Source organism: Mixophyes fleayi, chromosome 6 (assembly GCF_038048845.1).
Source record: "Mixophyes fleayi isolate aMixFle1 chromosome 6, aMixFle1.hap1, whole genome shotgun sequence".
In the NCBI taxonomy this organism is placed as follows: domain Eukaryota; kingdom Metazoa; phylum Chordata; class Amphibia; order Anura; family Limnodynastidae; genus Mixophyes; species Mixophyes fleayi.
The window spans coordinates 18,680,467-19,221,779 of NC_134407.1; the positions used below are offsets into that span (position 1 = coordinate 18,680,467).

Below are 541,313 nucleotides of genomic sequence, written 5' to 3' on the forward strand. Positions count from 1 at the left end.
CTCCCTGATAAGTTCAGTGGTTGGCCTTAGGAAGAGCTGAATTCTGTTTGCAGCAGTAAAGCCACCTTCTTCCAGTGTACAAACAGATGCAGTGTAGACACAATCATGTCACAAATACAGTAACATTGTTTTTCATCTTTGTCAGGCATTTGTTGCCCATTGTATATGACCAGAAATGGGAGTTTAGCTACTGATAAAGTGGGAATTAACAGAAGCCTAAAACAACCAATGATCATTTGATGGATATAGTGTATGAGTTAAACAATGAAAGCAAGTGTCTGATTGTTCACTACATGTTTATACTTTATTAGTAAATACCCAAATGTTACATTTATTACTTAAAACAAACTCAAGAAATCACAGCGCTAAAGGACCAATTAATTCATAAATTGTATAATAAGAACCAAGGCAGAAAACCAATACAATAAGTAAAAAATACTTGGTTCTTATTATACAATTTATGAATTAATTGGTCCTTTAGCGCTGTGATTTCTTGAGTTTGTTGTCTGTTTTTGGGGATTAGCAATTGGCCCCTTTTTTCCACAGCTGCTTTATATTCCTTTTATATCATTTGTTTATTTATACAGCCTAGCACAGGATGTTGTCTCTTTTTCTTTGATATAACATTTATTACTTAAACTATATTATAAATCAGACAAGTGAACCCTAGTTTTGGCCCCACACACACTAATATCTGAAGTGGTCCAATATTGCATCATATGTGTTCCCAAGACACCACGATGCCTGATAATATACTGATTGAAATCAATTGGATTAATATTGGACATGCTGGAAAGTGCGGTTGGAGAATGATCACCATCGGCCTGTTTGTGTGGTCATCTTCCGCCCTCAGTGATGCCAGAAGAGATTTGGCTGCTCAGGCCAAGTGTCAAATGGCCGGATGTCATCCAACTTAGTCACTTATTGTATTGGCACATTGGACTATGCTCTTGGGCCCAGTGACGTGACCATACCACGTGTGACCGGTGCTGGCCTTATGAGTACTGGTCCAGTTTTAAAACATTGAGAATGCTCTTGCAGCTATAATTATGCAAGATAAATTAGTACCTCAAGATCTGTGATGGGCTCATCGCACTTATGGTAAAAATCAGAATGGATGTTTAAAACCTCCACATTTAAAGAAGAACTCCATCCAAAACTAAAAATCTAGTTTTGGTTGGAGATGAAGGTCAACATAGAATATGAAAGCACACATACCTTGTAAGGTCCCAACACTGGGGCCCTGCATAGCATTAAGATCTATGCTTACTGTGTAAATCCATCTCCACACAAAACTTCTTTCTTGGTTTGGATGGAGTTATACTTTCAATAATAGAGTCAGGAATAGCTACACAATTATTAAAAGTAGTTTATCTTTAATGTTTACTTTTGCAGAGGCTACAATATATCACAACTGTATACATTTTACATTAAACACCTATTTTACAAATGAAAGTTCAGCAATAATGATATAAGAATAAAAAATAACAAAACTGGATTTGTCAAAAAGGATGAATATTATTTACTTTTAAATATTACATCACAGTTTACAATGAATTATTGTTTCATATTTACCTATGTTTAGAATAATCACACACTCCATAATAAAATATGATTTTTTGTGCAAAGAAAATATTAACAACTTAAAACAGAACACTTCCCTGTAAAATATCCCATCTAAACAAAATCTGATTTATAATTTCCCTTTTCTTTCTGAAAATATAATTTATTACAGAACATTTACAACACAGATACAGCATTTAATTCCCGTCCAATATTCATCATAGAATTAATACAATATTGACTCAGAGGGAATGATTGCATTAACAAAAGACATTGTCATATAAAGGGAGGTACTTACTGTAATATAAGAACTAATAAATGTATAATAAACAAATTCCCTTGTAAAAGAAGCATTTCATCCAAACAAAACAGAAGTCTTGAAGTTTAATCTACTGTATTTAAAATGCACCTTTGTGTCTAACTCAATATCACCAATAATAACAGACAGCAAATATATAAAGCTCTCAGAAACATATTGTAAATTAACACCCAAAAATTCTACAGTAACACTCATTATCAGATTGTATACACTTCCCATGGAAACAAGATTTCAGAAGTGGGTCTGTCTGACAGATTTGTTTCTATTTTCTTAAGAGGCATTAATGGGGACTCTTCTATTTTCAAAAATTGTGCACAAAGACCCCCACTAATAGGTCAAGGTGAGCCTCCAAGACGCTGCATAAGAGGCTGAATGAGGCTTCTCAACCAAAAAATGAAGGGTTCAGTATGAGATGAACATCCGAATATTGAGCTTCTGGGCCCGATTCATTAAGGAACGTAAATGCCGATTATGGTTGTATTTTGTGTTAACTTGTACTGTGCATGCCCAGAAATGGACTACATGGAGTGAACGCAAGTGCATCTAGTTCATCTTCAAACGCGAACCTTCCAACAGCCTATGATTTCACGGGAAGAATGGGGAGGGGAAGGGGCATATGCATGTAGTCAATGTACAGTGAGGGTGTGTCACGCCTCAAGCACATACAAGCTTTTCTATTCAAGCTTTGGGCGTCTCTCAGATACGTGTTTTTCTGTCGTATTACTTGCACCAGTTGTAAGTGCCAAGTAATACAGACGTGTATGCATGTTAGATCATGTTTCAAGAGCAACTGTAAAAATGCATTTAATTTACAGTAGACATGAAAAACATCCTGATAAATGTATTTCATGAAAAAACATTTAATGTTTTTCATTAATAACAATATTATTAACAGGTGACAATAATTGAATGTTTTTTCTTTTTGTGTGTTCTGCTCGGATTTTATATCCCTTATATTCCACATATGTATTGTATGTATCCTGCAGTGTATTGTCTGTCTCAATACGGCAAGTTCCGTCTATGCAGAGCGTACCTACACCTGTTCAACAAGAGACATTTCTTCAGATCCGGTTGAATACGGACATGTATATCCCCGAATTACGTGCATTTTAAAAAGTGCACAATACATTTGCTTTGTGTGACTTAAAGAATCAGGTGCAATAAATTATTAGTGTTAGCTATCACCAGTAGTTTACTTGCATTGTCCTTGAGGAGCTTGAAGTTGCACTTTTCTCAATTTAGTCCTCATTGTGCCTTTCTAATTCATCTTTTGATATCTCTCTTCCAATGGACCATAGGAAAAATTAACTGGGCTTAATGTATGTACATTGGGTTGGAGTTATGCAACATTGTTCAAAAAAGGAGAGAAAAAATTAAATGAAATAGTTGGAAGTGGATAGTCAAAGAGGTGTTCCTGTAGAATGGGGAGAGGAACCGACTATACCAGATAAGCTACCAATCATTTCACATGGAGGGAACTGGGGATTGCCAAGAATGGGGGTCATGGGAGAATTCCTAAATTTAAGAATATCATGGGAGCATGACTCTGCTCCCAAGCCAAACTAAAATAAGGTTTGTTTATTGCCCGGTCTGTTATTCTGTGCTGCTGTCTTTGGCATACCAATATATAATTGTTATACCAATATAATTGGGAACTACCAGTAAAGCTATTCGAGCACGGCCAGCTTCTTAGCCATCTGTGCTGCTACCTGATACAATATTCTGGTATCCAGTGTTGCCTTTATTTTTACTCTGTGAATCTCACCTTATAATCAATGGGACAGTTCATAATTCTAATTTATAACAAGGTAGTTATTTTTACTACCCACTACACACTGGGACTATTTTATATACATATACATACACGTATATATATATATATATATATATATATATATATATATATATATATATATATATATATATATAATTGGTGCTAGTATGCTACCTGTTCATACCCTGGAATTTGGGATCCCTCCTAAAGGTGACATGGCAGTTGGCATTTTCGTCTCGAAGCGTTGGGGCCATTGGTTCTGTTCCACCCAGAGCACTGTCTGTGTGGGATTTGTATGGTCTCCCTGTGTTTGTATGGGTTTCCGCACACCATCCAATCGCATAGTGATACTGACAGGTTAAATGACTTCTATCAAAATAGACATGTGTGTGTGTCTGTATGGTAGGGAATTTACACTGTAAGCTCCAATGTGGTAGGGATTGCTATGAATGATTGCATATTCTCTGGAAAGCACTGCATGATGTGGTTTAACATTATACACATAAATGTTAATAATAATTGAAGTGGTATATGACTGCACTCATCTGCAACTCAGTAGGGAGCCAAGGAGACAGCTCAGAGATGAGCTGTGGTGTGTCCTACAGGAGGCAGGTGAGAGAAGTTGAAGACCCAGACCTAAAACAAGTAGGATTATGAAAGACAGGAGCACAGAATAGTTCAGGATTACAGAGAGGCCAGACTGCTATGGTAACTGGAGACGGGAGGGAGTCCTGTCACGGAACGATCACAGTGTCTGGCTGAGGAGATTATTCAGCAGTACCAGGATTGTGGACCTTGTATTAGAGCAAAAAGTGGAAAGCAGCTTAGCTGCCAATTTTATAGAAAGGGATCAAGAAGTGAGTACCCTGAATGGGACTAGGGGGTAGAATTATCAAACCTTCAAAAAAGGAAAAGTGGGGTGTTACCCATAGCAACCAGTGGGATTCTATCTGTCATGTTCTAGACTGTACTAGATAAATGACAAAATCTGATTGGTTGCTATGGGCAACTCCTTGACCCCCACCTTCTTCTTAGAAGTGGAAGTTTAGAAGTGGCTGTATAAAAATATAATGGGAATTTAAGTGAATGGAATGTGATAGTTTCACCATGACGGTAGTAGAAGAAGTGGTGTATTGACATACCAACATATACACCCCTACTTCCACCACTGCTATATGTATACAGTACATATATATGCCATATGGTATATAGGCAGTGGCGGATCCAGCGGGGTACAATTGCGGCAATCAGAGTGGCCGGGCAGCATCCTCTGTCTACCTGTGTCTGCCAACATCTGTATGTATAGATTGTGCTGGACACTAAATCACCCCCCCCCCCCCAAAAAAAAAAAAATATCTCGGTCCGCCATGTATAAAATCAGCACTAATATCCACTTCCAGAAGATATATGGAATATAATTGAGGATCTAATGAGCAGTACCTATTAATAAAGGTTGGGTCAAAGTGTTTTGCAGTGATGTTTTGACGGGTTGACAGACAATGAATTTGTTGAATAAGGTTGTACGCATGTGTATATATGTCATACTCTGCATAAATTACAGATGGGCTACATCAGGATTAGTAACAGTGAAAAGACTGAATACAGTAGAGTGGGGAGAGATTGCAGCACCTAGAATCTCCTCTATTGACCAGAAATACTGTTCAAAATATACAGAAAAGCTGTTGCCATTTCCAGCACTGATTCCTCTATGCATAGCGGTGCGATTGGTAGACTTTTGCAGAACAGGAAACATATATACTGTTTGTGACATGTATGTATACATGGAAAATTAATATTTTAATGTATAAGTGGCATCCTACATATATATTTTGCACTTACCACTGAGTTGTGTCACACATTTTTGCATATTAATGGTTCCATTGAAACACAATTTTGGTGACATTTGGTATAATACACAGTTCTCTATTTTTGATTGTTTATGTGGCTGAAACATTGGAGCAGAGTCAAATTTCATATCTAATGAAACAATGATTATCCAGATATACACGACTATTTGCTATTAACAGGTGCAAAGATACCTGTACAAGGTGGGCTGAGGAACCTAAACAGAAAACAAAAGTAACAATAAAGATCCAGGGAAATGTTAATACATGAAGAAATAGAAGAAAAGAAAGAAATATTACATTCATGTGTATGTTTTATATTGACTGCAGAGAATGCGTTTTACTTTTCCCATCTTATATTAAACAGTTTTGTAAAAAGCTAGAACACATCAGTTTAGGGAAAACAGGAACAATCTTGACCCCTATTTGGTTCTCAGTCCAGTCCCATAATTCAGTCAGACTCTCCAACCGTGCTGCATTACAAGCTGCCACCTCCCTGCTGTGTGTGGCGTTTAATGGAAGTAGCATTGAGAAAGATGACCCACAAATCCTTCCTGTCCGGGGAGAGCAGAGCGGTCGGGTGCCATGTAGGATTTTCACAGATGTTTATGAACATGTTTCTGTCTGATCTCAATTAACATTTTACAATTTCTGCAAATTCACGGTACATAAAGTATCTCTCTGGCATTGACCTGCAACTGAATATTACCATCATCTACAGCCTATGCAGAAACAGGCAGGGCTTGTAGTCTACTACTTATTACATAGAATCAATATTTTACATGTTTCAAAATCATTATGTCGCACTGGAGGTTTTTCCTGTATGGTTAAAGCAATATTACATAAACACTAATAGAAATAATTAGAAAAAGGAACCTGAAAACCTTACATTTAAAGTAATTGACTCAAATATGGACATTTTGCTGTGTTAAGCCATGTATATAAACACGTTATGTTAATATATTGTTGCCTGTATAAATTTTCTGCATGGATCACAGAGGAGAGATTGTAAAATAAAACAAAAACAGCTAGGACTTGATGGGTGCTTGCCTTTTTTTAACCTAAGGATGTATGTACTGTGATTTTGTCTGACTATTACAAAAGTACTGTGTAGTATTAAACTAGAACGTAGAGCTTTGTTTTGTGCCTGTTTCTCCAGGATTTCAGGGATTGTAAGTATATACTTATTTGTAGCTCTAGTACTCACAAGTAAATTAACTGTTTGAAACACTATATTGGAACTAAGTGAAAATCAGATTGTCTCCATGGCACAATGTAAAATCTGCGATCTCCTCCACAGGACTGCAATATCCATAGGAAATACCGTTTCTTGTTATTGGATGTTTTATTCATAATCTAAATGTAATATCCCAGTTTCTACTCATGCAGTATCGCTCCCACATACTGCAATGGAGAGCATAGGACGTACATTCTTCCACAGTGGGTGTCTGAGAGTGACTGTGAGCCAGGTCATAGCATGGGACTGTAGCTGATGAAGAAATGTAAAGATTATGCTGGGAAATTAAAATGGAGATTTTTTTTGCTTTGTTTTTTTTTTCATTTAATCAGTTATGACCTTAAAAATCTTAACTTACTAATGGGTGAAAATCCTGTAATCATTGTATGTCCCCATAAGCAGGAAAGACACGTATCTCTGGCTACTCTCTAGCTGCTGGTTTACCAGATTCAGATGGCAGGTTGCACCTAATCTGCCTTGGAGACATTTGCAGGCCCGGAGCATTGTAGAATGAGATCTTGCAAGTTCAGGCTTTTTGCCCTATAAGTGAATCATGCCTTTGGTTGTAGCTCTGTAGCAGTTGTATTTTTGAAAGTTATGGCATGAGAATAACTACCGATATCTGCAAGCCACAGCATTTACATTCTTTACCACATAAAAACCTATGCTCAGCGGAGGAATGACGAGTGTACGGCCAGGTCTTAGTGGTCTGGGTTTAAGGTCTGGAAGTGTTCCATCATCAACCAAAGCAAGATGCTGTCCATTAAGCTGCACTGACCTGTGGAAACATAAACCCATGAATGTATTACTATTATTATAATTATATAGGACTATAAAACCCTTGGTGTACATGATTAGGATAAGTGAGGTCACAGAGGAGGACATTAACAATGTAAAGGAATGGAACATCCAACCAAATACTTTTATAAAAGTCATCTCTCAGGAAGTGTAAAGTGGCCTTATAATTTATAGTGTGAAGTGTGATATTTCTTATAAAACAAAGTGCTCATATTGAAAATAGCTACTGTGTGTACTGTTAATATTTAGAGTGATTTATACAGATATTAATATGACAAGTGTACTCTATTATAACCTAGGAATAAAGTTTAGTAGTGCTAATGTACGTTTAAATGATATTAAAACACCCAACTGCAGATAATAAATTAAAAACCGGAATGTGTAGGATTAAATCTGCAACTAAGAATTGTGCATAAAGATATGCAAATAATATGCTATTGCTATTGAACAGAAAAGGTTCGTTCAAAGGGCTATTGTGTAAATGTAAGAGCTTGTTGAACTTGCTTAGTTGTTGAGATACACTCTGCTTTAGAGTGTATCTAACAATACCTGTATCTGAAGATTACCTTCAGTGTGTTGGGAAGTTTATGCTATTCTCTGCTCATGTCCAGCCCCCACCTTCACCTCATTTGTCTGGCTTCAGATATTTTAAAATCACCAGAAAAATATCTGGACATTTAAATCAACATAAACTTTGTATAGTAAGTTACACTGTTCTATAGTACTGGATTTTAATATTGTACCATTCTTAGAAGTAAGAGGGAAAGGTCAAGTGCTTCATTCAAATATTTGTGTATGAAATGACATAACATTCAGACAGGCAATCTCAGCAATGTGCACCATGAATCATTTTAGAATAAATTCTGTCACATACATTATACAGTTCTCTCTCCTAACAAATGTGCATTCTATGACACTCTCTTTGTATCTCAACCCTCTGTATGACAACAGCATTGACTTGTGTTTGAAACATACATGGCGTTATATGCCGACTGCTGGTTCTCACAGTGATTACTTAGAAGAACCATGTAGAGGGCAGTGCTGTGACTATAATGGGGCAACCGGAGTAAGCTGTTTTGGGGTCTGTCAATTTAATGAGGCTACATGCGTAAGTTGTTCTGTGGGATGTCATTATAATGAGACTACATGAGTAAGCTGTTTGTGGGCTGTGACTATAATGAGGCTACAAGAGTCAGCTGTGTTTGGGGCTGTGACTATAAAGGGGCTACATGAGTCAGCTGTTCTGGGGGCTGTCACTATAATGAGGTTACATGAGTCAGCTGTTTCGGGGACTGTCACTATAATGAGGCTACATGAGTCAGCTGTTTTGCGGGCTGTGATTATAATGAGGTTACATGAGTCAGCTGTTTTTGGGGCTGTGACTATAATGAGGTTACATGAGTCAGCTGTTTGGGGGCTGTCACTATAATAAGGTTACATGAGTCAGCTGCTTTGCGGGCTGTGACTATAATGAGGTTACATGAGTCAGCTGTTTCGGGGGCTGTGATTATAATGAGGTTACATGAGTCAGCTGTTTTTGGGGCTGTGACTATAATGAGGTTACATGAGTCAGCTGTTTCAGGGGCTGTCCCTATAATGAGGTTACATGAGTCAGCTGTTTTTGGGGCTGTGACTATAATGAGGCTACATGAGTCAGCTGTTTCAGGGGCTGTCCCTATAATGAGGCTACATGAGTCAGCTGCTTTGCGGGCTGTGACTATAATGAGGTTATATGAGTCAGCTGTTTCGGGGGCTGTGACTATAATGAGGCTACATGAGTCAGCTGTTTCAGGGGCTGTCCCTATAATGAGGTTACATGAGTCAGCTGTTTCGGGGGCTGTCACTATAATGAGGTTACATGAGTCAGCTGCTTTGCGGGCTGTGACTATAATGAGGTTATATGAGTCAGCTGTTTCGGGGGCTGTGACTATAATGAGGCTACATGAGTCAGCTGTTTCGGGGGCTGTGACTATAATGAGGCTACATGAGTCAGCTGTTTCGGGGGCTGTGACTATAATGAGGCTACATGAGTCAGCTGTTTCGGGGGCTGTTACTATAATGAGGCTACATGAGTCAGCTGTTTCGGGGACTGTCCCTATAATGAGGTTACATGAGTCAGCTGCTTTGCGGGCTGTGACTATAATGAGGTTACATGAGTCAGCTGTTTCGGGGGCTGTGACTATAATGAGGCTACATGAGTCAGCTGTTTCGGGGGCTGTGACTATAATGAGGCTACATGAGTCAGCTGTTTCGGGGGCTGTGACTATAATGAGGCTACATGAGTCAGCTGTTTCGGGGGCTGTCACTATAATGAGGTTACATGAGTCAGCTGCTTTGCGGGCTTTCACTATAATGAGGTTACATGAGTCAGCTGTTTCGGGGGCTGTCACTATAATGAGGTTACATGAGTCAGCTGTTTCGGGGGCTGTCACTATAATGAGGTTACATGAGTCAGCTGTTTCGGGGGCTGTCACTATAATGAGGTTACATGAGTCAGCTGTTTCGGGGGCTGTCACTATAATGAGGTTACATGAGTCAGCTGTTTCAGGGGCTGTCCCTATAATGAGGTTACATGAGTCAGCTGCTTTGCGGGCTTTCACTATAATGAGGTTACATGAGTCAGCTGTTTCGGGAGCTGTCACTATAATGAGGTTACATGAGTCAGCTGTTTCGGGTGAGAGAGGGGAACATGAATTACGTTGGAGGGTGAGAGAGACGAACATGAATTACGTTAGATAGTGAGAGAGGGGAACATGAATTACGTTGGATGGTGAGAGAGGGGAACATGAATTACGTTGGAGGGTGAGAGAGGGGAACATGAACTACGTTGGAGGGTGAGAGAGACGAACATGAATTACGTTGGAGGGTGAGAGAGACGAACATGAATTACGTTGGAGGGTGAGAGAGACGAACATGAGTTACGTTGGAGGGTGAGAGAGACGAACATGAATTACGTTGGAGGGTGAGAGAGGGGAACATGAACTACGTTGGCTGGTGAGAGAGGGGAACATGAACTGCGTTTTTAGGGTGAGAGAGGGGAACATGAATTACGTTGGAGGGTGAGAGAGGGGAACATGAATTACGTTGGAGGGTGAGAGAGACGAACATGAATTACGTTGGATGGTTAGAGAGACGAACATGAATTACGTTGGAGGGTGAGAGAGACGAACATGAATTACGTTGGAGGGTGAGAGAGACGAACATGAATTACGTTGGAGGGTGAGAGAGGGGAACATGAATTACGTTGGAGGGTGAGAGAGGGGAACATGAATTACGTTGGAGGGTGAGAGAGACGAACATGAATTACGTTGGATGGTTAGAGAGACGAACATGAATTACGTTGGAGGGTGAGAGAGACGAACATGAATTACGTTGGATGGTGAGAGAGACGAACATGAATTACGTTGGAGGGTGAGAGAGGGGAACATGAACTACGTTGGAGGGTGAGAGAGACGAACATGAATTACATTGGAGGGTGAGAGAGGGGAACATGAATTACGTTGGAGGGTGAGAGAGACGAACATGAATTACGTTGGATGGTGAGAGAGACAAACATGAATTACGTTGGAGGGTAAGAGAGGGGAACATGAACTACGTTGGCTGGTGAGAGAGGGGAACATGAACTGCGTTGGAGGGTGAGAGAGGGGAACATGAACTACGTTGGAGGGTGAGAGAGGGGAACATGAATTACGTTGGAGGGTGAGAGAGGGGAACATGAACTACGTTGGAGGGTGAGAGAGACGAACATGAATTACGTTGGAGGGTGAGAGAGACGAACATGAATTACGTTGGATGGTGAGAGAGACGAACATGAATTACGTTGGAGGGTGAGAGAGGGGAACATGAACTACGTTGGAGGGTGAGAGAGACGAACATGAATTACGTTGGAGGGTGAGAGAGGGGAACATGAACTACGTTGGAGGGTGAGAGAGACGAACATGAATTACGTTGGAGGGTGAGAGAGACGAACATGAATTACGTTGGATGGTGAGAGAGGGGAACATGAATTACGTTGGAGGGTGAGAGAGGGGAACATGAACTACGTTGGAGGGTGAGAGAGACGAACATGAATTACGTTGGAGGGTGAGAGAGACGAACATGAATTACGTTGGAGGGTGAGAGAGACGAACATGAATTACGTTGGAGGGTGAGAGAGACGAACATGAATTACGTTGGATGGTGAGAGAGACGAACATGAATTACGTTGGAGGGTGAGAGAGGGGAACATGAACTACGTTGGCTGGTGAGAGAGGGGAACATGAACTGCGTTTTTAGGGTGAGAGAGGGGAACATGAATTACGTTGGAGGGTGAGAGAGACGAACATGAATTACGTTGGAGGGTGAGAGAGGGGAACATGAATTACGTTGGAGGGTGAGAGAGACGAACATGAATTACGTTGGAGGGTGAGAGAGACGAACATGAATTACGTTGGATGGTTAGAGAGACGAACATGAATTACGTTGGAGGGTGAGAGAGACGAACATGAATTACGTTGGATGGTGAGAGAGACGAACATGAATTACGTTGGAGGGTGAGAGAGGGGAACATGAACTACGTTGGAGGGTGAGAGAGACGAACATGAATTACATTGGAGGGTGAGAGAGGGGAACATGAATTACGTTGGAGGGTGAGAGAGGGGAACATGAATTACGTTGGAGGGTGAGAGAGACGAACATGAATTACGTTAGATAGTGAGAGAGGGGAACATGAATTACGTTGGATGGTGAGAGAGGGGAACATGAATTACGTTGGATGGTGAGAGAGGGGAACATCAATTAAATTGGATGGTGAGAGAGATGAAAATGAATTACATTGTGTGAAGATACATGGTTCCCAATTCACTCAGACACGGTATTAGAGGAAAAATAGAAAGATGATTTATTCTGCAGAACAGGATTAAATACAGCACGGCCCCTTAATGATAATAGGTCCGACAAGTGAGGAAATCAGTTCAAATAAATACAGTGGGATAGGTACAGCACAGTCCCCTTAACAATAGCAGGTCCAACAAGTGAGAAAATCAGTTCAAATAAATCCAGTGAGATAGCTTCCACAGCACATCTCTGGCAGAGCAGCACCTCTTGGCCCAAGTCAGTCAGAACATCCCAGCTCCCAGGGTAGCCTCTTTTATCAACTCATAATCCAACCTTGGGAACTGCCTGGCCATAGGAGTTGCAAAAGGTCTCGATTGGTGGGCTGCTTACACTATCCAGCCCCCTCCCCTACCTTCCCTCAGATGACCCCTGCTGGGTCTGGCTCCTGGTTGCCTGTAGAGCTCACTAGGGGACAATAGGTAGCAAACAGAAGTAACAATGGTAGCTTAATTCACTCCACTCCTGAGTGTTCTCTGTGGAGGTGGAATTTAAACCCTGAAGTACTTTTCCAAGGAGATGTTATAGTTCCATCTCTGATACTTCCTGATAACAACATGGCTAAAAAGTGCAGTTCAGGTATGGATTAGATTAAGGGGTTGTAACACCATACACCATGCCCGTTGCTTTACACATTGGAGGGTGAGAGAGGGGAACATGAATTACGTTGGAGGGTGAGAGAGGGGAACATGAACTACGTTGGAGGGTGAGAGAGACGAACATGAATTACGTTGGAGGGTGAGAGAGACGAACATGAATTACGTTGGATGGTGAGAGAGACGAACATGAATTACGTTGGAGGGTGAGAGAGGGGAACATGAACTACGTTGGAGGGTGAGAGAGACGAACATGAATTACGTTGGAGGGTGAGAGAGGGGAACATGAACTACGTTGGAGGGTGAGAGAGACGAACATGAATTACGTTGGAGGGTGAGAGAGACGAACATGAATTACGTTGGATGGTGAGAGAGGGGAACATGAATTACGTTGGAGGGTGAGAGAGGGGAACATGAACTACGTTGGAGGGTGAGAGAGATGAACATGAATTACGTTGGAGGGTGAGAGAGACGAACATGAATTACGTTGGAGGGTGAGAGAGACGAACATGAATTACGTTGGAGGGTGAGAGAGACGAACATGAATTACGTTGGATGGTGAGAGAGACGAACATGAATTACGTTGGAGGGTGAGAGAGGGGAACATGAACTACGTTGGCTGGTGAGAGAGGGGAACATGATCTGCGTTTTTAGGGTGAGAGAGGGGAACATGAATTACGTTGAAGGGTGAGAGAGACGAACATGAATTACGTTGGAGGGTGAGAGAGGGGAACATGAATTACGGTGGAGGGTGAGAGAGACGAACATGAATTACGTTGGAGGGTGAGAGAGACGAACATGAATTACGTTGGATGGTTAGAGAGACGAACATGAATTACGTTGGAGGGTGAGAGAGACGAACATGAATTACGTTGGATGGTGAGAGAGACGAACATGAATTACGTTGGAGGGTGAGAGAGGGGAACATGAACTACGTTGGAGGGTGAGAGAGACGAACATGAATTACATTGGAGGGTGAGAGAGGGGAACATGAATTACGTTGGAGGGTGAGAGAGGGGAACATGAATTACGTTGGAGGGTGAGAGAGACGAACATGAATTACGTTAGATAGTGAGAGAGGGGAACATGAATTACGTTGGATGGTGAGAGAGGGGAACATGAATTACGTTGGATGGTGAGAGAGGGGAACATCAATTAAATTGGATGGTGAGAGAGATGAAAATGAATTACATTGTGTGAAGATACATGGTTCCCAATTCACTCAGACATGGTATTAGAGGAAAAATAGAAAGATGATTTATTCTGCAGAACAGGATTAAATACAGCACGGCCCCTTAATGATAATAGGTCCGACAAGTGAGGAAATCAGTTCAAATAAATACAGTGGGATAGGTACAGCACAGTCCCCTTAACAATAGCAGGTCCAACAAGTGAGAAAATCAGTTCAAATAAATCCAGTGAGATAGCTTCCACAGCACATCTCTGGCAGAGCAGCACCTCTTGGCCCAAGTCAGTCAGAACATCCCAGCTCCCAGGGTAGCCTCTTTTATCAACTCATAATCCAACCTTGGGAACTGCCTGGCCATAGGAGTTGCAAAAGGTCTCGATTGGTGGGCTGCTTACACTATCCAGCCCCCTCCCCTACCTTCCCTCAGATGACCCCTGCTGGGTCTGGCTCCTGGTTGCCTGTAGAGCTCACTAGGGGACAATAGGTAGCAAACAGAAGTAACAATGGTAGCTTAATTCACTCCACTCCTGAGTGTTCTCTGTGGAGGTGGAATTTAAACCCTGAAGTACTTTTCCAAGGAGATGTTATAGTTCCATCTCTGATACTTCCTGATAACAACATGGCTAAAAAGTGCAGTTCAGGTATGGATTAGATTAAGGGGTTGTAACACCATACACCATGCCCGTTGCTTTACACATTGGATGGTGAGAGCGGGGAACATGAATTACATTGGATGGTGAGAGAGAAGAACATGAATTAAGTTGGAGGGTAAGCGAGGGGAACATGAATTACATTAGCTGGTGAGAGAGGAGAACATGAATTAAGTTGGAGGGTTAGAGAGGGGAACATGAAGTACATTGGATGGTGAGAGAGGGGAACCATTCCATGTCATGGCCATGCCTCTCAAAAATGGCTTGGTAAGGGGCCGTGGGCTAAAGCTTCACCTAGGGTACCTAACACTGGCACTGGGCCCACACTCTATGTAAAAGGAGAATTTTCAGTGATTTGGAATGTGGAATTTGAAAAGATGTGAGCAGCTCACAACCAACAAAATGCTGCCCATGTTACACTCTCAGTTCTCCCTGCAGATCAAAGCTGTTAAATTCAATAGTCGGCATTGAACACCAGCTATGGGTACTTCTCCTTTAAGCTAGTAATATATAGCAGGAACACTAACTGAACTAATAAATAACTTAGGAAAATCCTAAGAATATAAGAAGAAGAAGAATTTCAGAAAAACTAAAGAAATTAAAACCATAGTATATCAAAGCTAAAATCGAAATTAACAATATAGCAGGCAGCTTCACACTAAAATGTAATGCACTTGAATGGTAATGAAACACATATCCAGGTTTATATGTATTCAGATTTAGGGTATGTTTCGTTTCATGTGAGCCTATTAAAATAAGTGATTGAAGGGCAACTCCACTCAAAAATGATTTGACAAATAAAAAATTATGCTGGGCACTACAAGTTACAAGAAGAATTTCTTATACTTGAAATACGACTCCTGCCTGAAATTGCATGTTGATAACTAAAAAGAAAAAAATCACTTTTGCTGTGACAGGTTCTGAATAACTGACCTCCCTTAGCAACAACTGTAACCGTGAAGACAAACTGTACAGAAAGCTGTATAACACCATACTGTGAAGACACCTGCATCTGCCTATGTGAATGATAGGGATTACAGTAATCTATTTTGTATGTGTTCCACATGTGTCTCAAAAGCACATTGAACATATAAAATTGAGGCTCTCAAGCACATTGAAACAGAATGAAATAATAAATATAATAATAATTACAATGAATAAAGGACACTTAATAAAAAAGAAGCACACCAGATATGTTGCAGACAGAATTAGTTTGGAATAGTGGTCCTTCTCCTATGCAATATTCTATGCTTGTGTTGCATTTTGCTCTATAGAAAACTCCAGCACTTGTCTTTTCTTGGGCCTTATAGATACTGCACATTTTCTTTTCTTTTAAACTTGACCTAATCTTGGACCCCGATAAGCTCACCCCTTTTGGCTCTAAAAAATGAGAAACAGTGGTTAAGCAGTAGACGTGAAACATGGACACCTCCAGGGGAGCATGGTGGATTAGTGGTTAGTACTTCTGCCTCACAGCACTGGGATCATGAGTTTGATTCCCGACCATGTCCTTATCTGTGTGGAGTGTTTCCATGGGTTTCCTCTGGGTTTTGGTGGGTTTCCCTCGGGTGCTCTGGTTTCCTCCCACACTCCAAAAACATACTAGTAGGTTAATTGGCTGCTATTAAATTGACCTTAGTCTGTCTGTGTGTGTGCGTTTGGGAACTTAGACAGTAAGCACTATTGGGGGGGAGGGGGGCTGATGTGATTGAGTTCTCTGTACAGCGCTGCAGAATTAGTGGAGCTATATAAATAGCTGCTGCTGATGATGATATATCTGTCACACTTTGCATGCAGCGTTGTTTGCTCTAGTTTATCAACACAGGAGCTTTCATAATAATCCCCTAAAGTATTTTGTATGTTTAGGTTTCCGTAATTATTATTACTATTGTTGTCTGGCACTTAATTACATTTAATAACACACACCAAAGTGATGACATAGCTTTATAAGTATTTTGTATTGGCACTAGAGGGAGCCATTGCAATTTGAAGGAACCAAAGTAAATCTTTGAATACTATTAGTCATATTGTAAAATACAAAACTCTGCATGCTTCTTGTCCAATCATTTCAACCTATGTTTAAATTGTCTGACTTTATCATTCACCTATATGGCATTTATAACTATATTATTCTGTACCTAATAAATAACTGCAGTAAAATATATAATAAACAAGTTATATTAATACTTATGATAAACTAATATCTGTATAAACAGTGAGTTCTGATGTCATCACTTCAGTATTCATTAAGAAAACTTGTGTATTGTAAGGGACACTATCAATAATGTTCATCCTTTAATGGCCATGCTCTGTATTGAAGGTTAGAAATGTAAAATGTAATCATACTTGGTGATACCTTGGCTTATATACCATATAGCAGGCTGCAGGGTAGCATCTAAGCAGTAATAATACAGAAACTGTAACTATGGTTGGAGCACAGTGAAGCATCAGACTGAGATAGAATAGCAGTAATAACCACTTTAGCTCCGCAATTGAGGAATAATTATTCCAACAATAACATTGTAAAAAATATACACTTCTGGGCAAAATGTTATCCACACAAAACAACAATTATGCCATCCACAAATGCCTCCATCATCAGTAGGTACAAGTAGATCGGCAGCAAGAATACTTCATCCCCTTACAGAGTGCTGTTTCTGTACTCTGATTGGATTATTATGTAAATATAGAAACCGCCCACAACATCACAGCTCCTTCTCCAGTGCTTAAGTTTTTACACCCACTTCTCAACTGTCCCCAATTTAGGGCTCTGTCCTGCCCGGAGACATGTTTGCCCCGCCAGTGGGAATGTTAGGGGAAGGGAGATCTCCGGGGCTGTAAACCCATAGAGGGACCCCATGAAATTAACAATTATAGCTATGGCTATCTTTGTGAATGCAAACCTTTTGGGATTTTAAATTGTTTATTAAATTTTGATTGTTTACGTATTACACTATCGTCACATCTTTTTACCATTTCTAGATCAAGCACTACAGAGAACAGTGAGGACACCTATGAAAGGAGACCACAGGCAATATCAGAGATCTTCTAAATGTGAGTGAATTACCTATTGTACATATCCCCATGTTTAAAGAGTCATCACAAGGAGACTCCAAGGAAGGCTTACCATGAAAAGACATTACCCAGCCTTCACAAAATACATATACTCAGTAGGTTTGGGAATCCCCAACACCTGTGACTTACAGACTCATTATTTTTAGTCCACACTAGAGGGATGTAGCGCTGGCTGAATATCTTGTATACTTGCAACTCACCATAACCTGAAATTAAGAGTGTGGATATCTCTTTTACACCTAGCAGCTCTCACTCTAGTCAATCACCTCGATCAGAACTTTTTTCTAAGCGCAGATACAAAACCCACTCATTAGGTACATATGCAGTTATCTTTAAATATAAATTATCTTTAAATATAAACTGAATTTTATGACAGGGCCCCTTTCTAGTCCAGTATAATTCTGACACACTCATTTTACTGTTTTGTATGCTCTTAAAAAATAAAATTAAATCACTGTCATCATCATCTTAGTTTACATAGTGCCACAGAATCCGCAGCGCTACACAATCAACGAAAAATAAACATAACAAAATACAATATATTTACTTCACTAATGAAGGGGGTCTGTCCCTTTATTAGTGAAGGAAATATATTGCAGATAAGTACCACTGATAATATCATCCCCAAATTGGGAAGCATAAAAACTGTTAACTGGATGCCATCTGATTATTCTACAGACTGATCACCCCATGTTGAGGTAAGTCTGTGACTGAGAGCCAATGTAAATATTAATGTCTGTTTACATATGAGGAATATGTATTTACTGGCAGGCTATTGTGAGATATGTCAGTTACGCCGAGCGGTATGGTTTATTGATTTTATTGTATTAATATTTTTATTAAAATTATAATCATTGTGAAGTATTGCCAGCTCTTTCATTAGTTTAGCTTTTATCAGATTAAAAGTGGACAAAAGAACCAATAGCGTCAGTAAAAATCAGTACAAGAAGAGACAATAGAGAATGTAACTATATAAGAAGATACAACAAAGGAAACCTTACTAAGACGATGATGAGGTAGGAGGTAGAGAGGGCCAAACTATCTGGTATGTATAAAATTAAATATTTTTAAATGTATCTGGTATGTATACACTCATACAGAGACTACAGCATAATTTAATAATGGTTGCAAGTTGTTAATAAAAACATTCCTATTTATTTTAGGAATAGAAATTGTACCATAGGTCATTCCTAATCAATGGACACAATTTACTTGCAATTTCATACTAAGGGGTAAATGTATCAAGCTGAGAGTTTTCCGGCGGGTTTGAAAAACCAATCAGATTCCAACTATCATTTATTTAGTACATTCTACAAAATGACAGCTAGAATCTGATTGGTTGCTATAGGCAACATCTCGACTTTTCAAACCCACCAGAAAACTCTCAGCTTGATACATTTACCCCTAAATATTCTTAATTTAAACCTTTGGATTGGTCAGGAAAATAAAACCTGATGTAGACAGTTTTAGCAATGAGAAAAATACATGTTAGAATTATATTTGGTATAATGAATTCATTAAATGTTGGCAAATTATTTTGGCCACAATTTGGCAGTCTGCTCTGTTTACTTATTAAAGTCCAGTCCGTATCTTTGCGGTCTCTTATGTCTTTTCCTTTAGATATTTTGGGAGCAATGTATAACTGTTTTGTACAATAAAAAGATCACATTACCATAGCTGGCAAAAGTGTTTAACACAAAATCCAAACATGTCCAAACCTCTTTAAGATTAAGAACATTTGTTTGGAAATGTTGGAATCTCAATTTTCTACCAATCTTTACAGAAGAGTTAAATGTTTGGGTTTGTATCCAGAGGTCTGGATGAAGTACTAAATCTCAGGACATTAATCTAAGCCAGGACTGACACACTAAACACTACACAATATTTCTGGAGTGATGTCTGCTTTCTTCTCTCTTTCTCTCTTTTAAGAGGGTCATGGGTAGAATTTAAAAATTGTAAAAGCTGTGGCTTTGAAAACTGCTCCACAATTTTACAACTGCCTGTATTTAAAACACTCTTGTAACTTATTAAAGAATACAGCTACTAGCAAACTACCATAATAAGTTCAGATATGTACAGAGTGTAAGGGGGAGCAAAACAAATCAGCAACCTGATCAAATTTTAATTGGGATTTTATTGGGCATGAATGAAAATCTGGTTGTGTGCATTGCCAAATTGGACACAGATCTAGTTGGTTGGTTGGTTGGTGTTATAGACAATTACCTAGTGGAGTTAGGATGGTGAGTTGTCTGTCTGTGGTAAATCATGATGTAAGGCCCACTATGATGGGTGAAAAGAGAAGCGGATATTCAATTATATATATATATATATATATATATATATATATATATATATATATATATATCTATAAATATATAGGTCTTATAGGGGACGTTTACCTTATTAAAATATAGCAACAGTTAGCAAAAAAATATTTTCAGATACTGTAAAACACTTTAAATGTCCGTGTTATGAGTGATCCCAAGCCCTGTCTCCCTACTCTTTTATACTTTGAGAAACAAGGCATTGCATGCAACACCCCAATGTGTTTAACACTGAGATGTACAGAGGGAAAGAGAGCAGTTTCGTCATGAACAGGTTGAAGTATGGCAGAGATGGGCAACAGACCATCTTTATAGAGGAGACGCAAGCACCTAGCTTTGGATATTGGAGGCAGTGATTCTATATTAATGTGCATTACACTGCTAAATGTGTATACAACATCCAATGTCATTCTCTCATTTGAAGAAGTTTCTCTAAGTCTTCTCTCTTTATAATAACTTAGAGAAAAACACCACCCAACCTCAAATTTCAAGTGTGACCCACCAACCAGCAGAAAGGTGTTATATTCTCACTGTTTAACAGATGCTGACCTCAGCAATGATGTCAGCCCCCTGTTTCAGAATAGTGTAATGTATGGTTGGTTGGGGTTCTATAACTCACCATCTGTAACTGGCTACTAGTGCACTTACAGCTTACAGCAGGTGCAGTAACCTGAATCTGGGAGTCTGGCAATATTCCTGCACTTTATATTAATCTTAAGTGTTTCTCTTTCACAATCAGAAATAATAGAAGGATTACATTCTATACATAGGAAACAGACAAATACATGGAACAGCTGCTTAATATATATGTATAAGTTAAGGACAAATGGAGATTGATAGTGGAAGGCACCATAATTATAATATACCTGCAAAGGCACTGCATGATATCTGGATGAAAATAAACATTTCATACAGAAAATACAACATTTAGAAGACACATTAATATTTGGAAGGTAGTGATCAGGTAAGACTTTTGCCATGGATATAGCAACATACTAAAATTCAAATGAACCATTATATTCCGATTTAAAAATCACAGCTTAAATACAGGGATAGAGACCAAATTAATTATGGCTCTGATGTTATTTACAATTCACTAACAAATGGCGGGTGGCAGGCTGTGATTCCAAATATATGTCATACTAGGACGAGGAACAGTATATTGTTCTAACATAGATGTATGGATTATATAGATCTTCAGAAGGTGCAATACTGGTAAAAAATGACGAAAATGCTTTGTAGCTACTTGTAGTATGTATAGTAAACAACAGTTCTAGAACTGCCTAGGTAGGCAGGTTATAACAGCGGCAATTGTGGTAGACAAGTGTCCCAGGACTGAAAAAGGGCCCACACCTTCCCTGATTCAAACTCAGTGATGTAACTATAAAAGGGAATAAAGTGAGCATGGGGTGAGGGTTCTGCTTTATATACAAAAGACCCTGAACAGGATGATTCTTTCTGTATATATTAAAGCTGCTCAATGCCCGGTGAGCACAGCAGGAGAGCTGTGTGATACAGAGGAAGTCAGCCTAACAGCGAGCATGGTGCAGTCTAGTAAAATGACTTGGAATTGGCTGTCAGATTAGAGTGCTTGCTCCTGGGCCAACTTCCTCTATACCTCACATTCTGCTGTGCAGTAGAAGCCGGCCCAGGAGAAAGCATCGTGCATAATGAGATTTAATTGCCCACCGCAAGGCATACAAGGTCCCAGAAGTCCATTTTTGTTGTTGCTAACTACATAGTGCACAAGGCACTACATAATAAAGTAATATATGGATATTATAGTAGCTTATAAAAGGTCTTTTTATTACACTCGCAGTGAAGTGTACACTGTGGGGTATATTTGTTAAACTGTGGGTTTGAAAAAGGGGAGATATTACCTATAGCAACCAATCAGATTCTAGTTATCATTTATTTAGTACATTCTACAAAATGACAGCTAGAGTCTGATTGGTCGCTTTAGGCTACATCTCCACTTTTTCAAACCTGCAGTTTAGTAACTAAATCCCTGGGTGTTCTAATAACATATTAAATTCAAGGTGCCTGGAGTGGATATTATCATCATAAACATTATCAACATTTATTAATATAGCACCAGCAGATTCCGTAGCTTTACAATTGGGAACAAACAGTAATAAAACAATACTGGGTAATACATACAGACAGAGAGGTAAGAGCTCCCAGCTCGCAAGCTTACAATCTATGGATATTAGAGACTTATGGGCTAGATTTACTAAGCTGCGGGTTTGAAAAAGTGGGGATGTTGCCTATAGAAACCAATCAGATTCTAGCTGTCATTTTGTAGAAGGTACTAAATAAATGAAAGCTAGAATCTGATTGGTTGCTATAGGCAACATCCCCACTTTTTCAAACCCGCAGCTTAGTAAATCTAGCCCTTATGTGTGTTTCAGTGGGGGCCTGGGGCATGTACACCAATCAGTGTTACTGCACAAACCCCATAGTAGCTAGTTCCACCACACAAGCAAAACACTTTTCTGCTGCTTTATTTACTAACAGGAGAAACCAGCATTCTGCCTTTGACATTTGAGTCCAGTTTTCTTTCCCCCCATTGGACTACGTGCAAAGAGTGGTGTTGCTGTATCGGACTTCAACCACTGTCAAATAGTACACAGAGTCCAGCTTAGATGTAGTAATGGCAACAAAATACAAAGCACATAACATACAGTATCTGTGTGGACTGTCTAGGATTATTTTAGAATGTTGGGAAGAGCGTGGATCCACATGAAAGTGACTTTATTACATGAGACTAACCTGGGACAGAGTTGTGTTACTGGTCTCCTGCTATGAGTTGCTGGAAAACAGACCTACAGACTGCGGTGCACTTGTTTACATTCTACTAAGCAGCCAGTTTACTGGCATCATAAATCCAAGGAAGCTCTTAAGTACACAGTCCTGTATCTGGGAGGTCCGCATTTTTCATCGGCACCAGGTTTATCCATAGGTAACGTATGAGTGTGGGAATTGTTATGAGAGTTATCTTGTGTACTTGAGGCCTGTCATAAAGACACATACAGTGCCTTGCAATAAGTATCCAGTCCCCAGCCCTTTTTTTCACACTTAAGAATCTCCCAATCTGGAATTTTTAATTTACAGAATGGGAATTTATTTGTAAGTCACACATTCTTCTTCACGGAGTCTTTTCAAAAAGGAAATATAATATTAAACTAAGAAATAATACTAGAATAAAGCCCTAAAATAGTATCCCCCCTCTTTGGTCATTTCTCAGTTGAGCCACTTCCATCAATTGTTATAGCCAATAGTCTTTTTTGGTCTCCATACGCTCGGAACACTGAAATGGAGAAATATTTGCCCTAACTATGAACACAAAGTTATTTGACCATTCTTCTGTGCACAATATCACCAGTGCAAGTAAATTCTCCAGCAGGTTACCTCCCCAGCACAGAGTCCTAGCAGTCACACAGACCCGGCAATAACAGGTCACAGAAGATAGTCCAAGTGGGCCAGGGGTTCTGGTCTGAAGGTAGGTCTGTGTACCTTGAGGATCCCGCCCACTCAGCCAATTCTCCGCCAGCTTGGTGAGACCCTAGGTATTAGTCTCCTTGCCAATGCAGACAGGCTCACTAATTCCCCAGAATCTGCAAGTGTCTCCCGATGGAGTGGTGACAGAATCAGTCTTAGAGGTGCACTGTCCGATCTGACTGAAGAAGCTTCTGCTACAGCAACACTTTCTGGCCCTGAGAGAATACGGTTACTCTCAATAAGTTCAAGTCCTTGCTCTCCCAAGACTCTCCAACAACCCCCTCCCAGGCATTCCTTTTTGTCCCTTCGCAAAGGATACTGGATCCTGGCATCCTCTGGTCGACCCCCTGCTCATTGTCTTCTTGTGATTGGTGATGTGAAGAGTTTGGGTGGTAACAGGGGTAGAGGTGGAGCATGACATCAGTGGTCTCCCACCTGCAGTGATGGTGCCATTCAGATTGAGTTTAAGAGTTGCTGAAACAATGGTGAGCAAACAGGCAGATTCCACCTCCTGATTTTAGATAAAGTCCTGACCCTCCTGTTTTTAACCCCTTCCACTCTTTTTTTTTATGTCAAAGCGTTCACAACTGTTTCACACTTCCTGTGAGCTGACTCCCCCCTCCCTCTCCGGACACCACAGCAATAACAGATCTGGCCACCGGGCAGCATTTAGTAGCAGAGTGGGCCACGGTTATTCAATTGACCCACTGATGACAGACCCGGTTGGCACAATATTCCCAATATAAGGCCCGAGTCTGTCACAAAATCATCATCATCATCATTTATTTATATAGCGCCACTGATTCTGCAGCGCTGTACAGAGAACTCAGTCACATCGGTCCCTGGCCCATTGGAGCTTACAGTCTAAATTCCCTAACATACACACAGACAGAGAGAGACTAGGGTCAATTTTGATAGCAGCCAATTACCCTACCAGTATGTTTTTAGAGTGTGGGAGGAAACCGGAGTACCCGGAGGAAACACATGCAAACACGGGGAGAACATACAAACTCCTCACAGATAAGGCCATGGCCGGGAATTGAACTCATGACCTCAGTGCTATGAGGCAGAAGTGCTAACCACTTAGCTACCGTGCTGCCCAAATGCCTTGAAGATTGTACATTATCTTCCATCACCGCAACTGACTTCTGTGCTGCAACTCTGTTTAAGAGCACCCTCATCTAGACAGTGTGGCTGTAGTATCAAACTTCTTATATGTCTGTACATTGGGCTACACTGAGCTCCGGAGATGCACATATCATTTCCAATGGTCCCCAGATTTATGCCTCTCTATAATGATAGCTCTGACATGTTTGTAATTCTCTTACAATTGTATTTTTTTTCTCTCTCTCTCCTTTTTAAGTCTCTACCATGCTATAGGACCTCACAGACAGGGGTATATATATTTACAAAATAATTGACAACAGATTCATTAATTGCTTATACAGGTGGAATCAATGAACAAATTGCGTGACTTTTGAGGTAATGAATTGCCCCTGTGCAATTATGAGCTTTCACTACAAAGGCGAGGACTATGTTTTACATGTATTCATTTGTTTTTCATCTTTAGTAATTTGTGGAAAGGTTTTAAAATATTTATTTTGATTTTCCATGGTACTCAGTGCTTTGTGAATCAATGCCAAAAAACGCTACTTCGATCTATTTCAAATTAAGAATCTACAGCAACAAAATATGAAAAATGTGTTGCAGGATGAATAAGGCAACGTAGATCCAGCAGGTGCGAACAATTTGATTTACCCAATCTAAACACTTTTCAACCTAATTTAAATGCTTTCCTCTTAGTGTTATTCTCCCTGTCACCCAGTGGAAAGGACATCTATTTGCACTGTTACACATGAGCCTTCCACACTAGAGCGAGCAGTGGTGTAGAAACACACACCATTTCTATTCTTACTCATCGAAAATCATGAAATCATAAAAAAATACTTATTCCCATAATGAGGTACAGTTTACCCCCAAAAAAGTAATTGCTATGAACTAAAAAAAATGTGAATCCCAGTGAAAAGTGATTTAAAGACAAACTGAGCCTGAAGGAGGTTAAATCTACTGTCCATGCTCGCTGGACCACCTGCTAGATACAGTTTACATTGCATTTATAAGTGTTGACAACAGGGTAGACAAATTGGGGTGTCATGTGACTTGTGAAGATCCCCCGAGTGAATAAAGAAAGTCAATAAAAATATAAGTAAAACAATAATAAAAAAAATCCAATTCTGTTTCTCCCTGTTTTAAAATACACTGTAAACATACACATATTCAGTATACCTCTACTCAGGAAGAAATAATTAAAGTTTCAGGTAAATAACTTGGTGCGGCCTATTTTCTTGAACGTAACCTTTGAGGAATATCTTTTGCCTATGGTTCCCTGTATTTTACAAATTGTATATATATATTTATTCCTATATGAGCCCCAAAGAAAGCTATATTTGTCCCAAAGAATAATATAACCTTTGCTTAGATAGAGAATAAAAATGTAACACTTATTTCATGTATCTCATGTTGATGAGTCTGGACTACCTCCATGTAAGGGGTTACACTATGTTTCATGGTAAATAAAATTATACTAAAGTGCTTATTTGAATTGCTGAAGCATTGAAATATTTGAGAAAATAGGTACCATATAATTTGCTTTGTGAAGCTGATTGTTCCTCGTTGTACATGTGATTAAGCTGTGTTTGCTACAGGGCAGGTAGATAAGTACACCCACAACATTACAGTTGATATTATATAATTTTTTGTTGAATATGTAAAGGAGATGATCACACTGGAGGGATCTATCTGGTAATTATGGCATTATGTGCACTTACTGTGACTGGATTCCCTCTGGTCCGTGTGGCTGGAGGAGATACTGGTGGACAATCTTATCCCTCAATGTTCCAGCCAACTTGATTTTTTTTCTTAATCGATGTAGATTGATGATATAAAGTGTAATGGATCCTCGCACATAGTTATGGCTTATATGTAAAAAACAGAAAGACATTAGCATCACACACAAAATGAAGAACCTACCACAATTCAGATAATAATAATAATAATAATAATAATAATAATTCATATAAAATGGTGAACCATTAAAAACCAAACAAACAAATAAACTTTTGAATGTTGTGGCTGCTTTAGCTAAACACAAGTTTATTTATTCTTGAGGGATGCTTTGAGTTAGTACATTCTTGCAGTCTGTCTGTGACTTTACATTTACAAGGTAATCTCTCAGCAAGTGTCCCAGCTTCACACCATTTACTTGTTTTTAAGGAAACAGTTTACTTTTGTTTGAAATATACATACTATGATGTTAGTAAAATTATTCCTTTAGTAACATGAATTATTATATATATTTCTAAAAAGTATAAAGTTGTGAATGTGGTAGGCACTTTGCGCATTGCTTGGCTAAAGAGACATTATGTACATCTGTCATTCAATAACTGTATTTCATTAATACTAGTAATATTATGTACTTGCCATATATAGCGTGCCACTGAGTTGGTATGGTCACTGCTGAGCTCTGAAAACATATGTGCTCTCATATAAAACACTTGTCAGGTGTTTTCAATAGAGCTTCCTCTACGGTGGGACATTTATTTTCTATACACAACAGTACCACAATGCATGTTATTGCCAGGTAAGGCAGGAGACCACCTAATGAAGGTCTGCAGGAGATGACCTTTATGAAATATTATTTAGTTTCAGTATATGAATATATAAATTGCTGATGGATTCGGTCCAGTGGTAGTTATACCCTGTGTTGGTTTAATTGACAGTTAGTGTTGGCAGATGCAAGAACTTGGGCTACCAGTGGCAGTTAGCACTCGGAGCTTCAGGAGTGTACCCTGCAAACCAATGGGAGGTCACTACTAAATTAGTTTACTCAGAGTGCAAACAATTTCAGTAGTGTTGACAGCAGAGGTACCTGACTGACTGTAAACTTTACAGAAAGGAAAAGAAAATGGTTATACAATTAAAGGGGCACACCTTAGGGATCACACAAATTATATCCATGGGTAATATAGATAGGGTAGAAATAGAGACACTTGATTGAAGGAAATCCAAAGAAAAACATTAAAACATAAACAGAACATAATAGCCTGATGATATTATATTCTAATATATTTGTTTGCATTGATAAACTGATAAACAGGGATTTATTTGACAACTGTTGAATAACTGCAAGTATACATCTTTTCATACTCCAGTTTAAATATCTGTCTCATGTTACCTTATTATTGTGTGTAAGGAAAACAATTATATTCAGAGGTTTAATTCTCCCCTCTCCACATTCACATTTATCATAGTATTCTTAGTACTATGGATGGCTTTCCTGACAGTGTCCAATGCCTATTTGTTTATTCCTTGCACTATAGCAGGCTGGTTGTCACATAAATTATATTGTTACTCTTTATTTGCACCAACAAGAATAATCTCTAATAGTGTTACAAAGACGTTGTATATGTATATTTATATTGTATCCTTATTAATATCTCTTGTGCTACAATTTAGATAACTATAACGGTGTAGAAGAAACCACTATGCTATATTTTATTGTTCTTTTACTATATTTTGAGGCAATGTATTTACCATGAATAGCAGTGTATTTTCCCTCTTTCCTAATACATAGGTAAGGGTTTATCCTAATGTAGATCTCTGCACCTTTATCAGTATGTGATTGTAGCTTCTGCTCCTCATTGTATTGTAACTCTATGCTCTCTCCCAATATTCTGCCTGTGTGTGAGTTGACAAATGTTCTATTTCCTGTGCATGAGTTAACAGGAGTCAGGATTCTCCATCTCTGCACATTACAGTGTTCCCTTATACCAGTGTTGGCTAACCTGTGACACTCCAGATGTTGTGAAACTACAAGTCCCAGCATGCTTTGCCAACATATAGCAGCTTATTGCTGGAAGGGTATGCTGGGACTTGTAGTTTCACAACACCTGGAGTGTCAAAGATCAGCCAACACTGCCTTATACTAACTGCGGAAATTCCGTTTGTAGCTGGACCTCTATAGCTCTTGGGATTTCTCTTAGATCTGTCCTGGAGTATTGATTGTAGGTTTACCAAGTTCCTGCTTCATTAGCTAAGCCCACTATTTACCAAAGTAACTATACTATTTTGAAAGGAATTATTCTAAAGTTCCTCTCCCTGCATACAGAATGATCACATCAGCAGAGTATACTTTAACATTTAACTGATTATAAGCTGCATCACCTGCAGCTAGCTATCTGTAACACCCTACTTGTGATGTCACTCGTCACCACCTAACGCTTGATCAAGGGTGAAAGTGACAATAAACTTCCTGCAGAAAGAGCTGTGTCCTGTATGAAACTGGAGTGTTGCTTTCAGGGCAGTAACTAGGGCTGTGCGACAGGGGCGACTGCCCAGGACGCAACGCTGAAGGGGGGCGCAATTTAGGAATATTTTAGGTTAATTTGGTTAAAATTGAGGGCTAGGGGGGCGGCATTTGTCTTTCTCGCCCCGGGCGCTAGATTTCTCAGTTACGGCTCTGGTTGCTTTGTACCTTTGCCACAATAATAGGGCTTTAATTCGTACATTTGGTAACAGGGATCTGATGACAGCCGTTAGGATGGGATTTGATGTGTGCACTTGCCAAAAGAAAGGGTTATACGTTGTGTACATCACTGAAGAATGGTCGCTGCTTTGTAGACCACCTGCTAGAAAAGAGTTCAACAATTCATATGTACAGTATCTATTCATGCATACAATAACTATTCCATGTGGCAGACAGGAGTAACGTACTTTTAGCATATATGGTCCTCTCGTAAAGTGGGGGAACAATTCCTGTACATATTATCCCAGCTTACGGTACACTAGTAAGTCACTGGTCCCCATAACACAAACTTTTGGGATTTGGGTCTGGTGATGAATATCTACACACCACTTTGCTCTTTTGAGCAGTGGAACTGAAAACCCAAACAGAGCTGTACTGCGCATTTGCCGGACCCCAAGAATGTGCCAAAGAAATGAGTGGGGGCCTCAGAGAACCTGGAAAGGCATCCTCTTATTGCTGGGCCCCATTGCAGTCACTTGGGCTGCCACGGAGCCCTGCTAGTAGATTTATCCTAAATAAGTGGTATGCTGTGAACTGAAGCATGTTAAGTTATGACTAGTCAAATAACTTACTTGTGGTGGCTGGTACAATGGGCATAGATGCGCAGTTTGTCACGTATGACCTTTCCTGGGCGAGGCTTCCTCTGTATACCAGCTACATGAACTGCCAATACTTTAGGACCCACAAGCCTCTTATAAATGATCGACAACCAGTAATCCTAAAACACAGCATAATGGAAACAATTCAGACACAGAAACAGTAATGGGTAATTAACATATTTACTTCACCAGGAATTTTAATGGAAATCAATCATATTACCATACATTTCAGTTAACTGTTGATACCACACACACACATTAAGCTGAGATATGTGAATAACAGCCATCCCTCTTTCACTAAGGAGACGTTTACTGTAACTAAATTATTCCATATGTCATACTAATTTGCATAATTATTTTTAAACAGTGTGATGTTCATCCCCTGGAAACACAGTATCAATAAGAGCTGGCAGTTTCTTACTGAAAAAGCAAAAAAGCAGAGGGTAAATGCTGAGCAACTATCAACCAATCAAGCATTTATTCAAGGGACTGAAGAGGTTGTAGCATAAATAAATGAAAATCAACTTTTCAAAAATTTTGGACAAAATAATTGTATTTGAATATCACAGTGATGGACAATTTTAATCTGGCAACAGTTACCTCAATTCCATGTGATGCTTTACAATGTGCCAGAAGCATTTACGGGGAAGGAAGCATTGCAAGCAGCAAGTGACAGGAGAGAATGGCCTATAATATGCATAATTAATCAAATACCCAACAAACCCAATGCTAAAGGGCCTGGAATGTACCAGAGTGGGACTCTTCCTTTCTTCGTCAGGTGTCTGTTACCAGATCTAAGTGTCTCTGTGTCTCTACATGTGCTCATACACACCCACACTGCAGAGTGGTCGGATGTACTATTGGAACACACTATGTGCCTGATGTAGAGATGAATGTAAGTATGCTCTGTTTGCATAGCAGCAAAGACGTGTCTGCACATTGTTTCCATATCCATACTTTTTAAAACTATAGATGAGTCCGGAGCATTGATGCAACAATCCTCATCATCAAAGTCTCATCTTACACCCGGTTTAATGCTTCTCTTAGCTATAGTATAATATATATATATGTATATATATATATATATATATATATATATATATATATATAGATATAGATATATAGATATATAAAATCAAATATTATACATCTAATAGGTGCTTGCTTTACTTGCACCTGTATTTTCTTACTGTGCTGCACTTTAATGCCCCTGATCCATCTCTCCATGCACAAGCGACTGCAAGTGCAAGATAAGTGTAATTGTAAATGCACAATAGGCCCTATGTCTCTATCTCACTATGCTGTTTTTCTTGCTCACAATGTTGGTTTGGGGAAGTAAACCAAGGCTTGGTCTCACAATCAATGGAGGAACTACCACATGTGCAGGGGGTTTTCCCTCTACAGGGCACAAAAGTGAGGGGGGGTGAGTAATGGCAGATTTCCCCCTCCAAAGTCCCTGTACCACCCCCCCACCCAGCACTCCCTGAGACCCACTCGCTGAAAAGAGCAGAATCCTCTTGAGGGCATGTGCAGATGCCCCCAAAACACAGTGGGGGAAAGGAAACTTCAGCGCCGTTGTCAGGCCCCTACCCAAGTTTTGCTATGGGGCCCAGGGGTGCACTGTTCTGCCCCTAATCACTACCCAACCCACACCTCCTTCCCACTGCCTTCTTTACTACAAGCCGTAGTGTTTCCAGGATAATCTACTGATCTCTGTACACACATAATGCTATAAAGAGGGTTTAATTCTGCATGTGACCTCTGCACCAGCTCTGAATAGACCTAATGGGACATATATATATCAGACCACGTATCTCTATCAGCAGCTGAAAGACACACTAAACTAGGGGCTGCTTTGATGCTGCTCATCACTGGAACTGGCTGCAGGCACAATGTTGTCGTAAAGATATTAATAGCAATTTAAGCTTTGGAACCTGGATCAAATTAGAGCCTAATGAGTAGCTGTGTCTGATTGTTCTTTTTATTACGGCAAGTGCAGGCGAAACAGCTGGATAAAATGAGTACTATGTGAGTCATTAGCAGATTTCCTTCTGCTTCTTAGGTTAAACTCCCTGGTGTTAATACGCTCATGATTATTTCTTCTTATGAACATGCTCATTAGGTTACACATTTTCTACAGTCTCTATAGAGATCTAGAGCATGTTGTAATTGCCGTCCATGCACATATACAGTAAAACAATTGGAACGCATGAAAGTTTCTTTAGTAAAATCTGTAAAATAATTTTATTTCATCTCAGTCCCTTTATTAGCTCAGAATTGGACGTCAGCTTTCTTGTCCAATATCAGACCAATGTTACCCTTTATTCCAGGTACAAAGTGCTCCTGCGATTCGCTATTTCATCAAACCATTCATCTGGAGTTCGCTCTCACTGGCTTTTATAATGCATATTTAACACAAATTAAAAGTGCAAATAAATCCGCTACTTGATGGTGATGACTGACATTCCAACAACAGAATAATCAAATAAATAGAAATGGCTCCCTCTACCTAAAATAATTATGCAACACCAGTATTATAGCCTGGATTTGTGATTTTTAAAGCAGGGGGACAATGATTGTGGGGTCCTCCTGCAAAAGCAGCATCAGACACCGCTGGTCTGGTCACATTGTAACAGGGAAACCGCAGCATGGGATCCCCTTGTCTTAATGTGATTTTATCACTGTAAGCCATAACCCTAGCACACATCCAACAAACAGTGGGCTGGTTTACCCCTAGGAGGGTGAGGGGACCAGGCTGGGGCTGTATTATATTATGACAAGAGGACCCCATGCTGCAGGTCTCCTTGTTATAAAGTGAGCAGCCCAGCCTGGCACAGTCTGATGCTAGCTGCTGGCTTTACAGGAGGACCCCATGCTCATTACCCTCATGATATCAGAGAGAAGTTACACACAGGAATAGTTAATGTACAGTACTTTGTTTTTAATGTTATATGTTTGTAAATATTTCCTATAGCAAAGCACATTAATTGAAATGAGATACTTGGAAAAGCCTAGACTAGACTATACAATGAATGATGTGTGTGTTCCAATGGGGCAGGGACTGATTTTATAACGAATATTATCTGTACAGCGCTGCTGAAGTGGTGGCGCTATATAAATAAATGGTGATGATGAATGCATCACTGCTCACGTCTACACACAGGATTCATAGATCACATCATGCTATGTAATATTAGACACACAAACACATACACAGAAACCGTATATTTACTATATACACACACACACACACACACACATATATATATATATATATATATATATATATATATATATATATATGGCATAACTTATCGCCCAGCAGAAAGTGTACCCAGCCTTACTGTGCAAGATTAATGAAGCACTTTGCTGGTCAGGGACAGTGTGGATTCTATAAAATGTTTGTTGGACATAGAAGGGCAGATTTCTGTCTTCGTAAATGAATGTAACAGCAATACATGAAAGGTGAATGTCACGTTCTACGTTGTACATTTTTATTAGTTTATTACAGTAACAGGAGTAGTTATGTTAAAAAATTATTTTGGTTCTTATTAGAAAGTCTTACGAAATTTGAGCAGACAAATAAGATGCATCTTGGATAGATTGAATAACATAGTAATGATGGATCACTTATGTATGTATTCATTTTGCACTTTGAATGGACCTGCCATGCTTTTCCATAATGGATCTATGGTGGCTGTATGCAAATACGCTGTTCACAAAATACAAATGGATGTTATGTAATATTGTATTGTTCTGAATTGGCTACTATTGTATGTCTGCTAACTGATCATTGTTACAACATGAGTGAGAAACAATGTATCATGTAAAAACAAACCCGAGTCCCTTCCATTCTATACTAATACCACATGTCGTCAACATAGTATTTGTCTGTATCTAGCAGAATTGTTTTGTGTCAGCAGTACTGTAGATGTCATACGTTCTTTAACATTGGCAACTTGACAAAAAATGTTTTACGTTATAAAAACAGTAGTTCATGTCAACACATAAATCAGACAAAACGTCTACATTCTATTACACAATACAGTTTATTGTCTTCAATTTCTTACAACCACATGTTCTCCAAAGCTGGCTAATGGTAAAAGAATGAAAGAAGAATGTGTACGTTATGGTTCTCCTATTTGAGCAGCAGACTGAATTAATAAAAGGGAGTAGTCAAAATGAAGCCACAGGGTAGATGCCATAATCAATATTATACAACATGAACTGGAAGTCATTTACAGAGAGCAAAATGTCCTCTTTTTGGTGCAAGGTGGCAGAGTTTGCAGAGGAGCAATAAGTTTTCACTGATCGGTGGGCGGAGGTGTGTGGAGGGAGGGTGATCCTTGATAAGGCCTACCAGTGCACCTAGTTTTGTGGAGGGATGCAAATGGGAAATTTTGTGGTGCAAGATTATTAAATGAGATAATGGGGAGCAGAAGGTGCATCTTAGGGGCGTCATTGATTTGTGGAAGTATTTTTGCACCATTACTGATAATGGGACACATTGCACATTGCACTCAAGAAATGTGAAACTAAGCTTAATTGAGTGCCACTTGCATTGAAGGCAGCCCCTATACCCCCTCACTCTTATGATTAATGTAAGCAATAAATAAGGCTAAATAGAGCCATATAATAGCAACATGGGAAAAGGGGTCGGGGTCCAACCAGAGGAGGGCTGGCAAATTTTAGCCCGGGAGGAAAGATTAGACTCAGCAGCCTATTAAGAACACTTTAAATAGAAAAATTCAGGTGACCCAGCCCAATATAGCCACTATGGGCCCGGCCTGGGGGGCAGATACTCCCCTGCCCAGCCTGCACCTGGACCCAACAGACGTTGATGTTGTGTTTGCACTTTTGCACAATGCGATTTCCCCCACCCACAGTAAGCCTAGATGTAGTTCATAGGCGTCTCCACAGATTGGAGAGAAGGCATACGCTTGAGTGTGATGGACAGACCATATGGGCGCAGCGGTGCCATACCAAAGTGATTTGTGGTGTGTGTTCAGGGAATTAGATTAAAGCTGGTTCTTTGGTGGATATTTCAGATTTTTTACTGGTAATGAATAGGGATGAGCGCGCTCGGATTTCTGAAATCCGAGCCCACCCGAACGTTGCGGATCCGAGTCGGATCCGAGACAGATCCGGGTATTGGCGCCAAATTCAAAAGTGAAACTGAGGCTCTGACTCATAATCCCGTTGTCGGATCTCGCGATACTCGGATCCTATAAATTCCCCGCTAGTCGCCGCCATCTTCACTCGGGCATTGATCAGGGTAGAGGGAGGGTGTGTTAGGTGGTCCTCTGTGCTGTTTAGTTCTGTGCTGTTTAGTTCTGTGCTGTTTAGTGCTGTGCTGTTTAGTGCTGTGCTGTGCTGTGCTGTGCTGTGTTCTGCAGTATCAGTCCAGTGGTGCTGTGTGCTGTGCTCTGTCCTTCTGAGGTCAGTGGTGCTGCTGGGTCCTGTGCTGTGTCCTGTTCAGTCCAGTGGTGCTGTGTCCTGTGCTCTGTGCTTCTAAGGGCATAGTTATTTCCCCAATATTCCCCTGTGTTTAAAAAAATAAAAAAAAGTTTTTTTTATAAAATACCAAAAACTACTTTAATATTTTTTAATTACCACAAAATTTTCACAACCAATCCTGCAGTATAAGCCCATTGGTACTGCAATATTACCAAGTTCACACATTCAGCAGTAAAAGTCCAGTGGTACTGCAATATTACAAAGTTTACACATTCTGCAGTATCAGTCCAGTGGTGCTGTGTCCTGTGCTCTGTCCTGCTGAGTTCCGTAGTGCTGCTGGGTCCTGTGCCGTGTCCTGTTCAGTCCAGTGGTGCTGTGTCCTGTGCTCTGTGCTTCTAAGGGCATAGTTATTTCCCCATTATTCCCAAGTTTGTAAAAAATAAAAAAAAAGTAAAAAAAAATAAAAAAATTAAAAAAAAAAAAAATATATAATAATTATAACCAAATTTGCAAAACCAATCCAGCATTATAAGTCCATTGGTACTGCAATATTACCAAGTTCACACATTCAGCAGTAAAAGTCCAGTGGTACTGCAATATTACAAAGTTTACACATTCTGCAGTATCAGTCCAGTGGTGCTGTGTCCTGTGCTCTGTCCTGCTGAGTTCCGTAGTGCTGCTGGGTCCTGTGCCGTGTCCTGTTCAGTCCAGTGGTGCTGTGTCCTGTGCTCTGTGCTTCTAAGGGCATAGTTATTTCCCCATTATTCCCAAGTTTGTAAAAAATAAAAAAAAAGTAAAAAAAAAAAAAAAATTAAAAAAAAAAAAAATATATATAATAATTATAACCAAATTTGCAAAACCAATCCAGCATTATAAGTCCATTGGTACTGCAATATTACCAAGTTCACACATTCAGCAGTAAAAGTCCAGTGGTACTGCAATATTACAAAGTTTACACATTCTGCAGTATCAGTCCAGTGGTGCTGTGTCCTGTGCTCTGTCCTGCTGAGTTCCGTAGTGCTGCTGGGTCCTGTGCCGTGTCCTGTTCAGTCCAGTGGTGCTGTGTCCTGTGCTCTGTGCTTCTAAGGGCATAGTTATTTCCCCATTATTCCCAAGTTTGTAAAAAATAAAAAAAAAGTAAAAAAAAATAAAAAATTAAAAAAAAAAAAAATATATATAATAATTATAACCAAATTTGCAAAACCAATCCAGCATTATAAGTCCATTGGTACTGCAATATTACCAAGTTCACACATTCTGCAGTATCTTGTGCTACATATAATGGAGACCAAAAATTTGGAGGATAAAGTAGGGAAAGATCAAGACCCACTTCCTCCTAATGCTGAAGCTGCTGCCACTAGTCATGACATAGACGATGAAATGCCATCAACGTCGTCTTCCAAGCCCGATGCCCAATCTCGTAGTACCGGGCATGTAAAATCCAAAAAGCCCAAGTTAAGAAAAAGTAGCAAAAAGAGAAACTTAAAATCATCTGAGGAGAAACGTAAAGTTGCCAATATGCCATTTACGACACGGAGTGGCAAGGAACGGCTTAGGCCCTGGCCCGTGTTCATGACTAGTGGTTCAGCTTCACCCACGGATCTTAGCCCTCCTCCTCCTCCCCCCCCCTACAAAAAATTGAAGAGAGTTATGCTGTCAGCAACAAAACAGCAAACAACTCTGCCTTCTAAAGAGAAATTATCACAAATCCCCAAGGCGAGTCCAAGCGTGTTGGTGGTTGTCAAGCCTGACCTTCCCATCACTGTACGGGAAGAGGTGGCTCGGGAGGAGGCTATTGATGATGTAGCTGGCGCTGTGGAGGAACTTGATGATGAGGATGGTGATGTGGTTATTGTAAATGAGGCACCAGGGGGGGAAACAGCTGATGTCCATGGGATGAAAAAGCCCATCGTCATGCCTGGTCAGAAGACCAAAAAATGCACCTCTTCGGTCTGGAGTTATTTTTATCCAAATCCAGACAACCAATGTATGGCAATATGTAGCTTATGTAAAGCTCAAATAAGCAGGGGTAAGGATCTTGCCCACCTAGGAACATCCTCCCTTATACGTCACCTGAATAACCTTCATAGTTCAGTGGTTAGTTCAGGAACTGGGGCTAGGACCCTCATCGGTACAGGGACACCTAAATCCCGTGGTCCAGTTGGATACACACCAGCAACACCCTCCTCGTCAACTTCCTCCACAATCTCCATCAGATTCAGTCCTGCAGCCCAAGTCACCAGCCAGACTGAGTCCTCCTCAATACGGGATTCATCCGAGGAATCCTGCAGCGGTACGCCTACTACTGCCACTGCTGCTGTTGCTGCTGTTAGTCGGTCATCTTCCCAGAGGGGAAGTCGTAAGACCGCTAAGTCTTTCACCAAACAATTGACCGTCCAACAGTCGTTTGCCATGACCACCAAATACGATAGTAGTCACCCTATTGCAAAGCGTATAACTGCGGCTGTAACTGCAATGTTGGTGTTAGACGTGCGCCCGGTGTCCGCCATCAGTGGAGTGGGATTTAGAGGGTTGATGGAGGTATTGTGTCCCCGGTACCAAATCCCCTCGAGATTCCACTTCACTAGGCAGGCGATACCAAAAATGTACAGAGAAGTACGATCAAGTGTCCTCAGTGCTCTTAAAAATGCGGTTGTACCCACTGTCCACTTAACCACGGACATGTGGACAAGTGGTTCTGGGCAAACGAAGGACTATATGACTGTGACAGCCCACTGGGTAGATGCATCCCCTTCCGCAGCAACAGCAACAGCTGCATCAGTAGCAGCATCTACAAAATGGCTGCTCATGCAAAGGCAGGCAACATTGTGCATTACAGGCTTTAATAAGAGGCACAACGCTGCCAACATATTAGAGAAAATGAGGGAAATTATCTCCCAGTGGCTTACCCCACTTAGACTCTCATGGGGATTTGTGGTGTCAGACAATGCCAGTAACATTGTGCGGGCATTAAATATGGGCAATTTCCAGCACGTCCCATGTTTTGCCCACACCATTAATTTGGTGGTGCAGCATTACCTCAAGAGTGACAGGGGTGTGCAGGAGATGCTTGCGGTGGCCCGCAAAATTGCTGGACACTTTCGGCATTCAGCCAGTGCCTACCGCAGACTAGAGGCACATCAGAAAAGCTTGAACCTGCCCTGCCATCACCTCAAACAAGAGGTTGTGACGCGCTGGAACTCCACCCTCTATATGCTGCAGAGGATGGAGGAGCAGCAAAAGGCCATTCAGGCCTACACAGCCACCTACGACATAGGCAAAGGAGTGGGGATGCGCCTGAGTCAAGCGCAGTGGAGACTGATTTCCGTGTTGTGCAAGGTTCTGCAGCCATTTGAACTTGCCACACGAGAAGTCAGTTCCGACACTGCCAGCTTGAGTCAGGTCATTCCCCTGATCAGGCTGTTGCAGAAGCAGCTGGAGAAAGTGAGGGAGGAGCTGGTAAGCCATTGCGATTACAGCAAGCATGTAGCTCTTGTGGATGTAGCCCTTCGTACGCTTTGCCAGGATCCGAGGGTGGTCACTCTTTTAAAGTCAGAGGAATACATTCTGGCCACCGTGCTCGATCCTCGGTTTAAAGCGTATGTTGTGTCTCTGTTTCCGGCGGACACAAATCTACAGCGGTGCAAAGACCTGCTGGTCAGGAGATTGTCCTCTGAAGAGGACCGTGACATGCCAACAGCTCCACCCTCATTTTCTTCCACATCTATGGCTGCGAGGAAAAAGCTCAGTTTTCCCAAAAGAGGCACTGGCGGGGATGCTGATAACATCTGGTCCGGACTGAAGGACCTGCCAACCATTGCAGACATGTCTACTCTCGCTGCATTGGATGCTGTCACAATAGAAAAAATTGTGGATGATTACTTTGCTGACACCATCCAAGTAGACATGTCAGACAGTCCATATTGTTACTGGCAGGAAAAAAAGGCAGTTTGGAAGCCCCTGTACAAACTGGCTCTATTTTACCTGAGTTGTCCCCCCTCCAGTGTGTACTCGGAAAGAGTTTTTAGTGCAGCGGGGAACCTGGTCAGTGAGCGGCGAAGGAGGTTGCTTCCTCACAACGTTGAAAAAATGATGTTTATAAAAATGAATAATCAATTCCTCAATGAAGTACAGCACTGCCCTCCAGATACTACAGAGGGACCTGTGGTTGTGGAGTCCAGCGGGGACGAATTGATAATGTGTGATGAGGAGGAAGTAGACACTGTAGGGGGAGAGGAATCAGAGGTTGAGGATGAGGACGACATCTTGCCTCAGTAGAGCCTGTTTAGTCTGTACAGGGAGAGATGAATAGCTTTTTTGGTGTGGGGGCCCAAACAAACCAATCATTTCAGTCAAAGTTGTTTGGTAGGCCCTGTCGCTGAAATGATTGGTTTGTTAAAGTGTGCATGTCCTATTTCAACAGCAGACCTCTCAACTGCAGCTCATCCCTCCTCTGCGGGGATAATGTCTCCTGTGCTCTGACACGTCACTCTGTGTACTCTCAGCCTCAGGATCTGACACTACAGCTACCATGCCTCTTGTAGCAGCCCTCACTCCAGGGCCTCTTCCATGTGCAGTGTCCCCCTCTCTCTTGGGTTCACTATAGTGGCATGGAGTTCTCCCCCTCATCCAGGGCACACATTCCTTGCCCTGGCTCAGTCACCACGCTCAGACTTCCAGGCAATGCTGGGGGAGCCTGGGAGCTTCCACCCCAGGTCCCCAGCTACAACTCTCCTCTCCTGTGTCTTCTCTCTCTTTCTGACACTTGAAAGATCGTGCCTTTAAATGAAAAAGTCAGTCTTGATTGCACGACTATGTGCAAGTGCAACAGGGACATTTTTTTGGGTTTACAAAGTCAAACAATAACACTACGACCCTGTCTGTCTGGGGTCTGTCAATGACGAATTGTCTGGAGCATGTTTTGAGGAGGTATTGTGGCCCCGGTATCAAATTGGGTACTGGGGCCACCCCACTATGCAGTCCAGATACTTGTTTGGTGGAATTCCGACACGTGGAGGGTTTTTTAATTATATTGTGGCCTCGGTACCAAATTGTGTACCGGGGCCACCACACTACGCAGTCAAGATACTTGTTTGGTGGAATTCAGACCAGTTGAGGGTTTTATTATTATATTGTGTGGACCACTCTATCTATACCACACTACAACTCTATACCACTCTATTTCCTACTTTAATTCTATTTAATTCTATTTCCTACTTTAATTCTATTACTAATTAATTAACATAAAGAGGAACAAAAAAAACCAATTTTACCAAAAGTATAATATGACTTAGACTTACAAACACTACACTTGAAAGATCGTGCCTTTAAATGAAAAAGTCAGTCTTCATTGCACGACTATGTGCAAGTGCAACAGGGACATTTTTTTGGGTTTACAAAGTCAAACAATAACACTACGACCCTGTCTGTCTGGGGTCTGTCAATGACGAATTGTCTGGAGCATGTTTTGAGGAGGTATTGTGGCCCCGGTATCAAATTGGGTACCGGGGCCACCCCACTATGCAGTCCAGATACTTGTTTGGTGGAATTCCGACACGTGGAGGGTTTTTTAATTATATTGTGGCCTCGGTACCAAATTGTGTACCGGGGCCACCACACTACGCAGTCAAGATACTTGTTTGGTGGAATTCAGACCAGTTGAGGGTTTTATTATTATATTGTGTGGACCACTCTATCTATACCACACTACAACTCTATACCACTCTATTTCCTACTTTAATTCTATTTAATTCTATTTCCTACTTTAATTCTATTACTAATTAATTAACATAAAGAGGAACCAAAAAAACCAATTTTACCAAAAGTATAATATGACTTAGACTTACAAACACTACACTTGAAAGATCGTGCCTTTAAATGAAAAAGTAAGTCTTCATTGCACGACTATGTGCAACAGGGACAGTTTTTTTCTTTACAAAGTCAACTAATAACACTTGGACCCTGTCTGTCTTTAACATACTTAATGGGATCTCAATGACGAATTGTCTGTAGCATGTTTGGAGGAGGTATTGTGGCCCCGGTATCAAGTTGGGTACCGGGGCCACCCCACTACGCAGTCCAGATACTTGTTTGGTGGAATTCTGACACGTGGAGGGTGTATTTATTTTATTGTGGCCCCGGTATCAAGTTGGGTACCGGGGCCACCCCACTACGCAGTCCAGATACTTGTTTGGTGGAATTCTGACACGTGGAGGGTGTATTTATTTTATTGTGGCCCCGGTATCAAGTTGGGTACCGGGGCCACCCCACTACGCAGTCCAGATACTTGTTTGGTGGAATTCTGACACGTGGAGGGTGTATTTATTTTATTGTGGCCCCGGTATCAAGTTGGGTACCGGGGCCACCCCACTACGCAGTCCAGATACTTGTTTGGTGGAATTCTGACACGTGGAGGGTGTATTTATTTTATTGTGGCCCCGGTATCAAGTTGGGTACCGGGGCCACCCCACTACGCAGTCCAGATACTTGTTTGGTGGAATTCTGACACGTGGAGGGTGTATTTATTTTATTGTGGCCCCGGTATCAAGTTGGGTACCGGGGCCACCCCACTACGCAGTCCAGATACTTGTTTGGTGGAATTCTGACACGTGGAGGGTGTATTTATTTTATTGTGGCCCCGGTACCAAATTGTGTACCGGGGCCACCACACTACGCAGTCAAGATAGATAGATGCGTATCATAGATAAAGTACATTCAGTGGTGTGGGGCAAATTGAAAAATATTCAAAATGCACTGACATTATCAAAAACAAGAGGTTGTCACATGCTAAAACTCCAACATGTATATGATGGAGAGGATGGAGGAGCAGCCGTATGTGTAGTGTAATGCAGACCTGTTGAAGGTTTTTTATATATTTTATTGTGGTGCCCAGTGCCCACTCCTCTACGCAGTCCAGGTACATTTATTGGTGCGAATCAAACAAGTTGATGGTTTTCTTATTATATATATTGTGGTGACCCACTCCTCTACGCAGTCCAGGTACATTTATTGGTGCGATTCATAAAAGTTCAGGGTTTTTAATATATTGTGGTGACCCACTCCTCTACGCAGTCCAGGTACATTTATTGGTGCGAATCAAACCAGTTGATGGTTTTCTTATTATATATATTGTGGTGACCCACTCCTCTACGCAGTCCAGGTACATTTATTGGTGCGATTCATAAAAGTTCAGGGTTTTTAATATATTGTGGTGACCCACTCCTCTACGCAGTCCAGGTACATTTATTGGTGCGAATCAAACAAGTTGATGGTTTTCTTATTATATATATTGTGGTGACCCACTCCTCTACGCAGTCCAGGTACATTTATTGGTGCGATTCATAAAAGTTCAGGGTTTTTAAGATATTGTGGTGACCCACTCCTCTACGCAGTCCAGGTACATTTATTGGTGCGAATCAAACAAGTTGATGGTTTTCTTATTATATATATTGTGGTGACCCACTCCTCTACGCAGTCCAGGTACATTTATTGGTGCGATTCATAAAAGTTCAGGGTTTTTAATATATTGTGGTGACCCACTCCTCTACGCAGTCCAGGTACATTTATTGGTGCGAATCAAACCAGTTGATGGTTTTCTTATTATATATATTGTGGTGACCCACTCCTCTACGCAGTCCAGGTACATTTATTGGTGCGATTCATAAAAGTTCAGGGTTTTTAATATATTGTGGTGACCCACTCCTCTACGCAGTCCAGGTACAATTATTGGTGCGAATCATAAAAGTTCAGGGTTTTTAATATATATTGTGGTGACCCACTCCTCTACGCAGTCCAGAAAGATACCTTGTTGCAACGTTTTGGACTAATAACTATATTGTGAGGTGTTCAGAATACACTGTAAATTAGTGGAAATGCTTGTTATTGAATGTTATTGAGGTTAATAATAGCCTAGGAGTGAAAATAAGCCCAAAAACTTGATTTTTAAACTTTTTATGTTTTTTTCAAAAAAAATCCGAATCCAATACCTTAAATCCGAACCGAGACCTTTCGTCAAGTGTTTTGCGAGACAAATCCGAACCTCAAAAATAACGAAAATCCGGATCCAAAACACAAAACACGAGACCTCAAAAGTCGCCGGTGCACATCCCTAGTAATGAATGGGAAATGCAGTGTTTACTTGTCCATTTTTTCAACAATGTAACCAACTGCTAAGCGAACACATACTAAATACACATTAACACCTGGAACACAGCCACAAAACGCCTTTTCTCTGTCAATTTTTACGGGGGAATTCAATTCAGTGCCAATTGCCTCATTTGTCAGTTATATGCCCTGAATCCAGGAGGTGTGAGCGTAATCGAGACCTTTTCTCAGGCATGATGAGCATTGTTGTTCCCATAATTGAACAGCTTCACTGGCATCTGGCGCATATAAATCTAGTGTGAGCCGACACGCGCTGAATTGCGAGAAAGCTGTCTATATGATCCAGCCCTTAGAAAGCTTAATAGTTACTGCAAAACTGTAAAAAGCAGCAGCTATTATAGTGAGAGAGATGTGGGTAGGTTAGCAAAGTAAGGTTTAAAATGACAAATCAGGTAAACTGTTTTAAAAAGAAAAATTAAAAGGACAAATAGTGATCAAATTACAGAAATAGTTATCTAAAAGAAATATATCAAAACAGTAGCCAAACAAACGTTCCTGACATTTTCAAATTGGTGCTTATCTATGCAAGGCCTCCAATGAGGTGAGAACCTTGTCTCATACCACACCATCCTAAGGGTGGCAGATGTGACCTTCTCATCCCCAACATGATTCTCCCTACCTTCGCTATTGTTCTGGTCACTCATTGCAGGTGTGAGTGCCGTGATTGAGTGTGAGAGGAGTAGGGACTCTGGCCGTGTCAGTCATTGTGGTCCTGCTTGCTGTGAGCAGCCGGTGACAGGAGCGACGGAAGGGAAAGAGCGTCCCTGGTTGTATCCTCTCTCTATGTTCATGTGGGTTTCCTTCTGGTTCCCCAAGTTCCTCCCACAGTCCAAAGATAGATTTGTATATCAATTATTCTCTTACTAAATGTGCCCACGTGTCTGTGTGCATGTGGTAGGAAAATTAGTTCCAGGGACTGAAGTGCTGAATAAAGTTCTGCAGAATATAATGGTGCTATAAAAAGAATACTATGGAAATAACAACATATTCTGCAGAGAACCAGCATGACTAATGAATATTCTCTGCAATAGTTATTAGAATGTATTTCACCTGCACCAGAAAATAAACCATCTTTATCTCAGAAAAAGAAGCAGCCGCTCGGAGGGGATGAGTCTTGTATGTCACCAACTGGACAACCAACCTGTTTGATACAGCGGTGACTGATCTTGTAGTTCAGGTTCCACATCTGTCAACAGTCAGCTGACCTCGCACAAAGGCGACATGTGGAAAAGTCTTCATCAGGGGCAGGAATGAGAGGTTCAGATTTCTCGTCGCTGTTACCCAGCACAGGTATGTTCAGCTGCTTTCATCTTCCTGATAGCTCCCACGGGAAAATAGCAGCCGCTGCACCTAGTCAGGTCAAAGCCTGGTCTTGCTGTTTCTTTCAGTCCCTGTAGCTTTTAAACTGTTTAACAATTTTCACCTGTCCATAACTGTTTTACACTGTGGGACACCATTTGCCAGAATGGAAGTAACTGTTTTCAGAGCTCTACTTAAAAGTACATTAAGTAAAGTGGGTTTGAACATGGAAAATAAATCACTGCAGAGCTGTTTTCTTTGGAGTGGTGGAGTCCTTAGGGCTTAACAAGCTCAATTTCATAATATTGGAAAAAGAAAGTAGGGTGTTATTGTAAAGCATTTAACCTGCATTTTTACACGCTGATAGTCCAAATATCATGTAAGTGAATGGACCTGTACATGCAATTTTTGACAAGTGTTTGCTTCATTTTGGGTCAATTTTGAGTGTTCAGAACGTGTAACTTTCTATGGGGACACTGGTTTAAGTACATAGTACACTATGCTGCACTGAAGCTTTGTGAGGCATTTATGAACGCGCTTCTGACACTCTATAAAGTAGAAAGTACAAGGTTAGTTTGACCGCCTGTATATACAGGCCTTTATAGTGAAATAAGAGACAACCACTGATCTGTGAGGATATTCAGAGGATGTGCAACTGCCAGAATAAAATGTAGCTGTTTCAATGACTGAATATAGGAAAAATTAAATGGTGAAAATAATTCCGCAATCTGTAAGTAAAGTGGATGTGTAAACTTTTTGTTTTGAGTTTTACTAAATGTGTCATGACTGTACCTTGTCTGTTCTGTTGCGTAATCTACAATAACTTGAAGTGCTGTGTTACATTGCAAGACTAACATAAATTAAGTGTTGTGTTTACATCACAACATAAAAATGAGGATTAGAAAAAAAGTGTAAACCCCAACCAGCGTCTTTTATAAATGCTGAGTAGGATAAAACTGCAGATTATTTAACTTTTCAAGGTCTTTTGCTGGCTAGCACAGCAGCATTAGATTGCAAGTTCTTCAGTCTACGAAGGTCCTTTTGTTAGAGATTTTATAGTTTAGGAAATTAATTCATCATTTTTAATATACATGAAGCTACTGTAAAGAATGGATACAGATCAAGTTATTGTGAATGCAAATAATTGCTACACTAATGAGGTAATGAATGATGTGATCATTCATGCAGTTTTGATAGACATATTGGGCCTGATGTTGAGAACCCAATTAATTTGCACCACATGAAAAAGTGACTTGCATAAAATTTTCCGCACTGCACATGTGCACAAACTGCATCCATATTTTGAGTTGAGTATATGTTATACTAGTACCCACTTGCAGGTGAAGAAACAGGTCAGTACAGAAGGGGTGTGAAGGCGCAATGTAAATACGCCCTTGAGGAGTGCATCCATTTCTTACTTACATACATCTACAAGATAGGAGACCTATCATTGCTTGTCCCATAGACCTCAGAATAAAAAATACAGCAGCAAAAATTTAAATGTACAGGGGCATTTTTTTATGGTGGGAATCTACATAATATTATGAGCCACCAATTGGCGGTGTGCTACTGAATGGCATGTGGTCAAACTGAGTAGGGGACATGACCAGCCCATACAGCGTGATACTAGCACTTAACAACTGCTCTTAAGGAGTGGTGTTAAACAGTAATTACAAGCAGCTACAGTTAATATATATTAAACAATATGATTTTACTTTTTTCACTAATTTCTAAACACTGGGGGGTAAATGTATCAAGCTGAGAGTTTTCCAGCGGGTTTGAAAAACCAATCAGATTCTAGCTATCATTTATTTAGCACATTCTACAAAATGATAGCTAGAATCTGATTGGTTGCTATAGGCAACATCTCCACTTTTCAAACCCGCCGGAAAACTCTCAGCTTAATACATTTACCCCTAGATGTATAATGACAGTGCGCTGTAGTTTCATGTTTCCACCACAGCCATTCTATATCCAGTATAAATATATCACTAAACAATATCTAGATACAATGTTCTTGCCATGATAGACTTTGACTCACATATCCCATCATGCCATAACAGTCACTGACGTGTCATGCTGGGACATGTAGCTCCACTGCAGCTACTATATATATATATACAGCATTCAAAAATGGTGGATTCATGGTGGAGACAGGACTCCAGCCACCAGGAAACAGGATTCCTGTTGCCACCAGGCATCAACAGTCCAGGGTGTTTCTATATTCATGACGATACCGTTCCAAGGGCCTTTTATAAATGTATTAGGTCTGTGTGCAAAAGTAGTGTTTGGGACTTCCCCAAATGTGTAAATGGAGGAATGTTGGGGGGCATATGTGACAAAGGGAGAGTAATGGGTATATGTGACTTGTGCCTTCTCCTCCCTCTCTTGGTCACATATGCTCCTCCACCTTTCTCCTTTCTCACAAATTCCAGCCTGCTGCAGTGTCCTGTGGAGGAGGGTTCTATGTGGGAAGGAAGTCTGTGCAGAGCGCCGGGGACTCCCACATCACGAAGCAGCAGCATATGCTGTGTAGTGCATCACTCGGACTTCTCCTCCACCAGATAGTGTACAAGGGTAAGCTGCTGCCAGGGGCATACCGGAAGCAGAGCATAGTTCCCAATTGTCTCTTCATTCAGGACAAAGCCCTGACTGTACGGACTGGGCACCTATAGCTCGGGATGGTTAGACCAGTGCCCAGGGGCTATCTCTGGTCCTGGTGGACCAGACCAAGCTTGTTAGCAAAATTCACAATTTTACATTTAACTCTGAATCAGGTCCATTGTGAGATACAGGACAATAATGACATACTGTAACTTTGTACCTGTCCAGTAACTCAAAAACAGATCAATAGATTATTATTATATATAGATCAACAATCTTATTTAGATTACAGTTAATGGTATCACTTGCAAGCTATAGCACAACCTACAGAGAGGAGATAATTATATTTACACACTAGCACAAACGATTGAGAGAAAAGCGATGTAACAGGTGAGAGGAAATCAAGTTTTATGTGGTATAAAATACAGTACAGGTGAAGAGGACTATACCTCAGTACATATCTCAGACACAGGAGAATGTAGGAGCTGGGCAAAGTGGGATCAGAATTTCCATAAATAAGTTCCTGCACAGGAAAATCCTGAAGGCTTAGGTGCAAATTAAAAGAAGGGGGATCATTGTTTGTAGTGCTAAGTTCATGCAAAGGTGTACTATAATCATGTAAACTGAGACAGCTGCCGCAGGACCCAGTTTTTGCAAGGCATAATATTAAAAAAAAGGCAGATTATCTTATTGCAAAATTCTAAACAAGTGGCGTCTATCTTCTTTGTGGATTCAATAAAATGATAACATTCCTCCTTTATAGTAGACACAAATGTTTATGGGCATTGTGAAATGTATAAGAGCCATGTCAGCTGTTTCCTTCTGGCAGCTGATTGACCAATCCCTGAGGCGGGTATTCTTCATAAGCAGGGACAGAATGATGAAGGGCTTTATAGGTAGGAGAAGACTGCTAGTCTGGTCCTGAAGTATATAGGGAACCAATACAGTCCAGGAGGGGAGGCAGATGTACAGATATGTGCACCTATCAAATGTAAATGCTGACCAGAAATAGCAAGTCAGAAGGAAGGAATGCCTGTGGCTATTACATGGGAGCACTAAACGTGTTTTATGTATTACATTCATAGGATTTATAAATCATATGCTTCTTGTGGAAAATTGGTTTGTTTCCTATGTATCCAAAATGTAAGTGGAAAGTATATTAGATGGTGGATTCGCCAGACAGTGACACAGAAATGTCTACTTGCAATGCTGAAGCATTTATTGAACACAAGGAAATATAAAAACAGGGGGCTTTTAAAACAATGTTGTGTTTGGTGTCTTTATAGGGACCATTTCTGTGAGAACAGCTATTTAATATGTTCTTGCCTACACAACATTAAAATAAATGAGGATTTCACAAGCACAATATAAAAATGTGAAATAATTCTGTATCACTTCAATAAGAGTTATTTATCAAATTGCAACTACAGCCCTGCAGCAGAAATGCTCCTATTTTTGCGCTAATTGTTTAGTAAGTATATAGATTGATGCGTGGCAGCCACTGTGAGACTCCTGCTGATAGGAAGAGCAGGGCAGATTGGCGCATTCCTTGCTAGGTGCAGGGAATCTCCTCATTCTGCACCCATGTGCAAAATTATGTTTCATGACGCAAGAAATTTAAGAGTACAAATGCCACTGGAGTTGAAAAAACTCTGCAAATGTGAAACATGAAATCTCAGATCCCCTTTCTCTTGTTTAAGACACATATGATTGAACAATCTGCAAAACTGTAAAAAAAATGTAAACATTGAAATTAATTAAGTGATTGTTTAAAATGTGATAGTAGGCAGGACTTGGAGTGATGCTTTTATCTTTGTTTCTATGTTTGAGCAAAATGCACAGATGAAAAAAAATATTAACGACATTAACACCTGTTAATAAGTTAGTCATTAATAAAAAATTCTTTACAAAAAAATGTTTTTCCCCCATGAAATACATTTATCAGGATGATATTGTCTACTGTACATAAAATGCTTTTTTACAGTTGCTCCTGATGACAAACACATGCTGTAGCATGCATAAACATTGGTCATCACTATCAATCAGCACTTACACCTGCCCTGTAGCTGGGGCAAGTGATACGGCTAAAAATCACATATCTCAGAGATGCCCAGAGCTTGAATCGGACGGATGTACGTGAATTCAACCTTGGAGCATCCTTACTGTACATTGATTACATGCATACCCCCCTTCCCTCCCCTGTTCCGCCCTTGACCGTAGGCTGTCAGAAGTGTCATTTGCGCTTGAAGATGAATTGCATGCGCTTGCGTTCACTGGTGTATAGTGCATTTCTGGGCATGTGCAGAGCAATTTTATGCAAACTACGGCATGTATTTGCAACTGCATTCAGGCACACAATGACTCTCTAAATTGCACCATGTTTTCAGGAATTACCTGTATACTAGTGTCTTTTCAGTAGTATATATACACACAACTTATGCTCTAGCCTTATGTACATCCTTTTCAATACAGATCATAGATGCTAAATCTTTATCACTTGTTCTATGTTATGATTTCTCTGTACCTTCTGTATTTACTTGTTCTGTACCACTTTGGGGTTTATTGAACAACATGGTGCTATGTATACAAATATGCTGTAAGAAATAGCAATTATATTCTAACTTTTTCTAGTGCAAAATTAAAGTAATCTGATAGTAGCTGAATCTGGATGCTATGGGCTACAGGACATTAGTGTACATTACACCATAATATTCAAATTCTGGAGCATGTACAGATCTCAAACACAGGAAGAATATATTATATGAAAATGTATCTCTTGCCCAAAATGTTGTTTGCTTTCAGAACTGTTTACATCAATAGACCCAGACACAACCAGCTGTATTTGGGGGGTGAAACCTGTCAGATAATGAATAAATCTGTGTATACCCATAGGTGAAGGGGGGGACCAGCGCGAAAGTAATATCTAAAATAATACCAAGAAGCTGAGATCTTATAACTAACAGCCTGGCACAACCCAATGTGGGTGTTTTTTTAAATACTTAACTGCCAAGGAGTGGTAATCAATTCTTTCTATGGATAGTGCCCTTTGCTTGGTTCATTAACCATAGTCCCCTCATTAAACACCATTCATGTTCTGCTGCTGTAAATAAATGCATCTCCCCTCACCTTCACTGTGTCTGCCTTACTGCTAATGTGATATTTCCCCCTGAGTTAAGTGTTTGAATATTGGACTGCAGTGGAGTTGACCCAAATATTGCTTGTTTCTGCATTTGTCTTATATATTAGCATGTACTTTTACTGTTTAGTGGGAATGTTGTGTTAGTGACCCCCCCCCCCCCCCCAGAGGTTAAAATAAATATGTTTATGTAAGAAATGCAAAACAAACATGTGCCTTTCTTTAAAAATGCACGTCCGATATATTTGGGGCCATATCTTAGTAGCCACTAGGGCAGCAATTGCGTACCTTTAGAAACAGCCATCTCCCCCTACCCTCCATAAACACATTGCGAAGATCCATTTAGTTTTCAAATGGAGACTTAGATGCTCCCTATTCTATGACACCGTCCTCCCCAATCGTTAAGTGGATGTCGTGGCACGAATTTACAACTGATGGTGAAGGTTCCAGATTAATCCACCCCCTAGAAACACATAATCCCCTAACTCCTGTTCCGCCAGATCTACCCCCAGCCCAAGTTGAACTTTTAATACAGTGTCTATTTCCCCACCTCGTTAGGATATTGTTGATATCTACATTCACATATGTTGTGTGATTTGATATACAATGTTATGTCTGCTCCTGACTATGTACCTCCATCCTTCCCCCTTTTTTTTCTGTATCCCTCTACCCTTTACTCTTAAAACCCTAATAAAAATGATTAATGATTAAAAAAAGCAAAAAAACCGCATGTATATCAGTATATGCACTTCCGCATTAAACAAGCAGATCTGGAGATACACCTGTTGATGAATACGAGGGTTGATCCGCTCTGCTCTAACAGGCAGGACACTGCAGGATACGTCCAATACATATGAAGAATATCAAGTCACAAACAAGGGACAGGAAAAATAAAATATTCAATTAATATCACCCATTAATAATATAGTCATTACTGACAAAACATAAAAAAATAGAAAAGTGGTGTTTTTTGCCTCTTTTCTCCATAAAATACATTTATCATGATGTTATTAATGTCTACTGTACTGATTGCAAACACATGTTCTAGCATGTATACACAGCCATTATCACTAATAATCAGCACTTACACCAGACCTGTAGCTGGAGCAAGTGATACGACAGAAAATCATGTACTTAAGAGATGCCCAATGCTTGATTCGGACACTGCTGGGTGCGCTCGAGATTGGCACGCCCTTACTGTAAATTGACTACGTACATACGCCCAGCCCCCTCTCCATTCTGCTACTGAAATTGTAGGATGTATTAAGGGTCCCTTGCACTTGAAGATGAATTGGACGTTGCTGCGTTCTCTGCCGTATGATTCATTTCTGCAATTTTTCCGCAAAATACGGCAAGTATTGGTATTTACCTTCCTTAATGATTCAGGCCCGTCTTCTTTTTTAGTAATCTCTGTGAGATCTAAGATTTCCACCATGCAATGGTACCCAGTTGTTGTATTCCTAAGTCCCTAATAAGGTATTTAGATATGCCAAGTTACCACTGAGCTGGGCTGCCATCAGGGGGAGAGAGAGAGGACTCATTATTAAATATGGGTGCTATTGATTTAATGTCAGGACTGGCTGTGTGTGTGTGTGTGGGGGGGGGGGGGACTACAGTGTTCACTCATTAGATTTTCCACATTTCATGTACCAAACAGGTCCTCAACATTCCAGGATCCAGACAAGCAGCAACTGAGCTTCAGACATGGACAGCTGCAGGTAGTGGAAGCTACAAGAACAGGTAGGAAAGAGCAGGGTAGTCTGCCAACTGTCTTGATTCTGGTGACAAAGTATCAATTTTGGGTGACTATCCTGCTCAGCCAGGAAAAGGTCCATGTCATTCATGTGGTGGAATTTGGGAACAAGTGAGGGGCATGTTAAAGGATCTTTGGATCAGCAATGTTGGTGTACCAAAGTCATTTTCGGAGAGGGGGGGCCCTGTCTGTTTCATTTGTACTGGGCCCCATAATTTCTGATGGCAGCCCTGCCACTCAGACTCAACAGAGGAAAAAAAATATGAAATTGGGCCTCGCTATAGTCCTTTCCCCTAAATATGGTCCTACCATTTTACTAACAGATAAGGTTAAATGGACAGAGGGGTTCAGTTACCCTCTCTCTTTCAAACTCTCTCCTCTTTTTCCTTTCTGTGACTTTTCTCCCTTCTCTATCCCCTTCTCCTTTTCACACACTTTCACCTTTCCTGTTTGATTGTTTGGCATTGCCAGACTTTAGCTATCTGGAAATGCCACTCATGTTACCATTGTCATTATGAAGGGGTATGTGTGATCAGGTAATATTAGCTGAAAGTTTAGTTTCTGCCACTTTGCTTGTTTCCAATTTTGGTATCTGTAACATTTTGATGTTTCAGAGAATTGGATTTCCACTAAATATATTGAGCATCTCCCTAAACCTATATTAAAAACAAATAAAAAAATATATATTTTTGTGCAGAAAAAAAGAAGCTCCTTTACATTTATTTAATTGTCCTTTGAAATGCTGACAATATGTGAATACATCTGTATATATTGGCCACAGGGGTGACACAATTATGAATCAGGGATTACGAAAGCAGTAACATGGCACTAGGCCAAACAATAAGTATAGCCAAGCACTGTTAATGTTAATGCTAGATACTAGCATTGTTGGATAAGTGCTGATAGTGTGAATGCCATAAATCTCTTTCATTGTGTTAGGCACAGCGGGAAGCGAGTCCGCACAATTTCGAGTTCTCACTTTCTGACCTCAGGTCTCACCACTAACTATCTGTTGACATTTTTGGTAACACGGTTTCTCTTTATGTGCCTAAACTGTTGATTTGTTTAGTCGAGATAAAACATTACATTTTGTCTCATGTTTTCCTAAGATTTCAATTTCAAAGGTAACACTCTCCATCTGCTTTCAACATGTTTCTTCTGACATTAACTAATGTCTCCTATTAGTAGTTAAAGAGGCCAATCTGCTGAGAGTCGTTTCCAAGCAGAGTTCAAACGGGCCACAAGGAGAAGCACATTCTACACCACCTCCTTAAAACGGTTTGTCTATTGTTAAGCCAAAGTCCTGGAGAGCACACTAGGGAAACACAGGGCTTGTTTATCACTTAAAGTCTGGCATAACTGTGTAAATATAAAATATTGATGCTTAACAAATCAGTGGATCAAAGTGATACTCTAAAACTGATCAATGATGGCTTTAACTGGGTTGCTATTAATAGAACACAGAGCAAGATTAGTATCTTTGTATTTGTGTAAGAAGAAAATATAATCTCATTTATTTTCCCTGTGTATGGAAATTGATGCTTAAAACAATATGTCATCTTTTACACTACACCTGTCATTTATTGTTTTATTTGACATACTCGTCAGGTTTTTTTCTGAAGCTTATTATTGTCTAAAGGTGCAGCATGCATATCTGTTTTGCATGATTAAAGCAGCAATCTCGTTAAAATCAGGTTAGTTTTTTTCAACATAAATCACTGTGGCATGTTATAAAAAGAATGTTGGTATTTACCATTTTCCAGTTAGGCTGCTATTAATGATTTATGATTTTTAGACTACCATGACAACCACAGTCACATGATGTAGTTTGTAAAGAGGTTCTATAATGCCCCTCTGAGCTCTGTCTGCACTTTGACATTCTCTTTCTCCCCCCTCTGCCATTACATAACATGCTGACAGCTGTGAGTCTGTGTCTGCGTAGAAAACTGAATGTGTTTGTGCCTGGCAGCCATTTTTATTTGCCAACCAGTGAGCTTTTGAAAAGGAAATTATTTGTAATGAAGATAGCTAAGCAAAATGACTGAATGAATCCCATACATACAGAAAAAGTACATGGCTTGCTTTTTAAAGAAAAAAATCTTCTATGTGGGATTGTTGCTTCAGAAGTTAATAAATCACAACTACCGATCACAAAATATTAAGTCACACTTACTGATCTCATGACCCATGCCAGGTTAAAGCACAAGGGTGACAGACAAGCATTTCTGAATGCTGTGTTTTTTACATATTCTATTTTTTACTGAATACACTGTGCAGTCTATGTGAAAGGTATTTTTTCCATGTTGGAGAATTGTAGGCCATTCTAAAATGTCACAATGTGCAAAAATGTAGTTTTTCAGATATAGCAAAAATAAAAACACGTTGAAAATAACTATATGATTCACATTATGGGAACTCAAAAACAAGTACTGAAAATGTCATAGTAAAAACGTCAAGTAAAAGTAGGTGTTATACACAAACACAGTATAACTAACCAGGATCTTTAGTAAACTTATGTAGCTCCTAAAACAGTTCTTACTAAATTGTAATAGCTGGTAAGAGCAAAGATACACATGTTTGCACTTTATTAAATAAGCTCAAAAGTGCTCTCATGTGACAGCGGAACTGCCCAATGGCTGCAGTGTGCTACTTTTTAGGCTGCAGAACTAAGTGGAAAAATGTAGTGTTTAGAAACAATCATTTGTCATCACCCCAAGGCTGCAGGGTGGCACCTGACAACACGGGCACTTGTAAATATCAAGTCACTCTGTTGTGAATATAGACAGCTAAGGCTGGTATCACATGAAAACGCCAGTGTATAGCTCTAAGAAATACTTTCCATGTCCATTTTGGAGTTTCCTCTGACACACATTGCATGTATTTGACTACAAAACTCTGACATTGGGCTATTTTATTGTTTTTGCAATAAAATACCTTGTATATTCTTCAATGAGTGGACATAAAAATGATCTAAAGACATTGCCCTCTATACCTGAAGTTCCAACTTATATTTGCTAGGTAAAGATCTCTAACCGTATTGGCAGAAATATGATAGGGCCACAGTATTGACATTGGTCTGACAATAATTTTCATTATCCCTGTAGCATCAAGAGCTACAAGTTTCCCTAGGCAAAAGATAATTCTATGACCTTATTATATACACAGATACATATGAAGAAATCATTACTATTATTATAACCTTACCGGCAGTGGGTTAAAGTTTTGATCCACCAGATGGTTGTATCCATGATCAAAGAATGAATGTCTGATCACAACATCAATTCCTTGATTGGCTGACATTCCTAACGTGTTTAGCCACCTAAATAAAAGAAAACACAATCTGCTTCAGTCACTGCAGAGAGAACAGAGGAAGATCAGGCATACTGTTTCATGTCCCAACACAGGCTCCGTTATTAGAAGAAAATAACAGAGGAGACCAAGGCTGCTGACTGCTGCTTTCTATCTGTCATCCAGCCATACATGATACAACAAGACAGACAGTGTGTACCATTACTACATCTTTACCTTCATCTTAATATACTATCGCAGTGTATATCAATGTATGTGTGGGTCTAACATGCGGGAAGAATACTTTGCCTGGATGATAACAATGTATAACTTAACCAGACTTACAAAGCTCAGAAGCGTATAGAATAATAATTAACAATTACTCAATGTTTATAATATGCAAGATTATATACCTTAAACCAGTTTATTTAAATTAAATACAAATATGAAGAAAAGTACAATGTGAAAGGCCAGGTCTACATTATTACTGTTACTCAGTGAAATAGGGAATAAATTTGAATTAGCTAATTAGTAAATATATACAATTACCCAATTCCTTGTCCTCCATAGAAGGAGGCGGTACAGCACGCCTGGGTAGATTGAGAGTACAGCCCCTATAGACGGTGTGACACTTTTATATGTTCTTGCACACAGTGCGCTCATGGCTGTGAGTCTCTACATTTTTGGTCATGAGGTTTATTTTAGATATGAAGTTAAACTATTAAGTATAAATATGGGCTGGCCTTTGCCTTGTCTTTAAAATTATTTTAGGTCCTAATTGATTTTATAACTTAGTTTCATTATATACAAAAAATAACTAATAAGTCCAGGGCAGACCATAATACAGAATAAACAATACATTTCTCCTCCATGAAAAGACTAAGGAGAGAAGTAATATGTATCTTATCCAATTGTTTAGTGCTGTAGAGAATGCTGGCGCTATACAAATAAATGCTATTAATTAATTAATAGGAGCTCTTACAGAAATTACAATGGAATTACATTTAATTTGTCTGTTACAGTTGTATTACTGAGCCTTTTCTGGTAAGGGAAGACAGGAATGAGGCAGATGACAAGATGTTTGTGGAACAATGTAGTAGTTGGTTCTCAACATCACTGATAGGCACCACTGCCTTGAGAAAATAGTCCTTTGTACCACTCAGAGTATGCCTGAGTATCTCATTAATCACTATAGTGTTTATTCTCTGATAACACATATGACAAAAAAAGTCACTTCAAAGCTCTGCCTACTATAACTTACATAATAATTACAAGGTTTCCATTTTCTCCTAAAATACTGCTTGTTCAAGATTAATTAATGACAAGAAAGTCATGTAAGTCTGGGGACAATAGAGTGTCTTCCTTTTTCATGTGTCACATTTGTACATTTTATTGCTTATATTACACTGGTTTTTGTGAGTCTATAACAGAGCTGCTCAATATAAAGTGATCCTGTGGGGTACAAAGCCCATCCTCATGAAAGTACAGGGTGGCACACGGAAGGCAGTTTGAGAGGTCTGAGCTATAGATCAGCTCTGTGTCCTATCTCCCACATAATCATCTGTTCACAAATATAAAATAATTAAAAATTTGGGGAGGCAGTCGGAAATTACATGGTAGTGCTGAAGAGTGCCATCAAACCAAGGACAGGATTGTTTCAAAGATCTACTGCACTCCATCTCAGTTCAGTTGCTGGACACATAGGACCTCATTTAGAGTCGGACGCAAAGTCCGTTTAAGAAGTGTAGGAGTGGGAGTGTGCCACAGCTTGGTAGGGTATTATGAGTGGCAAGCAACCCCAGCCCTATCGAGCTGCGAGCAGTTCCTGCAGCTAGCTAACGCTTGCGCCACCTAATTCCTGCCGCACAGCTTTAGCCCTGTTTTGACGTGTGTTGCGTCTGCGCCTCACTGAGACTAGGATGTATTTACATGGTCACGCCTTCACAAATCGGTGTTCCTCCCATTCTCTCGTAGTGAGTCGCAAGCTGTCGCAAGTGTTAATTGCGTCCAAGATGCCGGTGGATTTGGTGCTTTCTGCACATGCGTGGTAGTGTTTCTTTGCTGGATGCGCCTAAAACGGACTTTGCGTCCGACTCTAAATGAGGTCCATAGAGTTCAGTGGTCATTGCTGTTGCCATCTCTGTTCCGCTCTGGTGATCTCTGCAGCCTCCATGATGGCAACCACCAGAACTTCTGCATACATGAGAACAAGTGTAATTGCTCTGTATCAAGCAGTTAGCATGTTGCCAAATAAAAATCCTGGGCACACATCTACACTGAGCTGACAGCTAACCACAAGAGTGCCCATGCAGCACAAAAGCGAAAGCCTTTCCCAGAGCCAGAGCAGGAAGGAGGTACAGTTGGTGACTGACAGTAATGATTGGCAGCAGATGACGATTTCTACAAAGACTAGTTCATGTTACATGTCTCCACCTTACACGGTCTCTTCTCTTTCCAACCATGGCACACCACCAGTAGCTGCAAAAAAATGCCAGTGGTTGCTTTAATATTGGTGGCTGATAATGCTTCTGCCTTATAGCAGCCACATACACATTCCCCACCAGCAGCTACAATTCTTATTCCAGTACCTTATGTATCAATTGTTCCCCAAACCTTTTAGATTGTAAGCTCATATGGGCAGGGCCACCTGCACCTACTGTTTAATGTCCTTGTATGCTATGTATTTGTAGCATGAACCTCAATGTACAGAACTGTGTAATATGTTGGCAATTTTATTTATAAAGATAATAATATTAAAGTATCGGCTTGGAGACAGAAGCATTAGTGTGTACAGTCAGCATTCAGCCAGGAACACCAGACCTGCCTAGCTACTCCTAGAAAAAGCTACATTTAGTTTTGCCACATTCACAACCATCTAACATCTGTTTCCAGTATAAACAGGAGCAGTAGCGCATATAGACGCCTGACGTCACAAAACAGCACTTGTGCTGATGGACTCGTAAATGGCCCTTTACAGCTTTATTGGAGGGGTATTTATCACAGTGACTCAAATCTTATTAGAAAACAAATGGAAGGAGAAGAGCAGAGACCCTAACGCAGGCAGGTTATGCTAATAATATTTACATAATATTATACTTTGTGCTTTACTGGAGCCAGTCTGGGCCTGCTGATTCACCTTATATTAAATTATGTAGTTCCAGGTTTAAAAAAAAAGTGTTCACTTAAATCACAATTAAAAGGGGAGGAAATGGAGCAGTCTTTAACTCATGTGTTTCAGAGGGGAGGTTAAGTGACGCGATGGCCAAGGCCCCGTTCCCTGCTATGAAATACCTACATTCACAGCATTGCATAGCGGGAGCAGGGCTTAAACATGCAATCGCATCTTAAAGCCATGCCTCCATCAAGGAGGATGCCTACTCTTCCGGGAGTCTGAGAGTACTCCCCGAAAATTGAGAATCTCCTTAAAATTGCGAGAGAGTAGGCAAGTATGGTATGGATACGTATGTACTTCACCAACTGGTTCATTCAAACCTAGATTTTTATGTACAGGTTATGTTTGTCAGCCTACTGGTCAAAGTCTGATTTATAGATATCCAATAGTTAATAAGTTTAAATTAGAAATGTTAAAAAAATGTGACACATAAGGTTTTTACAAACAGCTGCAAAAGTGCCACAATTTATACCAGGCCTGGCCAAGCTGCGGCTCTCCAGGTGTAGTAAAACTGCAAGTCCCTGTATGCCCTGCAAGCTGTTAGCTGGCTATCTACTGGCAAAGCATGCTGGGGCTTGTAGTTTTAGAATATCTAGCGAACCACAGGTTGGCCAGGCCTGGTCCATACCAAGCAGACATTTGCTTTCAGATTTCAATTTATAACAGAAAAATTAAGGCACAGAGCTGATTAAGGATCAATTCACATTTGCACTTTGTTTTTAAACAACCCACATAGTCATAGGGCTTTCCTAGACTAAGCAGAAGCTGACCTGATCTGTGCTGCTCCAAAAATTGCAAAATGTAGGCTGCCTAATCTTACCATGACAACTGCATGATACAGGGTTAACTGCAGTCAGTGCCCGGACTGTAAACTGATACACTAGACACTGGAATGAAGGTTCCTTAACAGTTTCAGACTGATGCAGACTTGTTCAAATTACCTCCCGTGGAATCAATTTAGAGGTAAAAACAAGCTTGCCGAGGTGTTATGTATAATTTTCTACTAATAAATGCTTATAGGGCTTCTGATCAATGGAGAAATCTAAACACAAATAATTGTTGCTGCCCTAGGGGCTCTCACCAAGTAGTCACTAGGAAGTGTGGTTTAACTGGAGTTCTCTAATCCTTTTCTCAGTTTCTTCATTTACAATGTCACCAATGCCAAATCTCAGGCTTTACTGCTTAGTTACAGGCAAATTATACAAATCTGGCAACCAATTGCCCTTTCCCACTCCAAGCTTGTGAAGACCATAAAGGAAAGGGCTCTCCTGATACCTTTGATATCTGTCTTTTTGTTTTATGTATGCATGCTCATTAATAAATACCAAGTCTAATGATATAAATGCAGGACTAGAAAAGCCATAAACAGCTGCGTTGCTATAAAATACTCCAGATGCTGAAAATTATTTATAGTGTATATTTATAGTAAGGTATGCATATGCCGTCAGCATTTATATATTTTGGTAAGGTTAATGGTTTTATGCTTGTTGAAGAGTTAACAAACTGAAAGGATGTGATTAGCGAGAGCTGACACAGAGTAACTTGTGTTAACAGAGGTGTAGTAATTGCAATCTGTGTCCTAATTGCTTTTGCATGTGTGTTACAATAGTGCTCACACAAAAGGGAGATATTTCCTGCGTGTAACATGGCTTCTATCCCAGTGCAAGTATGGTGCAAGCTGTGATATCGCACAGATGTTACACAGGACCTGGTGCCAAAATATTGCATTGTATGTGCGGATTAGCTCAATGAGGTTAAGAGGTAAAAATCAAATATGTGGTGGTGGGTTTCTTTGCACACAGAAAATGTTATTTACCAACAGAAAGATATTCAAGGTACAATATATATCTATTTACGCAAATGAGTATAATTTTCTGCCTCCTGTATAATAAGGAGCATGCTAATATTCTGGGCTGCCCCATAAGAGAACTCTGAGTGACCTATTGCTGGTTTGTGAGTCCGGTGGCAAATGTGGATAGATTAAAATGTCAGCGTTCATCAAATTACCGCTAGCACCAACCCCTTCTTTCATTTTACCTTCTCCAGTTAAATGTAAAGTAAATAGAACCTAGGTATCTTGCTGATTATAGCCCCTATCTGTAAAACTCTTTGCTATATAACCTCTCCTGTAGCTCTTGCCATCCTTGGTGGGTGGTTGTACTGAGTCCTCAGAGGGCCAGATGTAGACAGAGGATTTTCCAATTTATTTATTTTTATTTTATTTTATTTTTTTATTTTTTTAACATTGATCGAAATTTACCTAGAAATGCACTTTCCCGTACAAAACACAGACTACTGAATTTCCCCCTTTTTCAAATAAGAATAAAATGTAAAGGTGAATAATTCTTTGGCAAAATCTCACTTTTGTATATGTGTGTGCATAACTAGCTGCATTCACGTGTGTGACCCAAAATAAACCGGGAACTTCCACTCAGCCCTTCCCCATCAGAAGATGCAGATGTTGCCATCTTAATCTGCAAAGTGACGCACTCGTCAGTAACAGTGAGTGCATGATGCCATAAACCAGGTGTGTGCTCGGGACACGTATTACTGCATTAGTCTAAAAGTGTTGTTTTATTTATATGCAGCAAAGAGATGGATAGTTTATTCATAATTATCTCCATATCTTTATGTTACCAAAGACACAACATGTTCAAAAAAGTATCTAACTAAAAACTTTATTTCGATACAATTATACATTTTTGGATACAAAAAAAGATAACGTAGATGTGCAGCTCTAATGCTGTTTCTTTCTCCTTTGAGATATTTGTAAGACTGATCTGTCACTCTTGCCGCTCTAGACACTTCACACCACTCTGAAAACACCTCCACTGGCTCCCCATATCCTCCACAATACATTTCTAACTATTCCCCATCACCCTTTCATACATCTCAAACCCCATGTGGAAATACCCTCATGCCCACTTAGATCTACCCCTGACCTGTGTCACGCCTCTTCTCTGGTAACGACCTATAAGACTTCTCCTGTGCTGCTCCCCACTTGTGGAATTTCCTCCCAGCCCAATCAGATTCAACCACAACCTTCAAATCTGGTCTCTGAATATCCTTCTCTTACCCAGAGCCTACCCTACTCCCATCTATACTACTCACACTGGTAAACCCTCACATCTGACCCAATCTCACACTGCATCCTTGTCTCAGCTCTGCACTTTCCCCACTATAATGTTCCCTCTCTCTCTAAAGAAGGACTTATCCTATACTTTATTTTCACATTTGCATTTATTTTATCTACCTTGTATGTCCTTGTTTAATATATGCTCTGTTTCCCACACAGAAACACTATGACGCCCACAAATCAACAACTATAATATCAATTAAGAGATTTTATTCTGCAGGACAAGGTATTGAAATGAGTTTAAAGGGGTGGATTTGCATTTTCTGACCCCCCTCACCAAACCCTTCCTCTGTGCTTCCCCAAACATTCCTAGCAACAGAGTGCTCTATTGTATGGTACATTATAATGAATGTAATTCAAAATATAAAGTAAAAAAAAAAACTGGGTGCTCACCATTGCTTTTAATGAGATGTATTTTGTACCATACAGAAGCATGTTATACAATAAGATCACATTTATATGTTCACGGATAGCAATGGAATAAGGCATTAAAACATACAAATGTGAATTTAAAGTGAAATTTTGTAGTCATTGCGTGCACTCTTATCATTACCGTTGCTGCAATAGGTCATGCTCTCCAAAGTTGAATGACGGACAACACCAGTGTATACGTATGTTCGTCAATTAGTCACATTTACATAAAAATTAAACTTTGCATGTCCACATTTTTTATTGTTCATAAATAACCTTTATAGCCCCCAAACCCTCTTTTTGATCTGCTGTGTAGTTTTGGGTGAGTAAACTTCTCCTTTGTTTCTCCAACATTTTGTTTGGCTGCAGTATTTATAATCACATCCACCCTGTGTATTATTTTTAGGCTTCTTAGTAATTGTGCTTTTTGTAGTTGTATCTAGTAATCTCAGTTTTATGATGATTTGTATCCAGAGCTCTGCCAAGATATGTGTTTGTGACTAGGAATATGCATGAAAAAATGTGCATCTTTTTAGAACAAATGTTAAGTGTCCTCCTCTGTTCACATGATATTTTTGGAGATGTATATGTGATTCATATCACAAAAGTTTGAGAAAATGTTTCTTACGGTACAGAACATTGCAATTTTAGTCAATAGTTGAAAGCGTAGATAAAACCTCTACAGATCGCTAGCAGCATGTTTATCAACTTGTCTCACAGCTTCCCTGTAGCACAATATTCTTTGTACCTAATGAACCCTATCCATCAGAACTAAATAGAGAGCAAAAGTTTCTGAGAAAATGTATGTGTGCAGGTCCATTTGTTTACTAGATTTTTTTCATTGGCTATCAGCGTCAATATGTCTATAAATATGCAAATTAAAATAATTCCTGCCCATGTACTTGGCCAAATAACACTTTGGCGCTGGGACTGGTTGAGAATTTGGAGAGTGCGGCATACTGCCTTATATTATTATTGTAATATGCACTGTGAATTAGGCCTGTTTTTGTTTCATTAAAGATATATAAGGCCAGAGGTCTGCCAGCTCTGAGAATTTAAGTATATATGTGGAGTTGAAATGACTGTGCCAACCAAGGAACGCTTCTAAAAATGTATCCCTTATCTCATTACAATAATCTTGCTTTGCAAAATTAAATCTTGAACCATGAACTTCTCCCCATTTAAATGTGCAAACGCAGTCATAATGCTCAAAAAACATGTCCGTGTGGCCGGATCTATCGGTGCATCTAAGTAAATCGAGGTGCACAACTGGTTCAAAGCTTCATTAACGCTGTGGAGCAGCTGTTTTGCAGTTCCAGTGACTACAACGTGCTATTCAAATTTAGTTACAAATATAATACTTAATGAATAATATACAAGTACTGCACGTCACAAAGTGGGGAAAGATATTAAAATGTCTTTACTGCCAACAGTATATCTCAGAACCTATATCCCGAAGTTCTCCCATACTGCCTGGCATTTTCCTTCTACACTTACAGACCTCTGCTACATGTGCTGCAGTAAAATCGTTCTGCCCCAAGCATATGTATTGACGTTGCATTACTTTAGTCTCTGACTACAGATCTCCAAAGATAATAAAAACATACAATGGAAAGGATCTTGCTATACAATGTAATAAACCAAGTAACACTGAGAGTAAAACCATGTGGAGAAAGGAGAAACTGATACAGATGCCAGATTGATAATTTTAGTAGCCAGGGAACAGTGTTTTAATATCTAGAACACATCAGTGCAGTGTGGAATCCAAGGCTTCTTGTCCTTACAGTTCTAGTCTTGCTGCTGGGAGGAGAAAAGAGGTGTTTTACAGGGGGAAAGATGGTTAATTCCATTACTACTCACAGGAATCCTGCTGCATATGTTTCTGATAAGTTGTTTGTGCCTCGCGACCACGGTGCACCCACTCCTCCCAGCCACACCTTCTTCCCTGGGGTGTGCATATTTACCACCTGTATTCAAAACACACAGCTTCTGTTTTATAACATAAAATAAAACAAGATGAACATTCATGGAAACTATTTTACAGGTAGGTGCTGCCAATCCTATTTATATTGAACAGTGATGGGCAACGTGTTATACTTCCAGGGTCACATGTGCGACCCTCTAACCTTCCAACGGGCCGTTATCCTGAATCATGGTAATGTGTTAGAATATATCCCACATTTACTCCACAACACCCTTCAGATTTCCACTCAAGCCAATCTAACCCCATTTACACCAACATGCCTCTCATTCCTAACACTTGCCTTAAAACAACCTTGGTTTCTATAGGCAAAACCATCTTTTATCTTCAGTAACCTGTAGAACACTTTACATAAATGTCCCTTAATATAGTCATATAGACTGTGCCAAGTCAATGTTTAAGATAAAACTGTTTCCTAATTACAATATATCACTGAATTTAATATTTAGCACATTGAAAGCCTGGAATTGCAACACATATTAAAATGAGACAATAAGGCTTATATATTATCACAATCGGACATTAGTTGATCAAAGCCAATATCTAATTGGTTGCTTTAGTTTACTGCACAATTGTACAATTTGAAAACTGAAAAAAATATGAAGTAAAACTATGAGTGTTCTCAGAAAAACATTATCACTCTTTTCTCTGCCTGTCTACATGGATTAGTGAAGTCCTCTCATCTCCCTGCTTATACAATACATAGCTACATGATTGTATGCATTGGATCTATTGCAGTGCAGGCAACTAATGAGGGTTGCTGCTCAATTTTTAGCCAATCGGCAACTATGTACCAACCCTGACTGTAATATGCACTTAATGATATTGACATTGTTTAAAGTCTTGGAAGGCAAATAATTCTGCTTATGCATGAACAAATGAAAGTGTAGCTCTGATACGCCCATGGCTTGTAGATGTAGTCTGCAACGCCCAGCTAGGGTCACCAGCTGTGATACTGTGGGGTCATACACAATGCCCCAAAGGGTAGATGGAAAGACAAAAGCAGAAGGAGAGAGTTGTCCATGGAGAACTTAATCTATAACAGATGTCCACCGCAGATCACTGTACCGATTCATAAAGATAGTCTCCAAGCACACAGCAAGGAGTGCACTTACCCTCCACTCTCTGGAGTCTACAAATTCTGAAGACGCACACTGTGTAATGGCCCGATTTCCTACCACCCCTTTCATTAAATTGACTTCTCCATTATTCTTCTAAACCACTCCTTGTTTAAGCCTATTTTATTGATTCAATTACTCATGAGTGTGAGAAGACATTGGGACTGTCTTCATCACATGTGACATTTGTTACATTGGGCCAAGTGCACATAGGAATGTGCTTCTCTGCTGCGGTGCAACCGACAGGTGAAAAATGTTTCCCATTATAATTATAGGGTGAGGCCCAACCTCTACCAACTGAGCTGGGGCAAATTTCAAGACTTTTTGTGGAGTAGAAATGGCTGTGATCATGTCCACAAAGTAAAGAATGGCCCTAAAAAATGTGCCCCCTCTATTGTATCTTATATAATTTTTGCACTCCCTCACAAAGCCAGTATGACTGTGTATTTTGCCACATAGACAAGGGAAGGGTACGGTGCACATGTGCTGTAGCATCCCTCAGACTGCACAAAGCTATATAGAGGAGAGAGCGGTACATTTCCATTCTTTCCTCCACATTTTGCCTTACATAGTCCCCATATTATTACAGGGATACTTTCATCTACATCTAATTAGTGTTTGTTGGGATTTTGATAAACAGATTTACATTTCTAAACTAAAAACTTACTTTCTGAATTTTCCGGATCTGGTCAGACAGTGCGTCCAGCAGTCGTGTTTTCATAAAGTCCATGGCTTTGCCCACTCGTCCATCAATGTTATAACTAAAAAAAACAAAAAAAAACAAACCTATGTTATGTGAATTGTCTGATTGTATTTTTAGTAAAATGTTTTTAGTTTTGCATTTTATATGTAAATGTAAGAGCAACGCTTGTTCTACACCTACGTGTGATAAGTCCATTTGCTTTCCTGAGAAATAATGAGTAGAGGGGAGCCAGCAGCCACGGGATGCGATGCTGGTGGCCCACCACAGATAAATATATAGAGGAAGAAATAAAATGTGCGCAGTTATACCGGTAATAACAATACCAGTTGCAGCTTGCTACTAGCTCAGCTGTGTGTGGATTTTATAACTGTAATAATATTTTCACTGGACCTAAACTGAAATCTGCCATGTTGAAGTATCGCTACCCAGTTTGTGTTTCCCAGAAGTGTAAAAGTAAGACTTTACTACTGCGATTGTTCATCAGGCTTTGGGAAAAAAACCAAAGGACCAAATAAAATTGTAGCTTGAGAAACCAGAAAATGGTTCTAGATATTCCGAGAAAGACAGTAATTTACTGCAGTGCTGATCATTGTTTTTAAATGACACGTGTCCTTTTTAGTAACATTCTATTAAAATAGCTATGTCAGTCAATGTAGAATATGGAATGGCCTTGTGAAATCCCTAACCGGCCCATGGGCTGAACAGGTATAACAGTCTTTTGTGGTATAATTTCTAAATAATAATAGGTATAATTAAATTTGTTGTTCTGATCTAAAGTTCCATTCAATTGTACATCAGAAAAGTAATTCTATATGGTTTGCTACAGCTTGCTTGGTTACAGTAGCTTAAAAATAAACATGGCCTTTTCTGCTGATGAAGATTGAAAAATGCAACTTAAGTATCTTGAGTGGATCATCTAAAAATATGTCTGGAATCCTCGGAATAATTGAAGCTGTTCTGACAAAGACAATTAAGACAGCTCAGTTTAAGTAAATGCTTCATAGCCCTAGACATGCAGAACACAACCTGTTTAGTAGCTATTGGAGATGTTCTAGTTCTGGATTCTCACGTGAGCCCTATGCAGTGATCACACAGCAAGCCTGATTTAGAAAGACTCATATAATCTCTAAACAAGTCATATAGATGCATCGGAGGTCCCCAAAAAGGGAAAACCAACCAACCCTGAGCTCAAGTAACATATTTAGGTCACTGTCACAGGCACTAGGAGTTTTACCCAGAATTCACCAGGTGCAGCTACACTTACCAGAAGTGCGGACCTCTGGGTAGTGTGGTGAATCAGTGGAACCATACAGTAGAATAGAGGAAAGGAATGTCAATAGTATAAATGCTGAGTCTTGGCACAGTGGAACTGTGATGGTACAGCAGTTTAGTAAACCGGATAAAATGAGGAAAGAGTCCAAGTGCCTTAGCACGCAGGTAGCATATAGCAGGCCAGTACTTGATAACTGGATAACGTTAGGCAAAGACCAATCAACAATATAGTAGAAGAGTCAGCGACTTGCAGCTACAATACAGAGGCACTTGTAGACTTTAGTCCAGCTAATAGGTACCATACAGAGTAGTAGCTATATCACAAGGAAACATGAATGGTCTACAGCTGGTAAGTTTCACCACGGATATGTAGAGAAGACTTGTCCAGGCGCAGGTGTGTAACAGAATAACGTAAGTGGTCTGCAATTGGCAAGTTGTAAAACCGATGTGAAGGGAAGACTTGTCCAGGTGCAGGCGTGGAACGGAGTAACGTGAGTGGTCTGCAATAGGCAAGTTGTACCACTGATGTGAAGGGAAGACTTGTCCAGGTGCAGGCATGGAACGGAGTAACGTGAGTGGTCTGCAATAGGCAAGTTGTACCACTGATGTGAAGGGAAGACTTGTCCAGGTGCAGGCGTGAAACGGAGTAACGTGAGTGGTCTGCAATAGGCAAGTTGTACCACTGATGTGAAGGGAAGACTTGTCCAGGTGCAGGCATGTAACGGAGCAACGTGAGTGGTCTGCAATAGGCAAGTTGTACCACTGATGTATAGAGGAGACTTGTCCAGGAGCAGGCAGGTAACGGAGGTAGCGAGAGTAGTCTGCAGCGGGTAAGTTCTACTACCGATGTGGAGAGAAGACTTGTCCAGAGCAAACGGATAACACGAGCAGAAACAGGAAACACCTCAGAGTCTCAAGGAATGAGAACCAAGAACAGGCAAAGGTAATAGGGCTACAGGTGCCTTAAGTACTGAGAGGTGATTAATTAACCAATGGGACTAGAGGCGAGGTATTAACAGTTCAGGGTTTCTTTCACATGCGCAATCTTAGTCAAGATGGCGGACGGCCGCGGCTCAGGAGAGGCGCCGGCAGGAGCGAGAGGGACCCATGTCCCAACCTAGAGGCACTAACAGTCCGGTGAGTGACAATCACAGTGGGACTGAAACTGTCCCTAGATCAGCGCAGTTGTTAACGTTGCTTCCCCTATTTGTATGCCACCGACCATTAAATAGTAAGATTGTTTGTAAACTGCAGTTCTAGTTTAAGTAACAGAGAGGAAAAATAATGTAACATAAACACTAATTCTATATAACATATATATGACTTTATATGAAGGAATTATGCATGCACCAATTTACTAATCTTTTATCAATTAAATGTATTTCCAACACAAATTTTACCATAAAAAGATTAAAATATCGTTAATACTTTGGTATTTTCAGTTTGAAAATGCATTATATTAAAATGAGCATACTTTAATGAGAAGAGTATCCTAGTGTATCCTAGAGAAGACTATCCAATACATATGTAAGGCAATATCTATAAAGTCGATCATATTGAGCTTGAGGCAAAGATCACACTGTGGAATTAATCTGTTGATTGGAGACTAGCACACATTAAATTCATACATAAACTGCAATGCAGGCTGCTGTTCCCTGTTTCTGTAGTGCAGGGAATCCGATAATATCAGCTCTAGAAACTTATTCAATGTAGAGCTCTGTTCTTTTATGTATGACATATGACAGTTCATAGGCGCCAACACATTCAAGACATATATTTGAGTAACACTGGCCAGTAACCTTTCATCACACAGTGTTCTGCACCATATTTCCACCAACAGTAACCTATGACTTCATTGTATGTGCACGGTGTCTATGTAGAACAATACAAGGACGGCCCCCACAAAGGCAGAACGGAAAAGAAAAATCCCAAAGGTAAAATTGCAGTTTTTTCTTGCCAGTTTTTTTTTTCTCCAAACTTTCTAAACCCCCTGAATGCACTCATTATTTCCCAGCTAATAAAACAATCTGATAGATTTTTTTCAGAAGTATCATGTATGATTAGAGCAAATTAATTGACTTAAATAGAAATTCAAGACATAATTGTGAGCTCCTGTGAGGTTTTCAGGAATGAAACAGAGATCTGTTTATAATTGTTCCTTGTGGGGTGTCTGGATTATGTAGCCCCGGCAACCTGCCCTGAAGAATAAATCTGTGATCGTGGGGTCTCTATACGTTTTACAGATTGTATTGCTGATTGCTATAATGAGTCTTTGAAAGTAAAGAAGCAGAGTGTTCTTGTAATTCTTGGGGCTGTTTCACACATTCATTTGTCTGTATATTGGAAAATTAAATTAGCCATTTATATAGAAGTATAATCATTTACTATACTAAGACTACCCTAAAGTTACAAGATGTGATAAAACCCCACTTGTTTTGCTTTATCTTATGAAGCCTGATCTCACCATTAACATAATTTCCTAGTTCGCTTGTCCCATCGTTACTCTAGTTATTTTTGTTCTATTGTTTAGATCTGACTTTAAAAAGTATGAGGACGACACGATTCAAAATAATGAACAAGTCCACACTTCTAAGTGCTACATGTGTAGTGAATTATTACATTGTTAAGCTTAAACCATACAATGTGACTTAGCTATTCTGCATGTGAATGAAATGCCACACACTTAGCGAGACTGGTTCCTGTGTGATAAGCCAGCAACCAGCCAGTCATGATAACACAACTTGGGGAAACATTTGGTGGGACATTTGTTAGTGAAATTTACAGTTTAAACATCAAACTCCATAAGCCTGAAAATTGTGCCCATATGCCAGTGGAAATGAGTGGGGATTAGAACATCCTTGGGGAATGGGGTTACTAAACAATAGGGAAAAAACTGAGATGGAGCACATAGAAATGACTGTATATAGTGGGCCTTAATGATTCTGAGACATGTCTATGATTTATTAAAGAATGCTCACAACAGTGGTGATATTGAACAATTTAGCTTTGTGTCAAGTACCTCAAGAAAATATTGTTTTTTTATGTTTATTGTATTTAGATGCAGCCACCAAATTTGTTGAGGCCATCACCACTGATATATAATATCATAGAGGCACATGGTTATGGCAGCACTGTTTAATCCATTTGCACGGCCTACTATATTTATGTGGCAGGGTACAGATGGGATTTCCTCCCTGAGGCTGCACGTAGGCAGCAGCAACGGTCTTGGTACTGCAGCGAGTGGTCAGTCTCTGATAATCTCAGGTCATGGAGCAATGAGCGGGAATCAGTTAGAATAGTTCCTGGTCACAATTTTTAAACATGCTAGATTTTAAAATTCATAATGAAAACATAAAGGACAGGAGTAAGTATCATATCCTGGGATAGGCAATGGCACATAGTAACAAAAGCAACCAATAACAGAGACAAATGTATGATATTGAAAAAACTGATAAAATTGAAAATGAGAGGGGGCACTTCAAAGGTGTAAGAATTTTTACTTTTATTAAATAAAACTTTAAGATAAACACCTACCAGAAATAGGTTAAAATCATGTATATCACAGAAGGCTGTACAATAAAACTACTTCCTTGTTAGCTCAAATGGATCTGGAATAGCAGACCTCTTGCTCCAAGCCATGCTCTCAACGTGTTTTGCCATAAGACTTCATCCGGTGGATACCTCCTGACGAAGTCCTATGACCCATGTTTTAGTTCAATATACGCCGTTAATATTTGTAGCATGTATGTCTCTATTGCCTTGGAACAGATACCAAAATGTGAAGTGCTGTTTTGCTCATAGTACGCTGCACACAGTACATGGATTTCAGTGGCTCACATTAAGCAGAGAGCAATTATTAATGCTCCTATTTGAATAGGTTCTGATTGTGGGAGACGTCAGATTACTTGTTACTGTTAATGACATCCTACAACCAAAATTCAGAAATAATTTAATATTGCAGGTTTTACATAACCCTGCAGTTCTGGAGCTTAGTAAAGGTAGGTTTCTATAACTTAGACATTACTTGGTGTAGATTGGTTTGAAGAAATAGAAGAGAGGTCTAGGAAACTGAGGCCAGTGAGACTGCAGCTGACCCAAACACAAGTTCCAGGTGCAGGCCTTTCTGGGACCCAGGGGGAGGCAGAATTGCAGCTGAGTGAGGAACAGCTGCTGATTGCATAGAAGATGCAGCCAGTAACAGCCCAGCATTGTTCACCTTGCTTAGTGATTCCCAACATGTGTGTCAGGACACGTTTATGTGTCATGGTTACCAGGCTCCATGTGTCACAAGAATTTAGGAGGAACAACTGTTAAATTATGTTGAAATAATGCAATGGGGATTATATTTTAACTATATTTTTAATAAGCTGTAGTTCATGTGGATTATTAAATATACAGTTACTCATAATTATGGTGTTACATATTACAGTATTTTAACATTGGTGTGTAATGTAAAAATAAAGTATGTATCAGCATTATTGGTCATGACAGTGAAGAGGGTTGGGGATTACTGATGAAGTGCAATTTTGTTTTGTATCTAGCCATTACATTCATTGATAAAATGAACAGTCTGCATTGAATTATCTCTTTTTTGCAAGAAGTTGTATTTTCCCTAGGTACACCTGTGTATTTAATTGTATCTGATTTTCTGGTAAACTTTTAACACCCCCTTACTACCCAACCACCCCTTATTTAATTTGATTGTGTGCACAGACTTGCAGATAGAAATCAACTGTTTCCAGTTTATCCCTAGAATGGCTGTCTTATCTAGATGCCAAATTTAAGGATGTGGAAGTAACACTTTTGTGCTCTCCTTAGAATTGCTGTTAGAAGGAAATACAATCTCACAGGAATCTCATATTCCAAGATATGTTCTCACAAAACTTTCCTGTTAGAAGATGGACATATGCCTCATCTGTAGATTATCCATAAAATGATACTTACAATACTATTATAAAATAAAAAGTATCAACAATCATTATTCATTGTGTGAAATTATGCCCAGTAACACCATACATTTTGCCTCATTTACATAACATATTCCATAAACAATGGTTTTGGTAACTGTCTTTTGGGATCAGTACTTTTTACATATAAAGGTGCCACAGTATCAGGTCCTTGTGATTTCGCCTGCTGCTCATTTTGGTGAATAGCAGAAGGAAATTTGAGAGCTGGGCTACCAAATGGCAGCAAAGCAGAGGATTCGCACAGGCTGGAGGGGATCCAGAACAAGAAGAAGACGGACAGTGAAGAAACCCCAACCATAACATTGAACTCCACTGGCTGGCAATAAACTGGTGAATGGAAGGTATGAGTGGGATGAGTAAACTGAAGAAGGGAATCCTTTCTGACACCAGGTGGCATGTGAAAGTCTACGTTGCACATGAGGAACACCAGTCAGACAACAGGGGCACCGGGCATGTGTTGTCCACCTTTGTAGAGAGACTTAAAGGCAAGTCTCTGCTGAACCAAGCTGAAAAGAGCTGACCAATGTATACAACAAAAGCTGGTACATTGTGAATTATACCAAAGTCTGCAGGCCTGCTGGGAATTCCATAGGTAGTAGTCTTATAGGAAACCTTAAGAGGTGGTCATCAGAAAGGAGGCAAAATACAGGTCTGTTGCGGATCTAAGAGGGAGTGGAGGAAAATATTTTAAAAAGATGTTTGAGATGTACAGTATAAAGGGTTAATGTTTTTGAGGTCTTTGTGAGAGTGAGTAATTTCAATTGTAATTCGTGAGCAAATGGGTAGGGATTTGCATAGTGGTGCAGTGGATATGGAGCGGAAAAAGAAGAATATGAATGTTCCTGCAGCATTTAGGATGGATTGACTGATTGGTGTGGTGGATTACCAGAGATGAGGAGGCTGCAATTAAGGCAGTAGATGAGAAAATTAATAAAAGTTTTTGTTGCATCTTGGTTGCAGGAAAACAGTGTATACCAGGCCATCCGACTTGAAATCTCCTCCTCCGCTCTCTCGTCCACCCCCCCCACTCTTCCTGTCCCCTGGATCCCATCCCCTCCCAACTTCTTCGCTCCCTTTCCCCCACCACCTGCTCCCACCTCGCTCACCTCTTTAATCCTTCCTTCTCTATCGGCATCTTCCCCTCCTTGCTCTCGTATCCCCCATTCTTAAGAAACCTAATCTTGACCCCACTTCTCCCTCTAACTATTGCCCCATATCTCTTCTCCCCTTTGCCTCCAAAATTCTCGAGAGGCTCGTCTGCAGCCATCTCTCCTCCTACCTTTCTAAACACTCCCTCCTTGATCCTCTTCAGTCTGGTTTCCGTCCCCTTCACTCCACTGAAACTGCCCTGGCTAAAGTCACCAATGATCTCCTCTTCGCTAAAGTCAGGGGCCACTTCTCCCTTCTCATCCTCCTTGATCTCTCAGCAGCCTTCGACACCGTCGACCACCCCCTCCTCCTCCACACCCTCCAGTCCTTTGGCCTCTCCGGCCCAGTCCTGTCCTGGTTCACGTCTTACCTCGCTGACCGATCCTTCTCTGTCACCACCACTCGGTCTCTCTCCCTCCCGTCCACCCTTCCAGTCGGGGTCCCTCAGGGCTCTGTTTTGGGACCCTTACTCTTCTCTCTATACACCTCTTCCCTGGGTGAACTCATCAGCTCCTATGGCCTCAACTACCACCCCTACGCTGACGACACTCAACTTTACCTCTCCTCTCCTGATCTCTCTCCCTCCCTCCTCTCTAGGGTGTCCGCCTGCCTCTCTGCAATCTCCTTCTGGATGTCCTCTCGATTCCTCAAACTTAACCTTGCCAAAACTGAACTCATAGTCTTTCCTTCCCCTCACGCCTCGCCCCCTTCTGACCTCTCTAACACTGTTGACAACACCTCTATCTCCCCTGTCCCCCAACTTCGCTGCCTCTGTGTCATCCTCGACTCCTCTCACTTCTTTGGCCCCCACATTCTCTCTCTTGCTAAAGCCTGCCATTTCCAGCTGCATAACATCGCTCGCATCCGGCCCTTCCTCTCCCAAGATACCACCAAATGTCTTATTCACTCTCTGATCATCTCCCGCTTGGACTACTGTAACATCCTCCTTACTGGCCACCCCCACTCTCATCTCGCTCCCCTTCAATCTGTACTTAACGCAGCCGCTAGGCTTATCTTCCTTTCTTGCCGCTCCTCTTCTGTCTCCCCCCTCTACCCATCCCTTCACTGACTCCCCTTCCCCTACAGAATCCTGATCAAGCTCCTCACTCTCACATACAAGGCCCTCGCCAATGCCACTGCACCCTACATCTCCACCCTCCTCTCTATTCTTGCTCCATCCCGCCCTCTCCGTTCTGCCAATGACCGTCGCCTCTCTTTCCCCCTGATCACCTCCTCCCACGCGCGTATCCAAGACTTTGCACGCACTGCCCCCTCCACTGGAACAAGCTCCCTCCCTCCATCAGAACTTCCCCTAATCTGTCCTGTTTCAAACGGGCTTTAAAAACCCACCTTCTTTTTAAAGCCCACTTAACTTCCTACCTTTTCTTATGCCTCTTCCCCTCTTTCCTCTTCCCTTATACTTATCCTCCGTTCCTCCTTCTCTCCCTCTCTCCTCCGTGTCTCTCTGTCTGTCTACCCCACCCCTTAGATTGTACGCTCCTTTGAGCAGGGTCTTCTCTCCTCCTGTCTTCATCACTTTTAACTCTGCTCTCCAGCTACTTAACCCTCCTCCTCAAGGACCCTCTTCTCCTTGTCCCCTCTCGCTCCCTCCACCCCGCTCTGGGGGTCTCCCTGTCATCCGTGCCCTCCCTCTTGGACTCCGTCGTTGGCGGACCTTCCTCTCTCTCATCCTCCGCCCCCCCCCCTAGCTGTGTTTTGAGCTCACTGAGTTACTGTGCTTATTGTTTACTGTACTGTGCTGTCTCACCTCATATTGTAATTTCGTTTGTCTCTGTACGGCACTACGGACACCTAGTGGCGCCCTATAAATAAAAATTAATAATAATAATAATACCAGCAATAATTCAAAGGTTGAGGCAACAAGACTGACAAAGAGAATGGATTTCAGGAATAAAGAAGAGGGTAGAGTCAAGGGTGATACCAATGCAGCGGGCTTGGTAGACTGAGGAAATTGTGATATTGATGACAATGAGGAAGATCTGAGGGGAGGTGGTGACACTGGGAGGAGGAAAGATGATGAGTTCTGTATTTGAAGCTTTAGGTAGTGTTGGAATATCCATGTGGAAATAGCAGAGATGCAGTTGATCACATTAGATAATAGAGATGAGGAAAGGTATGTAGTTGAGGTAGATTTTTGGCGTCCCTTCCGCAGTCGCTGCCATCTTGACATGCTACGCCGTGCCATTTTTATATAAATAGGATCATGACATTACAGTATGTTTTTAGTAGCTGAACTTCCTATAAGTCTACTACTTTAGATTCAGAGGTTTAATGGAAACTGCTTATATTCTTAAATCACTAAACATATGATGTACAAATCAGTATCATTATTATACATTTTTATGAACCAAGTTCAAGGGAACAAAGTCAAAAGTGGTATATAATAGTGCTTGATTCATTATTAAAAAGGAAGGTGGCAGAGAATCCTAACATTTATAGATTTTGTTCCTTCTGTGTATTTGTTTTGTGTCCTGCTGCATATGAGCTCGGGCTCTTTCACATAAGTCCATGAGTATATGACTTAGCCACGGTGCATTGACTATTTTAACCCTTAAGAACAGGCAGGTTCAGTAATCATAAATCTTGCCGATCTTGAAGTCACCAAGGACTGTGCGAGTCATGTGTAGAACACCATAATCCCAAATGATACCTTCACAATGCTTAGCAAAGCAATTTGGAATACATTCAATTTCTGTCAGGGAATAGGGTGTGAAGGCTACAAGAGAACTATTCATGATAAGAAGGGGTGGGGGGTAATGTAAAACTCATTCAATGTGATATGAAATAAAAAGTTGCCAAATTCAGATTCTTGTGTATTTTTCTTTCAGATTATATGTTTGCAGGTCGTGAAATTCCCCAAAGAGCTGTAAATTACTTTTCCAAGGCTGAAGAGAAAGAAAGACACATATAGACAAACATTTATTCCAGCCAAATTTACCCTGAAGAATGCTAACATGTCATTTACAAGATATAGCCTAAATTGATCTTCTACATTTTCTTCTCCAACTCACTTGGTGGTATTGTATAGAAATGAGTTCTGTGTCTCTCCACACAAAAAGGTTAGTGGAACAAAAAGTATATCCTTATTGGAAACAAAGTGTGTAAAACTAGACAGCAGTTTAATCTGGCTAGTCATAGGTGACAATTATACCTAAAAAAAAATATGGAGTTTTGAGATCCTAGTGTAAGGCAAACCCCAGATGTGCTCTCCTTTAAGATTTTGTCCATGATGACTACCAGGCAATCTTTGCTTTTAAAAAACCTGTATAATGGGTGGTTTAATGTTTGTCTATTTTAAATGAACATCCTAGTGGACAGACACAATTAATTATTTGCAAGTAAAACAATGGTATTAAAATCCATAGGGAGACCTTTACAACCTAACAATCTGAAAGGCTTCAGGTTGGCATGGGCAGCCTTCTAACCTTCAAATGGGCTGCACATTACCCTTAGTTTCAGTAATAAATAAAAAACAATACATTTATGTATTGATGGAGATGTCGGTTTACATTTAATGAAATAAATAGACACCAATCTGTAATAACATATCGGCAGGCAATTTAATATTTCATGTTATAACTAACCAATCTGACAATAAAGCAGGCAGGCGCTGGGGCCCGCAGGGCCACCTGATTTGCCTGTCACTGATGTAACATGTTAATAAATAAATAAATATAAAAAAAATCAGAATACCTACTGTTGCCAGGTAACTGCATCCACCGCTCTCCCAGCAACCTTCATGAAACTGTAACGAAAAAGTACAACGCTGCTTACATGAACTGGACACTGTGAATTGATTTGGCCTCCACAATTATGTCAAATCATGTTATAACATTTCTTTTTAGTATTACACAGCCTTCATGTAAATATTTCATGTGGATTTTTAATTTGATAGGATAGCAAACGATATACAGATTTTTTTATGACATTAGTCACTGATAAAACAGATAATGGAGTTAATGTGATACCTGGCATTGGCTAGCTGAGCAAATTAACATTACAGGTGTTTAAGCGATTACTTATATAAAGGTTTTATTGTGTTTTTAATGTTTGAACAAGTTTTTGTCACTTAGTGTGTCTTAATCGTTAACCCAACAAGTGAATATATTAGCACTATCCTCCAAACATTCCAGCTTACATGTCAATAGATAAGAACCAATATTAGTTTATGCTTCGGTTTCCCAGAAACAATTAAGCAAAACTATTTCTGCAGTGGTCACTTTTAAGAATACAATACTGCACTATTCTATTACAAAACTGAAGGCCAATGATTAGCTTCTACTCTCATAATCTATTCCATGTGAAAAATAATGTATGGAAATGTGTGGTAAGATAGTGTATGTAAGGAGTCACGAGACTGTAAAGCCCCTCAGGGTTTAAAATGTCCTATACTCAATATTAACAAATTTTACCTGCAACCTCAGCACTCACTTAGAGTCCCAGGAGACTGATATAGATAACATCTCACATGCGCCATGTGAGTGCAAACCGTCAGTTGAGGTCACCAGGGAACAAAGTTTGATAATTCAACCAACATGTGGAAAGGCCTCAGAGTCTCCTTTGGTAGACTGACAATACAGATAGCAGTTCAAACAATAAAAGTGTACATGTCACTTGATCACCTAGCATTGTCCTTGCTACTTTTGATGAGTGTGACTGTGTACTTTTTGATTTGTACAGGACTGAAGTTGCATCTGATAACAATAATGCATACTCTGCAAAACTCAACATGGAAACTCTAAGTTCTCAGTCATCCTCAGTTCATAACTGTAATACTTCCATGGGAAAATTCCAAACGAGCACAGCTACTACTGATGGAAGTATCAGGTATAGGGAATACGTACAGCAGGATGCATCCTAGAGAACTCACCCTAAAAGTGTTTGTTCTTAGGTTCATGCCACAACAGATAAGCGGTGGAGTAACTGTGGTCAGGGTCAATATATGTTTTTTACTGCTCATTGGTGGTCAACTACAGGTTCTTCACCAAAACCATCATCAAAGCAAACAAAATCCTGGCTTACATAAATCAAGAAACTGGGCACAGGTTGTCCACCGTACATCTAAACTTTCGAAAGGTGACATTTTAATAATTCCTACAATCTTGGGGTTTGGGCTTACTCTAATGGCACTGAGATTATTGCACTTGATCCAATGAAATGATTCTAGTAATGTCAATGAAGACCCATGCCCGTTCCAATGTAGTATTATTATTATTATTATTATTATTATTATATTATTAATTGTAATGGTAAATTTGCTATTTATATAGCACTTTCCTTCCAATAGTGTGCAAAGCACTTTATATATTTTGCAGAGACAAGGCAGCCATCGTGGGTGTACTCAGTTGCTGTCCTATGTAATCATTCAGTCTCTGCCCTATTGGAGCTTACAGTCTAATTTTATCCCCCCCCCCCCCACACACACACACACACTCACACTGGCGTACACAATGTACACTGCATCTTGTTCAAGTGCTCCTCGATGTAAACATCACATTATAGTCAAACCTCCTACCACTTTAGTATCATCCTTTTCAATCATATGAAAAGGATGATACTAATATATCATATCAATAAATATTGCACGCTTTTGACACGTATATGGATTATCATTATCCTTATTATAAAGCACCAACATATTACGTAGTGCTGTACATCAAGGGGAGTCACAATACAAATAAATAACATGCAATGACATGAGACAGAAGGTAAAGGTGGCCTTTCCACACGCACATACAGTAAGAGATGCGGGCAACAATTGTAGCTGTTGGTGGGGAAAGTGTATGTGGATATTGCAAAGCAGAAGCATTATCTGCCACAATAATAAAGCAGCTACTGGAGACTGGCATTTCTATGGAGTGTATGGTGGTGTAGTACACTCATAGGCAAGGGCTGGCTGGGCTGGGGGGCATATGACTCCCTTGATGGCCCCATAGTGGGCTATCTTGGGCTGGGTCACTGGGTTACATGCATTGATTTTTCTTTAAAATGTTCCTAATAGGATGCTGAGATTAGTCTCACCCCTCCCTCCCCCCGGGCTACAGTTTGGCAGTCCTCCCCTTGTGAGGGGTGCCGCGTGCACCTACCAATACTTCAGAAATGCTAGGCAACAGAGGTGGGTGTGCTCCGCAACAATACAACTGATGTTCTACTGATACTGGATTTGTTGTGAAGCCCTGAGGAGTCTCCTCTCCTTTAACTCTTCCCACCTTTTCTCTCCGCTTCACTTTTCTTTCCCCTCTTTCCTCCTCTTTACTCACTACCTTGAAATTTGTTAGTATGCTTGAAACCTATTGTTCGTTTTTTATTGTTTGCACTGCTTAAAATTGGAGGATGGATTGGATTATTTGTTTCAGACTTTTTCGTTGTGCTCTGCTCCATCTGCTGCACTTTCTCCTCAATAAAAAACAGAAATGTTAGGCACTCACCCGAGGAAGTGACCATACCCCCAACATGGTGTGACCATGCCCATTTTTGCATTTGCTCACATTGTCCCCGATTACTTTGAGAATAATGTTGATCAGTATATGATAGTTTATATTTCCAGCAAAACTCTAATGAAGAATGATGACATGGGCACTTTTTTTTGACGGGGAGGTGTCTCCCAAGTGCAAACTGTACACACAGTAATTTGTTAAAGTAAGAATAAAGCCATTATACATGTACAATACATCCCGCAGCTATATCTGAACAACCCAGGCTCTTTCCCTGTCCACAGTGGGCGTGAACAGGGGTGGATCAGCCATAAAACCTACCGGGACTTTTCTATTGAACCATCCCTCCCTCCTTCCTTCCCCCTACCTCTGTGTCTGGCTGCAGTCTCCGCACAGAGGTCACATGTGATGTACACCACATGAACGGTGCTGTCCAATATGTGCAGTGCGAGTAGTCTCCAGCAGCAGGAACAAGGTAGGTGTGAGACTGCTAAAGTGTGCAAAGGGAAGGGCTGCTAAGGTGTGTGAAGGATGGGAGGGGGCTGCTAAAGTGTGTGAAGGAAATGAGGGGATGGGGGTTGCTATAATGTGTGAAAGAGGGGAGGGGGCCTGCTATAATGTGTGAAGGAAATGAGGGGAGGGGCCTGCTATAATGTGTGAGGAAGGGGGGGTGTATGCTGCTAGAATGTGTGAGAAAGGGAGGATATGTTGCTATAATGTGTGAGGGAATGGGGGTTCTTAATATATTGTGTAATATGAGGGAAGGGAGGGGGCTGTCTTAATGGTACATGGGTGTGAGGTAGGCTATTAATTTAATGGTGGAGTTTAAGTGGGAGCTAATTATTTAATGGGTGCCATTTTATTTGTGGGGTGATGATGGGGCAATTTAATTTATTGGTCGGGCTATTTAATACTGGGGCCTATTTAAATTAAGATGGGCTAAAGGAACCTTTAATTTAATACTGGAGTGTTTTGGGGCTATTAACTGCATGTACGGCTATTAAAGGTGAATATTAATTATTTAATGCCTCGGGATAGTTGTAGGAAATGGTTATATTAAACGTAATTAAATTAATTTATTGCTGGGACTGTGTGGAATGAGGGAAATGGGTCTATTTATTAAATGTGTATACTATTAATTTAATGTCAGGGCTGGTTGGAGGGAAATAGATCTATTTATCAAATGTGAGTGCTATTATTTTAATTTTGGGGCTGGATGGAGGTCTAATTATTTAAATGGGGTTGTTACTGACTTAATGTCGGGGGTGGTTAAAGTTTTCTAAATTTTCATGTACCCATTTTTTTTCCAAATAGGGCCTCCAACATTCCAGGATCCAGACAAGCAGCAACTGATCTAAAGAGCAGTCACTGGTGGTGAAAGTGACAAGAACATGTAGGAGAGAGCAGGACAATCTGCCAATTGTCCTGAATCTGGTGGAAAGTCCCGAATTTGGGTGACTGTCTCGCTTAGTCAGGATTTGGTCCACCTGAAAGGACAGTTGGGGGGGGGGGGAGGATGTCCTGTTTTACACTGTCCAGCTCTGGTGAAACTTTAATGGTTCTTGCATTGATTCCATTCTACCTTACACTCGCCTTCTACCTTACACTGGTCCCATTTTCAGATCACTTTGTTGAACATATGGCTAGTCCCCATTGCACAGACAATATAATTAATCTTTCCTCCAGTTCACTTACTATATCACCAGCAAACCCTTGGAATAGCTCTTCCCTTCACTTATGCCATTGTCTGCCAACCCTCCCTGAGCCGTTATTAATTCAAAACACCCATAATTACTGAGCACATGTAGGGTTCATACACAATTGTTACAAAGGAAGTGTTTACTTGCAGATGCTTGAAGCATTTCACCTTGGTGATGATCGCACTGGATAGCTGTTTATTATAAGGATTATTTTTAATGCGTTTTTTGAAACACACAGTACACATATTTATATGTTAAAAAGAGAGATTTGGCTGGTAGTTTGCATCTCATGACGTCAGGAGAAGATAAAACAGTGTGGTGTGGTGCTCATATGCTGCTCTGGCAGTCTGATTTTGTCAACATGTTTTGTAATAGTTAAACCTTCTAAACAAAGACAGATATGTTTCTATGAAGGGAATATTGGAAGTCTGAGCACAGAGGCATAAAGGATTCCTGTATTTTTATAACACAGGACTGGCAGCTTTTCCCCTGCATTGCTTTAGTAATGACCCACTGAGTATTAAGTCATCACATCTAGGTTTTCCTAAATGGCACTACAACCAACTTCCAGTAGTTGTAAACCCTGTCTACTTTTGTGTTGGCCCAACCTACAGTTGAATTGGTCCCGTCCACATGAGGCCACTTCAAAAATATTTTCCAGGGCCACTTTAAGTTCCCAGTCTGCACCTAGGTGCGAGCCAGTGGCTGTAGCCTATTGTAACTGGAAATAGCCTTGTGGTACTTGACTGAGCAGCTTGTTATGGGTTTACTGTTTCTTTCATTGTGAGATGCTAACTAAAAATAGTAATTTTAAAATAATTTTAAAAAATGCAGGAGCAAAATCTATTCAAATGAGCAGGAGCACACTGGAAACAGCAAACTACACATAGGCTAAAACAAGGAACTCTGTAAATTCTGCAATATTGCTAAACTAGGTAATTTTGGGGAAAAAAATTGTTAAGAATTTGGTGACAGTATTGAAGCCCATATGCAAACATCTATAATACAGTATATACTACCATATACCACTTCACAGTTTATATGGGTTCCTACATCAACATTCGAGAAATAAATGTATCAGCTATTGCACGTTGTTAACAAATAATCTAATTTTTTCAAAGCCTTAAGTGGCTTAGTAATATTCGGATTTTCATGTTTAGCCTATATGTAAGCTCCTGGCTATTTAAGGTGTGTTGCTGCCCATCTCAATGTAATGTATATTCACTCACTGCTGTGTAGCACCTTGGACTCTATGTTAAGTAATAAAGTTTGTGCGGACACGGCGTAGTTTATATAAAATAATGTTTTACATGAATTTCAAAGATATTTACTTGGTGAAAGCATACAAGCACATATCAACTACTTACTGGAACAGAAACCTTACTTTTATTTAGAGATGGGCGGGCTCAGTTCCCCGAGAACCGAACCCGCCCGAACTTCACCTATCCGAGTACCGAGCCGAACAGGCTCTGTACTCTCCCGCCCATTCGGATTCAAAATCGAGGGAAAACGTCATTGTGACGTCGTCAGATCTCAGAGCTCGGTTCTCGCGATATTTGAAATGCATAAATACTCGCCTCCACAGCAATCCATCGCCATTTGACAGAAGGAGAGAGCAGGGTTAGGTCGCAGGCAGCATTGGAGCAGGAACAGAGCAATTGTTGTATACCTTATTCTTTCAATTATTATTGAAATTCTTATAGCAATTGTTAGAGCAGGAAGAGAGGAGGATAGAGGAGGCATTTTTTGGAATATTTTGCTTTGTGGTGTCTCATATTCCCCAGTGTGAAACAACAATTTTTCTGGCTGCATAAAGTATTATCTAGCAGTACTATATATTTAATAGTTTGCACTACAAGTGCTTTGGGGTGTCCCATATTCCCCAGTGTGAAACAACATTTTTTCTGTCTGCATAAAGTATTATCTAGCAGCACTATATATTTAATATTTTTGCACTACAAGTGCTTTGGGGTGTCCCATATTCCCCAGTGTGAAACAATAATTTTTCTGTCTGCATAAAGTCTTATGTAGCAGCACTATATATTTAATATTTTGTACTACAAGTGCTTTGGGCTCATTAAAATGGATTCAAAGCCGTCCACATATGAGCAGGATCAGCAAGCAGGTGCTGGCACCAGTCCTGATGGTAGTCTTCCCTGTACGTCATCTGGTAAAGCCTATGTAAAAGTACATAGTCTTTTTAAATCAGGGAAAAAACACACCCAAAAAAAATTAAGTATACTTATAAGTATAAGTATAAGTGCAATCTACCCCCCAAATAGGAAAGGGACTTGGGGCATTTCTATATCAAGTACAGTCTTGAAAGGCTGCTGTTTTGTCAATTTCACGATAAGGGTAGGGTGTGATACACAGACAGACACCAAACTGCCTTTGTCCATTTCTTTTTATATTCTACAGTCTAGACCGGCTGCATTGTTTTCTATTTTACTACTAGTGGAGAGGGGGTCTAATACAGACTGACACCAAACTGCCTTTGTCCATTTATTTTTATATTGTTCAGTCTATGCAGGCTGCTTCTTTTCAATTTAACTACTAGTGGGTGGGGGGGGGGCAGGCTGATAAACAGCCACCAAACTACCTTTGTCTGTTTCCTTTTATATTGTACAGTCTATGCAGGCTGCTCCTTTTCTATTTAACTACAAGTGGAGGGGGTGGGGGGGATGCTCATAGACAGCCACCAAACTACCTTTGTCCATTTCCTTTTATATTGTACAGTCTAAGCAGGGTGCTTCTTTTCTATTTAACTGCAAGTGGAGGTGGGGAGGCTTATAGACAGCCACCAAACTACCTTTGTCCATTTTGTTTTATATTGGACCGTCTATGCAGGCTGTTTTTTTTCTATTTTACTACAAGTGGAGGGGAGGGGGGCTGATGCAGACGGAAACCAAACTGCCTTTGTCCATTTCTTTATATATTTAACTATAAGTGTAGGGTGTAATATACACCCAAAGACGATGGCTGCATTGCCAATAGGCTAAGATGGAGAGGAAGACAATCAGGTTTGTGTGCAGAATTAAGGACGGCCTACCAGGGATTAAACTGTTTTTTTCCTAATTTATTAGCTTTAGAATTACCTTACTTATCCAAGAAACAGGTGGAGCACTAAATTAGGTTAATTTAGGCCCAAAAAAATTGATTTTTAAACAAAATTGCAAAACAAAACCAAAACCAAAACCAAATAACGCAAGGGCGGTTTTGCCAAAACCAAAACCCGAAGGTAATCCAGATCCAAAACCAAAACCAAAACACGGGGGTCAGTGACCATCTCTACTTTTATTAAAGAATATTTTTGGTTCAACTGTATTTTTTCTGTGATGATACAATTTTGAATGTTGACAACTGTGGAACATACTCATTTATTTTTTTAACCCTTGAGAGAGTGCCACATTGTTTTATAATTTTATCTCAATAGTTATAAAAGCTATGGTAAGGGATAATTTATCAGGCAATATTTTTTATTGTGCAAGGTATTTTCTTGCAGCAAAGTGCCATTATACTGTGCTATTTCTGTTTAAGACATTAGAACTAGTAACACCTAATCTATTCTTTTAAACACTCTCCCAAACCAAACTATAAAATACGTAAACTACATAAAACACACATGCAAAACGAAAGATGAGAGGAGGTTATATTTGTGCTGCCCTCAGACAATGTCCATCTGCTGCCTCCTCCAGACCCTGTAATGAGGGTTGCCAAAGCCAGCAGTGTAACAATCCTCACTACAGTGAAGTGACTCAGGTGATTGTAGAGACACTTTGGGGGGTATTCAATTGTCAGCGAGATTTTAATTTTCGCCAGTTGTGTTAAAAAAAAAAAATCTCCCGTGGGTTTTTGCCGGCAATAGCGACCGTTTTGAGTTAGCGCAGCGGGAAAACTCGTGCAATTCAATTTAAAAAGAGAGAACGCTGCCCCTGAGCGTTAAAAATTGTGTTTGCAAGATTTTAGGGGAGTGAAGGGGAGTTTTAACGCTGTCATGTAAAACACAATAAAAGGGTTTTGCATACATTTCCATACATTAGATTGCATTTCACATTGATACACATTGATAATATCTACATTACAGTACTTTCTTTTAGCATATTTTTTTATTGAACTATTTTTTACCATACAATCATCTATACCATGTCAAAACACATTACTACATTCTATTTTGTACCAAAAATATACATAAATCTAAATAAATAGTGATTTTATTTTTTTAGTTTTTTTTTTTTTATTTCAATATTTTTCACAAGAAAATCAACTTACACAAGTTAGGCATTAGTGATAAACATAAGTTTAACTTTTTTTCCACATTTTTACATGATTTCCAATACTTTTCAGAGGTTTTTTATTTTTAACACACCTCAAGGAGGTGCGAGATAGAACAGCATATTTGCCTGTTTTACCACGTTAAATAACAATTGAATAGCTTTTAACGCGGCTGCCTCTCACACACCCTGTACTTTCAATAGACCTTCTACTGGAGTGCGAGAAGACCCTTTGATGAAAAAAAACGTAGCATTAAAAATCGAATTGAATTTCGAGTAAAGTTAAACCGCTCGAAATTGATAAAAAAAACAGCGTTAAAATGACTTAACACGCTCAAAAAAAACAACTCGCTGACAATTGAATATCCCCCTTCAATCAAGCTGACAGTCCAACACCGACAGGTAAGGACAAAGTGTGGGGGAAAGTATATAGACCAAAGCAGCGCCAGTATGTGAACAAGGAGGATGGCTAACATCCATAATTGAAACTTCAAGATTCATGTGGCTGATTGGATTCATTCAGAAGACATTGCTATTTTGCCTCATGGTCTACAGCCTGAAATTGTCCAGCCCGTGAGTTGCACAGCAATGTGATTGAATCCTGCTTACTAAAAGCCACCCTATATAACGATTATAGCAAACAGTCAGGTATTGGTCTGCCATCTTACTAGAAAAAGATGGAACATATTCTGGCAGTAATTTGCCATTCCTCCACACTTGCATGTGTTGTGGGTGGGGCTGCGCGGGTTGAGCACTAGCCACTGATCCCACTGTGCAGAGTCAATTTTAACTGCCTGCATGAACCTGTATTTGGTCCTTGCAGCTTTCTAATAGTGGGTCCACTACTTTTGGTGTCACCATTATACGGAGCAATAGCTGTCCCATTGCAGACAGAAATTTTTGCAGTTGCCAATCTTGCATTTTGTAGAGTTGTTGGTGGATGGTGATGGTGTCCATGCCATGTGTAGAGGTGTAACTCCTTACAATGGTACTACACACATTGCATGTAAACTTCATCAAATCCTTTGTGGTGCCTTCTCTTGGCAGTCTCAATTACTGCCAAGCCAGAGACAGTCATGAGCAGGAGTCTGGGTTACCAACATCTCTAAAAGATGCTCCAAGTATTAGACTTGGAACATCCATGCACGTCTGGGACACTCCAACATCAAATGAATCCTGCGAGGGGAAAAGGTATCTTTGGCATATGTCTGTTTCTATGTAACTTATGCTGTTGCAATAGAATAAACAGAAGGGACAATGAAGTAGCTAAAACTGCAGGTGCACTCCCAGTCAGACTAGCACTACCAAAGCTGTCTCTGACAGATGCTACAGCATAAGCAAGGTCTGCAACCACAAACGTGTCCACTTCTGTCACAGACAATGTTTGCAGAATGACGTGAATTAGTTTATTGTTACTAACAAGAGTGGTGCGGATGTTTTCAAACTGTCCCAGACACGAAAGCAGGCCACACATAAAAGCACTTTACTGTGATGGCAGGGTTCTCCTCAACTTTTGGACATGACTACCATGCAAAAACAAACAGTGAGCAAACAATACACTGTGACTTGACCACTGCACAAGTGAGTAAATCAACACATATAGCTCACTTCTTGTGAGGATAGGTCAGCACTTCATGTGCCTAATGAGCGCTCGCCTGGCAGAGAAAAAGTATGTCGCCCAGGAGGAAGGATAGAACAGTAGGCATAAAATACCAAATAAGCACTAGACACTACGCGAAGAAAGCAAATGTTTCCAGAACGGAAAGGTATTAATACCAAAGCATGGATATAGTTGAGAACATCTCTCCAAGCAATGAGTTGTGACCCGCAGAGGACAGCGCAGAGGTGCATGTTATGACATTTGTCACTGTGGACATCATTCAGACAATCTCCCATTACTTTGAGGACCACCTCGCCTGGATGTGATGTCCTTGTGCGATCAGGACAGTGACCTGAGTGTCTGCTCTCCTTGACATCTGATTACCCACTAACACCAGAACCCAGGACAGTTGTCACTTTGCCTTGCCTGGACTACCTTTCTGGGTGTCTGAGTTGCAGCCGATGGTTATGACAGATGAAGAGCACAGATCTGAAGGTAATCATGTACAATGGGTATAGTGTGTACACATGAATCGTCATGCTGATTGGGATTTTTTTATTTTTCCTGTCCTTAGTGAAATCGCTATAATTATCACATTGTTAGAATTTTCCTGTAGTGTGTACCCAGCCTTAAATGTTCATTGAGAAGAATTGTACATGATAAATTTCAGATTGCATATAGATTTGTAGAGAAGTGCTATTCTCAACTTACTTTTTTGATATGTGTGACACACCCACCCTAAAATGTACTTATAATGATAAACTTTGTTACATTCGACAATTTCTGAATGCCAGTTGAATATCTTTAGAAGTCCAAACATACACTATGCTACACATAAAGGCTTTCATAACAAACTGTATAATAAGCAACTTTATAGCCACAACTGCAACCCTGAGCTCACTGACTCATAGGTGAAACCATCATCTTGAACACTTGGATTACCCACCAGATCTTAGAAGTCAACACTGCTCACAGCCGCTGCAGGTAGCTTTAAAGCAGATGCTGCATTAACGTTGCTGATGGTGGCTTCAACAGAGGGTGCTGGTTCCCTAAACGTCCAACCTGCTTATCTGCGGTCACTGCTAACAAGGGCTAGAGGAGCATCTGGCCTAAGGCCAAGGCAGTTCCTATTCAGTGTTCTCCTAATTCTTACACATGTATAAAAAACGACCATACTATTCAAATATCCACAGTTAAAGCATGCAGCAAATGCTCCATTTCACACCCTCTCATTTGACCCTTGAATCTGTATTACTTGGTGGAAAGTTGACCAAGTCAATTTCCTCTTTGCACTGAGTTGTGTATGACCAGAGAAGAAACCTTCTAAGTCTCCTAGTTTTGATTAACAAATGACAGTACGCAGCAAATATTACATTTAACTGGTGTGATAGGGTCATAATGTCAGGTGTGCTTTTAGTTTTTTATTCTAAAAAATGACATCCATAAGAATACAAACTTCATTCATGGACATTCTTATAAGTTCCAAGGAGAAACTTGTGCAATTTGGGTTTATACATAGGACATTCTTATAAGTTCCAAGGAGAAACTTGTGCAATTTGGGTTTGTACATAGAACGTTATGTTTGCATATTATATGCATTTTCATACTGCTTATGACTACCTACAATGTGTACAAAATACGGCTGTATCTAGATTTTTGCATATTGTTGACTCCGCTTACAATAGGAGAAGTGAATTGGGGGCAGACATCCTTATCCCTACATCTAAAACGTCTTCCACAAATGCTACTATCTTTGACCTGGAGGCTTTTTTGCGCGAGTTTTTCATATGTACGTTCCGTGTACATATGCGTTCACATGAGCTCTAATATCAATAAATCCTTGAGTATCAATAAATCCTTGAGCAACCTACTATTCCAGGTTTTACTATGGTTGAAATGAATTATTAATTAAAATGAGATACAGAATACAGTTTCTGTGTGTCCAACCTATGATTTTCTTTTGCCATCTACCACAGTTGTACCACAGATGAAAACATGATTATCCACTGTAATCTGAAATCCTACTTCTATTGGTGTGTTTGAAGGCAATCCACCTGGGAAAAGGGATCATTGGCCCAGTAAAGAAAATGGAGCAACAATTAAACTATAAGCCAAATGCGTGTGTGTGCGTGCGTGTGTGTCATATATTTATTAAACAGATAAGCGAATACAAATCACACGCAGACAATTAACAATACAAACAGTATGACATTAAAGTTGGCTATAAAATAGATAAAAGAAATAGTTCACAGTCAAATCCAACTTGAGACATATGAATTGAAATGTAGTGAAAAAACAGTTACATCTTCCACTAAATCATTTTAAAACGGTAGAGAATAACAAAACCAGGGACGGGTAGGATTGGGTCCATGGTGCGTGGAGGCTGCTCTGTAACAGAAATGAATATGGCAAAACTAATGGAGGAAGTTAGTCCACCAACAGGGAGATGTTCTGACCTATGACTCAACCTGTGAGGGAGTGACTGATTATTTAAAGTTTTCAGAGTCTTTAAAGTTTAGCCATCCAAATCTTAGGCTGCAAAATTCTTTGTAGCGGTCTCTAGATGACATTGTTATATTGTCCATTTCCATGTACCAATCTAATCTATCCATCCATTATTTCAAAGAGAACGGAGGATCTTCTCCAATGTGGAGATAGCAATATCAGCTTTTCTCAAGTGTCTCAGTAAGAATTTTTTATATTTAGAGATCGAAAAAGTAGATATATTTAAGAGCCAGAACTCAGGACCGCCAGGTAACCCACTTCCCATAATACTCTCTACAGTTTTTATGACTTTCTGTTAGAAGGGCACTACCAAAGAACAGGACCACCAAAGGTGAAGTGGGATACTTATGGCCACTTCACATATAAAACAGTTGTCATCGACCTCATTAAACTTTTTGCAAAGTTGACTTTGGCAATGGTACCAGTGAGATAACACTTTCAATTGGGTTTCCAGATTGGAGACTCTGTAGGAACTAGATGTTTGTCCACTGTTTTTCATTTAGTAAACACTTTAGGCCTCTGGTGAGTTTAGGTTAGCCTGGGGACAGAGATGATTGGACTTCTATAAGTACATTTTTTATTAGTTTTGTGAGGGGAGGTCTCAGTGGAATGCTGGTGACAAAAGCCCAATTTCAGAGATTCAAGCATGTTTGCTAATTCTTTTACTTATCATCCTCAAGTACAACTACAGATAATGTCTTTATTTAGTGCTATTCTGCAATAATTCTTGAAAGTGTAACTTCACATGCATAAGAGACACATTACACACAGCATACAGTATAGGCCTACTTCTAGAGGAAACATCTTCACTTCACACAAACATTCTCTCCCTCTAATAATCTGATATTCATCAAATCCCACTGAAACAACTTCATCAAAAACTCTTTGTGTTTTTAGAAGCAGCTTTTTAGTTGCATAATGAAAGATCAAATATGCCATTTGTGTCTAAATAAAACAAATTGTGCACTATGGATTCATCAACACGAGCAGACACTAACGAGAAGACATTGTCTCATTGACTTTTCTGTGCTGCATATTTCATTGCAGCCCATGTGATCAGCATATGCAGCACGTTATAGGGATCAATAAATACATTGGCAGAAGTATTTACCCCATGGCATACTCATGTTGCATTCCATTTGAAACTAAAGCAATCAATCTACTCTTGTGTATGTATCCTTACTGTCATATTGTCCTCAACCCAGTTTATTTAAGTAACCAGAGTGTTGGGCTGGGAGAAATAGCATATCATTTGGATTTATCAAGAAAGACAAAAAGAACAGTAAATGCAATTTAGTCTATGGCAGGGTGAAATATAAAAATAATAAATAAACTAAAAATCATATAGTATTGTTAGCATCCAAGTGCCCTAATGCTCTCTCTACTTTGTGTGCTTTGGACCAAGAATACCTGCTTTGGACCAAGAATACCTGCTATGAATTGAAGCCAAATATCTGGTAAGTGGGTTTATAAACCAAAAACTAAGGAAAAGCTGGCACTACAATTGCCTTCACACTTTGAAAGTGAGCAACCGCCCACAGCTGTAAGAGGGTGGTGCTAACACCCCCAGAGAATGAATATAAAACAAAAGAATATTCAGAGCTGGGAGGAACTTCACCAAAGTGTATATCAATTGGTATAATATCAATCAATAAATGAAACAAATACATCCAAGTCTAAAAGTAAGATATACAATTTAATAACAGAAAAATCAAAACAATCAAATAAGTTTATACCCAAGACCCCCATTCTTGGAATGCATACAGTGGCTACAAGCATGCAGTGTGATACTAGCTAAAGGCAGCAAACGTAGCATTTTTATAAATAGAAAATGTGAACTCATGACATCTCTCTAGTTTTTGCAATAAAATAAGATTACTTACTTGTTACTGATGTTCTCCACAGATCTACTCTTTTGAACAATGCCGCACTTCCATGGACCTGGCAACCACTGATGCTGTACAATGTCAACAGTCTAAGAGTGCATTTGGAAGCATGTGTCTGCCAACATCAGCCCCTTTTTCCCCAAACGCGTTGATCCCATGCTACCGCCTTCAGTTTCACCTTTGAACGGCTGTTGGACCAAGGGGATCTGAAGATAAAGTGTAGTATGTTGGGTAAGTGCAGGTTTGTAGAGATGATCAATGCAGAGAACATCAGTCACAAGTAAATATAAAATGGAGGAACTGAGCAATTAAAATAGCGCTTCTTTCTAGATGAAACATTACACATTTATATTTTGAAACTGTGGAGAAATACTTTCATGGATGATCATCTGATTTTCAAACCATTATTATTAAGTTCTCTGAAGGCTTAAGGAGAGAATTTTAAAAAAATATGTTTCAGATGTAGCAAATAGTTCATGGAAGGGGATCTGAAACTCCAGATTAGAACGATTTCAAAATTCACTTTATTCAAGTTGGCTGGATTTTCTTGCAGACAAGTAGATGTTTTGAAAACCACTTAAATATTTGTTTAATTTCCACCAAATATAATGATAAAAATTGATAACAATGATTTAATAACCAAATGGGGGATACAAATCTTAAAACAAATGAGTAAAGTTGCCTTTTAATTAAAAGTATAAGTTTGATGAGAAATATATAAAGTCATTAAACGCATTCTTCTTTTGTTTTCTTGTTATATCCTAGCACAGTATAATTTAGGAATCATCAGGTTTTAAAGTAAATTAATTGGTCTGTGAGACTCCCCATTGAAATAATGTGCAACAGCCAAACAGACAAAAGAAGTATCATGGGACCAAACAAATTATGTTTAAAGCTCATCAATATTACCACCTACACTATACTGTGACATGCCAGTGAGACAAACTGAGGTGTAGATTTTAATATATTGGAAAAGCAGAAACTGTACATGAAGCATAGAAGTGTATCACTAATTAGATAAACCCAACAGTTACACTGGTCACATGTGATATTCCGGTTTATTGTGGCTGAATATCCAGTGGGTGGACACTAATATGTCATCAACAAAATCTCACAATTTGCATAATGGTATATTGTCATTGAAAATTAGTCACTGACTACTGTGTTATGACCAGTGGTCAAAGTGGAGGTGTATACGCTGGTATGTCATACTGCCTCTTCTCCTACTGCCGTCATTGTAACACTATCACATTCCATTCACTTACATTATACATATATATACAGTGGTAGAAGTGGGGTGTATACAGTGGTATGTCATACTGCCACTTCTCCTACTGTCTTCATTGTAACACTATCACATTCCATTCACTTACATATACAGTGGTATAGGTGGGGTGTATACAGTGGTATGTCATACTGCCACTTCTACTACTGCCTTCATTGTAACACTATCACATTCCATTCACTTACATTATACATATATACAGTGGTAGAAGTGGAGGTGTATACAGTGGTATGTCATACTGTCACTTCTCCTACTGCCTTCATTGTAACACTATCACATTCTAGTCACTTACATTATACATATATATACAGTGGTAGAAGTGGGGTGTATACAGTGGTATGTCATACTGCCACTTCTCCTACTGCCTTCATTGTAACACTATCACATTCTAGTCACTTACATTATACATATATATATATATAGAGTGGTAGAAGAGTGGGGTGTATACAATGGTATGTCATACTGCCACTTCTCCTACTGCCTTCATTGTAACACTATCACATTCCAGTCACTTACATTATACATATATACACAGTGGTAGAAGTGGAGATGTATACAGTGGTATGTCATACTGCCACTTCTCCTACTGCCTTCATTGTAACACTATCACATTCCAGTCACTTACATTATACATATATATACAGTGGTAGAAGTGAGGTGTATACAGTGGTATGTCATACTGCCACTTCTACTACTGCCCTCATTGTAACACTATCACATTCTAGTCACTTACATTATACATATATATAGAGTGGTAGAAGTGGGGTGTATACAGTGGTATGTCATACTGCCACTTCTACTACTGCCTTCATTGTAACACTATCACATTCCAGTCACTTACATTATACATATATATATACAGTGGTAGAAGTGGAGATGTATACAGTGGTATGTCATACTGCCACTTCTACTACTGCCTTCATTGTAACACTATCACATTCTAGTCACTTACATTATACATATATATACAGTGGTAGAAGTGAGGTGTATACAGTGGTATGTCATACTGTCACTTCTCCTACTGCCTTCATTGTAACACTATCACATTCCAGTCACTTACATTATACATATATATACAATGGTAGAAGTGGAGGTGTATATAGTGGTATGTCATACCGCCACTTCTCCTACTGCCTTCATTGTAACACTATCACATTCTAGTCACTTACATTATACATATATATACAGTGGTAGAAGTGGAGGTGTATACAGTGGTATGTCATACTGTCACTTCTACTACTGCCTTCATTGTAAAATCAAATTCCATTCACTTACATTTTCCATATCGCCACTCCTAAATTTCCACTTTGACCACTGGTTATGACCCAAATATTAAACAAAATGGTAATGTTTGAGAAATTTTCAGAGATACAATATTTCCATTACAATCAAAGGGGAGTATACTTTTTCAAGTGAGCTGTGGTCTGACCAGGATGATCAAAAATAAATAACCATTATTCTTAAAGGTAATATCCTAACTAGAAATCAAGCTGCAACTGCATAATTATCTAAGCCATAACAAAGCTGTCCTCTTGTTTCACTAAAGTCCTATAAATATAAAAATTATAATTAAATTTAAATTATGTACATCATAATCTATATATTTTATTACTGATTCAGCGCTCACTTGTATAAACTGATGATTGTGTTTGTACTTTCTCCCATTGGAGCTGATAACTGATAATGTAATATATGATTAGAGTGTCAACAGAATGGAGACGAGCAATCTACCAGTAATATAAGTTAAATAGGAACATATGTGCAATACAAAAGCAAACTCTTTTTCTCTCTACCTTTCTATCATAGCCAGCATTAATTTTTTCAGCAATTTGTGTTACAGTAGCTCTTCTGTAGGATAACGGATGAGTTTGTACGTACAAGCTTACGCAAATAAAACAAATTTTATCCCAGCTTCTCCAAAGGTCATATGGTAGAAACTTTCCAAAATCTGGTAGAGCAAGATATAGAAAATATCCCAGAAAGACAAACGCAAGACAGAATATATCTGAAAAAGAATACAAAGCCTTGAGGGATTTGAAGGAAAATATCATAATAAAACCTGCTTCCAAGGGATGGGTTATTGTAATCATGGATAAATTAAAATACATGGAAGAGTCCAAAAGGTTCAACTTATATAACTTAAAAAGGATCCAACTATATGGTATCAAAGTGAACTTCACGATCTCTTGGAGGAAGGTTTACACCTGGGGATTTTAATGAAAAAAAGAACTCGATCATCTCTACATTGAAAACCCAAGAAGATGGTATTTTACCATCTACAGAAAATACATAAAGATGTTAACAACCCCCCAGGGTGTCCTATTGCTCTATAATGAACTCCTTAACCTCAAATCTTTTGGGGTATATAGATTTTTGTCTACAGGAATTGGTGCATAAACAAAAGAGCCATCTGAAAGGTACAGCAGCCATTTTACAAATTGTAGAAAATATAGAATGAAGAGAAATATTAATTTTAGGAACATGTGATGCAAAATCACTTTACACCTGTATCCGACATGCAAACGGCCGTGCACACACGTACCACTATCTGTGTGGAGACATTATGAAGAATGAACAAGTACTTTTTTTTTATGAGTGGTATTGAGTTTATCCTCCAGCATAATTATTTTTGTATTATTCAATTTTTACTTAAAACTTAATTAGTTCATTAAAATCAGTGAAATAATAGTGATTTGTGTTTGAGTGAATAAATAAAATGTGATGATAAAGTTGCTTAATGCAGTGATATTTGCATTATATCGTTCAGTTCATATTATTTACTGAGGTGCTGTTTGCTTTGTGGATCATCAAATTGTAGATTTTCTTATAAAGATTATTGACCTTAATGTTTTGCTACATTAAAACATCAAATTGTTCAGACTGATAGGTGGGATTAAAATGAACTTCCAGTCCTTTCAATATATGGATAGTGGATCCAGTGTTAATACTACAACACTCCACTTCAAATCTCATTGATCTCCTAATGTTAAATGTTCTAATATCAAATATGGGTTAGATTACAAGATACTAACACTTTGAACACAGTCTATATTCTTCTCTTTCAATTACCTAGGTGGATACATTTGTTAGTAAATTACATTGTTATTATTATTATTATTATTATTATTATTATTATTATTATTATTTCTACGGCACCAGAGATTCCATATCACTGGATGCAGAAGCAAGTAATAAATAGATGAAGTAATAATAGAGAGGTGGTGTAGAGAATGAAGAGCAGAGGGCCAAGGACAGAGCCTTGCAGGACTCCAATAGAAGGAGTAAGAGGGGGGAGGAAGAGTTGGAAGAAGAAACGTTTAAAAAGCGGCCAGAGAGGTAGAAGGAAAACCAGGAGATAGCGGTTTTTGCGAACAACTAGGGAGTGAAGGGTGGTGAGGAGAAGAGAATGATCAATTGTGTCAAAAGCAGCAGAGAGGTTGAGGAGTACGAGAAGGGAGAAGTGACCTTTGGACTTAACTGAAAGTAAGTTGTTTGCTACTTTAGTGAGGATAGATGCAGTTGAATGAAGGGGATGAAAGCCACATTGGAGATGGTAGGTAGGAATCTCTTCCCACTCTCTTCTTGACCCTCTCTGATCTGGCTTTCAGACCCTCTCCGGTCTGGCTTTCCCACTTTCTCTCTAAGGTGGGTCAAACGATTGAAGACAATATATATGATAGCCTATTTCGTCCCCAAGTGTTTAAAATGTAACATCAGTGTTTGGCCATTAAAAAGAAATAAAAGTATTCACTTTACCCGTGTTCTGTTTCATTCTTTCACGGTGTATTGCTAACTGCCTTGTTAGTGCTCCACTCTATCTTTTGTCTTTGTGGAGCTAATGTGTCCTCTCTTAGTGATCTCAAACCCACAGTTGTTAGCCTAACAAAACATCCTATCCATTCACCTCTTTTGAGAACTTATACTCCTCATATATAATAGACGTACCCTGCAGTGTCCTGTGTAGTAGAGCAGAGCAGACTTAAATCCGTATTCTTCATTGCATATATCTTCAGATTCGCTCTTTGTTGAATTAGTGCATACGGATACTCGAATTACATGTGTTTTAAAACAAAAGCATGTTGCGCTAAGTATGCATACCTTGATGAATCAGGGCCAAGGAGCATAATGACCACACTTTGTAACACAATGACAGCAGGACATTTTCAAAATAAATCTAAAGATGAAGTGACACATTGGTTTCGTCTGCTGTAAATTGACGAGCTGACAAACATTTTAGTTGCATTGCTATCCAAAGTCAGAAAAACATATTGATGCCTAATACATCTTGAAAATTACACTGTTTAGGCTGTAAGAACTGAAGCATGTGTTCTAAAGCAAATATTAGTAACATTTTAAAATTGCTGGATACATCTGCCAAAACAGTGATTTGTGATTTCATTAGTTAAGCAATAACGGTTGGCTTTGGGATGTCTGTAGCGCAATAAACTAGATATGAGAACTATTCTAGTTTAGACTAGATGACAGATAAAGTTCAACAGAGCTTAGCTGCGGGCTACCATGTTTAAAAACGAATAAGTGTATCTGGCTCAAAAAACTTAAGTGAAGTACATAAATTATATCATTTGAAAATGAAGAAAGTACACGTGGATTTGAAACACATGAGGTTTCAGATATATACCATGTAGCACAGAAAACACACAAAATGCTTCTATAGACTGAAATGTATTTCTTAAATAAACTTTATCCCATATATATAAAAGAGCTTGATCAGAAGTGATTATTTGAGTTTTAACAAAACATGTTTTAAAGCTACATTCCTAGATAAGAAAATCACCCTTCCCTCTGCTCGCCTCACCAGAGACTTGGGGACTGATCCATGCAGCCATTTTTCCTGAGCTCCGTCATTCCTCTAACAGTGCCACGGACCAATTTGTTTATGCAACTGTTTATTTGTTTGTTTCCTTTGCATTATACATTTACTGATGGTATTCTATACACGGTTAGTTAAGAACAACTTCGATTTCTACCAAAGAGTAAGTGGTCCGTGTCTGATTTGTTGAGGATGTGTAAGCCTCATTTTGGGGAATTCAATTTTTACAGAAATCTCCACTGATTTTTTCTTTGTGCTCCATAGAGGTGTGAGGAAAAACGAGTGGAGACTTTACCGTAGTAACAGTAACAATGTGCAGCCGCGAGGAACATTTCGGCTAATTGAATTCCCTCCATTGTGTCTTTTCCTTCTCAATTGTGTCAACACACTTTTTTGATATGTTACAATCTGGAAATGTATGTAGGTTTTATATAGGATAAAGCATACATAATAAACAGGAATCTAACAAAGACCTAAGAACATTTTGATTGGCCCCACTGAATTTATGTCCAATATCATCTGTCCTATTTAAATGACAAGTAAAATTGATTATGTATAATTGAAACTTGAACAAATGTGTGTGTTAGTGAGTTTGTCTTATGTGTAAATTCACATACTATGAGATATTTGCAATTCTCTTATATTTTCTCATGTACAAAAGATAACCTATTATCCACTCTTCTCAGAAAATTTAACATCTGAAAGGTTCCCTGCAGTACCCTTCCATAGGGTTGTTATGTTTTTTCAGATATAAGAATGAACAAGATGCAAGATGTCTGTTGTCATCCTCATTTACACTTACCCTGCACCATTAATATCCAGTTATTCTGAATTAGCTTTCAGCCATGGGCTCCATATTGTAAGAAACTCTCAAAATATAGGATCATTTGTGAAAGGTTTAGACATCATTAACTAGTTGAACCCAGTGATTCCTTTATGTGGTCATAGGTTCCCTCCAATTTAGGCATAAAACATCAATATCTTAAGCAGTTGTTGATTCATTGACAGGCTGGACCCTCTCTTGGGACCTGCAACTTTACTGCAGCGGCTCTACAGATCCGTTCCGCCCCCACCTTCTATAGCGTACGTCCCGTCCCCCTCTTCCGTGAGGTATGACATCATACGGTCTTATTAGAGGGGAAGAGAAGAAGAGTCTGCCTCTGAAACACAGAGCCAGGTGGTAGAACATGAGTGTGTGGGGAGGGCCCTTACTGTAATTGTGGTGGATGTTGTGTATTCATCTAATGGTGAGGGTGTGTAATAATCATTTAATAGTAGGTGGGAAATATTAATTTATTGGTGAGGGGCAATTGACTTTATGGGGGGAACTATTTAACTTAATAGCGGAGTCATAGTAATGACTATTAGTTTAAGGTGGTTTGATGTCATTATTTAATTAATGCCATGATAGTTAGGGGATTATTAATTTAATGTGGTGCTGAGATTAGGGAGGGCTAATCAATGATGATAAATACCAATTATTTAATATTGGGGTAATTTTGGAGTTAATAGGTTTAATTATTAAATAGGAATACTAATATTTAATATTGGAGCTGATTGGGGGAATATAGGTATATTTATTAAATGTGAGTACCATTAGTTTAATGACAGGGCATGTTGGGAGGGCATAGGTCTATTTATCAAATGTGAATGCTATTAATTTAATGTTGGGCTGGTTTTGGGTACGGAGGCCTAATTATTAAATGTAGGTGCTGTTGATTTAACATCAGGGCTGGTTGGAGAGAGGGAAGCCTAAATGATTCACTCACTGCTAGACTTTCCATATTTTATGTATCCCCCTTTTTTCCAAACAGGACCTCAACATTCCAGGATCCAGACAAGCAGAAACTGAGCTTAAGAGACAAGTAGCCGCAGGTAGTGAGAGCAGCAAAAACAGGTAGGAGAGAGCACGACAGTCTTCCAACTGTTCTGACTCTGGTGGGGCAGTCCCAATTTTGTGTGACTGTCCCTCTCAATCTGGACTTGACTCTCCTGACTGCAATGATAGTTGAGATCTTTGTCCTGCTTCACATTGTCCTGCTTGTTAAGGACCAACTGTGTGTACTACTGTTAAATGCAGGTGGTTTGTTCTTAATGAACAGTATAGTGTGAGAAGGACATACATCCCAACTATCCTTGCTCCTACACTCCCTTCTATATATATATATATATATATATATATATATATATATATATATATATATATACCCACTCAAGTCTTTCAGATATTGGAACCTGTGCGACATACCTGCTAACTGTCTCGATTTAGGCGGGACAGTCCTGATTTAAGGGGAATGTCCCGCTATCCCTTGGATCAGGACTCTATTCTAGGGCAGTTGGGAGATAAGTTCCACAGATAGGTGCTCCTAGCAGCAACTGCTGCACGTGGCACTGAAGACCTTTTTTATGGATGTAGGGAGAGAGGAGGATGGGGACAGCCAATCAGATTGTGATGTGATCAGGTCTATGTGTAACATAACTACATCCCCTTTATTGGGCACATGCTTTCCCGATTATAGAAATGTAAAAGTTGTGATGTATGTATTGAAGAATAGCTAGAACTAAACTGAACATTCTACTGATCTGTTTATCAAATCAGACATGAATCAAATGTAACTGATGAGTAAAATCTTATTTTTACAGTACAAAAGAAGAAAATCACACAAGTAAAAACTCTCCATTAGCTAAGTGTCTGAAGAAGGCCAAACACATTAAATATTGACATGAACATGCTGTGCTGAGAATTGAGCTGCCTGAGAACACAGGTGATTCTTTTCATTCATCTTCTAAAGAGCTTTCACTTTGGTGTGAAGATACAAGTACAAGTTGTTTAAATTTCACAGAGAATGTTTTTAACGGAAAATATCTCTATCTTTATCAAGATAGTCCTGCTGAAGCGACACTGTTACAACCAGGACTCTGGCTCATAGGGGCTGATCTGTTGTGATAAAGCTCATTATTCTGGGGCTACTGCACTGCTGCATCTGATATATAAGTATATCAACAGGAAGCAGCTGGATGCTCCAAAAAGTAACATATCTTCCATTCTCATGACGTGGGCATTTAGCCAATCAAATTCTTCATGTCAGACGTGAGAATCGGTGTATAAAGTAAAGAGTATCCTTTTCCATCTGTCAGCACTTCTGAATTACCAATTTGAATCTGCTGGCTGATTAAATCCTTAAAAAAACAAAACTGAAGACTAAATTTACCAACAACTCGGATGAATACCTGACCTTTTTATCTGATCATTTTTTTGTAAATTGAGGATTTCCAATTAAGAGATGTAAGAGATGAACAACAGAATTGTTATCTGCAGAAGCTCATTTAGAAATGAATGAGGCTGTGTGATTACTTTTATATTATTATCCTATGTACTATGTAATTAAGAAGGTGTGCATTCAGAAAACAGCTGTAGGGACTGTGTAGAAAACAGACAACGCTGAATGCTGTGATACACCCAACATTTCCCAGATCTGAGCTTTCTCGCTAATAATATTTCTCCTTGCTGAAAGATAAATCTTGTGTGCTTAATATGTGCTCATACCATATAAACATTATTCTTAATTAAATTGAATTACTATGTAACCCAATGTTTGCAATATTTCTCAGTTTATGTGTTTATATACACAGCCACAAAGGTTAGTAACTTACCCATCAAGCAGCATTATAACATTCTTCTTTGGTCGACCAATATTGGGTCCATACAGATTTGCTTTGGAGTAAGTCCGGATAGACTGCAGTACATTCTTCAGCTGAACGTAATCCTTCCCTAGCTGACTGCCATTAACAGCCCGACTATTTAACGCCCTGTAATTGTTGGGTTCTGTGGGAAGGATATGACATTGTTATTTTAGAGAAAACATCAATAATATGTGGGTAAATCTTAAAATGCAAATATTAATCCACAACAAGGATGTATTCAGGTCTAGCATTACCATCGGCTGCTTATGGCTAAAATAAAGAAAGGTCGGTATATTTGAGGGAACCTAAGGCTACTGTCTAATTTTGCAAGTTTTGAGAGTCCGTAGGATGTAGGGTAGTTAATTTAAGAAATACTGATATTCTTAATTTTTACTGTTTTCTATCATAGTTCATCTTATAATGATTACAGTACTGGCAATGGTTATCGTTCAGAGTGTGCAATACTCATATTAAAAAGCTTTGAGTAATTGTGTAAAGCACAGAAATGGTGCCATTTCTATTAAATCCTAAAGAAAAACAGACATTCCCAGGAGGCTAGGTCACTGCATATAAAACCTAACGAGAAAATGTAATATAAAATAATACAGTATATTTGTACTGGCTTGTGTTTCCCTCCCCTATCTCTAGGAGATGCCGGGTGTGTTTTATTCTTGGTCCTGTTTTCTAATGAAATATCTTGCTTTTTTCACCTACACCTATGTATGATATTATATATATTTATATTGTATATGTATATATGTATGCTTTGCATTTCAGTTGTTGTGTTTGTTGCCCTCTGTGAATCCGTCTATCTTATGTTGGGTGGTGTCTTTGATAGTAGGCAGCCATATGACAGGAGCTGTAATGTGTGCAAGGTGGATCTCATGCTTTATTGTAATCCTGCTCTTTGCAAATAAACTGTAGAAGTGATAATAAATGAGGTCTTCAGAAAGGAGAACAGATTCGCAGGAACAGGTGTCTCTAGTCGACCACTAAACGTAATGGTTATTATTCTTGGTCTGATGCCTCCATCCTTCTTCCACTTAAAAGCAGACTAGGAGAATGAAAAGTGTTCTCACGTTGTAACCTCTCCTGCCCTGTGGGTGTGAAGTAAAACAACCTGACAAATGCTAAGGTGATGTTTCAACGAGCTCACAAATTATTCAGCTTTGGAAAGAACTTCACTTGGATATCATTAGCTCAATCTGCCCAAAATGCTGGTGTTTGTTTTATGATATTTAAAAATCAGCTGCATGTGTATGTGTTACATCAATCTAGAAATCATTTGTTCCTATCATTAAGTCTCATGAGAAAAACAGTGAGACAAGTTTTGTTTAATATTTCTTTGCTTACTACTGGAAAATCTTAGCACTGTAGAGCAATCTGTAACATGATGGGACAATTAAAGGATAACAGCACACATTGTCTGTCTAGTACCATATTCCTCTGTTCTCCAGAGGGTCTCCCAGAACAGGAACTATGGACATCACAGGTAGCACCATTTCATGTGTTTACATTATAATGCATTTCAGGGAAGGTGTACAGAAGTAAAAATGGGTGAAATAGTGGGTGCAAGAGGAAAGCAAACTTTTCCTGAGTCGCATATTTACAAACTACCTGCATTTATTGGCGACTATATGACCCTGATGAATATTTTTTTTTTCTCATAACATTCACATATAAAATGCAAACATGTAGAATAATGCAAACCCATATGTTTTACTGAACATCTAGCTAAGCAAATTAGTAAAATATATTTTTCCTTTAAAGAGTCAAGTAGTGAGAGGCAGTGCAGAGAGTTGTCGGAGGCTTATTTAGTATATTGTCCTCTCACTTAGTGGTGTAAATGTGAATATACAACTTAAATAGCAAAATCAGCAGTGGGACTACTGTCACTGCAATGGGTGTGCCCGCCACTAAGCCTGAAGGTGAGGACAAAACGTGATCTCCCATTCTCTCCGAGACCCCTGTTCCCTCCCAAGGCTTACACTCCGCTCTCTCAAAAGTGCAAAGCAGAGGCCTCTTCTGAACATGCGGGAGGTGGCGGAGGCCGCCTGAAACTTGAGCGGCGTCACCAGGTCCTTACCCATATTTAGCTTGGGGCCCGGTAATGCAGTGTTCTGCCCCAGAGCAAAGTTCTTTGATGTACAGTGAGTCACAAAGTCTCAGGTTAGTCTAGTGAGTCACTACATGCACAGATAAATATACACTTATTTTAGGAGAGGGGACTTTGGATTCACAAACTAAAGGTTTCTATTATTATTCTTGCTGCATTTCAGCAAATGCAACAGAGCAGCAGACTGATTTCAACAATGCAAAACAGCTATGTGCTTACACCCTTTTATCATCAGCACCAGTTACCTGGTAACAAAAAATCACTGTATTGTCATCCAGTTTCCTGTATTTGATACACAATAATGCAGGGGTTGACATGTATCTATGTACTGTATATATACAGTGTTATGGCCACCAGTGTGGCATAAACTTGTAGAACTAGCAGAAGAGGTCTTCACCTATAGCAGCTGCCTTTCTCGTAGACACTGGTTACGCTCACAGGTACTCGAATGCCACCAGGTCTTAAACTCAGTGTAGTACAAGTTTATGGTCACACAGGAACAGGAGGTAATACACGGAGTAAGGACAGGCCAGGGGTCTGCCATCAGGGCAACGATGGTAAAGCCTGGCTGGCCCGACAGAGCGCAGGCGCAGAGGTCTGGTACAAGCGGGACCAGGACCACAGGCAAAGGCTCAGAGTTCGGGTACAGGCAGAAGATCCGGGTCACAGCAAAGGTTCAGTGTCCGGGTACAGGCAGTGGTCATAAACTCAGTGTAGTACAAGTTAATGGTCACACAACGACACACAGGAACAGGAGATAATACACAGAGTAGGGACAGGTTAGGAGTCTGTGGTCAGGGTAACGATGGTAAAGCCTGTCTGGCCTGATGAAGCACCGGCGGAGAGGTCTGGTACAAACAGGATCAGGACCACAGGCAAAGGTTCAGAGTCCGGGTACAGGCAGTAGGTCAGGGTCACAGGCAAAGGTTCAGAGTCCGGGTACAGGCAGAAGATCCGTGTCACAGGCAAACGTTCAGTGTCTGGGTACAGGCAGTGGTCATACACAGGAAAAGCAATCAAAGGTTAAACACCAACACAGCACAGGAGCAGGTAGCAAACTGGAACAGAAAGCTATAACCAGCAGTGAGGCTCAGTCCTCACTGCCTTAAATAGTACTAAGAGCCAATCAGGGAAAAACCCTGCAAATATCCCCAGGAGTTGCCTAAATAATTAGCAGCGCTGGTGGCCAATGAGGATGCAGTGCCCAGCTGCACAATTAGTCAGGGCTGCAACATAGGACATAATCAGCCGAGGCTGTTTGACAGCTGGCCCGGCGGCAGGTAACCTCAAGCGTCCCGGTCCCTCGTCCTCGTTGCCTAGGCAACAACCGGGACGCCCCGGTCGTCATGGAGATGGCCGGGATGCGACCAACAGGAGGAAGAGTCAAGGCGGTATGCCCCCCTTGAGGAGGGGTCAAGGAACCCTGACATCCAGGCTTCGTGGGAAATTTCCTAAAAAATTTCTTAATGAGCTTCTCAGTGTGGAGACGCCTCTGCAGCACCCAACATCGCTATTCCAGGCCATAGCCCTTCCAATGTACTAGGAACTGGACCTGCCCTTGAACTTTTCTTGATTCAAGAATTCTTTCCACAATGAGCTCATGATCTCCATTCACAAGCAGAGGCTGAGGCCTATTTGAAGAAGGCTGATTGAGCTTGCTAGGAGAAACAGCTTTTTTCAGGAGAAAGCAATGGAAGGTGCTAGGAATATTTAAGGATGGTGGTAGTTGAAGCCTGAATGCCACAGGGTTAATATCTTTCTCAATCTTAAAGGGTCCAAAAAACCGGGGTCCCAGTTTCCATCAGGGTTGTCTCAATTTGATGTTTCGTGTAGACAACCAGACCTGATCTCCCACTTTCAGTAGACAAGGACCACGATGACAATCAGCAAGGGATTTGGACTTGCAAGAAGCATGACGTAGTGCAGAGTGTACCTTTTTCCAGATGGACCTTAGTCAAGATGTAAAGGCAGGAGTCCCGGAACCATTAGCAGAAATGATAGAGGAAATAGAATTCGCTTTCGGGTGGAACGAGAGGTTACAGAAGAAAGGAGATGTAAGAGTTGCAGAATGGCAAGAGTTATTATATGCAAACTCTGCCCAAGGTAAGAGAGAGGACCAGTTGTCATGGAACTTGGATACATATATGCACAAGAATTGTTGAAAGGATTGATTGGTTCTTTCTGTCTGACCATTCGATTGTGGGTGGTAAGCAGAAGACAAGCTGATTTTGAGCCTGAGAGAGTTGCAAAAGGACCTCCAGAATTGCGCCATAAACTGGGTCCCTCGGTCCGAGACAATGTCTTCCGGAAGACCGTGGAGACGGAAAATATGTGCAATGAATAATGCAGGCAAGCTTCTGGCATCCAGTAGCTTGGATAATGGTACAAAGTGTGCCATTTTGCTGAAATGGTCAACGACGATCCAAATGGTGTTATGACCAGAGGACCATGGGATATTGACAATAAAGTCCATTGAAAGATGTGTCCAAGGCTTGCTCAGGGTAGGCAAGGGTATCAATAGACCAAGAGGACGGTTCCTAGAGGATTTGCTTCTAGCACATTCTGGGCAGGCACGGACGTATTTCTCCACATCCGAAGACAAGGTGGGCCACCAAATCCAGTGGGATAGTATTTCGATAGTCCTATGAATTCCTGGATGACCTGCCGAGCGATTGTCATGGCATTCAATGAGAACTGACTTCCTCAGATGCACCGGAACAAACAATTTATTTGTAGGAGTCTGAGCTGGAGCAATCTTTTGGAACTGGCGGAGTGTGGCTCCAAGATCTTGAGTTAGAGCGATATGAATGGAGGACGAGGGAATAATAGGTTGTGGGTCAGGAGACTGAGGATGGCATGCAATGAAACTCCGAGACAAAGAACCAGCTTTGGTGTTCTTTGAACCTGGACGAAAGGTGATGATGAAGTTAATCCGGGTAAAAAACAAAGCCCAGCGGGCCTGCCGGGGAATTAGGGGTTTTGCAGTCTGGATGTACTGGTGGTTTTTGTGGTCAGTGAAGATTGCAGTGACATGGATTGCTCCTTCTAACCAATGCCGCCACTCTTCAAGGGCCCACTTGATGGCCAACAATTCACAATTTCCGACGTCATAGTTGATCTCAGCGGGCGAGAATTTCCTGGACAGTTAGGCACAGGGATGCAATTTTTTTACTTTGAGGATCTTTTTGAGAAAGAATGGCACCTCCTCCAGCATCCGAGGCATCCACTTCCACTATAAACGGGAGTTCTGGGTCTGGGTGCCTAAGAACAGGTGCAGACGTGAAGGCGGTTTTAAGGGCTGAAAAATTTGCCAATGCCTCCGGAGACCAATTAGCCGTGTTAGCACCCTATCAGGTGAGGGCAGTGATAGGAGCCACCAGGGAAGAAAATGAGCGTATAAACCTTCAATAGCAATTGGCGAAGCCAAGGATTCTTTGAATTGCTTTCAAGTTAGTAGGAAGGACCCAGTCCTGAATTTTCTGAACTTTACTGGGGTCCATGGAGAAACCAGATGATGTATCCTAGGAAGGCCACCCTGGCGTAATTTTTCCAGAACCTCACAAACTTGTTGGCGGTGCTGAGACAGGGATTGAGAGTAAATTAAAATGTCATCCAGATACACCCCTACTGTTTTTCCCAGGAATTCACGTAAGATTCGTTGATGAGGTCTTGGAAGACTGCCGGGGCGTTGCACAACCCGAACGGCATCACCAGATACTCATAATGTCCGGAGTGAGTATCGAAGGCTGTCTTCCACTCGTCTCCCTCTCTTATACGTATTAGGTTACAGGCACCTCGGAGGTCGATGTTTGAGAATATGGTGGCCGATTTGAGCTGGTCAAATAAAATGGAAATTAATGGCAAGGGATATGTGTTTTTGACCATGATTTTATTCAGGCCACGATAATCTATGCAGGGTCTCAGGCTGCCATCTTTTTTGGCCACGAAGAAACATTCAGCTCCTACTGGAAATATGGAAGGGCGGATAAATTCTTTCTTTAGGTTCTCCTCCACGTACTGGTCCATAGCTTGGGTCTCTGGGAAAGATAAAGAATACAGACACCCTTCACGCAATTTAGAACCAGGTACAAGATCAATAGCACAGTCATAGTCCCGATGAGGCGGGAGAGAGTCAGCCTTCTTTTTACAGAACACATCACCAAAGTCCTGGTAGGGTGCAGGTAACAATTCCGGATTAGGCTGTAGAACTCTAAGAGGTAGGGTCAAGCATGTATAAGAGCACTCTGGACTCCAATGGATGATCTACCCCTTCTTCCAATCAATGAGGGGATTATGACTCTGATGCCAAGGATACCCCAGAATCAATGAAGCAGAGGGACAGGTGATCATAAAGAATGAGAGCTCCTCTGTATGGAGGGCTCCTGCAGATAAGCGAACCAATGGAGTCTTAGCAAGTATTCTATCCCCAACCAAGGGGTTACCATCCAAGCCACAGGTGGTAATGCTCAAACACAATTTGACATCAGGAATACCAAGTGTCTGAGCCAAAAGTTACCTGCTGCACCACTATCGAGGAAGGCTGACATAACTGTAGAATGAAGATTAGGCGTGCAGAGACTAATAAGGAATTTTCTGAAGAGATTACTTGGAAACCTAAGTGCACATCTTCACCAACGCTTAGGTTTAGGCGTTTCCCGACTTGATAGGGCAGGAACAGACTAGGTGGCCCAATTGACCACAATACATGCAGAGACCCAGGGAGTGGCATCTGGAACGTTCTTCAGGAGGCAGGCGGTAAGCGCCCAACTGCAAGGACTCGGGAGTGTCTGGAAAGGCAGAACAAGACTTCGGAGGACTCTCTCTCAGTTTTCCTCTCTTTGATTCTGCGATCAATTTTGATAAGAAGTTGCATCAACCTTTCAAGTGAGGTTGGTGTAGGATATTGTACTAAGGAGTCTATGATTTGTTCCGTAAGGCCTAAGTGGAACTGACTCCGAAGTGCCGGATCGTTCCCTATCGGTTGACCACCATCTGAATTCTGCACAACATTCTTCAGCAGTGCGATGTCCTTGCCTCAATGCCAGAAGATGAGACTCAGCTGAGGCCACTTTGTCTGGGTCGTCATATAGCAGGCCTAGGGCCTGGAAAAAAGCATCCACGAATTGTAAGAAAGGACTCGCTGGTGGAAGAGTGAAGGCCCAGGACTGGGGGTCGCCCTGGAGTAAGGAAATAATGATACCGACTCTCTGCTGTTCAGAGCCAGAGGAGCGTGGTATCAGACGAAAATATAACTTGCAACTCTCCTTGAAGTTGCAGAAGGAGGATCTGCATCCAGAAAATCGATTGGGCAAGTTCAATTTTGGTTCTGTAATGACGCCAGAGGAGGCCTGTTGAACCTGCGGGTTTCTGGAGGACTCTTCTTGTGCTATGAGATAAACTCTGTACAACTTGTGACAATGCCTGGATCTGATTCGCTAAGACCTGGGCTGGAGAAAGGTTCTTCTCGCGGTCGTCCATGACAGAATTACCTCCAATCCTCCCCGGTTATAATATTATGGCCACCAGTGCGGCATAAACTTGTAGAACTAGCAGAAGAGGTCTTCACCTATAGCAGCCTCCTTTCTTGTAGAGACTGGTTACGCTCACAGGTACTCGGATGCCCTCAGGTCTTAAACTCTGTGTAGTACAAGTTTATGGCCACACAGCGGCACACAGGAACAGGAGGTAATACACGGAGTAGGGACAGGCCAGGGGTCTGCCATCAGGGCAACGATGGTAAAGCCTGGCTGGCCTGACAGAGCGCAGGCGCAGAGGTCTGGTACAAGCGGGGTCAGGACCACAGGCAAAGGCTCAGAGTTCAGGTACAGGCAGAAGATCCGGGTCACAGCAAAGGTTCAGTGTCCGGGTACAGGCAGTGGTCATACACAGGAAATGCAATCAAAGATTAAACACCAACACAGCACGGGAGCAGGTAGCAAACTGGCTCAGTCCTCACTGCCTTAAATAGTACTAAGAGCCAATCAGGGAAAAGCCCTGCAAGTATCCCCAGGAGTTGCCTAAATAATTAGCAGCGCTGGTGGCCAATGAAGATGCAGTGCCCAGCTGCATAGTTAGTCAGGGCTGCAACATAGGACCTAATCAGCCAAGGATGGCTGATCCTAAACAGTCCTGCGCGCTTGAGGTTGCGTGCCGACGTTCCTGGCCAGCTGTCAAACAGCCGGGCGTGGCAGCAGGGAACCTCAAGTGTCCCGGTTGTTGCCTAGGCAACCGGGACGAGAGAGCCAAAAGTGACGCCCCTATCATCATGGAGACGGCCAGGACGCCACCAACAGGAGGAAGGAGAGACTTTGCCTTATTCCATTCTGCTGTAAGTAATTGGCAGCACATAATATTGGTTGATTGGAGCAGTGACAGCCAGTAAGCCAAGACTTCTACTCTCACTGACAGATAAGCTCCTGGCCCCAGAACCATTAAAGTGAGAACCATGTTTTAAAGGACAAATTGCTATGTACTTCCACATTTGCAATCTGAAATCTCTGTTACATCACATGGAACGTCACAGGGCTTTTCATGCAATGTAAAACGCCCCTATTAAATGTTATTCCGGGCGAGGCCATTGCAGCACAGACATTGTTACAGACATTAAAGTGCACACTACCTCTGATCATGAAGGGTCAGTACTCTAAAGCCATTTAAGATGATCCTCTGTGTGCAAACCAATTGTATGCTACCAACTAATACTAACTAATATACTCATTACTACTCCTGTTTAAATATTACTGTTATTTAGAAGTCCCTGTATTCATTGTATATACTTAATTAGTAGCCAACAGTATGATCAGTTTCCCTGTAGCTGCATTCTGTAGATGGTATCTCTTGCAGAGTTAAGCAAGAAATCTCACAATGTTTCTTTGGTTTACACGACTGATGAGGATTTCTCTTACTCACCATTTCCCAATTCCCATGAAATGTTGTACTTCTTGCTGGCGCTGTATTTTAGTAAGCTGAGCACGCTGGAGCTGTTCCAAGAATTATCTGAGTTTCGCCGAAGAGCATTCAGTCCAAAAATCAGATGAAGTCCAGAGCAGTCAACAAAGTTATAGAGTTTGTCAAGAGACCTGGCTGGGAGGAAACAAAAAGCTTGTAATGCATACTAGCGTTTCAATAGAAAACCCAACAGCAATTTAGCAGACATGATAAAGAGATTAAATGCATTAGCCCTGGGTTTGCTCCTGTTAATGTCTTAGGCTGTAGCACTTATGTATTTATTGGACCTTGCACAGTAATGGCATTCCAGCAATGTGATGTGTTGAGTGTCCTCTGTATATGAAATAAGGGGCCAACTTCCCTCTTCAGTAAATACATATTTGCCTCAACTTGCTAATAGGTTTAATGCCGCAGTTCAGGCTCAGAATTCTTTTAGAATTATGTGGGATACTACACTATAGTGTGTAAGTGTAAGGATAATAATCAAACAACTGAGTAACTGCCAAGGACTTCATTTAGACTTAGGAGCAAATCCAAATAAAGGATGAAAATTTGAACCACACAATTCTATTGGTACAAAGACAAACCATGTAGTGAGGCAAGGGGCAGAGAAAATACTGGCTGCTTTTGCATGTATCACTTAATGTACATAAATATTTAGGAGCTTCATTATTGCACTGCAATTTAGACTTGAACTAGGATGTATCTCCTCCCAAATCTAAATCTGTCTGCACATTTTAAACTGTCCCCCCTGCAGCAAAATATTTACACCTAACTCTAAATTAGCCCCAAAGGGTTTCAGTGGGACAAAGCTTTAACATGAGTAGAAAATTGACTAATAAAGCTGATGGGAAATGGACATGCAAATGATAAAAATATACTGTATTTTTTTTTTAACCCACAGAAAACAGTTGGGTATTACATTCATAGGTCCAGTTTGCATTAGAATCATCAAAGTCTAAATCAGATCTGTCTACTGTGGGTTGCAGCAAATTTGTCTTATTACAGTGTAAATGTTATGCATTTTTTTAAAGCTTTAATTATTATCTTCCTATTGGTCAGCTCAGTCACGCCCATGCTGTGATCTGCCAATCACAAGTCATCTATCTACATTTGTACATTTCCTACTATTTGTTTATATCATAGAAAGGTTCTGAGAAGCACAGACAGTATGCTCCTACCTGTACATTGGTGCTCAGATTCACTCAGGATTTCATACCCTCTCAGAAAAATGTCTAACTCAATGCAGACATTTACCAAGATAAATAAATATACATAGAATAAACTACAATATACAGCTGTAACAAATGCTTCGTGTAACACGTTGATTAATTTGTTGTTTGCTCTGATACTTGTTTACTGTGTAGCTACGCTGCAGTGACTGAATGTATATTACATTCAAATGGGCAGAAGCACACCTCAAATAGCCAATTACATACATATAGGCTAAAAGAAAGTTATCTGAATGCTACTAAATCAAGTAATGCTTTGAAAATCTTAAGATTATTTGTTATCAATGTGCAATAGCTGATAAATTAATTTATCTAAATGCTAATGTAGACACCCATATTTTCAAATAATGACTTAGTTAAGCAATATTGCAGCACTAACAGAGCTCCTTGGTCCGCCATAAATAAAGTACAAGGCACCAGCATCAGAGCCATAACTTAGAATTCTAGCGTCCGGGGCAAGAAAGACAAATGCCGCCACCCCATAGCCCTCAATTTTAACTAAATTCATCTAAAATATTCCTAAATTGTGCCCCCCTTCAGTGTTGCGCCCCGTGCAGTCGCCCCTGTCGCACAGCTCTAGTTACGGCCCTGCCAGCAGTAGCAAGGCAGCCTCAGCTTGCTGTGTCAGGCAGCAATACTTCTCTATACATACACTATTTTTATAATCTACCAAATATTTTCCCCCCAGTTATCAGTAAATAGTTGCTAGCAACTGCATGGACATTTTTATATTTTTTTGTGAAAAATGAGATTATTTAATGGTGTCTCATCTCCGTTATCTTTTCTTAACAGAACTAGACTGTCATCTGGATTCTATCTCCTCCAGACCGCTGACACCTGATACATTAAAGGACTATGTGAACATCAAAATCATAGATGATGTAGTCCAGCTCTCTCTTTATCACCACTTACACCATCTCCAAAAGATTATGAGTGGACATAAATAATGTCTAGATAATACTGTAAAAATTTACACTTACTACGCATATAACCACTTTAGATCTGGAGAGTCACTGGGCTATAGATTAAAGTTCTTCATGTTTGGCAGCCAGGAAAAGGGCCAGACATTGACTGGATCACATCACACTAAAAATATAGCTCCCATGTGCAGTATACAATCTATACAATTCAAAGAGTCAAACTGTATGTTGTTCTATGCCATGTTACACACACATTGTAATGGATTTTTCCAAATTATATGTCTAGATAATATTAATAAACATTTTTACATTAGTATGAAAGTTTACCTACACTGTAACAGTCAGATGAAAGAACAACGCAATGGGATAAACAAACTAAATAAAACTCAGTATTGTGACAGGGTTTGGCAGGGGGGGAAGAAACACTGTATTAGGTTATTTTGCTACACGTGGGGCATAAGATTTCTGTGTATTTATAAAATTGGCTAATACGAAACAAAGTAGGCGGCATGGTGGCATAGTGGTTAGCATTGCTTTTTCACAGCGCTGGGGTCATGAGTTCGATTCTGAAAAGGGCCCTGTGTGAAGACTTTATGTTTTCCCAATGTTAGTGTGGGTTTTCTCCGATTTCCTCCCATAGTGCAAAGATATACTGGTAGGTTAATTAGCTTCTGAGAAATTGGACTCTAGAGCGTGTGTGTCTGTGCTATAGGGAATTTAGAATCTAAGTCCCAATGGGGACTGATGTGTATGACTACATATTCTCTGTACAGCGCTGTGTAATATGATTGGCACTATATAAATATAACCCTGGGTGTGTTTGTGCACAGGGCCGTCTTTCCCCCCTGGGCACGCTGTGCAATTGCCCGGGGGCCCCATAGGCAGGGCCAAATAGGAAAAAAATCTATTCACCCATGTATCAAGGAACAGCTGTACAGCATGTTTTTTAATGTTTTAAACACTGATTTTTGTTACAGGTAGCAATAAATATAAACTTAGTTTTATTTATCATTTACATTTTTATTCCTGTGAGTGGTTGTGTAGGTAGGGTCCCAAGTGCGCTGCTTTGCCTGGGGGCCCATAATGTTGTTATTATGGCCCTGTTTGTGCAGTAGGAAGATAAATGCACACTATGGCCTATAACAGTCATTTATCAACATGCCCAAAATATCATTATTGGGCTCACACTACAATATTGTGACACAAATAAAAGTTCTATGCTGTTATAGGTGTTTTCATTTTATTTCTATTTTTTAAACTACTTCAACATTACACTACAACATTAATATTTTCCCTGAAATATATTTTAACATGTGCTTTCAAACATATGGTACTTGGGCTATTCCTGAACCTCTTGCCTCAATGATGTATATATGCAAAAAAAGTAGGGATGTGCACCGGCGACTTTTGAGGTCTCGTGTTTTGTGTTTTGGATCCGGATTTTCGTGATGTTTTGGGTTCGGATTTGTTTCGCAAAACACCTGCCGAAAGGTTTTGGTTCGGATTTAAGGTTTCGGATTCGGATTTTTTTTGAAAAAAAACTAAAAAAAGTGTAAAAATCTAGTTTTTGGGCTTATTTTCACTCCTACGCTATTATTATCCTCAATAACATTCAATAACAATCATTTCTACTAATTTAAAGGCTAACACCTCACAATATTTTTTTTTTTTTTAGTACAAAACGTTGCAACGAGGTATCTTTCTGGACTGCGTAGAGGAGTGTTCCCCACAATATAATTAAAAACCCATCAACTGGTCTGAATTACACCCAAAAAAAGTATCTGGACTGCGTAGAGTAGTGGGCACCACAATAAAAAATATATAGAAAACCTTCAACAGGTCTGAATTACACCCAAAAATAGTATCTGAACTGCGTAGAGTAGTGGGCACTGGGCACCACAATAAAAAATATATAGAAAACCTTCAACAGGTCTGAATTACACCCAAAAATAGTATCTGGACTGCGTAGAGTAGTGGGCACTGGGCACCACAATAAAAAATATATAGAAAACCTTCAACAGGTCTGAATTACACCCAAAAATAGTATCTGGACTGCGTAGAGTAGTGGGCACTGGGCACCACAATAAAAAATATATAGAAAACCTTCAACAGGTCTGAATTACACCCAAAAATAGTATCTGGACTGCGTAGAGTAGTGGGCACTGGGCACCACAATAAAAAATATATAGAAAACCTTCAACAGGTCTGAATTACACCCAAAAATAGTATCTGGACTGCGTAGAGTAGTGGGCACTGGGCACCACAATATAATATATAGAAAACCTTCAACAGGTCTGCATTACACTGCACATACGGCTGCTCCTCCATCCTCTCCATCATATACATGTTGGAGTTTCAGCGTGTCAAAACCTCTTGTTTTTGATAATGACAGTGCATTTTGAATATTTTTCGATTTGCCCCACAACACTTAATGTACTTTATCCATGATACGCATCTATCTTTCTTGACTGCGTAGTGTGGTGGCCCCTGTACACAATTTGGTACCGAGGCCACAATATAATTAAAAAACCCTCCACGGGTCAGAATTCCACCAAAAAAGGGTATGGACTGCTTAGTGTGGTGTGCCCGGAACACAATTTTTTACAGCGCCAACAATATAATTTAAAAATTGGGCATCAACTGTCACTGTTGTTTAATATCTGATACACCTAAATATGGACTGCACAGTGGAGTGGCCCCGGTAGTAAATTTGGTGCCAGGGCCACAATACCTCCTCCAACTTCCAAGTGTAGTGTTTATAAAGACAGAGCGTCGAAGTGTTATTTGTTGACTTTCTTAACCCTAAAATTGTCCCTGTTGCAAATATTCGTGCAATGGAGAGTTACTTTTTCATTGAAAGACTCAAGCTTTCAAGTGTAGTGTTTATAAAATATAAACAACAATACAGTAGTTCTAGAGCACGTCAATCCCTCTTGTTTTAAATTATGACAGGGCATTTTACTTTTGGTTTAATTTCTTGAATTTGTTTAAATTTGGTTTTACTTTTTGAACATGGCAAACGACTGTTGATTGGTCATATAATGCAAAAAAAAAAGTTCCAAGAAGGAATTGTCCTTGGGCCCTCCCACCCACCCTTATGTTGTTGAAATAGGACATGCACACTTTAACAAACCAATCATTTCAGCGACAGGGCCTACCAAACAACTTTGGCTGAAATGATTGGTTTGTTTGGGCCCCCACACCAAAAAAACAATTCATCTCTCCCTGTACAAACTAAACAGGCTCTACTGAGGAAAGATGTCGTCCTCATCCTCAACCTCTGATTCCTCTCCCCCTACAGTGTGTACTTCCTCCTCCTCACACACTATCAATTCATCCCCGCTGGACTCCACAACCACAGGTCCCTCTGTACTGTCTGGAGGGCAGTGCTGTACTTCATTGAGGAATTGATTATTCATTTTTATAAACATCATTTTTTAAACGTTGTGAGGAAGCAACCTCCTTCGCCACTCACTGACCAGGTTCCCCGCTGCACTAAAAACTCTTTCCGAGTACACACTGGAGGGGGGACAACTCAGTTAAAAAATAAAGCCAGTTTGTACAGGGGCTTCCAAACTGCCTTTTCGAGTTCTACCACGCCACTACCTCTAGTTAATTTAGATTGCAAGGCTTGTAAATATAAATACTTTGAAGATAAAAAAAGCAGGCTGCACAGACTGTGGAGCTAGAAAGTGTAATTAAATGGACCACGTTACTTTGGTGGCTATCTAGGCCCCCCCCCTCCCCCGCCCTACACTTGTAGTTGAATATAAATAAAGCAGCCTGCATAGACTGTAGAACTAGAAATTCAAATATACAAAGAAATGGACAAAGGCAGTTTGGTATCTGTCTGCATTAGATCCCCTCTCCACTAGGAGTAAAACAGAAAACTATTCAGCCGTTATATAATCTAGAATATAAATAGAAATTGAGAAAGGCAATTTGGTATCTGTCTGCATCATAATCATCAACATCCTCCTCAGCGCCAGCTACATCAATATCCTCCTCCCGGTGTACAACATTCACACCTTCATTAGCCAAATCTGTAACAGGACCGTGGGTGATCCTTCCAGCATATGCAGAGGGCGTGCTGCAAATGCTGGATGGAGTCACCTCTTTCCGTACAGTGATGGGAAGGTCAGGGTTCACAACCAACAACACCCTTGGACTCGCCTTGGGGATTTGTGATGTCATCTGTTTAGAAGGCAGAGTTCTTTGCTGTTTTGTTGTTGTTGCTGACAGCATAACTCTCTTAAATTTTTTGTAGGGGGGGGAGGAGGAGGGCTTAGATCCTTGGGTGAAGCTGGACCACTAGTCATGAACACGGGCCAGGGCCTAAGCCGTTCCTTGCCACTACGTGTCGTAAATGGCATATTGCCAACTTTACGTTTCTCCTCAGCTGATTTTAAGTTTCTCTTTTTGCTATTTTTTGAGAACGTGGGCTTTTTGGATTTTACATGCCCTGTACTAGGAGATTGGGCATCGGGCTTGCCAGACGACGTTGATGGCATTTCATCGTCTATGTCATGACTAGTGGCAGCAGCTTCAGCATTAGGAGGAAGTGGGTCTTGATCTTTCCCTACTTTATCCTCCAAATTTTGGTTTTCCATTATATGTAGCACAAGAGAGCGTACCCCTAAGCCACACACACTCGGCAAAGCCTTTAAAAATTATATGCGGCACAGGAGAGTAGCACTGGACTTATACTGCTGAATCAGTGAACTTTGTAATAGCAGTACCACTGGACTTATACTGCTGAATCAGTGAACTTTGTAATAGCAGTACCACTGGACTTATACTGCTGAATCAGTGAACTTGGTAATATTGCAGTACCAATGGGCTTATACTGCAGGATTGGTTTTGCAAATTTTGTTGTAATTAATTTTTTTTTAAATTATTTTTTTGTATTTTTTTTTTATTACTTTTTTTAAATTTTTTAAACACTTGGGAATAATGGGGAAATAACTATGCCCTTAGAAGCACAGAGCACAGGACACAGCACCACTGGACTGAACAGGACACAGCACAGGACCCAGCAGCACTACTGAACTCAGCAGGACAGAGCACAGGACACAGCACCACTGGACTGAACAGGACACAGCACAGGACCCAGCAGCACTACTGAACTCAGCAGGACAGAGCACAGGACACAGCACCACTGGACTGATACTGCAGAATGTGTGAACTTTGTAATATTGCAGTACCACTGGACTTTTACTGCTGAATGTGTGAACTTGGTAATATTGTAGTACCAATGGGCTTATACTGCAGGATTGGTTGTGCAAATTTTGTTGTAATTAAAAAAAAATTAAATTAGTTTTTTGTATTTTTTTAAATAACTTTTTTTTATTTTTTTAAACACTTGGGAATATTGGGGAAATAACTATGCCCTTAGAGAAGCACAGAGCACAGGACACAGCACCACTGGACTGAACAGGACACAGCACAGGACCCAGCAGCACCACTGAACTCAGAAGGACAGAGCACAGGACACAGCACCACTGAACTGAGCACAGTACAGCACAGCACAGCACAGAACTGAACAGCACGAGATATAGCAGGACAGAGGACCACCTAACACACCCTCCCTCTACCCTGATCAATGCCCGAGTGAAGATGGCGGCGACTAGCGGGGAATTTATAGGATCCGAGTATCGCGAGATCCGACAACGGGATTATGAGTCATAGCCTCGGTTTCAGATTTGAATTTGGCGCCAATACCCGGATCTGTCTCGGATCCGACTCGGATCGTCAACGTTCGGGTGGGCTCGGATTTCAGAAATCCGAGTGCGCTCATCTCTAAAAAAAAGTCACTCAGAGTAGCCCATGCAGAAATGGTTTATCTGGTTGGTAGAAGAAGATCATTCAATTTCAGGTGAACGATACTCACTGGTTGTATTAGATTTACCTGCTGTGCACAGAGAAATTTGAGTTGTATCTGGTGGTTCTTTAATCTGGTGGTTCAAATATCAATAGCAGCATATATAGCCAACTTACAAAATTCGCTTTCTTGTGTTTTTTAGTCTGCCACCACCCTACCCATGCCACTCAATGTTTATTAGCAAATATAACTCAAAGCCAGTTTTATGTCACTCCAACTTCATTACAAACAGGTAGAACCTTTACCACATCTACATGACAGTGTCCTAATGGGATCTCTTACCTACCAAAAAGCTGAACCTGCAGTCAGTTGATCTGCTGTAAAATCACTGATATAAAAAATATTTGCTGCATATTATTCAGCTCAGTAATGCAAACCTTATTAAACTGAAATTGTGGCTTTACGTGCTCTTTAAGCACATTAGCATAAAGTGAAAGTTTAGCACTGAAATGTGAAAACTAACCAGATGATACTCTCAGCTTTTGTTTACATTTCACAATTTGATTATTTTAATTTACAGCTACCAAGAGATAAAGGAAGCCCAAACAATGTAAGAAATCGGCAGACCATTTGCGGATTCAAACCAAACAGGGTAGAGCAATAAGTAATGTGTTTATTTGACTGAAGGGATCAGAGAGACTTGTGTCTGGCAGAGACTCTTCATCGCACACAGCATTTATAAGTCAAAGTACAGCCCTGTATTCAAGACATTTTCTTCAGTAGTATATCTATATGATTGTGCTTATACATTCGTTACTGGCAATAATAAAGTTTTCCTCTGTTCTTTATTTCCATACAGTTCTCCAATAAATGTCCCATTGTACATCGTCTGAACCACCAAAGCACCTCTCTACTAAGGAATCTCAGCCCGAATGCTGACAGATATGTAATCACGTGGAAACTTGCATAAATGTCAGACAATCATTAATTTTGCAGCATTTCAGTGAAGCCCACAGGTCAGCTGACACATTTAATTTATTTGGGGAATTTTGCGTGACTTGTGCCTCAGGATAAATATCATTTTAGTTGTGTGATTATTGTATAGGTTCAATCAGTTGTTCTGTCTCTATCGCTAAATTTATAAATAAAGATTAGTTATTTTATTGTTATGTTTCTGAACTTCTGTAACATTGTAACAAAATATTTAGCATTTCCTCATCTTCCATTTGATTTCTCTGACACATGCCACCACACCTTACCATCAAAAGCTAACAATACATACATAGCAAAAGTCATTGTAGCAAAATGATTTTGTTACAGTATATTAATTAATTGTGTTACATGCATACCATGACTGCACAAATTCATATATTTATTCCCTTATTAGTGTATTCTAATTGTATTATATCAATAGATGATGGTGTAAAAGTGGAGAGTATTAGAGGACTATTACGATTATTTCTACAATAGGAAATCCTGCCTATTTCCACAGCTTTTATGTTCTACTCTTATTACTGTATAACAATGTAGCTTATTTTAATTATACACCAATATAATATCTGGAATGCAAAAGAAACTAAAAAACATTTATCTTCAGTATCCTGTGTTTTTGCATCGTGTCATATAAACAAAGTGCACACAAAATACTGTTGTATGGAGTGTATAATCATTTTTGTCAGCAGCACAGACTTTAGAGGAGAACATGAATTGAAAACTTCAAAGGGGTTTGATGGAACCTCCTAAGGGAACTGCAATTCCTCTTTTCCAAGCTTCTTACCGTAGTGTTTAGGAAATCAGGCTTGTTAGCATCAAAATACCATCATGAAATCAGTTTGGAGTTTGACGGAAGTTCTGGGTAATTTTTTTTTCAAGCTAATTACATCCTTGTTCTCTCCAACACTCTCCGCTTTCAAGAAAGAGGTGTTGGTATGGGGTTGAGAGACGCTTCAGTTTTAAGTGGAATCAGGTGTCCCTTTCCCTTTAGGGATGTCTGGAAAATGTCAGGGTCCTCTGAGTAACAGGTACTGGCAGATTAGCAGCATGCATTGTAGGAGAACTTTGCTCCTGCTAGGCTATAAGGCTGGTCATATTGTTAAAAAAAATAATTCAATGAAGTGCAAAACTAGATATTATTTATATATTTAGTTGTTAGATTGTTTCTGCCAATATCCTTCTTCTGTCTACTAAATACAAAGGAGACCAATTCCTCTGGTGGCGGTTCAAAAGTTACTTAAAATTGTATGCTACATTACATACATTATTTGTGTATTTTAGGGATGTCTGTACTTGTAGCATAAAAAGATAAAACAAATACATCATGGGAAGGTATCTTTAAATATCGAATTTTAACATTGCAATAAGAGATACAAAAAAACATCCAGTTTTAATGAAGGTGGTCATTGTATTAAAATTATTATTTCACCTAAAATAGATAAAGCTATTGATCATTATGTAAATATATTCTCAATTCATTTATTTTATTAATATGTGTTAAATTGTTCTAATATGTAAAAAGAATTTAAGCATAAAAAAATATCTAGTGATCAGGTGTAAAGGACACCACAGCCACCATAGCCAGGGTAATTGTAGTCTTCACTTTAGCACCTCCCCCCTCCTCCAATATAATTTGATGAGTTCACTGGCTCTCTCTGTTGCCCCCTGGTCTTGTTCATATAACTATACTTGCTGGTCAATATGGTTAAATATAATGATGAACAAAAAGGAGAGACAGGTCAGATAAGGTTGAAAAATCATACTCCAAACAGATACTAAGGGCAGCAACAAATAACAATGGTCAGGAACTGTTACGAGCCGCGGCTCCCCGACGGGCCGCCGCGGCTCACTTCTGGTTTCCTCAGGCGTCCCGGCCTTCTTCATGACGACCGGGACGTCACTTCCGCCCTCCGCGTCCCGGGACGCTCTGCCTTATCTGCCGCAGTGCCCGGCCAGCGGTCCCACAGCCGGGCGCATGCGTGCAGAGGTATTTAGACTAGTTTTTTGTACTTTTATTTATTATCTGCTTCTGCATTTTTTATTCTCTCACTGGCTACTACTGACTTAGCACTGGCTATTTCTACAGGCTATAGGTGTTATTTGGATTTAGGGAGGAGTCTTGCTGGCACTCTGCACCTATTGGTGTTCCTCACTATTTAAGGCAGTGAGGACAGAGCCTCATTGCCAGTTATAGCTCCCAGTGTAGCTAGGCTCCTGTTCCTTGTCTTCCTGTTCCTGTGCTGTATTCTAGTTTGGATTTCCCGTGTATGACCCCTGGCTTGTTTCTGGACCTTGTTGTATTGCCTGTGACCCCTGACCTCGGCTCGTTATCTGGTATCGTTGTCTGCTGCCGGCTCTTGACCTTCGCTTGGATCTCACGCTGCTGTGTACTACTTCACGCTACTCCTGGGTTCTCCTCAGTCAGTGCACATTTCACGACCCTCCGTTTGTCTACAGCCAAGTCTGTCCCCACCACTAGGGGCTCCAGCGAACACCAGACTTTGGAGCAGACTCCGGGTTTTGTCATGCTGACTGGAGGGTTCCTAACATTATAACTGGCCCAAAAATAAAGATGATCCTATTTTCCACCGATGAAACCCAGTCCGGCTCAAGTCCTAGCAGGGCAGGTCCAGGCCGTTTCGCAAGTGGTTCAGGACCTGTCGCTTAGACTTACTGCTCAGGAAGAAGCCACCAAGGCTTCACAAGCAACTCTGGCACCTGCCCCTGAGCTGAATTTAAATCTTCCGGACCGTTTCTCCGGGGACAGAACTCTGTTCCGGAATTTTAAAGAGAGCTGCAAGCTATATTTCCGCCTCAGGCCCCGTTCCTCGGGCTCGGAGCAACAGAGGGTCGGTATTATCATCTTCTTACTTCAGGGCAATCCCCAATCCTGGGCGTTCAGTCTGACTCCTGTTAATCCGGCTCTGCAGTCCGTAGATGCCTTCTTCAACGCCCTTGGTCTCTTATATGATGATTCAGACAGGGTGGCCTCTGCCGAGTCACACCTAAGAGCGCCAAGACAAGGGCGGCGGACAGCAGAGGAGTACTGTGCCGAGTTCCGATGTTGGTCAGTGGACAGTCAGTGGAATGACCCCGCACTACGGAGTCAGTTCCGGCTTGGGCTCTCGGAGCAGATAAAGGACTCCTTAGTCCAGTATCCTTCATCACCTTCCCTGGAGGCCTTAATGCAATTAGTCATTAAAACTGACTGCAGGATCAAGGAAAGGAGGTCCGAGAGGGAGGCCGCCTCGCCATCCTGGTCCTCTTCAGCCGTATACCCGGCTCCTCAGGATTTGCCAGAACCCATGCAGTTAGGGGCTTATCGCCTGTCCCCTGAGGAAAGATCCAGACGGCGGTCACAGGGGCTATGTCTTTACTGTGGCAATAAGGGCCATCTCTTGCGTAACTGCCCTAACAAGGCGGGAAAAGACCAGGCCTAGAGGTAAAGGAAGAGGTACGCCTAGGTCTCCAAATGGTCTCTTCCAAGAACTCCATCTTAATCCCTGCTCGGATCATGTATGGTAATAAATCCGTTTCCATCCCTGCTTTTCTAGACAGTGGTGCAGCTGGAAATTTTTTGGATGTGAACTTTACCAAAACACTTGGTATTCCTTCCGTAAACTTGGACTCGGAAATCACGGTCTGCGGACTGGACGGTAGACCGTTGACTGACGAAAGGATCTCATATCAAACTCCTCCTCTGCATCTTACCGTGGGAGCTGTCCATTCTGAAGTCCTCTCGTTCTTCTTGATTCCCTGTTCCTCCGTACTATTGATCCTGGGGCATCCTTGGCTCCAACTTCACAATCCTCACATCGATTGGAGCATGGGGGAAATCATACGATGGAGTAAGGCTTGTTCCTCAACCTGTCTTGTTCTTCCTCTTCGGGTTGTTTAGCCTTGTACTGAATCTCTTACTTTGCCTTACCATGAGTTCCACGACGTGTTCTCTAAGAAGGAAGCAGACTCTCTGCCCCCACATCGTAGCTATGATTGCTCCATTGATCTGGTTCTGGATGCCAAGCTTCCTAAGGGAAGGTTATATGCCCTGTCCATTCCTGAGACTAAAACTAAGGCTATGGATGACTATGTGGAGGAAAACCTACGTAAGGGATTCATTCGACCATCTGAATCACCCGTAGGAGCGGGTTTCTTCTTTGTGGCAAACTAAGATGGGAGTCTCCGCCCGTGCATAGACTATCGGGGTCTGAATGGGATTACCGTGAAGAATACCTACCCGTTGCCGCTTATCTCCGTGCTCTTTGATCAGCTCAAAATAGCCACGATCTTCTCCAAGATTGATCTGAGGGGGGCATATAATTTGGTCCTTATCAAGAAGGGGGATGAGTGGAAGACGGCTTTCAACACTCATTCAGGCCATTATGAATAATGGGTCATGCCTTTCGGCCTATGTAATGACCCCGCTGTGTTCCAAGATTTTATTAACGATGTTCTACGAGAATTTCTGGGAAAGTTCGTTGTGGTATATCTCGATGACATATTGATCTATTCCCAGTCACTGGAGCAGCACCGTATTCATGTCAGGAAGGTCCTCCTTAAACTCCGCCAGCACTGCCTCTTTGCTAAACTCGAGAAATGCGAGTTTGAAGTCACTCAGGTCACGTTCCTCGGATATGTCGTCTCTCCTTGTGGCTTCTCCATGGATCCCAGTAAAGCACAGGCAGTTCTCGATTGGATCCGGCCAAGCAATCTAAAAGCCATTCAGAGGTTTTTAGGATTCGCTAATTACTACAGGCGATTCATCCGGTCATTTTCAGTGTTAGTGGCTCCTATTACCGCCCTTACCCGAAAAGGGGCCGATACCGTTAAATGGTCCTCCGCTGCTTTGACGTCTTTTCAAGCTCTAAAAGAGGCCTTAATCTCCGCACCTGTCCTCCGACACCCCAATCCGGATTTACCTTTTATTATCGAAGTAGACGCCTCTGACGTCGGGGCCGGTGCCATCCTTTCTCAGAAGGATCTCAATGATCACTGTCTTTCACCCCTGTGCATTCTTCTCCAAGAAATTTTCCTCCGCAGAGACCCACTATGATGTTGGTAATAGGGAGTTGCTGGCAATCAAGTGGGCATTTGAAGAGAGGCGCCACTGGCTAGAGGGAGCTAACCATGTAATTACAGTATATACTGACCACAAAAATTTACAATCTGCCAAAATTGTGAACTCCAGACAAGCCCGGTGGGTCCTTTTCTTCTCCCGTTTCAACTTCACTATTACCTATCGGCCCGGATCCAAGAACACGAAGGCGGACGCCTTGTCTCACAGTTTTATCGCCTCTCATCCTTCCCTCGCAGAACCTACTTTTATTATTCCGGCATCCAAAGTAGTCCTTGGCCTGACTCAGGATCTTGGCACGATTCTCCGTGGTCTCCAACATTTGGCACCATCGGCTACTCCCAGGGGTAAACTATTCGTACCTGATTATCTGAGGAGGACGGTCCTCGCCGAATGCAATGATAATAAAACTTTGGGTCACCCTGGAGTATTCAAGATGTTGGAACTTCTGTCTCGTTCCGTCTGGTGGCCCTCCTTGTCAGCAGATACCAAAGAGTTTGTGTTATCCTGTGAATCCTGTGCCAGGAATAAGTCTTCTCGCAAACTTCCTGCAGGTCCTCTTATGTCGCTGTCCGTTCCAGTGAGACCCTGGACACACATATCTATGGATTTCATCATGGAACTACCCCGCTCATCCAGCTTTAACATCATCTGGGTGATAGTAGACAGATTTAGCAAGATGGCCCACTTCATCCCTCTTGTAGGATTGCCATGTGCTAAAACATTGGCATCTCTATTCATTCAGCACGTTTTCAAGCTCCATGGACTTCCTGTTAACATTGTCTCTGACCGCGGCTCCCAATTTGTAGCCACCTTCTGGAGAACGTTCTGTGCCCAATTGGGAATCAAAATTTGTCTGTCATCAGGGTATCATCCACAGTCTAACGGACAAACAGAAAGGGTTAACCAATCCCTTGCGCAATTTCTCCGTTTATATGTAACCAAATGCCATAGTGACTGGGCTGCTCTGCTTCCATGGGCAGAATTTGCCTACAACAACTCGTGTCATTCCTGTACGCTGGTGTCCCCATTTTTCTGCAACCTTGGATTTCATCCTCGGTCCAACTCGCTAGAAGTCCCGAATCAATCTAAGTCTCGTTCTTCGATTTCTCATTTGTTCCGGATATGGAGAAAAGTTCACATTGCCCTCAAGCAGGCTTCATTCAAGTCTAAACATTATGCTGATCGGCACCGTGGACCATGTCCTTTCAAAGTTGGGGACAAGGTGTGGTTGTCTACCCGCAACATTAAACTCAAGCAACCCTGTAGGAAGTTAGGTCCCAGGTTCATTGGACCCTTCTCCATTATTAAACAAATTAACCCTGTGGCGTTTAAGTTGAAACTTCCTCCTTCACTCAAGATCCCTAATACTTTCCATTGTTCCTTGCTGAAATTACACAATTTTACACAAACCTCGTCCTGTCTCAGTCAAAGGGCACCATTATATGACTAAATGTTCATAATGCCATCTCTGGTGTTAAGCCATTTTCAATCCATCCCTTGTCTGATCTGTATCAAACAATATGCTCCTTTCAAATCATCATCATCATCATCATCATTTATTTAGCGCCACTAATTCCGCAGCGCTGTACAGAGAACTCATTCACATCAGGCCCTGCCCCATTGGAGCTTACAGTCTAAATTCCCTAATATAGACACACACTCACACACATAGACATATACATACAAACAGAGAGGTAGAGACTATGGTCAATTTTTGATAGCAGCCAATTAACCTACCAGTATGTTTTTGGAGTGTGGGAGGAAACCGGAGCACCCGGAGGAAACCCACGCAAACACAGGGAGAACATACAAACTCCACACAGATAAGGCCATGGTCGGGAATCAAACTCATGACCCCAGTGCTGTGAAGCACAAGTGCTAACCACTAGCCCACTGTGCTGCCCAAACCTATCTTACTGAAGTTTGTAGTTCCCTGTATTTGATTACATAGGTTAGTTGCAAGGGGTAAGCGATAGTTCTTCTGAACTGTAATATTATTATTAACAGTAATCAATAGAAGAATGAAGAGAATTTTTTTTTTAACAAAAGAGAAAAAATGAAAAAACCATGCTTAAACTCCTCCAGATATTACTGTGTAGTCTCGCTCAGCAAAGCATAAACTTTACCATTACAGAGTATAGGATTGGACAAAGGGACAATCATAAAGTCCATGAGGCGGCAATATTTCAGAAACTTTTTCACAGAACACATCAACATATTCAGAATAACATGATGGTATTCTCTGAGGAACAGCGGAAGTAAAACTAACACAGTAGGATGAGTTAAGCAATTTAGAAGATATTCATTTTATTTAGTTATCTTACTCATCTGCCAATCAATTAGAGGATTATGCTTAGACAATCAAGGAAGACCAAGGAGTAACAGACAAGACGAAGTATGAATCAAGAAACATTTATTTTTTCTATGTGGAAACTACTCAAGGTCACACAAATCTCAGGAGCTACAAAAGAAATCCCACCATCTTTCAAAGCTCTGTACTACAAAGCTAAAACGGATTTTCACAATGCACACACAGAACACACAAAGCTTTAGGAAAGTCAGGTTCTAGGAAATTTCCTGCAGAGCCATAGCTTAGGAATGCTACAACATTTAAAGATCAGACTCCCAACATAGGTCAACTGGCAAATACAGTATATTCTGTAAAAATGTGGAGAAGGTAACTAATAGCCTAGATGGGTTTTCCAGGCCAATCTAGATGTTGACAATTTCTAGTTTCTTAGGCTCAAACCAGTTGATATTGTTCACAACGATAAAGGCATAGGATTAAATGTAAACTGTGTTCTACTTCTCCTTTGTGGATAATCTAGTACAGCCTATTTGTATGGGTTCTTCTGGTGAAACTGTGGATTGTACTGGAGGAGGGAATGAGGAGAAGTAGGGAATCCTTGTACCAGCTTTCTCACTCTAAGTCTACTGTTAATTTTAATCGGGACATGGCTCTTTCCAACGTAATTGGAAGAGGGAAATATACCATAGTGTCCATTATAACTTCAGAAATCTATACACAAAATTGACGTTGAAGGCCATGGTCATTGCACTGAGAGTCTATCTTGCTGAGTGTAAGGCAAATTTGACGCAAATGTTCATAGTATTGTAACATATTAAAAATCTGTTACTAGTCAGAGAATAGAGGAAGTTTGAAAAAAAAACCAATTCCACTCATATTCATATCTGATTCTGTGCAGATCCACATGTATCACTCGGGGAAAGCCACTAGTCTGTTACTTGACTCTTAAGGAATTGAAGGACATGAAGACAATATTGTGATTCTTTATTTACTCACAATATTTTCGAGTCTGCACTAATATTATTTAACTGCATAGTAAAAAATACATATGATTAATGATAGGGAGCTTTGCACACACACACTGGGTCAGACGGCTATTAGGGCCGGTGGGTTGGCCGGCCGCCCCCTGGATGCAAAAAACATAGGTTACCCCCCGCGGCCGCATCTGATGACATCAGATGCGGCCGTGTCAGCGCACAGGCGGCCGCATCACGTGACAGGGGATGCGGCCGCGCCATCAATGACGTGTGTGCCCCCCGGCCATTCCTCTCCCAGCCCGCGCCTGATTCTCATGTCTCTATTGTTTTAAATCTCAGTGGAACTTTTTAAGAAATATATTTTCTTTTATTCAAATATGTATGAGTAATACATTTAGTATTGAATAAATTTAGAGACCTTCTAAATATAAATAAAGTTTTCTTTTCATTACAGTTACCCATGCTGTCAAAAACTCATATTTTTGTATGTGCAGCACAATTTAAATATTGTAAAGAAATATACTAGCCCGCTCTAGGCTACCTGCCAAATATAGAAACTGTTAATCTAATAGGCCCTCTGGTCTCCACTAATCCTTTGAGTTCAGCTTTTAATGGCACTACTAACCTACAGGTGTAACACAAATGTCAAACTATAAACTTACACACACTGTAGAAGTAACTGCGTGTCTCGAGGTGAAATGTCTGGAAATGGGAACATTTTGGCACTACTCTGTTCATCAGCCAGCAGTTAACGACTCTGCTCTTGTTTGTATATGTGTTATTCCTGGCTGTAAGTCCACCTCTACCTAACAATTGCTTAATTCACAGGAACACTATCTCATTACATATCACGTTACAGTAGTTAATAGGACACAAACACATTTGAATTTACCAGCACTAGAATTCCTAGTGCACTGACCCCTGCCTATTTGTTCTACAGTAAAGTGGAGATTAAAATAAATCAAAGTCCATCAAATATAATAATATTAATCATTAAAAGTCATCTGTCGCCTCAATAAAAATGAATATCTTACCCAGACTTCTTTATCTATTTCAAACCTTACCATGTCCCTTCGCTTGTTCTCAAAGATATACAATCTAGTATCTCCCAATTTGTATGGTCCGGCAGACACCCAAGAGTCCATCTACAAGTCCTTTACCAGCACGCTAAAAAGGGTGGCTTGGGTCTTCCCTGCCTCCATAAATACTACTTATCATCACATCTCACTCAAGCAGTTTTGGCTCATGCACGTCTACATAAGATTGTGGGTTGACACAGAAGCAGATCTTCTCCAGATGTTATCTCCCAGTATCTTATTCTGGCTTGATATAAAAGACCTTCCCCCTCTACACACCCTCCCTCCTACAGTTCACTTTTCACTTGAAATATGGAAATACTGTACACACACGTTCAAGCTTATAGATAATTTCAAACGAATGTTCCGTCACTGGAACAACCTAGCATTTCCACCAGGTATGAATCCTAAATCTTTTTCCCACTGGACAAAACATAACATTATGTTTTTACCCGATATAGTTCCTATGGGATTTCTCCTGACTTACCCTGAGCTCCGCGATCTACTCCACCTTCCATCCTCATCCTTTTATCAATATTTGCAAATACGCCATCTATTCAAACAGCCATCGAGGTTCCCTGTCCCACATCTGGTGGAATTGCCCAAAAATTAACCTCTTCTGGAGAGAAGTAGCTGATCTTATCCATAAAATAACCAATCTAAAGTTTCCATTCCATCTTTGCTACTTTCTTCTTCCCCGCCTTTCCCATGACACTAATAAACTTATCTGGAAACTCCCGGGCAACATTCTCACCACTACTAGATGTTTGATAGCTAGAAAATGGAAACAATCTGAAAGTCCCACAATCCCAGAGCTTAGACAAAGCATGTTGCAAATATATAATTTAGAACACATGACTAGCATCTTAAATGATCGCCCTAACCAATGCCTCTCAACATGGCATTGTTGGCAAGTCCATTTTCCTCATCACAACACGTTTCTTAATGAATTATACCACTTGAAAGTTTGAAGAACATGTCTTTTGGATTGAGTCTTTCTTCATTTTCCTTTATTACTCCCTTTCTTCTCAACCCTAAACTAACAAACCTCCCCCCTTTCCTTCTTTTTTTTTCTCTTCCCACCCTTCCTGGTCCTTCTTTCCCCCCATATTGGTACAGAATATGACTCTCAACAATAATAACTCAATCTGGACTAACCCCTTAATACTGCTTCAGACTGTTATATACGAGATATTAGTATTGTTATTTTGAACTTATCTGAAATGTCTTTAATGGGGTTTTCTCTAGTATTCTGGAATGTAGTTTTGATTCATTTTCTGTACCTCTTACTTTTGAAAAAAACCTCAATAAAATGTATTTAAAAAAACCTCATCACAAGTTTTCCCTTTTTACCGTTTTACAATTGCATAGGGTCACCAGCTTTTTATAAAGAATAGGATTTTCTGTTTTTATGTTAGATTCCATATTGTGTGTTCTTTATAACTTGCCATTTTCTTTTCATTTTTCATATACAAATTATTTGATATGGATTATTTTTCTGCTGTTTTAAATAAAAAGTACTTAAAAAAAAAAAAAAAGTCCTCTTTGAAACAATGCAGCTTATTTTAAGTATTAAGCCATTGTAACATAACCTAACCTACTTTTCTATAATAGAATACCCCCAACTCCTTTACTTATGAAGTTACAGGAAGCAATAGGAGATGACGTGCCTGGCGGAGAGGGAAGCACTGCTGGAAAGTGCTATTACTAGTTGTGCAAGCAGCAAGCAGTTTGGATATAGTTAAGTCAGTTACATATTAGTACCCATAATGTCAGGAGGAATGAAGGTAGGTTGGAAATGAACTACAAATTACTCAAGAAAGCATGAAAAATAGTTTCATTATGATCATGTCACTTGGTCATGTTATATTTTATAAGTGCTGTGCTCTATGTCTAGATATGACATAATTGTACTATGATCATGTCAGGTAGGTGTAATCGCTCATTTTTGTATAGAGTGTAATAAAATTGTATCATTATCACTACCAGTGGTCAGGTCATGCTGGAGGTGTAGTGTCCTATGTCTGTATAGAGTGTAATAGAATTGTATTATGATCATGTCCAGTGGTCAGGTCATGTTGGAGGTGTAGTGTCCTATGTCTGTATAAAATGTGATAGAATTGTATTATGATCATGTCAAGTGGTCAGGACATGTTGGGGGTGTAGTGTCCTATGTCTGTATAGAATGTGATAGAATGTGATAGAATTGTATTATGGTCATTTTCACAGTCAGGTCATGTTGGTTTGGTTAGTGTCTTACGTCTGTAAACCACATAGTGAATACCCATTTCCCCTCCAATGCAAAGGTTTTCCAATGGAAAACTTTGTAAAGAAAAGGAATATGAGCCGTTAAATACTTAAACTACAAACTGTATCTAACAAATGCTTAATAGCAACTATAAAGTCATTTAATGTAGATCTGATTGTGGATAATGTTACTGCTATCCCCTGTCTATGTCTCTTTTTGACTCAAAAATAAAGAGTTTTAAAAAAAAAGTAATTTAATATAAATTGCTTTTAGGCTTTAAGGTTTTTTTTAAAAGTATTTTTGTAAGTGGAATTCATGGTTATCTAAATAAAGTAGCATTCTAGCTGTCAAATCCCAAAGCTGTGATTAGACATTATTAAATTAGCTATTTAGTAAGACATAGTTTATCTGCCTTCCATTATTCCAGGGCAGTACAAAAGCCAGAGACTGAGAGAGTTTTAGTCTCATTGGTAACAGAAATGCTCTGTACCAACTGCAAAATGGCAGATTGACCAGAGATGTTGCAGCAATCATAACCAACATGCTACTCTTTGTAATTGAAGCTGTATGTCCTATATCAGCAACACTTTAAACACAGACTAATACCACTTTCATACTGCCGCCCCGGAACAACCCGGGATATTGCCGGGGCACAGGGCAGTATAGATAAGAAGAATCCCGGGTCGGGCGGGTTTATACTGCACCTGCCCGACCCGGGTTTTAGAAAAAAAAAAGTGAAAAAAAAGATTTTAATTACTAAAAAATACAAAACAAATGTTTACTTAACTTATTTTCAGCCAGCGGTGTCTCCGGTGCGTTGCCGGCTGTCAGGGGGACCTCTGGGTACTAAAATGACGTAATTTCTAGTCCATTAGAAATGACGTCATTTTAGTACCCAGAGGTCCCCCTTAGACCCGGCAAAATCCCGGGTCTAAGTCCCGGGATTTTAGACCCGGGATTTTGTGGTTGGACTATTCATACTGCACCAAGACCCGGGTTTTTCAGCGTGCCTCTGCAAAAGCCCGGGTTTTTGGTGCAGTATGAATGGGGTATAAAAGTTGTGGGATGGAGCTTCAGTTGACTTTGATGAAGGCAGGGGACATCCTTAATTACACTTTACTGTTTATCAAAAGCGCAGTGTGTGGTCCGGGTAAGTTCGGACAATGCATTTTACCTTTTTTATCATGAAATATTAAATTTAAGGACTGTTCTTTGTCTTTTGCCAAATCTTGCCTACTTCTGACATTTACCCACACATTGCAAATTAATTAAACTCATATACTGCCACACTACCTCTTAAAATTTCACTTAAAAAAACACTATTTCTACCATATTTTCAACTAGTTAAATCACAACCCATAAAATGTGTAAGCAGATGCATTTACATTTTTGTCCGAGAATTATGGCTAGATATACTCATGCACGTCAGGTTTACCAACACAGATTAACATAAAACCTATTATATGATTATATAGGTCCAAAGAAACAACTCCTCACAGTGCTTTCCAGGGTATATACTATTATGCTGCATCAGACAAGTGGTTCTCAACATGACTAGTATTACCCATAAGGATTGATATAACAGACTGATACAGTCACCTGGATTTGGTAACTGTCCGAAAAGCATATAAAACCAATCTATCCTTAGTTGTGTTTCTTTTCTTATATTTCTCTGTGGTATAATAAAAGCTAAAAGAGTAAAATAGAGAATAAAAGGTGGCTACAAACTTTGTGAAAGTAATACTCTTAAAATTCAATCCAGGCAAGCAACACATATAGCGCAGACATCTCTCTTTAAAAGGACAGGATTTTCCCCTTTGGTGCCTGAACCTGTTTTTGTCATGCACAGTATTTTTCTAAGCACAATGCACATCCTATACATAATGTCAGAAATCACATTGCATACATTTCACATTAGGATATTTATAACACTTGAGTTTAACATCTATATAAAAAACACTTTCACAGTTGCTATATTATAAAAAGCAGTATGTTAGGTAAACAAAATGCTACAATTAGACAGGTGAGAAAATACTGGATAGTAAGGATAGTATATCTTATCCTTTATCTGGAACAAAAACAAACCTAAATAATGACTGATGTTTGGTGAATATGTCCTAAATACAGTCATAATCATTAAGTGCTTCCAACTACAATCACTGTAGGGCAGTGTGGGGAAAAACAGGGATAATTTGCTTATATTAGTGCTATTAACAGCGGAAAAACGTATGTCCGGAAAGCTCCACGACCCAAGTGGATAATAGATTATATCAGTACATTACCTACCATGCGTATACCTACAGAAACAGAAAATGAAGCACTGCAAGATTATATAGTTATATGTATTAATGCAAACTTTAGCTCTACATAGCAATATCAATTAAACACAAATAAATAATTATATTAATAGGGACTCAAACCACTCAAAAATCATAATTTAACCAACAAGAAAAATAACATTAATAAGGTGCACACAAACAGACTTCTCACCTATGGTATCAATGTGACTAAGATGACATTTATATTAAGATAGAGGAATTTCCCAATACATATTAGTAATATAAGAAATGTATATAACCATTGAAAAACTAATGAAAAATAAAATGTGACCATTCATGACTGATCATACAATATTTGCAAGTTGCTGTTGCAAGGGAATATTTCATAATTTGCTGATTCAAAACATTGATTTGCTCTTACACCACATCTATCACATTGATGTCATAATAGATGTATATAAAATGGAGTTTTAATGAAAGTTTGTTTCACTTTCAACGAAATGAAGCATGACGGTAGAAAGCATTGCTAACCTGACAATGACTTTTACCCGCAGCCTCTGTTTAAGGTAGTGTCACAAAGGCAGATTTTCAGAGATAAGTCTCTTATTAATATGAGAGATTTATGAATGATTTTTCAGCAGCTGAAATCACTATTCTAAATATTGAGCATTTCTCTGGTGAAGTTGAGGTTTTGCATGTATGGAAAAGAACAGCTGCAAATCAATGTGTGTCAGGTAATTTTCACCATTTATTTCAGTAAAGCTGCATTTACCTGTAGCATTTTATCAACCGGGCTAAAACACTGTCAGCAGCTAACAGATCGCTAAAGGAAAATCACTTATGTGACATCCGCCAACAATATTTAAAGAATAATTGCATTTTCAAAGAAGTGGCTTCCATTAAGAGTATTAAGCCCAAATATACATATTTGCTAATACAACATCATAATCATCATATTAATTTATTTAAATGGTGCCACAGAATTTGCAGCACCGCACAATCAACAGAAAAACAATACAGGTAAGGCAAAAGAAACAATAAAATCAGTAAAAATCAATACAAGAGACTATAGAAAAAGCAAAGACATAAGACACTACTAGAACAAAGGAAACATTACAAAGAGGATTGGGAGATATTAGGTAGAGAGGGCCAATCTTATGAGGGATAACATTAAGTGGATTAGTGTAGTAAACGTAGACGATAAAGGTGGAGTGAAAGGAGCAGGTGGAGCACTAGGAGGGAATAGACTTAGGACGGGGATGGGGAGGCAAGTGTAAAAAGGTGAGTTTTGAGGGAGTGTCTGAAAGATATGAGGTTGGGGTGTGAGTGATTGGGCAGGGCAGGGAGTTCCAAATGTGGGGAGCAATACGGGCAAAGTCCTGAAGGTGAAAGTGTGGGATGATGATGTAGAGAGGTGAAGGTCATTGACAGAACGCAGTGAGCGAGTAGGGGAGTATTTCTTGACATGGTCAGAGTGCAGGTAAGCAACTTCAATTGTATTCTGGATGGGAATGGGGAGTCAATGGAGGGTTTTGCAGAAAGGCATAGCGGAAGAGGAATATTTGGAGAGGAAGATTAGTGGTGATGCCGCATTTGGCACAGATTTCATGTTGGACAGACCACGAACACGTTTCCTGTAAGCTGTAATTTAGAAGATTCTGAGATATATTTCCCTCTGTGGAGTCATATTATTAAGTTTGGTGGCTATGAGTAACAGAAACTGCTATGTAGCCTTTGGACTGTCTAGTCCATCCCCTCCCACTCCAAATGCCATGTTGTGTTACCTACTCTGCAGGTGTTAGCTCTCATGATTCAACCATACTGCAGGCAGACTGGTGATGATGATACAGGGAAATGATATATATGGTTTAGTGCTGCTGTAGTGCTTGTAACGTGGCAAAGGATGATGAGCGGTGTAGCATATTGTCACAATGTTTGCACACAGAGTAGTGTAACTGCAGGCTGTACTAGGACTGGACTGCATATTGAAAACAGTAATACAAAGCACAGAACCATTTCTAGCAAATATATTAAGATGGAATAATTCTTTATTGGACATCTATCAGAACATATTTGCTGCAATTTTCAGTTGTGCTTTGCACTGACATAATTGCTGGGGGAAAATTGGTGATTCTGACCATAATGAAGACTGAGCTTCTGCGACATCACTGGCCCTGCCCCTATGTATGAATCAACCAATCATCAGTGTGCATTTTTAAAAAGCAAGTCTGCAAAGTCACTGTCTGCTTGTTTAGATAGAGAAGCTCCTCCCACCTGTAGAGGAGTGGAATAGAACATGGTGGATATATTTAAATACATTTCATGTATAATATTCAGCTCAGTAATACACAGATTTATATGTCAAATAATGGCTTCAATTGCTCTTTAAGCTTTCATAGCAATTTCCCTTTAACAACAGGTGATAAAGCCAGTTGCCAGGAGAGGTGGATTCGGCTGCTGAAAATCTAAAATCTAAATATACTAATGATATTATATTCAGAGTGGATATTTTGCCAATAATACAACATGTTAGTGTTAATTTACACCAAAGGAGCGTTTGTTTAATTAGCTAACCATGTCTGTTATTAGATCTTGTATGTAAACTTTATTAATAAACAAGTGGCATAAAAACACAATGACAAACATTGCAGGTTAAATCCCGAAGCTAGGCACTAATCTCTCTACATTAATTATTCCCAGAAACATCACATTGGTAACAATATGCAATACATTTCAAACAACTTTTCTGGAAGGGGAGAGTGAAAGGAATGTGTTTTATACACGTGTACAAGGAAGTGGATAATGTGGGTGTATTTTTGCTAACCAGATAATATTTTTGCTGTCACCTGTGAGGTCTGTTTGTCCCCAGCTGCTAATGAGCTTGGTTGAGGTCCAGAAGTCTGGGATTCATCCTCAGGTAGTAAATGTTTGGATGGCAGCCACGGTATCTGGTTTCAATATTCAGATGGTAAAGCATTTGTAATACATGCATGGGATCTGGATTCAGTGCCCACTTTAAATCTTCCCTTCACTAAAATCAAGAATGTGTCATTTGCGGCCAGCTTGTACACTAACACCACCAGGGCTATTTCTTGACTACTCCTACACTGCGCGCTCACAGATTATTTCTGAATGTCAAAAGATAGATGCATCGGCCTGAGAAATGCTATTCCCGAACAAAACAGGGTTCTGTTGCCAGCTTTTTTTGCTGAAAGAATGAGTATTTTTCTTGCATTTAACAGCAGATGTCTGAAAGGGCCTGAAATCTATGATGTGTGTTCCTAAATGAGCTGACAGCTGGCACAATTGTACTAGATCTCAGTCCTAGTTTTACACAATTTAGCTAAAACACTTTGCTGTGATCTTTATGATTTATCAACAAAATGTAGTGTCTGGAATGATTCTCAGCATTCCCGAAAAGGCCAGAAATCCAAAAATGAGTGCTTGAAATAGTTATCTATAGTTATCTATACACAAAGAAGATAAAATGGACATATATACATACATACATGCATACGATAGAGAGGGCATTTACCAGACTGATAAGTGTTTTCAATCAATTGCCCTTCATTTTGATCCACTAGGGGACCATTGTCAAGATATACTACATAACAAAACATATATATACTATATATATATACATACACACTTACAATATGAATCATGATGGAGGTGCCCAGCTCATATGGTATAAAATAAAAGTCCATCCAAAAGCCTATCTGGAAGCCAGCGCAATCAAATCCAATGTATGTGACTATTTCGGACATAAAACAGCATCAGCGGCATAGAACAAAGACTGTGTAACATGTTGCTCAATGGCTTTTTGCTGCTGCATAGACCACCTCTTAACCAGGCTCCTTGCTTATAATTAAAACTTGGTGTTTTTTCTCTGCTCTCTGGTTTCCACATTGTATGTTTTTCTATAGATGGGGACTAGATAAATAGGGCCTGATTCATCAAGGAACATAAGTATATTTTTGTGCCGTATCTTGCGTGAAATTGTTATGCACCAGAATGAGACTTACACCAGAGAACACAACTGCCTGTAATTCATGGCCAGATGCAGAAGACATTTCTGACAGCCGACGATTTGAAAGGTGGAACAGGAGAACAAATGTAGGCAATGAACGATAAAGGCGCGCTGAAGTCGAGCGCACACACATGATGCCGATTCAAGCTCTGGGCATCAATCAGGCATGTGTAAATGCCGATTGATGGACATGGATATGTCCCAGAACATGCGTTTTCAATTAAGACACACTTTAAAAATGCATTTTATGTACAGTATGCATTAAGAACATTATATATATATATATATATATATATATATATATATTCCATGTAAAAAATGATAAGGAGAAATACAATTTTTTATTAATGATTGAAAAAAAAATTCCATGCATTCTGATGAGACTTTAATGGCACATCTGCAAAAACACAGGATGGGAGGCCACTCTACAGTTTCGTTAACAAGTTCATCATGGTTGTGGGTACTTGACAGATCACATATATAACATGGTGGCCATAGATTAATAATGTCCTGCAAGCAGATGGAATTAATTTGCAATATAAGATAATGTACCTAAACTTAGATTGTCATCTATGTTGAAATTATATTATATGTACCGTGTGTGCTATTGAAATAACATTATTACATTATTGTACAAGTAAATATTTTATTTCATACATATATATCTGCATTGTGATTATGAATGTATAATGTTTTGATACAGAAGATATTATATATAGAACTCTGTGAGGTACAGTAAATTTGGTTTAAAGGACTGAAGCAGGCGTGTCATAAGAGGGAAAGTGTAAAAGCGCGTGGCTATGTAACGATTGTATCCAGTAACAGAGTACGAAGATAACGTGCACAATTAAGGCGTAAACACGGGATCTTTAACAAAAACCATTAGGTGGGGCTAAGAATAGTCTCCTTAGTCTGATTGGGAAACTCCCCCAACAGGAGAGGAAAAAAGTGCGTTAGAACAATTGAGCAGGCAACAAGACAAGTGTACAAAGCATAATAATCATATTTTAAATAATGCCACTTTACTGAGGGGAGTGAATAGATAATATTGGGGGTGAGAATAAAACATGGTTCCTTAATCTAATTGGGCAGTTCCCCAAAGCGAGAGGAAGAAACAGTAGAGGGACAAACAAAGGTAACAAATTATATTAGGAATGGGACTGAAGCATGAACCCTTAATCTAACTAACTGGGCATTCCCCAGGAAGGGGTGAAACAAACATGGAAAATTAGAATGAGTGACACCTCAAAGGGGCACCCTCTCAAGTGCCATAAGAAAAAATACCAAAAGTGTCTCATCACTACAAACAGTTGTATGAAAAAATTGAAATGTCAAGAGTCATAGATTGAGGATTCCAAATAAAGTGCAGACAGAGAAGACCTGTTTTAATACTGAAGTTAATATTGTGTAATGAAGATATAATAATAAAAAGTGACAAGATAATCAGCAGTGGCATGAATCAGAGAAGTGAGGAATAAGAGTAGCATATTGTTTTTGAATGAAAAAAGTAGAGGAAAAAGGGAGCAAAAGAAACAGAAAAGAAGGAATGGCAGTAGTCATAAACACTTATAATAAAGTGCAAGTATAGACAGAAGAGAGAAAAAAAGAAGAAAAACACAACTTTTTAAAAAGTATTAATATTAAATGGTATGAAAGGTAGAAAAAGAAAGAGAACCATATAGGAATTTAATGAGACTTTCTCATTCAAAGTCACTCGTATAAAGTGGACTAAAATGTACGAGCAGTGGTTGAAGTGGGTAAGTATACGGGATATGAATTACCGCAACTTCTCCTATTGCTTTGATTGTAAAACTATCAAATTCCATTCACTTAAGTTTCCCATACCGCCACTTCTAAACTTCCACTTCAACCACTTTATAAAAGTACAAAACACAGTTGAATAAAATACATCATACAGTTTGAGGCATAAAAACAAAGAAAAACAACTTAAATTCAAGGATTTTCTAGGAAAGAAACAATATGGTTACCCTCATAAATCCAGCAAGTTTCTCTTGTTGATAGAGCCAATTCATTATTTTGCTTACATCTTAATTCTAGACCTGTTCTACAACTCTAACTAATGTCTATCACAAGATTATGTGTGGTCTATTAGTTTTATATGTTTCTTGTATCGTAATTTTTATCTGTCTTTTAGGTTAACCAATATCGGTAAGTCCGCACCCACAACTACAATGGTGAAATTGTCCGTAATATGGATCTGCTAGCATATTCATTTTTCATATACAGTATATATATATATATATATATATATATATATATATATATATATATATATATATATACACATACATATATATATATATATATATATATATATATATATATATACTCATATCCCGATATCTACTTAAATTTAAGAAGTACATTAATCTAGTTCTAAATCCATCAACATATTCTACTTAAAGGCCAAATTTAAATTGTAAGTTGCGTTATAAAGTGGACCTACTAATAATATTCACAAAAATATATGTAAGAAGTCACATTAGAGCTCAAAATAATTGCGAGAGGACTGTGCTTGTAGAAGAACATTGATTGCTGTGCACACTAAACTGACCAAAGTTTTACGAACACTGATCAGATTGTGACTGGGCAGAATGATTGTTGCCACAAGATAAAATGCAATGTTGAGCCCATGTACTCAAAAAAAATACATTGGCTGACCAGGACTGCCCATTTATGGATAGATTAAGTTTATTGGCTATTCCAAATATCCTTTCACAGGAAGCGTTGTTGATGCTCATAAAGTTGGAAAATGTTACAAAACCATTGTTAATGACTTTGTTCACAGCCAGCTTACACAAGGAGAACATGCAATGCCTTTATTTAGTCTTCCTAGGAATGGTCATCCTACAAAACCACATTATGGGGCCTATTTGTCAATCTAAAATGCCCCTAAAAACTACAGTTTTCCGGGAATTAAAGCATAGAAAAAGTAATGAGGCTATTTATTAATAGGGAACCACAGCAGATATTTCTGATGTCTATGGGGACTGCGATTTTGCCCTTTTTATCAAGCTCCAAAATTAGGAGCTTGATCACGGTGGCTTGAGCCATTATAACCTACGGGGAGAGCATCGCAGAAGAGGGACCTTCGGGTCCCTTCCCTAAAGGCTTTGTGCTCTCCCATCACATATTCAGTCATGCCATAGAAACCTGCAATCACTTTACTGTATATTATTTGCTGGGACAGGCTCTTGTCAGAGCTGCTATCTCAAAAAAAATAAAAATGATCTAAATAAGAATGGCAAATGCCACATAGAATCCAAACCTTTAGGTCTCATTTAGTTCCCTATTGATGGATGGTCATTTCTTAAACAAATTATAATTCAGCCACCTATAGATTTTATTAGGGAGGACATTAAGTTTAGTGAAATAATAACACTGTGGAAAATTGAGAGTATGTTTTCTACTTTCCAGCTGTATACAAACAGAAATGTAAAAAGCTGGTTTCATCAATAAACTTTTAGATCTGGTGCTCAGGATTTCCTTACAGGAGTTGCCAGCTCCCTACAATGAGTTGAGAGACTTTATCTATATTTTTTATTCTGGAAGCTAAACATGGATGTCACCGACCATAACAGAAATATATCCTGTGTTTACACTGTTCTACTAGTGCAAAAAGATCAGAAGAAATATGTCAGATGTAATAATAATTAACATCATTTTGTATAATTCCTCAGACACCTGTTTCTTGACTATGACATGTGTAATGTGTTAGCAGAAGAATATGGTTGGCAATAAGTATCTTGAAAAGCTCTGTAACCAATCCCCTCTGTATACATCCTTGTTCTTTTATGTATGTTATACTACACAGTGTGCCCATAGATTAGTACAGCTGTCACGTTATCAACTACATATACATGTGACATGCATCCATGCTGTTTCAAGATTTGCAACAAGGCAGATGAAACAGAGTTAATATACTGTAAACAAAGCAGGTTAAAAGTTCAATGATCCAATGGTTTATTTTACTTTAATCCACAGTGTATACATTTACTGTGTGTATTGACCATGGTATAGTAATTTGCATATGTATTTAAGAAAACTGTCACCTGACACAGACATTTTTTGTATAGTAGCTGCTGTTAGAGTCCTGAACAGTAAGTTACATTAGAATATCATCACACATTCTTCTTTGAAGCCATCACATAAACCATCACCCTCTATTTCTTTCATTAGTATAGTCTTGTTCCTTCTAAAAAGCTTTCCTGGGTACAATGATACATTTCTTTGATACAATGAAATCAAGAGAAAGTCAAGATTTTGTTTGTTACACAACTGCCATATATAGAATAGACCTGGATTGCTAGAGCCAAGTAGAAGCCAACACACCAGGGATTGCTTCTGAGAAGGGGTTTATAACCCATTTAATTATAATGTAGTAATAGTGCAGGAAGGAAATAACATATCTGGCATGTCATTTCTCCTCATTAGATGATGACAACATACTTTGAGCACCAGATTCAAGTTTTGATACTAGCCTAGCAGGTCTTTAAATGTCCTCCATATCTTTTCAAGCACAAAACTCTACACATAACAATACCAAATGTTCTTCAAAGTGAAGAAAAAATAATTCACAGAAAATCTAGCACTCACATAGGGTGTATTTCATTTAGAATATAGGGTCTGTGAAATATCAAACATATGCATATTTGACATCTAAATATAATTAAAAGCAATTTTCCTTCAGTGGTGTACACAAAGACAAATATGATATGTGTGCATCACATAGTGAGGAATTTTGACAGAAACATTTTGCAGGAAATTGTGGTTCTGTCTGGAATGCATAGTAAACATGTTATATACACAATATCATTATGCTAATAAACTATGTGAAATAGTTCTCTTGGACCCACACAAGCAAAAATTTGAACCATGTTTTGAAATTTTAATGTGTATTCATTTGCCAGACCGATTCTGGAAGGCCTGTCTACCTGGTCTAGAACTGACTTGGCAAGCATAAACCTGTAGCAGTCATCCCTTCATGTAATTAGTTATGTTCTGCTTGAAATGTGCCGTTTTAGTTTATATAAAGCAAAGGTACAAAAGTGTTTTATCAACACCAATTTTTTCTATAAAACTACATACTATAAACTCTTACACACTGTTTATCAGGTTGCACAGTCCTTGTTGTGCAGCCGGTGATATCAGGTGATCCTATTAGTTACCTCCAATAGGTATTGACAAAGCTTTAGATAATTAGTTTAAGCTTTAGAAATACACTGTTAACTGCTTGTGGCAAAAACCTGTTGTACTATCAGCAATTGTATATTACTATATTGTACTTACTGTCTATGTGTGTTTAGGCATTTTTTTACTTTTATATATATAATATATCATTTTAAACAGTGTTGTAAGCAGAATTACCCAGACATAGTTTACACAAGGTTTACACAGAAGGCTCCCACTGTTAATCTTTCATCAATGCCCTTAACCTCTGAGTTGATGCATACATAAATCCATGATGAACATCTATGTTCTTTATCAAGTTTTAATTGAGGGTAATTCTATGAATGTGTGTTTTCTCCACAAAGCCTGATTATCCAAAAAGTTGACTAGGCTGCAGCATAGGGCACAAAACTATTTTGGGGTGCAAAATTGTGACTAGGAGAGGTATAAACTGAAATTGAAGAGAATAGTTATTCTCCATAGTAAAAAAGAAAACATGAAGTGTAGTAAGGTTTTAATCTTGATGCATTCCCATGGTAAAGGCTGAAGGCAATGAGTCATCCTTGGGTGGGCACTTGAGCATAAGCGAGTAGGAGAAAAATGTATGGGAGGACAGCCCCCTTCACCATCACATCTTCACCCTCAGTAGCACTCCATTCACGACTCCTTCTACTATACAGTTCTGATTTTAATGAAAACAAAATGAGTGACAAATATTACCATGACCCTTTCAAAGAGGCAAAAAGGCAAGAGGAGCTGAATTTCAAAAACACAGGAGCATAACTGTTGGTAAGGGGGGCGGGGGGTGAAGGAAGACAGATTTTAATTTAAGGATGAGTTTCTTTTTACCTACCGGATATTCTCTTGGCATGAAATGTGAGGGGGGCTACGAGCATGTTAGCCTAAGGAGACCTGAATCCTTAACCCATCTCCATAAATATCTACTGAGTAAATAAGTACACATATAATAACAGCTGAATAATATTAATAGTCAAAATGCAAACACAAACCTATGCAATGGGTGTTATCATAGAGAGGGGTGTAGTGACACTGATGATATTGTTTGCACTTTCTGCTCCGGGCATCTGGTATGTTTCAAAAACATAAAAACATCTAAACTGAAAACTGTCTTAAATAAAAACGGAAATGTTCCAATCCAAAATCTCTAATTCAAACCATGTCCATAATTCAGAGTAAGTATTTTAAAAGAAAGTTAAATAAAATAAAATGTACTGTTGCACGTCACAGAGATCACTATAATAAACAGAAAGCCTTGCCAGAAGAGATGCCTTTTTTATCCGCTACAGAGAAACCAGAGTCCAGCAGCAGCGCACAGTTCCAGGCAGAGGGTGGAGGGAATACACAAGGCAGAAAAGCAAACAGTTGTAATGCAAAACGCATGCTCTTAGCTGGATTACTGTTATGGAAATATTCATGCTGTAAAAAAATATGTATCAGAAATCAAGAAGGGTTTTCTTTTTTCCCCTCTGGATAATACTTAGCAGAAGTCTTTAGCAGTAAAAGCTTCACTTGAAAATTGCCGGCACAGTTCTGTACATAAAAAACTCTGCGTGAAGTGTTCCATGTTTGTCTGCAACACATAGCTTTTTATTGTAGATATATTAAAACAGAGCATTTCATGTTGTCATTTTCAATAAAAAGAAACGTAATGTTACCTGCAATACAAACCAATGTTGTTAATACCTATATCAGTATTGTTTTTATATGTGGCCAGTGATCAGGATTTAGTAGATTAAAAGCTAATGTCAAAGGAAACTTCTGAAATCCTATTTGCGACTTGTGGTTTTTCATCATTTAGTACACTGTATCATCAGGGTTACCATCATTCCCTGTTAAAGTGAAGCTCTCGTCGGGTGTAGTCCTGGATACAAAGCCAAATGAGCAGCATTCAGTGCTTCCCCACTCTCTGCATTATTCTGTGCCTCACAGTCTCTCTTCTGGTACAGACATTGCTACAATTATCCCATATAGTGAGACATAGTAAGATGTAAATACGACTTTCAGGAACTATTCTGGTTATAATTTTTGAAGGAGAAATAAAGTTATCTAAAATAATGTGACTGATGAAAGAGGTTTATGTGGAATGCAATCAGAAACTGGAAGCAACCGATCAGGGAACTGCTGTTAAGACACACTGAATACACTCTGTTACAAATAGAACAGGGGAATCATTCATGTCTGCCAGAAATACAATATATTCTGTTACACAGCAGAAGTGAGGGCACAGGGCATCAGGATAATAGATGCAATGTCCCCTATACTTATATTTATGTGAACATGCCCATGCAACATAGAGGGTGTGGCTTTATTTGGGATCTGCACTTATTTGTTTTTTTTATATCCTTTAAAAGGACACTTTCAGTGGTGGAAATGGGGTGTATACGATAGTATGCCCTACCACTCCCACTGCCTTTGTTGTAAAACTATCACATTCCATTCACTTACATTCCCATTACATTTTTCATACAGTCGACCACTTCTAAATTTCCACTTTGACCAATGGACACCGTCATGTATGGGACAGCACAACATAGCAAATAATAACTAACAATGACTGCATTCTTCTGCACAACAAATGACTACTACTCTCCTAACCAAGCAAATGGCTTTTATCAACATACATATATTGTAAGACACCCCCAGCTGCTGGACATATATTACACAGGGATAACCAACCATATCTAGCCATATACTGCAGAGAACTGCTCCCACTGTAACCCACATATTGCAGAGAAATATCCCCATTGCAACCACTAATTAAGCTGTTGGCCGTCTGTTACACAGAAAACCCCCATTTGCCAATCATATAATGTTCTCTCCACCCCCACTCCCTTACAAGTTAATATGTCTTATTTTAATTCTCCCAGTGCTACCGCAGTATTCTCTAAACATTCATTTAGGTCTACAAGCTAGTGCTTTTGGATCTGAATGATCGAGCAAGCGACATTAAGGCATGGGAAGGAGGTGCCACTTATGTCAGAGTCATATAGGACGACAAGTATGGATGACCACTGCGCAGTGCAGTGACAGCAGAGGTAATGGTAAGTGTAGCTGTGCATGCATCCTTCCAATTTAATGTGTGCAAGGACAGAAAAATAGTGCACACTCAGGAAAATGGTTCTGGTGATTGAATAATTATTCTGCATAGGAGTATATAATATAAAAATTCTGCCCCTGTAAAATTTGTATGCGCATGGTGGAAGACGGAGAATGTGACTCAAAGTCCTGTCTGCTAACACTTTAGGACACCTCTTTAATAAATTCCAGGCCCAATTATGTCTTAACCTAAACATTAGAGTGAAGGAATATCAACGCTGTCTTTATGATATGCCTTACTTGTGTTTGGTTGAATATATTTATTACATGTGGATATTTGTACTCATTTAAACACGTGTGTTATACATATCAGGCAGTTACACATATCAGTCAGTTACATACATCAGTCAGTTATACACATCAGTCAGTTATACATATCTGTGGGCACTGTGGTCATAAGTTTGATTCCTGACCATGGCACTATCTGTGTGGAGTTTGTATGTTCTCCCCGTGTTTGTGTGGGTTTCCTCCGGGTGCTCCGGTTTCCTCCCACACTCCAAAAACATACTGGTAGGTTAATTGGCTGCTACTAAATTGCCCTTAGTCTCTCTCTGTCTGTGTGTGTGTTAGGGAATTTGGACTGTAAGCTTCTATGCGGCAGGGACTGATGTGAATGAGCTCTCTGTACAGCGCTGCGGAATCAGTGCTGCTGTATAAATAAATAGATGATGATGATGATGTGTGTCCGTATCAAATGCATGTGCATAATAAAACCACATACGACTAAAAGTAAAGGACGACTTCTAAATTACTCGCACCTTGTGAGGCCCCATGAGAAAGGAAACCATGGAAGACCATCATAAATTTGTCCTCTCCACCTTTAGAATCTTTTGTCACTCTGCAGGAGAGCTGGATTTCCCAGGAATATTATACCATTAGCTGCCTATCATTCTGACTTTCATATAGATTGATCAACCTGAGCCTAAGTGCGGAGATCAACAATGACTACCATTGGAAGTTTGGGTCTCCTAAATACAGCACAAACTGTTTTCCCTTCAGAAGAAGTTTTCAAGGTCACAGAGGGTTTAACACATTTATCATTTTGTAAATACAAAACCTGTTTTCCCTTCTGCTGGGACTTCAACACAAGCTGTGGTTAGTATAAGCAGCTATGTAGTGTTGTCCCACTAAATCATACTTGCCGACTTTCTTCAGCTCCCTTCCGGGAGCCAGGCAGTGGAGGGGGGCGGGACGGGGCCAAATGCCGCGATTCACCGGGAATTGCGGCGTTTGGGATCTAATTCTTCCCACTTCACTAGGAAGTGGGGCACTTCCTAGTGAAGTGGGCAGAATTCGGGAGATTGCCACACTCGCCCGGGAGTCTGGAGACTCTCGCAAAATGCGGGAGTCTCCCGGACATTCCGGGAGAGTTGACAAGTATGCACTAAATGATATCAAAACTACTGCATGCTTCCTACAATCATTACCAATGTAAATTATAATAAGTGATTGCTTTTCAGGGGATAAATTAACAGTTACAGTAATTACTTTTGTAGGCAGTATGATTTTTTTCTTCAGAAGAAAATGATAATTACAGTAAATGCATCATGACTGTGTAGCAGTCAGGACCAACCTTCATGTTCTATAAGAAGTGACTGTATATTTTTACATAAACATAATGATAATATTTGAACATGCATCAATCTTGCTTTCTATTAATGACACATTCTGTACCTTTGGTAAAAACTGGGCTATGTATTAAAGCAATTAGTAAAATATATGTATATTTTCAATTTATTGCGCACATAATTTAGCTATTGTGAATTGTTACATTTCAGGATGCAATTAACATTACAGAAGTCTTTACAGTACCTAAGATAGATTTAGCAAACCTTCTATAAATTAAAGTGAAGGTTGCCCATAACAACCAACCATATTCTAGCTTCCATTTATATAGTACATTCTAAGTGACATTCTACTTGTATCTACCAAGCACATTTACAGCTGCATTCACAATCTCACATATAAATATAGGAGCAGAATGATGCTCTGGGGTGTTTCCAATAAACAGAATATGAGCGTGAACTGATCTGTGTGTAAGGCGGATAAATTAGAGCATTTGCAAACATTCACTGCAGTGGCGTATTGTCACGGGCACTAGGAGTCTTTACCCAGGGATCACCAGGTGATAGGCTTACCAGAGCAGTATAGGTGGTAATATGGTACTCTGGTAGCAGGGTGATCACGGAACAGGAAATAGCAGATGATGAGATGCTCAGGAAAGTCTATGACTAGCAGCACTGGCAATATGGAGGTAGTAATACACGAGGAACTGTATGGACAAAGGACACGTGAAGGTAGTCAGTGGTCTGCGGTAGCAAGTTGTACCACTGCTATAGTGAGGAGGAATGTCCAACAGAAACGAGGAGGTGATGAGAGTCAGCGGTCTGCGGATAGCAAGTTGTACCGCTGTCTGAGTGAAGGAATGGAATCCAAGTGGAGGTATCCGGGGAGTCAGTGGTCTGCGTTAGCAAGTTGTACCACTGCTATGTGAGAGGATACTGGAACAGGTGAAACTGTAAACAGGAGTCAGTGGTCTGCCACTAGCAAGTTGTACTACTGAATATATATGTGAGGAGGTGCACGGGGAGAGACTGCAACACAATATATACACGGGCACCTTGACTTTGATCCACAGTAATATGCACAATATAAATGTATAAATGACTGAACAACACTGCCAATATAGAAAGTCTCTTGAAGTAATCCGGCATAAGATAACACAGTCAGTGATGGCAATAGACTCAGCGGATAGTACACTCCAGAGGAGAACCAACACAGTCCAGCAAGGTATGCAATACACAGCACAGTCAATGGGAAGTATGCATACCGTGGTTCAGGAGAAGGCAGTCAGACAGGAGTGCAGAGATACCTGAAGGGCAGGAGGCCAGCAGGATACAAGTCCCTGGATGGGTGAAGCAAGGGTCTAGCAGGTGCAGCGCACAGGTAGGTAGACCAGCAGGGAACACAGGAAGGCGTGGAGAGCGGATCAGCAGTAGATGGATGAGTAGCGCTGAGAAGTAACAGCAGCGGGTCTCTGCGGGAACACGGAGGTAACCAATAGCAACCAGCAGGTGCAGTAACGATGGGACACCGGAGCAGAGTTGAACTGGAACAGATGATCACGGAGAGTAGCGGGTAGCAATAGTGGCAGCAGACTCAAGGAAACACGGTAGAGTAGACAAGGACTGAAGACTGAAGCGCACAGAGGCAGCGGATAGGAATCAGCTAAACTGTCACGATGAAACACAGACGGGTTGCAGGTTGAAGACTGTAGTGCACGGAGGCAGCGGATAGGAATCAGCTAGCAGTCACGATGATGAAACACAGACGAGTTGCAGGTTGAAGACTGTAGTGCACGGAGGCAGCGGATAGGAATCAGCCAAACAGTCACGATGATGAAACACAGACGAGTTGCAGGTTGAAGCCTGTAGTGCACGGAGGCAGCGGATAGGAATCAGCTGGCAGTCACAATCATGAACAGGTGAGTGGATGTGGTTGAAGCCTGTAATGCACGGAGGCAGCGGATAGGCATCAGCTAACAGTCCCAATGATACATGGTAGAGTTGAAGTGATTAGAAGACTGTAGTGCACGGAGGCAGCGGATAGGAATCAGCTCACAGTCACGATGATACAGTAGATGGTAGAAGTGGTATGGGAACCACAGTAGCAGAAGTGGTTTGAAGACTGTAGTGCACGGAGGCAGCGGATAGGAATCAGCTCACAGTCACGATGATACAGTAGATGGTAGAAGTGGTATGGGAACCACAGTAGTAGAAGTGGTTTGGAAACCACAGAGGTAGAAGTGGTTTGGAAACCACAGGAATCAGCTGGGCTGAATAAACGAGGAAACACAGGAACACCTTCAGAGACTCATGGGGAATGAGACTCCAAGATCAGGCAATGTGGTGTTGACCACAGGTGCTTAATATAGGGAGGTTGCCTGATCTGCCAATTAAGTTAAAGGAACATACACTGAAGGTTTGGAAAGGGCTGCGCATGCGCAGTCCCTCAGGATAGAGGACGTCCACGGTTCCTAATAGTCCGGGAAGAAGCACTCACAGTCCGGTGAGTGACAGTACCCCCCCTTTTAAAGGTGGGCACAGAACGCCTGGAACCGGGCTTGTCCGGATTTTTGGAATAAAACTTCTTCAGAAGGGCAGGAGCATTAAGATCTTCAGCTTTGATCCATGAACGCTCTTCAGGACCAAAGCCCTTCCAATGAACGAGGAAACGGAGGACTCCTCGCGAAATTTTTGCATCCAATACCTCAGTAATCTCGAAATCCTCCTCCTGATGAACTTGAACTGGCTGCGGTGCTGAGGAAGGAGTCGAGAAACGGTTGATGATGAGAGGTTTGAGCAAGGACACATGGAAGGCATTGGAGATCCGAAGATTCTTAGGAAGAAGAAGTTTAACACATACTGGATTGATAACTTGAATGATCCTATATGGACCAATAAAACGAGGGGCGAATTTCATAGATGGAACCTTCAAACGAATATTTTTGGTAGATAACCAGACACGATCTCCAATTTTTAGTGGTGGAATAGCCCGCCTCTTCTTATCTGCGAAAGACTTATATTTGTTAGATGTCTTCTTTAAACAGGTTTTGACCTGAGACCAGATATTTTTGAAGGTCTGACAAGCAGTCTCCACAGCAGGAACTTGGGTGGGCGGGAGGGCAGGAAATTCCGGAAAGGACGGATGGTGACCGTAGACCACAAAGAATGGAGTTTTAGATGATGACTCATGGTACATGTTGTTATGGGCGAATTCAGCCCAAGGGAGCAATTCTACCCAGTTGTCTTGGTTGGCTGAAGAGAACATCCTAATAAAAGTCTCAAGATCTTGATTGACTCGTTCCGTTTGTCCGTTAGATTGCGGATGGTAAGACGATGAGAGTGCTAATCGTATGCCCAAGGTTTTACAAAGGGCCCGCCAGAATCTGGAAACGAATTGTACTCCTCTATCTGACACAATCTCAGACGGACATCCATGGATGCGGAAGATTTCTTTAATGAAATGTTCAGCCAGAGTAGACGAGGAAGGTAAACCGGACAGAGGGACGAAATGAGCCATCTTCGAAAATCTGTCTACCACTACCCAAATAGTATTGTGATTCTTACTTGGTGGCAAATCAGTAACGAAATCCATACTAATATGGGTCCAAGGCTTGGACGGAATGGGTAGTGGTCGCAGCAACCCTGCTGGAGTTCTGCGGGAGGATTTGAACTGAGAACATAAATCACAGGAAGCAATAAAGTCTTTGACGTCTCTCCTCATTGAAGGCCACCAGTAACTACGAGAGAGAATCTCAAAGGTCTTATGTTCACCGGCGTGTCCAGAAAAACGAGAGGCATGGAACCACGAAAGGATTTTCCTCCTCAGAGTAGGAGGCACGAGGGTCTTCCCAAATGGTAGCATTTTGGTGGATGAAGCAGCCAGAGAAATACATTTGGGGTCTAGAATAGCATGGTTGGGAACCTCTTCTACATCAGAGGACGTCACAAAAGCTCGAGATAGAGCGTCAGCTTTCTTGTTCTTAGCAGCTGGTTTGAAGGTTATAATTAATTCAAAACGGGAAAAGAAAAGAGACCATCTTGCTTGACGAGGGTTCAAGCATTGAGCAGATTGCAAATATGACAAGTTCTTATGATCCGTGAAGATCGTCACCGGATGGCGAGCTCCTTCCAACAAGTATCTCCATTCCTCTAATGCAGCTTTGATGGCCAGCAACTCCTTGTCCCCGATAGTATAGTTTTTCTCTGCGGGCAGAAGACCCCGAGAGTAGAAGGCACAAGGATGTAATTTTTGTTGCTCCGAGCGTTGGGAGAGAATAGCTCCTAAGCCCACATTAGAGGCATCTACTTCTAGGAAGAAGGGGAGTGTCACATCAGGTTGTCGCAGAATGGGAGCAGACGAGAAGGACTCTTTGAGGATTTGAAAGGCTTGGAGAGCCTCAGATGACCATTGCTTAGTATTAGCCCCTTTCCGAGTTAAGGCCACAATGGGAGATGCAATGGATGAGAAGTCTTGAATGAAGCGTCTATAGTAATTGGCAAAACCTAAAAAACGCTGGATGGCACGAAGAGTAGTTGGCTGAGGCCAATGTAGTACAGCATTTACTTTGTCTGGATCCATCTTCAGGCCAACTCCGGAAACTATATACCCCAAGAATGGAATCTGGGGTAACTCGAATGAACATTTTTCCAATTTACAGAACAATGAGTTTTTCCGTAGTCTGGAGAGGACCTCTGCCACATGTTGGTGATGAGAAGGCAGGTCCTGTGAGAAGATCAATATGTCGTCCAGGTAGACAACGACACATACATATAATAAGTCCCGAAAGATCTCATTGATGAAACCCTGGAAAACCGCGGGGGCATTACACAGCCCGAAGGGCATTACTAAATATTCGTAATGCCCATCTCTGGTGTTAAACGCGGTCTTCCATTCGTCACCGGAACGGATTCTAATTAAATTGTAGGCACCACGAAGATCCAACTTAGTAAATATCCGAGCTCCCTTGATGCGATCAAATAGCTCAGTGATCAGCGGAATGGGATACCGATTCTTGATAGTAATGGCGTTGAGTCCACGAAAATCTATACAAGGGCGTAATGATCCATCCTTCTTTTTGACGAAGAAGAACCCAGCTCCAGCGGGAGAGGTGGAAGGTCGAATGAACCCACGCTGGAGATTCTCCTGTATGTACTCAGATGTGGCTTGAGTTTCAGGTAACGAGAGAGGATAGACCCGACCCCTGGGAGGAGTCTTGCCAGGTAGAAGGTCGATCGGACAATCCCAAGAACGATGAGGAGGAAGACGTTCAGACTGAGCTTTATCAAACACATCGGCAAATGAAGCATACTGAGGAGGGAGTCCCGGGGAGGAAGATGAGATGGAAGATTGCTGTACTTTAAGAGGAATAACTTGAGAGAGACAACGATGGTGACATTCAGGCCCCCAAGACGTAACTTGAGGGGTGCGCCAGTCAATCTGGGGAGAATGACATTGAAGCCATGGAAGGCCTAAGACAATCGGACTTGTCGTAACAGGAAGAATTAAAAACGAAATTTCTTCATGGTGTAGTACACCAATCTGAAGGGTTACTGGAGACGTACTCTGGGTGATGAGACCATTGATGAGACGTGATCCATCTATAGCCGTCACAGTAATGGGTGTTTTTAAAGTGATCACTGGTAGGGACCATTGATTCACTAGTGATTTAGAAATGAAATTTCCTGCTGCTCCGGAATCAATCAATGCCTGTGACTCAAAGGATTTGGTAGCAAAGGAAATCGTAACATCGAAAGCGCAGACTTTAGATTTCATAGACAATGGAGAGGACTCCAGGGACCCTAACTTCACCTCTCCAGAACTAGTTAGGGCCTGGCATTTCCCGATTTCTTAGGGCAAGAACTGAGCATATGTGTGGAATCAGCACAATAGATACAGAGTCTATTCTTTACTCTTCGTTTCCTCTCTTCTAAAGATAATTTGGAACGTCCTATCTCCATGGGAATCACAGAAGGTGAAACTGGACGAAATTGAGGGTTTAAACGAAGAGGTGCTTTAGCAGAAGTTGTTTTCTCAGATTCTCTTTCACGAAATCTCATGTCTACACGATGGCAAAGAGAGATCAAATCTTCTAGTGACGAAGGAAGCTCTTGGGTAGTCAGTGTATCTTTAATTTTATCGGAGAGCCCCTGCCAGAAGGCGGCAACTAATGCTTCAGTGTTCCACTGAAGTTCAGAGGCTAAGATCCTAAATTGAATGACATACTGTCCTACTGTATGGGAGCCTTGTCGCAAACGAAGAATGCTGGAAGCAGCGGAGGTCACACGACCTGGTTCATCGAACACACTTCGGAACGTGGAAATGAATTTGGCACTATCTTGTAGAATTGGATCGTTTCTTTCCCACAGAGGGGAGGCCCAAGCCAGGGCTTGTCCAGAAAACAATGAGATAAGATAGGCCACTCTGGAACGATGGGTAGAAAAATTTTGAGGTTGGAGTTCAAAATGGACTGAACATTGGTTAAGGAAACCTCTACAAGTTTTGGGGTCCCCGTCATATTTTGACGGAGTAGGCAGGTGAAGCGTAGGAGCTGTAGACACCTGGGATGGCACTGGGGAAACGGAGGAAAGCACAGGAGCTTCAATACTAGCTGTAACAGTCTGTCCAGATGTTCCTTGGGAGGTTAACGATTGGTAACATTGAAGTAACAGCTGTTGGCGAGCATCCTGTTGCTCCACACGGCTGACCAGATGCTGCAGCATCTCTTTAGCAGTAGGTTCCGTATCTGGGTCTGTCATGGCCTGATCTTACTGTCACGGGCACTAGGAGTCTTTACCCAGGGATCACCAGGTGATAGGCTTACCAGAGCAGTATAGGTGGTAATATGGTACTCTGGTAGCAGGGTGATCACGGAACAGGAAATAGCAGATGATGAGATGCTCAGGAAAGTCTATGACTAGCAGCACTGGCAATATGGAGGTAGTAATACACGAGGAACTGTATGGACAAAGGACACGTGAAGGTAGTCAGTGGTCTGCGGTAGCAAGTTGTACCACTGCTATAGTGAGGAGGAATGTCCAACAGAAACGAGGAGGTGATGAGAGTCAGCGGTCTGCGGATAGCAAGTTGTACCGCTGTCTGAGTGAAGGAATGGAATCCAAGTGGAGGTATCCGGGGAGTCAGTGGTCTGCGTTAGCAAGTTGTACCACTGCTATGTGAGAGGATACTGGAACAGGTGAAACTGTAAACAGGAGTCAGTGGTCTGCCACTAGCAAGTTGTACTACTGAATATATATGTGAGGAGGTGCACGGGGAGAGACTGCAACACAATATATACACGGGCACCTTGACTTTGATCCACAGTAATATGCACAATATAAATGTATAAATGACTGAACAACACTGCCAATATAGAAAGTCTCTTGAAGTAATCCGGCATAAGATAACACAGTCAGTGATGGCAATAGACTCAGCGGATAGTACACTCCAGAGGAGAACCAACACAGTCCAGCAAGGTATGCAATACACAGCACAGTCAATGGGAAGTATGCATACCGTGGTTCAGGAGAAGGCAGTCAGACAGGAGTGCAGAGATACCTGAAGGGCAGGAGGCCAGCAGGATACAAGTCCCTGGATGGGTGAAGCAAGGGTCTAGCAGGTGCAGCGCACAGGTAGGTAGACCAGCAGGGAACACAGGAAGGCGTGGAGAGCGGATCAGCAGTAGATGGATGAGTAGCGCTGAGAAGTAACAGCAGCGGGTCTCTGCGGGAACACGGAGGTAACCAATAGCAACCAGCAGGTGCAGTAACGATGGGACACCGGAGCAGAGTTGAACTGGAACAGATGATCACGGAGAGTAGCGGGTAGCAATAGTGGCAGCAGACTCAAGGAAACACGGTAGAGTAGACAAGGACTGAAGACTGAAGCGCACAGAGGCAGCGGATAGGAATCAGCTAAACTGTCACGATGAAACACAGACGGGTTGCAGGTTGAAGACTGTAGTGCACGGAGGCAGCGGATAGGAATCAGCTAGCAGTCACGATGATGAAACACAGACGAGTTGCAGGTTGAAGACTGTAGTGCACGGAGGCAGCGGATAGGAATCAGCCAAACAGTCACGATGATGAAACACAGACGAGTTGCAGGTTGAAGCCTGTAGTGCACGGAGGCAGCGGATAGGAATCAGCTGGCAGTCACAATCATGAACAGGTGAGTGGATGTGGTTGAAGCCTGTAATGCACGGAGGCAGCGGATAGGCATCAGCTAACAGTCCCAATGATACATGGTAGAGTTGAAGTGATTAGAAGACTGTAGTGCACGGAGGCAGCGGATAGGAATCAGCTCACAGTCACGATGATACAGTAGATGGTAGAAGTGGTATGGGAACCACAGTAGCAGAAGTGGTTTGAAGACTGTAGTGCACGGAGGCAGCGGATAGGAATCAGCTCACAGTCACGATGATACAGTAGATGGTAGAAGTGGTATGGGAACCACAGTAGTAGAAGTGGTTTGGAAACCACAGAGGTAGAAGTGGTTTGGAAACCACAGGAATCAGCTGGGCTGAATAAACGAGGAAACACAGGAACACCTTCAGAGACTCATGGGGAATGAGACTCCAAGATCAGGCAATGTGGTGTTGACCACAGGTGCTTAATATAGGGAGGTTGCCTGATCTGCCAATTAAGTTAAAGGAACATACACTGAAGGTTTGGAAAGGGCTGCGCATGCGCAGTCCCTCAGGATAGAGGACGTCCACGGTTCCTAATAGTCCGGGAAGAAGCACTCACAGTCCGGTGAGTGACACGTATTTTGTCCAACAGGAGCGTCTTAGAAGTAGTACTGGCACAGGTATTTCTCATATTAGTAAAGGTCATTTGTGCAGTTTGTAAATGATGTGAAGTTATCCTGTTTTCATAATTATAATCACTGAAAAGGTGACATGAATTATTACTTTGTCCGGAAGGCATTAATATGTAGTGAAAAATGTTATCTAAAGATTACCTGTCATATGCTAACAGGTGTGAGCAGGTATTCTGTATCTTTTCATCGCCCTCCCACCATGAAATGTCCAGAGGGAACATGTCTGTTTCTTATGATACATCTCCTTAGATTATCATTTCCGACGACCACTCAGTACATAATGACACAAAAATGTTAAGCCTGACACCAAATGAAAGATATAAAACAAGCTTCTCATCGATGACCCAAACATATCATAGTACAATAAACCGTCTATATATACACACATATATATATATATATATATATATATATATATATATATATATATACACACACAAAATAAGGACAAGCATTTTTTAAAAATAAACAATAGATAACAATAGAATCAGTAAAATCAATACAAGAGGTGACAATAAAGCAACTACATAAGAAAATACAACAAACGTAACTAACACAAAAAGAATGAGGAGATATGAGGTAGAAGAATTGGGCCAAACTTGATTTAACATTCAAGACGGTTAGGGAAGTAGACGGGGATAATAAAGGTGAAGTGAAGTGAGAAGAAGAGATAAGTGGAGCAAGAAGAGGGAGCTGTTTAGGATGGGGCAAAGTAGCAAATAGAGATAATAAGAGTGGAGGGAAAGGATTGGAAGGGGCAGGTGGAGTGTGAGAAGGGAATTGTTTTAGGGTGGGGAAGGATAGGCGACTGTGGAAAAGTGAGTTTTGCAAAGCATTTGAAAGATTTAAGGTTGGGGAAGCGATGCGAGCAAAGTCCTGAAGGCGGGAGTGTGAGGTAGGGATAGGTGATGAGTATAGGCGAGGGCCATTGACAGAACATAGTGGGTGAGAAGGGGCGTATTTCTTAAAAAAGTTGGAGACGTAGGAGATGTTGCTATGCATTTTATATCATTTTATTCTGCACTGTTTGTCCACAGAATGCATTTCAATGTGCACGCCCACTTCCAAGTCCTTGGAAATGCCTTTTAAAAATGGGATGCATCTAAATTTGTAGGCTTCTGGAAAATGTGCTTGGCAGAAATAGTTAGAGAGTAGAGATAAGCAGTCCAGATTCTTTTCAATCAACAGTTCCGAGCTTTTTCAATATGAGCCAGAACAAGACTGACTTTCTAGCTCGCCTCGGGAAAACATCACCTTTTTTTGACATAGAAATCTCTTGAGCTTTGGACTCTACAATGTGTATATACACAATTCTCCTTCATGATGCAATCATTCCCTATTCAGGGAGTGTGTAGAAGAGAGTCGAAAGCTTAGAGCACTCTGCAGTGCATGCAAACAGCAGTAAAAAAAAATAAAGAAATACAATATTATTAATCTTAAATGTAAGTAATTAGCAAATATTTAATTACATTGATAGGAATCAGTCCCCTATAAACTGGAAGGTTGTAGAGATCTGTCCCTTTCCTGCCAGGCAGGATAAAAATAGTTGAATAAGGAAAGGGATACCATAAAAAATGCAGTGCAATAAAAATATTGCACTTCAGAGTGACAGTGGCTACTCTGGTGTCGCTAATCTTTCTCAAACTGTGATGTTAAATTTAATCATTATTATAGCACAGTTAATTCACACTACTAGTTGAACTAATATTGAATATTATGATGTGTTTTTTTAGAATTTTTGAGTGAAACCCAAAACACCAACTTGGTTTTGCTAAAACCAAAATCAACACCAAAATGCAGTGATGGTTGCGGAAACTAAACCAAAACACAGGGTGGTTTGCACGTCTAACAATAAGTATAACTTTGTAACTTTGCCACTAGCCCCTTTAATGATTTCATGTTTACATTTGACTCCACTACTAGTTTTAGCTTCATTTATGTCTAAAATAAATAATGAGAGTGAGGAGATATCAGGATCTTTATTACATGTTTATCTTTTGTGTGTTTTATTACATTGGTTGGAATGCATCTAGAAATTCCCTTAAAAGTACAACTGGAAACTGTTTCCTTTTGAAGGATAGGACAAGTAAGACCTAATCTATGTTACCTCAGAGAACATGGCAACATCCTTTTACTGGAAGAAAAGTGGTGTACACCCTCCAAAAACCATGTTTCTCATTCCTTACCTCATGTCCTGCATAACAAAATCACATTTATACTATGGATGCATAAGTAATTCAAGGTCTAGTCTACACTGGCATGGAATGTCCTTGATTCACCAAGCTCCTCTCTTCAGGTGCCAACTTTCACATACCCACAGACATCATAACATGCAGAGCCCTACAGTTACCCATAGCTGGCACATTTGGGTACAAATAGGCACATGATGTCACAAAACAAATAAAGGCACCATAGTATTGGAAAACTGCACAACATGAGAATAGCTGATTGTAAATATTGCGGAATGTTTAATATCAAAAATACCTTATTCATTACAAATTGATACAGTGGACAGTATACATAAAAACATACAGTTTAAAAATACCAATAAATGATCTCAAACAAACCAATGAACACGCCTCTCAAATAATGTCCATATATAACTCCATGGTATAAAGCATCAAATCCAAAGTCAAAATCAAAGAATGATGTGAATTTTCAACAATGAGGGTTCATATAGTGATCTGTATAGTGCAAAGAAACCCACATATCCATATGCGACTCTAGGTAAATGTTCAAAGTCTTATATGCAGTGCTGACTCAAGTATTAAAGCTGTGGAGATGTCCTGGGTGAGTGGCCAGACCACTCCTGCAGCAACAGCTAAGTACACACTGGGGCGTTTTTGTCCAATAATCCGGCAAATCAGCCGACTGACGACCGTGCGGTTGGAAGTCGGGTTAGTGTGTACTAAAAAATGGGAGTCTAAAAACAATTCATAGCATACAAATATCCTAGATAAATAAAGTGCTGGATACATTTGATTGTCACACCACTAATGACTATTCAATACCTAAATATAGAATGGAAGAAAACAATACAGGTGTCTAATATAAGTAAACCAGCTGCTCAAGAAATTATACACAAATCTGATGCCCAATGATAAACAAATGTTATTAGAACTGAAGTTAATTGATTTACTTCTTTTTCTACCTGGGTAGTATATTACTGTCCTGCAATTTCAATCTGAGCCAGCAATGTGTATTGCTACTTAACTCCTGATGGTTAATGTACAGGATCCTTCCAATAAGGAATAAGGCTAAAAAAATGTGGCAATCCTACTAGTTCTGAGCCTATAAAACAGGACAATCAGCCAACCTTATGCTGTGTCAGAGAGAAAACATTCTAAGCAGTACTGAGAATTTACGTTCACAAAAATGCATCAATCATACCAGTTGTAATACTGTAATACTGTAAAGCATTGTCCCAAGACGATCAGCCAACCTTATTAATGTGTCAGGGAGCAAACATCCACAATAGTAGCAATCCACAAGGTTTCACAGACTGCCGGATGATCTTACCATAACGCTGGAATTGGTAGTGGGCTGAAACCGTACCCCCCATGGAGCCAGGGATCTGATGACATGCTGCAAGTCATTTGTAATCTCACGGCATCTCCCTCTCTTGATTACTTTCACACAGAATAGTTCATAGAGTTTCTCTCACCACCGTAAAGCACAGATTTCAAATTACAGGCACATGTAATGGCAGCACCATGGGCTGAATAAATGGCTGGAACAATAGTAAACACAGTTTATCTTATAACTCCAGACTTTAGATCAATAAATGGAGCCAGTCTAACGCATTTCATTGCCTCCAGGCGATTTTATCAGAGATGTGCATGTATACAGTGATAGCCAAAAGTTTTGAGAAAGACACAAGTATTAGTTTTCACAAACTTTGCTGCTTCAGTGCTTTTAGACCTTTTTGTCAGATGTTGCTATGGTATACTGAAGTAAAATTACAAGCATTTCATAAGTGCCAAAGGCTTTTATTTACAATCACATTAAGTTTATTCAAAGAGTCAATATTTGCAGTGTTGACCCTTCTTTTTGAAGACCTCTGCAATTCACCCTGGCATGCTGTCAATCAACTTCTGGACCACATACTGACTGATGGCCGCACATTCTTGCCTAATCAATGCTTGGAGTTTGTCAGAATTTGTGGGTTTGTGTTTGTCCACCCGCCTCTTGAGGATTGACCACAAGATCTCAATGGGATAAGGGTCTGGGGATTTTTCTGCTATGGACCCAAAATTTTAATGTTTTGATCCCTGAGCCACTTAGTTATCACTTTTGCCTTATGGCATGGTGCTCCATCATGCTGGAAAAGGCATTGTTCATCACCAAACTGTTTGTGGATGGTTGGGAGAAGTTGCTCTTGGATTATGTTTTGGTACCATTCTTTATTCATGGCTGTGTTCTTAGGCACAATTGTGAGTGAGCCCACTCCCATGGCTGAGAAGCAACCCCACACATGAATCGTCTCAGGATGCTTTACTGTTGGCATGACACAGGACTGATGGTAGCACTCATCTTTCCTTCTCCAGACAAGCGTTTTTCCAGATGCCCCAAACAATCTGACCCTCTCTCCCCACAACCTCTCCAGCACAGGTCACAGGTGGTACTGTATATCCGTAAGAAGCAGATACAACTGGAAGTATATTTTATAATCATTTTCTTTCACAAGGGATGAAACAGAGGTCTTGGAGACTCATTCTTTAATTCTTGTCCAAGTGTGCTCATCTGGTTGACTGCCCAAATAAGCCTGCCATTTAAGTTCATGCATAGGGGTGGTGGTCTGATTGGAGGTGGTGAGGAGATAAAATAAACTGGAGATATTTTGCATAGGTAAATCCCTCCCTACTGGTTTAATCTCTACTTTTTACACCATTATGGTTGCATTTCGTCAACCTGCCAGAGATCGCTTTAAGCTGAAGTGGGAAGAAGATCTTGGTGTTGAACTAGAGGTAGAGGAGTGGGCTAAGATCAGGTCACGAGTCGCTAAGAGCTCTATCTGTGTACATACCAAAGAGAACTCGTATAAGCTATTATATAGATGGTATTTAGTTCCAACCCGCTTGAAAGCCATATATCCTGATTCCTCTAGCTTATGCTGGAGATTATGTGGACAGGAAGGCTCATTCCAACATATTTGGTGGTCCTGCCCGGGACTTGTGGAATTCTGGCGGAAAATTCACAATCTAATCAATAGAGTCACCTCAGTAAAACTTCCCCCTTGCCCCTCATACTCACTACTACATAGGCCTATACCAGACGTTAGCAAATATACAATAGCGCTTGTGGGCCATATACTCAATGCAGTCAAATGCGCAATAGCAACAAACTGGAAGCATCCGGAATCCCCTTCACTGCCTGAAATTATCAATAGAGTATGGCAGACCTATAGCTGTGAACACACTACAAGCATTCTCAATGAACGTCCCAATAAATTTCGAGCGATTTGGGACCCTTGGCTCGCCTTCTATGGTGCAGAACAGCCAAGGCCCGATTAGATTGGAAACCGATGAATATAGTATCAGAAGACGTTCAATATACGGTTTGTACCTGTTATACATTTAGAAGCCAAGCCAGGTGCCCCTTCTCCTTCCCCCTCTCACCACACTAACATTTTTTCCTTTTCCTTTTCCCTTCCTCTCCTTGTCCCCTGCCCTCTCTCTTTTTTTCTTTTTCTTTCTCTGTTCTTACTTTTATTGGTGAAGTTCATATTGTTTTTCTCATTCGCAATGTATCTGTTGTTTGATCAATGTAACTTAACCTTTACACTGTTTAAAAATTGAAAAATCTCTCTAATAAAATATGTTTAAAAAATAAAAAAAAATAAACTGGAGATAATACCCTTCTGAAGGGGATAATGAAAACAAAAAAACTGCAGTGAGGTTAGGGATCTCATTATATCATGATTACGAAAGGAATCAACATAGTGTCTCACTTGTAGATAAGCAAACGGGCTGACAGATTGGAAATCAAATTTCTCACGTAGCATCAGCAGTGGAATGCAATGGCATGAAGCGAGTACATCTTGCTGGGCGTGTACTTTTTGCTTGTGGTCACATGTATTAGGGGTTTATTTATGATGTCAATTCTGACCTAATGCTTTTCATCTGATTGGTTTGCTATCTCGTGTTCTGACATCAGTGTTCAACCTACCTCCAGTCACCTGCAGCCTTACCTGACTCAGCTTGTGATATAAACATGTAAAACTCCATACTAAAGCCCTGGTGGTAACAGAGTACTGTCGAGCATATAGTAACAGAGTACTGTCGAGCATATGGTAACAGAGTACTGTTGAGCATACCAACTTGAAGGAAAACGGGGCTTCTATAGGTAAAGCTCTTGAATAGCCTGGTTTTAGGCGTTTACTTAAGGTTTGAGTAGCTAGGCATTACAGTGTTATAGTGAGCCTACTTGCTCTCTAAGGTAATGTAAGTGGGCACCACAGTACTTGATGAAGGACAATAGTAATAATAATTTAAGCTTGGACTCATCTAGAATTGAAAAGCCTTACACATGAATACTGAACTGTACTGCTTATTTATTCTGTGGTACATATTTGAGGTAAAACACAACCCTGAGGGAAGGTTTATACATCTTTCTGTTTCATGGTTTTTATTTTACTAAGTATCTGGTTTGGCAATGTAAGAAATGTGGACAGTAGTAGAAAAAATGATTCAAGATTTGTTCATTAAATGTTCCAGCTGGGTTTGTTTCTTGCAACAGTGAGGTTGTAAGCACTTTACCATATAATTTGGTGGCTTCCATGGTTACTAACCGTCCCTAATTTGCAGGTAAAGTTCCAAATTATAAAATGTGTCCCTGGAAATTGTGCCTATTCTTCAATACTGACCAAGTGCACAGTTCAAATCTCAGCCTCTTAGAGTGGAATTCAATTCCCTGCAATATGCTGTGGATTGCCTCCAGAACAGTTGTGAAGTTGTTATTCCAGCCATAAAGGTGCTGCAGTATAATATATAGGGATATATGACTGTCTGTTCCTTGTCACAGGAGAAGTGCCTCACAGTGATTCCGCTGTTCAAATGCTGAAATGCTTCCGTGTGACAGAAAAAAAGCATTTCCCATTCACTAATATTGTGCAAGTTCACCAAAAAAGGACATTTTGAACCCTCAATGTTCACAATCATCAAAATTACACCAGCCCGTCATACCCCCAACATTGCAGTCAACTTATATATGTTTCTATGCTCACGTCTTTGCCATTGATTTCCTGTTGAATTAACCTGGACTAAATTAGGTAACTGATGTTAAAAAATACCTAAACGTCAATGTGTTGGAAGGCATGATATAAAAAAAAATCTAATTTCTTAGCTCAACAAGCTGTTTCTCAGTGGTGAGAAGTCCACTTTTGATTCAGCATTCTGTGGAATGCTATTATGCCCTGTATTTGTAATTTTGCATTTCACTGAGTTTATAGTCTATAAATAGAGATGGGACGACGATGGTCATTGAGTTCTGCTCTAGGGATTTGGCAGGGGTAGGACTGGAAATTTGGGGTGGAACAAAAATTCTAGGGCAGTTCTGCGTAGAACACTTAAGGCAAAATTCTATTGGCGAAATGTGTGAAATTCCATATCTAAATGTAGTATAAGGTGAATATTAAGCGAAAGAGTTTTGAAAAATTCCGTTAGGGCTAGAATTGACTAATAGAGCTACCCATCACACACATAAAATGCATTCACACTACTTCAAAAAGTCTTCAAATGCCCTCACTATTAGCTGCGAACACGCATCACTTCTCAGTATTTATGGTGTATTTTGTTTGAGTTACTTGCTGCACACTGCTCAGTGTGCAAGTCAGATAGAACTAATTATATAATTGGAACACAGTAACTGGTGTTTATTGCAAGAAAATATTATTTCCATAGTTTATTGTGTACAAAGCCAGTTACAGCATTGATAGAAAATTAATTGCTCTTAGTTCATATCATTTCTAATTTCTATAAGTACAGATATATTTTCGAACTGCATGACACACAAAAAACGCGAAAAGTGAAAACAAGTTCTAAAATTTTCCTATAGGAAGCCAGGGACTTACCTAAGTCTGTGTATGCTCTTACAAACAATAAGATATGTGCTGCTTGCTGGACTATGACAACTAAGGTGGAGATGGGTGCAGGATCATTAAACTGATCATTAACAATGGCCATTAATTTACTATGTACATTGCATTGCTTGAAATTTTAAACGCAAAGACTACAAAGAACAGTATCTGGAAAATACATGCAACATAAAACATTGCAAGTTTTGCAGGTGCCTTTTCCTTTATGGGGGGCTTTCACCAGTTTGTTTCTATTAAAGCTGCAGTTAATGGCTAACATATAATTTATGTGTAAAGAATTTGTCTTTCTATAAATCGTGTCTAATGCCAGCCATCCCCCAAGCCCCAGTAATAACCCCTTGCTTTCTCCTAATTACAGACCTTAGTTGCCTGAGGGTTCTGCGTCCTCCAGGTGTGAGTGTCCCTGATCAATGTGCAAGTCCCCAGTATATCGCACCAGACCTGCTGCTGGAATGAAATGTCCTACAGTCCAATTATACTTATTACATTCTAACTTACACCTACTTCCATACAAATACTCATTTTAAATACGTTAGCTGTATGTCTTATTGATAGCTTACCGCATATATCATTTTTTAATGATATATATATATATATATATATATCACCATTTATTTATATAGTGCCACTGATTCCGCAGCGCTGTACAGAGAACTCATTCACATCAGTCCCTGCCAGCTTACAGTCTAAATTCCCTAACATACACACTGACAGAGACTAGGGTCAATTTTGATAGCAGCTAATTATCCTGCTTTTGGCGTGTATGAGGAAACCGGAGCACCTAAAGGAAACCCAGGCAAAGACAGGGGAGAACATACAAACTCCTCACAGATAAGGCCATGGTCGGGAATTGAACTCATGACCCCAGTGCTGTGAGGCAGAAGTGCTAACCACTGAGCCACCGTGCTGCCATTACATATATATATATATATATATATATGTAATATAAATATATATACTCATATAAAAGTGCATAAACAGATATTCATGTGCACATAGTACTGTATATCAAATAAAATGTAGTACAGTGCTTGAAACAGTTTACAATCTTTTCCTATTAAATGTATGATGCCTTCTCTGAAACTAAGGACAATTAAAGAAACAGCATAAGCATTAAAAGTCATTGTTAAATTATGGGCAAATGTACTGACCTACTGTTAGCATGATGCATGTGTAAACCAATCTTATTGGGTGGTGATGGCAAATCCAAGAATATAAAATAATAAACATACAAAACCATACAATATAACATAATATAGATTTGAAAATAAAACTCAAGCACTACATTAAATAATAACTTAATGAGTAATAGATATAGATCACGACTGCAGTAACTTCAGAGACGGGAACTCTTAACAGACAACACGCATAACCGACAAGTAAGTTTGATATTTTTCCTAAACCGAATATATTTCTATATATACGAGTATTGGATATTCAATTTGGGGTATATTATGCTGGTCATGTGTTAGGTATGATGGAATTGTTTCTTTGTTTGCTGGTAATGACATGGAAGTCATTTAATTTGTTAAGTATGATATGTTGGTCATTTCAGAGGATGGGTAGGATTTGCTGTTCACTGTCCATGGTAGGCAATATATGACAGTCATTTGCTAGGCATGATGTGCTAGTTGTTTCATATTATTGTATGATAATGCTGATCAAGTGTGAAGGGTATGATATGCTGTACATTTGCTGGGTATGTTATGACAAATATTTTCTGGGTATGCTATACTGGCCATTTGCCATTATCAAGCTGTGCAGTCAATTGATATCACCTTAGGAGATACAGACAAAGGCAAAATAATTCAAATTAATTTCAGCAAAAACCTCATTTGATTCAAGTTGAAGTCACGCTTAGGGATCTATAGGGTTCTGCCCTCTTTGTGTTATTAGAAAGGGATAATTGCTGCTACAGCGAGGAAATTAAAAAGACTATTAAGGCAATGTGAGGCTGGAGAGTGACAAAGTGATGAAAAGGATCATTACTCTTTTTAATATTTCCTTACTAATTTTATGTTCCTCACATTAGTTACCAGTCACTCTTTTAGGGCAGTAGCCAACTCTCAGATATTAGCATTGTGACAGGATGGACAGAGTGTACCAACCTATCTGCTGTTGCTGGGAACCAGCTGGGCATACATTGCCACTGTTCCCTTTCTTTATCCCAAATGCGCCCTCTAACCGCAGTAGGAGGGGCTTACAATGCTGCCACCACTGAACTAACGGCACCCAGAACTGCGTTCCTTCTGGGTAACTGTCGCTGCTAGTGTACCTCTTGCTGGTGCACCTGGGCTAGTACCCCTGACCTATTCCTATAGATCAGGGTTGCTGTAAATGGATTCCCCCTGGACTATCACACTGGCCAGAGGTGCTGGGCAGTGCAGTGGTACTGGAGAGCTGGGTCCACCTCAGAACAACCAGAGAATGGATTAGATTTGGGTCTAATCTGTAGGTCACAGGAATTTACAGCAGGTAAGAGGTTATCAAAGCAGGTTCTTCAAGCAAAATTATGTTTTATTGGCTCAAGTAGTCTTAACAAGCACAGTTCAGTGTCACTAGTTGAAGGTACTAGTGACTTCCAGAGAGGTACAAATGGTATGAACATTACAAGGCTCAAACAACCCAGATCTGACATCTCCTGGCAGGGGGTAACGCCGCCCCCTGATCCTCCCCGGACCGACACGTCTGAGTTATTTTTAGTATCAGGATACAATATGTTTTCCCAAACATGGATTTACATGCAATGCAAAGTTATTAATATTTACACTACTCTGTTATATGCTAAAACTTGCTGCTTGCATTATTTGAGATGCCAGCACACCAGACAGGAAGGCAGCGGCCCCTGTGATGCGTATACAGGCTAAACAAACGTGTTGGCCACTGAGATGAACAGGGTTAATTAGCATGAGTATACCTGTCTCTAGACAGTTTCAAAAAACACATCCCCTCCATTCTATTGCTAACTTGTAAATTCCCAAAGAAAAGTTACAACCCCAAACAAGAAATTTCCATACAAAACACATCTCAATGTAACATGATAAGTGCATTTGCAATTATATACATTGGTGCCTGCACCATTAATTGAAATACATTTCTACAATAAATTATTTCAATATGATCCAGCCACAAATAAGTTATTTATAAGTGATCCAGCCACAGGCATCCTCACAGATTTGTTTATATAGTTACCAATCTGTGGATTCAATACCTTTATAATATGGTTCTGTGTTTCACTACTTGATGTTTTTATATACAATCCCCATTTAGAGTAGAATTTATCTACACTATTTTTGATATCTGGGAGTCTTGCCTTGTTAGCAAAGAACAGGATTTCCGGTATTTATGGTTTTATTTCATTTAAGAAACTGCTTTCTTTAAAATTGATAAAATAACTGTCATCTTCGTTTTTAAGTCTCTGGATGGTAAGCTTCTTGCCAAACATTATAGTTTCATAGGAGCATCGGGATTGGAATGTTTCTCAAAGTAAGTTTAAATGTTATATTTATGAACAAAGCTATCTTTTAACTGTACATGACACGCTACATACATCCCTTTATTATTCTATAACTATCGATCTATTGAGAAATTTTAGCTCACAGGTTAAAATGATGCTAAATTATTACAGAAATTAGAAGAAATGTTGTCTACAGTGGCTGCCTTACTGACTGCTTGTGTTCTGGCTACTTCAGTTGATGAGAGATACTCAGTCATGGTCTATAAATAAAGCCTGGAGATAGGATGTAGATACATATGGGTGGCTGCTACAGCCGGAATGAACTATGTAACATTTTAAGAGAATGACTTTGTGGTTATTTTTGTGGAGTGCACTTTCCTTGTATCATATTACTTTTGCTCATTATGTATTCTAGTACACTTATTCTCTGTCTCTTGTGAGTGGTTTCTTTGGGTAGACTATCAAACCTCACAGGGCAACTGAGATGTAGAATTCTTTGATTTATACCCTCTCCCTATACCTTTATAGAGCTTGAGACATTTGCATCTTAATGCCATACGTGTACAGATGCCTTACCTGCATGTATCCACAGGAAAACCACTGCATTGGTGTTTTGGAGGAGGAGTCTAATGGTATAGTTAGGAGGAAAATTTTGTTGTGGCAGTGTGGGACTTCCCTTCATTACTCATCATGTAAGCAAGTCTTGCTTTCAGGAGGGTAGAGAACAACTACTTATACCTTCTCTGCAGATAGGTATAGCATGCCATGAATCTGCACAGCAGTCTGATGACAGCAGTTAGTTATTAAGGCTCAAAATAGCTAGTTTTAGAGTTGGAACAAGTGACTTTGTTGACAGGTAAGAGCAGATGTAATCAGGACATTGCAGTACACTATGTGTGTTCAGAACTTAGACCTCTCCATTCTTATTTTTATTTCTAAAACAGATCTTATAATTTACATTTTTGTCATAGTAACATTAAACAGTAAATCCCCAACTCCCATCACAAAACATTAGCCCAATGTACATTATTACAATGTACAATACAATATTGTATAATACAGAACAGGTAGATATTGAATAGCAAGAGCTAAGCAGTAGTATTACTATGTACATATCATTCAAACAAACTGAACTTGACAGGTGATATCAAATAAAGAGACGATGCATCCCACCAAGACTAAAATGCAATAACAATGCAGAACGGGGAAATTACATAAAAATAATAATAATAATAATAATAATAATAATAATAATAATAATAATAATAATGATAATAATAATAATATTAATAATAATAATAATAGAATGCATAACAGAGTAGAATAGAAGAGAGCAGATACGGACCGGATGCCTAGAGTGTGTTATCATCTTAGTCTTCAGATAGGGATGGAATAGCAAATCTATACTTGGTCCACTGAGACCAGATTTTAAAATACTTCTGCATAGAATTCCTGCTTCAATGGATATATTGTTCATGTACAACTAAATCATTCACTAAGGCAATCGAACTGGCATTTGAAGGTTTCTCTTTAGCCATCCACGTTCTAGCTATAACAGCCTTAGCCAGAGCCAGATGATGATTACATGCATCTATATTATATTGATGACATTCCAAAAATGCAGGAACAAGATGGCATGTAAGACACTAGTCAAAAGAGGTAAACAGGGATAGACATATAGAAACACAAGAGCATATCCAAATAACAGTCCTCTAGCTTTGGAGTAAAAGAGGACACCTTTCATTATATAAATGCTACATTTCTACATTAAAAAATAATGCAACAAATTATCATTTTTTTCTCTGCATTTTAATTAACCTGCAGATCTTTGTTTATTGGTGCCTTGTTCAGTCATGGGCAAAAGTTTTGAGAATGACAGCTGCCTCAGTTTTTATGATGGCAATTTGCATATACTCCAGAATGTCCCTCTTTGCCATGACAATGAATTTTATCCCCAAAACAACATTTCCACTGCATTTCAGCCCTGCCACAAAAGGACCAGCTAACATCAGGTCAGTGATTCTCTCATTAACACAGGTGAGAGTGTTGACAAGGACAAGGCTAGACATCACTCTGTCATGCTGATTGAGTTAGAATAATAGACTGGAAGCTTTAAAAGGAGGGTGGTGCTTGAAATCATTGTTCTTCCTCTGTTTACCATGGTTATCTGCAAGAAAGCAATCATCATTGGTTTGCACAAAAAGGGCTTCACAGGCAAGGAAATTGCTGCTAGTAAGATTGCACCTAAATCAACCATTTATCGGATCATCGAGAGGTTCAATAGTTGTGAAGAAGGCTTCAGGGGACCCAAGAACATTCAACAAGCGCCAGGACTGTCTCCTAAAGTTGATTCAGCTGCAGGATCGGGGCACCACCAGTGCAGAGCTTGCTCAGGAATGGCAGCAGGCAGGTGTGAGGATGGAGGATGGCCTGGTGTCAAGAAGGCCAGCAAAGAAGCCACTTCTGTCCAGGAAAAACATCAGGGAGAGATTGATATTCTGCAAAATGTACAGGAATTGGACTGCTGAGGACTAGGGTAATGTAATTTTCTCTGATGAATACACTTTCAGACTGTTTGGGCACCTGGAAAAACGCTTGTCCAAAGAAGGAACCATCAGTCCTGTGTCATGCCAATAGTAAAGCATCCTGAGACCATTCATGTGTGGGGTTGCTTCTCAGCCAAGGGAGTGGGCTCACTCACATTTTTGCCTAAGAACACAGCCATGAATAAATAATGATGCCAAAACATCCTCCAAGAGCAACTTCTCCCAACCATCCAAGAACAGTTTGGTGACGAACAATGCCTTTTCCAGCATGATGGAGCACCATGCCATAAGACAAAAGTGATAATTAAGTGGCTCGGGTATCAAAACATCAAAATTTGGGTCCTTGGCCAGGAAACTCCCCAGACCTTAATCCCATTGAGAACTTGTGGTCAATCCTCAAGAGGCGGGTGGACAAACAAAACCCACAAATTCTGACAAACTCCAAGCATTGATTAGGCAAGAATGGGTAGCCATAAGTCAGTATGCAGCCCAGAAGTTGATTGACAGCATGCCAGGGCGAATTGCAGAGGTCTTCAAAAGGAAGGGTCAACACTTTAAATATTGACTCTTTGCATAAACTTAATGCAATTATCAATAAAAGCGTTTGACAATTTTAAAATGCTTGTAATTTTACTTCAGTATAACATAGCAACATCTGACAAAAAGGTCTAAAAACACTGAAGCAGCAAACTTTGCGAAAATCAATACTTGTATTGTAATTCTCAGATCTTTTTACCATGACTGTATGGCCTGTTCTGTCATTCCTTATGCATGTGCACAGCCCCCATCACTGAGAGTAAGAACAGGCAAGAGATATGAGGCTGGGCACCAAGTTATTCTGCAATGAAAAATCATTATCTTAGCTATAAGATCACAAAGATGGTGCCTCTTAGAAAATAAAATATAGGAATACAATCACAGGATCTCCTAACAAAACATTAGGTAAGATAAGATAGTGCTTTGACAAGCTGACAAATATCATTTTAAGTACAGTGGATAATAAAATAAGCTTTGTACATCAAGCCAATATTAATTTAGAAAATTAAAGGGAAAATTCATGAGCAGACATAAATCTCCCAGCAGAGCCGTCTTAACGCATGGACACGCTGGGCAGTTCCCTGGTACCCTATGAGCATATGGACCCCATAGACTTGCCAACTTTTCAGTGTATTATTCCGGAAGATTTATTCAGAACCTTCAAACCCAACTGTACATGAGATCGTTCATTTTCAAGACAGAAACTGATAAAAAAAAATCAGCTTTGCAGTGCAATGGGGCAACAGCATTTGAACTGGCTTTCACTCATGTATGGAAAATGACATCCTTAAGACCATTGACTTCAAGCCTATTATAAAGCAATTCTCTGCAAATCAATTTCGGAAATGTTTGTGTTGAACACTTGATTAATAACAAATTATTCATAGTAATTTCATACTGTGCTAGTTCCATCTGTATGATTTACCAACTGTGTACCATGTTGAATTTCTTGTTTTTCAACTTCAAGGCTCATGTTATATTGTCCAAACGTTTGTGTGGTTTAAGAATAAATATAAGCTTCATTTTATTGATAATTTACATTTTTATTCATGTGAGCGGTTGTGTAGATAGGGTCCCAGTGCACTGCTTTGCCCGGGGGCCTATAATGCTGTTAAAATGGCTCCCAGATTAATTGGGTTGAGCTGAGCTTGCAAGGACGGGTTGATTGTGTATAGTGTACTAGTTTATTCTGCATTCCCACCTATAACCAGGTGACAGCCATCAGGGATCAAATAAAAACATTGTGGTTTCACACAGAAACTAGATGTCTGTAAGATTCCACATAGAGACCTGACACAAGCAAGACTTTAGTTTGATCTATTTGAAAAGAATGAGGTAAAGAGTTAAGTAGGACTCTGAGAAAAGGAACAGCACCTGGGACCCATTAGAAGAGGCAAAGCAGCTGGCAGCCCTTTAAAACCTTTTGTGGCCATGCTGAGGGAGGAAGGAAAGTAGGGGAAGTGTTTAAACTTAGAAGACCCCCCTCTGCCTTCACAATGCAGCGGATACCTAAGTAAGTGCCTAACGAGCAGGTTGTATTAGGAGACAAAAACAGAGCACCACCTGAGAACAAGACACTGCTAATCATGGAGGTGATAACTTTGCCAGATATTAATGTATCTTATATGTATCCATGCATATTATTGCAGAATAGTACACAAAGTGTGCAACATACTTGGAAATTCACCTGTACATGTAAAGTCATATTTATAAGTTTATCTGCTAGCCATAATAATACTGAAGAAAAGCATGCAGCATAGAGGAATATTCTAAACTAATTACAAGAATCTCTCTATGACAAGAACTTTCAATATATACAATCAAGTCTATCTAAATAGATTCCTGACTACCTAGAAGTATTAAATGACCATGGGCCGATTGGCCGATTTCAAGATGGCGCCCATGTTTGGTACATACCGTAAAAGATAGACCACGTCACCCATACCTTACTGGAGTATTCAGGTTTCCCAATTTCCTGTAGAGTTTTTGAAATAAAAGGGTGTACTGCGACTTTTGAATCACCCTGTATATATATACAAGTTAACCCGTGCATGATACTCATGCATTCTAGTCAAATCAAGCTACTTAAGGTCTTAAAAATGTTCTTGTCATGCATTTGGGCCTAGCCCAGGCCTCCTCAGGGGAAGAGCGTTACTTCCCGACGCAAGCGCCCTTTTTAATGTGTGTTCATGAGGTAAAATTACCTCACGAAAATGAGTTTGACCTCTCAACTCGTAAATTTAGCCTTTACTACCCCTCCCACGGGGGGAAGGGGGGATGATGGAAGTTAACTGACTTCACTATTCTAATTTTTTTGTCAAATAATGTCAGTATACCAAATTTCAGGTCAATTGGATGAGCCCTTTCTGAGAAAATAGTTTTTTCCACACACACACACACACACTAACACACGCCGCTACACATGTGTGTTCATGAGGTAAAATTACCTCACGAAAATGAGCCCTCAACTCGTAAATTTAGCCTTTACTACCCACGGGGGGAAGGGGGGATGATGAAGTTAACTTCTAATTTTTTTGTCGAATAATGTCAGTATACCAAATTTCAGGTCAATTGGATGAGTCCTAACACACGCCGCTACACATGTGTGTTCAACTCGTAAATTTAGCCTGTACTACCCCTCCCAAATTTCAGGTCAATTGGATGAGCCCTTTCTGAGAAAATAGTTTTTTCCACATACACACACACTAACACACGCCACTAGGCTTTTACTTTTACTTTTATATATTAGATAATGCTAAGAATTTAGTAGGTCAGTGTAGTATATAACTCCGCCCAGCAGGTGGCGCTGCAGCTTGAGGGTTTTTTTCCACACACAGACTAACACACGCTACTAGGCTTTTATATTATAGATATATATATATATATATATATATATATATATATATATATATATATTTATATATATATATACACATATACATATACACATATAGTATATATAAACAAGCATGTGAGTATCCAGTAAGGAAGCACAGAACTTTCCTTTATGTTTACATTTACTTTTCTTTTTTTACTTTTTTTTTTAAAGTTTTATTTTGACAAGATCAAACAACAAAGTACAGCCAACATTGAGAGCACAAAAATATCGACTTGATAATCATACAGTAATTACGACCAGCGGAGTCATAAGATTACTCATTGCAGAGGTGACACCAATATTTAAGAGATAAGGTCGACCAAGGATTTTATATTAAGGAACAGAAAGATAGTGAAGAAAGGAGAAAAAAAAAGTATAGACAGGGAGAGAAAAGAAAAGTGAGAGAGATGGAGAGTGGCTAATGTCCGTGGTAGTGATCAGGGTAAATGGGAGGACAAGGCAGGAATAGGGAGAGTGCAGAATCGGTGAAGTCACAGGAAAGGAGATCGAGCTCGGAAAAAAGAAATCCATGGGTCTCAGACCTTGGTGAAGGCTCTCGAATAACGCTGGTCATATATGCCATGCGTTGGGTCTGCCATACTCTATTAATAATGGCTTGGAGGGGTGGGGGGGCCTGTTGTTGTCAGTCAGCAGCGATTTGGCAGGTAGCTGTTGAGGTGATATGCCGAGCTAACTTGTTCTAATGACGGGTCGCCGAGAATGCTCCCAAGGTAAGAAGAAAAAAATTGGGATCCAAAGGAATATTAATTTGAAGGATCGATTGAATCAATTGCTTAACCTCAGTCCAAAAGCGAGTAAGCTTTGGGCATCCCTACAAGATATGGAGGAAGGTGCCCTCCTGGGAGCAACCCCACCAACACCAGTCAGAAGAGTCCAGGAGGATCCTATGGAGACGTGTGGGCATATAGTACCACCAGTACATCACCATGTAAACATTTTATTTTATTTTGACACAGATTAAACTGGTGGCTGAGTGTTCATAAATTTCAGACTATTCTTCGCCTAGTAAAGTTTCACCAAGGACTCTTTCCCAAGCAAGTTCGTGAGATTCCCTAGGGCCTGAAGTGGACAGGGCAAGTTTGTGATATATTGTAGAAATTAGACCTTTTGTAGAGGTATGCCGTAAGTAAAGCCTCTCAAAGGTGGTGAGAGAGTGGGAGGAAAGGCGTGCTTTGACATTATTATGGTAGTGGCATATCTGCACATATTAATAGAAATATTTTGAGGGGATATGGAGGCGAGCGTGAATATCAGAAAATTGAGGAAATGTCATAGCAGTGGTGAGGTCATTGAGATATCTGACACTGAGAGAGCTATGCTTGAAACATTTTAGGAGTGAGTCCAGGAGAAAAGTCAGGGGAGTTAAATAATGGCAGCAATAGTGTGGGGTGAGGAGAGAGACCAAACTTTTGAGATGAGGAGTCCCAAACTGACAGGGAATGCAAGATGAGTGAGTGAGGAAGGGAGCGTTTTAGTCGCCGAGCCCTTGGGAGCCAGAGGAGAGGAGGGTGAAAGCTTTCCCAGACTCTCACGAGTTCCCAGACTCAATACGAGTCCAAGCTCTGGTATCATCAGAACTACACCATAGGACACATTGAGCGAGCTGGGAGAAGAGGTCTTGCTGTCTTCTTCTTCTCCGGCTCGTCGTTGCAGGCTCCAGCGGCACCTCTTTCTTCTTGCTGTCAGTGCGGTTATGGCTCGCCCTGCACTGCTTAGGTCACGTGAGATCATAGTTTACCGTGACCTCTTCACTAAGCAGTGCAGGGCGCACTATGCCTCCACTGACAGCGATTGCCAGCAGTATGAAAAATTTATATATATATAATGCTGCCAGCAGATCTTTATAGGGGCAGTTCAGCGTCGAACACCATTAGTAGGGAGGGAAGCTTATCGCAATGTACAGTATGTATCAAGTCAATGACCCTTCTAGTATTATCATGGGCTTGACGGAGAGGGATAAAGCTCACCTGGTCCAGATAAACAAGGAAAGGGAGGAGGGGGTTCAGTCTGGAGGGGCTACATTTACTTTTCAATATGTGATTCAAAGTCAACAAACTCAAATATAGAAGAGGTAGTCACCTCCAGTTTAACACGTTTACAATCCTGTCTGGGATAGATATCCAAACAGACAGTTAGAATTTGGGTTGAAAATATCAGTTTTCCAGTTCAGCTTTGGTATCAAGATTTCAATGCAAGGGCATTCAGACAAACTGCGTGTAGTCAAATTCCTAAATCAAGTAAAAGCAGCATGTGGCAAAGGAATGTCCCAATTAGTTTCATGGGTTCTATTAAATTCTTAAGAGAATAAAATAACGTCTGACATCACATTGCAGTAAGCTAATATGTTAACAACATTCTTGGTTGATTGGAAATTCAAAACATAATTGATCAATTAATTTAATAATTCAACTTATTTGAATGTGCTTGATAAAACCGTGCAGAATTTGGATGTATTTATAGCCAATTATCTATTTATTTGGTCTTTATGTATTAAGTCTGACTCTTATTAATCAGGTTGTAGATAATGAATAATTAATATACAGTTGAATGTTATATGTGAGTTCATTACTTTGCTGTTAATATTAAAGAACCATAAATATTACACTATGTACGCATAATATAGGTGCTTACTTTTGCTGCCACTGATGCTGCAAAAATGCTAATTTTTTCAATATATATAATATATAATTATCCTAATATTAATATTGTACTTTATATTGTTTTACAGACATATATATTTCACATTTCATTTATATCACACAAATTACATATGTTAAAATGTTAGTGGAGCAGCACAGATGTTCTTATCGGTTTTATTTCTCTAACAAAATAAATCAACTAATTCTCTCAAGTATAACAAAACTGAACGATTGACTGACATTTTCTATGATCTAATTTAATTTAAGCAACAAACCTTCACTATCACATTTAAGACATCCACACAGTCCATTTTGGGGCTACACGTTATGATATCAGGTCAATTGCCAAATAATGTTGTCAATAGCGCAGTGACTGAGGACAGCAAAAAAAAAAAATACAGAAGAACTCACCAGAACATTGTTTAAGACTCCCTGAAAAAGATCTCCAAAACTCCAACATGATTACATGACAGAGTAAGAGAACATCTGTTGAAACCAAAACGTATGTCTTTCTGTTTGAAGCAGCATCCTTTAGGTCTTGGAGTAGGCTTATTCTTACTTCATACATCTTACTCACAAGCCTGTAATAGGCTGGTGTTATATGAAGAGCTGCAGGACCATGGTGAAATGAGAGGTAAAGAAGATGCATTCATCTACATTTATTCTGCAATGACTGGATTTAAATATTGATATGTAACTGCTTAACCCTCTAAAAAATATTGCAATGATGTTAAATATCACTTTTCAGCACATTTCTGTATCTCAGACAGATTATAAAATCTGTTTTTGGCATGCAGCAAAAAAGTGTAGTACGAAGATCATTGCTTTTGATCAATAACAATCAGCTGTGTAACTCTGCTTTACAGTTCCATTGCTGTAGAGGTAATTGTACTTTCAGATTCACCAACTCCAAAGTGCAAATATGCAAGTGAAGCAGTATAGGAATGTGATAATGAAAACAACTATAAATACTGCATAATATAAAAGAGGTGATGTATATAGTAAGCATTGTATTTGTTTTTATGATTTAACAAGATTTCTAGGTGTTAAATATTGCAAATGAACAAAGGCTACAGTTTTACGATTTCAACCCTTAGGTACAAAAAAACTTATTACAACAAGCAGTTAGGTAGTACATGAGTATAAAGGAGTTGTAAAATAATTTTGTATAACATTTATGGTGTGAATTATAATTGTAATACTCTCCTTTCAATATAAATGAGTTTCACATACAGCATTCATCTGAGTCTGTGTGACGTGTCCATCTAAAAAAGGACTAAAATTGGCCAAAATTCTATCTCACACTCACTATTTAACTACCTTCGGTCACCACCTTTCAATACCTGACACTCTAACAGGAAGTCTTTGACTACCTGTTGGTTTATCTAAAAATATATCACATCTTAAATTTAAACAGAGTTACTGTTAAATAAACAATTATCTGCCTTAACTGTAGCATTTATAAAATAATCAAGGTTATCTAACATGTAAATCCTTTAAGAACACAAAGACAGAATGTTATTAAATGGATTTTAATATAACAAAAAAATCACAATGCTTAAGTTATAAAAATTCCAAAACAGTTTCTTAAAAAAAGAATTAACAAAAAAATCACAAAAAACACTCACCTATATTTCTGTAATTTGATGGTCTGGGGAATAGCAATAATATGGATATCAACTCAATTAGAAAGACATTTATTAACAGCTTTTCATGGTTTTTAAGTACGCTGTTTTCCTCCCTCTGTCTCCTTTCCTCATTAGGTCACTACAAAGGACTCTGCATACAATAATGACCCTTTTATAACCTGTATTTACAAACCACTTCTTAGTCTAGGATACTTATAAATTAAACTATATTTTCTCAGCCACATCCTAGAAATATAATATTACATTTACCAGACAGGTCAAAACTTTCCACACATTTGCATATGAAACATGAAAATATGAGGTTCATTATTTAGGATGATACTGTTTTACCCTATCTTTTCTATGAGCTAGCATTTAAGATTCATCATCATCATCAATAGATTGATTCAATAGATTGAATTTTTTAATGTGCCTCCTTGCACTGATTATAAATAGTGACACGTTCTGACAGCTATCTTATCCAAATGCAAAAATGTTCCAGATATTTGATGCTGATTTAGCCTAGCTGGGGGAACTGGTCCACAAGGAGTTCACGGGTTAAAACATTTCATATTATTGGAAGGTCTTATTTATACTTTTATTTTATTAACACTGAGGTTAGAAGGATATCACATTACCTTGTAGTCCCTTGCTCTGTTTAAGACAACATTCACAAGGAAAGGCATGAAAACTGGAGGGATAAAGGTTCAGAGGAAATTTGAGGAAAAAGTACTTCACAGAAATGGTAGTGGATAAGTGGAATAGCCTCCCATCAGAGGTGGTAGAGGCTAATACAGTAGAGCAGTTTAAACATACTTGGGATAGACATAAGAAAATCCTTATGAATAATAAAGGATAAAATAGGGTTAGAGGTTATCATAGATTAATATGATAACCTCCGCTCTGTACTCAATGCGGCTGCTAGACTCATCTTTCTCTCACGCTGCTCCTCCTCTGCCTCCCCTCTCTGCCATGCCTTACACTGGCTCCCCACCATCTACAGAATCCTCTTCAAACTCCTTATCACCACTTACAAGGCTCTCTCCCTGTCTACTGCTCCCTATATCTCCAACCTCCTCACCATTCACACTCCTGCCCGGTCCCTGAACTCTGCTAATGACGGTCGCCTCTCCTCCACTTTAATTACCACTTCCCACTCCAGAATCCAAGACTTCACCCGAGCTGCCCCCCTGCTCTGGAATGACCTCCCTCGTTCCATCCGTCTCGCTCCCAATCTGTGCTCCTTCAAAAGAGCACTTAAAACTCACCTGTTCCTCAAAGCTTATCAACCATCCACTTAACCCCTCATCTACTCTGCTCGATATTCCCTCTCTCCCCTGGTCCCTTCTTCTCTCACCTGGCATCACCAGCTTCCTCTCGTGTCTGATTTGTCCACCCTCCCTTAGGATGTAAGCTCTTATGAGCAGGGCCCCTCTTCTTTCGTGTCTCCATACCTATTCTTCTGCTCTGTCCTTACTCCATATGGCTGTCCTGGAGTTACTGAAGCATTGGTACTTTGTGTTTTTCGTTCTGTACTGTTTAACCCTGTATGGTCTACTGTTTGTACTATGTACGGCACTGCGGAAACCTTGTGGCGCCCAACAAATAAATGATAATAATAATAATTAATAAATCAGTTGGCAGACTAGATGGGCCAAGTGGTTCTTATCTGCCATCAAATTCTATGTTTCTATGGACTGTTGATGTTTTTTTTCATGCAAGTTCAGTTAGTTTCTGAAGCACTTGGTTATGTACTGTATTTTATAATGAAACTGCTTCCCAATTTCTTAAGCTCTTATAACAAAATAGAATAATAACACCCATAGCAACTAACCAGAATCAGATTGCGCAAAGGTGGTATTACAAAGGGTGTTTTGATTTAAAGAAATACCCCCTTTTTTTATTTGCATTACTTTTCCAGAATGCTTTACTCTCTTGTCAAATTTTCATGGTGTGTTTAAAATTTCACAATACAATGATGTTAGAATGCATTAATTATATTATTAGCTTTTAATTTGTAAGTAAAACAAATTTTTTTAATTAAATTGAACAGATATGACTGGGTGCTAAAAGCCCTTTGCTAAAAAATGTTTGTACATTTTGGACATTTCTAAAGAAGGAAAACCAAGCACAGGACTAGGAGTGGGAATTTTTTTTATTACGTGCACAAATATTTATAGATGCAGACCAACATTTTTTATAAATTTAACGCGCTATAAAACATTTTCATTGCCTTAGATTCTGAAAAATGACCAATAAAGGTGCATGCAATGAATGTGTTCCATTCAACAAACCGAAACATCTCATATAAAACTTTAAAAGGTACACTGAACCCTAAGATGATTTCAAAAGCCATTCACATGACTTATCAGGGCAACATATGGATAATTTAGGGCAGAACATAGATGATTCTTGTATTGTTTTTAATTACCTATCTTTCATCCTGCATTCTGTATATGCTGCTTAGAGCAGCCAGGTGAATTACTGTTACAATCATCATAGTAATGGGTTAACCAAAATCTACTTGTGGGTCAGCGGGTATGAATGTCCCAGCCCTGGATAAATACCACTGAATGTAAGAGCAATTTATATGAGGGGTGATACTTTGGTTAACGGGCGTTTGTAGCGTGCACTGGATTTGCAGTGCAAATCACTGGTGTAGATGATTCAATAAACGGATAACAAAGTATTTGCTTAGTATATAGTAATGCACATAGGAAGGAGCACCACCAAAGTCTTAGCAAAGTCCACATCGATAGCCGGTATAAACCATCGGTATATGATTTATTCTCTATCAAAATGTGATGAGTACTAGATACAAGTATGGAATATTTTAAACGAAGTTAGCAATTATTTCCAAGGTGCCTTTTTATACATCTCATAGATATTGTCTGCTTTAAATTATCATTGATATGCATTGGTAAAGGATACTGATGAGTAAAGTTGGTTTTACAGAAGACAATATGACCAGATTTTGTCCATGGTGCTTATACACAGTATGGACACAGCTAATGAAATGAGAGGCGGAAAGACGAGTGACTATCTCTGTTGGGCTCAATGTTGTGAGATGATGCACTGTAGAGGTGCCCAGCTTCTAATCCATCTAATCATTAGTATCGCACTTACTCAGTGGTGTGGCCTTGATTGCAAAAGTAATGTCTATATACACAATATATAATGACCTGCATGATTATCATAAGAGGACAGCATTGTGACCCCATACAATATATTTTGCCTCAACATAACCACAGAATTGGGGGCAGCACAGTGGCCTAGTGGTTAGCACGTCTGCCTCACAGCACTGGGGTCATGAGTTCAATTCCCAACCATGGCCTTATCTGTGTGGAGTTTGTATGTTCTCCCTGTGTTTGCGTGGGTTTCCTCCGGGTGCTCCGGTTTCCTCCCACACTCCAAAAAAACATACTGGTAGGTTAATTGGCTGCAATCAAAAATTGACCCTAGTCTCTGTCTGTCTCCCTCTCTGTCTGTCTTTGTGTGAGTGTGTGTATATATTAGGGAATTTAGACTGTAAGCTCCAATGGGGCAGGGACTGATGTGAATGAGTTCTCTGTACAGCGCTGCGGAATTAGTGGCGCTATATAAATAAATGATGATGATGATGATGATGATATATGTAAATTACAATACATCTGTGTAAGACATTATAGACATTACTTGTGCAATGAAGACCAGGTGTAGCACCGAGTGTGATACTACAGCTGATACAATGTTTGATCTTAGTTGCTGAGTATTGAGAACTTTTCTGTGTGTTCTATCCTGGAAATCTTTTCTAATCCTAGCCCTAAGAGATAAGCCTATCAAATAGTTTCCCCAATGATGATAATTTTTAATACTTGTAATACAGATTTCTCAGCCTATCAAGTTTCCATCAACACTCCATACTTCCTATATCAGTGTGGGCAAGTGGTTTATGGTTCGTTGCAATGTAATGACAGAAGGGTAAACAAACTGATAAAATCAAGTGATTTCAAAAGGAAAAGTTATCTCATTTGTATACTCTTTTAGCTAGTCAGACAGTCTTAAACATGCCTTGGTTCTGTTTCCCAGCTGTACAAATCTATCCAAAACTATTTAAACAGTTTGTTTCTTGAGGTTTTTCAACATAAATACAGCACCATTTAACAAGCTTGTTTACACATTGAGAAGACATTTTACATCTTTGATTATTTCTCTTATTTTTATCTCTTCACATGAATTACATAAATGTTGCATTGCTAATTAAAAAAAAGTTCATATCTAATTCAAGTATAGTAGAACACTTGATATATTAAATTCCCTAGCTATACAGGCATGTTATAATTGTGTGGCTCGATTGCACTCCCGAGTGTTGACTTAATTATGTAGTTGATCAAAAATATTTTGTCCTGTTTAAATATATAACCACATCTGGCTATTTATACCAAGTTTTCCAGGTCTGTAACTTTGTGTTCCGTGAAAGAGGCTACAGGATACACCATTAAGTACTGATTTCACAGGGCCAGAGCATTTCAAAGCAAAAATAAATAAATAATTAAAAAACAGGAAGTATGACTCCCTCCCCAAATCTTCAACAAGCCCCAGTGATAGATAGTCTGGACCGATTTCCAATGTAAGGATACCACATGCCAGGTTGGCCCACAACACAAGACCCTTTTGTTCATGGGAGTTTGAGACTGTCACATGAAAAATGGTGTAGGGTATGTTTCAGTACATTTGGATTATTTAGTGAAGGAGCAGAGGTGTGCCTAAAATGTGTCAAACTGAGATGTTTCGGGCAGCACATTTTGGAAGGCAGCAAAATAGACAGCTCAATACAATGTCATTTGAAATAGATCACTGAAGCTTCCAGGCAGCCAATGCTAAGGTTATATAACATGTAAGTCAGGCCTGTCCAACCTGCGGCCCTCCAGATGTTGTGAAACTACAAGTCCCAGCATGCCGTTCCAGCTATTAACAGGTTGTCTAACGGCAAAGCATGCTGGGGCTTGTAATTTCACAACACCTGGAGGGCCGCAGGTTGGACAGGCCTGATGTAAGTCAATATAAATGACTGAAGTCCACACATGGTTGTCTTTAGTTTTGTCTCTTTGTTGCTCCCAGTTTTTGAGAAAAGTGGAGAGATTATTGATCTCTATGAAGTAACACACAGGTGCTCTTCAGAAGCATTCCCTTGTCTTGCTCAGTTATCAGTCTCTCCAATATACCCAGGTTCTGTCAATCAGATGAGACAAATACTCATACAGATCAGTGATCTCTATAGAGTTACATACTGACTATTTCCGTGGGTACTTTAGTCAAAGGTATAACAGAACACGGTGGAAGATATTAGACAAAGTTCTTCCATTTCTGTATAATGCCATGGTCACGTTCAGTCTGGGCTCATATATTTAAATCAGACATGCTCTGCTTTAACTGTACATATGATTTAGGGTGTTTAAGATGGTTAAGTTAACATAACTTTGAAGGACAAAAATAGGAATAAATTACATATAAGAGTTACTGTAGTAAAATCAGGAATTAGTATGCATTTGGTGAAACCAATCTAAGTTTATGAACTATAGTGATTAGTAACTGGTTTCACTAGTTTTGACCAGCTAACAATACTGGTCATCTCACATTCAGGGGTTTATATATATATACATATTTGGTGTTTTCTCACGTTACTTAGCAATTCCTATCTCTATCTCCTAACTCTTCACTCCTTGTTTTCTGAGCTATTTACAGTTGCAGGATGCAGGACAGAGCTTCCAAATAATGGCTGTCCCGGTGAAGAAGTCCATTTGTTAAGGGATACATTTAATCAATGGTATAATAGCATAATCCTATTCCTTGATGTTTTGAAGGACTGTTCTCACCTGAATGGAGCAGCTGTCCAAACTCTCCTCATTGAACCCAGGTGCATACTCCTCGGCACCCCCCACTATGTCACACTCCAGTGTCTGACTTTCAGCCTTCATCCTTTCCACCCACTTACCATCAGCTACCATTATCCTATTCTCAGAGCCAGGAGCCTGGACACCTGCATGGAACACACAGAGGTGCCAATAGGAGAAGGCAGGGTCTCTCTCTTAGGCTCAAAGGGGGCTCATTCCCAAAAGTGTGCACAGCTAAACAGAGGATACACTGTAACTATAAAACCCATTGTCTTGTCTCTGGTTACCACCACTCACTCCCACCTACAAGACTTCTCCCGTTCTGCTCCCCACTTATAGAATTCCCTGCCACGCTCAGACTTTCACACAGCCTTCAAATCTTTAAACGCTCTTTGAAAACCGATGCTCTTTTTAGAGTTGACCTTATCCCCGATAACACTATTTACACTAATGACCCTCACAGCTGTCCCAATCTCCACTCTAAGCCACACTAGGTCCTCTTGATTCAGCTGTGCCCTCTTTATTTTGTCTGCCTTGTTATGTCCCTGTTTTATGTTTGTACTGTTTTCCCTACTGTACGGTGCTGCGGAGCACTGTGGCACCTTATAAATCTACGATAATAGATTTTGCAATGCTTACATTCTGGAAATGTTCTAAACTGAATTACCCAGAGCAATGATTTCCATTTCCATTCACTTAAATATCATGGTCAATATTTGTATACCAAGTCTTGTGTCCCTGAAAGTCTCAGTTACAGGCATACTTAGTTTCTTACTGTTTTACCTCATAAAAAGTAGCATTGTTTACAATGAGTATCAGATCAGTATATTTCTATTATTATTTGTAAATCAGGAAACAGAAACATTGATTCTAATGTTATAATAGGTTTTGCACACTCAAGCGTATTAAAAAAAATTACAAGTTTTTGCAGAATTTTACTCATAAAATGTCATATAAAATCAGAAAAACAGTATACCTTATGCTTTAGCTACATTCATCATAAATCACAGAGCACAATCTGTGCTTGTTAAAAACAGCAATATTTCTGTCATTCATCGGAAGGTAATCTACCAAGAATAATGTGCACTTCTAAAAAAGGCATTCATAAGCACATAACTCTAAAACATAGTGCCTGATTTATGGCAAGTCTTAATAGGGTAACATAACAACAAATGATAATCCACTTTCCTGTAAACTTCATAAATCTCACTACTCTTAGTTTACGTAAAATGATACACTTGTGTACATTTATTGATAGAAATATTGTGTTTTTATGGCATATTTTTTTAATTTGGTCTTCTATATTTTCAGGCTCACCAAGCAAGAATAATAAAATATTTAGCAAGGCTAATGTGCTTGGTATGATTTAATGTCAGTTCCTGAAGGAGCTTATAAAAGGTACTAGACATGTTTAATATACATTTTAATATGCATTAAATAAAATGTGTACCTTTTTTATTGGCAGTTCAGATTTAAATAAAATATAAATACAACTTCTAGGTTGTTTTTCAAGAAAACCCCAGGAACCAGAGATCCATGTCTACATACTCATCCTCTCTGCAGTTTGAACTATAGGAGGGAATTCAATTCACCCCAGATGAGCCGCTGGGCATCACAGTGTGTTTCAGCTTCTACAGTACCTGAACATCACTGATTTTCCTGCGCACTTTTATGGGAGGCAAATAAAAATCAGTGAAGTTACATCGCCTCGGAGTGCCTTCACGACTGTTCCAGAGGTGCCCCGCGCAACATTGTGGAGAATTCAATAACCCCCATAGTATTTTATAAGTCCTTTCCTGTCCCAATACTGAGGCACCTACAGACTATCTACTTGCATAGAACAGCAAAGAGTTTACCAGTAATGACTCCCCCTCATCCCGCAGCACTTATCGAACTATCTTCCATCCTCTATCCATCCCAAGAGGAAAGTATTTTCACACCCAGGCAATAAGATGATGAATGTAAGTGGAGACTATTAAGCACCTCTTCACCAGCAGAGCTACAGCATATAAGATATGCCAGTCATCATTATCTACTTAATGACTGGCCCTTGAAAGTTGGATGTACATTCAACTCTACATGTGACCCATTTATCTAAGCGACGTTGTTAAGCTCTAGACGAGCACTGTGCAGGTGGTTATGCCCCTTAAAATGGCAGACCATGCCTCCTTCGGTGACATCCCACAACTTTGTGACACCACATCTTATTACGTGGGCCCCGACCATCTGTAATGTGCCTACATAGTTATGTCTAAAGCTTCCAATACTCTCCAGCTGTATTGTGTGCATGCTCATAAAGCTATCAATTCATGTGCATAAACATGTGCATAAACACATTCATCCCTCTTTGTTTCAGGGTCCATTACTGGCATTGGTGTTATTTATATTATACATACGAACGTTAGAATTATTCCCACAAAGTAATACATACAGTAGCTGTCTCTTTATCTCTTTATTACCAGATGACACTGATATATATATATATATATATATATATATATATATATATATATGTCTGTGCCTGGCATTTTATTTGTTTCTATTGCTCTTTAGAATGTATGTTGTAATGCATAGGAATGCTTCATATGGCCTTGCATATGTATCAGTTCACGAACAAAACAGATATAAATAGCTCTAGCATGTACACACATTCTCTTCAGCATCTGTCAATCAATCTAAGACAGCATCAGAGGCACGAGAGTCCACTTACACGCTAAACATATATAAAAACATCTGTCATTATTTTTATTTTTTTTAACGTGTAAAGAAATCTGTTACCTGGAGAGCCAGTATACAATTAGCGAGCTGTAACTGTTGGGTGACTTGTGTACAATGGTATCTCACACCTGTAAAATAGCCAGTATTTAATCTTTAATGTTATTCTTAAACTGTCAGCAGCTACAAGGGGTGCAATAGTAGCTCCATGTAGCAATAAAGAATGCAAAGCAGATGGCAATTGATACAGGACGGGGATCCACAGTACAGCCGCAGGGTTTTTCACTTGCTGTGGAACTATAAGTTTCAGCATGGGTCTTGTGATTCCACAACACCTGGCGAGCCACAGGTTGAATTAGCCTGTCTTAGAGTGTGGCACAAACAAAATAATATGGAAAAAAGAAAACATTAACATTAAGTTAGCATTGCATACTTATTCATAGCTGCAAGGTTAGTTGAAGCAAAAAATGATTGCAGATCTTACAGATTCACTATTTGTGTAACCTTTTTCCATGCTATGCTGTTTAACAGACATTTTAAATTAAACAAATTGTTCCATGTCCCTGGGCTAATTGTATGTTATTTTTGTTATCCCCTCAGTGCACTAATGGAATATAAATCTCTATGTTTAATCAGCACAGCTCTAATCTCTCACATCTCTCATCTCTCTGTATTTGAGATTGGCAGGAATCACACATCAGGGATATCTTTATGCAATCAACTCAAAACACAGGTACTGTTACTTCAAAAATAGAACCACAGCATGAAAACTATATACACAACAGGGGGAAAAAGAATAAAAATGTGTTAAAAATTAAATATGCATGACTGGTACTTTCTATTTATTTTTCAACATTTGTTTAAAACATGACATAGTGCAAAGTTAGTGGGTTCCTAAAATAAAACAACTGATTCTTACGCTAAAATCCCTGCCACAATACCATTCATTGTTGTTTTTTTACACTCAGTGGGAAAAGCCGTATGGTTTTAATAACTTACATTACTGAGTTCAATGGTACAACATAATTTAATTTAAATTCAAGCTTTTATTAATGCCAGCTTCTAGTGGAATTTTATCTTTGTTTTAATTTGGGTCATCACTACTGAAGAAGAAATAGTGGACAATTACAGCAATGTTTGGTAGAAATGTTTGGGATGAGACTATAGGCAGAAATTGAATATTAAAGTCTAGAGAAAGAACTGTCCTTGCTTTTAGTGATTTGACTTCTGCGCACATCATTGTTTTCTTTAGTAGAATAATTATACTAAACAAATAAAGTGATCTGTAGAGCCACTTTAACTTGAATTACGAAAAAGAACACTTATCCAGTGCTAATTACTATCAGATTTCTTGCTTGGAACATTAATGTGTTAACTTAGCAGATATAGGCTACTGTAGAACTGGACCATGAAATGTCACACTTACTGAAGCAGTAGAAACATCATGAAGCCATTAAATCTTATACTGCCAATGTTACAGTCCTACTAAATTAAAACATCCACTGAAATGGAAAAATCATTGAAGCAGGTAAAATATTACATCATGGCGGTCCAGGAACTATTCCACAAGCCGTATGTGACTTTCCAGGGCTTTTGAAGAACCTCCAGACTGTATTGTAATTTTATGGTAACTGACCTGCAAACCCACATGTACTCTATATATAATGACACATGCTGTGGTTTTTCTAATACAGAAACAAAACCATAAAAGCAGCTTAGAACACAATACTTAAGCTTCTATGAGAAATAGGAAACGATTTTCAGGTATCAGCAAAGGTGAAGTAAATTTTGTAGCACTTCCTACTTCTTTTGGGAGTTTTGAGCATATGCAAATCAAGCAGTGGAAACCAGAACAACTTACATCAAAGTTTAAACTTTTCAAGATAATAATATACAATTTATATGATTTCTAATAGATTTCCAGTAGAGTACACAACAAAGACTATGCGTATATCTGAATGGTGATCTAGGTTCCAGGTGTTAAGATCACAAATACCAGCAATATAGTCTCAAGTGTAGTGGACAGATTTACTCAAACTCTATTTCAGTACTATCATCTTACCAACAGGTGACTTTCAGAATATCACATCAAATCAGTATAGGATAATACAGATAGGTATAAAATATACCTATAATATAATATAGGTAGGTTGTGGGCAGATTTCCTATGCACTTAATTGTAATATTATTACAGCATCTTAGTTTCCACTTCAACACTTAATCTCCTGTGGTCCTTTTGGTCAAATTATTTGACTTTGGGGAAAGTCTTGTTGCATAAGGGAAGGGTACAGCCCGAGGAAAATTCTGTAAGCTGGTTTGGGAGCAGGTAATCGGTGTGGATAAGAGGCACAGATCTTGGTTACAGTTAAAAGATAAGTTAGGAGATATTTTAGGAGATATTTTGAAACAAATGATGTTATGTAGGTCAGTGCAGTTTAGATAATGGCTTTGTATATTAGTAGACGTATTTTATGATTAAACCTACACTTCACTTATTCTATCACTTAGAGCACCACAATGCTTGGTCCTAGTCTTACAATCTATACATAATAAGATGAGTTCAAAAATGGACCAGGACAAATGAGTGGAGAAGCCGACCATTCAAGTTAGAATGTCCTCAATTAGAAAGATCTTAAATTGAATTAGTAAATAAAATAAATAAATAAAAAAGTAAAGTGAAACATAGACTCCAAGTTGTTGATTATTACAACTCAGTTAATAAGGGTATGGCACTGAAAAAACATAACATGAACAATGCATGTTACAGAAAGTATTTGTAATTACCCTTGTCATTAAGCCTAAGTAGTTTATCTAAAACAATGCACTGTAATGTAAAATTCGCTTAGTGACAGACACTTCTGATATAAAGACAGTCGCAAGCACTTGCCACCTGTGTTCAGTAACCCTATGCCTGTGTTCATAAAAATGCTTGCCCAAGGGAGATTCCTTAAACTTTTCCAACTTAATTTAACTCTTTTTCTTCAGTAAAAGATTTCAATAGTGTTTCCCTTGCATGTTGTTTTTCAGGGTCATAAGTCGCCATTGAACTCCTATGCTTATTGAGTCTCAACTTAATTGGTCTCGTAGTCTGCTCTACATAAAGGAGCCTGCATGAATACTCGGTCAAATAAAGAACATGATGAAGTTACAAGTGTGACTACCATTTAGTTTAATTTATGTCCCATATGGGGTCTTACAATGCCACCCCCAACTCTTTAAAAACAGAATTCTAATTCAGTCAAGTATCAATATTATTTTATCTTCCAAAAAACTGTGAAACTCTGTCTTGATACTCTTAGCTATTGCAGTATTATCAAATCGCATGATAACAGGTGCACTTGCATCAATGGAGAAAGTTTTGTGAATAATTGTGTAGTAGATGCAGGTACACTTACTGCTAACACTCAGCAGAAGAATGTATGGACATGAAGCAAGGGTTTAATCAGGCCTGATTTGAAACATGGGGGGGAAATGTAACAAACTGCGAGTGTCCAGCTGATTTGAAATGTGGAGGTGTTACCTATAGCAACCAATCAGATTCTAGATCTCTTTTATTTAGTACATTCTACAAAATGACAGCTATAATCTGATTGGTTGCTACAGGCAGCATCTCCACTTTTCAGACCCCAGGAAACTCGCAGCTTGCTACATTTACCCCATGGAGTCCGGAATCAGGAACTAAAAGGGAGGTCAATCCTGCAGCTTATTTAAGTCTGTGCCATTGAGCGCGATGCAGAAAACAATGAGGGGCTTGTGTAATCAGGATGGCATAACAGTGAGTGAAATGATTTGAGCCACATGCTCATATATTGAAGCATACACACCTGTAGGTAAGGTGTCCACCTGGGGATTATTTTTATTGCCAGCATTTTGAGTGATTTATATTGTCATTTACTAGGTAGAAACATCTTGCATTGTCGAATAAGTTATAAACTGGTTGAATGAAGAGCAAAAGTATGAAGCTTAGAACAAAAACACACATCAGTAATTCAACAGTGTAGTCTCAATACATTGGTAATATCATAATGTGAATCCATAGTCCACATACATGAGAAAAAACACATTTTCAAAACAGATTCCTCAACAAAACTGTTGCTGTTGTATTATTGTGGGATTCCATGCTTAGCCCGTAAGAAATGTGCTGCTGAAGACATCTTGAAGTAATACATTGCTCCCTTGATGACACCTCTTCAACACCTAGTAAATCTGACCTCTTCTTTCATCTGTCATTACCCTGCATCACATGACTCGGCTTACTAAGCAGCTAACAGATTGCATCCAAATTTCCCTATTTACTGCAAGGAACATATGCTTCTTCAAATTGATTGCTGATATTACAAGTGTTTAAATCTATTTCCTGTCACCTTCAAATTTGGAGGTCAGTTGACAGGAAGTCATTGTGCTGTCATGGAAAACTTGTAATGTAATTCATTATTTGCCCTATAACTATTTCAAGATATTGCTGCTATGTGATCATTCTTCCTGCACCACATTTATCAGTTATTACTGGCACAGATAAAGCTAAATATTATTGCACATAAAATAACTGTACTGATGCATATTAATGTACTACAAGAGAAACTACTGTGATACATTCAACGTATAGTTGATGAATTGCCTTATAGGAATATTTCCCAGAGACAGACATACAGAATATGCAGGAGTGCATATGGACAGCATTTTCTTTCTAGTGCTAATACTTTCTGAACATGATAGAAGTGTTTTCCATTTTGTAATACTGTCAACATTTAGACTCAATATTAAATATTTCTAACTTTACTCAATATCACTTATGAAGTATGGATGGTTACTTTACTGTAACATTTTTTGTCTTTCCTCCAAAAGTATAATGGGGCAAAAAGATTAAACTTTAAATACCGATATATAAGAGATACAATATTATTATTATCGTAGATTTGTAAGACGCCACAGTGCTCCCCAGCACCGTGCAGTAGGGAAAACAGGATATACATAAAACAAGGACATAGATACAACAAGGACATAAACACATAAGGCAGACAAAATAAATACAGACATAAAAACAAAGGGTAGAGGACCCTGCTCATTAGAGAGCTTACAAGTGGAAGAGGGCACAGCTGAAACAAGAGAAGCGAGTGTGGTTCAGAGTGGAGATTGGGAGAGTTGTGAGGGTGTATTCGTGTGAGTAGTATCAGGCGCGGGCTGACGTCCGTCAGCCCGGGGGCACACGCCGCACAGGCGGCCGCATCACATGACACGTGATGCGGCCGCATCACATTGAAATTACTTCCGGGGAGCGGGCGGCCCTAACAGCCGTGATTCTGAGCGGCCCGGGGGGGCCGATGCCCCCCTGCCCCCCGACCCAGCCCGCCCCTGAGTAGTATCATCAGGTATATGGTAAGATTTAAAAAAGAGTTGGGTTTTTAGAGAACATCTAAAGATTTGAAGGCTGTGGGAAAGCCTGAATGGGCATGGTAGGGAATTCCTCCAAGTGGGGAGTAGCACAGGAGAAGTCTTGTAGGCGCAAGTGAGAGGTTTTTACCAGAGACGAGACAGGATGTAGGTAAGGGTGAGTAATTTCAATTGGATTCTGGAGGACAAAGGGAGTCAGTGTAGGAATTTGCAAAGTGTTGCAGCAGAACTGGAGCAGTGAGAAAGGAAGATCAGAGAGAAAGGATGATGAGAGAGTAGATAAGAGTTCTGGTAGCATGTTGAGTAAGACATGGGCGTATTCTGGCAATAATTTTAAGGTGGAATCGACAGGGCTGGGAGAGAGTCTGAATGTGAGGAATAATGCAGAGGGCGGAATCACATGTGACACCAAGGCAGCAGGCTTCGGAGGCTGAGGGAATTGTGGTGTTATTATCAGTGAGACAGATATGCCTTTATTTTATTTATTATAACAATTATATATTTAATTTGTAGCAGACCTGTCAACTGACACAATTTGGGGCAGGGTCACATGGTCCCCCAATAATGGAGCTTCATTACATAGCATGCTCTCTAACTAAAACATTTACTCAGGTATTGGATCCATTACTTCAAAGGGTAACCGTAACCTGTACTGATATTGGTGACAGTGCTAAAGTCATGCTTTCTATAGTGAATTCCACCACTACGGAATTTGCTGGTGCTATATAAATGTTGATTCCAGTCCATTAGCTGTGGGGGCTTCCCTGTCTTTTAATGAAACAATAGAATCTGTTTACTCAAAAATGTAATTGAAGAAGCACAATGTCATGCTTCTGCAGAAGTTTGTTGCACTTATAACATGCTACTCTTCCAATAGCACACTGGCTTTTCATCATCATCATCATCATCACTATTTATTTATATAGCGCCATTGATTCCGCAGCGCTGTCCAGAGAACTCATTCACATCGGTCCCTGCCCCATTGGAACTTACACACACAGACATACACACACAGACAGAGAGAGACTAGGGTCAATTTTGATAGCAGCCAATTAACCTACTAGTATGTTTTTGGAGTGTGGGAGGAAACCAGAGCACCCAGAGGAAACCCAAGCAAACACAGGGAGAACATACAAACTCCACACAGATAAGGCCATGGTTGGGAATTGAACTCATGACCCCAGCACTGTGAGGCAGAAGTGCTAATCACTTAGCCACCGTAAATAATATCTTTCAGTAGGGCATGTCACCTCCAATTATATGGGCAGAGCACAACGCAACAAGATGATGTTGATGGCGGGATGAAAAAGTTTGATGGGAGAAGATGAGCACATCATGACATTCCGTGCTAAGTGGGGCAAGGTGCATCAATGACCCTTGTATTGCACCCACATGAAGTACTAAGATAATGAGCAAACTGTGCCAAAAGTTTTAGCTAAATATATTCATAAAAGCCTTTTATTATGTATTGACATGAGCAGCTTCGTCAAAGCTGTTTAATCTCAAACTCCATGCACTGTGTAACTGAATAGAGGGATATCTCCTGTTTACAATATTAGTGGATAATAATAACTTGTGTTGTCAAATACATTTCTAGGAATTTTAGTAAATCCAGCAAAAGAAGAACAAACTACAAATAAAGTGCACATATTTGATATGCCTGTAAATTTTAGAAGTCACAAAATAAAATTATGGGTATATTTCATTGCGTTGAGTTAATTTCTTAAAGTAGCTAGCACTTAAATACTTACCAAAGTATGATAATAAAAGAAAGATATATATATATATATATATATATATATATATATATATATATATATATGCTAATCAAAAACAATATAAAACTTGCATCGTTAGAGTAAACAAAATATATATTCACAGTGACATTAATGTGGAAATATGAAAAATGGTGTGGCAGCAAGCAGATTATACCCAACCGAGGGCAAAAATCCTTAAATACTAACTATTCAAGTACAGAACTGAGTTTTCTTTTACAAATTTTAAAATTTAACATGAACTTCAGTTTATTCTTCCAAATCAGTGTAACCAACTGCACAGAAAAAGACAGTTGAAGCCATATAGTTTCTCAAAATGTAGATCACAATAAATCAATTAGCCTCAATAGTTAAGAAAGGTCTGTTTGACTTTCACATAGTGGTTATTACCTGCAACCTTTTACATCTTCATTAATGACTTCCTATTGATCAAAAGAAGGACTTCATATGGAAATAAATGAGCAAGACCACGAGCCAGGAGCCCAAGCATTCATCTTGATTTGTACAAAGCTGTTAAATCAGTTAAAAAAAAACACCTCAGATAATTCTGAGCAGGGCCAGCAAAAATGAGAATGCAATACCTGCAAATGTCCAGCAGTCTCATTGTGTGAGCAGTGTGTAGATAGATGTGAAAGAAGTCACCACACATGGCAGCTAATAATTCACAAAATATTGTACTCCTGTATAGGAGAGTCAAATACAACTTATCACAACACACTTTGTACCTAACCCCCCAATAATTATTTTCTAATAAAAAAAATTGTATATCAAATATCGACTGATATTTATCAAAATAAAAGTGAAATTGGCACAATTTTCAATATCTGTTGCAATTCTTCCTGGCCAATAAATCTAGTCAGTATTTCTATATATGTTAATTACTATATTACATGTATCTCAATAAATTGCAGCATTCTTCCTCTATGCCATCCATTACCCAGAAATGACCTAGAAGCCTTGATGGACGCATGCAATTCATATGGGTTATCAGTGAGATACTAAAAATATTAACAAAAACTATTAATTAGGCGCTAAATATTAAATATTATTTACTAAACCACTAACAATTAATAACAATGGTGACACTGGCAAGGTCACCATTAAATATAAATAAATTCCATCAATAAATAAAGTTAAATAAAACCCATAAAAAACTTGCTCCTTCAAAATATGAGGTCACTGCTAATCTCAGAGATAATAGCGATAATCGTCTTGTATACTTTACATAATATAATACAGGTGAGTTTTTGCACTGAAGGTTTAGATTTTCTTTAAGGGCTCACATACATTTGCTGGGAAATTAGTTAAATGCATGAAAACTAATGTGCGCTTTAGACACATTTTCATGTGTAGCGCTTTCACCAATACAGTCTGATAGCATGTGTTACTGCATCTAAAATATGTCTTAATGCATTCTAAAACTTAAATCGGCACTATTGACTCTTATTTACCTATATTTAATGTGCTCTTCATGCATTTATTAAACTTGAAAACCACACAAAATGCACTTAGATGTAGACAAGCCCTAAAAAATAGATTATTCCTTAGTAGCTATAACGAATAAAAAGAAAAAAATAAAGGACATATTTTATGCCAGGTTTCTGTAAGCGGCTCTACCCTATTGCCAAATAGTGAGAATATGCAGATCAAAGAATTATCATTGTTTGTGTGACTTGGTTGTTTATAGTAAAGTTCACAAAGAATAAATGTTTTATGCAATCCATGAAGTTAGATGTATCTTGATTCATTTTTATGAATCACCTCAATTAGAAAGTTCTATTGTCTTGAATAATACTTGTAAATAACCACAGACAAGGACGACACAGAAAATGAAGGGATAAACCTCCTTTCTCACAGGTGCATTCTATTAGATTAGGTGACTCAGTACTCACAGAAAGTTTACTATTTTTAAGTGCTCTAAAATCTTCCAGATAGTGGGAATTGAGGATGTGTGTTCTTGAAATTTATACCTAATAAAACAGCTGCATCCCTGCCACATTTGGGAGTTGTGGTTTTCCTTTCTGTGAGAATAGCATGCAAACATACGATGTATAAAAGGGAGGGGGCTCTGACTTGGTCTGTCCTGAAATACAACTTTTCCATTCTCTCTAAATTGGTCAAATCCTTTTAGAATTACAGAGCTAAGTCCTAGGATTTGCAAACACTCTTAAAAGTTGAACTCTGGAAGAGAGTCAAAACGGCAATCAGCCTGCTGGATCTGTGGTAATATGTAGCTGTCAAAATGAAGGCATTAAGAACAGGCATGTTGTGAGATTTATGAAACCTATGTATACGTGTGAAGTACAGGTTGCTTATTAGCCATGTTAGTGCAAGTAATTTATTGAAAAAAGATGTGATGAGGGTTCTTCCAATCCTGTGCAGTTAACTTCTTTATTAGATCAGTGGAGATAAATGGCACTCATGAAACCTTTGTACTTAACGCTGACATCAGTCAAAGGCATATTAAAGTACCCTGCATTTTAATAATGGCCAACTTCTCTGACATACCTGGAGGGGATGGAGAGGTGGTCTATTTCTCAGTATCCTAATAGAGCTTGTTTTTTTTTGCAGCAGCATTTGTCCCTTGTATGGTAACACTGTTCCCTACTTACAATTAGCAGAGGTTGTCATATAAGATTCTGCTAAAGAATTCCATTTGTTCTACCTTATATGGGAGGGTGGCAGAGTCAAATAAATTGTTTGAAAACTGGAAGGATATCTGGAATAATGTTGTTAAAACATCCAGTGGTCAAAGTGGGGATTTAAAAGTGGCGGAATGGAAAATGTAATGGGAATGTAAGTGAATTTAATTTGATAGTATTACAATGAAGGCAGCAGGAGAAGTGGTGGTATGGTATACCACTGTATACACCCCCACTTCCACCACTGAAAATATCTATAAGAACAATGTGCAAATGGTCCTTCATCCATGTTAACACTTCTTGTGGTGGTCTCATGCTGAATGGCCACCCTTGATATTATGTAGGGGCTGCTCCTAATTAGGAATACCATTTAACAAGTGGTGACAATGCTTTGTTCTGCAGCCTTCTCTATATTGGCATTATCTCTGGAGACATTTGATACATAACACTTGAGACATACCCTGCTATTTGTCAGACCAGATCTTTTCATACTTTAGTAGCCCATATCTACTTGCCAAACTCTGTTTTCATAATACCTTTATTTCTAGTAAAAGCCAAGTTAAGGTATATTACGAAAAAAAAATAGTTTTTTCACAGATACCCATAATGCATTCATAAAGACCAAAGGCAATATTTCCATGCCACCTACTATTCTTACTTTATTTATTTTATTTCTGATATAAATTAAATTATTTGGAAGTACAAAGCAAAAACAGTTGTTATTTTCAGTGTATATTGTTAATGATACGTATACTATTTATATTTGTAGTTTTCCTGCAATCCTAAAGCCACATGTATTGCTGCTGGTTTTCCAGTAGCTGCATGTACAAAACCAAATGAAATAGGAATGGCTCTATACCTTTTACTTCTGTATTTATTGGATAGTTACTGCTAGAAAGATCTGCTCCTTTGGACAAACATAATAAAGAATACTGCAAGTGTGAGCTGTGTGTGTCGGAAGGTCTAGCAACATAAACATCTTTATACTGCATTCCTAGCCAACACCTTTGTTTTAACATGGACTGGTCTGCCCGTTGGGGTTCCAATAAAAATAATCTCCTAAACAGCAAGCCAAGGAAACATATGCGATCAGTTGGAATTTTAATGTGCGGCATTTCATCCGACAGCTACCAACAGCAGGCATTCTGACTACATTGTGAGGATCACCTATTTAGACTGAGGCAGAAACTTGATGTGAATGCCAGACTAGAATCTTAAATTCTTTTCTGGCAAGTGCAAGGGCCAAAACACCTGTGCTCTAGGTGAATAAAGCCTGTTATAAACAGTATATACCAAATAAATCATGAAGAGGCAAAACATACTATTACTCTGCTAAATTACAAAATATATGGAAATATAATAGAAAATACTATTACTAAACCTTGACCTACAGGTAGTGGGCAAAAAAATGAAAACACATGGGTAGATGAGGGACAAGCATATAGAAAGTATCTAGAAAAGGGAGAAAGGGGGCGGCAGCGCTGAATGCAACCTTAAAAAGCTACTGTATATTAAGTCATCTTTTGAAAAAAACAATATAGGTAAAGAATCAACACATTTATTACATTTATTACAAGCACATTGAACACAAGGTAAAAATATAATGGAGAGATCCGCGCTCCCTTGTGTAATAGTATGCAGCCTAGGGGAGAAGTGATAAGGAGAGGTTGGTCCCTAAACCTTGGAAGTAAATAAATGCTATAGTAATCCCTGGCGCAATGAAACGATGAAGGGGTATGGAATGTTCCTGTGCACCAAGCGGTGGAAATGTGCATGAACAATGGCAATCGTATGTTGGATAAAAATAAAAATAAAACAGGTTATTACAAACTCAAATAAATGGTCTGGACCAATAAATGGTGTCTTGAACAGGCAGTACAAAAACAATAACAATATAAGGAGATAAAATCAAAATGAATCACTCAGGACATAACAGATTTATAACAGATGCGTCCTGTATGCAGTATAAGTAAAATGTCCAGCAGGATGAAAGTCCTATTCACAGAACAAAACCCATGTTCATAGTCCAGATATGTGAATAAAGAAACAATACATGTCCATGATCAAAATGGAATCCCAACCCGCTATCAGGCTGGTGAAATATAGTCTGGATATGCAAATAACAGCTGTGTGGCAAAAGGAGGTAAGTTCAGACTTACAGTTCTATTGGCGTGCTATTCGTAGCCTTCCAGGGTCTTTGCATGGACGATGGCAGTGTTCCCTCAGGAGATTAGGCCCATCTTTACCTCCTCTTAGCGGGGGCAGCTTAAACCAGTGGTGCTCCAGTGGAAATGAGATTCTGCGTCCTGGGTCCAGTTTTTGCATTCGCGATAAGTTCTCGCAGGCTTCCAGCTGTTTTAGACGTGCTCCAACAGGCGGGCAGTTCAAAGCAGTAAAATAAACAGTAGTGTTCGAACAGAAATTAGGTATCGGTATGTAACAAGAATATAGCAGTATAAACCTACGCGTTTCACCCAGCCTGGGCTTCTTCAGGGATATATGTATAAATCAGTAAAGGCATAAAGTAAAAGTCTTGGTATTTATAGGGTCCCATTCATTTCCTGTTCGAGGCACCATTTATTGGTCCAACCATTTATTTGAGTTTGTAAGAAGCCTGTTTTATTTTTATTTGTAGCCAACATAATATTGTCATTACTCATGCACATTTCCACCGCTTTGTGCACAGGTACATTTCATACCCCATCATCTTTTCATTGCGCCAGGGATTACTATAGCATTTATTTACATTTAAAACAAGGTCTTCAACACAGGTGTGGCTCAGATGGGAGATCAGAACGGAAGGATCAAGGAGGGATTGCCAGGCCCTACCTAAATAATGCTATGGCGTCAGATAGCAGTGCTTTACGCCTGGCAATTCAGGTGTGTGATGTCAGCGGTGCAAAAAGCACAGGCAATATAGTACTGCACATGGAAGGTGATATGATCAGATGAATCATTCTTCACCATGTTCTTGACAAACGGACATGTGCGCGTTTGACACATTCTAATAACTATATAGCTCTAAGTGTTTGCTTACAATGATGAAGAGTTCTCAGGTTCATTAATGTTGCGGGGCACATTTTCTGGCATGGTTTTTGTGCAGTCATTCTCTTTGAAGGCAAAATCAATGCTAATTGCTACTTAATGGAGTGATCATCTATGCCCCATGTTGCAGCACTTCTGATGGAAGGTGTTTTCCAGCATGACAATGCCCCCATACACAGAGCATGTGTTGTCGTCTAATGGCTTGATAAGCATGACACTGACATTATCTATATATCATGGCCTTCTCAGTCACAGATCTAGACCCAATCAAGCACTTATAGGATATTTTGGAACAACGTCTGTAACTACATTTTTTCAGCACCATCAACTAGGTGTCATTTGAGTGACTTTCTTGAAGAAAAGTGCTGCATTTCTCCTGCACAATGCCAGACATTGGCATGGACCACCATGCACACAGACAATACTGGCCACAGGTTACCCTCTTAAGTGACTTTATATTGGTGTTTCCATTTTTTTGACCAGTACCAATATGTCTAACAGAATCACACAAAGACTGCCTTTGGACCAATTGGTTATATTTTTATACAGATATAAAATAATATGGGGGACATTCATTTTGGCGTGGAGGCGCCTCGCACCGATGTTATGGCAGAAATCTCTGCTCATTTTTTCTCTCACCCCATAGAGGTGCACAGAACAATGAGTGCGCAGATGGACATTGCGGTGATGTTTGTACGTCACATCGCCGACAATTGAAACTCCCCCTGTGCACAATTTACTACAGGATCTTACTAAAGACAGAGAGTGAGAGTCTTGTTGAGGGAGACAAGGATATAGCAGATCATCTTAATAATTATTTTTGCTAAGTGTTTACTATAGAAAGAGAGGGGTAGGGGGCACAGTTCAGTTGTAAGTATACTCATAACAATGAGGTAGATACAGGTACATTTGCAGAGGAGAGGGTCCTAACAGAACTCTCTAAACTGAAAGTGGATAAACCAATGGGTCCATATGGCATACATCCAAGGATACTAAAAGAGCTTAAAGGGGTGCTGGTAACAGCATTAACAGAATTATTCAGTCAATCATTAGTTACAGGAGTAATTCCAGAGGAATGGAAAATGTAATTGTAATTCCACTGCACAAAAATGGAAGCAAGGAACTACCGACTGGTGAGCCTTACAAGAGTAGTAGGGAAATTGATGGAAACACTCTTGAAAGAATTGTAGAATATCTCAAATCCAGTAACTTACAGGATCCCAGACTGCATGGATTTACTGGGGGAAGATTGTGTCAAACAAATCTTATTTACTTTTTTGACTGGGTGACCAAAGTAATAGATCAATGGGATATAGATGTAGCTTATCTAGACTTTAGTAACGCTTTTTACACTGTCCCACATCGCAGACTGTTAAATAAACTGGAAAGCTTAGGACTGGATTAAAGACGGTTGAATGGATAACATCCTTGTTACATGATATAAAACAGAGAGTTGAAGTAAATGGAGTGCATTATTATTATTATTATTATTATTTATTTATAAGGCGCCACAAGGTTTCCGCAGCGCCGAACACAGTACAAACAATGGACAGTACAGGGAATAACAGTACAGAACAATAAACGAGTAATACCGAGACTTCAGATGCTCCAGGAAGATCAAGAATTTTGAGGTTGGAGCAGAAGAGAAGGTAGAGAGACAGGAGGGAGAAGGGCCCTGCTCATTAGAGCTTACATCCTAAAGATGTAAGCATTGACAGGTGGCAAAGATTACCAATGGAGTACCCCAGGGATCTAAACTCGGACCAATGCCTTTTAACTTTATTGGTGACACTGCAAATAGTATTGAAGAGAAAGTATGCCTTTTTGCGGATGACACAAAGATATGCAACAGATTACACATCAGGAGGGGTGAAACAAATGCTTGATGATCTAGGTAGACTACAGGAGTGGTCAAGAGAGTGGCAATGCCAAAAAATGTGAAATCATGCACTTGGGTCTCAAAAACCCAAAGTCTAAATATAGTATTAACGGCACTGTAATAGAAACTACTGAGGAGGAAAGGGTCTAGGAGTCACTACTTCAGGTAACTTAAAGGTAGGTAAACAATGAGAAGGGCAAGTTAGATGCTTGGTTGCATAGGGAGAGGAATGAGTAGCAGAAAGAAAGAAGTAATAATGCCACGGTATCAGGGCCATCTTTTCCATTGGGCACGATAGGCAGGTGCCCGGGGGCCCCACGGGCAAGGGGGACCCCATAGACAGGGCTCTTAATTAGAATAAATAATCTTGCAAAAGAAAAAACCTGCAAAAAAACATTCAAGGGTCAAGTACATCTATCTCTATCTCTCTCTCTCTCTCTCTCTCTCTCTATATATATATATAGGGGCCCCGTTGCACTGCTTTGCCCAGTGGCCCATAATGTTGTTAAGATGGCCCTGCACGGTATAGGTCATTGTACGGCCTCATCTAGAATACTGTGTTATGGAGGCCATGTTTCTATCCCTCTTTTGGGCCCAAATCTCGATATCCCTTTATATGTATATCTATATTACAGATACGGAACACATTACTGTACATATATTGCTCAAAGTATAGACAGATGGTCACATCTTTTATCCATTGCACATTTTTCATTCATTTGGATTTTTTAAGGATACATGCAGAGTTTGGGGGTATATTTACTTTTTGAAAAAGTGGAGATGTTGCCTATAGCAACCAATCAGATTCTAGTTATCATTTATTTAGTACAGTCTACAAAGTGACAGCTAGAATCTGATTGGTTGCTATAGGCAACATCTCCACTTTTTCAAACCCCACAGTTTTGTAAATATACCCCTTGGTGCCTTGTACTATACAATGACAAAACATGTTTTCTTCTGACATCATCTTTGATGTGCTGGAATGTTTATGTGTTTATCCCTCTTTTATAAAGGTATAAAGTAATATATAGTTAACTACGTTATCACATTGAAATAAATGACAAAGTAAATTTTTTCTTGTTCCTTGTGTTTATGTTACATGTTATATTTCAAAGTTGTATTATTCCAAGCAAAGCGTAATTTTGCAAATTACAATAATGCATTTGCCATAGATTATATGTCCTTTAATATATAATCATATATTATATATACAGTGGTGGAATAGAAATGTAGAAGTGGCGGTATGGACAATGTAACTGAACAGAATGTCATAATTTTACAATGAAAGCAGCAGAAGTGGCAGTATGACATAGCACTGTATAACAGCCCACTTCCACCACTGTATATATATGTATAATGTAAGTGACTAGAATGTGATAGTGTTACAATGAAGGAAGTAGGAGAAGTGGCAGTATGACATACCACTGTATACACCTCACTTCTACCACTGTATATATATGTATAATGTAAGTGACTGGAATGTGATAGTGTTACAATGAAGGCAGTAGTAGAAGTGGCGGTATGACATACCACTGTATACACCCCACTTCTACCACTGTATATATATGTATAATGTAAGTGACTAGAATGTGATAGTGTTACAATGAAGGCAGTAGGAGAAGTGGCAGTATGACATACCACTGTATACACCCCACTTCTACCACTGTATATATATGTATAATGTAAGTGGATAGAATGTGATAGTGTTACAATGAAGGCAGTAGTAGAAGTGGCAGTATGACATACCACTGTATACACCCCCACTTCTACCATTGTATATATATATATATATATATGTATAATGTAAGTGACTGGAATGTGATAGTGTTACAATGAATGCAGTAGGAGAAGTGGCGTATGCCATACCACTGTATACACCTCACTTCTACCACTGTATATATATGTATAATGTAAGTGACTGGAATGTGATAGTGTTACAATGAAGGCAGTAGGAGAAGTGGCGGTATGACATACCACTGTATAGACCTCCGCTTCTACCACTGTATATATATGTATAATGTAAGTGACTGGAATGTGATAGTGTTACAATGAAGGCAGTAGTAGAAGTGACAGTATGACATACCACTGTATACACCTCACTTCTACCACTGTATATATATATGTATAATGTAAGTGACTGGAATGTGATAGTGTTACAATGAAGGCAGCAGGAGAAGTGGCAGTATGACATACCACTGTATACACCTCACTTCTACCACTGTATATATATGTATAATGTAAGTGACTGGAATGTGATAGTGTTACAATGAAGGCAGTAGTAGAAGTGGCAGTATGACATACCACCGTATACACCCCACTTTTACCACTGTATATATATGTATAATGTAAGTGACTAGAATGTGATAGTGTTACAATGAAGGCAGTAGGAGAAGTGGCGTATGACATACCACTGTATAACAGCCCACTTCCACCACTGTATATATATAAATCTAAACAAGGTAAAAAAAAACTTGAGGGATGCTACAAAATCCTCAAAGAGAAATCTAAAAAAAAATGAGGGGCCCGAATGGCACAGTAGAAAGAAGAGAAATCTATAATACATTCTCACTGATCACAGTGATAGAAGGCATAACTTCTGCTCTCTGTCTTTCATGCCAGTACGAGTTTTATTTGCATATAGCTACATAAGCCAATACTACATTTTATGGAAAACACATGCTTTCATCTTTCAAGAAGAGAAAAAAAATTGGATGTGTCTCTTTCACAAATTTATAGAAGAAAAGAGACGTTAATGGGGTTCAGCTTGTTAGGAGGCAAATGATAAAAGTTCAAGAGGAGCTGTGGAAAAAAATGAAAACCTTTTCATATACACTTTTGCAACTGGAGAAGCATGACGAATGGAAAGCATGTCTTTCTTTCAGAGAGATCAACACAAAGGGGATTGCCTAACGTGGACTGATTGTCCACAGCTGGGAGACCACGAGGGTGCCATCTGGATTTTGGTATTGATGTTTCTTTTCCAGGTGAACTGTCTATTGAAGTGCCATTAGAGAAAGCAAACAAAAACTCTCATGTTCTGGTTGTTACATCACTGATTGTCTGGGTGACAGGTTACATCCAAAGTAAGTAATCAGCACTGACAGAGCAGTCCACTCACTGCATACTGCAGAGCGCCAGTCGCTTGATGGAAACGCTATGTTAGTGGAAATGATGCTATAAACTTTTAGTATTAGATAAAATGTTCAAATGACAGACAAAATTAGGTAGACTCGGTCATTTGTTTCCTTTCCCACATGATACTGTGAGGTCCAGTTTAGTTTTTTTGCTCTCACTAGACATATGTATTTCATTACAAAGCACAGACCTGAACTTGATCATATTTGCTGGGTTAACAGAACATAACTCTGTGCATCTTACTGTGATTGAGGCTACTCCACAAATATTTCTGTGGTGTAGATAAGTACAGCCAAGATGATGATGCTCTTCTGTCACTCCTCTGGTTGTGGTAGAACTTATGGAATTGGTATACAAGTGTATAAACACCTACAATATTATACTAAGTGGTACACACAAACAATGCACTGTCAATGATGATCTGTTGCACTGAAGTTAATCAAAACTAGAAAACACATAAAGTAAAAAAAAAAACAGTGCATTCTTTTTGTTAATACCATTATTATACACTATATGGAACTTAACTACTATGTATTTCATATTTACTGTGATCTATACCTAAACAGTGCAAACAAGGCATATCAAATTAAAAGCCTAGCTTGGGCTTTAAAACTAAGACCATTTTGAGAGACATACAGCTCCCTTTTAACCCTGTCACGTCTGGATGGGCGGTTTCCACCACTTCATGACCAGACATTTTTTTTTAACTTTTACAATATGTCTTCTTTCTTAGTCCATTTAAATGGATTATATATTTTGCCTTTTAGGACCGATAGGGCCTTCTTTGGGTAAAAAAAAATATTGTATTTCATGTATTTTTTATATGGGCATTATATTGGGAAAAATAGTTTATATAGAAAAAATACACATTTCTTTAATTCTTCCTATGACTACATCATTTAATAAGGGCTCAGATACTAACTGCAAAATGTAATCAACTAGATACCAAATATTTACATATTTGTACATATTTAGTTCTGACACAGCTACAGGACCCTACCTGCCTACTCCTGGTCTCTCAAGAGAGAAGGCCACCCTCCCGCATCTTGTCCACTTCCCTAGTGGCATGGGCAAAGCAGGGGGCTTTGATGGCATGATTTGCTGTAATCCTGATGGGGGCCATGATGATGCCATTTGTTTCTATACTTCCCATTCCCCTTGCACATGCCACTTGGAGGGGCGGTCAAAAAAAGTCAGCAAGTCTGTGTTGGACTGTATAGGACCCAGTAAAAAATTCATACATTTTAGTTTTAAGCATTTTTCTTTTTCTGTTATACAGCAATTGCCAATGTACCAGTGTAAATGTAGAAAAATTCAGAGTTTAGGAGAAAGAGGGTGGGGCTGGCATTAGGAACACTAGTGTAATTTTGGGGGAGGGACTGGGATAACTTACATTTTGTATGACATTCACATATGGTACAGTCTATTTATGCTGGGGAGACGGTTAAGGAAGAAAGTGAAGTGTTTTTGTACTTATGTTTATCTTTTTTTTATTTGTTTCAATTACTTCCATAACATTTTCTTTTTACATTTATTAAAAAAATATTTTGGAGAGATCCTATAATAGGGAGGACAGTCTGATACATCACCACTGCACTCTAACACATTAAAACCTGTGTTAGTGGGTTAGGTATTATAGTAGCAAAGGACATTTTATCAGGGTCTTCCCTACACTCCTATTTGTAACTCATTACTATTTTTGTTGATATCATCACTTTTGCATTCAGCATATACTGTACACTTTCAATGCTCTGCTGGCAATCAGCAGGATATGTGCTCACTAAAGAGCTGGACACACTTAGAATAGTACATTCAGCATTAGTAAGTATATAGGTCATCTTTACTATGGAGATCAATGATCTGTATACTGACAGCCGTTCCAGATTGTCCATCATGGGGTGGATGTGACTTGCTGCTCATGAAATAGAACCCAGTATGTATGACACCTATCACAAACCCTTTGCAGTAATCGCTGGTTGTTTGACATCGATCAATCAGTAGAGGGCAGTATATAGTTGACTTTGTGTGTACAAGTTAAGAAGCAGCCCCACCTCTCCATCCTCTTTATCTTCCCTGATATATCTTCCCCAGTGTCAGAAAACAACTTACTGTTTGGGTCCATGCTTTCAGATTGTAAGCTTGATTGGGAAGGACAAACATTACCTTCTTGTAACTGTGTAAATTATATTTCAAAATAAACTTCTATAAAGAAATTAAAATATATTAGACTATAATCAATAGTAGCTCTCATTACATTAACAAGTTGTCCATTACTGTCAATGGGCCTTAAATGATATAGGGGTACTGCAGCCTGTACCATCTCTGAGCAACAACTTACCGGATGCAGGGTACCTGTAATAGGAACTGTTCTTTTCCTGCCCCTGTGTCTCTGTGTAATACATTGTAATATGGAGAAAGACATTTAAAGATTTCTTGCAAGAATAGTTTTACATTAACACAGTATACCCTGACAGTCACCCCAGGCTAGAACGGCAATGTGTGCAAATGTACTATTCAGAGTCATGTGTGAACTTCTGTCTAGAAAGATTGCTGGTCCAGCTGCTGATCTTGAGCAAAAAATATTGGGTTAGAAGGGTACGTGCACCCAATATATAGTTCCTATGTAGCAGCCGATTTGTTCTGGGGGCATTTTGATCACTTCAAAAGATATAAGGATCTCTGCTGGTTTTAAAATAAGGCAATCCCATTGCAGGAAATAACAAAACTGAATGATATTGGTGAGTTTGTTAGGTCAATGAAAGGTTCGACAATAGTTTTTTCTTCTTACTATTGTTTCACCAATGACATTTAATTACATTGCTTGCAGTTTTGTAAATACTTTCAGTGGTACTGAAATGTAAAGATTTATATTATGTATGTGCCTAGACTAACATCATTTTAGCGTTTTATCCTAAGAAGAACTTGTGGGCTGTAACACACTATCTAATACCAGTGGCGCACGCAGGGGGGGTTTCTGGGTCTCCAGAACCCCCCCCTTCCTCCGCTAAAAAGTGCCCTACATATTGGCGCTGTAGTATACAGCAGCCGCGGCGCTGTCTAAGAAGCGTCCGTGGCGGTGCTGTATTGTATACAGCACCGCCACGGACGCTTCTTTGACAGCGCCGCGGCTGCTGTATACTACAGTGCAGCCGAAACGGAGCGCGGAAGGTCTCTAGGAATTTTTTTTTTGGGGGGCGGAGGAAACCCCCCCAAAAAAACCCTCTGTTGCCCCCCTGAATACAGTATCACTGGTTGGATATAATACTAATCAGATTATCCCCAGGTGGGCCCCGATAAAATGTTTGCTACATACAAAACATGGCAAATGTGATTTCATTATCATCTGACATCACACTATAGGTCTATATATTATATTAGATTGTAAGCTTTCATGGCCTGGTTCCTTGTTACCTTTCATGACACTTTGTAAGTATATGTTAGCATGTATATCACGGTTTGTAATCTCTCCACTTGTATGGCACTTACAAATATGTTTGCAACTTTATAAATAAATGGTTGTAATAATTATTGTGTATCTGAGGTGTTATGTTATGTGTGGTATGAAAAAGTCTATTATTTTTTGTTAATTGTATAGTAGACCCTTGTAACTGGATTACATGGTGGGTTTTGCATACCCCACACTGCTAGCTGGTGTGTTACCTTCCAACTCAGTCACTACACCAAACATGGCCAGGGCCCGATTGGCCATAGATCTGGGTGGTAGGTTGAATTCATTTCATCCATAACTTTACGTTGCAAATTGAGGGCCGGATGCAGGCTGTTCGGTCCCAGACTCAATGGCTTGGGCTAGTATCTTTGTAGGCTGGGCAGCATGCTGCCTGTTGCCTTAGAGAGGCAGCGCACGGTCATGTAAACATGCGGCACAACCTCTAGCTGTGCACCTGTGCGGCCCGACCCAGCCTCCACTTTCCCTCCAATCTATTACTCCCTGTGGCTTTCGCCATTGGCTTGGACTTGGCAGAAGGCAAAATTCAATGTAAGTAGTTTCTCCTTTTGTTTGTCTCACCCTCTATTTGTGCTTATATCTCTCTGTTCCCCCCTCTGTCTGTCCCTGTCACCCCCATTCTTTATGTTAGTCTATCTCCAATTTAGTATGTGTAACTTTCTCTCTATCCCCTCATTGTGTGTGCCTCTATCCCCCTCTTTCTGTGCCTCTGTTGCCCCCCCTCTTTCTGTGTGCTTTTGTACCCCCTTTCTGGGTGTGCACCTCTGCCCCCCCCCCCCCTCCAATACAAAACTAAACAATACATTTAATTTATAACACAGAATTTGGTTCCAAGAAGACTAATAATTTTATTTCAACTGGTATCAATAGCAATAAAAAATATATTTTGTATAGTGCAGGTACTGTATATTCACAATGTAAAGTTATATCTAATATAGTACTTGATACTGTAGCAGAAACTAAAAAATACCGATGTAGTCATGTGGCAGAAATCGTCAAGACAAGATAAAATCATAATATACACAGTATTTACAATCTGACATTTTTATGCCGAGTCACATAAAATATTATAATCACACCAGACATACATAGAACATTGCTAAACAATAAATTTTATGAGCACAAATATTATTGGAAATGTTGATGTTAAGGCAAATAAAGACCCCCAGTTGACAGATTTATTCTTATCACCCACCATTAGTCAGACATAAAAACATAATATTTAGAAATGCTGGTTGGATATAATAAAACATTTTTGTTATGCTTGTCTGGTAATTTGTGTTGTCTAGTGACATTATTAAAATGTAAACTTGTTGTCACGGTTTCAAAACTGTCTGGCAACAGGATCAAAGATTTGTTCTTCTGAAAACAGTTTCAACCCTGTCCTTAAAAAAGATTAGTATATCAAGAACGAAAGAAAATAAAACAACTGGAAAGCAATACTCATGGCCTATCATGAGGGGCGCCAAGAAGGTGCTGGGGGACGGGTATTCATTGGGGCCCCATCTAAGTTACATTGTGGGAGGAGGAAAGCGTTTGCATGATACAACAGCTCTCTATTGGTCCGCATGGTCATGGCACTCCTAGACTGCACATTACTCCGTCTTTTGGCGAAGCAATCAAACAGGTGGGGGGAGGGAGGGTCCCATCATATAATGAAATGAAGCTTTGAATATAGAGAAGGGTTTGTTATATGCTGTGGGGGTGAAAATGCATATAAGCACATAAGTGACGTAATGTAGAGCATTTTTCACAAATGTACCTATTTATAGGATGACAACAGAAGTTTTCATCTTGTGAAGGGAGGAGTTGGGCAGATTGGCACATTTCTTTCTGAATGCTGGCTGAGTGCACTGAGCCCTGTATTAGGCTACCAAAGCAAAAAATTGATTTTGTTTTGCGGAATGAGATATTTAAATTAAATACAAACAGTATAGAGGGTGCATTTAACCCCTTTACTGCTGAGGCTTTTGACCCTTTTTTATCATTTTTTGGACTGGTCACATTCCAACATCAATATCAGTCATTTGCCTATGCCTTGGGTTTTTTCAGATGAATTTGAATTTTCAGACAATACCATTACTTTGCTTATAGATATGACAAAGGAAATCTACCCAAAATGTTTTTTTTTAATTCGATCTGCAGGAAAGTAAACTAAAAGCATGGTGTATATTGTTTTCTAAACCCCACCAAAATAGAAAAATCAGGATTCTACACATAGGTTCTTATTATAAAATATGCACTTGAGAATGATATTGCTTTTATTTTGTTGTTAGTTTGTACTGTCTTGAATTAAATGCATTATATGTGTAAGAATAATATGGGTAGTCCATATTGAAAACTAGAACCCCTACTGCACCAAATGAGAATACCCCTGAGTTTATCAATGACAGTATGGGTAGATCTGGACATTATAACCTCCCCAATCCCATTCATGGACTCCTTAGTGTTTTCTGTAGTGTAGGGTGGTATTGTTTGGTGATCACATGATATTAACAACCAATTACTACTAAGGAGTGATATCACTTGATAGAGGGGGCTCTTGTCTTTCAATGTTGGGTACCCCTATGTTTATTGAAACCAGGAGATCCTCCTCCATCCCTGGGCTATTTAATTACTGCTGTATTGAAGGGTATATTATCCACACTTTATCACAAGAAAATAGCTTTTCAGGACCACATTATTAAAAGAGGGGACTCCCCAAAGTCTCTAGCAGCTAGGGTGGAGGAGATTGGGCACTTTATGTGCCCTCCTCCAATCTCATGGCTCTTCAAATATTTCAGTAGTACAGTGGACTGAACACTGACGTAAACCTGCACAATGACGAGTGATACTGGTTCTTAAGCAATTTGAGGTATATTTGCAGAACGACTGGCTGCAGAGCCTCCTTCCTTATGCCAAAGGACTGTTATTCAAACAGGTGCACGGGAGGTTTGGGAGGTGTCCTATACTTTCAATTAGTTCTTTTTTGTATCCTATAGGTATTTGATGTGGTTGAGAGCATTTATATCCACACAAATACATATATAATATAAAATATTAATACACACAAAAGTGACACCTGTAATAAAGACAATCCTTATGTCCCTCCCACTTATGAGTAAGACATAAACATTGCTCAAAGCATTTTTTGGATCAAAAAAATGAAAACGTTCAAATTAATGAAAGGAGCGCTTCTAAAGTGGAAGCAGACTCTACTTCAAAGTGACTTTTTTACACTTTCTGCCAAGTAGGCACATCCGATTTTTACGAGGACAATTCCTATAAATGCAATGTGAGTGTGCATCTTGGTATGTAAAAACTAAACGCTCTGCTCATCCACATCGCTTGCAGTTAGCAAATGACCCTTACTCCTTTCATCACTATTATCCAAAAACATTACTATTATTAAATGCATATTTGAATTGGCTGTTTCAAAACAAAAATATAAAGCATTCATAGAAATGATATAATATATTGTTCAATCATTTTAGCCATTTATTTGTCTAACTATAATAAATAAAGCTTATTTCCCCCCTCCCTTCATTTTTCTTGCTTCCTCCTAGGTGGGCTAATAAGATCTGGGGCCCAGGGCTGTAGGTACGCCATGGGCTCTCACCTCACACACAAGACCTGACAACATGCCAAAAGTTCATTAGGTGGCATGCCAGGCAGCTGCCATGCGTAGAGTGCAGCATAATGTATTCTGCACTTGTCATTTGTGTCCCAAACACGCTGTCCTGTTGCGGTGTACTGTGAAGGGGGCTCTTGTTTCCTCCTACTGCTGTTGCTCCAAGTGGGAAGGAGCTTGGTAACTCTGATGATGTCATCGTGCTCTGCACACATTGCCCACATCATGAAGCAGCAGCATGGACAAAAGTATAATATAGCTCTGAAACATATATATGTTGTTCTATTTTGCACTATTTTCAATACCCATTGTAGGTATTTTATTTGGCTTTTACCTATGCAAATAATGATAACAATATTAATAGGGTACTCCTCACTTATACACAGTGGTGACAGACATTTCAGTGGCTAAATCAATATCCAGCAGATCGATTCACCAGGAACTGGAGACGTCACAGAGTCATCAAGCACAAAGTGACTCATACTTCCATGATGTCAATGAGTCCTAGTGAATTGAGAGCACAATCTTATGAACATGGGTTCAGTCCACAAAAAAGGCTGATTTCACTCTCTGTATATTACAGTATCTTGCTAAAGTATATACTGTATGGCTGACAAGGACATTATATACCTCTTCTCTTGGAAAACTATATAAATAAATGGTGATGATGATGACGATTGTCTTGGAAAACTAATAAGCTACTTTGGATTTCAGTATCATCTCTACAAGGATGGAATTCCTTCCCTCGCACAACAAGACTTTCCTCTGGTCTACAAACCTTCAAGCATTCTCTGAAAACCCACCTCTTCAGACAAGTTTATAATATTCCTCAACCACCCTCTTAACCCCTCTAGGTTACCTTATTTGCACCCTTTACACAATTCACACAAGACAACAACCCTCTGATCCCCTGACCAACATTGCTGTGTGACTGGATCATATAGCATAATTGTCACTTTTTATCTTTGCAATCTGGCTTGACTGAAATGCAATATGTAGATCTAACCTCATGGATCCGATCCTATTGATCCATATATTGTAAGCTTGGGAGCAGGGCCTTCTCACCTCTTTAATACAAAAAACATAATTTTGACCCACGGCGCTATGAATGTATAATCCACATTTTAGAATAAAATAAAACAAAAATGAAAAATAAAAAATAAAAAATAAAAATAGATACAAAAATGCACAAAAGTGATGACAATGATATAATAACAACAGTAGGCACTCTGGTTATACCCACAAGGGTTTAATGAATAAATCCCTAAATGATGAAGGATGAAAAGATAGCTAAAAATAGTCCATTAAATGTATAACATAACAGAAAAATATATTCCAATAGCAAAAAAGTTTAAAATAAAAAATATATAAAATATATAATATATAATATGTAGTATATAATATATAAAATATATAAATATATAAAAAAGGGGCCAGTGATGATATAAGCCAGAAAAAAATCACAAATCCAGTAAATTAAATGGAAAAATAAAAATGACCTCTGGATAAGTCTAAAAGGCAGGTATCTAGGTTCGTGAGTCTGTAAAGCCCTCCGGGGCTAGAGATGGGGACTCTTTCTCTCCGGAAAGTGATGCACCGCCAACGGTGGCTAGATTCGGTGAGCTCACCCTCTCTTCCTGTGTCCTGGAACGCAAGCCTGCGTTCCAAGTGCCGCACTTCCGGTTTCGGGCAGCGGGGATGTGTAGCAACGCTGTAAAGCGTAAAAAACTAATAAAAGTGTATTGAATCCTCTTCTTGCAAGGAATATTAAGATAAAAAGTGTGCGTTTCACCCCTCCATCGGGGGCTTCCTCAGGGAAAGAAAAAGTGTATAGATCCATTCCAAAAAGGGGGCAGTACTTATATAGGAGGCAACCCTTAAAGACGTCCCCCTATTGAAATCCTGATTGGTAAAGGTAAACATGCCTGAAAACAAGGCTGATTCAGATAAACAAAAACTAAAGTCTCCATAGGTATAAACCACATATGTCAAAAAATAATACAAATAAAGTAAATGGAAAGATAAACACCCATACTGGGTAAAGTATTGATGTTATAATAGTAAAATAATTTTAAAAAATCTTAAAATTGATTGGAACATCTTTGTCTGTTTTACCCAGTTTTATTACTGTGTTTGTCTCCAATTGTAAGGCGCTACGGAATTTGCTGGTGCTATATAAATTAATGTTGATGATGATGATGATGATGATCATGATTCCTTAGCAAAAAACTTAATACACCAATGTGATAGGTAATAGCTGTATATCTAATGGAATATTAATATAGACATGAGCATGACAAGTGCAAAAAGTATCACTTGCTAAAACACATCAAACAAGGAGAGATAATTAAATAATGCAGTGGTAAAAAAAATTATATTATCAATTTTTCTGTGCACTCAAAGACCTTCATGAGCTTAGAGATCTGTGTTTATGAGACATAAGGATTATTTATCTGCAGATATATTTTATCTCATTTCCATCCATTAGTGTCTAATATATGTTACAAAAAAATGTGCTATTTCAGTGACGTTTCACCTCATAACTGTACATTCACCTGTTAATTCAAACAACACTGCCATGAACAGTACGTAGCCCTGACTGTGTCTGTCTGCTATTATCTCCTTAATATTTACTGGGTTCATGCAGAGTGCACGCTTAGCGAAAGAAAAACAAGGAAAAGTCAAATTTGGAAATGCCTTCACATCTCCTCTTATAGGCATTTAACAAGACGCAGAGCACAAAGTGAGACTGTCCTATCCCATCTCTTTACCAGTCTATCTTGCTTTTATTTTCAGAAGGTAGACAGTTGAAGTTTATTTTCAATATTATAGTTAGAGCCAAGGGAGAAATTAAGTACATTTACTATAATATAAAAATGCCTGCCAGATTTCATATTTATTTAATGTAACGCTGCTGCTATGAGATCATTTGGTATTTCAATCCATTTGGTAATACTGCAGAATTAAAATAAAAAATAAATATGGGGTTAAAGGTGTACTGTAGAAGTTCAGCTGTTGGGCTTCAGGAATATAACGTAATCCGAGCAATATGAACAATACTTTTTTTTAAAAAAATGGTAGGGAAGACTTGGATGGATGCCCATTACCCAGCGACCCGGTCAGTCTAAGGCTGGGTACACACTTCAAAAAATTTCTCCTGATGAGATATCATTAACGATTTTACCCATGACTGAAAGTCCCGATCAACATGCAAATTCATGTGTAGACACTGTACACGTTTTACACGATTTACCTTTAGATCTGTGCTCGTCATCTGTCATAACCATCTGCTGAAAACATTGTGACTCTGTAAACTCTATGGAGATCTGGTCGTGAGTGAATACACACTGCAGAAATGGAACGACATTGCACCATCATTGAACGAGATTTTTAGTCCGTTTATAAAGTCAAATCAAATCATACGATCTGCTTTGGGCCGATAATCGTTCATCGTTGCTGCGTACACACTAATGCGATATCAGGCCGAGCGGTCATTTATTGTGTGATTGACCTGATAGTTGGCTGAAAAACCTGTAGTGTGTATCCAGTCTTAGTCAAGGGCTTGTAAAAAAGAGATCAAGGACAGGTAATATAACTTGCATTAAGCTCAGGCATAACGGGTCAGAGTAAAGAAGATATATAGCCAAATACTGGATAACCATTGAAGAGAGCTCCTTTGCCTCATGTATACATGTATATCACAACCCACAATTGGTCCTTCTCTACTAATTCTACTCCAATTCCAAAGGCATTACCCCTACAACAGTGTGGAGTATTTACAATGCAGAGAATAGTGGTGTTGCTACTCAACAGGCATCCAGATTAATAAGATCTGCAAATCTAAAAAAAAACTCACAAATACCCTTGACACCCTTAGAGATTAATTTAACCGACTAACAATGTGGCATATTGAGCATGTAATTTTCCAAATAAAGCGAAAGCATTATACTAAAAGCAATTCACGTAAACTGTACCTCAAAATTCCAAGTGCAGCAAGCCAAATTTCAAATCCATGCTATAAAATGGCCTAAAAAAATGTATCATTCACAGATTATTATCCTGCATTATATAACCTGAAAGATCATCTCTTCACCCAAACCTGGAACATATTTCTAACTTTTTAAGCTAAGCTGCCCTCAATCCCTTTTGATACACTCTTGTCCTTAAAAGTACCAAAACTTTATCGGCAGTCTTTTTTCCCTTCCATTGAACCTGATGGATTCAATGACTCATTCTATAAATCCCTGTCACTGGTACTTGCCCCTTAAATTCATTCTTCAACTCTTCTATTCATGGTCCTCATTATCTGCTTTTCCATCTGAAATGCTGCAAGCTAATATTGTCACAATATCTATACTTGTAAAAGACCCAGTACTATGCCAAAATAATAGACCCACATCCCTATTAAATGCTGACTTGAAAATGAATACCAACCAAGTTGTGCCCACAAAATCAATGAATGAGTTAACTTGGTTAGGGAGCCACTACTCCCCTCCCTAATCCATACCGACCAAGTCATGCCCACAAAATCAATGAATGCATTATCTGGAATGATTAAGGTCCCTTGTGAAGCAAGGGCAAAAATCATTGTTTTAACCACTTACCTCCAGCCTTCAAAGAGTCTGTACCGGACAGACAAGAGTCAGTTACAAACCAATGAAAACACCCCCAAAATACAAGGGCCACCAATCAGACATTCCAGAAAGAACCCCCCCTCCCCCCTCTCCCTGAAACCCAGCAAAGCTCTCTGTGGGAAACAGAAGTGTAACGCTCCGGTCCCACAGATAGTACATGTCTCGTTACCTGCAGTCCATTCATCTGGAAACTGCCATGTCCCAGCATCAGACATTCTCCAGTTCATTCATTCAGCTATATTCAGATCTGTGCAGGTGCAAGCCTATTGCACTTCAGGACCTCCTCCCTCTTTTTCATTGGCTAAGCACTTCTGGAGCACTATTTAAACCTCCTGGATTCACCTGTCTGATGCCTGTTCTTGAAGCTCACTTCCTGCAGCCTGTGGTTCTGATTCCTGTTCTCCTTGTGGTTTGCCTGTGTTCCAGTCTGCTCTCAGTTCGTGGTCTGTGCTAAACCATCGCTGTTCCAGTACCTCTCTTACCATCTCCAGTGTACTTCATCGTGACAGCTCCGGTTCTCTCATCGCTACCACTCAGAGCCACTATTACACCTGTGACTCCTCAGCTGCTATCACGAGTTACCTCCGCTACTCCAGCCTGCTCTCAGTCTCTGGCCGTGTGGAACTATCTGTCACGGGCACTAGGAGTCTTTACCCAGGGATCACCAGGTGATAGGCTTACCAGAGCAGTATAGGTGGTAATATGGTACTCTGGTAGCAGGGTGATCACGGAACAGGAAATAGCAGATGATGAGATGCTCAGGAAAGTCTATGACTAGCAGCACTGGCAATATGGAGGTAGTAATACACGAGGAACTGTATGGACAAAGGACACGTGAAGGTAGTCAGTGGTCTGCGGTAGCAAGTTGTACCACTGCTATAGTGAGGAGGAATGTCCAACAGAAACGAGGAGGTGATGAGAGTCAGCGGTCTGCGGATAGCAAGTTGTACCGCTGTCAGAGTGAAGGAATGGAATCCAAGTGGAGGTATCCGGGGAGTCAGTGGTCTGCGTTAGCAAGATGTACCACTGCTATGTGAGAGGATACTGGAACAGGTGAAACTGTAAACAGGAGTCAGTGGTCTGCCACTAGCAAGTTGTACTACTGAATATATATGTGAGGAGGTGCACGGGGAGAGACTGTAACACAATATATACACGGGCACCTTGACTTTGATCCACAGTAATATGCACAATATAAATGTATAAATGACTGAACAACACTGCCAATATAGAAAGTCTCTTGAAGTAATCCGGCATAAGATAACACAGTCAATGATGGCAGTAGAGTCAGCAGATAGTACACTCCAGAGGAGAACCAACACAGTCCAGCAAGGTATGCAATACACAGCACAGTCAATGGGAAGTATGCATACCGTGGTTCAGGAGAAGGCAGTCAGACAGGAGTGCAGAGATACCTGAAGGGCAGGAGGCCAGCAGGATACAAGTCCCTGGATGGGTGAAGCAGGGGTCTAGCAGGTGCAGCGCACAGGTAGGTAGACCAGCAGGGAACACAAGAAGGCGTGGAGAGCGGATCAGCAGTAGATGGATGAGTAGCGCTGAGAAGTAACAGCAGCGGGTCTCTGCGGGAACACGGAGGTAACCAATAGCAACCAGCAGGTGCAGTAACGATGGGACACCGGAGCAGAGTTGAACTGGAACAGATGATCACGGAGAGTAGCGGGTAGCAATAGTGGCAGCAGACTCAAGGAAACACGGTAGAGTAGACAAGGACTGAAGACTGACGCGCACAGAGGCGGCGGATAGGAATCAGCTAAACAGTCACGATGAAACACAGACGGGTTGCAGGTTGAAGACTGTAGTGCACGGAGGCAGCGGATAGGAATCAGCTAGCAGTCACGATGATGAAACACAGACGAGTTGCAGGTTGAAGACTGTAGTGCACGGAGGCAGCGGCTAGGAATCAGCTAGCAGTCACGATGATGAAACACAGACGAGTTGCAGGTTGAAGACTGTAGTGCACGGAGGCAGCGGATAGGAATCAGCTGGCAGTCACAATCATGAACAGGTGAGTGGATGTGAATGAAAGACTGTAGTGCACGGAGGCAGCGGATAGGCATCAGCTAACAGTCCCAATGATACAAGGTAGAGTTGAAGTGGTTAGAAGACTGTAGTGCACGGAGGCAGCGGATAGGAATCAGCTCACAGTCACGATGATACAGTAGATGGTAGAAGTGGTATGGGAACCACAGTAGTAGAAGTGGTTTGGAAACCACAGAGGTAGAAGTGGTTTGGAAACCACAGGAATCAGCTGGGCTGAATAAACGAGGAAACACAGGAACACCTTCAGAGACTCATGGGGAATGAGACTCCAAGATCAGGCAACGTGGTGTTGACCACAGGTGCTTAATATAGGGAGGTTGCCTGATCTGCCAATTAAGTTAAAGGAACATACACTGGAGGTATAGAAAGGGCTGCGCATGCGCAGTCCCTCAGGATGGAGGACGACCACGGTTCCTAAATGTCCGGGAAGAAGCACTCACAGTCCGGTGAGTGACAGTACCCCCCCTTTTAAAGGTGGGCACAGAACGCCTGGAACCGGGCTTGTCCGGATTTTTGGAATAAAACTTCTTCAGAAGGGCAGGAGCATTAAGATCTTCAGCTTTGATCCATGAACGCTCTTCAGGACCAAAGCCCTTCCAATGAACGAGGAAACGGAGGACTCCTCGCGAAATTTTTGCATCCAATACCTCAGTAATCTCGAAATCCTCCTCCTGATGAACTTGAACTGGCTGCGGTGCTGAGGAAGGAGTCGAGAAACGGTTGATGATGAGAGGTTTGAGCAAGGACACATGGAAGGCATTGGAGATCCGAAGATTCTTAGGAAGAAGAAGTTTAACACATACTGGATTGATAACTTGAATGATCCTATATGGACCAATAAAACGAGGGGCGAATTTCATAGATGGAACCTTCAAACGAATATTTTTGGTAGATAACCAGACACGATCTCCAATTTTTAGTGGTGGAATAGCCCGCCTCTTCTTATCTGCGAAAGACTTATATTTGTTAGATGTCTTCTTTAAACAGGTTTTGACCTGAGACCAGATATTTTTGAAGGTCTGACCAGCAGTCTCCACAGCAGGAACTTGGGTGGGCGGGAGGGCAGGAAATTCCGGAAAAGACGGATGGTGACCGTAGACCACAAAGAATGGAGTTTTGGATGATGACTCATGGTACATGTTGTTATGGGCGAATTCAGCCCAAGGGAGCAATTCTACCCAGTTGTCTTGGTTGGCTGAAGAGAACATCCTAATAAAAGTCTCAAGATCTTGATTGACTCGTTCCGTTTGTCCGTTAGATTGCGGATGGTAAGACGATGAGAGTGCTAATCGTATGCCCAAGGTTTTACAAAGGGCCCGCCAGAATCTGGAAACGAATTGTACTCCTCTATCTGACACAATCTCAGACGGACATCCATGGATGCGGAAGATTTCTTTAATGAAATGTTCAGCCAGAGTAGACGAGGAAGGTAAACCGGACAGAGGGACGAAATGAGCCATCTTCGAAAATCTGTCTACCACTACCCAAATAGTATTGTGATTCTTACTTGGTGGCAAATCAGTAACGAAATCCATACTAATATGGGTCCAAGGCTTGGACGGAATGGGTAGTGGTCGCAGCAACCCTGCTGGAGTTCTGCGGGAGGATTTGAACTGAGAACATAAATCACAGGAAGCAATAAACTCTTTGACGTCTCTCCTCATTGAAGGCCACCAGTAACTACGAGAGAGCATCTCAAAGGTCTTGTGTTCACCGGCGTGTCCGGAAAAACGAGAGGCATGGAACCACGAAAGGATTTTCCTCCTCAGAGTAGGAGGCACGAGGGTCTTCCCAAATGGTAGCATTTTGGTGGATGAAGCAGCCAGAGAAATACATTTGGGGTCTAGAATAGCATGGTTGGGAACCTCTTCTACATCAGAGGACGTCACAAAAGCTCGAGATAGAGCGTCAGCTTTCTTGTTCTTAGCAGCTGGTTTGAAGGTTATAATTAATTCAAAACGGGAAAAGAAAAGAGACCATCTTGCTTGACGAGGGTTCAAGCATTGAGCAGATTGCAAATATGACAAGTTCTTATGATCCGTGAAGATCGTCACCGGATGGCGAGCTCCTTCCAACAAGTATCTCCATTCCTCTAATGCAGCTTTGATGGCCAGCAACTCCTTGTCCCCGATAGTATAGTTTTTCTCTGCGGGCAGAAGACCCCGAGAGTAGAAGGCACAAGGATGTAATTTTTGTTGCTCCGAGCGTTGGGAGAGAATAGCTCCTAAGCCCACATTAGAGGCATCTACTTCTAGGAAGAAGGGGAGTGTCACATCAGGTTGTCGCAGAATGGGAGCAGACGAGAAGGACTCTTTGAGGATTTGAAAGGCTTGGAGAGCCTCAGATGACCATTGCTTAGTATTAGCCCCTTTCCGAGTTAAGGCCACAATGGGAGATGCAATGGATGAGAAGTCTTGAATGAAGCGTCTATAGTAATTGGCAAAACCTAAAAAACGCTGGATGGCACGAAGAGTAGTTGGCTGAGGCCAATGTAGTACAGCATTTACTTTGTCTGGATCCATCTTCAGGCCAACTCCGGAAACTATATACCCCAAGAATGGAATCTGGGGTAACTCGAATGAACATTTTTCCAATTTGCAGAACAACGAGTTTTTCCGTAGTCTGGAGAGGACCTCTGCCACATGTTGGTGATGAGAAGGCAGGTCCTGTGAGAAGATCAATATGTCGTCCAGGTAGACAACGACACATACATATAATAAGTCCCGAAAGATCTCATTGATGAAACCCTGGAAAACCGCGGGGGCATTACACAGCCCGAAGGGCATTACTAAATATTCGTAATGCCCATCTCTGGTGTTAAACGCGGTCTTCCATTCGTCACCGGAACGGATTCTAATTAAATTGTAGGCACCACGAAGATCCAACTTAGTAAATATCCGAGCTCCCTTGATGCGATCAAATAGCTCAGTGATCAGCGGAATGGGATACCGATTCTTGATAGTAATGGCGTTGAGTCCACGAAAATCTATACAAGGGCGTAATGATCCATCCTTCTTTTTGACGAAGAAGAACCCAGCTCCAGCGGGAGAGGTGGAAGGTCGAATGAACCCACGCTGGAGATTCTCCTGTATGTACTCAGATGTGGCTTGAGTTTCAGGTAACGAGAGAGGATAGACCCGACCCCTGGGAGGAGTCTTGCCAGGTAGAAGGTCGATCGGACAATCCCAAGAACGATGAGGAGGAAGACGTTCAGACTGAGCTTTATCAAACACATCGGCAAATGACGCATACTGAGTAGGGAGTCCCGGGGAGGAAGATGAGATGGAAGATTGCTGTACTTTAAGAGGAATAACTTGAGAGAGACAACGATGGTGACATTCAGGCCCCCAAGACGTAACTTGAGGGGTGCGCCAGTCAATCTGGGGAGAGTGACATTGAAGCCATGGAAGGCCTAAGACAATCGGACTTGTCGTAACAGGAAGAATTAAAAACGAAATTTCTTCATGGTGTAGTACACCAATCTGAAGGGTTACTGGAGACGTACTCTGGGTGATGAGACCATTGATGAGACGTGATCCATCTATAGCCGTCACAGTAATGGGTGTTTTTAAAGTGATCACTGGTAGGGACCATTGATTCACTAGTGATTTAGAAATGAAATTTCCTGCTGCTCCGGAATCAATCAATGCCTGTGACTCAAAGGATTTGGTAGCAAAGGAAATCGTAACATCGAAAGCGCAGACTTTAGATTTCATAGACAATGGAGAGGACTCCAGGGACCCTAACTTCACCTCTCCAGAACTAGTTAGGGCCTGGCATTTCCCGATTTCTTAGGGCAAGAACTGAGCATATGTGTGGAATCAGCACAATAGATACAGAGTCTATTCTTTACTCTTCGTTTCCTCTCTTCTAAAGATAATTTGGAACGTCCTATCTCCATGGGAATCACAGAAGGTGAAACTGGACGAAATTGAGGGTTTAAACGAAGAGGTGCTTTAGCAGAAGTTGTTTTCTCAGATTCTCTTTCACGAAATCTCATGTCTACACGATGGCAAAGAGAGATCAAATCTTCTAGTGACGAAGGAAGCTCTTGGGTAGTCAGTGCATCTTTAATTTTATCGGAGAGCCCCTGCCAGAAGGCGGCAACTAATGCTTCAGTGTTCCACTGAAGTTCAGAGGCTAAGATCCTAAATTGAATGACATACTGTCCTACTGTATGGGAGCCTTGTCGCAAACGAAGAATGCTGGAAGCAGCGGAGGTCACACGACCTGGTTCATCGAACACACTTCGGAACGTGGAAATGAATTTGGCACTATCTTGTAGAATTGGATCGTTTCTTTCCCACAGAGGGGAGGCCCAAGCCAGGGCTTGTCCAGAAAACAATGAGATAAGATAGGCCACTCTGGAACGATGGGTAGAAAAATTTTGAGGTTGGAGTTCAAAATGGACTGAACATTGGTTAAGGAAACCTCTACAAGTTTTGGGGTCCCCGTCATATTTTGACGGAGTAGGCAGGTGAAGCGTAGGAGCTGTAGACACCTGGGATGGCACTGGGGAAACGGAGGAAAGCACAGGAGCTTCAATACTAGCTGTAACAGTCTGTCCAGATGTTCCTTGGGAGGTTAACGATTGGTAACATTGAAGTAACAGCTGTTGGCGAGCATCCTGTTGCTCCACACGGCTGACCAGATGCTGCAGCATCTCTTTAGCAGTAGGTTCCGTATCTGGGTCTGTCATGGCCTGATCTTACTGTCACGGGCACTAGGAGTCTTTACCCAGGGATCACCAGGTGATAGGCTTACCAGAGCAGTATAGGTGGTAATATGGTACTCTGGTAGCAGGGTGATCACGGAACAGGAAATAGCAGATGATGAGATGCTCAGGAAAGTCTATGACTAGCAGCACTGGCAATATGGAGGTAGTAATACACGAGGAACTGTATGGACAAAGGACACGTGAAGGTAGTCAGTGGTCTGCGGTAGCAAGTTGTACCACTGCTATAGTGAGGAGGAATGTCCAACAGAAACGAGGAGGTGATGAGAGTCAGCGGTCTGCGGATAGCAAGTTGTACCGCTGTCAGAGTGAAGGAATGGAATCCAAGTGGAGGTATCCGGGGAGTCAGTGGTCTGCGTTAGCAAGATGTACCACTGCTATGTGAGAGGATACTGGAACAGGTGAAACTGTAAACAGGAGTCAGTGGTCTGCCACTAGCAAGTTGTACTACTGAATATATATGTGAGGAGGTGCACGGGGAGAGACTGTAACACAATATATACACGGGCACCTTGACTTTGATCCACAGTAATATGCACAATATAAATGTATAAATGACTGAACAACACTGCCAATATAGAAAGTCTCTTGAAGTAATCCGGCATAAGATAACACAGTCAATGATGGCAGTAGAGTCAGCAGATAGTACACTCCAGAGGAGAACCAACACAGTCCAGCAAGGTATGCAATACACAGCACAGTCAATGGGAAGTATGCATACCGTGGTTCAGGAGAAGGCAGTCAGACAGGAGTGCAGAGATACCTGAAGGGCAGGAGGCCAGCAGGATACAAGTCCCTGGATGGGTGAAGCAGGGGTCTAGCAGGTGCAGCGCACAGGTAGGTAGACCAGCAGGGAACACAAGAAGGCGTGGAGAGCGGATCAGCAGTAGATGGATGAGTAGCGCTGAGAAGTAACAGCAGCGGGTCTCTGCGGGAACACGGAGGTAACCAATAGCAACCAGCAGGTGCAGTAACGATGGGACACCGGAGCAGAGTTGAACTGGAACAGATGATCACGGAGAGTAGCGGGTAGCAATAGTGGCAGCAGACTCAAGGAAACACGGTAGAGTAGACAAGGACTGAAGACTGACGCGCACAGAGGCGGCGGATAGGAATCAGCTAAACAGTCACGATGAAACACAGACGGGTTGCAGGTTGAAGACTGTAGTGCACGGAGGCAGCGGATAGGAATCAGCTAGCAGTCACGATGATGAAACACAGACGAGTTGCAGGTTGAAGACTGTAGTGCACGGAGGCAGCGGCTAGGAATCAGCTAGCAGTCACGATGATGAAACACAGACGAGTTGCAGGTTGAAGACTGTAGTGCACGGAGGCAGCGGATAGGAATCAGCTGGCAGTCACAATCATGAACAGGTGAGTGGATGTGAATGAAAGACTGTAGTGCACGGAGGCAGCGGATAGGCATCAGCTAACAGTCCCAATGATACAAGGTAGAGTTGAAGTGGTTAGAAGACTGTAGTGCACGGAGGCAGCGGATAGGAATCAGCTCACAGTCACGATGATACAGTAGATGGTAGAAGTGGTATGGGAACCACAGTAGTAGAAGTGGTTTGGAAACCACAGAGGTAGAAGTGGTTTGGAAACCACAGGAATCAGCTGGGCTGAATAAACGAGGAAACACAGGAACACCTTCAGAGACTCATGGGGAATGAGACTCCAAGATCAGGCAACGTGGTGTTGACCACAGGTGCTTAATATAGGGAGGTTGCCTGATCTGCCAATTAAGTTAAAGGAACATACACTGGAGGTATAGAAAGGGCTGCGCATGCGCAGTCCCTCAGGATGGAGGACGACCACGGTTCCTAAATGTCCGGGAAGAAGCACTCACAGTCCGGTGAGTGACACTATCACTGCTCTAGTACCTCTATTACCATCTCCAGTGTACTTCACCGTGACAGCTTCAGTTCTCTCATCACTACCACTCAGAGCCGCTACTACATCTGTGACTCATAAGCTGTTACCACGGGTTACCTCCACTACTCCAGCCTGCTCTCAGTCTCTGGCCGTGTTGAACTATCGCTGCTCCAGTACCTCTATTACCATCTCCAGTGTACATCATCGTGACAGCTTCAGTTCTTTCATCACTACCACTCAGAGCCGCTACTACATCTGCGACTCATCAGCTCTTACCACGGGTTACCTCCGCTACTCCAGTCTGCTCTCAGTCTCTGGCCGTGTTGAACTATCGCTGCTCCAGTACCTCTATTACCATCTCCAGTGTACTTCATCGTGACAGCTTCAGTTCTTTCATCGCTACCGCTCAGAGCCACTACTCTCTCTGTGACTCATCAGCTGTTACTACGAGTTACCTCCACAACTCCAGTTTGCTCTCAGCCTGCCGCCGTGTTGAACTATCGCTATTCCAGTACCTCTATTACCATCTCCAGTGTACTCTATTGTGACAGCTCCAGTTCTCTCATCACTATAGTGCAGAGCTGCTATTTCATCTGGGACTCATCAGCTGTTACTACGAGTTACCTCCATCACTCCAGTCAGCCTTCAGCCTCTGGCTTTGTTGAACTATTGCTGCTCCAGTAGTTCCATTACCATCTCCAGAGTACTTCATAGTGACAGCCTCTGTCCTCTCGTTGTATACCACAGAGCACCTATTCTCCTAGTGACTCATTGGCTGCTGACCATCAACCTATATATTGTTGTGCCTGTATTTATACCCCTCATCTGTGGACTCCATCGTCTCCATCGACTTCAACTGGCTCCCCCACATCATTCTGCTGTACACTCACTCACGGGACCGTGACCTGCAGACTTGGTGCAGCTAAGACCATGTCTCCTTGCGGGGGTTCCTGGTGAAAACAACCTGTCTGTTAGACTCCGCGCCCGTGGGTGGGCTTAGCCATGTTCAACAGAGCCTAGGGATCAATTTCCTGTAAGCCAACCGTGACAAGAAGAGGCTTTAAAGGCTTAAAAGATTGTGCCAGAGGGCTGACAAGAAACTTGGTTGACAGGACTGACTGGGAATTACAGTTCCCACTGGACTGTCTGGAGGAAAAACTGCCAGTTCAGAGAAGATGATCTTGAGGAGCCTTTCTAAACTTGCTTAATCCCTACTCTTGCTCTTGTGTGTCCTGACAAAAGCGTATTGGACTTGATCATTGCCTTACTGGAAGCAGGAACTGTTAGTACTGTGAACAGACAACTATTAACGGCTATTGGAGCTTCATTGTGACTTGCCAAGTATTGGTCATTACTGTATGTATTTCCCTGATGAGCATTATTTTGTGCAGAGCACTGTTAATGCTTCTTATGCATGCTATAGCTACATAGGTCAGTTGTTTAAAAAAATATATATATCTTGTGCAGTTTATACCCATGTTAACAGTACCAGGTATAAGGGTTATGGTTGTGAAATAAGATGTGATGTTGGAGTCACTCCAGGTTAAGTCTGTGTGCACTCTTCATTATTTCACAAGGGTAGCAGACAGTAGTAGACCCAGTATTTATTTATACCTTCCATGACTTCATAAAAGTCTGTGGCTTAGCCTCATACTACAATTAAATACATCCATGAATGAAGTCCATAGCTTCAATATCCCCCAAACAACCTTAGCTTAATTACTCTTAGGCAACCCTTTTAACAAAATTGGCATCCAAATTACTCTACACACCTCTGAGGTTTTTTATTTCAAATACAACACCATAATTAATGTGATAAAAAACCTAATTAAGCAAATAGCATCCAACTGCATATTTGTCTAAATTCACCAGTGGGCCTTCTCCTCAATCTAATGGGTCCTAATGGAGAAAACTACTCTGGGGGAAGCCATAAACTACACCATGTCACGGGCACTAGGAGTCTTTGCCCAGGATATCACCAGATGATGTACTTACCAGAGTAATATAGCTGGTACTATGGTTCTCTGGTAGCAGGGTGACAACGGAAAAGGAGAATCAGCAGATGGTGAGAGAATGCTCAAAGAAAGTCTATGACTAGCAGCAACTGGTAATGAGTAGATGAATGTACACGAGGAACCAGATGGACAAGTAAACGTGAGGAGAGTCAGTGGTCTGCGTACAGCAAGTTGTACCACTGCTATAGTGAGGAGGAATGTCCAGGAGTAGCGAGGAGGTAGTGAGAGTCAGTGGTCTGCGTATAACAAGTTGTACCACTGTCTATAGTGAAGGAATGGATTCCAGGTGCAAGTAGGTAACGGGGAAGTCAGTGGTCTGCGTATAGCAAGTTGTACCACTGCTTAAGTGAGAGGATACTAGAAACTGGTGTCACAGGGAAACAGGAGTCAGTGGTCTGCGTCAGCAAGTTGTACCACTGCTATATATATGTGAGGAGGGACACGAGGAGATGAATGTAATGCAGAGGATATACGGAGCACACGGAACTTGATCCCACAATGATATCCACAATACAATAATAACTGACAAGCGCTGTTTGAAGTATACAAAGTCACTAGAGCGATCCAGGTAATAGGACACAAAGTCAACAGTCACAATAGCCTCAGTAGATAGAAGACTCCGGAGATGAACACAACACAGTCCAGACGGATATGCAATACAAAAGTAAAGTCAATGGAAGGTATGCATACCGCGGTTCAGGAGAGCAGGCTGTCAGTGAGACGTGCAGGGATACCTGAACGGCTGAACGCCGGCAGGAGGAGAGACCACTGGAAGATGGAAGCGGTAATCAGGTTGGTGCAGCGCACGGCAGGTAACCAGTATCAACGGAGCAATACTCAGGAAGCAGTAGTAAGTAAAACTGGAAACATGATGAACACGGGAGAGTTGAGGCTGTCTGGTATCCGGCAGTAGTAGCGGAGGCAGCGGAGGGAAGACACGCTGAACACGGGAGAGTAAAGGCGATCTGGAATCCGGTAGTAGAAGCAGATAGGAATCAGTGGAGAGCTGACACGATGAACACAGGAGAGTTGAGGCGGACTGGAATCCGGCAGCAGTAGCAGATAGGAATCAGCTGAGTGCAGGCACGATGAACACAGGAGAGTTGAGGCGGACTGGAATCCGGCAGCAGTAGCAGATAGGAATCAGCTGAGTGCAGGCACGATGAACACAGGAGAGTTGAGGCGGACTGGAATCCGGCAGCAGTAGCAGATAGGAATCAGCTCAGTGCAGGCACGATGAACACAGGAGAGTTGAAGTGGTCTGGAAACCACAAACGTAGAAGACAGGAATCAGCTGGAGCTGAATACACGAGGAAACACAGGAACACCTTTAGAGGCTCATGGGGAATGAGACTCCAAGATCAGGCAACCAGGTAATGATCACAGGTGGTTTAAATAGGGAGGGTTGCCTGATCATCCAATCAATTAAAAGCAACAGGTACTGAAGGTTTAATAAGGGCTGCACATGCGCAGACCCTCAGGATGGCGGACGGCCACTGTTCCTGAACACAGGAGAAATGGCACTCACAGTCCGGTGAGTGACACACCACCTCTTATGTTCTATAAAAAAACTTGCTCCTAAACTTGTTCAAGTTATACACTGCCAGGATCTGCCTGCAGCCCTGTGCATTGCATGCTGTTTTGCATTGACAGCTCCTGCCTCCAGGACTATAGGACTATATTTGTGTTCAATGTATTTATTCTGGCAGTATCTCTGTTTACCAGAGGTGTTGCTATTGTGCCTTTTGCATTTGTTACTTTTAGGGGTTAACCTGTGTCACTAATTATCTCCTGCACCTGGGTGTTTCCTATTTATACCTACCTCTCTGCCTCTCCTGTGCTGGTCATTGTTGTTTTGTTGCCTTCCCATTTGAGTTGTCTCCTGGTTCTCCTGTGCTCTTGGACTTCACATCTCTACTCCGGATCCCTCTTCATGTGACCATTCGTCCTGCATCTGCAGTATTCCTTGCAACCAGTATCCAGTCATCTCTGATATTCCTGTGCAGTTTCAGCACTATTTGGTTCGTATTATTTATCTGCATTTTGATCAATAAACACCTATATTCTTTATTACATCCTGGGCTTCAGAGCGGTTACTTACTTGAACCGTGAAATACCCAAGTGTCCAATATACCATTAAAATGTAGGACAGATGCAACTCAATGTTCACTTATATAAATCCCACCTGGCCTCGTTGTTCTTCATATCAGATTCCAAATTTGGATTTGGATGGTCAGGATCAGGTTGCCATATATAAATAAGCAATTTCATTGACGCCACCATTCTCAGATTAGTTACAGATCTATGCGCTTCATTTACATGTCAGACAGTATATTAATTGCAACCTGTGCTCTGAGACCACTCCGTGGCAACTAACTCTGATTTCCAAATTTTATATTTAATCTCCCTCTAAAACAAAGAAAAAAACTCCTATTGGTATAAATTCCTGCCCAACCCACTAGATTTTCTAAATATGACTCCTATTATTAAATAGGACATCAACCTATCCTCTCACCTCTGAAATTGGTCCAACTCTTCTCCCATGTACGGACAGCTTCTCACCGGACAAACCAAACTGAGACATCACTAAAGAAACTTCTCCATTGGTACTTAGTACATCTCAATCAGTGCAGTGAGAGAGCTGACCTCCTCGTGTACTTTGGTTGTCAAACAGTGAACCTATGGAATATTGCAGGCCATATCTTAATGTCTAACAAAACCCTATTTACCCAAGCCTGGAAATCTACCACTATTCACTCTCCCTCATTAGTAGAGATAAATTATGTAAATCGGTGAAACTCCTCTTCCATCAGTCCAATTTTCCTCCATCCCTAAAAATTTCCTGATGGAGAAAATGAGGAAATTTTGATCTTGCTCCCCCATAACTCAGCCACTTGCACCCAATATTGATAGATTGGTAGTCTTTGACTTCACAGAAAGACCCATTGGGTACATTAATCACCTGTACATCTATAAGTATCCTTCCTTTACATCATCAATCAGTATAAAGCAGGTTGATCTATGTATGTATGTATTTTACTTTTATATTCCTTTTACATCATCAATCAGTATAAAGCAGGTTGATCTATGTATGTATGTATTTTACTTTTATATTCCTTTTACATTTATACTTACAGGTAAAATTGAATTGTCAAGGGCGTTCAACTTATCATGTACCACATACTTCCCTTTTTAACCTTTTATTTTCTGAACCACCTCCCTTGAAACTAAATAGAAATCATTGATCTGGAATATTAGGAAGGTTGCTTCACAGCAGTGGTGGGCCACATGTACTTTTTCCACAGTCTCGTGATTGGCCAACACTCCCACAAACGAGCTGCATATTACCTTTAACATACAGGCTTGAGATCACAGTTTGAAATCAGTGCAGCAGTAGGTAGGAAGTGTTCACACAGCCCAAACAGTAGGGTAACTTATGGCTCACTAGTGAATCTCAACTTGCTACATAATTGCTTCATAGGATGTATGAGTGCATGGAGTATAATCTGTAATACCATAACTACAAAAAAGAGGATGAGAGAGGAAATTCCTCTGGTGAGGAGGATAGCATGTGATGCCTTTCAGGGATGTCTGTTTCCCACTATTGGTCTACAGGGAGTATGAAGGCTCTTCAAAGGAGAGTCATAACATCTTTGCCTTCATCTGGAATAACAAAACCAAGCTACTGCTCTCAATTTATTTCTGTCTAAAACATGACATCTCTGGGGGTACCGCCATTCAAAGGGGCTACTGACCTGGGTTAAAGGACTATATTTCAGGTAATCTGAACTCCTGTGAGCCAAAAATGTATATTTATTTTAAGTACAGTGAGGCAATGAAAAGACAAAACAACTATCACCTAATTATTTCTAGTGTAGCCCACAGCATGCCCCTAAACAGGGCTTCATTGTGCATGCTCAGGCTCCCACACATGTTCAGAACAGAGCAGGGGCCGTGGTAGGATGTAGTATTCTTACCCTGACCACAAGCAATTCCCTCCTAAGCATAATAGCTGCCAACCAAGAATACATTTACATATGGTCAGTAAATAATAGTAATAATAGTAAATAAATAATAATAATAGTTAATAATAATACTAGGAATAATAGACATAATAATAAATAATAATAATAATAACAAATGATAATAAGGGTACATTTTTGCTCTCAGAAAATCTAGAAATCAGTAAAGTTATGACAACCTCTGGCAATGTTAAAAATCACATAGCATTAACCACACCACTGATTTTGGATCCAAATAGGGCCATAGGCCCCCTGTTCTCAGTCCCTGGTACCATTTTTCCCTCTAGATTGTTGAAAAATTTTAGAATTACATAATTGAAGTGTCACAGAAATAACTGTGTAACAGTAAATCCTTATAAATTGTCAGTGAGAATATTTACAAGGGTTGGCATGCATTCTCCTCCCTTTATATCCATATGAAGGATAAACACATGCAAGTACAGATTACAGCTCTAAAGGCCTTGGAGCTATAGTCAACATGTGCATAAAAGATTTACAGTTAGGAAGGAAGCACTCAAATAAAAAAAACATAGAAACATTCTAAAGAAACAGAAATAATCATGCAAATGGCTATATTAGGAGAAGAATGCAGCAAAGTTACAGGATAAGTATTGACAACTATACTGAATTCCTATTACTGTTACACATATTGCTGGCCTCTATTACTGCTTGCCAACTGGTCACTGGGCTCTACTTCTATTACTGTGGCATCACATTAATGGATAATTGTACTACTGTAGTTTCACATTACTAACATAGTGTCATGTTACTAGATATTACTACTACTGTGGTTGCACATTCCTGGGCACTTCTACTACTACTATGATGTCACAGTACTGATTTGTTGCTTTTTAGTTACTGCATATCTGTGTTATTTAATATTATAAAATAAACATTTTAATTTCAATTGGTTACACTGTGCATTTATGTTTATATGTGTCTTTCTAAATTATATACACGTAAAACAATAACAATAATTGTAAAAGAAAAAATCCTTTTGTATCTTGTCTGCAATCTTACTATGCCATTGAATGACTACCAAGGAGCTATGTGACTGACTGGCTCAGACACAGACGTGAGCTTACATATGCAAGACCTTTTTTGTAGTGGCAGCCATATTAGACATATATAAATCTCCTCAACAGCTGTATATTAAGCAGATGATTGCACCTTTAAGATGAATGTAAAAAAACAAGTGGTTTTAGCTGAAAAGCAAATGGAAAATCATTTGGGATCATATATGTTGTCAGGGCAGAGAGAAAAGCCTAAGATTATGCTTGTAATGAAATTAAAACTGCTTTTCCATCAAGTTATGTTCTTCATCTGTGAAGCAAAGAAGGCAAATGCACACAAAAACTAGGATGCATAATGGGGAGAACACCCATAACAGTAATTAGCTGAGTTCAATTTCAAGACTGGCTCAGTGCAAAACAAAAATGGACAATATTGCACTAAAAGGAGAGATGATCCGGCAAACTTGGAATGATTCACGTATAAGAGAGTGCAGTGCGTTTAAATGAGCAAATCTAACAGTTTTTTACCTGGTCCCAGGTCTGATTTTCTTTTGAAGTCTGTTTTAACATTTAAGTCATGAATTATGCCTCACTCACACATTATAAAGCAACATGATTAAAATCACAGCAATAGCTGACATAAAAATGAAAGCAGGTAGGTCGGCACAGGTAGACATGATTTTGTATAAAGTGCATACGTTCAAGAGGCACACAATACAATTTTATGTGGCAATGGTCACGGAAAAAAATCAGGTATATCATAGGCAGTAATACAAATGTGCTCTAAGTGCAAATGCTTTTCTCTCACATGATTTGCTGTAATTGCTGCACTATATTGAGGCAAATTAAAATACTGTGCCTAGATATAACTAGTCAATGACTGATGGATGTACTTGTACTCGTATTGGGTTGTTTCACAGTAATACAAATGTGATTGACTATATATTTAGCAGCCTCCTTGTTGTTATGCAATACCCATCTTGTTGCAAGGGGGCTTTAGTTGCTTCCTGCTTTTCCATAAAAATAATGCACGGAAGGAAAAAATTTGTGTGATATTGTACTTCACAAAAAGCCTTCTACTGTTAACTTGAATTCTTACCTGTTAGCGTCAGGTTACTATAGGTGTTTGAGAATTGTTCTTTCAGTAAAACTAGATGCATCTGAGCTGCCTTCTCTCTCTGCAGTTCAAGCATGGTGTCTGGATGCTGAGCTATTTTGCATCCCTTCTGTTTGTCAAGAGAGATATCACTGCGTACAATATCTGTAACAAAACAAAAAAAGATATATATATATTATAAACCATCCGGCCTCATGCAATCAGTTCATACAATCAATTAAGAAACGTCTGTGCTTTTATTACCATTTTATTTGTTTCATTTTTTATTCTAGAATATTAACTGCATTTATAGTAGAAAGAATATAATGGTTTTGAACTTTTGATGTTTAGCACAATTTTCAAGCAGTAAACCAGATCAAAGATAATAAAGTTTTACTGAAAACTAGGAACTTATTTTAAATGAAAATATTGTACACAACACAACTTTAACTTGAAATAAATGAAGACACAAAGGTCTTAATTTAGAATTGGACATACGTCAATATTTGTGGCACGGATATATGCATTTCTGTACTGCGCATGCATGCCATAAAATATTGGTATCTAGAATTTTGCGTATCTTAAACTTGTGATTACTGAAAGCCTTGTGTAAAATATGTGTTGCTGATGATGATGAGCTAATAGCAGTTAATTTATTAGCGTTGCAAAAATATTATATTAGTTGTGGGCTTTTAATCAGAGTACTTATTGTCATTTGCATTTGTACTACTGCAGGAAAGATTTTCATTGGATTTTTAGATCAGTAAATGACGAATGTGGGGTGTTTGTATTTCATTATATTTAAGATGTAAAAAGGGATTTTTGCATTTATAATAACATTTTATTTCACTCCTCTTAGTATATTAATATCTAACTAGAGGTTTAAGCCTCATACCCACTGGTATTAAATTATATGTATATATTAGGGTTATAAATGCTTGTACAATGCATGTAAATGGCTCTGCCAATGAAACCCATTGTTTCCAATGTTAGGATTCCCACTTGCATCTCACTTGCTTTCAGATATGTTACATTAACATTACAGGACGATTTTCCAAAGGCTTCTTGCACCACTTACATTAAATGCATTGAGGTCAATGGAACCTCCAATGATATCTCAAATACTAATAAAACCACTTTTTCAAGCATTTCTGTTTGACATGTGGTTTCATTGGCATTTCAACTTGTGAATTTAATTGCAAATCAAACGCCAGTGGGAACCTGACCCTAATCAGTGATTTGGTGGACAATAATAGATATAGTGACACCAATAATAGATACAGTGACATCTGCAGGTTATAAAAACTTAACCAAAAATAAAATGCATCATAACAAATGATAGGATCTAGGTACCAAAGTAAATATGGAGGAAAGTGTGCCATATTTTTCGCTCTTTCCTGTTGCTTTGTGTGGCTGTGCTAGGGGGCACATGTATGGTAAGTGAGTTCTCTCCCCTCCTTAGTTCTCCAAAATCCTCCATCACCTTTGAGTGTGCGGAGATCACCTCAGCTTTGTATTTAGCAGAACTGCATGGCATATAATAACTAAATACTACATATGGTGCCATTTTGCTCAAAACTAGATAAAGCCCTATATATGTGACAACCAAGGATGCCAAATCTATATTTAAGAATCCAAACAAACAACAAAGCTTTTTACAAAGGATTGAGACAAATAAAAATCCAAACAGTAATGTACACATTAATAGGGGACTTCTGTGCCTTGTGCATCAAAAACTTAGGAAAATTGGGTTTGGTTCGTTGAAATTTTGACTACATCCAAAGGTTGCTAAAAACCAACAGAATTCTGAATTTGGTGCATGTCTAACACAAACGAAATATTTCTCTAAGGAAAAGCACATTTACATTCAATTTAATATAACCGTACACATCAAATCAATAAACTGTATGGAAGATAGTAACTCTCAAAGCTTGGATCTTGAAGGTGGATAGTAATAAACATCATGCCAAACATGAACCACAAAAAGGTAACACCCTAGCATGAATACTCTTGTGACGTCACAAGCCTTCTTTGTGCTATTGCACCCAGATTTATGAGGAAGCACGTGGATTTGTGGACAAAGATGCAAGGGTGCAAAAGTCAGTGGATTTACAAGTGTTTTCCCTGCTTTAAGCCTTCTGATCCCCACAAAAGGACTTGATTTTTCTAGGACCTCAGAGGAGACAGAGAGCATGCCTTGTCCTATACTGGGATGCATTTTGCAAATTCTAGTTGCACTTTTGCGGAAACGTGCATTTTTGGGCACACTTCAACTTTGTAAATGACCATTGTTGTCATGTACAGTGCTACCTCTTTATATCTTCATCTAAAAACACAGCCAAAAACTGACATCATAGTGAGGGCAGTTTCATAAGGCAGGTGATATATAGTGAGATTGTGGTAAGTGAGGGTGGTGTTATAAAGGGGTGGGAAGGAAGGAGTAAAAGAGGGAGCACTATAATATCTTACATGTTAATACATACGTTGTTGTGTTTTCTGTATGAATCAAGTACATTTAGATGAATAGGCGTTTTGATATTTCAATCTTATTTTCAGTTAAAACTCAGTTATGTTTTTAAACTTTTATTTTACCTGTGACATGCTTTTAGACAATGAAAAGCTATATTTTTCTGCTTTTAAGTAACGTTGAAAAGATAACAAGTGTACAATATCAATGTCCTATGCATTGGCTATTTTGTAATCTATGTTTATTGACCCTAACAGGATATCTACAAATATCATCTCATTATTACAAATGGAAATTGTTAAAATTGTTTTATTTTCTGAATAAAATGAAAAATTGCAACATTTTTGGCGCATTATAACTACTATTTCAGAATTAAGACATATTTCTGGACTGAGCGTTCACACCTATCTGCTTTTAAAGTGCTTTACATGACATAATAAACACATAGGGGTAAATGTATCAAGCTGAGAGTTTCCAGCGTGTTTGAAAAACAAATCAGATTCTAGCTATCATTTATTTAGTACATTCTACAAAATAATAGCTAGAATATGGTTGCTATAGGCAACATCTCCACTTTTCAAACCCGCCAGAAAACTCTCAGCTTGATACATTTACCCCATAAAAACAACATTAAAAATAATACAAATGCTGAGTATCAATATGTTATAACACAGCAAACTATATTTCTCAGGCAATATTACACAGTACCAGCATAATATACTGTAATGTTAAAGCAGCAATTCCACATAGGGTTTTTTTCCCTTTGAATTGCAAGATAAGTACATTTTAGGCATGCATCTGTAATTTTCTTAGCTGTCCTTCTACAAATCATTATTTCCTTTTTAAAATCTCTTTAGAGGTTATAAAACATGGCTGCCAGTTACACAGACACATCGGTATATTTACTAAACTGCAGGTTTGAAAAAGTGGAGATGTTGCCTATAGCAACCAGATTCTAGTTATCATTTTATTAGTATATTCTACAAAATGACGGCTTGAGTCTGAGTGGTTGCTGTAGGCAACATCTCCTCTTTTTCAAATCTGCAGTTTAGTAAATATACCCCACAAATTCACAGCTCTCAGCATGTTATATGAAGGCAAAAGGGGGAAGAAGAAGAAGGGGAGCATTTTACAGTACACAGAGCAGAGGGTTGTTCCAAAGCCCATTACATCATGTGCCATGTGACTGTGGCTGCCATGGTATTCCAGAATCATAAACCAGTAACTGCCTCAAGAAAGAAATCATGGAAAAATGGTAAATACCAACATTCCTCTTGCAGCTATCCAGAGTGATTTAACTTTAAAAAAAAACCAAAAAAACACATTTTTATTCATGGGATTGCTGCATTAAAGTGCAGCCCATGAAATAAATGTTCAAAATGCACAACAAAAAGGGCCTAATACACATTAGTTTTCGTGTGTTTTTACCCATTTTCCCAATGCATGTCTGAATGAGACCTACATCTGCTTGCTCATTTATTTGAATTGTTATTTTTCCCATGTCAATGAACTTTAGCTCTTTGGACTGATATTACAAGTAATCTACTGCAGATTCCAGTAACACTAATTTTGTTCACTGCAAGTGGTATCCCTGACATGAGAAGCAAAATCTGAGACATCAAAGGCAAAAGAGGTCCATCTCCCTCAAACATGAACAAAACAAAGATACAAAGCTCGCCTTTAATGCAAAGAATGTGTAGAGATATAATGTAGCCATTTTAATTACCTTGTTTCTGCTCTAGGGCTGTAGTGAATTTCAGGCTTATGTAGTAGTGAATGGAGTTCATAGATCTTGTGAAACAATGTGTCGAATATGATGTATATTAGGCTTCAATGCATTACTTTTAAAGTAAACAACTTTTAAGGAATATCATATGTGATGCATATCGTGTGCCTTACATAATAATTGAATTAAGAGTTTAATAACTGACAACCCCATAAAACACACAAACAATCATGTTATACATATTCTAAGCTTGCAAGATATAGATACTGGGTATATAGCGTTAAGCTACAAAATTGAAAAAATGTGGGAGAAATGTAAATAAACCGTAATGTATTTTTTAGTTAATATGGATGCCTGTGCTAGACAGCAATTCAAAAGTTGTTTACTTTATCTGTTTGGAAATCTGAATGATAAAGAGTTTTTTTTAAATTTCAGAGGTAAAAATCAATTTTTAAATTGTCTTCATTTGGTAATAAAGCTAAAACAGCTGTTTCTGATAGACAGTAAAAGATACCATAAGGAACAGTGATGAAAGGACCATGTCTACAATGTGTTTGTTCCTCAGGGCGTATCTAGTAAGAAGACTCGGATTTGTGCACTTTTGAATATTGGTATGACACGGTCAAATCCATTTAATGAGAATCATAAGTGCTCAGGACCTTCCCAACAAAAACATTCTCCAAACCAAGACTACAAACAATCAGGGCCAGGGCCGCTAGGCTGCAACATCACAGGCGCGCACCACACTCTTAGCCAATCACTGATAGGGAGGAGCAGTAGACAGCAGCATTACTACAAAAGCAGGGCAGAGGATGTACTTAAATTAATATAAATTATTAAACACACTTCCTCTTCAGAAGGGGTGTGCCGTTGCAGAAGGGGCTTGTGTTTAAATTAAATCCCTGGGGCTTGAATTTAGCAGCCCTCATCCCCGTAGGACATAATGGGGCTTATTTAGAGTTATATAGAAACATATTTGTAATGCAGGCCTTTTTTTTTTTTTTGCTTAAGATACCATACTTCACATGGAATCAAAAATGTGTATATATATATATATATATATATATATTTATATATATGTCTGTATCTGGATTTTTGTGTATCAATGACTTACATCCCCTTAAGAGGCTGAAGAGGCTGAATGGAGGCGGGCTACATTAAACTGAGTATAGTAGGTGTAATTGCAACACAATTAGACATGGAGTCATCACCTGATGCGCCTTTTGATAGACATACCTCATACTGGAGGGCTTGTACAACAACATGCAATGATCATGACGACAATCAGCAGCACTATCCAGCTGCTTCTGATTGGCTGATTGTGTATTAACCCAGCTGGTAGTAAGTAAATCATTAACATAATATCAAGCTGTGGCCATCTATCGCATTACTTACTTGACATTTCTATTTGGACTACTGCAGGAAAGAATATTTACATTTGATTTAACTCCTTCAGTGCTAAGGACAAGTGGGACTTATCCTCTACATACAGTCCCACTCCTCTTTAGCACTAAGGGTGTCAAAAGTGACAAAATAACACTCTCTGGTCTCCCCACTGATATTTCTCATCTCCACCAGTATTCTTGTCGGTGGAAGCCGGATGAAGAGTCTACAGAAAAAAATCTAAAGAGCCAGGTGATGAGGAGGGCACTAAAAGTGCACAGGTCTCCCCATCCTGGCCTCTTAAGACTCAGGGACATCCTAGTTTGAAAGAGGGGAGTCCCCTCTGTATACAAAAATAGCATAGTACAGACCCAAAGATGACAGCGCAACTTAATATGGTCATAATTTAATTCTAATACAATCTATAAAGCACACTGGATGCTATGATACTAGATCCCCCAGCACAACATGGACAATTAGAATGTATATGCACCTCACACGACATGATTAAAATACAAGTTGTATACAAATATAGGAAATTACGCCTACATGGTATAATATATTGACATGATCATAATACAATTCTACTACACTGTATGCAGATATAGGACCCTATATATATATATATAGATATCTATCTATCTATCTATCTATCTATATATATATATATATATATATATCATCACGACTTGATCAATGGACATGCCAATAATAATATGATATTATAGTCTACACTCAGTGGCCTCTTTATTAGGTACATCTTTCTTGTACTGGGTAGGACATGGTGCTGTAAATATTCCTTAAGAGATTCTAGTCCACGTTGCCAAGATAATGACACGCTTTTGCTGCAGATCTGACGGCTGCACATTTACGCTGCAAATTTCCCACCACATCCTGTCACGAGCCGCGGCGGTACTCACAGCTGCCGCGGCTCGCTTACTGTGCTCCCCAGAGTCCCGGCCGTCACCATGACGACCGGGATGTCACTTCCACCCAACTCCTGCTTCTGCAGCACGGCTTCCCGGCAGTATAGGAAGCCGGGCGCGCATTATGTAATCATTAGATTCAGCCTGTGGGCTGAATTAGCAGGCATTAGCCTGGAAGTATGCATGTTAGGGCCAAGCCCTGATTGGTTTTCTTTATGGCAGGCAATTAGCCTGCAAGTGTGCACAATCCAGGGCAAGCCCTGATTGGTCCATCTGTGTACTTAAGGCAGTGAGGTCTGCTACCTCATTGCCGGTTATAGCTTCTGTTACCAGTATGCTGACCTGCTCTGCTCCTTGCTCCTGTCCATGGATATTCTGTTGGATTGCCCGTGTATGACCCCTTGCCTGGATTTGGACCCTGCCTGTGTTTCTTGTGACCCCGACCTCTGGCGTGTTTACCAACCTTCCTGTTTGCTCGTGACCCTTGATCTCGGCTTGTTAATTGGATTTGCTGTCTGCTGCCGGCCCTTGACCTCTGCTTGGTCCTCACTCTGTTTGCCTGGGTTCTCCCCAGCCGGTACACACTTCACGACCCTCTGTCAGTCTGCAGCCAAGTCTGTCCCCACCACCAGGGGCTCCAGTGAACACCTGACTGGCGAAGTAGACTCCGGGTTGTGCTGTATCGGCTAGAGGGGTTCCTAACACATCCTAAAGGTGTTCTATTAGATTGAGATCTGGTGACTGTGGAGGCCATTGGAGTTCTCTGAACTTACTCATGTTTGTGGAACCAGCTTGAGATGACATATGCTTTGTGATATGGCGTGTTATCCTGCTGGAAGTAGCCAATAGAAGATGGGAAGACTGTGGCCCTAAAGGGATGCTCAAGAGGAGTAACAATACCCTTGTAGGCTGTGGCATTTAAACAATGCTCAATTGTTATTAAGGGGCCTAAAGTGTGCCAAGAAAACTCTCCCCACACTACTATACAGCCACCACCACCGGCCTGCACCACTGACACAAGGCAGGATGGACCCAAGGGTTTATGTTCTTCATGCCAAATTCTGACACTACCATCTACATGATGCAGTTGAGATTTGCCGAGACAGTTCCAATCTTCACCTGTCCAGTTTCGTTGAACCTACCTGTGCCCCCTGTAGCCTTAGTTTCCTGTTTTTAGCTGACAGGAATGTTGCTGTAGCCTATCCACTTCAAGATTCAACTTGTTGCGTGTTCCAAGATGCTCTTCTGTATACCACTGTTGTTATTGTACATGGTTATTTCAGTTACTGTTGCCTTCTTCTCATCTTGAACCAGTCTGTCCATTCTACGCTGACATTTCTCATTGCCAATGTGTGTTCATCAACACAGAACTGCCATTCACTGGATCTTTTTTGTTTTGCACACCATTCTCTGTAAAAGTTTGTGCAGGAAAATCCCAGGAGATCACAGTTTCTGAGATACTCAAAGCGCCCAGTCTGGCAACAACAATCATTTCCCATTCAAAATCATTTAGATCATATTTCTTCCCCATTCTGGTGTTTGGTCTAAACAACAACTGAACCTCTTGACCATGTCTACATGCTTATATGCATTGAGTTGCTGCACATTATTGTCCGATTAGATATTTGCATTAACTAGCAAGTGTACAGGTATACCTAAGTGACTACTGAGTGTATAAGACATAGGACACCGCACCCTCTAAAATGACCTGACAACTGGACGTGATTTTAATTGAACATTGTACTTTAAATGATATAAGAGTTTTTGAGGACTCATTTTAATCAGACTATGACTCACATTAATTATACCTTAGCACTGATCAACGAAAGGCTAAAAATTGTTGACATTGCAATGGATAACACAAGTAAATTCTCCATGGAAAGAATACTATTTTTGCAAACTATTTTTTAAAGTGGTGCAGGGGTAGGAACCCATGGTGAACTAGACACCTTATACTCATGCAGGATAATAGTGCAAGGTGGGTGCACTCTGATTACACATGGCACAAAGGTTTACACTACTCCCTCTGTATTACTCAATATTTCCTAATGCCCTAAAGAGGAGTGTGTTCTAGCATCTCCAATATATTCCAAACCTCTACCTTATACATCTTTCACAGTCAGTATCACTATGGTCTATTTCGGCGGTTCCCAAACTGTGCGCCGCGGCTCCCAGGGGTGCCGTGGCGCTGTCACTGGGGTGCCGCGGGCCAGACATAAAAAACAGAAAGAACACAGAAACTTACCAATCCGCGCAGCGCCGGGACCCAGCAGCCTCCTCTCTCCCGCAGCTGTCACTGAATATCGTCGTCAGTAACAAGCTGCTGCGGGAGAGAGGAGGCTGCTGGGTCCTGGCGCCTGGCGGATTGGTAAGTTTTTGTGTTTTTTCTGTGTTTTATGGCTGGCGCGGGGCAGAGAAGGGGGGACAGAGAGCAGAGAATGGCGACAGCGGGCAGAGAAGGGGGGACAGAGAGCAGAGAATGGTGACAGCGGGCAGAGAAGGGGGAACAGCGGGCAGAGAAGGGGGGGCAGAGAGCAGAGGATGGGGACCGCGGGGCAGAGAAGGGGGGACAGAGAGCAGAGGATGGTGACAGCGGGACAGAGAAGGGGGGACAGAGAGCAGAGGATGGTGACAGCGGGACAGAGAAGGGGGGACAGAGAGCAGAGGATGGTGACAGCGGGCAGAGAAGGGGGGACAGAGAGCAGAGGATGGGGACGGCGGGGCAGAGAAGGGGGGACAGAGAGCAGAGGATGGTGACAGCGGGACAGAGAAGGGGGGACAGAGAGCAGAGGATGGTGACAGCGGGCAGAGAAGGGGGGACAGAGAGCAGAGGATGGTGACAGCGGGGCAGAGAAGGGGGGACAGAGAGCAGAGGATGGTGACAGCGGGCAGAGAAGGGGGGACAGAGAGCAGAGGATGGTGACAGCGGGCAGAGAAGGGGGGACAGAGAGCAGAGGATGGTGACAGCGGGCAGAGAAGGGGGGACAGAGAGCAGAGGATGGGGACAGCGGGGCAGAGAAGGGGGGACAGAGGAGGGGCACAGCGTGTGAGGGGCAGTGGAGGGGGACACAGCGTGAGAGGGGCAGTGGAGGGGGACACAGCGTGAGAGGGGCAGTGGAGGGGGACACAGCGTGAGAGGGGCAGTGGAGGGGGACACAGCGTGAGAGGGGCAGTAGAGGGGGACACAGCGTGTGAGGGGCAGTGGAGGGGGACACAGCGTGAGAGGGGCAGTGGAGGGGGACACAGCGTGAGAGGGGCAGTGGAGGGGGACACAGCGTGAGAGGGGCAGTGGAGGGGGACACAGCGTGAGAGGGGCAGTGGAGGGGGACACAGAGTGAGAGAGGGCAGTGGAGGGGGACACAGCGTGAGAGGGGCAGTGGAGGGGGACACAGCGTGAGAGGGGCAGTGGAGGGGGACACAGCGTGAGAGGGGCAGTGGAGGGGGACAGCGTGACAGAGGACAGAGGAGGGGGGGCAGCGTGAGAGAGGGCAGAGGAGGGGGGACAGCGTGACAGAGAGCAAAGGAGGGGGCAGTGTGTCTGGATGCAGAGGGGGCAGAGTGCCTGAGGGCAGAGTGTCTGGATGCAGAGCGGGCATTTTTGCATACAACTAAATAAGTATTTCTGTCCTGACCTAAATACTTATTACAATTTTTTGACCCAACTACTTCTAAAACAGGACTGCTCAATAATTATTTTGGAAAGACTCTAAGGGTGCCGCGAACTGCAAAAGTTTGGGAACCACTGGTCTATTTAGAAGTGAAGAGTGCCAGCATCACACAGATTATAATTATCTCCATATCAATATCATGATTTATGTCTCTGGTATAACCCCCTTCTGTGTCAGGCGCCGTCCCACTGTCTATTTCCCGGGATGGCCGACCGTTTCTCTGCCCAGTGCGTCTGGTTGCCAGGCAACCAGAGGTAGAAGTTCCGGCCGACCAGCGCCGTCATCTGCACATGTGCGTCCCATTGCTAGGCAACGGACACTACTCAATAGTCTCGGCGGCAGCTGAGAACAGCGCTGCCGCCCACTACCTTCCTATTGGCTCCTCAAACTTTATAAGGCACTTCCTGTGCACACACCTGTGCCAGAGTATCAGGTCTAACCTGCCTCCAGCGTTTCCTGTGTTCCAGTTCCTATGCCTTGTTCCTGATTTCTCTTGTTTGCCAGTGACCCTTCTGACCCGGACCGTTTGACCACCCCTTTTGGATCTCCCTTTTGTACCTTGCCTCCAGAACGTTACCGATTCGGCTTGTCTCACCATCCCTCCGGATATTCCTTGTGTACCTCTACTTACCAGAACGTTACCGACCTGGCCAGTCTTACTTACCTTCTCTTGTATCTCGCTATTCGACTCGTGGAAGGACCACGACCTGCGTGTTCCTGCAGCGGAGTCCTTACCTTCTTGCGGGGGTCCCTGGTGAATACGTTAGATTCCGCGCCTTCCTCTGAGTAGTGCCAATAATAGCAGGTACACTATATAGTCGTGACATTCTGCAGGTTTGGACACATGTATACAATGTTTCAAACACTTTCTAAAAACTCACCTGACTATTAAAACCTAGAAGTCCACTGCCAACCCACCCCCCAGACCAATCTCCCTCACCACTCGTCACTGTCAGTGTAACCCCCTCGAGTCTCAACTCCAACCCCTCCCCAATAGAATGTAAGCCCCCATGAGGAGGGGCCTCCTTCTCCCTCCACCTTTCCCTAGTTTCCTATCCCAATTTATCCTCCAGGCATTTTTGCTTTCTACCCTGTGTTTACTATTCCTTACTTGTACTGTTATTCCCTGTACTGTCCATTGTTTGTACTGTGTTCGGCGCTGCGGAAACCTTGTGGCGCCTTATAAATAAATAATAATAATAATAATAATAATAATAATAATACTATTTTATGCCTCCGTACACTGCTACCTTGTAAATTGCCTATTGTAATGCTAATGGTGTTATATTACCCTCAGTATATTTTTATCACTTATGTAATGCTACCCGTGTTGTTATGTTTACTCTTGTTGACTACCACTCTGTTCAGTGCTGCTGTATTTTGTGTATCCCTATAAATAAACATTAATCATAATAATAAAAGAGAAAAAGGGAGTTCTCCAAACTCTGCTGATGTGTACAGTAGTATTGGCCAGGTAGACCCTACACCTAGCCACAGAACCCTATAGGAACACTGTAGTATACATGCATGCATGACTTAAACACTGAATGCTTGTTGTTGTGTTTGCACTGTGATCGGGTGTCAAAAGTTTAAAAAGCGAACAAAAATCAATGACATAGAGGGTAGTATGTTCAAAATTAATCAGATGCATTGTAGACTCCCTCTCTTAAAACCTATTTTTGATGATCATAGTGAATAATCAGCATTTGGGGCCTGGTTCATGTTTGAATCCAACCTGTGAGCATGGAACTTGAGGGCAGTTTCACATTCAAATCCAAGCAGATCCCTAGATACATTTCAATGTGAATCTGAGTGTAAGTACGCTCTGCCTAAACATTACTTGCCATGTGTGGACAGAAAGAACAGACTGCACTATACACACATGTGTCTGTGCAATATAAAGTCCCATCTGAGCGCATGCAAAAAAAAAATCTATAAAATAACTTAACTCATAATACTATAATTTTTAATATTAATTATTTGTTTTAAAATATTTTTTTATCATGTCAAATACAGAAATCAAGATTTTCTTAATGCATATTGTACATACAATGCGCTTTTACATTCTCTATTGCTTGCATACACATGTTCTGTGCACATACATGTATTTTTTAGCACAAAGATGATGACGTGCAATTCATCACTATCAGTCAGCACTTACACCTGCCCTGTAGCTGGTGCAAATGATATGACAAAAAACATGTACTTTAGGCAAACCCAGGACTGAATCATCCGCATCTGCATAGTTACCTCCTAGGCACGTCCTTACAGGTCGTAGGCAGTCATTTGTGTTCATACATGGATTGCATTCATTGGTGCAAGGTCCGTTTCTGAACATGTACAGAATTATACAGCACGCAAATGGAATTAAGTCCGAAGATGAACCAGGACATTTGGTGTTTATTTCAGGGGTGTAAAACCCTTTAATCTAGGAACACAGTCAATTGTTGTCGTTATTATTATTGTTATTATCATCATTATTTTTATTATCATCGTCATATCCAAAATTATTCCTCAACTGGGTTAGCCAGCCAAACATCATTTTATGTAGTTCTGTGCATATTAATTAAACCATTTATGTTTACCTACTTCAAGGGATGAGCTAACCTTTAATCTACTATCTGCAAGTGGTCTGACTGTAAAGGAGAATGTAGTTACTATAGAGCCGTGCCCGCATAGTTACCTGATATATAATTAGAGTTAACTCGCGGGATGTCCCAGGACGCTGAAAAACATTTGAAGACTGGCACCAGGAAGGTATAAACTTTATTTTGTGGTTTGAGAACCCTTTTAAACAGAAATTGTACATGTACTATATTTTTTTTTTAGAAATGTTCTGAATTGAAGGCTGGCAGCACATTCATCTCATGTACTATAATATTGCACAAAAGGTTTGAAAGCTCAGGAGGAATGTTATTAAAAAAGGGATCATTGCCAGTATTCCTATTTCCAGGCACACTTTGCTGATGTGTAAGTGGATATCATATGCAGCACACACTACTTAGCAAAAGGCAACACACAATATAAAAGTGGGAATAGAAACTCCTAGCTGGACAGTTATCAGCTACAAAATGCTGGTATAAACTTCTGTATGAAGCTCACGATACAGCATTAAAATGTAAAAATGCTTGAGATAAACATAGATTATCCTAAAATTGAATTAAAGGTTAAAAATAACAAGAAAAAAATTAGAAGAAATATTTATATTTCTATCATCCACAGATCATCTGCAGCTGTAAATTATTATTTCTCCTAAAAAAAAATCTAAAATCAGGTCTGGTCAAATAGTGGTCAAAAGGTTGTGCTCTGGCAAGTGAAGCAGACTCTAATTTTCTGTGCCACTTACAGGCTTGCATGCTGCACCAGGTCCAAAATCAGACTGTCAGTGATGGACCTCTCTGAAGCACAAGGGCGGATCTAGAAAATAGTTCTACCCAGGGCAATTTAGGGGGGAGGACAATTTAGGCCCGCCCCCTTTTTGACATCTAAGGCAGCACACTGTCCCTGCCTGTCACTGCCGAATGGACCTGCACATAGTGTGCAGCCGTCGGCAGCAAGCCCCTTCTCCTGGATCCACCACTGCTTGAGCGCAAAAGCCAGGAACTATGAGAATCGGATCATTGAACCATTAAAATTGTTTCCTGGCCTTTAGAGTTCCAAAGCGTCAGAGAAAACTGTTTAATTACTGTGCCAAAAAGGAGCACACCCACAACTAATTCTCTGTGTGTCTGATGCCACCCAGGAACAGGTTCTTCCCTGAAAAAAAAACAACAGTATGCTTGAAAGGAAATATTGTTTAAAGGTTGAAAGTCGTTCCAAAGTGTCGATTGTCGGCTCATTTGGTCGGTCGTACTGTGTAATATTTTCTGATCAATCACTGACTGGTCATGTAGTGTGTATGCACTCATGCTCACGATCTCCATAGAGTTTACAGAGTCGGGCTCTTTTCAGTCAATGCTGGCGATGAATGTCCCGGTGAATAAATATAGAGAGTGCTGTAGAAGGAAAAATTAATTTGTTCATTCTGAGATAGAATGTTTTGTTTCAGAGTCACAGAAGCTAACGAAATTCGTTAGGATATGTGGATAACTATAACAAGGTGTTTTAAATAATCAGTGTGACAATATGACAAGGATGAATGAATGAATATTGTGCTGTCATTCTCTGAAGACTAGAGGACCAGATGAAGGATCAGATGAAGAGCACAGATCTGAAGGTAAATCGTGTCAGTGTGTATACATGAATCGCCAGACTGATCGGACCTTCAATCGTAGGTACAATCGTTTGAGATAGCAAGTTGGTCGGAAAATTCTTCAGTGTGTACCTAGCCTTAGGTACCATGAGGGTATGTTTACTGATGCAAGCACAGAAAGGAAAACAGAGCCTTCATGTGGAGGTGATCTTGGAGCAAGAGGACTGCCCTAGAGCATTGTATTCTTTTATGTGCTTGCCTCAATAAACATACCTCACAGTGATGAATCACCAACTAGTAACTCTCTGCAGTATTTGAACAATGTCTGCATGCAATACTGTCTAAAACCACAGTTCCCCATTAATAAGAAACCCTGATAATATTATGATTGGGGTTTGCCGTTAACTTTTATTTAACATTTCTGGCTTCAGCATTATAGACTTGTGGCTGAGAGCTCTACAGCATTGTTTCTTAATGCTGCCACCATGGCTGCATATGGCCACAAGGAGGTTTTACTCTGCACTCACTGGAACTTTCAGGATAATTGTGAGGTCACAACAAAACCTCTGGGGACTGTATTGAAGAACCACTATAAATTATATAGTATCCAGCACTGTGACTGATAGGAATACTGTCTGCCTCTTTATATTCTCAAATTACCAGTACGCTGTTGGGGATTAAGATGGCAGAAGTAGACAGCATTCCTAACAACACTCAGCTTTTTTGACATTGGGTTCAACATTACACTGCTAACTGGCCTGGTAATCTCCAGATTTCATGAAGCCATGCACATACTTTCAAGGCACCCAGTGCAAGATGCAACCCCTCCTTGGTTGACTGTTGGGAAGGTGTTCTATTCTTTTAAAGCTTAGTTTCGGTTTCTGTAAACATAGGGATGATGTGATTTACAAAAAGCTTTAATCTTCCCAGGTTAGTCCGACCTTGTGCTGGTGGCAAATTCCAGTTGGGCTATCTTATGTCTCTCTTTCTCCACAGTGGGGCTCTCCTGGGCCTCTTACCATATAACTCCCTTTCATTGAGTTGACAATGGATGGTGCAAGTTGAAACTGTCGTACCTTGTGTCCGAAGGTTTGGTTGAATCTATTTGGCAGTCGATTGAGTTGCTTTCTTCACCACTTGAACAATCCTGGTTTGCAATCTTCGATCAAGTTTGCTCTTGCACCCATATTCATCCTACCAACATTATGTATGGTGGAAATGTAAGCATCAAGGTCTCTGGAGATTGATTTGTTGCCTTAGGATTGTCCTTGGTTGGCAACAATCCTCTGTTTGACCTCAGACAATTCTTTGGCTATCTTTCTTTTCTCCATCCTTTTGCAGTACAAAAAAGCGACACATAACCGGAGAATAAGTAATTTTATCTATTCAAGCTCACTTAGGGCCTCATTGACAGTTGGATGCAAAGTCCATTTCAGGCGCATTGTGCACATTTCCACTGATGTGCATGCGCAGTAAGCATCAGTTCTGTCTGCTTTTCAGACGCAGTGTACACTTGCGCCTCAGTACGAGGGAAAGGGTGGAACACGGAGTTATGTAGGCGTGACCATGAATAATTTAGATACTATGGACTTCTACCCGCAAAAACAACCCTAGACGGATCAAGATGCAGACGGAACACACGTGAAATAAGACTGAAAAAGTGCGGCAGGAAATAGGTGGAGCAAGTAGTTAGCTAGCTGCTGGAACTGGTCGCAACTCAGTAGGGTATTATGAGTGGCATGCAATTGCGGTTGCATGCCACTCGCAATACCCTACAAAGCTGCGGCACACTCCCACTCGTGCTCTTGCATGTACGTCTTAGACGCACATTGCGTCCGACTCTAAATGAGGCCCTTAAGGTGCAATTTTTATATTGCATTCATGTGCTGCTCACCAAAGGTGAGTTTGATTCACCTGTTTGAATATAAATATTTCTAACTACTGCTAAAAGGTGGCAATCATTTTGTCCAGTCCAGCTACAACTTTTTTTCTGCTTTTCAAGTTTTATTCCACTGCAAACAAAGAAATACATATGTGGATACCAAAATATTTTTTGATTTCAACAAATTTCTAGAAGAAAGGTGCATTATTGGTCATATGTTCCTTAGAACTGCAAGCAGTCAAATAGGCTTTTAAACAGTTTTGCCATTGGTGAGAGAATGCTCTACAGCCTGTCATGTTATATACTGATCATACAAACTTAGTGTATATTGAATCAGCTAAAAAATTGAATTCCAGGCCACATAGGTGGCCTTTGTTTTCTTGAAAATTAAGTTTAAAATCACTATAGACAAGGAACTAAAAATATCAAACCTGGTGCTCTGGTTCATATGTTTTTTGCATGAAAAAGAAGATTAATCTGATATCCTTCCTGCTGATAAAATAATTGCAGCTCTGAGTCCAGATCTATCAAATTAAATTCTACAAGCTCAAACAGAGACTCCATGTGACAAACCGTCTAAATGAATGTATGTTACAGCTATTCTCCATTCATCAATCTTAAAAGAAATACATGAGTCAAATCTGGCTGGCCACCCAAGTTTTCATAGACTGTATAGTAACCTTCTACAATAGTTACAAGAAGCAATATAAAGGGTCACATGAGGCTTGGGATCTAAGCGCTTGACATAATTTTGCTGCGCTCCATTTGGTTTGCCTCAACACTTGCCCATCCCTAAAGTAACATGAGAGTTATTGTCAATTTATCCGTATGCAAAGTATTCACCATTTGGGCCATTGTAGAACACTTCAGTAAAATGTTTCACTTTGCTGCTTTATCTCACTTACCTTCTGCCAAACATTTACCCATGATATTTGTAGACCAGGGGCCTGATTTATAGAAGAATGCAATTTTGTGGAATAATTCTTCAAAATTGCGTTCTGAGGATTCTGAGGTGAACGTATCTTATGAAAGATGCAATACAAAAAAAAAACATCAGCTCCTGGACTGGTTACCACTAATGCAGGAGACAAATACCAATGCCAGACCAAAAGGACTAATCAATCCCAGGAACAATTTTTACCATGTTCTATATCTATATACAGCTATAGAAATTTTATTGGGGCTAACACCTATAGCATCTGCAGAATTCACTCATGATAATTCCTCCAATGTCTCATTATTATTTTTATTTTTTTTATTATTATTATCATAGATATGAAGGCACCACAGTGCTCCGTAGCACCGTACAGTAGGGAAAACAGTACATACATATAACAGGGACATACAATGCAGACAAAATAAATGCAGAGATGAAAACAAAGGGTATGAAGGACCCTGCTCATGAGAAAGCTTACATTCTAAGTGGAAGAGATCACAGCTGAAACAAGAGGAGCGAGTTTGGCTTAGAGTTGAGATTGGGGCAGTTGTAAGAGTGTATTAGTGTGAACAGTATCATCAGGGAAAGGGTAAGTTTTAAAAAGAGATTTAGATTTGTAGGCTGTGGGAAAGCCTGATTGGGCGTAGCAGGGAATTCCATAAGTGGGAAGCAGCATGTGAGTGAGAGGTGGTTATCAGAGATGAGACAAGTTGCAGGTCAGAGAGGAGGGAGGAAGGGAGGGAGTTTATATTGTAGATATGGGTGAGTAATTTGAAATGGATTTTGGAGGATACAGGGAGTCAGTGTAGGCATTTGCAAAGTGGTGCAGCAGATGTGGAGCGGTGAGAGAGGAATATCAGTCTTACAGCAGCATTTAGGATGGACTGAAGTGTGGATATATGGATGTCGGGAATGCTAGATAGCAGGTTGCAGTAGTCAATATGGGAGATGATGAGAGAATGAATAAGAGTTTTGGTAGCATGCCAAGTAAGAAAAAGGTATATGCTGGCAATGTTTTTAAGATGGAATTGACAGGACTGGAAGAGAGTCTGGATGTGAGGAATAAAGCATAGAGCTTAATAAAGTGTGACACCAAGGCAGCAGGCTTGGGAGACTGAGGAAACAGTGATTTTATTAATAGTGAGGGAGATTTAATGGGAGGTGGTCAGGTAGGAGGGAAGATAACAAGCTCTGTTTTGGATATGTTGAGCTTTAGGTAGCATTGGGACATCCATGGGGAGATAGTTGAAAGACAGTGGGTTACAAGAGATACGTAGGGGAGAGGTCAGGGGAAAAGATAAAGATTTCGGTTTCATCAGCATAGAGTTGGTAATGGAGACCGAATGAGCAAATTAATGCCCCAAGAGAAGAGGTGTAGAATGAAAAAAGTTATCTTCTGAAACTTCACTGTATTTTTGTGTGCATGGTACACATCCTAAATATTGTTAATTTTCCTCTTTTTCTTTCTCTCTCTCTCTCTGTCCCATAGTTGGGCACCTCTCAAGAGGTTAAAAATAATTTAATATACACCTCTTCAAAGCAAAAGTTTGCAGATTGTCATGGGAGACAAGAACCTAAGATTCAAGTAGATGGCAGGATTTCCTATAAAAACATTCAAATTCACTTCTTCTATGATAAGTTAGGTCCTAAATTCATAGATCCCTAAATTCTTGAAGCAGTTAATCCTGTTACATATGATCTTGAATTACCCTACACATTCATAATCCCTTCATACTTTTCATACTGTGTCTCTCTCTTAAAGCCTGTAAGGACACTAGTACTCCCTCTACATTTTTGCCACCCGTTACTCTGGTGAATTGTCAACTTGAGTATCATATGGAAAATAATTTACATTTTAGGAAAGTTCATAATAATCTAGAGTATCGAGGCGAGTTCATGGGTGTCTATGAAACATGAACATGTTGTATGCTTAAAATGACATATCTATTAACAAATTTCTAAAAAGCTTAAAGACAAGGATCTTGGGGCCCTCCATAGGGGTTAATGTAAAATACTTACTTGTCTGGCAACTTTTTAGTAGTGTTGATGACTGAGTCTGCTCTCTTTCTAATCTATGCCAAGACTTTATTATTATAATTAAGATTTTATTATGCTGTGAATACCCATATATAATTAAGAAGAATGCAAGCACAAAAATAATTTTGCATAGCCACACCCACAAATATGCAGGGTCACATTTGTTGAGAGATTTTACTTTTTTTCCTTGCACAACTGGTGCCTCATTATTTTTTACCATGCCTCCTGATTTTTTTCAGATCTATCCTAATTACAAAGGAATCCACTCTTTCCTCCATATTTGCCTTCACACCGCTGCTTTGCGGAGCTTTCCATTGGAGGTGTGCTTGGATGAGGAGTTAGGGCAGAGCTTGTTAAAGATATTAGTCATTACCATGTAACAAGTTGTGCTGCTCCTTCCCTTCCTTCCTGCGCTGATATCCTCTACCACCCCTGACGTATAGGAGCAGAACTGTGTTATATGTAATACCTCAGTATTACACATGGAGCTGCTATGCACCATGTGCTCTATGTACATTAGTGCATAAAGCCCTTAATTTCATCCAGTACCATCCATGAAATCAGGGCTGCCAAGAGTAATCTCGGAGTTGCCTTTTCTTAAGTCTCCCCCCTCTCCCCAACGTTGCACTCACAGCCTCATGTGACTGCATGGTCCTCCCTAGGCTATGCTCGCAGCTTTGGCAAATGCCAATCCTGTGCACACAGCTATGGAGGGATAGGGATCTGGCCGCCCAGACCATTGGGGAGATATTGGTCTCCACAGTCACTTTGCCCAGTTTTTTATGTATCGTCACAAGTTAGTGGATAGTCTGCCATTACCAGACCCTCAAGAAATCCAACCCATCTCATGAAATAATAAACAAAAGTTAAGTATTTGTATAAAAGAAAAAAAACTCTAAACAAAAATGAAAAACAAATGAAAATAATAAAAATAAAATAATTTGAACAATCACCAGGGTTCAGGGACAGGCTTTTTTAACTATAAATCCTGCTCTGATTTATTGGTATCATCAGCCTTTAATATGTAAGGGTAAAGGTAGAATCTTTTAAAACTATGGGAATAAGCAAAACATTTTACATTTAGATGTACTTTGCTGGGGCAGCTAGCTATCTAGATGCCTACTCTCCATCCTGGCCCCCATACTGACCTCTGTAGTCTGGGTTTATAACTGACACTCTGAAAATATATAATACCTGGGAATGCACATCACTGGATTAGAGTATTTACATTCATTTAGCAGGTGTGGTCCATGCCCATATAAGGATAACACTAGCAGGGTCACCCGGCGTTGTGCAAGTCCGATTTGTAATATGTAGCAGTTTTTATATAGTAGCAAATTATTTGGTAAATACACCAAAAATGTTATTTAGAAAATAAGATTTGTTGCTTTGCTGCATTGTGTTTTTGCGAGGATTCCTTCCGGCAATTAAACAATTGTTTACAGCCAAAAAATTATGTTTTCGATATTTGTCATTCTGTCACTTTGTCATATTGTCGGTATGTGGTCTAATAGGCTACTTTTTCGATACTAAATAACTATGTAAGATTTGTCAGCTTTACCTTGAGAGCTGTGGAAGATATTCGCCAACAAACAAACAAATGTCTTCTTATATATATATATATATATATATATATATATATATATATATATATATATATAGGGATGTAGTATGTAAATTAGAGATGTTCACTGAACCGTGTTCTGGTTTTGGATCTGGATTAACTTGTGTTTTGGCTTTGGCAAAACTGCCCTTGTGTGTTTTGGTTTTGGATCTGTATTTTTTAGATAATTGCTAAAATATGCTAAAATCACATAAATTTGCTCTTTTTTTTGTTCCTACATTATTATTAACCTCAATAACACTAAATTCAAGTCATTTGCAGTCAATTTGTTACAATATTATTTTCATACACTTTCGGACAAATACTGCAGCAACCTGTCTGGATACTAAGCAATAGAGCAATGACTCAAAACACACGGCAGTTCCTAGCACATCTAAGAAACATCGGCACACAGCAGTGGCAGAAAAGAAAAGTGGCGCAAAATGGAATTGTACTTGGATCATGAAACCAGTTATGGTTCATTTGATCGCTCCACCCGTTTCTTAACTGTGGTAATTCTAGCCCCCCCACCCACCCGGGATGCATGCTTTTCATCAGACCCAAAACAATCCAGGGTGCCAGACAATGTACTAAAAAGAGCCACTGTAATTCCCAGCAAAAATCAAGTTCATCACTGAGGTTCGAATCAGCCCCAATTTCCACAAAATTATAATATAGTTAGGTACCTTTGATGTAAAGTGCAGATTACAAGCACTTGATGAAACAGCAGCACGTCTATTTAGATATCCATGCTTACATTACTTCTGCAAGCAACATTGTTCTTTGTTAATAAAACTGTTGTCTTTATACTGTTCAAAAAAATTAAAAATAATCCTCCACCATTCTTTAAATGTTGATAGTTGATAGTAGGATCAGGTGGATTTTTGCTAAGCACACAATAGTATGTAGCACATGTAGGTAACATTGGCACACAGTGGAAGCTGAAATTTAAAGTGGTGCAAGACGGAATTGTCCTTGGGTTTTAGACCAGACCAGATGTCAAAATTTTGTGCTGAGTCATCTGCATCATCCCTGGGTCTCTTGGGAAAGCTAAGTTTTTCCTAGCAGCAGTTGAGTGAGATACTGAAGGAAGAGACACCGTCATGTCACGTAACACTTGAGCTGTGATCTTGCTCACCAGGAGCTCCTTGCATCTCTTCAGATCTAGGTCAGTTGGAATCAAAGAGAAGACATAGCTCTTAAACCGAGGATCAAGCACAGTCGCCAAAATGTAGTGATCCAATATCAAGATTTTGATAATGTTACTACTGTACTCACAGCTGCACAGACATGCTGGGTGTGCTCTCCACTGGGGCCTATCCCTGGGCCCCAAATTCTAATGGTGTTGCCCCCGGCTCTGATCCGTTGCCCTGCTGCCTCCACTTGCCTTGTATCCAGCTGATCTGACCGCCGGTGATTCTGCCTCCGGCGATTCATCCACTCGAGTCCCCAGCTCCGGCCTAGCTGCGTGGGGTCCATCTCCTGCCTGGCTCTCCTCCAGCAATCCTGTGTCTTCCTCCAGCATTCTTTGGCCCTGAACCACCAATTCCCGAGGACTCCTGTCCATCTGCCCGGCGATTTCTTCTCCCTTCCTGCCTGCCCACAACTGCGTCCTACTTCCAGCTCCATCCCCGGTCTCGGGTGCTAATTGTCTCCACACTGTGGCCTACTTCCAGTCGGGAGGATTCAGCTGCCGCTCAACGACTCACTGCACTTCGCCTCTCACTCCCAGGACTCGGCTGCCCCTCATCGCCTGCTCTCTTCAGACGAGCCTCTGCTGCTCTCCCCTTGGTCTGCAACTCTTCAATTCCCTTTGCAGCTGTGATGGCTGCACCATGCCTGCCTGCCTGCCCTCCTGCCCTGGGAGCCCTGATGTTCTCCCCCTACTGTGACGCCCGCACCTGCTGTCCACCCTCCTCTGATGTGCCTGGTACTTCGACTTTTGTGCCTTCTATTGTGCCTCCTCTGATGACCCTGGCCTCCTGACTCCTACTCACTTTCACCCACCTGGCCCTCCTGTTCCCTGGCCCTACCTTATCTTCAGACTCTACCTTTGGACCCTACCTCATCTCTGGCCCACCTGAACTCTGGACCCCTCGACCACCATCGAAGTACCTGCTCCTGCGACTACCGATGATCTGTCTCAACTCACCTGTTCCTGGGTTCTCCTTCCTCCATGCCTGGTACCGGCTGTCTGTAGCCCTCCATTGCTGCTATTACCCATGTTTCATTTCAATTTACCACAGTTTCTCTTAACCTTTATCTTAATTTTTACTTCACTTTATTTTGTTTTTACCACTGCCTCTCTGTTTTACTCTGTGTTTTACTCCGCTGTTCTACTCTGTTCCATTGCTCTTATCTTCTTATTTACTGTTTTACTTACTTTATACTTATTTACTTAGTTATTTACTATTTTACTATTTACTCTTTTACATATTTACTGTTACATATTTACAATGCCGCCCCGCTCATTTCCTATACCCATCCTCTCCCCTCACCAACCTCATGGGCCCATCTCTCACCCTCCCCCTCGCTCCATCAACCCTGACAACCTCATCCACATCTCACCACTTCCCTCCCTCCTCTTCTCGTGTGCCCTCTGGAACTCCAGGTCCGTCCGTAACAAACTCTCCACCAACCATGACCTCTTTATCTCCAACTTTCTTAACTTTCTCACCGTCACTGAAACCTGGCTCACTTCTTCTGACACCGTCTCACCTGCAGCTCTCTCCTATGGGGGCCTCTCCTTCGCCCACTCCACCAGACCGGATGGGTGTCCGGGTGGCAGAGTGGGCCTCCTCCTATCCCCTAACTGCACTTTTCGGGTCATTACCACTGTAACTTCCCTCTCTTTCTCCTCCTTTGAAGTACACTCCATCTGTCTCTTCTCCCCCATCCACCTCCGAAACTCTGTCATCTACCGTTCCCCCAGCCCCACCTCCCTTTTCCTTGACAAATTCACTACCTGGCTCCCCCACTACCATTCCTCCGACCTTCCCTCTATCATACTTGGCGACTTCAACATCCCTATTAACAACTGCTCTGACCCTGCCACCATCAAACTTCTCAACCTTTCCACCTCCCTAGGCATCACTCAATGGATCTCTTCCCCTGCCCAGTGTCTTGGTCACTCCCTGGACCTACTCTTCTCTCATCTCTGCGATCTCACTGACTTATCCAACTCTCCCTTCATACTCTCTGACCACCATCTCCTCTCCTTCACTGTGTCCTCCTCCCCTGCTCCCACCTCGCCTAAAGCTACCTTCACTAGGCGCAACCTTGATGCTATTAACCCTACCTCTTTCTCCTCCTCTCTCAAAACTCTCCTTTAACCTCTTCCCTCCCTGGTCTGCCCTGTCCAAGCGTCCTCTCTCTACAACCTCTCCCTCTCTAGTGCCCTGGATGTTTTTGCCCCGGCCTCTTCTATCCGCCAGCACCGCCTCATAGCCCAACCCTGGAACTCCAAACTCACCAGCTTCCTCCAAAAGTGCTCTCGCACTGCTGAACGCCTCTGGAGGAAATCTCGCTCCCTGGCCGACTTCCTTCACTTTAAATTCATGCTCACCTCATTTTGTTCTGCCCTCTCCCTGGCCAAACAATCCTTCTTCAAGACCCTGATTTCTTCTCAGTCCTCCAAACCCCGCCACCTCTTAGCCACCTTCAACTCCTTCCTCTCCCCCCCCCCCCTCCTGTCCAGTCTTCCCTCTCCGCTTCTGACTTCTCCACCTTTTTATCTTCCAAAATTAAGGCCATCAGACTGAACATCTCCCCCTCCCATCCATCTCTCTCCTCCCTCATCCCTTTCTTCTCCCTCTAACAACCAACCCTGGTGCTCCTTCTGCCCCACGTCAGGTGAAGACGTTCGCTCCCTCATACTTTCCTCTCCACCCTCTACCTGTCCTCTTGATCCCATCCCCTCTCACCTCCTTCACTCTCTCTCTCCCACTGCCTGCTCTTACCTTGCACATCTTTTCAACCTATCACTTGCCTCTGGTGTTTTCCCCTCCTCATTTTGACACGCTCTTATCTCCCCCATCCTCAAAAAACCTAATCTTGACCCCACCTCTCTTGCTAATTATCCCTCTATGTCATTTCTCCCCTTTGCCTCCAAATTACTTCAGAGGATTGTCTGTAGCCGCCTCACCAGACACCTCTCGGACAACTCCCTCCTAGACCATCTCCAATCAGGTTACCGCCCCCTCCACTCCACTGAAACTGCCCTGGCCAAAGTTACTAAAAATCTACTTTTAGCCAAATCCAGGGGTCACTTCAACCTGCTCATCCTCCTCGACCTCTCTGCGGACCGTGGATCACCCCCTCCTGCTACAAACATTTCTCTCTCTTGGTCTTTCTCGATCAGTGCTCATCTGGTTCACCTCATACTTCGCTAACCGCTCCTTCTCTGGTTCTTCCTCCACCACCTCCCCTCTCCCTCAGGGCTCTGTTCTCATCTCTCTACTCTTTTCGCTCTATACCTCCTCCCTTGGTGCTCTCATCTCCTCCTTTGGTCTTCAGTATCACCTTTATGCTGATGACATTCAACTCTACATCTCCTCGCCCGATCTTTCCTCCACCCTCCTCTCTCATGTATCTGACTGCCTCTCTGCCATCTCCTCCTTGATGTCCTCGTGCTTACTCAAAATTAACATCTCTAAAACAGAACTCATTGTCTAGACTCACCTCCCACCATGACCTCTCTATCACTGTTAAAAACATCACCATCTCCTCTGTTACCCAACTCTGCTGCCTCAGCGCTACCCTCGACTCCTCTCTCTCCTTCACCCCCCACATTCAATCCCTTGCTCAAGCCTGTGGCTTCCAGCTACGCAACATTGCCCGCATTCGGTCCTTCCTCTCTCAAGATGCCACCAAAACTATCATCCACGCACTCATCATCTCCAGCCTCCTTACCGGCCTCCCCCTCTCCCATCTCGCCCCCCTTCACTCTATACTCAATATGGCTGCAAGACTCATCTTCCTTTATCGCCGCTCCTCCTCTGCCTCCCCTCTCTGCCTTGCCCTACACTGGCTCCCCATCCGCTACAGAATCCTTTTCAAACTCCTGACCATCACTTACAAGGCTCTCTCCCAGTCTACTGCCCCCTATATCTCTAACCTCCTCTCCATTCACACTCCTGTCCGCTCCCTGCGCTTGGCCAATGACCGTCGCCTCTCCTTCACTCTGATCACCTCTTCCCACTCCAGAATCCAAGACTTCTCCCGTGCAGCCCCCCTTCACTGGAACGACCTCCCTCACTCCATCCGTCTTTCTCCTAATCTGTACTCCTTCAAGCGGGCACTTAAAAATCCCCTGTTCCTCAAAGCCGATCAACCTTCCACCTAACCCCCTCATCTCCTCCGCCTACTCTCCCCTCTCTCCTCCCTGCCCCCTGTTCTCTCCCCACTTACTTCAACTGGCCCCCTTTGTGCCTGAGTTCTGTTTACTCTCCCTTAGGATGTAAGATCGTTTGATCAGGGCACTCTTCCCTCTTGCCTCCATACCTGTTCTTCTGCTCCGTCTTTACTGAATTAGCCTGCCTGGAGTTTCTGAGGTTTTGGTATTTTTTGTTTATTGTTCATAATCTTTCACCCTGTTTAGTCGTCTGTTTGTGCTGTGTACGGCGCTGCAGAACTCTTGTGGCGCCTAACAAATAAAGGATAATAATAATAACTCTTGGATCCTAGCGAAGCGAATAAAGTACTTGATCTACCACTTCGACATACTTAGTGTAATTGCTTTGTTTCATCTCCTCCTTCAGTTTCTCAAGCTTCTTTTCCAAAAGTCTAATTAAGGGAATCACTTGACTCAAGCTAGCAGTGTCTGAACTCACTTCACAGGTGACTACTTTGAATGGTTTCAGCAACTTGCACAACACGGAAAGAATTCTCCACTGCACTTGAGTAAAATACATCCCCCCTCCTTTTCCAATGTCATGGCTTGTGGAGGAAGCGTGAATGGCTTTTCGCTGTTCCTCCATGCCAGAAGCATAAACAGGGTGGAATTCAACCCTGTCACCACCTCTTGCTTCAGTTAGTGGCAGGGCAAATTAAATTGCTCTTGTAGCTGCTGCCATCTCCTACATGCTGTTGCCGAATGTCGGAAATGTCCAGATATTTTACGGGCCACAGACAGCATCTCCTGAACATCCCTGTCATTTTTTAAAAAGCTCTACACCACCAAGTTTATTGTGTGAGCAAAACAGGGAATGTGATGGAATTCGCCCAGCTGTAATGCTCTCACAATATTGGTGGCGTTATCAGAAATGACATATCCTGAGGAGAGTCCAAGCGGGATAAGCCATATTGCAATGACATCCCTTACTTTTTGTAATAGATTGTCAGCTGTATGCCTCTTAGTGAAGCCGGTGAAACACAGAGTAGCCTGCTTCTGACAAATGTGATGTACTTGGGTACATGCTGCTGCTGTTCCTGCTGGTGAAGGCGAATCACAAACCCAGTGGGCTGTCACATTCATATAATCTTTAGTTTGCCCAGTTCCGCTTGTCCACATATCTGTGGTTAAGTGTACAGTGGGAAGAATGCCATTTTGTAGCCCAATAATTATATTTTTACGAACCTTCTGGTAGAGGTGAGGAATAGCTTTTCTAGAGAAATGGTGACGTGATGGAAATTGGTAACAGGGACACAAGACCTCAAGTAACTGTCTAAAACCAGCTTCATTAATAGTGGATACCCAGATCTAATACTAGCATAGTCGTCATGGCGTCTGTGATCCGCTTTGTGACTTGGTGACAGCTTTCATACTTGCCTCCTCTTGCAAAGGATTGTTTAACAGTCAATTGTTGCAAACTACTAGTAGTCTTCTTCTTGGTCTGCTTCTGGGATGAAGATTAACCCCCAGCAGCAGCAGCGGAACTAACGCTCAAGAATTCTTCTGAGGAATCCAGGATAGTGGAGGATTCATATAGCCTTATCAACTTGGATGCAGGACTAACTCCGATCACTACTGAGGATATTGATGAGGACGGTGTTGTGGGTGTATATTGCAGGCGTCGGGGTGTAACTGAGAGAAGGGACCCAGCTGATGATGGACTGCTTGCTGTTATTTTTTTTAGCATAAGTTTCTGATTTTCCCAACAGCTTGCCGTGAACTCACTTCAAATGGCATAACATGGATGAGCTTCCTAGATGGTTAAGGTCCCTACCTCTAATGACTGTGGCTTTATGAACGCTACAAATGGCTAGATAACTGTTGTCAGGATTTGGGTAAAAATAATTCCACACATAAGAGGTGGATTTTTTGGTCTTATGTCCAGGCATGACAATGGCCTTCTTCTTATCACGTGCAAGAACTGCTTCCACAGGTGCAGGACTTACACAAACAACCTCATCCTCATCAACATCCTCATTAGCGCCCTCGTCAGCTACACAAATATTCCCCTCATCCTGTTGCAATTCCAAAGTGGCATCCTCAATTTGTGTATCACCGGCTACACTTGGGCTGTTCAGACACATCTGCAGAAAGGGGCCTTCTTTATGGGTACAATATCAGAACGGTCAGGATTACACATAGCACTTGTGGATAGACTCTCCTCAGGGATTTGTGTCATTTCTGAATCTAAACATATATTTTAATCTAATGATTTATTGTTTTCTTCCAGCTCGGCTTTTACACGTAAAAGTATTTGGACACCACTTTTGGTGTCCGAATGACAAGGTCTTGCTTGGTCACGACTGACCTTACAAGAAGATGCTTCAGTGACAGTTACAGAACTAGCACTAATAGAGAAAGGCGTGTGTAGAATTGCATGTTGGCATTTTTATTTTCTGCAGATAACTTTGCCTGGATCACAGGTCGTTGTTTCTTGACCAAGGTGAAGGGTGTTTTTTAAAATTTTGGTTTCCCTAACTTACAAAAACTATGTACTTTAACTTAGGCTTTACCAGATGACGTAGAGGGATTACTATCATCATGACTGGTGCCAGCAGCTGCTTGGTGCTCCTGCTCTTCTGTGTACCGCTGTGAATCCATTTTGATAACACAGTACACTCTGACTGCAAATTCAGAAGACAAAACCTGCCTGCCCTAGTATTTGTATTTCAGCAATGACAATTAGCAATGGAGCAATGGAGCTCTCCTCTTTGTGTGCAACCTATATAACACCGTACAATTTGACTGCAAATTCAGAAGACCAAGCCTACCAGCTATAGTATTTGTATTTCAGCAATGACAATTAGCAATGGAGCAATGGAGCGCTCCTCTTTGTGTGTAACCTATATAACACTGTACAATTTGACTGCAAATTCAGAAGACCAAGCCTGTCAGCTCAAGTATTTGTATTTCAGCAATGACAATTAGCAATGGAGATCTCCTGTTTGTGTGTTACCTATATAACAGCGTACAATTTGACTGCAAATTCAGAAGAACAAGCCTGCCAGCCCTAGTATTTGAATTTCAGCAATGACAATTAGCAATGGAGCAATGGAGCTCTCCTCTTTATGTGTATATAACACAGTACAATGTGACTGCAGATTTACATCAAGCCTGCCAGCCCTAGTATTTGTATTTCAGCAATGACAATTAGCAATGGAGCAATGGAGCTCTCCTCTTTGTGTGTTACCTATATAACACTGTACATTATGGGACTGCAGACTTAGAAGACCAAGCCTGCCAGACCTATTAATTTTATTTCAGCAATGACAATTAGAAATGGAGGCTTTGAAGAACACTGCTACCCCTCCTCTTTCTATTCTACCTATGACGCTGCCCAACTGCTACAGACTGCCAAAAACTGTGCTACCTCTTCTGTGTCCCTCTGCAAAATGGCGCTGTATCACTGTGGAGGGTGGTACAATAGAATCCAAAACTCGCAAGATACGACGACTTAACAATGATGATTTGCCTCGTTTTCAATTCTGAGGGCACACGAAAGTACCGAGTCGGCTTGGCTCGCTACTCAGATCTGCTAGGTTCGGATGTGTTCGGTTTTCTGGGAACCGAGTCTCAGCATCTCTAATGTAAATACCTTTACAGGCTAGCTTGCATATTTTTGTTCAAAATATATACCCTAAAAATATATTCTATTATATTTTACTCTACAGGCATACATTTACTATTTAAATTCTAGTGCATTGTTATAAGAGTGATTTTAACTAGAGATGTTCACTAGAGATGTTCACTGACCCCCATGTTTTGGTTTTGGATTTGGATCTGGATTAACTTCATGTTTTGGTTTTGGCAAAACCGCCCTCGAGTGTTTTGGTTTTGGATCCTTATATTTTTTCTAAAATCCCTATTTCTTTGCTAAGATCACAAAATTTGGGTCTTTTTTTGTTCCTACGTTATTATTAACATCAATAACATTAATTTCCAGTCATTTCCAGTCAATTTTTGTCAAGTGACAAGAACACTGCTACCCCTCCTGTTTCTGTATGAGCAATGGCACTGAAGACTGGAGAGTGACAAGAACAATGCTACCCCTGTTTCTGTGTGAGCAATGTCACTGGAGGATGGAAAGTTACAAGAACACTGCTACCCCTGTTTCTGTGTGAGCAATGGCTCTGGATCTCCGGGGGAATGAGGTACTTATGGAATTCAAGACCCGCGAGATCCGACAAGGCAACAATGCGAGCCTACTCGGATCCCCTAAGTTTGGGTAGGCTCGGTTTTCAGAAAACCGAGCCTGACCATCTCTAGATCATACACACAAGTGGTTGAGTACTGCAGGGTTTTGCTTTTTGTATAATGTATATACAATAATATAATGTTTTTGGCAAGTTAATTAGTTAATAAACTCTGGATCTCATTTAAAAAGCGCACATAATACATACCCAAAATCACATTGGTTTTGCATGGGTGCACTACGATCATCCACCCAGTGCACTTCAACGTACTCACCTCTTCTCTTCACTTGGGAGCAACCTCCACAAATAAAAGTGAACCTTAATATGTGGAAACGTGGAAAATTCTTCAGGAGCTGCACAGTAGCACATCCCCATCTCATTCAATAGATAAAATGTTTTCCGTTTTTAACTTAAACTATTGCTCAGTTCATTCTTACTTTTCTTGGCTTAAGTAACTCCCAACAGTAACATATGAGGAAATATGGATGCCAACCACAAGATGGAGAATGACTCTGATGTGATAACCACAACATGGAGGATGTCTCTGAGGTGATAGTTGGTTACAATTAAAATGGAGGCTCTGTGTGACTGTGAGATAAGGGTCTCTGTCCCTGGACACACATCACACTTCTCTAGGGATTAAACATAACTTTCAGCAAAATGTTCAGCATATTTCCTCATATAAACTGTGAGGAATAAATAATAAAACTGAGATGGTTTTTACCTACAACTTTTGTTAGGCAATTGACTGTAATGACACTGTAAATAATTCATATGCAGCTTCTTGCACAATTTCTGTTGTATATAAATACTTGAATCATATCTTCGGTGATTGTTTACTGATAATTAAAAGCAATTTGCAAATATTCTGATAACTATATGAATATCTTTGATGCATTTTCTTCTCTGCTCTCTTCCTGTCTCTACTTGCAAACAGGTAAATATATATCACTGACGATTTATTCACTGTCTCATCTTCTTCTGTTATTTCTACGTCAATTTTGTGTGTGGAGCTTTTTATTAGAGTCCTCGGAGTGCACTAAGCAGGGCCGGATTAAGGGAATGGAGGCCCCTGGGCTAAGGGGCCCTCCATTCCCCGCGAGGCCCCCAATGTGAGCCGTCCGCCGCCCCCCACCCCCCGCGAGGACCCCCCCAAGCACTTACCTGTCAGTGCAGTCCTCCGTCCCGGCGCGCTGTAAGCTCCTTACTGAGGAGATCTCGCGAGAGTTCATGAACTCTCGCGAGATATCCTCAGTAAGCAGACTACAGCGCGCCGGGACGGAGGACTGCACTGACAGTACTCAGCAGCATCCCCCGCCCCCGACCGATCAATAATGCTGCTGAGGAGTTTGAAGGGCCCCCTGGATGCCCGAGGCCCCTGGACTATAGCCCAGTTAGACCTCGGGTTAATCCGGCCCTGGCACTAAGTAATGCACCTCTTCGTCTAACGCATATACTGTAACAGCCCAATGCTACAAACCTGTAAACAACATAAACGCCCTGAAAATTTCCTATAAAAAAGACCACCAGCTCACTATAAGTAACCAAGGTAAAATGATTATAACTGGGATTTCCCTTCGGCACCAGCCAATCACTAGCAGCCAGAGTGGGTAAATGCTTGGGATTGGGTGGCAGTGACGGGGAGTCCCAGCTTTGATCATTTAATGGCAGGTGTTAGTAATATGTGTTTGGGGATATTTCTGAGTTCTTTATTTCCAACATAGATAATAGCGGATGAAAATATTTTATTAAATAAAATCCTTTGATTTAAGGATAGGATTAATTTATTCAACTATGGTTTATTTGAAATTATATACGTGTATTTTTGTAACTTTTTTGGTCTAAAGGGCTGTGTGGCTAGAAAATTACTATTTGTTAAAAACCAAAGCCCAAATGGTCCAGCAGGCGGTTAGTAAGGGGACTCGATTTTTGTTTTTTAATCTTCCTCCCATGGGCGGCACCACCCTGTGCTGACCAACCTGCGGCTGGTTATCAGTACGTCAGGGGACCCTCACTTGTGGTCTCCCTGATAAAGTGAAAACTAGCTTAAGCTATTGAATGCTTGTGCTGGATACGATATTGCGGGAAGGGGGAGCACATTGCTCAATAATTTTATTTACACAGCACACTCGGTAGATGTGTTTTGTCTCCTAAAAATATAGCTCTCAGTTGGTGCAAAAATCAAGTCATTTTGTGGAGTGCAAATGGCAGTGAAAATGTGCCCTCTACACCCTTTCATTTCATTACAAAAATTCTGCTTTACAAACTGAAATCTACACTGGTAACCCAAACAATGCTCACCAGTGTGATTCATCCATACTCCACCCATCCCCCCCTTTCTCTATGAAAACTTCTATTCCTCTGCAAATGCTGCCATGTTGCTCCACAAACGTAAAGGTCTGGCCAAAAAACTAGGTGCGTTTGCGTGAATGAATTTGTACAGTGGGTTGCATTGCCGAGTGGTCTTTATGACGTTCATAAATTACCTCCTCTGTGCCGAACATGAGCAGGTGAATCCTAGATTTAAATACTGTAGATGAGCTGCACAAACCTGGGAGCAGTTAATCTAAGCTTTAAAGCTCTGCGTCTAGCCGGATTTAGCTGTCAAAATGAAAAAGAAAATATGTATTTGCTTCAGCACTTAAACCTATGAGATTGATTTCAGTATGACCCTTAGCAGATTGGAAGTGTGGACAGATAATTTGTGGTTGTTATACCTTGAGGAAACCTGCAATAAATTTGAAGGGATTTTTGTAGTAAACAATAATTCTATATTTGTGGGGCAGGAAATAGTCCCTAACACACCTTTTTTGATTTACTGATCCCTAAATACACACCACATGTGCACTTCCCCTGCTCTCCCAGACACTATTGCTGAAGCTCTGTTCCACATTTAGGTGATGAAAACTTCAGAGCCCTACTAACAAGTTCTGTGGAAAGGTTCATAATGAGAGCTTGCTACTTTCCTTAACCAGTGCAGCAACACTACAAATAAGCCATCTCTCACAGAGAAAAAGAATACGTAAAGTTAAAGCAAAACTAGAAAGCTGAGATCTCTTAGAAAGAGGCAAAAAAAATAACATACAAGGAAAGCCAAAACATAAGATGTTTGAAACATCGAAGCTGTAATTTAATATGGTTCAAAATAAGGGTGTAACTCAGTCAATTATCTTTATGCAATAATTGAAATAAATACTTTCAGTACAGTAACAGATAATAGTCTTACAAAAAAATATCTGTATAAATAAGGACTGTGTGGACTTTGGTAGCAGAATCACTTTGGCAAAACAGAAATAGCGTTCACCATTAACTTTAACGTTACGGTGACTTGAGTGCAGCCTCACTTTAGTATGCTACAATTTCTTGGTTAGAAAATGGCAACATTCTAAAATGTCCATCTGGAACGCTGTTAGTTTATGGATGGTATTATATCTACAGTAGTGTCCTAACCTATAGGGCCGAGGAGTTCTGTAACCATATAACAGCATAAGTCTCTAGGCCGATTGGTGGGTCTTTATAATACTCAAATTTTCCAAATGAGCGCTGAAGAAATGACGGAACTCACTAATTACAAGCGAATAAATCAGAACTCACTGTTTATATAGATATTATTTACAGGAATGTATACATATATCAACATGTATTATAATGGAATAAATATATTCTTATTTACATTTGTGCCAACAACGAGCCTGGGGGTAACTGAGGGCACATAAAGAAGGGGTGCTGAAGCTTTCTGTTCTTACAAACCCGATAATGTTAGTAAATTTCATAATAACACTTTTTTTTTATTTGATTATTAGTTGTTTTTATTTTTTAGCAACTGGCAACCTACAGATTGCTGACAAGGATAGGTTGATTTACTATATTATTTATTAATTGTATGCATACCTGATGATGCTCAGGTAAATGAGTATGGTACAGCAAAGTGTCTCAGCCTGTGGGATGTGTTGTATTCAAGGCACAAACTATTTTACATAGAAATACAGTATGAGCATATGTTTTTCATGTTACTTGTGATGTTATCTGCTAGATAGGCTAGTTCTATTTCTGGTCTGTACTGACAGGAGTTTGGTCTGTACGGGATGCTGGTTCTTACCATCCTCATAGTTTTTCAGATAGTTGTCAGGCCCGGGTCCTCTCTTTGCTGGGTTCTTGATGTTCTGGAACTGTAGAAAATCTGTTCTTCTGCCACCAAACCTCAGGTAAGCTGGGGCCAGACCTCGGGCGAGAGTCACAAGCCTTTTGGAACTGGGGAGCCAAAAAATTACATTCTATGAAATAATAGAACTTAGAGCTCTAAGTACGCTATATCACACAACACCTATTAACCAACTACATACAGTTAGATAACAATCTAGTTATTCTTTATTTATTTTACTCTACTTAGTAATAGGAAAAGATGTTCTACGTGGCCTTCAAAAGTTACGCAATCAGGACTGTTATGATTGATCTTATGTTGCCCAGGGCAGCTGCAGTTTCCTGTGCATGGTCTTTTAGAAATAACACAAGGCAAATCCTGTATATGTATTATTTAGAGCACAATAAAATTGTTATTTGATTGCCAGTAATCGTTTGTAATATCTGATATTCCCATGATTCTTTTCACCCTTATACATGCAGCCTCTCACTTAGAACATCGCCTCAGTTACTAGGTAGCTCCTAGTTCCCTCACTGAGAAGCAGAAATTAGGGGCAAGATACAAGTACTGGGTACAAACTAATTCTTTCTAAGTAATCATTTGTGAGGATTTGTGAGAATTGAGTCTGCTTAAGGAATCAAATGTTCTATAAGTATGGGGATGTAATACATTTTTGTGGGTTAATAAATATATTTAGAGATTATATAAATTACTTTGCATGTAACAAGAGAGATCTACATGGAGCCAACAATTTCATGTAAGATAACACACCCAGTTATGCATACAAAATCACATATTAGAATATAAATAGTAATGGTGTTTAGGATTTATTAATCATGAAGGTAATTGTGCATGTGGCATATACAGTAGTACAATAATATATATATACATAAATGAAGAGGAAACAGCACTGCATATGATTAAAATAGTGAAGGTCTTAGTTTACGTATACAAGGAGACATTTGAGTCTTTAACTAGGACCTTTGCCACACTAACATACACAAATATACTAAATATAATAGCTACTATATACACTTTTGTGTAAATAACAACTGAGTTCAAATGAAGCTTCTATGGGGAACTAAAGCAGTTTCCAAAATCATGCAGTCACATGCAGCACCTGTAAAATTACAGACAGCTGTCTAATCAAGAAGGAACTAACTTCATATAAGAAGTATTTTGAAGGAACAAATGTCCAAAGCTGTTTCAGGTTTTCAGTAAGTAAAGTGGTCCTAACATATTGCTACTTTCTGAGTAAGAGAAGGCAGGGAAGGTATATTATTTATAAATGTAAGCAATAGTTATGTTACAGCGACACAATGCTCTGCAGATTTTCAGAAATATTAGTAAATGAAAGTTTTGCAAATTATTAATGTAAGAAGGAAGCACTGGATAAGATAGGAACTGAGGTTCTAACTTGTGCAATGTGTGCTCCCAGCAAGGAAAATAAATCAATCCCTGATTAGGCGTATAATTTCCAATTATTGATATTCATACATAAATATGACTTACTTATAAACATGATTATTTTTCATTAAACATACTGTACAATGTAGCTCCATGATACTAATGTTCTATGCATTCTACAACAGAACCAATGTAGAGACAAAACATTATGGAAATATCAAAGCATCAATTTGTGAAAATGCACCACGGAATAAGAGCAACCCAGAACGTTAAAACCATGTACAGATGATAGTGTTGTCAACTGTCAGTTCATTTACCGTCAGTAAATCAAACCTTCACCCATCAGTAAGAAACAAAGTAGAGGTCATTAAGTTTAAGACCCAATCCTGTCATGACAGTAATTCACAAAAGAGTGTTGCACTAAGATTTTTATTGCATTAACATTGAGCACCGTTGAAAATCCCTTACTTATAATTCCAAACCCCCTCTGTTGCTACTTCTATTTCAGATCTGGACCAACTTTTATAGACCATAAAAATGTGTCAAATGATAGGCTTTGGGAATTTTTCATAAAATTGTCAGTACTTAATAAATGAATAAAACTTGTCAGTAGAGAAATAAATGAATACAATAATATTTTATTTGTAATAAATTGTTACATTAAAATATCTAAGGAGACACAATGTTAAAAATGGCCCCAAGTACCAATCATGCAAGAACTGCCCTTTAATGTAGCAAATAACAGATTCAATGCAGCACCTAACAACTAGCAATCTGTGCTTCTAGCTGGTACCTTCTGGCATAAATCTCATCCCCAGGAATACATCACTTATATCACTTTTCAGTGCCATTAGGTCTATCACATTTTGTACTGCTATAAAATCTGGACAATTGCAGTTAACTGCACCAGAAGTGTCGCTACTTTTCGATTACAAATTTTAATGTTGACTTACAATATTACACTCATTTATTGTTATTATATATGTATAAAGTCTCAATATTGTGTGTGTATACTTCTCATCTACCATTAGAACTTCCATTTATTAAGCGATGAAGGAAATCTTAGCTGTAACTACTTCTGAGTCTATATAAAAAAGATAGATATGACAGAAATGTTTTTGCACTGTCCTCTGTATGAGTTCGCTTACTGGACCAAAACTTTTTACCACTTTGTGTTGATGGCATCCAAACAAATGGAGTAATTTAATTTAGGCATTGTAATACTTATATATATATATATTACATGTATATATATATATATATATATATACACACACACACACATATATATGTGTGTGTGTGTATGTATATATATATATATATATATATATATATATATACACATATATGTGTGTATATATATATATATATATATATATATATATATATATATATATATATATGTGTGTGTGTATACATTTCTATTTTAATATCTAGACCAATAAATTCTGATTTAGAGGTATACAGAGATATTTAGAGGTAAGGATAACCCTTGCCACTTACTGTACATGTGTTAGAATGATTGCATCACTAAACCATAACCTCCCTGTGAGTTTCTAAACAGATATATGTTTTGTTAACATTTAGGACAAACAGTTAGGGTTATTCTATGACAGGTAGGAGTTTTGTGAAGTTACAACACCTACTGTGTCACCACAGATAGAACCTGGCATCACAAATGCCACAATGGGTTCTACAAAGTTTCTTCTGATCTGTTATCTATCGGGGTGAGTAAAACACAACTGGGGACTGGTATAAGGTCGCCATTTGTCACTCAGATCAAATGTTTTGTATTTTTTTTTTAGTTATTGGATACTATTGTATATGTTACAAATAACTTATCTTAAAGGGAATTTTTACATTTAAATCACTTTTTAACACGTAAAAAAACCCAAAAAAAAAACATTATTTTTGTAAACTTTTTCATAAATAAAATTAAAAATCATTATGTAGAATTATTGTTAGTATACATGAAATGATTGCTGTACATGAATATTTAGGCAAAATATATAATATATAAATATTTAATTATGATCACACAAATAAATAACATAAAACAAAATGCAGTGTCTTAAAAAGAGATTAATTAACTGTAATGTTCAAATCATTTCTTTAATGTGCAGCAAAGCATCTAAATACAATTCTAGAGTTAACATAACATACCATCTGCAAACAAAGTCTGGTAATTGGAAAGTAATCCAGCAATTTATGGATCAGGGTAAATGAAAGGATTCTGCTAATACATTTTGAACTGCAGTGCTCAAGGTCTAGTAATAGCTGAGACCACATTGTGTTGTTTGATGTATGATATTTTATATACCAGAGTTTGTTTAATTATCAACGTAGTTTTAAACAGGTTTTACAGTTCACATGGTTTGCAGTACACTGTGAATATATTTTGGCTTCTTATATTTATTTGTAGAGCCAGAGAGAAGACAGGATTTGGAGTTATGAGTAGTCTGTGCGGTATGTGGAAGTCAAAAGATTCTAATTCCTGTAGAAAAATATGCTTATAAAAGTCATAGTGTCAAATGTATTGAGCAGCTATGTGACCCAGAATCTTCCAAAGTCACCATGTCGTGCAAAGTTACATTAAAAAGCCAAGACGCCCAATTGTTGGGTATGTGCAGGCAGAAGAGTTTTCTTCAGTCATAACTGATAAATTTCTGAAATGCTTTTTACATTGCAAACATGTGCATCTTAATGGAAACCAGTTCTCTTCTCCATTAGAACATGCTTAAAAAGGAGAATAGAAAAAAAACCTTGTGAAATGGTTTGGAAATGGAGTATCAGTTTCATAGCATGACATGAGCAGTTCTTTTCTATGGATAAATATTACACTCAAACTTTGGGGCTTACCTTAGAAAGTCCAGCCAGCCGTCACGGATGATAGAGGGGTCCAGCTGAACAGAGAGGAAGTTCTCACTAACAGTCCTGATAGGGTTCTTGGTATTAACATCAAGGAGAATCAAAGTCCTTCCTCTCACACCTGGAGACCTGGGCACAGGGAAAACTCTCCGTTCCCCAATTTGGGGGGAAGACGAGACATTGGTCATGATGATCATCATTATGTTAACCACCAGGTACACATCAAGAAGATGAGAGCAGGGGAGTGATGGGAGCATCGTACAGTGGGGGAACATTTTGATTGCAGTTGTCTTGTGCACGGACCGTTATCAAAGCGAAGAGACTCACTGGGAAACTAATTGTCCTTATCTCAAGTGCATGTCAGAGAGCCCTTTTTGCTATGTTTTGGTGCTGCTGGAGGGAAAACCCACGCCCCTGACCAGCCTTTAAGCAGCTTGGGCCAAGAGTCCCAGTAACCCAGCACCGCCCATTTAAGAGATTCATGCTGCAGACTCATCCACTTCTACTGCTGAAAGGTAAGGTGAATCTTTAACCCCATGCACCCCGGCGCTAAAACCGTTACAAAGCGGCTGATGCGAGAAACAAAGTAACAAGTCTCACAATCTGTACAGAATACGCAGAGCTCTCCTACACTGTGATTCGTTCATACTGTCTGCCCGTACCCTGCCCTTTACACTTGTGTGCAAGATATACAAAGCGCTAACACTATGACAGTGTGGATGTTTAATGGTTTTCATAATATATACGCACCTGAGTGAACTTAGATATGATGATGATAGTGTGTTTTTCTGCAGTTATGTATACATTATATTTTGTGCTCTTCTTCACTTGTATGTGTCTTGTCTATATTTATCGTTCATCTTACTGTATATTGTGTTCATACTCTGTTGATATATTGTAGTATATATATATATATATATATATATATATATATATATAAAATATATATATATATATATATATATATATATATATATATGTGTGTGTGTGTGTGTGTGTGTGTGTGTGTGCTGCTTTTACCATATGCATTATATAATATGTATATGTGTTTGCTATATTGTTATATATTGTATGATGTCTGACACCTTATAAGTTACACTCTACAAAGATGCGAATGAGTTAAATCAACTTGCAGTTCTGTATAAGGCTAAATTATATATTTTGCTGCGAGATTTCATGTAGTTTAACTATAGTGTATATTCCATGTATAATGTGGATATTTTCTGAAGCCCTGTTGCATGTGTGCTGTGAACTTTACATTGTATGTATACATTGTGTAGTCTGCTATTCACTTCAGAATACGATTTTCGTCTGCCGTCATGAGTAGTGAATTATTTATATATTGGTATAACCGATTGTCCTTAGGTATGGGGGTAAAACGTTTGGCCATTTTGCATTTAGTGTTATCATTCATTTTTTGTTTATACTGATTAAGACTCGCCAAACTATGTAACTTTTGAGTTTGGTTTACAAATATATAAAAATATATTTTTTTACTAATTATAATGGTGACATAGAACTTGGTGACATAGACATAAATAACCTGATCTCATTATAAAGTGTTACTTAATTCTATTTAAATAAAGCTGGAATATTGTAATTCATGATTTGCTAAAACAGGAATTTCCTAGAAGTCTGCACTGCTAACTGCAGAGGACTGCAGTTTAGACCCATTGAACTATAGCTGTATTGCATGGTCTTGTATATAGATACTCTAACAATCCTGCGAAGATTATATAACTTGATCCTATACTGCAAGTACTATTTCCATATACAATCTATGACGTATTTAACGGAGCATAATGTAAATATTTTGATCGGCGCTCACCAGTAATTAGCTGTAAAACACTGCCACCCAAGCAGTCTGTCTTTATACTGTATGCCGCTTATTTTCAGCTTTGGAAAGTGAACTTAATATCTGACGCCTCTTGATCTCCAAACTGTACATTTAGGATTTGTTACTCATATATGTCAGCCATTAGCAATTCTTTAATGTAGAGCTATAATAAAATCCGTACATCCCACTGAAACTTTTAATTCTACACTTGTTGCGGTGTATTTCTAACTTTATCGCACAAACGTGTACATTCATGTTCCTAAATTATCAATATATGGAGAGATACAGGAATATGTCCATATAGATTATCCATATACTATGAGGTACATGGATATACGTATATATATATATTTCATATACTATGAGTTACAGGGATATACGTATTTATATTTTGCATATACTATGAGACCTAGTAATATGCTGATATAGATTTTCCATCTACTATGAGATACAGCAATATGCCCATATAGATTATCTATATACTATGTGATACTTCATTGCATTTTGTGTTATACTAGATGGGTTTTTTTCCGGTGAATAAATGCACATTGTTGTGTCATTATTTTGTTTATAAAATAATAAATAGATACGATTTTTAAATTCCTCTTATCATCGTTTCAGCTGTAGCGGTTTAAACTTTGATAAATGTGGTGAGTGGAATTTGTAAAACACAAGTTAATTTAATACGTACATAATCAGTAAAATAAAATAAGTATAAACGCAAAACACTGCCTAGTAGGATTCATACACAGGACTACACGTAAATCAATGTAATAACAGTGTTAATAGTTTGATGCCAGACTTCAAGAATTTACATGCTTAAGTGGCACTTATACCGTCATAATAAGATGCTCGATATTACAGGTATTGTCTACTTGTTTCTCACAAGAAAAACAAAATGTTAACAAATAGTTAAAATCTGCTGTCTGCTTACAGTATACGTTACACTTCATAACTTTGTATACAATGTAATAGTCTTGAATAATTTATAGATTTGTAAACATATAAAAATGTAACTACTAGATTAATTGAGGGATATTTACTTTTACTGTGAAGAAATAAGACAAAAGCAAAAGTTTTTTTATGATGAGAATGACACATAAAAAATAACCAGATATCTGCAACAATGTAATAACACGATAAAACTGTCTGCAAAACATGCCTTAATAAATAATTAGGTAAATATAACTAAACAGTGGTTGTGTATTGATTAGAAAAAAATTAAGAATTGTTGAAAAGCGTGAATCCTGAACACTTGATGTATTCAACCTAATATCAATCAGATGATATTGTTAAAAAAAAAAAAAAAAGAGCGTACACTACTATATGTTGTGTTGCAAACCACTATATGTATCGATTTTAAAAGGGTTCACATGGTGGTATAATAAACGTTATATTGGCCTTCGTTACAGGTCAGTACAGAGCAGGTCATGCTAAAACGAACAAAACAAATGGTGCAGGATTTCTCAGAGACTTTCAGCAATTAATACATATATATGTCATCTACGTTATTTTCACGGATACAAAACGTTGAGTGTTGTTCAGTGTGGTGATTAAAAGATATCTAACGATGTCTGAATGTGTAACAGTTATTTAGTACTAACTAATCTTCCAGACAAGACCAAAGAATATTTGGGATTTCGGTATTGTGGGAAATTGTAAAGAAAAAATCAATAGTGCCACCTGCTGTATAATGATGGAACGAGCATGACATGATTCCACATATACTATCCAGCCCCTCCCTGCCGAAACATGGTATGTATGTATGTATGTATGTATGTATGTATGTACGTACGTACGTACGTGTGTAGATAGATATAAATTAATCACATTTACAAATAACGAGCTGCGAGTTAAAATATGAGGCAAATCAAAATAGCAAATGTTGTGAAATGGATAGTGAATAACACATCTGATTAGTACATGATTCATTTATCTGTACTTTGGGTTCTTTTCCCCAAAGCTATAGTTAGTTCTGGCAAGGAAAAGCCATTAGTAGAGCCTCTCCCCAGAAACCCGGTGAGAGCATAGAATATGTTTCCTTTCTCCTGTATTTTTCGGCTTCAAAAGGAGACCCCTTACTGGGAATAGTGTCTGGGATACCCACAGCTTGTAGACCTCTAAAACCATAGATGGCCACTTAACCGTCTCACTGCCATCAATTCTTGTAACACGTTTGCTAATCAATCATAGGGAACATATATTGCTGTGTCATCAAAGTAATGACATCTCTTCTGTACGCCAAAGCCACACTGATTAATACAGTGTAAATGTGTATGGATTACACAGCAGTTGTCATAATACGCGATTTTTCAGACAATCATTTCTAACCTTTAAGTACCTACAACACAATCATTTCTATGATCGTACCAAATCGTTTCTGACTTAATAAAATACCAGAACAGAATGTACTTTATAAACCAAGCTTTAATTGTGTATAAATATATAACGGCAATTGTTTACTTTATACAATGTATAAAACCGTATTTAATGTTTGATTTTTTTCAAAACATCAATAAAGTATACACTGCCCCTATCATTGTATATCAAATCAAAGAATTAACATGGTGCTGTGAAAAAATATAAATATGTATTTGTATTTCAATGGGTTAAAGCAAAGTGTTTTATTTACAGTACAGTCTAGTAATCTGCTTTGTGTGAAGTGGAAGTTAGCCCCTCAGGTTACTTTTATACAATGCAGATACAAATAAAAATATTATTAATTATATCTATTAACTTTTTGCACATTTAAAAACATGCTTTTATAATTTGCAATTGGTTCAATAAATACATAAATTAAATATTATAATAATAATAATACTTCTAAAACAATAATTGAATAAAATAATAATGCACTGTAATACCATCAATTGTACATCCTCTTGGGGTGGTTTATTAAAGGTGTAAGTTTGACCACAGCCTGGCAGATCTATGTTTGCTTCCAACAATCAATCATGTTATGAGAACATTTTAAAAATCATTTTTTCATTATCTCTTACCCTGCTGGAGTGATGTAAGTTAACACAGATCCACAAAGCTGGGCTAAAATGTATGCCTTTATTATATACTACCCTCTATAATTTTATGTTTTAAATTAAGTAAATTAATTTTGTAGATAAAGAGATACTAGGAAGATAGGTCGATATTACAATTTCCCAAATAGACAGCAATAGATCAAAAAAATATTTATTGCTTAAGACATATTGTAAGTGTGAATAGTTTGCAGGGCATATGTACAGCAATACAAGCAGCAATGACTTTTTCCATGGTACATTATAATATGTAACAATATTCTGAACATATGCACAATTTAAAATCAATGCCTCCAATCAGTCAAAGACTTCCATCAAAAACTCAATGGTTGTCTATTTTGGCTGGGACTTAGATGTAATCTAGGATACAGTTTTGGGACCTACAGTTCAGTTTTCATTTCATAATATATTTCCTTTATTTCTATCCGGTTGGCTACAAGTATGTTTTAATAAAATATAACCATGATGGAATTAAGTACAACATAGTAATGAAATATGAATTAATTACTTTGTTAGCAATAGAAAATAGTTTTCAGAAACTAATAACTAAATAAAGTAAAAGTGGCTTCACAATTCTGTTAATCTGCTTTCTTAAATTTCATGAAACTATTATGCCTCTTTTACAATGTGCTGACACTTAGCTTCAGTGCAATGCTGTTTACAACTACAAATACATGTCTATAAATTGGATAGTGGAAGTAAATCCGCTATAAATGAATATTTTAGCCATAAGAAGAGTATGCTGTGCAGATACTGTATACTCTACAATATGTTCACACCAACATGCTACCATGCAGCATCTACTTTTTATCAATAAACTGACCTATATAATAAATTAAATTAACTAATTTTATACACATTTAGTAGTATTTTCTTGTTTTTCACAGTATTTTATAATTATTGTCTAAAATGTAAAGAGCATGTAATCTGTATATACACACAGACATTAAATAATGAATACTTTTAAATGTACCTTTTCCAAAGATGTAGTTTATATATCCTCTGGCTCACCATAGATTGATTCAGACTCTTCATTTCTTGAACATTGATTCCTTAATCTAAATGTAAAGGTAAGTGATGTCTATAGGAGCGTTTCAGTAGTTATTAAACAAGAAGAATCTTTTCTGTTTCTGAGACCTCTACTAGAAAGATCCGGGATATTCACTCTTGCAATCAGTAATGTCAGTCACAGGATTTGTTTTACTTGCTGCATGAAGGAATATTATTGGCAGGAAATGGGAAGCAAAAGGCAGGGAATAAAATCCCCAGTAAAAGCACAAAATACCAATTTCCTCCTCTTTCCAAAAATGGCTCTATAGGTATTAAAGTGTTTCATATGTCTAGCCTTATAGCTGGCATAGTAAACACTAATATATTGAGTTATGATACTTTGTAACTCACTACTTCCTTTATAAGTGTAACTGCTGTACTCTTCAGAGACCAGTTCCTCTAGAATGGAAGCTTTGTTATTACAAGGCTTTGTCATTAAGATACTACAATATGGTCATATTGAGGACATTAAGAAATGTAGAAAATGGAAATTGTCACAAATGGATGTTTTACTGTATGAAACAGGTATACATGTTACCAAGTAAAACACAACATCAAATTCAAAGCATGACTTGTGGGTGTAAATTTGAAATAAAGGACAACATATGTAAATATGGAGACTTTCCTCCATTGTTATACCATAGCATAAGCTTATTTAAAAACAAAATTGGAATTATGTGCAGCCTTATTTTTCACAAACTAATTAAACATACAGAGTATATTATTCATTTCTCTATTTTTCCGCCATTGTATGACTTTATTTCTTTGAATTTTGCTGTGTTATGGTTTGCTTAAATCTCTCAATATAAGCAAATCTATAATATAATAAAGGGTCCTATCTTTAAAAATAGATGAAGAATATTGGTATGAATTTAGTACGTCAGTATACAAGGTTGTGGAACTAATTTGAGAATAAAATATACTTAGTAAACAAAGCATTGCTTGTTAGATATTTAAAATAAATATTGCAGCACCACCATTTCTTGATACTGCTGCTGGGAGTCCCCTTCTAATCTGAATAGAAAGCAGAGAATCCTATCATCTAAGGACAAGTGATCCCTTAATTATCATACTGATGTGATTAGCACAGATAAAGATGTAAAGATTCCTGTTTCCTTTGTACAATGGTAACTGAGGCTATCACTAATTTACAAACATAAAGTAATTCATCGCTAATTGTATTTTAAATGGAGACGTACTCTATATTTTTTTCGTTTCCTTTTGTCTTTGTGTAATGTAAATATTAAAGGATGTATAAAAGTGTAACATTCAGAAGTGACACAATACATTGCCAGGCTATTCATGGTCCTCCATTTAGTAGCAGCCTTTCTCTTTGATCTAGATACATTAACTGCCAATCAGTTGCTCCTATGTCTTGAGCCCGCAGGTATAGTTGCTAACCAGTATGGTTTCAGCTAATGGGTGACACAAGGACAAAAGTAGTCTAACTGGTTTAAATCTGTTAAAATGGCAGAAGTTAGGATTAACAAACATGAAAAAGTTGAAGATGGGATGAAAGGTTCAAAGCAAAACTAACAATAATACCAGGTCAGAATGCAGAATACATAACGGTCTCAAGAAATGCTAGGTCTAGACGTCTACAGACAGCATGCACCAAATAAGTAGACAATGAAGAGAGAAAGTGCAGAATGGACTTAACGCAAACTATTGCAGTATATTGCAGGACTGTGGGGGGCCCAATATCCACCAATGCAAATATAACAAGACTTCAGTACTAGCGTTAGTTAAGGCTAACAGCCTGCAGAACTATTTGCCTATCACAGAATAGTCTTGTTGTCTGTGGTAAACCCAAGGCTGCGTGTGTGATCACTCTCAATGGAAGGAGATTAAGCAGTTATGTATGCAGTATTAATGTCAGGGTTTTTTTTAACCATAAAACTGTGCACTTTTTTCCTCTCATAATGACACTGTTTTCTTTTATAGTTAAAGCTATATAACAGTGGTAAATACAATTTTGTGCATTGGAAGTCCCGTAATGATATGGAAATTTGTATAATTACATTTTTATAAAAATACTTGACAATGTTAAAACATTGTATATTGTATAATGTTGTAATTCTTATAACTAGCTTTTCTCAATAAATCTCTCTTAGGATTCTAACATTTAGGAATGCCATAACCATATTACTATTGAAAAGTGTATTTTGTAATTTTTGTCAATTTTTCTCAAGCTGTTAGATGTAAAATTCTAAGTTATTTATTTTAATGTCGGTGCAGGTTTGCTTATTGTATTATATAACCATTAAAAGGTTAAAATAAGCATATAATTAAAAAATTGAAAGCACAAATACATAATTAGAAATTTGCAATTAGAAAATAAAATAACAGCAGCATAAAAGTTACTCAATTTTGCATAAGATTTCCATATAAATATACACATTAATAGGTTCTTTCTGCTACCACCTATATAGAAACCTGCATTCAAGTAAAGGGCTATCTAATTCCATAATGCTGCCTTGGTCATTCATTTTTTAGACCCAAAATGCCAGTATGCTATTATTTTAAAGCCCCAAAAGAGGTAATGTAACAATATTTAATATGATGGAGGACTCTGAAGGCTGAATACTGTGTAAAAATAGCAGTATCATAACAAGCAGAGATCATCATAATTATCATTATCATCTATTCAGGATTTCAGATGTTAGCATAGCCAGCAAACAAACCGTGGTCAGAAACAAGAGTTCAGGCAAGTCTGAGACAGGATGAAAGTATTAAGCACAATAATCAAATCTGGCACTGACAGAATATTAGGTGCTGCTTTATATAGCTCAAGGTGTTACTTTTTGGGACAGAGAATGATCTAAGCATGCTCAAGGTGTTTGATGAAATCCTTGAAGACCCTGAAGAAGATCCTGATACTACTTATCTCTCAGCACCAGCGCACGAGGCTAAAATGAATTCACTGCATAGAAAGCGGTGTCAAGCAGGTTCCCAGGAACATTCCTCAAGTCTGTACACTTTCCATTTAATAAAATAGTTAAGAACACCTGTTATAGTTATAACATAATCGGTGGTTAAAAATTTCTAAAATATTTACCATGTGTAATTTATGAACTCACAATGGTAAGTAATGACGGGGTAAACTAGCTTTGCTGACATATCGATTGACCATTTGCCATAACTAGACAACCTATTGTTACTTATGTCCTGTATCATAGCAGGGGTGGCTACAGCTCAGTTTCTCCTCAGCATGGTGAGTAAATCAGCATGTCAAAACAAAGAATATAGGAAAACACCAAATGGGGTCTTCAAAAGGGACAGTGCTGTGGTCATTATGAGACCAGTGCTCAGGATTTCATATGCTAAAAGCAATACTGTTCATAATTCATATTCAAGATGTACATTTAGGTTGCATTTAGATCAGTTTTAGAGCAAATTAAGTATTGGCCAAAACCGTCAATATTTTATAGGGGTGTTTCTTGTCTACGCGTAGGTAAGAGGATATTTATGGCCTATATAAGAACATTTCTGGCTATTACTGAATAGACTGTGATTTACACCGGGGTGTGAATTTCCTCCTCATTTATGGGCATATACTCTGCCTCTTTGAGTGACCGCACAGGGGAGGCTGAAGGAAAATGTTAAAAAAGCTGTATATTATCAAAAATTGTAATGTGTTCGAGAGTCAATTTCATTTTGAAGACTTGTCCACTTTCCCAACTTCTCCCAGGTGCAGCAATACGAAAATAAGCAAGTTATCTGCTTTTAGTCCTTTTACTTTTAAGAAATGTGTTGCATTTCAATACTGTATGTCATATTATTATTATTCTTTTTGTTAGCTTATGCATTGTAGTTATTTTACCATACTGAATTCCACAGAATAAATGTCTGCCATCATGTTCTTAATGAAATCATGCGATAGATAGCTCAGTTATTAATAGAAGTGCTACACAACAAGAATACAATGTATTCTTTGGCAAATGATAACTCTGGTTGATTTAAAGTTTAATTGTAGTGGGATATTAATTGTGAAGGTATTTAGAGTACAGAGAATAACCTAAGACTTCCCCACAATATGGTCACTGAAACCAAATCTTGGTGGTAGAAGTTTGGGAATGAATAGTAAGTGTGTGATATAAAAAGAGGATTTTACTCATTGCTAGACAGACCAGATGGATTTGCTGTGATTAAACCTTTGTTACACAGGCTCAGGTGAGTGCTGGTTGTGCCAATACTGTTGGTACTTTGAGAGTCCCAAATGTTTTCCACATTATAATTTACAGTATATGCTCCTGGACACAAATGGGGATAGTAGCAGCACTCCTCAATATGGGATTGAGGATAAATTTCAGCAAGGGAACTTGAAAGTTGGGATGAACTCAACTCATAGAATGAGGGAGGAATCAATAAATTAGGGGAGTTTTAACAGACAAAATGGTAAATGTTCCAGTGAACCAATGAGAAGGTTTGTTGAAATGCAGGGTTTTACAGTAGACTCACAACTAGTCCTCTCATCGCACTACCATCCTGTATTAAGAAATATAAAACAAAGGACTTTTATGTCCTTACAGTCTATATAGCAAAGTACATAAATCCGCAGCTCCCTTTCTTTTACTCCTCCTCCAGTGGAGATGGGGTGGGGGCAGAAGCGGTGCAGGATAGTGCAGTATTTTTCATTAGTTGATATCAAATATAAGATTAAAAATACGTATATTTAAAATCATTTGTTACAAGTGAAAAAACTGTATCTTTATCCCATGGTGTCACGGGCACTAGGAGTCTTTACCCAGGGATCACCAGGTGGTAGGCTTACCAGAGCAATGTAGGTGGTAATAGGGTACTCTGGTAGCAGGGTGATCACGGAACAGTAAATAGCAGATGATGAGATGCTCAGGAAAGTCTATGACTAGCAACACTGGTAATATGGAGGTAATAGTACACGAGGAACTGTATGGACAAGGACACGTGAAGGTAGTCAGTGGTCTGCGATAGCAAGTTGTACCACTGCTATAGTGAGGAGGAATGTCCAACAGAAACGAGGAGGTGATGAGAGTCAGCGGTCTGCGGATAGCAAGTTGTACCGCTGTCTGAGTGAAGGAATGGAATCCAAGTGGAGGTATCCGGGGAGTCAGTGGTCTGCGATAGCAAGTTGTACCACTGCTATGTGAGAGGATACTGGAACAGGTGATACTGGAAACAGGGATCAGTGGTCTGCTACTAGCAAGTTGTACCACTGAATATATATGTGAGGAGGTGCACGGGGAGAGACTGCAACACAGGGTAAACACGGCACCTTAACACGATCCACAGTAATATGCACAATATAGGTATATATATGAATGACTGAACAGCACTGCAAATATGGAAAGTCTCTTGAAGTAATCCGGAACAAGATAGTACAGTCAATGATGGCAACAGACTCAGCGGATAGCAGACTCCAGAGGAGAACCAACACAGTCCAGCAAGATATGCAATACACCAGCACAGTCAATGAGAAGTATGCATACCGTGGTTCAGAAGCAGGCAGTCAGACAGGAGTGCAGCGATACCTGAGCGGCAGGAGGCCGGCAGGATGAGAAGTCCCTGGATGGATGAAGCAGAGGTCTAGTAGGTGCAGCGCACAGGTAAGTAAACCAACAGGGACACGAATCCACAGGAATCGGTAGAACGTGGAACTGGACTCTTGGAGGACCCAGGAGAATGGTGATGATCTAGCAGCAGGATAGCGGATGAGACACGAATCCAATGCTGACAGGCGGGTAGAGACCAGCGGAACACAGGAAGGCGTGGAGAGCGGATCAGCAGTAGATGGACGATTAGCGCTGGCAGCAGCAGCAGGACTCTGCGGACACACGGAGGTAACCAGTAGCAACCAGCAGGTGCAAATAGCAATGGAACACGGGTGAGCAGAGTAGACCAGAAGCTGTTGATCACGGAGAGTAGCGGATGGCAATAATAGCAGCAGTCTCGAGGAAACACGGGAGAGATGAGATGAAGACTGCAGTGCACAGAGGCAGCGGATAGGAATCAGCTAACAGTCACGATGATGAAACACAGACGAGTTGCAAGCTGGAGTCTGTAGTGCACGGAGGCAGCGGATAGGAATCAGCTAACAGTCACGATGTTGAAACACAGACGAGTTGTACGCTGGAGACTGTAGTGCACAGAGGCAGCGGATAGGAATCAGCTTAACAGTCACGATGAGGAAACACAGACGAGTTGCAAGCTGGAGACTGTAGTGCACGGAGGCAGCGGATAGGAATCAGCTCACAGTCTTGATGATGAACAGGTGAGTAGATGTGGAGAGTGGCTGAAGTGCACGGAGGCAGCGGATAGGAATCAGCTCACAGTCTTGATGATGAACAGGTGAGTAGATGTGGAGAGTGGCTGAAGTGCACGGAGGCAGCGGATAGGAATCAGCAAACAGTCACAATGATATGAGCTAGAGTTGAAGTGGCTTAGAAGACTGTAGTGCACGGAGGCAGCGGATAGGAATCAGCTAACAGTCACGATGATACACTTGATGGTAGAAGTGGTATGGGAACCACAGTAGCAGAAGTGGTTTGGAAACCACAGAGGTAGAAGTGGTTTGGAAACCACAGGAATCAGCAGCGCTGAATACACGAGGAAACACAGGAACACCTTCAGAGACTCATGGGGAATGAGACTCCAAGATCAGGCCACGTGGTATTGACCACAGGTGCTTAATATAGGGAGTGTTGCCTGATCTGCCAATTAAGTTAAAGGGACATACACTGAAGGGTAGGAAAGGGCTGCCCATGCGCAGACCCTCAGGATGGTGGACGGCCACGGTTCCTAAACATACGGGAAGAAGCACTCACAGTCCGGTGAGTGACACATGGTCGGCTTCACATGGATCAATTACCGGTTTACGTCAGAGTTTTCAGTTTGATCTAAGTCTTTTTCTGGAATAAGGAAGTTAGTTAAATGTAGAATGTGTAATCCATGTCTCACCCACCCGGTTCCGTCATTTATTTGTCACAGAATACAAATAAATATATGTAACTTCAACATAGGAAAGTTCAACTATATTGTTCATATCCTTCATCAGAATCGCATCATAGTGCCTCGCTAAACATTCAAAAATGCATCAAACATTATTAGTATTAGTTGGTAAGACCTATCATTGGTTCAATTGAATGATCAAGCTCAGAATGGAATGGATTATTAGGTGGCTCTGGGACAATAATATTTTATTAATCCTACATGTAACATATTCTTAAATCTACACCTAAAACAAGTATCATAGTATACCTGAACAAAATGTGCTATGCAGGTAAGCATCAAGAACCATCTGAACAAGACTTTACAAATTCGAAAAGAGAGCAGAAATAAATTGTAGTTTTAACAAATAAACTCATGCAGAAATAAAATTGTAGAGAACACATCTGTCACAGGCCGGCCCCGCGGACGGGCACCGGCGTTGTTACCTTCCTCCTAACATCCACCATTTGGTCTCTCGCTCTGCGCATGTGCAAAGCCAACTCCCCTCTCTTATGACCTTCAACTTGTTCCTCATTAGTCCTGGCGTTTTGGAGCACTATTTAAACTTCCTACTTCCTCCTGTCATGCCTGTTCTTCGAGTTCATTCACTCTCTGTAAGGACCTGGCTCCCTTCAGTCTGGCTCACCTGCTGTTGCTCCAGTGTGGACGCTATCGCTCATGATTCCTCCTGCTGCAGCTCTGAGTTACCATCATCGGATCAGCTATAGTTCTACACCTCTATAGCCTCTGTTAAACTGCCGCTGTCCCAGTGATTCACCTGCTGTTGCTCTGAGTTACCATCTTCGGATCAGCAATAGTTCTACACCTCTATCGCCTCTATTGAACTGCCGCTGTACCAGTGACTCTCCTGCTGTTGCTCTGAGTTACCATCTTCGGATCAGCTATAGTTCTACACCTCTATCGCCTCTATTGAACTGCCGCTGTACCAGTGACTCTCCTGCTGTTGCTCTCAGTTACCATAATCGGATCAGCTATAGTTCTACAACTCTATTGCCATTATTGAACTGCCACTGTACCAGTGACTCACCTGCTGCTGCTCTGAGTTACCATCATCGGATCAGCTATAGTTCTACTCCTCCATTACTCCTCTGAGCTGCCGTCATCTCTCCTCCACGTTTGGCTCCGCCTATCACTCTGCCCAGCACTCACCCAGGGGACTGCGACCTGCAGGATAGGAGCAGCTAAGTCCATACCCCCTTGCGGGGGTCCCTGGCGAACACCACCTGCCCGTTAGACTCTGCGCCCCTGAATGAGCAATATCACCTGGCAGTTACAAGGTATCCACTAAATATCCGCGGGTTTCGTGACAACATCCTTCTCCAACTAATAGAACTGTGTTAGGACCTCTGACATTTGTGAGAAATTTATCCTCCAGCTGCTGATTAATGATTAATGGACAATTATCCTTGTGCTGATTGGATAGATTTTGTGTTATCCACTTAGCTCTCTTAACTCAAGTAAACCATAAGGTGTCAGAGCACTTGAATTTCAAATGACTCCTTTCTCCTCCAGATCATTGATCAGGCACCAGGGAAGAGTGTATCTCAGAATTGGTAAGGGTCCTGAACACTGGACCCCAGAGGTTTGTTACACTTTAAATTTATTTCTGGTTGGATTTTTAAGCAAAGTTGCCCTGCAACAGCACCTGATATATTAATGGAATACATTTCAAATGATCCAATATAATGGTGGCCTGTATATTGCTATTAGATTTATTTAAGCTTTTGTTTAAAACAATATAATTATATGATGTCATTTTTAGATAGATCTGCCTGTATCTGTTCAGATTTACAACATACAGTAGTTTATTGAATCTGAGGTAGCAGAAAAAAAGTTAACAAATGTGAAATAATATACCCTTCTGTGGTTTATAACATAGACAATGGATTAAACAACTGACACACAAAATCTGACCTAATAGTGACCATTTCTTCTTACCCAATGTGGTAATGTGGTGTTTTCATTAAATATTGATATCATACTGCCTTCTATCACATTTATTCCAGCTCCTCCAATTTTTTTATTTTTCTGATTATGTTATAAGATACTGCTTGTTTCACACAATTTTGATTTAGCTTATAAATAGTCAGGGAATATCAGGGATGACTTTAAAAGTACATTTACTGCATGTATATATATATATATATATTTAATTATTAGATCTCCAGTAAGGTATTTCCACATTGTATACATTGAACTGCATTTCTCTACTTGTGGCTTTGTGTATGGATGAAACATTTCTTTCAACTTGGAAGATATAACCTCTTATGGCCACAAACATTTCAGGCCCACTTGTAAGTCCAAAAACCCAGCTGCATCCCATTAGGCACGCCATCAAATATACTGAATCTCCTTCCCTTAAATCTCATAAAAATATGTTGTTCTATAAAACAAAATCATGTTTTTGCAGATGTCCTGCACCTTAAGGCGTATCCTTAGCTCATAAAAGTAAAGATCTCTGCTCTGTTAATCTGCTAAACAGAAGCAAGATATGCTTATATTCTAAGAAGAGCCATCTTGTTGCCCACATTTATAAGTGGTGCCTTATATGTATGTCAAAGCAGAAACAATGTATTGTCTAAGCGTGCCTAAAATATATATGTATGGTGACAACTGATAATAAGGTATTTTCATATATGTATATTTAATATCAAATTCAAGACAACAATATTAATAAAACCATTGTATATAAATATATGCATAATTAAAATGATAAGATCAAATTGGTGTGACCACACCCTTATGTAGCAAAAATAATTGCTTTCATAAAACAAATTTCCAGGAAATACTCAGTTCCATAAGTAACTCTAATGAGGGTCAAATCCAGGAAAATTAATTTCCTCCCAATAAAGTTAGTTCACTTGTATAAACCTCAATAGGATATATGGAAATAAACTCTTGTAAAATCTCTATAAAATCCTTAGTCTTTATATGTGTTGGATATATCCACAATATCCATGGGCCTGATTCATTAAGGATCTTAACTTGAGAAACTTCTTATTTCAGTCTCCTGGACAAAACCATGTTACAATGCAAGTGGTGCAAATTAGTATTCTGTTTTGCACATAAGTTAAATACTGACTGTTTTTTCATGTAGCACACAAATACTTGATAGCTTATTTGTACATTGAAATTTAAAGTTGATATTTGTGTGCTACACGAAAAAACAGTCAGTATTTAACTTATGTGCAAAACAGAATACTAATTTGCACCACTTGCATTGTAACATGGTTTTGTCCAGGAGACTGAAATAAGAAGTTTCTCAAGTTAAGATCCTTAATGAATCAGGTCCCATATCTTTAAATATTAAGACCTAAAGTTTGTTGTATTAACTGTCCATCTGTGTGGTTGAATTCCCTCCAGGACATCTGGTGTTCAACTCCCCTAATTCATGGGGGGGTAAAAGGTGAATCAGGAAAACTCAGAAGTCTTTGGTTCTGTCCTGCACATGCACAGTTCTCTTGCACCTTTGTAGAAACAGCCTTCAGCTGTCTGGCTTTTCAAATTTGTCCTTTCGACGGAGATCTTTCCGTGCAGCGCGGACACCCGTAAGAGGCTCTATTAGTGTTCATGATATGGATATGATAGGTGGTAATTTGTAGATGCTACACATTTTTCTCAGGGATAGTGTGTGATAATGACACCATGTTGTAGGAGGGTTTATTTTATACCCATCCAGTTCCTTGTCATTTACACGTTTTTACGTTCTATTGGCTCTTTTCTGTTGCCAAAGCTTTGTATGCATAACGGATTTCTCAGTCTGTAACAAATGGCTTCAGTCACACTGACTTTTGTATTTACAGCCATTAACAAAGGGCCGTATGATTTTGAAATTATAAAATGTATTATTAATAGTATAAGTAAACTAACAATATTAAAAACATTATAAACATTAATGGATTAAAAGTAAAAAAATACAAATAAAAAATTAAAACAATATTATTCAGTGTCACTATATTTGTCAACTGATCTGATGGAAATTAATATATAAAAAATGTAAAAGATAATATTATACATATAAATATATGATAAAAAGCAGTTAGAGATATTTTAAAAAATTTTATTAGTGCTTTAAACTTTTCAATAGTGTATTAAAAGTGTCTGAGCAATTTCAAAACTGAATAAAAATTATATTTTTTTTATATTTCAATATCTCTATTATCATATTATCAATACGGAACATTATTCTTCTTAAATTGTCACTAAAGGAATGCTGGTAATTCTAAATCTATATTCAGACCTCTTGGAGCCAATGTAATTAACAAAAATATCCATTTAACTTCTTCCTTGGCTATATTAGCTGTGTAGTCTCCTCCTCTCCACGGTCTAATGACTTTTTTAATTGCAGTAAATTTTATACCAGATGGATAACTATGTTTTTGAGTAAAAAGCAGCCATGGCTGCTTTAAATTTCCCCTGCAAAGTCACTGATTTCCGACAACTTGCAGAAATCTGAGCTTCATAAATTTACCCCCTTGAATCTTTCGGGAAAGACTACGTAAAATGGAGCAAAGCAAGAGATAAACCTTTTGGTTGAGAGTCTAAATCTAACAATGCCTCAACCTTAGTTATAAAAACATTTAAAAGTTATAAATGGTGACATATGCGCCACTATTCACTGTAGCATGAAAAACTTATCGAATGTTAAGTTTCTTCAAAGTTTTAAATATCAAAATCTCCTCCCAGAAGTTGCTTATATAGGTACAGACCCACCATACACGCCTCATTGCTATTTTGTTTACAGATAGAACATCAGTTACTGTAAGGCAATAAAATATCATGTTTTCTGTTAAAAGGAATAAAGGCTTCATGGAAAATTTTAAGCTGTGTTTCCCTCTAAGTATACCCTTAACTGAAATCTATGCCCTCACCAAACTCTCCAAAAGAGACAAGACAAAGTCACTGGACTCATCTTATCATGTCACCCAACAACCTGTCCCCTTCACCCAATTCCCTCCAAACTTATCAGCTTCCTCTCCCCCATTTCATGCCCATCTCTAGCTCACCTCTTCAACCTATCAATCTCCACTGACACATTTCCATCCTCCTTTAAAAATGCTCCCATCACACAAATTGCAAAGAAACCATCTCTTGATCCAGCCTGTCTCTCCTACTGCCCTATTTCTCTCCTCCCCTTTGTCTCCAACCTACTTGAGCAACAACCGCCTTTCTCACTTTCTTTCCTTTCACTCCATTCTCAACTCTCTGCCCTCAACATTTAACTGAATTTGCTCTCACAAATATAACATAGTAACATAGTTGATGAGGTTGAAAAAAGACCCCAATCCATCAAGTTCAACCTATTTTTGGATCTCCTGCGATCCCTCACTTACATTTGAAATTGATCCAGAGTAAGCAACCGCCAATCTGTTTCAATTGTGAAAATCTCCCCAGACCCAATATTGCAGTCCTATTTTTATCCTATATCCATTACTATCCTTTATTTTAATTAGTGGTCGTATCTAACCCTTTCTTAAACATATCTATTGAATCTGCCATCACAACCTTCCCTGACAGTGAATACCATCTTGACTGCCCTTACTGTAAAGAACCCCTTCCTTTGCTGGTTGGGAAATTTCCTCTCCTCTTTCCTTAGGGGGTGACCACGTGTCCTGTGTATAGTCCTTGGGGTAAAAAGTTCCCATGAAAGTTCTCTGTATTGACCCTTAATGTATTTATACATAGTAATCATATCTCCTCTTAGATGCCTCTTTTCTAAAGTAAACATGCCTAAACTGGCTAACCTTGACTCCATACCCTTTATCAATTTTGTCACCCTTCTCTGAACCCTTTCTAGTTCCAAATGATCTTTTTTATAGAGTGGTGCCCAAAACTGTACTGCATATTCAAGATGAGGTCTTACCAACGTTTTATACAGTGGCAAAATTACACTGTCTTCCCTTGCATCTCTGCCCCTTTTTATGCATGCCAATACTATATTTACCCTTGCAGCTGCTGCTTGACATTGAGCACTATTGCTAAGTCTACGAGCACTCCCAAATCCTTTTCCATTATAGATTCTCCTAAATTATTTCCATTTAATTTATAGAACGTGTTTTTGATCCCTTAATGCATAACCTTACATTTATCTATGTTAAACCTCATATTCCATTTGGACACCCAATCCTCCAGTTTAATTAAGTCCCTCTGAAGAGAAGCTACATCTTGCTCTGATTTTATTACCTTACAGAGTTTAGTGTCATCTGCAAAAATAGAAACTTTACTCTCTAAGCCATCACCAAGGTCATTAATAAATATATTAATAAGGAGTGGTCCCAGCACGGAACCTTGAGGTACTCCACTTAAAACTTTTGACCAATTAGAAAATGTTCCATCTATCACAACTCTCTGTTCCCTATTCTATAACCAGTTTTTGATCCAAGTACAAATGTTGTTTCCTAGACCCAGTTACTTATTTTGGAAACCAACCTCTTGTGTGGCACTGTATCAAAGGCCTTTGCAAAATCTAAGTAGACCACATCTACTGTGACGGTGAGGAGGTGGTAGGATAGGCAAGCTAGAATTGGTGAATTTTGAGTGAGCGTTTGAAGGACTGAAGATTGAGGCAGAAGTCTTGGAGGCGAGCATGGGAGGAGGTAATGAGAGGTGAATTGAAGCGAAAGTCAGAGGCAGAGTGGAATGCCCAGGTAGGTATTTACCTTGAGATAAGGTCAGAGATTTAAGGGAGAGAAGTGTTGGTAAGGGCTTTGTAAGTGAGGGTAAGGAGCTTGAAATGAATTATGAAATGGGTAGAGAGTCAATGAAGAGATTTACGCATAGGAATAGCTGAGAAGGAGTGACAGGTAGAGCCAGCGCCACCATTAGGCAGCTTTAGGCAGCTACCGGCCTCTGGGGGGTGACACTGTGGCCGAGATGTCTCAGAATGAGACATTATTATGTAAATTATACAGGGGCCCGCACACCCGGAATATAGTTTTCGAGCAGACCTATGGTCTGCATTGCGGTACAGCATTCTCTAATCTGCCCGCCCAGGCTCTGGCAGCGTTGCTGAAAGTAGCACGAAAGAAGAAGCGCACAGGAAGAGAAAAGAAGAAAAGAGAAGAGAAGGTGAGAACATTTATATAAAGAAATGGGGCTACAAAACACAAGGGGGTGGGGAGAGGAGGCTACAAAAATGGGTCTGGAGAATCTGGGGGAGATGTGGCTGGAGAAAATGGGAGGGGGAGGCAAGGGGAATTACACTCAGAAATCTCCATGAGTTACAGACTATGGGGTCTGTATATTAAAATAGTGCAGTGACAAACCTTATGCATCATTGCAAATTGCAATTATGCATAATGAAGCACAGCTGTTATTCACCATGCCGCGGCTACTCTAGATGCCCTGACGAAGTCCCCCCTCCAGCGCAAACTCTAATTATTATTTAACGGCAGCGATAAAGCGCAATGCACATGCGCATAGCACTTCAATGGGTGAAGGATCCAGCGAAGCCGGAGAGACCTCAGATGGATCCCATAGAAAATGACAGGTAACGCCATCCTGGTGTTAAACGTTAAATAGATTATGGCAGGAGATTCATAAATTGTAAGATGGCCATTTTATGGAGAAAACTGTGGTTTTCTCTGTCTTAATGGCTGATCGCACTTTAATTTAAAGTAGAGCCTATTAATTTAAAAGAACTACAGAGTTGAGGAACCATTTATGTTTTTTAGCATTAGCCCACTATTTGGCTCTTTTCTGTTGGTTTCTATTAGTTTAATTAATTTTACATCTACAGATACATTAACAAATGCAAATAAATATAGACCGTGTATGTCATTTAGATTACCTTATTCTATTTATTTGCATATGTTAATGTATTCTGTAGATGTAATATTAAATATATTAATAGACAGCAACTGAGGAGTGCCAAGTAGCGGGCGGATCATCTGATTTTAAAGCCCCTGGAAACTAGGGACCAAGGCAGGGTACACGTACGTGATCTTAGCACCAAGTGTCTAAGCCCCTGAATGTTTTTTTTCTCCCACCATTACTGCATGAAAATATGCCCACATACCCTTGTGGGTAGCCCTAACCATATCCTCTATCTCAGGGTCATCACCATAGTGCAGCTTTTCTAGGGGGATGTGTAGGTTACTAGCGCATGGGTTCCTGTGGATATTTCTTCTGCTTTCATTATTTCTTAATTGTTGTTATGGTTTTGACCTTTATGCCTAACCCTGACTTAGGTTTTGCTCTTCACAATTTTGGCCTATTTTCATATTCCTGGTATGACCTCGACTTTTCCTGACGACCACTTTGGATTCTCCTTCGACACTTGCTCTGTCCGCTGTCACTGATTTCAACCCGACTTGTCCTTCCTCTCTACGTATACTCACCACTTACCCCGCTAAGAACTATATACAAGGATCATGACCTGCATGTTCCACGAAGTCTAGCCCACAAACACTGATGACGTGTTAGATTCCGCACTTCATAGTTCAGTTGTGTCAATCTTAGCAGGTACATTCTATCTTGGTGATTATTGTGACAGCAATGTCTGGTAACTATATAAATGCAAATTCTTATATCTCAAACTCACCTATAATAAGTGTTTTTATAGCATGTGATGATTGGTGGTATTATTCCCAGTCAATTCATTAGGTTCATAATATAGTATAAAAATGAAATGAAAAACTCTGTACTCTGTGTGGGTAAACAGTGTAATTTGTGGTAATTGAGATTGTGCTCACCTTATTTAGATGCGATACCAGCTAATAATGATTTGTAATGAAAATGTTTTCAATAGTGAAAATAATCCTCCATGGAGAAGTGCTCAAAAGAACAGGTCTGCACCAGTAGCATATCATTTACACCAGGTATGCGTCACATACATTTATGCCCATGTTTATAACCATTGTCCCTGTATCACGTATGTAAAAACAAAACTGCTTAAACACTCACACAAAAGCATAGTATATGCATGTGCAATGAAGAAAGCATCTATCAGCATCAGCAGAGCATTCACAAACAGCCAATTACAAGCAGTTTGCTATTGCTGGCGACCACCCTCATCCGCTATCTGCACCTGCAAAAAATACAGTTTGAACACGCACACATGCATCTGTGTTGAGGTCTGCATCTGTTCGCAGTTACCCGAACGTGATCCTATTGTTCTTACCACTAATCATCACATGCTATGAAAACATCTATTATATGTGAATTTTAGAAATAGGAATCTTTCACTTTTATGTAGGTATCATAAATTACACATATGATTTAAGGTATTGTTACTTCTGATATGTTAATAGTTTCCCTGAAAGTGCTCGACAGTTGGCATCAAAAACAGGTTATCTGGCAAGTCATTTGTCTGAAACCGCATACTAGGAACTGGGGCTAAAGCAAGGCCCAATCATCTGTGAGTCCTGGAGACACCAGAAGGTGAAGGTATGCCTGCTGTCTGGTCATACAATCTATGGTACCAACAGCTAAGATGACTCTCCTCTCCCTAAGTGGACATTAGATGAGGTGACTGGTCACATACACATTAGCTAATTGGACCGCTCGTTCAAGAGTTGATGTGCCACCTTTTATAGGATGGCACATATTGCAGCAATTGCTCTAATATGACAAGGCCTTTAATGCTTTTGATGCTAAGAGCCTCCCCCAACTCACCGAAAACATGACAACCAAAGATAATTGCAAATTCAATGTGCATATGAAAAGCACTCTAAGAAGTAATGCTAGTATTTCTAAATTTCACATTTGTAGGTTTCTCGGGTCAATGCAAACTTTGCCAGCAGAGCTAACTTGATCTCCGGGTACATCCCGCAGACTTCAACCAGACTTACTTAGATAATATAGCCATCTTTAGCAACTCTTGGGAAGAACACCTGGAACATGTTTCCATGTACTGTCCTGCATCTAAAAAGCAGGACTGACTATCCAACAAGTGCCAGATGGACAAGTCAGAAGTGTTATACCTGAGATATCATGTTGGTGGAAAAAAGATTAGGGGCTAGATTTACTAAGCTGCGGGTTTGAAAAAGTGGGGATGTTGCCTATAGCAACCAATCAGATTCTAGCTTTCATTTATTTAGTACCTTCTACAAAATGACAGCTAGAATCCGATTGGTTGCTATAGGCAACATCCCCACTTTTTCAAACCCGCAGCTTAGTAAATCTAGCCCTAGGCCTGAGTTGGCTAAAGTTGATTTCATCCTGAATTGGCCTTGGCCCTCCGTCTAGATATGAGTTTCGACTGTCGTGGGCACCCACAGCCACTATAGAAAGTTTGTAACCCAATATAGCACCATTTAAGCCTTTGACTGACCTGAGTGCTAAAACAAATCATGTGAAAAACATGTTGTGGTCCCCTAGAGCAAGGAGGGTTTCATGCAGTTGAAAGCAGTACTGGCAAGGCTATGGCAGCTCATAGCATAGTTCTCCTGGAAACTACTGGATCGGGAGATGGTAAATGCCACCAAATTAAAACAATACTTGGAAATTTTATGGGCTCTTAAGAAGCTTTATCCCTACCTTTATTGTAATAAGTTTATGGTGACCATGGACCATAATTCACTTACTTGGCTTCACCATAATGCTGGGGAAACTGGGTAACTGCTTAAGTGTAATATGGGCTTGCACCAGGTATGATAGGGCCCCAACTAATAGACCAACAGCTAGGCAGATGGGGGTGTGCAGCAATCCCAATTTACTAGCAGGCCAGGGCAAACCGATCTAGTCACCCAACATGTTGATAGCAGCTAAATCCATTGACATCCTACAGGTTAGTTACAAAGGTGTTCAAAATTATTAAAATGGAGGTCAAAGAGAGGTTAGAAGTGGTTAAAAAATTGTACTGACACTGCAGTGCTAGTATTAAAAAAAGGACCATGCTACATGGTGCACCATGTCTGTCTTAAACAAGCTACTTAACCAGCTATTTTTCTATCCTGGAATTGAATGAGAATTATTGGCAGATACTCTTAACATGGGGGGCACAGGAGTGGTCAACATTCATCACACTGCTTGGGCTACTTAAGTTTACAGTTATGCCCTTTAATTAAAAATACTCCAACCCCTCCCAGAGGATGATGGATCACATTTTAACTTTGTTATTTCCCACAAGAATGGCGACGATCACAGGAACATGGATGGCCTCTCTTGGCAGTAAGACCTTTCCCCAAGATCAAAATCATCATATGCCCCGCACCTCACCATTTGTCTAGAGGGAGGACAAGACGGACTCTGATCGGATTTAAGGGGGAGGAATTGTGACTAGACAGGGAGTAGCAGGCAATGTTAGTAAAGATTATGCCCATCTGGGACCCCCTCTCATTGGGAACAAAATGATATTGATTGCTATCATTAAAGGTATCAGGACTGTGCTGTAGCTGTCAGTCACCACAAACCGGAATCCCTGAAAAACCTAAAATCTACTAAAGTGTTAATTCATGGAGAGGACCACCACTCATCTCTGTCTGATGTGATTAAGCCGCTTTGTGGACTTTTTTTTAAATAAACTTTTTTATTGTTTTTTGTCGAGGTACAAAAATGAGAACCAACAGTAAATCAACAGGTGCTGTGGTACAGTGGTTATTAACAAGACAATATCAATGTACAAAAAATAGTGCTTAACTAGATGTGAGTGTACACCAAGGTTTTTTAGAGAGAAGATGAACAATGGAGAGGGTAAAATAAAGGGGGGGGGGGAGTATTTGGCAATTGCGGGAGTGGAGGAGAGATGGCAAGCAGCAATGACTCTGAAAGGAAAATAACATTAATGTGGTCATGATCCCTCCCAAAGATATTAGTTGATGCCAGTAAACAAGGGGTTAATGTATTGATGCATATGAGGGGGTTAAAGGGAAAATACATTAATATAATACTTTTAATAATCCATATTTGGGGAGATTTCGGCACCAATTTGTAATCAGTGAAACAAGCCACATGATATGTGTCATCGATAGATACATGCCCAGAAGCTATGGAGATAATGTATCTCGCTAAGGAATCCCATTGATGATGCCAATTGTGTGTACATATTATCTAGAGACTTCAGAGAGCCATCCTCAACACTGAATCCACATGGACGAAAGGTGGGGACCTAGGAGTAAATTTATCAAGCTGCGGGTTTGAAAAAGTGGAGATGTTGCCTATAGCAACCAATCAGATTCTAGTTATCATTTATTTAGTGCATTCTACAAAATGACTGCTAGCCCTAGGTAAATGTATCAAGCTAGGGGTAAATTTGATCCTTTTCCATATAGATCCAATAGCTTTTGCATATAAATCCAACAACTTTTGCCCACAGCCTCATCTTCATGCCGCTGCACGTCAGGTCAACATCTAATTAAATCCTTCCCTTCACTGATCTATGCTGCTATGCCGTTTTGCTTTTAACCCATAATTTCTCAGTTGCCTTCATTGTCTATGTGCGGTTTATCCGCATTGCTGTTAACCCATACTATTCCTTTCAAATTCAATTCCATTAATAATCTCCATTAACTCAATACTATGGATTCTCATGGTATTGGAAACATGTTGTGCATTGATAAAACCCTACCTAAACTGTAATTAACAGATGCAAAGATAGGAAAGATATCAAACACTCAAATAAAAACAACAGATAATAAAAAACGAATAATAAAAAAATGAATTCCTCCTTATATATTGTAAACACATATAAAAATAATAAGATATCATGGAGGAACTTCTAAAATATGCATATATTAGGTCCCTTATTCAATGGTAATGGAATAATAGGTGACCTAATTAAATTAAATAACATCCTGAATCTGATCCACATATATATATATGCCAGAAAGATCTGTGACCATGAATAGGTGACGCCATGAAGATGAGGCTGTGGGCAAAAGTTGTTGAAATTATATGCAAAAGCTATTGGATCTATATGGAAAAGGACCAGACTTGGTAGTTGTCAGAGGTACAACTACAGAAATTATTACATTTGGGCAGAGAGATTAATTTCTGGTGCACATAATTTTACCACGCAGCGGATAAGGTCTTAATTTATAGGACGGACCATTCGTTAACATAATGGGGAGTATTAGAAATTAATTAATTGGAGTCATTCTTTTTTCATTCCAGTATTGAATACAAAGTATATATTGTATGAGTTTTGTAATATGTATTTGGGAACTCAAGCTAAGGGAATCATTAGCGCATAAGGTTATAGGTGCTAATTAAACATTGAATCAGGGATTGGTTAATTTATATTTAAAAAGGAGGAAGTAAACACAACCCAGTATGCCTTGACAAAGATTGTGGAATCGAAACGTGTTGGATGGGGTGAACATCTCAGAAGGACAGTTCTTCCCAGGGGTTTTGTATCTGGCATAGCCGGCTATCCATGTACATAATTTATGTGAATGACAACAGCTTCTCTGGGGTAAGAGTCCATATGGAATGAGATGTTGAGAGGAACATTTTTATTCATGTTTTTACTATATGTTTTTTAAAATGACATAATAAAGCCTTTTTGATGAAAGAGGTAATGCACTATTAGTGCGTATTTTCCCATTTCTTTAACGTGCACCGGCTTGTGGAGGGAGCTTGATAAGGTACAGGTTGAAAGAACAAAAAAAGAAATATATGAGATTTCATGCTAATGATTAACAGCTTTCTTAGAATATAAGTAAAATTACTTGGAATTACAGAATGATTTTCAGATTTGCTTCGCATAGAAAGACATAAACAGTATGAGAGTTTCTCATGGAGAAGGTTGTTTAAATATTTTTTGTTTCCTGCACACCACTGGAGAGACTACACACAGTATTGACATTTTTCTGATATTACTCTAGGACTTTCATTTATTGGTCACTAGCGCCAATCCTGTTTGATTTGTGTGTTTTCATCATGCTATTGTTGACTTATTTGTGGATCAGAGTCTTAGCATAGGGGGCTGCTTAAGACCAAGTTCTGTGCTTATTTACCATCTAATTCTTTTTATCTCTTTTAATTTGTTTGCAAGCTCATCTTCTACTATACTCACCAGAATTTACACCTCTGTAAGGTGATTGGGAGGTTCCTTAGTGAATCCTAGTGCTCGATGGATCTTCTCAAGGATATCATAATTATGGACATACGGTCTCTAGCCAGGTCTTTTGCTAACTTCTTTTATATCTCGATTTTCAGGAAAAATTTAGTGAGGGGTTCCAGAGGGGTACATTCCTCACACGGATAAGCCTCCACTATTTTCGTCTTGGCAGCCTTTCTTTTTTCTACTTTTGATTACTGGGCATCTGCTCATTATTGAGGGGAAATGTATACATATACACGTTATTTCCTGATTATGAAGTTCTCTATTTAAAACTGCCCAAGGGCCAGTTCATGGTCTAGAAGTGTTCCCCTGCCCACGATAACAGGGCTTCTGTTTATGCAAATTCTTTCACCAACACCATAAGCAGAATTCCTCTTAGGTTTTTTAACAACGTTTTTATTGTTTCAAAATTTTGAATTAACAATTGAAACACACAATACAATATGCACATTCAGAAATGCATGTACATGTGTAAAACATGGTAAATAAATTGTAAATCTGCTTATATTCATTCAAAAAGAGTTGCATCATGATGTATCTAACATGTAGTACTAAGCACAACAGAAGAAGTAGCAATAAAGATTCGACAGATGTATCATCATATTACAAAATGAACATAATTCTCTATCCATCTTTATAGCGCTAGTCTGAGTGACAGGCCTCCAACCCACCAGGCCCTACATCTATGCTGCTGTTAAGAGATATCCTTTTGCTGTTTGCCAACAAGTCAAAATAATTTTAAAGTTAGGGGGAATTCCCTTTTTTATAAGGGAAAGTAAATAATCTATCCTACATCTACAGTCAAGTCCATAAATATTGGGACATGAACACAATTCTCATATTTTGGGCTCTATACACCACCACAATGGATTTGAAATGAAACTAACAAGATGTGCTTTAACTGCAGACTTTCAGCTTTAATTTGAGGGTATTTAGAGCCAAATCAGATGAACGGTGTAGGAAGTACAATGGTTTCTATATGTGCCTCCCACTTTTTAAGGGAAATTTAGAATGAAAGCTCCAATGGAGCAGGGACTGATGTGAATGAGTTCTCTGTACAGCGCTGCAGAATTAGTGCCGCTATATAAATAAAGGGTGATGATGATGATGATAGTTGTACAATAATTATAGCAGAACACTCTTTTTCTGTAAAAAAAAAAAGAAAAGAAAAGAAACAACAAATAATGAAGAGACATAGAAAAAAGGGGAAAAGAGACAAAGGGAAAAAAGGAGGAAGAAAGAAGGGGGGGCTCTCCAATGGACACAAGGTATTTTGAGGGGGTGCAGGTATCCCAAATGACAGATGGGAATGCAAACACCAGGGCGAACCAACTCCGGAGCCCAGTGCTAAAATAGCAGATTATGTGTCACTTTTGACAATTTGGAAGAGGTTGGAGGAGAGTAGCTTAAATTCTTTCTTTCAACTCCATCCAGCTAAACCAAGTGACCGTAAAATCTGAGTATGTGTCATTAGCAGAGAAAAAAATATCATCCATAGACATATAAAATTCAACTCTAGTGAGCCAATCTTTAATCATGGGAGGGGATCGGGACCTCTAACGTGTTGGTACAACAGCTCTGGCCATATTGTTTAAGTGTTTTAATAGCGACTTCTTATATTTTGAAGTAGGAATATCAGAAAGAGAAAGCAACCAGAAGCCGGGTTCTCTGGGGACCTCGTGCCTGACTATAATCTCCGAAAGTCTAAAAACTTTGTTCCAAAAAGACGAGATTCGTGGACATTCCCACCATATGTGCACCAATGAACCAAGGTCTCTATTACATCTCCAACAAACTGAAGTAATTTGTAAGTTTAATTTATGTAATGTGGAGAGGCACCTATACTATCTGGTCAACAGTTTGCAATGTGTTTCAACAACTGAAACGGTCAAAGAGCAGCTGTGGGTGTTTTGACAGATCTTGGACCAGGAGGGATGGGGACATAAGGTGTTAAATCCTGCTCCCAGGGACCCGTGTAGGAGGGTACTGATTGAAATAGGTCTTCCATTAAGATCTTGTACATTCCTGATATGGTATGAGTGGGAGTGGTGTTAGATAGACACATGGCCTCAAAATGGAATGGGTCTCTACCCAATGATCCAATGTCCCCGACTCAACTGATGTAATGCATCACCCAGATGTACTTCCAGTACTCCCCAGAGGGCAGAGAATATGAGGATTGGAGTTCCTGGAAGGAGCAAAGTTTCCCGTAGACTACCAGCTGGCCGAGGCTAACAATCCCTGCCTGAAACCATCTGTTGTACAAAGTTTTGGAGAGATGAGGGGGAAAGTTTAGGTTAGGCAAAATGGGGGACAGAGGAGATGGAAAGGCCGACATGCTCCTCCACAAGCAGAGTTTATTCCACACTACCAAGGTAGTTCTAATGGTGGAGTGGGCCATTTTAGGAAGTTTGGAGAGCCAGGGTAGAGCACAAAGTGGCATCTCAATAGAATAATTTTCCACATCTACCCACTGTTTGGTCCCATCTCCTCTAGTCCACTCCAAAACCCTATTCAAAGATATGGCCTGGAACATTGGCAATTGTACACCCCCTTGGTGTTTGTGTCTATACAGAATGGAATCCTTAAAGCGGGGTTTCCTACCCCCCAGACCTAAACACTGACTAATCTTTGCAGTACTTCTATGAATTGCTTAGGTATCTGGATCAGCAGAATTTGCATAATATACAGAACCTTGGGTAAGATTTTCATTTATATAATATTAGTTTTGCCGAACCAGTAGAATTTGGAAGAAGACCAAGACCCCAACTCCCTCTTAATTTTGGACAACAAAGGAGAATAATTCAGGCGGTCATTTGCTCTGGCGATGGAGACCCCAAGTGTGTGAAGATTGTCAATTAAATGGGAAGGCCGTCTCAAGGCCAGCGATCATTTGCTCTGAAGCTGAGATGTTAAGTGCAGTCGATTTAGAATAATTCATTTCAAAGTTATAGAGATGACCAAACCTTGAGAACTCAACCATCAAATTAGGAAGAGTGGTGACTGGTTTGGTAACAATAGCTAACAGATCATCTGCAAACAGAGCAAGACGATACTCCCTCTTTCCTACCTGGAGGCCTAATAGCCCTCGCCAGAGCCACCATACATAAAACAAAAATTAACGGAGACAGTGGACAACCCTCGCGAGTACCGTTAGAAATAGAGATAGATTCAGATAAAACACAGTTAAATCTGACCCTGGCTGAGGGGCATCTGTACAGAGCCAAGATCTTATGTAAACAAAAGGCGCCAATCCCCACGTGTCCCTGAACCTTTCTCATAAAACACCAGTCCACCTTGTCAAACGCTTTTCAGTGTCCGTAGACAGGAGGACTGTGGGAGTCAATGAGATGAGTGTATGAGTGTCACGGTCTGCCTCCGTCTGCTTTGCAACATCTCCCTTTTGAATGCTGCTTGCATCCTACAGCCCCCGTTTGTTTTGCACTGTGCTGTATTTGTGTTTATTTTTATGTGCTGCAGCAGTACCTTCATTCACCAGAGGTGCTGCTATTGTGCCCTACTTGTTTGTATCAGGGGTTAACCTGCCCTGTAATTATTCCTTGCACCTGGGTGTGTCCCTTCTTAAACCTGTCTCTCCCAGAAGTCATTGCTGGTTATTGTTGTCATCCTGATGTTATACTCTGAGGTCACTTCCTCCTGTGGTGCTCCTGGATCTATGCTGGGTGAGATCTATTTCAAGATACATACTGCTGACCTGTTTCATATGTGAACCTGGGAATTACCTGTGCATTTCCATGTATATGCTGCCTGGAATCTTTCCTCACCTCCCATTTACCTGCAACTGCTGAATATCTGGTATTTCTGCAAGCTTATGATTTCATCACCTGTTCATACTCTCTAGCAATAAACATTGTTTGTTTTTTCACCTTATCCATGCCTCCTTAGCTGTATTTCTACATTGATCCGTGACAATGAGATCTATAATTTTGGTTGTATTATCTCTCGCCTCTCTTCCAGGAACAAACCCAACCTTATCATTAGAAATCAGATTGGGGAGAAGGACCTTAAGCCTTTTCGAAATCAATTTGCAAATAATTTAATTTCTATATTTAAGAGGGAGATTGGGAGGTAGCTGGGACACAGTGTATACTTTATTTTTTAAAAGTGAATATATAGTAGGATAATATAGTACTATTATTGAGATCCCAACAATTCGCTGAGAGTGGGAGTCTACTATTTTTATAGTTCCTACTACTGCCCCAACCCCCCCTATGCCTGGTGGGAAAAACACATCAATACATATTTTGAACTATAGCAAGTTCTTCCTGCTTTAGAGTTTTACATGTTTATGTATAGCTCCATATTCACTCATGATGCAATGAAGACTCTGCTTTTTGTCTCTGAACTGTTAAAGTTTTTTTTTTTTAACAGTTCTCAACTTAAAAAAAACACATCTGTGTAGAATATTCACTGTACTTTCTTTCCCTGAAATCAAATATTTTTGACCAACATGAAAAGCAGATGATGTAAGTAAATATTGCGTGATGTAAAGTAACCAACGCAGAGACAAACAAAATTATTTAATTAAAGAGGCCACAGGCCTGACATAGTTTTCTTTTTAAGAGCTTTAGCAAAAAGCAGAGGAGAGATGTAATAGAAATATGTGACTCAACTCTCATCCAAAACCTTTTTTTTCAGCCCAATACATTTCGACACACTTGGAAGGAAAACCAAATAGAACGTAAGTGTGTAACTAGTTACTTATTCAACAGCTTTTAAAAGACATAACAATGAGACCACAATAAATGTTTGGTTAAAATTTGCTTTCAATCGGCATAGCTTATTCACGCATACATTAAATTGCATCCACAGTCTGCCACTGTTTGTAGGGTTTGTCATGATTAAAACAAGAATTGTTAGCTACCGTGTTTATTTTTAACAATAATTTTGAGTCCAAATTAAAAGGAGAAAAATATTCAAACTAAAACACAAAATGGGATGAGTAAGGTAACTTGGTCTCTAGCGTTTATTTTATGTTAACAATAAATGAAATGCTCCCAAGGATCCTCATGGAATAAAGATCTACTGTAAGTAAACAAACAGACTTCAATAATAGACTACACAATCAGTAGAAGTAAGACTATATTACATACAGGAGAAAAACAGTGAAACCTGATTCAGGGAAACTGGGACAGCCAAAATAATTGACACATATGAAAACTACTACCACTAGACTTTGAGGTCTAGAATGTAAATAATTAAATAACACTGCAATGCTGCCTAGCTGTGTAATCTGTATTCATCTACCACAGAATAAATGCAGATTTCACTGAAATGTATTGTTTTATATATATTTTGATAGCTACACACTGTGGAATGACCCAAGTATTTATATTTCTGTATTTGAGACTGTGGGCAATATTTCTAAAGCTAAAATGCATTTTAATTTGTATCCCTTTATTAATTTGGAATAATACACTTTGCCTTTCATGTATAACTACAGGATTTTATGTTAGTATTATTAATATTAGTATAGTTATTATTATATAACCCATTCAATGTTTATTCTATTGCATTTGAAACCTGTTTGTCCATCCATTTATCTTTGGGTTATCCTATTGGAGTAAACTAACTAGCTCTGTTACCTACTTTTTTTCTCATTTTAGATTATTTATTTTTTGTACTGAATACAAATTGTATACATCCCTAAACAATAATGTTAAATTTGCTTCTCTCCCACTTACTAGATCCAGATCGTAGTCTCTATTGGATTTCTGGCTACTAACCTTCTAAACTACTAAAATTTCTAAAACATCAACCTGACAATTTTAGGAAGCAAAGCAGGTTAAATATGCTTTAACCCCCAAAATATGATTGTAGTTCTACCCAGTCATTGAAATGTATGAACAATTGCTTTTCAAATAGCTATAATCAAACACAATGCAGGTTTATTTGACACATATACAATGGAGGACCCATTCTAGTATCTAACATGCTATTTAGAAATAATTCTAGTGACTATTAAACAATACACTATTATGACATATGTACAATACAGCGCCCATATTGTGACCTCTTTCCAATGCAAACCCTATTCTGGTGAGCAATTTATAACTATATAATGTAGCGCCATCCTGGTGAACACTGTACAATGCAAACCATACTCTGGTGAGCACTATATCACTATATAATATAGAGCCATCCTGGTGAATACTGTACAATGCAAACCATATTCTGGTGAGCACTATATCACTGTCACTCACCGAACCGTGAGTGCCTCTGCGCTGGTGCGTGGTTCTCTAGCCTTCCTGCCGGCGTCTGTCCTGAGCCGCGGCCATCCGCCATCTTGATGGACTGCGCATGCGCAGCACCCAAGAACTCTTATGACCTTTGCTTTTAATCTAATTGGTGGATCAGGCACCTCTCCCTATTTAAGGCACCTGTGCTCATTACCTCGTTGCCTGATCTTGAGTCTCATTCCCTGTGAGTCTCTGAAGGTGTCTCCTGTGTCCTGCTCGTGTCTTCAGTTTCCTGCTGATTACCTGCTCTACTCATCGGTGGTTCCCATACCCGCGACTGACTCCTGTGTCCTGCTCGTGTCTTCAGCTTCCTGCTGATTACCTGCTCTACTCATCGGTGGATCTCATACCCGCTACTGACTTCTGTATCCTGCTCGTGTCCTCAGCTGTCTGCTGGATTACCTGCTCTGCTCACCTGTGGTTCCCATACCCGCTTCAGCCGTTCAGCGCTCCTGCTGTGCCTGCATTTCCTCGTGGACAAGCTTCTCTACTCATCAGCGGTATGCTTACTTGCTATTGACTTTCAACTGTTACCTTGCATATCCGCTTAGGACAAGCTTCCCTACTCAGCAGCGGTATCCATACCTGCTATAGACTATTAGCTATAACGCTGCATATCTGTTTGGAGCAAGTTCCTCTGTGCTCTCATTGTATTCATACAATTATTGACTCTATTCATTCCTCCACTTATCCTTACCTGGACAAGTCCTCACCTCCTCACAGTGGTACAACTTGCTGTCCGCAGACCACTGACGCCTCCTCTACCTACCTGCACCTGGACAAGTCTTCTCATCACAGCAGTGGTACAACTTGCTGAACGCAGACCACTGACTTCCCGCTACCCTACCTGCACCTGGACAAGTCTTCTCATCACAGCAGTGGTACAACTTGCTGAACGCAGACCACTGACTTCCCGCTACCTACCTGCACCTGGACAAGTCTTCCCTTTACAGCAGTGGTACAACTTGCTGAACGCAGACCACTGACTCTCCCATTACCTTCCTTCACCTGCTCACGTCCAACCGGCTCTCCGTGGTTGAAACCTGCCTTCCACTATAGCTGCAAGTCGTTGACTTATCTAACAGTATAGCTGCAAGTCACTGACTATCATCAATTCCATTGGCATCCTCTCTCCATCTGCTGTTATATACGTTCCACTATTCACCCTGCTGCCAGAGGAGCGCTGTGCAAACTCCGCCCCTCTGGTAAGCATAGTCACCTGGTGAATCCTGGGCAGAACTCCTAGTGCCCCCCGTGACAATCACTATATAATGTAGAGCCATCCTGGTGAATACTGTACACTGCAAACCATATTCTGGTGAGCACTATATCACTAAATAATGTAGAGCCATCCTGGTGAATACTGTACAATGCAAAACATATTCCAGTGGCTGATACATGCTGTACCATAGCCCATTAATGACTGATATGCTGTACATATACCTTGCAATCTCTAGTGTACCTGCCCTACTGAAAAAAGTCTGGGTGGGAGAAATGTAAAATCCTGACACCATGGGAAAATGTTTTAAAGCTCTAAAATAGGATAGTTGACAGGTCTGCTAACGCTCATTGGTTATTGCAAGTGGACTAGCTCTGGAACAAAGTAAGAATAGCAATGCACTGCTCTCCGTTTGAAAAGATCCCACCTTCATCTCATTCCTGTGCCAGTGGCTGGGGAGTAAAGATCAGAGAGGTGGACACCCCAGGGGTTAGAAACTCATCCCACACACAACCACCTCTATTGACATTCTCCATGAAAGGGGTATTTTATTTTCCCTTTAAGGCAGTTTTCATATTCTACTTATTTCCACTGAACAGAGCTGAACTAATTAATAGGCATGTTAGGCCATCAAATGTTGAACCAATTTATCAGGGATTCCTACACTAGGGGGTATATTTACCCTGACTTCTCTACCCTGTACAAAGGGGAGTAGGGCATAAAAATAAAGAATACAAAGTACATAACATACACAGAGCATCATCATCATCAACATTTATTTATATAGCACCAGCAAATTTTGTAGCGCTTTACAATTGGGAACATTAATAAAACAATACTGAGTAATACATACAGACATAGAGGTAAGAGGGCCCTGCTCGCAAGCTTACAATCTATGAGACAATGGGAGTTTGAAACACACGGGCACGTGCTACATCATATTGCACATTGGACCAGCTAGAATGCAAAGGCAAAAGTACTGAGTGGGCTGTGTGATCAATCACACAGCAATGATGGTCAGAGTGTTGTTGTCTTGTGTCAGCTGTGTAGAGGTTGGTAATAGGGTAACCTAGGGAGATTAAGATGCTGGTTGAGGAATATCATAAGCTTGTCTGAAGAGGTGGGTTTTCAGAGAACGCTTGAAGGTTTGAAGACTAGAGGAAAGTTTTACTGTGCGAGGGAGGGAATTCCACAAAGTGGGTGCAGCCCGAAAAAAGTCCTGTAGCCAGGAATGGGAGGATGTGATGAGAGTGGAAGAGAGACGCAGATCTTGTGCAGAACGGAGGTGTCGAGTTGGGAGATATTTTGAGACAAGTGAGGAGATGTATGTCGGTGCAATTTTGTTGACGGCCTTGTATGTTAGTAGTCTACCCTGACTTCTCTACCCTGTACAAAGGGGAGTAGGGCATAAAAACAAATATTATAAAGAACATAACATACACAGAGCACAGCAGCATAACACAAATTAAAGACTAGATAGAGTACAGACACAAAGTATAGTGAACAAAAGGTAAGGTACAACACCAAAAGTATGAAGGAATAAAAGAGGAAGGCAGGCCCTGCTCGTGAGAGGCTACAATCTAAAGGGAAGTTTTCTCAGCACGGTGGGTTAGTTGTTAGCACTTTTGCCTCACAGCGCTGGGGTCAAGTTCAATTCCCGATCATCGCCTTATCTGTGTGGAGTTTGTATGTTCTCCCCTTGTTTGTGCGGGTTTCCGCCCACTCTCCAAAACATACTAATAGGTTAATTAGCTGTTATTAAATTGACCCTAGTCTGTGTGTGTTTGTGTTAGGGAATTTAGACTGTAAGCTCTATTGGGGCAGGGATTGTTGTCAGTTGTCTGTACATCGCTGCAGAATTATTGACGCTATATAAATAAATAAATCATCATCATCATCATCATCATGATGACCTCTGTACTGGGCTGCCTATTGAGCTTCTCTCCAGTCTCCTGCAAGTTACAGATCTCTTGCCACATGCAGCAGGGGCACGATTTTGTCTGTGAAAAAGACACTTTATATACCAAGTTTGAAGAACTGACATCCAAGATAAAACATGCATGAGAAACAGTTGTTAAGTGAGGGTGCTAGAATAAAGTGTACACAGTTACGTAGCAACTACTCTCTGCTATGTGTTAAATACTTAAATCAATGATGTGCAACTTGATACACTTTAAGGGTTCCATATGTGGCCCTCTAACATTCAGTACTTTAAAACAATACATTTAAAGAGACACCTATCTGTAATAACATATCACCATGTATTTTAATGTAAAATAAACAGTGCTATTAGCTATAACAAACAAAACTGACAATTCAATGTGACTCCACATAAAGCGCACCTCAAAATCCCCCACTCACCCCTCAATGGCTAATAACATTCTGCCTAAAAGATCCTTACATTTCTTTAATGAAGAGTGTTCCTTCTACCTTCAGCTGTTAGCCTCTGGTAGGAGGAACGCTGTTTTTTACACACCCTAACCCCATAGAGGCATTGGCTCTCTGTTGATCAGCCTGGGGTTGGTTTTCACGACAGCAGGGGGACCCAATGCTTGTGGTCAACTAGCTCTGGGGCTGGTTGAGGACATGAGGAGGGAAATTTGGCTGTTCAAGGCAAGGAATACCCCTGAAAATGTGCCCTTTCCATTCCATTTATCTTATTACAATAATCTAGCTAAGCAAAATTAAATATTATTTCTGCACTGCTCTGAAAAATTACTCTGTACTTTGCTAGGAATGTGTTCCCTAAATTCTCACTTCGCCAAATTTCAACCTTCTGCCTGTGCAAACGTCTACTTGTCCGCAATATGTGCCTCTTGCTCCACAAACCAATGCGCTCCGGCTGAAATCTAGGTGCGCTTGAGTTCCAAAACTGCATTTGTGCTGTGGAGGTATCATTTTGCAATTCATGAATTACCTCCTGTAGTTTTGGAAAATAAAATAATCTTTGTTATATGCAGGAAATGAATAGTCACTCAGATATACTTCTGCTGCACAACTAAAGAGGTTAACTTTGCATGATCTTTCTCCAAACATGATAGAAGATAAGGGCTGTATCACATACTTCATCATGCCATACATTTCTACTCACACAAACAGCATTTTCTTTTGGCAGAAAGGAACAAAATTTAGTAGGTGTTGCATTCAGTACCTGCCAGATTCTGTCCTAAATCTATCTTTAAACTGATAAGACAGGACGGGAAAGCATTAGTAGAATTTATTCTGTTTAATATTTTGATCTTTGTAGCAAATTATGAGGTACTGAATACCCTTGCACAAGTAATGCAAGTATATATATATATATATATATATATATATATATATACACACAGGATAGATTTTAACAAATAGCATTTTCTAGTTATTAAAAGTACATCACTTTTATATCACTTTTGTTATTTTTATCTGACAAGGATATCCACTACCATATATTCGTACTTGCTAGCACAGAATATGATTGTTTTGCTTCTGAAGATAAAATACTAAACAGAATAACCAGTTCTCAATTACTATTGTTATGTTAACTTAGAATGTTCTGTTCAAATTCACACACCTCTCACCAGGGACTGGTAGGGCATCTGCTCCCCAGGTCGGTCCCATAGTTGACTAACTTGGGCTGGGCCACTGGGCCATCTGAATTGTTTTCCTTAAAAATAGGCTGCTGAGTCGAGTCTTGCCTCCCCCGGCTATAATTTGGAAGAAATGGAGATGGGGAATTTGGGTACAAAAGCAAGGATGTCCCTTTAAAAGAAGTAGAAAGGTAGTGGATACCCTGTGAAATCAGAAAAAGTGACATCATCATCATCATCATCATTTATTTATTTATATAGCGCCAACATATTCCGTATCGCTTTACAATTGGGGACAAACATAGTAAACTAATAAACAAACTGGGTAAAACAGACAAAGAGATGAGAAGGCCCTGCTCGCAAGCATAACATGAATAAATAAAAATGGACAGCATATCCTCGCTTCCCCCCCCATTCAACTATCCCCACTACTAACAGTCTTGGTAGTTTCCACTAAAACAGGGAGGTGAGTATGGGGCTTCCATGTTAGAGGAGAGACCAGCCACAGACTAGACAGCCTGGGACTCAGTAGTGCCAGTATGCTTGTGATATGTCCCTAAAACCCTGTTCAATTTAACTAAAATAGTTAAAGAGAAAAACAATTTAAAAAAATCACACACACAATTATAAACTAAAGTTTACTGAAATAAATTTTCCAATCAAATATGAATGCAAATGGATGTAGACGTATATAATACAAAGGGTTTTATTTTTGCATGCAGTTTCATGATTTGTGTTTATAAATCACATGCAGTTTATAAATGCCAGTGGACAAGGATCCTCAAGTTGGTGCTGAAGGCTTTAATCCAGCAAACTCCAAACATTGTGCAAGGTACATTCTAAATATGACATACCCAGACACAAACTTCAGTCACAGTATGAAAGCAAATAATTAAAATCTGAAATAATTACATTTTATGGTCTGTAATCAGGAAACAAATTCTTACAGTGCAAATAGCCAAATATCATGAATCTAAATTGCAATGTTTATTTGGAATACTGCTTTAAAAGGTGTTTTTTTTAGTATTCATTTTAAGTGACTTCTCCTAAATATTATAAAATATTTGTACTGGCATAGGCATAGAGCTGAAATGCTCAATGCCTGGCAGTAGAAATACATTGGTGCAGAGATTTAGTATGGTCATTAAAAGTAAGTCTGTACTGTTATACTGCATACTAGTTTGGTTCTGAAAAATTACCAATACTATAGCAGCTAAGTGAGATTAAATAAACAGATGTTGAATTGTATTTTGTAAAATTGTACTAAAGATTTTACCACTGACTATCAATACAGTGAATCGCGCTTTGGCATTACACTAAATTAATAATATTAAGAATTTTAAAATGCATTGTTTAGAATTTAAGAAATGAAAAATTGGTACTGTCAGAATCAGGAATTCAGTGTTCGTCACTTTCCCAGTGATGTCACTACCTGGCTTCCCCTGTCTTAGATTGTGATAAGGTGAAGGAAGAACAGTACAAGGAATAGGAGAGAAGTGTGTTGGCCCACATTTAGTGTTCGTGAATTGGCAATAGTCTTTCCCATGCACTTAACTGAAATGCTGCTGTGAATATATATACACCAGAACAGACGGCACTGAATAATGACTTTATGCAAAATTGATGAAAAGGCATTTGCAGAAGCAGGAAACAAGATTATCAAGAAATGTTCTATTTGTGAGCTATTCTAACAATTCCAAACCAATCAAAAAAATAGTTGCGTGATTGTTGACCATTGTTAAAATATAGTACTAAAAAAAATCTAAACATTTTTAAAGTCCAAATATTTATTCCTTTAAATTTAAGTTAAAATACTAATTGCGTATCATGCATATTTGAACTTAATGAAAGACATGTACCCTATTATATCTAACTGTGACACAAAACTGTGTCCTGAAAAACTGAAGGTCACAATTCCCTGAGATCTGTCATAGCCTACACATAAAACTATGTCTAGAATACACAGTCCCATGTGCTAGGCACATTTAAACAAAGACTTATTTTGTGGAGACAGTCTCTTCCCTATCACACATTTACAATGATACACTATTTTCTCTGCAATCATCACAGACCTATACGGGTTTACATTGATAAAGTGGATTCAAATTCTAAGTTTTAATTAATTTCTAGGTCAGAAACTACTATACTTCCTGTTTAGAAAAAAATCACTTTTCGAAATATTGCTCAACCAGGCCGTATTTTAAGTTGGAAGATCCTATTAGCTATATTTTAGCCTTTAATGCAACCCTGAAGCTGAATAAATCTGTACAGACCTCAGGATTTTATAAAGTCCTGGTAAAAAGTCTCATGTTAATCTTAGTAATCAAACAGTTATTTTTTATCTGGCTTATGTTAAAATGGATAACACTGAAGTGTACAGATCCGAAAATTTGTTAACCAACAAAGAAAACACAGAACATATGCTATATGTGCTATTGAAAAGTGAGTCAACTCCAGTATATGACCCATGTGTAAATACATAATGCATCTGTGAAATATTAACAGAACTTAAAAACATTTAAAAATCTGTTCATTAGTGAGAAGTATGCTGGAATCTAATGAAGATCAGAAATACAGAGGTGGATTTTGCAAGACATAAGGAAAAGTGCAAAACTTCAGTAGAAAGCTGATCAATGGTAACATCCTGCATAGCAGAATTCCAGCCAAGGAGACAAATACTTCTGAGTGCTGGCAAATAAGGAGAAACTCTATTTCAAGGGTATAGCCATGGAAATTAAAGAGGTACACGTGGCAGGCTGAAAGCAAATGACTAAGGCTGTAGAAATGTGATGGATATGAATGGCCTTTCACACTATTTATTCAATATGCAAAAAATAAAATGCGATAGGCAACATTGCTGAACTACAACTCCCACAAACTCATTTCACTGCAGTCCAATTGGGGACCTAGCAATAGTTGTTGAGAGTTGTAGATAAATAGCTTTTATGTACACAGTGAAAATTTGCTGATATAGACTCATTATACAGTTAGTTACGATAGTATCGTTAAGGGAACACTGCACAAATAGCAAACTACATGTGCAGCAAGGCTTGAATTCCACACACTGTAAGCGATACAGATCCCTATGGCCTGGAACGAAAAACTTATATTTTTTTCTGCATCTGGTCCTAATTTACCTGATAAATTTAGTAAATCATTTCGTCAAATCATCTTTCAAACTAGAACACTGAGATCTATTTATTAAGATTGAAAGAATTATGTAAAATCAACATACTTGCATATAGCATATTTAGACAGTGATATAGACAATGGGCCTCAGCTGGAGTTAGGAATAAATACCACTAGAAGGTACAAAGCTGTGTTGCGCTAAAGACAGGGTTATTAAGTGTAACACCCCCCCTAGTGGTGTTCTAGTAAAACAGTGAATACAGGAGGGGTCACCTAGAGGATAAGCTAGAAGTTTATAAAAAGTTACATAAACTGGTTACCATGGTAATAACCCAGCCCAGCCTGTGAGACTGAGTGAAAGGAAGGAAGGGCTGTCAGAAAGGGGGGAAAAAGGAGATAGAGAGAAGATAGAGACAGGAGAGGAGAGATGGTAGCTGGGGACCTGGGAGAGAGTGGGGTGAAAGCTCCCAGGCTCCCCCAGCATTGCCTGGCTGTCTGAGCGTGGTGACTGAGCCAGGGCAAGGAATGTGTGCCCTGGATGAGGGGGAGAACTCTATGTCACTATAGAGAACCCAAGGAAGAGGGGGACACTTCGCATGGAAGAGGCCCTGGAGTGAGGGCTGCTACAAGAGGCAAGGTAGCTGTAGTGTCAGATCCTAAGGCTGAGAGTACACAGAGTGATGTGTCAGAGCACAGGAGACATCATCCCCGCAGAGGAGGGATGAGCTGCAGTTGAGAGGTACACAGCGTGTGTCAGAGCTGCATGGAGAAGAAGCTGTCTGCCTGTAAGCATCCATGTGAGTGCCCCTGCAGAGGAGGGTGATCTGCAGTGAGTATGGAGTGCAAGAGACATGTAAATTATGTTATTTAACATCTGGATAACATTAAGAACTGTGCTGGAGAGAGTAAGGAGATGTATATATTTTTCTTTATTGCTGCAACCATTATGATTATCGTGCAGGAGGAAGAGGAGTGTAAATAAAAGTTCAGTTTGTTATAGAGATGGTCTGGCGCCCAAATTATTGTGACTTCTATTACACTGCACCAAAGTGACATCCCCTGTGTCCCACTAACTACAGAGAAACACGCAGGGACCCCCTGATCATTTACACCCATGCCCCTCAGCTAGCCAGGGCTTGAGAAGGAGGTGCACTGTGTACCCTTTGCACATCACACTACACACAGTGACAGGGGGTTACATAAGAATGCACAGAAAGATTTAGTTGGGAGGGGGGCGCATCCTTACCGAAATCTTGTTAAAGTAAAGCTGCCCAGAATTTGTGTAGATTAATATGCATAAGTAGGCAGTATTTTCCCTGTATGCAAATACAGAACAAAATGGTTTCACAACATGGTTTTTCCAGGTGCAAATTTCCATCCTTTACCCGTTAGCTGAATTTGCTCCCAACTCTAAATGAGAACCATAGCGAGGATGAAAAAAAAAATCCTTCCTAACCCCATAAGGCAAAAATGAAAAAACAAGAGTTGCGCAAGATCTCCTTTTTTTAATTCAATACATTAAAATAAACATGTATATCATGTAGAATATATGCACAATATAGAATGCATTAATAAAATGAATAGACCTTCAAGCAAGAATTAAAACACAGGTAATATTACAAATGACATAGTTATTTATCATAAATTGCAGTTGAGCCTAAGATAATAATCGGCATAAAGTAATATCCAACTGGTATGTTATGTTTACAATGACCAGATTAATTGATAAAAATGATAAAAATAACAGGGATATCCCACATTGGTGTTTAGACAGTCATACATGTATTTTTTGAGTATGGAATCCACAAAGTAACATGGACAGTGATCTAATCGTGAGGGATCACATGTATATTGCAGTCCAGAGTAAGATTAAATTTCCTCGGATATATACCCTTCAGGGTTAAACAACAATTCACTCAATGTAGAAAGATGTAGCTCCTATATTGCAGTTGCAATTATATAATATGAAATCCACGGAAAAGTTGGTAATTCAGGCGACTGATGCTAATCACGGGAATGGCACTTAGAAAACAACTTCTTACCGTCTGAGCGGCTAAATGGTGATAAAAACACGTACCCCTGATAATTCTGCCTCCAGAATAAATGATAATATGCTCTTATCCGGTAACTGAGGCTAATAATGGAATCGGCACATAGTGAACAGTTTCTTACCGACTATGCGGTTGGAATGTAATTGAAACACGTACCTCCGATAATACAGCCTCCAGGGAGAATGAAAATAACCTCTTGTCCGGAATAGAGGTAGAACAATATTAACTTCTTACCGTAGGAGCTGTTGTTGAAAGTGTGTTACATATCTTCGGTGTGCACCAATTCAGATGTCCGGATAGAAAACACTTTGCATAAAGGAAAGTTCCATGTGAATAGTAGAGTGATAGCTTGTATCAATAATCTCTGGATGATAGGCAGCAAACAAAGCGACGCGTTTCGTCTGTATACCAGACTTTCTCCATCCTTTACCCGTTAGCTAGATTTGCTCCCAATTCTAAATGAGAACCATAGTGAGGATGAAAAAAAAAACTCCTTCCTAACCCCATAAGGGCCACAGGATTAATTCTCTGGATACATTACTCAAACTAATGTACTAGTTGTTACTAGTTATTAATACTGATACCATTCCTTGTAAGGTAAAGTCAATATATTTAATCTGATATTACCAACCTCCAGACTAAAGTATTGGTGCTGCAGGTTGTCAGGGACATGGCAGAAATGCGTGGAGGACGGAGTTATGAAGTTAACAGTGTTATTATGTGGGTTTTTTTACACACTTTCATTGATTTACATCACGCATGTGATACATAGGGAAATATTGTAACAAGTGCTACACTAGCTCTCCACCTTGTCTTTGAGCTTTGGAGTAATACTGTTACAGAAATTTGGATGTTTCTACATCTCAAGTGTGACGTTTGTAGGGATTTTACATTTCTTCTGTTGTGTGGGTAAAGAAAGAAGGTATTTATTTCTGTGCTCTATCTAACGTACCTTTTTGAATCCTACTATGGTAAAACTAATACAAAATATACAGTTAATATTAAGTGCTCAAAACTTAACATAAATAGAGAACAGGAGTATACAGGAACAAAGTTGAGATGTACATGATTAGCTGTCTGAAATTATCTTGAAGAGACGGACTGAAACAAAAATGACTCTCCCAATGTAGTTAACAAATGAATTGTAGGCTATAGACAGGGAACTTATTTATATACTTACATTTAATGTGTGTTATACTAGAAATATTTTTGTTAATAGTAAAGCTTACTCTCTTCTTAAGACATGACTTAACCACTGCCTGGTCGAGTTTCTGTTTGATGTGCCCAGCCATGAGCTAAGTAGCTATAGAGTGCCACATTTCTGCAATGCTGCAGCAAACAAACACAAAGAAAACTACAGAGAGAGGTAAGTGCCTGTGACTGGCAAAAATAGTGATAGTGCATAATCCAGGTAGCCCGTAACCTGCTTGTACAGCCTGAGCTGCCCAGTAGCCTCAGATATATTCTGGGCAATAGAAGCTGCATTGTACTGAGACCCTATTACATGGAGACCCGCCACTGTACAGACATCAACACCATGCACAGAGAACTTGGGGGTTCTCTGCCAAGCTCTACATAACTGTTCCTTTCAGGAGGTACAGTGTCCTCTACTCCGGCTTGAAATTTCCATTTGACGGTTGTGGGTCATTTCAGAGCTATGAGCTATGAGACACACACAGTAGAGATGCTTATAGCCCTAAAAAAGTTTTTAAACCTCTGTAAACTTAAGTGGTGGTTCTGGGCAGAAGTGGATTATACTACTATTAGTGTAATGTGTGAGAGCAGATGTGCTGGCAAGTGCACCCATTATCTCTGTTGCCACATGCTGGCACATAGCTGCATATGGAGGGATGTAAATATAAATGGAGTAATCAGTGCTGCTCTATGCCCATATGCTCATGTAATTCAATGCTGCCACTAGGGAAATGTTTGGGAGTGAAATCCAAAAACTTCAAAATAAATCAAAGATATGTAAAAATTGTATCCCAAAGCGCAATAATATGTAGTGCAAAAATAAACTCTAAGGAGAATGGTACACTAACTATAAATGGTAAGCCTAAAGATGGAAAAATAAAGGCCCTGATGGTAAGTATTCTCAAGTGCCATTTTGCTTACCTTTGCCTGCTAAGGTAGGCAAAATGCACACGTCTGTTAGTCTGAGAACTAGAGATGGGCGGGTGCGGTTCTCCGAGAACCGAACCCACCCGAACTTTGGGTATCAGAGTACCGAGCTGAGCAGCTCGGTACTCTCCCGCCCGTTCCGAATCCAAATCGAGGCCGAACGTCATCGTGACGTCGTCGGATCTCGGGGCTCGGTTCTCGCGATACTTCAACTTTATAAATACACGCCTCCACAGCAATCCATCGCCATTTGACAGAGGGAGAGAGCAGGGTGTAGTCATAGGCTAATTAGAGCAGGGACAGAGAATACAATATTGTTCTTGCAATTGCTCTAACCAAAATCGCTAGTGCAGAGAGGATCTTAATATTTAGTATATAGTGCAGATCTTAATATTTGGCACTCCCCAGCGCTTTTGGGGTGTCCCCGATAATTGTGCATTAATATTTCTGGCTGTCAAAAGTCATATCTGTCAGCAATATATACTAAATAATTTTTAGCACTCCTCAGTGCTTTTGGGGTGTCCTCCCTAATTGTGCATTAATATTTCTGGCTGTCAAAAGTCATATCTGTCAGCAGTATATACTAAATAATTTTTAGCACTCCTCAGTGCTTTTGGGGTGTCCTCCCTAATTGTGCATTAATATTTCTGGCTGTCAAAAGTCATATCTATCAGCAGTATCTACTAAATAATTTTTAGCACTCCTCAGTGCTTTTGGGGTGTCCTCCCTAATTGTGCATTAATATTTCTGGCTGTCAAAAGTCATATCTGTCAGCAGTATATACTAAATAATTTTTAGCACTCCTCAGTGCTTTTGGGGTAACCTCCCTAATTGTGCATTAATATTTCTGGCTGTCAAAAGTCATATCTGTCAGCAGTATCTACTAAATAATTTTTAGCACTCCTCAGTGCTTTTGGGGTGTCCTCCCTAATTGTGCATTAATATTTCTGGCTGTCAAAAGTCATATCTGTCAGCAGTATATACTAAATAATTTTTAGCACTCCTCAGTGCTTTTGGGGTAACCTCCCTAATTGTGCATTAATATTTCTGGCTGTCAAAAGTCATATCTGTCAGCAGTATCTACTAAATAATTTTTAGCACTCCTCAGTGCTTTTGGGGTGTCCTCCCTAATTGTGCATTAATATTTCTGGTTGTCAAAAGTCATTTCTGTCAGCAGTATATACTAAATAATTTTTAGCACTCCTCAGGGCTTTTGGGGTGTCCTCCCTAATTGTGCATTAATATTTCTGGCTGTCAAAAGTCATATCTGTCAGCAGTATATACTAATTTTTAGCACTCCTCAGTGCTTTTGGGGTGTCCTCCCTAATTGTGCATTAATATTTCTGGCTGTCAAAAGTCATATCTGTCAGCAGTATATACTAAATAATTTTTAGCACTCCTCAGTGCTTTTGGGGTGTCCTCCCTATTTGTGCATTAATATTTCTGGCTGTCAAAAGTCATATCTGTCAGCAGTATATACTAAATAATTTTTAGCACTCCTCAGTGCTTTTGGGGTGTCCTCCCTAATTGTGCATTAATATTTCTGGCTGTCAAAAGTCATATCTGTCAGCAGTATATACTAAATAATTTTTAGCACTCCTCAGTGCTTTTGGGGTAACCTCCCTAATTACGCATTAATATTTCTGGCTGTCAAAAGTCATATCTGTCAGCAGTATCTACTAAATAATTTTTAGCACTCCTCAGTGCTTTTGGGGTGTCCTCCCTAATTGTGCATTAATATTTCTGGCTGTCAAAAGTCATTTCTGTCAGCAGTATATACTAAATAATTTTTAGCACTCCTCAGTGCTTTTGGGGTGTCCTCCCTAATTGTGCATTAATATTTCTGGCTGTCAAAAGTCTTATCTGTCAGCAGTATATACTAATTTTTAGCACTCCTCAGTGCTTTTGGGGTGTCCTCCCTAATTGTGCATTAATATTTCTGGCTGTCAAAAGTCATATCTGTCAGCAGTATATACTAAATAATTTTTAGCACTCCTCAGTGCTTTTGGGGTGTCCTCCCTATTTGTGCATTAATATTTCTGGCTGTCAAAAGTCATATCTGTCAGCAGTATATACTAAATAATTTTTAGCACTCCTCAGTGCTTTTGGGGTGTCCTCCCTAATTGTGCATTAATATTTCTGGCTGTCAAAAGTCATATCTGTCATGCAAAGGATGGTGGAGGGCCTATCAGGGATTAAACTGTATTTTTCATAATTTTCACTAATAATGTTTGGGTGTAATATACACCCAAAGACGAGTGCTCAATTGCTAAGAGTCATTGATGGAGAGGAAGACAAGCAGGCTTGTCTGTAGAATTTGCAGGCAAATTGTGCTGCGTTTTATAGGTAACACCCAAAGAGAAGAGCTCCATTGCTCCATTGCTAATTGTAATTGCTGAAATAGAAATAATAGGGCTGACAGTCTTGGTCTAAATCTGCAGTTACATTTTATTGTACCAAAGCTCACTGCGAAACTGGAGAGGTGGCAGGGTTTAGTGATAATCTTCCTCCAACAATACTAATTCATCCCAATATCATAGAAGTCTGTGTAGTATGATGTAATTGCTGATAATGGCCTTCCAAAGGGAATGACTAGTTGATTTTAGGGCAGAGCTGTCACGATTTTTGGGCAATTCTTTTACAGCACAGTAAATATCAAAATGTTGAGCGGACTCATCTGCATCACCAATGGGTGTCTTGGGAAAGCAATTTCTTTTACAACAAGCAGTTGCCAGAGAAACTGAAGGAGAAGACGTCCCAACAAGATGTTGATAAGTCTGGGATCCTTGCAAAGAAAATAAAGTATTTAATCTACAATTAAAATATAGTTAGCACATTTACTTTGTTTTATTGCACACTATAATTTTATGTAGCACCTTTTCAAAATCTATTATTAAGACAATCACTTGACTCAAGCTAACCGTGTCTGCACTTTCTTCACAGGTAACTACTTCGCTGGACTAAAGTATATTCCCCTCAAATGCTAGTCTTCTTGCAGCTGCTGCATTCTCCTACATGCTGTTGCAGAAACCACAAATTGACCCTAAATGTTTATGGACACAAACAGCATCTCCTGCATGTCATTTTTCAAAAGTTCTGTAACACCAAGTTGATAGTGTGTGCAAAACAGGAAATGTGATGGAATTCAACCCCGCTGTAATGCTGGACCATTATTGGGGTCGTAATCAGAAATGACATATCCTCAGGAGACTCCAAGCAAGATTAGCCATCTTTCAATGACATCCCTTAGTTTTTGGAACAGTTTGTCAGTTGTATGCCTCTTAGTGAAGCTGCTGATACACAGAGTAGCCTACTTCTCAAAAATGTGATGTACCTGGGTACATGCTGCTGCTGTCCATGCTGGGGAAGGCGAAAGACCAACCCAGTGGGCTTTCACAGTCATATAATCTTTTGTTTGCCCAGTTACGCTTGTACACATATCTGTGGTTAAGTGTACAGTGGGTAGAATACAATTTTGTCACCCAATAATGACATTTTTAGGAACTTTCCGGTACAGGAGAGACTAAGCTTTTCTAGTAAAATGGTATAGTGATGACATTTGCTAACAGGGACATAACACCTCAATTAAATGTCTTAAACCAACTGTATTAATAGTGGACATTGGACACAGATCTAACACTAGCATAGTACCCAGGGCGTCTGTGATCCGCTTTGCGACTGGGTGACAGGTTTCATTCTTGCTTCCTCTTGCAGAGGATTGTTTAACTGCCAATTGTTGGGGGGGGGGGAGATTGCAGGTGCTGGGATGTAGATGAGAGAAGGGAGGTAGATTATGCTGGAATGCTTGTTGTTATTTTTTTTTTAACCGAAGTTTCTGATTTTCCCAACAGTTTTCCAATAACTCGCTGAAAAATGACGAAACATGGATGAGGATCCCAGATGGTTAAGGTCCCTACCTCTACTGAGTGTGGCTTTCAAAATGCTACAAATGGATAGACAACTCTTGCCAGGATTCGTGTAAAAATAATTCCACACTTAAGAGGTGGATTTTTGGTCTTATGCCCAGGCATGACAATGGCCTTTTTGTTATCACTGGCAAGAACTGCAGCAATTTTTCTTTTCAAGTGTATGAAAATCATATTGTGACATAGGAGGTGTTCAAAATTGAATAAAAAATGACTGGAAATTAGTGTTACTGAGGTTAATAATAATGTAGCTACAAAATAATACCTAAATTATGTTATTTTAGAACCAATAAATGTAATTTTTATAACAAATTGCAAAACAAAACCAAACAAAACCAAAACCAAAACCAAAACACGCAATGGCGGTTTTGCAAAACCAAAACCAAAACCAAAACACAACGGTAATCCAGATCCAAAACCGAATCCAAAACCAAAACACGGGGGTCAGTGACCATCTCTACTGAGAACAGATGTAACCTACAGAAGATACTGAACTGAAAAGTAAAGCATTTTTTAATAAAATAAATTAAAATGTACAATTAGATTTCACTCTACCCAACATATAAAATATACTTCAATGATAGCTCTTTAAATGTCATTGTTTTTCTAAAGAAGTTATTTTCACTAATGCTTTGATTGATCTTCACTTTTGCTAATTAGATAATTATATTGTGCTTGGTTAGTAGTTTTCATAAGCAAATGAAACACCAGTTTTCTAAAGAAAATCTTTTTTTAAGGTATCCTGTTCAACGTTACTTACAAAGACTAATTTGGAATGACATAACATTCTCAATATGTACATTAATTACAATATAACTAGTAACATGTCAATAAAACAGGACAGATTTTCAATTGAGGCATGCCGAGTATGTTTTTTACTATAGCACTTGAAGGGAATAATGTTACGAGGATGTTTTCATAATAAACAGTATTTTACTTTTTCTTAACAAGAAAAAAGCTATGGAAACTTATGCACAGAAAAGCTGGTTTGACATCTAAACACAGATGTCTTTAAACGAAGTAAAAGGCAATGACAACACAACACACATTATGCTAATTAGAACAAGACAGAAATCTGGTCGGTTTTCAATTAACTAGTTCCTTTCATTGGGAGCCAACTTTGGGCTTTTACTGTGTTAAAAATAAAGACATTATCTTAGGCTGTACATGAGCCCCTATTGCAGACAACAAATGTGTAGACTTGCACAACCTGTTCTGCTCTTACAATTTAATAATTACCTAATCATCAAGTTAAACTAAATCTGTTTCATTTTAACTTACTTTAACAATCATTTAAACAATATTTTTTGAATATGTACCCTGCAGCAAAATATTTTTTCTGTATTTCTCTAAAGAGATGCAATATATCTTGTCGCATATATTAAAAAAAAGTCAGTTAAACTACGAAATTGAAATATTCATATATAAAGGATAAAAAGTAAATGCACTGATCAGTCAGCAGTTATTATGCTTTATCTCTGGTAAAAAGTAAAGCAGGATTGAGAATTTCCAACCCCTCCATAATAAACAGCTGAGACCCCACCCCACATCTTTAGGATACTGACAATCTAACTAAAGCTAAGAAGCTCAGGATGAAAAACGTCAGCCATCACTGACTACCCATTTCACACTGCCTAAAAAAAACAAAAAGGTTTTGCAGGGGTGAGCTCCAATGACCCAGGTCAAGGCTCAGTGTGAAAGAGGGTCAGTGCAAAATCCCTGGAGAATTAGACCCGGGACTTTTACAAGGTTACTCCCGTGTCAGTCCCGGGTCGCCTGCAGTGTGAATGGTGCAACCCGGGTCTCACAAAACACCATTAAAAAATGTAAAAAAAAAAAAACATCATCAAAAGAGGAGCCAATCAGAGCTGATGTTGCCAGGGAGACCCGGACAACATCAGTGTGAACACTGATGTTCAGTGTGAACACGGTCTAACCGGGAATTTACCGGGTCCAAGGTGCAGTGTGTACGGGGTCTCTGAGGTGGGATGCTCTGTGACACTGCAAAAACCCAGGAAATTGGAGGGGCGGCAATGTGAAGGTGGTATAAACCGCTTTTTATGAATCCACCAGTAAACACAGAACAGTTTTACGGCATAAGTCAGTAAGATAGACGCTAACACTTTCCTTCTTCAGTGTGATGTAAAATAGAGAAGCATCTCCCTAGAACGGCAGCCTGCCACCAAGGGATGGCTTTTATGCCACTCTCTGGAACATAATTTTAAACAATACATAATCTAAGAATATAATCATATGAGCAAATTGTACAGCTGCTTCTGTATATAAAAAGGACCTGTTATTGTGGGACATTTTTCTGTTTTTAATTGAACGGTTTGTATTGGCACCATATATAGATACATAAGGAAATTCCAGAGCATACATTTACATGTGCAAAACAGATTACACATTTTATAATCAGACCAGATATTTCTAACACAAGTCTAAACAGTAACAAACTATAATATGTTGAAAGCATATCACAATAGGAAAAAAAGAAAATATGTATTACATGAGTGTGCTATTCGGTGCTATTTAAAGGGGTAAATCTCATATTTATCACGTTCCCATCATATTACAAAATAAAGGATCACAAGCAATTCTGACTACATACAGTATGTCATGTGGATATTTGGAGTATTAGAGAAGAGAAGTTACCAGAAATATGTAGGACAGAATGTAGGAGGGGTTGTGGATGGGCACCCTGCTACACATATTGTGGGACTGTCCAAATCTAACCTGTGGGCAGAGGTCCACTCTTTTATTAACAGAATAACTAATGTGCAAATACCAGATATTCCTTCCTACTTATTACCTTGGCCAATTCCCAGGATATCCAGACTCAAAATTTTATTTGGCATATATTAAATGCCACTAAATGTCAAACAGTGTTTTGTTGGAAGAACCAGGAGTCCCCAGTCGTCTCTTCCATTCTCAATAAAATCTGGTACATTCATAAAATGGAAAATATTACTTCTATTCTCAATAACTCTCCTGGACAGTTTAAAGTGATTTAGAAACCTTAGCTAATATACTTTGGTGCTCCTTGTCATCATCATTATTTATTTATAAGGGGCAACAAATTCCGAAGCAACAGTCATTATATAAAACATAAGCATACAAGCTAACATATTAGCAAATAACACAATGGAAAAACATGGGAGTGCCAATACAGTCATAGAAGTACTAAACAAAGACAAAGGTAGTACATTCAAGGTAGACAGGAGTGTGGGAGAAGAGACATAAGGCAGAGAGAACCTTGCTGGTGAGAGGTTAGTATTAACACCCCCTCCCCGCTTAATAAGTTTCAGGATATAGGGCCCATGTGTGGTACCGATGACAATGTATTTCCCCCTTTAAGTATGCTCTAACCTCCTCTTTCTTTCCTAGGTCTTGTATGATTTTAGTGTGAGCTTACAATATCCAAAACACCATGTCTGTGGTTGTAATGGCTTAACTAAGAATCATTCAATGTATTTATCAATGTTCAATTGTTCATTATAATGAAGGATATAAATGTCATGTTGTGGATATTACTGAGATATTATTGAGATACACATTCTCCTTCTTTCTCTCCTATATTTTCTTTTTGTACCTCTTAGCCTCTTAAAAAGTGTTCAATAAAAAAAAAGAAATATGTAGGTCATTTAATGGCCCATATATTATCCTTAAAGCAGCAATAGAAAATCTGTTTTTATCACGAATTATCAACAAAATTCCGCTGGAATATATAAACAAATCTGAGTATACTAAATTATTAAATCAGATTCATCACGTATATATGGAGACCCCTTACTCTACTAATCCTTTTATGTATTTGACTAAACAGTCTTTTATTATTGACCAATGTCCACTACATGCAGGTTATGTAATCCCTCCTTTAATGCAGTTTTGTGGCACAAAGAGACTGAAACAGATGTCTCTCCCCCGAAAAAGGTGAGACTTGTGCATAGATACAGGTCTTATAAGCCTAGGTCTAGTATTTCACTCACACTCTGTGGCCGCGGCGCTGACCCAAGGCAATTATCCAGTATCTTCTCCCCTTTCCCTTACTTGTAGTTATTATGAAAGATTGATGTTATTTAAGTGGTAAAGGACTGAAGTGGGTGTGCTCTAAATAAGGCAAGGACAAGTGTGGAAAAAGTGGGAGTAAACAATGATGTATCCTAGGAGTATAAAAGTAGCGAGTGTATAATCGCATCTTTAATATGTTCCTATTTCAGAATGTGTGGCATAGTATAATGACCACTATTTATTGTAATTATGATTATTAATCATAATTATGACCATAGATTTTCTTTTTACAAAAGCCCATTATACTCTTCACTCCACTATATGGAGTGAACACAACAGAGGTCAGTTTGTATTCATATACAGCTGTTAACTAACTTTCCTATAACAGGCTTAAGATTGAAAAGACATTATAACCTAAAAATTTAAATTTGAAATATCTATAATATAAAAGCCTAGCGGCGTGTGTTAGTCTGTGTGTGAAAAAAAAACAACAAGCTGCAGCGCCACCTGCTGGGCGGAGTTATACACTGACCTACTAAATTCTTAGCATTATCTTCTAATATATAAAAGCCTAGCGGCGTGTGTGTGTGTGTGTGGAAAAAACTATTTTCTCAGAAAGGACTCATCCAATTGACCTGAAATTTGGTATACTGACATTATTTGACAAAAAAATTAGAATAGTGGAGTCAGTTAACTTCCATCATCCCCCCTTCCCCCCGTGGGAGGGGCAGTAAAGGCTAAATTTACGAGTTGAGGGCTCAAACTCATTTTCGTGAGGTAATTTTACCTCATGAACACACATGTGTAGCGGCGTGTGTTAGTGTGTGTGGAAAAAACTATTTTCTCAGAAAGGGCTCATCCAATTGACCTGAAATTTGGTATACTGACATTATTTGACAAAAAAATTAGAATAGTGAAGTCAGTTAACTTCCATCATCCCCCCTTCCCCCCGTGGGAGGGGTAGTAAAGGCTAAATTTATGAGTTGAGGGCTCAAACTAATTTTCGTGAGGTAATTTTACCTCATGAAAACACATTAAAAAGGGCGCTTGCATCGGGAAGTAACGCTCTTCCCCTGAGGAGGCCTGGGCTAGGCCCAAATGCATGACAAGAACCTATTTAAGACCTTAAGTAGCTTGATTTGACTAGAATGCATGAGTATCATGCACGGGTTAACTCGTCTACTATATAAAAGCCTAGTGGCGTGTGTCTGTGTGTGAAAAAAAAAAACAAGCTGCAGCGCCACCTGCTGGGCGAAGTTATACACTGACCTACTAAATTCTTAGTGTGTGTGGGGAAAAAACCTCAGAAAGGGCTGAAATTTGCTGCAGCGCCACCTGCTGGGCGGAGTTATACACTGACCTCCTAAATTCTTAGGGCTAAATTTACTAAGCTGCGGGTTTGAAAAAGTAGGGATGTTGCCTATAGCAACCAATCAGATTCTAGCTTTCATTTATTTAGTACCTTCTACAAAATGACAGCTAGAATCTGATTGGTTGCTATAGGCAACATCCCCACTTTTTCAAACCCGCAGCTTAGTAAATCTAGCCCTTAGTGTGTGTGGGGAAAAAAACTCAGAAAGGGCTGAAATTTGGTATACTAAGATGTTTTTAATTTGTTAATTTAATTTGTTAATTGTTAAAAGTGTTTATAAAGATTTTAAAAAAATCTACTATATAAATGCCTAGTGGTGTGTGTGGGAAAAAAAACCCAAGCTGCAGCGCCACCTGCTGGGCAGAGTTATACACTGACCTATATATTTCTTGAAGGAGAAGTGACAGTTGGGAGTGGTTGGTGGTTGCAGGGGGTGACAGTGGGGAGTTTTTAACACCTTAAGTAGCTTGATGAAGGATGTGGCGATGAAGATGAAGGATGAGGTGATGGAGAAAAATGATGAGGTGGTGACATGTGGACAAAACCACGTCAAAAAAGGGCGCTTGCATCGGGAAGTAACGCTCTTCCCCTGAGGAGGCCTGGGCTAGGCCCAAATGCATGACAAGAACCTTTTTAACACCTTAAGTAGCTTGATTTGACTAGAATGCATGAGTATCATGCACGGGTTAACTTGTATATATATATATTTCTTGAAGGAGAAGTGACAGTTGGGGGTGGTTGGTGGTTGCCAGGGGTGACAAAGCGAGAGGAGTGTGATACTCAGGACCGCTGAGAGAGATCCCTGTGTCTGGATAGACATATGGATAGATGTGGCGATAAAGATGAAGGATGAGGTGATGGAGAAAAATGATGAGGTGGTGACATGTGGACAAAACCACATTAAAAAAGGGCGCTTACGTCGGGAAGTAACGCTCTTCCCCTGAGGAGGCCTGGTCTTTATGAAAAGTGTCTATAGAGGGAGGGCACTTGCTTCCTCCAGTGGTATGTGGTTCTATGTTGTAAAAAAATACTGATAGGACTTCCAATGAAGATTTTATGTTCCTAGCAAATAAATTCAATTCATGTCTCTTACTTCGTGTTGAGAGCTCAAGGGTTTTAAACTTCTAGGTTGATCTGAAGGGAATTTGTTTTCAAGAAACAGGAGACATCCTCAGGGGATTGAAAATAAATAGTACTCTTGAACTTAGAGGAGGACTGCATATAATATATAAGCAGAAGTACTCTAAGTCATAATGCAGCCAGTTGAAGTTTGGAACTCTGTTTCTGCAGTGCCAGAAAAATATTGCAATAATGGTGTTCTCAAATGATATAAAAAGTCTTTCATAGCAATCTACCGTCTTAGAAAGAAAAGACTGCCTTTTAATATGCCTGTTGACAAACTTCCCTGTAATGATGTTCAGAATGAATATACATTTTAATCTACATCTGAAAATGTATGAAATGTCAATGGACTCAGCCATCATATTTATGTTCCATAACTGATAACTTAGCAATATATGATGTCAAAACATCTTACTCAGGAGAAGTCCTGTTTTGCATTGTAGAAAAATGGCATATGCTTTATAACAAATATAACGCCTAAATATGATATTCATATTTACTCAGAAAACTATTGTTTAAAATACATTGCCATGAATATAAGTTATAAACAGCTTTACAAGCACTACAAAGCTCTCTGGTGTAAATAAGTATTGACAAGGCTTACAGTTAAGACAAGTTCAGGTTGATTAGCATTAAGATGCAAATATAATTTATAAACAACTTTACAAGTAATAAGAAAGTCTACAGTATAAAAAAGTAATGCCAGGACTTACAGTTTAGGTGACTTCAGGTTGAGTAAAGCAGGGGGCTTATATTCACAGCATGCAAGTAATAACATATTGTTTTCCGTACAATGGGAATTGTTTTCTATAGACTGAGAGGCACTAAGGAAACATCAAAATTTAATTTACATGTTCTGTTTTAGGTGAGGCTTGTCAAGACAGCATATATACAGAGCATTTGACAGCAGTGCTTCTTCCTGATTTGGGCCTAAAGGCTACTTATGGCAATGTGGGAGACACAATCTAGGCCCAAATGGCAAAACATTTCTAGTTTCCCCAAGGCATCCGATTGCCTCTTTGGTGGTGCCATAGGCTTTCCCAAGTCAAACATCATTAATATATAGTGCCAAGTTTGTGACCAAATTTCTGCCACAGAATTTACTACAATGGTAATGCTGGAGAGGGGCTCCCACATAGTCAACGTGCAACCAAACCCAGTTTTCACTTTTATTGTTATGCATTTACTAATAGAAACTTGATTTTTTTTTCCAGATATTTTTAGAAAGCTTAAAGCCGATCTGCTACCAGTCTAACAGGGCATTTTAATTATGTATTTTAATGGATGAAATAACCATAGTTTTCCGCCTCTCCATCACAACCTCACCTCTAGAATGCCACTATCAGACTGGTGACAGTTCCATGTAAAAATTTGATTCATTGAAAACACTAAAGAAATTGTTTACCCCTCTGGACCCATAAGAGCTATTGTTATGTACACATATAGGGCCTGATTTAAAGTTAGGAGCAAATCCAGATATAAGGTACAATTTTGCACCTTGGTGAAACTATATTGTTTTGCAAGGAGGCTCATAATTTTATATTTAAAAAAATATTCAAACATTGCAGACATTCATTCACACGTGCTCATATTGAGTACAGGTGATTAAATACTTTTACTTGAACATTATCTGTGACAAAGCTTTTCACAAGTACAATGATATAGCACTTCTGCCTTACAGCACTGGGGTCATGAGTTCAATTCCTGACATTGACCTTATCTGTGTGGAGTTTGTATGTTCTCCCCGTGTTTACGTGGGTTTCCACCGGGTGCTCCGGTTATCTCCCACACTCCAAAAACATACTGGTAGGTTAATTGGCTGCAAACAAATTGATCCTAGTCTGTGTGTGTGTGTGTGTGTGTGTGTGTGTGTGTGTGTGAGTGTGTGTGTGTGTGTCTGTGTGTGTGTTAGGGAATAAAGACTGTAAGTCCCAATGGGGCAGGGACTGATGTGAATGAGTTCTGTGTACAGCGTTGCGGAATCAGTGGCGTTATATAAATAAATGGTGATGATGATGATTTTCCTATGAATTAAGTTTTTTAAATCTCTTTCTTCACTTTATTTGGCCACATTCATCAGTATCAGAATAAATACAATATATATATATATATATATATATATATATATATATATATATATATATATATATATATATATATAACTGGGAAATAATAAAGCTCTGATGGTTGTATATTTCTTATTTGCTCTATATAGTGGCCACACACAATCTCTGCCAATGAGCAGTTTTCTGTGTGTTAGATCTTTTCAAGTACTGAGACAGCTGTGTGGGTTTAGTTTCCTTCTTCAACAAAATATTCAAATTATCAAACATAAACCTATTAACAATTGTCTTGAAATGGTTATGAACACTTTGCCTATCATATTCACAAAAATATATTTGGAAGATATGCAAAAATACATGTTTCCTAAGTTGTTTATTTACTTTATTTAATTGTAAATACTGACATCTATTCACTGAAGAAAACACATTCTCCTAATACTAAATAAAAGTATAATGTGCAATTTTATTAACATTCATTTTTAAATCTACCATTGATATCTGCATATGATGTTCAATGTTATATACTGCCTGTTTTACTTCAATACTCTTGCCAATCAAAAGATCTGTTTGAAATCATTTTATGCAATTTTAATTATTTCATAATCTCCAGAGGACGTGTCAGGGCAACAATAATGTTTTCGGAGTAGTTAAGCGCTATGACTGTATATTTACACTAGAATAATGTATTTTCGAATTCAAGGAAATCTTGGCAGTCTGTGCAAACAAAGCAAAAAGGCAACATATTTCTATGCAATACTGCATTATTAAACCCACAGGACATCAGATAAAATAGATCTGAACAGTCATTACCGTAAAAAACTAAATACAAAAAAGCAGCAGTAAATTACATAAAGTGGATCTGTGGGGGTTATTTAAAAATAATATATTGCAGAGGCTGTGTATTAGAATTGAATAATATATATGGAAAAACTGGACTGTTTTTACATACGGAAATATATTCAACATGCTCTCTGACACTTCTCCTTCAGAGACTTGATTGACAGCTTGGCAGCGTTGCTTTGCAGAGATGCAGAGTGGATTGGTTGTTTCATACAAAGGAGTAGAGTCAGTGATACCACAGCATTACACTGCAAGTTCTCATGAGCAGGGAGATCTTGCGCCCTTTTTTCTTATTTGCTCCCATCTGGTCCACCTGTGTGTCCTTGTAACATGTCTCTTGCATGTCTATATGACACTTGTTTGTAATATGCCTTAGCTAGTCTTATGTACAATAGTATGATTCATTTCTTGCATTTATACACATGTGATGTCCTGTAGTTTCATCCTCTACTATTTGCACTATGCTCTGTTTCAGCACTGTGAAATTTTCTGGCACCATATAAATAATAATCATGTGTATAGATTTGCAGCTGTCTATAACGCAGTAGAGATGTTATAATTTACTTTTTAACAAAGCTGCAGTGGAAATGTTAGTTAATAATAAACAATGGATTTTTTTACGATCATGACTGATATCTGGAAATGTCAATGTTGGGGTATAATGGCCCTTTAAGACAGAGTGATGCACTTTAAGAGCATTTTGTGTTCTTACACCTCACTTCTTTATTGCCCTTTGCAAACCACTATGGTGGCTTTTAAGGAAGCACACTGAATTGTTCTGGATGATGGGTGCACAATGAGCTACATGCAGTTGTGCCAGGTGCAGCACTAAAGTAGGAAAATATATTGCCTATTTGCCCAAAATATTTAAATGAGCCACAAGCTGTGGAGACTTGGCAAACAAAGGCTTTCCCTACTTTGCAGGCAGGTACATGGATTTAGCAAACGCCCTTTATGTCATCACTAGCAATGAGGTGTTGTTAAAAATCATTTCTACTTGAATGCCATTTGCACACAATGAGGCACCTGGCCCTCAGTATGTCACAAATTACATTTTACTTTATTTTAACTCCACAAATATGACACCTGAAATTCAAACAGCCAATTGTCTCCTTATTTTCCCAAGAAAGAATCAGGTAAAATTTAGTTTAATGCAAACATGTGACTTCCATTAAATGTAAACAAACATACACATTTGTTAATACAAGAACAGAAAATGCATATGGTGGAAACATGCCACTTCAACACCCATGCTACTACTATTACTACTTCTGTACACCCCTCCCCCTATTCTTTAATTTCCATTTAACTCCTAAGATAGTGCAGAAGGGCAAACTAGGACGGTGTGTATTGTACAAACTGTTTTTGTGCATTTGAATAATTTTACTACATTGGTCAAAATGCAACTAGAAATGCACTTTCCCACCCATTGAAAGAGTAGATCAATTCCTGATTTCAGCCACAACCAAGGACGGAAGAAAAAAAAGGTTCTGCAGACACCTGTAAAACAGCGACTGTCTACTGTACTAAATACAAAAAGTACAATACAAAGTTTTCTGCTTCAGTGTTTTTGGACCTTTTTGTCAGATGTTGCTATGATATACTGAAGTAAAATTACAAGCATTTCATAAGTGTCAAAGGCTTTTATTGACAACTACATTACGTTTATGCAGAGTCAATATTTGCAGTGTTGACACTTCTTTTTGAAGACTTCTGCAATTGGCCCTTTAATTAAACCTTTACATTTTTCTCATAAAATCCTGCTCCTGTTAGCTTCATTAATGACTTAAAGTAATCATGGGAGTGGGGGGACATCAGCACTGTCTTTATTATAGGTGTAACTTTTGCATGTTTAATGTTTTTGTTACCATAGACAAAATGTGCAAAGAAATATAATTTTTGTGAAAGTGCAACTTGAAGGTGTAAAATGAATCCCCTTCCGATAGCACTGCAGATGCCACTATTTTGGTCCACATATTCATGTAGATAGCCATGAAATCGGCGACAACTGCACAAAAGTAGGTGCATGACATCACAAACCAGCATCTACACTGCTGATTTATACTTTATATATTGACATTATTATGTGCTGCCATCATCGAGTGATCTGGACTTGAAGCAATTGTAAGAGCAACGAAAATGGACAATTGTTTGTGATTTAAAAACAGAACTTTTGAATACACAATCAGTACAGAAAGCAGGATAGAATTTTTTCTTCTATTGTACTGAATCAAGCCTTGGATAAGTCTACCATCTAGTGGAGTACAGAAGGACTTGCTACTAAAACCATGTATAAGGATAAGAATAAAAGCAGGTTTTCAGTGTTCCATATTCAATAAAATATGACTTAAAGACAATCTGTCAAGTGACGGTTAATCAAAGAAAACAGTCATTAATGTATTAATGTTGGCAACTGGGAGTGACCTTCCTTTCCAGGAGGCAAATAAAACTTTGCCAGCATTTCTCCACAAGTAGATTCAACCCTAGAGCTTTTTCACACTATTAGTGGGCGCATTTCCCAGCCATTAATTTTCATCCTTATCGCAACGTTAAGGGTGAAATACAGCAGCCATTTATAAAAACAAAAGACATTCTGGGACAACACATCCAATAAATAGGCTGTCCGGGCAATGCCTCTGCCTCACTAACAAATCAGGGTTCTGACCCGGAGTCTTTACTGCTCATGCACGACTGTACAAAGTCTGATTCATTATTTAACGGAGGGGAGAGTAATAAGCCAGCCATCTGAAGATACCTCTCCCGTGATGCTCTCCCCATATGTCAAGCTCTGAAAAACTAAGCTTTTCAAAGCTTTATAAATTGGCCCAGACCGCAATCCTCATTGAGAATTATGGGGACTTGTTATTCTGCGATACTAAGCCTAATGCAGGCGATATCTCTAATATCTCCTGCATTAAACTTTTATTAAATAACTGTAATACTAGTATATGCCCAAGCCATGCTAAATAGGCCCCTAAGAGATGTTTGCAGGAGACACAGAAACCACAATTCTGCCCGTGATGCACTGTTCAAAGACACCCATTTGTAGTTTTTGTAGAGATCTTTACTAACATTGCATTAAGGTACAATATTTGAACTAACTATATTAACCACTCAGATACTTGCTTTCATTGACAAATTGGCACTGGACAGATAAAAGCTAATTGCTGATTGGTTACTGTAGTTGATTGCCAATTTTGCACCAAAATGCATATTAGTGAATGAATTCCTCTGTTCTCTTCTGCTATGCTAATATGCTTACTGTGCTGTGAAAATTTCCCTTAAATTACAAATTATAATTTAATCCTTGACTTCCAGTCTTATTCACTGAACCAGCAAACCTGTCAGAAATGTGGGAAAATTTTCAACCCATTTCCCATGTATCTGACTGGTTGGCTGGTGCAACCATTTAGATGGTTAGACTAGGAGACTCATGGTTTAATTCATTTAGCGCTAGTCAGAGTTGGAGTGGCCCAGCGGGCTACCGATAAAATCACCGATAGGCCCGGCTACCTTACGGCCACACCCCCTTTTAAAAGTGGGCGGAGCTACCCCTGGGGACCCGTTGTCCGCACTAGGCAGCCCGCTGTCCTCCCCGGCTTCACCGCTGCTTCAAATGCAATCCCGGCTGCGATCGCGTGACCCGCCCCCTCCCCCTGTCAGCTGATTGCCTGGAGCATCGAGGAGCAGATGAATTGGGCGGCACTATTGCAGGCATAATTTGAATTGGGGACCCTATAGCGTGGCATTTGTGAATTTTTGGTACTACTGTGTGGCATAACATGGCACTACTGTGTGGGATAACATTGGGGGCACTCCTGTGTAGCATAATATTGTTTGGGGGGCACTCCTGTGTGGCATAATATTGTTTGGGGGCACTCCTGTGTGGCATAATATTGTTTGGGGGCAGTCCTGTGTGGCATAGGGGGGCTGACTATACTAAACTATAGGGAGGAGGGCTGCACAGAGAACACTATAGGGAGGGGGTGATGGGACCTTTAATTTAATGCTGAGGTGTTTTGCGTCTATAATTGAATGTGGGGCTGAGTGTGTGGAGGAGTGCTATCTATTAAATGTGAATATTATTTAATGCTGGGAATGGTTGTGGGAAATGGATGTATTAAATGTAAATGCTATTAATTTATTGCAGGCGCTGTTTGGAGGGAGGGTATCAGGTTTATTTATTAAATGGGAATACTATTTAATGTTGGGGCTGGAGGAAGGCCAAGTATTAATTGTGGGTCCTATTTATTTAATGCTGGGGCTGGTTGGAATTTTCTAAATGTACCCATTATTTTTTCCAAATAGGGCCCTCAACATTCCAGGAAACCAGACAAGCCGCATCTAAAGAAACCAGCAGCCACAGGTGGTAAAAGTCACAAGAACAGGTAGGACAGTCTGTCAAATGATCTAAGTTTAATGCAGGCTTGGCTAACCTGTGGTACTCCAGGTGTTGTGAAACCCAGCATACCCTTCCAGCAATAAGCTGCTATATATTGGCAAAGCTTGTAGTTTCACAACACCTGGAGTGCCACAGGTTAGCCAAGCCTGGTCTAGTGGGACAATCTTGATTTTTGGTGACTGTTCTGCCCAATCTAAGGGGCAGGTCAAGACTGTGTACTCCTTATACACACACTCCATTTTTTATATACTACACTATGGTGATAGCTGTCCTTCGTGGACTGACCACTCCTCCTCTAGTTTCTGGTCCCGCCTCTATGATGGCTGACCACACCCCCTCTGGTGGGCCACTAGTGTTGCAGTCCCCCGGTAGGCCCTTCATGCCCCAGTCTGACACTGGCACTAGTACAACTGTACACTCATTTACTTTGGGAATTTTGGAATCTGTGGGCTGAATGTAATTCTCAGGATCTGTTCCTATTTTCTGTATAACAACCACCATGCTGCAAATAATTTTTTATTTGTTTTTGTTTTAGTATTTTTGGAGAAAAGTGGTCACTGCTGTCAAATGGTGGTCTGTATCACTTTGTAAACAGTGCAAGCTTGCTGCAGGAAACCATATACTGCAACGTGCAATGGCGCACGCAGGGGGGGTTTCTGAGTCTCCAGAAACCCCACCCCCTGCGCTAACTTAGTGCCCACCATAGCAGCACTGTCCAATAAAGCAGCCGCGGCGCTGTCAAAGAAGCGTCTGCGGCGGTGCTGTATTGTATACAGCACCGCCGCGGACGCTTCTTTGATAGCGCCGCGGCTGCTGTATAGGACAGCGCTGTCGAAACGGAGCTGCTCTCTCTCGTGGGGTTTTTTTTTTTTGGGCAGGGGGGAAGGGGGGAAACCCCCCCCCTGACAATAGTGCGTGCGCCCCTGACGTGGGCAGAGAAATAAGCAGCTAAAGCCAGCTATTACATGTAAATATCTATATGCTGAAAATATCAATAAAATAGTATGTATTTAAATGTGCCGTTCAATACAGGAAAGAAATAGCAGTCTGTACAACACTCAAGGCTTGTTTGCACCTATATGCTGTTAATGTCACGAACGCCTGAAAAGTGCACTGATAACAAAAATGATTTCTTATTGGCTCGTTCCTCCCATTGCACTCTAAGGGCCTGATTTATCAAGGAACATAAATACTGATTTTGTGTACATAATTCGCAAATTTAATCAATATACAGTAAGAGTGTGCCAAACATGAGCGCACGCAGCCACGTCCGTTTCAAGCTCTGGGCATCTCTTGCTTCAGCTACGGGGCTAGTCGAAGTCCTGATTACTAGTGATGGCAGTCACATATGTATGCAATAATAAACAATTGTAAAAATCTTATGTACAGTAAGCAAGAACATCCTAATAAATTTATTTCATGGGGAAAAAAAAATTGTAACGGTTTTATCAATAATGCTTCTATTATTAACAAGTGACATTAATTGATTTTTTTTCCCTGTGTGTTGTTTTGCGAATTTATATTCCACATAGGTATCCTGCAGTGTCTTGCATAGTAGAGCCAAGCAGACCTACACCCGAATTCATCAGCGCACGTATATTCAGATAAGCTCCTTGTTGAACTTGGGCGGTATATGCCTGAATTCCGTGCATTTTAAAACAAATGCACATTGCACTCAGTATGCGTGCAATTTTAACATGTCACAACCTTTTTCTCATGCATTAGCCCGTCCTACCAATGCAATAGACTGTAATGGTATAATGACAACACATCAAAACCACATTAAAAATGTGTCCAAAGCGCACATTACTTTTCATGTGTTTTTAACCACTGCTGCAGAGCATTTTTGTAAATGTACCGTTATGTCTTTATTTTGAGGATACATAGAAACATAGAATTTGGCGGCACATAAGAACGGCTTGGCCCATCTAGTCTGCCCATTTTTAACCTATGGTAACCTCAAATTCTATTTGACCCTTAGTTCTTTGTAAGGATATCCTTGTGTCTACCTGAAGCATGTTTAAATTGCTCTACTGTATTATCCTCTACCACCTCTGATGGGAGGCTATTCCACTTATTCACAACCCTTTCTGTGAAGTAATTTTTCCTCACAATTCCTCTGAACCTACTTCCCTCCAGTGTCAGTGCATGTCCTCGTGTTCTAATACTTTTCTTCCTTTATAGAATGTTTCCCTCTTGTACCTTGTTAAAACCCTTGATATATTTGAATATTTCTATCATGTCCCCCCTTTCTCGTCTCTGCGCAAAACTAAGTGATACAAGCCCTTTAAGTGAAACATCCAGGCACACATTGTTTATACCTTAAAAGAAACCTCCTGCATAAAGAACCTCCCCTCTCAGGTACATCATGCACCCATTGACACCAAGTTCCAACTCATTGCACAAATTTGTCATGCTGGGATTTTAACAATGTGAAATTGGGTGCATGATGCGTCAGCAAATAAAATCAATCAAATTTGATCCACTTACCTGTCATTTTGATGAATCTGGCAGGATGGGGTATTTAAACAATAGAGCAGCTTTGAGTGGGGGAAGGGGGTGATCTCTGTATTGTGTGGGGGTGAAAAGGATGCTGTTTGTGGGCACTATAATTCTAAAAACAAGTCAGATTGGGCTAGTAGATATTTGTATTTGATTATAGCTCTTGACAACAATGTTTCATGTATTTTATTGTCTATATATGCCTGTGCATGGGCAGCATGGTGGCCAAGTGGTTAGCACTTCTGCCTTGCAGTGCTGGGGTCATGAGTTCAAATCCCAACCATGGCCTTAACTGTGTGGAGTTTGTATGTTCTCCCCGTGTTTGCGTGTGTTTCCTCCGGGCGCTCTGGTTTACTCCCACACTCCAAAACATACTAGTAGGTTAATTGGCTGCTATCAAAATTGACCCTAGTCTCTCTGTCTGTGTGTATGTTAGGGAATTTAGACTGTAAGCTCTAATGGAGCAGGGACTGATGTGAGTGAGTTCTCTGCACAGTGCTGCGGAATCAGTGACGCTATATAAATTTATGGTAATGATGATGTTGATGTGCTATTGCATAAGTTTATCTGGCCATTATGGAGTTTTATGTTTGAACTAAAAAGCCTAATCATTCATTCAGGGTTTGTTAATGTGTTGCATTATAACACAATCTTTGCTTGTTTTCAAAACAAGACCCCAACTTTCTAGAAGTCAGCAAACTGACAACAAAGCTGCAAGAACAAGCAAGAGAAAATAACAGGTAGTCAAAGCTGCAAAAAACAGGTAAAAGCACAGTCTTTCTAAATTTGAATGCTTAAGAACACTCCTAAATATTCATTAATGAGTTCCAGATATATGCCTTATAGGATATGCTGAACATCAACATGGAGCTCCCTATGTGCATTATTAATCTTATGTAAACCTTAAAAAAACACTATGAATAGTAGATTTATTATCTTATTTAGATTTCTTATTCTTACTTACCTGGAGTTACTCTTTGGGGGGTATTCAATAGACGGCGTGATCGCCGAAAATCGAGCGCTCGAAAAATATTACCGTTAATACGGTAATCTGCGTGTAAAAACCGTTAATACGGTAATTTACTCGCTGGATTTCAGCACTGCTCGGTGCTGAAGTGGGGATCACCTCGCTACAGGGATGCTCTATGTCCACGGTAACACCACCGGATTCTGTGTCTGCAGGAAACACAAACAGGATGGTTGTCTAACATGGTGCAAATTAGTTTATCTCCGATCTGAGAAATGTCTGCGTTCACCTTTGTTTATAAAAAAAGAATGTCTGAATGTAACAAAGTATCACTAGAGATTTCCATTACATCTCAGGGTTATGCCAAGTGTTACAATGTATCTGGTTTTCAGACCGGTATCGTGGGGCCCTACCATTGGAAGATATAGATACTACAATCCCCCTGTTTGTTTTTCTTCACCTGTATTTATATATTATAAAGTCAATATTGGCACATTTTGTAATATGTTTTTATTCCAAGGGGGGTATTCAATTGACGGCGGGATCGCCGAAAACCCAGCGCTTAAAGAATATTACTGTTAATACGGTAATCCTGCGCGTAAATACGGTAATTTACTCGCTGGATTTCAGCTCACAGCTCAGGGAGCTGCGAGCTGAAATTCAGCGAGTAATTACTGTATTAACGGTAATATTTTTCGAGCGCTCGATTTTCGGCGATCACGCCATCAATTGAATACCCCCCTTTAAGTTTGATTAGTTTTTCAAGGAAAAGTCAAATATTTGTGAAAGTCAAGGATGGGTGCTGTGGCCAATGAGCCCCAATAACCAGATAAACTGTGAAAAGCAGGTTATGATTTCTCTACTTTTTGGACATGACGCCTAGACAATATGAACAGACAGCATTATAAGTGAGCTTGTTTTACAATTACTATAAAAAAAAATTATATAGCTTCTTCTATAGTCAACTTATATTGTCAAAATGAGGATACACTCATAGAAGCCATCTTCTGAGCAGGTATAACATATTCATTAGCATGGCCTTTCTATGCATTGTCCAAAATAACCCTCTTCGATACAATTGTCTGCTCCTGATTCTCCAACTTATTTTCATATTGCAGTAACTTGCACTGAATTTTTAAGGCTGTAGATTCATTGGCATTAATTACAAACAATTTTTGAACACTAGTAGACTGCATGTTAATAGGTCTACGAATAGAAACCATTATTTTTAATGACCTCATATCCACTCGTGTTTTTAACCAGTGTTCAGGGGTGGCATGTTTTCCCAAATAAATTCCATTCACTTGTGTTTTCTGCAAATAAACATATTGGGGAAGTCTAGTGACCTTCAATGACCTATAAACGCTTTTTGCCACGTGGTTGTGTGATAAAACAGCATACCTGGGCAACATTAACATGGATCAGGAGCACCTAGTATTCCCTTTCTCACAAGCTAATAGTTCTTTAAACCTGTTCATCATTATTTATTTATATAGCGCCAGCAAATTTCGTGGCACTTTACAATTGGGAACGAAATTTTTAATAAAACAATACTGGGTAATACAGACAGAGATGTAAGAAGGCCCTGCCCGCAAGCTCACAAACTATGGAACAATGGGAGTTTGATACATGAGGTTAAGTGCTACATGTTGCATATTGGTCCAGCCAGAATGCAAAGATAAAAAAGTGGTTAGTAGGCTCTAAGTTCAAGTCACACAAAAATGTTGGTCAAAGTGTTGTTGTCTTGTGTTAACTACCGTATTTCCCCATGTATAAGACGCACCAATGTATAAGACGCACCTTAATTTTGGGGCCCAAAATGAAAAAAAAGATATATAAAAGTTTGTTGTCCCAGATTCACTAGAGCCTGCAATTTTTTGTCCCAAATTCACTAGAGCCTGAAATTTGTTGTCCAGGATTCACTACAGGAGCTTTAAATTTGTTGTCAGATTACAATGGTCACACATTCAGTCCCACATGAGCGCTACTGCACAGTCTTGTTGACAAGAGACAAGTCACGTAGACACGCCCCCAAGCGTGTCTACGTGACTTGTCTAATGTCATCAACACTGTGCAGCTTTAATCAGACAGACAAACATCGGTAGTCATCGGCGATCATCGGAACTGTCAGTCACGTGACTGACAGCGCTGAGACTGTGGGAGGCGCCTGAAGAACCTGAAGATCCTTCTGCAAAGTACCGGGGAAACGCTGGACACACTGGAGCCAATTAGCGGGGACTCCTCACACCAGATGCCGAGTTCTTCAATAAGGTAAGTAAGCGCTTGCAGTGTATAAAACGCACCTTTTTTTTAGACCCAAGATTTGGGGAAAAAAGGTGCGTCTTATACATGGGGAAATACGGTATGTTGTGAGGCCAGCACTGTGGCTCAGTGGTTAGCACTTCTGCCTCACAGCACTGGGGTCATGAGTTTGACTCCAAACCATGGCCTTATCTGTGTGGAGTTTGTATGTTCTCCCTGTGTTTGCGTGGGTTTCCTCTGGATGCTCTGGTTTCTTCCCACACTCCAAAAACATACTAGTAGTTTAATTGGCTGCTATTAAATTGACCTTATTCTCTCTCGGTCTGTGAGTGTATGTTAGGGAATTTAGACTGTAAGCTTCAATGGGGCAGGGACTGATGTGAGTTCTCTGTACAGCGCTGTGGAGTTAGTGTCGCTATATAAAAAGATGACGATAATGATAAACTGCGTAAAGGGTGGTAACATCCTAGGGAAGTTAAGAGGGTGGTTGAGGAATGGTTGAGGAATTTTATAAGCTTGCCTGAAGAGGAGGGTTTTCAGAGAACACTTGAAGACTAGAGAAAAGTTTTATTGTGTGAGGGAGGGAATTCCAGATAGTGGGTGCAGCCTTAAAAAAGTCCTGTAGTTGGGAATAGAATCAGGTAATGAGCGCAGATGAGATACGTAGATCCTATGCAGAACGGAGGAGGCGAATTGGGAGATATTTTGAGACAAGTAAGGAGATGTATGTTGGTGCAGTTTTGTTGATTGCCTTGTATAAAGAATTTTATATTGGATTCTGTGAAAAAAATCAGCAACCACAATAGAGACTGACAGAGTAGTTCAGCAGAGGAAGAACGGTTTGCTTGGAAAATCAATCTAGCCGCTGTGTGCAAAATATATTGTAGAGATGAGAGTCTGATTTGGTGAAGACCAGTAAGGAGGGAATTACAATAGTCCATGCGGGAGATGATGAGTGTATGAAATAAGGTTTTTGCAGTGTCTTGTGTGAGATATGTGCGCACTCTGGAAATGTTTGTTAGATGTATGTAACATGATTTAAATATAGAGTTAAGATGGGGAACAAAGAATATTTGTGCGTCAAGGATCAGCGAGTTTGAGGGGTGGGGTTCATGGTCATGTTGACAACATAAATAGAAATGTCAGGCAGGAAGCTTCTGCTGGTGGATGGGAATATTATTAATTCTGTTTTTGAACGATTGAGTTGGCAAAAATGACATCCAAGACGAAATGGCAGAAAGACAGTCAGTAATGTGAGACAACACAGATGGTGAGAGATCACGAGGGGATAGATACTATTCATCTACGTGGATACATTTGGGATTATTGTAACAATAAATAATCAAACAGCAATAGAAAAAATTGGGGAAACACAGGATTATGGGAAAGGATATTCATATTGTAATGTATGAGGTATATATTATGTAAACACCAAACAAATGTAAAATTGTCATAATTTTGATTGTGGAGCAATTACCCTAATCACAAACAAAGACTATGATTTAGCTGATGATGTGTGATATAAATACCACCAACCATTCCTGTCAGTCGGTGGTTGACAACTTTACCTCACACTCTCCTCCTCCCGCCTTTATATAACGGTCACAGCTCTTTCCTACATGACGTCTCTCTCCAGTCACTGGTCAGGTGGTCAACGCTCTGCCCAATGGCGTGGAAGCCTTGAGTCACGTGACTCACAACCGCTTCCCCGCGCAATCATCAGAGTCTGGGCTTCGCACTCTCTCTGTCAGATGCCGCCCTGCCCCTGTCATCGGTGAGGGCTCGGGATGGCGGAGGCCGCCGCCGGTGGGTGGTGCGGCCCTGGCACGGTCCTCCTACTCCTCCTGTCCGTCTCTCCCCGGCCCGCGTCCTCCCGGCTGCTCGGCATCCGCCCCGAGGACACGGTGAGCGGCCGGGTGTCCCTGGAAAGGGGCACCCTCAGGGCGGCCGAAGGGACCCGCTTCACCCTGCGCCTCTACTTCCAGCCTCCGCTGCCGGCCCAGCAGCAGCTGCAGCAACAACCACACTCTAACGGCAGCGGCGACGCTACTCCCAGGCTGGTGTTCATCGAGGAGCCGCGGCCAGGGGGGGCCCTGACCGACCCGTGTCAGGACGAGGGTTCCTGGGCTTCGGGGGTGGAGGTGCTCGGCCCCTTACAGCCCTCGACCCACGGCGGCTCGGCTGTGGTGGAGGTGCAGGTCCGGGAGCTGCGGAAGGGGGAGCGGGGGAAGCTCTTCTCCCTCTGCGCCTTTGACGGGCGGCAGTGGGAGCACCACGGAGGGGAGCACTTCGTCCTGGAGGTGCGGGAGGTGACGGAGGGGATGCCGGCCTGGCTGCGGGCGCTGGTCTCTCTGCTGCTGCTGGCCATGTCCGCCCTGTTCAGCGGCCTCCGCCTCAGCCTCCTCTCCCTGGACCCCGTGGAGCTGCGGGTGCTGCAGAACAGCGGCTCCCCGGCGGAGAAGGAGCAGGCCCGGCGGGTGCAGTCAGTCCGCGGCCGCGGCTCCTACCTGCTCTGTACCCTGCTGCTGGGGAACGCTCTGGCCAACGCTTCCCTGGCCGGCTGGCTGTGCTCGTCCCTCCCCGCGGAGCCCTGGCTGTCCCTGCTGCTGTGCACCGGCTGCGTCTTCCTGTGCGGGGAGGTGGCCCCGTACTCCGTCTGCTCCCGGCACGGACTGGCCATCGCCTCCCGAGCCGTCTGCCTCACCCACCTGCTGATGGCCGTCACCTTCCCGGTGTCCTACCCGCTGAGCCGCCTGCTGGACTGGGCTCTGCGCCAGGAGATCAGCACCTTCTACACCCGGGAGAAGCTGCTGGAGATGCTGCGGGCGGCGGACCCGTACAACGACCTGGTGAAAGAGGAGCTGAACATCATCCAGGGCGCCCTGGAGCTGCGCACCAAGGTGGTGGAGGACGTGCTGACCCGGCTGGGGGACTGCTTCATGCTGCGCTCCGACGCCGTGCTGGACTTCAGCACCGTCTCCGAGATCCTGCGCAGCGGGTACACCCGCATCCCGGTGTACGAGGGCGAGGACCGGGCCAACATCGTGGACATCCTCTTCGTCAAGGACTTGGCTTTCGTGGACCCGGATGACTGCACCCCCCTGCAGACCGTCACCCGCTTCTACCACCGCCCGCTGCACTGTGTCTTCAATGACACCCGCCTGGATGCTGTGCTGGAGGAGTTCAAGAAGGGTGAGAGCGCCCAGACACATCCCTTTATATGTAGCTTCATCCTGCTCCATGTTACAGCATCACCGGCTTGTATCATCCTCCTTCTCCTCCCCTGGCTCATCCTGCGCCCAGTTATCCGAGTAGCATCCATCACCACCAGGCTCATTCATGTCCCTGCCCGGCATCTTCCTGCTGCTCCTTTATCAGTATGAACCGTCCATAGCACCGAGCTTTTATTTGCTTCATTCTCCTAACCGGTTCATGTTCCTGATCTGTATCATACTCGCTCCACTGTTTATCCTGCCTCTCCTTCCCAACCTGCATATTTATTCTCTGCTTCATCCAACTCTGGTGCTCTTTACTGTGCAAGTAACTGATGCACCAATGCCACCATCACAATTTGCACGACCGCTTGCCCCTTTTATTCTGTAACCTTTGTGTTACATTATTAGCATAAAATGCTAATGCATGACAGAGTATATGTGCAAAATATTGCTTTCATGTAGACTGTTTTTATTTTACTATTTTTAATGTGGCTTGAAAACACTTAAGGTCACGTTTGTTTTAATTTTCTTTCTCATAGCTCCCATTAATGATTTTCAAATTATTAATTTGATGCTACCATCTGGTGCGAGCTTCCACCATATTCCAACATCTATGAAAGAACTATCATTTATATAGGTCTCACTATTTTAGCAAATTATTAATTTATCGGCTACCTTTAAGTAAACGAACAAATTCACTGCAGGGGTTGTGTCAAACATACTGTGTGATGGTGCTTTCAGCTCATGTGTCATTTGTGTTCCAGTAACCGGTTTGGGCGTTCATGACCCACCTCCCCAAATTCAACTCATAATGCAAATAAACGTTTTATATGTCTGTTTTTTAATATATACTTTGCTTTAAAAAAAGGCAAAAAAATACGCTGGGATTTGTGCACCTACATATCAAACTGTTCATTGTATTTGCCTACACATAGCAGCAGGGCTCGGAATAACTGTGCCACCTCCCAATGGTTTTCTTGGTGCATTGATCTGTAGGGCAAACACTTTTAATCATCATTTATATAGCGCCACTAGTTCTTCAGCGCTGTATATAGAACTCACTCATATCAGTCCCTGCCTCAATAAGCTTACAGTCTAAATTCCGAAACACACACAGACTAAGGTCAATTTGATAGCAGCCAATTAACCTACCAGTATGTTTTTGGATTGTGAGAGGAAACCGGAGCGCTCGGAGTAAACCCACACAAACACAGGGAGAACATACAAACTCCACACAGATAAGGCTATGGTCGGAAATCGAATTCACGACCTCAGTGCTGTGAGGCAGAAGTACTAACCACTGAGCTGCCCCAGAAATGTCTGGACCCTCCCCCAAATAAAAAAATATTCCACTTCCTACACGCAGGCTCCTGCTACTCTCCCCGTATACGATCAGTAATATGAAGCAGCAGCATTGTGTATCATTCACTAATAGATGAATTAGAGGGGATTATGCTTTGCAGGGGTGTTGGATAAGAAGTTGACTACAGGGGAGGTGAAATAAATTAGATACAAGGGTGGTTAGAATTGAATAACTGGGAGATTGGTGGAAGAATAGTGTATTACAGGGAACTTTTATGGCTGATGGGAAATTCATTATATAGGAAGGTGGTGGAGGTAAAGTTACCATATTATCTTAATTTATAAAGCGTTAAAATATTATGCAGCACTGTACATTGAGGAGATCATGATATGACACACATTACATGCAATGACATAAAACAAGGTAAAGAGGTCCCTGTCCAAATGAGTTTCCAATCTAAGACACGGTACAGAAGGTAGTAGAGTAATAATTGGTGAGGAAAGTTTGGGTGTCTATTGTTAAGTAGCATTATCGGCCTTCGATAATAAAGCAGGCATTGGTGACTGGTGTATCTGTGCAGCTACTGCTGTTGTGGCCTAGTTGTATATGTTACAGCTTATGTCAGAAATTATCTGGCTACTATAAATATTAGTTGTATTCTTGACATTAGCTGCAATGTACCATAGCACAACATATATAATGGCTATATATTTTGTGATGTGTAAACAATATATATATATATATATTTGTATTATACTATAAATATTATTTTTTCATGTTTTTTAATTTGGTCATTGTTATTTGAACCTACAATCCACTTAGATTTACACCTGGATTTGGAAGATACCTTTTACTGAGAATTAAAGGACAAACTATAGAAGGTTTCAGATACGCCTATTCAATTTTATTACTTGGCACTTGGACACTTTTTACTACATAAAAATTAGTAGAATACAAATGTTATTACAATTAAGAGAGTCTCTTAATTCTTTTTCTACATTGATGAATATGAACATATAGAAAGAGGTGCTAACAATGGTGTATAATAATGCAGGTATTTTAGGTGCTGAAACAAGGTGTAACTACTTTTGGACCAAAATCTGAATAAAAATGAGCTTATCTGCAGTCTGGTTGGCGTCACTGGATCTCCTTTCCTGTGTGGCTAATACAGTTATATTGCCAGTTGGGGAAAGTGTATATCCTGTTCAATAGGGCATTTACTGTCCAATGTTAAGCATGGTTGAATCAAATTCAAGATAGCATTGGGCCTCAGGGACTTGTGTCGAACGTTGTCCCAAAGTGGTTCTTCACTGGGGCTTCATATGGAATGTGTGGCTGGATGTGAGAGAGGTGAGTTTAGATAGTTGAGCTGTTGATCTCTCCACTAACTTGGTCTGAGTGGGGTTAGGTCCACTTAAATGGAAATTTATGTTTTAAATGTTCTAGTATAGGGACCTGTGTTTTTCACCGTACCAGCTTCATGGCAAATATGAATACACTACTTTTTAGTTGTGTCAAAGCTGGAAGGAGAACAGTATTTTCTATTTTTAAGATTTACAAAGGGCTCCTGACACAAACCTTGCTACTGCACCTAGAATACATTAATGTACTACATTTTTGTCCGTTCTATTTCTCATTGTACAGACTTTGCACATAAAAAGTAAACAAATTCATGCTAAACTGGCTGCCCTGTGAACCTTATTAAACATTAAAGTAATTTTCAGTAAGATTTATGAAACTTTCAATGTCTTGATGGTTTGTGCTAATTATCTTTTGCACTCTATTTGCAAGCTACTATTCAAGTGTTTAAATTACTCATAGATATATACACACAGTTACCACTTTATTAGATACACCTGCTTGGAAATGCAAATAGTTAATCATGTTGCAACAACTCAATGCATAAAAGCATGCAGACATGGTAAAAACAAAAGCGAGCCAAAGAGTTGCAGTTTTGTGTGGGAAAATGCCTTGTTAATGAGAGTTTAGAGGAGAATGGCCAGTCTGGTTCAACTTGAAAGGAAGGCGGAAGTAACGCAATAGCTACGTGTTACAGCAATGATATGTAGCAGATCACATCTGAACTCCCAGCATATCTGGTCTTCAAGTGGATGGGCTACAGCAGCAGAAGACCACACTGAGTTCTACTCCTGTCAACTAAGAAGAAGAAACAGGCGCCAGTGAGCACGAGCTCTCCAAAACTGGACGGTTGAAGATCGGAAAAACATCACCTGGACTGACAAATCTCGGTTTCTGCTGTGGCATGTAGATGGTAGGGTCAGAATTTGGCACAAACAACCTCGATCCATCCTGTCTTGTGTCATCAATACAGGCTGGTGATGGTTTTGTAATTTTGTGGTGAATGGTTTCTTTCCACATATTAAATACCAATCGAACATCATTAAAATGTTAGTCCTGAATGTTGCTGATGTGCATCCCTTAATGGCCACAATCTACCCATCTTCTAATGGCTACTCCCAGTAGGATAATACTCCATGTCATAAAGCACACGTGTAAGCTGCCTCCACAGACACCAGATATCAGTGTAATAGAGAACTTTTGGGATGTGATGAAATAGAAGATGTGCAGCTGATAAATCTGCAGCAACTGCGTGTTATCATTTCATGGAGCAGAATCTAAACTTTCCAGCACCTTGTAGAGTCCATGCTACTAAGACTTCAGGCTGTTCTGAGAGTAAACGGGGTCCTAGTTGGTACTAAACAGGTGTACTTAATAAAGTGGCCACTGACTATGTGTATATATAAAATTGACATTTTGTCAGACCGAAATATTTTTTGAATGACATAACCAGGAGGCGACCCAGACAAAAAGTAATGCCCTGTAGCAGGTGGTATGATGTCAGTGTATTGAACGTGCACCTGCTCTCATATATGAGGAACTGCAATGGTGAATGTCTACATTTTGACATTGGTACACTGGTCCATGAAGTGCCTATATGTCACTAGCTTTAATACTGTAAAATATATTAACCACCCTCATAATAAACAGCAATAGCTCATACAATGTGTAAATGTGATCTAGTTTAGGGCAAAAGCTCACAATGAATTGGGTCATGCTTGCTTTGACATCACTACTACATATAAATTCACCGACTTGTAGATTGTACACAACTCTTCAATTTATTACGAGACTTTAAGCTGACTACAAAAGATTTGCATCTGAACTAACCCAAAGTAATGCAAGATGGAGAATACCAACCATTCTAAGCGGAATGTTTTACGTTTCCTGTCTAAAGAATGTAACAGACGACATGTTGGCCAAATTTAGTTGTATATCAGTCATTTCGGGGTGATTATTTAGCTTCGGTAATACCCAGGATTTGTTATGTTCATTCCAAAAATGGCTTTACTTGCTCTTTAAAAGGGATTTGTTAAAAGTACAGTAGATCCTTGTAGCCTTAATTTCTCTGAAGGTTCCGAAAATTATTGATTTTACCAATGACTGCTATGTTGCTTTCAAAGGTCCCTTGGTGCAAAATAATGGTTACTAGGAAAATACATATATATATTATATATATGAAGCTCCATTTGTATACACACTTCCATTTTGTAACAATACATTTATATACGCCACTCGGTGATTAATATTTTCTTAAAGATTGGATGTTGCAGAACTATAGAATGAAAATCACCCATCTACTTACTATTGAAGTGCAATATCTTTGATTTGATCTTGAATTGGATTACGGTCTGCCATATAAACTCACCCAGAATGAGTTAGAAACATGGTGTAATATGTAAAATGTATATTTTGTGGTAAACTAAAATGTTTGTTTTTCATTCTGTAATTCCAGGTAAATCTCACTTGGCCATAGTCCAACGTGTCAATAACGAAGGGGAAGGGGACCCTTTTTATGAGGTTATGGGGATTGTTACGTTGGAGGATATCATAGAAGAAATAATAAAGTCGGAGATCCTAGATGAGACGGATCTGTACAGTGAGTATAAACAATAATCTGTTCCATAATGAAACATAATTGTGCTTTAAACTGATCTGTCACTGAAGAGCACTGAGGATTTTTGTGTTAATAAACTGCAATATTTATCAAGACTTGTAAATTTCAGTTAAAACAAAGTTATTACGTTTTCATTGTCACAATAAATTGAATAAAATAAACCATAAAAAGTCCTATTCTGTGGTGGCCTAGCCATTTCTATGGGAAGAAAGCAGTTTGTAGGCCAGTGCAATAAGAAATAGTTAAAACTGAGAAAGCAGATGTCTTCATGTAGCTTCTAATTCATGATGGAGTAAGTGCCAGCAGGCAGACGTAGCTACTAGCCAATGAGTAGCTAATCCTGTTAACAGCATACAAAGGACTATAGCCTCCCTCTTAGCTATCATCCTCATCATTTATATAGCGCCACCAGTTCCGCAGCGCTGTACAGGGAATATTTGTCATTCACATCAGTCTCTGCTACATTGGAGTTTACAGTCTAAATTCCCTAACACATGCACACACAGACTACGTTAGTTTTGTCAGCAGCCAATTAACCTACTAGTAAGTTTTGGGAGTGTGGAAGGAAACCGGAGGAAACCCACGCAAACACGGGGAGAACATACAAACTCCACACAGATAAGACCATAGTCAGAAATCGAACTCATGACCTCAGCTCTGTGAAGCAGAAGTGCTAACCACTGAAACAGCCTTGTCAGCAGGCTGTATTTGCACTCTCACTTGCGAGAGATGACACCCCTGTGGGTTTTGGCTAATCACTGATGCCCTAGACAATATGGGAAAAGGGGGCAGAGGTAGATATATAATAACTGATGTTATCTGGTCCTTTCATGATAAACGTATGATTACAAAGACTGGTTTTGAGGCCAAGTACAGAGCGGTGAAAAAGATTTGCTAATTCCAAAGCACATTTTTGTAAATGAATCCGATGGTTAGAAATCATTGTACTGCAGAAAGACGCAGCAAATCTATGTTTTGACCCCAATGTAGTAAAATATCCGCTGAGTGTTTTGTAAGGCAGAAATTCAAATGGGTATATAAATTGCAGGATTATTACAAAGGGTGGATTTAGATTAAGCCATGAAACCAACAAAATCGACCAGATTAAAATATCAGCACTTTTACAGAATTAAAGTATAGGTTTGTTTTACATATTTGCCTTTTTCCCATTCATCAGTTTGTACAATGAGGCCTGCTGCAACCCAGATGTCACAGTTCCTATAGAGCTCTGATTTGGGTGAAAACTGTTTTGTTTTAATGCTTTCACATTATAGGATTGGTGACATCACTCAATTGACTGAGCCACTACACCCACTCTCTTGGGTGAAGATGCTTGACAAACAATCTTGTATTTAGTCCTGGAATACATTTGAGTCTTGCAAATGAACTCTAATTACAGAATGATTTTACAAAGGAGAATTTTTTTTTGGGGGGGGGGGATTCCTTGTAACTTGTGAGATGCACAGGAACAACTGCCTGATGATGACACAATGGTCAGATTAAATCTGTTTACAGTCTGCTAAATTCTTCCGTTTTAAGGAGTATCTCTTTTGACCAAGAGCACAAGCAGCTTTCTCGTGTAGCAATTCAAACAAAACCGCACAGACAAGATAAAGCAGACTAGGTATAAATTAATCTCTGTGATGTGCTGCATTTGTTGTTCACACAGAAAGCAATGAAGTACACCAAATAGAAGCTACAATTAATCTGCTGTATGTTTCTTAAGAGTTTTCTAAGACTGGGTTCAATATGGAATGCAACAAGTGAAACATTCATCTTCAGAAGCACTAAAAATTGTAATAGATCTGTGAATACTCCTTTTTTAATGTTTTAAAAACTAATTAGGTGAATCCATAACTTCTCTGAAGTTGCTATATAATAAGTGGGACATGTGCATCTGTGAAATATCTAAATATATAGATATGTCATTTATTATTTATCATACTTATTCTGTTTTTTTGTTGGTTTTTTTTTAACAGCCGATAATAAAAAGAAGGAAAGGATCCCGCATCGAGAGAGGAAACAACACGACTTTTCCTTATTCAAATTGTCAGATAGTGAGATGAAAGTGAAGATATCACCTCAGCTTCTGCTGGCCACACATCGATTCATGGCAACAGGTTTGGACAGTTTCAGACATTTCACATTAGTACATTGTTATGTACATCTCGTTGCTATCCAATAATGATTGTCCACTTGCGGTTATGTGGTTCCAAAGCACAGTGCGATTTAATAGCAAAAAGCAGCAGAGTAGCAATTTAAATGAAATAAGTACAGCCATTACGTTCGCAGGCGTCCTGGATCCAGCATATTGGATTCAGTCCTGAAGTCTGTGGTCAAAGAGACTGTCTGCTGGTCCCAGAACTCCTGCTTATATACAGTCAGTGATACAGTGAAAACAATACAGATGATTTGGCATGTTTCCATAGGTTCAGGCTTCAGGACAGTCCTGTGTAATGCAGGTCATTGGCCAGTTCAAACAATGCCCTCAAAGGGTGGGGGTCAGCTCTCCAGAAGATGCATACTAATCTTCCCACCGAAAGCTGGTTCAAACTGGTCTATTTACATTACACACACAATACCATTCAGCTAATTTATTCCCTATAATCCATATCTAGCATACGCAAGGCGCAACCCTTTATGCAATCGAATCAGACGTCTGAGGATAAATAGGGGATTAGAATGTTACCGGACATGACATGATATGTTTTCTGTGTCCTGAACCTTAGATCTCACTAAAGTGTATATAACATTATAATATTTAACTATAAACTCTTACATTTCATTTTAAATAACTATGTGTTAAACTACTTTTAATATGAACTAATTACAAGTGTATGTGTTCGTGTAAATGTGTGTATAAGTGTTTGCACGTGTTGTGGTAAACTACGCTCCCCCACGCCGTAGCGTGCTATTCGCATAACTTCAGACAGACAACCAGATCGATAGATATTTATTTGAAATTACCATATCCAATTTATTTGACTTCAACCAACATGAAGAAATGTGGGTCTATAACATTAATTCTTGGCATAGAGGCGTTATTTAATTCTTATAGAAATCCACCATTGTTAAAACCTAAATAAAAAAATAATTTTGGGTGGAAGTAGGTGACCATAAATAAAATGATACATTAACCCGAAATGAGCTTTGTCAAACCTGAACGAGATGCACTGGAGCAGAAGGAAGGTTCTCCTGATGCAGGTACACACATCGGGAAATCAGCCGAATCATCTGACCCACAGGGTAACATATTGTATTTTAGGCCACCAAATTCCACCCAAGACTGATTTGTTGTGTTTTATGTTTTTTTTATTTATTTATTTTTGGATGGATTTGGATTTTAAAACACGTACAGAACTAAACATGAATTGTTTAGGGACAATCCTTGCTCATCGTGCTGGAAAATTCTATGCAATATAAAAGCATGTTAGGGTATGTCTAATGTTTCATTCACCAAGGTTATCCGTAAATGTTATTTTCAGAGATCGAGCCTTTCAAAGCTCCATATCTATCAGAGAAAATTCTACTACGTCTGCTGAAGCATCCAAATGTGATCCAAGAATTGAAGTTTGATGAGAAGAATAAAAGGTCTTCTGAACATTACCTTTACCAGCGCAATAGACCAGTGGACTATTTTATATTAATCCTGCAGGTACAGGCACTGTTCATAAACACATATCTATGCTGTACTTCCCTTGTCTTAAAGTGAGCATGAAATAATTACACATAACTACACAGATTCAATTCACCGCATTGTTCTTTAGAACAATGTGGGCCGCGCAGTATTACCGTTACTACGGTAATTGCAACCTGGATTTTTGTTTGCGGCTCACAGAGCTGTGAGCAAAAATCAGCGGAGAAATTACCGTAGTGATGCGTTTTTGGTTTTTTTAAAAAAACGTACGACTTCGGGCATACGCACATCTGTATTAAACTACAAGCAAGTCTGGAGAAACAGAGTACGCTCTGTTCTGACAGACTCAATACACTACAGGATACATCCAATATATATGTGGAATATAACGTCCCAGCAGAACACATAGAAAAAAAGATGTAAATTATCGTCACCTGTTAATAATATAGTCATTAATTATAACATTTAAAAAAAAAAAATGCTTTCAATGAAATACATTTATCAGGTTGTTATTAATGTTCACTGTACATAAAATACATTTTTACAGTTGCTGCTGATTGCAAACACATGTTCTAGCATGTACACATGTACCCTATTGGCACTTACACCTTCCCTGTAGCTGGTGAAAGTGATAGAACTGAATGACACGTACCTTAGAGATGCCCAGCGCTTGAATCGGGCGCTTGTTGCGTGCACTCAAGCTCAGCACACCCTTACTGAACATTAACTACAGGCATACGCCCAGTCCCCTCCCTGTTCCGCCCATAGTATCCTTTGCGCTCTAAGATGTATTTAATGTTATTACGTCCACTGGCGTATAGTCAGTTTCTGAGCATGTGCAGAGCAATTTTATGCAAAATGCAGCATTCACGTTCCTTAATGAATCAGGCCCAGAATCTGGAGGTAAAGAACCCATTATATAACCCCTTCATGTTCCAAATGAAACGGATCTTTCCCAAAAATGTAGGTCAATGGTGTAGAACATATAGATCATTACATTTCATCTAAGTAGAACATTTACTATTTAACATTTCTTTCTGTACTAGCCCATGTTATAAGTACTTCATAAAACATACCTCACATTGGTTCACTTCTCACATAGTTGTTGTTCTTTTCCTCCCCAGGGTAAAGTGGAAGTGGAAGTTGGTAAAGAAGGATTGCGATTTGAGAATGGAGCGTTCACATTTTATGGAGTGCCTGCTATCATGACAACGGTTTCCTCAGGTATTGTTTTTAACCATCGTTTACTTTAATCTAGTAACAGGTACATGGTTGTAGAAGAAAGGTTCCCATTTCTTCCCTTTCTAATCACTCTCTTTATTCCAGTTGGCTTACTTATCCAAACCAAGCTTAGGTAATACTCTAGTTGTCGGCAATGGATTCCAATAATAAGATTTTATATCAAGATCCATTTATTAGAAAATAAAAGCACATTAGCGCAATGTTTGACTTTCAGGCATGTTTAAGGAGAGACATGGGAGAGAAGGATATATATATATATATATATATATATATATGTGTGAACATTTAATAAAGTAATATATTTTACTTTTACCTCCCCAGACAATGATGTGAGGAAGGTTGGAAGTCTGGCTGGATCGTCTTTTCTCTGTAAGTATATCTACTGCCAATCACATATTGCTGCCGCATGTTTTTCCACCCTCCCTCTACACCTTGTTGAGAATATGATCTTGTTGTGACCTTGGGAAGTCTGCATTTGTGTGACAGATTATTTTTTTTATTGCAACTCTGCAATGATAGTAATAATATGTTAGTTTTGTGGGCAGCACAGTGGCCTAGTGGTTAGCACTTGTGCTTCGCAGCACTGGGGTCATGAGTTCAATTCCCGACCATGGCCTTATCTGTGTGGAGTTTGTATGTTCTCCCTGTGTTTGCGTGGGTTTCCTCCGGGTGCTCCGGTTTCCTCCCACACTCCAAAAAACATACTGGTAGGTTAATTGGCTGCTATCAAAAATTGACCCTAGTCTCTACCTCTCTCTCTGTCTGTATATGTCTATGTGTGTGAATGTGTGTCTATATTAGGGAATTTAGACTGTAAGCTCCAATGGGGCAGGGACTGATGTGAATGAGTTCTCTGTACAGCGCTGCGGAATTAGTGGCGCTATATAAATAAATGATGATGATGATGATTTAGTTTAAATTGTTTCGGAAAAAAATAATTCTCTTTTCATCATTAAAGTGTCTTGTATACAAACTCCACACAGATAAGGCCATGGTCGGGAATCGAAAACATGACCCCCGTGCTGTAAGGCAGAAGTGCTAACCACTAAGCCACCCTGCTGCCCTAAAGGACATTGCCATTTTAAATTTAGCAGTCAAAGTTGCAGAATATCGTCAATTTGCAGAAATCGCAGCTTAATACATTTATCCACAGAAGTATTCAAAGTAACCGCCAAAAGGGGTATTATTGCGAAGGGGATGTTACAAGGAGGATGACATATAGTGGATTAGATATACCTGGTGGTAAGTGAGGGGAATGTTATACAGGGGCAGTTTAGACCATTGCTTCTGGTAAAATCTTTGTATATTAAAAGACTGGAAAATCTTCTCGATAAAACAAGGTGACATCATGGTATTAATGCATTAATAACATACCTGGTGGTAAATGAGGGTGACATTATAAAGGAACAGTTCAAAGAGCTGTGTTAGCGCTAGCTATAAACTTGGGTATTTGGTATTTTGTTTTCTTATTAAAACATTTTTGGGTTTGCTTCCCTATATGATAAATCTCTTGCTAGCACTAACTAACCAACCCATTCTCAAACTCCTGCAATTCTTTAGTTGTTTTTTTTTATCTTTGTACCACACAGTATATTAAATGTATAATAAAACAGCAATGACATAACATTTTCTTGCAATATTTGTGATTTGCTAAATATTTTTCTCCCATTATTTCCTCTTCCTGCTGAGTAATTGCATATATGCTTAATGATCATCCCTCTTATCCCTCAAACTTAACTTACTTAATTTACTTTACCCTCTCAGTACCAGTGTCCGTCTCTCGCACCTTCGCTTTCAGCAGAGGGGAATCCTTGGCTGGCTCGCCAGGTAAACATGCATGACTGTGTTCTTAGATCATATGAAAATGGGTTGCATTCAGAGATGTATGTGTACATTATGGTAATCCTACGTGGATGTATTGCTATAACTGTTATACATATAAAATCATGTTGAGCTTTACCCCGAAATCTAATTTATGGTGACATCAGCATTTAGGAGATTAAGTGATTTGTGACACATTGCTTTGGCTGTCGCAATACTGGGGCACCTGCATGCTATCTACTCACACCAACAGACAGTGAATGTACAGAAGGTAACCAGCCAAAACTCCCGCACAAACTCAGCATTTGCGGGAATACCTTTCAGGCTATCAATCAGTGGGAAAGTATTTTCACACCCAGTCAAATATCTTTATAAAAATATGTAATTTATTTAATATGTAATATGTAATTTATTTAACACACTCACTAAAGAACTGTAGCGCTTTTATCACAATCACACTGTAAAACAATATTACAACTGGTAGAAAATCACAAACACCGGTCTCTATGCTAGTCACAGTTGTACCCTGCTTGGGCACGGTGTGTTGGAATCGAGCTTTCTTCGCTCTTATTGCCAGCAAGGTAGCGGTCTTGCACAAGGGTCATCCTGCTTTTTGTGGGCTCACAATCACAAGTTATGCAGAGATTTGGTATAAATGTAAAGAATATCTGGTCCTTGCAGCCCTCCTATGTAGTCTCTGATACTTGATAGTCCAGCAGGAGCTATAACCCCTAGCCAGTCCTGTCTTTAGGGTCTCCAGAACTCCTCAAGTCTCCGGTCATCGTCCTTTTAATCAATTTCATTTCTCATGGTGTTAGCGTTAGCTTCTGGTTACAAGGAGAGTCTCTCTTCTTTGACTACACCAATTGAAGGCTCTCATTCCTGGGGTTGGATAGGGACCAAGGATGGCCCCATGCTGGGGATCCTTGCAGTCTTCTGATAACAGATACACAATCGATCTCAACAAAAGGGAAAAATCGCTTGAGATGAAAATAGCCATAGTGAACTCCATCTGAACATGTTGTTTCAGGACTTGTAGTGGAAAAGAGAGCACTCAAGTCTTGATAGTATAGGTAATCCCAGGGTTCTAAATCTACTTTATGGGACATTTACAGTAAAATAATAGATACAATTTTACCCACTGTACAGATCCAGTCTCTGACTACTGCTGAGAGTTGGGTTCCGGGCGAGATGTCTTGTGGGAAACGTTTTTCTAATGGAGGGGGGTAGGATTAACCTCTCACTTCACCACACTCGCCCCTTGCTCTATGTGATTGGTTTAATTTTGTTTGTTTGTTTTTCTATCTGTAAATTAGGTTACAATTTTGTGTAGGCTAATTCTAGATATTTTAACAAAGCATATAATACCTGTGTACAAGCAAAATGAAAAATATGAAAACATTGTCTTATTCTACCTGGTTTGTAGCTTTATAAATTAAATAAAAATGTGCTTGGTGCATTATATGTCCATGGAAAACCAATTTATTTAACAGATTAGAAGTGACCTGACTTATTAAGGACTGACAGTAACCTAGAGCATTGAGTAGTGCACAGGTAGAGCTCACAATGCCTGTTCATACTAGCTGCAAGGTTGGGCCTATTTTTGCACTTCATTTTATTGTTGTAAATGACTAACGAGTACGTAAATTATTTATTGTATGTATTTCTGCAGAGTGGTATATTTTTACCTCTAGAATACCATATCTTAGGTTTCAATACAATAAAAATGTAATGTTCTTCTTGTGAAGTATATCCCCTTTCTTGCTGTCTTCTTTATCCTATTTTCTGTCCAATTTTCTTCTGATTTCTTTCCTCCCTCGCTTGCTGTCCATAGTAAACAGATCCCCTTCTCGCTGCAGTGGTTTGAACCGATCTGAATCCCCAAACAGAGAACGGAATGACTACGGGGGGAGTACAAACCAGCTAAGCAACAGCAACAACAACCTCTACATACCGGATTACTCTGTGCACATCCTGTGTGATGTCCAGTTCGTTAAGGTAACCTGCCCCATGTATGTGTTACGGTGTGTCTGATTGTCTAAGCAGCGGTGTATAGAACAGCAAGTCCCAGCATTACCTAACAGTAATGCTGCGTGTTATATAACCTGTGGCTCTCTAGCTGTTGTGCAGCTACAGGCATGCTGGGCTTGTAGTTTGCAGAAACTAGAATGATACATATTTTCTAAGCAGTAATAGATAGAACAACGAGGTGCACTGTGTTTCAAGCTGCCATGGAACTACAAGTTCCAGCTTGCTGAGGCGTTTAGTTTCACAATAACAGGAGAGCTACCCTTTTGCTAACTGTTCTATAATATGCTTCTTGGTCTCTCTTTTCGTAAGGTGTGACATAAAGTATAGTCCGAGCTGGACTATATGAAGAACAGAGACAGAGGATGATTTCGTGTGCGCATGTTTTTGTTTTTTAAATAAAGCTGTGTTGTATTTTGAGCGAGGGGGCAGGTTATGTTTTGTTTGGGTATTTAGTTCTATTAGAATCTACAGGAGGTGTGGTTGTGATTATTTCTAGATTTTAGAACCACTCATCCATTATATCAGGGATGCAAAGTTGCTCATGGTCACATTTATTCGCTAAACAGACACCTGCTACATTTTAACGCAGGGCTGTATCCTCATATCAATTATTTCCCCCCACCGCCCTCTGATTTATGAGAGGAACCATGCTCTGCCCATGCTGGGAGCTACTTATGATAATGGGGACACATGCTGCTGCCCATTGTGATAATCAGCCCAGGTTGGTTGTAGAATTTACAGGAGGCAACCATGCAGTTTGTGTTTATTAGCAGTGCTGGTTCTGTGTCTGTAAGAGGTCACTCTATTGAGACAGGACCAGCACTGTCAAAAAAACACGATCACCAAGACTTCTCCTGCATGGTATAACTATCAGTGCTGCACTTTAATCTTTGTCTGTTCTGCAGTCTCTGCCCAATCAGCAAGGGTTCCATTAGACCTCTGCCCATGATATCTAAAAAGTAAATTAGAATACACACCCACAACTTTTCTATAAATCATTTTAATAGAACAAAATACACACCCTTCCCCCATTGTTAAAAGAAGCCCAATATAAAAAAAAACACTGACTGTGCTTTTTAACACATTCAAGCCCATGGAGAGAGAAAAAAATGCTGCTAAAGTAAAAACTGGCTACTGTGCCCACTGACTGCTCCGACACAGCTATAAGCTAAAGTAAGCAACAGAATGGTCTATCCCTGCAGTAAGAGCCTTCTAATTCAGAGAGTCCTGCAGAGATTGGGAATTAATTGATAGTAGTGTATTAGGCCTCTTACTCACTGGTGTTAATTTCATGCATTTTACTCTGGTTGGAATTTTTTGTATTTCAAGATTACTTTTTTAGCAAAGTACTATACATAAGGCAATATGGGTATAGTTTTGGGTGTGCCTCGCCTTATCCTCAAGCACCTGCCATGAGAAACTAGTTTGAGGTAGTTTACGTTAGTGCTCAGATATAGGCATGTCTCTAAAAGTTATTCCGATGGGTGCCACTGGGTAGAGTGAATATGCAAGAGCGTTTCTTAAGAAGATGCCCTGTCCCTAGAGGAATAGGCCACTGAGGGTCCCAAATTTGGCTATATTTATCCCCTCCACCTTGTCGGAGGTGGGTGATATTTTCCATAATAGCGATAAACCATATTTTATTCTGTAAAGTTTGCTTGGAGTTAGAAGAGGGACTTTTCCAGCCCTCGGCTTACATACATTTTGTTGCATTTAGTACAAGAAACACAAATTTAGCTGCATTTATGCTGAGATTAGAAATTAGTAGACATAGGGAGTGTACCCAGGGTTAGCTGAATGTTTGCTTGCAGGATGTTATTAAGCAGACCTTGAACTTCTCACCAATAGGTAGAGATCTTAGGAAAAATCTACCAAATAGGAATAACATCACTCCTCTGCGCGCTATCAACAACAACACATAGGTGAGGTAGCTGGGTCGAGTTTGTGGAGTCTCAAAGGCTCCATGTACCATCCTGAGTAAACTTCTTGTAAGCTTCTCTCAAAGAAGAGATAAAACGTGATTTCTTTGTTTTGCTGAAATTTATGTCTAATTTACTTTGTCCATGAAAAATTACATTTTATAATTGTATATTTTATTATTTCATTATATTTTATTATTTTATTACATTGTATTTTGCTCCCAATAGATTACAAGGCAGCAGTACCAAAATGCATTGACAGCCAGCCGTATGGACAGTTCTCCACAGTCCCCAGAAATTGAAGTGTTCAGTGATGGAGATTCCACCAAAGCAACAAAGTATCATAGAGTGTCTGAGTCTCCAAAGGATGACACAGTCGCCACCTTAGTGAATGACAGAAACTGCAACTTAGGTAATGGAGCTTGAATTGCACTCACGTTATATTTCATTTAAAGGGATTTTGCACTTTTGAACGAATCCCTCTCTTTACATAACTCCCTCTTTATCGATGGTAGTCATTCCCTAATTGCCTGATTGCAGCCACCAATCACTGGAGTAGGATCAGGAGCTTTAAGTATCCAATCAGATGCTGCCTTCACCACACACCTCCACCCTGCCCAGACATGAAGCTCCTACTCCTGTGATTGGCCACTGCAAGCAGAGTAGAATAGGGGACACCCCCAAAAAACACCACATGCAAGGTGGCAATATTTAAAGGCTTTGTCCAACTTTCATAACCTACTTGTATAGAGAAGGTTGGAAATATATGGGAAGGTTGCAAATATGATCTGTCCCTTCAATCAATGTGGCCCATTTTATCCCAACAGCTGGAAGCAGATCCGACGGTTCAAAAAGTCCAAATGACTCTGTGTTCCTACACATGGAAGAAATCCCACGTATAAAGGAAGAGCTGGCAGACATGGATAACTGTATGAACAGTACGTTTCTATACGCCTAATGGTCAAAAATGTCCTGCAAAATATTCAACTTGTTCCACGTTTATCCAAAAATGTTGCACACTTTACTAACAGAATTTGACCTTGTGGGTTCCCAGTCCTACCTCATCTACACCAAACAGTGGAATTAAATAACAATGTAGATTTACATACACATGCAGCAGAACTCGTCACACTAGAGACAGCTCCTAGTTTACAGCGACAGCCCAGCTTAATAGCAGACAAAAATAGAAAATTTTAATAGCACGCTTGTAAAATGGGATATCTGAAGCCTCTAAAATTGTACAGTTTTTATAACAGATCAATAATAATTGACATGATTTTTATGGGGTGAAAACATTTTTAAAACTCCTTTCTTTAATGTTCTTAGCTTAGCCTGATCCCTTCATCCATCGAATGCACATGTCCAGCTACTTGTTTGTGCACAAACAGATGTACACAAGTCATAACCTTCCCTACGCTGTTTGCTCTAATGTTTAGATGTGATGGGTAGATTAAAATATATAAATAAAAGAGGGAAAAGTCACAAACTTATACAATAAACACACTTTGTGAAAGCTTGGTTTGTTTACATGCCCATAATAAAGTACACATGGCTTCATCTCTATAAATCTTACAAGTCTCAGCACAACTATGTGAAAAAAATTAAGGGCCGAACCATGATTGTGATTCGAATAAAATGGAAAAGTAGATATCCCAATATGCTAACAATAGAAAGCCCTGAAAAAAATGTCAAATTCACCCAGGTAGACTAAATAATAAGATTTCCTTCTGTGTAATCAGTGCATGGTATAATTGTGAAAATGTTCCTGGTTGTAAAGGAGGTTAATACACTTAGGGGGGTATTCAATTGACGGCGGGATCGCCGAAAATCCAGCGCTCAAAGAATATTACCGTTAATACAGTAATTACTCGCTGGATTTCAGCTCGCGGCTCAGGGAGCTGTGAGCTGAAATCCAGCGAGTAAATTACCGTATTAACGGTATTTACGCGCAGGATTACCGTATTAACAGTAATATTCTTTGAGCGCTGGATTTTCGGCGATCCCGCCGTCAATTGAATACCCCCCTTAGAATAAAAACATATTACAAAATGTGCCAATATTTACTTTATAATATATAAATACAGGTGAAGAAAAACAAACAGGGGGAAGTATCTATATCTTCCAATGGTAGGGCCCCACAATACCGGTCTGAAAACCAGATAAATTGTAACACTTGGCATAACCCTGAGATGTAATGGAAATCTCTAGTGATACTTTGTTACATTCAGACATTCTTTTTTTATAAACAAAGGTGAACGCAGACATTTATCAGATCGGAGATAAACTAACTTGCACCATGTTAGACAACCATCCTGTTTGTGTTTCCTGCAGACACAGAATCCGGTGGTGTTACCGTGGACATAGAGCATCCCTGTAGCGAGGTGATCCCCACTTCAGCACCGAGCAGTGCAGAGGAGACGCTTGGCAAGAAGTTACTGAGAACATTGAGTATGCTGATTTTGTATATATTCTGTGTCTATTCTGTGTTTTAAAAAATGTTGAAAGATTTTGTAGTTATTGTATATTTATTGAGATGTGTTTTTAAATTTAGGTCCATAAACAACTCCACTGAAGGAATAGTGAATTCTGGGAATATCATTTGCATGATGCTTTATCCACTACAGTTCCAGAATATGACACAGACAGGTGGCAAGAATCTCACCTACAGACAGACTGCTTTGTCCTATTTGAGGCTCCTCAGTGTAGGGTAGGGATTTTCTGCTTAGCAGTGAAGTTGCTTATATGTAATTACTACAGAGTAGCTTATAATATCCATAACCCCTGCAAGGTTTTTGCCCTTCATAGAGTAGTGATGGGCAACAAGCATCCCCCATCTCCTTCCTGCTTTATTGCCAGATATGTTTGTTATAACTTGTAACTTGCAACTTAACACTTGTTTAAAATGCCTGTTGATCTGTTACTTCAGATAGACCTCTCTTTCTTTGATTAAATATATTGTTTTAACTTATTACTGAGATTAAGGGTAATGTAGTTTAGAACATGAGCAATATCTGGCCTCTTGTGGATAAATATTGTTTAGTTTTGTTGCTTCGAGTAATAGAAACTGCTAGGACTGTCGGGTCTGCCTTCTCCCTCTCTTCAAACTCCATTTTGTGTTGCATTTTCTGCAGGTGTTAGTTATCTTGATTCAAAACCGAGCTGATGTAAGCACACAGGAGAGAGACAGATGCTGTTTAGTACTGCTCTAATGTGTGGATAATCCCTTTCAGTGACTAATAATGGGAGGTGTACTTCATCATCATCATCAACATTAATATAGCACCAGAAAATTCCGTAGCGCTTTACAATTGGGAACAAACATTAAAATAATACTGGGTAATACAGACAGACAGAAAGTAATAGGGCCCTGCTCGCAAGCTTACAACCTATACTTTTATTGCCACAATCATTGGACATTGTGTGAACTACATTATGAAAGGATTCTGTGATTCACAGAAGTTCCTACAAAAACAATTTCTGTGGTCACAATAATTAAACAAACCCACATATTTTGGGCAAAAATGAAGGTTTATTAAAGAGAAAACATTCTTTTAAAATAAGTTGCAGGCATAAAAAAACTGTGACAAATCCTTCTCATCAGCAATTACCTTTAGACACAGTAAAGAGCCCTATTTACAGCAGCATCCTGCTGTTGTGACCAGATCACGGGCTACAAAGATCACAATAAATATATTTTCATTTTGTTTGCAGGCGGCAAATCCAGGAAAAAATCAAGGGATGCGGAGAAGAGTCCAGAAGAAAGTTCTGTTTTGCAGCTGATCACATGAAAAAGAATCAGGGTGGAGACTGATACAACAGTGGGAATACAGAAGGGAGTATCACAGCTTCCTCTTCATGAGTGGATGAGCCCCGTGTAATCTGTGCCTATGCACCTTCTTTATGCTGAACACTCCTTTTCTACATGTAGTGTCTGTAATTATACAGTTACTTGTAGCTGTGTCACATACTTTATACAGATCTTACAAATGTTGTACCTGTTGTGCATTACAAATAACACAATGTGATGTTCTCACACACCTGCCATCTGTAGACAGTGTAGGCTGAACCTATATTCCTAGTACAGGAGCCTATCTACTCCCATATTCCCTTTAATACTCTCCCGTCCAGATTCTTATTCCCTTTACTAAAAAAATCACTTTTTTACTGCCAAGGAATACATGGAGAAACTTGTAAATATAATATATGATATAACACATTTAGAGTATTATCGTGGTGGGGACATGCACAAATGGTTTATTATAAAGTGTTCCTAATTTCACCAGTAAGGGGGAGATGCTTTGAAACGTCATGTACATTGCTCTTATTCTGCAAAACATTTTAAATGGAGCATTGCATTCTTAGGCCTCATTTTAAGCATTTAATGTACAGCCTTCAAGCTTATTAAATGGTCTTTGGTAACTGACAGTGTTAAAATGAAAATAAGTGAATGGCCATGTATGTGTATACACACAGACGCAGTTTGTGGCAGGCGTTGGCTGTGTGTCAGTGTCTATGCTGCCTATACTGTTAACCCTTGGTAATATAGAATGGCAGTTATAGGGGACATTCAATTACATTGTGCTGCAGGGAAGCTCTGAGACATGTTAGTGAACATGCTTCTAATGCTCAATTTAAGAAAGGACAATGTACACATTTAACTGTACTTTTAGTTAGTGTTAATTTTCAACAGCCATGTGTACAAGCCCTAAATGTGAGATATATATAGATATATTGGGTGTTTATCGAATACTTTTTCACGAAGGAAAGTAACTGGTATGTTAAAGATGCAATAGATATATGTGTAACATAAATGATATTTTAACTGTAGATTATATTTTTATAATCTAATTAGACTCAGTATTTAGACTAATCTTACAAATTCTATATCACGTGGAACACCAAGCACTGATGCAGTGTATAAGGCCATATAAAGTCCGCTTTGTGTTCTGCACTCTGTGTATGACATGCTTTTGTAAAGCCAAAGATTTGCTGTCACCTCTGATATATTCATGTCCCACGTCTCCTATCTAGTGACCCTTTATCTCTGCACCATCTCCTTTTAATTCCACATTTGAAGACCAGCTGTTCCATTTTATAATCCATTGTAAAGCATGAAAACAAGACAGCAGGTAGTAAAGCATGTGCTTCATCTGCTCATCATAGGCAGTAATCAGTGCACCCTCATGACGTGCTGGTAATATATGTGGACAGCAGGTGACTGCAGTATTTTATTTATTACAGTTTGCAGTTGTCTTTTAGTTTTGTTTTTCCCACAGAATTGGACACAGTTCACAAGGACAGAGCATCCTGCATGCAGTAGGTTGTGCTGGTCCTCTCCTCAACTGATGGCACAAATATTGTAGGACAATTTATTTATTTATTTTCAGACATGTATTTGTTTGCATTGCGGGTCTTAATTTATTGTAGTAAATATATATTTATTTTGAATATAAGATATATATGATGCAGGAAAAACTGCTTGATATTTAAACTGCAAGTTTCTTCTATTATTGTGTTCCAGTTGGTTTAGTGATAACGCATGCACTTTGTATACAAAGACATAGTTCTTTAGCCAACAAAATGACTAATACATTAACTATGTTTAAGTTGCTTTTTGTGCTTCTTGTTAAGACCTAGTCAACCCATGACTTTCCAGGTGTGGTGAAACTACAAGCCTCAGCATGCTTTGCCAGTAGATAGCTGGCAGGGTATGCTGGGACTTGTAGTTTCACAGCCACAGGTTGGCCAGGCCCGTTATAGACCAAACCCATGTTGCACTGAAAGATAAGTTGACCTCAAAACTAATGCAGCTACATTTGGCTTATGGTTGGTTTCACACATGAAGCACAAAAGCCACTCTGTGCTTTATACACAAGTATAGCAATGAACAAGAATGTAGGTGGTCTGAAAATGGTCCGCTTTATGGGGCATACCCACTTCTGTAGCATAAGTGTTTCAGATTTTCTTTAATCATTTTAAAAGGATCACAATACGGAGGCACCTGTATAGCAGCCAGCAGGACATCCTGCACATGAATGCAGAACATGCCAGCTCACACAGGAGAAACAGCCTTTAACTTGAGCAAATAGTTGGCTAGTTGTAGGAGTAAAACAATTGTATTCCCAGTTGAGGGGAGTATATCATACACAATAAACTTATTTGTCAGAATTTCTAGACTCTGTATGCACCATTGTTGGCTAGTGCAGACACGAGTGAGGCAGTAGTGGTAAAACATGTTGGCTATAATCCTTCAAACTGAGGAGTGAATTAACTTGGCCAAGATGTCCGGCTGTGCACATTAGCGGCTGTTATGGAATCTCCATTTTTATAACTTGCATCTCTATGGTGTCCGCTTCAACATCTGCACGTTGGGTCTCCATGCTCTGTTCCGGAGACATGTGCTGAATTGAATCCCCCTCTTTGAATGTTACAGGTCTCCAACAACACTTATTGCTTTACCTTTATTTTGGTAGCAGTATTTGTAAGGTGGCAGGGTGCTCCGCAGCGCCAGATAGAGGGGGGGGGGGGGGGACAGACCTACCTAGAACAGGGACACAGTAGACACAATAAAGGCAAGGGCTCTATACCATTTTTGCTTCTGAAACCAACTGAATCATTGTTGCTGCCCTGTACTGAACCCTAGTAACTAAATGTAGACTTTGTTACTACATGTGCACATGTCTAATTTTATAGATATTGTGCTGTACAAGAGGTGCGGTGGAGTTCTGCAGGAAAACAATAAGGATGTTGGGGGAAATTGCTTGTTAAGATGAAGTGCAGTTTGTTGCCATCTCTGCTCTCTTAAGGTTACAGGACTTGCTGCTTTATACGGTGCTGGACTCAGTAAAAGGACTCTGCTACAATGTGACATTTACATCCGCTGCTGAATTTACCCCAATTTATATTCAAAAATCTAAAGTGTTGTTGATGGATTTGTATAGAGCACAGAAATGGGAAGTGAATCTTTCACAAAAAATGAATTTGTGAAGGTGATATTTTAATAAAAAAATGAAACCTCCAGTGATTGCCTTCAGTTTACCTGTATTATGTAAGGTGTGTTTTGTCCTCACTTATTCCACCACAGAACAATCCAAATCAGTGACGTGAAGCCAAGTGAGCACCACATCTATGGTTACCACATCTATGGTTATATGTTCCAGGAGGGACATCACCACTCGCCATGTTTAAGGATGTATGTTACATATACCCACAACCCGCGTTTTAGTTAGATTGCATTCTCTCTTCAGATATTTGTCCTTGTCTGCAGCTGAATCTTCCAGTACACCAGCATTAGTCTCTGGACACTCCCTGTATGTGCAGAGCTCATTAAACAAAGTACCTGCAACATGTTATAGTCTGGATACAAGTAATGTGGCTCCAATACAGGTGGCTGAGGGTCTTATCATTACTATACTGTGCTATCTCTAGGGAGCCATCCACTACATGGATGTAATCTGCACTGTCTTCTGTGCAGCGTATCTCTCCATGACCATGTGGACAGCATGGTATAGTGGTCAATGGATCCCCAGCCAATATTACTTCAGTCGTTTATTCATAAAGTACAAGGACTTTGTTTAAATGATCACCTACAGGCAGCAAGCCTGATGTACTTAAATATCCAGGGTTGGATGCTATCAGCAATCCTTGTATTTAAAGTTCATTGTCATTTAATAACACTGACTAGTACCAGTGGCTGCACAGCCAGACCACTGCACTCCAGTGTGCAAAACCATCCGTGCAGTATCCAGTATAAGAAATAAAGTAATTGCCCAATAAATTCTTCTGAACCCTTTATGCCCACCTAAATAATTTAGAGAGGAAAAAAAGTCCACCACATAATCTGATTTATTACATCAGTTTGATAAATTAGGTTACAATATTTGTAATTTTCCAACATTGATTCAGTTTAAGACAGTGGTTTTTGGCTATTTAGTGTTACACGATGTAGCAGGCCATGTGTGGCTGTATCGCAGTGTCACACAGCCCTGGTAAAGTCAATGAGCTCTCTAACAATAACCTGTGCACTAAGCAGGGCGACTACGGGGCTCATTTAATCCAAAGTGCAGAACCCACTTATAGGCGTGCCGTGTGCCTAGACCACATAACATTGCAGCTTGGGTAGAACAGATGTTCTAAATACATATAAGGGTCTTTTATTGGTACAATGCCAAGCCGTGAAGGCAGATACATTAAACACACTTACTGTGAAAACAGCCAGCCTGTAAGCCCATGTTCGTTACTGGCATGTCAAAGCATCCACCCATGGGCCACTAAATAAACAGGAACAAATCCATAAATGTGTAGATGAATCGCGTGCCTGCACTTTCCATCACATACAGTGAATCATATCTGAAATCTTTATCCTTTTAATGAATACAGTATCAGCTAAGAGAAGTCAGCTTTCACCTGTGAAATAGAACAGTAAAATCTAGCAGCTTGTGACACTGTAAGCCTGTTGTGTACACTATGTGCAGATACACAAAATCCCACAGTGGGAGAGAGACTGAATATTGCACGCGCCACTTCTACGCCACTAAACGTCAATGCTATGGGGAGGTCTACATGACATGTACTTGTTTGCTTTTAAACTGGTCAATACATACACAGTCTCCGCTATCAAGTGTCCAGGATCTTCTCAGCGGAGGAGACCAGGGACACCGTGTTACACATGCATGTAGCGAAGCCTGAGATAGGAAGTGCATATTATTTAATCAGTGCTCATATATGTAACAAGTCTCCCTGCAATAGTTTGTTCCATTTAAAGCCATGAAGAAAAATACAATAAAAAAAAAAAAACAACAACATTTGAGGTCTTCATTGTGAGCATCAGATGACAATACACTACAATTCTAAGAACACTATTTACTATAAACTGGCGCTGGTCGTTACTGGATCTTGGTGACGGCTTCATAAATAGACTTGGCTACGTAATCAATGTTCTTCGTTGTCAGACCGCACATGTTGATTCGCCCACTGGCCATCAGATAGATATGCTTTTCTTTAATAAGGTATTCAACTTGCTTAGCTGCAAAAGGCAAAGTGTAGATGTCAGCAACTAAAGTCATCTCTAATGTGCAGCTATACAATATATAGATTCATGCAAGTCTCACAGCTAAGCACATTGTGTAATCAAACAGGCGGCCAAGGATCAGTGGCTACTTCATACCATGGGGAGATTTGTCAAACCTTCTAAAAAGGAAAATGTTGCCTATAAATTAGATTCTAGCTGTCATTTTCTGGAATGTACTAGATAAATAATTGCTAGATTCTGGTTGATTGCCATCGGCAACATCTCTATTGTTTTCTGGTTTTAGAATGTTTGATAAATCTGCTCTGAAAGACCCAACCATGAAATCTCAAATCAAGTAATAAAAAAAATAAAAGTTGTTTTAGGTTGGGGACGGTTCATCCACCAATTCTAGAAGAAATGCCATCTTACATGGATTTACACTTACGGTTAAGGCCGGTGAAACTGAACATTCCGATCTGTTCCACAATATGTTTCCAAGTTCCGGGTGTGTTCAGAGCCTCCAATCTAGATTTAAGTTCTGCCCTCATTGACAGGACTCTCTCTGCCATCGTCTTCACATTGTCCCTCCTAAGCGAACAGAAGACAAAAGTCACAAAAAGAAAACCTGTGAGTTTACGGTGACAGAGTACAGCATCATTTTTATTCCTGGGCTTTGGGGACATATTCTTTGAGGACCACCTGTGGGCAGCTCCACCGCAGTAATGTCATAAATGGAAGCAGGATAACATCACAGAAAGTTGACTGTAACCTTTAGGATGTCTGTCCCATCTTCCCCTGTACTGACCTGCAGTTCTTCCCAGTAAATATTAGCATTCTGAGAAGTTCTGCAGTCCAGTATATTTGCCAAAGCAACAGAAGAACGTTGTTGAGAGGTGGAAGAGAAACCGTTAACCATCTCTAGGAAGAGGTTCAATGCACAGGAGATTTAGCAAGTAACTCTAAGCATGGTCTTTCAGGTATGTATTTTCAGTGTGTGCCTTTAATGTTCCTTTAAATAAATTCTCAAGGCTGGAAGCTGATCCAAAATAAATGTGCATAACCGCAAATAAATGTAAGCGTTACAAAAAAAAAAAAAAAAAAAGTGTTTTGGTCTCTGTTAGACACCAAGGGGTAAATGTATCAAGCTGCGAGACTGGTTGCTATAGGTAACATCTCCACTTTTCAAACCCACCAATCAGATTCTAGTTATTTTGTAGAATGTACTAAATAAATAACTAGAATCTGATTGGTTGCTATAGGCAACATCTCCACTTTTTCAAACCTGCCGAAGACTTGCAGCTTGATACATTTACCCCCAAGTCTCCCTTCTGAACTTCAAAATACAAAAAAATAAACTTGGCTTGCATGGAATAAAATTCTTCCCCTCTATTATAGGGCCTCTTCCAAAATACTTATCACCACGGCTATATGTTAATGAGACTTTAGTGAATTGCATTTTTGCAACACTTCCAGGAATTTCTTATAAGAAAAGACATAGTTAGACTGAAAGTCAAGTGTATGCTTCTAAAGATATTAGGGCCCGATTCATTAAGGATCTTAAATTAAGAAGTTTCTTATTTAAGTCTCCTGGACAAAACCATGTTACAATGCAAGGGGTGCAAATTAGTATTCTGTTTTGCACATAAGTTAAATACTGACTGTTTTTTCATGTAGCATATAAATATCAACTTTAAATTTCAGTGTACAAATAAGCTTTCAAGTATTTGTGTGCTACATGAAAAAACAGTCAGTATTTAACTTATGTGGAAAACAGAAAAATAATTTGCACCCCTTGCATTGTAACATGGTTTTGTCCAGGAGACTGAAATAAGATCCGTTATGAATCAGGCCCTTAATCTTTAACACTACTATAGCCATTGGCACTTCTGATTTTCTAATACACATTTTTCTATAACTGTTCTCCAGTCCGTTTTCTCCTTACCATTCATCAAACAGCTCAGGAGTGTTCAGAGTGGTGGCAACAATGCGCGCTCCCTGCGACGGGGGATTGGACCAGGTCGTACGCACGATCTTCTCCATCTGAGACAGCACACGTCCGACATTATCACCGTCTCTGCCCACAATGGTCAGGTTTCCCACTCGCTCGTCTATGGGGAGAACATTCGTACAGTTTCAGTGGGGAGCAGAATTTACTTACAGAACTTTTAAGATACATAAAAAGTTGTAATGAAGTCGCTATTTATCAGTTCTCCTAATGAGCCTCACATAGAATTGTTTAGTTACATGAAGTTATAACTAAACGTTGACATGTATTTATATAGGTAAAATAAAATCGTTCCTCTGGGTTAAAATAGGCGACGATTGTAAAGTAGTTTATGTTGCTGTGATACTCACTGTATAAACCAAAGTTCTTGGAAAACGACTGAGCGCAGAACAGCTCGAAGCCCTGAGACACAAAGTAACGCACGGCCCAGGCGTCCTTGTCTAGGTTTCCAGAGGCAAATCCTTGATAGGCAGAGTCAAAGAACGGGAAGAGATGGCGCCTCTGGGAGGGACAAAGACAACAGAGCGGCGTTACATTGGTCTGCATAGAATTCTACAAATAGCCGGTATGCAGAACTACACACAATTAATTGGTGGGGGGGGGGGGGATATTAATTCTGTATTCTCAGCATAAAAAAAGCAACTTTTCCCTATTAAAAATGTAAAAGAAAAAAACAAAAAAAAAAACAAAGATAAGCACCGACTTATATGGAGCTTGTTTGTGAAATGTTTACTCATCCCTGAGAAAAAATGTTTGATTTTTTTTTTCCCCCATTGAAAGAAACTATAATACCAACATAAACCAATTGTAAAGCGCTACAGACTTTTCTGGCACTATATAAATAAATGATGATAATGATGGTAAACAGGTGTTGAGTATTTCTATTTTAAAAAAAAAATATTATGCACTCTCAGTGCAAGTTATCATTTTTATTTTGCAAAGATGAATAGGGCCGTGCTGAGGTCTTAAAATCAATGCTCCCCCGTTGACATTTGTGGTTTCAGTTATTCATACTCTACAGTGATGAAGAGCTTACTGTCCGAGACTGCCACATGAACACGCCAACAACTGATGTCATTACCACTTCCCTGTTCTAGTACTTAGGTCCAGACATCTCATTTCACCAGGACAGTGTAAGCTACATGTTACATACACACACACACATATGCCAGACAGGAAGTATTTATCGTTTTGGCTAATAGAGTAAAACTTGGCTATTTGAATACCAACGCCTCATTGATGCTAATGTAATAATACTTTGTAAAGCAACCAAAGAAAAAAAAAAATCAGTTGTAATTCTAGAGAGTGATTAGCTGGGAAAGGGGTCCTTAAATTTGGAAGAAAATTTTTTTTTTCTTCTAAAAAAAAAAAAAAAAATGATTTTGACGCTCACATAGAAGGCATCGTATTCCTATATGTGGAAGCTGCCAGGTGAGCTGTCAAAAACAGATATACCGTGATAGACATGTGAATCGGTCTTTCACATAATTATGGAAGCATGCAGGGCCCCACCGGAATCCTTTTTGGATTAACCTGAGTTTTTATAATACTCTATGAAAGGTAAGAGTATAGACTGCAAATCTCTTGACAAGATGCTTTTATTAGTTTTATTGCAATAAGACACAAAGTAATTACAGATAGTACAGATACAGAAAACCATCTGATGTTTTGTTTAGAAAGATAATGTCCATTTTGTTGTGTTATTGAAAAAAAGACATTTTTTTAATAGCACCTATGAAACATCAGATCTCCATTTACCTTCACTTAATATGAGAATGTTCTCTGCACCTACAATCACTGATTAATATCCACACGTCTCAGATAGATGTGGATGACTATATTGCCAGAGCTCCGCTCTACAAAGACATTTCTTAAAGAATGACAGATATGTTTCTAGCTTTGCTCAAAACAAGTGCCCAATGGTCTCTCCCCCACGTACCTTCATGACATCGGCTATCTGCTTCCACTGGTCCGGGGTGGGGTCCGTCCCAGTAGGATTGTGAGCACAGGCATGTAGCACGAAGATGGAGTGCTCATCGGCTTTCTGTATGGCACATAGGGGTAAAACCAGGACAGGCGTTAGTACCAGGTAGTTACAGCTACAACAGTGATTTCTACATTGTTGTTTCTGTACAAATAAATCTATTGTTATGTTCACAATTGTGTATCAAATACTAAATGTCATATTCCATAACAGAGATCATCACTGGTGGAGGACTTAAGATTTATGTTTAACCCGTATACGAGAGGGTACCCAAAAGAAACCAGAATCCGTTCATAAAAAATAGTGTATATATTTGTACACTTTAAAAACTTCAGTCACCTGCAAAGTACTCTCCACTTAAATCAATACATTTGTCCAAACGTTTTTTCCATTGCTCAAAACATTTTTTAAACTCATCGTTGTTGATGCCTTTTAGTACTTTTGCCTTTTTTGTTTCACCTCTTCAATATCAGCAAAACGTTTTCCTTTACGGTCTTTTTTCATCCGAAGAAATAAAAAAAGTCACACGGGACAAGATCGGGTGAATACGGTGGGTGAGGCAAAGGCATCATGTTGTATTTGCCTAAAAATTGCTCAACACACATCGCTGTGTGGGCAGGTGCGTTATCATGATGGAAGAACCAGTCACCTGTTTGTCACAAATCAGGACGTTTTTTTCCTCAAATCGTGACGCAACCTTTTCAAAACTTCCAAATAAAAACTTTGGATGACTGTTTGACCCTGGGGTACAAATTCTGAGTGCACAATCCCTCTCACATCAAAGAAACAAATGAACATTGTTTTCACATTTGACTTCACTTGTTGTGCTTTTTGGGATGAGGAGAAGTGGGAGTTTTCCATTGGCTTGATGGCTATTTTGTTTCTGGATCGTAATCGTAGCACCAAGATTCAACTCCTGTTATGACATTTTAAAACAAATCAGGGTAAGTTTCCAAGTGTTCCTTTAAAGCACGGCACGCAGCCAGGCGATTGTCTCTCTGGTTAACGGTGAGCACCAGGGGCGCGAATTTTGTTGCAACTCATTTCATGCCCAAGTCCTCACTTAAAACTCGCTGACATGAAATCCCAGTCCACTCCGCAAGTTCATCAATGGCCCGACGGCAATCTTTTTTTTCCATCACATTTTCCTCTGTTCAGGTGGTCCAAGGACATCCGGAACGAGCTTGATTGTCAATTGACATTTCACCTCGTTTGAAACTGGAGAACCATTCGTAAACTTGTGTAATACTCATGACAGCTTCCTTGTATGCTCTTTGTAGCATAACAACCGTTTCAGCTGCATTTTTTCCAAAAAGAAAACAAAATTTCACAGCAGCGAATCAGCCGTCACAAAAATAGGCGAAAAATTGAGTAACTCGTTGACAATAAAAATAAATAAATAAATAAATTTAAAAAAAAAAAAAAAAAAAAAAAAAAAAAAAAAAAAAAAAATCGCTGAAGTCAAACGCTACCTTCCTCCCGCAATGTCGGCAGGCAAACTAGCTCAGAATGGTTCTGCAAACATTCAACTAGCGGCGGAAGCCCATACTACAAGTTCCCCGCCTTCTAGAACATGATTCTGGTTTCTTCTGGGTACCCCCTCGTATTATATAAAAATAAGTTATATACACAGCATTACCACTACCTATGTGCTCACTTTAGGCAAATCTATTACTTGATGAGATGTGTTCTCACTAAATGTTTGGGGGGAAAATTCAGACTTGCCAGGTAACTAAAACTCTATGATTTATATGGAACTATGTCGCTGTTCAGTTGTTCATAGTAATCAGTATTATCACATTCAATACATCACTGCAAGTAAAGTAAATATTACCAGACATTATAAAATGTTTAGCAATGACATTATTGTAGAAACATGGGACATCATTACACTTTAATATAAAAGCCAAACTGGCGGGGGTAATGCCAAAGATTTGTACATAAGTACATGAAGTTTCTTCTGTTTATTAAATACAGACTGTGCGCTCGATGGACTCTATACAATGACCATATGGCAGTGTGCACTCACTAACCTTACCCGATCAATTCTATGTGAGTGTGGTATGGGGACGTACTCTGCAATGGGCATCCAGGTTTCCAGTGCGTCTGGAACAAACCCTATGTACTAATGTAGCAGTTTTCCTTGATAAATGTTCCTATCAGCGGGGGATTATAATAAGGACGCTGGGAGCACTGGTTATTGTTGGGTTAGTGACTGCAATCTAACACTAGACTGTCACATTAGCTGTGTGATGCAGACAGGACTGGGGGAATAATGTGTCTGCAGTTGACCAGGAAAGAAGCACCCTAACAAAAAAAAATTTAAACTTTTCAGCCCAAAAAAAAGATAACACGTTTGATTCAGACTCACCTCTAAATCTTCCAACAGTCCCTTAAGGTCGAGTCCTCTGTTAGCAGCATCCCAGTAATGGTACGATCGGATGTCCTTAAAGCCAGCATCAATAAACACAGCATTGTGGTTCTCTGTACCCAGAAAACAAGAAGAACGTTTAGTAATATAGTAACATACAAATCCCAGATAATATAACAAGTCATTATTTATCTGTGGATTACTGTTCCACAGTCCAGTAATGGTTCACTAAGCTTAGGATACAATGATTCAGTATGAAAAAGCATCTGCCACTCGCAAGTAGGCAAAACACCCCAAATATTGACAGATATCGGGATGTCTGGAACTAGTGTTAAACAATTGTTTTCTGTACACCCCCACTATAAGTTCTGCCAGAGGGCATTACTTATGTTCCCCTATGTTCTGTTATTGACAGTAGAACAGTGATGGAAGCTCACAGATATCTGAACACAAGGGCATCTTAGCAGGTGGGGGGTATGACCCTGTATAGACAGGAAAAGTAAATGATCCACCTTGAAATATCTACATACGCTGCACCAGTGTCCACACAGAAACCAATGATCTCTGGCTCACCTCTCATCTGACAGGACCAAAAGTAACCATTTACTTCAGCCCGCACCCAGCCTCACGCGCACAATGCAACATTCCAGTTACAAGCGGCATCCACATGAATGCAGCCCCTGAACATTATTTCCCATAAGCCCTGCCTAGAATGACTTCAGTTCTTTGTTAAATTAGATGCCGGTGTTCTTTAAAACTTGCCCCAAACGTTCCCTAATGATGGCAGATACACCGGCTTGTATATAAATTCCTGGTATGCCCTTATTTCTTTTCAGAACAGGTTACTTACTATAAGAAAAGTTACAAGTGTGCTATTTAGAGGGACCACCCGACACATATAGAAATATTCCAAATGACTCAATACTTATTACAGTACATATAGCTTTGGTTACAAGGGACAATATTTACTAATGAATTTATTGTTGCATCTAAGGAAACACGTCAGACCTCCCTATGTACAGCTTAGGGCTAAGGATATTCTGTATATAAGTCACATTGTGTACTTTATTAGCAGAGATACAGAGTGAGACACAGTGTTTGTGTTGGGTTGTGAGTTAGTAGCGTCTGCACAGTTCTATCACAATCCTCTCACCCCAGGAAGGAGCAGAGATGTAGATGGGGGTTGCAGTGTTATTGGTTCCATTGTACCAGCGCCTTAAGAACTCCGCTCCAATGCGCAGTGCCCCAGTACCCCCGAGAGTCTGCACACCGCCTACCTTCAAGTGGAAAACAAAGGAAAAACATTTATAAAGACAACAATGCAACGCAAACTGCAAACTGTACTTATCCAGGAAGCTACTTTGCCTGGCTATTGGTGGCTGGATCCACCTTCCCTCACATGAAAATTAGAATAAATGTATACAGTAAGTTGTTCTCATCAGCACAGTCCACCTTGTGTATATTACTGTAAATGCATTAATGTACAGACATTTCTGATACATTTCTACCCCCCGGCCCTAACACCGATAAAACTGAGCGGCCCGGGGGGCCAGCCCGCACCTGTTAATCAAGTAATTATTGTCTTTTATTCGGCTCACACATGTTCTGGAGAAAAAAAGTAACGCATAGCTGAACGTAAGGGGGATCCAGGTTCACTTGTGTCACTGTGGGACGGTCTATATATGTCCTGCTGCTTGTGTAGACATATAAATGAAAGTACAAAGCTATTATTGTGAAATAAAAAAACACTCACATTCATTCACACTATCTTGTGCACCATAAGCCTGTTCACAGCAGCTATATAATGCGAGTTAATAGATCAGATAAATAAGAGTGTTACCCGATTCTCCTTGAACGCTGGACTGTCAGCTCCCAGAGCAATCCTAGAAGCGCTTGAGCGGAACTCCGGCATTCCAAGGATTGGCAGGTATTCGTGGTTTAACGTGTGGTCATTGGCTATCATCTGCTCCACCTTCTTCACCACGGGCAAGATCCAGGGCAGAGAGTCATCGGTACGGTAAGCTGAGAAAGGGGATTGGACAGATATACAGATTAGTTATTCTACAACACTATGTGGAAGAAGTGGGTCTATCACTCACAATGTAATATAGAAACAGAATTTTACGGCAGATAAGAACCGCACGTTACATATTATCTGCCCATTTTAATTCCTAAAATCCTCAGACCGTATATGAAGAATACTTTCCTTCTACACGCAGTTAAAACACATGATATATCTGAAAGCATCTAGAATATCCCCCCTTGCCTCCTCTTCTACAATGTATACATATTTAGGTCCTTTAGTAGTTCCTGGTAAGTTTTGCTATGTAGCCCATACACCATTTTAGTAGCCCTTCTTTATACAATCTCTTATTGTGACAGTATGGCTTACAGTACTCTGTCTTAGGGGAGGTGGTTTTATAATTTGTCTTCGGGTTCCACTTACCATCAGTAACCCACTGATACCGACAGTTCAACTGGTGGCACTTACAGTTGGTGTCTGGTGGAAAGTAGCAACTGGGCACCAGCCTGGTGTAGGACAGTAGTTACTGCCACCACCAGGCTCCTTCACCAGTACCTGGAACCCCATACTTCTGGCTGGTGTGTACAGCTGCTGCAGGACCTCTTTGCTGGTGACTGTGGCTGGTTCCTCCTGACCACTTAGGACTGCAGAGTAGCAGGCATAGCGTACAGTACACAGGGTTCAAGACGGAACAGCCGGGGGATGGATTAGAGAGGTAGTTCTTAAATTTAGCTCACAGGATTTCAGCAGATATAGATGTTTTGGAGGAACAGAGCAGGATGTTTTAGAGTAGTGTTTATTGATCTATAGTAGTAGCAATGCAGTTAATTTCTTCCCTTGTTAGTGATGAGGACAGCCAAGAGAGCATTTAACACAGTGATATTACATATTAATGGTTGGCATCAGGGTATAGCTATGGCTGCAGGGAACAATGGGTCATCTAAAAATGGAATATAAATACAATTGACAGTAATCCGTAATTCCCAAATAACTACATGGATGATCATTGGGACAGTTTGCATTACTATCCCGAACACACATAGGAAGACTGACTGGGGATTATTTCATTCTAGTCTTTCAGGAAAAGAATGTTGTGGTCAAGGTGATGCCTTCCCCTACCTGGGCAACAGCCTCTGTCACAGCATTACACGTGATAGAACATGCTGTGGGCATCTTGCGTCAGAAACGTCAGTACCTTAATACACTTTCTGCATTTACAATAATATATCTAATGTGCCAATAATAGAAATACGTTTATACGGCAAGTTATTTCTTGTAATTTCTGTGTCGAGAAAGGTGGATCCAGACACATATGTAATTCTGGAGATACGGGCTCCAAAACTCACAGTACTCAAGGGGTGGTCGCAACAATGACCTATTTGATGGCATTGTCACCTCTCTTACTACTAATGCCTCTTCCTAATCAACCCAGCATCCAACTGGCCTGCCCAACTGATTAGCTTCATTGTCTGCCTTTCTTTAATTACCTGAAATAGTGACTCCTAGATGCCTTTCCTCCTCAGTAGTTGCCATTTAAACTATGTTCAGCCTTTGGATTTCTGAGATCCCAGCATATGATTTTGCAATTTTTTGGCATTAAACTATATAGTTTGTCACAACCTTGACCATTCCTCTCATCTACCGAGATAAGTTGGGTTACGCTCAATGGTGTATTAACCCCGTTACATATCTTGTGTTATCTTCAAGAATTCATATTTTTCTTTCAATACCAGTAATAAAGACGCTAATACAAGCTCAGATCCCTGGTGCACAACACTGCCAATATCTTCCTCTTGGAAATACATTTAATTTACTACAAAGTCTGTTTATTATTCAACCAATTTTGTGTCAATTAACCACCTTTGAATCCAATACAGTCTTCAATATAGGACAGTGCCAAAGACCTTACTGCAATATAGATAAGTTATATCTATGGCTCCACCTTGATCTACTACATTAGTCACCCAGTAAAGAAATAAAAATCAGATTTGCTGGACATGGTGTCCCCCCCCCCATTAAGTCTGCGCTGCTTGGAACATGAACAGAGTATAATCAGATCATCAGCAGTTACTGATATCATCAGCTCATGATCAAAGATCACGGTTAATAAAAGGCAGCCATCCAAAGTACGCAAGAATACACAATGCAAAGCACACTGCAGCCTTGAACATTAAAGTACTTACACTAGTGAAAAACCAACCTGCACTAATGAGCTCCTTTAATCAACAATTCAAAGATCACCTTACTTGGCAGTCACATTATATTGGTAGCTGTTGGTTCTTTTAGTCCCCATGACGGAGCTTTAAAAAGAATTCTGCTCTGAGAAGCCTTATGTCACATTTCTCAGCTAGAAGCCAGGTTTAGTTCCCTCGTCTGAGTGCCTATAAACTCTCCTCTTGCAAGCTGTAAGGTAGCTATCTACCTGCAGTGCTCATCAGAAGGGGTTTTGCTGTGTTCTATTAACAGTCTTTGGAGACATGAGGTGTCAACAACGCAATCATGTCAATGCTCAGGGCCATGATGAAGCCAATCACGTTATCCGGACCCATCCAGCGAAAACCGCTGAAAATCGCGTCATCAAGGCACCAAAAAATTTCTCGCAATCATATCAATGCTCAGCTGGATCCAGGATGGTGGCCTAGTCTCCCTGGAGTCCTGAACAACTCCCCAAAAACTATGTGGATGAAAAGTATTACCGTACGTCTGTTAATCGGCAATGTACTCAACTCATATTTTAAGACCTGAAATCTCTTTTCAAAATAATCTTGCTGAACATTTAGCTGATGGGGCCCAAATTAATAAAATCAAAGTTATAACCTTGTGTCCTGGAAACTAAATATAAATAGATAATAAAGATCTGGTAAACCAAATCCTTATGAGTCAGCAGAACTGAAAAACAGTTTTAAAAGCCCTCAACATTTGCCTACAGCCTGAAACAAATACTGATTTGGTGCAGCCCTACTTTTAATGCCATCAACTAATGAGATTAATAATACGCTGTGACTGAATAAACCTCCCCCCATACAAAAATGGGAAAATATAACAGGTATCATTTTATTTCTATTATCGGCACGTGATGCTTGGTAGAATTATTGTAAGTGCAGAAAATTACTGAGGCAGGATGCCCACAGAATGTTTGTGTACTTCTTTGACACAGAATATTGCATATTAATTAAGCACCTTGTCTGTGCCCGGGTTGGTGGATGGTGTTAACTTGACCACTACATTCTTTTCATTAGGTGACCAGTGAGGAGTGAGTCTTTCTAATAAAAAAAAACTAGTAGCCAGAACTCTCCTGATGAACGATGCAGTTATTTGGGAGATCACAGATTACTGTGGATCTCAAAAGAATAATTTTAGACAACACTTTGTGCCCAATGTCCAGAGCTACATTTTTATGTCAACCACTAAGATGTATTATCGCTGTATTGAAAGAGGAGAGATCTGTCCTCACGGCTAACCAGGTGAGAAATGAAGTGCACACGAGAAGAAAAACCTTATCTATTGGCCCAGTTAAATCTAGTCCTGGAAGATACTTTTGGCTCAATATAAACAGCACATGTTGATGCATTCTGTCTATATCTACAGATAAGAGCTACCCCTCCAATCCATCCCCCGGCTGTCATCTGCTGCAACCAGTGTTATAAGCCAACGCTCTGTCCACCACCCTGCAGCACAGACCCAAAGTAAGCCGTCAGGAGGAACCCGCAGAGAGGTGCTGCAGCAGCTGCTACACAAAATACCCAGAAGTATGTGGTTCCCAATGCTGGTGACAGCAACTACTCTCCTACAACTGGGGGCACCAGGGCGACAAGCAGCTGACACTTAGACACTAAATGTCTGATGGCCAAGTAGTACCAGTAGTAATGGTTGGTAAGCCCTCCCCGCCACACCTTAGTTAAAGAGTTGTCCCAATCTTGGAGAGATTAAAATAAACAGGATACAGTGCTCCCTCTTCATACCACCATCATCACTTACTACCATATATATTAAGAGTCCATTTAAATTAATTCTATTATATGCCACCCTCACTAAATAAAAAAAAATGTTTTTTTTTGTTTTTTTTTTAAAGTCTGTCTCAAAGTGGCGGAGCACGGGAGGGAGCACTGCGTCGTTCCCAAAGTAGTAACAGCTCCAGTCTCCGAGGAGAGGTACAGAAAAATAGGAGTAGAATACAACAGATTCTATGACACGTCCATGAACTAGAGGTCAACAAAAAGCCTTAGAAGCGCTTCATCTGCCGACTACCCTTGTAAAGCTGAAATACCAGTGAATAGAAGAGCAGGTCTAGCTGTAGCTTTCTTTAGATTAACCCAAGTCATTGATTTAAACAAATATATAGGTCTCAGGTTAATTCGGTAAGCATGTAGTTATGCAAGTTATTAAGGAGGCACCAGAGGATGCAGGGGGCAGAGATGGATGAACATTACTTATCCTTACTGCATCTGGGCATGCAAGGCTTGGACAATAGTACTAGAGGAGATGTTAGATGGCATGAAATGTTTGAATTTAAATTATTGCCACATAGGGCCTGATTTTGAGTTAGGAGCAAAGCAAAGGAGCAACATTGCACCTGGACAAACCATGTTACATTGCAAAGGGTACAAATTGACTAATTTTATTTGCATGTAAGGAAAATACTGGCTGTTTTTTCATGCATCACACAAATACTTTATAGCTTTATTTCTACACTGAAATTAAATGACATGCCATATCCCAACTATAAATCTGTCCCTACATTTTAAATTTATCTCCCCTCCAATGCAAACTTGCTTTGCCAAGGTGCAAATGTGCTCCTTTTCTTTGCTTCTAACTCAAAATCAGGCCCATAGTGAGCCAATGGCCGATACACACAAAACCAACCACCACGTATGCCTGGTGATTATGTTCAGGATGAAGTGCTCACTCAGCAGACAGTTCACATGTCCTTTTTTTCTTCCCTTAGCCATAAACAGACACGCTGTCAGCAAAATCCTTCACCTGACAACTGTTATAAATACCAAACTGATAACAATGACTGGAAATCATAACCGCTCTATGCCCCATCAGTGACTTTCCTGCCACACTATTTCGTATGTTTCATCAGAAATACAGCCTTGTACATTTCCTGTCCTTCAAATCCCCCCAGTAAGAGATCAATCTTCAAAATCATGTTTTGTTCTAGCACAATGTGTAATCCATAAACAAATCATGGACAGGCTGGTACATTCCACCCTGTGGGGCTTAAGAGCAGTTCAGTTATATAATATATTGGTATCTCACTCCTCAGATTACCAAATGTCCCATCACCTCTGAGGTCACACAAGGAACATGCGGAGGGGTAATTAGTTTAGAAGGGAGCTTAATGACCTTCATAAGAACAACTGCAGCAGCTCAGAGAGTCAATGTAATACAATATATTTAACAGGCATCAAGTTTTAAATGGCTGGAATTGCTGAACACCTATGAGGGCACTGTCATCATACTGAACAGAAGGATATTCTGGAATTAGGCAGAAACTATTATAACAGGGAGCAGCAGCCCAGCTATGAGATGTAATATAGCACATAGTAAAGGTAGATGTAGTATACAACAGGCTTCAGTGGGAAGGCCATGTGAATTACAAGAATTATTAAATTATTTGTCACGTCCACTGTTTTTGAACTACATGCCCCAGCATGCCCTGCCATTGGCTGGCTGTGAGGGGACGCTGGGAGTTGTAGTCCCATAGTACAGCCACTAGCTGTCTCTGGGCCTCACTCACCTCCCACTCCCAAATTGACCTTGTCAGGGTCGCTGTCCAAGCGAAAGTCCGCGGTGAGCTTGAATACGGCCACCGGGGGGGCCATGGGAACGGCATCGAAGATGGACGAGGAAGCCATAGCGGACACTGCAACCAGACAGCCACAAAACCACACACTGGGGCCGTCACCTTCACCTTCACGGCTAAATATGGGGGGAGGAGACACAGGGAGCCAATCACAACCCGAGATTCTGACAACGCCTTTTCCAGCATCAACTGTAGTCACTTCACTGAGAGTGTGTGAGGGTGACCAATCACGTAGAGGAATACATTCTGATATTATATGAGCCGGCTGCCATTGGCTACCTTGATAGAGGTGTGTGAGACAGAGGCGTCCATTGGATCTTTGACGTCAGTGATGATGTCAGCTTGTCAGTCAGCTTGTAGTGTCCTATGGTAACTGTTGGTGTGTGAGGAGCACAGAGCAGCTCAGCTGTATAATTACTGTATAAGCAGCGTGTAATGTGCTTCAGAGGCCTTATGTGCCGCCCTCCAACCTTCACATGGTCCCCACATTATCCTTAATTTAATGAATGCAAAAGCAGCCCCAAAACCACACTGGCACTGCTGCACCAGTGGTCCCAAAATGCCTCCACATGCCCTCAGACCCCACTAATCACAAAATGCCTCCACATGCCCTCAGACCCCACTAATCACAAAATGCCTCCACATGCCCTCAGACCCCACTTGCCACAAAATGCCCCCATATGCCCTCAGACCCCACTTGCCACAAAATGCCCCCATATGCCCTCAGACCCCCACTTTCCACAAAATGCCCCCATATGCCTTCAGACCCCCACTTTCCACAAAATGCCCCCATATTCCCACAGAACCCAACTTGCCAAAAAATGCCCCCATATGTACTCAGACCCCCAAATGTATCCAAAACTCCCCATATGCCACTCAGACCTCCCCACACGCTCCCACTCCCTGGCTAAATATGGCTTATCTTCATAGCCGGAGCCCACAGAGGAAGGAAGGGGCCACGTGGGGCAGAACACACTGCACTAATCCTCCTCTGATTGGGTGTCCTGCGTAACATCTTCTGCGCTGTGCAGAGGAGGACATGGTGCAGAAGATGCTGCTCCCATTCTGTTGTATTATCCATCAAACTGTTCTCTGATTATAGGGTCTCTCCATTCTGCCTATCAGGCAGCGGGGCCCACCATGGATTTCCCTGTTACCGTAGTGGGTTAGTCCGACCTTGGAGCATGAGGTAAGCTGAGGTTTAAGGAAAGGAGGTCTTGGTCGTAGAGCAGGAAGGCCAAGTTGGAAAAATTAGAGATGGAGCAGAAACTGGAGAAGACAAGGTCAAGGCAGTGTCCATTATAGTGGGTGGGCGATGAAGTCCACTGAAAGAGATCAAACTAGGTATGTGAAAGACATTTTGTGGAAGCAGAGACAGTGATGTTGTCAATGGCAATGTTGGAATCACCTACTATAAGAATAGGCATGTCAAAGGATAGGAAATAAGATAGCCAGGGGCAGCAATGAAGCCTAGGAATTGTGAAACTGGATCTGGGAGGGCGATAATTGACCACAACACAAAGGTGTAGAGGAGAGAATAGACAGATAGTGAGGACTGCAAAGGAAGATAAGGATGGAGAAAGTAGTCCTATACCACCTTGTCTGCTCCCGGGTCAAGGAGTGCGACTGAGGGAGAGTCCCACCTAGGAGAGATCTGTAGGAGATGTATTGTCAGAGGAGATGAGCCAGGATTCTGTAATGACAAGGAGGTTGAGTGATTTTGAAGTGAATAGATCTTGGATGAATGCGGGCTTGTTACAGACAGATCTCACTTCCAAAAGGAAAGGGAGATGGAAGGTAGTGGAGATATGTGGATTTGTTTGGAGGGAATGGAAGTACAGGTGCTATATATACAGTCAAGTCCATAAATATTGGGACATCGACACAATTCTCATATTTTGGGCTCTATACACCACCACAATGGATTTGAAATGAAACTAATAAAATGTGCTTTAACTGCAGACTTTTAGCTTTAATTTGAGGGTATTTACATCCAAATCAGGTGACGGTGTTGGAATTACAACGGTTTCTATATGTGCCTCACACTTTTTAAGGGACCAAAAGTAATGGAACAATCGACTCAAAACCTATTTCATGGATATGTGTGGGCTATTCCCTCATTATTTCATCATCAATTAAGCAAGTAAAAGGTCGAGTTGATTCTAGGTGTGACATTTGCATTTGGAATCTGTTGCTGTCGACTCTCAATATGAGTTCTGAAGAGCTGTCACTATCAGTGAAGCACGCCATCATTAGTCTGAAAAATCAAAACAAATCCATCAGAGAGATAGGTGTGGTCAGATCAACTGTTTGGAACATTCTTAAAAAGAACGAACGCACCGGAGAGCTCAACAACACCAAAAGACCCGGAAGACCACGGAAAACAACTGTGGTGGATGACAGAAGATTTTTTTTCCTGGTAAAGAAAAACCCCTTCACAACAGTTGGCCAAATCAAGAACACTCTCCAGGAGGTAGGTGTATATGTGTTAAAGTCAACAATCAAGAGAAGACTTCACAAGAGTGAAAATAGAGGGTTCACCACAAGATGTAAACCATTTGTGAGCCACAAAAACAGGAAGACCAGATTAGAGTTTGGCAAACAACATCTAAAAAAGCCATTACAGTTCTGGAACAACATCCTATGGACAGATGAGACAAAGATCAACTTGTACCAGAGTGATGGGAAGAGAAGAGTATGGAGAAGGAAAGGAACTGCTCATGATCCAAAACATACCACCTCATCAGTGAAGCATGGTGGTGGTAGTGTCATGGTGTGGGCATGTATGGCTGCCAATGGAACTGGTTCCCTTGTATTTATTGATGATGTGACTGCTGACAAAAGCAGCAGGATGAATTCCGAAGTGTTTCGGGCAATATTATCTGCTCATATTCAGTCAAATGCTTCAGAACTCATTGGACGGCGCTTCACAGTGCAGATGGACAATGACCCGAAGCATAATGCAAAAGCAACCAAAGAGTTTTTTAAGGCTAACAAGTGGAATGTTATGCAATGGCCAAGTCAATCACCTGACCTGAATCCGATTGAGCATGCATTTCACTGGATGAAGACAAAACTGAAGGGAAAATGCCTCAAGAACAAGCAGGAACTGAAGACATTTGCAGTAGAGGCCTGGCACAGCATCACCAGGGATGAAACCCAGCGTCTGGTGATGTCTATGCCTTCCAGACTTCAGGCTGTAATTGACTGCAAAGGATTTGCAACAAAGTATTTTAAAGTAAAAGTTTGATGTAGGATTGTTTAGTTTGTCCCATTACTTTTGGTCCCTTAAAAAGTTTGAGACACATATAGAAACTGTTGTAATTCCTGCACTGTTCACCTGATTTGGATGTAAATTCCCTCAAATTAAAGCTGAAAGTCTGCAGTTAAAGCACATCTTGTTAGTTTCAGTTCAAATCCATTGTGGTGGTGTATAGAGCCCAAAATATGAGAATTGTATCAATGTCCCAATATTTATGGACTTGACTGTAGGTAGTTTATTTGGAAAAGGCATTTTTACAGGGACAAATTGGATTGGTATCTCTCCTGTTGCCTCTTTCTTTATGTTCATGATCCTTCCAAACCATGTTCTGATCCACCCAAACCTTACCCAGAACCACCCATACATGTCCAGATACATCCAACCACGTCCACAGTCCTGCAAACCCATACCCACTTTCTGCTAGACAACACCCCTTTCTTGGTCTAAGAAACAAGAGGTGCACGCTTATAAGAGGCATGCTCTCTGCTCTGTTCAGAGTGCGGAGGTCATGAGGCTACAGCAGCATCACCAGGCATTTACCCAAAGTTTCCTACTGGGCCCAGAGATGCACTGTTCTGCTCCTGACTGTGTGCAGGTGACAGCTAACTATTAGATTGTCTCCTACAAGTCCTTTGGTTCTATTATGGGATGCAACTTGCATTCAAGTTGTGTTTTAAAAAAGAGCACGGAACTTGAAAATAGTTTCGGCCATATTAAAATCCAAGAGTGTCCCAAGATGCCTTTTTATTTAAATCTTGGAGTAAGTACGCTCTGCCTAAACGTTACTTGCCGCAGGTAGACAGACACAACAGACTGCAGTATATGCACGTGTCCGTGCAATATAAAGTCGCATCAGAATGCATTAAAATATATATATTATAAAATAAATGAACAACTTTTAACAGTATAATCATTGATAAAAATGCATTTAAAAATGTTGTTTTTTTAAAATAAATACATAAATCAAGATGCTTTTATTGCTTACTGTACATACAATGCATTTTTAAATTGTCTCTTCCTTGCATACACATGTTCTGTGCTAGCTAATGGCATGCATGCGTGTAGTTTGTAATACAAAGACTATGCCGTGCCAGTCATCACTATCAGTTGGCACTTACTCCTGCCTTATAGCTGGTGCAAGTGCTACAGCTGAAATCAGGCGTAATTACGAGAAACCCAGGACTTGAATCGGTCACATCTGCATCTGCATGCACTCAGCACGCACTCTGCACGCACTCTACATGCACTCTGCACGCACTCTGCATGCACTCAACAGGCACTCTATACGCACTCTGCACGCCCTCTGCACGCACTCTACATGCACTCTGCACGCACTCAGCAGGCACTCTATACGCACTCTGCACGCACTCTACACGCATTCTGCACGCACTCAGCACGCACTCTAGATGCACTCTGCGCGCACTCTACGCGCACTCTGCACGCCCTCTGTACGCACTCAGCACGCACTCTGCACGCACTCTGCTTGCACTCTACATGCACGCAGCACGCACTTACTGTACATTTCTACATTAATCCGACCCTTCCCTCCCCCGTTCTGCCTCTTAAGTTGTAGGCACTAGTAAGTGTCATTTGCATTCAAACATGAATTGCATGCAGTTACGTTCACTGGCGTATTGTCTGTTTTGTAGCATGTGCAAAGCAATTTCATGTACGATACGGTACGCAAATGGGCTTACGACCGAACCTGAATCCGGCCCAGATTGCCTCCACCTACTCTATGTAAATGTGACATAATGCCAGGCAGATTAGCAACTTTTTTTTATCATTTCTTCAGATTTAAGAATCCACGCCATACCAAGTACAAATATTACTCGTATCTAGGACATTGTACACAAGTCTTGATATGCACAGTAAATGAAGCATAGAGAGCCAAAGTGGCAGCTTAAGATAAATGAAATATAATTTGCCTTGACGTCTTCTGTCGGCAGTTATGATAAATAACCCGCAGGGTGACGTACTACTGATTGAGTCACAACACACTGACAATTCCCTCCATCCTCTCCCTGACAGGTTGTGATATATTACCAGGTTCTTCAGGTGTGTGTATGTGTACACCATATTCAGTGTGTATTCTGATTAATGCATGGTGGCTCAGTGGTTAGCACTTTTGCCTCACAGCGCTGGGGTCATGAGTTCAATTCCCGACCATGGACTTATCTGTGAGGAGTTTGTATGTTCTCCCCGTGTTTGTGTGGGTTTCCTCCGGGTGCTCCGGTTTCCTCCCACACTCCAAAAACATACTAGTAGGTTAATTGGCTGCTATCAAAATTGACCCTAGTCTCTGTGTGTGTGTGTGTGTGTATTAGGGAATTTAGACTGTGAGCTCCAATGGGGCAGGGACTGATGTGAGTGAGTTCTCTGTACAGCTCTGTGGAATCAGTGGCGCTATATAAATAAATGATGATGATGAAGTATTTCCAACATCATCATCATCATTCCTGTGCTCTCAGTATATAATTTGTCACGTTCTGCTCACTTTGGGAACGATCAGTATGGCAGCCTCCAGTCAGTACAAGCTGAGAGTGTAAATCAGAATAAAGTAGTCATTTATCACTTTCACAGGTATGAATAGATTCCTCTTGCATGTAGTCTTGTTATAAGTATTGTTGATTTTGTGAGTTTAATTTCACTTTAAGGAGCTTTGTGATGTAGATGAACTGTGTATCTCTCCTAAACTAGAAGAAATACATTACTAAGCGGGAATAACTTGAGTTTCCAGCATTGCAGCATTGGTGATTGTGTAACCAGGGTTATGATACTGTAAAACATTGATTGTATATGTTTTCCTTTTAGACATAAGCATAGATTAGGAAACCGTTCTCACGGATCCGTCATGTCTGGGTGTCTGGGCCAGAATGAAAAGTAAAATGTGCTTAGTAAAGTTGCAGTAGGACATGCACAGATAATTAAAATTATATGAATGGGTTAAACTCCTTTAGTGATATAGCAATAAATATCCCTATATTGTACTTTATTGTACAATATACTTCTCAATAGACAGCATAAACACTGTGTCGTTTACTAAGCTCCGTAGAAGTATGTTAGTGCTGAGGCTCCATGATTGTGAATGATGTCTTCTTTTTTTATTTTTGGTCATAATTTTAACCTATTAAATAATATTAATGCTGTATATGAGAAGACACAACCCCATAATGGTGTGTTTACCTGTAGCACTGATCTTGGGTGTAACGTAATGTATTTGTAGAGTGTAAGCGTGAGGATGACGACTGTATTTACCATGTAGGCATATGAGACGGAAGCAAAGAGCGTCACTGTTCAGGGACTGCAGGGAAACGGTTTTATTTTGGTTCCATTAATTATTTTATTTTTTTTTGTTACTTGATCTTTACCAAAAACAAAAAAATGATGGCATCGGGGTAGACAGTTATGAATTTACAGGGTTATAACAAAAAGTGTCCAGGGCAGTATTAGCCTTCATTAGCCTTAAATATTGCCTTGAAATGGGTAACTGATGTTTAGAATGGAAGGGATCAATATTTGGTGTAAGCAGCGGTGGCTCTAGATAGGGAGGGGGGGGGGCAATTTAGTGCCCGCCCCCTATTTCGTCCCAACAGTGTTCGTGTGCTTGTTGGCCAACACCATTAGAGCTGCCGGGCAGGATTCTCTGTCTGCCTCCCAACCGACAGGCACATGCACAAAGTGTGCGGCCCCGGCCACTCGCCCCTGCCAGGGGGGGGGCAATTGCCTCCCGCACACTTAGTCGTAGTTCTAAGAGTGAAGCGTAGGTGGCATGCATCAGGATGTGTGCTGTGTGTCTGGTGCATGCCCTGGCATATGGTGAGTGAGCGCCTGTGTTACATAGGTGATCATACCATGAGTTTCTTTAAAAGCAAATGACATACACATAAAAAAAAAAATGTTTTTCAGTTGTGTGTACTTTATTGTGTGTATAGCGTGCATTTTTCTTATGCATTTTGTCATCTTGTCGCTGTCATTTTGGTTCATTCAATAAGAAACATGAGAGAAAACCAAACATTACATTTTATTGTTTCATAGTTTCTCTTTTGTTACAATAAAATAGTACACATGGAGATCAGCCATCAGTTGGGCAGGCTCCATGTACTGTTCTGATTATCACAAGGTAAGAAAGAGTATAAAAAAATAAACTTTAAAGAACAGCAAAATTGATAAGAAATTGACAAAAACGTTGATGTTATCATGTGTGACATCGTCCTGAGATGACTTGCTAAAGATTAACTTGTCTGTGAGGCAAGCTGCGACCTTGTGAAGGGCACATGCCTCTGAGGCCAAAAGCTAATTTTATCCTGACATAACCTATTCCAATCTGCGGATGTGACCATCAGGAGATGCTGTTCACAGCAACAGACACAAGGGGGCGTATGGATCTGTTTTTAGCACACAAGACTTAGGGCTAGATTTACTAAACTGCGGGTTTGAAAAAGTGGAGGTGTTGCCTATAGCAACCAATCAGATTCTAGCTGTCATTTATTTAGTACATTCTACAAGATGACAGCTAGAATCTGATTGGTTGCTATAGGCAACATCTCCACTTTTTCAAACACGCAGTTTAGTAAATCTAGCCCTTAAATCATGGTTGTCCAACCCGCGGCCCAGCATGCCTGTAAATGTGGCCCAGCAGGAGTTTTGGTTGTTGCAAGGGGGCAGCGCTGAAAAAAAAATCCTGCAAAAAAAAAAGAAAATACTTACCTTGCGGTCACGTCAGCTGGCGCTCCGGCTCCCTCCCTGGTCTCCTCCTCCGTGTGGCGCTCGCAGTGAATGTCGGGGGTGACGTCATCACACCCGACATCCATTGCGTAGCGCAGCAGAGAGGAGTCACCCGCGCAAACTATCAGCAGCAGTGAAAGATTATCCAGTATCTTATTGTTGTTACTCTGAATTTGGACTTTCTGCCCCATGCAATTATGAACTAGCTGTGTTCTCTGTATGTATCTAATATAAGTATTAAGAGATAATTGTATTTTTAATATTTTAAACCATTTTAAATGTGCAGTGCTGAGTACGGTGAAAATATCACCCACTGTTACCCTCATCGGAGGCTGCTCCATGAGCCATTTTTCCCGCCACCCTATCTTTAAATCTCTGTAGATTTCTATTAGTCCTCCTGATGCTACCTATATCGGTGACCATTTCAAACTGGTCAATAAAAAAAAAATATTCATGTGTGCAGAAAGAGAGGAAAAAAAAGTTTTTGGCATTTAATTCCCCGAACCCCACTAAGGGGCAGATGCAGGTAAGTTAAATTGTAGCTGGTAATATGACTACTGCTTTAATTATGATTCTGCAACAGGTTTCCTAACTCTTACTAACTTCATTTCCAAGTAAGTTTAATATGTTAACTATGTTTTCTATGGTTTTTTCGATGATCAGCTATCGTTAGTGTTAGTGTATTTTATGTGCGGCCCAAACCAACTCGTCGTCTTCCAATGTGGCCCAGGGAAGCTAAAAGGTTGGACACCCCTGCCTTAAAGTAAAAACGTTATCGATTCATATATGGGAATATGACAATTGGATATTTTATAGTGTTCCACAGATCTAGAAAATGTTGTATAATTAAGGAAATACTAATTTTTTTTATGTGATATGTAAACAAGCAACGTTTACTATAGATACATTACAGCTAATAATTTATTGATGAATGACCAGGGGTGTGGGATGGATTTTCACATGAATATGACAGTGTGCTGCTAGGGGAAAATCTTTCCACAATTTTGTAGGTGTCTTTCTAAATAGGTAATAAAGGTGAATAAAATCTGCTGTTCATCCATTGCTGATAACATGCCAGTTTATTGATTGATTCATATCAGTGACTTTGGATATAGAAGGGTATTGCAGAAAAATGTGGCAGCTTGCAGTGAGACAGGGGAAGACTGGTAGATGTAAACCCAGGGGGTGAGTCTCGGCTCAACAGCCTATCAGGAACATTTTAAAGGAAACAAAACACAGCTAGCCCAGTGACACAGGAAAGGTAGCCCACGATGGGACCTGCCCAGGTCCCATAATGGGCTATAAGTTCCAATTGATTTTATATGTAAGCAGAGCTTTTCTGCCATCCAAAATAGTCAAGTTGCTGCTCTACACTCACGTAGTTGGTTTTTGTATTCTGAGATCAATCAGCTACTTACTTATTAATTACTGCACCATATGTGGTAGCATTAGGGTAGAAACAGGGTCTATATGCTGTAAACCCTCAGGGGCAAACACAGGATTTCTTGATTTAAGAATAAAGCAAAAGAAACTTGCTGTAATAATATTTCTGCAGCAGACATATTTGTTGTATTCAAACTGTTTAAGTAACAAGAACGGTGAAGTCACAAAGTGTTTGTTATTCACAGAGTGTAAGATGTTGTCTAATACTAATACCAGGACTGATACAGATTAGCCCAATAACTTAGGTCCGTCCCCAGCTCATCGGAAGCGAGCGACAGCCTGGTGACTGGTTAATAAATATTAGTGCCCACCTAGTGCTCCCCTTCTACCCACCCACATGACTGACGACTGGCAGAGGTTGATGTGTAAAGGTGGGAATGAGGCAATAAACCAACAGTTTTAGATTACTGGAAAAAGGTCAGCACACTCTATCAAACTATCAGAAAGGCCGATAACCTAAAACTGCACCCATTAGTCTGTTTATATACAACATATTCAATATTTTATGTCAACCCATATTTATACTTATATCCATATAAATATTAGTATAGTCTGTCTAGGTGACGACATTGCTGGAACTTTGTTATATATAATACCCACCCATACATTTTGTTTATATATGTATATTTTAGGAATATACAGTTGTGGACAACATTATTGGCACCCCTGAATTTTAAATACATCATGTACAAGATCTCCTGAAAAAAAGGAATGTAGTTAAACAACTTTGGTCTATAGGTACTTATGTTACACAGAACAGCTATGGATCAAACAATAGCAATTTTAAAAAGCAATAGTAGGAAAAACTATAAAAATGTAAAGATTGCCATGGCACAATTATTGGCACCCTTCTGAGCATTTCGAATGAATTTGAAAAAAAAGAGCTCGATTACACTCAAGTCTGATAAATTAGGAATTAGAGTCACCAATGAATGATAGCGTTAATGTTTTAAAGGGCCACTTTTTATTCCCTGTTACTTTGTCACAGTGATGAAGACGAGAGAGCTCTCTGAGAGCATCAGAAGTGCGATTATCACTGAACACAAGACCTCTAAAGGCCATCTCCAAAGACCTCGGCATCCCAGTTTCAATATTGCACAATGTTATTAAGAAATTTGCTACTCAAGGAACTGTGCAGAACCTTCCTGGACGTGGGGGAAAGAGGAAAATCAATAAGAGAAGTCTGCGGAGGTTGATACGAACTTTGGAAAAGACACCACGTAAAACATCCATAGAGCTGAAGGCTGACCTGGAACAATCTAGAGCGATGGGTTCACCACGTACTATACACCGCACACTAAACTAAGAAGGTCTTTATGGGCGAAGGCCAAGGATAAAGACATAAAAAGGAACAACTGATCTTTGCCAAAACAGACTTAGACAAACCACAATCCTTCTGGGCAAATGTTCTGTGAACAGACAAAACCAAAATAGAGCTCTTTGGTAATACAGACCAGTGATTTGTTTATAGGTGACATAGCTGTTAAGGAGAAGAACGCTCTACCTATGGTTAAATATGGTGGAGGATCCATGATGTTCTGTTGCCCTCTGGTACTGGGGGGCTTCAACGTATTAAAGGAATCATGAAATCGGAGGATTACCAAGGCATTTTGTAGCAAAATGTGTTACCCATTGTTAGGTTTGGTTCGAAGAACATGGGTCCTTCAGCATGATAAAGACCCAAGGCACAAATCCAAAAGCACAAAATAATGGTTTTAAACTGACCAGCAGTGAGTCCTGATCTCAAACCAATTGAAAATCTTTGGAGAGAGTTGAAATCTCCCATTGGAAAAAGGAATCCTGAAAACATTCAACAAATTGCAATGGAAGAGTGGGAGAAACTACCAGAGTAGAGTGTAATGTAGAGAGAAGAGTAAGAGAAACTACCAGAGTAGAGTGTAGTGTAGAGTAGAGAGAAGAGTAAGAGAAACTACCAGAGTAGAGTGTAGTGCAGAGTATAGAGAAGAGTAGGAGAAACTACCAGAGTAGAGTGTAGTGCAGAGTAGAGAGAAGAGTAGGAGAAACTATCAGAGTAGAGTGTAGTGTAGAGAGAAGAGTAGGATAAACTACCAGAGAGTAGAGTGAAGAGTAGAGAGAAGAGTAGGAGAAACTACCAGAGTAGAGTGTAGTGTAGAGTAGAGATAAGAGTAGGAGAAACTACCAGAGTAGAGTGTAGTGTAGAGTAGAGAGAAGAGTAGGAGAAACTATCAGAGTAGAGTGTAGTGTAGAGTAGAGAGAAGAGTAGGAGAAACTATCAGAGTAGATTGTAGTGTAGAGTAGAGAGAAGAGTAGGAGAAACTATCAGAGTAGAGTGTAGTGCAGAGTAGAGAGAAGAGTAGGAGAAATTACCAGAGTAGATTGTAGTGTAGAGTAGAGAGAAGAGTAGGAGAAACTATCAGAGTAGAGTGTAGTGCAGAGTAGAGAGAAGAGTAGGAGAAACTATCAGAGTAGATTGTAGTGTAGAGAGAAGAGTAGGATAAACTACCAGAGAGTAGAGTGTAGTGTAGAGTAGAGAGAAGAATAGGAGAAACTACCAGAGTAGAGTGTAGTGCAGAGTAGAGAGAAGAGTAGGAGAAACTACCAGAGTAGAGTGTAGAGTAGAGAGAAGAGTAGGAGAAACTACCAGAGTAGAGTGTAGTGCAGAGTAGAAAGAAGAGTAGGAGAAACTACCAGAGTAGAGTGTAGTGTAGAGTAGAGAGAAGAGTAGGAGAAACTATCAGAGCAGAGTGTAGTGTAGAGTAGGGAAAAGAGTGGGAGAAACTACCAGCAAACAGGTGCAAGAAGATTATAGATGGCTACAAGAAACGTTTGGAGACAGTCATTGTCCGCAAAGGGTGTGCAACCAAATATTAAGGAAGGGTGCCTTTAATACTGTCCGGGTCATATTTTATATTTCATCGTTGACATTACTACATGCAGTTGAAAAGGAAAAATTTTTTGGGTTCATAACTTCGGACATCGTATTAAACTATTCAGATGATACGAAGTTGGTACATTTCCATTTATTTCTGAAGATATTCTACAGGTTATACAAAAAATGGAAGGGCACCAATGCCTGGACCCCATGACTTTAACATACCATTTACACGTTGTGGTCTTGGCATTGCCGATTTAAATACCGAGATATCTCTGTGGCTATGGAGAGTGACATAATTTCAAAGTGCATTTCATTTAGAGGAATCGGTATGTAGCGTTAGCACGCCAAGGTTGTCCACTGTCATTTTTATTGTAAGTCATTATTTTACTTTTTGAGGCTTTCTTTAAATCATGATTTTTTTGTAGGTTTAACCGATGTCGGAATTACCAACATCGGAAAATTTTACCAAACCCTTGTTGTGCCACAGCCACAGGTCACATGAGCTGGGTAAAGGGGAGGGGGAGTTCTGGGCAATTGGAAACATGCACCTCTGGCCGTATTATTCAGTCAGACAAGCTTCATTATCCAAGCTGTACTGGGAAATGATAGGAACATGTTGCTTTGGGTTACAGCACATTTTTCCTAATGAATAAGCCTTAAAATATATAAGTTATCACATTTTTCCAGGATAATTCTCCCACTGTAAATCTTTAATTTATTTATTTTACTAAGCTTCAGACTTCTTCTTTATATGTTATTGAAGCCCGAGGTGTGTGCTCCAAATTTTATAAAGGGAAAGGGCCCCATTCCTCCCTATCTCACAGAGGCATAAGACCCCCCTGTACTGAAGGTAAGGGGGGCCCTTGACATCCTCGACCACCTGAGCCATAGGGCCCCTTGGGGGGCAAGGATGTTCAGGACCACCTCCGCTGCAGTTCTCAGGTGGATCCCTCTCTCCCTTAGGTCAGCTGGCACGTCCCCAGGGACGTCTTCAGCTCCACCCAGAAGAAGGGAACCTCTGGTAACTTGGATCGAGGGCTGCCCATAAGTGTCTTGCCCAAAAATCCTCACAAAACATGAAACGCGCATATACAAATACAAATAAGACATTAAACAGTGCTTCATGTAAACTAAGTGCTGGTGTCAATAACTAAAAAGCAGCCTAAGTGTATAAAGATTTTTCCTGCCCAGCCATAAGGCCAGGGCAAAAAATTAAAAATGATGCCAGAAAAAAAGGTACTGTGCAAAGTGCCTCAGCAGTGCAAAGGTTGTTCCCATCCACCAGTGCATGCTCGGGAACTCCTGGCTCAAGTGACAAGGGGGCACACTGCACCTTCATCTTCTAGCAACCGGCTCTTGTCAAGAGGATCAAGCTACGGCCTGTCGCCTACAGGGGCTGTCTTCGGGCCCCACTCAGTACATTGGCATCTACGCTTGATCTTGACCAAAAGAACTAGGCTTCAGACATCGTACTAGGGATGCTCAGGCTCGGTTTTCCGAAAACCGAATTACCCCGAACATCGCCAATCCGAGTTCGGCTCGGTACTTTCCCGCTTCCTCGGATCTGAATCGAGGCAAAACGTCATCATTGCGTCGTCGGATCACATGGGTTTTGGATTCCATAAGTACCTCCCTCCCCAGCAGATCCAGAGCTATTGTTTACACAGAAACAGGGGTAGCAGTGTTCTTGTCACTCTCCTTCTCCAGTGACATTGCTCAGTGCCATTGCTCACAGAGAAACAGGGGTAGTAGTGTTCTTGTCACTCTCCAGTCTCCAGTGACATTGCTCATACAGAAACAGGAGGGGTAGCAGTGTTCTTGTCACTCTCCTTCTCCAGTGACATTGCTCAGTGCCATTGCTCACAGAGAAACAGGGGTAGCAGTGTTCTTGTCACTCTCCAGTCTCCAGTGCCAATGCTCAGTGCCATTGCTCATACAGAAACAGGATGGGTAGCAGTGTTCTTGTCACTTGACAAAAATGTAATTTTAGCTATTTTTAGCATGTTTTTTTAAAAAAAATAAAAAAATACAGATCCAAAACATGTGAAGGTGGTTTTGCCAAAACCAAGACCAAAACCAAAACACTAAGTTAATATAGATCCAAAACCAAAGCACGGTGATCCGTGAGCATCCTTCTTCTTATGCAACTGATTTTATAGGTCAGGTAAAAATTCAAATAGGGCTGTATCCATATTGAGAATTTTTAGAGAGCTGGCAGCACTGGAGTGTCAAGGGGTGTAAAACATGACGCAAACCTTACTTTTACTCTCCTCCTAGATGCTTAACAAAAAGTTCATGTACTGTATGTACCTAGCCTGACTCACCATATAACCCAACCGCTGACTACTAGTGCTCACTGCTGAGTGACTGTGACCTGGCACTTCCCTCAGCTGCTAGCCAATCACAAGTGGCTAGCGTGGGAAAATGTATGTAATTGGCTGAGCAGCTAATGGAACTCTCCATCAGGCTGAATCTCCAGCTGTTTTTGTTTAACGTTTTGTGGAACTGCCGCCAGCTATTTTGGAACCACAAGCATAAGCATGCCCATCCAGTCAGTGGCTGCAAGTGCATGCTGGAACATGTAGTTCCACAATAGTAGAAGAAACACCACCTCCTCTCTTTGTTCCTTATGGTGGGAAACTATTCTGTTTGAAATGCTAGGGAACAAAAAAATAAATTTAAAGGACCAAGACTGACACTTCCCTTAAGTACGAACCAATCGCAAGCTGCCTGCGTGGGAAAATGCTTGTGGTTCCCTGAGCAGCTAAAGGGATTTTTGGCCACACCAGGTCTAGCCATTCATCGGCGGGTGCTCATAGCCAGCAGTTTCATTGGCTTTTACACTCTTGGATTCCCTGTTAACGTAGAAACTAACCTATGCTGTGCTGGGGCTGGATCATTTTTTAATTAGTTTTGTGAAGAGGTCACATTGCCCAATTTATTTATCCATTTCAATTTAGGTAGAGTCCATCCAAGCACCTTTGTCTGAGGAAGACGTTTCTAAGACAAGCTGCTTATATTTTTCAGTAATATACATATTTTTTTACAAAATATACTTTTATTATGGATTACAGTAGGAGTCAAGCACATTTGTGCTAGAATACCACTGTCCCGGATTGTTTTGGCCACCCAAAGTGTGGCAAGTAGGTTCATGTGATAACAGTTTATTGCTCACAAAGGGGCATATTTAACAAATAATGATACTGCACTATCGTGCACTTACCATTAAAAAAAGTCCCTCTATGTCCCCCGCATATTTAAGAAGGCTGCATCGCAGCAGATATCGTGGATATCTGCTGCTTTGCACTCCTTTTCGTTTTTGGGAGCAGTCACCATTCTACAGACTGCTCCTGGCCGCAATCTAACAAGTTCCGAAAAAACGTTTTTTTCGGAAACTGAAGCTGGCGTACATTATCATAATTGAAAAGTTCCAATGGTGTCAGCTCTGCTCCGAAGAGCAGAGCTGGACAGCGCATGTGTGGAGGGATCACATGATCCCTCCCTGTCACTCACCACTCTCTCTGCAACTATAGTTGCAGAGACAGAGCGGAGATGTTTGTGCTCATGTGCGGTTTTTCGAACCGCACATGCGCAATTAATGTATGAAGAGGAGCGAAGAAGACCTGGAGGAGATCCGGAGACATCGCGTTCCGAAGAGGCGGGGTAAGTATGATTTTTTTTTTATCACAGAAACAGCACTTTATCGGAACTGCTGTTTCTGTGATCCGTTTTTCATAAATTTGAGAAATAGTTCAATCCTTATCAATGCGATAAGGACTGAAAACTATTTTTCACTTTATGAAAAGATTGATAAATGTGCCCCAAAGAAACAAATGCAATGGGTTGAATAGTACACTTTGAATAATACTTTGTATAAGAAAGTAATACTTGCAAGAGAACTCCTATTTTCTTGTGGAAGAGCAAGAACAAGTGAAGTTTTAAATGTGGGGGGAACTAAAATACTGGGCAGCACGGTGGCTAAGTGGTTAGCACTTCTGCCTCACAGCGCTGGGGTCATGAGTTCAATTCCCAACCATGGCCTTATCTGTGTGGAGTTTGTATGTTCTCCCCGTGTTTGCGTGGGTTTCCTCCAGGTGCTCCGGTTTCCTCCCACACTCCAAAAACATACTGGTAGATTAATTGGCTGCTATCAAATTGAACCTAGTGTGTGTGTGTGTGTGTGTGTGTGTGTGTTAGGAAATTTAGACTGTAAGCTCCAATGGGGCAGGGACTGATGTGAATGAGTTCTCTGTACAGCGCTGCAGAATCAGTGGCGCTATATAAATAAATGGTGATGGTGATGATGATGAAAAGTAAAATGTGCCAAATTAGCTGTCATGTTCTATTCTTACCAGCAGATGCCGCTGTTGATCTGTTTGTTGGGCACTATAATGTAATTTTTAAATATATACACTTCTGCACTTCAGAAGATCCTAGAAGGATGGTAAAGTCTGAGTGTGGAGGGGGCATGGTGCCGCGAATTGCATAGTTTGTGTCCAACTAAACATTTTGGTGTGGGGAGGGAAGGGTTGGGGCTGTGCCAAAATTACACGATTCACATCAACTCGTGTCATTGAAGCCCCGTCCTGCAGGGGCAGTCTGGACCGCGGGGCAGGGGGTCATCTGGGGGTGCTTCAGTCCTCAATGATCCAAATAGACCACATAAATAGAGTGGATACAGGAGGGCACTCACCAGGCCTTCTATAAAATGTGATTTATTAACTTACTGACACCAAAGCATAGTCCATGTTTCTGTCTTGTATGGACCTCTTCCAAGACCACCACATTTCTTCTCCATATGTAAATATATGTTTATACTATGCAAAACCAGCAAACATCCAGTCCAGTTCTGGGATTCCATGCATTCTTTGTAAACAATGACACAGATGGTTTAGCAGTAAAATGGTCTCAATGAGGCGTACATGCTGCTGTGCTCCTACATCCCAGAGACATGGAATACTCAAGTTATTACTGCAAACAAGTTCAGCAACTTTTTAACCCATTCTGTGATGAAACAGGGAGAAGCCTGGATTGTATCTATGCAGCTGCCAGTGAGTTTATTTTACAGATTAGAGAAATTACAGCCGTTTATTATCTAAATATTTTTTGCCAATATTTGTCCTGGTTGCATTTTTTCATATGATTTTATTCACTTGCACACATTTCATTCATTTAAAGGAGCGTACCTTGGTTCCACTGATCTCTAATTAGTTTTTTGGGGATTCAGACCCCTCCTTTGAGGTGCTGTATGGGGTGCTCAGGGAAGATTCTAATTGTAACACCCTGAATATACATTTGTTTCACATGCTAGGGGCTCACCTACAGGAGATGCCTTGACGTTGACAGGTGAGCTTATCCCAATAGAGCTATATTGTGCACAGGATTCTCCTAATTATGTATATGCTGACGCACAGTGATTTGTATAATGTTTGTTTTAGAGTAACAGAATATTTTTTTTATTTGTTATCTAAATATTGTTATTTTTATTTGTGAACACAGAAAAAGCTAGAGATGCTGCACATTTTAATTTATGTAAATGTGTCTACATGAAAGTATGCCTAGGTGCACGGGTCTATAGGTTTCTGAGATGGAAATAAAAAGCTACAAATGTCACGTAAAGGGTTTTCCACCTTATTATTGTGTGTTGGATCCCTCACTGCTACGTCGCTGCTAGAGGAACGCAGAAGATGTCCCTGGACACTGCCTTCCAAGGACAGGTCCCCACCAAAGTATTATAATAGGGCAGCACAGTGGCTCAGATGTTTAGCACTTCTGCCTCACACCGCTGGTGTCGTGAGTTCCATTCCCAACCATGGCCTTATCTGTGTGCAGCATGTATGTTCTCCCTGTGCTTGGGTGGGTTTCCTCCGGGTGCTCCGGTTTCCTCCCACACTCCAAAAACATACTGGTAGGTTAATTGGCTGCTATTAAATTAACTCTAGTCTGTCTGTCTTTGTATTTTAGGGAATTTAGATTGTAAGCTCCAATGGGGCAGGGACTGATGTGAGTGAGTTCTCTGTACAGCGCTGCAGAATTAGTGGAGCTATATAAATAAATGGTGATGATGATGATATAATGGGGATGGTTGGACATTCAGCCCTTACAATGCCAGAGATTTGAGTTGATGTGCTCACCCAGGAGACCAAACAAAGCTGGTAGCACTGGGCCTCTTCACAGCCCCCTGACTGTTAGGTGTTGTGGTAATAAGTAAAAGTGTTAAACAAAATGTATTTACTAAATGACACTACATGTCCCAGCAAACCATGACAGACATTAACTGCTGTTTATTCTGAAGCTTGTAGAAGTGCAAGTGGCAGCCAGAGCATGCCATTGCTTGGAGAGCTACAAGCACCAGCATGCACTGGCAGCCTGGGCCTTTTAAGCCCAGTAGTTCCATGTAGTAAAGTAACCATAAAGAACCACACAAACACAGTAGTAAAATCTTTAATAGAAGTTAGGACTCCCCAGTTCCCTCTTTTACCATCTTTATTAGACTCCTAAATCTTCTTTTTATCCATCCTGAACTCATCTGAGTTAGTGTTTAAAACACTAAATACATTGATACATGACACAGGACTTGCTCCTATGTCCAGGAATGGTCCAGCGGAGCAGTATGGCTGTGATTGGCTAGAGCGTGAGAAAGCGGCTCTGCTATAGGTCTATAGACTCTGAGTGAATCTGAAGATACGTGTAACTCAAATACACGGAAGGCTGCGATTTTATGGCAACATTTTTAGATGTGCACCGGAACTCCAACTCTTAATAAGGATTTATATAGGTAACTTTTACCTAAACCACAAAATATACCCCACATTAAATCTGTGCTTTTTTTTATTAACTTTGTATTGTATTTTTTTTACCCAGATAAGCAAAAAACCTTTTTATTTATGTTTACAGTAGCATGTGTTACCATGTTAGGGACATCTAATCCCGATGTTAGAACATGTTATCACAGGCTCTAACACCGGGGCAGTGTGGGACAGCTTCCCTGTAGACCCACACTCTTGTCCGACAATTTTATTATAAGTCAAAGGCATAACTGTGGTAGTAGCAGGGGGAGCCGCTGCTAGTGGACCCTCAGTGGAGTGGGGGCATATCTCCCCTGTCAGTGCTCCATTTATGTTTCTTCACCCTTGGACGGTACAGGACAGGACCATACAAGATTTTGCTCTGGGTCCCCATAATGTCTAATTACACCCCTGTGCCCAGTCTTTGGGACCTCCGCAGTAAATGAAAGATGTGCCTCCGTTTGCAGGTTTGTGGACCCTTCGGACAGAGGCTGACAAGGCTGGGGGGCAGGGGGGCATCTGGACTGGTCCCATCGTGGGCTACATTGGGCTGGGTTCTGGACTACCTGCATTTTTATTCCTTTGAAATGTTCCGAAGAGGCTACATAGCCGAGTCTAGCCCTCAGGCTAAAATTTGGCAGCCAGTCCCTGGCTTTGGATAAAGCTCATGATGGAAACATGAAAAACATCACATAAAAGTCCTACTAATGCTTTAGGAAATCCCCCAGTCAATAAATGAAACATTAATGTTTTCCTCCTAAAATTCTGCTCATGTTATTGTTTATGTTTTACATTAATCATGAGAATAAGGGGACCTTCTAAATTACTTACGCTAGTCACAGCGTACCTAGGGCGTCTGGAAGGTATATAAAATGCGTCCCATTGAAAGCATGGGGAAGAAGTTGGGTTTCCGACACTTCTGACCATCTGGAGAATTTCTGTTTGGGGCAGCAAAGAGCTGTACGCCCGCCCCCTTAAATCTGGGACCCCACCCTAAACACTTCTTCTCCAACCCCGTCAGCTCATCAAATTCTGCAAAGTGAAGTTTCGTTTTTCTACTCCAGTGTAAACTGAGGCACACTCATGCATCTAATTCGCACTTGGCAAGGAGCGCCCTTGATCCCCCCCAAACGCCTCCCATCAGGCAGTGGATTTGCACCCCAGCAGACAGGTCATTTTGACCCACAAATCCATGCTCTAGAATGGGTGGATATACACAGAAGTAAGGGCGTGACATTACAAATCAGCATTTGTACAGTTTTAGATGACACTTAGCGTCTTCTTTCAGGGAAACCCCAGTGATGAGTTCACCATTGTCACCGGCATTTTACCCAGCTCTGGAAGTGTCTGCACAAACACTTTCTCCCACAGAACACAAAGCACGTTACATTGTGGCAGAGGGTGAGGCAGCCATCTTGTGCATTTCAGAGAGTATTTAGAGGTTTGAAGACTGTGGGCGAGTCTGTTCCTGAGTGGTAGGGAATTCCATAAGTGAGGAGCAGCACAGGAGAAGACTTGTAGGCGGGAGTGAGAGGTGGTTACCTGAGACGAGACAGGGTGCAGGTCAGAGGTAGATCTAAGGGGGCGGGAGGGAGAGTATTTTGATATGAGTTTGAGACGTATGAAGGGTGTTGTAGTTGACGGCTTTGTAGGTAAAGGTGAGTAATCTGAATTGGATTCTGGAGGACATGGGGAGCCAGTGTATGGATTTGCAAAGTGGTTCAGCTGATGTGGAGCGGTGAGAGAGGAAGATCAGTCTTGTAGCAGCAGTTAGGATGGATTTAAGAGTCGATATATAGGTGATGGGAATGCCAGATTGCAGGAGGTTACAGTAGTCAAGTCAGGAGATGATGAGAGAATAAATAAAAGATGGGCGTATTCTGGCAATGTTTCTAAGGTGGAGGCGACAGGACTGGGAGAGAGTCTGGAAGTAAGGAATAAAGCAGAGGGCGGAGTCACATGTGACACCAAGGCAGCGGGCTGGGGAGACTGAGGAAATTGTGGCGCTATTGACAGTGAGGGAGATTTGAAAGGAGGTGGTGACTCTGGGACAAGGGAGATGATAAGTTTTGGACATAGTGTTGGAACATCCATGTGGAGATGGCATAGACACAGTTGTTACATGAGATGCTCATTGCATGTAATCTCATTACATGAGATTACATTGCTCATATATTAGCTTCCACTATACTTATTTTATTGTAACTTTTTAATCCCCCTTATTAAATCCTGTGCTTGGCCTTGTCAATGGGGGTAAATGCTGTAGGGACAGAGATTGAGGCTGAGCTGGACCCACCAACCCTGGGGATATCGCTTGCCTTAGATTCTATGGTAATAAAGTCTGGTTTCCTTATGCTGATGCTCCCTGCCTCTATATACTGCTCACTGACGCTATACAGGGTCAAGTGCTCTCACTGGATGAACATTTGTATAAATTCACTTAACACAAAGCACGTATTCCCATGTGATATAAATGGCGCACTCTCCCAGCACAGCGGTGTGTGACAGAATGAGGCAGAGAGCAGTACAAGCTGTAGGACAGACAGGTGGATGCTGGCTATTATAACATTCTGTAATACAGACACCATGGGGAGCGTATGTGTAAATAGTACAAAGAAATACTGAATTGTGTTTTGGAAGAAAATAAAAGTGTCCAGAATTTTCTGCATTTCTGAAAAGTCCTAAATACTTGAACGCATTTGTAACATTCATAGAATAGCTGTAAGTGTCCTCCAATGCAGTATGTCTCCTTTGTTTACCTCCTCTTTCATTTAGGCATTAAAAAAAACTATCTTGAATTTTACATGTTACTTCTCAATATCATTGTAGTTATTACAGTAATAATAATAATATGACTGAGCCGACAGCAAAGGGAGGTGACTGTACTCCTTGCAGGATTCATGCAGTGGAGCATTCATGGGATGTTTCGTAACTGATATAAAGAATTATTACCAAAATTAAAACTGGTTTCTCTAGGTCCGTGGTAGGAAACCTGTGGCACTCCAGCTGCAGTGGAACTACAAGTCCCAGCATGCTCTGCTGATGCATAATTGGACTGGTACGATACATTGAAGACTGTCCCGATTTCAGTGGGACAGTCCTGATTTAGGGACCTCATAAGGGAGAGAACTTACACTGAAGCGGAGAAAACTTCACCAAAAAGTTGCTGTTTTTGCCAGATCGGGGGCAGGGTTTGTGCTGATCAGGGGTGGGGCTTATGTTGTCCCAATTTTTCAGGTGTTGTAGTGTGAGGATATATAAATAAAATAATTTCTTCTTACTATGCCATGAGATACAAGTAACAGTATGAGCAGAAAGAATGGTGATAGACAATAGGACAACGCAGCATGGGAGCGACAGTTGAACGCAGCTTAATGAATATCTTCGTCATCGTCATCATCAACATTTATTTATTTAGCGCCAGCAAATTCCGTAGCGCTTTACAAATATAAGTTTATTCACTTCAAATGTCACAGTCCATAATGTTGAATGAGAGTTGCTGATGCACAGAATAATGAGGATTAATAGTGAGATTAATGAGGTAATGTTTGTCAATAGCGACCAATGACCACACATCATACTTTATTTCTGGAAGCTGTTTAATCAGCATTGTATGATGAGCCACATTCATGTCACCAGCTGGGTGCCAAACACCTGTTTGGAAGGGAGAAGAATGAACCCTCCACTGTTTGCTCCACAAACACTGCGCCTGTTACCTGCTCTTACCTCCGCTAAGCTCTCGTAATTGTAATTGTTTCCAATCTTTTTTTGCTTCTACAAAATGAAAATGGAGCCAAGCTGCTTAGAACATGAGCGGTATACAATACTGGAATCTGCCCCCGGGGCTTTCTGTTCTGCCCCGTCTGTTAGCAGGATGTAACCATCCAGTATCGTACATGCCAAGGAGCTGAGATCTGCATTCCTCTGTCACTCAATCATCCTCAATTATCCAAACAGAGATATACACAGCGTAACACAGCACTCCATCTCCAACAAGAGGCCATGGGTAACAATACTACACGTGTTTGTTTATTCTTCTGGGATGGGACGGTCTTGTCTTAGTGAAGTCCATGGTTTGGCTTTTATGGAAATGCCAAACCCCTTTCTAGCAAAGGAGGGAACAGATAGAGGCGCGACCCCTTTCTGTCAGCAGAGATTTATCTATACAATTAACCACCATTTTTTTCTATTGACATAATGTAACTAGGTGGGCAAGAAATCAACGTTGCTCAGCTCTGTCGGGCATCATTTAACCGTGTGCTTTGTTCTCACAAACTCATGCTTTCCCTATCAGATTTTGCACAATTTGGTTTACCCAGAATCATCATCATCAGCTATTTATTTATATATATATATATTTAGCGCTGTACAGAGAACTAACTCACATCAGTCCCTGTCCCATTGGGGCTTACAGTCTAATTTCCCTAACACTCACACACACACACACTGACAGATTCACAGACTAGGGTCAAATTTGATAGCAGCCAATTAACCTACCAGTATGTTTTTGGAGTGTGGGAAACCGGAGCACCCGGAGGAAACTCACACAAACACAGGGAGAACATACAAACTCCACACAAATAAGGCCATGGTCGGGAATCGAACTCATGACCCCAGTACTGTGAGGTAGAAGTGCTAACCACTAAGCCACCGTGTAAGATTTCATGTGGACGACATCATAAGATGCAGGTTATGGATCATCAAGGATCAGGATGAATCAAATCTCTCAATGTAGATGGTTTGCTGGGTGTAGCATTTACACAGCGCTGTGTATCTTTATTTGCGCCATTGTACATAGATGTAGGGGCCAGCTTAGTCATAGGTGCACGATACATAATCTACTCAATTGCTCAAGTGTTTTGTGAGATCCCACAAGAACTTAGGAAATAGGACGGACACGCTTTTATGTTCATGGCCCGCATGAGGGAACATGTTACGAAACAATACTGCGTGCTCTCGCTTCATCCCCCCATGCTTTTAGGAGGAGATTCAACTCAGCGCAATGTCTCCAGCAGCATTCCGCTGTGACACATCGTCTCCATGTTCATGCTGAAATCTCCGCTGATTTTCCCTCACGTCCTATAGAAATGTGCAGAACAATGAGTGGAGATTTTTTACCTTAATCAGCGGAAATGAGAGCATCGGAACATCAAGGTGATGATCAGGGGCTCCCCAGGGTGAATTAAATTGCTATCTTAGAATTTTCCGTGAAAACACTGCTAACTTCACCTTCTTTTCTATATAAAAACTTATGAGAGTGATGCGATATTGGGGCTGCATTGCACAGTAGTTAGCATTGCTGCCTCACAGTGCTGGGGCCAGGGGTTCGACTCCCACCAGGACCACATCCGTGTGCAGTTTTGTACGTTCTCCGTGGGTGCATGAATTTATTCCAGGTGTTCTATCTCCCTCCCACTTTCCAAAGATATCCTGGTAGGTTAACAGGCTTCTGACAATATTATCCCTAGTGTGTGCGCGTGTGTGTTAGAGGCTATAGATTGTAAGCTCCACTGGGGCAAGGACTGATGGGAATTATTAAAAATATTCTGTAAAGCACTTTATAATATGTAGGCGCTATATAACTAATGGATAATAATTGTGATAAATATAAAGTGCAGCCAGTCCTTATAAGGAACTCCTGTACCCCCATCTCTTTCGCCAACCAACGGGAGCACAATCTGCTATATAACAGTTGCCGACAAATGCCCGTTCATGACTTTACATTTGTGGATCCCCGCTCCACTACATGGTAAACAACCATCCTTATGTATCCACCATAGTAACTGACCATTTCACAGTATAAATATCAAGGGGTATATTTACTAAACTGTGGGTTTGAAAAAGTGGAGATGTTGCCTATAGCAACCAATCAGATTCTAGCTGTCATTTTGTTCAATGTACTAAACAAATGATAACTAGAATCTGATTGGTTGCGATAGGCAACATCTCCACTTTTTCAAACCCGCCGTTTAGTAAATATATCCCCAAGTCTTATTCAAGTGAAAAGAGAAAGAGGATATTATAGTTGTAAGAAAACACATACAGGTTAAGAAACGTAATGAAAAGATAATATAGATCACTTTACTACACTTTATTTGTGCTTTTTGCCATTTGTAGCAACATGGAAAACTTTCTTATGCTTGTATGATTTTTACATTTTCTTTTCTTTAATCCGGGTGCTCCGGTTTCCTCCCACACTCCAAAAACATACTGGTAGGTTAATTGATTACTATCAAATTGACACTAGTCTTTCTCTCTGAGTGTGGGTATGTTGGGGAATTTAGACTGTAAGCTCCAATGGGGCAGGGACTGATGTGAGTGAGTTCTCTGTACAGCGCTGCAGAATTTTTGGCGCTATATAAATAAATGATGATGACAATGAAATATTTCTGTTTTAACAGGTGTCCCTCAAGACTATATCCGTTTTGATCCAATCAGAGATGTTACTAATCAAACAGGGAGCACTAGATTCAATGAGTCACATTTTTCTCTGTGTAGTCACATTTCCGAGCAGGGGCGGGCTGGGCTGGGGGGCAGGGGGGCATCGCCCCCCCCGGGCCGCTCAGAATCACGGCTGTTAGGGCCGCCCGCTCCCCGGAAGTAATATCAATGTGATGCGGCCGCCTGTGCGGCGTGTGCCCCCCGGGCTGACGGACATCAGCCCGCGCCTGTTTCCGAGTGATCAATAAAAGATCAATCCCTTTTCCCTTTCCAGTAGAAGGGAAGCCCCCGGGGGTATGGAGGGCCTGGGGCATCAGAATGGAAGGGCTACGGCATTAGCCCCCCCCCCCCCGCCACCGGCAGATCCACCAATGATTATAGTTTTCAAAAAATGAGGCATATTTAAATTGTGGTAGCTTAATGCTTCTGTGTGTTTAGCCGTCTATTGACTGTAATACACCCAAGCACAGAAGAGCTTGCAACCTAACGGCTGTGTGCCATTATTACAAATAAAATCCCTTGTTCCAATATGTGCCTCCAAGTCCTCCAGCTTTGTACTGGCTAAGTGGAGATGATAGATTGTATAATAGTTTGTTAGGGTAGGCCGTACCAACGTGTATACTTTTGATCAATATGGTGAACAATCTGCCAGGTGTCAGAGCTGGCATTCAGTCATGGGCATGGAACGGAGGATTAATAGATCTATTCATGTGATACTAAAACCCGGCGGTATCAAGGAGGCTTATTATCCGCCTATACGCTTCGCTAATAATCATAAATATCAATATTGCAATGCCCAAAGCCTTGTGCTGTGACTGCGCCCAGCACCATGCTTCGTTTGATAACAAAACCCATCGCCTAAGAACCAGGGAGGTATTCCAGTACAAGGGTATAACAAACAAACATGGGAAAAAAGCTTCTGAATGTATCAATGCAAAAACAAAACAACCTCTATGTAATAAGTAAAGGTATTTACTAGGCAAACTTACTATTGTAAAATTGAAAACGTCTCTACAAAGTGCCTGAGTGGCCGTATGTATGTATGTATGTATGTATGTATGTATGTATGTATGTATGTATGTATGTATATATGTATGTATGTATATATGTATGTATGTATGTATGTATGTATATATGTATGTATATATGTATGTATGTATGTATGTATGTATGTATATATGTATATATGTATGTATGTATATATGTATGTATGTATGTATGTATGTATGTATGTATATATGTATGTATGTATGTATATATGTATATATGTATGTATGTATATATGTATGTATGTATGTATGTATGTATGTATGTATGTATATATGTATGTATATATGTATGTATGTATGTATGTATGTATGTATGTATGTATGTATATATGTATATATGTATGTATGTATATATGTATGTATGTATGTATGTATGTATGTATGTATGTATGTATGTATATATGTATATATGTATGTATGTATGTATGTATGTATGTATGTATATATGTATGTATATATGTATGTATGTATGTATGTATGTATATATGTATGTATGTATGTATGTATATATGTATGTATGTATGTATGTATGTATATATGTATGTATGTATGTATGTATGTATGTATGTATGTATGTATATATGTATGTATGTATGTATATATGTATGTATGTATGTATGTATATATGTATGTATGTATGGCATTGTAAAGCATTTTTTTAATTTGTGTCAGTTAAACTGTGATTATTTTTTTACTGTATTGTGTAACTTGTATATTGTGTCCTGCTTTCTGGTGGCACATTGGAAAGAAATCAAACCGAATGTATTGTATATTGACATGAAACACAACCAGTGTGACCGTCACACTTGGAATTGTCCTGTCTGTAATAAAGTTCACAAAACTAATGTAAAAGTAATTATAATCCCTTTATTCAGTGGTGGTGACCCTGGGGGGATCCTAAACCCTGCATATGGGCCTAATGCGGAGGTGAATGCAACTTGGGTGTAATTTACAGGCAAAAAATGAGCAGATATAACCAGCGTATTTCAGCCCGTCTGCTGAGTCGGCGGGATGTCAGGATATATATCCTGCTCTGCGGCTGAAGCGCATGCGGCAGATTGATGACATACACCCACATACGCATACACAGAACCAGGTCGTAAACGCAATAAAGCTTTCTAAACATTTTTTTTCCTTAGGGGAAAATGCATTCACTATTAGGCTTCATATAATACAGCAATTATAACTCTTTGCGTTCAAATTAATGCAGCAAATATTTTTTTAAAATACAGATGTAAAATATTATAAATAATATATGCACAATCAATGAAGAAAGCTGAGAGATGAAATCAGCCAATCAGAAGAGGCTAGCTAGTGCTGGCAAGATGCAAACATGAGAAGATACAGTGTCCACACACAAGACTCTGGTAGGAATCCAACCTACGACCCCAGTGCTGTGAGACAGCAATGCTAACCACTGTGGAGTGGCATCTTTGCCCCCTCACTCAGTGGCCCCATGATTATAAAAATGGTACTTAAGAACTCTGTCCATTGTATATAAAAAAAACTTAAAGACCCTCCACACACGCATTTTCAAATAGACCAGAACTGAGCAAAGGACACTGGGCAGCACGGTGGCTTAGTGGTTAGCACTTCTGACTCACAGCACTGGGGTTATGAGTTTGATTCCCGACCATAGTGCTCTGGTTTCCTCCCACACTCCAAAAGCATACTGGTAGGTTAATTGGCTGCTATTAAATTGCCCTTAGTCTCTTGGTCTGTGTATGTTGGGAGATTTAGATTGTAAGCTTCAATGGGGCAGGGACTAATGTGAATGAGTTCTCTGTACAGCGCTGCGGAATTAGTGGCACTATATAAATAGATGAAGATGATGATGATGATGAAGACACAATTCCCCAACACCTCGTTCACCTTTTTATAAAATCTTCTTTTCTTCTTTCTTGATTCAACATAGACCAAATATAAAAAAACAACCTGAATAATCACCATGACAATGATCCAACTGTGCACCAAGGGATGGTGCACAGTTCATAGTATTGTACAACTGTAAAGCCTTTGAGGAAAAAAATTAAAAACATAGTTTATAATGGGACTCAGGCTGGGTACACACTACAGAATTTTCCGACCAATGTGTAATCTACAAGGATTGTACCAACGACTGAAATAAAAAAAGTCCCGATCACCATGCCGATTCCTGTGTACACACTATACATGTTTTACAAGATTTACCTGATCTGTGATCTTCATCTGTCATAACCATCGGCTGAAAAGATTGTGACTCTGACAACTCTATGGAGATCCTGATCGTGAGCGCATACACACTGCAGGACTGGAACGCCATTGGAACCAGATTTATAGTTCTGCCGAACAAGCAAATGTAACGACGATCAGTACTTTGGAATGATTATGGTTCATCGTTATATATAATGTGGTATTGGCTCAAACAGTTGTTTATTGCACAATTGCCCCCGTAGTCCACTGAAAAACCTGTAGTGTGTACCCAGCCTTAGTAAATAAACTTTAGACGATGTCAGGGGGGATATTGGGGTAATACTGATGTATGTAAATCATACCTTCCGACTTTTTATTCCTCTACGGGAGATCCCTGTGGGTAGGTGAAGTGCGAGAATGGAGGGGACGGGGCACCAGGAATTGTGTCATTTTCGCCCCCACGACACATTGATGAAATTCCGTCATTTCACTGCTGGGGTGGGACTAAAATTATGAGAATCACATCATGGAGGCTCCCACCCCACCCACTTCACTGGGAAGTGTGCGGGATGTGGAATAATGGCTTGCTCTCATGGGAATTTGGGAGACCTACCCGGAATGAGGGAGTCGCCTGGACATTCCAGAAGAGCAGACAAGTAATTCCCCGCACATAGATTGCATTGTAGGTATATTGATTATTTGTGATTACCCAGAATATGGAATATGATGACATATCAGGGTTTGATAGAGCCCATCCATTGCAGAAAGCTTACCGTGAAGAATATAGATGGAGCATGATTAATTTAGACTAACTGCGTGAGCCTCAAAGAATATAAATCTAATGCGGTGTGTTACATCCATCAAATACTACAAAGGTCAAGATAAAACCTCTGACACTCCCGAGGAAGCGGCGGTGTGAAACGCGTTGTGGATCTTAGGATAATCTCACTCTGCATTTGCTGGGGCCCTTTTGCAATATGAAAAACACGTTTTAATCACCTTCATGTGAGTGCATGCTCTTGGTTTTACCGTTTAATGTGTTTAGTGTCTCTGCACCATTTATTATAATGTAATAATATCACCCCAAGAGAGAATTATATTGATGAAAGTGAAGGGGACATGGGCCTTCATTTCTATCACCACTTCATGTTTTGTTTTACAACAAAATCTTTATGTCCGCAGTCAGTTTCGGACATATTAGCCTTATTAAAGGGCTTGTGCAATTTGGATAAACCTCTCTTTAATAATTACCCTCAATTTTAAAATTTTGGTGCATGTGCCACCTCTTTGACCTTCTTTGTTACCTAAGAAGAGCCTCCATATTGTGCTGACTAATATTTGGGAGAGCAAACTTGGAGACTGGACTGGGTGGTGAACTGACACCTGCTGGGATGTGAGGTATGTGCAGTGTAATGAGTGCTGTACCTGAGTAGACAGGAGGCGGGGCTGTTACCATCAGGTGACACACTCAGGACACGCCTCCCTGCATTAGCTGCTTCATCCCCAGCACAGCTCCATTCCTCCAGCAAGAGAGGGGTTAAACCCATAGTGAATTATGGAAGGTCTCCTTTAGGTATATTATGTGGATTGTATTTGCCTTTTAATGCCTTAAACACCATTGGCCTGATAAATTAAGGAATATAAGTCCATTTGCGCGGTGCATTTTGCATATATTCTGTGCATATGTGAAACCAAAACTTGCATCACAGAACGCAAATTCATGTTCACACGTAAATGACACTTCTGACAGCTTACAATTTCCAGGGCGGAACGGGGGGAGAGAAGAGGCGTTTGCATGTAGCTGTCAATAGTAAAGGCTGCACCCTCTGCACAGATGCACAATCTAAAATCACAACTAGACTGCGCTGAAAAGTCCAATCACTACCTCACTGGATGCAAAGGGGGTACTGCAAACCCATGTCTGTGAGATAAAACATACTATTTAATAACATTTATACATATAACAATCTCACATTTAATCACTATACTCTGTAGTCTTTTGGCAAAGCCCGCCCACTTTCATGTAAACTCCGCCCTTTCTAGGTCTGTGAATTGGGACTATCCCACCAAAATTTGGACTGTTGGGAACAAACACAGTAATAGAGCGAGACAGATAGATAAGAGGGCCCTGTCCGCAAGCTTACAATCTATGAGACAATGGGAGGTTAATACATGAGGGTAAGTGCTACATATTACATATTGGTCCAGCCATATTGCAAAGGTAAAACGTGATTAGTGGGCTGTATGATCAGGTTACACAGCAATGATGGTCAGGGGGTAAGAGGGTTGTTGTCTTGTGTGAATTGTGTAAAGGATGGTAATAGGGTAACCTAGTGAGGTTAAGAGGGTGGTTGAGGAATATTATAAACTTGCCTGAAGAGGTTTTTTTTTCAGAGAATGTGTGAAGGTTTTTAGACTAGAGGAAATTCTTACTGTGTGAGGGACGGAATTACACAGAGTGGGTGCACGCCGAAAAAAGTCCTGTAATCGGGAATGGAACCGGGTAATCATCATCATCATCATCATCATCATTTATTTATATAGCGCCACTAATTCCGCAGCGCTGTACAGAGAACTCATTCACATCAGTCCCTGCCCCATTGGAGCTTACAGTCTAAATTCCCTACTATAGACACACAATCACACAGACAGACCGAGAGGGAGACAGACAGACAAAGAGGGAGAGCCTAGGGTCAATTTTTGATTGCAGCCAATTAATGTACCAGTATGTTTTTGGAGTGTGGGAGGAAACCGGAGCACCCGGAGGAAACCCACGCAAACACAGGGAGAACATACAAACTCCACACAGATAAGGCCATGGTCGGGAATCGAACTCATGACCCCAGTGCTGTGAGGCAGACGTGCTAACCACTAGGCCACTGTGCTGCCCACGGTAATGAGTGCAGACGAGATACGTAGGTCTTGTGCAGAACGGAGGTGTCGAATTGGGAGATATTTTGAGGCGAGTGAGGAGATGTATGTTGGTGCAGTTTTGTTCATGGCCTTGTATGGTATTAGAAGTATTTTATATGGGATTCAGTGAAAATAGGCAACTATTTTAGAGACTGACAGTGGTTTAGCAGAGGAAGAACGAATTGTAAGGAAAATCAATTTAGCTGCTGCGTACAAAGTAGATCGGAGGGGTGAGAGTCTGATTCGGAGGAGACCAGTAAGGAGGGAAATGCAATAATTAATACGAGATATGATGAGTGCATGAATTAAAGTTTTTGCAGTGTCTTGTGTAGGATATGCCCGTATTTTGGAAATATTTTTAGATGTATGCAGCATGATTAGATATAGATTTGATGTGGGGAACAAAGGACAGTTTGAGTCAAGAATCACTCCTAGGAAGCAAGCGTGTGGACTAGGAGTTATTATCATGTTGACAACAAAATTATAATTTTTTATTTTTAAATATTTCTTTTTTATAAATTCAATACTTTTTTTGTAATTCTTTTTTTTTTCTATAAAGGCAAGCTGTTTTCTGTCTACACGTTAAACATGGTGGAACAGACATATATATTTTTAGAAACTGAGAAAATTCTAAGCATTGTTTCAACATTCCATAGCTGAAAATCACCATGACGAAGTCTCTCTTAGCCAGCAGCGAGCAGCACAGCTATCGCGTCTTCTGTTGCATTTACCTAAAAGAACTAAATGTCACACTGTTATGTCCATTCACTTGAAACGGACCTTAGCGAATGCTAAATCTGTTATTGTCAGTTTCACTGACCGCATGCCTCAATCTACGCACAGAAGAAATTACTTATGTAGATTTGCGTTTGTTTGTAGGGGTTAAACGTCAGCATTTACATCTCAGAATCCGTACCGGAGAGAGAGACGATGGTCACAATACGGTGCCTCTCTCTGGATTGCTAGCTCTGGTACAACCTCTTCTCCAGTACAATCCGCAGCCCTCACACTTCAGGATAGAAGACAGATGTTGCTGAACATACTGATCTGGGAGGAGGCAGAAGAGAGCTGCACTGGGCTGTATACTAAATGTTTTCATTCCAAACTCTGGGGTCAGGTCAGAGTTTGTCTAAATGGCTTTTGTTGTTGTAATTATCAGATTAAGTGATCTCTAGAGGCATGTTTTGGAGCTGTCCTATTAGCATTTCTACTGCCCACCCAGAGATCTGGAAAAAAAAGGACCAATATATGAAAATGCAGCACTCTATCCGTGGTTTAAAACAATAACAACAAAAAAATTGATTTAATTTTGGGCAATTCATCTATTTATTTGTTTAACTGTTATTTTAAATGCTTATTTAGAAAATATATCACATTGTTTGAATTCACTTCATTATCATACCTCATACTTGCCTATAGAACCATCCCTTAATGGGTGTATGGCCATTTCCACTCCACAAAAGGACTTTAGCACATGGTCTGAAGTGATAGAGATCAGGGGATAAATGTATCAAGCTGCAAGTTTCCGGCAGCTTTGTAAAGTAGAGATGTTGCCTATAGCAAGCAACCAATCAGATTCTAGCTATCATCAGCTAGAATCTGATTAGTTGCTATAGGCAACGTCTCCACTTTTCAAACCCACCGGAAACTCGCAGCACGGTGGCTTAGTGGTTAGCACTTCTGCCTCACAGCGCTGGAGTCATGAGTTCAATTCCCGACCATGGCCTTAATTGTGTGGAGTTTGTATGTTCTCCCCGTGTTTGCGTGGGTTTCCTCCGGGTGCTCCGGCTTCCTCCCACACTCCAAAAACATACTGGTAGGTTAATTGGCTGCTAACAAAATTTACCCTTGTCTCTCTCTCTCTCTCTCTCTTACTGTGTGTGTATGTTACAGAATTTAGACTGTAAGCTCCAATGGGGCAGGGACAGATGTGAATGAGTTCTCTGTACAGCGCTGCGGAATCAGTGGCGCTATATAAATAAATGGTGATGATGATGATACATTTACCCCCAGGTCTCATCCTATAGTGTTAATGGGAGGCATTCTGTACCTTTCAGTAGCACTGTTTGGTAGAGAAGGGTATTCTGGGTGCATTTCATCTAATCAAACAAATCATCAACCACCCAATAATGACATGTGTTATAAAGGCAGGCCCTGTGGTTGCTTTCTCTCACGATTAATCATACTTGCCGACTTCTTGAAGTTGGCATCCGGGAGCTGTTGGGAGGGAGGACTCAACAAATCGCATCATTTAGGCCCCGCCCTCACGATGTAATGACATAAAACTCGTCATTTTACAGCGTTGGGCAGGGTCAAATTCCGCGATTCCCTGAGAGTTGCGGCATTTTGGATCTAATTCTGCCCACTTCACTAGGAAGTGGGCAGATGCGAGAGGCTGCCGTAATCTCCCGGTAGTCCGGGATACTTACCTGGAATCCGGGAGTCTCCTGGACATTCTGTGAGAGTTGGCAAGTAAGCGATTACTTTAACCCATATAGGAGGAAACACTGAGCTGAATTTTTGGGGAAAAGCTGAAAAGTTTTAAAGGTTTTTTTGTAATGAAAGGAGCTGTTCTGGGTAATGTAAAAGCTCGGCAGAGAGAGAGTGAGGAAGAAAATTGGAAAGGGCGATGGAACTTGTTTTACACCGCGTCGCATAGACGTTACCCTGTATACAGACTCGTGGGCGCTTTCTCTACACATGTGGTACATGAAGCCTGAACTGAGCTTGCTGTACGTGATCCATTCATCATTCGCTGAGAACACTTCTGGTTATTGTCAGCAGTTTCTTCAGAGAATCCAATGGACTTTATTTCCAATGCCCTCGTCAAGCTGAACATAACGGAAGCAAGGCCCATGTGTATGAGCCTTAAGAAAATATTTATTTTCAAAAATAAAATTCATAAATGTATGTCTCCCTCTGCTGGCCAACTGAGGTGAAGTGCGTATTCCTCCTCTGACATGACAGGGCAATAGGTGGCAGCGAATTTATAGTGTTAGTATATGTTTTACCGCAGAGCGTCATACAATGGCGGAAGATACAAGGAAGCAACCTGGGTCACAGCTCCTCAATCACCGGTGGTTACTGGTGGGAACATAGTACCCCGGACACATTTGTCACTGCCAGGGTCATTACCATTTACATTGCTAGTAGTGAAGCAGTTAACACAGCCTAGAAGAAATGACCCGTGCAAGACTCTGACATATGTCAGCAGTGTTTTCATGGTGGTAAATTAATTCTTCCTATTGTGTCATGCTCCAAACAAGGGAAAGGAGCAGGGAGGTTTGCACTTCTGTCTGCCCCTGGAATGATTTGTTCCTGTGTGTGCTGATAAGGCTGGTGGTGGAGTTTGACTCCGGAAACCTTACAAGATTCCCAGTGATAAACTCTGTCTATTGAGAGTAAACAGCTGACTGTGTGTCTGCCGCGGTGCTGCCATTCTCAGCGTCCTCTTCATGTAACCGGAGTTACTGCTGTGTGAGGCCCTCGTGTCTTATGTATAGCTCCTTACAATCCCTTATGTAACATATTGTCCCATGGAGACTTTTATTTATAGGGTGTCAGGAATAGCTCCTGAGTGTTTCAGTGTGGGGCTGGTAGCCGCTGTTAGGTGGGTGCTTGCTGTTTTTTGCTCCTCTTTCCCCAGTATGGGATCCAGTTGGCACATAAGGGCCTGGGGTCTGGTTTTTGCTATAACTCTCCTTCTCTTATGTGTTTATATGGGAAGTGCTGTTTTTCAGTAAATGATAGGATGAGATCCCATCTACGACATCTCTAAGCTGTCCGCAAAGCGAGAAGTGCTCACAAGCCTCTTCTAACATTCATAATTTCTTAATCTCCTGGAATAGACAGGAGACCCTTGAATTGCCAAATGATACATAGGACAAAGCCATGATACTTTTTAACCTTTGAGAAATAGGCCTTAAACGAGAGGGTGTTGAGTCCAAATTGGGAGCAGAGACATTTCTACTTTGCTGTGGTCCAATCCTTGTTCATTTCTTCGTTTTTTACAACTTCCCAGTCTATTCTGACTGAGCATCATGGGAAATCACATTATACCATAACTCACAACCTTCATCATCATCATCATCATCATCACCATATTTATATAGCGCCACTAATTCCGCAGCACTGTACAGAGAACTCATTCACATCAGTCCCTGCCCCATTGGGGCTTACAGTCTAAATTTCCTAACACACAGACACACACACAGACAAAGACACACACAGACTAGGATCAATTTGTTAGCATCCAATTAACCTACCAGTATGTTTTTTTGAGTGTGGGAGGAAACCGGAGCACCCGGAGGAAACCCACGCAAACACGGGGAGAACATACAAACTCCACACAAATAAGGCCATGGTCAGGAATTGAACTCATGACCCCAGTGCTGTAAGGCAGAAGTGCTGACCACTGAGCCACCATGCTGCCCAATAAGTTGCCAAATAAGCCCTGCCCTTGTTCCACCCAAACTCCACCCATAAATGCATAAATTATGTAAAACCTCACCCACTCTTCCATTAAGCCCCTTTCCTTTTACAAGACCACAAATCGGGACATTTGTGATTTACAGTATACAAATAATGACGTGGATTGGAGAACATATATGATATATGAAGAGTAATGGGATGACTGTTGATAAAACGCCAATACACCAATTCCTAAAGATATGAGAGAGACACAAATATATAAAAATAGTATAATACACACATATGATTAATGAAATGCACGAAGAAGTAGGACGTGAAAGATGAAAGTCTATTGCCAGGTTTACAGATGTGACTACGAAAATATTCCAAACAGGTCTCTTCTCGGCTTCTTCTATCTGTCACATTTACTCCCTGAGACTTCGTTTTACAAATGATGGAAAAAGTATATTTAAATGAAGAGAATATTTATGTCATGGCTCTTAAGTAGTCTGCAGGATAGATTTATACAGCAGTTACAGTATAACACCGTTTCCATAAACAGTCTTCAGCTCTGTAAATTATTTACATCTCCGCTGATGTGAAGGGATTGTGCATTCAAATCACATCCAGGATTATTAAATCTATGTAGATCTAGAGACAGATCCTACAGCATTGCTGGTCACACAGCCTGCCCCATAGGTAATTGCTAATTCAAAAACATCTATTAGGTCAGAGGACAAATCAGAATTGTTTTAGGAGCCGAACTTTCCGTGAAGAACTCACGATGATCTGAATTTGCCCCGTTGAGAGATAAATGTATAATAATATTTTAGAGGATAGATACAGATCGAAGGCACTCAATAGTGTAATAGCTTTAATCATACGGGCCAACATTTGTCTAGCGGTAATCGCAGCAGCAGGCATGCGCTAAACTGGGTGTGGTTACACTGCACTGGGGGGCGGGCCTAGCACGTCTGAAACTCTAGACCGGCCCCAAAACCCCTCCCCTTTACTATAAACACCCAGAGCCGTAACTTAGAATTCTAGCGCCTGGGGCGAAAAAGACAAATGCGGCCCCCCTAGCCCTCAATTTTAACCAAATTAACTTAAAATATTCCTAAATTGCACCCCCCTTCAGCATTGTGACCTGGGCGGTCGCCCCTGCGGCCCTAGTTTCGGCCCTGTAAACACCCTTCAGTGAGCGGGGACATAACTCCCAACTTAATAGTGCTTAATATTCCCTGGTACTAGGCACTTTTATTGTTTTGGTTCATTTGAAGACAACATTTGGTTTATGGTAACTTTGCTTACTATAGGATCTAGCTTGAATACTGACCAATGCTCCTTCATTTCTTTTGGTGTGTGCTAAAAGTTGTAATAAAAGAGATAAGAGCATCCTGTGAAATGGGGAGTAGATTTGAGCATTCAAGAAATAAGGAGATATACATCACCCGTGAGTTTGTTCATAGCCCTTACAGAGAGAAACCAAAATCATAGGGTCATTTATTATCTGTGTAATATGCACATGTCCAGGGGAGGGCTGGCGAATGTTAGCCCAGAGGGGACGAGACTCGGCTCAGTGGCCTATTAGGAATATTTTAAAGGGAACAAAATGTAAGTACCCAGTGACCCAGCCCATGGTGGTCCATTATGGGACCGGCCTTTAATGCCACCCCCATCGCTAATCACAAATGTCTCCTTTTTTTCTGCTAAAAAACAGTTTGAACCTCATTATACCTACATGAAGTCATGAGAGGAAGGTGACAGTGCAATGTCTCCAAAGACATGTAAAAATGACGTTGTTGTCTAGGGTGTAACAGGCTCTAAGGCCACCGGTTAAATTGCAAAAAACTGTCCTAAATATGCCCCTTAAAGCTCATTTAACTATAAATGTAAATTTAAGTGTAATTTTTGCATTTGGCCACAACACAAAGTACATATGGATGCCCAAATTCTGCAGAGATCCCCCCAATCTGCCAGTCTCTGGCATCTTGACCTGCTAAGCCATAGACTTACCCATATAATTATATGGACATGGCTTTGCCGGGACCTCTCACATGTGGGCCCTTCACCCCCTAATATTACCCCTCTAGATCGCCTGGTTTACTGCATGTAGCAATTGTTAAACGCTGCTTGTAAACACTGGATCCCGTTGTTTATCAGCGCTCCTCACATTGACTGTAGGGGAAGGAAGCACTTTATGATCATGTTAGTTACATAAGGGTTTATTTATGGGCACAGCTGTTTTTGCTGCCAACAGTGCTCCTTATCGCATTGCCCTGTACATCAAAGGGGTCACCGCTACCAAAAACCCCGCCAGGGGGTGAGCGCTGCCAGCTATCGCCGGTGAAGGCTTAAAGCCAATTTAACAAATATTGTGTCATGTTCTATAAATGCCATCTCAGGATACTAATACGCAGAGAGAGCTTCTAGCAAAACATATAATTTTTTTTTTTTTGTTAGAAGATGTTTGATGGAATGTTGCATTTACTAATGGTAAAATTTGTTTTTGGTTTTTGGACTTAAAAAGTACATGCTGCCTACAAATTACAATCATGGGGAGCTACGTTTTCCTTGTATCTCCATACATAATAAGCCTGTGGTTTACCACTTCACTGGATGGTAAACTGTATCACTTGTTGTCTTGTGGTGCCCGGGGCACATGTCATGTAACGTCAGCTCAGAACCGTTCTGGGTCTTCTCCCGGCCTCGCTGAGCATCTTTGATGTACAGAGAGTTGGCGAGCGGCCAACGCGCCACCAGGAAACCACACAGCAATTAACTCGCTAACCACCGCTAGTTATCCACGTTAGATCTCTTACCGCGTTCTGTGGATCAGGCTGTTATCTCCGTGTCCTTCTATGACTCACATTGAAGCATAAACATGCAGAAAAATAAATGGTTGCTTATCCCCATTTCTTCTCCGAAATTGACATTCAAATGTTAACAAAACCCAGTATGAGGCCGGCAAAGGGGAAAGATTGTTGTCTACATAATTTGTAATAACTGGATGTTTGTATGTTGTATAAACCATTATCCTAAACAGCTGAGGCAGTGTTATGACTCTAGAAGGGAATTATTTGTATGTCCGCAAACTTCTTAAAGAGACTGTACTGACCTTGGGGTGAAATAACTCCAAAAAACCATAATGGGTAATGTGAGGAGATTATCATCTTAAATAGTTTAACTTTATCTATATACGTACGAGTAAAGTTGTCCAAAATTGTTTCAACTTGTAAAAGATAACAACGTTCAAAGTCTTAGGGGTGGATTTACTAAACTTTCTAAAATGGAGAAGTGGAAGTGTTGCCCATAGCAACCAATCAGATTCTAGCTATCACTTATCTTGTACATTCAAGAAAGTGATAGCTGGAATCTGATTGGTTGCTATGGGCAACATCTCCACTTCTCCTTTTCAGAAACTTTAGTGAATCTACCCTTTAATGTTTGTGGCATTGTTGCTTCTCCCTCAACATTTTCGCTGGATTAAGGGCTTTTTCTCAATTTAACAAATCCCCTGGGTGATATCTATTACCAGGTATTGCCAGCGATAGGTTTAGCCGGGAGTCTCAGACTAAGGGCTAGATTTACTAAACTGCAGGTTTGAAAAAGTGGAGATGTTGCCTATCGCAACCAATCAGATTCTAGTTATCATTTATTTAGTGCATTCTACAAAATGACAGCTAGAATCTGATTGGTTGCTATAGGCAACATCTCCACTTTTTCAAACCTGCAGTTTAGTAAATATACCCCTAAGACTTTCATCTGTGCAAATCAATAGATGTCTCTTTAATACACAGTAATTGATTTTTTTTTCCCTCTCTATTTCAGTGTAACTCCTTGTGAATGTTTGGTATGATAAAGGACCTGAGATTTCTGGATCAGTTCAGTCCACACATGCCGTGATAATATCACACTGGGCGCTGGGAGATGTTTTGGTAATCGTACCACCATTCTTTCACACATTACTAGATACTGATCTTGGAAGCACGTTTTGAGCTGTTCGCCAGCAAGTAGGAATTTTACTCCCAGCTACCATCACATAAAGTGTGATGTGGTTCCTTTAAGTTCAAAACGCGTGATGTTTTACTTGACAAGATGATTGATCACATTTATGGATACAGTGAACGCTAGACGTAACTCATTGTGCGCTCTGCAGATGGCTCTGTCCCCTGCTGAACCTTGAGCAGCTGTCAGGATGGGAGGAAGACATCAGACTGTCACGCAAAGCGCTAATAAAGAAGGAGTCTTGTCAACGGTACCTTGACCCAAGTTTTGGCTCATGGATGCAGCTCTCCGTCCCCACCACACCCAGATCTGATCCCTCTGCTGATGTATTTCCCAGACGCTTTTAGACCTGCATTCTGTAAGCTGCAGGAAACAGTCCCTTCCTCCTTATAAACACAGGACTAGGTCACTGACCAGAGGCATCTCCACTGAATGGCTACTATTTTCTCCCATATATCAAACCTACTTGTCATCCTTCTCCCTGCGGCAATGGTCAGGCACTTGTCGGTGGAGGAGGAAGGGACTTGCCCACCTCTCACTGGTATTTCATTAAATGAGTTGCACACAAAGGGCCTGTTGTAGAGCTGAATGCAACTTACACTGAAATCGTAATGTTACTTGCATCCCGCAATTTCCACAGGATTCCGTGCGACTCAGAATACTATGCAAATTGTACAAACACACCTCTTTATCTGCCTTATGGGCAAGGGTGCATGATACACTCAATCACAAAGCCCCTGTCAAGCAGATAAATTATATAATAGTGATCTGGATTAGCTTCGTGTTTTGGTTTTGGCAAAACCTCCCTCCTGTGTTTTGGGTTTGGTTTTGGTTTTTTTTTTTTAGAAAAAAATCCTAAAATATGCTAAAATCACATAATTTTGCTCTTTTTTTGTTCCTACATTATTATTAACCTCAATAACACTCATTTCAAGTCATGTGCAGTGAATTTTGACCACCTTACAGGACACAATATTATTTTCATACACTTTCGGACAAATACTGCAGCGACCTGGCTGGATGGTAAGTCGACAGAGCAATGACACAAACACACGGCAGTTCCTACCACATCTAGGACACATTGGCACACAGCAGTGGCAGAAAAGAAAAATGGGGGTCCGCCCTCCCTTACCCTCCGTTATGTTGGGTCTTAAAAAGGTATCCAAAATTCGCGACATCCGAGATCCGACGACGTAGCGATGACGTTTTGCCTCGTTTTCAAATCCGAGGACGCGCTGCTTGGTACTCGGTTCCCCTAAGTTCGGGTATGTTCGGTTCTCGAGGAACCGAGCCTGAGCATCTCTAATAGAAACCAATGCATTAAGAGTCTTTTTCACTTAGGGGTCTATGCAACCATGATTGAGAGTGAAATAGCAGTATTTTAGGGGAAGCATTACATTATTAATGGTGGGGGGGCCGATTTGTTAGTAGGCCATGCTTTCTGGTTAGCTGAGTAAAACATACTATGGTGTCCAGTCTCCTAATCCTCCATTATTGTGAACATTGGATCATACACATTGTAACAGGAACAAGTGTGTATGTAAATAACTGCAGTATGTATGGTGGCTCAGTGGTTAGCACATCCGCCTCACATCACTTGGATCATGAGTTCGATTCCCAAACAGCTCCTTATCTGTGTGGAGTTGCATTTGTTTGCTCTGGTTTCCTCTCACACCCCAAAAACTTACCGTAGAGTGTGTGTTAGGGAATTTAGACTGTAAGCTCCAATGGGGCAGGGACTGATGTTAATGACAAATATTCTCTGCACAACGCTGTGGTATTGGTGACACTATATAAATAAATGATAATGATGCATTGTGACTCGTGAGAATTGCTCTTCGTATTAACTCCCAGCTGTATAATAGCGATCAATGAAACGCTTTCTTCATATATTTTTCATGTATGTGCTACTTGATATGTCGATGAAATAGTAAGAAAGCTCAGGGATTTCAGATATATGTACATAGGATAGTGACGGTAAGATGTCAACAAGTAAAGAAGTTGATGAGCATAGAGAAGATATTGTAAAATCACCCGGGTCTCTGGGACGTTTGTTCTACAGATGTGAAGACGTTTGTACACATGAGAATAAATCTCTTAAAAGTCTGCTGAAAAAATAGATTGTTCAAAGAGAGAGATATGAAGGAGAATGACTGAGGCATCAGACAGCGTCTGTCATCACAGTGCTGTACAGTGTAATCATGTTTATATTTCAACACAACCTTGGTTAGTATAAAGACTTACTCACAAAAGAACTTTAATTTAGGCTATTCCAATATAGGTGATTTTTTTTCTTTTATTTCTAGTAACTCTTATTCCAGCAGCTGTGCCAAACTGGGGAGACCTAGCAATGAGGGGGAGACCACCAACGTATATTGGATGCAGGGGCGGATCTAGAAAAGTATCCTACCCGGGGCGATTTAGGGGGGGGAAGGGGGGATTTAGGCCCCGCCTCCTTTTTGAATTCAAGGCCGCCGGCGGCTGCACAATATGTGCAGGTCCGCTCGGCAGTGACAGTGTGCTGCCCGTCTGCTCTGATTGTGTTTTAAACACAATCAGAGCAGCACACTCTGCCATGCTGATTTTGCCCCACTTCATACTGTGCTTGCTGATTTTGCCCCTCTTCACACTGTGCCATGTTGCTTTTGCCCCACTTCACACTCTGCCATGCTGATTTTGCCCCTCTTCACACTGTGCCATGCTGCTTTTGCCCCTCAAAACACTGTGCCATACTGCCTTTGCTCCCCCTCAACACTCTGCCATGCTGCCCTTGCTCCCCCTTCACACTCTGCCATGCTGCCCTTGCTCCCCCTTCACACTCTGCCATGCTGCCCTTGCAGTGCCGTAACTAGACATTTTGGTGCCCTGGGCGAGACAGGGCACCAGTGCCCCCCATCTAAGTGGGAATGGCATTTGCCAAGTGGGTGTGGCCAACCTAATGTGGGTGTGTCTAGCACTTTACTGAAAGAGTTTGTGTATATATATATATATATATATATATATATATATATATATATATACACACACACAGTGGTGGGATTCCAATAAATTAACAACCGGCTCTCTGCCCTAATGACTATTTAAAGTATGCTAAAAATATATAGTGATAGGTATTATGCAGTGGTATTGTGTGTGTGTAAATATTTCACAAAATTGTCTTGTATATAAGAGCTTATGAATTTATATGTAAATTGTCACCACTTCTTCAAGTAATTTTGAAAAACTAATCAATGGGAATTGAACACCAAGAAAAGTATACATGGAAATAAATATCAAATATTAAGGCTAATAATTAACCAAGTACTATGGTAGCTAAAGAACATTTTAATGGTGTTATCACAGACAATGGCAAATGTGCAGAACAGAGGCATCCCACTGTGGCTTTCATGCTATTATGGAACTACAAATCCCATCATGTACTATTATTCTATATTTGCAAATCAGTTCAACAGCAAGAGAGACACAATTGTCTCCTTCTGTCATGAATAATTAGCATCACAGTAAATCTTTAGCGAAAGCAGAGTACAGGTAAACCTCTTCCCCTTGGTGTGTGGTAAAGAAAGGCATTTTTACACCAGTGAAGCTGGATTCACACACTGTAAATACTCCTACATGTGAGGACCTGCAGACACAGGAGGGGACAAACGCCAGACCTGGAGGAGAGTGCAGACACGACACAGCGGTGCACGGCAGCGGAGCCTTTCATTCAAGATGTGCCTTTGACTTCTGCAGTGGAACGCATGTGCGTTCCACAGACAGGAAGTTAGGTATTTGGAACGCAAATGCTGAACTTCCTGTCTGTGGAACGCACATGCGTTCCACTGCAGAAGTCAAAGGCTTTTCTTATCACTGGCAACAGAGCTAGGTAGCGGGCGGCTGCTGCGCCCTCTTTGGGCTTGCGCCCTGGGCGACGGCACCGCCCGCACCACCCTAGTTACGGCTCTGTGCCCTTGCTCCCCCTTCACACTCTGCCATGCTGCCTTTGCTCCCCCTTCTCACTCTGCCATGCTGCCTTTGCTCCCCCTTCACACTCTGCCATGCTGACTTTGCTCCCCCTTCACACTCTGCCATGCTGCCTTTGCTCCCCCTTCACACACTGCCATGCTGACTTTGCTCCCCCTTCACACTCTGCCATGCTGACTTTGCTCCCCCTGCACACTCTGCCATGCTGCCTTTGCTCCCCCTTCACACTGTGCCATGCTGCCTTTGCTCCCTCTTCACACTCTGCCATGCTGACTTTGCTCCCCCTTCACACTCTGCCATGCTGACTTTGCTCCCCCTGCACACTCTGCCATGCTGACTTTGCTCCCCCTTCACACTCTGCCATGCTGACTTTGCTCCCCCTGCACACTCTGCCATGCTGCCTTTGCTCCCCCTTCACACTCTGCCATGCTGCCTTTGCTCCCTCTTCACACTCTGCCATGCTGACTTTGCTCCCCCTTCACACTCTGCCATGCTGCCTTTGCTCCCCCTTCACACTCTGCCATGCTGACTTTTCTCCCCCTGGGATCGGTTTTCCGTAGAGGTTTTACTGTAAGAGCCGCCCAGAAGTATGAGGTGTCTGTAATGTATTGAGCAAACTGCACCTCCTGGTTCAAAAACAGTTCTCTAAACAGTTTTTGACCACAAATTACAGCTGTCAATGTAAAACCAGCGCACGTAGTGTCTGGCTGCCACTGTCATCACAATATATACTCATGGTGAGTTGTAGTACTGACTCCATATAATTGCTGGACATTTTATATATATATATATATATATATATATATATATTTCACGTCAATGACACTACAGAGGCCTCTGACTGGTATTGGCGCAACTACGCAGGGATGCGCGGAGTCTAACGCTCCCCCGGTATTCACCAGTGTCCCCAGCAAGGAGGTATGGACTTGGCTTCGTGAGGTGCGCAGGTCACGGTTCTCCCAGCTAGTTACCAGTGCAGTGGACAGAGAACAGGAATGGTTGTGCTGTCCGGGTCGGATACCAAACGATAGTGCGGTACCCAAGGAAGGTCCAGAGGAATGGTCAGAGGCGAGCAGGAGGTCACAATCCAGATGAGCTAGTAGTACCAAATTGCAGGACAAGAGAATAGTCAGGAACAAGCCAGGAGTCAGAATTAATACAACAAAAAACAGGAACAGGGGACAGGAATGTTGGAGCTGTGAACCAATACTCTGGCACTAGAATGGGGTAAGGAGGAGCTTTATATATATGAGGGTAGCCCCAGATTGGTGGTGTAAGATTTTGGCGGTCAGATGCACCTGACTGCCGACCGAATGAAGAGGAAAGCGTCCCGTTGCCTGGCAACTGCAGTTCACTGCGCATGCGCCTGCAGCATGAGCCCAAACGCTTTCGGGCTTTGATGGTCAGCGCCTCTGACTGCCCACTTCTTCCTCCTATCACACTCCTTCAGCCGCTATGGAGTGCCAGAGAGTCAAGTCTCCTGTCTCTAGCATTGTTTGCATGTTCTTGCTCCTTTTGGTTTGACCCGGCTTCCTTTGACTCTTTTCTTGGATTTTGCTATTCTTGTCTGATCATTGTGACCTCGGCTCGTCTGACCTCTATGTGGATCTCCCTTCGGTACAGTCTCCTCCTGATTGTCTTGAACCGGACCGTCCTGACGATTCTCAATCTCTACACTGGTAACTGTCTTAGAGGACCACAACCTGCATAGCCTTCGCAGCTAAGCCCAAACTTCCTTGCGGGGGTTCCTGGTGAACACCAGGAGTACGTTAGACTCCGCACCTCCTTGTTCAGTGGCGTAAATACCAGTTAGTGGATTCAGTGCGTCCAGAGTCTACAGAAGCTTTCTGAGTCTGACAGTGGAATCTTGAGAAATTTGACAGGAATTTATTGCAACATAGACAGTGATCCATTTATCTCTGCTATCCACACGCAATGTGGCATGGCTGCTACAAGAGAAACTTAGGCAGATGTGTGGACAGCCTGGGCGGCTGAGCCCAAAGATTAAGAGTCTCATGTAGAGCTGGACGTAATATCTGTCTAAAACGCAGACCGAAATTGCATCCCCTCCAAAAAAACATCTTACACGGGAATATTGAGCTGGTCGCACCTAAACTGATTGTTATCACTATCAGTTCGTAACTTACAGGGGCAAACGCAGGATTTGTAGAGGGGGGGGTTCCACACCACGCCACCAGTGGGCGTGACCAGCATGCATGGGGGCGTAGCTATAATATTAGACAGTGCTTGGCTGCTCTCCAACTCTTCCTTTCCCCATAATATACGTGGGCAATGCTGCGTGCACTATTGTTAGGTGCATGCAGCTCTCCCTTTTCAAGCAGAGCCGTGTGAAGCCGGGGCAGCATCCAGCCATCTCAATTATACAGCGCTCCAGGCTTGCATGGGGGTTTCCAGGCACTAGGAAACCCCCCTCGGTTTGCCTATGACTTACACCAGTGATCGAGCACCCACAAATTTCCCATCTCCCAGTTGGGGCATAAGTGCCTGAGCCTCGTTCTTTATAAGTCACATTTGTTCCAACACACATATACACTCCCCCTCCTTCCCCCGTTCCACCTCTTCAATCATAAGGGACCACAAGCGGCCGTAAGAGCAAGACGTGACTCGGTCTATATATAGCCGCAACATAACTAGTGCTCTGTGGTTATGTGCAGAAGGATAAAAGCACATTATATGGAAACGCAGTTTGCATCAAAAGCAGTGTTAGTAAAGGTTTGAAACTGACACATTTGACACATGAATGAAACACTGAACCTTTGTCCCCTGACTTCCTGAAGTTGTTCATAAGAATGACGGGTGAGAGCCAAGGGAATAGCGGTCGACAGAGCTTATTCATAAATCGCAGCGTACACTGCATGGGACACCCATATACTCAGGTTTCAGTCCTACAGAGATCACACTGCCATTCCAGAACGGCTGCAAGCAGAAAGTATTTGCTAACCAGGAATACATGGAGACTTGCACTGTTGTAGTTCTGTAGCCACTTGTGAATGATCCCCATTGGACTGAATCTCACTTAAATAAGAATAAATTTACTTGATTTTGGAACAATGCCAACATAAATCTTGTATTACTGAGAAGGTGAAAGTTGCTTGAATGTCCTTATCTAAAATAATCATTGATCACTAAGTACACTATTCTGTGATCAATCCATTGTGAGCACAATGCTTTCCATCAGCGTGAATGTCAAGATTGCTGCGTATTAGCAAATCAGAACAGATATTTCCTTTTCATTCCTCTACCATGTGTTACAGTGCTAAAGGGACACTAATGAAATGCCTGACCAATCCTTCTCCTGCCTCTGCCTTATGACAAATAATATTTTAATGACATAGATTTGTATGGCATATATTGGGGGTAATATTAGGGTCCATCCACCCTCATAATGCAACATATCATGTCTACAAATGTTCATTTATGGTACGTAAAGGGTAAATAAATGTGTAAACTGCTCCAAGATGACCCAGATGTTTGATGTTTACAAATGTCCAACTAATAGTTTTACAGAACTGAATATATTTGTAATATTTCCAATTAGTGATCCTCTGCAAACAGAACGATTCTTGAGTTCCTCATACAGAAGATGTATATTCACAAATACGCTATTTTACATGTGTTACTTCCACCAGACCAGCTGGACAAAGAGACGTGTTCATCAGATACATATCTTGTTTCCTTGATTTTTGTCATCTATTGTATTCTAATTTGTTTACTTATTTAATTTTTAGATACAATATTGAATTGTGAAATTGCTGGTCCTTTTCCTCCTACACATGTAGTGATAGATATAGATGAAAAGGTTCACAGAATACAGATTATTTGCACATAATTATTATATCCCTATATCTCGTGTATTTTTATAATGCCAGACTACCCTCACCACCAACACCTCCATCAGGACAGATGGGCCCCATATGAGTTACCTCTCATGCCTATGGCAGCGGGGCCCTTGATTACAAGAAGCAGCCATACCAAGAATTAAAGCATTGGATGCACAAGGGGGTAAAGAATAAAGATAGTTGCTGCAGTACCACTTTTTGTGAGCAGATGGCGCTACAGAGCTCTCATTCTTAAACTGCACCAGAGGTAGCGCTCCCGGGGCTGTTTAACTATTGAGGGACTACAAGTCCCAGCATTCCCTGTCAATAGGGGTTCTTACACTACATCAGAGGCACCTGGGGATTGCATCATCATCATCATCATCATCATTTATTTATATAGCGCCACTAATTCCGCAGCGCTGTACAGAGAACTCATTCACATCAGTCCCTGCCCCATTGGAGCTTACAGTCTAAATTCCCTAATATATACACACACTCACACAAAGACAGACAGAGAGGGAGACAGACAGAGACTAGGGTCAATTTTTTTTTTTTGATTGCAGCCAATTAACCTACCAGTATGTTTTTGGAGTGTGGGAGGAAACCGGAGCACCCGGAGGAAACCCACGCAAACACAGGGAGAACATACAAACTCCACACAGATAAGGCCATGGTCGGGAATCGAACTCATGACCCCAGTGCTGTGAGGCAGACGTGCTAACCACTAGGCCACTGTGCTGCATGCTGTTATTGAACTACAGTTCCCAGCATAGCTTCAAGGGCATGCTGGCACCAGGGCCGGATTAAGGGAAGGGAGGCCCCCGGGCTAAGGGTACTGTGAAAGCCCCCCCCCCCATGAGGCCCCCCCCCCTCGTGAGCTTAACTCCTTCCATTGTTCCACTCCCTGTAGCACTTACGCGGCACGCAGTAATCGACTTACTGAGAAGATCTTCTGAGAGTGAGACTATGGGCTAGATTTACTAAGCTGCGGGTTTGAGAAAGTGGGGATGTTGCCTATAGCAACCAATCAGATTCTAGCTTTCATTTATTTAGTACCTTCTACAAAATGACAGCTAGAATCTGATTGGTTGCCATAGGCAACATTCCCACTTTCTCAAACCCGCAGCTTAGTAAATCTAGCCCTATGACTCATAGTCTCACTCTCGCGAGATCTCCTAAGTAAGGAGATTACTGTGCGCCACGTAAGTCCTACATTGACGGCAGGCAGCTAACAGCATAACATTTGCTGTTAGCTGCCTGCCATTCTCCTTGAACAGGTGATAGTCGGGGCCGGGGCCCACCCCCGACCCGATGAATGATGGCCGGGCCCCCCAGCTGCCCGAGGCACCTGGGCTGTAGCCCTTTTAGCCCTATTGTTAATCCGTCTCTGGCTGGCACTTGTAGTTCCACAGCAGTTAGAAAGCCATATATTGCCTAAGCCTGCACTACACTCTGTAGGATAAAGTGTATTACTATGTGAGTCACTCCCAGTAAGTGTAGTATGGAGAAGGCTGGGAGGTCACAGTTGACAGAAAGGCAATGCTCAGCAGTTTTTTACATATACACTATTAGAATATTTAAAGCCGCTCTTGTGTAAATGCTTTTGTTTAATGGTTTATCTAAAACCAACTTCTGTTTCTCGTTCCTTGTCAAGAGGTGCCCCAGCCCGGGATGAATAATGTTCCTCTTACAGGGAATGCAGCCACTGATTTATGTGGGAACTCAGCAGAGAGGAGCAGATGAAGTGAGGCAGCCGGACCCTTCCCACCTCTCCTGGACAGGGGAACAGTCAGGATGACCCACCCAACAGACACACATTTACATAGTAAAATCCTTTATTGGAAAGCTGAAACCCTGCACCTCTCACCCTGCCCGCAGACGGCTTTATAGCTGTTAAATAAACACCATTATTTGTCATAACTGCTGCTTGCTCCATTAACAATGTGAAGATTTCCGGAATTATAAATGGAAAAGGAAAAAAACCAAACAAATTTCCTTGTAAAATGTGGTGAGATAATACATAGTCTTTTTTTTCCTCCGGAATTCACTATGCTGTACATCCACTGCAAGACCACCCTTCCCCCAAATACACTCATAAACATAACGTTATATTGCTTGTCCTGTACCACTACACATCCTAGCATAGCTAGAGCCACATGAGGCAATCCAGCTGTCATGGATCCTGCTGGTAGGGCATGCTTAGACTTGTAGTTCTCCAACAGATGGAGAGCAGCGGGTTACCTGTACTAGAACAATATACTGTATTTAATGACCATCTTGGGGCAGAGGTAGGCAACTTGTGGCTCACCAGCATATGCTTGGCTGGCACGGGATGCTGGGACTTGTAGTTCCACAACCGCTGGTGAACCAGAGGTTATCTAAGCCTGACCTAGTGCTACCCCATCTTCCACAAGCCCCACTATATGTAATGATAAACCATCAGCAGTACCCTCATTGAGTACTCTCTATAACGACCCATAAGTACATCCTTTTACATCAGTGGGAAGAGCCCCTACAATTCTTTCTGCTACTCTGTTACAAACTATTATATCCTCTCTAACTCCCAAGTGCGTCCCATTATCTTATATGAATGGCCCCCTACCCTCATATAAAGTACATATCTCACTCCTTATGGTGTCTGTAATCCTTTTCAGTACGGCCGTACATTCACAGTTTATGTAAGAATATATCACTGACAATGAGCAGGTTAGATTGAAATGTAATGCATGCAGTGTTTCACGCCGAGATTATAGCAAAATCAGGCCAAAAATAAATAACACAATCCCCCTGCTACTTATATTAATTCCAAGTAGACCACCATCAATACTGATATTTGTGGGAAAACTATATATATAGATAGATAGATATATAGACAGACAGACAGACAGACAGACAGACAGATAGATAGATAGATAGATAGATAGATAGATAGATAGAGATAGAGATATATACACAGATGTAATATACTATCTGTTTACGATTTAAGCTTGGCCAGACACGATGTCATTATTAATCAAAGGGTAAAACTGTGAAATCTGATATTTAAACAATTATTTACATATTTAAATAATTACCATCAAAGCCTTATATTTCATCATGTCAGCGTCAAAGGTCAATTATTATGAGTATTAATTGAATCTCTCTCTCTCTTTCCATTGTGTCCCACTGATCCGTGATAATGAATGTGTCATTTTAAGTCTGTTATTGCACAAGTCTAATAATAATATTATTACATGTAAACATATTGATAAACATCTCTGGCAGACACAACGTTCTATGTTGGATGCCAGATGTTGTGTCTCAGTGGGATTGTTATCACTGTACAAAGTGGTGTAATCCCCCCGTGTTTGTCTGTTTGGTTGTCTATGAATTAATCCCCCTCCCCAGTCACACAATAGGTAAAGCCACTTGGAGCCAGAGAGCTGCAGTGTTACCTGTGCGCTGGCAGAGGAGGGGGGGGGGGGATATACCCCAGGATGCGGGGACACAGTTTTGGGGACTTGATCCCAGAGACAGGAAGAGCCTCACGCTATGGGAACAAGTCAAGGCTGGGAGCACAAGACAAGGCTGCAGGGTTTGGTTTGTTTGTTTATAGGTATTAGCACGGCTAATTTACAAAGGTTTCTTTTAACTGCAATCACAGAGCAATAGGTGACAACCCCGGGGACTAATGGAGCCATTAGTGTATCTGCATGGCCAGTTTTAAAAGCCGGTCTCACTTACAAGGAAGCAAGTATTCAAAACACGTTCACTTTAATGTCTGTATTCATGGAGGTGAGCATAATATGGCCTAAAACACTGAGCAGAGCTGGCACTCTTATCATACCCCTATACCTAGGGCCATGCTAACAACATGATGGCCCCTGGGCAAAGCAGTGCTCTGGGACCTCTACCTATATATATATATATATATATATATATATATATATATATATTGTCAGGCTCCCTTCTCGCACTGTAACATAGTAACATAGTAACATAGTTGATGAGGTTGAAAAAAGACACCAGTCCATCAAGTTCAGCCTATTTTGGATCTCCTGCGATCCTGCACTTACATTTGAAATTAATCCAGAGTAGGCAACTGCCAATCTGTTTCAATTGTGAAAATCCCCCCAGACTCAATATTGCAGTCCTATTTTTACCCTATATCCAGTCCTATCCTTCATTTTAATTAACCGTCGTATCCCTGGATACACCTTTCCGCTAAAAATTTGTCTAACCCTTTCTTAAACATATCTATTGAATCTGCCATCACAACCTTCCCTGGCAGTGAATTCCATATCTTGACCAGGGCTGCCAAGAAGAATTCAGGGCCCGGGTACAACAAATTCATGGGGCCCCCCCTCATAGTCAAGTAAGCCCCAAAAATTTTTTGCGCCGCCTTACGGCGGCGCAAAAAAGTTTGGGTGTATGGTCATACATTCAGGGGCGTAGCTAGCCAAACGGCGGTGCAAAAATTTTGGGAGGTGTGGTCATGCATTTGGGGGCGTGGCAAACGTGCCATTGGGCGTGGCTAACATAAAAACCACTAGGCTCTCAATTCGCCGGAGCGTCACATATGTTCAAGCACTCCTGACTTTCAGGACATCTACCACCACAGTGTAGATTACAAACAATGCAGTGTGTACACAAACAGTTCAGTCTTGGCCTACACCTTACATTGGGCACAACATTCACCAAAAATTGCCATTGTCCCTACTAGAATCACAACATTTCACACACTGTGCTGCTCTCTCCTACCTGTTCTTCTCACTTTCTCCACCTGTGGCTGCTGGTTTCTTTAGTTGTGGCTTGTCCGGATCAAGAAATGTTGAAGGACCTATTTTGAAAAAAAAAATGGCTACATTTAGAAAATTACAGCCAGCCCCGGCGTTAAATCAATAGCACCCACGATTAATAATTAGGCCTTCCTCCAGCCCCAACATTAAAATAATACTATTCACATTTAATAAATAAACCTATTTCACTTCCTGCAAACAGCCCCAGCAATACCTATTTCCCGCAACCATCACTGCCATTAAATAATTCATAGTCACATTTAATAAATAGACCTCATTCTCCCTAAACTCACCCCAAGATTCAATAGCCCCCAAACCACCCCATCTTAAATTAATAGTCCCTACTATTAAATTGCCTCACCATCATCCTACAAACAAAATAGCGCCTATTAATTAGCCGCCACCTACCTCACACACACTACATTGCAATAAGCCCCCTGTGCCATCACACACACAATACTGTGCCCCTTCATCACAACTACACTGTACCCCCTTATGCTCACACTGCGACCTCCATGCTGCTTTTCCCCCTTCTTTTTTACTTTGTGCCTCTCTCCCACTTTTTTTATTCCTCTGTTCCTCTCTCCCACTTTTTTTCCTCCTCTGTTCCTCTCTCCCACTTTTTTTTCCTCCTCTGTTCCTCTCTCCCACTTTTTTTTCCTCCTCTGTTCCTCTCTCCCACTTTTTTTTCCTCCTCTGTTCCTCTCTCCCACTTTTTTTCCCTCCTCTGTTCCTCTCTCCCCATTATCTTTCCTCTGTGACTCTCTCCCCCATTATCTTTCCTCTGTGACTCTCTCCCCCATTATCTTTCCTCTGGGCCTCTCTCCCCCATTATCTTTCCTCTGTGACTCTCTCCCCCATTATCTTTCCTCTGTGCCTCTCTCCCCCATTATATTTCCTCTGTGACTCTCTCCCTTCTTTATAGCACTGTCCCTTTCTGTTTTCCCCCTTGCCTCTCCGTTTCTTTGCTCACCTTATGTCAGCTTCTTTCTGTTCTTTTCTCTTCTGTCTTCTGTCTTCTCTTCCCTCTTCTTTCTTCATGCTTGGTCCTCCTGGCTGCAGCGCTCCTCACTGACTGACGGGCGTGACTTGATGACGTCACGCCCGGCAGTCAGTATGAATGAAGCAGAGAGAAGGAGCGCAGCTGTCACGTGAGTATGTATTTTTTTATTTTTATTTCCTACAGCTCCCCCCACCAACGATCGAGGAGGACCCGTACCCCACTACCCCCCACGCCCCCGCGCGGAGGGGGGGGGGGGGAATCCGCAGGGCATGGAAAAAAAAATATAATAATTTTTTTAAATTAACAGTAAGGTTCCGGCCCGGGCCCCCTGGCATGGCCGGGCCCGGGTAAAATGTACCCGCCCCCCCCCCCTCTCGGCGGCCCTGATCTTGACTGCCCTTACTGTAAAGAACCCCTTCCTTTGCTGGTTGTGAAATTTCCATTCCTCTAACTTTAGGGGGTGACTGTGTATCCTGTGTATAGTCCTTGGGGTAAAAAGTTCCCATGAAAGCTCTCTGTATTGGCCCCTAATGTATTTGTACATAGTAATCATATCTCCCCTTAGACGCCTCTTTTCTAAAGTAAACATGCCTAAACTGGCTAACCTTTCTAACTTAATGACTCCATACCGTTTATCAATGTTGTCGCCCTTCTCTGAACCCTTTCTAGTTTCAAATTATCTTTTTTATAGAGTGGTGCCCAGAACTGTACTGCATATTCAAGATGAGGTCTTACCAACGATTTATACAGTGGCAAAATTACACTGTCTTCCCTTGCATCTATGCCCCTTTTTATGCATGCCAATACTTTGTTTGCCCTTGCAGCCCCTGCTTGACATTGAGCACTATAGCTAAGTCTACTGTCTACGAGCACTCCCAAATCCTTTTCCATTATAGATTCTCCTAAATTAGTTCCATTTAATTTATAGATTGTTTTTGATCCCTGAATGCATAACCTTACATTTATCTGTGTTAAACCTCATATTCCATTTGACCGCCCAATCCTCCAGTTTATTTAAGTCCCTCTGTAGAGAAGCTACATCTTGCTCTGATTTTATTACCTTACAGAGTTTAGTGTCATCTGCAAAAATAGAAACTTTACTCTCTAAACCATCACCAAGGTCATTAATAAATATATTAAAAAGGAGTGGCCCCAGCACGGAACCTTGAGGTACTCCACTTAAGACTTTTGACCAATTAGAAAATGTTCCATTTATCACAACTCTCTGTTCCCTATTCTCTAACCAGTTTTCAATCCAAGTACAAATTTTGATTCCTAGACCCAGTTCCCTTATTTTGTAAACCAACCTCTTGTGTTGCACTTATCAAAGGCCTTTACAAAATCTAAGTAGACCACATCTACTGTCCTGCCCTGGTCTAAGTTCCCACTAACTTCCTCGTAGAAACTAATTAGATTAGTTTGACATGACCTATCCCTCACAAATCCATGTTGATTCCCACTAATAATTTTATTGCATACCAAGTAATCCTGAATACTGTCCCTTAAAATACCTTCCAGTAGTTTCCCCACTATTGATGTCAGGCTTACAGGTCTATAATTCTCTGGTTGTGATCTCGTCCCCTTTTTAAACAACGGCACCACATCTGCTATTCGCCAATCCCTTGGTACTGAGCTTGATGAGATTGAATCTCTGAAAATTAAGAATAGCGGTCTAGCTATTTTGGAGTTTAACTCCATAAGGACCCTTGGGTGTATGCCATCTGGACCTGGAGCTTTATTTATCTTAATATTCTTCAGTCGCCTTTGGACTTTTTCCTTTGACAACCAAGTATTAATTAATGGCATGGTTTCATTTCCATTTTTATGTATTACTCCTGCCATTTGTTCCTCTCTGGTAAATACTGAAGAAAAGAAAGTGTTTAATACCTCTGCTTTTTCCTTAGTATCATTTATCAATTCACCCATCTCACTTCTTAGGGGTCCTATATTATCTTTTTTAATCCTTTTGCTATTTATATACTTAAAAAACTTTTTGGGGTTTGTCTTACTTTCTTTTGCAACGTGCCTTTCATTTTCTAATTTAGCCAATCTAATTTCCTTTTTGCATGTTTTATTACATTCCTTGTACCTACGGAAGGACTCCTCTGACCCTTCAGACTTAAACAATTTAAATGCACGCTTCTTCCTTTGCATTTCTTCCCTTACCTTTTTATTTAGCCACATTGATTTAGACTTAATTCTTTTACATTTATTTCCCATAGGAATGAACTTATACGTGTATGTTTCCAACAACATTTTAAAGACAGCCCACTTTACTTCCATATTTTTTCCTTCAAAGGCTTTGTCCCAGTCTATGCTCTTTATAGACTCCTTTAGCATACTAAAATTTGCCTTTCTAAAGTTTAAAGTCCTAGTTGATCCCTTATACCGTTGTTTCTGGAAACTAATTTCAAATGAGACCATATTATGATCACTGTTTCCCAAGTGCTCCTTTACTTGAATATTTGATATTACGTCTACATTGTTTGTTATTACTAGGTCCATTATAGTCCGGTTCCTAGTTGGTTCCTCTACTAATTGGGACATGTAATGGTCTTTTAGCCTGCTCAGAAACCTATTTCCCCTAGCTGTACCGCAGGTCTCAGTACTCCAATCAATGTTCGGATAATTAAAATCCCCCATAATTAAAATTTGACCTAGTTGTGTAGCCTTTTCAATTTGCTGTAGAAGTTGGGCTTCTTCAATCGTACTAATATCTGGTGGATTATAGCATATCCCTATCAGCAACTTCTCTGAACTTTTTCCTCCGCTGGATATTTCTACCCACAATGCCTCTATATTATCACCAATATTCTCATATATAACTTCCTGAATACTTGGTTTTAATTCTGGCTTAATATAAAGACATACTCCTCCTCCCCTTTTATTTACCCTATCCCTCCTGAAGAGAGAATAGCCTTCCAAGTTGACTGCCCAGTCATGTGTATCATCCCACCAGGTCTCCGAAATACCTATAATATCATACTGCTCATTCATTGCTATGTCACGGGCACTAGGAGTCTTTACCCAGGGATCACCAGGTGGTAGGCTTACCAGAGCAATATAGATGGTAATAGAGTACTCTGGTAGCAGGGTGATCACGGAACAGGCAATGGTAGATGATGAGATGCTCAGGGAAGTCTATGACTAGCAGCACTGGTAATATGGAGGTATTAATACACGAGGAACTGTATGGACAAGGACACGTGAAGGTAGTCAGTGGTCTGCGATAGCAAGTTGTACCACTGCTATAGTGAGGAGGAATGTCCAACAGCAACGAGGAGGAGATGAGAGTCAGCGGTCTGCGGATAGCAAGTTATACCGCTGTCTGAGTGAAGGAATGGAATCCAAGTGGAGGTATCCGGGTAGTCAGTGGTCTGCGATAGCAAGTTGTACCACTGCTATGTGAGAGGATACTGGAACAGGTGATACAGGAAACAGGGATCAGTGGTCTGCCCTCAGCAAGTTGTACCACTGAATATATATGTGAGGAGGTGTACGGGGAGAGACTGCAACACAGGATGTACACGGGCACCTTAAACACGATCACAGTAATATGCACAATATATATATAAATGACTGAACAGGTCTGCAAATATAGGAAGTCTCTTGAAGTAATCCAGCACAAGATAACACAGTCAATGATGGCAATAGACTCAGCGGATAGCAGACTCCAGAGGAGAACCAACACAGTCCAGCAAGATATGCAATACACCAGCACAGTCAATGAGAAGTATGCATACCGTGGTTCAGAAGCAGTCAATCAGATAGGAGTGCAGCGATACCTGAGCGGCAGTAGGCCGGCAGGATGAGAAGTCCCTGGATCGATGAGGCAGGAGTCTAGTAGGTGCAGCGCACAGGTAAGTAGACCAACAGGGACACGAATCCACAGGAATCAGCAGAACGTGGAACTGGACTCATAGGGGACCCAGGAGAATGGAGATGATCTAGCAGAGGAGTAGCTGATGAGATACGAATCCAATGCTGACAGGAGGGTAGAGACCAGCGGAACACAGGAAGGCGTGGAGAGCGGATCAGCAGTAGATGGACGATAGCGCTGACAGCGCAGCAGGACTCTGCGGACACACGGAGGTAACCAGTAGCAACCAACAGGCGCCAATAGCGATGGAACACGGGAGAGCAGAGTAGACCAGGAGCTGTTGATCACGGAGAGTAGCGGATGGCAATACTAGCAGCAGTCTCGAGGAAACACGGGAGAGATGAGATGAGGCTGCCGTGCACAGGAGCAGCGGATAGGAACCAGCTAACAGTCACGATGATGAACACAGGCGAGTTGTAAGCTGGAGACTGTAGTGCACGGAGGCAGCGGTTAGGAATCAGCTAACAGTCACGATGCTGAACACAGGTGAGTTGCAAGCTGAGAACTGTAGTGCACGGAGGCAGCGGATAGGAATCAGCTCACAGTCACGATGATGAACACAGACGAGTTGCAAGCTGGGAACTGTAGTGCACGGAGGCAGCGGATAGGAATCAGCTCACAGACTTGATGATGAACAGGTGAGTGGATGTGGAGAGAAGGCGGTAGTGCACGGAGGCAGCGGATAGGAATCAGCAAACAGGCACAATGGAATATGATAGCGTTGAAGTGGTATAGAAGACTGTAGTGCACGGAGGCAGCGGATAGGAATCAGCTAACAGTCACGATGATACAGTTGATGGTAGAAGTGGTATGGGAACCACAGTAGTAGAAGTGGTTTGGAAACCACAGAGGTAGAAGTGGTTTGGAAACCACAGGAATCAGCAGCGCTGAATACACGAGGAAACACAGGAACACCTTCAGAGACTCATGGGGAATGAGACTCCAAGATCAGGCAACGTGGTGTTGACCACAGGTGCTTAATATAGGGAGTGTTGCCTGATCTGCCAATTGAGTTAAAGGGACATACACTGAAGTATAGGAAAGGGCTGCGCATGCGCAGACCCTCAGGATGGAGGACGGCCACGGTTCCTAAATGTCCGGGAAGAAGCACTCACAGTCCGGTGAGTGACAGTACCCCCCCTTTTAAAGGTGGGCACAGAACGCCTGGAACCGGGCTTGTCCGGATTTTTGGAATAAAACTTCTTCAAAAGGGCAGGAGCATTAAGATCTTCAGCTTTGATCCAAGAGCGCTCCTCAGGACCAAAGCCCTTCCAATGAACGAGGAAACGGAGGACTCCTCGCGAAATTTTTGCGTCTAGTACCTCAGTAATCTCGAAATCCTCCTCCTGATGAACTTGAACTGGCTGCGGAGCTGAGGGGGGATTTGAGAAACGGTTGATAATAAGAGGTTTGAGTAAAGACACATGGAAGGCATTAGAAATCCGAAGATTCTTAGGAAGAAGAAGTTTCACACATACTGGATTGATTACTTGAATGATCCTATATGGACCAATAAAACGAGGGGCGAATTTCATAGATGGAACCTTCAAACGAATGTTTTTAGTAGATAACCAGACACGATCTCCAATTTTTAGTGGTGGAATAGCCCGCCTCTTCTTATCTGCGAAAGATTTATATTTGATAGATGTCTTCTTTAAACAGGTTTTGACCTGAGACCAGATATTTTTAAAGGTCTGACAAGCAGTCTCCACCGCAGGAACTTGGGTGGGCGGGAGGGCAGGAAATTCCGGAAAAGACGGATGGTGACCGTAGACTACAAAAAATGGAGTTTTGGATGATGACTCATGGTACATGTTGTTATGGGCGAATTCAGCCCAAGGAAGCAACTCTACCCAGTTGTCTTGATTGGCTGAAGAGAACATCTTTATAAAAGTCTCAAGATCTTGATTGACACGTTCAGTTTGTCCGTTAGATTGCGGATGGTAAGAAGATGAGAGTGCTAATCGTATGCCCAAGGTTTTACAAAGGGCTCGCCAGAATCTGGAAACGAATTGTACTCCTCTATCTGACACAATCTCAGACGGACATCCATGGATGCGGAAGATCTCTTTAATGAAATGTTCAGCCAGGATAGACGAGGAAGGCAACCCAGACAGAGGGACGAAATGAGCCATCTTCGAAAATCTGTCCACCACCACCCAAATAGTGTTATGATTCTTACTAGGTGGTAAATCAGTAACGAAATCCATACTAATATGGGTCCACGGTTTGGACGGAATGGGTAGTGGTCGCAGCAACCCTGCTGGAGTTCTGCGGGAGGATTTGAACTGGGAACATAATTCACAGGAAGCAATGAACTCCTTGACGTCTCTCCTCATTGAAGGCCACCAGTAACTTCGAGAGAGAATCTCAAAAGTCTTGTGTTCACCGGCGTGTCCAGAAAAGCGAGAGGCATGGAACCACGAAAGGATTTTCCTCCTTAGAGTAGGAGGCACGAGGGTCTTCCCAAATGGTAGCGTTTTGGTGGATGAAGCAGCCAGTGAGATACATTTGGGGTCTAGAATGGTATGGTTGGAAACCTCTTCTATATCAGAGGACGTCACAAAAGCTCTAGATAAAGCGTCAGCTTTTTTGTTCTTGGCAGCTGGTTTGAAGGTTATTATTAATTCAAAACGGGAAAAGAAAAGAGACCATCTTGCTTGACGAGGGTTCAAGCATTGGGCAGACTGAAGATATGACAAGTTCTTATGATCCGTGAAGATCGTCACCGGATGGCGAGCTCCTTCCAATAAGTATCTCCATTCCTCTAATGCAGCTTTGATAGCGAGTAACTCCTTGTCCCCGATAGTATAATTCTTCTCTGCGGGCAGAAGACCCCGAGAATAGAAGGCACAAGGATGGAATTTTTTCTGTTCAGAGCGTTGGGAGAGAATGGCTCCTAAGCCCACATTAGAGGCATCTACTTCTAGAAAGAAGGGGAGTGTCACATCAGGCTGTCGAAGGATTGGAGCCGAAGAGAAGGACTCTTTGAGTGTTTGAAAGGCTTGAAGAGCCTCAGGCGACCATTGCTTAGGGTTAGCCCCTTTCCGAGTCAGGGCCACAATAGGAGATGCAATGGAAGAAAAGTCTTGAATGAAGCGTCTATAGTAATTGGCAAAACCTAAAAAACGCTGGATAGCACGAAGAGTAGTTGGCTGGGGCCAATGTAGTACAGCATTCACCTTGTCTGGATCCATCTTCAGGCCAACTCCGGAAACTATATACCCCAAGAATGGAATCTGGGGCAATTCGAATGAACATTTTTCTAATTTACAGAACAATGAATTTTTTCGTAGCCTGGAGAGGACTTCTGCCACATGTTGGTGGTGAGAAGGCAGGTCCTGAGAGAAGATCAATATGTCGTCCAGGTAGACGACGACACATACATATAATAAGTCCCGAAAGATCTCATTGATGAAGCCTTGAAAAACAGCGGGGGCATTACACAGCCCGAAAGGCATTACCAGATATTCGTAATGCCCGTCTCTGGTGTTAAACGCTGTCTTCCATTCATCACCGGAACGGATTCTGATTAAATTGTAGGCACCACGAAGATCCAACTTAGTAAAAATACGGGCTCCCTTGATGCGATCGAATAGCTCAGTGATCAGCGGAATGGGATACCGATTCTTGATAGTAATGGCATTGAGTCCACGAAAATCTATGCAAGGGCGTAATGATCCATCCTTCTTTTTGACGAAGAAGAACCCAGCTCCAGCGGGAGAGGTGGAAGGTCGAATAAACCCACGCTGGAGGTTCTCCTGTATGTACTCAGATGTGGCTTGAGTTTCAGGTAACGAAAGTGGATAGACCCGGCCCCTGGGAGGAGTCTTGCCAGGTAGAAGGTCGATCGGACAATCCCAAGAACGATGAGGAGGAAGACGTTCAGACTGAGCTTTATCAAACACATCCGTAAATGAAGCATATTGAGGAGGGAGTCCCGGTGAGGTAGATGAGATGGAAGATTGCTGTACTTTGAGAGGAATAACTTGGGAAAGGCAACGATGGTGACATTCAGGCCCCCAAGACGTGACTTGAGGGGTGCGCCAGTCAATCTGGGGAGAGTGACACTGAAGCCATGGAAGGCCTAAGACAATCGGACTTGTCGTAACAGGAAGGATTAAAAACGATATTTCTTCATGATGCAGGGCACCAATCTGAAGTGTTACTGGAGACGTACTCTGGGTGATGAGACCGTTGATGAGACGTGATCCATCTATAGCCGTCACAGTAATGGGTGTTTTTAAGGTGATCACTGGTAGAGACCATTGATTTACTAATGATTTGGAAATAAAATTTCCTGCTGCTCCGGAATCAATCAATGCCTGTGATTCAAAGGTTTTGGTAGCAAAGGAAATCGTAACATCAAAAGCGCAGACTTTAGATTTCATGGAAGATGGAGAGGACTCCAGGGACCCTAACTTCACCTCTCCAGAACTAGTTAGGGCCTGGCATTTCCCGATCTCTTAGGGCAAGAGCTGAGAATATGAGTGGAATCAGCACAATAGATACAGAGTCTATTCTTTACTCTTCGTTTTCTCTCCTCGGAAGATAATTTGGAACGTCCTATCTCCATGGGAATCACAGAGGGTGAAACTGGACGAAATTGAGGGTTAGAACGAAGAGGTACTTTAGCAGAAGTTGTTTTCTCAGCCTCTCTTTCACGAAATCTCATATCAACACGATGGCATAGAGAGATCAAATCTTCAAGTGATGAAGGAAGCTCTTGAGTAGTCAGTGCATCTTTAATTTTATCGGAGAGCCCCTGCCAGAAGGCGGCAACTAGGGCTTCAGTGTTCCACTGAAGTTCAGAGGCTAAGATCCTAAATTGAATGACGTACTGGCCTACTGTATGAGATCCTTGTCGTAGGCGGAGGATGCTGGAAGCAGCGGAGGTCACACGACCTGGTTCATCGAACACACTTCGAAATGTAGAAATGAATTTGGCACTATCTTGTAATATTGGATCATTTCTTTCCCACAGAGGGGAGGCCCAAGCCAGGGCTTGTCCTGAAAACAAAGAGATAAGATAGGCCACTCTGGAACGATGGGTAGAAAAATTTTGAGGTTGGAGCTCAAAATGGACTGAACATTGGTTCAGGAAACCCCTACAAGTTTTGGGGTCTCCATCGTATTTTGACGGAGTAGGCAGGTGAAGCGTGGAAGCTGTAGACACCTGGGATGGCACTGGGGAAACAGAGGAAAGCACAGAAGCCTCAGGAGTAGCTGTCACAGTCTGTCCAGATGTTTCTTGGGAGGTTAATGACTGATAACACTGAAGTAACAGCTGTTGGCGGGCATCCTGTTGCTCCACACGGCTGACCAGATGCTGCAGCATCTCCTTGGCTGTAGGTTCCGTATCTGGGTCTGTCATGGCCTGATCTTACTGTCACGGGCACTAGGAGTCTTTACCCAGGGATCACCAGGTGGTAGGCTTACCAGAGCAATATAGATGGTAATAGAGTACTCTGGTAGCAGGGTGATCACGGAACAGGCAATGGTAGATGATGAGATGCTCAGGGAAGTCTATGACTAGCAGCACTGGTAATATGGAGGTATTAATACACGAGGAACTGTATGGACAAGGACACGTGAAGGTAGTCAGTGGTCTGCGATAGCAAGTTGTACCACTGCTATAGTGAGGAGGAATGTCCAACAGCAACGAGGAGGAGATGAGAGTCAGCGGTCTGCGGATAGCAAGTTATACCGCTGTCTGAGTGAAGGAATGGAATCCAAGTGGAGGTATCCGGGTAGTCAGTGGTCTGCGATAGCAAGTTGTACCACTGCTATGTGAGAGGATACTGGAACAGGTGATACAGGAAACAGGGATCAGTGGTCTGCCCTCAGCAAGTTGTACCACTGAATATATATGTGAGGAGGTGTACGGGGAGAGACTGCAACACAGGATGTACACGGGCACCTTAAACACGATCACAGTAATATGCACAATATATATATAAATGACTGAACAGGTCTGCAAATATAGGAAGTCTCTTGAAGTAATCCAGCACAAGATAACACAGTCAATGATGGCAATAGACTCAGCGGATAGCAGACTCCAGAGGAGAACCAACACAGTCCAGCAAGATATGCAATACACCAGCACAGTCAATGAGAAGTATGCATACCGTGGTTCAGAAGCAGTCAATCAGATAGGAGTGCAGCGATACCTGAGCGGCAGTAGGCCGGCAGGATGAGAAGTCCCTGGATCGATGAGGCAGGAGTCTAGTAGGTGCAGCGCACAGGTAAGTAGACCAACAGGGACACGAATCCACAGGAATCAGCAGAACGTGGAACTGGACTCATAGGGGACCCAGGAGAATGGAGATGATCTAGCAGAGGAGTAGCTGATGAGATACGAATCCAATGCTGACAGGAGGGTAGAGACCAGCGGAACACAGGAAGGCGTGGAGAGCGGATCAGCAGTAGATGGACGATAGCGCTGACAGCGCAGCAGGACTCTGCGGACACACGGAGGTAACCAGTAGCAACCAACAGGCGCCAATAGCGATGGAACACGGGAGAGCAGAGTAGACCAGGAGCTGTTGATCACGGAGAGTAGCGGATGGCAATACTAGCAGCAGTCTCGAGGAAACACGGGAGAGATGAGATGAGGCTGCCGTGCACAGGAGCAGCGGATAGGAACCAGCTAACAGTCACGATGATGAACACAGGCGAGTTGTAAGCTGGAGACTGTAGTGCACGGAGGCAGCGGTTAGGAATCAGCTAACAGTCACGATGCTGAACACAGGCGAGTTGCAAGCTGAGAACTGTAGTGCACGGAGGCAGCGGATAGGAATCAGCTCACAGTCACGATGATGAACACAGACGAGTTGCAAGCTGGGAACTGTAGTGCACGGAGGCAGCGGATAGGAATCAGCTCACAGACTTGATGATGAACAGGTGAGTGGATGTGGAGAGAAGGCGGTAGTGCACGGAGGCAGCGGATAGGAATCAGCAAACAGGCACAATGGAATATGATAGCGTTGAAGTGGTATAGAAGACTGTAGTGCACGGAGGCAGCGGATAGGAATCAGCTAACAGTCACGATGATACAGTTGATGGTAGAAGTGGTATGGGAACCACAGTAGTAGAAGTGGTTTGGAAACCACAGAGGTAGAAGTGGTTTGGAAACCACAGGAATCAGCAGCGCTGAATACACGAGGAAACACAGGAACACCTTCAGAGACTCATGGGGAATGAGACTCCAAGATCAGGCAACGTGGTGTTGACCACAGGTGCTTAATATAGGGAGTGTTGCCTGATCTGCCAATTGAGTTAAAGGGACATACACTGAAGTATAGGAAAGGGCTGCGCATGCGCAGACCCTCAGGATGGAGGACGGCCACGGTTCCTAAATGTCCGGGAAGAAGCACTCACAGTCCGGTGAGTGACATGCTACTAGTTCTAACTCCCCCATTTTACCTGTCAGGCTTCTTGCATTTGCAAGCATACACTTAAGTCTATTGCCTCCCTTAGGTATTTCTTTTTGCTTTAAAAAGGGCCTCTCCTTATCGACTATGCTCCCCTTTACCCCCTCTCCACCCCCTTGACTCTTGTTAAATTCCTTACTACTCTCAATGTCTATCCCATAAATACTTGCTTGCCCCTCTCCCCCGGAGCCTAGTTTAAAATCTCCTCCAACCTTCTAACCATCCTCTCCCCTAGCACTGCAGCCCTGTCCTCATTCAGGTGCAATCCATCACGACAATAAAGATGGCAACTGACCGAGAAATCAGCCCAGTGCTCTAAGAATCCAAAACCCTCCTTCCTACACCAATCTTTTAGCCACGCATTAACCTCCCTAATCTCCCGCTGCCTCCCTGGACTAGCGCATGGCACAGGTAGTATTTCCGAAAATACTACCTTGGATGTCCTTGCCTTAAGTTTGCGACCTATGTCCCTGAAATCATTCTTTAGGACACCCCTTCTTCCTCTAACTCAGGCATTGGTGCCAACATGCACCAAAACCGCTGGGTCATTCCCAGACCCTCCCAACAATCTGTCCACTGGATCCGCAATATGCTGAGCCCGAGCACCCGGGAGATAACACACTGTTCGGCATGCACGGTCCCGGTAACAGATTGCCCTATCTACCTTCCTAATAATTGAATCCCCTACCACCACAATCTGCCTGGGTCCTTGAGTAACTTTGGTTCCCTCTATGCTGGAGAGACCATTCCCCTGGTTGCTAGAGGAAGCAGTCTCATCCAACTCTACCAATTCTGAACTGCCTTCCACAGTATCTTCATCCAATCTGGCAAATCTGCTGGGATTGCTTAGCTCAGAACTGGCCTGCCTCTTCCTCCATAAGTGCTGGGGACGGACCCCTGCCCTCACTTACCTTTCAATTGCCCTGTTCTCTGGTTGCACCCCTTCTCTTCTTTTTTTCTTATTCTGCTACTTTGAATCCTCGCTGTTGCTTGCTTCTCAGTTGCTTCTCGCGTTGTGGCTCTGCCGTGCTGCGCTCCTCAATGAAAATCTCGGGCGTGATGACACAGCACGAAGGAGGGGAACAGGGAGGGAGCCGAATCGCCACCTGACCTGACCGCTGACCGCAAAAGGTAAATTTGTTGGGTTTTTTTTGCAGGAATTTTTTTTTTGCAGGATTATTTATTCTAATTAAGAGCCCTGCCTATGGGGCCCCTTTGCCCATGGGGTGCCCAGGCACCTACCCATTGTGGAAAAGCCTTGCCTATACCCCTCTTCTTCTCCTCTCTCTTTATTGCCCCCTCCTGATTTTCTTCACCCCCTTTATATTCTGCCCTCTCATCCTCTCTATAGATTTCATACATTGATTCATTGCAGCCACCAAGAATGTTGGCTTGTCTCCAGCACCAGATGTACCATGACACAAGGTCCCAATCACCCGGCTGTTACACAACCACCACCAATGACCTAACAGTGGGGACATTGGGGTCTAGTCATTTGGTTCGTGGTACAGTGGTCATTACATACAAAATAATGATTGACCCCCGTGCTAAATACAGCTCTAATAGGGGAAATCCCGTAACTAAAGATTCTCAGGCTCGGTTTTCCGAAAACCGAACCTCCCCGAACATCACCAATCTGAGTACCGAGCCACTTTCCCGTTTCCTCGATTCCTCGATTGTTGGATCTCGCAGGTTTTGGATTCCATAAGTACCTCCCTCCCCAGGAGATCCAGTGTCATTGCTCACACAGAAACAGGGCTAGCAGTATTCTTGTCACTCTTGTCACTCTCCAGTCTCCAGTGACATTGCTCAGTGCCATTGCTCACACAGAAACAGGAGGGGTAGCAGTGTTCTTGTCACTCTCCAGTCTCCAGTGACATTGCTCAGTGCCATTGCTCATACAGAAACAGGAGGGGTAGCAGTGTTCTTGTCACTCTCCAGTCTCCAGTGACATTGCTCAGTGCCATTGCTCACACAGAAACAGGAGGGGTAGCAGTGTTCTTGGCACTCTCCTGTCTCCAGTGACATTGCTCAGTGCCATTGCTCACACAGAAACAGGAGGGGTAGCAGTGTTCTTGTCACTTGACAAAAATTGACTGGAAATGACTGGAAAATAATGTCTTTGAGGTTAATAATAATGTAGGAACAAATAAAGTGCCAAATTTTGGGATTTTAGGAATTTTTAGCATTTAAAAAAAACAAAAAAACAATACCGATCCAAAACCGAAACCAAAACCAAAACCTAAACACGTGAGGGCAGTTTTGCCAAAACCAAAATGCGAAGTTAATACAGATCCAAAACCAAAACACAGGGGTCAGTGAACATCCCTACCCGTAGCGTCACATAGTGAGAGAGATGTTTCTGAGCATTATGTCCCTGGTGCGAAGGTACTGAGAGCCGAGATTCGGGCTTTCACTTCCCCTAATGTGGAAGAATCAAATAAAAATGCCTAAAAAATAGAGTAGATTAAAAAAAATGAAACATTTTAGTAATCCTCCATTTTAATGATTTTGATCTGGTATCAACATCCTGATCCCTGAAACAAATGGCTGCATTCAGCAGCCCCTTGAGGTCTCCATCTAGGGGGACGGGGGCACGCTCATAAAATCTTTTCTGGTAGGTGGTAGCATAACTTTGAACCGCTCTATATTAAGGGCCTTATTGTAAGAGCTACAAGGGCTCTTTCAACCTGCTCATGCGCTGTAGCCATAAGTCTGCTCTCAGATTGAGACGAATCTCCCCTCTGTGGGCTTAGAGAGGTGGAATGGTGGAGGTATTGGCCATGCTTTCCCCTGGTGCAAGATCTGTGCTGTGCTGCTGCTGCTGCTGATGATGATGATGATGATGATGATGATGACCTTGCTGTTGTCAAAGAGCAGTAAATAAATAAAAAAAACAACAAATCAGTGTCTCCCCCCACCCCAAAACAGCTTCACCAGCCTCAGTGCGGATAGCCTAGGCTGGTACTAGAAAAATTGGGGGGGACAAAAAGCGTGGGGTCTCCCCAAATTTCGGTTACCAGCACTAGACTTTGCCAGCCAGGGCTAGCGGCACTGTAGCAGCGAAACCCGCAGCGTGGGGTCCCCTGCCCTACTGCTAAACCAACCCTAGGCCGCTCAGCACAGAGCTGTAATGTACACAATCTGCGAACTATTCTAAGGGGCATATTCAATTGTTGGCGGAAACGCAGAAAATCCTGCGGTCCGCGCGTGATTACCGTTATTACGGTAACCGTGCGCGGGAAAAACAGTTAATACGGTAATTTACTCGCTGGATTTCAGCTACAAATTACCGTATTAACTGTAGTTGTTTTTCCGTGCCGCGGAAAAGCAACAATTGAATATGCCCCTAAGGGGGGTATTCAATTGTTAGCGTTAATGCTAACAATTGAGCACTCGAAAAATCTTACCGTTAATACGGTAATTACTCGCGGGATTTCAGCTCGCAGCTCCCTGAAATTCGGCCCACTGGCAGCGAGTAAGTACCGTATTAACTGTTTACGCGCGCAAAATTACCGTATAATATGAAGTTTTTTTCGAGCACTCGTTTTTTTGTGTTTTAGCGCGTTAAAACTAACAATTGAATACCCCCCTAAGACTCGGAATGCTTAGTATATCGCAGGATGGAAGCGTAAAGTGCGTCCAATTACATGAGGCTAAGTGTATAAACGCTTACGTTGTATTATTGGGTTAGTAGTTTTGATAATGTATTCTTTTGGTTTTATTTAAAAGTGATATTGACAAGTATGAACAATCTAAATTAGAATTGCAGGCATGCAGAATATAAGTGAACAATAGAACCTTGCAGTATCCTTTCAGCAGAGTTCATGTGGCGATCCACAGAATTGATGAGACCGGCTTACAATATGGCTTTAGTATCGTTTGGATTTCACATGTTTGGTCCAAAGGTTCTTACTAACATTTGTACATGCTTATAATATAATCTGTATATAATCTTATGTGCACACACAGACTTTCACCCTAGTGATTAGCTACTGTAACTGGGTGTCAGCATCCAGGAATGTATATAACAAAGGATCTCCCTAATCCTTACAATATTCACACCTAATTCAGAATTATAATTACACTTCTCAACTCTTTTTTTCATACCAATCATCGTTTCTCTATATGTCAGTCATTGTTTTAGGATACATACATCATACTTGCCTACTTTCGGCAAGTATAGTCCTTGTCATTTTGGCCTCGCCCCCCGCAATGAAAATGCCATTTTGTCACGGGGGTCGGGGCCAAAATGACGCGGTTCACCGCGAATCGTGTCATTTAGGCTAGGCAGTTGTGGGATGTGGGAGATTTGACTGCGCTCCTGGGAGTCCATAAGACCAACCCAGATTTCGGGAGTCTCCCGACATTCCGGGAGAGTTGACAAGTATGACATACATGCTATGCACTGTTGTTGAAAATATGTATTTTATATTCAAAAAACATATGCTGTGCACTTTATACTTTTACATGAATCAGCCTATGTGAAATAAAAGGATTATATCCCATTTATCAGTGTCTTTGGTTTGTTTTGCTATTTAGCCCAGGAGGATAATACAGTAACTGACTGATCATATTCTGTTTGATCCCAGGAAATGCTGTATTGTATTTACTTTGGATTTATTTTTGACTATTGAAAACAAAGTATCAGAATATGAAAAATATATATGAACATCAAAACACTGTTTTATTAACTGTGTCCTCTAATACTTCAACCTTCAGGCTCTCATTACTGCTAAGAGAAATAAGAATCTGTCAAAGAAATATCATGAACATTTTATTTAGCTTAAAGTAAAATGTAATAATATAACACAGATATTATATTTACAAAACTTGGAAGTACGTTGCGATGTAGAAACACATTTGTTCCACAAATAAAGAGATATTTACTAATATATAGTACATTAATTTCCTTTTTTCAATAAATATACAAAGTCTGAAACAGACTGCGGGCCACCTGTTGCCCATCACGGCTCTACAGGTACCAGAACTATATGTCAGGTGACCGGTCACCATGGACCAAACGTGCTAGGTCATTCTGGAGAGAACATGAAAAAGACACTAGTGGATTAGAGATGAGCAGCACGGTGGCTTAGTGGTTAGCACTTCTGCCTCACAGCACTGGGTCATGAGTTCAATTCCCGACCATGGCCTTATCTGTGTGTTTGTATGTTCTCCCCGTGTTTGTGTGGGTTTCCTCCGGGTGCTCCAGTTTCCTCCCACACTCCAAAAACATACATAGTATGTTAATTGGCTGCTATCAAAATTGACCCTAGTCTCTGTCTGTCTGTGTGTTAGGGAATTTAGAGTGTAAGCCCCAATGGGGCAGGGACTGATGTGAATGAGTTCTCTGTACAGCGCTGCGGAATCAGTGGCGCTATATAAATAAATGGTGATGATGATTAGATCTAGGAGGAGACCACAATTCAGCTCAATCTTAAATGATCACGCCCTTTTTCTGCTCAAAGTACTCGTCCCGTTGTGTGTGCCCCTTACCTCCACACTTTGTGGAGCCATTAGCAGTATGGGGTCCTGGTGGACAAGAGGCAGTGGCTCAGTTCTTAGTCACCCCCTGAGAAACAAGCACCATCCATTGGGGTATCCAAGGAGGCTAGCTCACCCCGGTACCTAGAACCCATCACCGTAGAACCCCAAGTGAATAAAGAGCTGAGTCTGGGAGCCATCAAGAGACCTGTGCAGACAAGAATACCTGGCTGTTATGGTTTCCTCTGAACTTGCAAAGAGCAACAAGCTACCGGAGAGATCTGTTTGTCCAGATCTCTACCGGTCCTTGTCCTGGTGTTTGTCCGCCAAAAGCAGAGTGATGCCCGGATTGGACTGCTGCCTTGCCAGCAGTAGAACATTCAAAACACCAATCCACTGGTCTCTGCCCAAGAAATACCCCCAGGGGCTGACTTGCTGAGTGTGTTGTATGAATTGGAATGTTCCCCACGTCCATGTTTTGTTGTTGTATTGTAGTGTAATTGATCCCTATTTCATAAACAATGTACAGCCTGTAGGTGTGACTGGTGACAGCCATGATCTGCACCCACATGCTAAACGCACATTCTCTACCCCATATGTAAACCCCATCTTACCATTCAGTCCTGTACTCATTACATGACAGTGGACACCAAAGTTAATCTGACCTCGCTATCTGAAGGGACGGATTAATAGATCACTATAAATAGACTCTGATCATTCGCATCAGTCCCTACCACACAAATATATACACTCACTGGTTATATTTGATTTTGTACTATTGGAGGGAACCAGAGCACTTGGAGGAAATCCACACAAACATGGGGAGAACATACAAACTCCACACACATAGAGCCTTGCTGTGAAGAAGTAATTGTAACCACTGCACCACGTGCTGCCAAGTAACATCAACAAGCAGGGAGCACACACTCAAACTCTGAATGGATCTTATGGAAGCCAAACAAGCATCTCACATAGATAATCTCAGAAGGTCACCTCTTCACCGGGGAGAATGGTCATCTACAATGTCAATATTTCACATGCTTCAGGACAAGCGGAAGTTCTGATCAGTACGGATGTACAATTAGCCGAAGGTGAGGTTTGTGGATGCCTTCTTATACTTCAGCCTGGCATATATATATTTCTGTTATTTTCCTTGTTTTTCAGAGTTCTAAGGAAGAGAAAAGGGAAACGGAAATGGTGATAACTGTTATACCACATTGACTGAGGTGTCCTTGGATTGTCCAGCTATGGTCAGCAGGCCCTTTAGACTTTATCTTCTGAACCTTCTTCTGCAAGGACCTATTCCCACAATTACTCAAACTAGCTTTGGTAACCTGGAATTTGAAAGGCAGTTATGAACTTATAGCGTCTGTCTGTAAATGCCAAAGACCCCTTAACTGCAACAAGGAAAAACTTTAAGGGTTTACGATAAGGTTTGTCTTGTAGAGTCTGGTGTACGCCAGAAGGACGCAATACACAACCGAGAGCAGAATATAGAAGCAGAGATCTTACAAACACAAACAGAGATCTTACAAACATGACGGTCGTCTCGAGTGGCAACATTTCGCTGGCAAAACTGACTGAGTGGCATCATGTCACTCACTTACTGGGTTTTTTCCCCGGCGCTACCCGTACTGACCAGGGATTTAAATTAAACACAGTCTCTTCCCCTTCCCCATTGACTGACAATGGGGAAGTACTGGTGTGTTTAATTATTTAAGTTAATTAGAGCACGCCCTGTGCGCTTCATGGACCGCATTTAGAGTCGGAAGCAAAGTCCGTTTAAGAAGTGTAGGAGTGGGAGTGTGCCGCAGCTTGGTAGGGTATTACGGGTGGCATGCAACCCCAGTTGTGTCCCACTCGTAATACCCTATCGAGCTGCGAGCAGTTCCTGCAGCTAGCTAACGCTTGCGCCACCTAATTCCTGCCGCACAGCTTTTGCCCTGTTTTGACGTGTGTTGCGTCTGCGCCTCACTGCGACTAGGATTTACTTACATGGTCACGTCTTCACAATTCTGTGTTCCTCCCATTCTCTCGTAGTGAATCACAAGCTGTCGCAAGTGTTAATTGCGTCCAAGATGCAGGTGGATATGGTGCTTTCTGCACATGCGTGGTAGTGTTTTTTGTTGGATGCACCGAAAACAGACTTTGCGTCCGACTCTAAATGAGGTCCAATATGTTTTGTTGTGAAGCTGTCGGCAGCTGCTCCTCTGTCAGTGAGCTTGGTGCTGCACTTCCAGTCTGTCATTGACACTGAAGAGAAGCCGCCAATAGGAACACAGGTACCACTGACCCTAACATCCCTCTCCCCCGACTTGCTCCACACAAGGAAAAAATTGTGTGTGTGGTGGGGGCATCCTAAAGGGACAGGGAAATTGAAGGGGAGCTTGCCTAGGGCGTTCAGCTTGTTAGCAACTGCCGTGATCCTAGATAACATAATGACAAGCTAAGTATGCACGTTGCAGACATTTACTTGCATATGCTCACAGTACGTAAGCAGGCGCAAGAGTGGAAAAACAAATATACGTGTGTGTGTGTGTGTGTGTGTGTGTGTGTGTGTGTGTGTGTGTGTGTGTGTGTGTGTACATGTATGGACTCTGTCCCAGAACAGTTAGCTGTGCAGTTTTCATTTTCTAACTGTACTAGAAAAATGACAGAATAGGATTAATTGCTATGGGCTGCAACAGCTTTCCTACAGCTACCAGTAGAATCGTTTTCATTAATGTCCACATGCTGGACATGTGCATTTGTGCAATCTGTAAAAGCTATTAATGTTGGTAAAAGGCACAGTGGTAAGTATTGCTGCGTCAAAGCGCTATGGTCATGGATTCAATTCCTGAACAGGACCTTATCTGTGAGAAGTTTCTATGTTCCCCCCACAACTTTCATGGGTATCTTCCCGGTGCTTCGGCTTCTTCCCACAATCCAATACTGATAGATTAATTGGTTCTGACCCGAGTGTGCATTTTATGGTAGGGAATTTAGACTGTTAGCTCCAATGCGGCATGGACTGATGTGAATCAATATTTTCTGTGAAACTCTGCATATTATTGTGGTGCCATACAAATAAATAATAATAATAATAATAATAATAATAATAATATTGGGCCCCTGATATGAAGACCAGGGGGTAAATGTATCAAGCTGAGAGTTTACCGGCGGGTTTGAAAAGTGGAGATGTTGCCTATAGCAACCAATCAGATTCTAGCTGTAATTTTGTAGAATGTACTAAATAAATAACTAAAATCTGATTGTTGCCATAGGCAACACCTCCACTTTTTCAAACCCGCAGTTTAGTAAATATACCCTGTAATGATGCTTTTCTCCTCCCTGTTGCACACTGTAGAATTCCACCAAACCAGGTTCATACAGTCCTTTGGAATATATAATATATGTACATAGATCATAACAATTTTGGTGAATTACTATAATTACTACTCATGAATGGGAATCTATGACATTTAAACTCCCAGGAAAGAGAGAGACAGCCACCGTAGACCTCTTTGAGAAAGGAGAATATCCCTCTGACAGCTCTTGACTTGGGATGTGTCATGGCCAGTTATTATGGGTCTATCCTACTAAGAAAAGCACATCCATTAGGGTAATCCTCCTGTCTAAACACTCCTGGTGAGCTGAGCAGACACGGGTATGCTGTAAACAGATAGCAAGGGATTAATGTAATGATATAAATAAAATAACCATTAATAAGTTTAATTATTATACCTGCTGCATCTGAGAACGCATCCAACCACTGAGATCACACATAGTGACCTGAAGAATCTAGGAAGGAAGATTCAGCGTTAGCATAAATCTCTGCTTATTTATTTCAGAGTTAACATGAATGAAGTACTGGGCAGTAGAACAACTCAGCCTGTTCTGAGGAATTATCCAGCGTCCTGTACAATAACAAGGGTGGTCAGATGCAGATGTTACAAAATATTGGTATTTCCAAAAAAGTTGCGTCATTGTGGATGCGTTTTCAGTGGACTGTAAACAACGTTTTTTTGGAAATGAAAATTCCCTGCAGAACACACAGATATCTTACGTAAATCATTTGTTGATTAGCAAGGACATTGAAAATTATGTAAAGTGAGTCATATTAAAAGATATCTCCAGTAAGGCTGGGTACACACTGCAAAATCTTGTGCCCAATTTGTTATCACTAACGATTTTACAAACGACTGAAATTCCAATCAGTCTTCCGATTCATGTGTACGCACTATACACGATTCACCTTCAGATCTGTGCTCTTCATCTGGTCCAAAAGCAGTTATTCGGTCATTCCTGTCTGTATGTGTGTGTTAGGGAATTTAGACTGTAAGCTCCAACTGGGGCAGGGACTGATGTGAGTGAGTTCTCTGTACAGCGCTGCGGAATCAGTGGCGCTATATAAATAAATGATGATGATGATGATGATGATGATGATTATAACACATGAAATAAACTTTGACTTTTCCAGAATGTCATTATAGGTTTCGTTAGCTTCTGTGACTCTGAAACGAAATATTCAGTCTCCGAACGAACGGCCGGAATAATCCACCTACAGCACTCTCTACATTTAACAACACAGACACAGTGAGAGGTCCCTGCTCTCTCTATGGGCAGGGAGTCGTGTGAGTGCACACACACTGCAGGATCGGAAGGTGATTGCAACGAGATTTTTAAACAGGGGAAGCAATCAAATGAAACAACGATCGGTACTTTGGCATGACTGTCGCTCATCATGCAATCATACACACTAATGCCATATCGGACATTTATCCGATGTTTGGTCTGATAAATGGCTGAAAAATCTGTAGTGTGTACCCAGCCTAAATATTGCTCTAGATCTATTTTCCAGGTATAACAGATTGATGTCTCTTTCTTTTTAAGTTATTACTGAGATAAATGTGCGGCCCTTTTGAAGGTTAGAGGGCCTTACCATGAGGCCTGTGCAGTGTATTTTAGGTTTTAGAGAAAGGACATAGTGAGAGACAATAGGTGCAAACAGGACACAAGTAGATGTGGTGGACAGAGGTAATAGAGTCAGGGGACATGAGCGTCTAGTAGGGGGTAGATGAATGAAGAGGGGATTTTTGAGGAAGCTTTTGAAGGATTGTAGGTTGGGAGAGAGTCTGGTAGGGTGAGGTAAGGAGTTCCATAGCTGGGGAGCAGCATGGGAGAAGTCTTGGAGTGGAGTGGAGTGGAGCGATCAAGCTGCAGTGTATCTCGTGAAGGCTGGTCCCAGACATGGCCCCCCGCCCCACAGATCAACTAGAGGGGACTTTCAGTCAAGACATTAATTTTGACAGGAGATCTCCATTGATCTGTTTATGTCAGTTTTGGCTTTTGTGTCACAATTCCTGTGATGAGCTTCATACAATAAAAGATCTATCCAGAGTTATTGCTGGAAACATTAGGGGCCGTGTATGAATCACAAATAATGCAGCACAAAAGCTGTTACTATCTGCTTTGTATCTTCATGCGCCAGTTTGTACAGTGTTGAGTCTGTTTTCCAGACACCGGCTCAGATCAGCACAGCAAGACGGCATTGTGGAGGGTTCAGAAATGACTTGCTCGAGATGAAGGTCAGACTTTGCTGGACACTGGCAGGCCGGACATTCTATACTGACCGAGGGACTTCAGCAATTCTCTATTTGATTCTGGTTCTGATTACAATAATAAGATTGTCCCTTGCTGCACCTCATTTATAGTACCCCCCATGTAAACCCATACAGGTACATTATATCACTATCTATATTATACACCATGTATCTTGTAATGTATACATAACCAAACCTATAGAGATGCCTGAGCTTTCATGGCCCAATGTAAAATGTAATCAACCGTGAGGAAACAGTACTTTTGTCATCACATAGCAGCTTGGATTGGCCCTGGACAACTACCATTCTGCCGGAGAGACTAACTTTACATGATACCAATTTCAATTTTCACTAAGCTTCCAGGGTTTCCAAATGACCAGTTGATTCTCTACCATACCATATACCGATATATACTCCTCTGTCGGACCATATACCATTGTAAACTCCTCTGTCAGACCATATACTGTTATATACTTCTTTGTCGGACCATATACCATTGTATACTCCTCTGTTGAACCATGTACCATTGTATACTCCTCTGTCGGACCATATACCATTGTATTCTCCTCTGTCTTACCATATACCATTGTATACTTCTCTGTCGTACCATATACCATTATATTCTTCTCTGTCGTACCATATACCATTATATTCTTCTCTGTCGTACCATATACCATTGTAAACTCCTGTGTCGTACCATATACCACTGTATACTTCTCTGTCGTACCATATACCGTTGTATACTCCTCTGTCGGACCATATACCATTGTATACTCCTCTGTCGGACCATATACTGATGTATACTTCTCTGTCGTACCATATACCGTTGTATACTCCTCTGTTGGACCATATACCACTGTATACTTCTCTGTCGTACCATATACCATTGTATTCTCCTCTGTCGGACCATATAGCACTGTATACTTCTCTGTCGTACCATATACCACTGTATAATTCTCTGTCGTACCATATACCATTGTATACTCCTCTGTCGTACCATATACCATTGTATACTCCTCTGTCGGACCATATACCATTGTATACTCCTCTGTCGTACCATATACCGTTGTATACTTCTCTGTCGTACCATATACCATTGTATACTCCTCTGTCGTACCATATATCGTTGTATACTTCTCTGTCGTACCATATACCATTGTATACTCCTCTGTCGGACCATAAACCATTGTATACTTCTCTGTCGTACCATATACCGTTGTATACTCCTCTGTCGGACCATAAACCATTGTATAGCTCTTTGTCGTACCACGTACCGCTGTATACTTCTCTGTTGTACCATATCCCATAGATTGTAAGCTTGCGAGCAGGGCCTTCTCACCTCTTTGTCCGTTTTACCCAGTTTGTTTATTAGTTTACTATGTTTGTCCCCAATTGTAAAGCACTACGGAATATGCTGGCGCTATATAAATGAATGATGATGATGATATTCCATTGTATACTTCTCTGTCGTACCATATATGGTTGTATACTTCTCTGTCCTACCATATACCATTGTATACTTCTCTGTCGTTCCATGCTCCGTGGTCACTATGAGCTAGATTTTACACCCTATTTTGTGCCATTTTCTACTTCTCTATATTACCATACATTCTAAACTTTTAATTATATTATAGGACTCCATATAGCCAACCTCACTTTATTTATAGGACCAAATTGCCATTTTTATGCTCAGTTCATCAGTAAAACTTCTGACCATAGTGATGATGATGATGATGATGATGATGATGATGATTAATGTAACACTGTTTCATTTTCTCCCTAAAGAAAATGCAGCAAATGCCATTGTTAGGATATATATTGTAATAATTTATTAAAATCAAGTTACTTGTAAAGGCAACAGAAAACAAATATTTGAACTATTAAAATTAATAAATAATAATAATAATATTAGTACTATTGAAAAAGCACCAATACTCCCTATGATTAGGTATTTCTCAATAATTACCTAGTATATTCCCCTAACAACAGCAGTTACTGCAAAGTATTTACGGTATATATTTTATGCTGTGTGTATATATATATATATATATATACATATACATACATACATACATACATACATACATACATACATACATACACACACAACATTTATGTGTTGATTATCTACACATATATATATACATAGAGCTGAGTATGTGTCTGGTGCACTGGTGTAGGAGAGGTGTAAACAGCATTAGATCACTTGATGCCACTTGTAATAACAACAGTAAAATATATACCTATTATTTATGTTGCAATGCACAGAATTCCTGTACTCCGCTTGGAGAAGACTGCAGCAGATTGTCTACAAGCAGAATGGGATATTTGCTTTAAGCAGAGACAAGACAGAACCAAGTTCCCCTGACAAGGAGATAAGAGCAGATCCCAGGCCTGGGAAGGTCTGATTGCTCCTGGTAGGTCTCTGCTCTCACACTGAAGAAGACAAGAAGAGAAGAATTTGAACACCAGACTTATGTGCAACTAATTACTATATTGTACCTGTATTGATGATGAACATTGACATCACAAATCGTCCGCTATTTTGGAAATAATCCGAGAAAAGTCTGGGAGAGGTAAGATTTCGCCAGAAATTGGACAAATGATAAATTCTACACTGAGATAATTGCAATCAGGCGCAGTATTCGCTGAACACATTAGCGTGCGCAATATGCGTAAAGTGCTAGCGTAACTACCAAACCGGCCTACATTGGGATATAGTAATCTTTCATTATTCTACTTTTATTAGTTTTAATTGTCACGCGTCTTATTCAGACCTATATCAAGCTCTGCATCATTTGGCATTTCAATCCCAGTGGAACTACAAGCTGGGACCTGTAGTTCCACAGCAACTGGAGAGCTGTCTGAAAAAGCTTCTTTGGCAGCATTTCTAGAGTCCATCCATAAACGTTAATAGATAAGATTAGATTACAAGTACAAGACCAGCCTGGGACAGTTCCCAAACTATCAGCAACTTTTGCCTGTGGTTGAGGAAAAGATCAGGCGGTGTTTATATTAAGCTTTTAGTAAATCCCAGGAGTACAACTCATTCTTCATCTGCCGAGTGGTAACAAACTGCCTATGTCTTCTGTTCCCCAGACCCTTCCATCCGCAGCGGCCATTAGTAATCTGCATTCTGCCTAAACATTTTGGGAGAGAGGAAATCTCATCTAACATATTTCAGCAATGACTTGGCTCGTTGGCGAGATGTGGTTTGAGGATCAAAATGCCTCAGACTGATGTCATTATCTTAATGTGCGTATAAAGTTCTCAGTTTGTCTAACTAATTAGCAATAAAGATCTTGTTTCATTAAGATTGGCTTTTAACGAGGGGTACGACTGGGATATATGCTCTATCACAATTGTTTTCATGGTGAACATAACTTTTTTAATTAACAATTACATAAAACACATACATAGATGAGATAGCTAGACAGATATAGATATAGATATATATATATATATATATATATATATATATATATATATATATATATATATATATATAATTGATAGTTATATAATAGCGAGAGAGAGATATTAGATAAATAGATCAATATTGGATAGATTACCATTACAGATAACACTTGTAAAATGTATTTGATAGAAAACGTGTCTCTTAATCCAGCTACAGAAGTTAAAAATAAACAACACAACTGGAAGCGGTGTAATTAATTCTGTAACTACTCTGGTTAATTACCTGGCATTACATGGGGTGTTTAGCTTTACAACCTCTCACGTTCATATAATTATATAGTTGCAGGGAGCAGTTGGCTCGGTAATATGCTGCTGTCTGTGAGCCCCGGGGAGGAGCAGGTTGGAGAGAGTGTTATCTTCTGCTCTACTATGTGAAATGATTTAACTTTATAGAGAGAATTTGAATGTTGGAGAAAATTCGATACATTTATTTTAACCCATTGACAGTAATTTCAGACCAAGTGCTGTTTCTTGTACTTTATTATTCACTTACAAAGTCTTATATACATGTATTTTCTATTTTTTATATATAGATAATAAAATATTAAATGTATATGAAACTGTAAGTGTGCTCCATATAGATATATTTGCTTGTATACGAACACTATATATATATATATATATATATATATATATATATATATATATATATATATATATACACATATACATATTTATACATAGACACACATATATATATATATATATATATATATATATATATATATATATATATATATATATATATATATATATATATATATGTTCCATGGATGTTCAATGTATAGAAAAATATCAAAACATTTAATAAGATAGAAAATACATTACAGAGTCATGCAATGTATTTTCTATCTTATTAAATGTTTTGAGATTTACTCTAAGCCTGTGCTGGTCTGTTCATCTACATTGAACACCCACGAATTTGTTTTATTTGTATGGACTGTGCACGGTTTAATTGATGTGAATTGAGTGCAGTCCCTCTTCGAATATTATATATGTATATTTATTTATTTATTTATAGAAAAGGACACATTTGCACATGCACGCGAGTAGCGCGATCCCGTGTACATATTAGTACATCGCTGCCTGACCTAAAACACGTGTTGACAAATGAATAAAGTATTTATGAAAATGCAGCCCATGGTGATAACCCGGAGTTGGATCATCAATCAGGAAGCCGGGTCAGCTTCTTATCGGCAGTTTTTAAATAAATAAACAAGGAACAGAAGCAGAGAGAGACATTTCTGCACTTACGTCAAGTTGATGGGTTTGTTTTCTGTCATTGCGGATATTTATGAGCTGGGTACTTTGCTGAAAGAAACAGGAATTGTAGAATACGCCACACAGAGATATACGTGCATTACACAATGTTATTATTTGAAAATATAAATAATAATAATAATAATAATAATAATAATAACAATAGTAGCATTAGAAGTATTAATATACATTCCATTCTATTTATATTAACAATGATTCATGCTATTATTAGCAGTAGTAGTATATTTGACTATAATCATCTTTATGCTTATATTATTAATATTATTATAATTATAATTATTATTATTATTATTATTATTATTATTATTATTATTATTATCTATTATTATATTTATATAAGCAATTTTCATATTTTATTAGTAGTAATAAAAGTCGTAATATTATTTTGTTGCAGTAATATTGTTAGTATTATATTATATATATGCATTTTATATTATTATAAGTATAAGCAATGTAATGATAATATTTATTATACTACTATTTAATTCTACTATTCTGCTTATTATTAATATGTAGTACTTATTACTTATTAATAGTAGAATTATACCTATATTATTCTTTTGCAATTTATATATATAGTTATGTGATTGTAGTAGTCTTAGTAATATTATTATCGGTTGTCTTAGTGTTATATTATTTCTATATATTTCCTACTATTATCAGCAATGTCTCACATTAATATAATTATTATTATTATTATTATTATTATTATTATTACATTATATAACTGGGTTAGAGGTGGCTCCCCTCGCTTTAAGCAGAATGGTCATTATAATTTGAAGACAGGTCATCCAGCATAGGTGACAGGTGACAGGTCCCAGCCTCAGCTATCTACAGATGGAGGAGAGATGCAGATAGTTATCTATCATTAACAATGACCAGGTAGCATCCAGGTATTTATCACTGGCGCCTGCTCCGGACTAAACGACAACAGCTCAGACAGAGCTCGGACAATGGTACATTGAAGTATTAGGAGCGATAGTAATGCCAGACACTTTCCTTCCCTCTGGTTAACTACAGACTGTACATTCCACAGTCCTAGCACCAACTACCTGACTTCATAATCCTTCCCCAGGTATTTCTACACATCCCATGATATATCCCATGATACAGAGTATCAGCCAGTGCTTGGCCATAACTGTATAATTGCTGGTAATCAGGTCTATTTCACTCCATCTCATGTTAAGATGCTGGTTGTAGATTAATTACAGTAAACTTGCCGGAGATAACTGAATATTCTATCTCCCAATAGGAAAACAAGGCTGATTTGCATATTATTTCAATTTTATACGATGTGTTTCTAAATAATAATCATTTTACATTAGACTATATTTTGTAAATCAATTCACAGTTCAGTAATTATAATTATTAACATCCCCAATCTATAGGAAATATTACCCACTTTCCTGGCCACGTTTTGTACACCGAATTACAAGCAGGAGTTGTAATCTGTGTAAAGATCACGTTTCTGGATTGATGACAATATATTGGCTCTTCCATATTAGAAGCAGCTGTTTAACTATAAACACACGGATCTGTTTTGAAGAAAACTAGATACAATCTTGTATTTGTCAAAAGATCTACTTCATGTTGCAGCTGACATTAAAATGATGAATTACTATTTATCTCATACACCCTACAAGTTATAAGGCAAATACATACATCTTGCTGGGTGACAGCAGGCTCCGCCCACTTCCTCTGCGTTTCTTTTTTATTAACATTTACAATGTTTCTATTAAATAACACACAGATCTCTATTTCATGTTATAATCCTGGTGGTATAGATCTGGGCTCCGCAAAAATATAATTCTATTATTGGTTTCCTTACCCAGGACTAATGTTGGCCCCTGTACTAAATTCTGAATATAGGAATTATTATCAAAACATTTATATTCATTCTAGATTTCGACCAGATCCGTATTTACAAATATTTCATATTTTGATATTGTTTTTAACTCCGAAATAACTGGAGATGAAAGGGTCAAAAGTATTGAAACTCACAAGCTTTTACAAAGTCCACTGAGCAGTTTAGGATGATAAATACAAGTATTACCCTTCAAACAAGTGAATAAAAATGTCATCGTGAAATTACATAGTGCATTATAGAAGCAACTAACAGCAATTCTCCTACAATAATCTTTGTATCGTTGTCAAATAAAATTATATTAATTCATGAGATTGGTTTATTATACTCAATCATTATATAAAAATAGTCTGAGAATCTAATGGCCCTTTTCTTATTGAGCAAATTTTCTCTCCAACAAAATCCTTGTGTCTAGAATACAATATAAACGGTGTATTCTTCTAAGAGGGCTTTTCTCTAATAATAATAGTAGTAGTTATAATAATAATAATAATAATAATAATAATAATAATAATAATATAATAACTATCATCAATCATCATCGTCATTTGTGTTTTATCAAATATATATAATAGATCATTTAAATATCCGTAACTTGTATCACTCTAATAACTGACGCTTTTCTAAATCTATTTCTATTGTTGGCATTATTATTGTTTAATGTTGCATTGTTTGATCTTTAAATTGTTCTGCCATCGCTACTGTCAGTGATATTTTTACCATTACGCTAAAAAAAAAAAAGAGCGTTTACCACAGTTATAATTAATATTAGGGTACTCAGTACCAGCGGGAGGTATGTTGTAGACTTCTCTTAATGCCACAATATTAATTAGTATTGATAAACTGTTTCCGTATGTGAAATATCCTCTGCTAGCTATATGTACACAACAAACAGAACAAAAACAACAGAAATTAATTTATATCAAATTGTATCCTTTATGCTGCAAAACAATTCTCACATAAGCTACATAAAAAATACATTTCACGTTCTATTCAAAATTCTACTGCGTGTTGCAATTAAATGATTAAATTAAATACTAATAAACATCTGAACAATTTGTAAAGTATCAGAGTTGTATAAGTTGCAACAAGTATAATGTTTTTGCTAAAATTCCAATAGAAATAATATTGTCAAAGTCACTGTTTTTAATGTTGTCTTACTATTTGTAATGGTTTTAAAACGAAAATTAAATCAAATGCCAAATTAACAAAATAATAAAACAAGACAAAAAACTACATAACATTCAAACACTTAACAGACAGTTGCACGACATTGACTGTACTGTACACATTTAAGAATATATATATATACATATATATACATATATATATATATATATATATATATATATATATATATATATATATATATATATATATATATATATATATATATAGAAAGCAAAATATATCACTATTTTTAAGTGGTCTGTACTAAGGCTGCATCCAGATCTATTTCTGAGACCTATCTGTAATACATGGAGTTAGTTTTTCTTACTATTTTCAAGGCCTGTGTGTGCTGTAATCTTTGTTACAGGAACTGGACAAATGTGTGAGGAAGACCAGGCAGCCTCAGAGGATGTAACACTGATAAGATTCTAATTGTTATCAAATATAGACAGAGCTCTTACAATAATGTCAATTTAACAAATAAAGATAAAGGCTCCGCAGTGATCCCAGCCTATCTCAGGCTCCCTATCTCCAAACACCTACTTGTTCTGAGAGCCTCTTCCTTTATTAACGTGGCAGCATTCACTCTGAGACACTTTCCCTGGGCTGTAGAAATGGAAAGGGTTAGATGGATAAAGTGGGACATTAGAGTGTAATGCAGAGGTAGGGAGCCTGTGACTCTCCCGCGCTTGTGGAACTACAAGTACCAGCTTGCCCACAAATTTCGGAGGACCACAGTTTGACTGTGTCTGTGTCTGTAGTGCAATGTTCCACCCACCTTTGGTCTCCTGCCTTTCACTTCCAGTTCAGTGCATGTAGTGTACAGGTAGAGGCACAGTGTATGGGATTTGCTGTATATCTGTCAGGGCTGCTAATTGCCCTGCGCTGAGAACAGATTCTTCCAGCATAGCTGGATTTGAAATACATCTGTGCAGTAAGATCCCCATCTGCAACCAGGAATCAGCATCATAATCATAAATGTGACGATATTCAATGTTACTACACCGCATTAAGCTGCTGTGTACATTCAGTGAAAGTAGGATCATTAATAGAGACAGGGGGGAAGAGAAACCGGTGATTAGAGTGTAATGTACAGGTAGGGAAGTAATATAATTACATCACAATGCACAGGTAGGGAAAGTAATATAATTACATCACAGGAAGATCACTCTGTTTAGCTGCCTCAGATAAATATTGTTGCTATTGCTGAGTGCAGTTGCTGCAGACAGATTAATAGATATGATGTGATCAATGCCATAGAAATCTTGTGAATAGGGACAGTGAAGATATTTAGAGATGTGACCTCTCTGACTCATGGGGTATTTCAGCCACTTGAAATAATACTTAGTGATGTCGTGCTACGTATTTATATATTTCCATCAACCAGTACAATTAAACATGTCCGTGCAAATCATTTGTCTGACAAATTCATGTCCCAGCTTTCAAATATATCTCTGCGGGTATTTCCATTGTTTGTATTAGTATGTTCCCATAAGTCATAAAATTATATTGTTTCTGAGGTCATCACTTTAGCTAATCTTTGTTTTGTAAGTGTAGAGTCAATCTGTATGGAAGTGTACTGTTCAATTTAGAAAAGACTATCTATCTATCTATCTATCTATCTATCTATCTATCTATCTATCTCATATGTATCTATTTATCTATCAGTCTATCTATCTATCTATCTATCTATCTATCTATCTATCTATCTATCTATCTCATATGTATCTATTTATCTATCAGTCTATCTATCTATCTATCTATCTCATATGTATCTATTTATCTATCAGTCTATCTATCTCATATGTATCTATTTATCTATCAGTCTATCTATCTATCTATCTATCTATCTATCTATCTATCCATCTCATATGTATCTATTTATCTATCAGTCTATCTATCTATCTATCTATCTATCTCATATGTATCTATTTATCTATCAGTCTATCTATCTATCTATCTATCTCATATGTATCTATTTATCTATCAGTCTATCTATCTATCTATCTATCTATCTATCTATCTATCTATCTATCTATCTCATATGTATCTATTTATCTATCAGTCTATCTATCTATCTATCTGTCTGTCTCATATGTATCTATTTATCTATCAGTCTATCTATCTATCTATCTATCTATCTATCTATATCTATCATATACATATATATATATATATATATATATATATATATATATATATATATATGACACAGCTTCCTATGTGTCTTTAACTATTGAACTACTGTCCAGCAGACAGGGTATTATTATGAATGCATCAGTATATAGTTATTCTGATTTATGCAAAATGTTTGTACAGTGGATCATAGGTCACTTCTGCAATACAGATTTGCAGTCCGTCTTCAATATAGTTAATTCTAGGACCATTAATGTATTTTACACTGCAATATGGATCTGACAATCCTTGTGATAATGGAATAAGAATGCCAGTTCCACCATGGTTTCCTTTTTAATTTTTGGTCTGCTCTAAATATAGCATTGGGGAGGAAGCGGGGCGTTAGGTTATCTGGGGTCTGCGTTTGTGCAATTGTCAGGGAATTATGTGTCGGTCCCTTCCTGATGGAGGGTCCCAATCTGTAACCTGTCTGCAGATCTAGGGGGTATAGGGGCCTAACAGCTACTTACCCTACGATGCTATCTGCGGCTCTCACACACAGATTGGCTGCAGGAATTTTAATTGCTGTTGGAGTCCATACTATCTGTCTGGACTGTGGAGATCCTGCCATCTACACCACAGATATACAGTAGCTGTCAGTCTGCATTGTCTGTAGTAGCTATATCCTGGCTGTACACACAGTATATTCATATCTATTTAGTCCAGGGATTTTCTCCTATGTTTGTTTGTGTCTGAAGATCTTATCCAGGCTGTTTGCACAGTGGTGCAGTTAGGATTGGATTCCTGCAGTTTTACAGATATTCCGATTAATTATTGCTTTTGGTGTTAATTAGCTACAAGATAAACAGCCACCTGCCACACTAATAACAATATATCCTTATAAGACATATATAATACACACACACACACACACACACACACACATATATACAGTGTATGTCTTTCATATGTAGTTTTACAAGTAGTAATATTTTTATACAACTTGAGTTCAACGAATTTAAGTTAAAATTAAGAGCAAAATAGCAATTAATTCGTACATATTACAATCCCACTGTAGCTGTCCCTTCCCATTCAACTGACTGTTATGGTCTTTATGTATTTAATAGGTATTTTAGTCCATCTGGTTTATGTAATGCGCCTGTCTGTACTTTTACAGTGAGCTACAAATGGTTTATTTTCTTCAGCAATTATGTATGTTCTAAAACATGATTAGTAACCGCTCCGGCCGTCATGTCCCTGTATACACTACTCCTCCTGATCTCTGACTCCTTATCCTCATTCTATTCCCTGTAATATTCTAAGCACCCCTGTGGCTACGTGCAAGGTAATTATGATTTATAGCTCCCCATTCAGCTCTTTCCCTAATTACATAATTATGCAGGAAATGATCGCTAGGCCCTAATAACAGTTAACCTTATCGCTGCCAGAGGGCAGTAAACGGGTTCATACAAGCATTTCCAATTTACCTCTCTAGCTGTCTATATCCAGAGAGGGTGGGAGTGTATTACAAACACGACAAAACGCCTATATACACTGATGATGATTGGATGGTAGAAATATATAACATACACAATACAGGTGAGTATTAGAGGTTGATCTAACTTTGATGTTAGGCATGCAAAGGGTTAAGGTTTAAGCATCATGTGACTCTCCGGTTGTTGTCGAACTACAAGTGACATCATGGGCTGACAATCCCAGACTGATTACCTCTAATAATCGAGACACAGGCATGTGGTAGATAATTGGCTTCCCAATGAGATTTATACCTGATGGTTTAATAAACAATGACTAAGCCCCCAGCCTTGAATGTTATTTTGGTGAGTCCCTCAAAAATTCCTTTGGTTTGGCATCCAAACAGAGAAGTATGTGACCAGTTAATATCACTTGTTCTCATTTAGTAAATATTCTGACTTATTGTTTTGCTGTAACATTAAACCGGATATGTTTTGGATGCACACAAATACTTTCGTGTCCGCGGGCTATTGAATATTGAAACATTTCAAGATGAATCTAATAAGCACATAGAACTGTGTGGTAGCCACCTGGAAGATGCATTTTACCGGACCCTAAAATTCAATTTTGCGGACGTTCAATGGGTCGCTAATTAGTGTTATTTGTAGAGTGGATCCAGGAGCTGACACTTTACTGAGGGCAAGTATCTTACCCCATGAATAGTGAATAATCGCATAACTACTCGTATAGAAAATATACCCTTTGAGATACATATATATATATATATATATATATATATATATATATATATATATATATATATATATATACATGAGGTGTGTGTTCCAAGACTTTCAATTCCTGTAGAAAACGATTTGCTGGGATCTACAGCCATAAAGCACAACACACTTGGGCACTGGATATGAGTAACGCAGGAGATAAATTTGCTCTGCTCCTGAATGTTCAGGCATGACAACTTCCTTCTCTGGGTCTCATCCGAGAGACTGGACAAATAACATTTATGCAGCTACTAAAACAAGCTGACAAATATAAGATAGACATCTCTGTGAAAGGAGCAGGGAGTGTTCTAATTGCAAAGCAATTAGCTCCCAGGTTTTATCAGATGTTTAACAAGTACTATGTAAAATCTGCTCACAAAGCCATAATCGCGGTCGACAAATAAAACTACTTTTTTTTGTTGCGTTTTTGCCACAGTAAATAAATAAAACACCCTTTTCCCATTAAATGAGTGATTGAGTGCAGTCCGGATAAAGATAAATCAGGAAATCAATAATTTCTGTATTGTCATGTTGACAGTTACATATGTGTTTTCCGGATTGGATTCAATGAAAAATATATACAGTTGAAATAGGGACTTAAATCGCTTCTGCAAATTCAAATATTTTCATAACAAATGAATAAATGTAAGAAAAATAAAAAAAAGAAACTTTGCTAAAACCACTTATATATAACATGCAGATTATATACGGTTTCCATTTTTCCTTCATGCAATACATTAAATTAATTATTTCGTAAATTTTAACCATACAGCATACGCCGCAAAATACATATGTTACACCTTAATATACTATTGTACTAGGAAACTATATATATATATATATATATGTATATATATATATATATATATATATATATATATATATATATATATATATGTTTGTGTATATGTATATATATATATATATATATATATATATATATATATATATATATATATATATATTTATGTATATATATATATATATATATATATATATATATATATATATATATATATATATATATATATACACATCATATATATACACACACACACATGTATTTAGATATTAGTTGGAGTATTTACTGCCTAATACAATACGACAGATGATGAAACTCCATTCTCCAGTCAGCTGTAGCGCAGAATTGCATTTTTTTCCAAAAGGGAAAAAGAAAGCCAATTAGTATATAAAGAAATAGTTGCCAAAATTTTGCCATTCTGCAAAACAAATACAGGCAGTGATCTCCCACATAGGGAGATAAGGATTAGCCATATAAAGAGCTGGGACACCCACGAATTATATCACATATCTCTAGTGCTGGCTGTTAAAGGTGGGTGACATGTACAATGATCCTTACATCAATTTACATATAGTACCCTGCAAATTCCTTATATCTTGCAACTTGCGGCAAACGTGACGTAATGGTTATGATGAGAAAACTAGAAACACATTATTTCATTGCCAATCAATAGTGACAGTTTGCGGTACTGAAGCAGTTCTTGGTCCTGTACAATTTTGCTGATAAGTCCATATCTTAACATTGCCCCTCCCACCCTCTTCTAATACACAAAACAAGTATTTTAGATACTTATATTGTATTCCTGTGTGATCCATTCCATGTGACTGACCTGCACAGTGGAAGGATTCCTAACAATTGCAACAATGCAAAAAAAATTAAAAAATACTTAAACATACAGAACAAATTATCTTTATTGGCCTAATTTGAATGCATTAGCATAAATGACTTACTAATAAACTAGTTAGCTTGACTGTGCTGCTATTTCTGTGTCGAAAATAAGTTCAGTTTCCTACAAAGGGTTAAACATATAGGCCTGAATCTCCAGGATCCTGCCTCCCCTGATAGATTGCTATATCCAGTACATGGCACTCTTCCGGGGAACTGGGGGTGTGGGCGGGGTTTGTGGGAGCCAAGCACCAATCAGAAGTCCCCCCCCCCCTTTTTGTCCCTAAAGGAATGGGTGTTTGATCTAGCCCCTGGTGTGACGTCACTGGAAGGAGGTGGAGCCCATGGAGCAGGCAGTACCCAAACCTTCAGCTATCCCCTACCCTGCCTGTAACAAAACCCAGACCACCAGAGCCAGGGTAATGGAGGCTATTTAGACAGGAGCAGAACCTCTTGCATCGTTTATCAAAAAGCCATTTCACCATCACAGGGACTCACATTCCCAGCAGAAGGGAGCTCTGTGTTACTCCTCCCTCCAGAGGATTTATTGATTATTTGGACTTGCAATTAAGTTGTTCTGATGATGTTACCAAGCCCAGCCACTTCAACACCTTTCTCTGTCAAAGACATTTTAAACCGGGAGCCCGGTCACCAGCAGCACTCCAGGGCGCACTTGGCTCAGGATCTGGATGTGGATTTCCACCAAGCTTCATGCATGCTGGCAGCAGGGGACAGAGCTGCCTATGCAGAGGGGGACGATAAGCTCTCCTACCTGAACTCTATAGGGGCTTCTGAAGGCCATGGGGAGGTGGGGATGTCTGCAGAGAGGTTTGTGCACACAGCTCTGAGAGACACTTGCAATCAGAAAGAAGAAGAAGAGGAGGACGAAGAGGATGAAGACTCTCTCAGGGGGGCTCACAGTGAGTAAACACCTTAATACTACAACCTCAATCAATATCCCAAACACACAGGAAAAAAAAAAATGTAAACTCGAATAAGATCCTGGTGTATATTTGCTTTGACAATTGTGTATAGTTGCATTCAAATTCAAACACACGCTCGGTTTACAATAAATATTGCTGGCAGAGAACTGTGATTTATTCATGTGATACCTCTCCAGCACATTAAAAAAATCAAATATAAAGTTCCTTAATATGTCAGATCATTTCCTTCACTTCCAGTGCGGAAATGTGAATTTTCTAGATATTCTAGAACTAGAGTTTGCTTATGTTTGGAAAAGAACCCATTGTTTTCAGTAATAACTATAACAGCGAGCACACAGTCGCAGTGTATTAAAAACTAGTCGTTTGTTTTGTTGTTGTTTTTTTTTTAAATAAAATTTATTGTTGCAATTTGGGACATAATGTAGCAATTCTGAACTCTACTTTAAATGAGACAAAGCTTGGACCTTTCAGTTACAACCGCTTGTCTTTTCAAACAAATTATATATATTTACAGTTTAATATATTTACACAAATATTAGACAACAAAGTAATGCAAAATATAAATAAGATACTTTCTTCTGTAAATAAATAAGTACAAATGTGTTAATATTTATTGCAGTATATAAGAAAAAAATAGACAGTATTTATTGCAAAGCAAATGTTAGAAGTTTATAATAATAAAGCAAATATATATATATATATATATATATATATATATATATATATATATATATATATATATATATATATATATATATAGTTGATGGCTGTTTTCTCCATACAGAGACGTGCTTTATAAAGAAGTCCCCCCATGGTGAGGAGAAGCCGGAGGAAGCAGACAGGCCTAAGCAGAGGAGCCGCAGGAAGCCTCGCGTCCTTTTCTCCCAGGCCCAGGTCTTCGAGCTGGAGAGGAGATTTAAGCAGCAACGATACCTGTCTGCCCCGGAACGGGAGCACCTGGCCAACAGCCTAAAACTCACCTCTACCCAGGTGAAAATCTGGTTCCAGAACAGGAGGTACAAGTGCAAGAGACAGAGGCAGGACAAGTCTTTGGAGATGGGTAACCACCACCCCCCACCCCCCAGGAGGGTGGCAGTGCCAGTGCTGGTGAGAGATGGCAAGCCATGCATTGCGGGCAGCCAGAGCTATAACAGCGCCTACAATGTGGCAGCCAGCCCTTACTCCTACAACAGTTACCCGGCCTACAGCTACAGCAACAGCCCTTCCTGTAACACTAACTACAGCTGTAGTTACTCTGGGATACCTTCCATTCAGCACAACGCAGGGACAAATCCATTTGTCAACATGGGCAACCTCAACCAGCTGGGCAACACTTCACAGGCCCAGAGCCACACAGGGTCGATGCCCGCTTGTCAGGGGACTTTACAAGGGATTCGGGCCTGGTAGGACTGGGAGAGACCTTTCTGTGTTGGACATAAGGAAGTGTATATGCTCAGGTGGTGGATGGAGCAGGGGAGGAAACCCCAGGATCTGGGGGGTGCAGGGCCAAGTGTGCCCAGTGGTTCCTGCTGCCAAATACTGTGACACTTGAGCGATGGAAGATAGAGCACTGTGGTATTGCTGTCCTCCATAATACATAAAGCGGTTTATTAAAGAAATATCTCAATATTATGAACTGCTGCGTTATCATATTGGCCAATCACCACTATACATAAACCGCATCAGGATGCCTGTAATTAAACTGCATGCAGAGAACAGGCCTGAGGTCCACTTATATACAATAATGCAGGCATAGTAAGTAATGCAACTAGGACTGAAATGTTCTCCACAGTTTCATGTTGGGAGAATTTTCTGCTCCCAACCTCGGCAAGAACCAAATGGTGCTAATCTGCCATTGTATTACATATATATATATATATATTTGTAACGATCCATAATCACTTATTTATCTAAAGCAGGCATGAGGCAAACTGCAGCCCTACAGCTGTCTTGGGACGAGTGGCGGCCTGCCTGCTGGGTCTTGTAGTTCTACCTAGAGCCTACAACACAAACAAGGAAGTACAATCTGTAAATGCTTCTCAGCACGATCCAATCCCCCCTTTCTGACCTTGTACGGATATAATATAATGTATAGCAATTAAAAGGGAGATTTAATCACATTGTAGCTCATTTCAGGGATTCCTTTAAGCCAAGTTCAAGCGGAATCCTTGTACTTACATTTCACACACAGAGACCCATGGATTGAGCCCCCCCTCTCCCCCCGCAGGACAGCTCCCCTCAACCCCCCTCCTGTTTGTACAATTTTTGCAATCATTATTCTTGTTTTACAGCTCTTATATTCAATCCTGTTTCCTCGCGATATCTGTTACCCTATTTGTGTTGCTGGAAAATCTTATTTATCAGTGTATTTCTGTCCGCGTGTATAGCCGCCGGTTTACAGTATTCTTCTCTCTGTATCATAGAAAGGAACAAACACTTATTTGTACAAAAACATATCTTTAAAATTATTATTATTTTAATTGTGCTTAGCACCTTTAACGTTTATGAGTATCTCATAGGAAAAAAATAAATGATTTTCTGTTAAAATAAAAATAAAATAAAAAAAAGTACACGGTTACATGCACTAGAAATTGAATAAAAACCGAGGTGCAATACTTCAACTTTTGCTTGTGAATGGTGTTTTGACAGGTTTCAGACTGACGGTTGATATTTGTACAGAGTGTTTTTTAAAAAAATATTAAAATGTGTAAATACCTGAAATATTCTGATTGCGTTCAGTGTACACATGACTCGTGCAAGATGCACTTTAATACTAGGAAACTAGTAAACAAGATAATATTTAGAAAGAGTTTTCGAACTGAATACTGATAAAACTCTAAAAAATATACTGGAAAATTACATTGACAACTTGGTTATACATGTGTGTGTCTAAATATATTTATAGAGAGACAGAGAGAAAGAATTTGATTGTCATTAGTATTTATTTAAATGCATTTCAGTGGCAATGGCTTACAAGTGAATGAGGTTGTATATGTAAATATATAAATGTGTGTGTGTATGCATGTGTGTGTATATATATATATATATATATATATATATATATATATATTTACACACATATACATATATATATATATATAATACATATATATATGTATATATATAATACATATATATATATATATGTGTATATATATGTATATGTGTGTGTGTGTGTGTGTGTGTGTGTGTGTGTGTGTGTGTATGTTTGTATGTGTGTGTATATATATATATATATATATATATACACACATACACATACACACATATATATATATACATATATATATATATATATATATATATATATATATATATATATATATATATATATAATTATATATGTGTATATATATGTATATGTACATATATGTGTATATATGTATAGATGTGTGTGTATATATATATATATATATATATATATATATATATAACATATATTTACACACACACACACACACACACACACTCTTAAATATTAATATAGACTTTTAAAGGCATTTAGTCCCATGTCTGTGTGGTTACTTTGGATCTAGCCCAGTGTTTAAGAACAAAACATATCAGTGTACAAAGCACAGTCTCCTTTCTGGGCAGATGAATATTGTGCACTGCAGTCCTCCTGGGCCTTGTTCCTTCCTCCACCCGGCAGATTCGGGTTTTGTGAGCCTCTTGTCATGTAGTAAAATGTCTTCCAGGGGCGAGGAGGAGAGGGCAGACCTGCCACACTCGGACTGATTGTTTAGAGTGCCAGGGAGTGTGAATGGGGAAGTTGAACAAGTCCCAGCCATTGTAGGGCCCCGGCTGCAGTGAAAGGATCGGTCTGAGCTGGTAGGAAGGTGGGAAGAATAGCTTTTTATTGGATTGGCGAACAAAAGGTGTGTGCTAGGAAGGCGAGGTCCTTAGCGCTAACAAAACCCTCCAGAGAGGCTAGATTGACGTTCCTCTATATCCCCCATTGATTCCCAAACCAAGGTTATTATTAAGCATTCTGGTTAACAGAGGGATGGATAATGTGTTTAGTTTGTTCCCTTTTCTGTGAGTGGAGAATGAAGGGGGGAGAAGGGGGGTGGAGGAGGCTGATTAGGGAGAGCGCTGTGACATGCAATGTCCTAGCTGGGCCCTTTCAGCGGGTGGCTGGCAGCCTCAATGCCAGGTCATTATTGCAACATGTCTAGCAATTTGCCTGTGATAGAGAGGGGGGAAGGGACAGGATAGAGGCCACAGAAAGACCCCAATCTGTGTCAGTAGCAATGAGGCTGGAGGAGTATGGATCCAACTGTTTGTGGCATTTCATATTCTCTCATGTCAAGAAAATACTCCCAGCCATAGGGATTATCTCTATCCCACTGTTATCACCACATCGCTGTGAAAAATAACACATACATTTATTATTATTATTACTATTACGTGTGTAGCTTTATTCAGCCTCCTGGTGACAGGCACATAACTATTATCTACATTCAGATAAACGTTGTGTGTTACTAATGCTACATTGTATCTACATATATGTATTGTGCAGTAAGTATGTCAGCTTGCTGGGTCTGTGTGTATTATATTCTGTAACTATTCCAGTGGTTATCTTAGTGCTTAGTCAGAGATAGTCAACAGTGTGGCTTTCTGGTTGTTGTGGAACTACAAGGTTCAGCTGACTCTGTCAGAGCGCTGTGATTTGTAGTTCCACACTGACTAGAGAGACACAGGTAGCCAAACAATCATGGATTGCATGTCAATAAGAGACAGGTTTTGTATGGATAATGTATTTAACACAACGCAATTTACACAGCACTATAATCACAGGGAAATGTACCATAAAAGTGTTTTGCAAAGACAAGTTTTATTTTTATTACAATTAATGACCAATTATTGCAGAACATAATTATGCATATCTCACTGCAGAATAAAACTCGCAAGAAATGAATGGAGAGAACTATTTTTATTTTGTGTAAAGTTTATCCTACAAGAAAAGTCTCTGTAAAGCTAAATGAAAAATATTGTTTTTTGATGGCAGGGCTACAGTCATGGTCACAGGGCACAGTAGTTTGGTATAATTATTCTGCAGCCAGATAGTGTATGCTATGTGTAATTAGTGCATTTACCATACAGGCAATCTAGGCGCATGTCTGGGCAGCACAGTCAGAGGGACACACACACAAAGATATATATTTTTTTGTAAATGGAAATGAGAGAGGGTCTGTTGGGTAGAGGAATATCAGCATGAGAATAACACGAGGAGAAAACTCACGAGCTTAGTTTGACATTAAACAACAATAATCATAGCAGCCACTGTATTTACTATGCAAACTTAATATATTAGCTACTGTACATAGTGCATCTATTGTCTACATTGAATTAAAATGTAATTTGTCTTTTTGCTGTGTACATTTAATTAATATGCCGGAAACAATATCTGCTGTGTGTATTTAATAACAAGGCAGCTATTGTATGTGCTATGTGCATTTCATTAGTTTTCCAGATACTGTACCTACTGTGTACATTATAATATTGCAGCCGCTCTATCTAATGTGTACATTCTATTACCATAGCAACAACTATTATACCTACCATGTCCATTGTAGGGATCGAAGATGTACAATTAATTAATATGGTAGCTGCTCTGTCTGCGTATATCTATCTAATATAACAGCAATTATATTTACTGTGTATAATTAATGAACGTGGCAGCTATTCTACCTTCTGTGTACATTTCATTTATATGACAGGTTTCAATGTACTGATCACATTTCATTAATGTGGCAGTAACTATATCCTCTGTGTATAGTTAATATGACAGATACCGCACCTGTTCTGTACATCTAATTAATATGACAGGTATTATATATATTTTGCTTATTAAATATGACAGGTATCGTATCTGCTCTGGGTATATAGTTATTATGGTAAGTACCGTATCTACTGTACATATAAATAATATTGAGACATTGTACCTTCTGTATACATGTAGGTGTTAGTCAGTAGTCAATTCATCTGCTAGTGTACCTATAATAATAATAATAATAATAATAATAATATATTATATTATAAACATAATAACAAGTACACAGTGTGTGTGTGTGTGTGTGTGTGTGTGTGTGTGTGTATATATATGTGTGTGTGTGTGTGTGTATATATATTAAAGATAGAGTACAGTAACAGACCCACACACACACACATTATATATATATATATATATATATATATATATATATATATATATATATATATATATATATATATAGTTTTATTCTCAATAGTTTGTGTATATTATAAGATGCAACGTGTGTAGGTTTCCCTATACACGTAACAGGCAAACCATTGACCGTTCAGATCTTTGACAGGGAAACGTGGTACTGTATATTATATATTGGAAATATTAAATTAAGTGACGGTTAACACCCTGGTCAAAAAGATGAATTTCAGAGCTGTATTTTGAAGTGTTAATTTTTAAACGCTCTAATTACATAGTCTCCATAAAGAAGTAACACTATATAATAATATTTAGCAGTGCTGATCACAGTACATGTCGCTGCTACAATTGTTTCTTTGCAGCGAGAGTAGTTTATCACCTTACAGGATAATATTATTACTTATATTCGCGTTGTTGAGGCGAGAAGATGCTGTAAACCGTTAGTATAATGAAACAACAAACGCGATGCAACTTAAAAGTAAACGGGAATAATTTAGGCACATTGTGACATTCAGGGCATGCTGGTATTTGTAGTTCTGCACCTGCTAGGAAGCCACAGGTTGTACATCACTGGATAGGGCATGTCACATTTTCCACAATAGCACGTGTCTTTTCAACCCAATCTATTACCCCTTCAGACAATGCATTCACCCGTGTGGGGGTTGTTTTAATAGTGACCCCCAATCTGGGGCGCCCCTTAGCCGTAAACCATATGCCAAGTTTTACAGAAATCTGAAGGCACACTTTGTAGCAGCTGTGACATTTTCTAAGCATAAGATTTTACAGACCACCCCAGAGTAGCAAACAACAGATATATAATCTTACAGACAGTAGACAACATTAAATTCTCAGATTGACAGGTGTCAGAAGTTGGGCTTCAATCACAATGCAAACATGACATCCAAGAGATTAACATGCTAAAAAGAAATCCGCAAAAACAAATGAATAAAACATAAATCTATATTTCTGTTTATGTTTATTTCTTAGCTAATCCCCCTCACAGACCAGTGACAGTAGAAGAATTACTAATCTCAGATTGTAGTGTGCAGCTCCGTATTACAAGTCAATATACACTTCACTTTGCTTTTATACACAGAATAAACCGCTTAGTGTGACAGCATTGGATTTTATGCACGAACCCTTGAATGGGTTTTGTGATTTAAAGTCCATACATTAATTATAATGAATGATAGTACCCAGTACCCAAGAGCTCATCGTCTCTTAAATCCTTTATGTAAATAAAGCAGGGTCATATATTATGTGCTATTACAATTGTCAATAATAAACGTGTTTACAATGCTTTTCGTACATGTATTTATGGCAAAATGGACAAAAAGAAACTCCAAATATGATCTATGAGACCGTCGGCGAATGATAAGACGATCTCCATCCAACCTCCCCCTTGGACGGTACATCCTGGGCTGATTTACTCCTGGGAGATACAGAATAAGAAGTATATTTTGTACTTACTGGGGATACATCGTTGTTCAAAATTGTTCTCCTCGATGGTCTGTGGGGGAAAAAAGGATTTTATAAATAGGAAGATACATATTATATAATAGTAACCTAGATACATTCATTCATATCAGGGCTTTAAAATATACGTAAGGGGCGTAAGTTCATTTTTATTGCAAGGTGATGGTCCATTCACAAGGGTTCTGTTCTGTGTAGGGTCCATTTTCCAGCTCACTGGGAAGATTCTATCCTTATGGACCTTTTAATATGGTTGTATGATGGTTCTATCCTTATGGACCAGCCATTATGGTTCTATGTAGGTTCTATCCTCCTGGACCAGTCATTATGGTTCTATGCAGGTTCTATCCTCCTGGACCAATCATTATGGTTCTATGCAGGTTCTATCCTCCTGGACCAGTCATTATGGTTCTATGCAGGTTCTATCCTCCTGGACCAGTCATTATGGTTCTATGCAGGTTCTATCCTCCTGGACCAGTCATTATGGTTCTATGCAGGTTCTATGCTCCTGGACCAGTCATTATAGTTCTGTGCAGGTTCTATCCTCCTTGACCAGTCATTATGGTTCTATGCAGGTTCTATCCTTATGGACCAGTCATTATGGTTCTATGCAGGTTCTATCCTCCTGGACCAGTCATTATGGTTCTATGCAGGTTCTATCCTTCTGGACCAGTCGTCATAGTTCTATGCAGGCTCCATCCTACCGGCCCAGGCATTAGGCATCGATGTATTGTCCATGCTCCTGGCTGATCCATTGCGCTCCTGTGTGGGACCTACTATCCTGATCTAGACGAAACTCACCTGGACCCCTCCTGCTGAGTCACAGTTTATATTCCAAACCTTCTTATTCTGCACTGTATGAGTCACCCTACCTGCCACAATATCACACATTGTGGATGTTTACTTGAAGTACAAGATACTTATATCACATCCTAATAATATAGGACAACGAGAGTCCCCAGGCCAGTCTGACCTACCTGCCAGTACTGCAGGCGGTAAATGAGAATTATATGGGATAGATCATATTACATTCTATGGAAGGTAGAAGAGAAAAAAACTATACCCCCCTTCCCCAGCAAAGACCCCCACAGCCTGCATGTAAAGATGATACATGTTGTTCTCTGGGATGTGGGTTAGTAACTAGGGGTGGGCTGAGGTGATTATAGAGGTGCCTTGGGGCGCAGCTTTGGTGTCTCTAAGCCTGTTTCATCCTGTATCACATAACATTGTCACCAGTGGGAGCAATGAGTGACACTCCCTAACTAGCAGAACTATCGGCCCTGCATCTCCATTAAGACTTGACTGGGGAATTAATGCGATTTCTAATGTGTCGTTTGAGAAGTGTAAACAATCCCCTCCTTCCTCTATACATCTCCATCCCGACAAATGTGTCTGCGGCACTTCTCCTGCCTCCCAGTGAGGAAAGTGCACAAACATCCTTTCATTGTAGATAGAAAGCTGCAGACAGGGCGGCTTTGAGGGATCCTACCTGACTCTCAGACACTTGAGATTGTATCAGTTTATTTTTACCTCCTGCTTCCACCTTCCCACACCCGGCACCCAGATTGTTTTCCCCCACCACGGCTTGTGCGCTCACACCAGGGATGGTGACGCGCTGGACTGCGTCTAAACCGCGTGCGTCTTGTTAGGATGCTGCTATTTTTAATGATGCGATTCTGGAAAATTGGGTTATTTTTAAATTAAATGTCAGTGTATTCCAGGCAAATACTTCTCACAAACACTCACTTGCACGATAATAATACACGAATTAAAAAAGAGTTGCTGTCTTTCAAAGACATATTTAGCCATCCTTAAATCTAATGAAGACGAAGTGACATATTTTCTATGCAAATGAATGAATGGACAGAGCTGCTTAATATGCCTGCAGTTTATCAATATAATATAAATATAGCATAGAATAGAATACACTAGTGTGCCTTTAGAACCAGAGGAATGGGGTGATTGGCTTTCTTTAGATGTTGGGGAACTGCAGGGCCCAGCATGCTTTATCAGCATCTAGCTACCGGGACACCATACATGTAGCACTGGAGAGCCCAGACTACAAACATTGGTGCAAAATCTTTCACAGTGGTATTAAATTGTATCATATTTGGGGTATACTTAGATCTTGGTCCCATTGTTGGTGGATTCTAGCAAAATAGACAAGAAGAAATAAAATAAATATATTTATGGCATGGTGTAGTAGAATGCATTGTATTATATTCCATTGTTTGTCAAATTGCTCTGATTATCCAGGGTACCATTGATTCTAGCCAACTGGCTGCTGCAATATATTTGCCCCCTGCCCTATAACCTGGTGTCATATGGTGCTCTATCCATGCTGGAAGTTACCAGCTGACATGTGTCCGATTCAACATACTATTCAGAATGGGCCTCATTTAGAGTCGGACGCAAAGTCCATTTCAAGCGCATCCTGCACATTTCCACTGATGGGGCATGCGCAGTAAGCAACAGTTCCCTGCAGTTCCGTCTGCTTTTCAGACGCAGTGTACACTGTGACAGCTTGTGTCTCGGTACGAGGGAAAGGGTGGAACACGGAGTTACGTAGGCGTGACCGTGAATAATTCAGACACTATGGGCGTCTACCCGCAAGAACTACTCTAGTCTGATCAAGACGCAGACGGAACACACGTCAAAGCAAGACTGAAAAAGTGCGGCAGGAATTAGGTGGCGCAAGTAGTTAGCTAGCTGCGGGAACTGGTCGCAGCTCGGTAGGGTATTAGGAGTGGGACGCAACTGGGGTTGCATGCCACTCGTAATACCCTACCAACCTGCGGCACACTCCCACTCCTACTCTTTCATGTAAGTCTTAGACGCACATTGCGTCCGACTCTAAATGAGGCCCAATGTGTCTTATTTGGACTCAATTTATAAATGTGTTTTAGGGAGTATTTGCATCCAAGGCTACATACAACCCATGATGTGTATAGACAAGTAACTTTCCTAGGGAAACACCGTTCAGAAGCAGGGCATAAAATTTTTTGTTAAATTTTCTTTTTTTGCCATTTGGATTTTAAGACCAACTATTTTGCCAGTATGAATAATGCAGGAGGTCAGGGTGGATAGAGGGGTGACCATTAGTGATTTAAAGCATATCAGCTCACAGTGCCTAAGACAGTGTTATCCAAATTATAGCCCTGTGTATAACATGCACATATGTAAACCATAACACTTTTTTTTTTACCCATTTTAGATGCCACATTCTTTATAATAAGGAAAGTTGGGAACCACAGGAGAATGAATTCCTCTTAAATATAGGACCAGAACTCGAGAGCTGCTGTGATTGGTTCTCTCTCCCTAATTTCTATCAGGTGGCTGAGTACACTAAAGTCATTGGTTGACTGTATTTTCTGCTAGGAAGGATTCAAATTCCCAAATATTTAAATAAGCCAAATTTTCTAAGAAAATGGACATGTGAGTGGTCACTTTATACTCTACCTGGTGGAGAAGAAGCTACAAACCAGGATCCTGGATCGGTGACCTTGAAACTTGCTGGGGAGGACACCTATGTGTGCCCTGGAGTCCACTTGGCTCACTTAATATTATTATAGGAAGCAATGAGTTTACGGGCACTAGAACAGACCCCAGAGAAGCCAGGACGGATACAATATGGATACTGTAGGATGCGATGGTGTAAACATCCCTGTACACAAAACCATCTCCAGGTTCATTGTAGGTGAAAAAAGGGATATTATATATACACATCTAAGGTGCTACTAGAGAACAATGCGCAACATAAACTAAGATTTGGCCCAAGCTTCATAAACATGAACAAAAAGAATCTGTGGGAAATTGTATTTTATTATTATTATTATCATTTATTTATATAGCACTATAATAATACACAGAATCATTCACATAAGTCTCTACCTCAGCAGAGCTTACAGTCTAAACTCCCTAAAACACACACACATGCAAGAGAGAGAGAGAGACTAAACTGCGGGTTTGAAAAAGTGGAGATGTTGCCTATAGCAACCAATCAGATTCTAGTTATTTATTTAGTACATTCTACAAAATGACAGCTAGAATCTGATTGGTCGCTAGAGGCAACATCTCCACTTTTTCAAACCCGCAGTTTAGTAAATATACCCCAGAGAGGAAGAGAGAGAAGAGAGAGAGATAGAGAGAGGGAGTGAGAGAGACAGAGAGAAAGAGACAGATGAATGTGGCTGTAATAGTAAAATATTGCATTTATTTATAATTATAGACATTTAAACTAGAGGGAATGTGAGCAGCACTTCAATGCTTTTAATGTACACAGACACACAAATAGACACAGTTTACAATCTATAGGAAAATCATCATCATTATCAACATTTATTCATATAGCGCCAGCAAATTCCGTAGCGCTTTACAATTGGCAACAAACACAGCAATGAAACAATACTGGGTAATACAGACAGACAGAGAGGTGAGAGGAGCTGCTCTCCTGATTACAATATATGGGAATAGAATTTTATACAAGAGATTACATACCGGTTCAGGCAATGGGAGATTGCTTATTACGGCTATATGATCAGATGAGTCACACAGCAATGCTGGTTTGGGATCAAAAGGTTATTTGAGCATAGAAAGGGGATACAAGTTTTTGAGTGATGTGTATAGAGGGTGGTAATCGGGTAGAACACCCCAGGGAGGTTACCAGGAAGGTACAGGAATATGATGATCTTACTGCAGAGGTGAGTTCTCAGGGAACGCACGCAGGCTAGGGGGGAAGTCTTTTCAGATAAATTAAAAGGCGATTCCAAAGGGCAATTTCTGTCTTAAAGACCCCTGACATGTCTGCCCTTAAATACTCATAGTTTCCCAATATTTCATACCCTCCATCTGCATAATATGCCGATGTAGGGCCTGATTCATTAAGGATCTTAACTTAAGAAACTTCTTATTTCAGTCTCCTGGACAAAACCATGTTACAATGCAAGGGGTGCAAATTAGTATTCTGTTTTGCACATAAGTTAAATACTGACAGTTTTTTCATGTAGCACACACATATCAACTTTAAATTTCAGGTAACAAATAAGCTATCAAGTATTTGTGTGCTACATGAAAAAACAGTCAGTATTTAACTTATGTGCAAAACAGAATACTAATTTGCACCCCTTGCATTGTAACATGGTTTTGTCCAGGAGACTGAAATAAGAAGTTTCTTAAGTTAAGATCCTTAATGAATCAGGCCCGTAATCTCATTTTGCTGCCCAAAATGTAATATAATTCCAAATTCAACCCCGGAAACAGCATCATTGTATTCGCTTCCAGAACATGCGTTAGACAGCAGGGAAAGGGTTACAGTCAGTTACAAAGTTACCCAATTAAGTGGGTGTTTGAATATAGTTCAGTATAGAAAACAAACCTTCTCTACTCAGCCTTTGTCGTCTGCCCTTGTGCTTTAGTAAATCTGATAATCTTGTTAACTAATGTTACTACAGCCAACATAGAGTATCCTGCAAATAGAGCATTATTCAACCTGAAGCTGACAGATGTGAGTCTGAAAGCAGCAGAAGGAGTCCGCAGGCCCCACACACAGAGTCTGATTCATCCTATTATAACATGTGCATAGGGTGAGTATTTAACATCTTACTCTGACACTCCTCAAATTGCTGGGTGACTTAATAAACTCAAAGCCCTCAAACTCTCTGCCAGTGTTAGATAAATATGTCAACAGGGCCAAAGATAATACTTCCAAATCCTGGCCAAGATATTTGTTGTTTTATAATTATGGGCAGAGCATCCAAACCAGGGAGGGGGGGGGGGGTATGTAGCTCTGCCAGCTTACAAAATCTTACAGGGAACAATCTAATATTGCATATATATATATATATATATATATATATATATATATTCCTAGGCCCAGATGTAGACCGGGGCTTTAATGGACCCCATAGCAAAATTTGGGTAGCGCTCCGGCGAGGGCCGGTGAGACACTGCCAGTTCGTCCGCACCCACATAACTGCCGGGGCCCAGCAATGATGTTCTGACCTCCCAGGCCGCACGCTCTGCTCACAATAGACTAGAGTGGCCGCGGGGGTATTATAGGGGGGAGGAGGCATCACGGAATTGCTTCACCTCTGGGTCCTATAGATGGTGAAACCCAGGGACCACCTATCGTATCACCCCTGCCTGGCACCCCTTATTTCTACACTAGTCCCCACTATCTCAGTCCTCCACCTTGGAGGTCTCTTTGTCTCAGAGTGACCAGGATTGGTGCAAACTAGGCCCCACCCCTGCACATCAATTCATTAACATTAAAACTGGAAAGTGTGAGCAGGAATAGGGTCAGGTTTTAAAATATAAGGATCTGAGCAGATGATATGATCTACACCATTTATGGTCTCCCAAAGATCTGTTGCCAACTGTTGTCCTTATGAGAAGGTTCCACCTACCATACAGACAACAGGGGAGGCTCTCTAACTGATGAGAGAGTGTTGTCTGAAAATCGAAATCCCCTTTAAAAATAGTTAACGTAAGTGAAAAAAAGACGTTTCAGCTGAGCTGTGACTATAAATCAACTTTTTGAAGCATTCCGATATTTTAGTTAAGTGAATAGTAGGAAATGAATGCGGGGAAAGGACTTCCCAAAGTCACTTTGAGCTATTGTTGGAGTAGGATCTGTTTCCATTTAACCATTCCTTCATATTTTTTTAATTTGGTGTTTGTTATTCACCCAATGAGACTCGAGTGGGAAATGTCAAAATTTTGACATCAATTATTTTCCGTGCTTCCCCTGTGTTGGACAAGTCGCAGGAACATTACTGAGCAGGGGAACAAACCCTTCAAATAGATTTAAGGTGTGAATGTAATATTTTTAGTGATCATCTCATGGAATCTCATGGATCACGCACGGAGATAGGCTAGATTAAGTCTTTCAATGATCATCATCATCAACAACATTTATTTATATAACGCCAGCAAATTCCGTAGCGCTTTACAATTGGGAACAAACATTAATAAAACAATACTGGGTAATACATACAGACAGAGAGGTAAGAGAACCCTGCTCGATCACGCAGAAAGACCATACCATGTGGCCTCCAAACCATATTTTTCAGCATGCCTGTCTAACTATATAATATATGGATATTGGAAGACATCGAGGACTAGCGTGACCATATAAAACATACGGATTTAGTATAAGTGCTTATGCACAGGTCACAGAAATGGGACAGGTGTTTGATTATTATTTATTATAGGCAAGTCTACCAACTGAACTCCGAGGTGATGACATCACAACTCTCCGGTTATAAGCGATGACATCAGAATATACACAAAAATAAAACAGGGACATGAACAGTAATCAAACCCCACATTCCTATCCAATTCTTGTATACTTTAGAGACATCACAAGGTTGTTAAATGCTTTTTGCATCATAACAGATACATCTTAATTTGGTGGTCCAGTACAGTTTTCATTCTTTTTAGCAGTGTATGAAATAAATAAGTAAACATGTCTGAATTTCCCATGGCTGGAGACAGCTCTTGGTGATTTATAGCGGATACAGGCTCCGAATTGGCTGCTGGGACCAGGGAAAACAAGTTTCTGTTTTGCTGGAGCAACCATGGAAAAACATGAATATAAACGTATTAATCAGAGTGCAGGGGACAAGCTTTGGCAGCGCAGAGAAAAGGGAGGTGGAGGAGCTGCTGAAGACGTTCTCTTCCGTGACACAATCCTGGGACGTTGGCTACAAGAATGGTTTAACCCGTTCAGCGCCGCACACAGCTTTCGGCAGCCACAAGCTCACTAGGATAGGATAAAACAAGAGGTCTACTTCTCCCCCTGCGGCGTTCCTCTAATCTGGCGGGACTTCTAAAGGCTCCAGCGGTTCCAAGGCATCACTCCGCTCTCCTGCTACGGTTCTCTGGATCAAATAGGCAACAGTTTGGTCAACTGCCCTCTTCCGCCAAATTCCCACTCAACTCTCTCAGACTTAGTAGGGGAGTTGATTACAATTGCAGACTTTTGGGCACTTCAGTGGTCACCCGCCTGATCGGTGGCAAACAAAATCCATTTTATCATATCTTAACGAAACTCACCCATAAGTAGAATTCTAAAGCTGGAAACAGATGGGCCAATCCTGCCACTCTGTAAACTGGACAAGATCCAGCCATTCAGACCCGAAGGCTGAGTTGCCAGATCATGTCCTTCGAGAATAGGGCATCTTAGAGCTGATGGAAGTTGACCGCATGCAACGGCCAACAGCAGCACCCCCGCTGACCTGGCAACCACATTATTAACACGCCCAATAACAATCCGATTGGATTAGATTTGTATAAGGCATCATGGTCATTTTAGGGCCACGCACATTGAGATATCTGACCAAGTGATGATACCGCCTGTGATAGCGCAGTGTAAGCGACCAGCATAACTTTTGGGAGGAGATATCCTTCAGCTGATATAACCTGGCTGTACAAGTGAAGTGTAGATCGCCTGCAGACGCAGGTAACGATGGCGGTGCTTTAGATCAGCTCTGTGCCCTACTTCCCACCAGTGGCGGTTCCAAGGGGGGGGGGTTGATCGGGGCAATCGCGCCCCCTAGCAGTACAAGTCCTTTAAATTTAGGTCCAAGACGCCGATCAAAACGGGTGGAGGGGGTGGGGCCAATCGCAGGTGGGTGGTGGGCGGGGTTTTATGGGGTCAGCCAATCAGAATGAAGGGGCGTGATTATGCAAAATCGCCCCCCCCCCTAGACATTAAGTCTAGGTCCGCCCCTGCTTCCCACATAATAATCTTTCCACAAATATACAACAAAACAGGGACCAGGTTGTTTAGAAGATCTACTGAATACCATCTTAGTTCAGCTACTGGACCCGGTGAGACAGTCACTGCTGTTTCCCCCTTTGATGATCTCCATCGCCTCCTTATTGATGGCAGCTGCTGCCCAGGGATTGGCTAGGCTGGGGGGCAGGGGGGGCATCTGCCCTATACCGGTCATATAGTGGGCTACCTTGGGCTGGGTCATTGGGCCACCTGCATTTTTTTGCCTTTAAAATGTTCCTACTAGGCGGCTTAGTTGTGTCTTTGCCCCCAGGGCTAAAATTTGCCAGCATGGGGACAACTTTCCTGGGTCTGTTTACAGCAGTGAGCAGGATAGGAAAGAATAACACTCATCTCACATATACTCCAGGCCGGAGGAGCCACAAGAGCCCGTTCAACAGGGATGATAAAACCTTCTCTAGAACAAGAAGAGGAAAGAGGTTCAGTTAAAATAAAGGGTGAAGGACAGAGATGGTTGGCAGCAGATGACTCATCTAAGATCTCTCTACCAGTGCACAGAAACGCCGGTCATGCCAGTTATTTGGTGGCAGATAATGCTTTTGCCGTACAGTAACCTCACACACAGCACCAGCTGCTACAATTATTACTCTGCTTCCTTGTGCATCAAATCTTCCCCACAACTCTTAGGTTGGAAGCTCTTTTCTGTTTTATGTCATTGAATGTAATTTGTTTGCGTTACAATCCCCTGAATGTACAGTGCTGAGTAATATGTCAGAACATTATAAATAAAAGATAATATTAAAACTCCGATGTGTCTCTGCCCACTGTTCCATAGACGTGTCGCGTCACCTCGCACCTTGAACCTGCCCCGTGCCTCACTCTTTTGGAAGGACGACTCCCCCTTTTCCACTACAATCCCCAATTTCCTCTTTACTTCCTAACTATCCCTCTTTTCAGTGTGATGTTTCACTTCTTGAAGATAAAATATTAGATTGAATATGAAATGACCTGTCTACCTCAAAATATACCTCATTGTTTAACATCCTGTCATTTCCCCAATTTTACTTCCTATAACAGGCACACAGGGATCTTGTAGACTGGAGGCTACAGATGTGAGAGATCAATGCCAGACTCCTGCCAAGCGGCTGGATGACACAGACCTGTGATTGGCAGACGACCACACACACGGGACATCATCCTCGGACACGCCCAGCAATGGTCCAATCAATTTCACCCGGATCATTCTCAGACATGTTGATCATTTCAGGTTGACACACAGGACGGTACTTGCCTATATCAGCCGAGATATTGTCACATGTGGGCAGTATTATCCCAATATACATGAGGATAATAACACAGTGACGATTCTACTGATAGGAAATTTGGTAAAGATGGCAGAGGTAGGACCGCAGTCACAAGGGGGCGCTCATTGGTGCATTATTTACTGCAATTTGGGGTAAGAATATGCCATCTTCTACAACTATATCTGCTGGGTCCTATACTGGCCTGTCCACAGGAGCGCCACTGCTAGATCAACAATGTGTCCCCGTTTTCCCAGGAGAGTCCCCATTTTTCCATTAGAGCGATTTAACTGGCAATGGTTATTTTCTCACAATTCTTCCTCAAAAGAACTCAAATTAACTGGATAATTGGGGATGGGCTCCTTTAACTGGTTTATATTATCCACCCCCCCCCCCCTCCCCCCCCAAAATAGATCACAGGGTGGATTTTAAGGCATGAGCAAATTTTAGGTCTGTTTTTTTAATTCAAAATGAAGGAAACCCTAACCTCGGTCTAAGTAAGAGCGTGCCAAGCTCGAGCGATTCAAGCTCTGGGTATCTCTCAGGTACGTGATTTCCAGTCGTATCCCTTGTACCAGCTACAGATCAGGTGTAAGTGCTAATTAGTAGAGACGACGGCTGTGAATACAGCTAGAAAATGCATTTTATGTATAGCAGACATTAATCACATCCTAATAAATGTGTTTCATGGAAAAAAATCAAATAAAAAAAATGTTTTGTCATAAATGGCTATATTATTAACAGTGACGTTAATTGAATAGTTTTATTTCTTTGTGTTCTTTTGTGACATTATATTACACATATGTACTGGACGTATCCTGCAGTGTACTGTCTGTTAGAGCAGAGCGGACCTAGACCCGTATCCATCAACAGACGTATCTTCACGTCCGCTCCTCGCTGAATACAGACGTGAAATAAAACGCACATTAAGTTTGTTTTGCACATGGTAATAAATTATTATAGCTATGACTGCTATATTATATTATATTAGTCAAGCATGAGAAGAGAAAGGGTGAATAATCCTCTGTGCAGTTTTCAAGATTATACTTGATATAGACTAATTACTATTTTTATTCATTTTTTTAATAAACAATTTATATTTAGTGCACAATGGTAGACACAGAATACAGAAATAATACACTTAAGAATAGAAATAAATAGATCACGTGATAATATCACCAAATCATCTAAAATCAATGAAATTCTGAATTGTTTCACCCATCTCTGCAGTGTACTTCCCTTTATGAACGAGCCGTTCAAATCAGAAAGACAGAGAGATAAACAGGACATCGAAGTATCTTAGACTTTCCTAATATAGGGCCTGAAACATATTCCAACCCAACTTGTACGTATGTTATGTGTTTAAAAATCAGATCCAGGTGTTTCTCAATATACGTTTCCATTTGGATTTGGGTGTAACCACCCTGTGCTTACATAGTACATGCCATACGTAGACACATAGTACAGACTGCAGCAGCTGTAAGTACAATAAACGGTCACCTCGCAACGCATAGAACTTGTATTTGTTCACAAAATAAAAAAACAACTCTTAATAGTGTAATATTTTAGATAAAAAATATTTTCAAATATAATATTTTTAAAAACATGTTTTTACATTTATTACATAAATAAAGATGATTGCAAGGTATAAAATAAATGTTAATAGTCTATTTTAGTTGAATACAGTTGTTCTGTGACAGCTAGTGGCACCCATGTGGGTAAATTAGTGTCACTCATTAATATCAGTTGGCGTTCCCACCTGCACTGTTGTGGGTGCAAAACTTACGTCTGAAAACAAGTGTACTTATGACAAACACATGGCCGGAATCTGCCAAGTTAGTGCACTCTGCTCATCCCCGTTCCACCTGTCAAGCTGTAGGTCGGTCGTAAGTGTCATTCACGTTCAGATATGAATTGTGTGGTTTAACTAGTTAACTATACATTGGTACTAGCATTGCATGAAATGTACATGTCCTTTTCGGTATATGTATATATATATATATATATTGATGTAGATAGATAGATATACAATCACACTCACATTTTGCAGACTATGATTACAATGATACCATATAGAAGAGTCTATAGACTTGACCATACAATGATCTGTAATCACTAACTGTTGGTAACGTTTGGGGATAGTCTTCACTTGACATAGTGGGACCAGGATATGACTATAGACCACTGTGTATCATGTCATGTATCCTCTATGGGAACAGCTACACTCCCCTGTGAGCGACAGCTGCACGATAATCGCAGTGTAACATAATATCACCACGTGTAAGCTGTGTGGGACAGTGGGATTACCGTGTAGCCGGTACCGGCCGCTGGTGACTGACGTCACCAGTCAGACCACAGAGATCTCATATGACCCGATCGCAGGTCAGCACTATCCTGCCCCTGTGTATCCCGAGCCTGCTCCCTGCGTAGAAGAACCATTATATTCACGTAGAGTGAAACTAGTTCTTCTTATGAATGACATTTTACTGAACTGGATATTCTAGTTGACATCTTACATTGTAGGTACATTATGTCCCCAAATCAACACAAAGCACAAGCTGAGAAAACAGCTCAAGGGGTATACTTATCAAGCTGCCGGTTTGATAAAGTGGAGATGTTGCCTATAGCAACCAATCAGATTGTAGCTGTCATTTTGTAGAATGTACTAAATAATTGGTAAGTAGAATCTGATTGGTTGTTATAGGCAACATCTCCACTTTATCAAACCAGCAGCTGGATAAATTAACCCCCAAGTCTCTCATTTCATCCTCTGATGATCTAACCCTACTTACTATGTATTTACCTGTTACTCTGGAATGTCCTAACAGTACTGCTAATAGCACCTCATCTCCTCTCCTGGCCTGTAACAGTGTATCTGTCTGCTTCTTACTGGGCAAGCTGCCCCCCTCCCCTACACATCCTTCCCTATGTCTAGTGATACATACTACCAAGGGGAACCCTATTGCGGTATATTAGCAGCACTGATTGCTAATGACAAGCAGCCAATGGAAAAGTAAAGGAGTTAGAGTGTGAGTGTGTATGTGTGTTTGTGTGTGAGTGTGTGTGTGTGTGTATGTGTTTGTGTGAGTATGAGAGTCTGTGAGTGTGTGTGTGTGTGTGTGTGCGAGTGTGAGTGTCTGTGTGTGTAAATGTGTGTGTGTCTGAGTGTGTGTGTGTGTGTGTGTGAGAGAGTAAGAGTGTGTTTGTGTGTGTGTAAATGTGTGTGTGTCTGATTGTGTGTGTGTGTGTGTGTGAGAGAGATTGAGTGTGTGTGTGTGTGTGTGTGTGTGTTGTGTGTCTCTGTGTGTGTGTGTAAGTGTATGTGTGTCTGTGTGAGTGAGTGTGTGTGTATGTGTCTCTGAGTGTGTATGTGTGTGTGTGTGTTTGAGTCTCTGTGTGTGAGTGTGTGTGTCTGAGTGTGAGTGTGTGTTACATTGGAGAGTTAGGGGAGATACTATAGTAAAGAGTTAGTAGATAGCAGAGATAGATAAAAAAAAAAAAAAAACCTGAGCCGATTCCCAGCCTGGTGTTTTGAAGGTAATTATCCCGGGCATCTTTATCACCCAGGAAACTATTTATTAATACAACCCAGAGCCGTAACTAGATCTGTGCGACAGGGGCGATCGCCCAGGGAGCAACGCTGAAGACCTATGGTATTACTGAGTGTCTGTCCGCTGCACCACAAGAGTGAAATAATATGAAGCCTGGAGACCCACAGACATAGTGCCAGATAAGTAAGTCGCCTATTGGTAATGACACCTATTGGTAATGACACCTATTGGTAATGACACCTATTGCTTCATGTTCAGAGATTTACTAGTATGTTCAATAACATCACAGTAAGATGAACCCTGGCAATGCCCTTACCCTGCAGACAGCAGCGAGATCCCAGTTGGGCATATTAAGAACCCTCCGGCAATCAAAGGGCTACAGCGCCACCTAGCTGTCACACATCATCCTTCTCAGCGTAAATAAAGGTAGATTAAAGCATCATATCAATATTAAGTATTGACTATATATAGACCAGCGGGTCTGGGCAACCTGTGACCTGTTGTGGAACTACACTTCTCAGCATGCACTGCCAACATGAGGCTGGCTAAGCATGATGGGACTTGTAGTTCCACAGCAGATAGAGAGTTATGTGTCGTCTACTGTTTAGTATTACTCTTTATATATCACAAATATATTACTCAGCGCTGTACAGCTGTTGTGCAACTACAAACCAATTACTGTACATACCTGCTGTGACTTATAGTTCCCCAAACAGCAGGAGAGAGCTCAGCTCTATGTCTGTTAAATAATCCATAAAATCTATGATCTATAAGGCTCTTACGTGATTGGCATGGATGCGAACTATGAAAGAGAGCTGCCAGTGGGCTTTAAATATAAAATGTTCTTTGGAACATGTGAATGTATTAGCTGACAATATTCGCAACATTGTAATGTTCTGTAGCTCTGCAGAGATTTCATTAAACGCTGCAATTACTAATACAATATGTAACATTATATCCGGGCATTGTTACACGTTATGTTATGACAGGTAGAGGAGGATCTGAGAGTAACTCAGTTATCTATTTATACATTAATGTGCTGGATCCAGAAGGGCCCTTTAACAAGTAACAAATACCGGGGCTGACATTGTCTTTAATTGATACACTAATTACATATCAATTTCCATATTTTAATTGTCCATTAATGTCCCTGCTTTATTTACTTTACTTTTCTACGTGCGTTTAATCTTAGATCATGTAATTCATCTATGTGTTGTAATACACAGTTCATTGTTATATATAAAATATATTATATGGCATGAATTGTTCGTATATATTATACTGTTATTGATCATATCATTCTCCGTCCATTTAACGAGTTACACGTAGTAAAAAAATATATATCAAAAGACAAATTAGGTAACTTTGCGACACAAAAGCAAAAATAACCACAAGAAATCCTTAAGCAATGCCCATGGAGGATGAAGTAATAAATATATAAACATTATAGACATAATATTATTACACATCTGTCTATACCAGAGGTAGCTAAGCAGTAGAACACTAGCTGTTGTAAAACTACAGCTCCCAACATGCCCTGGCTGCAAGAGGCTGGAATAACATGCTGGAACTTGTAGTTCCACATGCTATAGGTTGCACGTTATGCCTGATCTATATCAATCAGGTCTTTGGCATCCTGTCCAATATCTTAACATTGTAGCACAACTTTACCCTGTTGCAGAACATCCATAAGGAATCCTCAGACAAGTAAACGTATATTCTGCACTGAGAGATATATATTAACATGAGTATACATCGCCTAAAGTTCCTATCAAACAGGAGATAATCACAAAACGTTATTGGTTGGAAGGTTACGTGAAGTTGCAGCAGTTTATACAAAACAAGCAGCATCTTTCTAGTGTAGTAATGACATAAGACAGAGACTACTGTTATTTGACAAGGGCATACATAGCAAATATTGGCAACATTGTGACTAGATAAATCAGAGATGTATTAATAAGGGATAATGAAGAATTACCACTTCCAGACCTGGTGTTGCGATCAGACCTCCTTGTGAGGAGCCAGAGTCTCATCTGACCATTCAGTTTGACCAAACTGCCCCCAGTCATCCGGAATATCCTAAGGCAACCCTCTGGAACGCCATGTAACGCCATTTTGGACCAGCAGAGGGCGCTGTAACACAAAGCATTGACACGAACATGTAAAAATCATTTCGTAATCAATTCTTGTCACATAGTGGTATAGAAATATATCATCGTCTCCACGTACAGCTCAGTCAGTGCATGATGACCTATAACGAAATATTTAGTACTTTTAATATTAATAATGTGGTGTAAATTCGTTAATAGAAAGGTTTGGTCTTCATATGTTTTACTTTTATTTATATATGTTGTCTATGCCTTGTGCAATGTTTATAAGCCAAGCTATAGCTTTCATGGCTATCTAATGTGGAAGTCATTACAAGCTTCAGAGGATCTGATGCCTATTTATCTGGTAAGTAATCTGACAGCAACGTCTTGAAAGTTTGCAATGCTTTTTATCCTCTGGGTAACAAGGTACATTGGTAATAAGACCAAGCTTTGCTATGCTTCCTGTGGACGGTATCACAATTTCAATTTTATATTGACAGACTGATCAATCATGATGAATAGCTGCTCTGTGTCTGCTTATGCTAAAATATACCTAAAAAATAGATTGTGGGGAAAACTGACTTGATTGGAGGGTTGGGATAAAGTTACTGCTGTAGTAACAGAGATGTGTCTGTGGATCAAACCATTAAAGTTCTTCAATACAGAGCGTCTGTCTGACCCATTGTAGTTTGCGGGAGGGGGGGGGGGGGGGGACTCTCTCTCAAGAGTTTTCTGCAACAACAGCTGCAGATTGTGGACAGTGGTTGTTCATGATTAAGATGCTGAACTGTGAGGCAAGATCAGAAAATGATGACGGGTCTGCTCTGGACGTTGTCAGATATCACCTGACCCCCAGATTGTGTTGCTACATTTAGAGTTTCTGCATAAATAAACATATCCCTAAACCCATGTTTATCAGCTGCAGACTGTAACCTGCTGAATGAACTGAGTAATATTATTATAACCATTTATTTATATAGCACCACTAATTCCACAGAGCTGTACAATGAACACACTCACATCAGTCCCTGCCCCATTGGAGCTTACAGTCTAAATTCCCTAACATACACACACACACACACACAGACTAGGGTCAATTTGTTAGCAGGCAATTAACCTACCAGTATGTTTTTGGAGTGTGGGAGGAAACCGGAGCACCCGGAGGAAACCCACGCAAACATGGGGAGAGCATACAAACTCCTCACAGATAAGACCATGGTCGGGAATCAAACTCATGACCTCAGTGCTGTGAGACAGAAGTGTTAACCACTGAGCCACTGTGCTGCCGTGTGAGTATTCACACAAGAGCTACAGATTGTTACATCTAATAACCTCAATGTATTGTTTGTATTATTCCCATTGATGTTCATTCTCCACATAGTGATGGAATGGGGCACTCTCATATCTCTCAAACTTCAGTGCCCTTATAGGGGGTTTCCACCTTCTGGAGTTGTGAGCGGTACAGACTTGCAACCCCCTCCACCCTTACCAAATTCAGTGCTTTGTTGTTGGGGCCCCAGTGAGTATGAGAGGGCACCAGCTGTAATACCACAGATGACTGAAAAATGTCTGATCAAGGTGGTAAAATGGGTAAAAAACTTTTGTGAATTTCATGTTAAACTTTCACAACAATAACTCGCTGATGTGGTCCTCTGTATATTAATGGGGGTAAGGGCAGGGTATGTAATGTCCTCCCTCCATAGACAGACAATTCCTAGAGGCAGAGCAGGTATTTGGGTAGGACATGCTGATTACTATCCTGAGGTCCGACCATGCTGGGGGCCCAAGCTCTGTCCTTTACTCTTTGTTACTGAGAATTGTACGTTGCTAAATTTCTGAGGTAGCACCAAAAGTTGTAGTTGTTAATGCAGCAATGTCACATAGAGTTTTTGTTTACTGTGAACTGTAGTATAATTTAAGCGTGCGTCTAGTATAATCTTTCTTAGCTGTTTATTAGCTGTCCTTCTACAAATCATTATTTCCTTTTCAAAATCTCTCTGCAGGTTACAATATAAAGAAAGTACCTGTGATATGGTTTGTTGTGCGTAGTGTGTGAATACATGGTGAATACAAGGCTACTCTGTAGGACAAAGAGCAACATGTGGTAGCCAAGGAACTATAAGGCTCTTATGTTGGGCTAAGTGCTCTATCTGGTGGCCATAAAGTTATCTACTATTTAAAGAAGTTATTTTAAACCATGCTCACTATTTATTTCTCATCCATTTCTCATCCACCCATCTTGGCTAAAATCGGCCCTGTTGTTAGGGTAATTTATAAAAAAAAAAATACCCTTTTTTTTTTTTTTTTTTTAAATAGTTTATTTGTAAATTTTGTCACACAGTAGACAGGTAAACATCTGTAGCTCAAGAGAGCAACACCAAGTTACATTGTGAGTTGGATAATTGAGTAAAAAGAACAAGTCCACTTGGGGCGGTTACGAAAAAAATACACATTTTTATTTGTTGCTTTCAGACATAATAAAGTGGTATAGACTTGTAGATAGAACTTTTAGCTTAATATAGTTTATTCTACGCATTGCAAATTCTATAGTGTTCATGCTATAATATCTGAGAAACAAAAGAGACTCCTTTCAACCATTTATTTATAAACATTCATACCAGAAAGTAAAGCGGTACAAAGTGAGAGAAAAGATGGCGATTCGGGTCCAAAGGAGAGACGCTGAGAGGTTATGGGTGGTGGGGATAATGTTTCCAAACAGTTGTATCATCTTATTATATATCGTCCCTGACTCACTGCTGTGTAACAATGACACATAACTGTGTAACACATAACTGCTACTTTGCAGCAGATGCAAAGATCAGAGATCATGGAATGATAACTGTGCTGCGGCTTTGCTGTAACTTCTCGTGTCAATTACTGTGCACCTGTGTTTACATCTAGACATAATCTGGGACATTTAGGAAAAGTGGTTTAAGGGAAAAGGTGTCTATAGCAAATAATGTGTAGTAATTGACCACCTTAACACTAGTTTTACCTACTGATTGTCAGCCAGGCTCCTCCTGCAGTCAATTACTCCCTGGAACAGTATCATAATACTTCTTAACTCCACATTTTCTCATTTGTACAGATGAAGCAGGACACTCACATGATGATAGCCGACTGAGTCCCAAAAGAAGGGTGATTCCTGATAATAAATCAATAAGATCATTATTGAATATGCCCAGAAATGTATTTTCAATATGGCTGTTATTGGTCAGTGTGAGAGGTCCTCTTCCAAATGCTCTAACTGGTCCCCATGTGATCCTGGCCCACAGTAAGTAACTAAAAGATAATAATTACCGTCAATTATTTCAAAACAACAGATAGGAATGCGGGTCAGAACCAGCAATTATTGTATAACATTTATCAGATGGTCATCAGCTAACTCCTAGAAACACTATTGTTAGATTCTCTATTATTGTTATTTTTAGTAGTTTAATAGGGTTGGGAAGGCATCATAAATAATGGTGTAATATGTAGATACATGTAAATATATATATATATATATATATATATATATATGTGTGTATATATATATATATATATATATATATATATATATATATATGTATATACACACACATATACACACACAGACACAGACACACACTGTGAAGTGATTTGATACAAGTGTTATTGCATATGTGTCACAATACACACCACACAGGTCTCAAAATGTAATCAAGCACAATGTGCTTTTAAATATTATTGCCCTGTAATTCATGTTACAAAAATAAATTGTCAAGTTAATAGTTTATCTTTATTTTAAATCTTTGTGTGTCCTCTGCATCATCATAAGAGCCTTGAACAGTAACTATGTCTCACTTGGTACTTTTTCTTTACCCAGTACCCCAATTAGTCAGCCTACATAGGCTATACACAACACTATCAGCTAATTAGTGATGTCAAAATAACCTAATGTTTACTGCACAGTGATATTAGGCTACAGAAAATTTCTCCTGATGTAATATCAGTAACGATTTTAACAATTTTACATATGAATAATAAAAATAAAAAGTCCTGTTCAGCAGCCGATTCCTGTGTACACACTGTACACATTTTACACGATTTACCTTCAGATCTGTGCTCTTCATCTGTCATAACCATCGGCTGAAAAGAACCTGACTGCACACTCCATAGAGATCTATGGACACTGCCGGTCCTGAGTGCTTACACACTGCAGGATTGGAACAACATTGTTCCATCGTTGAACGAGATTTTTAGTCAGTTTATAAAGTCAAATGAAACGATACAATGAGCTTTGGAACAATAATCGTTCATCGTTGGAGTGTACACACTAGTGCGATATTGGGTCACACAGTTGTTTTTCAAGTGATTGGCTCGATAATTGGCTGACAAACCTTTAGTGTGTATCCAGCCTAACGAGACATGGAGACTGAGGGAGAAAGTCTACCGAGATAGCAAAAAAAAAATCTATCCACATACAATCAGATTTTGATTGATCAATCTGGTCAGTTCAACCAAACTATCCAACCATTGCACAGTTCTGGTGAAAATCCTAGGTAATCAAAATCAGATCAGCTTGGATTCAATCAATCAGGTGTAAAATTAGATTGATCAAATAGGGCACTCTAAAATGGACTCAAACTCCACACAGATAAGGCCATGGTCGGGAATTGAACTTATGACCCCAGTGCTGTGAGGCAGAAGTGCTAACCACTTAGCCATCGTGCTGACTAGTGATTTTGATTAACCTCTACATAAAGAGGGGACAAGTGATACCGATCATGCCTTCATGAGGGGTACTGAAAAATTGATTAGCACAGTTGCACATGAATGCTTCTGGGTACTGTAGTCTATTTAGTGCATCAGTTGAATGACAATACTCCCATAAGATTGGAGGTATAACTTCACGTGGAGTCAGAGCCGGATTAACAATAGGGCTAAAGGGGCTACAGCCCAGGGGCCTCGGGCAGCTAGGGGGCCCGCTGACATTTATCGGGTCTCTGACTGTCACTTCTTCAAGGAAAATGGTAGGCAGCTAACAGCAAATGTTATGCTGTTAACTGCCTGCTGTCACTGTAGGACTTACCGCTTAATTGCTACACAGAGTGGAACAACGGAAGGAGGTAAGTTCACAGGGGCCTCATGGGGGGGCCCTCAGAGTATCCTTAGCCCGGGGGCCTCCCTTCCCTTAATCCGGCCCTGCGTGGAGTCATATTATATACCTATACAGTCTGCAGGGTAATTTCTTTATCTATCATAGGATTCTTGTCTGAATGAATATCTGGGCTCTATTATGTTTAGACCAGGCGGTTTATTATAATCCTACCAATTTTGTCTAGTTAAGTCTATGGCACTGGTTCCCAACAAACAGGAGGGAATATAATCATTTTACTCTTCAAGTACAAGAGGTCATTTACAAAGTACTGTTATAAAATGGAACCAACAGGGATTTGAATACTACTGTAATAAATCTTATAATTTAATATTCATGGAAATAAAGTAATCCAGTAGATAACTGAGTAGTAACGCGGTTGGACAACTAATATTGTCCTTTTTACCAGTTTTATTTTCAACCAGTTTCATCCATTATTCACCTTTTATATTTTGCTATTAGAATGTTTTAAATAGTACCAATAAAGGAGTATTTAACAGTATAAAATAATTTATTTATTATAATTTCAATATTTTGTCCATTTTTGAGTGCCCCATTTGATCATCGCTTTTTCCTCTCCTTAACTATGTTCTAGAATTATCCAATGATCGGGTGCACCGATCCTCATAATGTATGGATAATGCCATTAAGGCGAGATTGATACATACACTATTGAGGAAGCGTATGGATTACCTGGTGCGGTTTTTTCTTTTTTTTTTAGTTGTAAAATTAGATTGGTCAGAAAACAAAAACACATGGCACATGTGAGATCATTAACCCTTAATAAGTAGGATATTGTCAGCAGTACAATTCTAATTGTGACCAATCATATTCTAACATTGTCAGATTCATGCAATGTGTCCTTCCATGTATCTGCCACAATTTCACACAGATCAGATTGCATGGATTCAATCAGATCATATTGGTGATGTGTGTAGACAGCATAGCATAAATGTGTATAATTACCAACGGTAGATTAGTAAGTATATATATTTTTGTGCACAATTCTAGCTACACAGAATACGATGAAAGGTCCCTTTAAAGCTATGATAACATATAATATAAATAATAATTATGTTAATGGTTCCCCTTTAAAGTCATTTTGTGGCAGATGTATTGATGACATTTACCATTGCATTAGACAACCACTGCAGTTTTGGTTCACTAATAATTATCCCTATTGCTTTCCATGATTGCAGTGTAAGATAACTGTACACTAATACACAGCCAAGCCAGACCTTGTGGTCCTGAAATGCTATTTGCTGGTCTGGAAGAAAGGAATTAGTAATGTCAGTCTATGTGTGGCAAATATTATTAGAGCTTTACATTGATTTGTAGCATGTGCTTGTTTTACAATTACAGGATAACTTACCAAAAACCTAATTAGCAAAGTAGAGCCAACAACATTGAGCGATTTAGCTTGTGTGTTGTTACAATACTAATTGTGTTACTCAAGGACTGATGTTAAGGTGATGTCAACAGTGGTTTTATAATTTACAGACACTGGATATTCACCAGTGAGAATTCCTTTCCAGGAGACACATATACTAGGGTATAAAGCAGAACATTTTTACATGAGATATATGTCATTTATAGGCGTGTACCTCCATTCCTGAAACTTTTAATAACTACCCAAAAGGCCTAGTTATTTAAGGATGGAAAACCTATTTCATTAGATGATTAGGTAGTTGTTCTAGAGAAATCGGTTTAAAGCCTGATGAGTGTTTCAGGCTCCTCAGACAGGACCCGTATATTTGTATGATACCACTGGGTATTATTATTATTATTATTATTATTATTATTAGATATTATTTATAAAGCACCAACAGAATACTCAGCACTGTACATTGAGGGGATGATGATACAAACAAATAACATACAATCACATAAAACATAAATAAAGATGACCCTGTCCAGATGAACTTACGATCTAAGAGGTTGGGGAAACACATAACAACAATTGTAGCTGTTAGTAGAGATACATGTTCTTGGATACACTGTGCTTGTTCCTGGCGCCGGGCAGACGACAGCCACAGGTAGAGCTGCAGCCCCGGCATTCGGCAATCACAGGTACAGTGCTGGCTTCTGGCTCCAGACAGTTCGTAATAGCTGGTACAGCACTAGTTCCTGGTCCTGCGTGATTGGTAATTACAGGCACTGTGCTAGTTTCTGTCTTCAGGCAGTTGGTAATAGCAGGTACAGCACTAGTTCCTGACCCTGAGTAGTTGGTAATTACAGGCACTGTGCTAGTTTCTGTCTTCAGGCAGTTGGTAATAGCAGGTACAGCACTAGTTCCTACCCCTGAGTAGTTGGTAATTACAGGCACTGTGCTAGTTTCTGTCTTCAGGCAGTTGGTAATAGCAGGTACAGCACTAGTTCCTGGCCCTGAGTAGTTGATAATTACAGGCAATATGCTAGTTCCTGTCTTCAGGCAGTTGGTAACAGCAGGTACAGCACTAGTTCCTGGCCATGGGTGGTTAGCAATTACAGACACTGTGCTAGTTTCTGGCTCCAGGCATTCGGCAATCACAGGTACAGTGCTGGCTTCTGGCTCCAGACAGTTGTTAATAGCAGGTACAGCATTAGTTCCTGGCCCTGAGTAGTTGGTAATTACAGGCACTGTGCTAGTTCCTGTCTTCAGGCAGTTGGTAATAGCAGGTACAGCACTATTTCCTGGCCATGGGTGGTTGGCAATTACAGACACTCTGCTAGTTTCTGGCTCCAGGCATTCGGCAATCACAGGTACAGTGCTGGCTTCTGGCTCCAGACAGTTGGTAATAGCAGGTACAGCACTAGTTCCTGGCCCTGAGTAGCTGGTAATTACAGGCACTGTCCTAGTTCCTGTCTCCAGACAGTTGGTAATAGCAGGTACAGCACTAATTCCTGGCCATGGGTGGTTGACAATTACAGGCACTGTGCTAGTTCCTGTCTCCAGACAGTTGGTAATAGCAGGTACAGCACTACTTCCTGGCCTTGAGTAGTTCGTGATTACAGGCACTGTGCTAGTTCCTGTCTTCAAGCAGTTGGTAATAGCAGGTACAGCACTAGTTCTTGGCTATTGGCAGTTGGCAACTACCGGCACTGGGTACCAAACACACCAGAGCATGTTACATAGGACCATGCTGAAGATGGTTTACGAGGTAAAATTACCTCTGCTTTTCTCTGTTGGTATTAAGTGCACATGGAACCTTGCTGGATAATGCTGTCTTGTGATATAATATATCATACCATGGTCTGCTGCTCTGAGATATTAATTATAGGAGGTGTTTATGAGCATCAGGCTCTGTGTTGTAACATGGCTACTGTTACCGAAGTACTAAATTTATTTCTGCGTGCAAAATATTGAAAAGAGCTGCAAGGAATAGAAATAAGTGGGCAGCACGGTGGCTTAGTGGTTAGCACTTCTGCCTCACAGCACTGGGGTCATGAGTTCAATTCTCAACCATGGACTTATCTACGTGGAGTTTGTATGTTCTCCCCGTGTTTGCGTGGGTTTCCTCCAGGAGCTCCGGTTTCCTCTCACACTCCAAAAACATACTAGTAGGTTAATTGACTGCTATCAAAATTGACCCTAGTCTCTCTCTGTGTCTGTGTGTGTGTATGTTGGGGAATTTAGACTGTAAGCTCCAATGGGAAAGGGACTCATGTGAGTGAGTTCTCTGAACAGCGCTGCGGAATCAGTGGCGCTATATAAATAAATGGTGATGATGATATGTTGACAAGTTACACAGGGATGGCAAGAACCAGCTCAGAGAAAGCATTAGCCACTAATCAACAGTCTGCATTTGTCATCAAGTACATGAGATGCATCCGCACAGAAAGACAATTTTAAGTACATTGGAGAATAAACTAAAATTGTCCATTTCTAAAAAAAAGCAGATGTATAAATGCCCCCCAGAAAATCTATGCGTTGTGAAATGTGTGTACTAGGAACACGTAAGTACCGCCCAGATCTCTGCTGTCTTTTCACAAATGTCAAGTTTTAAAGAGGGTCATTAATCATAAATACAACAGTAAAACTGTAAATGCAAAGACTACATAAATAGATTTACTACATAAGTACAGAAAGAGAAAGAATTGTTTTGCTTGAGAGCACTCAATTAGCCGGCTTTTTGCTAGCCGCCCACGCATCCGCTTCATTGTAAAATACAGGTCTTTTTAAAGAAGTGGTGAAAAAAAATCTATAAATAACCAAATTGTTTAAAAATCCAATCACCCTGGCTGAAAGGTTTTTGTCTGGCAATGAGGGGATTGAAGTGTGTGCCTGTTAGTTCCACAATTCAACCCAAACTGTCCTACATCATGCGTTCTACAGATCACACTTGTTGGTGGGACTCAAAGTACATTTGTCTGCGTATAATAGGTATTTTACTAAGGGACTTTTGTTCATCTAAATTATTCACTCTTCATTTGAAGACAACTGATTGCACCAGGGTTTGTTTACTTTGCAAAAGGTGTGAATAAATTAATTACTGTTGTTTTGTTTTTTTTGTGTTTTTTTTTCAGTTATTTAATTTAAAAAAAAATTAAAAACTTTTTATTTGTAGCAGCAGTTAGATATAAAACACAACAGTACATGTCAGTGACAGTAAACAAATACCAATAATACAAAACTTAAAAACACGGGTAGAAAAAAGAAAAAACGCAGAAAAACAATAAAAAATATATAAATATATTTTTCACATCATGGTACATTCCAGGTGGAAGCTGGGAATTAGAGATCTACTGGGTGAATATAGGAGTGAGAAATTTTAATTATTGTTGTTTTATTTCTAATGAATTAAGAAAGAGGTTCAGAATTTTTGTTTTTTTAATCAACATTGCACAATATTAAGAAGTCCCCAAATAAACCCATAGAGGAGAGTAAGGCACTAGGGGGTATATTTACTAAACTGCGGGTTTGAAAAAGTGGGGATGTTGCCTATAGCAACCAATCAGATTCTAGCTGTCATTTTGTAGAATGCTTTAAATAAATGATAACTAGAGTCTGATTGGTTGCTATAGGCAACATCCCCACTTTTTTCAAACCCGCAGTTTAGTAAATCTAGCCCTAGGGGTCTATTTAAGAAGAAGTGAAGCGTCTAAATGCTGTGAAATGGCTCTTTCAATCATTTTCTTATTTAACAAAGAGTAACCGTTGGAGAAATAATATAATTCTCCGGCATTAACCATACATGCCGACTTGTGAGATCTTCCTTCCTTGAGGGGAGATCTCACTGGCGATTTCTGGGGGCACAGGCAAGCGGAACACGTCATTTGGCACAGCCCCCTAATCTGACACAACCATTATAGCCTATCACAGCAGGGGGAGGGGCCGCAATGACGCGTAAAATTGCATCAACAAGCCCCGCCCCCTCCACTTAACTAGCCGGAATCCATGAGTTTGTCCTGGTCTCCAAGGACTCCCAGAGATTTGGGAGTCACCCGGACATTCCGTGAGAGTAAGCAACTATGGCATTAACCTAATTCCCGGCACTCACCGTTGTCCCCATAGACCGATAGAGCTGGGCGTATACGATTGCTGAAATCTACATGTGGGCGTCTCATATTATGTCCACATGCAAAACTAAAGTTTTTTACGGACAGAGATAGTAAAATTATATTGAACAGGTAGAGAGGGTGTATTAAGGGGACTTTGAGTGCTCTGCGGGCGGACGCACAGAGGGAAGGGTTTGGAGGGTGGTCTAGTGCTAGCTTGGCCATTTATCCTCTGACAGTGGCACACACTGGGCCACTAAGTTGGACTTTTCCCCCAGGCCAGCCGGCTAGCAAACAGCACTCGCCTATCCTGGTCTCCCTGCTGCTGCCTCTCTCAGGAACCGACTGCAGAAGTAACCTTGGAGCTGTTTGTGATTCCAGCCTATGACTGTGCTTACAAAATACAGCCAGTTAGAGTTTACTGTTGGCTAAAGAGAACTCTAATTTTCTGGAGTTCTCAATAGGAAGGAGATTATTAGTGCTGTAGACAATGACAGCCGCAAGGTTACTTTCTGTTTCCGGTTTACGGCGCCTTTTATTCATTTGAGTAAGAAACACCTGGATTGTAGCGCACATCCCTGCTCGCTTGCCAAGGGAACACCGCTCTGCCTGGCTCCCAGCGCATGAATAACTGTAGCAGTACAAAGAGACAAGAGGTGGTGGTTGCTGGTGCTCCAGGACCATCTGTATATATAGGCACAGGCTGCACAAGCAAAACTGAGCAATATCAAGCCCTATTTTCAGTCCCAATCAGTGTAATTGAATTGCTCTATGGCACATTACATGCGGACATAGGACGTGAGAGGTAACTCATACTTAACGGAATCAGCCCCTATATATCAGTGTCTAACACAGGTGCTCAACTCAAGCAAGTATGTTGAGCAAATAAGATATCTCTCCATAAGAGACTTTCAAGTCCGATAGGAGATATTAATAAGAGCAGAACGGAAGGCTCTTCTGAGCAGGAATGGGTTTGGCGCATGGACAGTGAAACTTTGATCGGGGTAAGGGCCAGCAATGCCTTCCGGGCCTTTAACCCGATTGGGGCTTCACTTATCATTCTTTGGGGCCTGGTGTTGCACAGCTCCGCCCTGAGTGAGATCACCCCTCCCAACAGCGAGACAGGGGGCGGGGTCATGGGAAATGGCCGCGTGACTACGTTGCAATGGGGGCGTGGCCACGACCCCAGAGGGCTGCCTAACACTGTAAAGTTCTAAGCTGCCCATTACATACCTCCCTTCCCCCAACATTCCCATACACGAGAGAAATATATCCCCGGGCAGGACAGAGGGTCAGAGCCCTAAAATCGGGACTGTCCCTCTGAAATCAGGACAGGTAGGGGGTATGTGAGAGGCATTGTACCCACATATGAAATTTGTGCATTCATATAAGATGCATTCATATAAGAACACTTGCACTGATTTTTAGGCTTAGGTTGACCCATCAGCAGATGGGTTACACTGCGGTGGGGACAATGACCCCGCTAACACTAAGGTCACCACAATTTATACTCTATAGAGTTTTTTGACACAGTGTTGCCGTTGCTGTATTATATGAATGGGCTGGGCGGGGTGCACATTTTTCTACAATTAGGAGATGTCAGCTTTTGTTTACACGAGACACCTGAAATAGTTACACTTGTTGATGCACTGGCAGGTTTCTGTATTGACAGCATATTTCCTGCGCTCCCTCTGTTGTCCGTCTTCAGTGAGGCTTGCTGCTCAGTGAATGCTAACTGCATCCCATCTTAATGTGCTGGTTTAACATGCTGGTTAAACCCATAAATCAGCTGAACCATTTGCTCAACAGGGCGGGATTCTATTATGGCCAAAGGACAAACAAAAATCAGTTACTGCTGATATGTATAGTGAGGGAGCTATTTATTTTCATTCTAAGGTAAGTTTATGCACTTGTGAAAGGACTCTCATTCTTGGAACACAATAGTTCCTTAACGCCCCTTGTGCCTGAAACATTTTCCTTCAAGATACATTTTAAAACGCACTTTCAATTGATTTTATCTCTGGGGTAAAAAAAACAGGAGTTGCAACATTTCACCTACAATTGAACGACTCTGACAGCTCAGGAAAAGAGACTTATGAGGAATGATGAGGATAAGGCAACTAGTACAAATATAATATATAAGTTTACACTGAAAAACATTTTACATGGGGTACGCCTCAACAATGCCTTCTTGAATATTAGAAGTGGTTAAAGATCAAGAAATTTGACCATGATCGGGTTAAATTGAAATAATTCTTCAGACAAGCTTATAATATTCCTCAACCACCCTCTTAACCTCACTACCTTACCCTATTACCACCTGTTACACAACTTCACACAAGACAACTACCCCCTGACCAACATTGTTGTGTGACAGATAATTTAGCCTATGAGTCACTTTTACCTTTGCAGTCTGGCTGGGCCAAAATGAGAAATGTAGACTTAGCCTTAGCCTCATATGTCAAACTCCCATTGTCCCATAGACTGTAAGCTTGCGAGCAGGACCCTCTCACCTCTTTGTCTGTTTTACCCAGTTTGTTTATTAGTTTACTATGTTTGTCCCCAATTGTAAAGCGCTACGGAATATGTTGGCGCTATATAAATAAATGATGATGATGATGATAATTCTTACATATTTTTATTGCCAAACGTGACCTAGAATGACGAGCTGCAAACACAATATTGATCGCAGTTAGAATTTTTAAAAAATGTGAAAACACTTTCATTTAAAAAATATTATTTTGAGTTTATGTTTTTTGTTTAAAGAAAACACTATTGTTAACCGAATGCGAGCTGCAAATGGTGAAGACAAGCTGCAAATTTTGTAACTGGAAGTTCTAATCAGGGTCCATAGCCAATTGTGCTGCATGTTCGGAGTCATTGAACCTGTAAAAAGGCCCCAGTTTATCATAATACAGAGATAAGGAAGAATTCTTATTGGCTGGTAAAAAAAAATCACTTAACGCCGCAATTTCTGCATAAAATATCAGCAATCCTCAGCTGCCTCAGCGATACTGTCCCGGAGCGGTAAGAAGTACGGTACCGATCGCTTCGGCAGGTCAGACTCGGTAAATTTTCTCATGTAGGAGCCAGCTGAGGTTTCAGTTCCGATAATAAAAAATTGCAAATACTGAAATGGCGACAACGGAAAAAGTATTGTGGAAACACATGTACCATGTGATCAGGGCCGCCATCAGGGATGTACAAGCGATGCGGCTGTAAAGAGCCTGGACAGACTCCCTAATCTGATGGGAGCACGTGGAGCGGGGACATCAGTGTCCTGGGGTCTGGAAGCTGCCGCGTAAAGAAGAAGGTAAATGACTTGAAGGAATGTATTGTGCAGAGGGGGCATGTACAGGGCATGTTGGGCAAATGCCCGGGGCCCCATGGGCATAGGGGCCCCATAGGCCACGCACGGATTTAATTAAAAAAAACTAAAATTGTCTCAGTTGCGGTGGCGATCCAGCTCCCTCCCTGTTCCCCTCCTCCCTGCTGCGCTTGCACTGAATATCGGGCGAGATGTCATCATGCCCGACATTATCAGTGAGGGGATCACTGAAAGGAGCCGCACCAGACATACAAGGAAATAAGAAAACAGGAAAGAAGAAAAAAGAAGAGAAGAAGACGATAGAAATGTAAGTGAAGGAGAGCAAATAGCAGCATAATGGAGGGGCCAGTGTGAAATAGGGGCGCCAGAAGGGGAGTAAAAGTACCATGAAGGGCACAATGTGAAATAGAGGAGACAAAAGGGGAGCAAAACCAGCATATTTTTTTTATGTTTCAGGTAACAATAAATATAAGCTTAATTTTATTGATAATTTACATTTTTATTCATGTGAGTGGTTGTGTAGATAGGGGCCCCAGTGCCCTGCTTTGCCCAGGGGGGCCATAATGCTATTAAGATGGCCCTGGGCATGTATTATGAAGAGGGAGGGGGGCATGTATTGTGAAGGGGGAGGGGCATGTATTGTGCAGAGGGAGGGGGGCATGTATTGTGAGGGGGGAGGGGCATGTATTGTGAAGGGGGAGGGGGGCATGTATTGTGAAGGGGGAGGGGGCATGTTTTGTGAAGGGGAGGTGCATGTATTGTGAAGGGGGAGGGGCATGTATTGTGCAGAGGGAGGGGACATGTATTGTGCAGAGGGAGGGGCATGTATTGTGCAGAGGGAGGGGGGCATTTATTTTGAAGATGGAGGGGGCATGTATTGTGCAGAGGGAAGAGTGCATGTATTGTGAAGAGGGAGGGGGCATGTTTTGTGAAGGGGAGGTGCATGTATTGTGAAGGGGGAGGGGCATGTATTGTGCAGAGGGAGGGGACATGTATTGTGAAGGGGGAGGGGGTATGTATTGTGAAGGGGGAGGGGGGCATGTATTGTGAAGGTGGAGGGGGCATGTATTGTGAAGGGGAGGGGGGCATTTATTTTGAAGATGGAGGGGGCATGTATTGTGCAGAGGGAAGGGGGTATGTATTGTGAAGATGGAAGGGAATGGAGAAAGACTAACTGAGGAGAATGGCCTGTTACATAGCAGCTGGAAATCAATCACTATCAGCCGATCTCGGAGATCATCATCATCATCATCAACAACATTAATTTATATAGCGCCAGCAAATTCCGTAGCGCTTTACAATTGGGAACAAAAATTAATAAAACAATACTGGGTAATACATACAGACAGAGAGGTAAGAGAACCCTGCTCGCAAGCTTACAGGGATCAGACTTCCGCTGTTCTGCCAGTCCCACAAGGTTTACTATAAAAATATTTCTGTGAGATCTCTAATTGGACATACAATATTAAACGCGTCATTGTAATGATACTTCTGCACCTCATCCGAGGACTTAAATAGCCAAAGAGCAGCCTCACTGAGGGGCTGGGACAGTGAGCCTCTGACCAGGGCACTATCTGTGTGTAGTTTGCATGTCCTCCTTGTGTTTGCATGAGTTTCCACCAGGTAGCACAGTGACACAGTGGTTAGCATTGCTGTCTCATGGTGCTGGGGCCATAGGTTTTGATTCCGACAAGGGACCTATCTGTGTGGAGCTTGTATGTTCTCCCTTGGTTTCCTCTCACAGTCCAAGAAAAACTTAGTGGTAGGTTATTTGGCTTCTGATGAATTTAACCCTAATCTGTGTCTGTGTGAGTAGAAGTTAGATTGTAAGCTCCACTGGGGCAGGGATTTATGTGAATGATTAAGCGTTTTCTATAAAATGATGCGCCATTTGTTAGCACTATATAAATCAATGTTACAAATAATGGGCCTGATTCATTAAGGATCTTAATTTGAGAAACTTCTTATTTCAGTCTCCTGGATAAAACCATGTTACAATGCAAGGGGTGCAAATTAGTATTCTGTTCTGCACATTAGTTAAATACTGACTGTTTTTTCATGTAGCACACAAATACTTGATAGCTTATTTGTACACTGAAGTTTAAAGTTGATATGTGTGTGCTACATGAAAAAACAGTCAGTATTGAACTTATGCACAAAACAGAAAACTAATTTGCACCCCTTGCATTGTAAAATGGTTTTGTCCAGGAGACTGAAATAAGAAGTTTCTAAAGTTAAGATCCTTAATGAATCAGGCCCAATGATAGGAACTGTAAGTTTAACAAAGTCCAGTGTCTTTGTTTCACCCCCATTGTCTTGTAGGAAGAGTGAAGCTACATTGATGTATTCTATTCTGTTCTAGCGCACACTAAACAAGCTGTGAATCTCACCATGAAGAGGTTATTTGGACAAATACACTCAGTCCACAAAGGTAACATTCAGAGTGCAGAGGACCACCCAAGTTTTATCCTATGACTATATGGATGCAGGAATAACAGACGCCTCTTTACCCAGTGTGAGGAAAGCCGGTTACACAAACTCTGTTTCCAGTCTTCACCTGTCTAAGAATAACACATTACACAACTGCCACTTACCTCTACTTATGAAGATACTAATCTTATCTCAAGAGCATCCACCTGGTGCAGGAGAATGGCTAACCTCTGACAGCCAATCACCTCCCAGTGAAAAATGGCTGTCATGGTAAACATACCATTGAAGACTGTGTAAATCTTATCAGTGATTGAAATCCTGCTGTATACATGGATTTGTCACGTCTATAACTTATACTAATATAATAACGTAGAACGGGTGCTTGTTGTTTTTAAATTAGGCAAATAATATCTAGTGTGCCCATACCTTGTTTTGACTTTTAAGCAACTGAAAACATCAAACCATCTAAAACTGATCTTCAGTAAACTTCGAAACCCCGTGGTTCAAGTTGTTGTTTTGTTATAATTCAAGACTGGAGGGATTTCAGTCCTTCATCGCCAGACCAGTATTTCATTTTTTACAAAGTGCTTCAAATTACTTTTCTTAGTTTATCCAATTAAACTTTATATTGTTTTTCTCAGGTATGGCTTTAGTTTGGCAGCAAATTAGATATGTCTGTCAGAGGCATAGCTGTGGCTACTTCCCCCATAGCATAGCACACTCCCCCATAGTGTCATTGTAGCCCAACCCCCATAGTTCTCATTGCAACCCTCCCCCATTGGTCTCATTGCAGCCCCCCCCCCCCCCCCCCCCATAGTGTCATTGCAGCAAAACCCCCATAGGTCTCATTGCAACCCCTCTCCCTATAGGACTCATTTCACCCCCCCCCCCTCCCCATAGTGTCATTACAGCCCAACCCCCATTGGTCTCATTGCAGCCCCCTCCTCCTTCTCCATGGGTGTCATTTCAGCCCCCCTCACCAATCGGTCTCTTTGTTTCCAATGATGGCAGCATTAGATGGCCATACCATTGCCCCTATTACTCCAAGCAGGGATAAACGCAGGGGCAAGCAGAAGAGGGGATGGCATAACGTGGGGGCAGAAGTGGCATTTTGCTTTCGGTGCCAAAACAACTTTTCCCACCAAGATGAGAAAGAAAAGAAGGAGTCATATTATCAGGGACCATTAGTTGTTTCTGAAAAAGACAGATGGAATTTGTTATTGTTACTGTGTAAGAGAGACATGAAAAATAGTAAATACAAAATATCCTTTTTTGTTCTAAACACACCAATGCAGTCAGAGGGTGATGAGTCCTCAGTCCTTCACTTAAGCGATTACAATCTTTGTTAGATCAATCATGTTATTAATTATGGAGAGGAATTAGTTAGCAAAGGTTGTTGTTAGCATAGAAAAACATAGGTTTTGATTAGGCGCAAACTTATTCTACTTGCCCAAAAAATACCTTTTTAATAAACATATGTAAAGTGCTACGGAATTTGCTGGCGCTACATAAATAAATGTTGATGATGATGATGTTGATGATGATGATGATGATGATATGCACTTTGTTTCAAACTGTGGAATATTTCCAAAATAAGTACAATATAACTGTACAGGGCCAATGTTAGACTGCCCCTTTCTGCCCCCTTAATGGTGCAAAGCCATTTCATGTAAACTGGGAATAGTCCCACCCTGTATCTTCCCCATAATGTCTAACCATTGGTTCTTAAACCTTTTCTCAAACTTCCCCAGCAGTGCCATGCTTAGGACTGGGCAATCTTGATATAGGACAACTCACCTGGTGCCATGGATCAAAACTGCCTTTGTTCAATTCCAACAGTAGCCATAAGTAGCCGGCTGTCACATTTGTATCAGATTGATCACACTGACCAATAGCTGCATGTAAGCAAATATCAAATAAGGTAATATAGTACAACGCACCACATTATGCAAATAAACATATAGCAAAGTTAGAGAATTAATCACACTATAATGGGCTGTATGATGAATTTGTTAATAATGGGGAAAAAAAGAAAAAGAAAAAATATTTCGGGATTGCATCTGACTTCAATATTATTATACAGTGCTATATCTGACGATAATTGCAAAAATGTTCAGTAGGATTTTTGACACAGGACTAGAAAGAGAAACTTTTACGTTCAAAATAGCGTCCTATTTATCAACGCAATCTATGGTCTTTTTAACGCGCATCGTGTCCTCTCACTTTCTATATAACTCTCAAGCATTGTTACAGACTGATAGTATTTTGTACATTTTTATTTTTGTTTTTACAACCTCTAATCTTTCATCTCTTCATCATAGATCTCTGGTAAAGTGAATACTTCTGTGAGATTACTTCCAAAAAAACACAGCACCTCCTTTAAATTCGGGTTACATTGAATGCAGGGAGCACAGACTTCCGTGTAAAAATTAAAGCAATATTTTAATTCTTATGCTGCCTATGATGTACCCGGATACATTGTTCTTTTGATATATATTCTACCAAATGAAGCTGCTACCAAACGACAACACAATTTGTTCTGAGTAATCTTGGCTCGTTTCCTTCATTCCTGAATTCCTACATTGCGTTTAGTCTTTAATCTGTTATGCAGCGTGAAATTCCTCTGTCTAGTTTAGTAAATATTACAGTTATATCTGTTTGTTTCCTAACTCTTTTTCAGTACATTTAATTCTCTGTAAAAGTGGTCCTAATGTACACTGTGTGCTGGCTCCATCTGCAGAATAAATATATATCTCTATATATTATTTCCTATTTAGCTCTCACAATTGTTCCATAAAGTATTATTGGTTTGTGTAAACATGACCGTTTTAAGAATTGTTTTATGTCATTTAAATATGCAAAAAAAATATGCAAATCCACTATAATTACTAGGCACTGGTAGACAACGTATTGATCCAGCTGTTACAACCCAACACAGATCATGCCGGAACTTGTAGTTCTACCACTCCTGGCGAGCCGCAGGATGCTCAAAATTACAACGACTGGTCTGCTTGGCTGGCCATCTATTCTACTGCTAAAGGACCAAATATTAGAGGCTCACAACAACAACAACAACAGAAAAAAATAGCAAATAAATATATGAATTGCTAAAGGTTAAATTTGAAAATTTACTAGTTTTAGTAAAGTTAAATAGATACATTAATTAGAAATGTTTAATGCTGAGTAAATGTATCTATATATATATATATATATATATATATATATATATATATATATATATATATATATCTTTCACAAGCCTCAATGCACACATCACAAGGTGACAAGGACTTTAGGAGAGGTGTGACAGCTAATGACAAGGTAGCCCATCCCTTCGGCTACTGGTCACCCAACCAATGAGGGGTTCCGGATGACAGCCTCTCTATTCCCTGTGTTTGCAGGACCACTTGTCTGACTTCCTGATTCATTAGTCCCAGCCCAGTTTATCTGTCCCAGCAGAGGGGAGGTGATCCGTCCTCTCAGCACCAGTCAGCAGATCGTCTCCCGGTCTCGCAGCATTGTGGATAACGCCACCGACTTGCTACCGACAGCTGGATTTATGAATGCACTGACATGTCGCAGCGAAGCGTCATTCCCACCTCCTTCACCATCCGGGATATATTAAATATGGGCTGCTGTGATTGTAAGAGCGGCCCCGGGGACGTGAAGGACAGGCTGAAGAGATCGGGCCCCGGTGGTCGCACAGGGAAGGAGGATCTGATCGTTCATCACATTGCGGGAGATTCAGAGATCGGCTGCCCTGCAGAAACCTCGCCCGATCTCTCCGCCGGGGGTATCCCACGCGAGCCCCTACAGCCTCAGAGCCCGGGCGACCCTCACAGAGAGGACTCCCACTGGTACAGCGACCAGGAACCACAGTCAGAGGGTATGTGACTCCTTATAATACGTGATATCCGATATTGCACCGATTTATTACAACGATAACGCTTCAGTTGTGATATTAGTTTATTTGCCTTGCATTTGTGTTACCTCCAAACTTAAATCCTGTTTCTCTACAATCTGTGGACAACACTATGCAAAACAGTCCCAGCAGTGCTACATTAACTACATACCTAGCAGGGTCTGGCTGGGCTGAGGGGCTAGGGGGTATCTAGCCCCTGGACCTGTTCCATAGTGGGCTACCTTGGACTGGGGCACTGGGCTATCTGCATTTTATTCCCTTTAAATTGTTCCTAAAAGGCTGAGCCGAGTCTCACCTACGGGGCTAAAGTTTCCCAGCCCCCCCCCCCCCCCTGCTGCCTGTATTGAAACATTCGATATGTAGCTTTGTATCTTCTGTGCTGAGGTATAACCCTGTTTTGTTGCTGACAACAACATAGTACATAACTGCGCATATAATTATGTCCACCTTCTTCTGATCTAATCTTGTCACATTTTAAACTTGAAAAAACATAGTGTGTTAAATGTGTTGGTGTAAGTATAGATTAGTATAAATGTACAACTGTATACTGGTACACGTACAGATTAAATATAAGATCCAACAAATGTGCTCCTACAGGAAATTATAAAATTACAAAGTAACACACTGACCTGATATTGGATCGACAATATAGATATGTATATTAAACATGAATAGATAAATGTATAGGAGATCAATGCACAGATAGATAGAAGTAGACAGGAAACATATCGATATGAGATAGATATCTCGATAGATTTTAGATAGAGTGGGAGCGATAGAAACAGATAGCTATGAAATAGATATGAGATACATTTTAAGATCCAATAAATTTCTCGTGAAATTATACGTTTACAAAGTTATACACTGATTCGATATTAGATAGATAAATACAATAGATAAAAAAATTAGATTGATAGCTAAATAGAAACGAGATCGATGCATATATATGAGATACATAGATAAATGGATAGATAGATATTAGATATACAAATAAATTGATAGATTTTAGATAGATAGGGAGATTTATAGATAAATAAGGTAGATAGCTATGAGATAAATAGATATATAAACAGTTATATATATATATATATATATATATATATATATATATATATATATATATACGACAGATGTAGGACGCATACATTAATTTACATATATATATAAATAGAGAGAGAGAGAGAAGAGCTGTATATATATATATATATATATTTATATATATATATATATATATATATATATATATGAGAGAGAGGAAGAGAGAGAGGCCATATAGTTATGTGATAGACATTTATATAAATTGATATATAGCTGTAGGATAGGGTATATGTGTTGATACACACATACGAATGTATATATACATATATATATATACATATATATACACACACACACACACATATATATTTTTATATATATATATATATATATATATATATATATATATATATATACACACAGAGATACATAGATAGATGAAATTATGAAAAACATAAATAGAACTAACATTATATATATATATATATATATATATATATATATATATATATATATGTGTGTGTGTGTGTGTGTGTGTGTCTGTGTGTGTATATGTATGAATATATATGTATATGACACAGATAATCATCAGGAAGTGATACATGATGCTATTCATTCTGCAGGGGACTCCACAGACCCTCCTCCGGGACAGAAGATAGAGGACTCTCAGAGATCCACAAAGAAGAGGACCCGGGCCGCCTTCTCTCACGCCCAGGTCTACGAGCTAGAGAGGAGGTTCAGTCTACAAAGATACCTCTCGGGGCCCGAGAGAGCGGACCTGGCGGCCGCCCTGAAGCTCACGGAGACCCAGATCAAAATATGGTTCCAGAACAGACGCTATAAAACCAAGAGGAAGCTGATTGCCAAACAACAATCAGCAAAAGCACCGGGGACCCCAGCTAAGCAAGTGGCGGTGAGGGTGTTAGTGAGGGATGATCAGATCCAGTACTGCCCAGAGGACATCCTTTGCCCATCACTGCTGTCACTGTACCAGGCCTACCAGTATTACCCCTTCATATACCGCCTGCCAGCCTGGTCCCCCCACATCTAGCAGTGCCCGCTGCCCTGTGCGGGGATCACTATATACAGAGACTAGAGCACTTGGGAGGGGTCTTCATACCCATCAGGTACATGTTTAACCCTTCACAGCCGTATGCTTGGCATTAGTAGCGTCAAATACGAGGCAAAGAAGATGGAAATGCCAATCAGCCCATGTCCACACACTACTAAATATACTGTACTGTCTGCATTGTGTAATACTGGTCACTGCCTAAAGTCTTTCCTAGATAATCAGATATTTCACCCCATACAGACAATCAGAGGCTCCCCAGCTATTGTGGAAGGAATTTGTAGTTCTGCTGGTGACCCCCAGATTTATTACTTTTGATATACACTATATATAGACCGGAAAATAATTATTTCAATCTTTAATTTACACACAAAGATCCCAAAATATATCATTTACTTACCTTCATCAGGTTTAAACCATATAATTAATATTAAAATGTCAGCACATCTGCAAAGGACTTCCGTGCATTGCCTCTAATTCATACTACATGGTTCATGAATAGAAGATGCATCTTTACCTGTGCAGGCGTGTAGATTGCTGGCTGTGTGTATGTAAATATCTGTGTGCATTTTCTAAATTAGAAAATATATTATACATTTTGTAGCACAAGGAGTGTGGCGGAAGCCGGGATTCTTGCCAACCTGACGAACTATTAAATTACTTTATTTGTAGGGAATAGTTACTGTGAACGAACTGTTAAGTGATCTAGTGATGTTTGTCATTTTCTAGATCACAATGCACTTGTTGTAAATATTTTGACATGTACCCACGAATTTTAATCGTAATTTATTACAAAATAAGAATTGATCGTTTGCTTTGTAGCCTGAAGTAAAGATTTATTCTCAGATTCATGTCTGTGTTATTTAAAAAAAAAAAAAACATTTTTACTATTTGAGCGAAATCTCCTTTTTTACTGATTTAAATAATTATATTAACATATTTAAATTATATATTTGTTGGCTAATCAAGCACGCGATATTATCGTTACATACACTCTGATTTAATTATAAGAATCGGTGTTTAGTAGGTAAATCCACACGTATGTAATAAAACAAAGTGCTCCATTCATTAATAAATTATCTGCATGCTTTTGAGATGATGCTGTAAAATACGTTCTCAATAAGGCACCAAAATTAATTACAAATATACATTAAGAAATTTGACAAATTGTAATTAATTTGTAAACATTTATGTTTCAACCAATGTTTTTTTATAGAACGTCATTAACAAACCACTGGAACTTTCAAAGTGATAAATTAAACTATTTATATTGTGTTTAATTTAGTAACGTATATATAATTCTAAAAGTGCTGCTGTAGATGTTATAGAGACTAAATAATAAATGAACTCAGAATATACAGTACATGGTGCGATTTAACTACCACATTCCAATTGTGTTACATAATTGCAAAATAACATTGCACCCAAGCTGGTTTCCTTAGAGATGTTCCGGGCAGCACAGAATATCATGCAATAACAGTTAGCCTGTAGATGTGGATTTATGTGAATGTTATAGCAATAGCACGTCTTCAACCACGGATTATTTGATGTTTGCAGGACGGAAAAACTGTTTTGTGGTCGTACATGTAAAAATTAATCTAATGGAATTGAGATCGAGGCAATCTAATGCTTTGTATTTATTATGCTAATATATAACTATAACATCATCGGTCCTGCTGTACCTTATTGACAGCTTAAAAGCATGTTATTTTATATTTATTTCGTAGTATGGTTATACGGTATATAGAGAATCAAATTGGAACTTGTGATCTAACTTGTGATTATCACCAATATTTACTTTCCTACGTTAAATTGTGCATATGTATTAAGCCATAAGTGATATATAAATACACATCCCTTCTGTTTGCATCTGAAAACACAATTTATACTTCGACTCTTTTCGTTTCTAAAAAAGCAAATAAAAACGAACGCAAAGATACGCTAATTTATGGGAATACGCCAGGATAAATTACGCTGCAAGTAATTCAAAATTCAAGAGTAAATTTACATGTTTAATATCGACTCTCCAAGTTTGTTTTTGACAACTATTTAATAAGTAAAAAAAAATTAGCATCTGGATGCACGGAACCTGAATAGATAAGATGAGGAGATAATTAGACAATTATATTTTCTCTTTTTATATGTATATAGCGGATGTGGCCGTTTATCAGCTGGAAGGTTTTGCATATTGTACCAAGTAACCTGGACACTCCAAAGTAATAAAATATCTTACCTGGGGTCTGAGAAAAAAAAAGATCCTCTCCCTTCTCTCTCCCTAACATTGGAAGACAGAAGTACATGTTTAATACTATTTTAGCCTGTTGTAAATGAAGTTCATGGGTAGCCTATATTTCTTTCTCTGATTTTCTGGGTTGCTGTGAGAATGTAGAATTCTATACATCTCACACAAGGACAGCAAGCAGTGACTAGGGTATGGAGTGAGTCTAGAGCTTTCTAGAATACATATATTTATACATTTTATAGAAGGTATTTTACTTAGAAACTAGGAAGAGTTTTTTAAATCTATTATGCCCTGCAGTTCTTAAATTGTAACTATCATCTCTGAACAACAGAAGCAGCTATTTTGTAGGTTAAACCATAAGATTGCAACCAACCAATTCACTAGGAAATGATGCCTCTGTGATGCCTTTAGATCCCAGCAAATCAATAGGCTGGCTATCGGCTACCACAAGGGCTACCTCAGTGTGGAAGTGAACTGTACACTGTACACTCTGGTCCTGCAAATAATTTATTATTTTCCTGATCATATCTCTATTATCAGTGTATGGGAGCTTGTTTAATGGGACTAACCAAATTATTTTTCTTGCAATGCATTTGTTTACTCATAACATGCAGCTATGAGTGGTCCTTGTTGGTCCCTTCTGTTTCCTCCCCCTCTCACCCTAAACTCAGATGAGTGATAAGAACATTAAATACTTCTACCTTCTGTATGTAAGGGGATGTGTTAGATAGAAGAGTTTATATCTGCAAAGACAATAAGAATATAGAGGTGATTCAAATGGACTGTTTAACTGCTCTATGTAACATGCAGGATGTACTAAAAGCATTTCTGTACAATTCATTATATAAATAGGTTACAGCTCCATCAGAAACATCCTATGAGAAAGCTGTAAGAGATGGGTTATTGTGAGTTTATAATATACATAATGTCAGACATATGGACAAATAAACATAAGGGGAGATTTATACATTAGGATATCATCATCATCATCATCATCAACATTTATTTATATAGCGCCAGCAAATTCCGTAGCGCTTTACAATTGGGAATGTGGATATGTGGGGAAAAGAATTTAACCACCTTATATTCTAAATACTTTATCAAACAAGGCTGATAATGTATCTCCAACACCCATCGTAGTCATTATACACCTATACCTATATCCAACACCCATCCTATTCATTGTATACCTATACCTATCTCCAACACTCATCCTAGTCATTGTACACCTATACCTATCTCCAACACTCATCCTAGTCATTGTACACCTATACCTATCTCCAACACTCATCCTATTCATTGTACACCTATACCTATCTCCAACTGTCATCCTAGTCATTGTACACCTATATCTATCTCCAACACTCATCCTAGTCATTATACACCTATACCTATCTCCAACACTCATCCTAGTCATTGTACACCTATACCTATCTCCAACACTCATCCTATTCATTGTACACCTATACCTATCTCCAACTGTCATCCTAGTCATTGTACACCTATACCTATCTCCAACACTCATCCTATTCATTGTACACCTATACCTATCTCCAACACTCATCCTAGTCATTGTACACCTATACCTATCTCCAACTGTCATCCTATTCATTGTACACCTATACCTATCTCCAACACTCATCCTATTCATTGTACACCTATACCTATCCCCAACACTCATCCTAGTCATTGTACACCTATACCTATCTCCAACACTCATCCTATTCATTGTACACCTACACCTATCTCCAACACTCATCCTAGTCATTGTACACCTATACCTATCTCCAACACTCATCCTATTCATTGTACACCTACACCTATCTCCAACACTCATCCTAGTCATTGTACACCTATACCTATCTCCAACACTCATCCTATTCATTGTACACCTACACCTATCTCCAACACTCATCCTAGCCATTGTACACCTATACCTATCTCCAACACTCATCCTATTCATTGTACACCTATACCTATCTCCAACTGTCATCCTATTCATTGTACACCTATACCTATCTCCAACACTCATCCTATTCATTGTACACCTATACCTATCCCCAACACTCATCCTAGTCATTGTACACCTATACCTATCTCCAACACTCATCCTAGTCATTGTACACCTATACCTATCTCCAACACTCATCCTAGTCATTGTACACCTATACCTATCTCCAACACTCATCCTATTCATTGTACACCTACACCTATCTCCAACACTCATCCTAGCCATTGTACACCTACACCTATCTCCAACACTCATCCTATTCATTGTACACCTATACCTATCTCCAACTGTCATCCTATTCATTGTACACCTATACCTATCTCCAACACTCATCCTAGTCATTGTACACCTATACCTATCTCCAACTGTCATCCTATTCATTGTACACCTATACCTATCTCCAACACTCATCCTATTCATTGTACACCTATACCTATCTCCAACACCCATCCTAGTCATTATACACCTATACCTATCTCCAACACTCATCCTATTCATTGTACACCTATACCTATCTCCAACACTCATCCTAGTCATTGTACACCTATACCTATCTCCAACTGTCATCCTATTCATTGTACACCTATACCTATCTCCAACACTCATCCTATTCATTGTACACCTATACCTATCCCCAACACTCATCCTAGTCATTGTACACCTATACCTATCTCCAACACTCATCCTAGTCATTATACACCTATACCTATCTCCAACACCCATCCTAGTCATTGTACACCTATACCTATCTCCAACACTCATCCTATTCATTGTACACCTACACCTATCTCCAACACTCATCCTAGCCATTGTACACCTATACCTATCTCCAACACTCATCCTATTCATTGTACACCTACACCTATCTCCAACACTCATCCTAGTCATTGTACACCTACACCTATCTCCAACACTCATCCTATTCATTGTACACCTACACCTATCTCCAACACTCATCCTAGTCATTGTACACCTATACCTATCTCCAACACTCATCCTATTCATTGTACACCTATACCTATCTCCAACACTCATCCTATTCATTGTACACCTATACCTATCTCCAACACTCATCCTATTCATTGTACACCTACACCTATCTCCAACACTCATCCTAGCCATTGTACACCTATACCTATATCCAACACTCATCCTATTCATTGTACACCTACACCTATCTCCAACTGTCATCCTATTCATTGTACACCTATACCTATCTCCAACACTCATCCTAGCCATTGTACACCTACACCTATCTCCAACACTCATCCTAGTCATTGTACACCTATACCTATCTCCAACACTCATCCTATTCATTGTACACCTATACCTATCTCCAACACTCATCCTATTCATTGTACACCTATACCTATCTCCAACACTCATCCTATTCATTGTACACCTACACCTATCTCCAACACTCATCCTAGCCATTGTACACCTATACCTATCTCCAACACTCATCCTATTCATTGTACACCTACACCTATCTCCAACACTCATCCTAGCCATTGTACACCTATACCTATATCCAACACTCATCCTATTCATTGTACACCTATACCTTTCTCCAACTGTCATCCTATTCATTGTACACCTATACCTATCTCCAACACTCATCCTAGTCATTGTACACCTATACCTATCTTCAACACTCATCCTAGTCATTGTACACCTATACCTATCTCCAACACCCATCCTATTCATTGTACACCTACACCTATCTCCAACACTCATCCTAGCCATTGTACACCTATACCTATCTCCAACACTCATCCTAGCCATTGTACACCTATACCTATCTTCAACACTCATCCTAGTCATTGTACACCTATACCTATCTCCAACACCCATCCTATTCATTGTACACCTACACCTATCTCCAACACTCATCCTAGTCATTGTACACCTATACCTATCTCCAACACTCATCCTAGCCATTGTACGCCAATACCTGTTCCGGTGCAATTTTTCTTGGATGAAAATGGCTTTACAATGCCCAGTGAAGTTTAACATAAAGTCTCCTGGTCAATGTAAAGGCTGCACAGATAAGGACAGCTTATCTCATTATATTAGAATAATGGATGGCATATATTCTCTATGTCTTTTTCAAAATCTCTATCCATTATTCAGAGTGCAAGTAGTTTATTATTTATCTCTGCTGGTTGCAGAACTAACTTTTAAACACAATGTAACTACTTCTGTTATTTGAAATACAATAAATGAATAACATTGAAATGAAATCCAGAATTAACAATAAAAGATTCACGTGCCAGACAATATTGCTGATATGTGTAAACATCTAATGGCAGGTATCCAAAATCTGAATTAACTGGATGATATTCAATGCTGACATTAATCAGACTCTCCATCAAATATGCTTTCAGGAAGGTCTACTGTGCTACACTGAAATGTTTACTAAATACATTTACTCTGCTAAGGCAAGATTAATAACATTATCTCCCAGAGTCCTCTGTTGTTTATTGTCTGGAAGGGTGCCTATTGGAGGTGCCAAAATAGTGAGGGCAGATGTATTTATAAAGCGTTAGATGGGTTTCCCCATATCCCAGAAAACAAAGCAATCTAAATAGAAAGAAAAAAATTAACAAGTACAATGAAATATGCATAAATTGTTTTCACATTCCACTTTATTTATCAGAAGGATATAGAGATGTAGAGTAAGTGGTGGCCATCAAGTACTCATCAGGGGTGGATACCATTATCATCATCATCATTTATTTATATAGCGCCACTAATTCCGCAGCGCTGTATAGAGAACTCCTTTACATCAGTCTAAATTCCCTAAATTCCCTAATATAGACACACACTCACAGACAGACATAGACTAGGGTCAATTTTGATAGCAGCCAGTTAACCTACCAGTATGTTTTTAGAGTGTGGGAGGAAACCGGAGCACCTGAAGGGAAACCCACACAAACATGGGGAGAACATACAAACTCCACACAGATAAGTCCATGGTCGAGAATCGAACTCATGAACCCAGTACTGTGAGGCAGAAGTGCTAACCACTAGTCCACTGTGCTGCCCATGGATATGTAATGAGGTCTACTGTCTCGTGCGGCAAGTTTTGTCACCTAACATTTTTAGCTGAAAAACCTGCAAACCATGTTTTAAATGGTGAGATTTGCTGTCATACATTACACATAATTATTATTGCTTGTATAAGGGGAAAGTTGAACTCCATGGGCCTGATTCATTAAGGAACTTAGGCAAGAATTTGAGTAAGTTTTCTTACTTAAGTTTTCTTACTTAAGTTTTCTGGACCAAACCATGTTGCAATGCAAGGGGTGCAAATTAGTTTATTATTTTGCACATAAGTTAAAGACTGGCTGTATTTTCGTGTAGCACACTTTACAGCATCAACTTTAAATTTCAGTGTACAAATAAAGCTATCAAGAATTTGTGTGCTACATTAAAAAACAGCCAGGATTTTCTTGATGTGCAAAATAATAAGCTAATTTGAACCCCTTGCACTGCAACATGGTTTTGTTCAGAAAACTTAAGTAAGAAAACTTACTGAATTTCTTGCCTAAGTTCGTTAATGAATCAGGCCCCATATTAGGTAGCTGCCTCAGGCATCAGAATATAACTAAGCTTACTAGTGCAAGTACCACTAATCTTCATGATTATCTGGGTTTCAGATGCCCATTGTCCTGCTTAATGCATTTTTACCACAAAAGCATAAAACTATGATGGCCAATAATCAACCATCTATTTCAGGATTATCCCATTGTATTTGTACTAAAAGCAGAAGCCAGGGAGTATTATCCCTCACCTGCTCTGTCTAATAATATTATGGGATAACTTTCACTGAGCTCATTGCAAAGTATTTATACAGAACAACCAGAAGTGAGAGTCTTGTTTACCAGTTTCAAGTGGATGTTTAGAATGTGCAAACCACTTATATCATAACAAATTATATATATATATATATATATATATGTTGCTGTATACAAATATTCAGCATAGATGCTTAGTATAAAAGAGATTTTCTGAAAGTAAATTAAACTTGAATCACTCCGTGCTAGTACATTACAACAAACAATGGGATTATTCAGGAATAATAATTATAGTAGTTTCCGCTTTAACCTGATTTTGTACTAAACAGGCATCTAAGAAAAGAAAGGGATATAAACAGAATAATAGACGCTAATGACATTCTACCATAAACCCATTTGTTTGCTTTTTGCTTATATTTTGCATGTACTCCAAGCAATATATTACAGCTGTGAGCCTTTACAACTGGAGACCTTGGTAAGTAAATCACTTTATGACCTAATGGAGGAAAAACACTGAAATGCACAAAGTGTGTGTTGTTGTTTTTTTTTCTCTTGCAAATATTTGATTTGATTTCACCATTTCCTATTCTATTATAGATTTTAGGGTCTATTTATGATACAAGAAAGTTGAGAATTCACAGAAACTTCTGAAAAGTGTGGATTATGCTCTTTTCTCCTACCTAACGTGCTAAATATGAAATATTTCATTAATATTATGACTCTCTATTTATTTTACAATTTGAAGCCTATTACAAGTAGAACATTTGTCTCTATACCAAAAACACAATATTTAGTAAATGAAGAAACTACACTGGAGTGACTGGAATTGTTTACAATAGAAAGTTCCTGCTAGATAAAAACAGAAAATACTCCTTAGTTTTCCCTGTTTTGTTTTGCTGGCGTTTTAGTTCCTGCAGGTTTAAAGTCAGGTTAGCAACAGAATATCGCACATTATTCAGATTTGTTATGCAGTTTCCCTCCCCATCTGCTCATTTAGGGTGACTTTCTTAATAAATAAGAAAGTGCAGCATTGAGGAGTCTTTGGCTAAATTTAACAAGCTGTGGGTTTGAAAAAGTGGAGATGTTGCCTATAGCAACCAATCAGATACTAGCTGTCATCTATTTAGTACATTCTACAAAATGACAGCTAGAACCTGATTGGTTGCTATAGACAACATCTCCACTTTTTTAAACCCGCAGTTTGATAAATTTAACATTTAAACTTGATAAATTTTGATAAACAGATTCCTTCTCATTAGGTTATGTGACAAGTGTAAGGGGCATGGTGATGCCGTCACGTCACAATAACCCTGCCCACTATTAGAGAACAGCCGAAATGAATAGCAGGGGGCGGGGCTTAATGACATGATCACATCATTAAGCTCCGCCTCCACAAGTGTCTGGGAGGTTGCCTGAAATTCGAGAGCCAGAAATTCCGGGAGATTAGGCATGTATGCTATAGATATGAGCAATGAGCATTACATAACGTCTAAGTAATATAATAACTTATACGTATATATATATATATATATATATATATATATATATATATATATATTTATATATATATATATATATATATATATATATATATATACACACACACGAGATCTACTTCTTCTATCTACATCTCCTGAATAATAGGCTATATTTATTTATTTATTTATTATCATCTCTTTATATAGCAGCAATCATATTAGTCAGCCCTGTACTGAGCATATTGAATAATTTATATGAGTTCCTGCCCCACGGGAGCTTACAATCTAAATTCCTTACCACACACACACACACACAACAAATTCTAGAGTACATTTTTGTCAGAGGCCAGTTAACCTCACAGGATGTTTTTGGACTGTGGAAGGAAACCCACAAAACTTGGGGGTGACTTATTCTACGGGTACTTTCAAAGCAGAATAGCATGTAAATTGTATGTAAGCGCCTTTACATTGCTAGGCTCCCCCACTACCTGCACCTATCTAAGCGCAGTGAGGTGCAAGAGGGGGAGAGGGAGATCCGCTCAGTCTAAAAGCAAACTGAGACGGATCCTTGGCTAAAAGTGCTTTTTGCGCTCTTTAGTTGGACTTGCATCCGACTGTACATCAGGCCCTGTGTGAAAACAAAATAATTATCTTCTTACAGGTTCACTTGGCAGCTTTTAGAATTGTTAATACTCAAAACAAATGTGTAGAAATCTTTCAAGTGTGTATAACCTATAGGAAATGGCCAATGATCACTTAGGAATTGCCTCAGCAAATACAGAGTTTGATCCCACTATATGTACACAGTGGACCTGATTCCTCTATCTAACCACCAACATCATTCACTGCTCCCTGGTACCCTGAGCCATTAAAAGCCTTTTTGTTATAGGTTCTGGTGTCCTGTATATTAATGGTTCTTCCATCTAATATTTAGATATATTAGTAACATGCCTACAGCACTGGCGTTATCATACATATTCAGTAGGTTATGTTTCCATAGGAAGCAGATATCATTGTGTTGTGCAGGGTGGATGGATTCTGTATCCCCGGCATCATTTTGGAGTCTTAGGCTGGGTACAAACTACAGAAAATTTCTCTCGATGCAATATCAACGGGAGAAAAAAAAACCAGTCGCGAACAGCAGCCGATTCCTGTGTACACACTATACATGTTGTATACGATTTATCCGCAGATCTGAGCTCTTCATCTGTCATAACCATCGGCTGAAAAGATGGTGACTCTGCACACTCCATAGAGATCTATGGACACTGCCGGTCCTGAGTGCATACACACTGCAGGTTTGGAGCGATATCGTTCCATCAATGAACAAGAATTTGAGTCCGGTTTAAAAATCAAATCAAGAGTGTTCAGATCTGGGCATAGTTAGAAACACTCTGCTAGGGTGTAGCTAACCCACAGGATGCTAAGTCTTTATTTATTCATCCACACATGAAAATAGGCTCTTGTGTGAAGCTCACTAGTAAATGACCTGGCCAGACGTATTTGTGACTGCGTCCCGTGCAGACACTATTGCTCACACACGTCCTTACTGTATATTGCCTGTGCTAGAACACCCCTGACAAACAGTCGGATGTCTAAATAGCCGCAGTGTCGTACATTCACTCTCTGAGCATGTGAGCGAGCTGAGACCCAGATTGCTGGACCCCTCTCACCTGCGAGTCCCACACCACCATTATTACACCCCGTGTATGATACACTATGAATGACTAAATATATTACTTGCAGATGAAGACTGGCCCTGTATCTCATTCTTTCCAATGAGCACCTCACAGCCACCTGTCACTTGAATGACTACAGACCAGGGGAGGGCTGGCAAACTTCAGTCCGGGGGGCAAGACTCGACTCAGCAGCCTATTTTAAAGAGAAACAAATGCAGGTGGCCCAGTGACCCAGCCCAAGGTAGCCCACTATGGGACCGCCCGGGGGGGGCAGATGCCCCCCAGCCCAGCCTGCCCCTGCTACAGATGGCACGCCAAACTTGTGATATTGTGGAATGTGGAAACACACTGTGCTTGCCCTTCGTGCTGGGTGACCTGATAACAAAAGAACATGATGCTCACTGTCTATATGTCTCTGTGTCATTGTTTCAAATGTAATGATAACAGGTTACAAGTTTGATGGTCTCGCTTTTTTTGTCCTTTATTTAAAAAGACAAGTGTCTGTATGGATCTAAGCCTGGAGAATAAAGAAAACACAATTTGGTCTCATAGGAAAGTACAAACGATAAGCTTTCCAGTTTGATTGATCTCAGATAGATAGATAGATAGATAGATAGATAGATAGATAGATAGATAGATAGATATGAGATAGATAGATAGATAGATAGATAGATAGATAGATATGAGATAGATAGATAGATAGATATGAGATAGATAGATAGATAGATATGAGATAGATAGATAAATAGATAGATAGATATGAGATAGATAGATAGATAGATATTAAATAGATAGATAGATAGATAGATAGATATGAGATATATAGATAGATAGATATGAGATAGATAGATAGATAGATAGATATGAGATAGATAGATAGATAGATAGATAGATAGATAGATATGAGATAGATAGATAGATAGATAGATAGATAGATAGATAGATAGATAGATATGAGATAGATAGATAGATAGATATGAGATAGATAGATAGATAGATATGAGATAGATAGATAAATAGATAGATAGATATGAGATAGATAGATAGATATTAAATAGATAGATAGATAGATAGATAGATATGAGATATATAGATAGATAGATATGAGATAGATAGATAGATAGATAGATAGATAGATAGATAGATAGATAGATATGAGATAGATAGATAGATAGATAGATAGATATGAGATAGATAGATAGATAGATAGATAGATATGAGATAGATAGATAGATAGATAGATAGATATGAGATAGATAGATAAATAGATAGATAGATATGAGATAGATAGATAGATAGATAGATAGATAGATAGATATGAGATAGATAGATAGATATTAAATAGATAGATAGATAGATAGATATGAGATATATAGATAGATAGATATGAGATAGATAGATAGATAGATATGACATAGATAGATAGATAGATAGATAGATAGATAGATAGATAGATAGATAGATAGATAGATAGATAGACAAAATACTGTGTTACTGACGTTCAGTCTGCCGTTACCTCAATACAGTGGGGGTTCCCGAATGTCCCGTCTGCCCAGAAAAGCCATCCTCTCTCCTGCCAAGTTGGGCCATTATACATTGACAGAAGTTAAGATATTTTACTTTGTAATATTTGATATAAGCTGAGTTCTAGCTATTGATATCTGTTATCAGCCATTCAATAGTGAACCAATCCGTACACGGCCCAATGAGCATACTGAGGTTAGTTTCCATTCAGGCATGACTGAGATTATATGATCAGTTTCAATCAGATCATTATTGGCTGCGCCCTGGGATGGACTGGTCATGTGACAATGATGGCCTGCTCTGGTTCCTAACATGGTTGACTCTATAGCTGAACTGTACTAATGGGCTTGTGAACTTGACAACCATATCATTGCATAGGGTAGACTGGTAGTGGGCCGCTAACACTGCTAGGGTGATGGGTCCAAGCAGTATTAATAATTTCTTTACCATCAGACTCAGAATTTATTTTTTAAGTTGGCACAATAACTCAGGAAGAAACACGGTTATTGGTAAGCTCGTAGCATTTCATGTTGACACATTTTTCTTAAATACAGGAAGTGATTAAATAATTATGCTCCAATAATGTTGTGCTGATTTAAATCTTCTGTTGATAGATTAAATAAAAGACTTTGTATTAGATTTATTGCAACCAATCAGATTTCAGCTATCATTTATCTAGTGCATTGGAGAAAATGATAGCTATAATCTGATTGGTTGCTATAAGGCTTGCTAAATCTACCCCTTTAGCTATGTCAAGAATTAGTTTTCCGCTATTTGCTTTTACAAATTATATTTAAACATACATTTAAAGCACATACAATGTTGATGATGGAGTCCCGATGTTCACTCTTCTAATAGTCTTAATAAAAGCTTCAGTGGATGTTGATTTATAATTGTGTATGTGTACATACATCTATATTTGCCTTCTGTTCAAAACATCAATCCCTCAGGTCTACAGAGGATGCAGTGAGAGTGCTAGTTAATGGTAATGATCCTCAACTCTTTCAGAACCCAAACTATAAGTCATGTGATCTATCCCCATCCCGAGGGAGCAAGGTGAGAACAGAGCCTGTTGGATTTGTTGCATGTTTTCTGAAACTACAAAGACGTGATTGTAATTGGTAAAATCATTAAGCCACAGACAAAACTATTACACAAGTCAGACACAGCTGCTGCGGCAGTCTGGTGAGAACTGACCACAGAATGTTATCACTTTGTAATAACAGGAAGATATAATTAGTGAAAACTAAAGATAAAGGGGCACATTTATCAATCATCGGCAGAAATGAGAAATAGTTATCAATCCTTATCGCATGGATAAGGATTGATCTATTTCTCAAATTTATTAAAAATGGATCACAGAAACAGCAGTTCCGAAAAACTGCTGTTTCTGTGATAAAAAAAATCACACTTACCCCTCTCTTCGGGACGCGCTGTCTCTAGGATCTCCTCCACGTCATCTTCGTTCCTCTTCTTCTTTCCATTGCGCATGTGCAGTTCCACAAAGATCCCGGTCTGTCTGCAATTCTGCAGACATGCACTGTCCAGCTCTGCTCTTCGGAGCAGAGCTGACAGCATTGGGTTTTTTCATTTCTGATAATCAAGACAAGTTTCCGAAAAAAATTTTTTTTCGGAACTTGTTAGATTGCAGCTGGGAGCAGTCACCATACTGTTGAATGGTGACTGCTCCCAAAAACGAAGAGGAGTGCAAAGCAGCAGATATCCATGATATCTGCTGCGATGCACCCTTAATAAATTTGCGGATGACACGGAGGCACCTTAATTACCCGATAAAAGCACTATCGTGCTTTCTTAAATATGCCCCATAGAGTCTGCCCACTCGTTATCGGAGGATGTTCTCCGCTCTTCATTAACAGCACAATATGTGTCTTCATGGATTACACAATTACTTGTATGTGACATTAATAGACTATAACAGGACACTACAGGTAGATGAGAGGTCACATGGCAAAGTATAAAGCGTTCATAAATGTATATTATATGACATGATTGATAAGAAACATTGAGGGAGAGGGGAATGAGCACTTTTCTCCCTGGGCTCCATTTGGGGTACACTTACTATGTGGCTGTTCCGTAGAACCGCAGATTCCCCGGAACTTTGAAGTAATTTTTTCAAAACGGCACTTTTATTAAACACAAAGCCCATTGGGATTTTCCTTTAATAAAATTGCTGTTTTTAAGAAAAAGACTTCAAAGCGCCGGGAATCGGCGGTTCTACGGAACCGCCACATAATAAGTATACTCCTTGGTCTAGAACCAGCCCTGTGTATAATATGGATCTGATATAAGTCAGCCTGCACGTAAGCTGCATTTTAAAAAAGAACATGGAACCTGTGCCCATATCCAAACCCAAGCAGATCTCAAGATGCTTCAATTTGAATCTGGGTAAAAGTACACTCTGGTTATACGGCACTTGCAGTATGTACATAGACACAACAGAGTGCAGGATATGCACATGAATATGTTCAATATAAAGTATGCATGGAAAATGAATATTAAATACAACAACTCTTACTGCCATAATCATTAGTAAAAGTACATTAAAAAAATTAAAAAAAAATCTTTCTTTTTTTTACATGAAATACATAAATCGGGATGTTCTTAATATGTGCTCTACATACAATGCATGTTTACAGTTTCCCTTTCTTGCCATGTGTCTGTCATCACTATCATTCGACACTTACACCCGACCTGTAGCTGGTGCAAGTGATACGGCTAGAAACACGTACCTGAGCGAGGCTTGAATCAGACGAATGTGCGTGCAGACGACCTTGGGATGCCCTTACTGTACATTGGTTACACGCGCCCCGCCCTCTGCCTCCCCCATTATGCCCATAGGCAGTCGGAAGGGGTGTAGTACGAGTTATCGGTGCTGTAAACACCGACACTGTTTACTTCGACATAATTATTCCGATAATGAACAGAGAGACATAGAAAAAATAACTACTCACCAGTAAAAAGACACAGATGAAATACGATGAGAGGACATCGCAACACTTCCAAATGACGTCAGTTGTGTGCGCGACTTTGTTTTTTTTGGTCCTTTTTTAAGCAGCAATGCACGGACTATGGTAATAGTAATTTTATTCCTAACCCTAACACCTAACCCTAACCCTAACCATAACCCCTAAACCCTAACCCCTAGCCCTAACCCTAACCCCTAACTTAAAGGTAATACTTACCTGGGTCCGAGTGTTGCCGCTTTAAAAGCCAAAATTTTCAAGTTGCACAAACAACTGACGTCATTTGGAAGTGTCGCGATGTCCTCTCATCGGATCTCCTCTGTGTCTTTTTACTGGTAAATAAATATTTTTTCTATGTCGCTCTGTTCACTATCGGAATAATTATGTAGAAGTAAACAGTGTCGGTGTTTACAGCGCCGACAACTCGGTTACCACCGGTCGGAAGTGTCATTTGCCTTTGGACTTGAATTGCATGGAATTGGGTTCACTGGCGTAGAATCAGCACAAAGATGCTGTACATGCCCTACATCAGTCCACCACTTCCCTCCCCTGTTTCGCCTATCAAGTTGTAGGCGGTCGTGTCAGTTTGCGTTCGGATTTAAATTGCTTACAATTGCGCTCATTGGCGCAAAGTCCGTTTCTGCGCATGCGTGGCGCTATTACACGCAAGATACGGCACGCGCGTGGACGTACGTATGGACATCAATCAGGCCCTATATGTGACACCCTGAAGGTGATTAATGTCCAATATATTTTTAAGTAAAATTTGTCAAAATTATACATGTTACAAGATGATGGTGATGTTTGGGGATGAGAAGAAAATTCTGCCAGTATTCTATATTATACAAGTGTAATCACTGTAGTGTTATGTTTTCATAATGTCTATAAATAATGTCTATGTTATTTACCGTAATTAATCACTGTAGACTATAAAACTATCAGTGCAGAAATGTAAGATCATTGTTTAATGTCAAGATGTCATTTTAATATCCTGTTAAGGCTGCTTCTATCTAAGATACCCCCTGTACCGGGTGTGAAATGTATCTACAACCTATCAGTACCTAGTAAGGAATGTAGGAAGAATGTGAAACTGACAAGTAACAAATAAACATTTGGAATCTTCTACCTGACTCAATCACTGCTCATTAAACAACAAAATAAAAGGAGGAATATAATTCCAGAACATTAATAATGTTAACAACCTCGAAATATGATGCACGCAGCGTTTTTCCTACCCATGGTAATGTTAGGCTGCATTCAACCATGTAACAAAATTAGAAGCCGAACAAATGAGCGTGTAATCATATACTGACAGACAGAACAGGGAAAGCTGATAACCCCTAAATAGCATAGGAACAATCATCATCATCATCATCATTTATTTATATAGCGCCACTAATTCCGCAGCGCTGTACAGAGAACTCACTCACATCAGTCCCTGCCCCATTGGAGCTTACAGTCTAAATTCCCTAACATACACACACACACACATACACACACACACACACACACACACACACACACACACAGACTAGGGTCAATTTGTTAGCAGCCAATTAACCTACCAGTATGTTTTTGGAGTGTGGGAGGAAACCAGAGCACCCGGAGGAAACCCACGCCAACATGGGGAGAACATACAAACTCCACACAGATAAACAATAAGCAATAAACAATATTACATTCCTGTACTCTTTAAGGAAAACTTATATACATGGCATATAGTAGAATAGTAGAGTAGACAGTGAAACGTTACCCATTCTTTATGCAAAAGGTTCGGTTTTGTCTCCATAAAGACACTTTTGCGGTAAGCTCTGGATAAGCAATTATAGTGGTTTAAATTGGCTGTAGATTATAGCACTGAAAAACCTGGGCTTGAGTCACGAACAAGGCATCAAATACATTTATCCAGAAAATGCAGAAAAACTGCACTTAGGAACTGTGAGTAGGAACAAACCGCCACAATGTATGACAGCAGGCCCTCCGAGCCTTCACCTGTGGCTCCTGCCCCTCCCTGCATTGTCAGATGTGTTTGTTACAGCTTGTAACACTTGTTTAAAATGCCTGTTGCTATGTGTCTCTTTCTTTGATTTAATTGTTTTATGTTTTGTATTATATTGTTTTAATTTATTATTGAGATTAAGGGTAATGTTCAGCCCTTTTGAAGTGTATCCAGTTGCCTATAACAGTCTTAGGGGTATATTTACTAAACTGCGGGTTTGTAAAAGTGGAGATGTTGCCTATAGCAACCAATCAGATTCTAGCTGTCATTTTGCAGAATGCAAGAAATAAATGATAACTAGAATCTGATTGGTTGCTATAGGCAATATCTCCACTTTTTCAAACCCGCAGTTTAGTAAATCTAGCCCTTTGACTATTTAAACATTACATTTCGTTTTTATGTACTTTATTATACTTTTTTCACTGTTGCATTTTGAGTTTATAACTGGACAGGTCATCCTATGTTTAAAGAGCAGGTAACTTTACAAATGAACATTAATATTAAAACCTATATGCTATTGAACTAAATACTATAGAATACTTGAAGTGAAGGTAGAGTTAGATAGTTAGTATACTGGACCTTTCAAAGTGCAACCTTTCATAAATTGTAATTGCATTGATCTATCAGAAGACAAACCAAATCCCTCATTAATTACTATTCATCTTCTGTTACACACTCTTTAGCAGCCCTCTGCAGAAGGTGCACCCTTTAAAAAAAGCTGGTAAGTGACTAATGTCTATCTTGCATCACTCTGAAATGAAGGGGAAGGGGTTACAGGAATGCAATCATCGGTTTGCAGTTTTCTAGAAAAGCTATTTGTATATTGGCGATTTAGCATACTGGTGCAGCCAGTGATGCTACAAGTATAACTGACACGCTTGGTTTGGTCATTTGAACTTTTTGTCCTATGTCATAAACTGTGTAGCCAGTATTTAATCTCTGGGAGATGTGGTATTAAAGGAAGAAATGATGATGATGATGATGATGATGAAAAAAATACTCAATGACATTTTGCTTTTTATCAATATTCAACTGAATTTGAAAGTGGAAAGACAAAGTAATATTTCATATATAAAAAGTTGAAATCATCAGTGACAAAATTGTGTAAGTGTCTATAGAGTGTGAGATATATAGCATATTTTATTACACTTTAAATACTCTAATGCAATATATGTTAACTTACAAAAGAATGGACAAGAGCAATTAATAGTAATCATTAGCAGAATAAGAGGAAATGTATACTGGGCAGTTGAGCAGTATTGAAAATTAGACAATTTCAGAGAAAAATCTTAAAAAAAACAGCACAGTCTATGAAAAATAGGCACATCACTCAAGTATGTTCATATGATGTCATACAAATGAGATTTAAGAGGTTAGTAGGTGGGTAAGTTACATAAAAAAAGATTACAACACAGTTTGTGAGAATCCAGCTTCTTAAAATGTACAATTATTTTATGACAGCCATTTAAATTGCTGTAGACATTTGATATAGTACGTAGTATGTGAAAATTAGTATTATTGACAACATAATAATCATAAAATGCAATGTGAAAATCAGATTTAGGTGCACATAGGAATGACAGAATCATATGTGAGACAGCACTGCGACATCTATAGATTGTAAGCTCCACTGGGACAGAGTCTGATGTCAATGATTAAATGTTCTCTGTAAAGTATATATACATACACACACATACACCATATAACTACAAGGAATATATATATATATATATATATATATATATATATATATATATATATATATATATATATATATCGGTTGATTGACCTTAGTGAAAATAAATTCCCACATTTATGGAAAATAAACTTTTATTGTTATTTCCACAGTCTGCAGATTAAAAAAATATGGCGTCTGATTCATTACGGAACGTTAGTCCTGTTCCGCGTTATATTTTCAGTAAAATTACTCTGCGCATGCCCAGGACCAGACTGTACACCAGTGAACACAGGTGCATGCAATTCATCTCCAAACAAAGGACACTTTTGAGTGTATATGTTTTCTTGGCGGATCGGGGGAGGGAACTGGGCGTTTCAAGCTCAAGCACACGCACCAGCATCCGATTCAAACTCTGGGCATCTCTCAGGTACGTGTTTTTTAGTCGTATCACTTGCACCAGCTACAGTGCAGGTGTAAGTGCCAAGTGATAGTGAAGAAGGCTGTGTATGCATGCTATAACATGTGTTTGCAATTAAGAGCAACTATTTAAATGCATTTTATGTACAGTGGACATTAAGAACAGCCTAATAGATGAAGATGAATATTTCATGTTAAAAAAAAAAAGCAAAATAAAAACTAAAAAATGTTTTTTCAATGTATTCTTATAAATGCATTGTGTGTATCTAGTGTGTTCTGTCTGTCTGTCTGCATAGGCTAGTGCCGCATAGGCAGAAAGCACTTACAACCGTATTCAGCTGGAAACATGCGTGCAATTTCTGTCCGAATTAAAAAAATTTGCATTCCTTGATGAATCAGACCCATTCCACACGAATCAACCAAAATATTAACAAAATACAGTATACAGCAAGGTTTTTTTGCACAGGCTTATTTAAAAAAAAAATATTTTAGAACTTGGTAATGAACACATCGATTGTAATGGTCGTATATTTTTTTTAAAAAAATAATATTTGAAATTAATACAGAATTCCTGAAAAAGTAACAGCAATTTTTTTTTTTTTTTAAAAAAAAGCCAGAACAAAATCCACATAAACTAAAACAAATCCTGTGATTAAAATTATCCCTGAATCCCTAGAACCAGGATAGGGTCAGCAAGTCGCCCCAACATTCTGTCTCTGTAAAGCAGCATCATTACCCCCATACAGTGACAGACTGGGGATAGTGCGCTCAACAAGGACACAGGGTAATGGATCAGAGGCATCAGGGTGCAACGAGGGTTTACAGATCCTTAACAAACAGGGCAATCAGTCACACATCAGGATGATACTGCGATGATCCAGTAATGGATATAAAACCTGCAAACTGCAGGACCATTAATACTCGTGTTTACAGGAGAAATGGCTGAAAGTGACCTCTGATCCATTTGCACATGGCCTCACATAAAGCTGGGAATCTCTTGTTAAACACAGACAGGAACACATCCCCATCCAGCGCCAGTCAGACACAAAAAGGTATCGTCTGTTTGGAGTGTGGAGAGAGCAGGGGCCTCAATTAAATAGCATAAAAAGTAAACATTGTATCCCTTATTTGAATGCTAAGTATTCCAACTCAATGCAGACAGGCTTGTCAGATTAATAAGGGGGAAGACAGAATAACCTATCCTACCATCCAAACACCAAGCCCCCTGTACCTATCCAACAGCTGAACCGTATCTATGACGCTATCAGCAATATCTGTCTTGTTAGCACGTTGTTGGCATTTGTGGAAGAACGGTCATCAATTTCCCCCCTTCTACAGACAATCACATCATAATAATTACATAGATATATCAATTTAAATACATTCCGGGTAAAGTAGCAGTCATTAACAAAATGTCAAACAAATTGATTAATGACCAAGTGGAGTTAGAGCCAGTTGAAAGGCTGACTGCAAAATGGTGCAATAATATTTAAAATAATTTAACCTCTTTAGGGATGACAGAACACTTTAGTGATATAATAAGTTACAAGTTAAATACAAGTAGACTAAAAGCTGGCACTGTATATCACAGGACAATCCTTCTTCAGCATAGCATCCCCTCTTGTAAGTCTACTGATCATTGCTTATAACACAACGTATATTAAGGCCAAACCGCAATTTGCGTTTCATTTAACATGAGCCCATTAGGAGGGGGTTTCGCCAGGGCTTGTCACCAATGGTAAATAGACCCCATATTACAGATATTCACTCTCTCCTGTTCTCTCTATCACATCTATCTATATCATATCTAT

General features: G+C 40.1%; 5 protein-coding genes across 6 annotated transcripts; 3 read left to right on the forward strand and 2 right to left on the reverse strand.

Annotated features, from left to right (window-relative positions):
* Nucleotides 1-5,024: 5,024 nt before the first annotated feature.
* HPSE2 (heparanase 2 (inactive)) lies at nucleotides 5,025-272,399 on the reverse strand. The gene is made up of 12 exons (XM_075215955.1): nucleotides 272,063-272,399; nucleotides 267,755-267,906; nucleotides 233,253-233,414; nucleotides 110,777-110,950; nucleotides 101,722-101,893; nucleotides 77,253-77,300; nucleotides 66,111-66,204; nucleotides 64,205-64,311; nucleotides 55,542-55,656; nucleotides 29,899-30,044; nucleotides 26,571-26,717; nucleotides 5,025-7,515 (listed from the first exon to the last, which is right to left on the reverse strand). Exons 1-12 carry the CDS (start codon nucleotides 272,344-272,346, stop codon nucleotides 7,350-7,352), a joined length of 1,767 nt encoding a protein of 588 aa, XP_075072056.1. The 5' UTR covers nucleotides 272,347-272,399; the 3' UTR covers nucleotides 5,025-7,349.
* Nucleotides 272,400-342,461: 70,062 nt separating this feature from the next.
* On the forward strand, nucleotides 342,462-364,077 carry CNNM1 (cyclin and CBS domain divalent metal cation transport mediator 1). Of its 2 annotated transcripts, XR_012693331.1 has the most exons (13): nucleotides 342,462-343,990; nucleotides 349,131-349,274; nucleotides 351,272-351,412; nucleotides 352,778-352,947; nucleotides 354,054-354,153; nucleotides 354,493-354,540; nucleotides 355,936-355,998; nucleotides 357,827-357,990; nucleotides 360,171-360,354; nucleotides 360,770-360,880; nucleotides 362,274-362,390; nucleotides 362,494-362,649; nucleotides 363,654-363,742. XR_012693331.1 is itself a non-coding variant. In XM_075215953.1 (12 exons), the coding sequence occupies exons 1-12, from the start codon at nucleotides 342,586-342,588 to the stop codon at nucleotides 363,728-363,730; spliced, it is 2,724 nt and encodes a 907-aa protein (XP_075072054.1). In that variant the 5' UTR covers nucleotides 342,463-342,585; the 3' UTR covers nucleotides 363,731-364,077. The 2 variants fall into 2 exon arrangements, 1 of the variants encoding a protein (XP_075072054.1); XM_075215953.1 differs by lacking the exon at nucleotides 362,494-362,649 and having other exon boundaries at nucleotides 342,463-343,990; nucleotides 363,654-364,077.
* Nucleotides 364,078-367,769: 3,692 nt separating this feature from the next.
* GOT1 (glutamic-oxaloacetic transaminase 1) lies at nucleotides 367,770-383,274 on the reverse strand. Its single transcript, XM_075215954.1, has 9 exons — nucleotides 383,079-383,274; nucleotides 377,153-377,334; nucleotides 376,466-376,589; nucleotides 375,313-375,425; nucleotides 372,897-373,001; nucleotides 371,308-371,458; nucleotides 370,895-371,060; nucleotides 369,398-369,540; nucleotides 367,770-368,967 (listed from the first exon to the last, which is right to left on the reverse strand). Exons 1-9 carry the CDS (start codon nucleotides 383,194-383,196, stop codon nucleotides 368,828-368,830), a joined length of 1,242 nt encoding a protein of 413 aa, XP_075072055.1. The 5' UTR covers nucleotides 383,197-383,274; the 3' UTR covers nucleotides 367,770-368,827.
* A 90,111-nt stretch (nucleotides 383,275-473,385) lies between these two features.
* NKX2-3 (NK2 homeobox 3) lies at nucleotides 473,386-475,606 on the forward strand. Its single transcript, XM_075215146.1, has 2 exons — nucleotides 473,386-473,946; nucleotides 474,755-475,606. The coding sequence occupies exons 1-2, from the start codon at nucleotides 473,607-473,609 to the stop codon at nucleotides 475,375-475,377; spliced, it is 963 nt and encodes a 320-aa protein (XP_075071247.1). The 5' UTR covers nucleotides 473,386-473,606; the 3' UTR covers nucleotides 475,378-475,606.
* A 41,469-nt stretch (nucleotides 475,607-517,075) lies between these two features.
* Nucleotides 517,076-520,535, forward strand: LOC142160202 (homeobox protein zampogna-like). The gene is made up of 2 exons (XM_075215147.1): nucleotides 517,076-517,547; nucleotides 519,245-520,535. The coding sequence occupies exons 1-2, from the start codon at nucleotides 517,235-517,237 to the stop codon at nucleotides 519,670-519,672; spliced, it is 741 nt and encodes a 246-aa protein (XP_075071248.1). The 5' UTR covers nucleotides 517,076-517,234; the 3' UTR covers nucleotides 519,673-520,535.
* The last annotated feature ends 20,778 nt before the right edge of the window (nucleotides 520,536-541,313 follow it).

Bases quoted from the DNA above. Each gene is read 5' to 3' on its own strand.
- HPSE2 (XM_075215955.1), bottom strand. From the start codon at position 272,346: ATGTTCCCCCACTGTACGATGCTCCCATCACTCCCCTGCTCTCATCTT. The intron at 77,301-101,721 runs GTAAGTTACTAA...TTTTCGTTACAG, and splicing joins GTTATAATGCTGCTTGATGG to TTTCATGAAGGTTGCTGGGA. The intron at 64,312-66,110 runs GTAAGTTTTTAG...TTTTGAATACAG, and splicing joins AGATCCGGAAAATTCAGAAA to GTGGTAAATATGCACACCCC.
- NKX2-3 (XM_075215146.1), top strand. From the start codon at position 473,607: ATGATGTTACCAAGCCCAGCCACTTCAACACCTTTCTCTGTCAAAGAC. The intron at 473,947-474,754 runs GTGAGTAAACAC...TTCTCCATACAG, and splicing joins CTCTCTCAGGGGGGCTCACA to AGACGTGCTTTATAAAGAAG.
- CNNM1 (XM_075215953.1), top strand. From the start codon at position 342,586: ATGGCGGAGGCCGCCGCCGGTGGGTGGTGCGGCCCTGGCACGGTCCTC. The intron at 343,991-349,130 runs GTGAGAGCGCCC...CTGTAATTCCAG, and splicing joins GCTGGAGGAGTTCAAGAAGG to GTAAATCTCACTTGGCCATA. The intron at 354,154-354,492 runs GTATTGTTTTTA...TTACCTCCCCAG, and splicing joins CATGACAACGGTTTCCTCAG to ACAATGATGTGAGGAAGGTT.
- LOC142160202 (XM_075215147.1), top strand. From the start codon at position 517,235: ATGTCGCAGCGAAGCGTCATTCCCACCTCCTTCACCATCCGGGATATA. The intron at 517,548-519,244 runs GTATGTGACTCC...TTCATTCTGCAG, and splicing joins CCAGGAACCACAGTCAGAGG to GGGACTCCACAGACCCTCCT.
- GOT1 (XM_075215954.1), bottom strand. From the start codon at position 383,196: ATGGCTTCCTCGTCCATCTTCGATGCCGTTCCCATGGCCCCCCCGGTG. The intron at 375,426-376,465 runs GTGAGAGGATTG...TTCTGGGTACAG, and splicing joins CATCTCTGCTCCTTCCTGGG to AGAACCACAATGCTGTGTTT. The intron at 369,541-370,894 runs GTAAGGAGAAAA...CTGTTCGCTTAG, and splicing joins CCTGAGCTGTTTGATGAATG to GAGGGACAATGTGAAGACGA.